Source organism: Hypanus sabinus, chromosome 18 (genome assembly GCF_030144855.1).
Source record: "Hypanus sabinus isolate sHypSab1 chromosome 18, sHypSab1.hap1, whole genome shotgun sequence".
NCBI lineage: Eukaryota > Metazoa > Chordata > Chondrichthyes > Myliobatiformes > Dasyatidae > Hypanus > Hypanus sabinus.
Window position 1 is genome coordinate 41,000,011 of NC_082723.1, and position 576,716 is coordinate 41,576,726.

A 576,716-nucleotide genomic window follows, 5' to 3' on the forward strand; every position below is an offset into this window, starting at 1 on the left:
ACCTTTATTGGAGGAAGTCTTTGTCTTGTGGGTTAGGACATATTCGTCTGCAAACCTAGCAAATTCTGACATGGACTTATCCGGCTTCTCATTCAAATACATCCGGATCTCCTCCGGAACACAACTTTTAAATTCCTCAATCAAAAGTGGGCGCCCATGATCTCTTCGCTCGTTCGTCATCTTCTCAATTTCCCGGTCATGTTGCCTCTGTTTCTCTTTCTTGGTCGGTTCCCTCTCTTTCTCAGCCTGTTCCCTCTCTTTCTCAACTGCTTCTAGCTCCTTTAGCTGAATTTCATGCCGACTTTGCCTCTCAGCCGCTTCCAGCTTTTTTAACTTAATTTCACGTTCCAACCTTAATTTCTCCACCTCTAACTGAACCGTCCCACTTGACGCCCATAATCCTCGTCCACCCTTTCCGCGGTGCACCAACGGTCCAAGAGCACCCGCTTCTCATGGGCTAGCTCGGTATATGTTTGATTCCACCCTTTCCTTAAATTTCTAAACTTTTGTCTATAGGCCTCAGGTACCAATTCATAAGTCCAGAGAATGGCCTCCTTTACTTCAGCATAATTCTCCGCGTCTCCCTCCTCCATGGACAACGCCACATATGCTCATTGGGCCTTCCCCTTTAACACACTTTGTAACAATGCCACCCACTGCTCTTTTGGCCACTTCTGATTTACTGCCACCTTTTCAAAAAGCAAGAAATAACTATCGACATCTGTCTCCTCGAACGGGAGCACCAATCTCAACTCCCTACTAACATTAAACTGCTCCGCTCGGTCTAACCCTTGATCTCTTCGCTCGTTCGTCATCTTCTCAATTTCCCGGTCATGTTGCCTCTGTTTCTCTTTCTTGGTCGGTTCCCTCTCTTTCTCAGCCTGTTCCCTCTCTTTCTCGACTGCTTCTAGCTCCTTTAGCTGAATTTCATGCCGTCTTTGCCTCTCAGCCGCTTCCAGCTTTTTTAACTTAATTTCACGTTCCAACCTTAATTTCTCCACCTCTAACTGAACCGTCCCACTTGATGGTGCCTTTTCAGGGATATCTTCCAATACCTCAGCTTCAAACACATTCTTCCCAATGTAATACTGAGTTATGGCCCTTCGCACCTCCCGCTTTTTCATGGACGACCTCACTTCTGCGAGGTTCAACCCCTTCGCTAAATTTAACAAGTCTGATTTGGTGGCTGCCTCTAGCGGGTTTTTCATAAATTCACCCACGTCCATCTTTGCTGGTTTCCCGTCTGGCTACCCGCGTAACCAGATTCACATTTTGGACTTACAAGCCCGATTCACTGGCCTCCCAATTTGGTGTCAAATCCCGAGACGAGAAACCCAAATTGTTACGTATCCCGTAACTGGATAACTTACCAGCAAAGATAGAGAGGTCCGTTGAAGTCTGATGTCACTATTTTCAAACGTTTTTATTTATAAAGGGGCACAAAAGTAAGGTTAATACAAACATTCAGATAATGCACGTCGTCGATACTCAATCTAAAGCGCGGGTAGAGTAATAATCATCATTAAGAAGTAATCTCGGCTGTTGTCTAGGGGATAATATTTTGTCCGTTGGAAATATAAAAGTCACTCAGAAGTCTGCAGACTTTAGCCTTTTGGGGAAACGCTGGGTTTCATATGTTTTAGAGGGATCGGTGAAAAACGAAAAAAACTTGCCCGGGTCTTTATGAAGCCACTCCGTTAAATCAGGGGAACATTGTTTCCCTGTTGTTAGTTCGAAGTCCTTCTCGGTAGTATCAGCCACCCGCTCCCCAGGCAAAGGAGTTAGGAGTGCACATGGCATTGAGTGGCTTCCAGCCACGGGAGCACTGATCGAGGGTGTCCTTCTGGTGCGTCACTGGGGTACTGCCTCCTGCGGTCCCCTTTTATCTTGACTTGCAGAGTTGTAGATGTCCATCAAAGTAGGGTGATGCAATCCCCACCCCCACATTGCCCGAGGGTGTCCATATCCATGGTAGCTGTCACGTAGCAGGGACATGCACGTCACACAGGTGCCTCTAAGAACAATGGCCGAAACCGTTGCATTGTCTCTCACTTCCGAAACCCGAATTAATAGCGATCTTGCGATTCTCCGGAAGGAGGGGGCTGCTCCCGCTCCTTTGGCCCCTCAGAGCTGTGGTACATTCATAACACCAGTATATCATAATTCTTCAAAACACAAGGCCACTTTCTTATTGCTGCATCCAGAACTATTGGGAGTTGATGCCTAGTGGTCACTGGATTGGTTGAGGGTATGGATGGCAATTGGGTTGCTAATGGATCGTGTTTATGACAACAAAAGCCTCTTCTTGTTTCAGAAAAAAGGTGTGAAACGGAAAGCGGACACTACAACTCCCAGTACTTGCGCCATCACTGCAAGCAGCTCTGAGTCTCCTCCTCCCCCAACAGAATCCAAACCTGCCAAATTGATGTCCCGGCGGGAGAGTGGGCGCCCGATTAAACCGCCAAAGAAAGACCTGGAAGAGGTGGAGCTTCAGCAAGCCCCTGGCAAGAAGGGGAGGCTGACAGAGCACCTGAAGCACTGTGACAACATCCTGAAAGAGATGCTGTCGAAGAAACATGCAGCTTATGCCTGGCCCTTCTACAAGCCTGTAGATGCTGAGGCCCTGGAACTGCACGACTATCATGAAATCATTAAACATCCAATGGACCTCAGCAGTGTGAAAGTACGTTGGCATCTCTTTGTCTCCTACTCTCAGTGTGGTGAACACCTAAGTTAGAATGGCTTATACTTGCCAGAATTTAGAAGAATAGGAACAATCTTATTGAGGCAAGAAGTCCGTAGAGACATTAACAGGCCAGCTTCCAAGTGGATTTTTCCTCCAACTCGGGAGCCTAGGACTAGAGGGCGTAGTGCCAGCATAAGGGATTCAATTTAGCAATGGGATAAGGAAAATCTGAATTTAGGCAGTGTTATAAAGTTTTGGCATTCTTTACCTCAGAGAACTGAGGTTCTTCAGTCATTGAATATATTTAAAGGTGATGTCAATGGGCACTGGTATAATCAGTGAATTTGGGATCAGGGTACTTATGAGGAACACTTGATGGCTCTAGGTCTGTACTCACTGGAAGAATGAGGGTGGGATCTCATTGAAGCCTACCAAATATTGAAAGGCCTGGATAGAGTGGATGTGGAAAGGGTGCTTCCAACAGTGGGGAAGTCTAGGACCAGAGGACACAGCCTCAGAATAGAAGGATGTCCCTTTAGAACAGAGATGAAGAAGAATTTCTTTAGCCAGAGAGAGGCGAGATTGTGGAATTCTTTGCCACAGGTAGCTATGGAGCCCAAGTCATTGGTTATATCTATACAGGAGGTTGATAGGTAAAGGCCTCAAAAGTTATGGAGAGAAAGCAGGAGAATGGATTTGAAAGGAAAAATAAATCAACCATGATGAAATTCTGGAGCAGGCTTGATTGCCTATGTTTTATGGTCTTATAGTGATTGATTTGAGGCACAGAATCAGCCATTAAGTTATTTGAATCATTGAGCAAGCTTGAGGAGTGTTATGGCTTGTTTTTCATATGTTTCTATGCCTGCCGTTCGAACAGTTTAGGTTTAGATGTTTGGAATCTTGGTCCTTGTGATTCACACCTCCAGAATTTTGTGTTCAGTGGTGAGGAGGAGTTGTGGCTGGGTGTAGAATTGAGTTCTCTGTCTATTGAGATTCAACATGGCTCAGCTTTGAAGAAAATTGTAGGTCCATTGTCTAAGACTGAATTGGGCCACATCAGGTTCTGCTGGCTTTTTACAAATAGATTTGGGTTTGAGGGTTGGCCTAAGACCTTCGTTGCCTATTGGAGTGGGTGTATGTTATGGTGGCTGGGTTAGGTTATAAAGTAATTCCAAGCTTTTGCAGTTAGATTGAGTTAAATTGGCTATGGTAAAGACAGATTTTAATGTGTACTTAAGCTAAGGTCTGTTGTGCAGGTAGTCAATATGGAATACGGAATGAAAAAGAAATTCGACACTGGAGGTTTTTTACTAACTGCACCCCCCCCCCCCCCACCACCCACCACCACCACATTGATGTGCATAGATTCAACAAACGCCAATTCGTCCCTGTACCCTTGTATGACAAATGAAAGCTTGCAACTACATAGTACCTTTTAGAGTCTTGCAATGTTCCAAACACTTTACAGTTGATTGTTAACCTTTTTGAAGTTTGACTGCCTTTGCAGTGTAGGAAACTCTGCAGCAAACTTGACGCAAGTTGCACAAACATCAGTGGAATAAACTCATGTGGACATCTTGCAGGCTGCTAGCCACATCTACTCTCTGCGCAGGGTGGCTCTGTTGGGCCAGCACTTAGCATTGCCTGACTCTTGTCCACCAGTCCTAGGTGTACAGTGTTGGTGAATGCCTGTTTGTCAATGGGAACACCAATGGCGCATACAGATAATTCATGTATAACAATGAGTTATGGTACTGGCCACTCCATCTCTGTAGAGAGCTGAAGTACAGGTCTGACAGATTGGAAGGGAGCACCAGAGACGAGATAAATGAAGCAATGAAGACACAGTGACTGGAGGAGTGACGAGGCAGTGTCTAAGGTAATCTTAAGACAAAAGCTGGTAAAGTGATGGTTTCAGGAACCCAAGGAATGGAATTTGTGGTAGAAGCCAAAGACTATGGCCTTGATTTGAATATTTAATTGGAGAAAGTTTCCATTCATCCATTAAAGACATCAGGCAAGCAATGTAACAAATTAGAGGTACTGGAGAGATCAGGAAACTTAAAAGTTCGATTACCCTGATGCTCAAGTAACTGTAATGCATTGGTTGTATCAACATGTACTTTTGATTCAAGTCTCTTAAGAGTGAACTGCTGCTCTGACACTCTATGATCATGGTCCATTTGAGTGAATCATTCTTTTGTGTTGCAGACAGGATCAAGGTGGATAATACAAACCACTTCTAATGCCCAGTTGGCAGAAGCACATTTTATTCTTTTGAATGGTGAAACATGCTTGAGGGGCTGAATGGCCTAGCCTTGCTGTTCGTTCCTTAGCTAATTACTGTTGCTTTTCTAGTTCTATGTTCATTTGAATATTTTGCATGCTGGTCCATGCTTATTTCCATTATTTACCAGAGTGGGTCCACTGCATGATCAAACATTTATGTGCTTGTATATTCAGTAGAATCTATCTCCTTGCCAATGGGCCAAGATCTTGCTCTGTCAAGGCCAAGATAGCAGCTGGTGTGCAACAGCCGCCTGCTGTTGCACATCAGCAACATCTGTTCTTTGTTGTGGTGAAAGCAAATGAGGTTGCCCAATAACAGACAATTACTGGCACATCTTTAAGATAAAAATGATGTAACAGATCCCACAATAGCTTTAGAACAAAATGAGGAGACTTGGTCTGTATGTTCCACTGATCTATATGCTTCCTAACCATTGATCTTGAAATATATCTCTCATTATCTCACTGCTGTTTGTGGGAGTTCATAGTGTGCAATTAAATGCCATGATTCCTACAATAACATTTTATAAATACACTTCAAAATCAGTACCACTGTAGCTATGAAATGCTTTTGAATATCCTGAAGATTTGCAACATTCCATATAAGGACAGTGCATCTGAGAAGATATATCAGGCAAGGGCCATTATTTTGGAGAATGTAGAACACCTTCCATGTTACCTTATCCAGTGCATCGTTTCTTCCCCCCCCCCCCCCATTATACAGCCTGATGCACCATCAATAACTCACACTGAGACGTAGGCGAGATATCGGCTTTTATTGACTGGAAGAAGGAACCAGGAGTGAGTGTCTATCATACAAGGTCCTGGAGACTGAGGCCGATCTTCAGGCCGCAGGTCTCCTTTATACAGGGGCCTGTGGGAGGAGCCACAGGAGCAGTCAGCAGGGGCGTGTCCCGACAGGCACATAGTTCACCACACAGCCCCTTGCACTGCATTGGTCAGTAGATGCTTCCTCGGTGATGTCGTGCTCTGAGGGTATTAGCTCGATCAATTTGGACCCTAACGTACTGTTTCTAATGCACCTTGGCACTCCTTTTTATTACTTGTTCCAGTCTCTGCGACGAGACAAAGTCACCACCTTCAGGCTTAGGTTGTGCAGTGAAGAGCCACAGGAATGTACAATTGCAAATGCTGTTCCACGTGCTGGCTTTGTACTGAGATTCCTTTACTGACTTGTGCTTCCGCACAACACTGCAATTTCCCACTGACTAGGCGTTGCCAGAAGTTGTTTGTTTGAATGATAACACTTTGTAAATAACAAAATTGATTTCTGTCTGCTGTGCAAACATTAAAATATGACAAATTACAAAGAGTGCTTCCTGTACAACTTTTGCAGTGGCCCAGTAACTCAACGTGTGCAAATGTGGTGTGGAATGTTAATCAATGCCCAGGATGCTAACAGCCTAAACCTGGGCATTCCTTATTTACACCACCTCTCCAGATAGGCCTTCAACTGGGGCATTTGCAACAGGTCGTCTTGGAAGGCCATGTAATTTCACTGTTGTGAAAAGTGACACTGTTGCAAGCTGAATGAGCAAGGCAAGGGGGTGGTGTCATATTTAGATCAAAGCCATTTGGCGATTCTGTTACAAAACCAGAGCCAGGGTTCTTCACTCATCCCTAAAACTCCCTAAATTCTACTCCCTTAAAACAAGACCAGTTGAGACTGTTGCTTTCCAGAAGGTATAACCCATTTAATATGATAGAAAACCCCAGGCTGCTTCGTAGGAACAGAATCAAACAACATTTGATATCTGGTTACATAGAGAGGTTGAACATTGACAGATTTTAAATAGTGTCTCAAGGAAGAAAGAGGCTGAAAGAGGGAGGGAGGAAAGTCCCAAGAGTAGGACTTCAACAACTGTAGGCATAGAAAGTATCTGAATTGGAGGAGGAGCTAGTTAGGAGATGGTAGAGCTGGCGGGACCAGCTGGAGTGAGGTCATGGTAGAATTTGAAATAAACTATAAAAATGAAAGTAATATTACTCAATGTAGATTAATGTGTATGGGAAAATGGGAATGAGGATACAGATTTTTCAATAGGTTTTAAATAAGAGCTGAAGTATCTATGTTTCAAAGGGGAGAGCAGTCTAGGAGTATTAGCATATATGGAGCAGATAAGGGCTTCAGCAATGGGTGAACTGAGGCAAAAGAGAGTGCTGTTACACCAGTCGACCTTAGTGCTGGAACAATTGTGAGGTTGAAAACTCATCCCAGGCTGAATCAGGACAGTGAAATCTGGTTTAGCCACTAATAATCCAGGGTGGTGGCTGGAGTTGGTAGCTAAGGAATGGTTTATCATTGGGTTTAAAGACTGAGTGTGAAAGTAAATGAGAAAATACAATTCTGGTAGAAGAAAATGATTGAGATGAAGGGCATTCGTGCTCTGATTAAGTGGCAGAGCCTCAATTAGATTAACGGACAATTTTTATATTTTAAACCTTGATGAGCATTGGTATGTATTTTCATTATTTTATGGAGTTCTTTTCCAACTTCAGAGATCAAATTCCTTTCTGATTTGTTTTCTGACTGGGTGTCAATTGCTATTAAAACCAGAGTGAATAATTATACATTTGAAGGGAAGCTGATGCACCTTTTTATTTCTGTCAGATGTTGTTCATTTCAGTCTCTGTGTCTGATGCTCTTTTGCAATGGAGTATCCATTTTGGAATGCTGATGGGTGTTGCTATTTTATTGTACTTGTTTGCAGAAAAAGATGGACAGCAGGGATTACACAGATGCCCAAGGATTTGCTGCTGATATCCGTTTAATGTTTTCCAACTGTTACAAGTACAACCCTCCAGACCACGAAGTGGTGGCAATGGCCAGGAAATTGCAGGTACGGCAACGCCATTCCCATGGTCAACTCCCTTCACTGCATTGTGATCCAGGCCATCAGTCCTGCAACCACTCGGTGCCACAACTGTATCACGCTAATGACCTTGATCACAGATTACCTCCCAGTCATGCATCTGCTCCCTGACCAACAGCATCTCTATAGTTCCTCTATCTCACATACCCAATACCCCGTGTCTTCCACCCACGGCACACTGGCAACCCTGATAACAATGATTGATATAGTGAGGCATCTTGTATTACAGTTTGACTGTGAATTGCTTTATTCCCTTTTAGGATGTGTTTGAAATGCGGTTTGCGAAAATGCCAGACGAGCCTGTTGATGTCTCCCCTCCCCCTCCCCTCCCGCCACCAGTCGCCGCCAAACCCAAAATGACGTCGAGTGACAGCAGCCGAGAATCCTCATCCAATTCCAACAGCTCTGATTCTGAGGAGGAGCGGGCAAATCGATTGGCGGAACTGCAGGAGCAAGTAAGGCAATCTCAACATGGTGCATGCTCTCTTTTACACCTGCCTACATAGCAACAGCACTGCTTAATACACTGAGAGTATTTCTAGGACCTAGATCCAAGCCCACTACTTGGGGATCTCAGGTTTACTCTGCTTCTCACTCTGCATCATAGTCAGACTGTAGATTTAGGCAGAGAAACTTAGTGCTCTGTTTGGCAGATTTGTCATTTAGGTTTTAATGTACTTATGAAAACCAGGTGGGACACTGTTGTATTAGGAAATGCCTTCAGCCCCAGGGTGTGGCATTGATTTCACAGATGCTGGCACTGACAGAGGTGCATGTTTCATAAGTTTTGCCCACCCATTTAAGGCATATTGATCATAGAAAAATCAGGAGTAGTGTTATGTAAGTACATAATCTGGTCCATTGAGCCTACTCCGCACAATAAGATTGGCTCCTCTTGCATTTGACTCAGCTCCTCAAACCTGCCTTTAATTCCTCTACAGTGCAAAAGTTTAACTGTGGCTTAAATACATTAAATGCGATAGCCTCTCCTGCTTCCCTGGGCAGAAGATTCCATGATACTCTACTCCCTTGGGGGGGGGGGGAGGGGAACAGTTTCTCCTCATCTTCATCCTGAATCTATTCCCTCATATCTTGAGGCTGTGACCTCTGGTTCTTAGCCAATATTGCTGGCCCTAGTAACTGGGCACCAAGCCTAACTGAGTGCCACACGGTTTGACTCTGCTGAGATGGAACACGGGTTCTTGCTGCTCTTGTTGCTCGGTAGATACTGAGCCATTAAGGAACAAGTGGAACCACAGTATTTTATTTATCTTGTTTCCTTATCTCAAGCCTTCCTAAGAACCCAACAGTAAATTATCTATTATTTTAATGTCAGTCATCTGGGAAAGTAGTACAAACAAGAGGTTGAACAGTTAACTTGTTTTAGTCATTGCGGTTGGGATACAGGTGTACCCTGATGAACTCTCCAACTGATAGGTCAGGTAGGGACCTCTGAGCAGTGACCTGTTCAAAAGTGCGGCACTCCTCATTGCTGTTCCTGTGGCAGTGCAGTGCGGTGCTTCCTCAGCATTGACTCTGCCCTAGTGCAGCACTTTTTCAGTAGCTTCCCTCAAATGGTGCAGCCCTTTGAAAGAATGCTACACTGAGAGCATTGCTTGCATTGTGCACACTGTCCTCTGGAGTTGGAGATGAGGGTTACACCTCTACCTGATGAGGAAAGTGTAATGTAATGAGCTACAATTAGATCTGGTGCAGTGGGTTTCGGTTTTGACACTAGTAGATTAAGAGCTCTGGGCTGGAGTCCTCCACTGGTCTAAGAGTTTCCATATTTATTTGTATGTTAAAAGTAATAATGAATTTAATTGTTCTTCCCCCCTCAGCTGAAAGCTGTTCACGAACAGCTGGCAGCGTTATCCCAGGCTCCTGTCAGCAAACCAAAGAAGAAGAAAGAGAAGGAGAAAGAAAAAGAAAAGAAGGAGAAAAGAAAGAAGGAAAAACATAAGGTGAAAGTTGAAGAGGAGAAGAAGGGGAAGTCCTCACAGGGGACTAAGCCAGCACAGTCCAAGAAGCACAGCAGCAAGAAGCCAAGCAGTGGGAATACAGTGCCCAGGTGTGGCCCACAAATCCTACTCTTATCACCAGTAACTGTAGATAAGTACACATGTGAAGACTAGAAAAATTTGCTATGTATGTTCATCGTTAGGCACTGTTGTAGTACTGTATTTCTACAGGTGGCACATTTTGAGAAGGATGTCAAGGCCGTGGAGAGGGTTGAGAGGAGATTTACAGGAATAGGAGAGGTTGGGGATTGAAGCAGAGTGGAAGGAAGGAGGAGTGGGGTGTATTGGAAGGAGATTGGGGAGATATGCTCAGACAAGGAGCAGGAAAGGAAAGAGCGAGAGGGAGTTCTCTCCAAAGAGAGAACACTTTGGAAGGAGGGAGAGTGGGGAGGGGAGTAAAGAACGGAAATATAGGAGTTGAGAGATTTTGGAGAGTGTTGACTGGGGCAGCAGCAAAAGGTTGTGGAAATGTGGGCTAGAGGAGACAAAGGTGAAAGGGAAATGCAGGGAGCAGTAAGAGAAACAATGGGAATTCACAGAAAGTGCATAACAGGCTATCCCAGAGTTATAAATGCCTAACTTATGGACACCTATACATATGATCAGAATCCCACAATATTATTAAGTTGAACTGTCCACTGTACATACATGTTTGTTCCTACAAGCAGAAGAACTTGATTGTTTTTCTTCACTTTTAGTAAGTGATCTTTCATATTGGTCTTATGTGCACTTTTGAAGTCATTTGTTACAATACCGTGGCGGTGTGGTTACCATAACAACTGATTTTTGTGTAGTTTCCGATTTTACAGACAAAATTAGCTGCCCTTAAAAACAGAACCAGCTCATTATCTGGAGATGGCCCGTGTGACAGCTAGATCGATTTGGTTTTGAATGTAATGATTCAGAAGTTTGTATGGGAACAGCTGAAGACCTAACAAAACAAAAGTACTGATTTTTAATAAGGCAATTTTTTTTTTTGCCGACTCGCCTAATTCCTTCAACCTACAGACCCATCTCAGCATGTTCCCCAAGCCCAGCAGGCACCTTCTGACCACAGCATCCAATCACAATTCTTGAAACCTCCTTGCTGTGTCCATCAACTTGTCTGATCTCCAGATATGCAGCCTGTTGTTTCCAATGCTCGTCTGGTCTTACTGCTATTGTTCTTTCCTGGGTCCTTAATATATTTATTTCCCCCCTCTCCCCCACCTGGTATCCTTGGCACGCAAAACCCATAACTCTAACAAGCGACTCATTTTAAAGTGGCGGGCTATTTGGTAAATGCATTGCGAGATCCGGAGGGTGTGAGGTGTTGAGTTTGAATCTGCACTCCTTTATTTGGCCCAGAATATTTCTTATCACTTCCTTGTGTTCAGACCCCTGAAGAAGGCTGCAAAGCAAGTGGTTCCGGTGCATGACTCAGAAGAGGAGGAGGAAGCTCAGCCCATGTCCTACGACGAGAAGCGCCAGCTGAGCCTCGATATTAACAAGCTGCCAGGTGAAAAGCTTGGTCGTGTGGTGCACATCATTCAGTCGAGGGAGCCCTCTCTCAGGGACTCTAACCCCGATGAGATTGAAATAGACTTTGAAACTCTGAAGCCCACAACTCTGCGAGAGCTGGAGAGATATGTTAAATCTTGTTTACAAAAAAAGCAACGGAAACCATACAGTAAGTGAGAAGATTTGGAGAACAGTGGTGGATTTTGTGTATGTTAACTGTAGTTACATAATGAATTATCAGTGTATGATTTGTACGGTTGCATTTTTTTTGTTCATTTCCCCCTTTCCTTTAATAGTGTTTTGGTTCCATGCAGCTCCTGTAGCTTGCCTGAGCACCATTTTCCATATTTCATCCATTAGTGAATACAACATATTCTACATCGATGGCCATCTTGTTCTCATCCACTGCTTTACATACATTGCACTGCGATCAGTCAAGGGAGCACAGACATCCTGTAGCCTCTGCTGTGTTCCTGACCTTGCTGAGAACAGATTACTCATGATGGGCCTGGCTCAGTGCCTGGCTTTTCCTGTCCTGTGTGACTGATGTTGTCAGCAGTATACTTCCAAACACGGTGACAGCAAAATAGCAGGCCAACCAGAGCTGAGAAGAAAGGGTTTAAAAAAAAACTTACTCTGAGCTTGCATGTGATGTTTCTGTCTTAACAAACGTGCAAGTTAAATGGTGGACATGATTCTTCAGGAATAAAATTACTGAGTTTGGTTGCACAGCTAGTGGGGTTTGGTGTAGTAATTCAGATATTTTCTATTATCTGTGGAGAGCAGTTCATTTTATGGCCACAGGGGGCACCAGATAGTAAAGGGCTGTTGATCAAGGCTGATGTGTAGTGGGTGACATGGGTGGTTGGTTGCAGTTGCATTGCCTTGGGCAGGCATAGCAATACGTTAAAGTATTGATTTAACAGTGGCAGAAGGTGTTTCGGAGTTGGGTGCTGGGAGGAGCCTCTTTATACTGTCTCTGTGGAGGGCTGGCGAAGGTTGAATGGGTTGATTAGAGGCTCAGAGATGCTTTGCGTCTACTTTTGAGAATTGTGGAGCCACTAGACTGTTAATATGAGAACTTACGGAGGGCTTCAACTGCACCGACTCCTGCGGGCTGTCCTCTCACTCTCCCATTAGGCACTGCTGCGTACATTACAGCTGGGCAGGAGTAGAGCATCTCTTCTTTTCAGCCTGTCCTGACACAGTGCAACGCCTGTGGACCATTCTCCCTCATGTCTTCACACAGACTTGAGGAAAGAACACTTTGGATTTATAGCATTACCTTGCCGTCAGTCTTATGGCTTCTGAAACATTTCTTTGATAATTTTGTCCATCACCTTGTGAATGTAGTGTAACTAGATATGATTCTAGAATTAGCTTAATTAAAAACTTCCACAGATAGGCGCAGTGGTGTCCTCATTCTAATACCAGCTAAATAATGAGTTCAGATCTCACTAGGATAATTTAACTTCTGTTTAAATAAAGGCAGAAGTAAGAAGTTGGTCTTAGTAAAAGTAAATTATCTGAAAGAAAGGTCTGTTTCTTTATACTTTCTAAAGAAAGAAATATGTATTCCTTTACTATTCGTGACACCCATTGTGCTTCAGTCTTAATTGCTGCCACAAGAGATGCAGCAGGATTTACAGTCATATTAAATTGCAAGAATGCCACCTCTAAACACTTCTTCCAGGGTAACTGAAGGACAGGTGATAATCACAAACTCAGGGAAGTCTGCAGATGCTGGGAGTCCAAATCGACATGCACAAAATGCTGGAGGAACTCAGCAGACCTGACGAAGGGTCTCGGTCTGAAACGTCGACTGTTGACTCTTTCCCATAGATGCTGCCTGGCCTGCTGAGTTCCTCCAGCATTTTGTGTGTGGCAGGTGATAAATGCCAGCCTTGCCACCAGTTCCCACAACTTAAGAGTGAATGGAGAGCAAATTGTATAATTGTCTTAAATTGAAAAGTCTTAGAAGAAACAATTTGTTGCTTGGTAGCCTCACGGCACTGATGGAGAATCATGTACTGTGATACCTGGGCCTTTTCTCTATTTACAGCTTTCAGCATATGCGACATATCTATGTAACATTACAGTGATAGCCACATGTAAATTTACATTGGCCTGTGTGTTTTCACAGGTGTGTAATGTTACATTGGCTTGCATGTTTTACCTGTGCATGTAATGTTACATAGGTGTGTGTTAGCTGATGGCTGTAAGATATGAGCCCACTTGCCATTGCATCTGGAATTGCTTGTAACCTGTTTTTCTCATCTAAGGTCCTTTATCTTTGTTTCAACCACAAACTTGCAGACAATTCCCCCGAAACGTTCATTGGTAGAGACGGTGAAGAGCAGCAGCCCCAACACCGATCCCTGTGGGACTCCACTAGTAACCGGCCCCCATTACCAGGTATACATCGTTAACCGGGTTACCTACCTCCATCAAACTAGTAAATTCCTCCAAGACAAATTTAGTCAGTTTGCTAAAAATGTAACCTTTTCTTCTCTGGATGTTATTTGGGAGTCTTAACTTACCTTGAGTAACCTCTTATCTGTTGATCAAATGAGGAGTTGCAAGTGAACACTTTAGTAACTGGCTATTAATTTCCCAGTGCTGATTTTCTGCCCTTTCTGATTATTGACACTGTTCAGCTTTCTCCAGTAGAGCAAGCAATGCCACACCACAGCAAACTCTTTAAAACAGGGAAGGAGATGAAAGATTAACTTTATTTGGCACACCTACATCAAAACGCATACATTGAAATGCGTTGTTTACATTAAACCAAATTAACAGGGACTGTGCTGGGTAACCCACAAGTGTTGCCATGCTTCCGGTTCTAACATAGCACGCCCACAGCTCACTGACCCTAAATCGTATGTCTTTGGAATGCGGATGGAAACCGGAAATCTGAGAGGTAATCCGTGCGGTCACGGGGAGAACATACAAACTCCTTACAGGCAGCAGCAGGGATTGAACCCTGATCGGTGATGACTGGCACTGTGAAGTGATGCGGTAGTCGCTACGCTACCGGGCCACCCAAGAATACCCGATTCTTTCAAGTGCTCACGGATGACACTTGTCCTCATAATCCAGGCTGTACTCCCATTTTAAGTACCAAACCATATCCTTTGCTTGAGATGATAAACTGAGGCTCCATTTGCCAACACATTTGAACATAAAAGATTCCATTTCATTGTTCTAAAGAAAAACAGGGAGTGCCTGTCTACCAATACTAAAGCCTCAGAGAACACTCAACATCAAATTGTAGCTCACTACCTCATTGTGGTCCGTGGGATTTTGCTGTGTTCAAATTGGCTGCTTTGTTTCTTAATGAAAGGTAAAGAGTGGGTGGGAAGCACTTTGGGACGTCCTGTGGCCATGAAAGACGCTGTGTATATAACAGTCTCTATTTTCTTCAATTAGTTTACGGTGGAACTGATTTGTTTAAGAAATAGAAGAAAGAGAATCAATTCATGATGGCTTCATCTGATCTGAAGCCAGAAATTTTCTGTAGTTGCTGTTGCTGCTAATTTGGTGAGTTAGAAGTAAGAGCAGGTCTTTGGATTTTGCTATGTCAACATGTTTCAGTGCAGGGGCTATGGCCTTAATGGATCAGTCCAGGGGATTATCACCCAAACTATATTACAAAGCAACTGGTGAGAGGCACCTGTTTAGAAAACATTCATTTCCAAAATTATGCCTCCTTTGTCATGTTTTACATTACTGCCAGTGTCCTTCAGATTCTTCATGACAATGGAGTTTTTATTCCATTGTACAATTATAATTTCATTCATCCATTCATTGTATTAAAACAATTTTCCCTTTCTCTCCAGGCACTGATTCTCACTGGGGGAAGGGTTCCTAGGACACTGACTGTCGTTGGGTTAAGGGTTCAAAGGGCATTGACTGTTTTTGGCATAAAGGTTCAAGGGACATTGATCCACTGGGATAAGGGTTCAGGAGGCATTGACACAGGGGCAAGAAATCAAGGGCTTAACCCATTGGGGTAAGAGATCAAGGGCTATTGACTCCCACTGGGATGAAGGTTCAAGGGGCATTGGCCTGCATGGCCTTTGGTTCCTATGTTACTGCTATCTGGGTCGTATGGGTGTTGACTCTTGCTGAAATATCTGTTTCAGTAGCACTAACTCTATGGGACATGGGTTTGTTGATATAGGTTCACAAATGCTGATTCTCTTGGAGATGGAAGTTTGGTGGGGATTGATCTTGAGGGTAAATTTTCTGTGGGCATCTTTTACTTGTAAGAGTCCAAATAGTTAATATAAATGGTGTGGAGTCAAGTTCGAGTGTGCTGCAGTCAGATGGGAGTGCCTATCGATTATTCTCCTCCAATCCAGTTTTCAGAAATTACCCTGCTTGCACTCTAATAGCTCCTGCTTTTGTAACTGATTTTTTTTTTGTTTGGGAGGGGTGTGGTGGGTGGATTTGGGCCACTCCTTGTTGATGCGATTGGCTGATTGGCTTGTGATGCTCTTTCAGATGGATTAATATAAAAGAGGACGCTGATGCACAGATTAATCTGAAATTCCAGATTTTGGTTCCATTGTCTCTTACCTGCTGCCCATTACAGCACACTGATTTAATGAATTTGCTCGACACTTTGGGAAAAGTTCCACTATCACTCCACTCTTGCATCACATTGCTCTATTACATTGTGTTTGGTTGAGTTGAAAAATACTGTGGATGTGAGTGAATTCATTGACCTTATAATTGTTTCTTCATGCCCTTGTAAACAGCTAAAGAATATGGTAACCTGTCATCTGAAAGATAGTGTCACAGACAATGCAACTCTCCCTCTGTTGCTCCTCTTGTGCAGCATGACTTCAGTACAGCTTCTATATTAGTACAGCACTCCTTCATGACTGTACCAAAACCCTCAATCCTACACCCATGACAGTGTAGAGCTCCCTCATTACCTCAGATCTCGCCTCACTGCACCCCAACACTACATAGCTTGTAGCTCCACTAGTAGTTTCCCTCTAAGAGTGTAACAACCCTCAGAAGTACCCTACCTCTGGTGAGAGCTCCTTAGTACTATCCCTCTCCCAATGTTCCTCTTGCATTACCTTTTTGATGTTGTGATGTTGGGTTGCTCCCCGAGGAGCTCAGTCATCCCTCATTATGATCCTGCACCATCAGAAAGGTTGCACCCCCTCCAGCACTGATCCCACTACTGACCTAGCCGTGGAAGGGTCTCAGTCCCACTTCCCTCTCTACGATCACTTGACAAATGTGAAAAGAATGGTGTGGGGACCAAGTGGAATGCGTGGATTTTTCTGGTAAACTGCTGAATGTCTTTCACCGTTTGATCTGCTTTTTAATAATTGACCCGTTGTGATTTAGCTGCATTGTCAAAGAAGAGCATGGGGAAGACGAAGGAGGAGCTTGCTCAGGAAAAAAAGAAAGAGCTTGAGAAACGATTGCAGGACATGAGTGGACAATTTAATCATAACAAGAAACCCAACAAAAAAGGTAAAGACTCCACTTGCAACAGGCGTCAGTTCATCCCAGCAAAATCAGCATTTTGCTGGTTTGTTAACAGAGAGCATGTAGAACATTGAGCATAAGCTGAAAGGTCTTGGCTTTGATTCTGTTTACAACGTGGCCAGTCCAAGGATGAATGGTCTCGTTTGGGCTATTGATGTTTCTTTGACACTTGAGGATGTCCTGTGCTCCAGTGCAGCAATGGATCACCCCAAACAGATTTTCTAACAAGCTGTTTAAAGCAAGAAAATTCTGCTAAATACTCATGATCAGTGTTATTTACTAACTAGATTAATATAAGCAGCATTGTTGTTAGGTGAAGGCCTCTGAGAATAAGCAAAGCAGATTTATCATTTTGATACATAAGTTATTTGGAAATTCTAGAAGATGCAGGTTTGTTCTTCTGAAAGTTAAGACACTCGGTGGGGAGAGGGAACCATTAAGATAGATTTTAAAAATTAAATGGGTTGATAGATAAAATTAAGGGGAAAAGATAATTGGTAAAATCTTGGAGGTATGAGGAGAGATCTCTTCCTGCAACAATTTTTATTTTGTGGAATGCATCGCATTGGTAGAAGCAAATTTCAGAAGGGAACTGGATGAGTACACACACGCGCACACGCGCTATGCCTGGATGAGAATTTTGGAGCTACCAACTTATCAGTACTCGGGTAACACCTTTGCTGCACTGACTATCAGGATTAAAGAAGACCCATCATCCCAGTCCCCTGAGGAGCACCTGGGCATGGGCAGTTAATGCCAGGTTTCCTAGAGATCCCCATTCCTATGAATGAAGTGTAATTATTACTTCTTGCTGGTTTCTATGGTGACGCTCCTTTCTTTCAACCCCACTAGCGGAGAAGTCTGACACCGGTCAAGGCGGGGGCCCTTCCCGGCTCAGTGGCAGTAGCAGTTCATCCTCTGACTCGGGCAGCAGCAGTTCCAGTGGATCCAGCTCCTCGGACACCAGCGAATCTGAATAGCTCTGCCTTGCCTTGCAACCTGGATGCTGGATGTACAGTTTAGGCTCAGAGGGCTTGCTCTGCTCCCAGCCTGCACAACCTGAACCTTACCTCAATGGATTCTGAGGCTGTGCTATACATATTTTAATGGCTAAACTCAATATGAGGGGGCCCTGACAAGCACATTCCATCGATGATCATTTACCCAAGAACCCAATGAGTGCAACTGGATGTGAGTGTTACTGTGACTGAGTGTTTTGCGTGAATGTTGCTTGTGACTCTGGGTGTGTGTGTGTGTGTGTGTGTCTGCCCAATGAATGCGCATGTGTGTGTGTGAGAACCTAATTTATTGATGTCAAACAAATAAATCAATTTGGGACCAATGGAAGAAGATGCCACACAGGATTCCATTATGTGCATGGCCTAAGATCTGTGAGATTCTTCACTTTTTTATCCAGGCAGTACACAGGCCGGTGCTTAGTCACTTTGGGTGCTCTATTCAATCTCTACTTTTTCTTAAAAAAAGACGTCGTTTTATTCAGGTGGGAAGGATGGGAGGGATGGGGGAAGTGTACAGAGGGAGTATTAAAAGTTGGGGATCAGGGTTGGAAAAAAAGAACCAATTTCGGGTTCATTCATTTCTTTCAGAAATAATTGGAGAAGACGAAGATGGTGTTTTAAGACCAAGAGACTTGAAAATCATGGCTGCGTTTTTGTCTTTGCATTTGTGGGTTTCTGAGTGTGTCTTGTAATGGGGTATTTTTTTTATTTTTACTCCAAATATTTTATTCTCTTAATCAGAATTGAGCTTTGAAGCTCAGAGATCCTGATACCAGTGGATAGCACTGATTGTGATTATGAGCTACTCTGCCCCTATGTTAATGACTTCTTGCTCTCTTTTACTGACCTCTCACTCTCAATCTTGGTGATGAGAACTCTTTCTCCCCGTGCAACAGACTGAATTCTGTCTACCTCCGTTACAGATTCCTCATCTTGTCACTAATGGCAACTTCTGGCTTAGTTAATGACTGCTTGCTGTAATCTTACATAATAACCTGTCTCACCTAATTTCTTGGTTAATATTGGTTCCTTTTGTTAATGCACGTCCTATATCTCTGAACTTCTCATTCTCCCATTTGTGAAAGTCCAAAACTACACCCAGAGTTTGGACACAAATCACACCAAATCTCTTGTCTTTGGGCTCTTAATTATTTTCTTTTCCCTTGGAAATTTGCCTTTTTATGTATTGTGCATGCAGGTTTACAGTAACTCCTAATATTTTTAATGCTGTTATAATTTTAAATTCTGTTGATAGAAAATGTTAGGTACAAGTTGATGTAGTAATTGCTTATTGTATAAAGCAATGTGTCAGTACTGGCTGCTCAACAGAAACAATCTACTCGGTTATTGCGTGACCACTTATTTTGTTTCTTCGTTGGCCTTCAGAGGAGGGAGTAATGTGGGTCCCATGTTGCAGGGTTCAGATTTTCATAATAAATTCCAAAAAGTGCTTACATGTGTTTGTTGATTGTACCTCTCATTTACTATCTGTCCTGATCTTCTCTCTGCAGTATTTTTTGTAGTTCCCTATATTTTGTAGCTCTTGACCTCTTGCCCTCAACTCTACCTGTATCATTCCTGCAGAGAGAATCGACTTAACATAGTCTTTTTTGTTTTAAAGAGACTGAATCTTCCCAAATGATGTGGACCAATCCTCTCAGGCCACAGTTACAGCCAGGCATCTTACTTACCACCCTCCCCACTGATGGTCCCAGCTCTTTTGTCATTTTATGGTGTGTTTTCTGAATATAACTTCATTTGTTGCCTCCCTGTTCCTTCGGTTCTCTTTTGCTTAATATTTCTGTCATTTTGGACCCTAACTTCACTGTTCAATGTTGGGGTGAAGTTGAATGCGGAACACAATATGTTTGCCATATGTCATTCCTCCATAGAAGCTGAGAACAGTACTTGATTTGTTTAAACCTGATGCCACTCCAGGAGACTTTGGGAATGAAGCCTGGCTTCAATGAGCTTTTAAAGTGCATTGAATGTGAGTTTTCCCCCCTCATGGTAGATTTTTATGAGAAGCATTCACAGAAATGTTCAGCTTTAGAAATCCTCCCACGAGGTGTTGTTGCACTTCTGTAGGCTCTCACAATCAGGTGAGTTTTTAAATCTTTTCTTGTCGGTTAATGACATTTAAATGTTACAGTGGGGAACAATAGCAGCTGCGGTCTACACAGCTAGTTCACACATAATGACTAGTGATCTTTTAGTAATGTGGGTAAGGGATTGTCAATAATGACTAGCCTTTTGGTAATATAGAAACATAGAAAGTATGTGCAGGAGTAGGCCCTTCGGCCCTTCGAGCCTGCACCGCCATTCAGTATGATCATGGCTGATCATCCAACTCAGAACCCTGTACCTGCTTTCTCTCCATACCCCCTGATCCCTTTAGCCACAAGGGCCATATCTAACTTCCTCTTAAATATAGCCAATGAACTGGCCTCAACTGTTTCCTGTGGCAGAGAATTCCACAGATTCACCACTCTCTGTGTGAAGAAGTTTTTCCTCATCTTGGTCCTAAAAGGCTTCCCCTTTATCATTAAACTGTGACCCCTCATTCTGGACTTCCCCAACATCGGAAACAATCTTCCTGCATCTAGCCTGTCCAATCCCTTTAGAATTTTATACGTTTCAATAAGATCCCCCCTCAATCTTCTAAATTCCAGTGAGTATAAGCCTAGTCGATCCAGTCTTTCTTCATATGAAAGTCCTGCCATCCCAGGAATCAATCTGGTGAACCTTCTCTGTACTCCCTCTATGGCAAGAATGTCTTTCCTCAGATTAGGGGACCAAAACTGCACACAATATTCTAGGTGTGGTCTCACCAAGGCCTTTTACAACTGCAATAGAACCTCCCTGCTGCTGTACTCAAATCCTTTTGCTACGAATGCCAACATACCATTTGCCTTTTTCACCGCCTGCTGTACCTGCATGCCCACCTTCAATAACTGGTGTACAATGACACCCAGGTCTTGTTACATCTCCCCTTTTCCTAATCGGCCATCATTCAGATAATAATCTGTTTCCCTGTTCTTGCAACCAATGCGGATAACCTCACATTTATCCACATTAAATTGCATCTGTCATGAATTTGCCCACTCACCAAACCTATCCAAGTCAGCCTGCATCCTCCTCACAGCTAACACCGCCGCCCAGCTTCGTGTCATCCGCAAACTTGGAGATGCTGCATTTAATTCCCTCGTCTAAATCATTAATATATATTGTAAACAACTGGGGTCCCAGCACTGAGCCTTGCGGTACCCCACTAGTCACTGCCTGCCATTCTGAAAAGGTCCCATTTACTCCCACTCTTTGCTTCCTGTCTGCCAACCAATTCTCTATCCACATCAATATCATACCCCCAATACCGTGTGCTTTAAGTTTGCACACTAATCTCCTGTGTGGGACCTTGTCAAAAGCCTTTTGAAAATCCAAATATACCACATCCACTGGCTCTCCCCCATCCACTCTACTAGTTACATCTTCAAAAAATTCTATAAGATTCGTTAGACATGATATTCCTTTCACAAATCCATGCTGACTTTGTCCGATGATTTCACCTCTTTCCAAATGTGCTGTTATCACATCTTTGATAACCGACTCTAGCATTTTCCCCACCACCGATGTCAGACTAACCAGTCTATAATTCCCCGGTTTCTCTCTCCTTTTTTAAAAAGTGGAGTTACATTAGCCACCCTCCAATCCTCAGGAATTAATCCAGAATCTAAGGAGTTTTGAAAAATTATCACTAATGCATCCACTATTTCTTGGGCTACTTCCTTAAGCACTCTGGGATGCAGACCATCTGGCCCTGGGGATTTATCTGCCTTTAATCCCTTCAATTTACCTAACACCACTTCCCTACTAGCATGTATTTCCCTCAGTTCCTCCATCTTACTAGACCCTCGGTCCCTTACTATTTCCAGAAGATTATTTATGTCCTCCTTAGTGAAGACAGAACCAAAGTAGTTAATCAATTGGTCTGCCATGTCTTTGTTCCCTATGATCAATTCACCTGTTTCTGACTGTAAAGGACCTACATTTGCTTTGACCAATCTTTTTCTTTTCACGTATCTATAAAAGCTTTTACAGTCAGTTTTTATGTTCCCTGCCAGCTTTCTCTCATAATCTTTTTTCCCTTTCCTAATTAAGCCCTTTGTCCTTCTCTGCTGGTCTCTGAATTTCTCCCAGTCCTCAGGTGTGCCGCGTTTTTTTTTTTGCTAATTTATGTTTCTTCTTTGGACTTGATACTATCCCTAATTTCCCTTGTCAGCCATGGGTGCACTACCTTCCCTGGTTTATTCTTTTGCCAAACTGGGATGAACAATTGTTGTAGTTCATCCATGCGATCTTTAAATGCTTGCCATTGCATATCCACCATCAACCCTTTAAGTATCATTTGCCAGTCTATCTTAGCTAATTCACGACTCATACCTTCAAAGTTACCCTTCTTGAAGTTCAGAACCTTTGTTTCTGAATTAACTATGCCACTCTCCATCTTAATGAAGAATTCCACCATATTATGGTCACTCTTACCCAAGGGGCCTCGCATGACGAGATTGCTAACTAACCCTTCCTCATTGCTCAATACCCAATCTTAGAATATTGGTAAGGCTGCATTTATGGAGGTGGGGAAAATTTTGAACTAATCTGGTAGGAATGTTGGGAATAGGAAGGTAACAATTTAAAGGTAAGAAAAATGTGCAAAGAAGATTGAAAGGAATAAGCATCACCTGAACAAGACAAAGGAATTTTTTAGATGCAAGCAGACTAAAGAGTTAATTGCTGTATGTGAATGCAGTACATGATTTAACAAGGGTGAGTTGTGTAACTAATTGTGTTGTATTGAGAAATTGTGGCAATAGCAAGGACCTGAAATCAAAATAAAAAGTGGGTGTTTTTGTATTATTGCTGGATACAAAATGTTCAGAAAACATAGGGAGGAAAGAGGCAGTCTGATTCTGGAAAAAGGTATTCCGAGATACCTGAGAGAATCTACTGTTTAAAAGTAGAAAACAATGGAGATGTGATTACATAGTAATAGGAATTATATGGAAGATCAAACTTTCAGTGAAATGCAAAAGCCATAAGAATTATAATAATAGGGACTCATAATTATCCAAATATAAACTGAAACATTTGAAATACAAGGGGTAAAGATAGAGAGGAGATAGAGCTGAGTTCCTCCAGTGATTTATTTTTATTTTGCTCCAGATCCCAAAATCTGCAATCTCTTGTGCCTCCCAGAAAGGCAGAGTTGCTGGACTTTTCCCTAGGAAACAGGTCATTATATCAAAATGTTTAGTATAGCCACAGGAAGGTATGTATTGCAATTTGCCTACAAGCAGAACAGGTCATCTCATTGGGTCTTCACGCAACCCTGGAACATTTGGACAGCAAAGATGCATATATCAAGATGCCCTTTATCGACTATAGCTTAGCATTCAACACTATCATCCCCTCAAAACTGATCAATAAACTTCGACCTTGGCCTCAATACCTCCTTGTGTAATTGGATCCTTGGTTTCTTCACTTGCAGACCCCAAAAAGTTTGGACTGGCAACATCTCTACAATCTCCATCAGCACAGGTGCACCACAAGGCTGTGTGCTTAGCTACCTGCTCTGCTCTCTTTACACTTATGACTGTGTGCCTAAGGTCAGCTCCAATGCCATATTTAAGTTTGCTGGTGACACCACTGTCATAGGCAGAGTCAAAGGTGGTGATGAATCAACATGTAGGAGTAAGATTGAAAATCTGGCTGAGTGGTGACACAACAGCAACCTCTTACTCAATTTCAGCAAGATCAAGCTAATATTGACTGTCAAAAATACACTTAATGTCAGCAAAATGTATAAGGTATACATCCTGAAATTCTTTTTCGCAAACATCCACGAAAACAGAAGAGTGCCCCAAAGAATGAATGACGGCTGACTTCAGGAGGAGGAAACCAGGGGCCAAGAGCCAGCCCTCGGGATGATTAGAGGTGGAGTGGATCGCAACTTTAAAATCTTAAGTGTTATAATTTCAGTGGACCTGTCCTGGGCCCAGCACGTAAATGCAATTAGAAAGCAGGCATGGCAGCACCTCTACTTCCTTAGGAGTTTGTGAAGATTCAGCACGACATCTAAAACTTTTGTCAAACTTCTGTAGATGTGTGATGGAGAGTATATGGACTGGCTACATCACAGCCTGATATGGAAACACCAATGCCCTTGAATGGAAAATCCTTGAAAGAGTAGTGGATACAGCCCGGTCCATCACAGGTAAAGCCCTCCCCATGTGAAGCATTGTTACAGGAAAGCAACGTCCATCATCAGGGGTCCCTACCATCCAGGTCATGGTCTCATCTCACTGCTGCCATAAGGAAGAAGGTACGGGGGCCTCAGGACTCACCACCAGGTTTAGGAACAGTTATTACTCCTCAACTATCAGGCCGTTGAACCAATGGAGATAACTTCACTCAACATCATTTGCCCCATCGTTAAAATGTTCCCACGACGTATGGACTCACTTTCAAGGACTTTGATATTGATTAATTATTATTTCTTTTTCTTTTTGCATTTGCACAGTTTGTTGTCTTGCACACTGGTTGAATGCCCAAGTTGGTGTGGTCTTTCATTAATTCTACTATGGCTATTATCCTACTATGGTTTTATTGAGTATGTCCACAAGAAAATGAATTTCACGGTTGCCAATGGTGACATGTATGTACTTTGAACTTTTTGAATTTTGATCTAGACCACATTAAAGTGAAAGCAATCAATTGGAGAAGGGTCAATTTTAAAGGAATGAATACAGATCTGGACGAGGTAATGTTGAATCAAAGTTAAGCTAGCAAAAATGCGTTTGAACAATGTAGACCTTTAGAATTGAAATAACTCGAGGGGAAGGGTCAGGACATTAAATCTACTATCTTCATGAATGAGCTAAAAAGTAGAGAGCAAAACTGGAAAAAAATTGAGTACATGACTTGTGAGAATCAGACTGATCATTGGAAGTTCACTCATGGGAATTAAGAGCAGATGGAAGCCAATGAGAAAACACTGGTGGCAAGCTCAAAAAGGAATTCAAAAATATTCTAAGGGCATGTGAATTGGAAATGAGTACCAAGGGGAGAAATTGAGCTGATTAGAGACCAAAAATGAAATTTACTCATGGAGGTAGAAGAAATAACTAAAGATAATAAATATCTAAATTACATCAATCTTCAACGAAGATAATGCAGTTGGGGTCAACGCAAACTAACTGAGCGTTTCAGAAATTCTAAACATTAAAACCATAGGACTAGTAAAGATCTTACTGTGTAAATGTCAGCTGATCCAGATGGAATGCATCCAACATTGTGGAAAGTAGAGGAGGAAATTGCAAATAATTTTCCAAACATCTGTAAACTGTGGATGGACCTTGGGGACTGTAAAATTGTTCCAAAAAAATGTCTTGGGATGAATCCAGCAAGCAGCGGCCAACCATTTTAATTCCTGTCCTCATTCCTGTTCTGACATGTCGGTCTGTGCACTCCTCTTTTGCCATGATCAGGGCGCACACAGAGTGAAAGAGCAACACTTCATATTCTGTCTAAGTAGCCCCGAACCTGATTGTTGAGCGTCAATTTCTCCTTCCAGTTATAAAATAATTTATTCCACACTTTGGCCTCTTACCTCTTCTCATCCTCCTATTACTTTCCGCTGGTGCCCCTCCTTCCCTTTCTCCCATGGTACATTGTCCTATCAGATTCCTTCTCCATTCCTTTACATTTTCCATCCACCTGGCTGGTCCTCTTTCCCCTCCCTTCCCCTCAACTTCTTATTCTGGTGTCTTGCCCTTCCTTTCCAGTCCTGAAGGAGGGTCTAAACCCAAAACATTTATGTTTATTCATGTCCATAGTTGCTGAGCTCCTCCAGCATTTTGTGTGTGGATTTCCAGAATCTGTGGAATCTTTTGTGTTTATAACTACACACCAGATTGTGTAACTTCTGTGGTAGCAAAATTTTAAAGAAACAGCTAGAGAAAGGACAAAATGTAGATCAACTGGGGAAAGCCAGAAAAGATTTGTAAAGGCAAATTACCTCAAATTAATTTGATAGTTTTTTTATGAAGTGAGTCTGCTGAGGGGAAATGTGTTTCATGTACAAGGTGCCACATAAATGTTTGTTCTTCAGTTTGAAGGCTGTGGAATAAAATGGGTCGCAGTATCCATAGCTAAGCATCTAAATAACAAGGCGTAGATTAGTGCTGAAAGGTAGATTTTTAGACCTGAAGGAAGTGTACAATAGCAAACCTAAAGAGAGGTTCTAGGAACACTGTTTTGTGTAATATATGTGGATTTGGCTAGAGGGTCTAATTTCAAAATTTGCTGATGATATAATGGGATATTGAAGTTACAGGAGGTATCGACAGGTTGATGGAATAGATATGTCTGATGTTGAAAAATATGTTGGAAGGAGAATGAGACATTACAAACTAGAGGCACAATTTTTAAAGTAATACAAGAACAGATTAATAAGGTTGTGGGGTTTCTTGAAAATGTGAGGGTAGGTTGAAAAAGTGGCTTTAAAAAAAAACAAAAGGAATCCTGGAGATATAAGTGACAGCAGACACAAGAATCTGGAGATAAACCCAAAACCTGATGCAGGGTATCGACCCAAAACATTAACCATCCCTTTGCCTCCATTGATGCTGTTTGATCTGCTGTACTCTTCCAGCAGCTTCAGAGTTTTGGACATTATTAACAGCAGAATAGAGGATAAGAGCAATGAATTCATAATGAGTACTTCAAAATATCCTTTTTGGCTAAAATTGGATGCTTGTGCACATGGTTTAGAAAAATGTGAAGACTGGAAGTGATGCAGAAGGGACTTACTAAAATAATTCCAAGGAAGAGGATGTAAGTATGATTGAAGTGGAAAACAGGAGCTCATGACTGAGATCTGATAAAAGTAATTAAAATCACACAGGGTGGAAATTGTAAATAATCTGTTCTCAGTGTCTAGGGGACAGAATGAATGTGATTGTCAGAAGAACAAAAAGTGATATCATTTGTTTATATGCAGAAGGTAGTTGGTTCTGTCATCCACTAGCTATGATTGTAATTCACTATGACTGGTAGTCTTATTTAGGAGCTGTACTTGGGTTTTGGTGTTTGTTATACTTATCAATAGATTGGATGAAGGATTAGAGAGTTTGTATTAGGTGTGCAGTAGTTCGTGTTAACTAGAGCAGAAAATTGTAAAGAGTTATTATGAAGTTGGTGAGCTGAATTGTGGCAATGTTTGAATGAAGCAATCTAGTTTGTTTCTCATTCAGTGCATCAGTGTATTTAAGTGGCAAAGCTTTGGGAATTGGGAAAAAAATCAGCAGGATTGGGTTTCAAGTACAAAAATCAATTTAATAAATGGACAGATATGAAAAATTGTATGAAAAGCTGGGTGTTACCTGAAAGGGCTTCACTGTACAGAAGGATAGGAGTTAAAGTTGAAAAGATAGATGGTACCAGTCTTGATTAGAATGAACTCTATGTAATTCTTTCTGTGTCCTGAACTTCAAGTAGCCTTTTAAAGAGGTGTCACATCAGTTCACCAAAATAATTCTGGAGATTACAAAGCTAAATTAAGTGGACAGAAGATTGTGTGAAAGTATTTGATAAGGCCATGCATATCAGAAAGATACAAACAGTTAAAGGCACAAGTGATCGAAATTGTGTTGGCAAACTGGATCCAACCATGGCTAAAGATTGGAGGCAGAGGGTAATGATGGGAGTCTTTAAAAATGTAGTGCATCTCATAGATAAGTGCTAGGACCTTTTGCTTGTAATATAGCATGAGAAAATAGTCGGTATTGTTAGTAATTAGTTAACATTCTGAAAAGTGGTGGAATCATAGATAGTGAAGGGAGTTGCCTGAGGATTCTACAGGACAGAAATAACCTGAAAAGTTTGGTCAAGTGATACCTGTAGGCACTTGCTTCAGACAATTGTCCGCTAATATACTTTGGGAAGTCAAATTCTGGTATGATATTGGGACCTTAAGACTATTGATGTACAAAGAAACCTTGGGGTGCAAGTCTATATCTGCCTAAAAATGGTGATGAAGGTTGATACGGTGAAAAAAACGTTTGTTATTTTTGCCTTCATAAACCAAGACATTGAGTATAAAAGTTGGGATGTCTTGTTGTTGTACAAAAGGTAGGTTGGACCACATGATAAGCATTGTGTACAGTTCTGGTCATCAAACTATGGGAATGATGCATCAACAGTAGAGAACTTAATGGAGGGTTATAGAGACAAGGTAAGTTTAGATTGGTGGGGTTTATTCTGGCTGACAGTATCCTTACAGAGGTTTATAAAATTATGAGGAGCATGGTTTGGATAGATAATCTTTTTGCTAAGGCAGGGGAGTCTCAAATTACACAGTGAGAGGGGAGAAATGTAAAGAATATTTGGAATTAGGTGCAAAGTGAGGTTATGGAAGCAGATACATGTACAATATTTATAAGGTGTTTGTACAGGAAAAGCTTAGAGGGATGCTGGCTCAAAGTGGGCAAATGGAATATATGGAGGTAATGCATCACTAGACAAATTGAGCTGAAAAGGCCCGTTTCTGTGTTCAGCAGTTTGGAGAGAATTTCTTGCCAGTTTTTGAGGTTGTATGTTAAAAACTCAGTTATCCTGTACTTAACCTTGCAATTGGGGGGCAGAGATGGGGGAGGGGGTTGGCTAGGCCAACATTGTGTTAGCATTTGGAGAGCACTTTGAACGACATTGGGAGGGCCCTTGAGAAGCTCACATTTGAGAGTGGATATGGTGAGGGAGCACCTGGGCTGAGGTCAATTTATTCAGAATCAAGGACACACACACACAAAATGCTGGATAAACTCAGCAACACAGGCAACATCGACTTCTTGGGTCAAGACCCTTCATAAAGTCACTTCATTTTTATGCTTGACTTAATGACTTCCTCTAGCATTTTGTGTGTGTTGCTCTAGATTTCCAGCATTTACAGAATCCCTTGTGTTTATGATCCAGAATTAATTTATTATCATTGACATATGTCATGACATACACAGAGCAATTGATTAAAAAATTCTGTAAGTTAAATAAGAAATAGATAACAATACCTAGTGCAAAGAGTTCACAGTAAATTTATTGACGTATGTATATGTTACCTTGAGATTCTCACAGCAGAAGAAAGAAGAGCAACAGAATCAATTGTATTTCTTTGTTGTGAGAAAATAAAACAAAATAGTAGGTAGTATTTGTGGGTCATGGACCATTCAGAAATCAGATGACAGAGAAGAAGAAGCTGTTCCTAAAATGTTAAGTTTGCACCCTCAGGCTTCTGTACGTCCTCTCTGGTAGTAATGAGAAGAGCGGGCACATCCTGGATGGTGAGGGTCCTTAATGACGGATGTTGCCTTCTTGAGGAACTGTCTTTTGAAGATGTCCTTGATTGTTCACCATTCTTATTTAATCAGCAGCTTAGGTAAGGATGAGCTAATGAATGTGATGCATTGGGCTTTTAAAGGATCTTCAATGGAGTGCCACAGAGATTTTAGCAAAATCAAGAGTGTACAGTTTTGGTGTGATAAATGTTAGAAGTATATTTATTATCAAAATTTTATATATATATATATGTCACCATGCACAACCCTGAGAATCATTTTCTTGCAGGTATTCATGGCAGAACAAGGAGATAAAATAGAATCCGTTGAAAGCTGTACACAAAGACTGACAAACGACTATTGTGCAAATACAAGTGATATATAAATAAACAAGCAATACTAAGATCATAGTTTGTGGAATCAGCTCAGTTTTGAGGTGAGTGAAGTTTTCCATTCTGATTCAGGATCCTGATGGCTGAGGGGTAGTAACTATCCTTGCCCCTGTAGCCCCTTCCCGAAGGCAGCAGTGAGAAGAAAGCATGGCCTGGATGCTGCTTTCTTGGGGCAGTGTTCCTCGTAGATGTGTTCTGTGGTGGGAAGGGCTTTCCTGTGATGGACTGGGCTGTATTGCCACTGTTTGTAGCCTTTTCCACTCTTGGGCATTGGTGTTGCCAGGATGCAACCGGTCAGGAGAGTCCCACTGTACATCTGTAGTTTGCCGAATCTTTGCAAACCTCTAAGAAAGTAGAGGCATTGCCATACCTTCTCTGTAATGTGTGGATGGAGCATAGGTTAATCGATACAGAGAGTAGGCAGAAAGGGTGATACTCAGTTCAGGAGACTGAACAATAGGGGATCACTGCTTTCAATCTATCTTAAAGACTCCATTAAATGGTTATGGTAAACATTAAAATTTGCTGATAATTTACGGCAGATGAAATGTGGAAAAATGAGTTCATTCATTTTGTGGAAAAACTGGAAAGGTATAACACTTTATCAGGTGAGAGGTTGAAAAGAGTTGGCATTCATCGGGAATTGGGTCTCCTTAAGTAGTGTTCAGTGATTCCTTGAGTCACCTACTGTAAAGCTGACAAGCAAGTTCAGCAAGAAATTAGGAAGTAAACTGGTACCACAAGAGTCTGCAGACATTGGAATGTAGCATAACAAAATGAACTCGTGGAGAGAAATGGACAGTCAATGTTTCAGGTCAAGACTGTTCACCTGGACTGGCATGGTATATAGAGGTATGTTATTTTTGCATTGGTCGGTGGCATCCATCGGTCTCGAGAGACCATGGATCTGCGCCTGGAGTTTCCAGGGCGCAGGCCTGGGCAGGGTTGTATGGGAGACCGGCAGTTGCCCAAGCTGCAGGCCTTCCCCTCTCCACGCCACCGATGTTGTCCAAGGGAAGGGTACTAGGACCCATGCAGCTTGGCACCGGTGACGTCGCAGAGCAATGTGTTGTTAAGTGCCTTGCTCAAGGACACAAACACGCTGCCTCAGCTGAGGCTCGAACCAGTGACCTTCAGGTTACAAGTCTGATGCCTTGCCCACTAGAGCACGTGCCAACTATAGCCATTATAGTAAAAGGATTTGAGAGAAAGAATACAGAAGTTTTATTCCAGATGTGGAACAGAAACAATCTGCAGATCTGGTCTCCCTACCTTCAGTAGATGGAGTGCACTGTACATTTGCTATGACATGACCGTCATGGCAGATTAAACTGACTAGACTGATAGACTCCAGAGTTTAGAGAATGGAAGATAATCTAATTGAAATGTACAGGATTCTTAAATGACTTAACAGATTTGATAAAGTTGAAATTTTCTTTGGCTGGGATATTTAGAATGCTCAAACAATATTAAAGAGAAACATATTTACCCAGAATGTATTGAACCTTTTGAATTCTCTAGACAAGAAAGTTGTGTACACTCTCACTAAATATGTTGAGAATATGCTTTCAGATAGGGAATCAACAGGTTTGTTAGAATTCTTTGAGGAGTAAGTTGGAATTCTTTAACAAGTAGGTTAGACAAAGGAGACTACATGGATATTATCTAATTTGATTTTCAGACGACCTTTTGAAAGGTGATGTACTCAAGGCAGCTGAACAAGAGCCTGTGGTGTTAGAGGCAAAGGCTCTAGCACGGGTAGAAGATTGGTTGCCTGGTAAAGGTCAGGCAGTAAGCATAAAGGGGTCCTTTTCAGGATGCCTGTCGATGAATAGTGGAGTTCCACAAATCAGGTTTAATATCAGAGGCGTATGTCATGAAATTTTTGCAGCAGCAGTACATTACAATACATAATCATAGAAACTATAAGTTCCAATATGTATATATTTTTAAAAATTAAATAAATAGTGCAAAAAGAGAGGGTAAAAGTACTGAGATAGTGTTCATTGATTGTCCATTCAGAAATCTAATAGCAGAGGTGGTGTAGCTGTTGAGTGTTTGTCTTCAGGCTCTTGTACCTCCTCCTTGATGGTATCAATGCAAACAGGGCATGTCCTGGGTGATGGGGATCCTTAATGATGGATGCCGCCTTTGAGGCACCACCTTTTGAAGATGTCCTGGATACTTGGGAGGTTGGTGCGCATGATGGAGATGACTGAGTTTACAGCTTTCTGCAGCTTTTTCCGATCATCTGCAGTCGCCCCCTCCATACCAGACAATGATGCAAAACAGTTAAAATGCTGTTCACAGTATATCTGTAGAAATTTGCGAGTGCCTTTGATGACATACCAATTCTCCTCAAACCCCAAATGAAATAGAATCCTTGTCATGCCTTCTTTGTAATTGCATCAATAAGTTGGGCCCAGGATATATCTTCACAGATATTGATGCCCAGGAACTTGAAACTACTCGTCTTTTCCACTACTGATCCGTTGATGAAGATTGGTGTGTGTTTCCAATACCTCCCCTCCCTTAAGTCCACAAACAATTCCTTGGTCTTTCTGAGATTGAGAGCAGGGTTGCTGTCGTGATATTACTCAATCAGCTGATCTGTCTTGTTCCTGTGCACCTCCTTGTCATTATTTGAAGTTCTGCCGTCAATAGTGGTGTCATCAGCAAGTTCAAAGATGTCATTTGAACTGTGCCTAGCCACACAGTCATGGGTGTAAAGTAGAACAGTGGGCTGAAAAGCCCGTCCCCGTGCTGTGTTTCCTGTCAGGAAGGTACGCCAGGCTGGGCTCTTACCGTCTGATCCACAGACTCTCCCCAGGCATGGGTCTTTTCACCCCTCCTGTTCCCACTTTATATAAATGACTATCTCCACTGACAAATCCATCCCTGATGAAGACAGCAGAGTTTGTCGTTGATACCTGTACCCGGCTGGAAGCCTGAGAAGAGTTTATTCGTCATATCTGTCAGGAAGGCATTAGATCCTTTTTCAAATCCATTAAAATCCTAGCCTGTAGACGACATGGCATGACTGTAGTTGGTCTCATCTCTAATAATGATGTGACCTATCAGAGAGAAATGGACTGCCTTGCAACATGGTGTGCTCATAACTTGGAGCCTTACGCAGACATGAGGAGTGACTTCCACCAACAACCCCCGACTTGCCTTCTCTTGGAAATTAATGGTCAGGCTGTGCCTGTGGTTGAGCCTTTCGAATTCCTGGGGGCTACCATTACCTACACAACTGAGGTGGGACAAGCATATTATGCTCATCATTAGGTTGCAGCGAGTGGCCCACTCAGCAGAGTAGCTGACAGCTACCAATGTTAGACCTGTTCATCACCAGAGCCAAGAAGAGCTGAAAAAATTACTGCCGACTCCACCCACTCTAGCAGTCACCTATTCACCAAATTGCCATCAGGGAGATGCTACAAGTCCATCACCACCAGGACTACTTGTTATCTCTGAACCTTCTTTCCTGTAGCTATCTCGCTTCTTAACAAAACTCACTCAGGGGTAACACCCTAACTGTCCCTGCACAACATCTGTTAAATTGTTTTTCCTGCTCCCCTTGTTCTGTTGATAATTATTCAATCTGTCCATATGTTCACATTTGATTATTGATGTTTGTGCATGTAACTGTCCTGCTAATTGTTGATTTCTCACTATTTGGTTCTTATTGTCTGTTACGGTATTGTCCTGTTTAAGACTTGACACCAAACCACAATCAATTCTGGAAAATTTCATATACTGGCAATAAAGTGATTCTGAATCTGTACTGTTCTGTGTTTTAGTGAGGGACTGAGAGGCTGGCTTCTCAGGTTTTAAATGCAATTTCAGTGAGATACTCAGCAGGTCAAGCAGCAATTGTGGAAGAAAGTGTTCATAGTTCCAAGTTAAAGAATGACCTTGTGTGAGGATGCAGCGGTTACTGAGTTGCTCCAGAACAAAATAGCCGTACTTCTGAATATTTAGGTTTTATTTCAGATTTTCAGGATTTGTGGTTTATTTTGTAGGTGATTGATACTGCCAGTCTCCGTTAGAACAAAAAGAATATGATTACATTGTTACTGGACACGAAGTCTCCAGGGAGTACAATATTGCCGTCAAATTCTGAAATTAAGAAGCTAAAATCAAAATTCCAGAGTTCAACATTGTAAAATTGTTAGATAAGAAAACGTAGTGAGTAAAACAAAAGGTATAATTGCAAAAATACTGTACTTCCATTAAAATACTATAAATTATTATTTGGAAAAAAAAGAACTGATATAAAACATTCAAGTAATCTGTTCCCGCGGTGGCGTGTAGGTTCCTGTGATTGTCCGAACCAGGTGCCTGCACCTCCTAATGTTCCCTCGCGAGTTACCTGCTGCTTGGTTGTCCGTCTGGATTTTATTAGGTCAGACTTTCAGTGGCAAATAAATAAATAAATACGCACACATATAAATAATAATTAGCTGCGCTGGGACAAGTGCTCTCTCCGGGCACTTCTTTAATCCGCCTTTTGGCAGTTTACGATAAGATGTAGGTAGTTTTTTTAAAATCTGGTTAAATCACTCACGGCTGGAACCTACTGTCCGTTCGCATTTGAACATATGAACGCCGTCGGGTTCTAACCCAAATGAACGACCGGTGAGTGTTGATTGATGATTCGCAAACAGCTTACTCTGGTGTTGGGGTTGATCTAGAATGTGATTACTATGCAGTCGATGACACAGTGGCAAACGGTATTCCTGTTGATTGTGATTCCATGTTTAATTGCGGATTCAGTTGACGGGGGTGTGGGTTCTCCGCTGGCTGTGTGTGTCGCCCTGTATGTGGGTGCATTGGGTACAGTTCTTTCTGGCCGTCGGTGAGCTCCGGCTGAAGACCCCTCGGACCATAACATTTGGGTGAACCCAAATTCCATTTACATTATCAGGCAGAACTGAGAGCGGGCTGGGCCTGGGACCACTTTGTTTTTGTCCCGGATCAGGATAGGCTGGTTCCCATACTGTCGGTACCACATGCTCTGGCTCCGTCCCAAGAAACTGTCTGGCCCAGGCCCCGGGCCCGATCCCATCGCCCGCTTCTCCAGCTCCTGCTGCTGTTGTGTCCAGATCAGCAGCGATGTGTCGTGGTAACGGAGCCGGCCGTAAGGCTCCGACAAGGCCTTTTCCGCTAGAGGCGTCCGCCCGCCCGCTGCTGCGCTCATCCTCCACTTTGCTGGATGCGAGCCCCGAAATCCATCGCAATCTCCGGAAACACCCGAAGCATGGAAACCATGGCAACGGCCGCCACTCAATGTATCCGGAAATACCCGAACCACGGCAACCCACTCGGAAACAGCCGAAGAGCAAATACTGTTAATCAATGTTTCCGGAAATACCCGAACGACGGCTATCTCTCAGTCAATCTTGGGATACACCCGAACCATTTCAACCACGATTACCGTTACCAGTCGTTTTCTAGAGAAACATCCAGACAGCACTAACAACTATTGTCTCCGGAAACATCCGAGGCTCGGAACCATGGTAACCATTGCCACTCATTGTGCCGGAAACAGCCGAACACCAGGAACAATGGCAACAACTGAATCTCGGAGCCCCCGGAGTCACCCGAGTCAGAGGAACCATGACAACCATTGTCAGCGGGAACACCCGAGCCTCGGCAACCAAGGCAACGGACGGCGCTTCAGGCTGCAGTCCGCCTCCGCAACCCAGGTGCGGCTGTTGGACAGTCCGGCAGATGGTGCTCACTTCCCGAAGTAATCAACCACAAACCCCGCGAGGAAACTGCCTTTTCGGGGAATATGCTGCCCCGAATTTCATTCACTAAGTGCCCGCCTCCTCCCATTACCTCAACGTGGACCACTTTAAAAAGACCAAATTTGAAGTAAATTTGTACTAACGCCCCAGAAGCAGCGACTAGCGTATAAGTAAAAGCAAAATAAAAACTACTGGAAATAATCCGTAAATCAGATAGCGTATGTGTGGAGCGAAACGTGTCAATGTTCATCAGAACTTGAAAAGCTTATATAAAATATAGACTTTAAGGTGCAGGGAAATGAAAACGAGATGAAAAGTGTTAAGAGTGGGAAAGATAAAATAACTAAACAGAAGGCAAAGTACCAATTACAGGAACAGGTTGTATTTTCAGGAGGTTTAAACGGGAGAAAGAATCTTTATCTGAATCCTTTCAACTTTGTTGAGCCCAGATAGTCACCATTGAAAGGCCAGTTGTTTTGAGTTTGTGCTGAACTTTGCTGGAATACTGAAAGAGGCAAGATCAGAACGAGACTGATAATTAAAGTGACAGAAGCCAAAATAAAATGTGGGGGTCTGAATGGAGGTGTCCGATAACCAGTGATCCTCCCCAGTGTTTACAATTCATAGGCAGCAATTACACTTTTTAAATTTGAATAAGTACAAGCATATCACTGTATCTCTTGGTACAGTTCTTAAAAATCCTTTATCGACTTCTATTTCTCAACTAAGATCTATTAACAAGATTGTCCTGGTAGGCTCATTGTTTCTGGCTGTCCAGTTTAGATTTCAGTTGGAAGAATTGTAATGCACCTTTTTTAAAAAAAGGTGGCACGAAGGAGATTTAATAAGAACTAACCACAGGGGAGTTCCTAAATATGGCTCTTCGAGTCTGCGCTGCTATTCAAAAAGATAATGGCAGGTAATACATTGGAGGATTGGGATACATGATGCTGTTGAATTGGAAATAAGGTGATTTAGTTAAGTAGATAACAGCTAATGTCAAAGAGAGCACCAGAGCTGTGAAAGGCATTAGCCAAAGTGAAGATAATGCTGTGGGATATTTCTTTGATGAATGTCTTTTGGAAGTACTGTTAGCCAATGAAATATTTGGTGCAGCAGATGTTATTGTACAGAATTTCATGCCAATTTCCTTTGAAAGTATTGACAATTTAAACAACCGAGAGAAGAGAACTCATGAATTCAATATCTCCTAATAAAATCAGGATAATCTTTCTTGAAAAATAGTTTGTGCAGGATAATTACATATAAATTAAATGAATAAAATCAATCACTTACAGCAAAGCGAGCACATGCTTCATTGATAGTAGAATTACCCAATCATTTCCATTCTCCCAGAAAATAACTCACAAATGCAAACTTCGGCACTTTTTCATTTTTCACATGTATGCTGAAAATACCCACCTGTGCCTCACTACCTCTTCTTAACACAAGGTACTCACTACTGTTTCTAAAGAGCGATGCTGTCAAACTGGGGGTGGGGAGAAATCTGCTCCAACCAAATGATGCAAGGCCCAAGGCTTGTCGCAGTCCCTACACCTTGAAAATTTAAAGTCAAGTTTGACCCAAAAGTGCACTATTCTCCATAAATCTAATTCACAATTCCAATATTTTCCCCATGCATAATATTACTCATATCTCCTCCTGTTACTGAAACTATTGTTACCTGCAGTCCTGAGCTTGACCCACTTGCATCCAAAGTTTTATTCTCATAAACATTTGCTCATACAAACTTCGTTAATCATTATTAACAGTTTTCTCATTTGTCCATCACCCTGTGCTGCTCTGGCTTTTGGCTAAGAGTCACGTTTACAAAAACTTCTCCCTTTCAAATAATTTACAGCCTTGCCATTCCTAGCCCTACAGTTTCCTGCCTACTCTTCAGACAGTTCTCTGCTTCTCCAAGTCCTACCAATTGATCTTCCCCTGTTTTGTTTGCTTCTGAATTGGTTAACATGACTTTTGCCTCTAAACTCCTCACTTGTGGAGCAACAAACCATGAAAAAAAAATTCAAGGAAGAATAAAGGATCTCAGCTCAAAACATTGACTGTTTATTCTTCTTCATAGATGCTGTCTGACCTGCCGAGTTCCTGCTGCATTTTTTTTGTGTTCCTCAATATTTCCGGCATCTGCAGAATCTCTCTGGTTCAGAAAAAATGAAGAAACATTTACAGCTTTTCTGTTTCCAAATCTGTGGAGTTCTTTCCCATGACTTGCGACTTGGAAGACTTGTTTCCTCTAGTCTTTTGACTAAGCTTATTGTCAATTGCCCTGATAAATAACATTTTGTTAACATTTTTGGAAAACAATTTGGGAAATTAGAACATTTTGAACTGTCTAAATTATCCAAGCAATAAAATAAATCTAGAAAATGCTGGGGTAGAATAAAAAGATTACGAGGGACTGTAGAATCAATGAAAAGAGAAACAGATCAGACCCTTTATCAGAAATTAATTTGTCCCATTCCTTTATTTGGGTGAGATTTGGGATTCCTAAAATGGTGTTGATTCAGATGGGGTAGAAATTAAAATATTGTTCTTCAGGCAGTATTTAAAAACTGGAATGTATTTTAGATGCATGTAATATAAAGTCAAATTCAAAGTAAAATTTATTATCAGGGTACATACATGTCACCACATGCAATCCTGTGATTTTTTTTCTGTGGACTTTCTTAGCAAATCTATAGAACAGTAACTAAACAGGATTAATAGACAACAAACTGTGCAAATGCAGATATAAATAAATAGCAATAAATAAGGAGCATGCAATAACAAAATAAAAGAGCCCTCAACTGAATATAATAATCCCTTTTTGTTCAAGAACCTGATGGTTGAGGGGTAGGTTGTAACTGTTCTTGCACCTGGTGGTATGAGTCCTGAGACACCTGTAGCTTCTACCCAATGGTAGCAGAGAGAAAAGAGCATTGTCTCGGTGGTGATAATGGATGCTACTTTCCCGGAGCAATGTTTCATGTTGATGTGTGCAATGGTTGGGAGTAATATAATACTGAATTAGAAGGAATTACAGCATAGGAATAGCAATAATTTCATATAACGACTCTCCTGCTCTCAATATTCCACCGTCTTCTGTTTTTGTCCCATTGCAGATTCAAGATCCCACTGCAATCCCTCCATCACCTCCCCTGCACCTTTGATCACTTCCTCCTTTCCCTTAAACTCTCACACATTCACAATGTATGTTCATCTGTCCCTTTAATATTTTCCAGTTTTGGCGGGAGGTGATCGATCTGAAAGATAATCTCTGAATCTCTTTTCGTTGCTGCTGATTGGTTTGCTTATCAACAGCATTTCCCATTTTTATTTACAGAGATAAGTCACTTGACCAAAGAGATCCATCCAATGGGCAAAACACCACCTACCCCATTTCAGTGTCCCTCTCTTCCTTTCTCCCTCACCTATAAATATAACATAACATAGACCAATTAAAATATATGATTTCTTTGATTGTACCTTTTAAGTTGTTTGTTTATTGGGGAGGCACATTTATTTACCTTTACTTATGCCACTGCCTTGCAATCCTCGGAAACTGCTAGAAGCATTGAAGTAGGGCGTTTAATAAGTAGATTTTGCAATGCATGCATGTTAAGGAATATAGAAGATTCTGATCAGAGGATGAGTTTGTAGCGATGCAAAGGTATTTTGGGTTGTGGTCAATGGAGATTAAAAGGGAGCTGACAATTATTTAAGAATATTAAGGGATAAGGAGACCTGGGATTACAATAATAAGAGTTAGGATATGAAGATAAGGAAAACGTGGCTATGGGTCGCGGGGTTTTATCTTTCCCGCTGTTCTCTCTCTTTCCAGTATTTCCCAGTTAATTTAGATCGTTTGTAAACATATAACTGTTTAAGAACAAACAAGAGAAAAACTGCATATGCTGGAAATCGGAGCAACACACACAAAATGCTGGAGGAACTCAGCAGGCCAGGCAGCGTCTATGGAAAATAGTACAGTCGACGTTTCGGGCCGAGTCCTTTCATCACTCTCCAGTCCTGTTGAAGGGACTCGGCCCGAAACGTCGAGTCTACTCTTCTCAATTGATGCTGCATGGCCCGCTGAGTTCCTCCAGCAATTTTGTGTGCGTTAACTGTTGAAGAAAATGGATTCAAATCCGATCAAAATGCCAAATTAAATTCAGTGTTTCGTTGTCGCATAGGCGCCAAGCAATCCAGTGGATGAGTTTGAAAGATGATCAAACAGTAAATCATGAGGAAACCACTTCGCTGATTGCAGCCGGAAAGCTTGCGCACTGGTGCGCGTCCACGCTGCGCGCGCGCCGGCCAGCCAGCGGCGTGCACATTGGCCACTGTGTGTCCGCTGATCAGTCGCTTGGAGGGAATCGTGGGGCTTGGATACAAAGTTACAGAGCAGCCAGACGGAGATATATTGTGTCCGGAGAGGGGATTCACTGAGCGTCGGATCAGTGCTGCTGGGAAGGCCGCTTCCTCCCCCGCTCAGGTTCTATGGGAACAGCCTCAGCCCCGGCTCTGGCCCGGGATCCCGCTGCACCCTGAGCCCGGCTCCCGATCTGCGCTTCAGAGGCAGCGACATTCGGACCCTCAGCACCCTAACCTCGCAAAGGGGACCCGATCCGTACTCGCCCCACTTCCTAGGACCGCGACCCTCCAACAAGCTCCTAATCACCGTTCGGGACCACGACCCTCACCACCCTCTTCTCCACACTCCGACAGTCCCTAAAGGACGGCGCGTCCACCGGCATCCCTCGCCCCACCCTCCGCAGAACCTGCTCTTCGGTCAAACCCACACCACCTCCTGTCCGTGCCTGGTCCCTTTTCCCGCATCCCCTACCTCACTCCTCCCACAGAACACTCCGCCGCCCCAGGTAGCTATCCCTCTGTGCTACCCGGGACGTTTCACCTCAGCACCCTCATCCCAACTCTCCCCTCACACAACTCACACAACATTTATCCTCCTCTCTGACTTTTGTTCCTTTTCTCAGTCCCGGCACGTTCTTTTCCTCTTTCCCCCATTGTCCTCTGATCGCCCCCCCCACCTGCCCCTTCCTCATTCCTAGGATTAATTTCCCAAGAATTTGAACCCTATTCTTCATCTCCATCCCCTACCCTGCCACTTCATTCTTTCAACTCACCTCATTGCCCTCCCTGGTCCTTCCTCTTAATACCTCCTCGCGTCTTCGCCCAGCTTCAGGATGGAGGAGTGGCGCCAGTGTGGACGCTGGCTCATTGACTGCAAGGTGCTGCCCCCAAACCACCGTGTGGTGTGGCCAGCAGCCCAGGTCTTTGACCTGGCACAGGCGCTGAGAGATGGAGTCCTGCTCTGTCAGCTTCTTCACAACCTGAGTCCTGGGTCCATCGATCTCAAGGACATCAACTTCAGGCCACAGATGTCCCAGGTGGGTGTCACTTGGGTAAAGGGGAAGGGGTGGGAGCCCAAGAGACAGCGGATGCTGCAAATGGTGAAGCTGATCATGCAGCATTCCTGGAGGGAAATGAACAGTCCAGAGTTTCAGGTTGGGTTGGACTAGATGAAGGTTCTTGACCTGAAGTGCCAATTGTCCATTTTTCTTCTGCAGTTGCCGACTGTTTCTTGCATTGTGTTTGTTGCAGAAGGGCAGGTGGTTGGGTTGGGGCAACCTCTGAGATAGGCCATGTGATTTTGGGACCTCATTTGTTAAAGAGATCAGCTGTTGTGAGACTTTGCTTAGTGAACACCAACAGACTGAGTCCAGCTCATAGCCTTTGCTGAGAGAAAAAAAAAATTGCTGGAAATTTGAGATCAAAACAAAAATTGCAGGAAGTGTTCTTGGACCAAAAGCTGTTTTCCAAGCACAGGGAAAGCTTACAATGATGTTGCCGGGACCCAAGTTCCTGAGTTTTCAGGAAAGTTTGAACAGGTTAGGACTTTATTCCCTGGATGTGGGAGCATGTGCAGAAATCTGGTAGAGGTATGCAAAATTATGAGAGGTAAAGATAGGGTAAACACAAGCAGGCTTTTTCCATTGAGGTTGGGTGAGACTAGAATTAGAGGCCATGGGTTAAGGGTGAAAGGTAAACTACTTAAGGGAAGTATGAGTGGGAAAACCTGATCTTCATAGAGCAATTGTATTAACAGAATAAATCTAATTTAGAGTTTAGTTCCTCAATAGGGTTTTCACTGCACCTGCTGTTAGGGTTGGGTAGTACTGGGGTGAATACAGATATGTTACTGCAGAACACCTGGATCAGTTCCAGTGGGTTACCTGTCTGATACAAGTTGATATTGGACTGAACAGAGTACAGATGGACACTTGCCCAGTGATGCATTAGTGATGGGTGTAGGCCTGTTACCTGCCCATTTACTGTAAAATGCTGTGGGTTACTTATTGGTCTGTCTTTATTTGACACTAAGGCATAGTACTGGTGTACATATGTTACTTTATACCACTGAATATGTAGAATCGTGCAGAATGCTGGTGTGTGAAACACAGTGTTCTGTAAGTTCGGACTGGGAGATGCAGGTCTGTCAGTTTGTAAGGTGGGTGTAATGCAGGTGAACGCAAAACTAGTGAGGTCTGAAGTAACAACAACACACACAAAATGCTGGTGGAACACAGCAGGCCAGGCAGCAACTATAGGAGAAGCACTGTCGACGTTTCAGGCCGAGACCCTTCGTCAGGACTAAATGAAAGGAAAGAAAAGAAAGATAGTAAGGGTCTTGGCCCGAAATGTTGACAGTGCTTCTCCTATAGATGCTGCCTGGCCTGCTGTGTTCCACCTGCATTTTGTGTGTGTTGTTGTTTGAATTTCCATCATCTGCTGATTTCCTCAGGTCTGAAGTAACTTGCTTTTTCTGCCATCTTTGGGGAATAGTAGCAATGGTGATGAATCGATCAACAGAAGTGAATGAGTGTTGGTTTTGTGTGAGAGGAAATGAGACAGTCTACAACTGCGAATGAGCATCATGCTGAAGGAATAAGTGATCAGCGCCAAAAACAGATTGAGCATACTGTAGTTTGTTGTGAGCTAGAGTCATTTGTAAGAAAGTGTGAAGTATTTAGGATAGATTTTTTTTGTCAATTTCCCACAGATATGTTTTCTCAGTGCTCCTGGTATTGCCCTGATGGTGCCCAGATGCTAAGGCTGAAGTTTTGACCTCTTCCTCTTTTCAGAATTGCAGACATGGGAGATAGCAGATGATCGATTGGTAGAGGTTAGTGTTGGATCAAAGGTTAGGTGTCCATCAATGGAAGGCGTAGGCTAAAAATATCCAGTGACTTTTGAGTTGCAGTGCAGTAGACTTGTTTCCTTCCTGCCTCTCTCCCTTCTTTTGACTCTTGTGTTGGGAATTGGACCTCCTGCAGCCAGACACTAACGTCAGCAACTCGTCTGCATGTGTACATCCACCCGACAAGTCCTGTTGGTTCTCCCCTTGATGCAGATTTGCAATTGTTCCTCTTTCTGCAGTACACATTCCCTCTCTGTCCTTCAACAAGACTACTGTATGTGCTCATACTTGGCAGTGTTTATCTCCAGACGGAGGAAGTCTGGAAGTCAGGGTAGAGCAGCATCTGTGGGAAGAAAGAAACTACAGGCATTTCTGGTTGAAGCCCTGCATCGAAACTGAGAATGAGGAGGAGGGGTGCCCTGCAGAGAGAGGAGAAAGGGAGGGGAAAGAAAGATTCCAAGGTGATTGGTGGACAGAGGATGGGGTGTAAGGTGACAGGCAGGGAGTGTCAGCAGGGGAGGTGAACAGGGTTGGAATTGGAAGACTGTGGCAGGTGAAAGGGGCCTCTCCACTCTCAGTCCTGGTGCAAGGTTTTGAATTGATACATTGACAGCTTATTTCCTCCCAAGGATGCTGCTAAACATGCTGAGTAATTCCAGTAGGTTGTGTGTTACTTTATATTCCAGTCTCTTGTGTTTCTAGTCCAGTCACTACCCACTGACATTCATGGAATATAAATGTCAGATTCATCATCAACAGTTTCCTGAGTTTTACTGTTTGACAAGAAACTAAATAGGTCCAGCCATGTTAATACCTTGTGGTGAGGGATTCACTTGATTTCGCACGAGCTTAATCATTTTCAACAACTCAAGATTATCTAGAATATGCAGTACTGCTTGGATGAATCCTGCTCAAAAAATGAAGTAAACCAACAGAACCCAGGGCAGAGGAAATTAAAATACATACTTAAAAAAACTGCAGATGCTGGAAATCTAAAATAAAAACAGACAATGCTGGAAGCACTTGTGTCAGGTCACACTTGTGGAAGGGGAGAAAGAGTTAATAATGAATGTTGGAGAAACGCTAATTTTGCTTCTCATTCCATTGATGCTGACTACTTTCTGTTTTCAATCCAAAGTCACACATTTAATTAATCGCCCCTCCGCCAACCATCAACTGAAACGGTCATTCTCCCAATCACTGACGTATCATGGCCACTGTGTATCATCTACAACTTACCAAATCTTTTCTGACATTCCTCCCACAGTGGTGACCCCCCCTCTCTCCCGCCAACATGGAAGTGGGTTGATGTATCGAGAGGGCAATGGTGTGTTGTGTTATATTAGTAAGCTGTGGTGAACAGGAATGGGGTGTTAAAGGTCTCTTGCAACATGGGTCTACCAGAATGAACAAAATGTGAAGCATTTTCCTAATCGAGAAACATTGAAGATATAATTTTCTGCTTTTATTTAACAGATTTCATCCATAAGTTGCTTGAGCTGTGACAGAAATATTTCTTGTCATAAACTGTTTGCAGTTTCTTTACTATCTGATCTATTATAACTGTTAGATTAATAATTAAAATTAACCTTCTGTAAAGATATTTTATATTTCCCTCGAGCCTCTAGGCAGTTGCAGATTGAAAGTGTACCTGGCGGTGGTTGAATATTTAAACCCCAGATCACATTGCTTTGTCTTCATTACTGTTGTAATAACTGCATATGAATCTCGGGTCACAATATAATTGGAAAATCAGTCTTTCCCTCGGGATCGATCAGAATTTTTGGTTGGGGGGGAATGGAATTTGATTGATCTATTTGGCGAATCAGTTGATTGTCTCAGGGTTTGATGCATTGAACACTATCTCCTACGATTAGGGGTCCATTTGATTTACCTCCCCATCTCTTTGGCCTTCAGAAGATCTGTCCCTCTCCCCTCACTATGAGGAGCAGCGGATAAGTCCCTTGCTGTGTGCTGATAATTGCTTGTGTTTTTAATCTCATTATGTTACAGAGCTAGCATTACGAGTCTTTCACTTATCACACCAGAGTGCAGTAACGTTTGGCTCATGTGTTATACCCCAGGTACTATGGAGAGAAACAATTGATGTGAGGCACAAAGACTTCTGATTTATATAACTTGCCTGTAATTTTGATGGTGACTTTAGTATCAGAATCAGATTTTATATTACTGGCATATGTTGTGAAATTTGTTAACTTTTGGTGTTGGTTTAAGCAGGCTTTTCTAGTAGTCACCAACACTGATCTCCAGAAAATCAGGGATATTCTGTTATAACAAATTCTAGGATACTGATTCTGATTTATTGATATCACTGTTTCAACTGTTAGTTAAAATGGAAATGACTCTTTTGCATCATACACCATCACCCCCTCTTCTTCACCCCCTTCCTCCCCACCCCTCTTCCTCCTCCCTTTCCTCCTTCCGCCACTTCCTCGCCCTCCCCTTTCCCTCCTCCTCTCTTTTCCCCTCTCCACCTTTCCCTCCCCTCCCTTCTCTCTCCCCAAGTTGCTTACCCACCTCACCTCGCATACAGACACCAATGCTGGTTGCATTTCAACCACTTGTCTGGCTATACGTCAGAGAACTGGACTGTGGTCTACACGTTAGCTGGCCATAGGGCATCAGAGGTTAACTTGCCACTTCTCAATGTGGGGCCACCGGGAGCTGCTACTTTGGGAAGTAAAATTACTGCATAATTTATTCTTAAAATATTATGAAATATGCAATAGCTGAGTTAATTAGGTGTTTTGGTATGAAATACTGAATGGTGACTTAATGAATTTTGCATTATCTTCAGTACTTAGAAGATCCAGAATTAAGGTAAAAACTATTGTAGATTTTTCTCTAAGCTCTTAATAGCAAAGTTCCCTTCTCCCTTTCAGCTTCTCCTTTCGATGCTTGCTTTCAGACTTCCTCTGACTATCCACCAGTTTGCTTCTCTTGCACACCCTTTGACTCACACATGAAAATTGTTCCACACTAGTCAGTCACTCTCCACTTGTGTCAGATCTTCCACACTAGTCAGACACTCTCCACTTGTGTCAGATCTTCCTCACTAGTCAGACACACTCCACTTGTGTCAGATCTTCCTCACTAGTCAGACACACTCCACTTGTGTCAGATCTTCCACACTAGTCAGACACTCTCCACTTGTGTCAGATCTTCCACACTAGTCAGACACTCTTCACTTGTGCCAGATCTTCCACACTAGACAGACACTCTTCACTTGTGCCAGCTCTTCCACACTAGTCAGACACTCTTCGCTTGTGCCAGGTCTTTCTCACTAGTCAGTCACTCTCCACTTGTGTCAGATCTTCCACACTAGTCAGACACTTCACTTGTGTCAGATCTTCCACACTAGTCAGACACACTCCACTTGTGTCAGATCTTCCACACTAGTCAGACACTCTCCACTTGTGTCAGATCTTCCACACTAGTCAGACACTTCACTTGTGCCAGGTCTTTCTCACTAGTCAGACACTCTCCACTTGTGTCAGATCTTCCACACTAGTCAGACACTCTTCACTTGTGCCAGGTCTTTCTCACTAGTCAGTCACTCTCCACTTGTGTCAGATCTTCCACACTAGTCAGACACTCTTCACTTGTGCCAGATCTTCCACACTAGACAGACACTCTTCACTTGTGCCAGATCTTCCACACTAGTCAGACACTCTTCACTTGTGCCAGGTCTTTCTCACTAGTCAGTCACTCTCCACTTGTGTCAGATCTTCCACACTAGTCTGACACTCTTCACTTGTGCCAGATCTTCCACACTAGTCAGACACTCTTCACTTGTGCCAGGTCTTTCTCACTAGTCAGTCACTCTCCACTTGTGTCAGATCTTCCACACTAGTCAGACACTCTTCACTTGTGTCAGATCTTCCACACTAGTCAGACACTCTTCACTTGTGCCAGGTCTTTCTCACTAGTCAGTCACTCTCCACTTGTGTCAGATCTTCCACACTAGTCAGACACTCTTCACTTGTGCCAGGTCTTTCTCACTAGTCAGTCATTCTCCACTTGTGTCAGATCTTCCACACTAGTCAGACACTCTTCACTTGTGCCAGGTCTTTCTCACTAGTCAGTTACTCTCCACTTGTGTAAGATCTTCCACACTAGTCAGACACTCTTCACTTGTGTCAGGTCTTCCTCACTATAGACACTCTTCACTTGTGCCAGATCTTCCACACTAGTCAGACACTCTTCACTTGTGCCAGGTCTTTCTCACTAGTCAGACACTCTTCACTTGTGTCAGGTCTTTCTCTTTCTAGTCAGTCACTCTTCACTGACCCATGTGACAAAGTGGTGAACACTGGCAAATAATGTACCGCAAACAAATGAAGTCCCTGAGAACGCTGGTGATTTTCTTTTCCTTTCCTGTTGACAGCAGCTCTGTAGGTCATGTAGCCTCTATTAGTCAGTTCAGTCCAACGCCCCTACTGGGGCATATGCCGCTGACTGCAGTTTGCCAGACCCTTTGTCCCGGGCCAGTCTCTCAAGTTGACCCCAGGCGTAGCCCATCTTATGTCAAAGAACCATCCTTTCTGAGGGGTGAGGTTCTTAGAGTTGCTGTCATTTCAGTAGCTCTGGGATTTTACGAGATGGGGTTGCTAGCCCAATGCCCAACCCTCCTCCTTTTGCAGCGGAATTGGGACCATCCATGACAGAGTTATGTAGATTCCACACCACTTTTAAAGGGCCTGATCACGAAGAACTTTTGACCTCATCCTGGTCCTTGCACCTTATGTTCTATCTATTCTGCACTTTCTCTGTATGTGTAACACTGTACTCTGCATTCCATTATTACCTTTCCCTTATACTAACTTGATCCACTTGTTTTTCTTGAAATGATCTGTGTGGATGCCATGCGAAACAAGTGTTTCATTGAGTCTTGGCAAATGTGATGATAATAAACTATTTACCAATTGTGCAACTCCACACGGGCTGAGATAGACACAGGCTGGACCTGGAATCTTCTGAAGGATAGAATGGTCTGGTGGTGGGTGATAGCTTTTCCAAGTGAGCCACCATGAGCTTGGGGGCACTTTGCAAGATCCTACGCATGATGATGTCAATCCCAACACCTCCCTGGTGGCATGACATAGCCCTTGTGCCCATCTACCTGTTGGATAATGTTGGAGGGTTACCCTTCTCCCTCAATACAGACTGTACAATTGGGATCAGAGTCTCTCGGGTGCTGGACTTTGGAAGACCATCTGCTGGAAGATCATAGCATCATCCGTCCACACCCCTGAGCCCCAACCACACTGATAATGGTATGTTGATATATCAATCTCTTTCATGCCTACCAGAGGACAAAATAGGGACCGTCATTGTGCTGTGCTTAACATCGAGGTCACTTGTGTGCACTTGGGCTGTTACTGGATCAGGACACTGATTACATTTCCTGTGAGGGATGTAGAACTGCACTCAGCCTGTCGCTGTGAGGATTCAGTTTTGGGAGAGCAGTGCAGCAAGACGACAGATTCTGAATAAACTGACACCCGGGCTGAGTCTGCCTGGGGGCCGTCGATGCAAACTAAGACAAGCGCTTCCGAATAAGATTCAGTGACCTCTTGCAGCTGCCTCAGCCACTGTGCGGCACAGTGAAGCATCTGGTGGAGGAGAAACCTGAGGACATTGTTGCTTAAGGAGCTGAATCTTCAACGTGGTCGGTACCTCCAGTTGAACTGTCTTTTTGTGTGTTTTTCCCCTTGCCGTGGAAAGGGTTTTGTATTGCCACGTGCTCTTGTTTGTTTTCATGCCCCTTGTGCTCCTGCCCCACTCCTGCTGTACTCTGGCCCTTGTGTTACTGAGTACTCTGTCTCTCACCTGTTTCTCATTATTACCTGTTTTGCTGTCACCTGTGTCTCATTGTGCTCCACCTATCATCTGCCTCTCTGTTTATTGCTCAGTGTATTTCAGTCCTGTGTTTTCACCTGTTTGTTGCCAGATTGTGCCAGTGAGTTTTCCTGAGCCCTTCCAGCATTTCTATCTGTACTCTGTCCATCTGACTATTGACTCTGCCTGTTTCCTGATTCTGGTTTTTGGATTTCTCTGGAATTTTTGATCTCCACCTGAACTTTGACACTGACTTTGTTACCTCCTCTCTCCCCTCTCAGATTTACTGCTCAGTAAATATAATAGTGCTCACAGTACATGGTCTACAATTGGGTCCCTGCTTCACCATCCTGACAAACGTGGACAAAAGTCTTTAAACAGGAGGCTGGATAGTGGGGCATTTGTACTGTAGGTTCCTTAACATTTGCAATTATAGAGTCACAGTCATGGAACTAGGCCTTTTGTCCCAGTGCTGACCAAGTTGCCTACTTGACTTCAGTCCATATCTCTGTAAACCCTTCTTATCCATGTACCTGTTGAAATGTATTCTAAATATTGTATTTATACCAGTGTCTACAACTTTCCCTGGGAGTTTGATCCCATCATCCTTTGTTTAAAAAAAAAGCTGCCCCTCGAGTACCTTTAAATCTTTCCCATCTCACCTTAAATCTACCTGGGAAAGAGACTGAGGCTATTTACCTTACCTACGTTCTTCATGACTTTATAATCCTCTATAATATCACCCATGTTCCACTGAAGGAGCCCCAGCCATTCCAGTCTCTCCTTATAACTCAAGGCTTTCAATCCTGGTGACATTTCTGGATCTTGTCTACGCCCTTTCCAACTTAATGACATCTTTTACTGCTGGCTGACTAGAACTGCACAAGTACTCCAAGTGTAGTCTCTCCAACATCTTGTGAGGTGTAACATCACTTCTCAGCTCTTGTAAGCAGAGCCTTGACTGTTGAAACCAAATGGCTTCTTCACACCCTGTCTACCAGTGTTACATGGAGCTATACATCTGTACCCCTAGCAATAAATGAGCTACTGAGCAAACTGGGTCAGGCTGCATCTCTGGTGGGAAGTACTATAGATGTCTTCAAGTTCTGGGTTTCACTTGCCTCAGCATTGAAACATAATCACAACCTATGGATTCACTTTCATGGACTCTTCACGTAATGTTCTCAAATTTGATTGCTTGCTTATTTATTTATTATTTCTTTCTGTTTGTATTTACACAGTTTGTTGTCTTTTGCACACCTGTTAGACAAACAGTCTTTCATCGATTCTATTATTATTATTATTATTATTCTGTTATGGATTTATTGAGAATGCCCACAAGAAAATTAATTTCAGGTTGTCTCCAGTGACATATATGTACTTTGATAATAAATTTACTTTGAGCTTTGAAACACTTCATTTGGACTGAAAGCGTAGAGGGAGGATGGTCACTATGAAGAGTGGAGGGGAGGGGTGAGATAAGAGCTGGCAAGTGATAGGTAGAGTGAGGTTAGGAGGGATTGACTGGCAATGGACTCAGGTGGAGGAGGGTGGTGTTAAACTGATAGTGAAAGCAACAAAGGGCTGCAGGGAATCTGATAAGAAAGGAAGATGATCCAGGGACCTCCCTGTCAGGCGAGACAGAGATTCAGAGATGCTGCCTGACCTGTGGAATTCCTCCAGCAACTTATTATTTCTTTTGGTCCATCTTCCAGCAGCCACAGTATATTTTGTCTCTACTTGTACTCCCAGGTCTCCCTGTTCTTCAACACTTTCAAGGGACCTGCCAGTAACTCTGTAATTCCTGCCCTGGGGTAACTAAAAAAATGAAAGAATTCACACTCGTCCAAGTAAAATTCCAGCTCCCATTTTTTGGCACATTTCCTCTGTTGCTTTTGTGATCGTAGATAACCTTGTTCACAGTCTACTGAATCAGTAATTTTGGTGTCATCTGCAAACCATGCCACCTCTGTTCATTAATATAGGTGATACGAGTAAAGTACAGGAGGATGTTGGAGTTACTTTTTTTTAAACAGCCGTTGATGTGTGGAACGTGCTACCAAGGATGGGTGGTAGAGGCAGATACATCGGGGGCATTTAAGAGACTCAGATAGGCATGAGGCTGTAAGGAGAATATGGGAGGGCTATGTGTGGAGAAAACTCGGCACCAATCCCTGTGGCACACCACAAGTCACAGGCCTGAAATAGTCCTCCACTACTACCTTCTGATACCTTTCATCAAGCCAAGGAAATGCACCACATTTAAAGTTGGAGTTGTTTTTCTTTCTTTGTGTATCAGTGCCAAGAGAGCATTACTCTTTCTGAGGTTCTGTTTTATGCGGATGAAGCTTTTTAAACCAAGACTCCTTTCACACTTTGGATAGATATCATAGATCATAATGGTGCTGTTTTAAAGAAAAGCCCAGGAGATCTCCAAGTAAAAACAAAATGCTGGAAGCACTCAGCAGTCAGGCAGCATCATTGGAAGGAGAACCAGTTATAGACCTTATGTCTGAACGAAAGGTCTTGGACTTGAAATAGTATCTTTGTTTTTGTTTCCACAGATGCTGCCCAGCCCACTTTGTTTCCAGCATTTTCTGTTTTAATTTCAGATTTCCAGCACTTTAAGAAACTTGGCAGAGATATTTCTGCTGCTGACTGGGAGATAGTTATCCCTCAACCAAAATAATTTCAACAAATGAACTGGTTATGTTTCTCATAGCTGTTAGTTTAGAACATAGTACAGTACAGACCCTTCGACCTGCAATATTGTGCTGACCTTTTAACTTCCTCCAAGATCAATCTAACCCTTCCCTCCCACATAGCCCTCCATTTTCTTTTCATCCTCATGCCCCTCTAAGAGTCTGTTAAATGTCCCTGATGCATCTGCCTCTGCCACCCATCCCTGGCAGCACGTTCCATGCATTAACCACTCTGTTTAAGAAAAAAGTACCTCAGACATCCTCCTATTCTTTACTCCCACCTTCTTAAAATTATACCTCCTCGTATTAGCCAATTATGCTTTGGGAAAAAGGCGATGTTGTTGCTCTATCTGTGCCTCTTGTCATCTTACACACCTCTATCAAGTCAACTCTCATCTTCTTTTGTTCCAAAAGGGAAATCCGTAGCTCACTCAACCTCTTCCTCATTAGACATGCTTTCTAATCCAGGCAGCATCCTGGTAAATCTCCTCCACACTCTCTCTAAAGCATCCACATCCCATAATGAAGTGACCAGAGCTGAACACAATACTCAGTGGTGGTCTAACCAGAGTTTTATAGAGCAGCAACATTGGCTCACAGCTCTTGAACTCAATTCCCTGACTGATGAAGGGCAACACACCAAATGCCTTCTTAACCTCTCTATCAATTCGTGCATCATCTTTGAGGGGTCTTTGTTCCTCCATGCTGCTAAGAATCTTGCCACTAACCGTATACTCTGCCTTCAAGTCCAACCTTCCAAAGTGTATCACTTTGCCCTTTTCTGGTTTGAACACCATCTGCCATTTCTCATCCCAACTCTGCATCCTGTTGTAACTCAGACCAGCACCTACACTATCCACAACACCACCGACCTTCATCTGCATTCTTAATAAACCACTCTTCCACTTCCTCATCTAAGCTGTTTATAAAAATCATGAAGAGCAGAGGTCCCAGAACAGATCACCATGGAACGCCACTGGTCATGGACCTCCAGCGAGAGTACGTTCCATCTACGACCACGCTCCGCCATCTGTGGGCAAGCCATTTCTGTATCCCTGTTTACCTGGATCCGATGCCTCCTGACTTTCTGAATGAGCAACCTTGTCAAATGCCTTATGCGGCACAGTAGCGTAATGGTCTGCACAGCGCTTTACGGGACCAGTGACCCAAGGGTCATTTCTTGCCACTGCCTGTAAAGAGTTTGTACTTTCTCCTCGTGGCCACATGGATTTCCTCTGGGTGCCCTGGTTTCCTCCCACAGACCAACGACGTGCCAGTTAGAAGTCTTAATTGGTCGTTGTAAATTGTCCTGTGATTAGACTGGGGTTAAATTGGAGGTTACCAGAGGGCACTGTATCTTAATAAATAAATAAAAAATAAAATCCATATGCACCACATCCACTGCTCTACCTTCATCAATTTGTTTTGTCACTTACTTTTCTGACTATTTATTCAAAGCTCAAAGTAAATGTATTATCAGAGTACATATATGTCACCACATACAATCCTGAGATTAATTTTCCAGGCTAGTTATTCCTTATGCTTTGGCTAGTTGACCATATGTGCACATATTAGTCACTCATTTTTCAACATTACACAATGACTACAATTGACAAATATGCTGTTGGTTGTAAAGCACTATAGCAGGGGTAGGCAACCTATGGCACAAATGATTTTCTAGCATACGTTATTCATTAATTTGAGGCAAAACATAACTAGATGTATTTAAATGGATAATTCACATATTTCAAGTTTTTTATAGCATTTATCCGGCCCACAGAGGCAAAAAGGTTGCCGACCCCTGCACTATAGGGTCTTAAGTGGAAATGCTTCATAAGCAGTTTCCCCCCCTTTTTTTATATAGTAGTTCATTACATTCAAAGGATTCAAAGTACATTATCAAAGTACGTATAAATTATACAACCTTGAGATTTGTCTGCTTACATGCAGCCACAAAGCAAGCAACCCGAAAGAACCCAACTTAAAACAAAGACCAACACTCAACGTTCAGAGGAAGAGAAAAAGCACAAATAATGCAAACAATGTACTGTATCATCAGGATAGCGTAGAGCATTGAACAGGCCCTTTGCTCCACAATGTCTATGCTGAACACAATACCTGATTAAGCTAAATCTTTTCTGCCTGCACATGACCTATACCCTTTCTTACATATTCATGTGTCTATTTAAAAGCCACTACTGTGTCTGCTTCCATCACTATCCTTGCCAGCTCGTTTCAGGTACCTACCACCCTGTGTAATAATAAACCTGCTCCACACCTCCTTACAACTCTCCCATTTCACCTTTAATGCAGCTTCTCCACTCTTTTCTTGCTCATTCCTATCACCCCTGAATACTCCTTCACCAGTCATTTTTAAATGGCTTTGGGTAACTTTTGTAACCCTATTAAACCCATTTTACAAATGTGCTACTTAAAGCAGTTTTCTTGACTGGCATTCCTTGTTCAGCTGGTCCAGTATGTGTTGGACAGGAAGTTTTGTGACACAGAATTCTCTCACGTTCACTTGGCACGAATTTACCTCCACTCACTCTCTGCACATCTACCCCGACTGCTTGCTGTATCTGTAATTCCTTCAGAGAGAGCGAGAGAGAGATCTCAAGCAAAGTAATTGGAAGGAGGTACTAATTAGATACAAGGGGTGAAGGTAGGGACAGGCAAAAACAAAAAGACAGGATTAAGCCAAAGCCAGCAAGCCGTTTTTGCAATAGGGTTGGTATGAAGCAACAGAGCAGCAGAAAAGCCAAAAATAACCCAAAAGGATACAAAGTTGATGTAGAAAAATTTAAAACAAACATTGAAGATTGTGGGAGATGGAAGAAATCTCTCTAAAAAGGAAGAAGGAAAAGCTGCAAGAGTCTGCTATCTCAGTTTCCCCCTCTATCAGCGTTGCCTCCTGCTTTCTTTCTCTCCTTCGCACTCTGTGTCCATCTGCCTTCTTCCCTTCCCCCACAGCCGTGTCTTGCTTGCCAGCAGTTTCTGCCCTGCCTCCTGTGTGACATGCTAAGGCTTTGCGAGCGTAGCACTGATCCAGTCTACCCACCAATAATTTGATCAGCGGCGATGTGTTCCAGCATGCGTTGTGTGCAATAGCTTGTCAAAAGCATAAGAAAAGTAGGCTGAAAATAAATGCTTGTTAAATTGAGAGAGAGTGCGAGAGAATGACCTGGTTTAACAGCATTTGAAGCAGGGTGGCGGGGTGGGGGGGGTGGGAGTTGATGTTAATGGTGGGGGTGTCAGCTTGCTGTGTGAGTCACACAATTGTTCTAACCCTGTAATTCTTGAGAGTCAAGATGACAACCAGTAAAAGGGGTTTGGGTAAGAACAGTGTATATTAAAAAAAGAATTCCCCCCTCCCAAAATAAAAACAGGCTGCTTTTAAAATCCTGGCCTCTGGAGCACAGCTTCATTTGGGTTGTGTACCATATAACTAACACATTTAACTCTATGCTTCAGACCCTCCAGGTATCTTGAAACATTTCAAAGCCAACAAGCACTTTTCACTTTCCAGTTCAGGTTGTTTATCATTCTTCAATAGAACAGAATCCAAAAATCCATAATATAATTCTAGAGTTGAGTTGATTTGAGTTTTTCTTTTGGAAGGATATTGTTCAGATTTCTGTAGCTTTTCCCTACTCTTCCAGTAGCTGTTGAATCTCTTCAGTATCCCTGATGGGGTGAATTATCCCTATAATGGTGCAGCCTCCTTTCTAAGTTACGCATAGAAACCGGTATTCTCTCCCTAGACTCTGTATACGTTTCTTCCTGCCTCGGGAAAAGAGTCACAGAACCAGCCCACCCTGGATGTTCTCTCTTCTCCCCAGCCCCCACCCCATGGGCAGAAGGATCAAAAGCTTGAGAGCATGTGCTGCCAGGCTTAAGAACAGCTTCTAAGAATCTAGAACAGACTTTTTGTACATTAATACTGTGTGTAGTTCTGGTCTCCATACTTGAGGAAGGATATACTGGCTTTGGAGGCAGTGCAGAGGAGGTTCACCAGGTTGATTCCAGGGATGAAGGGGTTAACCTATGACGAGAGATTGAGTTGCCTGGGACTATAGTCTCTGGAGTTCAGAAGAATGAGAGGGGATCTTATAGAAACATACAACATTTTGAAAGGGATAGATAAGATAGAAGTAGGAAAGTTGTTTCCATTGGGAGGTGAGACCAGAACTAGGGGACATCACCTCAAGATTCAGGGGAGAAGATTTAGGACGGAGATGAGGAGAAACTGCTTTTCCCAGACAGTGGTGAATCTGTGGAATTCTCTGCCCAGGGAAGCAGTTGAGGCTTGCTCACTAAATGTATTAAGAAACAGATAGGTTTTTACATAGAAAGGGAATTGAGCGTTACGGGGAAAAGGCAGGTAGATGGAGCCAAGTTTACGGACAGATCAGCCACGATCTTATTGAATGGTGGGACAGGTTCGATGGGCCGGATGGCCTACTCCTGCTCCTATTTCTTATGTTCTTATTCTTAACCTCACAATCTACCTTGTCATGGCCTTAGTGTCTACTTGCATTGCACTTCTACTGAAACTGTAACCCTATGTTTCAGCTTCTGTTTTCAATTTTCACTTGTACTAAAAGTTGGATTAGCTTTGTTTGTCACATATATATTGAAACATACAGGAAAATGCATTGTTTGCATTAAATCAAATCAGCAATGATTGTGCTGGGCAGGGGCAACCCACAAGTGTTGTCGCACTTTTGATGCCAGTAAAGCATGCCCTCAGTTGAGCATCCCTAACCATACATCTTTGGAATGTGGGAGGAAACCAGAGCACGTGGAGGAAACCCACAGGGTCTTGGGGGCAACGTACAAACTCCTTACAGACAGCGGCGTGAATTAGACCCCAATCTTACAGTTGGCACTGTAAAGTGATTGTGCTAACTGCTACACTACCATGCTGCCTCACTGTGTGACTCTTTCCATGTACGGTGGATTCCATTTAACTGAGCCGCTTATTTTGGGCCACTCTTAAAGAACAAAAACTAATAGAGAAAGTTGCAGGAATTCCCTTACTATGTGACTTAGAGACTCTTGCCAAGCAGGTCCTAACTAGTAAATCACAGACATGAGGAAAATCTGCAGATGCTGGTGTCACTCGTGTGCACACGTATGGCTGTTAGATGCTACACAGTGCTCAGAGCAAACAGTTTTTAAATGACGTCAGTCATGTGCGTTTATGTTCAAAAAGCAATGGTTTTTTTTAACTGATAATTGGCAAGAAATGAGCAGTAAGACAATACTGAACTCTTCTGCTCACTGTGATTTCAAGTATTCAGGCTTGGAGATGGCAGAAACGGCCAGAAGTGCAAATGAAATGATTTCACTACTTCAACAAGTTAAAGCACTAAGAAGAATTTGAAGGTATCGACAATTGTCTTGAATGTTACAATGAAAATGAAAATTTGGGGAATGCAATCATTGACACCATTGTAGTAATGAACACAGTCCATTATCTGCATTAGGTGTCTGCTCTGATTTTGTTTGTTGCGTACACTGGACAAATTTCTCCGCCAATAACTATTAGGAACTAAGAGACTTTATAGTACCACAGTACTACTGGTAGTGTTCTAATATGTTTTGCATTTCATTTAAATATGTAATTTGTGGCTCGGTTTGTCTTTTATATATCTTTCTAACTATTTCTATGAAACTTTGGCTAATTTTGACAGCTGCTTAATTGGGCCAAAATGTCCTGGTTCCAATGTCCCAATTCACCGGAATCCACTGTATTTATGTTTTGAAATGATCTGTATGAATAGGTAGCAAAGCTAAATTTTTCACTGCATCTTGGTACATGTTATACCAATACCATTTCCTGTTGCATGGCTTTATTGTTCCTTTAGGATCGGATGGTGAACTGTGCCTTGCCTCAGTGGTGGCCACCTGAAAGCACAGTGTTCTGAATATGGCACTTTAGTTTCAGGGGGATTCTTGTCTTTTGACTGTCTCATAGCTGAACTTAAGCGAGTTGTCGCTCTGCCACATTGCATTTTCCAGCTGGAAGCAAACTGTTCTGTTGGAACAAGATTGCGGGTGAGAGATGGTGTCTGGTGGCAGATTCCTGCTGGTTTACCTAAATTATTTTCCATTGAATGGATCATGTTGCAATTAATTCCTTGGTAAATTCCTAGTGGAGGGCTGCATTCTGTTCCGGACTGCATACCGCTTCTCAGGGAGGAGTATAACAGACTCGGAGAGACCCCAGCTGGATTCATGGGAAGGGTGTTTTGCTGAAATGTCTGTAGGTATAGTTGGACTTTTATAGCTGATAAATCATCTCTTTCCCCCGGTTCCTTAGATGTAAGGTTCTGCATTCTTTGTCACCTTGACACAGTAGGATTTCACATTCAAAAGATTGCTTTAACAGGAGGACCAGGTGAAGATACCCACCTCCAATTTCTTGTTACAGCCCAGATTGGAACAGACTCAATTCAAAAAGCAGCCTGTCACGTCTTTTGGCTGACCACAAACGTCATTGGCTGTTGCTTTGTAATTAACGAGCTTCATTTTCCAGGCTTTAACCTAGATGTGCGTCAGGCTTGAGTACATGCCAGGAACGTTATGGCCATTTGCTGCATAATGGAATAAGAGGAAGAGCCCAGTCTGAGAATTGTTCCTCTGTTGCACAAGTACATCTCTCTTGACCTCCACTCCTTTCAGATTTATGTTATTTAGCAGGTTCCCTATCCAATTTGATCATGACAGTGCAAGACCATCAGTACACCATTTCTGTGCTGACTGCGATGCCAAGTGAATTCCATCTGTCTGCAAATGATCCATAATCCCTCCATGTCCTGCATGTTCTTGTGCCTATATAAATGCTTCTTAAATGCCTCTATTGGGTTGATATCGCTAATCGTCATGGCAGTGTGTTCCAACCACTCTCTGTGTAACAGCTCTTCAAACTTTCCCCTCTCACTTTAAAGTTATGCCCTCTAGTATTTGACACCTCTACGCTAGGGAGAAGACTTTGTCTGTCTTACCCGTGCCTCTCATATCTTTGTAAATCTCTGTCAGGTCGGCCCCAGTGGGTCAGAGAGAAGACAGCACAAGTTTGTCCAACCATTCCTTATCGTTAATACTCTCTAATCCAGGCAGCATCCTGCTGAACCACTTTGGACGCTCTCCGTAATCTCCACATCCTTCCTGTAATGGGGTGAAAATGCGCAGGGAATTCTTGCTCTCACTTGATTACTTTTTGCTACAGTTTAATCTTTTCACTTAATCTGCTGATGTCACTGGCTGGCATTTTTGCTTTTACTCTACTTTTGTCGCTCACAATAGCAATGCCAATTTTAGATAATTAGCTATGCTTTGCATATTCAAAGTTGCTGAACAAGTATGTTAAGTGGTTGAGGTTTGGTTACAAATTCTTGTGAGAAACCATTAGTCACGTCCCACTAATGAGAATACTTTCCCACTATTCCTACATTCACTTTGCTGTTACTTGCTTTCCTTGCAAAAAAACCATTTGCCTTAAATTCCATGAGGTTTAACATCAGTAGTCATTGTTATGATGGGTGAGAGCTTGCAGTACTCACATTAGTTGTCATGTCTATTAGAGGAACTTCAAAGCCACTTCATTACTGTAAAATCTTTTGGAACGTGCTTAGGTGATGACGTTCTATATCACTATATAAAATGCTTTCTGGGAATCCAGGTAATTAACTTCCTTGTTCACTGTTTAGTTACCTTTGTTAAAATATATCAGTCAGGTTCCTCAAGCAGGACCAAACACTACAAATCAATGCTGGTTCCCTAATTAGCTTTAGATTTTAGGTTACTCTGTCCTTAACTTGAGCAGCGTTTTGGCAACTTGCTAAATTCCCTAAAATATATCGCACAATTTATTCAAGCTGGGGAGAGTCTTTTGCCTTTTTCCAAAGGAAGGAACATATTCTGAATTAAGGGATTTTTGAAGATGTTAATTAAGTCAAAGTCAAAGTAAATTTATTATCAAAGTACATAAATGTCACCATATAAACACCTTGAGATTCATTTCCTTGAAGAGATTTACAGTTAAAAAACAAAGCATTTGCAATGTTGTGACCTGCTAAAATGAAATCTCCAGGATGGAACCAGCTAGTCCTTGGAAATGTTTAATGACATTTTCTTCAGCTTTGCTACACTGTTTATAGTCAGTTTTGGTGAGCCCTTCCTGTTCTTAGTTTAAGATTAATATCCAGCCTGTTAATCTTCTTCTTCCACTGTAAATAGTGGCAACAAAGAAGTTACTCAGCTATTTAGAAGATTTGCCCAGTATTCTGTATATAGTAAATGGAAATCAAAACAACTGGAAAACTGATATAAAAACAGAGAAGGGTGTAAACATTCAGTGGATCAGGCAACACCTTTTGTCAGTACTGAGAAAACAAGCTTGCCATGTTGCTATGGACAGTCCCTGAATTCTGACACAGAACACAATTTTACCCAAGTCAAGAATTCTGGCAGAGGTTTCTTGCTTTCTACTTACATACATTGCATCGTCTACCATTCCCTTATTTTCACCTGCTATAGTATGTCTCAAGGTATGTCAGCTTACTCTTGAATAGCTTTTGTTTCTGATATATTTGTAAAATTTCATGTTGAACAAAGAACATTTTTTAATGTTATTGCTTTGTGTCTTGTACAGTTTTGTCGCATTGTGGTGTTCTCTTCAAGAATGTGGGATGTGGACAAGTCTTTGCATTTTAAAAATATTTTCCCTTTTATGTTGTTCCTTTCCTTTTAAGATATTTATTCATTAATTACAGTTACTTTGCCACAAAGTGGTTTGATATGATGCTAAATTCTTATATAGGTATCTCCCACTGATCTGACATTTTACCCTGGAACAGATTAATCCAGTTTACAACCATGTTCTGATACGCTAAATCTAGTAACATAGTAGTTATTTCTTGCTTATAGATTGGTGCATAAATACTGATCAGCACCCTCTGGAGATGGATAAATGGTGCTTGTCCTTAGAGTCATAGTTATGGAACACTACAGCACAGACACAGGCCCTTTGGCCCATCTAGTCTATGCCGAACTATTAATCTACCTAGTCCCCTCGACCTGCACCTGGACCTTAGCCCTCCATACCTGTCCTATCCATGTACCTATCCAAATTTCTCTTAAATATAGAGTGTTGATAGGACCAGGAGTGCTCAGGACAATATTGGATTTCCCTGTTTCGAGTACCAATTGGTGTTTTTTCTCTCCATGGGTACCATTCTGCTTCAGATTTTTTTTACCCCTCTGTTCCCAATATCTATTTTTAAAATGCAACCCTTTATATTATGAACTTTGATCTACACCCTATTACAAACAATCCCCCTGTCCTCTCCACCCTCACCCTCTGCCATGTACTGTTTGTACAATAGTCTTGACTTCTCTCTTTTTTTTCAGTTCCGAAGGGAGGATTTTTGACTCAAACCTTTTGACTGTTTCTTTCCCACCGATGCTGTCTGACCTGCTGAGTGCTTACAGAGTTTTCTGGTTTTGATTTGGGTTTTAATGACAATCTGATTGTTTCATGATCACCATTACCAATATCAGTTGCTTATTTTGCAATTTGCATTTACGTTCCTCAGCTGCTGTGGTTGAGCTTGGCTTCGAACCTTTGTATTGTTACTCTGCAAACTAGACCACTGCAGTGTTACTTCTATAACTGACACGTGTGGAGTTCACCCAGGCTCCAGGATTTGCCAGTTGTCCGATGGAGGGAAGGGGGTGGGGTGAAGCCTAATCTCCTCTGGGTCCTGACTGGAGGGGGAGGATGTGGGCAAGAATGAGAATTATTGACTGTTTGACCTGCATACTTTGGCTCAAATGTTATGCTTACTCCTGAACCATATGTCAGTTCAAACCTATAAGAGCAGATATTTGAATTGCAAGTAGGAACAGGCCATTTGGTCCCTCATATTTGCTGTCACATTCAATATGAACATATTACCAGAATGTCACTTTTGCTGCAGGATTCCCATATCCCTGATATACTCGATTTCAAAAGGTTATGAACACTCTGCACTCATCACGACTGCATCTTATAATTACATTCCTCTCACTTGAAAGCAGCTGGTTTATGCTTAATCTTGTCCATTAACCAATCTTCATCAGCTCTTCAGAGTTGTAGCGTAGTGGCTGGTGCAACGCCTTACAGTACTGGTGACCCAGGGTTCATTTCTTGCCCTGGTGAAGGGTTTGTAAATTCTCCCCATGACTGCATTGGTTGTTCCAGTGTCCTCCCGCATTCCAAAGACGTACTGGTTAGTAGGTTAATTGGTCATTGTAAATTGTCCTTTGATTAGGCGAGGATCAAATGGGGGATTGAAAAACAGAAAGGACCTATTCCACACTGTATCTGAATAAATACAAAAACTAAATTTGATTCTGAAGTAATTTTCTGATTGTGGGTCAATCATCCATTCCTTGGAATGTTTTATTGCACATTGTTGGAAATACTCAGCAAATCAGACAGCATTTGTGGAGAGGAACAAAGTTAGTGTTTCCTTTCAGTGGTCCTTCATCAGACCCTTGATAATTGACCTGAGATGTCTGTTCTGTTTTACTCTTAACAGATGTTGTGAAACTCACTGAACTGCTCCCACGCTTTTAAAATTTTATTTCACATTTCGAGTATCAGCAGTTTGCCCATTTTCAGTTACACGTTAACTCTTTCATTTCTGTTTGCACCTTCATTCCACTCGCTATCAACTGAGGTGAAGGGAAGGATACAGTTTTTGCTTTAAGTAACGAGTCAGCTGAGAAGATTATTGGAAAGTATCTCCAGAAATTGCAGAGGAGTTGCTGTTATTTTTTTTGGGAATGCGACTGAAGTCAGTGTAGTTGAACTTTCTCTGATCTTGGAGCCGGTTTGTTCCCAACCCTCATGCGCTCATGACGTCCTGAGAGAGTGCAGCAGACGGGCTAATGTGGAGTGTCGAAAATCTGGGACCTGGTCCAATAAAATTGTGTAAGATTATAAACAGGAATTATAAGTAACTTTAAGCAGGAATCAGAAACCACTGGGCATTTACTTAATGATGACATCACGATCTTTTGCTTCCAATTCCCTCAAACCTACCCCGAACCCTATTTCAGTAGCCTTCAGCCATTGCTTGTGTTGTTCTTGTTCTTTCCAGAGCAGTCTCTTATCTGGAAAAACAGAAAGTTTTATTGACGCTGTTTCAGAGATAAGTAATATTCAAAGCACGAGAGTAGAAATCCCCCGTCTACCCAGAGTTGGACCTTGCCTCAGTGTCTCATCTGAGAGATAGTATCTTTCTATTACATTTCAAGTTCAAGTTTATTATCATAGGCATACGTGCATAAAGTATCAATGTCATGAAAATTTGCTTTTTGCAGCAACAGCACAGTACATTACAACCATGACAAACACAAGTAAACTTGAACCAAAATAAATTATACATAACTTACACATAATCAAATATAAACAATACAAACATAATGACAATTATGTTCACACACTGTTCACGGGAACAGGAAATCAAAAACTAGAGGGATAGTTTTAAGGGAAGAGGGGAAAGGTTCAAAAGGAACCTGAGGAGAAATTTCCCAAGGGTGGTGGGTTTATAGACCAGAGGGAGTGGTTGAGATGGGTACAATAACAGTGCTTAATTGGACAGGTAGATAGAGAGGAAAGGTTTAGAAAATATGGGGAAACAGCCCAAGCTTAAATGGGCATCTTGCTTGGCATTTGCAAGTTGGGCTGAAGGGCCTGTTACCTTGTTGTAAATAGCTATGACGTTAGGGCAGAGGGAGAGATCGTAGGCTCTTCCAATTGGTTCCAGAACCTGATTGCAGTGGGGTAGTAGCTGCTTTGTAACTCGACGTGTGGACTTTCAGGCTCCTGTACTTCCTGGCTGGTGGCCGCATCGAGAAGAGGGAACGGACACGATGGACAATTGATGTCACCTTCCCGAGGCATTGCCTTTTATAGATGTCCTTGTTGGGGGGGTGAGCAGTACCCCCGATGGAGCTGGCTGAGTCCATTATTGTCAGTAGCCTCTTGTGTTCTCGCATACTGGAGTTTCTATGGCAGGCTGTGCCTCAAAAAGTCAGTATGCTTTCCACAGTAGCCATACAGTCATAAAGTTATAGAGCATTACAGCTCAGAAACAGGCCCTTTGGCCCATCTGTTATTCTGCCTCATCCCATTGACCGTACCCCTCCCATGCATGTGCTTATCTAAACTTCATCTAAAAGTTGATATCAAATCTGTATCTACAACTTCTGCTAGCAGCTCGTTCCACACTCTCAGGAGAAGCTCAGTAGCAGATTGTCAGCGTCTCCGATGACGTGCTGAATCTCATTTAAACTTCCAAAGTATAGTCGCTGGTGTCCTTTCTTCACGGTTGTACTTACATGCTGAGTCTAGGATAGGACTTCAGGAACGCTTACACCCAGGAACTGGAAGTTCCTCAGCCTTTTTCGCCAAAGACTCTTCAATGAGGACTGGTGTTCCCCTGACTTCCCCAAGTCCGCAACCAGCAACCAATGTGGTGATCCTCTTGCAGAGTGCATCCAGTTTCTCAGTGTTCCCTTTGGGTCTCTCTTCCAAGACTACGGCACTTCCTTAATATTGAAGTTCCTACATCGGAGTCCCCTGATGAAGGATTTCGGCCCGAAACGTTGCCAATATCTCTTCCCATAGATGCTGTCTGGCCTGCTGAGTTCTGCCAGGATTTTGTGTTTTTATTTTATTTCCAGCATCTGCAGATTCGCTCGTGTTGTCAGGGGAAATTTGTGTTTGTATTTGTGGGTGGCATGGTGGCGTAAAGCTATTGCAGCGTCAGTGATCATTGATCGGGGTTCAGTCCCCACCATTGCCTGTAAGGAGTTTGTAAGCTCTCCCATGAACACGTGGGCTTCCTCCTGGTACTGTGTCTTCACCCCGCATCCCAAAGACGTATGGTTAGGGTTAGTGAGTTGGGGACATGCTACGTTGCCGTCAGAAGTGTGGTGACACTTGCGGGTTGTCCGGCACAATCGCTAGTTTGATTTCAAAGTTCAAAGTCAATTCATTATCAAAGTACGTATATGTCACCACGCACAACTCTGAGATGCATTTTCTTGCGGGCATATTCAATAAATCCAATATCCGTAATAGAATCAATGAAAGACTGCATCAGTCGGGTGGACAACCATTGTGAAAAAGGGAACAAACTGGAAGTACAGAAAGAAAGAAAAAAAAAAGTAATATTAATAAATAAATAAATAAGCAATAAATATTGAGAACATGAGATGAAGAGTCCTTGAAGGTGAGTCCATAGGTTGTGGGAACAGTTCAGTGATGGGGAAAGTGCAGTTGAGCGAAATTATCCTCTCTGGTTCAAGAGCCTGATGGTTGAAGGGTAATAACTGTTTCTGAACCTGCTGGTGTGAGATCTCAGGCCCCTATACCACCTTCCTCCTTGTCGATGTGCTCAATGGAGGGGAGGGCTTGACCCATGATGGATGGGGCTATATCTGCTGTTTTTTGTAGGGTTTTCCACTCAAGGGCATCGGTGTTCCCATACCAGGCTGTCATGCAGCCAGTCAGCATACTCTTCAACGCGTCTGTAGAAGTTTGTCGAAGTTTTAGATGTCGTGCTGAACCTTTGCAAACTCCTAAGGATGTGGAAGTGCTGCCGTGCTTTCTTCGTAATTGCTCTTAAGGTGCCGTGCCCAGGAGAGGTCCTCTGAAATAACACCGAGGAATGTAAAGCTGCTGACTCTCTCCACCTCTGACCCTGATGAGGACTGGCCCATGGACCCCCGGTTTCCTCCTCCTGAAGTCAATAATCAGCTCCATGGTCTTGCTTGAGTAAGAGATTGTTGTGGCACCACTCAGCCAGATTCTCAACTAACACCAGTGTTGTAGGCTAAATCAGAGGTGGTGACGAGTCAGTTTGTAGAAGAGAAGTTGAGAATCTGGCTGAGTGATACCACAACAATCTCTTACTCAGCGTCAGCAAGACCAAGGAGCTGATTATTGACTTCAGGAGGAGGAAACTGGGGGGTCCATGGGCCAGTCCTCATGACAGCCTGCAAATTAAATACGGCGTTGGAACTGTGGTTAGCCACAAACGACGCCAGCTGATTTGACGCAGACGGCACGTTTCAATGTTCCCATGTACACATGACAAATAAAGCTAATCTCTTATCTTTTCTTTTAAAATCTTTGCATCTGTAGGGAATTTGTGCCTACTTCCTGAGGCCGCCCGCTGAGTGGGTGTATCTAATGAGGTTCACAGGTGGTCTGGACTTGCGGAGGTTCCAGAACTCTGGGCTGAAGGTTGTCTGAGTTTGAGAGTGCCATTATTTATCACACACACTTGGAAGTGCAAAAGCAAATCTGTCTTTAAGCATGCAGTTAGGTTTTAAATCCGCTGCATTAGAGCAGTTGCTTGATTCCTCAGTAGGATTTGTGCCTGGGTTCCCAACGGTGGTAAAGCTCAAGTGATTCATGAGAAATCCATCCTTTTGAAGTGATTGTGTGTTTGTTGCAGGGCTGAAAAGGAGTGGTGTTCAGAGTGTGCTGGATAAGCCTCCCAACAATACTCTCTGAGCTGTAACACAACTCATTCATAGTTTCCTATTGCGCTATTAGCCAGCATGTCTGAACAAATAGTAATGCTTTCATATGTGAGCATAGAATTTGTTCCAAACAGCAGGGACGGTGCCAACTCTCCAATCCTGCTGTGTGTATCGCTGCAGATGCCCAGTTCCTGCTGTTTTGGCCAGAAGTCTGGGCGAACAGCAATAATCCAACCATTCTATAAATTCCAATGTAAAGTATGTAGTCTCATCGTGGATTGCCCATTGTTGAAACTTGCATTAGCTCTCTTTCCTTTCTTCCTTGGAATTCCTGGCTTTCTTCCCACCTTAGTCAGCTGGTTGTGAGGCGGAATCAAGGTGCAGTGATTAGCACTGTGACCTCACAGTAACAGAGATTATGTTCACTCCTGACCCCGGGTGCTGATTTTGTGCAGTTTGCATGTTGTCGTCTTGGGCATGTGGGTTTCTCCCCACTGCCTCAAGTATCCCGAAAAATGTGCTGCTGGTAGGTGAACAGGCCACTGTAAAATAGGTGAATGAGGGCAAAATTGTTGGACGGATCGAATGGTCTTGAGGGAGAATGCGAATGAGCACTGGAAAATGTGGGGCTGATAGGAATGCTGTTAAGCCTGGCCATATCCTCATTGGGATGAATAGTGTCATGAGCAGTATCAGTATGACAGCTGAATTTGACACCTTCCTTGCTTATTGACACGATGCAGTGATGGCCTGGAGCATGGGCCTTGCTTATTGACCTCCACCTCTTCTACATTCGCAGGCAGACAGCTGCAGCTCCTATAAAACCATATATAAACCATATAACAATTACAGCACGGAAACAGGCCATCTCGGCCCTTCTAGTCTGTGCCGACGCTTACACTCACCTAGTCCCTAGTCCCAATCTCCTGATGCTGTTATCTTCTGCCTTTGGGGGCAGTGGAGCAAATTAGTCAGACTCTCCAGTCTGTTGGCTTTTATTGAAGGATTACTATTTAACTCCGGGTTCTGGTTAGTGAGGAGTGAAGGGAACATGGCTGGGTCGGTCAAGAATGGGCATGTGATTCGGTATGTGTGCATTTAGCCTAAGATGAGGTTGAACATGGGTAAGTGTGCACAGTATCACGTTTGAAAGGGAGACAGGAGATTACTTTATTTTTAAATGAAATTATGAATGGTGGAGGGACCAAAGGGACCTGGCAGTGCAAATATACAGACTAATTAAAGATGATGAGGTCATCAAAATTGAGCTGAACTTGAAGGTTTATTTCCACTGTAAAACAGTTGAAAGTACAGGAGCTATACTAAGCATGAATCAATCCTTTTTTTAGATTATAGGGTGTATCATAAGTTTTCCTGGTCAAAATATAAATTATTTGAAACTATTATTGCCTTCTTATTTCAAGAAGGCAATAGAGGGTCATGCTGATGTATTTAAAAAAATATGGAAAAAAGTTAAATCTTAACTATGCTTTTGTTAGACTTGTTTCTGCAATGTATGCAGTGTGTATTGGAGCTTGTGAATCTATCTCTGCAAAATCTGATGTACCAAGATGTTGTGTATTGAATCAGAATCAGGTTTAATATCTCTGGCATATGTTGTGAAATTGGTTGTTCTGCAGCAGTACAGTTCAATATCTAACAATAACATTTCTAAGTTACAATCATAGGTATTGATTAAAAAATAAATTAAGTAAGTAGTGCAAAAAGAGAGGAAAAAATACTAACAAAGTGTTCATGGGTTTGTTGCCAATTCAGAAATCTGATGGTGGTGGGGAAGAAGCTGTTGCTGAATCACTGAGTGTGTGTCTTCAGGCTCCTGTACCTTCTCCCTGATGGCAGCAATGAGAACAGGATAGGTCCTGGGTGATGGGGGCCTTCAATGATGGATTCTGCCTTTTTGAGGTATCACCTGATGGAGATGTTCTGGACGCTAGGGAGTCTAGTGCTCATGATGGAGCTGGCTGAGTTTTCAACTTTCTGCAGCTTTTTCCAATCCCATGCAGTGGCTCCTCCATACCAGTCATTGATGCAACCAGTTAAAATGCTCTCCTTGCAACATCTGAAGAAATCTGCGAGTATATTTGGTGCCATAAAAATTCTCCTCAAAATCCTAATGAACTATAGCCACTGTTGTGCCTTCTTTGTAATTGCATCAATATGTTGGGCCCACAGTAGCTCCTCGGAGATGTTGACACCCAGGAACAGGAAACCTCTCACCCTTTCCACTTCTGAATCCTCCATGAGGACTGGTGCGTGTTCCGTCAACTTCCCCTTCCTGAAGTCCACAATCAACTCTTTGATCTTACTGACGATGAGTGCAAGGCTATTGCTGCAATACCACTCAACCAGACGATCTATCTCGCTCAATATGTACAGTCAATTTGTGTGTGTCTCTCTTTGTGGCTGTCTCTGTGACTCTTGTTTTAAGTATGTGTGTGTCTATTTGTCTCTCTCTTTTTCTGACACCCTCTGTCATATGACTGAAAGCCTGTGAAGCTGTTTGTGGTTTTGATGGCAGTGATTTTTAGGATGTGTCTGCCAGCTATTTCTTCTAGTTGGCAAAATGCCCTAGCTACCTCGGGAGATTTCCAGTAAATCTTTTCAATTGGCTGTCAGAGCATTTTAAGTCCAGGGCATTGAGTATGAGGAAGTGGAAAGCAATCGGCTTCCTGCTTTTTCATTTAGTCTGAAGCCAAGTTAATTTATGAAGAATGATGAGAGACTCGTGCATTTGTAAAACAGATGAGGGTGGTAAATCACCATTTAGTCATTAGTTCTGGGGCAACCTGGTTGAGGTTTGCTTTGGTATGATGTTGGGCAACTCCTATTTCTGGATAGTTGTGCAATTACACAGAACTGGTGTGAGTTGCACTGGAAGTGGTTGCATTCATACCTGCTGAAAAGTGGTTGGGATTGGCTGATGATCTGGTGGCAGCATTGGGGTTAACCATATGAAGGAAATGGTTTTACTGGTATATAGTTTGTGGCAGAGATCGAGTCAGGGTGAACCAGTCTGAAAGTGGCTGAAGAATTACACATAAATTTTATACAATTCATGTTTAATCTGTTTTTCTTGTGAATGCTGCTTATTTGATCTGACTGCCTATGATGCTGCTGCAAGAAGGTTTTCAATTGCACCTGTGTGTATATTTACCTGGTATTTGGCAATAAACTCGAGCTTGACTGAGACATTCCTACAGACTATTGTTCAGTAATAGTAAGTCTGGACAGTTGTGTGACCCAGTTAGTGTTATATTGGTTAATTCTGCATCTGTATATCCATTTTGTGTTTAACTTCACTGTCATTTCAGAGATTGACGAGCACTTTAGCACAACTTTAATGTGATCCTGCCAGTCAGCTAAACAGCTTTTGAGGTCTTTCTATCAGAACTAGCCTTTGTTTTTGCATTATCCAGCAAATACTCGCAGGCTAAATCCCTTGTACATTGTACTCACCCACAACATTCTGTTCCAATCATAACTCCTTAGATTTTTTCAGCATCATTCTGTGCCCTTTCAGAACATCTCGAGGTGTATAACACTCATTGAGATGAATAAACTCTTCTCAGGCTTCCAGCCTGGCACAGGTATTGATTATAACTGATGTTTCAATGACAAACTCTGCCATCTTCCTGCTAAGTCTAGTCCAGTAGTGTTTATGCCCCCATAGTCCATCTCTCCTAATTGGTTAGTTCTAATCAGGTTTATGCTCTCCCACCTTGTTTACAATCATATTCCAGTTCTTACTTAGAGTGAGACCTTCGTCTTTGTTAAAATTACTTTCCTTTAGCTTTATTTCATTGACTTGCTTCACCAGGTGGTCCCAAAAGCCATTGGCATGGCACAGTTGAAGTCAATCCTATGGCCATTCCAAATGCAATGTTCTGGTACCACCGATTTCTCCAGGTAACCTAAAGGGATACACCTCCTGAGCTCCTTGATACAGGTTTCTACCATATGTTCGCATTCCACTGTGAATACGGAGCAGTATATAATGGCCATTCAGGATGCAGGGGTTTCTTTGTTTTGTGGCTGCCTGTAAGGAGACACCTCAAGGTTGTATAATATATGCATTCTTTGATAATAAATGTACTTTGAACTGGTCTCACCTTTTGGCATTTTTTAAAGTACTTTACCAAAGTCTCGGCCAAGGCTTTTGTGCTGAGGTTTCTGGAGTATGGGTTGGAACGGAGAGGGCTAACATCAAAACTGACATAATCTCAAAAAGAACCACCTCAAATTGTAGCAGAGAAATCTTTTAGATTTCTTTTGGTTGATTTCTGAGGCTTTCTGAGTAAAATGGCAGGTTTGTGTTACTTATTAATTAACAAGATGACAGCATCTTTGTCATTTATTTCCTATTGAGATCTTGTTGAGGTGACGGTGTGCCGCTGCCTTGAATCACTGCTCATTTGTTTACAGAATTGCTTGTGGAAAACCAAGCTTCTGGGAATTTTCATGCATGCCATGTGTTTGCCAGGGTCAATCAAGAACTTATCAATCTCTGCCGTAAATACCCCCAATGACCTGGCCTTCACAGCTGCCTGTGATAATACCTTCATCACTCTTTGGCTAAAGAAATTTCTCCATATCTCTGGTTTAAATGGACAGCCCTCTATCCTGAGGCTGTGCCCTCTTGTCCTAGACTCTTCCACCATGGGAAACATTCTTTCCACATCTACTCTGTCTAGGCCTTTCAACATTTGAGAGGTTTCAATGAAATTCCCCCTCATCCTTCTAAATTCCAGTGAGTACTGACCCAGAGCTATCAAGCGTTCCTCATATGATAACCCTTTCATTCCCGGAATCATCCTTGTGAACCTCCTCTGAACCCTCTCCAATGTCAGCACATCGTTTCTTAGATAAAGAGCCCAAAACTGTTCAGTATACTCAGTGTGAGGCCTCATCAGTGTCTTTTAAAACCTCAGCATCACATCCCTGCTCTTATATTCTAGACCTCTTGAAATGAATTGCATTTGCCTTCCTCACCACCAACTCAACCTGGAATTTAACCTTTAGGGTGTTCTGCACAAGGACTCCCAAGTCCCTATGCATCCTAGATTTTTGGATTTTCTCCCCATTTAGAAAAACAGTTTGCACATTTAGTTCTTCTACCAAAGTGCTTGACCATGCATTTTCCAACTTTGTATTTCATTTGCCACTCTCTTGCCCTTTCTGGGTCAAGACCCTTATTAAAGTCTCTTCATCAGGGGACCCTCCATCGATGCTGCTTGACTTGCAGAGTTCCTCCAGCATTTTGTGTATGTATGGGCTGGACGGAGTAAGATTATGGGAAGAGGTGGCGGGATGAAGATGAAGGAATCTTATAGGAGAGGACAGAGGACTAGGAAAGAAAGTGAAGGAGGGGGAGATCAGGTAGAGGTGATGGGGATGTGAGGAGAAGGGAACGTACACAATGGTAAATGGAGTAGAAAATGGAAAAAGAGAGAAGGGGGGAAGGTGGTGTAATTAACAGAAGTTAGAGAAGTTGATCTTCATGCTACTAGGTTGAAGGCTACCCAGACAGAGTACGAGGTGTTGCCCCTCCAACTTGAGCTTGACCTCATCATGACAGCAGAGGAAGCCATGGACGGGCATCAGGATGGGAATGCGAAGTCAAATTGAAGTGGGTAGACACCGCTTTTGCAACGGGCAGAGCAAAGTTATGATAAACAGCATTTTTCAGTACCTACGTTCTTAGTGTGTTAGGATGTTGATGGCTGTGCACATCTGGTAGCGGAGTATGTTCCTCAGGCCTGCATCAGGCAGGCACTGTGGTCAGCTGTCACAAAACAGCACACCCAATACCTTCCCCATCATTGCGGGAGATTTCAACCAGGCCAGCTTGAAGCAGCCTCTGAACAACTACCACCTGTGGAAGCAGAGGAGCTAACACGCTTGACTACTGTTATCCTGCCTTCAGGAATGATTCCCACACCATTCCAGGCCAACTCTTTAGAAAGTCAGATCTGTACTTCTACTCTCAGTACACGGGCAGAGATTAAAGACAGTGACGAGGACCAGGAAGATACAATCAAGGGAGGCAGAGGAGCACTTAAAGAACTGTAGGTGGATTGGAGAATATTCAGGGATTCATCTTCGAATCTGAATGAATATGCCGCAGTCGTCACCGACTTCATCAAGACCTGTGTGGATGAGTGTGTGCCTTTGAGAACACACTAGATGTACCCAAACCAAAAGCTGTGGATGAACCAGGCGATCCATGGCCTCCTGTGGGCTAGATCTGCGGCATTCAAGACCGGCGATCTCGGACTATACAAGGTTTAGGTATGAAATATGGAAGGCTGTTTTAAGAGCAAGAAAACAATTCCAATCGAGGTTAGAGCTGGAATTGGATGCCCGTCACCTCTGGCAGGGTTAACAGGCTATTACTTCCCACAAAGTGAAATTTAACATCATGAATGGCTGTGATGCCTCACCCCCAGATGAGCTCAATACCTTTACTGTGTGCTTTGAAGGGGAGAATAAGACTTACACCTGTCTGCAGCTGTGGAAAAGGTGAGCAGTTTAACGTTCCTTGGTGTCAGTATCTCTGGAGGTCTCTCCTGGGCCCAACATACTGATGCTGTTACAAAGAAGGCACGACTGCGGCTATATTTCATTGGGAATCTGAGTAGACTTCATCTGTCACCAAAGTTTCCCTCAAATTTCTGCAGATGTACCATGGAGAGCATTCTAACTGGTTGCACCACTGTCTGGTACGGAGGGGGCCACTGCACAGGATTGGAAAAAGCTGTAGAGATTTGTAAACTCAGCGAGCTCTATCATGGGCAAAAGCCCACCAGCATCCAGGACCCCTTCAAAAGGCAATGCCGCAAAAAGGCGGCATCCATTGTTGAGGACCTCCTTCACCCAGAACATGCCCTTTCTCATTGCTACCATGAAGGGGGAAGTCCAGGAGCCCGACGACACACACTCAATGTCTCAGGAACAGCTGCTTTTCCTCCGCAATCAGATTTCTGAATGGACAATGAATCCATAAACAACACTATTTTTCCCTCTCCTTTCACACTACTTATTTAATTAAATTTTTAAATATTTCTTGCAATTTATAGTTTTTATTATTAATATGGGCCACTGCCACAAAGCAACAACTTTCATGACATATGCCAGTGATGTTAACCCTGATTCTGATTCAGTTTGCATTGATCCACAGTGGACCTGCAAAACTATTGCATTAAAGCCTCTCAGCAACTTTCCTGAAGTTGCCGGTTTTGACTAGCATAGTGGTTTCCTGCTTTCACCGAATGATGATGGGTCGTTGAACTGAAACATTGAAACTGTTTATCAGTTTACAGGCCCTGCCTGACCTGCTGAATGTTTTATCTGTAGATGGAAGTAAACTGTTTCAAATAGTTAAAGATACAAAGTAAGTTGCCAAAGAACTAAGATTACATGTGTCAGACAGACTTGGTATTTTCTTCTGCCTTTTTATTCTACACAGGCAGATGTGTGGTGCTGGGATCCACTCAAAGCATCATGCCAGAGGCAGAAACACTGTTCGAGATGAGATTGCATAGGGGAGAGGTGGATGAACTAAAGGGAAGCTGAAGTGGGAGTTGGATTAACCAATGTGATTCAGACTGTTACTCATTGGGAGGACCATGCGACTGTAAGACATATGAGCAGAAGGAGTAGAATTAGGCCATTTGGCCCATTGAGTCTGCTCCGCCATACTTTCGTGGCTGATTTATTATCCCTCTCAACCCCTTTCTCCTGCCTTTTCCTCTTAACTTTTGACACCCTCACTAATCTATCAACCTCCGCTTTAAATATACCTAGTGACTTGGTCTCCGCAGCCATCTGTGGCAATGAATTGCACAGATTCACCATCCTCTGGCTGAAGAGATTCCTGCTCACCTCTGTTCTAAAGGGATGAACTTGTAATCTGAGGCTGTGTCCTTTGGTTCTAGACTACTACAATATAGGAAACATTTTCCCGATGTCCATTCTATCCAGGCCTGTCAATATTTGATAAGATTTAATAAGACCCCCCCCCCCCATTCTTCTAAACCCCGGTGGGTACAGGCCCAGAGCTATCAAATGCTCTGTATATGTTAACCCTTTCATTCTCAGGATCATTCTCATGAACCTCCTCTGGACCCTCTCCAATGCCAGCACATCTTTCCTTAGATAAGGGGCCCAAAGCTACTCACAGAACTCCCAAGTGCAGTCTGATTAATGCTTAAAAAACCTCAACATTGCATCCTTGCTTTGATATTCCAGTCCTCTCAAAATTGCCTTCCTTACCACTGACTCAACCTGTTAGTTAACCTTTTGAGACATAGGGTATTTGGACTAAAAGGCCCATTTCTAAATGGAGGCCTGGTTCCTTTCCACTATCCCTCCTCTGCACCTTCAGCTGGCCAGTTTGTGTCTTTCTGAATCTTTTCGTGTGGGGATTAGAGACAAACGAGAAAGTGAATTGGTTTTACTAGCGGAGCAGAAGGCAGATTAGCTTTTGACCTTTTAATCCTTCACTGAGTGACGATTGGCCCCTATATCTTCCTTCCTGTATTAAGCTCTAAAGCTGATTTTCTTGGAATTTTATAACATGCGAATTAAGTGGTTATAGTCAGCAAGGCTCCTCCTGCCAGTACTGGCGTGTACTTACTGCCCGGATTGGTGAGGTGGACAGTGGGGTATGAGGGTGATGTGGTGCCCCTTCTGAATCAGAATCAGGTTTAATATCACTGGCATATGAACTGAAATTCATTAACATAATGGCAGCAGTACAATACATTACATAATAATTGAGAAAAAATTGTGAATTACAGCAAATAGTACAAAAAAAATAGGAATAAAGAATTAATGGTGTAATGTTCATGGGTTTAATGCCCATTCAGAAATCTGATGGCAGAGGGGAAGTCACTGTTCCTGACTCATTGAGTGTGTGCCTTCAAGCTCCTGTACCTCATTCCTGATGGTAGCAATGAGAAGAAGGCATATCCTGGGTGATGGGGTCTTTAATGATGGACGCCAAGGCATTTTTGAGGCATTGCTCCTTGAAGAAGTCCTGGATATTACAGAGGCTCGTGCCCACGATTTAGCTGACTAATTGTACAACTCTGCAGCTTATTTTGATCCTGCGCAGTAACTCCTGCCCCTGTACCAGGCAGTGATGCAGCCAGCAAGAATGCTCTCTATGGTACCTCTAGCAACTTGCGAGTGTTTTTGGGTTACATATCAAATCTCCTCCCTCCAACCACATTTCATTGGTTCTCGCAAACTATGTTATGTTTAAACTTGGAAAAAAATTAGAAGCATTATATATGATCCTTCTATTAAATTCGAAAAGACTTGGAAGCCATTTAATCAATATTTTCATATGATGTAATTTGTCCTTTTCCAAACCTATTTATTTTTTTTCTTCTGGATTTATACGTATACATCAGAGTTGATGACACTTATGGTTCTTTATCTTTTTTAGATGTTATAAACAGCCCATGTTTCTTTTTCTTTTCCTTTTATTTAGTTATTGTTTAGCTTTGGATGGATTAGTTTTTTTGGGGGTATATATAAATAATTTTTTTCTTTTTTCTTTTTTTCTTATTGTTATTCCAATTTTCTTTGCTTTGTGTACATCGTATTTGTATTTTGTCATCATATTTGTATTTTGTATGATTTTGGGAGACTTAATTCCCTTGTACCAATTGAATATATATTCATGTATGCTAACTATTAACAATGTAATCCCAATAATTCTGTATCAATATCTGTTATTTTCACTATGTTGATATTAATAAAAAGATTGAAAACGAAAGAAAAGAACAAATCTCCTCAAACTCCTAATGAAACATATCCTCTGCTGTGCCTTCTTTATGGCTGCATCAGCATGTTGGGTCCAGTTTAGGTCATTAGAAATATTGACACCCAGGAACTTGAAACTACCCACTCTCTCCTCTTCTGATTCCTCAGTGAGGACTAGTGTGTGCTCCCTTGTCTTACCCCTTCTGAAGTCCGCCATCGTAGAGCGCAAACTTCACAGCCTTGCTCCTTTCAGCTTTCAGTTCTCGGCCGGGTCACTGTTACAGTGCTGTGTCTTGGCTCATCGCATAATGCTGCCTGCAAGAATAATGCATTGGTTGTCATGTCACCTGACTGTCCAAGTGATGGTAATTGTAGAAGGTAGCACAGCCCACTGGAGAGAGTCTCTGTATTTTTATTATCTTTGGCAGGGGCTGTGCTAGACAATTATGCAACAGAAGCACTTGAAGACCCTGTAATTATATTGCTGGATCATGGCAAAGGGTCCTCATAACCTTTGCGTGTGACAAGTGATTCAGGATAGCAGGCGACTGTGCTTGGAGCTCTGCCCTTTCTCCCTCTCCGCTGGTGCCCTGTAATCATGTACGGTATGAAAAGCAACTAAGTTCCTTGTTTCAACAGCGGGGGTTCTCTAGTGGGTGGGATGAGAAGCTGCCATGTTAATGGTCATAGAGGCTGTGGGCTCAAACGATGGCATGAGAATAGTGTTGACTTCCTGCAACAGTCATTCATCAGAAACTAGTTAAAAGTAATTAATCATGTAATTCTGGTTTTAGTTTAATTGTTTGTTGCCAGCAGTGGCTGGGTGAGTGCCATGTGCTCCCCCGAGCCAGAAGATTCTGGATTCAAATTACATTCCAATAAGTTAAGCATAAAAAAATCCATGTGGACAATTATTGCAGAATTGAGAGAATGCTATACTATTTGGAGGACTGGTAGGTTAATTGGCCGCAGTAAATTAACCCTGTTGTATAACAAATGGTAGAATCTGGAGGAGTTGAAAGGAATGTAAGGAGAATACTGTGGGGTGAATGCATAGTGGTTCGATGGGCCAAAGGGCCATTTTCTGAGCAGTATGACATTTTTTGGATGAGGTACTAAGTTAAGCCTCCACCTCCAGAATCTCTAGGGCAGGGGTCGGCAAACCGCGGCTCCGGAGCCGCATGCGGCTCGGCTCTTTCATCTCTGTGCTGCGGCTCCTCGTGGTTTGTTAGTTTTTGAAATGTAATTCGAAATTTGAAGATTATGGTGATCTTGTACAATCTAAATAAAACGTTGTGGAGACCCCATTTCCTGGCACATCTGAACCGGCTCACAATTAGCCACCGTTCCGGCTAAGGGAGATAGCCTACGGGGGTTTGTGAGTACGTGTCTTTTGGAGCATCCGCGCCCACGGGACGGGTTGAGGGAGGCTTTAAAGCAAGGCTGTTTAGTTCGAATAAAGTTATATTTGACTGCAGTGTCGTTATTTTAGCGCTGCGTGTAGCACACCGCTGCAACGTGTTTTTTTATCGCTATTAATATACATCACCACTGCCAATGCCTGACACCTGCCAGTGCGCACTTTCTTTTAATTCTTTGATCCAAGGTAGGCTAACTATGGAGTAACCTTCAACCCAACGTCTTTTTTCGGAGTTCAAAATGTTTTTGTTGCATGCAGAAATGTAATTTTGTTTTCTCTGCAGGAGTTCATCAATTTCATAAATGCAACACATTATAGTTTGTTTATACATAGCATAAAGGCAAAAAAAACCATTGTATGCAGTGTTATTTCATTTTAAATGTCAAACGGGTTTTGTGGCTCCCAGTGTTTTCTTTTCTGTGGGAAATGGGTCCATATTGACTCTTTCAGTGGTAAAGGTTGCCGACCCCTGCCCTAGGGCAACGTGGTAGTGTAGCAGGTTAGCAGAGATCTGGGTTCAATTCCCGTTGCCTTTAAGGAGTTTGTATATTCTCCCCGTGACCGCATTTCCTGCATTCCAAAGACGTACAAGTTAGGGTTAGTAAGTTGTGGGCATGCTGTGTTGTTGCCAGAAGCACGACAGCCTTGCAAGCTGTCCCCAGCATACCTTTGGACTGTATGTCTTGATGTACATGTGACATGTAAAGCTACTCTTATCTGGTATTTGTGCAAGAGGAAACAATTTAAAGAAAAGGAGAATTAAATCAGGAATCCTGGTTAATACTTATTAATCCTGAATCTAAATACAAATCACTTGTTTGCTTACAGTGACTACAGAAAGTTTGCAGCTTACTTGTAACTTGGCTGTGTATATTGCAGACGGTTGTTTACAACATGGGAAGTGGTTGTTCAGCCCCAGGAGCTGGTACACATCCCATCAGACTCATTCCTCTGATCTTCCCCCTACTGCTGTGCTAATTATGTGCCTTTCCAATTCCCCTCTGAAGGCACAAATTTGTTTTGCTTCTACTGCCCATTCAAGCAGTGAATTCCAAATCCCGACCAAGTTTTTAAAAAAAAGCTTCAACTTTACTTCAAAAGCCGTTAATAGGTTGTAAACATCTTTTGGGGCATTCATGAAAAAGGTGTGATACCTGCAATATAACTGGAAGTCCTTTCCTGCCTTGTACCTCAGAGAGGTGACAGTGTCACAATTGTCCTCACCCAGCTGAAACACCAACTAAATGTGGATGAAGGAAAGGCAGAGTTTATTAGATTTTTTTTACGTTTATGTATACAGTCGGCCCTCCTTATCTGCGGATTCCGCATGCGCGGATTCAACCAACCGCGGATCGGGAAAACCCGGAAGTTCTGTCTCCAGCACTCGTTGTTTGAGCGTGTACAGACTATTTTTTTGTCATTATTCCCTAAACAATACAGTATAACAACTATTTACATAGCATTTATATTGTATTGGGTATTATGAGTAATCTAGAAATTACTTAAAAGTACAGGCAGTCCCCGGGTTATGAATGAGTTCCGTTCCTGAGTCTGTCTTTAAGTCGGATTTGAAGTCGGAACAGGTACATCCAGTATTATTTAGCATCAGTTAGTCAAACGTTTTTCTTAGTATATTGTACAAATGTTACCTTTCTATGCATATAAAACACTTAAGAAACATACATATTTCAATAATTAAGCCACTGCGTTGCTTAGTAATAATTGTAGCTTTCATCGGGGCAGGGCCTTTCACATGCTCCATTAAAGTTGTTCCAATCGTTGACTGACTGTAGCCTAATGCTTTTCCAATGACCGATGGCGTTTCACCTCTTTCCGATCGCTTTACTACTTCCAACTTATTTTCAATCGCGATTGCGATTATTTTCATGAGCAGAAACACCGCGGATTCAGAGCTGCACCGCCAGGTCCTAATGTCCACCGCTCTGAACATGTTAAATAAAGTCCGGGGTTCCGCTGGGTCCTAAAGACCATGACACTGAGCCAGGTTAAATAAGGCACTTAAGCATCCACGTTTTTTGGTATCCACGGGGGGTCTCTGAACCAATCCCCACGGATAAGGAGGGCCGACTGTAATTCTTTATTCTTTATGGTCGTTAATTTTTTTGTTGTATGTCATGCCCCAATCAAAACACCATAGCAAATTCCTAACACTTGTAAATGTACAGTATATGGTGAGTAAAGTTGATCCTTGTATTGCACCCCACTGTTGAATACCCTGCCCTCCTCCTGCCAGAGTTAGTCCGCCATGTCATGATTTCATGGGTCATGGAGTGTGATTGACAGTGTGATTGGAGAGCAGGAACAGATTCCTCTTGTTCTTCAGTTAGTGGGCACTGCTTACACATGTCAGCAGAGAATTATTTTGGATATGCTTTTGATTTTTATTGAGTGAGAGGGTGACCATTTGTGTGCATTTTGTTCAGACTTGATTTTGCAAAATAAATAAGTCACGAGAGTGTTAGTGAAAAAGAAGAATGAAGTTCTTGGGATGTGTTGTCAATGGCTGGGCCGTGGGAAGGTGGCGGCTTGTGACACGATGAACTCGTCGTGCTTGGATTACACACTTGCAACTGGGGCTCTGCCACTCCTTGTGGCTCTGAATGCCCTTTTTGTCCTAGGTTGGCAGCTGTGGGAGTTCGTTTACACTGCCGCCTGCAGTTAGATTAGCAGTGAATGAACGGTCACGCTCAGGGCTGCAAGACCAGTTCTGACGTGCATTGATTCTGTACGGTGCCCGAGGTTTCACGGGTGATGCCTGGAAAAACTTGTGATGTTGCTGTGCTCTGCTCTGTGCCCTCTCCACAAGTTCTGACGTGAACTAGCCTTGTGCTTGGTGCAATTTCTGATGGAGAGCCCGATGTGCTTTAAACAGGCTTTAAAGCTTAATGAAACATTCCAAGGCATTTTGCAGAAGTGTTACATGCTTTTACGGTGGGTGACCAGGATGTGAGAGGTGGTTTTTAAAAAAAATATTGTGAAGTTAAAGAAGGAGATAAAAAAGCTCACATTTACGTGGCTGGACAAATCATTTGGCCAAGCTCTTGTTTATCCATGTCTAAAATTTGTTTTTGCTCCTGTCGAGTACTTTGGAATATTTTGCCAAAAATGCTGCATAGACACGCGATGTCATATTTCATTTTTGCAAAAGCAGTGAAGACTGCATCTTCGCTACTTGTCTCACCTTCACTTTTGCTGTGTCCTTCATTGACAACCTGATTCTCTTGAGAAAATACATCAAATTCAAAATCTTGCTTCAACACAATTTTGTAGTCCCACCTCACCTAGTTCCTTCAGTTCTGCACTCTTCCCATCACTGTTTACAGGGGGATGTCAGTTACTTGTATCAGAGTTCAGCCAAAGCAACTTAACAAGCACATCCCCACCATTAATATGGTCCATATAATATGTTCTTGGCTTGGAATGCATTACCAAAAGAACTTTGCCTCCTTGCCCTTTGGATCATTTCCAGGTCTCCGTCACAACTTCCGGCGGCATGGTAGCATAGTGGTTAGCACAACGCTTTACAGGCGGCATGAGTTCAATTCCCAACTCTGCCTCTAAGGAGTTTGGACGCTCTCCCCACGACCGTGTGGGTTTCTTCTGGGTGCTCCGGTTTCCTCCCCCAGTCCAAAGACGTCCTGCTTGCTAGGCTAATTGCTCATTGTATATTGTCCCGTGGTTAGGCTAGGGTTAAATTTGTGGGCTGCTGTGACAAGCAGCTTGTAGAGCCGAAAGGGCCTACTCTGCTGTATCTCAATAAATAGTAAATAAATAACTGTCCTCACAATGGGCAGTTGAAGTGCACAAGGTTGGAAATTAATGTTTGAAAGAAGAAATAATAAAATTCTCAGCTCTCCCCTTGCACCTGGCTAGCCATAACTAGAAACCATTGCAATTTAACCACTCTGAACCAAACTGCTGAGAAAGCCATTCTTGGAGTATTGGATTATCAGTTAAAGAATGCATGTACACACTTTGTGAAGCTCCAGACAGTTTAGACATAAGTTGCTAGAGGCAAAGTTTGGGATCCTCTCTGAAGTTGAGCTGTGACTGGAGGGGAAAGTAATTCAGATTGGGCCTGTGCTCGACTTCCCATCGGAAAGAGACGAGCTCCAACAGTTACCTCAGTGTGTTCCTGAAGTCTTTGCTTCTCTTGTGGTCTCAGACCTCTGCTACAGAGCCAAAGGGAGACTTGAGCTGCTCATTGGACACCCTCCCCAGCCATCCTTCACAACTGTGACCAAGTGTGGAGCCATTTCAGTATAGAATTTGAGAAATTGGCTCTTTTAAAAAAAAACAGTGAAGGTTTTTGAAGGAGAAATTGTTAAAAATAGGTGTGTTGAACAGACATGAATTTTGCTAGCTGTGTTAAAGTATTTGGTTACCTATAATTTCTCTTGAAGTGAGGAGGCAAACACAGTAATGAGCCTGGAGGCATGGATAGACTAGATCTGGTAGTGATGACAAGTTTCCTTCCTTGAAGGGCAGTAGTCAACCAGGTGGGACCTGGGACAGATGTGGTTTCACAGTTACCTTTACCAAAATTTGTTTTTTTTCCCCAAAAAAAAATTCCTTGTATTTAAAATTGTCCAGTTGTCAGTGTGGGATTTAAATTTGTTTCTCTGAATCCCGGTTGTTCATCCAGTAATTTACCCATTATGTTAGATTACCCCCTTGTGCTGTAATTCTCATGATTCCCTAATGCTGTAAAATCACAGTGTAATTGTGTAACACCTAATTAATAAGAAATAAAAAGCCTCAGTTCATGCCCTAAGTCTCCTTGTCAAGTTGTGTAAGCATATTTTCTTTTGCCTGTTAAAGTAAATTTAGATCGTTCTCTGGTCTAATTACACTGGGATCTGGGGTAGGTATGTCTTTGGGAACTGCACTTAAAACAACTGCATATCCTTGGGAAGACAGAGCAACAGAAGGCCAATGACACCCCTGCAAATGAAAATCTAAACCCAACAAAGAATTGGGGCCTGTGAAACCTGTTCCCCCGAACAAGTCAGTCCGCACAGGACCCGTGCCCATCAGGGTGCAGGTCCCACGGGCCAGGCTGACAGGTTTATTTATTGATTTATTTATTGAGATCCAGTGTAGAATAGGCCCTTCCAGCCCTTCAATCTGCGCCCAAGCCTAATCGTGGGACAAATTACAACGAGTAATTAACATACCAATCACTACATCTTTGGACCTTGGGAGGAACCGGAGTGCTAGAGGGAAAACCCATGTGGTCACGGGCTGAGCGTAGAAGCTCCTCACAGGCAGAGGTGGGAATTGAACCCTGGCCACTGTTACTGTAAAGCGTTTGTGCTAACCACTACACTACCGTGCCACCCTTTCACGGACTGTTGGTGAAAGATCTTTTTAGCTGTTCTAAAATGCAGTTGAGAAGTTTATGGTGAACTGACTTGAACTGTTGCAATGTTTAATGTGATCAAACCCTCACAGTAGTATTAGCTAGTGGGGTTCAGGAATAAAGCTTTGCTGCAATAAAGTCAGGATGAGATGTAAATGGAGATGAGGCTGTTCAGGTGTTCCTGGTATACTTCAAAATAAAGTTCAGAGTAAATTTATTATCAAAATACGTATATGTCACCATATAAAACCCTAAGATTTATTTCCTTGCAGGCATACTCAATAAATCCATAGTAGTATAATAGCCATAATAGAATCAATGGAAGACTGCACCAACTAGGCATTCAGCTAGCGTGCAAAGACAACAAACTGTGCCAATACAAAAAGAAATAAATAATAACAATAAATAAGCAATAGTATTGAGAATGTGAGATGAAGAGTCCTTGAAAGTGTGTCCATAGGTTGTGGGAACATTTCAGTGATGGAGCAAGTGATATTGAGTGAAGTTATCCCCTTCGGTTCAGGAGCCTGATGGTTGAAGGATAATAGCTGTTCCTGAATGTGATGGTGTGAGTCCTGAGGCTCTTGTACCTTCTCCTATCGGCAGCAATGAGAAGAGAGCGTGACCTGGCTGGTGGGAGTCCTCGATGATGGATGCTGCAGCAGCACTCTGTACAGATGTACTCAGTGGTGGGGAGGGCAGTATCGTGGACTGGGCTGTACCCAGTACTTCCTGCAGGAGTTTCCGTTCAAAGGCATTGGTGTTTCCAAACCAGGTTTTGATGCAGCCAGCCAATATACTCTCCACCACACGTCTGCAGGTTTATCAATGTTTTAGATTTCATGCTGAATCTTCCCAAACTACCAAGGAGGTAGAGGCACTTCCAAACTTTCTTCTTAATTGCACTTTCATGCTGAGCCTAGGACGTGTCCTCTGAAATAATAACACCAAGGAATTTAAAACAGCTGACCCTCTTCACCTCTGATCCCTCCCCGATGAAAACTGGCTCATGGACCTCTAGTTTCCTCTTCCTGAAGCAAATAATCAGCTCCATGGTCACGCTGACATTGAGTAACAGATTGTTGTGGTGCCACTCAGCCAGACTCTCAGTCTCCTTCCAATATGCTGATTTGTCACCATCTTTGATTTGCCCAGTAACAGTGGTGTCGTCAGCAAACTTGAACATGACATTGGAGCTGTCGTTAGCCACACAGCGGCACAGGTAGCTAAGCACACAGCCTTTTGGTGCGTGTGTGCTGATGAAGGTTGTGGAGGAGATGTTGCCAATCTGAATTGACTGGGGTCTGCAAATGAGGAAATTGAGGATCCAATTGCACAAGGAATTGTTGAGGCCAGGCGTTGAAGCTTATTGATTAGTTTTGAGGGGATGATAGCATTCAATGCCAAGCTGTAGTTGATAAAGATCATCCCTATGTATGCATCTTTGCTGTCCAGATGTTTCAGGATTGAGCGAAGCACCAGTGAGATGGCATCTGCTGGGGACCTGCTGTTGTGCTCTAGGCAAATTGAAGTGGATCCAAGTTGCTTCTCAGGCAGAAGCTGAGGCAGGTGGTTACCCGTGCCCTTCGAAGGGAGTGATATAGGTGAACCCTGCTCAAAGCAAGTGGGTGCCTCAGAGTGCTGAGCAAGATGTTAAAGATCTCAGTGAACGTTCCAGCCAGTTGATCAACGTGGGTCTTCCGTACTTGACTAGGTACTCCGTCTGGGCTGGGTGATTTTCGTGGGTTCTCCATCCTGAAGGGCGCTCACACGTTGGCCTCAGAGACCAAAATCACAGCATCATCGGGAGCTGAAGCGGTTTATGATGGCTCCTTCATGTTTTGATGGTCAAAGTCAGCATAGAAGGCATTGAACTCATCTGGAAATGAGGTCCTGGTGTCACCCATACAGCTTGATTTTTACTTTCAAAGAGGGGATAGCATACAAGCCCTGCCACAACTTGAGCATTCCTTGTTGATTCAAGTTTAGTCCAGAATTGCCTCTTTGCCTGTGAGATGGCCTTCTGGACATTGTACTTGCTTTTCAAGGTGGAAGAAGTTGTGATGTGGTAGTGAGGATGTTTACTGTGGAGGTTTGGCTGATAACTGACCTTTGTAATCGATGGTCTTTTCTTACATTGTTGGAGGTCACTCATCCAGATGAATGGAGAATACTGATATTGCACTGTTAATTTGTGTCCTGCAAATTGTGGCAATCCTTTGGAAACCAGATGAGCTACCAAACCTAGACTATACAGTAAATGGGTATTTGTTTATTTTTATTATTATTTATAATTAATTACTTTTATGTATTTGTCATTGTTGTTAGGTCACACCTGGAATTTCCAGTTGGTGGACAATACTATCACAAGTCTAGTCTCTTAATTATTTGTAAATGCAGTGATGTTAATGGGGAATCTGATGGCAATGGGTAAACATTGGGCAAGTAGTTAGATTCTTCTGCTGGAGATGATTATTGCCCAGTTTATTTGTGGCATGAATGAACTTAATTAAAATTACATTAGCCCAAATCTGGACGCTGTCCAGATTTTGCTGCATGCCTCATTGTTTCAGCTGAACGCGAAACCAAATTCTGACTTTAATGTGGAAAGAAAGTTATTTATAAAGCAGCTGAAGATGGTTGGCCCATAGACATTGCCCTGAAGAACCCCTACAATGATAAACTGGGCAGAGGTGAATGGCTTTGAACATGCAACAGTGGCTTCTAACATCTTCCCTTGTGCTAGGAGACTCCAACCTGTGGGAAGTTTTCTCCCGAATTCAATTTTGCCAGACAGCTTGTTTCTATATATGTTACGACTCTTTTTGAAAAACATGCTCTCTCACCTTGGATTTTCCTTCTTTTCTCTATGTTTGGGCAGACTATAATGGGGTCTGGAGCAGACCTCTCCTGGGGAGCCCGATATGTGCATGGTGGGCGGGGAGATGGTGAATTAAGTGTTTCTTCATAGCATGTTAAGGCTTGCCCTAGTGATTGAGAGTAGATAGAGAGGTTGGAAATCAGCCTTGCTGAGTTTGTTTTATGGATTGAAATATTGCATGGAACTGGACCTTCGAGTCTTGCTGACAGCAAATGCTGATTTAATCCTAGCTTAGTCCCTGGGCTATTTACCTATCAATCAGTACAACTTTAGACTGTGGGAGGAAACTGAATCACCTAGTGGAAACCCACGCAGTGTTGGGGATAACATACAAACTCCTTACAGTCAGTGGCAGGAACATACCGTGTGGTTTCCATTTTCCACTAATAGTGATGCTGGTGATCAACTCATGGGGTGATAGAACAGACTCAATGGGCCAAATGGTCCAATCCTGCTCCTATACTTTATGGTCTTTATTCTGGACCCGCAATACTACAGGTTTTTGTCAAGGCGCAATGCCTTTGCATCCTATACCATCAATCGTTTCTTGATGTCGTGTAGAAGGAAGTTGAATTGAGAGAAGTGGTGTCCATCATAGTAGACCTTGGGAGTGGGATAAAATGGATGAGGAGAAGGATTTGGGAGGGATACTCTGCCTTGATCTTTGAAGCAGCCTAAGCAAATGGCAATCTGGTATACTTTGGTCAGGTTTTAGATGTTTAGAAAATCTGAAACCTGCTCAAACAGCCAGAGAGTGACATCATCTTCAGTTAATTTCTCTTTGAAATAAGTTACTTACAGTTGAAGCAATAGTTTGGGTTACAATTTTGGACTACCTGGAGTTTTTAGTGAACCCTGACTAAAAACGAACCACTCTAAATGTTGCATGGTATGTTGCTGTTCGTGCTTGGTTTATTTCACCTTTGACCAGGGGTGTTCCTGCTGACCCCTCTCTCTTTGAAGGATTTTAACTGGCAATTCGATAGGAAATTTCAGACTACGTCCACAAGATCGATCACCAGCAATTTACATTCTTAGTGTCATGTTGTAAATACATACAGTGGTGTTAATGAGTGGTACTCCTCTCGAGCACAGCACAATTCTGGTGTTTGTTTGCAACACCTCAGCCCCTGTGTCTGCCGGTTTTCTTGCTGTTAACTGTGCCTCTGGGAGGAGTCGGGAAAAGCGTGTAATGCCCGCAGAACAAGCTCCTGCTCCTAATGGAGATCTGTGGAAGGTGACTGCTCTTACTCGGTTCATGACCAATTTTTAATAACCTTCCTCAATATCTACAGAAATGTTCCTTATTTTAATTTAGTCAGCATTGTCCCTTTGTTGTGCAGTCCAACTGGCTGCTGTCTACCCTGTTCTGTGTCAATGGCATCATTGTGCTCTTAAGATTAAAGAGATAAAAAGCCCTTTGTCAGAGATTGAAATGCCTTCATATTCCTGTTAATCTCTATTGTGGTATTAGTCATGTTATTAATTGATCAAATGAACTTTGAAACCGTTTTGACCATTCCGAACTGTTGAGCTCCTCTAGTACTTTGTGCGTTTTACTCTGGATTTCCAGCATCTGCAGAATCTCTTTGTATTTGTGAAACCATTCTTACTGTATACCTGCAAAGTTACCCTTTTGGTATCGTTCATTGTAATGGTACTGCTTATTTGATATTATTGCTGATAAATCTATTTTCATTGTGTTGCATTCAAAGATTCAAAGTACATTTATTATCAAAGAGTGTATACAGTATACAACCCTGAGACAGCTTTCCCACAGACAAAACCATGGAACCCGTTCAAAGAAAAACATCAAACTCCACCCCATGCGCAAAATAAAGCCAAATGACCCAACCAGCAAACAAAGAAATTGAATGCAGAACACAGAAATATAAAGCACGAGATCAAGAGAGTCCAGGCATATTCAGTTCAGCTTGGTGTTCATTATTTGCAGGCCGCCCGTTTCTAAGTCAGCAGAAAGAGCAACAAAATAAAAGGACTGACCGGAAACACATGAACTAGAATCCAATCCACAAGCCACGTCGGTTAAACCTCGCCCAAGACAAGGTAGACAAGGTTCCCCAAAACCTCGCCAAGGTAGACCTTGGCTTTTGTTCCATCACCATCAAGGCAGAGATATGATCCCTGCATGGAGGGTAATTCAACTCTTGTCCCTGCTTCAGATCTCTGGACAGAGTGGGCTTGTTTGTCTGTCCTGGTGTTAAGATGGGGTACAGTTACAGGTAGTAAATCCCCTGAACCTCAGTCTACACGTCTTCATGATTTTCCCCACATCCAATCCGATGTAGGGTTTTGGCTTGAAACGGTGACAATTCCTTTCCCTCTCCAGAAGCTGCTCAATCTGTTGAGTTCCTCTGGCAGAGTGTTTATTGCCTCAGTTCTTTGCTTTGACACCAGTCTCCCATCCACGGACTCTCTGGCCTCAAGTATACCTTGTAGTGGCTGAGGGTATGATGCATTTCTTTGAAGTGATAGTCTAAGTAATCAATGCTTTCTGAACATTGTTCATTTCTTTTGCTTGCAGTTTTTGTGCCTAAAGAACATCCGAACTTTCCTGAAAGTTTGTCATGACAGATTTGGACTGAGGAACAGTGAGCTCTTTGACCCATTTGACCTGTTCGACGTGAGGGACTTTGGGAAGGTATGTAACGATTCTCTTATTCTAGTATAACCCCCAACAATTCATGGGAAATACTTAAGTATGACAGAGCTTGACTGCCTGTTGCAGCTCTCTGGGTGTTTGTGTGGAAGCCTTAAGTCATGCGGGACTCAAATACAACAGCCCTGTGCCTCCACAGTCAACTCAGAGGTTGAACTTGGTGACCCCTTGTACTTAAGTGTACTGATCATTATGTTGCTGGCATTTAGGGCAGCAATGAAGGTCCTTCATCTCTGGAGTTTTGGTTTTCTCTAGGTTTTCACTACTGTCAGTCATACAGGTCCCGGGTGGAGACTCGGGAATACTGTCACACACAGGTGTGGAGGATTCTTCATTGCTGCTTCCTCACAGTTTTGTCTTACCAGTCAGGGTTGTTAGCCCTGAGCTGAGCCCCCGAACCTGGAGGACCGGTGGACCACTCTTAGCCTGGCCTCTACGCTTTGACCTGTTTGGTACGGGTGACCCTACCAAGAGCCAAAGCATAAGGCCACGACTCCAGCCAACCTAGCCCTCCGAGTCATTGAGGCACGCAAACCCCCAAACAGAGACAAGTTTGTGGTCCGCTTGGAGGGGTGGCCCCTTGTGTCCCAGATTAATCTCTGTGTGAAGAAACCCATGCTTTACTTGTGACGGTGAGTTGAGGGGAAAGCTGTAACTTAGTGTGACTCCAGCATTTCCTGAGGTGGTGAAGTGGCAGGATTTCTCACTGGTGAATAAAATCCCTGTTGTGGATTTATCTTCTTGTCTTTTGTTCCATGCACCAGAGAATGTTGATCTCTTGTATAACCTGACTGGCTTTCATCTGCTGATACCTGCCCAGGGGGTGGTGTGAAGCTGAGAAAGAGGCCGCGAAGAGGATTTATGTGGAGAGTGGGTGAGGGTTAAGGAGGAGACAGCAGTCAGACTTTGGATTGGCGGGGAGGTTTGTCTGTAATGTTAATGTATGGTAAGGGAGGAAGCTCACATACATAGGCTTATTCTCTTTGATTGTCCCTCATTTGGTGCCGAGTGCCAGAATTCTGCAGGTTGTGAATATTCAGCAAGTCACCAGCCAAGTTCCCCCAGCATTTTGTACGTGGCTCCAGCTTCTGGCATGTGCAGGCTCTTGTGTTCCCGTGAGCAGGACCTGGGTGGCAGTGTTAGTTCTTGCAGGGAATTTTACAAAAAAAGGATTCCTGCTGCAGGAACTAATGGACTTGCTTGGATTTGAGTTTGCTCCACTGTTTATCCCACTGAAGCTGACACAGAGTCAACCCAGTGCAAAACCCATCCCTTCAGGAGTGGGTGTTTCCTTTGAACTCCTTTGCTGGCACATGACCGCCTTTGAGCAGCATGATGGGCTATGGTTTAACTAATGAGCTTAGCCCCATCGTTAACTACAGTTGTGCCTGGGTTGGGAAAGGGCTTGGATGTCTTGGCTACAGACCTAATAGTGTTATAATGTGAAAAAAGTCATGGGGAGACTGAAATTGGTGTAGACCAAAGTGGTTTATTCAACAAAATGAGACGCTCCCTAGAGGAAGAGGCCTGTTTCGACCCAATGTTACATGACATTTTCTATGCTAAAGATCAAAGGACAATTCTATAGTTACAATGTATCTACAGTGCTTTTTTCTCACAGCTCCTTCTGCGCACCGACACTCCAGACACCCAAAATGAATGTTAATCAGTATTGTCTGGTTTTTCAATTAACTGCTGTCCACAGCTTCAGGAAACTACTTACAGAGCAGCTTATAAAGTTTAATCTACAATCAGTGTTCAGGTCTAAAGATTAATTCCTGAAATTAATATTTTACTGTTTCACCTAACTCCAGAATATGCGCTAACAACAGTATCTGAAACCTCTTCAGCCTTCCTCAGTGCATTATGACTTTTAAGGCATCATACTAAACTAGCAGAAGATTCTCCACAGATTGAGCTGCTGTATACGGAATGTGATTATCGCTGGTTCTCTAATGGGAACGGACATGTCCTTACAATGTTTTAATTCAGTTCTCTTGCTAAAGCTAAATATCGGAAGCTATAAAATGTGGTGTGACACGCTGTCAGGGTAATTGCTGTGCGCTTCAACAGACATTGACCTGTTCCAAGCACATAACATTTCACAGGTAGCAACTGCTAAGAGCCAGCTACTTAATCTACAGCCAGAAATGATTTATGATGTGTGCGATTGAGGTTAGCTAAGAGGGAGTACGGTAGGCATACTGAGATGGTGAGTGGTGACGGCAGTTGGGGTAATAAAGGGATTAGGAGCGGGCAAAATTTTGAGTAATTGGGAGCTGGATGTGATAGTGTGGCAGAGGGAGAAAGTGGATCAAATGTGATGGTCTGACGAGTGCGGGGATGGAGGAATATCAAAAAGTTGAAAGGTGGTTTCAGAAGTCATGCAGAAAATTCAGTGTAACGCTTGTTTCCAACCAGCTTTTTTGGAGTGGGACAAGTTTGGGTATAATTGCAGAAAGTAAAACACATGGTAGTCACCAATAAGATAGTGTTTATTAGGCAGAACTTTGAACTGCAGTGAGCTGTTGGGATATTCAGCACAGATGTGAACGGGGAAACTAGATAAGCACATGGTGGGGAAAGAAATAGAAGGATATGCTGATAAGATAATATATAATAAATGTTGGAAGGATTCAAGTTAAATTTTGACACAGGCGGAGAGCATTTCTGTTGATCATCCCTCTTTGCTGTGTAATCCTGGGCTCTTGCGTACTTACATTTAGAGCGAAATGACGCAGAATTCAAGCTGACTCCCCACACGCCAACCACTACTGTATGAAAAGTTTTGGAGGGAGTTTTGCCTGTCAGTTGTGATGGCCACTGTGAGACCAATGTGTGAGTTTGTACCATGGTTGGTGCTTAATTCATCAGTGTCGTTACGTGCTCAGTGGGCATATACAGACTCTCATGTGGACACAGTCCACGTGTGTTTGCTGTGTGCTTGTAAGTGTGCAACTTGGTCTTGTGAGACTTAAGTGGGTACGTCAGTGAGTGCGGAGCCCGTTGTGGTGATTTGGGGGTGGGTCAATATCTTGTCATGAGCCCCTGCTGAATGTGCGACCAGGGAGCGAGTGTGTTTCGGTGAATGCAGGTTTGGTTGTGTCATCCTAGTTGAGTGTGTTAACCCCAGGAACTGAGGCTGGAGTGGAGCATTGAAGTGTAGCCATTTGGGTCTGCACTGCACGGAAGGTTAAGGCTTGTTGCTGAATCTTGACATCCTATATCTGTGAGGATCATCAGAGGTCACCCGGTCGCAGTTTCTGAGTGTATTGCTCTTTCCCCTTTCTCTGCTTTGCAGGCAATGGTCAGTCAGATCCACCAACATTCTCCCCCTCATGTGTTTTCACTTGTAGTTCTCGTGGGAGTGCAGTCAGTTTCTGGCTCCTCGAGCCTCAGCCAGCTGTTGTGCAGGGCTGCTGAAGGGTGTTTCCTTTCAGAGAGAGGCCGAGTTGGTTTGTGTGGAGCGAGTGTAGTTGGCAAGGGGTTGAGAGCTCTCAGCTCTGAGAGTCAGATGCAATAATCTCACTGCAGCGTGTTTAATTGAAAACATTTTCTGTCCTTTGAGAAACAATGAGCTTTAGCTGAGCATAGGATGTGGAGCCCCTGATGGTGACTGAATTTCTCTGGGCTTCACTCCAAATCTTCACTCGCAACCTAGTGAAGTCTGATTCCAAACAGTGATGGGGATCTGATGCTGACTAGTTGATATTCCTATGGTCAAAAGCATTACTCCATTTCAGCTCCAACCATTTAATGTCTGGATGGCACAGGTAGCTGGGAATGACTAGTTGTTTCTCTGTAAATCCCTCCGAAATCTGCTGGTTTTCCTCTCCCAGCTCAGCTGGAGTACAGAAAGTCATGTTGAGCCTTTCTAAAGCATCTCTCAAGATCTAAATGTCCAAAAATAATCCACACACAATTGAAAGCTTTGACGTGCAATCACTCCATGGTATAGAAATGTTGGAAGCAGTTTTCACAGGGAAAGGCCACACACAAGTTCAATTGACCAAGGAATTTGCTTACAATGTGCTTGTTCATAGACAGCAATTGGCTAGGCCACTAGAGGGAATTTCCAAGTGGTGACGTGGAATATTTTGTAGTTACACTCAGGATTCAAGTTTTTTTTATGCCATTTCCAGTACATGAGTGTAAAGGAGAACAACATAATTGCTACTCCACATCCAATGCAGCACAAAAGAGAACACAATAAGATAAACAACACAATAATAAACAAAACACAATAAATGTACAATACATAAGCCAACTAATGTGCACAGATTGATTGTATGTCCCTAAAGTGGCGCTAGGCATAGGAGTATCTGTACATTTGTGATGCTGACAGGAAGTAACGAAGTAGTGGTGATTGGGGGTGAGGAGGGGTGGGTTAGTGGGTGGAGGTGTTGATCAGCCTTACTGCTTGGGGATAACTGTTTTTGAGTCTGGTGATCCTGGCATGGATGCTACATAGCCTCTTCCCTGATGAGAGTGGGACAGACAGTCCATGAGCTGTTAAGCTTGCGGTGTAACCTCTCACTCTAAAGAGAGTGTTACTGTCAGTGCAGTAGTCTCATTCCCAACCGTCCATCACTCTAGTGCTCACACAAAATGCTGGTGGAACGCAGCAGGCCAGGTAGCAACTATAGGAAGAAGTACAGTCGATGTTTCGGGCCGAGACCCTTCGTCAGAAAGACAAGATAGTAAGAGGTTTGAAAGTAGGAGGGGAGGGGGAAATCCGAAATGATAGGAGAAGACCGGAGGGGGTGGGGTGAAGCTAAGAGCTGGAAAGGTGATTGGCAAAAGGGATACAGAGCTGGAGAAGGGAAAGGATCATGGGATGGGAGGCCTAGGGAGAAAGAAAGGGTGAGGGGAGCACCAGAGGGAGATGGAGAGCAGGCAAGGAGTGATTGTGAGAGGGGCAGAGAGAGGGAAAAAAAGGAGGGGGAAATAAATAAATAAGGAATGGGGTGAGAAGGGGTGAGAAGGGGAGGAGGGGCATTAACAGAAGTTAGAGAAGTCAATGTTCATGCCATCAGGTTGGAGGCTACCCAGCCGGAATATAAGGTGTTGCTCCTCCAACCTGAGTGTGGCTTCATCTTGACAGTAGAGGAGGTCATGGATAGACATATCAGAATGGGAATGGGACGTGGAATTAAAACGTGTGACCACTGGGAGATCCTGCTTGCTCTGGCGGACAGAGCGTAGGTGTTCAGCGAAACGGTCTAGTGCTTCTTTAGTAGTGTACTTCAATAATAACAATCATCAAGTAATGCCCCCTTAGGTGTTGTGTTTTCTCACTTTGGACCTTCCAGCTGTGAAACGCCTCTTCAGTTCTGAATCAGGCCTTGCTAACGCTGACATTTAACCTATTATATTCTAATCTCATCACTTGTATTTGTGTCATTTGTGTGAAGTGATTTAGGTCTTGCTTGTTCACCCTCAGAATAGGACTAGCACTGGCAAATTGAGCCTTGCAGTCAGTTGTAACATGAGCAATGTCAGCAGGGAGACAGCAAAGCTGGTGGATATAGAAGTGTTTTATTCAGCAAAAACGAGCAGCGGGCATCATATTGAGACCCTCTTGGAGGAGGAGCCTTCCGACCCAATTTTACATGACATTTTTATATGCTGAAGATCAGAATCAGGTTTATTATCACCGGCGTGTGACGTGAAACTTGTTAACTTAGCAGCAGCAGTTCAATGCAATACATAATCTAGCAGAGAAATAATAATCATAAATAGAATGAAAAATAATAATAAATAAATCAATTACGTATATTGAGTAGGTTAACAAAAGTGCAAAAACAGAAATTCTGTATATTAAAAAAAGTGAGATAGTGTCGAAAGATTCAATGTCCATTTAGGAATCGGATGGGAGGGCTATCTTCTCTCCCTCTGGCTCTCTCTGATCCACAATATGTTGCTGCTGCTTTGCTCGATCCTTCACTGAGTTACCCTGGTTACGGTGGTCCTTCACATCTCCATGCAACCTTACTAACTTGGCATTTGTAGTTTCTTCCTGTACAATTGCACGTAACTTCTGTTGCTTCTTGTTCTTCCGCTGCCCTCCTCGCACTGATGTCTGTCCACTCGTTCCCTTTCTGCCCCTCACTATCCCCTTTCTGATGAGCCTTTACCTCAATCACTGCTACCTCCTCAGGCAGCCGCATGACTTCTAACAGCCCCTGACTGCTTGGCCCCACCCCTTGGGACCCCGTGATATGACTCCCACCCATCGCCCGGTGTCTCCTCCCTGCTTGGAGCTGCCGTCTCTCTGTGGCCCGTGTTGCTCACACGTTCGCTGTCCCTGTCTTGTCCATGTTATTTCTCCCTTTCCTGAGTCCATGATCACACCTGCCGTACTCAGTGTGTCTGTCCCCGGGATAGTACCTTCCTTGTTTGGTCACAACCCGAAAATCTGCAGGAAGCTGCTCTCCCTCAATCTCGAGCACCTACTTTCAGTCTGCCCTCATTCTTTCACCTCCTGCACTGGTAATATAAATCGCCTCTGCAGTCGTGGACAAGGGTGGATCAGTTATCAACCCTGATGACCCTGTGTCCACTAACATTTCACATTGCTGGCCCCCTAATAATCTTGTGTACACCCATGGATGACGCCACTGGAAATAGAGGCAGCTCTCAGCCATTTGTCTGACTTCACCGCCACTATAATCTGGAGAGTAGTTAAATCAGAAAGAGGAGGCGCTGGTGTGGGTCCTGCCTTCTTTGGATTAGTGATTCTCACACCTTGCTCTCTTTTCAAGACTGCCTCCAACCACGGTCTGAGAGGCTATTGTAACAAATCATCTCCCTTTATCCTCCCATGTCTATTCCAGCAGTTACTTGCTATGTTTCCCAGCTACAGACGCACAAAACAAGTTCTCTGTGATGTCACAGCAGCTTCATTCCCTACAGCCACTTGACAATTTCTCTTCCCCCTCCTCTCATCTATTTCATCAGCTCGTGATACTACTATGGAGTAGGTCAATCCCACCGCTGTCCCCAAATCTAAAACTTCCTGGTGGGGAGTTACTCTCGCCTCCCCCAGTCACTGCCTCACTTTCCCCTCGAAGAAGTGATAATCTTTCTTCATTACTGGTGTTCCCAGTGTACCATCCCGCGCCCCCTGTCCCACATATTCCTTGGGCACCTCGCTTTTACTAACACGTACAGCATACCTCTGGGAATTTCAGTCATTTCCTGGAGCTTGCGCCAGAATTTTGCATGCCTGCAGGCAACGTTAAGTGAGGGCAACTCTGGCAAAATGCTCTGCTTCTCCCCGGGGTTGAAGGGCTTATGGATGGTTGTAATCCAAGTCAAGGGCTGGCCTGGGTCGACAGGGTTCTGGACCTGATGTTGCCTAATCTCAACTGGTGCCATCCCGACAGGTATATCTGGGTAAAACCTCTCCCTCAAATATCTTCACGTTAATTCCCACACTACGCAAAATATAACTTACGTAAAAATTAAACAGTGCCTTCTGAAAACCGCAGAGTATCTACTCTGCAATCTGCCACTTATATGTGCCTGTTGTATTCTGTTGCATTTAAAACTGCTACACCAATGTTATAGAGTGATTATTAAAACACACAGAGACACACTTGCAAATGCATCTGCCACTATAGTTCCCCAAATGAGTACACACACACTCCACTGGCGTTCCGAGCAGTCAGTCACCACTCTTTGCTACTTGTGGCCCTGTCTCACCAAATTAACGCACAAGAGTTTAGTCTCTTACATAAGCAGACATGCTCGCACACACACCACACTACTTTTATATCTGCTGGGTCAGCTGTCTGCTGTGTCGGTGATACCTCGTGATCCCATTGTCACAGTCGTGAACAGATCCAAGTGTGGGTGCTAATTTTAAAATACACACCCACTTAGGTTGCTGAGATGGCTGGCCATAAGGTGGGTCAGGAAGGTGTCTTGGACAAGCCCCCAAGTGTTGTAATGTGACAATGTCACCAGAGAGACACTGAAGCTGGTGGATATAGAAGTGTTTTATTAAACAGAAACAAGCAGCAGACATCATATTGAGATACTTTCAGAGGAAGAGACCTCCTGACCCAATATTACATGACATTTTTATGTGCTAAAGATGAAAGAAAACGGCGGGACAATTCTATAGTTACACTGCGTCTACAATGCTTCCTTTGAATTGCATATAGTTTTCACACACGCCCTTCTTTGCACCCCAACTCCAGACACCCAAAATGAATATTAATCAGAATTGTCAGGTTTGCAATCTACTCTAGTGCACAGCCCCAGGAAAACTATTGTTCAGGGCTGCATTTTAAGATGTGGCAAGTCCTCTGAACACATTACAAACTCCTGGTTTGCGATCGGAGGTGGTGTGACTTCATGGTTGTGCGTCTTCTACAGCATGCCCCAAACCACCTGGATGTCCGTGGAAAAGGGTGGTGACTGAATGGCACAAGGAATGCCAGCAACTTTCAAATTCCCTTCTGCATCACATTCATTATAACTGAGACATTGGAACACTATTTTTCTCGTTGCTGGGTCACAGTCCTGGCTGTTTCACCACCATCTTCTCAAGGGAGCAACTTGCTTTCGGCATTTTGCAAATGGCACAGTGGCGCAACTGGTAGAGCCATTGCCCCAGCACCAGAGATGCAGGTTTCATCATGACATTGGGCATTGTCCATGGGGAACTTGCTCATTTTCCCTGTGACCACACGAGATTCCTTGGATCTGTGGTTGCACCCCACATCTTATAGTTGTACTGCTTGGTCTGTTAGTTGGCCCCACTATGTTGGTGTGTGGTAGAATCTGGGCCATGTGAATAAGAATGGGACCGATGTAAATACGTAGTTGATCGTCAATGCAGACTCTGGCCTGAGGGACCTGTTTCTGTGCTGTATGTCTCCAGTCTATATAGGTTCATACCAGATGCTTTCTCCTCTCTTTAGCCCGGAGTTCACATTGATTGGATGGGTCTGTTGCTCTCTGGGGAATCGGGTTAGTGATGTGTCTCTTCAAGTAGAACTTGAATTTATGCGGACCATCTGTGGTTAAATGCGCTTGCCTGATTTTAGATGTTGGGAACTGGTGAGGCCCAGTTTCCAATATTGATCTCAGAGCACAGAAACTGGCTCTTTGGCCCACCATTTACACTGACCATAAAGTGACCACTTACACAAATCCCATTTTATTCCTCCCACACCCCACACTCTGCACAATTAGTTGATTGGTCCTCAGAGCAGGGAAGAGGTCACAGCTGTACAGTTGGACTTGGTTAGAAATGTTGGAGAGTTGATTTTACCCCTCTCTAGTCAAGAGGTCACTGGCTTCAACCAGGATCTTGTCAGATTCACTCGCCTATCACTCTGGGCATTTTTTTAGTTCAGCAACAATCCTGTCCTCCGGGGACAGATCAGATAACTTAGTGAATGCCAGGGTTGGTGTCTTAAACATCAGCAGATGGATCCAGCATCACTGGGCATTGTACAAAGGCGTTTGGAAAGTAGTCACTGAGTGCCCTGCTCGAGCTTGATGACGAAGGACCCTGATGTGGAAGTGCAGTGGAGTGTGGTGCTTTATCTGGTATCGATGGTGATAGGACGCAGGTGCAGGATGTGGGTCTTCTGTTTTCTCTGTGCACAGGAAGAACTCTGTCCTCTTCTAGCTTCTGTAAAAAGAGCCCGATTGTGAGTAAGCTACCTTAAATTAACCCTGCTATGACATGGGCCCTGTCCTGGGGCAGGAGATCTCTGCACAAGTGGGACCTCAGCACCAGTTTGGCAAAATCTTTAATAGTTATCATCTGTTGCCCATGGTTCTTGGCACGTGTACTAGGATCTGTCTATATGGTGCCTGTATTACTTGTCTACATTGAGATCTGTTTAAGGATTAATCAGATGGGTTGTCATGTACGATGGGATCTGATCAGGTGCTCCATGAATGGGTTGGTTTATCAAAATTTCTCTCAATGCTGACTTGCATTGTTTAGATATTAATTTGCTTGAATTAATCTCTGTTTTAAATTAGTTTTGCTACATGCTAACACACAAGCCTTAATTCTTTGTAAAGAGACTCATCACAAAACCATTCCCAGCGCAGACTGGGGTGAATCAGGCTCTATCGCGTAACCCATGCATGAACTCTTGCACCTCTCCTCCAAGAAAGACAAGCGGAAGTGGATTTCATGCACTGTACAGGATGAATGAGAAACTGTTCATCCTCTAGTCCAGAGCAAAGGGCACTCCGATCCACTGCAGTACCTGGATGATGAGGTGCACAAGTGCACACGCTTGGATCCATGACCTCCCCTGAGTCCTGCACACAGATGCACTCCCAGGAAAAGCATGCTAACTAACGTCTTTACTTTCGGAGGAGGTTAAGGTTCGGCTATGGTGCTGAAAGGTTTCTATTGCACATGTGCACGTGTGTACTTGTGAATATGACAATAAGCCAACTTCCGCTTCAGTTTAATCTTTCGAGAGTACAAGAGAATGGATTTTATTCTGAACGTATACAGAATTAAATTCCTCCGCTCTCCTGCTTGTGCTCTGCAACATTGACCCCAACAGAATAGGTCTACAGCATAGGTCGGCATAGAGACCAAAATATTTTAACTACCCTCCGTATTTCATTGGTTTTGAGGCAGCTCGGGTGAGTCTTCTCTCAGACGAAGGGAGGAGCCAGTGAGTTTATTGCCCATTGTGGTGTCGCGTCTGCTCCTCAGGAAGAACTAGAATCCTGTCCCTTTTACTCGCTGCCCAGTGCGTTCAGTATCTATATCAGTGCTGACTGGAATTATCTCCCGGGCTGGTCTTGCTGTTATATTCATGGAATTGCTGTGTATGAAACAAGGAATCCTTCAGCTTGGTGTCAGAATTATGTTGTGACAAGAGCGAAGCAGCTGTGGATTTTGGAATAGTTTAGTTCCCCTCCCATTACTGGCTTACTCCACCCCCATAATCAGTAATCATAAGAACCATAGAAAAAGCCCAACACCCCTTGGGACGGCATCACAGTGTACACCTTGTTGCCTAGATCAATTGATACTCTGTGTGTGTGTGTGTTTTTTTAAAACCTCCCTCTTTTCCTACCTCTTTTCCATGGAACTTATTGGGTGCACTGCAGATGGGCCAACAAATCAGAAACATAGAAAACCTACAGCACAATACAGGCCCTTAGGCCCACTAAGTTGTGCCGAACAAGTCCCCACCTTAGAAATTACCTAGGGTTACCTATAACCCTCTATTTTACTAGGTTCCATGTACCTATCTAAAAGCCTCTTAAAAGACCCTATCGTTGAAGACAGGATACTCACAGTCCTTTTTCCAGGCTAGGGGAGTGTACAAGTTGGGAGGGTATGGGTTTAAGATGAAAAGGGAAAGATGTAAAGGGGATCTGCGAGGTAAGTTTTTCACTCTGAGCTAGTAGTGAGAGTTTCCAATGAGCTGCCAGAGGAGACGGTAGATCTAACCTGGACCCAACACACTGAAGCAGCTACAAAGAAGGTACGATAGCGGCTGTATTTCATTTGGAGTTTGAGGAGATTTGGTATGTCACCTGGAACAGCCTTAATTTTCTACAGTTGTACCACGCAGAGCATTCTAAGCAGCTGCATCACTGTCTGCTGTGGGGGTGGGGGGGCTACTGCACAGGATCGAAGTAGGCTGCAGAGAGTTGCAGATTTAGTCAGCTCCTTCATGGGCACTGGCCTCAGTTGTATCCAGGACATCTTCAAGGAGCGATGCCTCAAAAAGCTGGGATCTGTCATTAAGGACCTCCATCACCAAAGTCATGCCTTGTTCTCATTGCTACCATCAGGGAGGAGGTACAGAAACATGAAGACACTCACTCAATGATTCAGGAACAACTTCTTTCCCTCTGCCATCAGATCTCTGAATGGACACTGCACTCATAAATGCAACCTCACTATTTTTATTTCCATGTTTGCTCAACCTATTTAATTTAACTATTCAATATATATTTTTACAGTGATTCGTGTTTTTTTCTTATTATCTATTGCATTATACTGCGGCTGCAAAGTCAACAAATTTCACGACAAACACGAGGAAATCTGCAGCTGCTAGAAATTCAAACAACAACACACACAAAATGCTGGTGGAACACAGCAGGCTAGGCAGCATCTATAGGGAGAAGCGCTGTTGACATTTCGGGCCGAGACCCTTCGTCAGGACTAACCGAAAGGAAAGATGGTAAGGGACATGTGCCGATATCTGCCGGCGATATTAAACCAGATCCTGATTCTGAAGTGCTATTACAACTTTTAAAAGCCATTTGGACAGATATGTGGTTAGGAATGTTTTAGGTGACTATGAGCCAAATGCAGGTGAATGAGATTAGTTGTAGATAGGCATCTTGTGTGGCATGTTCAAGTTGGGCTGACAGACCTGTTTCCGTGATGCATAACTATGAATGTATGAATAATGTAGTGAATTTAACAATGCACTATAGTGTAATAATAGTACCGGGTGACTAAAAGCTTGGTCAGAGCCAGGTTTTGATAAGCGTCAAAAGAAGTAAGAGGATGTGGACAGTTTTGGGGGGTAGTTCAAGAGCTTTCGGGCTTTGACAAACATGTATTTGGTGTAATAAAAGATAAAGATACTCGCAGGCAAAAGCTGAGATGTGTAGAACTGCGGTTTCCAAGATTCAGGAGTTTACTGAGATAGAGGGAGCTTGAGACATGGAAGGGTTTTGTGAGAAAAGGAGAGTTAAATTGATGATTTAAATTTTGCTAGAGGCATATATATGAGTCTTCACTTGGATACAGAAAAATGGAACTCAGCAGGTCAAGCAGAATCTGTGAAGATAAAATGTGCAAGTCATTATTTTGTGTCAAGACCCTGAATCAGGACACTGCATAGGGTCTTGAGCTGAAACATCCACTCATACCTCTTACCTCCACAGATACTGTTTGACTCCCTGAGTTACTCTAGCTTTCTGTTTTTGTTCCAGATTCCAGCAGCTGCCGTCCCTTGTCTTCAGACTCAGTGAGGTGATAGTTGAAGTGGCCACCAAGAGTAGTGTCTACAAAGGGGGCAACTGTGGAGCTCCACGTTTAAAATTTGCATTTAATGAGTTAGATTAATTCATGATATACCTGAATTATAATTTTTATGACTTTATAAAGACAATTGTAGATGAGTGTTTCCCCCAAAAAATCATTCCGCGTCTTCCCCAACCCGAAGCCCTGGATGAACCATGAGATCTGCAAATGTCTGAGGGCCATGCCAGAGGCATTCACATCTGGCAACCAGGGAGGTTACAAGAGGGCCAGGTACGATCTCCAGAAAGCTACCTCACTGTTGAAGTGGCTATTTCGCACTAAACACGAATCAATGATAGATGCTGGACAGCTGTGGCAGGGCTTGAATGTCACCTCTTACAAAGTGAAATCAAGCAACATGGGTGGCAACAGAGCTTTGTTTCCTGATGAGTTCAATGCCTTCTGTGCCTGCTTTGACAGTCAAAACTTCACAAACTCCCACAGTACCCAACGACCCTGTGATTTCAGTCTCTGAGGCTGATGTGCGACCAGCCTTCGGGGGGAGGGGGGTGAGACCACAGGAAAGAACCAGGCCAGATGGAGTACTAAAGATCTGTGCTGATCAACAGGCTGGAGCCTTCACTGAGACCTTTAACCTCTCACACCAGCAGTCTGAGGTACCCACCTGCCTCAGAAAGCAGGCTTCAATTATGCCGGCGCCTAGGAAGAAAGTGGTAAGCTCACCTTGATGACTACTATTCACTTGCATCCACAGTAATGGTGTTTTGAGAGGTCGGTGATGAAACATATCAACCACTGCCTGGGAAGTGACTTAAATCCACTCCAATTCGCCTACCGGCACAACAGATCCATAGCCCATGTCATCTCATTGGCTCTTTACTCAACCATGAAACATCTGGAGATCAAAGATGTACACATCAGGATGCTCTTCATTGACTACAGCTCAGCATTCAATACCACCATTCCTCAAAACTAATTGGATTGGCAACAACATCTCCTCCACGATCTCTTATCAATACTGGTGCACCACAAGGCTATGTGTGTAGACCCCTGCTCTACTTGCTCTACAGTTATGATTGTGTGGCTAAGCACAGCTCCAAAGCTACATTTAATATTGCTGATGACGCCACTATTGTAGGCTGAATCAAATCTGGTAATCTGTTGACAAATCAGCACATAGGAGGGAGGTTGAAAATCTTGCTGAGTGGTGCCATAACAACAACCGAGGACTCAATGTCAGCAAGACCCAAGGAATGGTTATTGTCACCAGGAGGAGGAAAGCTGAGGTCCATGAGCCAGTTCTTATCAGAGGATCAGAGGTGGAGAGGGTCAGCAACTTTAAATTCCTCGGTGTTTTCATTTCAGAGGACCTGTCCTGGGCCCAGCACATAAGTGCACCTATGAAGAAAGCATAACACTGCTTCTACTTGCTTAGTAGTTTTTTGAATATTTGGCATGACATCTAAAATGTTGACAAACTTCTGTAGATGTGTGGTGGAGAGTACATTGACTGGCTACATCACAGCCTGGTATGGAAACACCAGTACCCTTGAATGAAAAATCTAATAAGAAGTAGTGGATACGGCTCAGTCCACCACAGGTAAAGCCTTTCCCACCATTGGGCACATCTTTATGGAGCGTTGACATAGGAATGCAGCATCCATCGTAGGGTCCCCCACCACCCAGATCACACTCTCTTCTTGCTGCCATCAGCAAAAAAGGTACAAGAGCCCCAGGACTCTCACCACCAGGTTGAGTTATTACCCTCAAGTTATACCTCACCAGTTATTACCTTTCAACCATCAGGCTCTTGAATCAAAAGGGATAACTTCTCTCAAACTTACTTGCCCCATCATTGAAATGTTCCCACAACCTATGGACTCACTTTCAAGGACTCTTCATCTCACGTTCTAGATATTTATTGCTTGTTTATTCATTCTTCTTCTTACTGTTTCTTTTTTTTCTTTCTTTTTGTATTTCCACATTTGATTGTCTTCTGCACTCTGTTGTCTTCTCTGTGGATGCGGTCTTACATTTATTTTATATTGGTTATTGGATTTATTGAGTATGCCCACAAGAAACTGAATCTCAGGGTTGTATATTGTAACACACTGTATTTGTACTTTGATAATAACTTTACTTTGAACTTTAATTGAATGTACTGCAGATTATTTTGTGGAATTTGATGGAAGGCGTTGGATCTGTGATGACCACAGTTTGTGCCACAGGCAAAATAGCAGAAGGTCAAAGTCTAAACCACGTGAATGACTCAAAGGTTGGTATGAGGTAAATGGGTTTCAATGCAGGAAGCAGGAAATTGAGACTGGTTGAAAGTAGGGACTGTACTAAGAGGATTTGTCAGATTAGGTATAGGGATGGTTACAACATCTTGAACAAAGATCACAGTCTCTGAATAAGGAGAGGCTTGCTTAGAAATGAGATGAGAAGAGATATCTTCCTGATAGGGTATAAATTGTTGGACTTCTCTCACCATATGGGTGGTAAAGGCATATTGAGCATATTGAAGGCAGCAACTGATAGGGTTTTAGATATTAAGAGATTTGAGGGGTAGGAGATTAGTTCAGGAAAATGCCACCAAGGTGAGAAAGATAAGCTATGACCTTGAATGATGAGTCTAGTAGGAAAATAAATACAATAGCTTCTGTGATAAACCATATATAACAGAGACTAACAAGCATCCAATGTGCAAAAGGGAACAAGTCATGCAGAAACAAATAATATTGAGATCATCGGCTGAGAGATCTGAGAGCGAGTCCACATGTTCTGGAGTCAGTACAGGCTGAGGCAAGTGAATCCACCCACTCGCTGGTCCAGGGGCCCGATGGTTCTTAAATCAGGAGGCATGGGACCCAAGACTCCTATGCCTCCTCTACCTCTACTTGGACCTCTTTCTCTCGCTCTCTCTCTCTCTCCCTCACTCTTGTGCACCCTCCCCCCTCCCTCTCTCTCCTCTCCCCATCTCCCCTCCCGCTCTCCCCTCCCCCTCCCCCTCTCTCCCCCTCCCCCTCTCCCCCACCCCCTCTCTCCTCTCCCCCCCTCTCTCTCTCCCGCTCTCCCCCTCCCCCTCTCCCCCCTCTCTCTCCTGCTCTCCCCGTCTCTCCCTCTCTCCCCCTCTCTCCCTCCTTAGCAGCAAGTGTGAGAAAGAGAGAAACAGAGTGCAGGGAGCCAGGATGGCATGGTGACCAACTCATGCACTGATGTCCTATGCTATAATGTTCTTCACTGATTTTGTGAGAATTTGAATATAGACAGCAGAGATTTGAACATGAGATAGAGTTGCTTAGGTTTGTCAGCAGAGAATGTGGAATTAAACTAAATTCAGCAAATCTGGAATAAATCCTCATCTGTTGCATCTGCAAGCAAGGACTAAATCTTGAAACGTACCTTATATTTTCAGGAAACTGCTGACTCTCTTGATCACATGGCAATATGTTTGTTCTGCACCATCATTCTAAAATTTGCTGTTCCGTTCTCTGCCTTTTTTTCTAACCCAAAGTTAAGTAATCTCCCTTGTTTTCCACCACAGCTCTTTGGTAAGCCTGCTTATGGCAGCTTTGGACTTCCCTTGCCCCCAAATTGTATTGGTGAAGGTGAGTGGGCCTAAAGGGCTAAAGGTGAAAAGCTTCCCCTAGCCGATCTGTGTTGGCTAGTGTATTGGAATCTTGAATGGATTTGGGCTCTCATTCATCTGTGTGAATGTAGCAACACAGCCCAGATGAAGTCTCTTGGGGATCACAACTACTCGCCAGTAAGCAAAGCTCTGCTTCCCCACAGCTAATCTTAACAGACTGGAACGGAAATTGTACACAGCATTTACTGTAATAAGTATTTTGGGGCCTCGTTGTCCCCAGGGAGGAGAACTGACATTTACTGCTGTTGTGGGGAAGGGGCTGGGACGCAACAGAAATTTCAGAATCACTCACTATTTTGTGTAGCGTGTCTAGAAAAGAGTTGAGAACAATTTAACCAGCTGTAACTAACATACATCTGTCTCTTTGTGGCTTCTTTGTGCAGTGACCAAAGATGTTTCTCTGGACTGAATCATGTTCACTCTTTCAGCTAGCCTAGTTAAATGCAAGGGTGTATTTACTGTCAAACCTGGTTGCACTGAGGGTTATAATTAGCCAATGAAAAACAAGATTGGGTGTTTATTGTGTCATATCAGAGGGGAGTCACTTTGGGGCAGAATCACATCGACCAGAGTAACATGTTTCCTTCCTGGTAGGACATCAGTGCCCCAGAGGAGTTTTACATTGATCAGATAGTTTTAATTTTTAAAAACTGGATTTGAATACTCAAGGGTACGATGACAGGATTGAACTCGTGATCACTGGATAAACAGAAAAGAGAACTAACAATGCCCCTGCAGCCAAGTTTCAAATCACACTCTCCATCATCAACAGATAATAATCAGGGATTCTTGTTCACTTATTTGTCCCTTAATCAGATGTACTGAAGTGTAACCTTGATAGCCCACCCTGGGCAAAGGAACTAGCTCACGCTGCCCTTTGGTGACCTGGGGGCTCAAACACATCAAATTCACTGCTTATGCGACTGAGACACCGCTACATTTTATTGACCTTCTTGACCTCTCCATCGTCTCTAAATTGTCCAATATCAAGTGCTGGGTGAACGGAAATTTCCTCCCATTAGATGTTAACTTTGTGACATGTCTATGTTCCCTGGCACTCCAAAGCAAAAATGGAAATTCATCCAAAGCACACTACGTTTTGGGGTTTGACAGGGCAGATGTCGGAAGGCTGCTTACTGTGGCTGGAGATTCTAAAACTGGGCTCATCATTTTTTGTTAAGTGACCTCTTCAGCAGGTTCTGAATTCTCTGTGGTAGGGTGGACAATGTACATCCCACTCTGATGTACAAACACTCTGTGGTTTGGAAGATCTGGAGGGATTGTGGGGGAGAAGGAGGTGATGGAGTGGGATTTACATGGGAGGGATGTGACTGTGAAACACCCTGGGGCATGGTTTTATTGGATGTTCAGTGGCTTTATGGTCTCCTGTCAGTCCCTTGACTTTACCCTGTTTGCTCTGAACCAATTCTATAACCTACAAACTCCCTTTCCAGGGATTCTATGACTCATGTTCTCAGTCTACTTTTTATTTGCACTATTTAAAAAAAAGTTTTTATTGTACATTTGTTTTTCAATCTTTGTTTATGCATGGCTTTTCATAAATTGTATGTTGTTATTTTCCTGTAAGTGATAATTAATGAATCTGGTGACATGTACATAGTCTGACTTTGTTTGACCTAACAATTTAGACTGGTTGCATCAGAACCATGTGGCTTTGGATTCTTTCCTTTTGTTTCTTAGCCAATCCCAAGCTCTCCTCTGGTCTTGTGCCATTTAAATCTAACAGGAAGTGCGTTTTTGTACAAGCCTGTACCCTCCCGTTTCTGTCGTTTGTGTTTGACTGAGGTAGGAAGGTATTTTCCTGGTGTTTTACCTGACCTTTACGAAGGCAGTCCCACACATGGCAGAGAGTACAAACATTCAGCTTCTGCCCTTGCGTAAGTTTTCAGGCAAGAAAAGAAGCAAGAGCAATCTCGTCTTTGCAGAGTAATTGCCTGTAATTTAAAGCATGCTGCTTTAATCTTAGAAAGTTGGAGCATTATTGAGCTCGTGACTGATTGGCTTGGTGTAACAGCTTTTGAAGTGGACAAGAGGGGAGCAGGGAGATCTTCAGAGAGTTAATGTCAGGAGGAGAAACAATTCAGACTGAAGTATGGTCTTTAACATATTAGGGCATAGTTACAGTCTCGGAGGGCACTTTTAAGCAAAGTCACATGTAGTCTCTCTTTGTTTCTTTGGCCTTTAGCTGTGTATTGGTTAGTGGCAGGGTCATCTGCATGGATTGATCTTTCAGTCAAATTCTTCAATTCTGCTGGTTGTTTTGATGTGTATTGAAGGAAATGTACTTTGCTGAAGACAAATTTGGTGCAAGGGCCTCGCCAAAAATCGTAACCTGTTTAATATGAGTTTCCTGTCTCGGTGTGTCCCACCACATTGACGTTCCAATAGGATTCATTTGGAAGGGTGGAATGAGTTGTTATACATCTGCTGATCTGGATTCTTTGAGTTGAATTTACACAGGAACATTTTCTGATTGCTGAGTCGGGACGGAATCATGTATTGTCTTCATGAACTCTCTCAGGCCCTGAGAGATGGAGAGATTTCTGTGTTCCACTTAATTCCCTTTTCCCTGGTGTCAGAAGTAATTGGCCAGAAACTGGTTATCAGTGCAACATAGCACTGAATGCTGCCTTGGTGTATTTAACAGTCTGCAGTGCCAACTGGAATATTGCAATGCTGTAAGGCTTTCTGCCTGTCCAGTATAAATCCTTGCAACATTCCATCCTGTTTGGCAGCAGTAACTATAATTGTTAAGAGTTCACCATCTTAACTCATGTAGATCATGATATTACATTTCAAGCTATTAATATCGCCCTGCTTGTCTGCATTCCAACCCGGAAACAACAACTATTTATTTACTTGGAGTCACGGTGTGGCCCTTCCCACCCACCCAGCAACCCATTGGTTTGATACCAGCTTAATCACAGGGCAGTTTGTAACGACCAATTGATCTACTAACCGAAACTATTTTGGACAGTGGGAGGAGCACCTGGAAGAAAGGCATGTGGTTCACGGGAAGTGTACAAACTCCTTACAGGCGGCGCTGGAATTGGATTCTGAGCTCTGGACTGTGCTGAGCGGTAATGGTGTTGCGCTAACCACAACACTGCCGTAGCACACATTTCCCATTCCAGTCTTGCTTCCTGCCCATCGTTTGATTGCCAAAGTGTGCCCACTTGCCCATTTCTGTTCATGTAACCCTTATTCACAAGCCTTCACGAGGAATGCTTGCACCATGTCAAAGTTTTATTTGAAACAAAGGGAACGATAAGGTTTGCAGTGTTTGACTTTGCAATTGCGTTAGAAACATGATGGCAAGCTGTAACAAAAGTAAATGGATTGACACTAGGAAAGCAGGTTGCTCTGCAATGTCAGTGTGATAAATCCCAATAATGCAACAGTGACTAAGCTCATTCAAGTTGCAGCGAGATACTGCAGGGTAGGGCTGATGTGGAGAGTATGTGTCAAATAGTGGGAGAGTCTAGAACCAGAGGACACAACCTCAGCATTGAAGAATTTCCCTTTAGAACGGAGATGAAGAAGGGATTTCTTTAGCCAGAGGAGGTGAATCTATGAACAGATGGTTGTGAGGGCCAGGTCTTTGGTTATATTTAAAGCAGAGGCTGAAAGGTTCTTGATTAGTAAGCTTTCAAAGTCTAAAGAGAGAAGGCAGAAGAATAGGGCTGAAGAGAGAAAATAAAATCAGCCATGATCAAATGGTGGGGCAGACTCAATAGGCCGAATGGCCTAAATAGACGATAAGACCATAAGATAGAGGAGCAAATATCTTTTTGGCCCATCAAGTCTGCTCTGGCATTTAATCATGGCTGATCCATGTCATTCTCAGTCCTTGTCTCCTGCCTTCTCTCCGTATCCGTTCATGTCATGACTAAACAAGAACTCTGCCTTAAATATGCATAAAACTTGGCTTCCACAGTTGCCTGTGGCAATGAATTCCACAGAGTCACTAATCTCTGGCAACATTTAATAGGTTTCAATGAGATCCTCCCTCATTCTTCTGAATTCCAGTGAGTACAGCCCCAGAGCCATCAAACACTCCTCGTATGATAAGCTTTTCAATCCTGGAATCATTTTGTGAACCTCCTTTGAACCCTCTCCAATATCGCCACATCCTTTCTTAGATAAGGAGCCCAAAACTGCTCACAATACTCCAAGTGAGGCCTCACCGGTACTTTATAAAGCCTGAACAGTACATCCTTGCTTTTATATAGTAGTCCTTTCGAAATGAATACTACTGTTCCGTTGGCCTTCCTCGCTTCTGAATCAACCTGCAAATTAACCTTTAGGGAATCCTACACAAAGGTTCCCAAGTCCCTTTGCACCTCAGATTTTTGAATTCTCTCTCCATCTAGAAAGTAGTCTACCCTTTCATTTCTTCTGCCAAAGTGCATGATCATACACTTCCCAACACTATATTCCATCTGCCACTTATCTGCCTATTCTCCTAATCTGCCCAAGTCTTTCCGTAGCCCCATTACGTCCTCAGAATGACCTGCCGCTCCACCTATCATCGTTTTGTCTACAAATTTGGTCACAAAGCTATCAATTCCATCATCCGAATAATTGACATATAACATAAATAGAAGCGATCCCAACACAGGCCGCTGTGGAACACACCAGTAGTCATTGGCAGCCAACTAGCAAAGGCTCCCTTTATTCCTATTCGTTGCCTCCCGCCAGTCAGCCAATCTTCTAGTACCTTTCCTGTAATACCATGGGTTCTTGTTAAACAGCTTCAGGTGTGGCACCTTGTCAAAAGCCTTCTGGAAATCCAAGTGCACAACATCCACCAATTCTCCGTTGCCTATCTTGCTTGTTATTGCTTCAAAATTTTCCAACAAATTCGTCAGGCAATATTTTCCCTTAAGGAAACCATTCTGACTTTGGCCTATTTTATCATGTTCCTCCAAGTACCTCAAGACCCCATCGTTAACAATTGACAGCAACATCTTTTCAACCACTGAGGTCAAACTAACTGGCCTATAATTTCCTTTCTTCTACCTTCTTGAAGAGTGGAGTGACATTTACAATTTTCCAGTCCTCTGGTACCATTCCAGAATTCATTGATTCTTGAAAGATCATTACTAATGCCTCCACGATCTCTTCAATCACCTCTTTCAGAACCCTGGGGTGTTGACCGTCTGACTATGGAAGCTTTGTGCCTAGTCATCAAATCTATCCATACTATCCTTTGGCCTTCGCAGTCACATACTTACAGCTGCTGATTGTAATGTTTTGGTGATAGGAAGACAGTGGGGTTTACTGTTGAAACATTGCAGTTAGTATCTGTCAGATGTGACTGTTAAGGCCAAAAGATAGTACGGATAGAGCGGACCATCTGGTCCAGATTGATTTATCTACCTTCAGACCTTGTACCTTCTCCCTAGTAATGGCAACTTCATTCACTTCTGCCCCCCAAAACTCTTAGTCTTCTGGCATACTGCATAGTGTCTTTCACAGTGAAGACTAATGCAAAACGACTATTTAGTTTGCCTGCCATTAATACTGCCTCTCCAGCAAAGTTTTCCAGTAGTATCTGAAGAAATATAAAGTGTGTTGCTGCTACTATGTCTTAAGGCATAGACCCTGTGGCTCACTTAATCCAACCATTGACCACCCATATTTTCCCTGAGTTCCTCCATATTTCTACCATTCACCTGCACAATAGGGGCTAAGAATCCAACCAAGCCTCCTCTCTATGGGATGTGGCAGAAGATCAAAGCACCTGCTCAAAGGGAGAGTGTGCAGACCTGGGGTGAACCCAGGAGGCAACACCCATACCCAACGGACCACTGAGCTGCCAGTGATTGGTTGGGAAGAGCTTTGTGATATCCCAAAGTTGATAGAATCTCTTTATCAATATTTCTTCATGTTTGAGTCAGTGAGGTTGGATTTGCCCAGTGGAGGGTGGGGTGCAAATTCAGGCAATGGTGTGAAAGATTCTGCTATTGTGCAGCAAATATTTAGAAAATATTGACTCCTAGAGGAAGACTATGGGCCGAAATTGGTGTAGTTGGAGTCCTTTACACACAGGTTGTGATGCCAGGGATAGGGTGGATTGATACTCTTTCAAACTCCAGCAGGGTAGCCCAGCCTTGGGTTGTTCATGTAAATACTAACTCATGTGGAAAAGGCTTCCATGGGAATCAACTCACTGGAGAGCGTTTCCATGGATACTATCACTCGGTTTCAGAGGAATTGAATTGTTCTAGCATCTGGTATCTCCATCTCCACATTGCTTAATATCACTTTCCCTAAATGTTGCAAGTAGTTATTTATTGTTATTTTCTTTAGAGAGTAACAGGCCCTTCTGCCCCAATCAGCCTGCACCGTCCATTTATACCCATGTGACCAATTAGCCTACCAACCCTCATGTCTTTGGAATATGTGAGGAAACTGGAGCGCCCAGAGGAATCACACGTGATCACAGGGAGAACGTATAGACTCCTTACAGGCAGCAACAGGATTTGAAGCCTTGTCACTGGCTCTGTAACAATAGGTATGCTGAACTCCGCTGCCGTAACTTCAACTAATGCCATGTTACCGGCTGAGTTTAAGTTGTGGTGATTGTCGCTGGACTGTAATAGAGTGACCAACAGATTGCTGGGAGGTGTTGTGACTTGGTCAGTGAGCAAGTCTTCTGGATTTTGTCTCTCTCTGGTCACGAATAGGTCCGGCGAGGAGCCAGAGAGGTTCTTGTCCTGTCAAGAGGTTTGATGTTCCCAAAGTGTTTTGTGTTGACCAGATGTTGTTGAGAAGTTCCTATAATGAGTTTGCTGTGGATGTAGGTATCAGATCATTCTGTTTTTGATGTTGGGATTGCTTTAAGGAGATTTTGGTGCTGCCTTTTGCTGTGTTTGAGAGCTGCTGATAGTGCTCACAGCTGGTGGACTTGTTCATAACAAAGTAAGTGAAAAGAATTATAAGTTAACAATTCATCCATCTGCGCCCGTCACTCCTTGATTCAATTCAAGGTAGTGCACAAAAGATAAACTAGCGCATTTTTTTCTAATATAAATCCCACCTGTGATAGATGTAATAATGCTGAGGTGGCTACCTTAACTCATATGTTTTGGTCTTGTATAAAATTTAATAATATTTGGAGAGATATTTTCAGAACATTATCCAAAGTCATAGGTTTGGAACTACAACCTAATTCACTTACGGCAATTTTTGGGATCACTCCAAAGGAAGCAGGAAATGTTTCTGCCTCCGCTCAACGTATTACAGCTTTTTCAAAGTTATTGGCTAGGAGAGCTATTTTGTTGTATTGGAAAGATCCTAATCCACCTACTGTTTTTTTTTCCCTGGCTCTCCTCCATTATGTCGTGTTTAAGCTTGGAGAAAATTAGAAGTCGGGTGTTTGATACATCTTTGAATTTGAGCAAACCTGGAAACCTTTCATTCAATATTTTCATATTTAAATTTTCTTCTTTTTTAACTTTTTTTCACTTTTTTAGGTAATCTTTTTTCTTCTCCATGACGTTTCAGATTTGACTGAAAGCATTTTCCCCCTTTTTTCTGTAATTATATCCTCAAATGGAACGCCCAGTCTTTTTTTTTGTTTCAGGTTAGTTTAGTGGGTTTTTTTCCCTTAATAATGGCAATTTTTAGTCTTTTTTTTTGAATTGTTAAGAGGAGTTGTGGCTCCTTTTATATATTGCTCAATGTTATACTATATATGATTTTGACAGTGTACACTCCTTTTTTTGTTGTTTGTACTTTTATTGGAATATGTATTTGATATAACTTCTCCTCTGATTTGTATGTCTTTATAAATTTTTTAAATCAATAAAAAAAGATTAAAAGTGAAAATGAAAAGACCTAAGTCTCAGAACTGGCAGTTGTATATTTTCTGGAAAATGTTTAAAGAGCCAGGCTTAATACATTCTCCTGCATTAACTTATGAAAAAGGCACCATCTGAACTGTGATCTCAAAGGTCGGAAGTCAGGTTGCAATGGTTTTATTCCCTTGTATGGAATATGAAGTGACATTTAAGATGATTAAGAGATTTGACAGGGACTCTAAAGAAGAAACTTTCTTTTTGGTGGGTAGTTATAGACCAAGGGGTATAACTTTAAAATTGGGTGAGGGTGGTTCAGAGCTGTTGTCAGGTAGCACTTCACACAAAATGCAACGGGAATCTGGAGAGAAAAATCTATCTTCCCAAATTATTGTTGAGGCTGGATATCAAATAGAAAAAAAATCAAAACTGATGTTGATAGTTCTTTCAGGTGTCTGAGACCTTAATGCTACGATGTGATTAAATCACAGAGTAGATTCAAAGAACGAACAGCGGCCTTGGGTTGTTATATTTGTTCACATTAATTTAGTGGGGATTTTTCCTGCCTGTGTTTCCTGTTTTGCTCTCCTTTCTTCCTTAAACTGTGGGATTAAATTTGTTACATTCTAATCTCTGGATTGTTTTAAATTGTGTGGGTATTTTGGAGATGACAACCAATGTATCTGCTATCTCCATAGCTACCTCTTTCAAAACTTGGTATATTGGTTTTTAGTTTCTGGGATTTTTCAGCTATATTTCATATTTTCTTATGATGTAGAAAAAGGCCATTTCACCCTGTTGAGTCTGTGCTGTTCCACCAAATCATCTCATGCCCCAACTAACCTTCTCAGTAACCTATTCTCCCCTCATTCCATGAACTTCTCCCCCTGCTCAGATGAGAGGAGATCTTACAGAAACATTTGATCTTATGAAAGGGATAGATAAGATAGAGGCAGGAAAGTTGTTTCCACTGATAGGTGAGACTAGAACTAGGGGGCATAGCCTCAAGATTCGGGGAGTAAATTTAGGAGGGAGATGAGGAGGAACTGCTTTTCCCAGAGAGTGGTGAGTCTGTGGAATTCTCTGCCCAATGAAGCCATGGAGGCTTCCTCAGTAAATATATTTAAAACTAGGTTGGATAGATCTTTTTCATAGTAGGGGAATTAAGGGTTATGGGGAAAAGGCAGGTAGGTGGAGATGAGTCCATGGCCAGATCAGCCACGATCTTATTGAATGGCAGGTAGGCTTTATGGGCCAGATGGCCTCCTGCTGCTCCTATTTCTTAATTTATTATGCTGGTCCACCCATGTAAACTAATGACAATTTACAGTGGACACTTAAGCTACTAACCTCCATGTCTTTGGGGAGTGGGAGGAAACTGGAGCATCCAGAGGTAACCCACATGGTTACTGGCAGAACATGAAAGCTCAGCACAAACAGGGCTGGAGCTGAGAGGCACCTTGCACCAGTCTGCTGCCCTTTCTCCTCTATTCCTTTTCATCAAGGCCAACTTCTTTCAGCTCCTCATTAAGACAACGCCTGTTTATGCTGCAATATTTCCAAAAGGTTTTACCTAATTGGTTTCTTATTTGTCACATGAATGGAGATATAATGTAAAACTTTTACATGGCACCCAGACAGATAATTCCACAGAAAGGTACACTGGGGTATTATAAAAGGTGAGGAAAACAGAATGTCGTGTTGCATTTGCAGCGAAAGGGCAATACAGAGAGACAATAAAGAACAAGGGTCTTGATGAGGTAGAATGAGAGATCAAAACTGATGGAAAGAATTTCTCAGTTATTCCCCCCACATATAATTCTGAGTTAACCTCTAAGGGGCACCATATTGACTTTTGTTAATCTTTTGCATTTTACAAATTCAAAGTTTTTAGAGTCCATTTTTATATTTATTTACTAGATTAGTTTTGTGTTCCACTTTCTCTTCTCCTTATTTCTTGGTCCTTTAATGAATTTTCCCAATCCTCGGACTAACTGCTCCCATACAATTTTAAACTTTCTTAATTAACCATCGTGGGCTGCTTTTCTTCTTGGTTTAGGTCCCATAAAAAGGTTAGGCATTTGTTGTCAGCAATATGTTAATTCTCTAAATCTTAAGCATCAGTCGTCTACTGTTGCAACTTCTATTGTAATTTTCCAATCCACCTAGTCCACTCTCATCTCATTTCTTTGTCGCTGTCTATATTTTTAATAGTGAACTAAATTACTTACAATGTTTATGTATAATTTTGTTGTAATATGATCACTCTTCCCTGCAGGCCCCTCTTCAGTTATTAATGAACCCTTTTGCATTGTGCAATGCTAGCTTTAACATCATAGGTAGTTCATCAATAAATGGCTTTAGAGTTTCCATGAATTAATTCTCCACATTATCAGAATTAGTTTAGTTTGCCGGTGTGCGTGCACATTGATATCCCCCGGTTATTTCACATGAGCTTTATTATCATTTATTTTTTGGCTATTGGTGGTAGGCTTAATTCATTCAGTAAAACAGCCCTCAGAGGTTACTCTCCAGACCTATGGATTCATAAATTAGGCTCCCATTTCAGTGCTGCATTGAAGGATTTTGCAATGTAGTTGAGAGTGAATGTCACAGGTGTGTTTCTGAGGGAGTGCAGCACTGTTGGACTCAAAGATGCTGTGGGATATCTGGGCTACAGGAGGGGAGGTACTGATGGAACATAGGAACGTTAAGCGGTAGGAATGGGGCGCCTAGCAAAATGAAGTGTGCCACATGCAAGCTGAGTTTGTCAGAAGGAGCAGAAATTCAGTGGTAAATGTTGAAAATGAAATTTCTCTTAATTGTAACACAAAAGATTCTACAGAAGCTGGAAATCTGCAGCAACACACTAAAAGCTGGAGGAACTCAGCAGGTCATTCGGTATCTATAAAGGGGAATAAACAGCTGATGTTTCGAGCATCATTTCCCTCATCAAGAAATATTCATTGGAATGCTTTCATTTGAAAATCAAATCTTTATTTTGAATAAAATTATATACAAAAGAATTTCACAATGCAAAACTCATAAAATTCCAGCAATTGTTTTGTTCTTTTCATTCAGTGTTGCTGTTTTTACACACAGTAATGTTAGCATACATACCAATGCGGAAACTAAAATGTCTCTTACACAAGCAGAGCGAGTTTGGTAAATGACCAAATCCTGTGCCAGCAAAGTAAGTTTCTGAGAATACCTGATGTATGAGTCACCTCTGATAAGCACCACTTTAAGAAGTCGGTGAGAAAGGTATTCAAGAAAAAGAAGGCTGAGGAGTGATAAGAGGAAATGGTGTGGAATACAGAGCTGGTAGAAGCATTCCCTCTCTTCCTACCCCTCCCCCTTCCCTTCTTTGTAAACAGCATGCAAGATATACTAGAGAGAACAGAATCAGGTGTAAATTTCAGGAAGAATTTTATTTGCATTGAAAATGAACAAATGAGTGACATTGGGCATTTTATTTACTTAAGGATTAGAATGCGCGTGCAATTTGCATGCATTCAAGTGCCCAAAACCTGAACTGTGAAAGATTTGGAACAACGTGATGGTACTTTCACACTGAATCCCATCCCTGCACTTCAGAGCCATTGGTTTTGTGACACATTTAGAGAAACTGCAGAGATTAGACAGAGCCCCATTTAAATGCAAATCCTTTATTCTCAAATGTTTATGTTACCAAAAAGGGGATGTGTTACAGTCATCACAGTCAAGCAGATTCAAATGCCTGATGCTGTTTGTGACTGAGCCAAAATAAATAACCATTTGTTAGGGCCCAGCACTTGTGAAAACACATACTTAAGGACATAGCTCAAGAACGGGCCTATTAGGAGCGGAATGTTCCATTACAATTGCTTGCAAGTTCCCCAGATATCATCGAAAGCACTCACAAGATCTCTACAGATGTACCGTGGAGAGCATTCTAACTGGTTGCATCACCGTCTGGTATGGAGGGGCCACTGCACAGGATCAGAAAAAAGCTGCAGAAGGTTGGAAATGCAGCCAGCTCCATCATGGGCACTAGTCTCCCAGTATCCAGGACAAAAGGTGATTAACAACCCCCATCACCCAGCACTTGCCCTCTTCTCATTGCTACCATCAAGGAGGAGGTACAGGAGCCTGAAGAGGCACATTCAATGCTTCAGGAACAGCTTCTTACCCTATGTGATCAGATTTCTGAATGGACAATGAACCCATGAACACTACCTCAGTATTTTCTCTTCTCTTTTTGTACGACTTATTTAATTTAATTTCCTTTTTAACATATACTTATTGTAATTTATAGTTATTATTATGTATTGCAATGTAGCACTGCCACAAATCAACAAATTTCACCATGCAGAAGTTTGGGCACCCCAAGAGATTTGAGCTCTCAGATAACTTTTACCAAGGTCTCAGACCTTAATTAGCTTGTCTGGGCTATGGCTTATTCACAGTCATCATAGGAAATGCCAGGTGATGCAAATTTCAAAGCTTTATAAATACCCTGACTCAAACCTCGTCCCAACAATCAGCAGCCATGGGCTCCTCTAAGCAGCTATCTAGCACTCTGAAAATTAAGATAAATGGCGCCCACAAATCAGGAGAAGGCTATAAGAAGATAGCAAAGCGTTTTCGGGTAGCCGTTTCCTCAGTTCATAATGTAATTAAGAAATGGCAGTTAACAGAAACAGTGGAGGTCAAGTTGAGGTCTGGAAGACCAAGAAAACTTTCCGAGAGAACTGCTCGTAGGATTGCTAGAAAGGCAAATCAAAACCCCTGTTTGACTGCAAAAGACCTTCAGGAAGGTTTAGCAGACTCTGGAGTGGTGGTTCACTGTTCTACTGTGCAGTGACACCTGCACAAATATGACCACCATGGAAGAATCATCAGAGGAAAACCTTTCCTGCATCCTCATCACAAAATTCAGCATCAGAAGTTTACAAAGGAACATTTAAGCAAGCCTGATGTATTTTTGGAAACAAGTCCTGTGGACTGATAAGGTTAAAATAGGACTTTTTGGCTGCAATGAACAAAGGTGTGTTTGGAGAAAAAAGGGTACAGAATTTCATGAAAAGCACACCTCTCCAACTGTTAAACACAGGGGTGGATCAATCATGCTTTGGGCTTGTGTTGCAGCCAGTGGCATGGGGAACATTTCACTGGTAGAGGGAAGAATGAATTCAATTAAATACCAGCAAATTCTGGAAGCAAACATCACACCGTCTGTAAAAAAGCTGAAGATGAAAAGAGGATGCTTCTACAACAGGGTAATGATCTGAAATACACCTCAAAATTCACAATGGTCTACCTCAAGAAGTGCAAGCTGAAGGTTTTGCCAAGGCCCTCACAGTCCCCTGACCTAAACATCATCAAATATCTGTGGATAGACCTCAAAAGAGCAGTGCATGCAAGACAGCCCAAGAATCTCACAGAACCAGAAGCCTTTTGCAAGGACGAATGGGTGAAAATCCCCCAAACAAGAATTGAAAGACTCTTAGCTGGCTACAGAAAGCATTTGCCAAAGGGGGTGTTACTAAGTACTGACCATGCAGGGTGCCCAAACTTTTGCTTTGGGTCCTTTTCCTTTTTTGTTATTTTGAAACTATAAAAGATGGAAATAAGAAAGTAATCTTGCTTAAAGTATTAAAGAAATGTGTCATCTTTAACTTTATGCCTTTTGGAAATCAGGTCATCTTTTACTCGCTTAGCTATTCACAGTAACAGAAATTTTGACCAGGGGTGCTCAGGATTTTGCATGCCACTGTAGTTTTAAGGTGCTTGGAAGTATGTACCAAGGAGGATGTCAGAGGCAGGTTTTCCACTCAGAGAGTGATGGGTGCGTAGAATGCACTGCCAGCGGTGGTGGTAGAGGCGGATACGATAGGATCTTTTAAGAGACTCTTAGATAGGTACATGGAGCTTAGAAATATAGAGGGCTTTGCGATAGGGAAATTAACTAGGCAGCTGTTAAGAGTAGGTTACATGGTTGGCACCACATTGTGGGTCAAAGGGCCTGTAATGTGTTGTAGATTTCTATGTTCTATGTTTCTATATGCCGGTGATATTAAACCTGATTCTGAAATGGACAGATTCATCTTCACTTTTATGAGGGTATGTTCAGAATCAGGTTTAATATCACCAACATACGTCATGAAATTTGTTGTCTGCAGCAGCAGTACAATTCAATACATAATAGGAAAAAAAAGCTGAATTATATATATAATTAAATAGTATATTAAGTATATATATAATATTAAGTAGTTAAATTAAATAAGTAGTGCAAATAGAAATTTAAAAAGTAGTGAGGCAGTCCGCATGGGTTCAGTTTCCTTTCAGAAATCGGATGGCAGAGGGGAAGAAGCTGTTCCTGAATCATTGAGTGTGTGTCTTCAGACCTCTGTATCTCCTTCCTGACGGTAACAGTGAGAATCAAGGTATAACCTGAATGATGGGGGTCCCTAATTAACGATGGATGCTGCCTTTTTGAAGCATTGCTCCTTGAAGGTATCCTGGATGGTTTCACTGCTCACCAGGAAGCGTTAATGGTGAAGATAAGAAGTGGAAGCGGGAGTTAGCAACTGGCCCTTTGAATGTACTCTTCCTCTCATCAAGGTCACAGCTGATCTCCGACCTCAACAGCATTCTCCTGCACTATTTGTGTGTGTCTCTATGTGCCCTTAATATCTGGAAGTTTACCGATTTCGGGTTTATGTGAACTGAATAGCTAAGCCTCCTCAGCCACCAGTAATCAGTGTACGATTCCCGCCACCGTCTATAAGGAGTGCGCACATTTTTTTGCACGACCGTGTAGGTTCCTCTGGGTGTTCCAGTTTCACCCACACTCTAAAGACGTGTAGATTAGGGTTAGTAAATTCTATGTCAACACTGGAAGCTTGCTGACTCTTGCAGGCTGCCCCCCAGTATGTCCTCGGACTGTGTTGTTCATTGGCACGAGTGACTCATTTCACTGTATATTTCGATGTACATGTGATAACTCTTTCTCTTCATGTTCTTTAACCCCTTCCAGATTGGAGAATTATAAAGACTTTCCATCCTCTGAGGGGGAAAAATGGTCCCTCATCACAGTTCTCAGCAGCCTATCCCTTATTCAAGGGCTGAATCCCTTCTTGTAAATGCCAACATTCCTTCTGGATCAAGCCTGTCAAGCCCAATGAGATTTTAAAAAAAATTTCAGTGAGATCATTCTCTTAAATTCTAGAGGATAGAAACCTGGTTCCCTCTGTCTCCACTCAGAGCAAACCTACTGTTCCTGGAACCATCTGATTATTGCATGGAGATCTAAACCTTATCAAACAACGACATAACAAAGGACATCGAGAAGCTTTAGAAAATTATTGCTTTCTGAAGAAATCAGTTTGAAAGGTTACATAGACAAATAATATGATTTGACATAGCTGGGGATAGTCTTAGTGACTTGACTCAATGGCACATCTACAAGAGTCAGACACACACAATGTGCTGGAGGAGCTCAGCAGGTCAGGCAGCATCTATGGATGGGAATAAACAGTCAAAGTTTTGGGCTGAGAGCCCTCATCAGGAAAGGAAGGGGGAAAAGTCTAATGACCCAAAACATTGCCTGTTTATTCCCATCCGTAGATGCTGCCTGCACGCACAACACACTGGAGGAACTCAGCAGGTCGGGCAGCATCCGTGGAAATGAACAGTCAACGTTTCGGGCCGAGACCTTTTGTCGTGTTGCCCAGCATCTGCAGAGTAAAATTACTAAAGGAGTGAAGGGTAAAGATGGAGCATTTTCTGGGTTGATTCTGGTTTGTATGATGAGTTTAGTCTGCCTGCCCTGACTAAGCTTCTGATCTCCCATGTTTAGATTGTGAGTCCTGAGCGCACTCTCATACACGTGATGTTTCTATTTATTTCCCTTCCTCTTTCTACACTCGTCCAAGTGATGAAATGACGTGTGTGTGGGTGGGTGTGTTCAGATCATGTGGGGTTCCTTGTGCCATTTGTTCGATTAGTTTGTACTGAGAATTGTCCCCATTGTGTAGGTGAGTGTTAGAATGTGGAAGGAGCTGATGGGAATGTGGGAAGAAAGAAAAAGTACTCGTTTAGGATTGGTGTGAAAAGATGGTCGATGGTCAGCATGAACACATTGGGCTAAAGGCCTTTTTTCTGTACTACATCTCTTTGATCAAAATCAGGATTGGGTTTAATATCACTGACATATGTCATGAAATTTGTTGTTTTGTGGCAGCAGTACAGTGCAATGCACAAAATACGATAAATTACAGCAGGAAATGTATAATAAAACTAAATAAGGCATGCAAGAAAATGACAAAAATAGTGAGGTAGTGTGCATGGGTTCTTTCATTTACTGTCCAGAAATCTGACGGTGGAAGGCAAGGAGCCCCAAAATGTTCAGTGTGCGATTTTAGGCTCTGATGGTAGCAATAAGAAGGCAGCATGTCCTGCGTGATGGGGACCTTTAATGACTGATGCCGGCTTTTTGCGGCATCGCCGTTTGAAACGCTGAGGAGGCTGTCTCCTGTGATGGAGCTGGCTGAGTTTGCTACCTTCCGCAGTTCTTCCTGATCCCCATGGCTCTGCAACTATAAGGTATCGGATCGTTAATGGGTGTTAAAGCTGCTGTTGGTTTTGAACTGTTAAGTTCTGAAACAGTTAAATGAAAATGTGAAATGAACTGATTTGTGCTCATTTGGGATAGAAATGCTGTTTTCAAGAAATGGAAATCAACAGCCTCCATATATGGTGCACATCTCCAGGGACCATTAACACACCATTAATATGGATCAATAAGGAATAATTATTTATATTAATAAAACATAATATGCAAAACAACCCTGTTAGTTCTCGAAATTGAATTGTGTGACTGTCATCTTTGATTAGTTTGAATAAATTAGTCAGGACTGTCTGTACTGGATTCCAGATGTGCAGAGAGCAGTCAGGAATGCCCAGTCAGTTTGTATTCCCCTTTGACCTCTGCCCTTTCCACTAACAATGGCCACGAAGAGGGGAGTGATGTATGTTCAAACTGTAACCGCCCTGATACTTATGGGGAAGAGGTAGGGAAAGGAGCTTGTTTTCCTCCCTGTTTGCCATTCATGTGGTGGGAGAAGGTTGTGATGGGGAAGCAAGATTGTGGGATATAGAGAGTAAGCAGAAGACAGATATGGGTGGAATTTCTTGATTTGTAATGTTTTATCCCCCACAATGTTCATTCCCTCTCCCCTCCCCCTCTGAAGGCACCCATCCTTCCCCTCTCCACTGTCCCTTTATCCTCCTTTTTTCCTGCTGTATAAACTTTCCTGGCTTTCTGTCATCGACTCACACTTGTGGGAGACAACCCTCCTCCTTGAATTGAACAAATTTCTCAAAAATGTATTTTATTCTTAAAAGTAATTGGAAGTGAGCGCCCTCAGCTGTAAAAACAAAATGTTTCTTCAGCGATGGAGCACCTGCTGGGCATCGCTGGGTGCACGGGGAGCTAACTGGAGGGGAGAGAGTTTGAAGGGAGAGGTTACTATGTTGATTGAGTATATAGTAACAAGCTCATGGCTAAACAATTCGGGAGGGGCTGGAATGTGATGGACAAGATGGGGTGGGAGTGCAGGCTGTTGGAATTAAGCATGTGTGATACTAGACTACAGTTGCTTCTTGTGACCTAGGGGCTTTTTTCTTTGATTCTCACCCCAGTTTCTTCACCCTTTCTCACTGAGGGCGCGGCTCTGGAATCCGTTTTCATTTCAAGCTCAGACAAAAAAATTTAAACCATGTGACAGGCAATTTTGAACATAATTAGGTGAATGTAAGATATTGGGAGCAGAATGAGGGCATTTGGCCCATTGAGTCTGTTCTGCTTTTCATTCGAGGGTGATTTTTCTTTTTGCAATCACATTTCCTCGCTTTTTCTCTGTAGCCCTTAACCAGTGTGTTGTGTCCTTGAGCAAGGCGTTTAACCACACTTTGCTGTAGACCACCCAGCTGAAAATGCTGGGGGTTAACCTCGTGATAGACTGGTGTCCTTTCCGGAGGCGGGGTGGGGGGGGTTGGAATCTCGTACTCTCAGTGGCTTCACACCACGGAAACTGGCATAAATAAGCACCAGCCTGAAGAGCCTATAAGGCCCGGGACAGACTTTAACTTAACCTCCTTACCAAATAGGAGCCCATTTCCCAATCTGATATGTCTCCCAGTGACCACACATTTTAATTCCACTTCCCATTCCGATATGTCCATCCACGGCCTCCTCCACTGTCAGGATGAGGTCCCATTCAGGCTAGAGGAACAACACTTTATGTTCCACTTGGGTAGCCTCCAAGCTGATGGCATGAGCATCAATTTCTCAAACTTCCGGTAATGCCCCCCTCCCTTCACCATTTCCCATCCCCTTTTCCCTCTCTCACCTCATCTTCTTGCCCACGCATCACCTCCCTCTGGTGCTCCTCCCCCCTTTTCTTTCTTCCATGGGCTTCTGTCTCTTTCACTAATCAACTTCCTAGTTCTTTACTTCATCCCTCGCCCTCCCGGTTTCACCTATCACCTGGTGGTTCTCTCTCCCCTCCCACCCCCCCACCTTTTAAATCTACTCCAACATTTTTTCTCCAGTCCAGCCAAAGGGCTTCGGCCTGAAACGTTGACTGTACTTTTTTCCTTAGATGCTGCTTGGCTTGCTGAGGTTGTCCTGCCTTAAGTACTGATGGGCACAACTTGAACGTATTGCAGGGATTGTAGTCAGCAGGACTGCACCTTATGAAGGCGCAAGGGACTGGAGATGCTAAGAGTTTGGCGTGACAATGTTCTGGGGGAACCTCAGTTGAGCAGCATTTGTGATTGGGTGGAGGGGAGGAGGTTGATATTTCAGGATGAGTTGGAGAAGGCAAGCAGCCAGTATAATGAAGAGGGGTTAGGGGTCACTCCTCTTCCCTCTAGCAGTGTTCCTCTGGTTGATTGATCGATCTTAAAAGGGCAATGCCTCTGAAAGGCAGTGGCCATCGTTCGGGGCACCCATCACCAGCACATGCCCTCTACCCATTACTACCATCAGGGAGGAGGTACGGGAGCCTGACAACCCACACTCAACAATGTAGGAACAGCTTCTTCCCCTCCACCATCAGATTTCTGAATGAACCCATAAACACCACCTCACTATTTTTTTGCTCTCTTTTGGTACTATTCATTTAAAAAAAATATATGTATAAAATATTTTATGTATTGTACTGCACTGCTCCCAAAAAACGGCAAGTGTCAGGAAGTTCCGCAAGTCGGTGACAATAAAGCGGATTCTGCTTCTGTTAGTTGCCCATGATCTTGCAGCCCAGGTACATGGAAACTCTGACCCAATGAAACAGCGCTGTCGAGCCCAGAGAACATCAGCCTTGTTGCAACCAGACACCAGTATGTTTAGAAGAGCAAATTTGAAATTTAGTCACTGATGTTAAACCCTTGAGTTGAAGAGGTTTCGACAGAGCAGTCGAGGGTTATAGTCAGGGATCTCACTTTCAGTATATGTTGCTGGCCATTAAATTACTGAGTGTGGAACGGCACTGAGATGAGTTGCCTTTCCCTGGGATTACAGCCTTCTCAGCCACCACTAAACAGTGCAAAGCCACTTACTGCCGTAGAATCTGATAATTACAAGGCTTCATTCAAATGTGATCAGCACCAGACTATCATCAGCACCTGAAGGCAGCTCATTACCATCACATCTTCACCAGCAGGTTGTTGCTGATGTTTCCCGAAGATAATTGCTATCCAGAGACTGCCTGCAAACCGACAGAGGAAAAAAATCATTTCCTTTTATGATGATTGAGTTCTGCAGTGATGCAGGAAGCCTGGGAGTGAAACAGGCAGTTAGATCTGAGTTGAGATGGGTAAAGTAAAGCACTTGGTAAGGCTACAAATCCAGTAATGTGGGCTAATGCAATACTAGGTCATTCTGGGCAATAGGTTCCACACACATTGACCCCAGTTGTAGTCGGGTTTCTTTAGATCTTGTGATTCACTGTCGTTTGGTGTCCTGGGAAACATTGGGGAGGGACGAGGTATGTTAAATGTTTAAAGAGCAAGCAGTTTTAAATCTGGGACGTCTGTCGTGCATTACTGGACTGTTGAATCTCTACTTAAATGATCTTTAGTTGATGTTCAAAGAAGATTTAATAACCAAGAATCAGACTTTAGTCCCGACAGAGTGTCTTGGCCCCAAACCTCAGTTCTTTCTTCCCCTCCATAGATGCCGGCTGACCTGCTGACTTCCACCGGAATTTTGTGTGGATTTCCAGCATCTGCAGAACCTCTTCTGTTTATGTTTGGTGGGTTGTGGTGTGATGAAGGGCTGGTTTGATGACCAGGAAATTGTTGTTTGTGTTTTTGGTATGGCATTGCTTGAATTCATACCTTGTTGGCTGCAGAGGGTATATTTTAGTTGAGAGGTGTCTGTCATATTTGCCTTCTTTCCGCTGTTTGTGAAAAAGAATAAATTGGCTATTTTTTTTCATAAGTACAGGGTTGTTGTGTTGTAAGCGGATGGGTCATCTCCATAGCGACCGCTGTCCTTCCATTTGAACGTTTGAACCCATTATTAATCGAAAGGCATCTGCAGATGAGAGGAATCTTGTGGGTATATAGACAGTGGAGTGAGAATAGGCAGATCATCTGCTTTTGTGCCGTTGGTTGAGGGATTAACGTCGACCAGGGGTTGCCCTGCTTCACCTGAGTGCCAGAGAGACTCCTTTACATCAAGGACAGACGAGTCTCAATTTAAAGCCGCATTTGAAATATCACGTCACCTATAATTCAACACACTCCCAGCAGTTCCAGTCTGTGGGTACAGTGCTCCATCAGTAATGCCTTGAAGAGTTAGCCTGGGTCATGTGTTCTGGAATGAGATGTGAACCCCTAAACCTGAGGCAGAATGGATAAATGAAGGTCTGTGGAATTGTCCCGAATGAGGGTTGATGTGTGTGTGGGACCCGTCCCCTAGTGAGGGTCAGTGCGTGTGGGACCCATCCCCAGTGAGGGTCAGTGTGTGTGGGACCCGTCTCCCAGTGAGGGTCAGTGTGTGTGTGTGGGACCCGTCTCCCAGTGAGGGTCGGTGTGTGTGGGACCCGTCCCCCAGTGAGGGTCAGTATGTGTGGGACCCGTCCCCTAGTGAGGGTCAGTGTGTGTGGGACCCATCCCCCAGTGAGGGTCAGTGTGTGTGGGACCCATCCCCCAGTGAGGGTGGATGACAATGAGAATAGAAGCAGTTTATCTATAGCCCATCATGCCTGCTCTGATGCTCCATAAGATCATTGTCAGTCCTCTACCTCATCCAGTTTGCTTTTGGACAAACCCTTCACCCATTTGCCTTTAAACCTGTTGGCCTCAACAATTGAGTGTTCCCAGTCTTCATGGTTAGAAGGTTCCAGAAGTTTGCAAATCCTGTGATGAAGTTTCTGCTTAGAGCTAAATGGTTGACTCTTTATCCAGACGCCACTGGACCTGTTGTAGATTGTCCTTCCTAAGGCTAATGGTCAGTCAGAATCTGTGCTGCCCTTATTGTGTGGTAAGTTTAGAATATTTTCCATTCTGTTTGTCTCCAGTGAGTCATCCCTGGAATAATTCTGGTGAACTCCACACAAGATGCTGGAGGGGCTCAGCAGGCCAGCAGGACTGCCGAAGGGTCTCACCCTAAAACGTCGACTGTACTTTTTCCCACAGATGCCACCTGGCCTGCTGAGTTCCTCCACCATTTTGTGTGTGTTGCTTAGATTTCCAGCATCTGCAGATTTTTTCTTGTTTGTGAATCAATCTGGTGAGCCTGTTTTGCATCGTCTCTGAAGCCAATATGCAGTTTAGTGCGAAGACCAAAGCTTCAAACGGTACTCTGTACAATCACACACCAAGACCCTTCAACTTCCTCTTGTACTCCAATACTTGTGACAAAATTGAATTGAATTGACTTTATTACTTAAACTCTTCATATACATGAAGAGTAAAGATGTCTCTCAGCTGATTGCTTATAACCATATTGTAGCGCCTCATTTCCTAGCGTATCCGAACCGACTCACAATTAGATAGCCTACGGGGGTTTGCGAGCACAGAGCTTTGGAGCCTCTTCGCCATGGGGGGCCGGTTGACAGAGGCTTAAAAGTGAGGCTGAAGTTTTCGAATAAAGTTTTTCCTTCGACTGCAGTTACCGACTCCGTGTCGTAATTTTAGCGCTGCTTGTAGCACACCGCTACAATTGGTGACCCCGACGGTCCAAACGATTTTTGGACCAGAAATGACCGACGCCGCCTCTGTTCATGCGGTTTCGTTGAAACTGCCGGGTTTCTGGACACAGCGCCCGGACCTATGGTTCCAGCAAGCCGAAGCCCAATTCCACGTTCGCCGGATCACCTCAGAAGACACCCGCTACTACTACGTGGTGGGCTCCCTCGACCAGGACACAGCTGCCCAGGTCGCGGAGTTCGTACAGTCGCCCCCGGCAGACGGCAAGTACACGGAATTCAAAGCCCTGCTCCTCAGGACTTTCGGACTCTCACGGCGCGAGCGGGCTGCCCGTTTACTGCACCTGGATGGCTTGGGCGACAGAGCTCCATCGGCTTTAATGAATGAGATGTTGTCTCTGGCCGAGGGACACACAGGCCTCATGTTTGAGCAGGCATTCCTGGAGCAGCTGCCCGAGGACATACGCCTGCTGCTGTCCGACGCGGATTTCAGTGACCCCCGGAAGGTGGCAGCCCGGGCGGACTTGCTGTGGAACGCCAAAAAGGTGAGCGGGGCGTCCATCGCACAGATCTCCCAGCCACGCTCCCGGCAGCAAACCAGTCCAGGCCCGGCCGCAGAGCCCACTAACCCCCGGCCCAATGACCACTGGTGCTTCTACCACCAGCGGTGGGGCGCAGAAGCCCGCCGTTGCCGCCCGCCCTGCAAGTTCCCGGGAAACGCCAGGGCCAGCCGCCGCTGATGGCTACGGCGGCTGGCCATCGGGATAGCCTCCTGTATGTGTGGGATAGAAGGTCGGGACGCCGGTTTTTGGTCGATACTGGGGCTGAGATCAGCGTTTTACCTCCGACGAGTTACGACACCCGCAGCAGGGCACCGGGTCCCCCCCTGAGGGCCGTGAATGGCAGCACAGTAAGGACCTATGCCACCCGTCAGGTGCAGCTACTGTTCGGCCCCAGCCAGTTCACGTGGGACTTCACACTGGCCGCCGTAGCCCAACCGCTTCTGGGTGCGGATTTTTTGCGAGCTCACAGCCTGCTGGTTGACCTGCCCAGGAAGAGACTGGTACACGCCGAGACCTTTCAGACGTTCTCCCTGGGCGCGGCCCAGTTGCCAGCCCCTCACCTCGGCTCCATCACGCTGTCCGACAACGATTTCACCAGGGTCCTGGCGGAGTTCCCATCGGTTCTGGCGCCGCAGTTCACAGCAGCCATGCCCAGGCACGGCGTACAGCACCACATCCCGACACAGGGACCACCCCTCCATGCCCGTGCTCGGCGGCTTCCCCCGGACAAGCTCCGACTGGCGAAGGAGGAGTTCCAGAGAATGGAGGAATTGGGGATCATCCGGCGGTCCGACAGCCCCTGGGCTTCCCCCCTGCACATGGTGCCCAAAGCGACGGGGGGCTGGAGACCGTGCGGCGACTACCGCAGGCTGAACGAGGCTACCACACCGGACCGCTACCCTGTGCCGCACATTCAGGACTTTGCAGCAAACCTGCACGGCGCCCGGATCTTCTCCAAGGTCGACCTTGTCCGAGGGTACCATCAAATCCCGATGCATCCTGACGACGTCCCCAAAACGGCTCTCATCACCCCGTTTGGCCTCTTCGAGTTCCTCCGCATGCCGTTCGGCCTGAAGAATGCCGCACAGACGTTCCAGCGGTTAATGGACGCAGTGGGACGGGACCTGGACTTCGCGTTCATCTATTTGGATGACATCCTCATAGCCAGCGGCAGTCGTCAGGAGCATCTGTCCCACCTCCGTCAACTCTGCGCCCGACTGAGTGAGTACGGTCTTACAATCAACCCTGCCAAATGCCAGTTCGGACTTGATGCCATTGACTTCCTGGGCCACAGGATTACTAAAGACGGGGCAACCCCTCTGCCCGCTAAGGTAGATGCGGTCCGCCACTTCCCCCGACCCACCACGATCAAAGGCCTTCAGGAATTCGTAGGTATGGTCAATTTCTACCGCCGCTTCCTCCCTTCAGCTGCCCGGATTATGCGCCCCCTGTTCGCCCTGATGCCGGGTCCGAGCAAGGACATTACCTGGGACGAGGAGTCCGCCGCCGCTTTCGTTCAAACGAAGGAAGCTTTGGCTGACGCCGCAATGCTAGTACATCCCAGAATGGACACCCCTACCGCCCTCACAGTGGACGCATCAAACACGGCAGTCGGTGGGGTGCTGGAGCAGCTCATCGCAGGTCGCTGGCAACCCCTGGCGTTTTTCAGCAAACACCTGCGGCCACCCGAGCTCAAGTACAGTGCTTTTGACCGGGAACTGTTGGCGCTCTACCTGGCAATCCGGCATTTCAGGTACTTCCTAGAAGGTCGACCCTTCACCGCGTTCACGGACCACAAACCGCTTACCTTTGCGTTTACGAAAGCGTCCGACCCCTGGTCGTCCCGCCAGCAACGCCACCTGTCCTACATCTCTGAATACACAACGGATGTCCGGCACGTCTCGGGTAAGGACAATGTCGTGGCGGATGCGCTCTCTCGCCCTACCGTTTATGCCCTTTCCCAAGGGGTAGACTTTGAGGCACTGGCAGAGGCACAGCAGGTAGATGAGGAGATTCCGAGTTACAGGACTGCAGTCTCTGGTTTGCAGCTCCAGGACTTCCCCGTGGGCCCAGGTGAGAGGACCCTACTCTGTGACGTCGCCACCGGCCAGCCCCGTCCGGTCGTCCCCGCAGCCTGGCGGCGACGTGTTTTCGACTCCATTCATAACTTGGCGCATCCCTCCATCCGGACAACTGTCCGGCTGGTTTCCAGCAGGTTCGTTTGGCACGGTCTCCGCAAACAGGTCAGTGAATGGGCCAGAACGTGCATGCACTGCCAGACGGCCAAGGTTCAGCGGCACACCAAAGCCCCACCGCAGCAGTTCCATCCCGCCCACCGGCGTTTCGACCACATTCATGTGGATATCGTGGGCCCCCTGCCAGTGTCGCGCGGAGCGCGTTACCTCCTGACTATCGTGGACCGGTTCACAAGATGGCCAGAGGCGGTCCCGCTCACCGACACCACCTCCGAATCTTGCGCCCGAGCCCTGCTCGCCACCTGGATATCCCGCTTTGGTGTACCAGCCCACATTACCTCCGACAGAGGCGCCCAGTTCACCTCCAGCCTGTGGTCAGCTATGGCCAGCCTTTTGGGGACTCAGCTGCACCACACCACTGCCTACCACCCACAGTCGAACGGGCTAGTGGAGCGTTTCCACCGTCACCTGAAGTCGGCCCTCATGGCCCGCCTGCGAGGAGCCAACTGGGCGGACGAGCTTCCCTGGGTCCTTCTCGGCATCCGCACAGCGCCCAAGGACGACCTGCACGCCTCGTCGGCCGAGTTGGTATACGGCGCGCCCCTGGCCGTCCCCGGGGAGTTCCTACCAGCCCCGAGGGGGCAAGAGGAAGAACCCGCTGCAGTCCTGGGCAGACTTCGCGAGAAGCTCGGTAACCTGGCCCCCATACCCACTTCACAGCATGGGCGGCACCCGACCTGCGTACCCAAAGACCTACGGAACTGTAAGTTTGTGTTTGTACGAAGGGGCGGGCATCGGCCACCGCTGCAGCGGCCATACGAGGGGCCGTTTACGGTGCTCCGGAACAACGGGTCCACGTTCGTGCTGGACGTTGGGGGGAAGGAGGAGGTTTTCACGGTGGACCGCCTCAAGCCGGCCCATGTGGACCTGGCGCAACCGGCCGAGTTTCCGGCGCCTCGGCGCAGAGGCCGACCTCCCAAGCAGGTTCTGGCCCAGGCTGTGGACATTGGGGGGTGTATCGCCGGTTCTGGGGGGGGGTTATGTAGCGCCTCATTTCCTAGCGTATCCGAACCGACTCACAATTAGATAGCCTACGGGGGTTTGCGAGCACAGAGCTTTGGAGCCTCTTCGCCATGGGGGGCCGGTTGACAGAGGCTTAAAAGTGAGGCTGAAGTTTTCGAATAAAGTTTTTCCTTCGACTGCAGTTACCGACTCCATGTCGTAATTTTAGCGCTGCTTGTAGCACACCGCTACAATATAACAATTACAGCACGGAAACAGGCCATCTCGGCACTTCTAGTCCGTGCCTAACGCTTACTCTCACCTAGTCCCACCCACCTGCACTCAGTCCATAAACCTCCATTTCTTTCCTGTCCATATACCTGTCCAATTTTTTTTTAAATGACTATATTGAACCTGCCTCTACCACTTCTACTGGAAGCTCATTCCATACCACTCTCTGAGTAAAGAAGTTCCCCCTCGTGTTACCCCTAGACTTTTGCCCCTTAACTCTCAACTCATGTTCTCTTGTTTGAATCTCCCTGACTCTCAATGGAAAAAGCCTTTCCACGTCAACTCCATCCCCCTCATAATTTTAAATACCTTCATCAAGTCCCCCCTCAACCTTCTACGCTCCAAAGAATAAAGATCTAACTTGTTCAACCTTTCTCTTTAACTTAGGTGCTGAAACCCAGGTAACATTCTAGTAAATCTCCTCTGTTCTCTTTCTATTTTGTTGACATCTTTCCTATAATTCAGTGACCAGAACTGTACACAATACTCCAAATTTGGCCTCACTAATGCCTTGTACAATTTTAACATTACATCCAAACTCCTATATTCAATGCTCAGATTTATAAAGGCCAGCATACCAAAAGCTTTCTTCACCACCCTATCCACATGAGATTCCACCTTCAGGGAACTATGCACCATCATTCCTATATCACTCTGTTCTACTGCATTCCTCAATGTTCTACCACTAACTATGTGTAACTCCCTGGGTCGCCTCAGGCTCGCTCAGCTCGTTCTTGTCTAGGGAGAGCAGCCTTCGGCCCCGCCAAACTGGGTAATCAGCTGGTGTGGATGCTGTGTGATGTCCCCGCCTCGCCCAAAAACAGACAGTACACCATATGCGATTAAATGAGTACAATTTATAAAGGTTACTATAATTAAGTGATTAATAACGATACAGTATATATGAAGAGAAAATTAAAGAAAAGGCGCCAAACTTATCAAAGTCCAAACCACTTCGTGCACAACCGTTGGAGCTCAATTACTGAAGTCTTCTGGCCACCATTCGATCCCCTCCGAAATCCTCGACTCGCAGCTCAGGACCCTCCGAACTCCTCGGACTCTCCAAACAGCTCAGGACCCTCCGAGTGGTCAACCAAGCACATCTAGCTTCATCCCCCCCCCCCTCGGAGAATCTCCCGGCCTCGGACCCCCCTTTGGGGTCCGATCCTCGCCCAGCTTAGAGCATTGCGTCCTCTCTCTCGACCCCCTCGCGCCGATCTGCCCAAAAGCCCGTCAACAAAAGTTTACAGACTCAGAAGAAAGAACATTAATCCCCATTTGGTTTACAAAGGAATACCATTCTCGTTATCAGTAAATTAGCATTCCTGCTAGTTAACAAAAGGAAACCCTTTCCCAACGGTAACAAAGAGAAAAAAAGAAACCCCCTTTACATATGTATGTCCCATTTTGATTATTCCTACCAAAATGTAGCACCTCACACTTATCAGCATTAAACTCCATCTGCCATCTTTCAGCCCACTCTTCTAACTGGCCTAAATCTCTCTGCTTGCCTGATAACATGCTGCATTTTGTGAGCCAGCCTTCCACTATCCCTCTGCACAGCAAAATTATCTAGCTCGTTACCATCTGAAAAACATTCTCTTTTCTATTCTTCCCAACAGGCTTCAAATGTTCTTCATTTTGGGTTTACCTGCATCTGTCACAACCTGCTTTCCCATCCAGCTTTGTGTTAGTGGACTTGGTCAAGCTCTAACTTTTCAAACAGGTTGTCAATGGATAAGTTGTGTGGAGGAGGTTAACCAGGTTGATTCCAGAGATGGGGTGGTCAGACTATGAGGAGAGATTGAGTCGCCCAAGACAGTACTCTTTGGAATTCAGAAGGATGAGAGGAGATCTTATAGAAACATATAAAATTATGAAAGGGTTAGATAAAATAGAGCCAGAAAAATTGTTTAGGGGAGTAGATTTAGGATGGAGATGAGGAGGAACTGCTTTTCCCAGAGAGTGGTGAATTTGTGGAATTCCCTGCCCGGTGAAGCAGTGGAGGCTTCCTCAGTAAATATATTTAAGACAAGGTTGGATAGATTTTTGCATAGTCGGGGAATTAAGGGTTATGGGGAAAAGGCAGGTGAGTGGGGATGAGTGCCTGGTCAGATCAGCCGTGATCTTATTGAATGGCAGAGCAGGCTCAATGGACCAGATGGCCTACTCCTGCTCCTAATTCTTATGTTCAAAGCTTCAGAACAGGTCATAGTAATAAACCACAAGTAATAGGAGTTATCTGGAAGAGAATGCTTGGTGCCTGTGGAATGGGACAAAAGAAGGGATTGGGGAGAGTGCTTTTTGAGGGAGAAGTCACAGGTGATGGGCTGAATGGCTGATAGATGTGTAGTTCTAGAATTTGAATGACTTGCAGAAAAAAAATTTGCTGGTTTATTGCCAGGACTTGAGGGACTGGGAGGTGATGTTATGGAGGTGTATAAAAATCGAGAGCGGTGAGAATGCAGTGAATGCATTCAGTCTTTTTCCCACGGCTGGGGAATCAAGAAGTAGAGAGTATAGGTTTAATGTGAAACAGAAAAGAGTTAATAGGAACCTAGTGCAACATTTTAACACAAAGGTGGGGTATGATTGTGGAATGAGCTGCCAGAGGAAGTGGTTGAGGCAACTACTGTACAATGTCCTGGGTATGTTACTCAAAATGGCCTCTTTGGTTTGTTACAAGTAGGAATGTTTCTTTGTCGGATAAGTGTTTCTCTAGCCGTTGTTTCACTTTAGAATGGCTGATATGGTAATTGTATTCATTTGTTAATCAATGGGGAATGTCATTGTGTCTTGTGATGCTGGGAACTTGGGGGAGGGGTTTTCGCGGGTTTTTTGGGAGAGGCCGAGGAAGACATGGAAGAAGGTGGACGTGTGCTGGACTGCTCGTAAGACCACCGGGGTGGTCCCAGGTGCGATGGCCGGATGGGTCGATTGGTTCGTTGATTGAGCTCCAACGAGTGCACTAAACAGACTGAACTTTGATAAGTGGCGCCTTTTGTTTTTTTCCTTGTGTATATATATTGTATTGCTTACTACTCTTTTTAATTTTAGTAAACTCTTTAAAGTGTATTTCATAACGGTATTTGTTGTGGATTTGATACTGTTGGCGGGCTCGAGGCGTAAACTTGATTCTCACAGCACCTGCGTGTACGGGAGGTGGGTTGGAGAGTGGCTGGATCCCTTTTTCCCCTAGACATATACCAGCCTGTGGGTAAGTGTTACACTACAATAACATTAAAAAGCGTGGATTGGGAAGGTTTAGAAGGCTATGGGCCTAGCTTGGGTGGGCATCTTGGTCAGCATGGAACAGTTGGGCTGAAAGGCCTGTTTCTGTACTCTACGACTCGATGACTCTGACCTGTAACCAGTTTGATTAACTCACGGTTCACGGTGTGGGGTGGGTGGGGGGGAAGGAAGGGGCAGAGAATGAGAATGTATGTCTTGGTGTCCCGATCACAATGCAGCAGGGATGTGTGTACTGTACGTGTGACCTCAAAGTGTGTGTGTGTGCGCAGGGCATTGTTTTTGAGTGCCCAGTGTGTCAGCGTGGCTATCCAACAAGATCCAGGCAAGAGTGCCAGTTGGGAATAGGAGATTCTCAACAGAATATTTTAGGTAACACAAGAAGTTCTGCAGATATTGGAAACTTCGAGCAACACACACACACACGTAATGAGCAACGCGGACGACAGAGACAAAATACCCAAGGAGCTCAGCAGGTCAGGTAGCATCTGCGGAGGGGGAAACACAGTCAGAGTTTCAGGCCAAAACCCTTCCAGAGGATTCCTGTTAAGTAGTCCTGGCTGAAAGTGTTGACTGTTTACTCCCCTTCATGGACGCTGCCTGACCTGCTGAGTTCCTCCAGTACTTGTGTGTTGCTGCAGAATATTTTCCGTTCTGCTCTGACCTCTTGCTCCCTCGTGCTGGTTTGTGAAGAGACTCTGCCGAGGAAGCCCAGGATGCAGTGCAGGTGATTATTTCAGCTCCTGCAGCCACAGAGATACAGAAGTAATCCTTTTGACGTCTGCTAATTCAATTAGAGCCTGTGCGGTGCGCTTGCTTCCAGTATATTTGATCTGTCACCGTTCCTGGCCACTCTGTGCCCAGAGCTCGGTGCTTGCAGAGTGGGTGTTCGTGCTCAGCTCTACTAAAGTGGTGAGTTTGATCTGCAGTGCCAGAGGGTAGGAGCTGACTTGTGAGGGTCGCTCTTGATATTTTCAAGCATGGACATTGCATGTTTCACAGACTTATGTGGAGGCAACATTCGTAACATGCTAATTTTAGCTCCCTGAAGTTTCAGCAGCGTGCATCTCTCTCACTTTGTGTGTTTTGTGCTACCTTTTGTTCTCTTCCCCTTTGCCGCATTTTCCGGTCTCTCGGCTGCCTCACTCCTGTCCTCCTTTGTCAGGGTGCTTCATCGCTCCTTAGCTTCGTCAAGCTCGCCCTGCATCGCCGACTCACCGAGTTAGGGAGAGATGACGAAGCTACCTCAATACACCGGTCCACCAGGAACTCGAGGCCAGGTGCACTATTGTTGTCAGATGTAAATTAAATCACGTCCTGGAACAGGGACGGCACAGGTTAGACAGGTTACACTACGTATGTGGACACGAGCATGGGAGGAACACAGAGATCTGGATGGCTTTGGGTGGGTGAACTTTGGATGGGTCTGTGGTAAGTAGGTTCCTGATTCCCAGTGGCTCAGTTCCCTCTCAAACGAGGTGAAACACTGACTTACACTCCCTCCATCTGGGAGTCTACCTCAGCCCAACTGAAGGACTCTGGCCAGCAAACTGGCAGGAGGTTGGACGGTACAGGACGGGACCGGTTCAAATATTTCCCTTCAGGCCAAGCTCTGGTTTGGCTCCAGGCTGTGAAACCCGGTTGGTCATTTCAGTCCAGCCCATCAAAACCCCCGAGGAAACTTGTGGATTTCCCCTGAGGCAAGAGAGAGGCCATAGTCCTGAGGCTTCCGAGCGAGGAGGAAATTCAGCCGCTGGCGTGTCCCTGTGTTTGGGTCACAGCACTCCATCCTTGTTCAATTGTTGAATGTTATTGGTTTTTTGTTGCACATTACACCCTGATCAGCACATCACAGCAAATTCCCAGTACAGCATCTGATGCATAAAGTCGATCTCTGACCCTGGCAGCGTGCAGAGGTACCTGTACTTGGACCGTCTCCCAGATGGTATGGGCTGCTGACCACTTTCCCCCGCTGGGTCCTGCTTTCTGGACGGATTGTGGCTCTCGCTGTCAAGCCTCAGCCGTGCTTCTGTGGGGAGTCCCCGGTCTTCGAGTAGAACCTCGTAAGAGTCTGGGATAAGGTCACCTTCCCTCTTCACCGCCACCCTGGCTCATGGACTCTTTTGGGATGCCTGGATCTGTGGAATGGCTGGATACGGGAGAGAAGCAGCCTGCGCAGGGAGGCTCACTTGGTTTTCCTTTGGGAAATGCTCCTGGAGCCTTTCCACGTCCTCAGCGGCTTGTTCCAGGGGCTGGCTGTGCCCGCCCCTGAAACTCTCTTGCCCTGAAATGCCATGCAAGTCTCTTCTTCCGTCTTACTCTGAGGGAGCTGGGCAAGTGTGGCAGAGCCAGAAGGCAGTTTCATTAACCAGTTTACAGGCGGCCAGGCTGCATGCCATTTCTGCAGCCAGGCAAGTCCACAGGCTGGGGATACGTGGACAGTCCCAGTTCAGAATCAGGCTTATTATCACTGACGCACGTTGTAAAATTTGTTGTTTTGCAGCAGCAGTACAGTGCAAGACATCCTAAAACAAAAACTCTGTTGAGTCTTTGGGTTTGCTGGTCGTCTCCAAAGACCCGAGTAAGTCTCTCCAGATGTATCACGGGGAGCATTCTGAGTGGTTTGTTGCATCACCGTTGGGTATGCAGGCTGCAGACATCTGTAGACTCGGCCAGTTCTACTGTGGCCACAAGCCTCCCCAAAATTGCGGACATTTTCCAAAGACCTCAAGGAGGTGACATCCACCATTGAAAATGCTCACTGTCTGGGAATGACCAATAAGGAGGAGGTACAGGAGCCTGAAGGTGCACACTCAACATTTCAGGAACAGTTTCTGCCAGCAGATTTCTGAATGGTCCATGAAGCCCAACTCACTATTCCTTTTTTGCACTATTTATTTATGATTTTTCTTATTGTAACTTGAAGTATTCTGCTCCTGGGCCTGGCCAAGGTGCCCATGCACAGGACAGGACAGGGGCTATACTCGGAGCTGTCTGTGCCTGCTTGCCCCTCTTCCCAAGTTATGTCCATGCATGGTAACCATACAGAGGGGACAGGTGGTATCTTCTGGGCATCTTGGACTGCAAGGGTAACATTTTAATTCATCTGATTTACTGCTTATCCTGTAAATTCGGTGGTTGTCCATCATGTCTGACTATGACGAGACCTGTGAGGGAGAGTTTTTAAGTGGAAAAGCCATTGCATTTGGGTAGTTCCACTCTCTTGACCTCAGATGTCTGAGTCCAGTGGTAAAAACAGGGGTCACAAACTGGGGTCTTCCTTGGTTGCGGTGTATGACCGTGATTGTTGTGCTCTTTGCTCTCCACGAAGAGTTGCCGAATCGTCTGCTTAGCCGTTGGACCTTACTGTGGATCTCATCTGCTCAGGCAGCTGTAGTTGACTTCACATGTTAGGACAGGTGTGTCCCTAATCTCACCGGGGTCTAAAGCCGCCGGCTACCCTCACCTGGTTTTGCCTGCCTGTTGAAGCGGTGTACCGGGCCTTGGCGCTGTCGCGTGCAAACGGCTACTTGGAGCCGCGGGTGAGAGCCGAGTGTCCGGTGGGGACCAAAGGTGAGTGGGTTGCCCCGGAATGGACACAAACCCTTTTACCAGAGCTGCTACCCCTCCCAGGACATCCCATGGGATAAATAAACAAACATTGTAAATTTATTTACAAATAAGCAACACTTAAAATGGGGATCTGGGTAATGGTCCAGGTTGGATACAGCTCCCCCTGCATTATTTTGTCAGGTACACCTGGATGTTTGTAACACTGTTAAGTGCAGTATTAAGCTCCTGTTGTCACTGCCTGTGATTTTAAACATTTTTTGTTCCTGGAACTGGTTCCTTTTGATGAGTCTGCAGCCTGACTGGAGACGTGCCCCCTCTGCTGTTCCTCTGGTGAACTGCAGCAGCATCAAAAATGACCGTTCACTGTGAGCATCAACAATAATATTCAGAGTGATTGTTCAAAGTAAGTGTATTATCAAAGTGTGTATATGTTACCATAAACTACCTTGAGATTCATTTTCTTGCCGGCATCTACAGGAAAAAGGAATGCAAAAGAATTTTACGAAAAGCTATACATAATCAAAAGAAGACAAGCTGTACAAATAACACTGAAAGCCAGAGTCCTTGAGAGTGAGTTTGTAGTTCATGGAATCAGTTCAGAGTAGAAGTGATTGAAGTAGAGGTGACCGTTCCTGGTCGTTAGAATTTCCAGACCAGGCCTTGTTGCAACTGGTTAGAACAGGTGTAAACACAAAGCATACAGTCACACATAGATAGGAACAATAGCACATGCAGTCACAAAAATAATAGTAGCACCATTCCCCGAGTACAGTTCTGCTGTGTGTGTTTTCCTGTGAGTATTGTTTCCTGATGCACTGTGCCTGTAACGCTGCTCTAAGAAAGCTTTTTATTGCACGTGTGCACGTGACAATATCCCTGACTTTGTCCCTGCCCTTTGACCTGTGCATTCTACTTGGTGCCCTGCTTCCTACTGAATAAACTTAGCACCACCCCACTGCTACCATCAACACCCTTCACTGGCTGTTTTTTGACAGTGTCACTTAAATCTGTGGCTCTGATCACCGACACTTCTTTGACCAGCAGTGGTGTCTACCTGCTTATTTCTGTGGTGTGCTCAGAACCTGGGACAGCACTTTGTTATCTTACCAGGCATAGAGTCTGATATTGGTGTGGGCCTTGATGTTGATTTGAGGACAATCACTTTGTTGAAATATTGGCCCAACATATATGAAAGTCTTTGGCCAAACAGTCCAGCTTCAGTGAATAAAATGGTGGAACTACGTCTAGAATTCCCTTTGTCTGTCCAATCCCAAGACTATTTGCATTGTAAATTCCTTCACTCAGGGAGATTGAAGTCTCTCAGCCCTCGCAACTGAATATTTGAGACAACATGAATGAATTAAGCGGCTGTGGCTTCTGTAATCAAATAAGCTGAGCAGTCCAGAGTTTGAACCACCAAGTGAGTCCTTGATTGCAGACTGTCCACATGCTTGATATTATCTGCCTGGGGGGGGGGGGGGGGACCTCATTAAAACCTATCAGTGATTTCAACCGTCAAACGTGGTAAAGTTGCTTGATATGAGGATGAAATATTTGGGATTAGCAGTCTGACCATTTGAACAATGCAGGCCCTATATCACACGGCAGTAATATGAGATGGGGCTGGAAGGGTTCCAGACACACTGATGCTCTCACAGTTGTATATTCCAAGACTTTATAATCCCAATTAAAGAGCTAATCAGTCAATAATGTAATGATAGAAGCTGTTCTTAACACAAATATTAGATCTAAAATCATAATGAATAAACAATGAAATAAAGATGAACATTATTGTTCTGCCTTCATTCTATCACCATAGCTCTACCATTGCCTTTTCAGGCTTCCTCGTTTTGTAATTGAATCCCTAAAAGCAAATGTGTAACCCTCTGTTGTCCCTTACCCTGTCTGTCCAAGTCTGTTCTATTGTTGATCTCTCCTACCTTTTGGGATTTCTCCCACTCTCCCACCTCTCACCCTCTCTCACTCACCATCCCTCCCTGTCTCACTCCATTACTCTTTAAATTTCTATCTTACTTCATTTTCTCTCTCAGTTTCTCTGCTTATCCCTTCCATGCCCTTGATGTCTCTCTCTCCCCCTCACCATCTCCCTCTCTCTCCCTCCCCCTCGCCATCTCTCCCCCCAGCCATTTCTCACCTCTCATTGCCACTCTCTCTGCCCCGCTACTCTCTTCTCCCTGTTACCCTCCCCCTCTCCCTCTCTCTATATGTCTCTCTCCCCCTCACCATCTCTCCCTCTCTCCCCCTCGCCATCTCTCCCTCTCTCCCCTTCGCTGTCTCTCCCTCTCTCCCCCTCACCGTCTCCCTCTCTCCTCCTCGCCATCTCTCTCTCTTTCCCCCTCGCTGTCTGTCCCTCTCCCCCTCACCCTCCCTCTGTCTCCCCCTCGTCGTCTCCCTTTCTCTCCCCCTCGCCATCTCTCCCCCCAGCCATTTCTCATCTTGTTGCCACTCTCTCTCCCCGCTACTCTCTTCTCCCTGTTACACTCCCCCTCTCCCTCTCTCTGTATGTCTCTCTCTCTCTCCCCTTCTCGCCATCTCTCCCTCTCCCTCTCTCTCCCCCTCGTCGTCTCCCTCTCTCCCCCTCGCCGTCTCTCTCCCTCCCCCTTGTCATCTCTCCCCCCAGCCATTTCTCATGTCTCGTTGCCACTCTCTCTCCCCCGCTACTCTCTTCTCCCTGTTACCCTCCCCCTCCCCCTTTCTCTGTATGTCTCTCTCTCCCCCTCACCATCTCTCCCTCTCCCCCTCATCGTCTCCCTCTCTCTCCTGCTCGCCGTCTCCCTCTCCCTCCCCCTCACCGTCTCCCTCTCCCTCCCCCTCACCATCTCTCCCTCTCCCCCTCACCGTCTCCCTCTCTCCCCCTCACCGTCTCCCTCTCTCTCCTGCTCGCCATCTCCCTCTCCCTCCCCCTCGCCATCTCTCCCCCCCAGCTATTTCTCACCTCTCATTGCCACTCTCTCCCCCTCGCTACTCTCTTCTCCCTGTTACACTCCCCCTCTCCCTCTCTCTGTATGTCTCCCTCTCCCTCCCCCTCGCCATCTCTCCCCCCCCAGCCATTTCTCACCTCTCATTGCCACTCTCTCCCCCTCGCTACTCTCTTCTCCCTGACATCCTCCCCTTCTCCCTCTCTCTGTATGTCTCTCTCGCCCTCGCCCTCCCTGTCTCCCCTACATCCCCCACCCCTCTCACACCTCCTCATGCTCCCAGCACACCTTAGTCTCTCAAGACCCCTCCACCCCCCAAGTGGTTTCACTTTTGTCTATCCCTGGAGACCTGCACACCTCTCGTTCGGTCGTGGTTATTGCTTCATTGCTGTTTATAAGCCTGCGGCTGTCAGTGCTGTGGATGCAAAGAGAGGGCAATGCTCTTCAAGTCAGAAGAATGATGTTTCTCCATGTGCGTTATCTTCTGCCATCCTCCCCTCCCCTCCCCTCCCCCCACTGCACCCTGCAGGACCTGAGGCACATTCGTTCCCACATCGCCCTAAATGGCTCCTGCTTGCTGTAAATGATTACAGTAATAATTCTGTATAAATTTCCTGCTGTTTTGTCTCCTGTCTGTTGCTGAGTTCACAGCTGAGGCACACACTGCTGCTTTTATGATTTCTGTAAGGATCAGCCTTTTCCTGCGGTGAACTTGGACGGGGCACCTTTGAATCCCTGCCAGCTCCTCCAGGCCTCCCCGAGGTTCTGGTCCTCTACCAACTGCTTCTCCTTCATTTTCTGCCTCTGCCTCTCGCTTTACCGCCTGCCCTGTTGTTCGATCCCCAGACTCGATGTGAAGATAATATTGGTTGTGGACAACTATTGTTGCTTTTCCTTGGTGATTGTGTCATGTGACTGGCTAGATTTACATTCATAGAGCTGGGCTCCAAGGACCTCAGGCTCCATTGGCATAAAAAAACGATCGGGAACCCCTGTTCATAGAGCAATCCAGCATAATACAGGCCATTTGGCCCATCAAGTCCATGCCAACCAATTGCCTGCTTTCAGCCCAGAGTCCTCCACGACTCTCCCCACTATTCAAGTGCTTCTTAAATGATCCTGTTGTACAGCCTCTGGCAGCACGTTCCAGATACTCACCATCGCCGTGTGAAAAAGGTTCCCCTCGGGTTCCAAGTTTTTCTCCCTCTCGGCATAATCTGTCTCCCCCTGTTTTTGACTCCTCTAACTCGGGGGAGAGCTCCTTTCCTATGCTTCTTGTAACGTTAAACACGTTAAAAGGTCAGTCATCATTCTCCTTCATTGCAAAGAATAAAGGCCAAGACTGACCAGTCTCTCCCCGTAGCTCATCCTGGCAACATCCCTGCAGATCTTTTCTGCACTCTTTCCACTTTAACCATGTACTTCCTATGATAGGGTGACCAAATCTGTACCTGGTACTCCAAGGGTGGCCTCATCAACTGCTACATCCACAGTCAATGCCAGCACGCTAACTGCCCCCTCCACCCGTGATATTGCTTTCCTTTTCCTTCGTCCCTCTGTTCCTTTGCACTCCCTACCGTCCTACCGTTCATAGTCTGAATCCTACGCTAGTGTGACTCCGCACACTTGTATTAAAATCCATTGCCCACTTCCCTAACTGCTCACTTTTCCCCAATAATCCACAATCTCCTTCTTCATGGTTCTGTGCCATTTGCAAACTTGCTGATCGAGCACTGTCCATTCACATCCAGATTGTTGGTATAAATAACCAATAACAGTGATCTCAGTACTGACCATGATGGCACCCTACTGGTCACCAATCTCCACCCTGAGGAGAAGACTTCCACCCTCCACCCTCAGCTTCCAATTTTAAATCAACCTAACTCCCTCCTCCTTTACTGTATTCCACGGGACTTAGCTTGCCACGCAGGATCCAGTCAAAAGCCTTGCTAAAGTCCAAGTAGACAACATCCACTGCCCTTAACTACTCTTCTCTTTACTTCTTTAAAAATCACTGGAAGATTAATGGAGTGTGGCTTCCACTCACCGAGCCATGCTGACTCCTTCCAATTAAACTTTGCAGATCTAAAACCTGGTAGATTTTGTCACTCAGACTCCCCCCCCCCCCCCCCCCCCCGTTGGCTTCCCCACCACTGATGTCAGGCTGGTCGGCCTGCAGTTCCTGGGCTTGTCCTTGTTGCTCCTCTTAAACACTGGAGCGACATTAGCCAGCTTCCGGTCATCAGGAACTTCACCATTGCTAATGATGAAGCAAATATCTGTGCCAGGGCCTCCACCATATCCTCTTTGGCCTCCAACGAAGTCCGAGGATGCATTTGGTCAGGCCCTGGGGATTTACATGTCTGATAATGTGAATGTTCTCCAAAACATCTCCACTGCTTCCCTTTGCTTTTGAACAGCCCAGATTTTTCTCCTCAGTAAACAGCAAGGAGAGAGATTTGATTAAAAAGAACACCCATCTCCTTGCAGCTCAAGATGCAGTCAGCCCTGCTGATCTCCAAGAACTAACTCTCTCTTTCATGCACATGTGCACAGCTCAATGAAACAGTGATCTTCTGAGATCAAGGTGTAAAACAGCGTGTATCACAGACACCACATAAAATAATATTAACCACTAAAAACAATTCTGTAGGTCTACAAGTTGACATAGAGTGCATATATGACAGAATAATGCTACTGGTGCTGTCATAAATAATGTGTTCTGGGTGTTCAGAAATCTCACAGCCTGGGGAAAGCAACTGTTATCTGTTCTAACTGTCCTTGTTCATATTCTGCAGTACCTTTTGCCTGATGGTAGGAGGTTAAAGAGATTATGGGATGGATGGGAGGTGTCCTTGACAATACTGAGGGCTCTGCAAATACAGCACTTCTGGGGTATGCCCCGGATGGGGGAGGGGAGAGAGACCCCGACGATCCTTACAGGGTCTTGCAGTCAGATAGCTTGCAATTCCCATTCCAGGCGGTGGTGCAGCTGGTTAGGACCCTCGTGGTGATGCTCCAGTAGAATGAAGGCAGGGAGCCTCGCTCACCTCAATCCCCTCAGGAAGTGGAGACACTACTGTGTTTTCTTGACTAAAGAGGGGGGTGTTGAGGGACTAGGTGAGATCGTCCGTGACGTGCACTCCTGGAAACTTGGTGCTCCTGACTCTCACCATGGAGGAGCCATTGATGTGCAGTAGGGAGTGGTCAGACTTCCTGTAACCATCTCTTTCACCTTGTCCACGTTCAGACTCAAGTTCTTGTGTTGTGCTAGTCTGCTTACTCTTAATATACAGATATAAACTTTTGGGACTTTCCTTAATCAGACCATTTCATACCATCTCTTTGCCCACCTGATTTCCCTTAGGAGTGTTTTCTTAAAATGTTATTGTCATCAAAGGACTCAGTCACTTTAGCATTGTGGCTAGCACAACGTTTTACAGTGCAGGCGATCAGGGATCCATTCCCGTCACTGCCCATAAAAAGTTTGTACGTTCTCCCTATGACTGCGTGAGTTTTCTTTGGGTGCTCAGCCTTCCTCCCGCTGTCCAAAGACGTACCGGTTGATAGGTTAATTGGTCATTGTAAACTGTCTCATGGATTAAATTGGGGGATTGCTGGGCAGCGCGACTTGAAGAACCGCAAGAGGCTGTTCTGTGCCGTACCTCAATCAACCAACCTCAAATATTTTCTTGACTAGAACCTTAATATCTCACACCTTGCCGGGCTTGCCCTTTACCCTAACAGGAGCACACTGCCCCTGAACTCTTAGTGTCCACACTCTTAAAAGCCTCCCACTTATCATTCGTTCCTTTTCCTTCAGTCACCCTCAGCTAGATCCTGCTTAATTCCCCAGCAAACTTACCCCTGCTCTAGTTTACTAGTCACTAGAGTCAAAGAACTGCCTGACTGCCTCTGTTATTTGCCCTGTCTTGTTCCCAAGAGGAGATCCGGTATTGCACCTTCTGAAGTAAGGCCCTCTATTTGTCAACTCAGGAATCTTTCTTGGATACATTTCTCAAATACTACCCCATTCAGCCCCTTAACAGTGGGGCTGGCCTAGTTACTATCTGGGAAATCAAAATCTCCTACTAACTCAACCCTATTATTCTTACAACTATGAGAAATTTCTCTACGTGTCTGCTCCTCAGCTTTCCACTAACTATTTGGAGTCAATAACACAGCCCAACTTCCCTTCAACAGGTACATATAATGTCAGAGAAATGTATACAACATGCATCCTGAAATTCTTGTTCCTTATTTCTGCGCATCTGAACTCTCTGTACGATCCTCCAAATATATTATCTCAACTTGACGCCGTTACTTCTTTCTTTATCAAAAAGGCAACTCTGCTTCCATGTTTACCTTTAGTTCTGTTATGCCTTTAGCATCTGAATGCTGGAACAATGAGTTGCCAGTCCTGCTCTTCCCTCAGCCATCCGATGGTTATGAGCTGATCCACTCCCCGTGCTTACTGAAATAAATACATTTGAACTGAGTGTTCCTTTCACTGCTTTTAATGTGCTCCTGACTAGCCCGATTACTAACACAAGAAATGTTGCATTTACCAGAAATCTTGAGCAACACATGTAAAAAGCTGGAGGAACTCAGCAAATCATGCAGCATGTATGGAGGGAAGTAAACAGGACTGATTTCCCTCCATAGACACTGAGCTCCTCCATCTTTTGTGTGTGTGACCCTGATTACTGAACTTTGCTGCTTTATCTGTGATTTGCTCCTGCTCAGAGTCCCACGAGCAACCCTTCCTGTGAGGATATAGATCCTCCTCTGGTTCAAGTGCAACCTGTCCCTCTTGTACACGTTGCCTCTACCCTAGAAGAGATTCCAATTGTCAAATAATATAAATTTCTGCCCCTACACCAGCTCCTCAGCCATGAATTCATCTGGCCCCTCCTGTTCCTGACCTGGTTCGCATGGGGTGCAGAGAGTAATCCGTAGATCACTGCCCTTGAGGTTTTGCTTTTTAACTTTCTTACCTAACTCTCTCTATTCATTATTTGGGATCTCATTCTTTGTTTTATCTGTGTTGTTTGTTCCAACATCTTGAGTGTCGGCCTGGAAAGGGTCCCATCTCTGTGGAAGACATCATGTATGGTCCCAGTACTCAAGAAGGACCAAACAAAAGTCTTGAATGACTATTGTCCAATGGCCCTGACCTCACACTTCATGAAGACCCTAGAGAGGCTGGTCCTGGCTCACCTCCGACCCCTGGTCAGATCAGCCCTCGATCCCCTGCAGTTTGCCTACCAGGAGCACATTGGAGTTGACAATGCTGTCATCTACCTGCTGATCAGAGCCTTCTCCCAGGGCAGCACAGTGAGGATCGTGTTTTCTGATTTCTCAAGTGCCTTCGATACCATACAGCCTCATTGGTGGGGGAAAAGCTCCATTCAATGCAGGTTGGCACTCCCAATGAGGCTCAACCTGTCTTTTACAAAGCTATGCTGACTATCCCTAATCAAACTATTCATTTGTTGGAGACAGTTTATCTCAGCCAAAAGATATTAAGCTCCTGAGAAACTTGTACAAGGTTCCACAGCTTTGTCAATCTGCTGATGATTGTAGAATAATAAATGATGCTTCACATTCAACTAGTCCTGGGTATTATCTAGGATATTACTAGTAGTACCGGGTAGTAACTGCAGTTCAGTGCAGGTTTGCACTTCCATTGTATCCTGGTTAATGGACTACCTGACTGGCAGAACACAGTTTGTGCGGCTTCAGGGCTCTGTGTCAGACATGGTTATAAGCAGCACTGGGGCCCCACAGGGGACTGTATTGGCTCCCTTCTTGTTTACCTTGTATACCTTGGGCTTTAGATACAACACTGAGTGATGTTTTCTGCGGAAATTCTCTGATGAATTGTTGGGTGCACAAAGGGAGGACAGGAGGATGAATACAGGGCCCCGGTGGAGGATTTTGTCAAATGAATCATCTGCTGCTCAACATCAGTAAGACAAAGGAGATGGTGATAGACTTTAGGAAGACTAAGCCTGCACTGTTCCCTGTACTGTTGATGGTGAGGGTGTGGATGTAGTGAGGACCTGCAAATATCTAGGGGTGCACCTTGATGACAGACTTGAGTGAACACCAACACAGAGGCTGAACACAAGAGGGCCAGAGTCCCCTCTTCTCCTGAGGAGACTGAGGTCCCTTGGAGTATGTAGGCCTCTCCTTCACATGTTCTGTTGTTCCCAGTACAATCTTCTATGCGGTGGTGTGCTGGGGCAATGACATCAACTCGGGTGATGCCAACAGGCTCAATAAACTGATTAGGAAGGCTGGCTCTGTTATAGGAGTCAAACTGGACACACTGGAGGCTGTGGTAGAACAAAGGACCCTACGTATAATCCTGGCAATTCTGGACAATGTTTCTCACCCTCTGCCTGCCTCCTTGGCTGAACAGAGGAGCACTTTAGTAATAGACTAAGACAGCTGTGCTGCTCCAAAGAGTGCTGTATGAGATTATTCTTACCCTCGGCCATTAGGCTCCATAATGAGTTGACCTATAGCCAGGGAAGTGATGACCTCCTCTTGTTAGACTGTTGTAGTAACTTACTTTTATTCTCTCTTACTTCTGATATTTATATATCTGTGCCCTTGTAATGCTACTGTGACACTGTAATTTCCTTTGGGATCAGTGAAGTATCTATCTTTGTACCATGACCTCTGGTTGTTCATTCTCCTGCTCTAAAATCTTGTGTAGTTGCTCAGACATCCTTGACCTTGGCACCTGGGAGGCAATGCTCCATCCCGGTGTCTGTTATGAGACAATTAACTCTTTAAATAGCAATCACATTAATTGTGTACATTAACTGTACTTAATCGACAGACCTTACATTTTACAAATGCAACAAATAACCATTTTAACCTTTGGGTTAAATCTGCAGTTACAGTTCTTTATATAGTTTTTATTAATAGCCTTATTTAAAAAAAATTAGATGAATTTTGAGCAACAAGTACAAATTGCTGGAGGAAGTCAGGAAGTGAGATAGTGTTCATGGGGGGGGGGGGGAATAAATAGGCAATGTTTTGTGCCAAGACCTCCAGCATTTTGTGTGTGTCACTCAAGATATCCAGCATCTGCAGAATCTCCTGCGTTCACTCACTAATTCCATTTGGTGTCATTTGTGTAATGGCCATCGAGATTCTGCGTCCTAGAATCTTGCATTCCAAAAGAAGCAGATAGACAAAACTGGGAAGTATATTCACGTTACTGAACCAGCGTCAATAGCTTCAAGTACAATTACAGAATGCCACAGGGATCAGTGATGGGTCCGTTGTTGTTTGTCATCTATGTCAATACCCTGGACGATAATGTGGTTAACCGGATCTGCAAATTTCCAGATGACACCAAGATTGGAGGTGTAGTGGACAGCGAGGAAGGCTATCAGATCTTGCAGCGGGACCTAGACTAGATGGAAAAATGGGCTGAAAAATGGCAGATGGAATTTAATGCAGACACGTGAGGTGTTGCACTTTGGTACCACTGTGTGGTAGGCCTCGCACAGTGAACAGTAGGGTTCTGAGGAGAACAAACAGATCTTGAATACAGATCCATAATTCATTGAAAATGACATCATGGCTAGATAGGGTTGTAAAGAAAGCTTTTGGCACGTTGGCCTTCATAAATCAAAGTATTGAGTACAGGAGATGGGATGTTATGTTGAATTTGTATAAAATGTTGGTGAGGCCTAATCTGAAGCATTGTTTGCAGATTTAGTCAACTACCTACAGGAAAGATGTAAGGTTGAAAGAGCATAGAGAAAATCTACGAGGACGTTGCCAGGTCTGGAGGACCTGAATTATAAGGAAAGATTATATTGGTTAGGACTGTATTCCTTGGAACGTAGAAGATTGACAGGAGATTTGATAGAAGTGTACAAAATTATGAGGGGTAAAGATAGGGTAAATTCAAGCAGGCTTTTTCCACTGAGGTTGGGTGGAACTACAACCAGAGGACATGGGCTAAGGATGAAAAGTGTCATGTTTAAGGGGAACATGAGGGGAAACTTCTTCACTCAGAGAGGATTGTGAGAGTGTGGAGTGAGCTGCCAGTACAAGTGGTGCAGGCAAGCTTGGTTTCAATGTTTAAGAGGAGTTCGGACATGTGCGTGGATGGTAGGCGTATGGTGCTGATGCAGGTTGATGGGAGTAGGCAGTTTAAGTGGTTTGGCATGGGTGGGTTGAGGGGCCGGTTTCTGTGCTGATCTTCTCTATGACTTCAATTATCTTCATACTAGTAGCGCAGGTCCATGGAACATAGAACAGCACAGGAACTGGCTCCTTGGTCCACAGTGTCTGTTCAGACCATGGTGTTAAACCAATCTCCTCTGTCCCAATGTAGTCCACGTGCTTGTCTGAATGCCTCCTCAAACACTGCCATCATATCTTGCAGCAGTAATTGGAGGAGGCTCCGGAGAGCCAGTATGAGGAGTCCTTGAATCACATCACAGAGTAAAACACTAATAATCTGGCATCCAATTCAATATAGAACAGGACTGCACAGGGTGGGTCCAGCAGCCCAAATTTCTTGTGCCAAAGGGCCTGTTAATTATGCTTAATTAAACTAATCCTTCAACTAAATTAAACCACGGCACAATGCGTAAGATGCTACAGGGCTCCAGTATTGTCTATTCAATAACTGTGACCTTCTATTTGCAACAACTGTGAGGGAAGAAAGCTCTGAGGCGCTCAAGGAAGTGTTTTGAAGGGTGCATCAACAAAGTATCAAAAAAGCAAATATGCTGTTATGCAAGAGGAAATGGTTTATTTAGTTTTGGAAGGAAGTGAATACACGTTGTAGTTGAAATTATTATTCAAAAACCACAAAATTATGACTGAGCTCTGATCATTCCTAGGTCTAATTCCATCTGAAAGAACTGCATGTAAAATACTGCACATGATGCAAAGGATGTAGCCGTTGGCCCAGCTTCAGAAAAGATCTAGGCAATGAAGTTTGCAGAAGGTAGCAATCTAAAGCGTCATCTTTCATTCTGGGGATATCGGCTTCACAGGGAGAGCCAGCATTTCAATGCCCATCCCCATTTGCTTTTGAGAAGATGGTGGTGAGCCTTGAATTACTGCGGTCCTGAAGGTGTGGGAACTTTGGGATTTTGACCCAGTGATGGTTGAGGAATGGTAACATACTTCCAAGTCAGGATGGTGTGAGGCTTGAAGTCCAACTTCTGTGTGGAAACGTTCCCTGTTCTTTTGTTGTCCTTGGTCAAAGTCATGGGTTTGAAAGGTGCTGTTGTAAGGACTCTTCCTGAGTAGCTGTGGTGCATCCTGTAGATGGTATAGACTGCTGTTGTTAGAGGGGGAAGTGAATGGTTGTGGGCAGGGTGCTGATCAAACAGATCACTGTGGAAATTAAACTCATTCCAGTGGGTCTGTATTGATTATTGGGAGGGGCTAAAACAAAAGCATATGAGGTTGCCATTACTATACAACACATGATGAAGAAGTTGCCTAGAGCCTCGGTCATCTGGGCTTTCCTGAAGAAACATGATCGGATAAAGCCCCAGAGCAGGGGTTCCCAACCTTTTTTTTTAATGCTATGGAGCTTTAGTATTGACTGGGGGCGGGGGGGGGGGGGTCTGTGGTCCATAGAGTTAAGATCTGCTCTAAAGTTAAGATTGTTATAATTTGAAGGATAATGGAACAAAATACCATTTGATTTCTCTGTCTCACCCAGCTTTAAACGAGGAAAAAGAATGGTCAGTTTGCATGCTAGGCATGGAAAACCCTTATTTGGGAAAGTTGATTGACCATCACAGTATATCTTTCCCAAGCTGTATGACTGTGCCACAGGCCACAACAGGACATTCTGCTGCATAAACCTTAATGAATAGAAGATTGAATACTACTGAACCTTATCCAATCCAATTTGGAAAGGAAGGCGGGAGAAAGACAAGGCAAGAATCACAACGAAGTAAAGATCAAAACAGCTACAGATGCTGGGAATCTAAAACTAAATCTGAAAACGCTGGAAATACTCAGCAGAACAGTCAATGTTTCAGATTGGACACCCTTTGTCAGAACTGAAAAGAAGTCAGAAAAGTTTGCAGACCGACCCTGTTGGGTTTGTCATCCGGCTCTGCAGTTTGCATTCCTATTTACCAAGTCTCTGTTCTCACCCTCCAACTGCTCCCATCAGCCAGTTAACCTTGTTTGCAGCTTATTCTATTAGCGATACCATTCCCCACCCACCCGCACCCGTCTCCCAGTTCTATAAGCATTTCTCTTCTTCCCCAAAGTCTTAACGAAGGATCCCTGACACAAAACACTAACTCTGTTTCTTTTCCCACATATACAGTTGGACCTTCTGAGTATTTCCTGTGTTTTCCGTTATTGATTGGAGAAGTGGTTTGATAAAGTTGGTGCACTGAGGCATCACAGCAGATCAAGGGTGAGGAAGATAGCAGGAAAATAGTGACAAAGAGATACCACATAGAAATGAGCCATTCAGCCCATCGAGGCTGTGCTGACCATCCAGTGCCTTTTTTTTGCAGTAACCCATTTTACACTCCTTACATTCCTATTAAATGCCTCTCAGATTCAACCATTCAAGGAGCAAGTTACTTTACCCACATTCACATTTTGGCATTTGGAAGGACAGCTAAACAAAATGCAGATATGGAAAGAACGTACAAACCAATACAGACAGCGCCTGACATCCAAATGGAACCCAGATCTCTGGCACTGTGAAACAGTGGCTTTTCTGGATGTGCCTCTAGGCCATCTCAGGGGTCTAGAATTTATGGCGTTGTGACAACTGGAGATAAATTCCCAGAAGTCTATGTTGACCAATTAATGCCGGCAAGCAATACCTGGGAAGTTGGCAAAGTAGGTGGTGAGATTGAGGGTACTTCTGAAGTCAGCCCCTTGATTATTCAGGAATAGTACGCATGACTTCACCAATGAAAGACGAGATGAAGCAATCGTTAAATCCAGCGGAAGATGTTACTCAGCAGAACATGGTGAAGCATTAATTTCAATGTCAGCTTTGTTGCACAGATCAGAGCATGGGGAAATAGGTGAGTCAGTTATATATGTCAAATCCATAAATGCTACCTTATTTTTATGTAGCAATGTGCAGTATTGATTATAAACAATAATTCTTCAAGGTTGTTAATTAACACCTTAACGATTGTGTATGTGAAATACTGTGCTTTGCATTACATCAGTATTTTGTAGAATGTGTGAGAGAGCTAATCTCAGACTGAGAATGCGGTCTCTTCTGTGTCGAAGCTTATGTATTTTACAATGGACTGTGATAAATGCAACCTCTGGCCCACATACTTAACAGCTCTTCTCTTCAGTTTTTCAATTAAGGAAGGAACAATTAAGGACTGGCTGAGAGCAGAGGGGTGCACGTTGTAACATTCCCTTGCTGACCTCTTTGTTAGAGAGGGAGGCTAAACGTCATTTACGCTTGGGGCTTTATTGACAAAGGCACATTTCCAATCCCTCCCTGATACAGAAAATATAAAAAGCGGCAGGAGAGCTGGTGATTAGTGGTCATGCACGTTAGATAATCAACGATGACTTGTAATCCAGCGTGGAAGGCCTCTAGGGCAGGGTGATTGACTTCCAAAATAATGTAAATTCAGATGGATTTTTGGGAACAAAGATGTGGGGTAAAGAGGCAGGAGGTGGTGGGGGTGGCTGGGACTGATGAGAGAGTTCCTTCCAAGAGCTGGTTGGCTTTCTAAATATGAGAAGAGTTGAAGATGTGCTTTTCTGATCCCCTCGTTGGCCCTTCATTCTTCCTCTCGTCTCTGAGCTTCTCCTCGTGGAAGCTCGCGCTCATATTTCTCTCCCGGAGTTTTCTCAGACACAGCAGAGCGCGAGCTCTCTCGATGGAACTACAGACCATAAGTCACAGGCTCCAAAAGTTTCAAAAACAAAATTAAGATAAAAAAAATAAGTAGAAGACATAGAAAAACTGAAATGATTGACTATCAGGAAGATGTTGCTCGAGGAATCTTTGTCCGCTGACCAGAAGTTTTAACAGTCCTATTGCCCAATGGTGACTTACCTGACTTGTGGTTAAGTAACTCTCTCTTCTTTCTGAAATTCATATCCCTTACTTTCAAATGCCTTCATGGCTCCACCATTTCTTCCTCCTATAAAATCCAACAGGTGTGTAATTATTTGAGCTACTAGCCTGTCTACCTGTCTTGCCTTTTGAACCTCATCATTCCCCTGCTAGTTGCTAGGCATTAGTTACTTCCGTTATTTGAAGCCGTTAGTTACTTGAAGCTGATTCCCGAATCCTACTGCTGACCAAACCTCTGTTGTCATACCTCACATGATTCTGAAGAAATTTGACAGCACTTCTGTGAAGGACTATTAGAAATTTTTTACAACATTGAAAGTACTATACAAATGCAGTTTTTTTGTTCCATTTGTAGAATTACAAATGGAACAAAGAATGTCAACTGGACTTTTTCCACAGATGCCGCCTGGCCTGCTGAGTTCCGCCAGCATTTTGTGTGTGTGTTACTTGGATTTCCAGCGTCTGCAGATTTTTTCTCTTGTTTGTAGAATTATTGTCTGCTTTTTTTTTGTTTTGTATATGGGACCAAAAGAAATTTCCTTGGGAAGTAGATGATTTGACAATGAAGCAGTCTCCTTTCGATGGAAGAGGTGGTCTTGCTACCATCAGGAAGGAGAGGTCCAGAAGCCTGAAAGCACACGCTGAACGACTGAGGAACAGCTTATTCCCCTTCGCTATCTGATTTTTGAATGGACATTGAACCCACAGACACCACCTCACTACTTTTTCATTTTTTATTTTTGCACTAACTTAATTTTACTGTGTGTGTGTGTGTGTGTGTGTGTATGTGTGTGTGTGTGTGTGTACTGTAATTCACATTTTTTTCCTTATTCTATATTTCATTGTAATACTACCACAAGACAACAAATTTTCCAGCATATGCTGCTGATATTAAACCTGATTCTGATTCTGACAACCATGCACTTGTCAGCTGAAGCCTCAAAGGTTCTTAAGCATGGATCATAGATTGTTATGCCCTTGTCCTGTACTGCTACAGGAAAATAGAAAATGGCAGGTATAGAGAACTGAAAACATGGAAGATCCTTTCAAATTACACAAGATGTTGGGGGCAACTTAAAAGTGAATTAGGAGGGTACATCTCTGCAGTTCCTTGCTGTCACATGCAGAGCAGTTGTCATAGCAAACCGTTATGCATCCAGGCAGAATACTTTCCAGGGTGCATTGATAGGGTGGTAAATATATTGTGCCTTTATTGGTTGGAAATGGAGTTGAATGGGTGAGAGATTATGTAAACAAACTTCCTTGAATTCATCCGACTGGAGCTGATGACGTTCCACTCCCCGGATCCATTCTTTGCATGGCTGGTGTCACTGTGCAGATCTGAATGTTCCTTTGCAGTGGAAGCCAAGAATTTGCTGCCTTGGCCTAGAGTCATCTGGGGGGTTCTGCCTGCTGTTATGGGAGGGAATGACATAACTTGCAGCTATTGCTTTAACATTGTTGTCCCTTTCTGTCTCAGGTTATCTCAGCCATCTCCAGGATCTCCCATCACACCATTGTCCAGAGCAAAGGCATCAGGTAAGTATTGCATTTTATTGGGTTGCTTTACTGAGACATATCTGAATGTTTACAGTGCATCTCTGTGCAGGGAATGGTATAGAACTGCCTGCCCCTAGGGATCTCAGAAAGCTCCATTTATTGTTTAAAGCATGTATATGTACACAACTCTGAAATCTGTCTTCTCCAGATAGCCATGAAACAAGAAAGAACATTAAAATCATTGAGAGAGAAACATCAAACACACCCACTGCCGCACAAAAAAGAATAGCATCCCAAACATTGACCTCTCTCTCCTGCACAAAACAGAACAGGAACATCGACACCCCCCCAAAAAAAACAATCCCTCCCCTGCATAAAAAACTCTCAACAGAACATTAACCCCAAATACCTTCCACAACAAAACAGAAAAAGAATGGGTGATAAACACAGAGTATATCCGCGTCTGTGCCTTTGTGGGGAAGGGTAGTTTTACATTTGTGTGTGTGGGGGGGGGGGGGAGACGGTGTACTTTACAGCTGTGGGAGTAGGTATGCGTACAGCCTTCAGATGTGGATACGTAGAGTTAAGCAGCCCTTCAGCCCAGATACCCATCCCATTTTCCAACACTTGTATTTCTCAGTGGCTCAAGTGCTTATTGAAAGTCTGTGCTTCCTTGACTTCCTCAGGCAGAGCGTTCCAGCTTTCATCCACCCGTTTGGGTGAAAAATTCTTACTCAGGTCCCCTCTAAGCTTCCTTTAACCTAATAAATTTTCCACTGAAATGGTAATTTTGAAGTGTGTTTTGGAACCAATGCTCTGATTATTTTAACAGGAATTTGGGAGAAGGGCCTGAGAAGTCAGCTGCTGAACCATTGGGATTTCAGAGCAATCTGATAGATAAATAGATACTTTATTGATCCCAAAGGAAATTACAGTGTCATATAGCGTTACAGGTGCATGGGTGACAGGCGATTGGATCTTTACTCTATCAGAGGTACCACAGTTCCTCTCCCTCCACTGCAGTTACCTCCTTTCCAAATAAAACAAACACAGTCAATCCAATCTTTCCTCTTAACTTGAAATGTTGCTTCATAGGCAATGTCCTGGTGATTCTCCTCTGCACCCTCTTCAGTGCAGCCACCTCCTTCCTTTCATATGGTGACCAGAAATGAACACAGTATATGCCTGTGTTTCCATGGTAAAAGCCCTGAGCGTATAAACATTTGTGTGCATGCACTAAAATCCCTCAAACGCCAATGTATCTTTCATGAGATGTGGTATCAGTATTTCATGCAGGAATTCAGGTTAGACCTTATCAAGTTACTGTGTAAGGAAGGCATCACCCTCTCTTCTTTCTACTTAAAACCACTTGAGAGGCTGGCGGAGATTCCCTGACCCTTTCCAATTGTACTTTGTCCCTTTGTACCAGTATTGCACATTAATGCTGCCCACCTTTTCCACTTAAAAAAAGTGTAATTTTCCTTTGTTTCTAATTGGAATGTTCTCTCGTTGGCCGATGTTTCGCTTTAGTTGGTGATAGAGCATAGAAACAGACCCCTTGTTCATAGAAGGTGCACTGAGGATCAAGCACTCTTTTTTTCTCTATTGATCCACTTGATTCTACACTATTCTAGTTATACACAAAAGGCAATTCACCTTAACCTCCCAACCCACACGTTTTTAAGGAGGTGGGAGAAAGCTGAAGCTTCTGAGGGAAACCCACCCAGTTTCAGGGTCATGCAAACTCCACATGACTGCACCTGGAAGCATCCATTTTACTATGTGCCCAGTGCACAGCAACACTTACCTTAATCAATATCCCTTCTGGTGTTTCGTAGCTCTGATGAAAAACCTTCAACCTGAAACGTTAGATTTGTCTCCCTCCCCATAGGCACTGGTTGACCTGCTGATTATTTCTGTCGTTTTCTATTTGTATTCCCTCCCTATGTTGTGCCCCAGAATTAGTGCTACCTGAAAATATTGATTGATGGTTTTCTTACCCTTTGCCTTTGTTATTGGTAAACATGGTGAAAAGGTGAGGTTCCAGTGATCAATACTATTTAGCCCTTCTGCCTCCCACCTCTCAGCAAATTTATAAGCCCTACATTCTCAGTATGGTCAGTAATCTCCATGGAACCTTCTTGAATGTGCCTGGCATTCAGACCAACTACAGTCATGCTCTTATGACACTGCTGCCCAATTTTTGAGCTCCCTGAAGAAAATTTACCACATTAATCACCTGTGATGCACTTTTTCAAAATGCTGGGGGATCTCAGCAGGTCAGGCAGCATCTATGGAAATGAATAAACAGTCGACATTTTGGGCTGAGATCCTTCATCAAGCTGAAGCATCGACTGTTTATTCCTTTCTATTGATGTTTCCAGACCTGTTGGGTTCCTCCACCATTTGTATGTTTGTTACCCTGGATTTTCAGTTCTTGTGTTTATGATTTACCTTTTCCACGTTTGGCTTGTGGCGAGCATAGCAGGTGAGAGAGCCAACAAACTTATAAATATTGATTATCAGTTTAGCATATACATTCGTACATGTAATGAAGTTTTTCATTGTAGTTCAAGGCTGTTTAGTGCTATTTAAAGGAGTTGCGTATCTAAAGAAGTCAGTAGCTTGATACTCTTTTCTGAGTATTGAGTGAATGAACTCGCCTGTGGTGTGACACTTTGAAAGTTCAGTCCTGACACGCAGCACACCCCACGTACCACACGCTGTCTCATTCCGTATGAGGATGAAATGTGGCAGGTTTTGCAAGCCTTTTGCTTGTTTACCCTGCAGCCAAGATTGACCTGAGAGAAGTGGATAAAATTAGAAGAGGCATAAGGAGGATGCGTTGTTGGAATCCTTTTCCTATGATAGGAATATCAAAAACAGGACAGCATAGTAGAGTTTTAAAGAGGATGTGAGGGGAAGGTCACACAGAGAGTGCTTAATATCTGGAACATGATTCCAGTGGAGGTGGTGGAGTTTGATCCAGTTAGTTTAGACAGGCACTTAAATGGGCAAAGCAGAGAAACTTTGTGTAGTGTAAGCAAATGGGATCAGTAAAGATGAATTTGGTGGGTTGGAAGTCCTCTTTCTGTTCTGACAGCTCCATGCCTCTATCTTTAGATTGTTTGGGGTTCTTGCTCGATGCTTTAACTCCACAGCGCTGTGACTGAGGGCGAAAGGACAGCTGGTAAATCCACAGCTGTTATCACACATCCATAGTCAGGGTGTGAGAGGTTACAGGGAGAAGACAGGAGAATGGGGTTGGGAGGAAATGAATCAGCTATGATGAAATGGCAGAGCAGGCGCAATGGGCCAAATTCTGCCATTTGGAACCTTACAATATGTATTACAGTCAATTACTGTTTGGAAATGTTAAAGTCATTGTAATATAGCGAGCCCAACATAGATCACTGTGATAATGACCAAAATTACTTTAGAAATATAGGTTGGTCACTGTGCCAGGGCGGCTCCTCTGGTTTTCAAAGTAGAGCAGTGGGACCCAAGAGAGCATTTAGATCTTTGGTTCTCATCTGAAAAGGGGCGTCCCTTAATATTTATACTGCAGCACCCATCTGAATTTAGAGCTCAAATCTGCTGAGTGATGCTTTACTATAGAACTTCCTTTTATTGTTCACGCCAGTCGAACTTCAGTCAACACTATGTGACCGTCTTGTGTGCACGTGTACATGTGTGTATGATGCACAGAATTGTCTTCATCTATGTGTCTAGCGTTTGTTATGATCTATACAGGTTCATTCAGGATACAAGTGTAAAGGGAAATTAAATAATTGGTACTCCGAGTCTGATGCAGCACAAAAAGTAACCGCAATACCGTGAAGAACACATGCAAAAAAAAAATCGCATATCATATGCATGTCATTCAGTCTATTTGGTAGGATAGTTTTCTCAGGTTAGAGCACTGTGCCCATGGATGACGCATTGTGCAGTGGTTGTGAGTGATCAATATACTGAATATTAGCCAGCTGTTGATGTGGCGGTATCAGCGCCGGACTTGAGGCAAATAGCCCCAAGTTCGAATCCAGCAGGCCCTTGCATGCCTTCCATCCGTGCTGGGTTGACCATCGAGCCAGCAACTCAGCCTCGTAACAAAAAAAAATTCAAATGCCATGGAAACGGCAAAAGTGCCACCCGATGCAATAATAAACTGAATACGTGCAGTTCAGAAATTTGCACTTTCCAGTATGTAGCAAGGCATTTAGAAAGTCATCTTCAAGTGAGATTTTATTTGACAAATCTAGTATTTTTTGATAATGTAATCACTCGATTAGATAATGCGGCACAAATAGATACAGTTATCAGTGCTTTCAAAATCATTTTGGAAAGCACCACAAAATTGGTTGCGGCACAAGTGAAAGGTCACAGCATTGAGGTAATACATGGGCACGGATAATGGTTTAAGGAAAAGAAATAAATGAGCCATTTCCAGGTTGGCAGGCTGTTACTAATGGACTGCTGCGTAGATCAGTGCTTGAGCATCTGTGACTAAATGTAAAATGCTCATGTTTGTTGATAATACAAAGCCAGATGGCTGTGAGGAGGGAATAGAAGGTCTACAAAGAGGAACAAATAGATTAAGTGACTGGGTAAAAATATGATGCAATAACGTGGAAACATGGTAAGGCTATTTGTTTTGGTTCTGTATTCTTTACATGATGTTGCTCATTGTCCCTGTGTCAATGTGCAGACACAGCAAACAGCTTGAGAGGCAAATGGTTTTCCTACAAGAGGATTAGAGGATGGGACTAGGAAATACTCCTGCTGTATGGTGGGACCACACCTTGAGTACCAAATGTAATTCATACCTAAACAAAGCAAACAGGTGCCCAAAAGCACAGCATTAAAGATTGACAAGAAAGGACGAGAGTTGGATGAGTTCATACTCCCTTCTGCCTGTTATGCTGCTGGTGTTTAGGGCAGCAATGAAGGTCCTCCATCTCTGGATTCTTTCACCTCGTCAGTAGCTCACTTTTTTCTACTGACAGTCATGCAAGTCCCGGGTGGAGACTCAGGAATACCATCACACTCAGGTGTAGAAGGATTTGCTCTTTTCATAACAGTTTTGTTTTACCAGTCAGGGTTGTTAGGCCTGAGCTGAACCCCTGAACCTGGAGGGCCAGTAGACCATTCTTAGTCCGGCCTTTACTCTTTGACCTGTTTGGAATGGGTGACCCTATCAAGAGCCAAAGCATAAAGCCCTGACCCCAGCCAACATAGCTCTCTGGGTCATTGAGACGCACAAGCCTCCAAACCATGGCAAGGTTGCTCTTGGAGGAAGTTTATATTCACTGGACTTTTAAATGTTAAGAGGATACGTCCTGACAAATCTTCAATGAATTGTAGAATCCAAGGCAGATTCTTAAGAACATGATTAGGACATCAGGACTGAGATTAAACTTTTCAATAGTCTATCAGTCTTTTGAAGCACCCTGGTCATCCCACTCCACTGGAAGGCTGGTCACTGATTCAGAGCAAGGGGTCTGGGGACCTCACAGGAAAATTGAGCTTTCAAGGACTGTTCTGTGAATTGGGATCTGTTTGAGGGAATTACTCCATATACAGGCTCTGCAGAAATCTTGTGCTGTGTACGTGTACTCAGGTGTATAATGTGCCATCTGAAAAGGGGATAATGTACTCTGTCAAAAGTACGCACAGGGACCTTGTGTAGTGCAGTGCTGTGTGCACAGGGACTTTGTGCTGAATGTAGAATGGGCCATTGTAACAAACCAGTATTATTTCCGGGGAAATTTAATTATGTACAGGAAATGTGTATAGAAATAAAATTTTAGGTCTATATTGTTAGTTTTATTTACAAGGATATTAAGTCTTGGTAGTTCTGACTGTGCTTTCACATTCTGCCTGTAGGTGTCATTTGGAGGTAATATTTTCTGGGCATCCGTCTCCTTAGCTGGTGGGAGAAACACTCTGCGGATCATTGTTGGTAAGGTGAGCTAAGATTTAGCACTCAGTGTTTCTGCTTTGCATTTTACAGGCCCTTCCCCACGGAGGAGACGGCAGTGGATGACGACGATGTCTATCGCAGCCTGGAGGAGCTGGCCGAGTGAGTCTCAGCAGTTATTTATATCATAGCCAAAGCGGTCCTGTAGGAGGATTGATGTCACACAGGGCTGATGTAGGAGTCAGTGGGATGCTAGGAGGGACATTAGACTGGTGGCATATTGAAAGGTATGGGGAGAGAGATGGAGGTTAGGATTAGACTGAATGAGATATTAAAGGATTCAAGAAACAAACAGGAGAGTAGGATCAAACTGGATAGTAAGTCAGGCTGAAGTGTTAATCATTTTTAACTACTGAAGTATGGTAGTTAAAATGTTTAACACAGCAAAGTTTAGAGATTGGTACACCACCTTGGCGGCACTGTTCTAAAGTTTCCAGAAATGGCCCTGGGTATGGGATAGCAATGAAGATTCTCAACCGAGAAAGTGAGGGTTGGAATGGTGGACTCAGTGCGTGAGGTGGGATGCTGAAAGGTTGTGAGTGGAAGAGGTTGGGATGGAGTTGGGGAAGTTCAGGATGGGAAAGAATAAAGGTGTACCATGTAGGTGTAAGTGCAGATTGGGTGGGGATGTATAATTATCTACATGGAGGAGGGAAGACAGACAGAGCATGGTGGATGAGGCAAAATGTGGGTGGTGGTGGAAGGTTGTCCCAGTGGCTTGGCTCTTGCGTTTGGTGGCAAAGTTGTGACAAACCTCGCATGATATGATATCAATGTTGTGTTATGTGGGAATCAGGTACAGAGAATGTTTATCGTAGCAAACACGGCATAAAGAAATAACTACTCAGAGAAAGGCATCATTCATTCATCTGGTAAAAGAGCAAGGCAAATGATCCACATGTTCTCCAGATCTGATATCAAACCTGTTATACTTCATAACTCTAAAACATTAAACAAATTGAAAGAAACACAGAACCAGGAATAATGTATGTAGACTAGTTTCTTTAGTGAGGTGCGCATTTATGACTTGGTGGCGTAATGACGTATGCCATTCACATACTTTTATATAAAGCCCACAACGATTTATTTAAACAAATAAGGAATGGTTAAACAATATATTTACAATATTACTCAGATAGTAAATACATTAAATATTAAATATATGTGATATATTAAATACACAACCTCCTCCCTGCTTAGCTATAAACTCCAATGCATCTCAACTATATACACTGTATACTATATAATAAAGCTACTTTACACACATCCACAGCACAGTACATTTTAAATTGTCCCATTCAGGCCTAAGTATTTAATTGATGTGGAGGATTTCTTACACTTGTGGGATAATATCTTTCCTGACCAAGGAGATCACTCTGCTTGGCAGATGAGATGTGGCCGTGAAGCAATCTCTGGTTCTGGGGTCTTACCCGAGTTGGTTATAGGAGTTGACTCTGCGGCAGCAGGAAGTGGTTCTGACAGCTCTGGGCACTTTTCTTCTGGGCGTGTTGGCATCTTGAACAGTGCACGGCTCCATCTGCTGATCCACTTCAGGCCGCTAGACAAAGCTTCAAGCCAACGCTTTCATTTTGACCATGCTTAGATGACCGCATTGTACCAAAGCTCTTCCAGCACTTGAGTTATCGGCTTAGCTGGTACAACAACTCTCAGTCCCACATAATGTAACCTCCGTCAAGGGCAGGTTCATCCTGGTGCTGGTAAAAATGGGGGAACTGGAATTTCTGTTGCACATTCCAGCCACGTGGAGCTGAGACAGTGTGGGGTCTTTTCTGGTTTCTCTTTGGATCATCTCCACCCTAATAAGGAGACTTTTGATTTGGGGTAGGGAGAATATGTCTGACGGAGTGTCCTCTTCTGTAGATTTTTCAGGTATTTCCTTATCCAAGAGTAAATGGGAATTTCCATGATTAGTTGTCCTCTTTATTTTGATCTTGTACTTGTGTCCTCTGAGAAACAGAGTCCATTTCTGCATTTGTGCTTCTGCTGTTAGTGGAGCACCCTTCTGTGGACTGAAAATGGACACTACGGGGTTGATGATCAGTAATGAGTGTAAACTTCGTCCCATACAAGTACAGGTTGACACTCAAAATCAGACTCACGGCATCTCTGTCAATCTGTGTGTGATTTTTCTCTGAAGCGGTAAGGGAGCGTGATGCAAAGGCTATGGGGTATTCACTTCCATGGCTTATAACATGTGACGTGGCTGCACCTATGCTATAAATCAAGCTTCAATGGATGATGTAGATTATAATGTGTGAGTACAGTGTTTGGTGTTGCCATTTCCTTTTCCTTTTGGAAAGCCACCTCACACTTCTTTGTCCATTGCCATTTCTTCCCAATCTGTAGTAATGAGCTCAAGGGGTGAGCACCGTAGCCAGGTTTGGCAAGGACTTTTTATAGTAATTAATAAATGCTGAAAACGACTGCATCTGTGACACATTCCTTGGCCCTGGTGCACCCACCACTGCTTGAATTTTCTCAGCACACCTGTGTAATCCTTGTTTGTCAAAAGTGTGAGCACAGTAAGTGATGCTTGGTTTAAAGCAGGGGTCGGCAACGTTTACCACTGAAAGAGCCAATATGGACCCATTTCCCACAGAAAAGAAAACACTGGGAGCCACAAAATGAAATAACACTGCATACAACGGTTTTTTTTTGCCTTTATGCTATGTATAAACAAACTATAATGTGTTGCATTTATGAAATTGATGAACTCCTGCAGAGAAAACGAAATTACATTTCTGCATGCAACAAAAACATTTTGAACTCCGAAAAAAAGACGTTGGGTTGAAGGTTACTCCGTAGGTAGCCTACCTTGGATCGAAGAATTAAAAGAATGCACGCACTGGCGGGTGTCAGGCATTGGCAGTTGTGATGTATATTAATAGCGATAAAAAAACACGTTGTAGCGGTGTGCTACACGCAGCGCTAAAATAAAGACTGCAGTCAAAGGTAACTTTATTCGAACTAAACAGCCTTGCTTTAAAGCCTCCCTCAACCTGTCCCCGTGGCCGCGGATGCTCCAAAAGACACGTACTCACAAACCCCCGTAGGCTATCTCCCTTAGCCGGAACGGTGGCTAATTGTGAGCCGGTTCGGATGTGCCAGGAAACGGTGTCTGCGCAAAGTTTTCAGATTGTACAAGATCACCATAATCTTCAAATTTCGAATTACATTTCAAAAGCTAACAAACCACAGGGAGCCGCATCACAGAGATCAAAGAGCCGCACATGGCTCCGGAGCCGCAGGTTGCCGACCTCTGGTTTAAAGAATTCACACTTTTTTCATTGTGCTCTGGGGCCATAATCTTCTGATCTTTTTAACACCGTCTTGGGATTTTGAAGATGGTTCTCGTCATCCTTCCCAGTAACAACGATGTCATTCAAGTAACACTGAGTGCCTGGGTAGTCTTGCAGCAGCTGGTCCTTACCTTTCTTCCAGAATGCAGGTGTAAATGCAACCCCTAAAATAAGCCTGGTGTAGCAATAAAGTCCTTTGTACGTGTTTATAGTGAGAAACACTTCAGACTCTTCTTCCATCTCCATCTGTAGGTAAGCCTCAGCTATGTCCACTTTACTGAAATGCGTCCCTGCAGAAAAGTTTGTTAAAATCACCACAGATCCTGACAGACCCATTCTCCCTGTCTACTGGAACCACTGGCATTGCCCAGGGGCTCCAATCAAATCTGGAAAGAATTGCTTCAGCCTCCTTGCAATATAGCTCACTGGCTACTTCATCACAAATGGTATAAGGAGCCGGACACGCTTTGTAAAACTTGGGGCGTGCATTTTCATTTAACACTATTTTACCCTTGATATGTTTGCGTGTTCCAATGCCTTCCTTGAACAGTGCTGTGCCACCATCTGGTACCTTTCTTACTTGGCTTTCAGTTGACTCTGTTGCAGGGAGTGTGGCATGCAAATGGTGCATGGATCTGAAATCAAGTTATAGTTGTCTCAGCCAATCATGTCCACACAATGCTGGCCCTCCTATTTTTACCACATGCCAGCCCATTGTGGCTTGTTGGTTGCTGTATCGCATTGTTACAAATGTCGTTTCCACAGGAGGTATCTTTTCTCCAGTATAAGTTCTTACTTGGATATCTGCAGGCTTTAGTTCAGTATCTTTGAAATGCATTCAAACTCATTTTGTGGAATGACTGAAACATAGGGACATAAGAAATAGGAGCAAGAGTAGGCCATCTGGCTCGTTGAGCCTACTCCGCCATTCAATAAGGTCATGGCTGATCTGGCCATGGATTCATTTCCATCTACCTGCCTTTTTCTCATAACCCATAATTCCCCTGCAATGCAAAAATCTATCCAACCTTGTCTTAAATATATTTACTGGGGTAGCCTCCACAGCTTCATTGGGCAGAGAATTCCACAGATTCACCACTCTCTGGGAAAAGCAGCTCCTCCTCATTTCCGTCCTAAATCTACTGTCCCGAATCTTGAGACTATGTCCCCTAGTTCTAGTCTCACTTACCAGCAGAAATAACTTTCCTGCCTCATCTGTTCCTTCATACTGAAAGCTGAGCCAGTGTCCAATTCCATTCTAGACTGATCTGCTGTTCACTTCCGGTGTAAGCCATATTGCTTGCTCCTATAAATTTTCACATTGTAATTCTCGAGGCTACTCAGTCCTGTGTCACTCTCTTCACAATTAGATATTTATTTATTTAGAAACAAAGTGCAGATTAAGCCTTTCTAGCCCATTCAAGCTGCATCGCCAAGTAACTCACGGCAACTTCCAGTTTAATCCTACCTAATCACGGGACAATTTACAATGACCAATTAACCTACTAACCGGTATGTCTTTGGACTGTGGGAGGAAGCTGGAGCACCCGGAGAAAACCCATGCATTCCATGGGGTGGATGTTCAAACTCTTTACAGAGGCTGTTGGTTTTGAACTCCGAGCTGTGATGCATCAAGCTGCAATAGCATTGCACTAACTGCTGGGCTACCGTGGTGCCCTAGCATGCAGATTAGGCTCCTTTTCAAACTGCAACGTGACTTTTTATCTTTTTCTCTTCCCAGTTCAGTCCATTTATTTTTGTTTGCTGATACACACTTTGTCTGTGTCGTACTTTGTTGCATTTTCTGCAAGTTTCGCCTTTAAACCAGCATTGCTCTGGTTTATGTGAGCCCCTGTCAGAGTGGTAACACAATTTGTTTGGCCAGGCAAGTTTCTGTTCAGATAGTACAATTATAACTGTGTTAGCTGTTTCCATTGATCCAGCAATTTCAAATGCTTTTTTAAATGTGAGTTATGCTTCAGTTAGGAACCATTTTTGAATGCTTTCTTGTAAGATTCCACAAACTAAATGATCTCTCAGTCATAAGCCATTCATGGAACTGACAATGCCCAGACAATTTGTTCAATTCAGCCACATATGCTGAAATGGACTCCCCCTCCTTTTGATTCTGCTTATGAAATCTAAAGTTTTCTGCAATCAACAATGGTTTCAGTTCTATGTGCTGCTTCGTAACTTTAAGATATCAGCAAGCTCATTCTGAGTGGTTCGGTTGGAGCAGTTAAACTTCTCAGCAATCTATATGCTTTCCCACCTGTTATTTTCAGTAAAATTGGCACTCATTTCTCACTGGCTGTTCCATTTGCTTAAAAATACTGCTCAATTCACTCCTTATACATCAGCCAGTTATCCATTGTGCAATTGAACGTATCTATCTTTCCGATGTACCTAGCCATTTCTGCTCTTTTTAAAAATTTATGATTATTTTCAACCAGTACTTATTGATCATGAACCCATGAATTCTTCTGTTTTTTGCCTTTTTTTAAACTCAACCATCTTTCTCCTCTTGCAAAGAAAAAAAATCATGCAGTGATTTATATTCAAACTCAAATGTCTGGTTATGCTTTTTTTAAAAACTCAAATGTCTTGCTGCAGGTAGATAGTTGTCTCGGTTTCGTTTAAAACTTCCTCGACCCACTGTTATGTTACGTAACACCAAAATATTAAACCAATTGAAAGAATACAAGGAGCCCGGAATAATGCGCGTACTCCGGTTTTGTTTTTACTTTAGCAAGGTGCACACTTTTCACATAATGGCGTAATGATGTATTTCATTCATGTACCTTTACATATGAATTATTTAAACAAAGAATGCTAATAATAATATATATTTACAATATTACTCAAAATATTACTGATATATTAAATACACATAAGAAGCTTTAGCTTTCAGGAGGCACAGAGTATGACAAATAGGTTCTCTTTAAGCATTGTCCTGTGCACAATTCATAACTGCAATAGATTAAGAGGCTTTGGCACATTAGCAGTTGATGCCCATAGCCTACTCTGGTTCTGGGGATGGAATGCAAAATAGTTCCTTGGTGAGTTTGCTTCGGGACGTGGATGACCTCAGATATTTGCACGGATCAGTGGATGGAACATTACTACACACTGCACCAAACACAACTAACCCCTGATATGCCATCGTGTCTCAGGCAGACTCAGTATCAGCCTCACACTGAACAAAAGCCTTGCTTAATATCAAACGCACTTTGAAGATTTCGGGGCTCACTAGCTGCTAGCAGTGGATAGGGTTAACAGGGTTTGTGTTTAGGAAGCTACAAGGTGCTTTATGCCAACAGCTTGCGCATGTCTAATACTTTTAAGCTATTGCCCGAGGTGCTCAGATGTTAACTACAGATGGATAACCTTCATCAGCATTGCATTCATGGGACTTAAAAGCCTCTGGCTCCTTGTTCACAATGTCATGCTGGGGAATTCTTGATAAACCAAATGGAGTCAGGCTGTGAAGCCCACAAAGCATTTCCAGGAAATGTTGACCTGTGGCTTGATCAGAATGTGCTCCACAGATTCTCAAAACCTCAAGCCTTAATTGTGTCTGCCTTTACAGATTGACTGTTGGGAATAATTCATGGAGATTGATTCCTCACTCAATGATGTCACTTTCCAGTGCAGAACCTGGACTGTATTCTATATTTTCTATGTTTATTTAATGTTAAGTGAATGGAGCACAAATTGAATGAAATCCCATATTCCCACTTTAAACTGTCCCTGGGCTCTATCCTCGATTCCAGATCCATACTTCAACTCTAAAACCCTTTCCGGGGCACAGTGTTTCTAATGTGTTTCATTTCTCCAGCGAGCACGACTTGGGAGAGGATATTTACGACTGTGTTCCATGTGATGATGATGGTGACGATATATACGAGGACATCATCAAGGTGGAAGTCCGGCAGCCAATGGTAAACACTCTTGATCTCTGCACAGCTGATAGTGTGGGAGGGAGGGAGGGAGGAGGGAGGAAATCAACGAGACTGAAGGCCCTGAGTGTTTAAACAGGAGTCACACACAGCTGACATGCTTCATTTCAGTCCTTAGTTCAGTTGGACTGTCTGGTTTTTCTCTCTCCCTTCCTCTCTGTAACTCCCCTCCTATCCTCTCTCATTCCTCACCTCGTCTCATCCTCCCCTCCCCAGGCCTACCTTCCCACACTGCTCTACCCTGGCCTCCTTTTTTCATGTCTTCACCTCCTCTCCCCACACTTGTATCCCTCCTGCTCAGTCACTGCATCACCCCAACTGGGCTTTGCCTCAGAACCAGAGTGTTGCCATTAGAATATTGAGCTATGTTGTGCAGAGGACCATCATGTGGCCCTTCCAGTCTGCTTCAGCATTTAGTAGGATCGTGGTCAATTCAATGTGCCTCAAATCTGCTTTCTGTCTTTGCCCTCAGGCATTGATGAAATCGTACAGAAATCTGGCGACTCTGCACCTAGTATACAGTTTTGGTACAATTATTTAAGGAAAGATATATAAGTAGGGATGACCTCATCTAATTTCTGAAATGAGAAGGTTGTTTTATCACTAATGGCTATGTTAAACCTGGATTCTTTCTTCAGAAAAATGAGGTGGATATTCTTGAAACATAAAATCCCATAGGGGTTTGACGAAGTCGTTGTGTACTAGTTAGCTAACGGAAGAGTTTCAGTACTGACACATAGTTATAAGATAAGGTGCAGTCTTTTAAAATTGAGATACATTGTAATTTCCTCTTGCTGTCTCTGGAATACTTTGCCCAGGAAATTTGTGGAGCTTTGACCCCACCCCTGGCCCGTGCTGTGGTACTCATTGACCACCATAGCATTGAAACATCATGCCAACCTGGTCTGTCAGGTTCCACACTTTGTACCACTCTGACTGAAGAAATTTCCCCTTGGGTTTCCCTTAAATATTTCATCTTTCACCCTAAACCTATGACATCCAGTTCTAGTCTCATCTGTCTTGAGGGGAGAAAGCCTGCATTGCATTCATATGGTTATAGGTAATTATTTTGGAAGACTGGAGAATTGGGGTTATGGTGAACTGACACAACATGGGAATTCACGCCTGGGGCAAATCTACCACATTCATATTGAATGGCAGGGCAGGCTTGAGGGGCCAGGCGGCCTACTCCAACTCCCATTTTCTTATCTTTTTACGTTTTTGCACAGTTGCAGTAGGACTTCCTTAATTTAATACTGTTCTTTTGTTCTTCCTTCCAAAATTCACCTTTCTCTTGATATATTTCAGTTGCCAACATTTTGTCCATTAACATCCTAACAAATATTTCTCTATAAGCTATTTATGTCCCTGTTTCAAATTGCCCTCCCATTAATTCTTATGTAAACTCCACATATGGTTTACACCCTTATGCTTCTGCTGTGACACCCAACTGGTTATCATTGCTCCTTAATGCTATTCACTGCTCCTGCCCCTTAGCCAATTCTGTATCCATGCCTGCAACACCATGGACTCTTCGTTGCAACTTAACCTGTTGTGAGGCAAAGCTCCACCAATTTTTGGGTTGTCCACAAATTCACAAATCGGCCCGCCAACATATTTTGTCTTTTTGACTGTGACCCAGCATGCTTGAAGACTTTGAATGTAATTTTCACTGTCACTTACATATATGATAAAGAACAGAGGTTACAGACCTCCCGTCAGAATAACTCGTCTCTACCCTCTATTGCCAAGCTGAGTTTGAATCCTGTCTGCCAGGTTTTTATGAATCCCATGGATCAGCCTTCCATGAAGGACCTTGTTGAATGCTTTACGCATCATCCTTTAGGACATTTTGTTTGCCTAATGCCACTTTGGTCGACACAGTGATGGTATCCCTAGTGTTGTTCAGTACAGGGCACTGTCATTGTGAATATGTGTTTTTCATTCATCTCTTTACTGGATGTGAGGCTGATGATAATTTATTACCTGTGATTAAAGTGCACCTTCCATAAAGAGGGAATGTATGGATTAATGTGCAGGGTTTGCAAGGCTGTGCAGTGAGCTGTGTCGCTGGTGTTATTTATTAGAGCTCTTTATGTTTTTGATGCTGCAGATTAGGTACATGCAGGTAAGATAACGTGCACTCAATCCTTCTGCCTGTCAGTCCTCTCCTAAACCTGTGTTCCTCATGCCCCCATACACTTTGTCCGTCAGCACTCCGTGTTAAAAGTGTGTGCTCTGTTTTGGAATGGCATTGCATGTGACCTTGGACAGCTCTATGCCAGTGCTAGTTCCAGCACATGATCTGATCCGATTCGATCAGCAGACTTGGGTTGTGATCTCTGGTGTACTGGAGCAGCCTCAAAATGTTGTCTGTCTGATAAATATTCCCATTTAATTTGTCTTTTGACTGTGACCCAGCATGCTTGAAGACTTTGAATGTGATTTTTCACTGTGAGAACCTACTTACTGCTGATGAAATGATTCTATAAAGCAGCCGAGGGTGGTGGAGATGGCCAGTGCCAACTACATATCGGCTATCTCCACCACCCGCCTTCGGGCATTATCCCATCTCCTACAGATTCTGTGTTCTCTTTCATCTCCACACCCTTGTCACTTCACGTTTGCTCTCTCTTCCCCCACAGGCCGTGTCCTCTTTCCCTTTCCTCTTCATGTTTTACTTGCTGCCCCCTCCCCTCTGGTTTTCACCCACCCATGCTCCTCATGACCCCAGCCACAGGCACCTTTACCACTCCCCCAACTTTTGTAATAAGGCAGATTTTTTTTTTGTATGTGTTATTGGTCTAACAGAAGCTGGGGATGACAGAGGATGACAAGAGGAACTGCTGCCTCCTGGAAATCCAAGAGACAGAGGCCAAGTACTATAAAACGCTTGAGGACATTGAGAAGGCAAGCATGCTGGGATATTTGATCACTTTCTCCCCCACACGCGTGCCTGCAGAACGGTTATCCCAACACTACTACAGCTTAGGGTGCCAGAGTTGGGAGTGCAATTCCGGTGCTGTTTGTTTGTTTGTTTTCCCCGTGACCGCATGGGATCCCTCCTGGTGTTCCGGCTTCCTCCCACTGTCCACAGGCGTACTGGTTAGAGGCTAACTGGTCATTGTAAACTCTCCTGCGGCTAGGCTTAAATAGGTGGGCTGGAAGGACCGCTGTATCTCTAAACAAACAAATAGATAGATTTAAAATGTTTGAGATCCTGGAGCAGTGATTGAAATGGGTGCTGGCTTGAGGTGCACGCCTTAGCTCCACTGTAGGAACTAGGTTTGTGTTCCGCCCTTCAGACCTACTGCGTGTGATGTCAGATGAGTAGGTTAGTCCTGACCCAGCTAATAACCGAGGTGCATCTAACACAATCTGACTCGTCCAATCGGAAAAGTTGCAATTATGCATTGCTAAAGACAGCTATTGCTGCTCCGGGAGCTTTACTTTGATTATGTAGTATTGTTCCTTCCCTGAGAAAGTGTGGCAGTAGCACTAGTCTATCCAACTCTTTGTTGGACTAGCCCTGAAATGTTTGGAGGGCAAGTTTAGAGGTAAATCTTACATCTTTTCCAAACTGTCCAGCAAGTTGTTAAGGCATATCTAATTATATTCCATACATTTGCATTCATTTCAGAAATAAAACAAAAATCCCACGAGCTTAGAGAATACATCTGTGATTATCTAAAGCTATTGATAATTAATTAAAGGGAGGAGCTTTTATATTGCTCGAAAGATGAATAGTCTGAGGACTAACTTCCTGACACCTCAAAATTTTTCCGCCATCTTCAAGGCACACAGCAGAAGTGTGGTGGAATACTCTTCTCTTGCCCAGAATAGGTGCATTGCCAATAGTATTCAGGAATCTGATCAGCATTCAGAACAAAGCAATAATCTTCCTTGGAACATTTCCACCACCTTTTATTCCAATTTATGCCCTCCACCACCTGCCAAAAATAATTATTATCCAGAAAATGCATTGCAACCTCTTACTTATCTACAGCAACAGCACCTCCTAAGTCCCAGACATTGACCACCACGATGGACAATGTGGTTTAGCAAGTTCATGAGAATGCTATCACCTGCAGGTTTCCATCTAATCACACGCTATCTTCACCTGGAAACATATTACTGCTCTTTCATTGTGACAGTGTCTAAATCCCCAACCAGCAAAGTCGTGTGCGTGCCTTTACCAGAAAGTGTGCAGTAGTTGAGAAGGTCACCTCCATCTTCTCAAGATCCATTAGGAGTTGAAATTAATGCTGGCGTTCCTTGTGACGCTACTCCCGATAAAATTAATAAAAAATAAAACCAATGACTCATGATTGAGAAAACTTCTAACACTTGAACCAAATTCTGGCTCAGATAGGGTGTTATCACTGAGCCACAGCTGATAGTTCTAGCTACAAAAGTTACTGCAGATGCTGGAAATCTAGACAACCCATACTATGTGCTGGAGGAGCTCAGCAGGTCAGGCAGCATCTATGGATGGGAATAAACAGTTGAAGTTTCAAGTTGAGAACTTCATCAGGAATGGAAAGGAAGGGGGAAGAAGCCGGAATAAGAGGGTGCGGGGGGGGGGGGAGGAAGAATTACAGGTGATAGATGATAGGTGAAACTGGGAGAGGGGATGAAGTAAAGAGTTAGGAAGTTGGCGGAAGAGGTAAAGGGTTGGAGAAAGTGGAATCTGATGGGAGAGGACAGAAGGCCGTGGAAGAAAGGGAAGGGGGGGTGGAGCACCAGAGGGAGGTGATGGGCTGGTAAGAAGAGAAGCTGTGAGAGGGAAACAGGAATGGGAGTGGAGAAGGAGAGTAGGGAAGGTCAAGAAATTGATGTTCATGCCATCAGGTTGGAGGATACCAAAATGGAATATAAGGTGTTGATCTTCCAACCTGAGTGTGGCCTCATCGTGACAGTAGAGGAGGCCATAGACTGACGTGTCGGAATGGGAATGGGAAGTAGAATTGAAATGGGTGACCACTGGGAAATTCCACCTTTTGTGGTGGACAGAGCATAGGTACACAGTGAAGTGGTCTCCAAATCTACGTCGAGCCTCACCGATATACAGGAGACCACATTGGGAGCACCGGATACAGTAGATAACCCTAATGGACTCACAGGTGAAGTGTCGCCTCACCTGGAAGGAGTTTTGGGGCCCTGAATTGTAGTGAGGGTGGAGGTGTAGGGGCAGGTGTGGCACTTGCTCTGCTTGCAAGGATAAGTGTCAAGAGGGAGATCAGAGGGAAAGGATGAGTGGACAAGGCAGTCACATAGGAAGTGACCCCTGTGGAAAGCAGCAAGTTGGAGGGAAGGAAAGATGTGCTTGGTGGTGGGACAGGTAGAGCTTTTGCCTACAACATTAGTGCTCAATTTCGTTCTTGATCAGGAGGCCACAGGTATGTGCACAGAGACTTGAGTATTGTAAGAACCTTTTTTGAGAAGTCTCAATGCTTATCACTGTTTACTTTTTCCATTATAGAATTACATGATCCCATTAAAGGCTGTCTTGAACCCCCAGGAAATGGAAGCTATCTTCATTAATCTGGAGGTATGTGCCTCCAGTCTATGCCAGCTGTGAGAAGAAACGAGGGATCTCATTTGCTGTGTTTGCCAGAGAACTCTGTTGAGGGGGAAGGGTATCCATGTCGCTTGGGGTTCTTTCGTTGGGACTTGGGGTATATATGCTGCTTTGGTGGATGGGACAATTGAAGGAGGTGGTTGTGATGGGGATTGGGATACATGTGCTCTACTAGGGTGTTTCCTGGTGAATACTGAGATAGGAGAGTGTATGGTGAGGATAGAAATGTGGGTTTTGGGACAATGCAGGAAGTCGAAGAACTTCTACAGTAGGAGTTCCTCTCTCCACTGTCAAATCGCAAGTTATGTTTACTTAACAATTGAATCTTAAAATTTTAATGGGACACACATGTAAGGATTCAAAAACAAAATGAAGCATTGGGCTGAATCCATGTAGTTGTGAGTGGCACCATTTCTGTTCAGATATTGAAATGGAAAAAAGTCTCAGACCAGGGCATGCACATTGCAAGTCCCCATGGAGTCGGATCTCAGAGCCCTGTGTTGCGGTAGCTCCCCAATGTTATATTGGGGAATTACTTTTCAGACGTGTGACAGCCTGGTTCTGTATCTGACAGCTCATGAATGAAGGGAAAGGGATTAGGAGGCAAATAGAAAGGTAAGTTTAGTTCACTGGTTTGAATGATTTATACATGTTTTTATGTGTTTTTAGTTAATTTTATTTTTCCATTGTTTCAGCTTTTATGGTTTTAAATGTTTGTGAATGTTATTGTGATTTTAAAATCTCTCAAGCCCGTGAAGACTTTGAGAGAAGAGAAAACTCTACGCCAGCTCATGACTTTGCCAAATCCTGCCAGAGGTGTTCTGGAGGTGGCACTACTGCACTTCATTAATTGAGGAGAGCATCCAGAGATTCTTCATTCTCAACGGTGCTCAGAGAGCAAATTTGAAAGATGGAATTGTGTCAACTCCACATGATCTTCTCCTGCCATTGAAGGCAGAGGATGTGAGGGAGGGAGTCTGAAAGGTGAAGACCAGCAAGCATCACTCTTTGCCTTGAGATCCCCGAAGATTAGCTTCTATTCCAGAATTCACTCCATGGACCAGGATGCGGTGTGTTTGCACTTCTTCCATCAGGGAGTACGTAGTCAACATGAGGAGAACTAGAATGGAATCAGAATGAGGTTCACTATCACCAGCATGTGTTGTGAAATTTGTTAACTTTGCAGCAGCAGTTCAATGCAATACATAATATCGAAGAAGAAGAAAAAAATATATGAATAAGTAAATCAATTACAGTATACGTATATTGAATAGATTAAAAATCCTGCAAAAACAGAAATACTATATATTAAAAAAGTGACGTAGTGTTCCTGAGTTCAGTGTCCATTTAGGAATCGGATGGCAGAGGGGAAGAAGCTGTTCCTGAATCGCTGAGTGTGTGCCTTCAGGCTTCTGTACCTCCTCCCTGATGGTAACAGCGAGAAAGGGGCATGCCCTGGGGGCTGGTGGTCCTTAATAATGGACGCTGCCGTTCCGAGACACCGCTTCCTGAAGATGTCCTGGGTACTTTGTAGGCTAGTGCCCAAGATGGAGCTGATTAAATTTACAACCCTCTGCAGCTTCTTTCGGTCCTGTGCAGTAGCCTCCCCAACCCCCCATACCAGACAAAGATACAGCCTGTCAGAATGCTCTCCACGGTACATCCATAGAAGTTTTGAGTGTAATTGTTGACTTGCCAAATCCCTTCAAACTCCTAATGAAGTATAGCCGCTGGCTTCCCTTCTTTATAGCTGGATCGATATGTTGGGACCAAGTTAGGTCCTCAGAGATCTTGACACCCAGGAACTTGAAACTGCTCACTCTCTCCACTTCTGATCCCTCTATAAGGATTGGTATGTATTCCTTCGTCTTACCCTTCCTGAAGTCCACATTCAGCTCTTTTGTCTTACTGACGTTGAGTGCCAGGTTGTTGCTGCATCACCACTCCACTAGTTGGTATATCTCGCTCCTGTACGCCCTCTCGTCTCCATCTGAGATTCTGCCCATAACGCTTGTATCATCAGCAAATTTATAGATGGTATTTGAGCTATGCCTGGCTACACAGTCAGGTGTATATAGAGAATAGAGCAGTGGGCTAAGCACACACCCCTGAGGTGCGCCATCGTTGATTGTCAGTGAGGAGGAGATATTATCACCAATCCGCACAGATTGGATTAGTGTGAACAGATGCTGCTCAGTATGGGCCAAAGGATTTGTTTCCACCCTGAATAATTTTCGGATTGAGTTTGAAGAAATCAGATAGCTGAAGATATGTGAAGCAAAATCTCTCACCTGGATGGGTTAGAACAGAGGGTTTTTTTTCTGTGCTTTCCGTTATGTTATGTTCACCACCCAAGTGGCAGTCAATTTGAGTGACTAGTCTCTGTGGGAGAGTTGGACCCTCCATAGTGTGATTTATGTCTGCTGGCAATTGCTTGTTTAGCAATATTATTTCTGCCTCCGTTTCAGGAATTAATCCGAGTGCATTACAGTTTATTGAGAGCCATCGATCTGGCTGCAATCTCGGGAGGCTACACACTCTATAAAGTCTTTCTGGATTTCAAAGAGCGGTAAGTTTTCCAAATCCAGGGTCTCTCAATGCACGTTCAGTCGATATCTGACTCTATCTGTCGTTTTTATCGTATCACCCCTGTGTGTGTTACAGTATCTGTTTATGTGCCGCTATATAGTTCAAAGTAAATTTATCATCAGTGTATGTACAGTACATCATCATATACTACCCTGAGATTCACAGTGGACCGAAGAAATACAATAGAATCAATGAAAAACTACAAAGACTGACAAAACAATGGATATGCAAAGATGTACAAACTGTGCAAATAAAAAGAGAAAATAGTTAATAATACCAAAAACATAAGTTGTAGAGTCCTTGAAAGTGTATGTGAGTGAAGGTGAGTGAAGATGTCCATGCTGGTTCAAGAGTCTGATGGTTGAAGGGGAATAACTGTTCCTGAACCTGGTGATGTGGGACCTGAAGCTCCTGTACCTCCTTCCTGGTGGTAGCAGTGAGAAGAGAGCATGACCTGTATGATGGGGGTCCTCGATGATGGTAATGCTTCTTGTAGATGTGCTCAGTGGTGGGAGGGCTTTGCCTGTGATTGCAAGTGTGTCTTTGTCCCTGCTACTGTAAAACTCTACTGTTGGAACTATTAGAGCAGTTGCCTCACTGCTTCAGTTCAGTCCAGACTGTGGTTCTTCTTCCTGTGTCTGCTGGTGATTCCTCCAGGTGCTCTGGTTTTCCTCTGTATCCCAAAGATATGCAGGTTGGTAGGAAAGTTGATCACAATAAGCTGGCCCCAGTATATAGATGACAAGCAGAACTGGGGGAAGTTGATAAGCATATGCGGGTAATTAAAATAAAATTAAATTAATATACAGTAAATATAAATTGGTGATTGATACTTGGTCATTGAGTCATAAAGTACAGCATAGCAACAAGCCATTCAACCCATCTAGTCTATACTGAACCATTTCAACTCTACTCCCATTCACCTGCACCGGGATCATAGCCCTCCATACCCCTACCATCCATGTACGTATTCAAACTTCTCTTAAACGTTGAAATCAAGCTCGCATGCGCCATTTGCGCTGGCAGCTCGTTCCACGTTCTCATGACCCTCTGACTGAAGAAGTTTTCCCTTAAACTCTTCACCTTTCACTCTTAACCCATGACCTGGGTTTAGACTCACCTACCACAATGGGAAAAGCCTGCTTGCATTTACCCTATCTATACCCCTCATAATTTTGTATGCCTCTAACCTATTCAGCCTTTCCTCACAACTGAGGTCCTCCAGACCTAGCCACATCCTTGCAAATTTTCCTTGTACTCTTTCAACCTTATTTACATCTTTCCTGCAGGTAGGTGACTAAAGCTGCAGACAATAATCCAAAGGAGGCCTCACTAACGTCTTATAGGGCAAGTACAGTAGTGTAGAGGTTACCACAATGCTCTACTGTACCGGTGATCTGGGTTCAGTTCCCACACTGCCTGTAAGGAGTTTGCACGCTCCCCCCCCCCGTGACCGTGTAGACCTCCTTCGGGTGTTCCGGTCCCTCCAGCAGTCCAAAGACGTACTAGTTGGTGGGTTAATAGGTCATTGTAAATTGCCCCGTGATTAGGCTAGGATTAAATTGGGGGGTTGCTGGGTGACACAGCTCGAAGGGCCAGAAGGGCCTACTCCACGTTGTATCTCAATAAATAAATTATACAACTTAAAGGTGTGGACTCTTTGTTTGTCGAAGTCCTGTTCCCATTCTCTATCTCTCTATGATTCTATAATAGATCTGTGTATGGTTATTGAACAGTGTGTCACTGGTGCCACACTGTGTTTTTGTCTGTCGTTGTATAATTGAAACTTAGTCACACTGACCTCCTTTCTCTCATATTTTATGGGTCTGTCTCTATCAATGTTCATAACTCTTGTCAATTTGTTTACCCTGTCTCTGTCGATATATGGATAAATTCTATGGCATATAGCTTCACGCCAGTCTTAGCATAGTGAAATGTTTGTATGTAAAATAAACTGGTCAAGTGAGCAGTGGTTAAAAATGTGGGTGTCTTTCCTTAATTATTTATGCTCCTCCTGATATTCAGGAAGACCATTTCATAGATTGAAGTTGTAACTGTTCAGCAGGTTATTATTTACTGAAAGTTTCCTGGCTTTGTTGACTGTGAGGTTTTCACTGCTAATTATTTTCATGCAGTCTCACACTTGCCTGCAATTAGCAAGTGCCAAATTGGATTTAATTCCAAATGTGTGTAGGAAAGTTTTCTGTAATTGCTGCTCTTTCTGGAATATTAATCACCTGCCATTATTGCAACTTCTCAGCAATGTGGTGCCAGAGATTTAGCTATGCAATTAAAGAATCCTACTTCCTTCTCCCATAAATCACCCACAGCGTTGTGCCAACCAAACTCGGAAGCAGCTGTCTCCACTGTCACCATGGGAGAGAACTGATTATGGGATTGTCTTAGGATTTCTAATTACTTCTTGAGACAAACTTCACTTCTATCACAAGCTGTGTGAATCCAGACAGCAGACCAACACCACTTGGTTTGGCTTCTCCTACCACATTGTCAGCCAGTTTCTCTTCCATTCTTGTGTGAAACTTCTCACCTCACGAGCCCTCAATCCTCCTGCCACTGCCCCATCTGACAACTCTACCCCTTATAGCCCCTCCTATTATATTTGACCTCTTCTCACTCAATCTCACCACAGTCCATCCATCTTCCCCAACCTATGCTAACACCCATCCCCTTTGCCCCACCATGTCTCAGTTCATTCTCCGTACAAACACACACAAAATGCTAGAGGAATTTAGCAATCCAGGCAGCATCTATGGAGGGGAATAAACAGTCGACATTTTGGGCCGAGACTCTTCATCTGAACATTGATTTCTGATGGAGGGTTGGCCTGAAACATTGACTGTTTATTCCACCCCATAGATACTGCCTGACTTGCTGAGTTCCTCCGTATTTTGTGTGTCTTGCTCAAGATTTCCGGTATCTGCAGAATCTCCATAGTACCCGATCCTTCTATCCCACACAAATCAGCACTTTACCCATTCCCATATCTAAATCTTAACCCTCTCCACACCTCATATGACAACTGTTCCAGACCTCATCTGATAATCCTTGTTACCATACTATATTGTGTCTCTCCACACTCTCTGACCTCCTCATCCCACCCTGTACCCACTTGTATCCTTGGCCTGCAGATTCTGCACTGCATCCAATCTCCTCACCGCCCACTGCAATCCATTCTCCCCCAAATTCTAGTCCAGAAGGGTTAAGTATTGATCACTGGCAGAAGTCCCTTGTCCTTCTTGGACGATCCCTCGTATCAAGGATTCCTTGTCTCTGCTCTAGTTCTGTGGGTTCTGAAATGGCAGATAAGGCCAGTGTAAAATGACCAGACTCTGCCACAGGTCTGGACAGGGTGAGAGGACGGGTGCTTAGTTTGGGAAGAGATACGCTCCTACCACTTTTGTGTTCTTCCAAGGAAAGAATGTAAGGTGCAGGAGCAAACCAGTGGGCCCAGGAGCCCCCTTTTCCATTCAGTCAGATGAAGGATAATGTAGCCATGGCCTCGGTATCATTTTCCTGCTGTCTCCCCTAACTCTTCTAGCTGAAATGTCCATCAAAGGACTTGAGGTTCTTTGTGTTATTCCAAATTCTGCTCCTCTGTTTTGAAGGATCATGGGCTGAGGACCCTCTTGAGTAATTTGAACCTTTACGAAGATGCATTGAGAACATTCTTGAATCATTTCCTCTCTGCTCCAGATAACGTCTTGTCACTGACGAAGCTCATAGGAGAGTGCCTGACTTGGGAGTCTGGCGCTGAGAGTGCCATCGACATGGTCTGACCATCTGAGCTGATATTCAGGGTCTGAGAGAGGGTCTTGATGCTCTTTCAGTTGATTTGTAGAAGCAGTGCTTTGAGATGTCTACCATGGTCGACCAGCGATGAGGAGCATGCAGTAGGGCAGGGATGACCGCAGCCTGCCAGACCTTGAACGTTCTGCCTGATTTGAGATTGAGATAGATATATTTTACTCTGCTGGGATAGACACAAAGGATCAAATGATTCATCATCATTGTGTGCTGTGTTGTATGACATAGATGATCATGGTGATTATAATTAATCTTGACAAATTTTTCTGCAGAAGTGGTTTGCCGTTGCCTCTTTCTTATCAACAGTCTTCAGAGACTGTTTGCCTGGTGGCAGTGGTCACATAACAAGGACTTGTGATACGCACCGACTGCTCGTACAACCATCCGCCACCTGCTCCCATGGTTCCACAGGACCCTGATTGGGGGTGGAGGGGGGGAGAGGTCTAAGGTGCTACACCTGCAGGCTAGCAGGGGGAAGGAGCGCCTTACATCTCCTCTAGTAGAGACCTGTCTCAGCCTGGGCCATGTCAAGTGATTCAATGGCTTCTCTTTGGTGGCAGTGAAATCAAGTTTGGAACCATGTAATAGTTTTGCGAGCTCCGCTTTGCTCAGTTGTCAGTGACAGCAAAACTACATTTACATGGCATCTTCAACATTTTGAAACAATTTAGGCACATCACAAAACAAATTTGAAACACAGAGTTTAGAGAACTGCACAGAGTTTAGAGAAATAATCAGAGCATAATAAGCTAGATTAGTGTTTGAGGAAGAGAGAGGTAAGAACTTCTTGTGGATTCTAGAGTTTGCTGATGTGGCAGCTGAAGGCATGGTGAATGGTGATAAAATTTTAAATTCAGGTGTGATTGAAAAGCCGGAATCGAAGGAGGGCTAATATCTAATGGTTAGGAGTTGATGACAGAGAAAGAGGTGACACCGTGGTGGGATTTGGAAATATTTAAACTGAGGTTTTGTTGAGCTGGAAAGCAGCTAATCAGCAAGCACAGGGTACCCTGTTTTCACTGGTGCTGACTGACCTCAGTATCTGCAGACACTGTAGACATAGGAATCCTGAGGCAAGGATGTTGCCCGGATTGGAGAGTGTGCCTTATGAGAATAGGTTGAGTGAACTCGTCCTTTTCACCTTGGAGTGACAGAGGATGAGAGGTGACCTGATAAGGTGATGAGAGGCATTGATCATGTGGGTAGCCAGAGGCTTTATCGCAGGGCTGAATTGACTAACATGAGGGGGCATAGCTTTAAGGTGTTTGGAAGTAGGTACAAAGGGGATGTCAGAGGTAAGTTTTTCTCACAGAGTGTGGTGGGTATGTGGAATGCACTGCCTGTGACAATGGTAAAGGCAGATACAATAGGATCTTTTAAGAGACACTTAGAAAGGTACATGGAACTTAGAAAAGGGTAGGGAAATTCTAGGCAGTTTCTAGAGTAGGTTACATGGTCGGCACAACATTGTGGGCCCAAGGGGCTGTAAAGTGCTGTAAATTTCTGTTTCTCTGAATAAGACCAGAAGAAGAAAATGCACTCTGACTGTTTCAACAGCAATGGAAATGACCAAAAGTTGCCAGCAGCCTGGTTTCCAGCAGTCGCACGAGAGAGGAATGGAGCTGGTGGCCAGGAAACAAAGCAAAGATGACCACCGCAATTTGAATAAGTAGTCTTGGGAAATCTCTGCTCACCCTGCATTAGACATGGGGCAACAGACTATGCTTTTAGAAGAGAGGTCATGAGATATTTTGGTAGAGCTGAGAGTTACCGATGGCACTGAAAGTGATGCTATGGAGGGTGTTGCTGGGAGCAAAGAATCTGCCCCTGGAGGGAAACCAGTGGTAATGGTGAGGGAATGGAAAGGAAAGGCAACCTTTCTGGCTGTGTTGGGATAGGATAAGAATGGAGCCAGGCTGGATCATTGCCAGGGAGTGAATGTAGAGATAACTGGGTTAACTGTGTCAAATTGACAAACACGTATGAATCAAAACAGAGGTAGATTCACACTGATCTATTAAGAAATTATAACTTCCTTTTGGCTTTGATAAGAGCTGTGTCCACAACACGGGGAAACCTGATTTGAGTGATTCAAATGAGGAGTAGGAAATTTTGAGAAGCCACAATGCATTCAAGAATTTTGTAAAAGAGAGTGAAAATAGAAGAGCTCAGGTATAAAATGGAAACCAGACCTGACCAATTGTTACCCTGTCCTGACAAGAATTAATATTTTTTCTTCCATATTCAGCCTGACCTGACTGTTATTTAAAAGCCCGAGACAAGTTATGGATCTGTTTGAGGATGAAGCATCGTATAGCCAGGATAAGAGGATGTTGGCATAAGGGGATTAATGTCTGAGGAAATGCATCCTTTGATGCAATCAACCATCACCAAGGTCAGGATCTGAGTTTGGATGGTCAGTACTGGTCTAGGTGCTGATGTTTCCTGAAAGAATGACTTGATTTTAAACTCACTAAGTTTTAGCGTGTGCATCCAAAGCCACAATAAATCACAAACATTAGAAAATCTGCAGATGCTGGAAATGCAAGCAACACACACAAAATGCTGGAGGAACTCAGCAGGCCGGGCAGCATCTAGGACAAGCATACAGTCGATGTTCCAGTCGAAACCCTTCATCAGTCCTGCCAAAGGGTTTTGGCCCGAAACGTCGACTGTACTCTTTTCCTAGATGCTGCCTGGCCTGCTGAGTTCCTCAAGCATTTTGTGTGCGTTGCCATAAATAAGACGCTGCGGTGGTTTTTATAATCTCTTCATAATCAGTCTCTCCCATAAACCAAGCTGAATCAAGCATGCTGTTCAGATTGAGGGATGTAAGAGAAGCGAGTGACCTGAACAATGAACTTATTCACTCTTTTGACGAGCAGATGTATCAACAGGAGAGAGCAGCCATGAGCACTGATTGTTTTCTGAGCCCAGGGCTGATTCTGATGTATGCACAGTGCATCCTCAAGATTCTGCACATGTTCAATAAAAACTACCTTGAACGGTTTACACCCATTATAGTCTACCACACTTCACAGAAGACCGCCTCACGTGTACCGGCTCAGGTCAAATATAACTTTAGAGCCTCGGTGTTGAAATCTTAAATGCAGTTGGAACCAGCAAAGAGGCAAAGCTGAGAAGTGTGTGACCCTGTCTTTGCCTATAAAGCAGCACTCTATTTACTGGTCTGGGATTATTAATCAGACAAGAAAACCATTTTTTCAAGCTCAGTGAACAGATACCTACACAGTCTGGTATGCCTCTTAGCACTGCATACAAAAAGCTGATCTGTATTAACTCTCTCAGTTCTGCAGTCAGACCACTCATAATCACCACATTTTAAAAAGATTATTAACTCGGACTGCGAGGTATCGTGCTGGGAACTAGACTACATCCCTGCCCTCCCCGCTCGTGCTCCTGCAGCCTTGGCTTGGTGTGGAAGGGCTGGTGTTGGGCCGGCTGACCCGTATGGTGCAAGTTGCTCACCGCAGAGGTATGGAGTTTGCGGCTTTTCGCCCTGGTCAGCCCTGCGAGCGTGGGTGTTCCTGGGACGGGCAGCACCTGCTCCTTGTGCTGGATAAAATCGACCCTCTCATCACCTCCTGTCGCTTCTGATGGAAGGTGCAGTCTCCTCAGCCCAAGTAGCTCAATGAGAGTGACTATTCTTGATCTTATTACCACTGAGAAGCCTCTGGGCCAGGGTTAGCATGGCAGCAAATGAAGCAAGAGGGAGATAGCTCCTCCTGCCTTGCACTTTGCCATTCCAAAACTTTCTCTCACCTTCCCGTTATTTGTGTCTATACTTATAGGCTATTGATATATGGCAAGTACTGCAGCCAAATGGAGACTTCACAAAAGACCTTGGACCAACTCATGGCATCTCGGGAAGAAATAAGGAACAAGATTGAAGTAAGTAAAGGCACCAATAACGATTGTCAGTATGACTTGTACTGGATGTTGGAGCTGAGGTGACACGGGTAGGATGAGTTGGATAAGAGGAATCAGTGAGAGGTGTAATGGGAGGGGCTGAGTGTGGATTGAAAGCAGATGCTGTGGGAGGGTTATGAAGGAACTTGTGAGGGTAGGATCATGGAGGATGTAAGGACAGAAAAATGGAGGTGGCAGAAGGAGAGGAGATGGATTATTTGTGGACTTGAGGAGATGGATCGCTTGTGGATTTGAGGAGATGGATCGTTTGTGGAATGTGAGGAGATGGATCGTTTGTGGATTTGAGGAGATGGATTGTTTGTGGGATGTGAGGAGATGTATTGCTTGTGGATTTGAGGAGATGGATCGCTTGTGGATTTGAGGAGATGGATCATTTGTGGGATGTGAGGAGATGAATCGTTTGTGGGTTTGAGGAGGTGGATCATTAGTGGAATGGGAGGAGATGAATCGTTTGTGGATTTGAGGAGGTGGATCATTATTGGAATGGGAGGAGATGGATCGTTTGTGGAACGTGAGGAGATGAATCATTTGTGGGTTTGAGGAGTTGGATCATTTGTGGATTTGAGGAGATGGATCTCCCTTCTTGAAGAGTGGAATGACATTTGCAATTTTCCAGTCTTCCGGAACCATTCCAGAACCTAATGATTCTTGAAATATCATTACTCTTGTCTCCATAATCTCTTCAGCCACCTCTTTCAAAACCTTGGTGTGTGGACTATCTGGTCCAGCTGACTTAGTTTCCCAAGCACCTTCTCTCTTGTAATGGCAACTTCACACTCTTCTGACTCCTAACACTCTGGAACTTCAGCACACTACTAGTGTCTTCCACAGTGAGGACTGATGCAAAATACTTAGTCAGTTTGTCTGCCATTTCCTTGTTCCGCATTAATACCTCTCCTGCATCGTTTTCCAGTGGTCCGATATCCTCTCACCTCTCTTTTATGCTTTATGTATCTGAAGAAACTTTTGGTGTCCTCTTTAATATTATTTGCTAGCTTATTTTTGTATTCCATCTTTTCCTTCTTAATAACTTTTTTAATCGTCTTCTGTTGGTTTTTAAAAGCTTCCCAATAATCTAAATTTCCCACTAATTTTTACTTTATTATATGCCCTTTCTTTTATTTTGGCTTTGATTTCTCTTATTAGTCACAGTTGTGTCATCTTGCCTTCTTCTTCTTCCTCTTTGGGATGTATATAGTCTATGGCTTCCAAATTGCTTCCAAAAATTCCAGCCGTTGCTGCTCTGCTGTCATCCCTGCCAGGGTTCTTTTCCAATCAATTTTGGCCAACTCCTCTCTCCAGCCTCTGCAATTCCCTTTACTCCACTGATACATCTGACTTCAGCTTCTTCTCAAATTTCAGGGTGAATTTGATTATATTATGATCACTTGTCCCGAAGGATTCTTTTCCCTTAAGCTCTCTAATCAATTCTGGTTCATTGCACAGCACTCAATCTAGAATAGTCAATCCCCTGGTGGGCTCAACCATGAGCTGCTCTAAAAAGCCATCTCAGAGGCATTCTAGAAATTCCCCCTCTTGGGATCCAGCACCAACCTGAATTTCCCAACCTATCTGCATATTGAAATCCCCCATGACTATTATCTCCCATTGTAATTTGTGAAACACATCCTTACTGCTGTTTGGGGGTCTGTATAAAACTCCCATCAGGGTATTTTTATCCCTGCAGTTCCTTAACTCTATCCACAATGATCCAACGGCTTCCGACCCTATGTCACCTCTTTCTAAAGATTTGATTTAACATGAGGCACACCACCCACCACTGCCTTCCTGCTTGTCCTTTCGATACAGTGTGTACCCTTGGACGTTAAGCTCCCAGCTATAGTATTCCTTCAGCCATGATTCAGAGATGCCTACAACATCATACATGCCAATCTGTAACTGTTCATCGACCTTATTCTGTATGCAGCACACATTCAAATATAACATAAAATATAAATTATGGAATGCATGTCTTGTTACCTTCATCTCTCTGTAGAGTAGCAGAGGTAGATGAGATAGCAAGATTAAAAATATACTCCTCTATGTCAATGCAGGTAACAGTGAGATATCATCCACTTTAATATTTAGTAGGCGAATTTGACATTGTGTCAAAACAGTGCTATAGGGTAGTATGACTCTCCTATCTGTAGTCGTGCACTGATGTGCCATGTGACCATGTTCCACGTGTGATTGTTTTTTTTGTTTTCCCGTCCCATTATTTTATTCCCTGCACACCCAAGAAGGCCCAACCGAAAGTCTTGAATAACTATTGTCCAGTGGCCCTGACCTCACACATCATGAAGACCCTAGAGAGGTTGGTCCTGCTCACCTCTGACCCCTGCTCAGATCAGCCCTCGATCCCCTGCAGTTTGCCTACCAAGAGCACATTGGAGTCAACGATCCTGTCATCTACCTGCTGAGCAGAGCCTACTCCCAGGGCAGCACTGTGAGGATCATTACTTTGGATTTCTCAAGAGCCTTCAATACCATACCGCCCTCATTGCTAGGTGGGAAGCTCCATTCAATGCAGGTTGGCACTTCCATTGTATTCTGGATAATGGACTATCTGACTGGCAAACCAGTTTGTGAGGCTTCAGAACTGTGTGTCAGACATGGCTATCAGCAGCACTGGGGCCCTACCGGTGCAGCTTTTGCCATGTCTGACATACAGCTCTGAAGCAGGGCCCCGGTGGAGGACTTTGTCAAATGGTGCAAGCTGAATCATCTGCAGCTCAGCATCAGTAAGACAAAGGACATGGTGATGGACTTTAGGAAGACTAAGCCTGCACTGCTCCCTGTACTATTGCTGGTGAGGATGTTGATGTGGTGAGGACCTACAAATGCCTTGGGGGGGCACCTGGATGACAGACTTGAGTGGAGCACCAACACTGAGCCGTGTACATGAAGAGCCAGAGTTGCATCTTCTTTCCGAGGAGACTGAGGTCCTTTGGAGTGTGCAGGCCTCTCCTTCACATGTTCTACCAGTCTGTTATTTCCAGTACAATCTTCTATGTGGTGGTGTGCTGGGGTAATGGCATCAACACAGGTGATGTCAAAAGGCTCAATCAACTGATAAGAACGGCTGGCTGTGTTATAGGAGTCAAATTGGACACTCTGGAGGCTGTGGTAGAACAAAGGACCCTACGTATAATCCTGGCAATTCTGGACAATGTTTCTCACTCTTCGCAAGCTGCCTCGGCTGAACAGAGGAGCACTTTTAGTAACAGACTAAGACAGCTGCACTGCTCCAAAGAGTGATAAATGTGGTTATTCTTATCCTCGGCTATTAGGCTCTATAATGAGTCAACTTATAGTCAGGAAAGTGATGACCCCCTCCTGTTAGACTGTTTGAGGTAACTTATTTTTTTGATTCTTTCTTACTTCTAATATTTGTATATCTGTGCACTTGTAATGCTGCTTTGACAGTGTAACTTCCTTTGGGATCAATACAATAAAGCATCTATTTATCTATCAACTTTGTATGCATCACTTCCCCCAACACATTCTCAGCTCTGATCTTCATACACCATCTCTCATTGTCTCTGTCAGCCATTTTCTGTGTTTGGCGTGTTCAGGCTTGCTTTCTGCCTGGCTCCCGAGGAGTGTAGGTTTGGTTCTTTCCTCCAAATCTTGTATTTCTTTGTGTCATCTGTGGTTTGTACCATCAGCCAAAATGTTCTGTAAGACTGTGCTTTGTGGTGGAACCTTCAGATTATCATTGAGCAGGAGGATTAGTTTTCAGGCCGAAACCCTTCATCGGGACTCAAATCAATCTATTTCTGTTTCCCTTTGTCCAGGAGTGTACCTTGAAAGTTCAGGAAGGGAAGTTTAAACTGCAAGATCTGCTGGTGGTCCCCATGCAGCGCATTTTGAAGTATCACCTCCTGCTGAAGGTGAGTGTCAACTGCACACTGGCTAATTCTGAAAGGAGACAGCTGAGCCTGATTCGTTACACTCAAGCCAATCAAAAGCCAGTAGCATGGAAAGGGTTGGAATCAGTGTGATGGAGTCCTATTACAAGCTCATTTCAATTTGGAGGCTGATGCTGTGGAGTAGGTTGAAGGCCATTGTAAAGCAGAAGTTAAGGATCAGTGCAAGGGCTTGGGTCTCAGTTGTATCACACACTATTTCATGCTTCTCAGCAGTGTCTCCCCTCTTTCTGGCACTCAATGACTTGCACTAACTGACCTGCTTGACCCCTTGACCCGTGATCAAGGATCATAGAAACATAGAAATCTACAGCACATTACAGGCCCTTCAGCCCACAATGTTGTGCTGACCATGTAACCTACTCTAGAAACTGCCTAGAATTTCCCTACTACATAGCCTTCTATTTTTCTAAGCTCCATGTACCTGTCTAAGAATCTCTTAAAAGACCCTATTGTATCCATTTCTATCACCTTCACTGGCAGCACAATCCACACATCAAACTCTCTGTTTGAAAAACTTTTCTCTGACATCTCCCTTGTACCTGCTTCCAAGCACCTTAAAACTATACCCCCTTTCGTTAGCCATTTCTGCCCTGGGAAAAAGCCTCTGGATATCCACACGATCAATGCCTCTCATCATCTTATACACCTCTATCGGGTCACCTCTCATCCTCCATTGCTCCAAGGAGAAAAGGCCAAGTTCACTCAACCTGTTCTCATAAGGCATGCTGTCCAATCCAGGCAATATCCTTGTAAATTTCCTCTGCACCCTTTCTATAATTTCCATATCCTTCCTGTAGTGCGGTGACCAGAACTGAGTACAGTACTCCAAGTGGGGTCTGACCAAAGTCTTATATAGCTGTAACATTACTTCACGGCTCTTGAACTCAGTCCCATGGTCGATGAAGGCCAACACACCATACGCCTTCTTAACAACACCGTCAACCTGATCATCCGCACTTTCTGTCCCTTTACTCGAGTCCATTATGTTGCTCAGTCAAAAAACTTAAGTTCTATACTGAATGTTGCACTGAATGTGCAACCCCTCAGTCTGTGTTGTGTTTGCCTCCTAGGAGCTGCTGAGTCACTCCAATGATCGCCCCGAGAAGCAGCAACTGAAGGAGGCACTGGAGGCAATGCAGGTGAGTGCTTGAGACCATTGTGTGGGGGTGAAGAATGCACTTCAGTTAGGAACATGGCAGCACATAATATCCAGATTTCTGCTCTTCTCTGTACCAGCCCTTTTCCTTAATTCCTCCCCGGTGTCAGTCTCAATTGCTGTATGGTTCATGCCCTCCTCCAGCCCCCACTATTCTTTGGTTGGCATATGTCAAACATCTGGTACTGAGACAAAATCTGTTCATCTGCTCCCCTCACTAATTCCTCTCTGGTATCGTTGTCTCGCTCCGCTCCCTCATGAGAAGCAATCTAATTCTCTGCCATTACTGACCGATCTGATTAACGTCAGAAGCTCACTGAATATGAAGCATGATTTTCATAATTATTTACAGAATAGAAGATGTCTGCAAGCCTCTTTCATGTTTTATTCTTCACAATGGTGTCATTTTTTAATGGTAAACACTACAGTTTTATTCTTTGGGCTGACATAAAGCATATAAATTGTCATTCAATAAATGTCCAGCTCAGAGCTACAGATGCACATCAGAGGTGTGAAAAGCCCTATCCCTGGACTTTGAATGAGACCACATTAGTTAATAGAATCACAGCACAGGAACAAGCTGTTTGGCTCACTGACTATCGAGCTACCATTTACACTAGTCCCACATCACACACTCCCATCAATTCCTCCCACACCCCAAGACTCTACCACTTGCCTGCACATTACGGACAATTTGTATGGGTCAATTAAGCCACCATTCTGCACATCTTTGGGATGTGGGAGGAAACACACAAATGTCACAGGGAGAATGTGCAACTCCACACGAGCAACATCTGAGGCCAGGAATGAACCTATTAGCTGTGCCATGGAGCGGTGTTAATACTGTACTATCTCTAGTTCCAGTATCCTTAGGAGCCCTTTTTCCCTATTTACTCATTAATGGGATGTGGATTTGAATACTGGGTGAGAACAGAATCAGTCTCAGCTTTGCTGCCCTCGCAGTGTAGTATCTGACCAGCACTCATTGCCTGGGGCTTGCACGAGTTTGAAAGTGCAACTCATCCTGGGATGTGACGGAGGCGGAAAAAGAAAATGGAAAAGTTTGTCAAAGTCCTAAATAGACGAACTAAAGTTGACAGCTTGATTCTCAATGCAATGTCACCACTTCTACAAAATGCTGAAACATAAACTCAGTGTACTTCGGAAGTACTTCAGTACTTCAAGTACTCAGTGTGCTTTGAAAGTACTTCAGTACTTCAAGTACTTAGTGTGCTTTGGGAGCGCGAAGCGCAGAAACAAATATCACTGTGATGATTGTACGCTCTACTATCAATTGTTCGGTGACAATAAAGTATTTGTATTTGTAAGTGTGTACTTCACAATGGGGAGTCATCAGAATATCCAGTCCTTCAATTTATTTGGCAAGGTACCAAGTCATGTCCAATGACAAGTGTTTATTAGTCTTTCAATAACCGGGCGTTTGGTTTTATTTCAGGATCTGGCTATGTACATCAATGAAGTTAAAAGAGACAATGAGACACTGAAGAAAATCTCTGAATTCCAGTGTTCCATTGAGAACCTTGTAAGTGCAGAACTGGAGAGGGGCATATTACACATATTGGGCCTGGGCTATGTTGGATATTGAGATATTGACAATAGAAAAATGGTGGAGTGTCTCTGAGGTATTTATTCACTCACAGGATCTGGGCATCACTGGCAATGCCTATATTTATTGTCCATCATCATGAAACCCAGGGAATGGTTAAGAGTCACCAGTGAGGCCCCTCGCAGGCTGGGAGACTGCTTTGCCGAGCTCCGACCAGAAAAAGCAGGATTTCTCAGTGGCTATCCATTTGAGTTCCCATTCTGATATGTCTGTTCATGGCCTCCTCTGGTTTCCCAATGAGGCCACACTCAGGTTGGAAGGGCAACACTTTATATTCCATCTGGGTAGCTTGCAACCTAATGGCATAAACATCAATTTCTTGAACTTCCAGTAATGTCCTCCCCCACCATTCCCCATTCCCATTTCCCTTTCTCACCTTATCTCCTTACCTGCCTATCACCTCCCTCAGGTGTTCCTCCCCCTTTTCTTCCTTCCATGGCTTTCTGTTTTCTCCTATCAGATTCCCCCTTCTCCAGCCCTGTATCTCTTTCACCAATCGACTTCATAGCTCTTTGCTTCATTCACCCCCCCCCCCCCCCAGTTTCACCTTCCACCTCCACCTTCTTATCCTGACTCCCCATCTAATTTTTCTCCAGTCCTGATGAAGGGTCTCAGCCCAAAACATCGACTGTTTACTCCTTTCCATAGATGCTGCCTGGCCTGTTGAGAACCCCCACCCCAGCATGCTGTGCGTGTTGCTTGGATTTCCAGCAGCTGCAGATTTTCCCTTGCTTGAGCTTTTAATGTTCACTTATTGATTGAGATGAGCTGACAACTGTTTGGAGACACACCAGTAGCTTTTTTTGGACACTCTGTCAAGACATCACCAACTCCTATAATTTATTTTCAGGTATTCTCTCTGTATTTCACCTAAAAGGACTGGAGCTCTTTGCCCTATGCCTTTGGGCACTTGTAAGAATTATCAGGAGAACTCATGCATGGGTTCCGTTTGTCCAGCTTAATGAGTGAGACCAAGCAAAACCAGACCAGGATGGTGAAGGAGAGGGGTAGTACTGTGAGGAGGATTTTCAGCAGGAAGCTCTCTCTTCTCATCATCTTTTCAGAGTGCTCCTAGCTTCAGATGACCTTGTACATAGTGAAAGCTGAAGAGCCTATACTTCAACATTGAGGTTATTGCTGAGACCCGTGTTCTTGGGGAGGAAAGAATCTGTCTTCACAATACATCCAGAACAGTGTTGCCTGTGAATTTCAAGGTTACAGCTGCACTTTAGCACTTAACTTTTTTCTGACATGAATGATAAAGCCACATTTCTCAAATCTCTTGTGTAAGACCTTCCCAAGGAGAGAAAAACAGTGTGTTCTATTTTAATAGATATTGCAAAAAAAAAAGTACATGCCAGTCACAGAGTCAGGGAGGCTATTACTAGAAAAACGATTAAAATAGCCGAGACATTACTACTACATTCTACTGGGAAAATACTGTCTGATTTCTTTTCTCTCAATGCTATCATTGAAATCTGTACTCTTTTATATCTTGTAATATTTTAGATTGGTTATTGCAGGAGATTCTTGGATCTCCCACATTTTTGGACAGCTTGTTTATCTGCCCGTCATGGGAAATAATCACAAAGTGATGCTTGCCTTTTGGAATAGCATGTTTGAATACTAAACCTTTCCGTGCATGGATGAGAATATGTGTGTTCTAGGATATATCTGTACACTTGCCTGAAGGAGGTTCTCTCAGCTTTGTGCTCTAAAGAATGACTTATAAGGGATTACAGGTTGTTGGGGGGGGGGGTGTAGGACCACTCCTATATCATAAATATATCTTGCGTTATCATAAACACAAGTAATTCTGCAGATGCTGGAAATCCAAAACAACACTCACAAAATGCAGGAACTCTGCATGTCAGGCAGCACCTATGGAAATTAACAAACAGTTGACATTTCGGGCTGAGATCCTTTTTCAGGTCCTAATAAAAGGTCTCAGCCTAAAAAGTCGGCTGTTCATTTCCACGGATGCTGCCTGACCTGCAGAATTCCCCCAGTATTTTGTGTGTGTTACAAGTTATCGTGTTAGCCCTGACAACTTGCCACATTGTGAGGTGGGGACTCCTAGGCGTTCACTATCAAGCAAACTCCCACTTTTGCCTCATCAACTACCTCTACAATTGTAGGAAAGCGGATGTTTCTTGCCCTGCCTCTACCATCGATGCACCCTCCAGTCACACTGACAAACTTAGGTCACCTGTTAACGTGTGAGACATTTGTGTTAGCTTCTCCCAGCTTGTGCACTCAATATTTCAGTAGAATTAGATGTACAAGCTAAATTATTAAAAAATGAAGATAATCAATATCTGATTCCAGATGTATTTGAATCATGCTAACATCAATTAGCCCCAAAATTGTTTGCAAAATCCAGACTAACAAATGGGCACCTTGAATTAGCACAGCAATTGCTGTGTCTGGTTCCAATCAATGACCGGAATATTCCAAGATTTTTCTTTCATGGAACATCTTAAAATCACCTTGATGTTTCAATAAACATGCCCGAGAGGATAAAATGACTCACTGGCACTGGCGGGTGACTCACTGGCTTGATGACGGGGTACATGGAGGAGGGCTTACTAATTGAGGACCTCAGCTATTTTTCCTAGTATATCTGTGGTGAGTACAATAGGGGCCTTTAATTTTATAGAGCTGGTGTGTCTTGAAATATTTTACATGGCACGATTGCTTTTAGGAATCAGGTTTCTTTGAAGACTGGGATTTGTTAAGTTGCCAGTAGGTTTCAGCAGCTAAAGTGGAGTTGGATATTGAAGTTTATTTCTAGAGAGTGTGTATTGAAATCTTGGGGATTCGTGGACACCGAAGACGTTGTGTGCTTCTGAATAACTGGGAGCCAGACTTCATGGGGTGGAGTGGGGTGTGGAAAGGTTTGGGATTTTGTTTTCAAGGGAGAATTGGAGTTTACCAAGGAGTGAAGATCAACAATTGCAGTTCTTGGCTTTTCTTGGGAGTCCATGGAAGTTAAAATTTATCTGAGAGTGTGTTTTGTTTTTACAGCAAACATCGCTGGCAAGTTATGGGAGACCAAAGATTGATGGTGAATTGAAAGTCTGCTCCACAGTTAACAGAACAAAACAGGATCGGTGAGTATGTTGAAGGTAACCTCGCTGAGGCTGGCAGATCAAAATCCAAAAGTTCAAAGTGAATTTATTATCAAAGAACATATAGTATATACCACTATATACAACCCTGAAAATCATTTTCTTGCAAGAATTCACAATTAATACAAAGAAACACAATGAAAGACCACACACAACAAAAGGGACAAACAACCAATGTGCAAAAGACTGTGCAAATACAAAATAAAAATAAAAATAAACAAGCAATAAATATTGAGAACATGAAATAAAGTGTCCTTGATATGTAGTGGGAGCAGTTCAGTGTTTTATGAATGAAGTTATCCCCTCTGGTTCAAGAACCAGATGGTTGAAAGGATAATGGCTGTTCCTGATGTGGTGTGGGTCTTGAGGCCGCTGTACCTCCTTCCTGATGGCAACAGGGGGAAGAGAGCACGCACTGGATTGTGGAGGCCTTGACAATGGATGCTGCTTTCTTGCAAAAGTGCCTCATGTAGATGTGCTGAATGGTGGGGAGGGCTTTATCCGTAACGGACTGGGCTATAGGTACCAATTGTTTAGACTTTTCCATTCAAGGGCATTAGTGTTTCCATACCAGGCTGTGATGCATCCAATCAATATACTATCCACCACACATTGAGAGAAATTTGTCAAGGTTTTAAATGACATGCCAAATTTTTGCAAATTTCTGAGACAGCAGAGGCACTGCCGTGCTTTCTTTGTAATAGCACTTACACACTGGACCAGGGACAGATCCTCTGAAATGATAACACTGAGGAACTTAAAATTGCCAACTCTTTCCACCTCTCATCTCCCATTGTTCCAGATGCTGGGAGAGTCCAGTACCAGAGGGCATGGTTTGAGAATAAGGGGTAGGTCATTTAGGACAGAGTTAAGGAAAAACTTCTTCTCCCAGAGAGTTGTGGGGGTCTGGAATGCACTGCCTCGGAAGGCAGTGGAGGCCAATTCTCTGGATGCTTTCAAGAAGGAGCTAGATAGGTATCTTATGGATAGGGGAATCAAGGGATATGGGGACAAGGCAGGAACCGGGTATTGATAGTAGATGATCAGCCATGATCTGAAAATGGTGGTGCAGGCTCGAAGGGCCAAATGGTCTACTTCTGCACCTATTGTCTATTGTCATTGAAGACTGGCTCATGGACCCCCAGTTTCCTCCTCAGTCTTGCTGGTTGGTGGGTTAATTGGTCATTGTAAATTGTTCCATGATTAAGCTAGGATTAAGAAATTGGGGGTTGCTGAGTGTCGTAGCTCTGAGGGTCAGAAGGGTCTTATCCACCCCGTTCCTCAATTGAAAAAGACACAATAAACCCCACCAGCATTATACCCCATTCCAAAGACATGGGTGAGAAGGTTATTTGGTAACATGCAGACGTCCCACCTCTCCCGGAAGTTCCGGGAGTTTCCTGCATATTGATAGCGGCTCCCTGACACCCACAAATTATATACAATATCCCGGAAATCAATTTTTTTGAGAGCGCAAGAGCGAGAGAGAGTGAGAGAGAGAGAGAGAGAGAGGGGGAGAGAGAGAATGAGAATGCGCGCCAAGGCAGAGTGTTCCAGAAAAAGAAAATATAAAACGTACTTCACCCCAGACCTCACTAAAGTGTACTAAAGTGATAGGGGTCAAAAACAACGACAGTGTTGCTCGCTGCACTGTTTGCAGCAGTGACTTTTCTATTGCCCATGGTGGGTTATATGACTGTAAAAGACATGTTGAGGTGAGATTAACAGGTGTTATTCGTTCATTAGCATAGCTAACGTTATTTAAATTAGCTGGCTAGCTGCTAAGGAGCTACTCTACTGCAGACATCCCATCTCTCTGGGAAGTTCTGGAAGTCTCCCGCAAGTTGATGGTGCTACCTCCCTGAAATGAGTTTTTGCAGGGTGGGGTGTCTGTAACATGGGTGCAGTTAGCCCGGAACGGCCTGTTACTGTGTTGAATCTCTAAATAAATAAGTGACCAGTTAATTTTAGCGATGTTTATTGATGACTGGTCCAGAACAACAGAGGAAAGGGCATTCAGTCCACGTGCGTGACGGTCGGGATCCCGCGAGCTCCTCCCAGTGAGGATGCATAATCTGTGACGCCTGGACACAATATCTAAGGTGTATCCACCAGTGTGAACCAATTTGCCTGGAGCCTGTACCCAGTGGAGCTGATCTTGGTGAATGTTTTGCAAGTGGAGGCGCTGAGGCCGTACTGCCTCGTTTTTTTGACTCACACAGGGAGCCCTATTGGAGCTGAGTATTACTTGGCATGTTGCTGTTTGTGTTCCAGGTACCTCTTCCTCTTTGATAAGGCGGTGATTGTATGTAAGCGGAAAGGTTACAACTACGAGCTGAAGGAGATAATTGATCTACAGGCTCATAAAATGACCGATGACCCCATGAATAACAAGGATTTGAGAAAGGTAACTGGTACTGCGTTCCAACAAACAAGCAGTTTTCGTTAAGCTGGGGCGGTGACATACTTGTGCCCAGATGTGTTGGAAGCTCATAAGAATGTGTGTGGTTAGACTGTACCTGTTTATGCATGAATGAGATTGAAGGTACATGTGTCCTGTGACTGAAACCTGGGCTCCAGTCAGTCAACAGTGCCTCTAGAGTAGGGAAATACATTCAGAATTTAGATACTTAAGCCAGCGTCAGTGTTGGGATAATAAAAGCTGTGGCTCAACGCCCACCCCCCCCATCCCAATCTATTCATTAAGTTTTTGTGATTTAGTTTAAACGTCTGCCCACTTAAGATATAGGAGCAGAATCTGGCCATTCAGGTCATCCCCCCCTCCCCCCCCCCCCCCAACCTAGGCCTTTGGACTGCCCCTTACCATCAAAAACAGCATCTCCTTATATTTTGCAGCCCTTTCTCAAGCCCCGGAGATCCCTTCCCATCTTTGACAGCCCTCCTCTTATCCCACGCTCTTTTTCGTACACGGCCCTCGTCTCTCACCACTGCGACACTGGCCTTCCTTCTACCTGCAGACCGGCTGCAAACCCCTTTACAACGTGAAGAGAAGTGACGGCCTGTTCTGATCCGTTTTACTCCAAAAGGTCCTGGACAGGACAAACCTCTAGGGAGTGGTTACTAGTTTATTTCAGCATCTCGGGCAATGTTATATGATGGAGTAGGTAAGAGAATCCTGAGTAGTGTGAAATCTATGATCGATCTCATTTGCTTTTCACATTTGTTATATTCAGCACGATGCTGACTGACTTTTCTGCTGTGTTCTTTCATGCTTCCTAGTCCCATGGGAAAATGGTGAGTAGTTGCAAGTCATCTGCTGAGAAATACTTGTGGCCTCCAATTTATCTCCCTATCATGCGTTGATTTTAATCAATCAGCTGGTGTCTCTAGATTTTGCTGCTATATTGACCGGTCTCGAGCTCTAATGTGTATTTAATAAAAGGAAATCTCGGATAAATAGTATAGACCAAAGGAAGGAAGTCCAGGGCAGGGCTTTCTAACCTCCTTTATGAAATAGCATCTGGAATCCGAGTGTTGTAATCAGTAGATAGGACAGCACGTATCTTTGCCTGATATTACTGATTTACTTGCTAATTATCTATTTTGATGTTACTGGTAGGATGTTTACTGGTATTAGGTTGTCCTAATGGTTACCAGGAAATGTTTATCTAATGATTGTTTGTGCTACTGATTACTGGACAAGCACGTATCCAGGGTGATAGCTATCTTCACTCGTTACTGGATATTTGTTTTGACCACAGGACATATGAGCAGAATTAGGCCATTCAGCCCATCAAGTCTATGCCACCACTCAATCATGGCTGATTTATTTATTTTAACCACGTTCTCCTGCCTTCACAACATAACCTTTGATGCCCTTACTAATGAATCGCCACTTTAAATATACCCATTGCCGTGGCCTCCACTGATGTCTGTGGCGATGAATTCCATAGATTCACCAATCTGGCTAAAGAAATTCCTCCTATTCTCAGTTCTAAAGGGGCACCCTTGTATTTTGAGGCGGTGTCCCTGGTCCTAGACCCTCCCACTATTGGAAAAACCCTGTCTGTATTTTGTGGTGAGGCTTTGTGCTGCTAGTTTGTTCTTACTTGGTGAAAATTTGGCGACGTGGTTGTGGGGTGATAGGTAGCTGGGGATGTCGATGACCAGGTGAACACCTGCCTGGAGGTGCCTAGTTCTTCCAGTTGTTAGGTGACCATTTGCCTGAGCAAATCTTTGCATGGCACTTCACTGGGTGGATAGTTGGATGGATTTATGACAGGCAACTGTGTACTCCTCCTGTCCTTGTTAATCTGTTGACTCTCTCTCCAGGTACTCATAAGGTGAGACTGTCTGTGACAATGTTGGTAAGCACCAAATGGTCCTCCAGAGCCCACTCCTGTGGTGTCCTGGGTATTAGGATCGCTTCTGCCTGGAGCTTCTTGCTAAACCATACACTCAGTCTAATTAGGACAGGATTGGGACTAAGCCTGGGCTCTGAATGAAAGACTTCAACACCGGAAGTCTTTGTTGTCGAACACCAGGCAGAACAACTGCATGGCTCCAGAAGTAAACATGCCACAGAACGACTTCGGCTGTGCGACTTGAGTCATGAGATCACAGAGATCATGTGAAGGATTAATGTTGTTGTGGAGTCGAGGAGGAACCAGAGAATCTCAGCAAGGCACCACCATTACCAAATTATGTTTAGAGCTTCCACAGCAATGATTAGGAACAGGAGATGGCCACTGGTATTAAAGCTTTTACAGATGGAAGGGCCAGAGGAATATCTGTCTTTTATTCATGGAAAATCCTTGCCACTATTTGTCGTGCATAACAAGGACTCTATGTACTAAATCGTTTTATTTGGTGGAAGTCTGTGTTGCTGGATCAGCTGGGCTGGTTATGAGACAAACATTTACCCAGTGATGGTTGCCAGGTGCCTGTTTAGCGCTCATGGTTTGTGTTCCACGCTTCTCGTCTTGGTTTTGGCCTTCCGCAGCTGAAACGAATTACAGCCTCCACCTCTCCCAGCTGTTCATGCAGGGAAAGAATTTGACTCTACTGAACATCCGGGAATGTCTGGATTAAGGAAGGGTTCTTAACCTAACCACGGATCAACTGGTTTTGATTAACCGTGGCTTTTTATATTGCAGGCAACTAATAATATCCTAATTTTGAGTGTGAAATGAGCTGGGTGTTTCCAACAGAATGGCAGAATGTTGCATTAGCAGAAAAGCTCCATGAATGGGAAAGGCAAGTGTGACAGCTGGGAGTTAAAGTCAGTGACCACAGATTTCTTCAGCCCCTTGTATCATATTGAAGCAGAGCAGATTCCCAGGCTAAGTGTACTCATCCAGCAGGGCCAACTTGACCTAACAAAACAACCTGAAAAGCAAAGCCCAAGTGTTTCCTTGGTAACAGCTGTCCAGCCTGGGGTATACAGTCACCATCAGTGGAAGCTGTTTGGAGCTGAGACTAAAGAGTGGTTGCAGAGGGTGTACAAATCACTGGTGTGTCCAGTGGGAAAGGGCAAGGTTAGGATGGATCTGTATGGGTTAGGGAACACTTTGGGGCTAGGAGGTAAGAGCAAAGATATTTATGAGGCCAGGACCTCAGTGCAGTATAGCAAATCAGTGACTGCAGAAAAACTGAGGGAGTTTCAGCCTAAGGAGAGTGTTTCTGCCGAAAGGTATTTGAGTGCAGCCGTATTTCAAAAAGCAGGAACCTAATGGCCGAAGCTAACAGTCCATAAACCCAAGCTGGTCTCACCATGAAACTGTGAAGTACAAGTTCACATAAGTTCTGGAAACTAGAAAAACAAGAATAATGTGACCTAATCATGGAGATTCTGAAAAAGATCAGATTATGGTTACCACCTGCTCTGGTTCATTATTATCTTTGAGAGGAAATCTGGCATCCTGACCCTGTCTGCCTGATGTGTAACTTCATACCTTCTAATGATTTGTGAAGTTACTCAGTGAGTTATTTAGTTGTACCATCACCACGGAGTTCAAAGAAAAAAGGCAAAAATAGAAAGACCACACAGCATCAAACTCCGCACTGTATTCAGACAGAGCAGAGTTGCTCCTGACCTTGCCAATCTCAATTCTCAAACAGCTGGACCGGATGTAAATGGGAAGACCTACCCCACAAACCAGTCAAGTACACCCTGAAGAAGGCATGGTCATGGAATGGTATCTTGTCAGAATCAGGCTTAATATCACCGGTATATATTGTGAAATATGTTGTTTTTTGGCAGCAGAACATTGCAGTGCATACAAATGAAAACTATAAATTACAATAAGTATATGTAACAAAATTTAATTAAATAAGGAGTGCAAAAGAGAGGAAAAAATACTGAGGCAATGTTCATGGGTTCATTGTTCATTCAGAGATCTGCTCTCAGATGGGAGGAAGCTGCTCTTGAAACGTTAAGTGTGCGTCTTCAGGCTCCTGTATCACCTCCTTGATGGTAGCAATGAGAAGAGGACTTGTCCTGGGTGACAGGGGTCCGTAATGATGGATGCCGCCTTGCTGAGGCATAACCTTTTGAAAATTTCCTGGATGCTGGGGAGTCTAGAGTCCATGATGGAGCTGGCTGAGTTTAGAAACTTTCTGCAGCCTTTTCTGATTCTGTGCAGTGGCCCGTCCATACCAGATGGTGATATAACCGGTCAGAATGCCCTCCCTGGTACATCTGTAAAAATTTGCGAGTGTCTTTGGTGACATACCAATTCTCCTCAAATTCCTAATAAATTATAACCACGGTTGTGTCTCTTTGTAATTGCATCAATATGTTCGGCTCAGGATAGATCCTCAGAGATATTGACACCCAGGAACTTAAAATTGCTCACTCTTTCCACTTCTGATCCTTTGATAAGGACTGGTGTGTGTTCTTCCTGAAGTCCACAGTCAATTCCTTGGTCTTACTGACATTGAGTACAAGTTTGTTGCTGAGACACCACTCAACCAGCTGATCCATCCCACTCCTGTACACCTCCTCATCACCATCTGACATTCTGCCAACAATAGCTGTGTCGTCAGCAAGTTTATGGAAGGTGTTTGAGTTGTGCCTAGCCCCACAATCATTGGTGTAGAGACAATAGAGCACGAGGCTGAGCATCTTTGAGGTGCGCCAGTGTTGATGGTCCGCGAGGAGATGTTATTTTCCACTGAAGGCCTATTGTTACAATTGCCAAATTGCAGTGGATCCAGGTCCTTTCTTAGGCAGGAGTTGATTTGAGCCGTGACCCAACTCCTCAGAGCACTTCAGCAATGTAGATGAGAGTGCCACAGGTGATAGTCGGTGAGGCAGCTCACATCTTTGAGAGGTTGGTCATGGCTAGATTCACCTGCTGCCTAAGGAAGGGCCTGGTCTTGAATGACACTTGAAAGGAGGACTGAAAGCTGTAAGGACTTAGGATGTTCTTAGGGTGGGGGTCTTCACTGCTCTTCTCCAAGAAGATCAGAATTAACCAAGCTGACTGGGCTGCATCGAGGTCTGGATAGCAATTTGAATGTGCAGGAACATAAGAAGCTATTGGGAACAGGGAACTCAGCCCAATCCATCATGGCCACTTCCCTCCTCACCATCAGCAAAATCTATGCAAGGCACTGCTTCTAGATGGCAACATCCACCACCAAAGATCCACACCATCCAAGTCACGCTATCTTCTCATAGCCACCATTGGGCAGGAGGTACAGCGGCCTAAAGCCCTTCCCCACCAGGTCAACTTGGCTCAAGAATAGTTACTTCCCTTCAACCATTCAGTTCTTGAGCCAACTTTAGGGTCTCGGCCCGAAATGTCGACTGTACTCTTTTCTATAGACACTGCCTGGCCTGTTGAGTTCCTCCAGCATTTTATGTGTGTTGCTCGGATTTCCAGCATCTGCAGATTTTCTCTTGTTTGTGCAGTAATCGGTACAGTTTAGAAACACTATGGCTTCTTTAATCACTTCGCACTAAAATGGAATTTGGTTTTGTTTTAATTGTTACAATTGTCTATAATTTATGTTTAATTCATGTTTCCCTTATGAATACTGGTTACATGATTCTATGCACCTACTGGCCACTTGATTTCATCCCCCTGTACCTAATAAAGTGTTCACTGAGTGTACGTTTGTGGTCTCCTGCTATGGTAGCCCATCCTCTTCAAGGTTCGGCATTTTGTGCCTTCAGAGATGCTCTTCTGTCTGCCACAGTTGTAATGTGTGGTTATTTAAGTTACAGCCTCCTTCCTGTCAGCTTGAACCAGCCTTGCTATTGTCCTCTGACTTCTCCCATGAGCAAGTTGCTTCTGCCTACAGAACTGCTGCTCAGTGGATGTTTTTTTTTGTGTTATTTTTTGCACCACTTTCTGACAACTCTAGATATTGCTGTGCATGAAAATCCCGGGAGATCAGCAGTTTCTGAGATACTCAAACCACCCCATCTGGCACATGTGATCGTTCTACAGTCAAAGTCATTTGATCGCGTTTCTTCCCATTCTGATGTTTGGTTTGAACAAAAACTGAACCTCGTGACCATATCTTCATGCTTTTATTTGTCAAGTTGCCGCTACATATTTGGCTGATTAGGTACTTGCATTAATGAGCAGGTATGCCTAATAAAGTGGCCACTGAGTGAATGCCTGCGAAACTGCTGCAAGTAAGTTTCTCGTTGCATCTGTTCAAATGTGCACACTTCCATAGGACAAAAAGCTCAACTTGGACTTCGGATGGGTGCTGATGGACAAGGCCACCAGACATTCAACCAACACAAACGATAAATGCACTTGACCATATTCTTTTAGTCTACTTGTAGCAAACACATTTATCCATGATATCATCAATAGAGCTGAGCACTGCTCATAAAGCCCTATTTTCATAAGACCATAAGGATAGGAACAGCATGAGATCAAATCTGATCCTCCATTCGATCATGGCTGATTTATTTTCCCTCTCAACTCCATCCTCTTGCCTTTGTCATGTAACCTTTGACACCCTTACTAATCACGAATCCATCAACCTCCATTTTAAATGTAGCTAATGAAGACACCCTCCATTGTAATATACACAAAATGGTGGAGGAACTCAGCGGGCCAGGTAGCATCTAGGAAAAGAAATATCGACTGTGCTTTTTTCCTAGATGTTGTCTGGCCTACTGAGTTCCTCCAGCATTTGTGTCAGTTGCTCAGATTTCCAGCATCTGCAGGTTTTCTCTTGTTTGTGATTGGAGCCTCCATTGTGCTGTCTGACACTATATTTGTGCAAAATAAAGCAGGCATCCACAAGGTGCTCTGAGCCACCACAGCTGTAACTTCTTGGCTTGCTCCAACACTGCTGCCAAGCCCAGGGGATCGAATATGGTTCAGTAAGAGCTGCAGAAAGGCAAGGCAATAATGCTCTTGCGGTGCCAGTGACCTGGGTTCAATTCCCACCCCTGTCTGTAAGGAGTTTCTACATTCTCCCTGTGACTGCGTGGGTTTCCTCCGGGTGCTCTGGTATTTTCTCCCACTTTCCAAAGTCGTATGGGTTAGTAGTTTAATTGGTCACATGGTGTAATCAGGTGGCAGGGCTCACTGGGCCAGAGAGGATTGTTATTGTGCTGTATCTCTAAATAAGATAAATAAAACCAGGAACAACGTCAACTTAGCTTGAAAATGCCAAGGTGCCAATCTGGAGAAGCTGCAGCACACTAAAGAGTGAAATCCACATGCAATAGATAGTTAAATAATCCCACAACCAATGGATCAGACCAGAGCTCGGCTGTCCCACTACGTTTAGGTCTGGTGTACAATTGAACAGTTAGCAAAAGGAGCATGCTCACTAGTGTCAGGTCCTGGCCTGTCAGTGTTTAAATCCAAACTGAAGCCACAGAGTTAGGTTTACCCAGAACTGCCGAGTGGATAATCTATCTTAGCTTCCTCCTGAAATCCCACCATCAAAGTTTGTCTTCACCAAATTCAACTTATTTCACCTGACATCAAGAAATGGGTTAAGGTAATGGTTACCTGTGTGACCAGCCAACTATGGACCTGTGAGTCTGGCTGAGTTCTCATATACATTGGCATCTACTGGATAGTATGAATGTTCCGCAGTATGGCCTGTTCACAAGCTACAAGACAAATCAATTCTGGCTAATTACAGGCTAATCGGTGTACTCTCAGTTTACCAGTAGAGTGATGGAAAATTTCATCAACAGGTATGTGAAGTAGTACTTTGTCATGAGTAACCTGATCACGAGTGCCTGGTTCGAGATTCTTGAGAGTAACAAAGTTCCAAGCCTCGTCACAGAGTTGATACCAAATTCTGAACATGAAGCTGATAATGACTACCCTTGCCAAGGCAGCATTTGACCAAGTATTGCATCAAAGAGTCCTGGTAAAGCTGACATCAGTGGCAAAATACGCCTTTAGTTGGAGCCAAGCTTTGGACAAAGGGAAGATAGTTGTAGCCCTTGTAAGTCAATCATCCCAGACTCAGGATCTTCTCGGGTGTGTCCTAAACCAATCCATCCTCCGGTGCTTCATCAATGACCTTCCATCCATCAGTCAGAAGTGGGCCATTTATTGACTGAACCAGTTCTGTTGTTCTGTTTGCAACTCATCAGTCAACAAAGAAGTCCAAGCTGCCAGACAGCAAGACTGAAACAAGATGTACTCGTGGGCAAGTGACATCTGTGCCATTTCCAACAAAACGTGTCTAACTACAAGCCTTTGATATTCCATGGCATTACTATCACTGAGCCCTCCACCTTCAGCACCCGGGGATCACCATTGACCAGAACTTCAATACCACGGCTACAAGAGCAGTCTGAGGCAGGTAGTCCTGTAGTAAGCATCTCAAAACCTTTCCTGCACCTTTTAGTCAATTAGGAAAATAGTATTCTCCAAGTGTCTGGATGAATGCAGCTACAATACCTCTTGGGACTGTATTTAACAGCACCGAGTTGGCCCTTTGAGCTGGGCTGTCCAGCAAAGCCTGATTTAATCCTAGTCTAATCGCAGGACAATTTGCAATGACCAATTAACCTAGCAACTGGTATGTCTTTGGACAGTGGGAGGAAACCAGAGCACCTGGAGGAAGCCCACGCAGTCACAGGGGGAACGTACAAACTCCTTACAGACAGTGATGGGAATTGAACCTGGGTCATTGGTAGTGTGAAGTGTTGTGCTAATCACCACTCTACCTTGCCGCCCCAAAGCAAACCACTTGACTGGTACCCCATCGACCACCCTAAATATTTATTCATTTCTACCATTTAGATAATGCATTATTCGTGAACACACAGGCTCCTCTGACCCCAGCTCTCAAGGTGATAACTTCTACTGTCAGGAAGTACAGAGGCAGTAGATACAAGGAGCAGCGTTTCCTGAAGTTTCCATTTAGTGATTCACTGTCCTGATTTGGAAATGTATCACTGCTCCTTGATTGTTGCTGAATTTAGGTCCTGAAAAAGACAACCCAGTCTTCAGAAGGACCACACCATCTCAAGGACACTCAGGCATGGGTCATGATGGTGATCTTGCTGATAACGCCCAAACCCCAAACTTAACACATGAAGCAAAATAGAAATAACATGATTTTATTCCTCAGTAGATGCCCCTCATTGGGTATCTGGCCTTCAGCAGGGCTAAATTTGAGGGGATCAGATGGGTGATGTTGTTTTCCTGTGTCTCTAACTGAGTGACTTTGCTTTCCTGTTTTTCAGTGGTCCTATGCATTTTATTTAATTCACCTCCAGGGCAAGCAGGGGTTCCAGCTGTTCTGCAAAACGGAGGAAATGAAGAGGAAATGGATGGAACAGTTTGAAATGGCATTGTAAGTCTCTTAGCAACCTCTTGGCTGATGCAATAAACCCCGTGAGATGTTATAATGAGCTGCTTTTCAAAACTCGCTGTATTGGTTATTCTGGACTGAAATTTAACTTATGGATTCAGTCTGGAGTGATTGATCATTCAATCATGAACGGCTCTATTATTAGGAATGGAATCCAGACTCTTCTCGCCCATGCATTGATGTCTAAAACAAGTAGGAGAAATTGTGGCAGGTAGGGCATTTTGAACTGTGATTTAGGAGGTCCAAGTACAGAAGTCATTGAAAGCCAGTGGACACTTTCAAAGCATATTGAAGAAGGATGGGGAATTTTGGGCTTTAAAACCAAGGAGAGCTGGATAATTGAAGGAAGGAGGGAAGGTGATGAACTTTTTAAAGTGATTAAATGGGAAGCCTGCCATTTTAAAAGAGGGCGAGTCCTTGTAACATTGATGGACGGAGCTTTTTTTTGCTCCACTTTCTCAGAATACCTTGCTAATATGCAGAGCAATGTGATCAGGCTCTAGCTTCATGTTTAGTCAAAGCTATTTTATGTTTCTCTCAAGACTTTAAGTGTGTATTCTGGCAGGTGCTTCATATTTTTGTTTTTTTCTGATTAATTCAATGGTTCAATCTTATGTTAGAGAATGTATGCAGTGTACATCTTGGGTTGAGGGCTTATGTTACAATTTTTTGGGAAATTGTGTCTTCTGAAAGTCTTATTGGACCACTGATGTTCATTTATCACTAAATGATTGTACTGCCAGGTGGTCTGAATGGTAAATATGATATAAATATATAAGTGTAGAACATTTGTAGCCAGAATAAGTGTCCACAGCTGACAAAGTACTTAGCACTTCTTTGTGGCTGTGAGTATCTTAAACTTGGGCGCATACCTAATATGGTAAGGCATGTGCTGATTAAGGATAATCTAAATTACTTGGGTGACTCGGATAGCAGGAACATTGCTTCACGCTTCCTGTGATCTCTGGTGTTGTCTGTGTGGAGTTTGCATTTTTGCACCACGTGACTGGGTGTTCAAGTTTCCTTGTCTATCTCAAAGGCGTGGACTGGGAGGTCAAATGGCCTTTGTAAACTGCCTCTAGTGAGAGCAGGGGAATCTGAGAGGAGTAGATGAGAATGCGGGGAGTGTAAAAGATGGGATCAATGTATGAGTAATGCCAGTGGCTGTTTGGATGCCAGCGTGTATATGCTGGACTGGAAGGTCTGCTTCTCTCGTTGACTCGGTAACGACTCTTAAAAGTTCCACTTTGTTCCTTGCCTGCAGAAGGGTTGGTAGAAGACTAATGGCGATGCTGATTATGCACCCTTCTCTGCAGGTTGGGCAGTAAATTGGCAGGGGAGGGATCAACATACATGGTTGTGACAGACATGTGACTACAGGTTAAGTCCTCTGAGGCAAATGCACGAGGGAACACTTACAGAGATTGCCTTGCTCGAGGTGTGGCTTTTGATCCGAAGGTATGCTCACCCTCCTTGATTTTTTATTTGGCTATGGTTACTTTGATGTTTCTGGGAAGAAAATTGAGGGGCGCCTAAAGACAAGTCCAGTCTGTGTAGGGAGGCAGGACACCACCAGTTCACAAGCACAGGCGGGGCCGGGTAATGGTATGAGAGGAAACTCCAGTCGCTCCAGAGGAGACTGGAATTCTGACCCCCACCTTGACAACGTGGATTTAGAGTAATAGGGGCAGTGTGGAGGAGAAATCCAAGGAACTTCGGAACCCAGTCCAGAAGCTGCAGAGGAGGAGGAGAGCAAGGCTGAGTCAATCAGGGGCATCAAAGTCTTGTAGACCCAGTGATGTCAGGGTTCAAGGTATTGCAGGTGCCTGGAGTGTTTGGACTAGTGGACCGCACTTCTGCTGTCAAGAAAGTCAGTAGAAGGCGGGGTAAGTTTGTGATACTGCCTGTTAGCTGCAGGGCGGGTTGATACAGGAACCAATGTCATGGAAGAACATACCCCGTTCCCGGACATCAGGATACCACACAGAGTGTTAAGCACACTAGCAAAGGGATACTAAGAAGACATAAAGCAGAATGAGGAGGTCACTCCAGGTGGGAACCGATTGGTTCTTCTGCCAATAACACCACTCACTTTGTGGATTTTGTCAGCAGCTTACAAGGGTCAGTGTAACTCAGCTGTTTTGCTGTGACCTTAGACCACGTATTTGCAATGTGCTGGACTTAAATATTGCATTGTTAAAGGCATTGTACAATTTCTTGCACCTTGGGATACCTGTTGGCCAGATTTGGTATGACGGCAGCTTGTCTTCAAGTGACAAAGAGACTGCAAGCCTCACTGCATTCCTCGTGTTTCTTTCCTGGTCCAGCATCTGCTCGATGAAGCAGAATGAGATGTGTTCCCACTTATTCCAGGAGGTTTAAGTGGGAGAGCTCTGTGATCAGTATCTGTAATCTCTTACAGCCTGTCGCTAGTTTTGTTCTTCTTACCAGAAGACCTAGATTCCCTTGGATTATCCCGTCAAATCAATTAATTTGTTCAACTGGAATGGCTCAAAAAGACTGTAATCTTAAGGTATCATTCTAATAAATCTGCACTATGTCACCTATGGCCTGTGGCGGTGGTATAGTGGGATCTGCACCGGATTCAGAACAACAGGTCCCCGGTTCTAATCCAGCCGGCTCCTTACACACTTTCCATCCATGCTCTGTTAAGTATTGAGCTAGTAACTCGGCCTTGTAGACCAATGCTAAATAAATAACAAGGTTGCCACCTGATAACACCCAACAAGGCGCAGGGAGAAACTTTACCTTTTTACCTATATCATCTATGGCAGGGGCGGTGAGACTATGGCAACCATTCCCAAGAAAGCACACACTAATGTTCTGTTGGCACGTGACGTGCAGTGCTGTCCCTCAACTCTTTAAGCCCCACCCATAATGATCATCTTTGCTGCCAAATAAAGCAGTGAATGATGTTATTCTTACCATCTCAGAGCAGTGAGATTTCCCCTCTGGAAATGTCTCATGCTGGTTTGGTGCCACCTGGATGATTGCAAGAACATACGATGTTGAACGATCCATTTTGAAATCCTCAGAGACCTGGCGTATACATCAATATTTTGATAGTAAAAAAGGTTAGAATAACAATACTATTTGTCTTTTTAAAAGATTAATACTAATGATTTTTGAACTGGTTTTAGCCTCCGTTGGTCGTGGTCAACCATGGGTACTGCACCTCTGGTGGTCACTGGTTTGTCGAGCAGTGTCGACTGTGGCTATTGAGGCCAATCCTGGAACGGTAGGCCCTGCCACAGTTGCTGCACGTGTAGGGCATCGTGGGATTGTTGTCTGCTGTCCGCTGTGCTCTCTGTTTAGCTCTCCGCTCCTCAAACTGACTCAGGATCACTCTTTCGCCTTGCTCTAGGTGTTGCTGAACAGGTTTTCTAATACAGTTTATTTCAATCTGTCTCTGTTATACTTTTATTAATAGTGAAATAATAAATCCACATAAAAAAAGCAAAGGACATACTTCTCCCAATAAAAACTCCATAATTATTGTTATTAATTTATTAATCAGTGATCATCTGTGCTCAAAATTGCCATGGCATGCCGGAGAATTTTTAGAAGATTATTGCCCGTTTGGGCCCCCATTCTCAAAAAAAGGTTCAGCATCCCTGACTTACGCTATTTCCTGTCTAAGATACCAAACCCGGAAATGAAGGATCAAATGAGACACAGAAAAGATACAGCATGCACGATGTAGTGCAGATGTACTAAAATGATTCCTCCACAAGGACAGTTAACTTACACAGCCTTCATAGTTTAAGCCTGGAGATTGGAACCTCTTTGAGGTGTTCCGTTGAATGAATGAATGAATGAATGATTTGATTTGATTTGATAGGGTAGTTGGAGGGGAATGTGATAGGGTGACCCAAATAATTGGGCTTAGTCTTAACTTGGGGCTCAGGGGTTTGCCGGGAAATGTGGTAAACTCAAAATGTAATGGAAATCTGGCCTGCTCACCACAAAAGAAGAGATTAATTCAAAACTCCAGAACGCTCTCTCTTGACGATGTGTGAGAGTCTGTTGTGAGAGTCTCCCTCGCTAGTGAGAGAGAACTTGTCAAAGTGTTGGGATGGACAGTAGTTTTTGATGGATTCTAGATCATGGTCTCTTTGGGGGCTTTGCTATTGCTTGGATGGTGGGGGGGGGTTGATGCTTTTGCTGGAGGAAGTGGGGGATGGGAGAGTGTTGATGTTTTTGATGTTGCCTGTGTGTAGGAGGGGGCTTTGGGGTTCTAACGTTTTTCTGTCATTCATTCTTTGGGGTTTTTCTCCAGTTTCATGGATGTCTGTGAAGAGTAAGAATTTCAGGTTGTATACTGTAAACATTTTCTGGTATTAAATTGGACCATTTGAGGTAAGGTATACTTTTGGTGAATTATGTTGTTTAGGATTACAGAATTAAAGTATGTCAATGGAGTTAGGATGCTAATAAGCCATGATTTTATTCAACAGCAGGATAGTTCTGAGGATGTAAATGATTTCCTCCTGTTCGCAGGTGTACCACAGTGTACATCAACCGTGCATTCAATTCTGCTCACCTGAGTGCTTCGTAGAAGCAGCAGCTTCTCAGATTAGGGGATGAATAAAATTAAAAGGCTTTAATTAGATAGTTAAAAGAAGTGCCTGCTGATGATTTTTTTTCTCAAATTAATTTCCTTTTCAGATCAAATATTAAACCTGAGAAAGCAACAGCAAATTATCATAATTTCCAAATGACGACATTCGACAAATTCACAAACTGTAAAGCCTGCAAGATGTTGTTAAGGTAAAAATGAAAGCAAGCCCCGAGGTGCTGGGAGGTGTACGCTGATCCTATGGGGGCAGGGTTTCAGAATACATTGGGGTGATGGTCCTATTCTGCATTTATAGCTTTTAAAATGAAGACATAGTTAACAGTAATTAATCGATGATTACTATATTATTAATTAATTAGCAACTGCGGGGTGGTGCTGAGGAGCAGTGAATGGTGGAATCATTTGCTGAAATGGTGCATCCCACTTGGTTTGACAAAACCATGAGTAGGTGTTACGGCCCATGCTCAATATCTCGGAGCTGGACTGGAGATTTAATGAAGACTGGTTAAGAATATTAAGTGTAAGGTATCTCTTTTGTCCAGCGTGTAACTGATAGTGTTGTACCTCTTGGTGCTGTTAACTACTCCGAAGTACAGTGGTGCTGATCAGATGGTTTCCTGGTAACTGTCTAATAAGACCCTAAGACCATTAGACATAGGAGCACAATTAGGCCATTCAGCCCATCGAGTCTGCCCTGCCATTACATCATCATGGCTGATCCCAGATCCCACTCAATCCCATACACTTGCCTCCTTGCCATAACCTTTGATGCCCTGACCGATCAGGAAACGATCAACTTCCGCCTGAAATAAACGCACGGACTTAGCCTCCACCGCAGTCTGTGACAGAGCATTCCACAGATTTACTACTCTCTGGCTAAAAAGATTCCTCCTTACCTCTGTTCTAAAAGGTTGACCCCTTAATCTCAAGGCTGTGCCCTCTAGTTCTGGATACCCCCACCAGAGAAAACATCATCTCCACATCCACCTTATCCAGTCCTTTCAACATTCAGGTTTCAGTGAGATTCCACCCCCCTCCCTGCGTTCTTCTAAATTCTAGTGAGTACAGGCTCAAAGCTGCCAAACGCTCCTCATATGTTAACCACTTCATTCCCAGAATCATCCTCATGAGCCTCCTCTGGACTCTCTCCAATGACAACACATCCTTTCTGAGATATGGGACCCAAAACTGTTGACAATACTCCAAGTGCGGCCTGACTAGCATTATCTCCTTGTTTTTATATTCTATTCCCCTTGAAATAAATGCCAACATTGCATCTGCTTTCTTTACCAAGCTGTAAATTAGCTACTAGTCACAGGCAGCCAACCAGAAAAAGACCCCTTTTATTCCCATTCGCTGCCTCCTGCCTGTCAGCCATTCCGCTATCCATGCCGGTATCTTTCCTGTAATGCCATTTTATCTTGTTAAGCAATCTCATGTGTGGTACCTTATCAAGCGCCTTCTAAAAATCTCAGGTAAATGACATCCACTGCTTCTGCTTTGTCCATCCTGTTTACTTCTTCGAACAACTCTTAACAGATTTGTCAGGCAAAGCTTCCCTTTACGGAAACCATGCTGACGTTGACTAATTTTATCATTAGTCTCCAAGTACCTTGAAACCTCACCCTTAAGAATAGACTGCAACTCTTTCCTAACCACTGAGGTTAGGCTAACTGGCCTATAATTTCCTTTCTTTTGCCTTCCTCCCTTCTTAAAGAGTGGAGTGACATTTGCAATCCTCCAGTCCTCCAGGACCATACCAGAATCAAGTGATTCTTGAAAGTCCATGACCAATGCATCTGTTATCTCTTCAGCAACCTCTCTCAGGACTCTGGGATGTAGTCCATCTTGTCCAGGTGACTTATCCACCTTAAGAACTTTAAGTATTCCTCACATTTTTTTCCTTTGTAATAACAATGGCACTCACTCCTGCTCTCTGACACTCACGGACTTCTGGCACACTCCTAGTCACTTCCACAATGAAGACTGATGCTAAGTACCCATTAAGTTCATCTGGCTTTTCTTTGTCCCCCATTACTACCTCACCAGCATTACTTTCCAATGGCTTAATATCAACTCTAACCTCCCTTTTACTCTTTATACTGAAAAAACTTTTGGTATCCTGCTTTATATAATTGGCTACTCTGCCCTCATATTTCATCTTTTCCCTTCTTATAGCTTTTTTAGTTGCTCTTTGTTGGATTTTAAAAGCTCCCAATCATCCAACTTCCCACTCACCTTTGCTACCTCATATTCTCTTTCCTTGGCTCTTATGCAGTCCTTAACTTCCTTTGTCAGCCATGGTTGCCTACCCCTGCCATTCGAGAACTTTTTCCTCTGTGGGACATATCTATCCATTGTGAACTATACCCAGAAACTCCAGACATCTGTGTAATCCCCTTATTCCATTGTGAAATTGATACATGTGAGTTATGCTTCTCCCTCTCAAATTGCAGTATGAATTCAATCATATTATGATCACTGCTTCCTAGGGGTTCCTTTACATTAAGCTCCATAATAAGATCTGGGTTATTACACAACACCCAATCTAAAATAGCCCCAAGCAGGCTCAAGCACAAGCTGCTCTAAAAAGCCATCTCATGGGCATTCAACAAATTTTCTCTCTAGCGATCTGATCGAGCCAACCTGATTTTCCTAATCTCCTTGCCTATTAAAGTGCCCAATTATAATAGTGTCATTATTCTTATTACATGCCTTTTCCAGCTCCCTTTGCAATCTTAACCCCACATCTTGGCTACTAATGAAGGTCAGGAATCCACCGTGTAAATTAAGTGGGTAACTCTACTTTGGCAACACAAGGGATCTCGATCCAAAACTTACCTGCCCATTTCCCTCTCTCGATGTTGCCTGACCTGTCGAGTTTCTCCAGCATTACTTTTTAAAAATTCTACCTTGACTCAGTGGTAACTACTTGAAAAAGAGACCTGAGAGATTATTTTTGCCTCTGAGGATCCATGAAATTGAAACCTCAATATTCAGGCTGGAGACACAAGAAACTAAATACTGAAACCTGGAGCAATTTAAAAATGAAAACAAAATACTGAAATACTTGGTCCTTAACCTTTACCCAGTTAGGCAGGTAGGCTGTAGGTTAAACATCTGGTGAAATAATGTCTCAAGGATTGTAGTTGAGATGGAGGACGAGGTCCTGATATACAGAACAATACATCCGTGTTTCAGGAGTAAAAGCTGACTGAGTGTGAGGCCAAATAGTTGGATTGGGTCCACTCAGATCAGTTATCTCTTTACTACAACTGATAAATCATCAACGATTTCCATTTGTTGGTTCAGTCCATTTGCAAATCTAATTTCTTTGTTCTGTCCCTTTCTTGCAGAGGGATCTTTTACCAGGGGTACACTTGTTCCAAATGTGGGGCTGGAGCTCACAAGGAATGTCTGGAGACAGCAGCACAATGCAAGTTAAGTACGTAACGCATTGCCTGTAGTTATTGATTGTGCCAAAGGCCCTTGCTGTGAAGTTTGTGCTATTGTCAGGCATTACTGAGGAGCTCTTGTGAAATTTGCATCTTATTCCATTCCTATGCTTATTCAGCAATCAACATCACTAAAACAGTTTCTGGCCAGTTTTACATTTTTTATAGGAGATTGCTTTATATAAATTGTCTGTCATGCTTCCAATGTTAACCCCATGACTACACACATTTGCCTCTAAAGCACCTTGAGCAATCTGGAGACCGTGAAGTTTGCAGAATAAATCAGAATTAGAATCAGGTTTAATATCACTGGCATTTGTTGTCTTTGCAGCAGCAGTACAATGCAATACATAATAATAGAGAAAAAAATTGAATTACAGTAAGTGTGTGTGTGTGTATATATATAAAATAGTTAAATACGTATTGCAAAAATAGAAATAAAAAAGGTAGTGAGGTAGAGTTCATAGGTTCATAGGTTCAATGTCCATTCAGAAATTGGATGGCAGAGGGGAAGAAGCTGTTCCTGAATTGTTGAGTGTGTGCCTTCAGGCTCCTGTACCTCTTTCCTGATGATGGTAGCAATGAGAACAAGGCATGACTTGGGGTGATAGAGGTCCTTAATGATAGGCACCACTTTTTGAAGCATTGCACCTTGAAGATGCCTTGGATACTGCAGAGGCTAGTGCTTGAAACTGGGTTTACAACTCTCTGCAGCTTACTTCGGTCCTGTGTGGAAGCCCTCTCCACCTCCCTCCCATACCAGACAGTGATGTAGCCCATTAAAATGTTCTACATCTGTAGAAATTTGTGAGTGTCTTTGGTGATAGACCAAATTTCGTTGAACTCCTAATGAAATACGGCCACTGTCGTCCCTTCTTTGTAACTGCGTCGATACGTTGGGTCCAGGATAGATCCTCAGAGATGTTGACAACAGGAACTTGAAATTGCTCACTCTTTCTCTTCTGATCCCTCTATGAGGACTGGTGTGTGTTCCCTCAACTTTCTGAAGTCCACAATCAGTTCTTTGGCCTTGCTGACGCTGAGTGCAGATCTTTCTCAATCGACTACTGCAAGATACATCAGAAAGGAATCTGTGATTGCAATTTGGTTGATGAAATGGAATGAATTGACGTAAAATACCTTTGGGAAGCTGCAAACTGAGCATGTGAATATGCATTGGGGGTGATGACTTCCACAGCTCTTCAATCTTCTGGGAGAATTCCACTGTCCCTGAGATGAAGCTCCAAGCTTTCTTACTGTTAGAGCAAGCACAACGCAAAATGGATACTACGTGAAGCTCCCTCGAATCCATCCTATTAAACCCTCCCTGAACATGGATTAAAAGCTGGATTCACAATGCCCGTGTTCATCCCTTGAGGCTCCAATTCTGTCTTTTGATATGAGCATTTTTTTTTTGGAAAACAGCAGCTACTGCTGATTTTGAGACAGAGAATGTGACATTGAGATATGTTTTTGGTGTATTTGGGTGCTGAAGGCATAGGAACTCTTCAGAGACCTACCAGCAGTGTTTCAGGAACAGATTTCTGAATGGTTCATGAACCCATAGACACTACCTCACTATTCCCCTTTTTGTACTAATTTGCTTATTTTAATCATTGTACTGCTGCTATCTAAACAGCAAACATGACATACTGTACGTCATTGATAATAGACCTGATTCTTGATTCAGTTCTTACCAGCAACTTGGAGATCTGCAGTGTGAGGTATAATGTTTACATTCTTGTTCAGTTCATTGTCTGTACAATGGCCTTTGACTCCTGATGACCTGATTCATTCAAACTCCTGTATTTTCCCATCAGCAGTTTATAAAGTGCAGTGGCACCAGGTGATGTGTTGCGTGGAGCTGAATTTCATAACAGAGACTCTCCATTCCACTCATCCATTCTCCATGACCATCGCTCCAATGTGCCTTCACCTGGGGATGTGGGCTGGAGGGATCAGTGGAGACTGCAGGAGGTGCAGGCTAGTGGGAGCATGTGGTATGCCAAGGGAGGTTATGGGATGGTGGGGGTGGGAGGAAGGCCACAAGAGATGAAGGCATGAATGGAAATAGTGGACAAGGTACCAATTGTTAGAAGGTTAAAAATCTTTCTTTCTGTCTCCTCTTACAGACACACCAGTTGATGATCTGGTAAGTTATAATGAAATGAAGAGACACCAGTGACTTTTTTGCCAGGTTTTTCCTCATTACTTTCCTGATAAATCCTGGGGTAAAGGCTCCCCAGGCATTGATATCACTAGAGCATGGCTTCCGCAGGCACTGAGTATCAAAGTTCAAAGTAAATTTTATTATCAAAGTACACATATGTCACTATATACAACCCTGAGGTTCATTTTCTTGCGGGTATTCTCAACTAATCTTTGGAATAACTATAACAGGATCAATGAAAGATCAACCGGAGTGCAGAAGACAACAAACTGCAAATGCAATTATAAATAAATGGCGATAAATAATGAGAACATGAGATAAAGAGACCTTGAAACTGAGTTCATTGGTTGTTAGAATACTTCAATGATGGGGCAAGTGGAATTGAGTGAAGTTATCCCCTTTTGTTCTAGAGTCTGATGGTTGAGGAGTAGTAACTGTTCTTGAACATGGTGGCTGAGTCCTGAGGCTCTTGTACTTCCTGCCTGATGGCAACAGCGAGAAAAGAACATGACCTGAGTGGTGGGGATCCCTGATGATGGATGCTGCTTTCCCTATGACGTCGTTTCATGTAGACATGCTCAAGGACTTTACCTGTGATGTACTGGGCTGAATTCACTACGTTTTGTAGGAATTTCCATTCCATTGCCTTGTTGTTTCCATACCAGGCTGTGATGCAGCCAGACAAAATAACAGTAATTTACTGATGTTGTACTCCTGCAAGCTCCCTCTAAACTTGTATAACACTTCTCTGTGTCCATGGCTCCCTCTAAACTTGTATAACACTTCTCTGTGTCCATGGCTCCAAATTCACTGCCATTCATCTGTCTGGCTGGCTTAGGCCATGGTAGAGGCTGAAAGTCATGTTAGAGATCAGGTTGGTGCCATTTTGGCCTAGCTATGATTTCTTGAAACAGACAGATACAAATATTTCAATTTAAATTAAAATGAATACAACTGAGCTTGTCTTGTCTAAATTGAAGTTTAGACTGAAGTGTCATTTGAGGAAAGGAAGAGATCAGCTCTGGAGAGTTGCAACCAGTATAAACCATCTAAAAGTGCTGCTCAAGAATGGGCACTTTGCCATGATGCTGAATTAAAGTAAACCTTTATGATCTATAACGTTACATTCCCTATGTTTTCATGTGTGTCTCTAAGAGTTTTGGAAATGCTTCCACCACCAACCCTGACAGTGTGTTCTAGGCACCTACCATTCTGTGTAAAAAAGGAAATTAAAATCTGTGTAAGAAACGATGACTTGCCATCGATGCACAGTCTGAGCTCACCTTCATCCTTCCTGCATTAGTGCTGCTTCATGCAGCCATGCTCAGCTTGTCAATGTCATCAACTTTGCTTCTAACTTCCACCCTGCCCTCAAGTTCATTTGGCCCATTTCTGACACTTCTCTCCTCCTTCTCAATCTCTCTATCTCCTTCTTTGGAGGTAAGCTGTCTACTGACATCTGATGTAAACCTACCAATTCTCACGGCTACCTTAACTATACCTCTCCCACCCAGTCTCCTGTAAAAATGTTAATTCCATTTTCTCAGCTACATTGTTTCCACCGCGTCTATACCATAAGGTATAGAAGCAGAAATAGGCCATTTGGCCCATTGAGTCTATTCTGCCATTTCAGCATAGCTAATGAATTTTTCCTCTCAGCTCCAGTCTCCTGCCTTCTCCCTTTATTCCTTTGCACCCTGACCATTCAAGAATCTATCAACTTCTCCCTTAAATATGCCCAATGACTTAGCCACCACAGATACCTGTGGTAATGAATTTCACAGATTCAATGTCGTCTTAATAAAGAAATTCCTCCTCAACTCCATTCTAAAAGGACGCCCCTTTATTCTGAGGCTGTGTCCTCTGGTCCTAGACTATCCCATCATAGGAAACACCCTCTCAACATCCACTCTATCAAGGCCTTTCGACATCCAATAGGTTTCAAATTGGTAATGGATTATTCTTCTGAATTCTAGTGAATACAGACCCAGAGCCATCAAACACTTCACAAGACAAGCCATTCAATCCAGGAACTATTTTTGTGAATCTCCTTTGAACCCTGTCCAGTTTCAGTACATTCTTTCTATGGTAAAGGGCCCAAACCTGCTCACAATACTCGAGGTGAGGCCCCAGCTAGTCTTTCCAGGCGAGGCAACACTTCATACCTGTTGGGTCGTCTGTTGTATGCGGGGTTCCTGGTGCATCGTCGAGACCCGGCGTAAATTGGGGAAAGCTTTGTTTTTTTTAAACTTTTTTTTTATTGAGTTTTCAAATAATTACAGAAAGAAAAAGAAAATATGTAAAAAAAAATATATACCCTTCCCCGCTCCCCTTAACCCCTCCCCCCAACGCCCCTGTAGAAAAAAAAAGAAAGAAAGAAAAAGAAGAAGGATTGCCTGGATATCGGAAGATCCCCACATGCTCCATGGAGTTCATAATAACTTTAGTATATATATATTTATTTATTTCTTTCCCCAAATAACCAATTATTTTATCTTCAGAGCACCTATATATTTAATCCTGTCTTTTGTAAATAAGAGTGCCAAATTTTCAAAAATGTTTCATATTTATCTCTTAAATTATAAGTAATTTTTTCAAGTGGAAGACAGCTGTAAATTTCATTCTTCCAACAATCTATACTTAAGTATGCATCCAATTTCCAAGTAACTGCAATAGCCTTTTTGGCTACTGCCAGTGCAATTTTTATAAATTCTTTCTGATATTTATTCAATTTAGGTTTTGATTTTATCCCTTCAAAGTCACCTAATAAAAATAATATTGGATTATGTGGAAGTTGTGTTCCAATAAAACTCTTAAATTTGTCCAAAAAGGACAAATTTGGGGGAAAGCATTGTTGAGCACCTCTGCTCCACCTGCCAAAAGTGGAATTTCCCAGTGGCCAACCAGTTTAATTCCTATCCCTGTTCCCCATTACCATTTCAACATGTTCCCCATTACCATGGCCTCTTGTTCTGCCGTAATGAGGTCACTCTCAGGGTGGGAGAACATCACCACATATTTCGACATATTCCAACCTGAACATTGATATTTCTTATGGTAATTTTGTTTGTTCCTCCTTCTATTTCCCACTCTGGCCTCTTAACTCTTCTCCTCACCTGCCTATCACTTACCCCTGGTGTCCAGCATGTTGCCTTTCTCCCATGGCCCACTGTCCTCTCCTATCAGATTCCCACCCACCTGGTTTCACCTATCACCTTTTAGCTATCCCCCTTCCCCTCCCCCCCACCTTTTCATGCTGGTGTCTTCCCCCTTTTCAGTCCTGAGAAATGGTCTCAGCCCAAAATATTGACTGTTTATTGACTTCTATAAATGCTGACTGACCCGCTGAGTTCCTCCAGCTTTTATGTCTATTGACTTGCCGTCCATGAGTAATTAGACTGAGACACATTGAATGGAGGAATCATCATACCCAGTGATTTGAGGGGCCCCTGGAGGTGGCTGAAGCTCTTGTCCTAATTTGTTGCACAGCGCAGACCAGCCACAACCCAGGCTCACAGAATAAAGAGAAACTCACCAACTAAATTTATTTGTAACCAGGTGACCATTGAATATCATTTTTTTAATTGTTAAAGTGCACTTACGCATTCACCTTGGTAATGCTAAAGTAGCTGCCTGTGCCTTTAAGAGAAAACAGAGATGTCATTTTGCATGGGTGGAGTAGAACAAAGAGTTGCCATGTTCTAGAAAGGACGATGTTCAAATGCTTTTCCCAGGTTTGATTTTCACAAGTAAATTGATCAGCACTGGATAGCGTGATTGCAAAGTTCCTTAATCAGCCTACTGGCGTGAGCGAGAAAAACTTGTTTCAAGGTCTCGCCTATATGTGTTTGGAAGCACACGTGTGCCAAATAATTGCCACTACCATACCGGTTTTGTATAGTTTGTTTTAGTTATTTTCAAACTGCATACGGAACAAGGCTATGGTCCGAAGTTAAACTGAGATTGTAATAGTGGGAACTGTTTTTTTAAGTTTATTTTGTCGTTTTTATTTTGATTCTTTCTGCAATAAAACATCGAAAACATATAAAGGAATTTAAGACACCAATAAGTATTAGTTGTCCAGTGTGTGTATTCTTCCCCAGGCTTCAAAATATTCAAAACCTTTTTTTTTCGTTTTTACAGGACGGAGGGCAACAGCCATCTGCAGGTAAGTAATGTCAGCCCATGGGTGAGACTATTTCAATACAAATTTAAACCCTGACTTCAAAACATTCAGCCCATGTGATCGGCTGTTACTGTTACAAGGTGGAAAAATGTGGCAGTCAAACACCACAGAACAAACTGTGGCAGAAGTGAACAGTTAATGTGTTTTGGTAATGTTGTGAGATAAGAAGTGGAAAGGGATTCTCAGTCCTTGTGCGGACAGTCAGCTGGGATTGTCCATATCAGGAGAACGTGAAGCGACTGCAGTGAAGCAACACACCCTAACCATCACGTTTCTGACAGAGCAACACACAGTGCTGCTGCTCTGAATATGTTCACCATCTTCTGCCCTTTCCTGGACAATCTTTCTCCACTACCTCCCTCCTCAGCCTCTGCAACACCAGACCTCCCTCTCCTCAGCCTCTGCAACTCCACTCCCTCTCCTCAGCCTCAGCAACACTCCCCCCCTCTCCTCAGCCTCTGTAACACCCTCCCCACTCCTCAGACTCTGTAACACTCTCACCACTCCTCAGCCTCTGTAACACTCCCCCAACTCCTCAGCCTCTGTAACACTCCCCCAACTCCTCAGCCTCTGTAACACTCTCACCACTCCTCAGCCTCTGTAACACTCTCACCACTCCTCAGCCTCTGTAACACTCCCCCCACTCCTCAGCCTCTGTAACACTCCCCCAACTCCTCAGCCTCTGTAACACTCCCCCAACTCCTCAGCCTCTGTAACACTCTCACCACTCCTCAGCCTCTGTAACACTCCCCCAACTCCTCAGCCTCTGTAACACTCTCACCACTCCTCAGCCTCTGTAACACACCCCCCACTCCTCAGCCTCTGTAACACTCTCACCACTCCTCAGCCTCTGTAACACCCTCCCCACTCCTCAGACTCTGTAACACTCTCACCACTCCTCAGCCTCTGTAACACTCCCCCAACTCCTCAGCCTCTGTAACACTCCCCCAACTCCTCAGCCTCTGTAACACTCTCACCACTCCTCAGCCTCTGTAACACTCTCACCACTCCTCAGCCTCTGTAACACTCCCCCCACTCCTCAGCCTCTGTAACACTCCCCCAACTCCTCAGCCTCTGTAACACTCCCCCAACTCCTCAGCCTCTGTAACACTCTCACCACTCCTCAGCCTCTGTAACACTCCCCCAACTCCTCAGCCTCTGTAACACTCTCACCACTCCTCAGCCTCTGTAACACACCCCCCACTCCTCAGCCTCTGTAACCTCCCCCAACTCCTCAGCCTCTGTAACACCCTCCCCACTCCTCAGACTCTGTAACACTCTCACCACTCCTCAGCCTCTGTAACACTCCCCCAACTCCTCAGCCTCTGTAACACTCCCCCAACTCCTCAGCCTCTGTAACACTCCCCCAACTCCTCAGCCTCTGTAACACTCCCCCAACTCCTCAGCCTCTGTAACACTCTCACCACTCCTCAGCCTCTGTAACACTCCCCCCACTCCTCAGCCTCTGTAACACTCCCCCAACTCCTCAGCCTCTGTAACACTCTCACCACTCCTCAGCCTCTGTAACACTCCCCCAACTCCTCAGCCTCTGTAACACTCCCCCAACTCCTCAGCCTCTGTAACACTCTCACCACTCCTCAGCCTCTGTAACACTCTCACCACTCCTCAGCCTCTGTAACACTCCCCCAACTCCTCAGCCTCTGTAACACTCCCCCAACTCCTCAGCCTCTGTAACACTCCCCCAACTCCTCAGCCTCTGTAACACTCCCCCAACTCCTCAGCCTCTGTAACACTCTCACCACTCCTCAGCCTCTGTAACACTCCCCCAACTCCTCAGCCTCTGTAACACTCTCACCACTCCTCAGCCTCTGTAACACTCCCCCAACTCCTCAGCCTCTGTAACACACCCCCAACTCCTCAGCCTCTGTAACACACCCCCCACTCCTCAGCCTCTGTAACACCCTCACCACTCCTCAGCCTCTGTAACACTCCCCCAACTCCTCAGCCTCTGTAACACTCTCACCACTCCTCAGCCTCTGTAACACTCTCACCACTCCTCAGCCTCTGTAACACTCCCCCAACTCCTCAGCCTCTGTAACACTCCCCCAACTCCTCAGCCTCTGTAACACTCCCCCAACTCCTCAGCCTCTGTAACACTCCAACTCCTCAGCCTCTGTAACACTCCCCCAACTCCTCAGTCTCTGTAACACTCCCCCAACTCCTCAGCCTCTGTAACACTCCCCCAACTCCTCAGCCTCTGTAACACTCTCACACTCCTCAGCCTCTGTAACACTCCCCCAACTCCTCAGCCTCTGTAACACTCCCCCAACTCCTCAGCCTCTGTAACACACCCCCAACTCCTCAGCCTCTGTAACACTCTCACCACTCCTCAGCCTCTGTAACACTCCCCCAACTCCTCAGCCTCTGTAACACACCCCCAACTCCTCAGTCTCTGTAACACTCCCCCAACTCCTCAGCCTCTGTAACACTCTCACCACTCCTCAGCCTCTGTAACACACCCCCCACTCCTCAGCCTCTGTAACACTCCCCCAACTCCTCAGCCTCTGTAACACTCTCACCACTCCTCAGCCTCTGTAACACTCCCCCAACTCCTCAGCCTCTGTAACACTCTCACCACTCCTCAGCCTCTGTAACACACCCCCCACTCCTCAGCCTCTGTAACACTCCCCCAACTCCTCAGCCTCTGTAACACACCCCCCACTCCTCAGCCTCTGTAACACTCCCCCAAATCCTCAGCCTCTGTAACACACCCCCCACTCCTCAGCCTCTTTAACACTCCCCCAACTCCTCAGCCTCTGTAACACTCTCACCACTCCTCAGCCTCTGTAACACTCCCCCAACTCCTCAGCCTCTGTAACACTCTCACCACTCCTCAGCCTCTGTAACACTCCCCCAACTCCTCAGCCTCTGTAACACCCTCCCCACTCCTCAGCCTCTGTAACACTCTCACCACTCCTCAGCCTCTGTAACACTCCCCCAACTCCTCAGCCTCTGTAACACTCCCCCAACTCCTCAGCCTCTGTAACACTCCCCCAACTCCTCAGCCTCTGTAACACTCTCACCACTCCTCAGCCTCTGTAACACTCCCCCAACTCCTCAGCCTCTGTAACACTCTCACCACTCCTCAGCCTCTGTAACACTCTCACCACTCCTCAGCCTCTGTAACACTCCCCCAACTCCTCAGCCTCTGTAACACTCCCCCAACTCCTCAGCCTCTGTAACACACCCCCCACTCCTCAGCCTCTTTAACACTCCCCCAACTCCTCAGCCTCTGTAACACACCCCCCACTCCTCAGCCTCTGTAACACTCTCACCACTCCTCAGCCTCTGTAACACTCTCACCACTCCTCAGCCTCTGTAACACCCCCCCCACTCCTCAGCCTCTGTAACACTCCAACTCCTCAGCCTCTGTAACACTCCCCCAACTCCTCAGCCTCTGTAACACTCTCACCACTCCTCAGCCTCTGTAACACTCCCCCAACTCCTCAGCCTCTGTAACACTTCCCCAACTCCTCAGCCTCTGTTACACTCTCACCACTCCTCAGCCTCTGTAACACTTCCCCAACTCCTCAGCCTCTGTAACACTCCCCCAACTCCTCAGCCTCTGTAACACTTCCCCAACTCCTCAGCCTCTGTAACACACCCCCCACTCCTCAGCCTCTGTAACACACCCCCAACTCCTCAGCCTCTGTAACACTCTCACCACTCCTCAGCCTCTGTAACACTCCCCCAACTCCTCAGCCTCTGTAACACTCTCACCACTCCTCAGCCTCTGTAACACCCTCCCCACTCCTCAGCCTCTGTAACACCCCCCCCACTCCTCAGCCTCTTTAACACTCCCCCAACTCCTCAGCCTCTGTAACACTCTCACCACTCCTCAGCCTCTGTAACACTCCCCCAACTCCTCAGCCTCTGTAACACACCCCCAACTCCTCAGTCTCTATAACACTCCCCCAACTCCTCAGCCTCTGTAACACTCTCACCACTCCTCAGCCTCTGTAACACTCCCCCAACTCCTCAGCCTCTGTAACACTCTCACCACTCCTCAGCCTCTTTAACACACCCCCAACTCCTCAGTCTCTGTAACACTCCCCCAACTCCTCAGCCTCTGTAACACACCCCCAACTCCTCAGTCTCTATAACACTCCCCCAACTCCTCAGCCTCTGTAACACCCTCCCCACTCCTCAGCCTCTGTAACACCCCCCCCACTCCTCAGCCTCTTTAACACTCCCCCAACTCCTCAGCCTCTGTAACACTCTCACCACTCCTCAGCCTCTGTAACACCCTCACCACTCCTCAGCCTCTGTAACACTCCCCCAACTCCTCAGCCTCTGTAACACTCCAACTCCTCAGCCTCTGTAACACTCTCACCACTCCTCAGCCTCTGTAACACTCCCCCAACTCCTCAGTCTCTGTAACACTCTCACCACTCCTCAGCCTCTGTAACACACCCCCCACTCCTCAGCCTCTGTAACACTCCCCCAACTCCTCAGCCTCTGTAACACTCCCCCAACTCCTCAGCCTCTGTAACACTCCAACTCCTCAGCCTCTGTAACACTCTCACCACTCCTCAGCCTCTGTAACACTCTCACCACTCCTCAGCCTCTGTAACACTCCCCCAACTCCTCAGCCTCTGTAACACTCCCCCAACTCCTCAGCCTCTGTAACACACCCCCCACTCCTCAGCCTCTGTAACACACCCCCCACTCCTCAGCCTCTTTAACACTCCCCCCACTCCTCAGCCTCTGTAACACTCCCCCAACTCCTCAGCTTCTGTAACACACCCCCCACTCCTCAGCCTCTTTAACACTCCCCCCACTCCTCAGCCTCTGTAACACACCCCCAACTCCTCAGCCTCTGTAACACACCCCCAACTCCTCAGCCTCTGTAACACTCTCACCACTCCTCAGCCTCTGTAACACACCCCCCACTCCTCAGCCTCTGTAACACTCTCACCACTCCTCAGCCTCTGTAACACTCTCACCACTCCTCAGCCTCTGTAACACTCCCCCAACTCCTCAGCCTCTGTAACACTCCCCCAACTCCTCAGCCTCTGTAACACTCTCACCACTCCTCAGCCTCTGTAACACTCTCACCACTCCTCAGCCTCTGTAACACTCCCCCAACTCCTCAGCCTCTGTAACACACCCCCCACTCCTCAGCCTCTTTAACACTCCCCCAACTCCTCAGCCTCTGTAACACTCTCACCACTCCTCAGCCTCTGTAACACACCCCCCACTCCTCAGCCTCTGTAACACTCTCACCACTCCTCAGCCTCTGTAACACTCTCACCACTCCTCAGCCTCTGTAACACACCCCCCACTCCTCAGCCTCTGTAACACACCCCCCACTCCTCAGCCTCTGTAACACTCTCACCACTCCTCAGCCTCTGTAACACACCCCCCACTCCTCAGCCTCTGTAACACTCTCACCACTCCTCAGCCTCTGTAACACTCCCCCAACTCCTCAGCCTCTGTAACACTCCCCCAACTCCTCAGCCTCTGTAACACTCTCACCACTCCTCAGCCTCTGTAACACTCCCCCAACTCCTCAGCTTCTGTAACACTTCCCCAACTCCTCAGCCTCTGTAACACTCTCACCACTCCTCAGCCTCTGTAACACTCTCACCACTCCTCAGCCTCTGTAACACTTCCCCAACTCCTCAGCCTCTGTAACACTTCCCCAACTCCTCAGCCTCTGTAACACTCCCCCAACTCCTCAGCCTCTGTAACACTTCCCCAACTCCTCAGCCACTGTAACACACCCCCAACTCCTCAGCCTCTGTAACACACCCCCCACTCCTCAGCCTCTTTAACACTCCCCAGCCTCTTTAACACTCCCCCAACTCCTCAGCCTCTGTAACACATCCCCCACTCCTCAGCCTCTGTAACACTCCCCCAACTCCTCAGCCTCTGTAACACACCCCCAACTCCTCAGCCTCTGTAACACATCCCCCACTCCTCAGCCTCTGTAACACTTCCCCAACTCCTCAGTCTCTATAACACTCCTTCACTCCTCAGCCTCTGTAATACCTCACCTCCAACTCCTCAACTTCGCCCCTCCCACACATCAGCATTTTTTCTTCGCTTCCCCTCCCACATCTTGACATTCTTTCTCCACAGAACCCTCCCTCCCTTGGCACTTTCTTTTTGCCAACTGAACACTCCTGATCCCTCCTCTGCCAGCCCTCCCCTTCTTCCCTCTGGACAGTGGGCTTGTATCCGGGGAGCAAAGTTCACAGCCTTCGATATGGGTGTGGATTTAGCCCCAGCTGACACAAGTCCTTTCATTAGCGGCTTGCTAATGACTTAAAACCTTGGTAGGAATGGAACCTGCTGACACGAGTGTTTGCTCAAAGCACAAATTAATGTCAATAAAGCAATGTTAATATCTGTGAGTAAAAATTCAATATGCACAGTATATCTGGTGCACACAGTGTAATATTTCTGAGTCTGATGCAGATTGTAGCTATTTATTCAATTGCTATTATACCGACACTTTTAGCTCTTTTGCTAGGGTTTGGGAATGTGATGGAAATGGATCTCTTGTGCTTTTTTTTCCCCTTCAGGTCCGAGAATGCTTGCAATCCGTTCCTACCAAGGCAGCCCCCCTCCACCCAATGGAAAACCAGTCCTCAGTTTTCAGACTGGGGAAGTCATCGAACTGCTCAAGGGAGATCCGGAGACATCATGGTGGGAGGTGAGACCCAATTGAGGAAGGACTGAACCAAGCAGGATAGAGCAAAGCGCACACCAAAATGTCTATGCTGAGGCTAGCAAGCAGAGTTTCGGTCACCGTTTTAACCCAGAGCATAATACATTGAGCAGAAATTGTGCAGCCGAACAGGGAGTTACTGGACTAAAGAAGACAAGTCACCATGTTGTGGGGCTGCTGGGAGATGAAGGGAAGATGGTCGAGATGTTCCAGAGAGTTGGAGATGTGTTAAAGGACTGCAGTAGAACCAGTGTATTCCTCGATCAAAAACAGTGCCATCAGACTGCAGTTCGGAGAGTAGGTCTTGTCAAACCCATGCTGACTCGGTCATACTCAGTGGAGTAAAGCTTCTGCTAGACCTATGACATGTCCATTTAATGTCGGGGTTGTGCAGAGTACCTACAGGTGGGTGTTCACCCGTCAGTGTGGATGTTCTGCTTCCATGCTGTCAGAGTCCTAGTTGCACAGGATTCCAGTTTCAGCCTCAGTGGTGAAGACCACTCACCCCCTTCTCCATCCCCTCCCACCCCCCCCCCCCTTTCCTCACAGGCTGGGTGCAAGTACAACCCAAATACTTCTCCCCCCCACCCCCTCCGTGCAAGAGCTCAGAGCTCCACAGTCTCTGCCCTCTCAGTTATTGTCAGGCAAGACTGACCAAAGTCATTAAGACGAAACCAAAGTGATTCATTGAAACTCGCTTGTTCTCTGACCCTGTGCTACCACGTCCAGCTGGCTCAGTTCAAGAGGCAGAGGCTGAAGGTCACTGGCATTTTGTCCCACCCAAAGTGTCTTGAAACAGAGTTCAGTTACCTATCAAATGTCCTTGTCTACACTAGGGTTAGGACTGAGCTACTAAGGGAGGGAGAAGATCAGTTCTGGAGGATTGTACAATCCAGCTGTTGTGCATCAATAACTAAACTGAAATTCCTTCAGGACTTCTCATCATAGTCTTCCCAGCACTGAATGCCAATGGGAAACATTGCCACCTTCATTTATGAATTGACAGTCTCTTCCTTCAAGGTCCCATCTCACTCTTCACAAACTTGTTTCCTGAAATGAAACAAAGAGCTGGAAATACTGAGCAAGTCAGTAGTGGAGATCCTGACTGGTTTCAGGTTAATGATAGTCGTGATGCAAGGTTGTGTTAAACCGAAACATATTCCATTTCCTTTTCACACGCAGCAGTCTCTGGAGTTTACAGAGAACTGAGCAAGAAGCAAAAGATACCCAGTGAATGGCAGTTCTGTGGGCAAAAACAATGGAAGAGGTCGGGGGAAACGGCCTGGCAGGAAGGTGACCGTAATTCAGATAACCATGCGTTAATGCAGCGGTGTGCAGAAGAACTTCTCTGAATGCACAACACGTCAAACCTCGAAGTGGATGGGTTATAGCATCAGAAGGCCAAACTGGGTTCCACTCCTGTATCTAATAACGTGGCCACTGTGTATTGCCACCCTTCGGCTTGTAGTCCTTTTTATTGAATCATTCCTCTCATATATTTGCTACCACTTGATTTACTACAGTTATGGTGCTCATTTCATATTGTGTTTATTGTCTAGGCTTCACTTCTATTTTAACCTATATGCGCAGAGTCAAGTTGATTTAATTCTCTAGTTCTCTCAGGGTGCATCAGGCTTGAGAATCTAAATGCCCTTTGTTCCTGCGCTCCGCGCGCTGTGCCCAGGAGCGTGGGGGAGGAGTAGCTGGGCAAGATGCCAGGGTTCAAGAGGAAAGGGTTAATATGTTAGGTTGGATTGGGACGAGGCGGTGGGGGCTGTGCCAGTTCTCATTTGGCTAGCCTGAGGGTGGGCATGTTTGAGGACAATGCTCTGGTACAGAAGATGGGGAAGGATTGGATGATTAACGTGTCAGGTTAGAGTGGGGCTGGAATGGGCACTGTGTGCCATGTTGGGAATGGGTGGTATGCTGGGATGAGTGGGTGGCACTTGGTTTATATAATGGCACTTGTCCAGCTATGGTATCTCTGTTGTATTGCCCTTTTCACTGTGAATCACCAATACTAAAGACTTACAGTATAACCCTCTGTTTGTTCTAGGGGAGGGTATTACAGACCAAACGATCTGGTTATTTTCCAAGCTCATCTGTGAAGCCTTGTCCAGTTGACTGCCGAGTAAGTATTAAAAATGAGGCAACAGATACGTGAAATGTGTAATGTCGTCTGGATGGTTCAGGATGAACTCAAAGGGCCAGATGGCCTGTTTCTGTGCTGTACTTTTCTATGACTGGGTCAGTCATGAAATCAAACTTTGAGCATCTTCCCCATCTTTCATCCATGTTGAACAGTTGGATGCAGTGGGACGGGACAAACTTGTCAAATGAATGGTTGATAGGAAACTTCAAAGGAAGGAAATAAGGAATAGTGTCAGCCAAGGGGTTATAGATACCGAACATCCTCATGGGTGGATTGTGACATATGCAATTAATTATAGAAAACAGCAAGATTTAAGGTATTGTAAAGAAGATGTCTTGATTGACTGGTTCAGATAAAATAGGAAAACTTCGATGGAATTGGGATACTCTGATTGGTGGCCTGAATTACACTAGAAAAGTTGCTGCTACTTTGTGGGGTTAATTAATACTGTTGAGAGGATTGTTAGAGCTTTGTGAAGCTCAGATCTCACTGGAAAGATTGACCCTCTCTGTGGGATTTTGTGCCACATTGGATCACTGACCTCTTTCATGACTTACAATTGCTCTCTGGTGTTAGGGACAGAAAACTTGACCCAATATTGTGCAAGTGACTTCTTGTGCTGTAAACGTGACGAGGTTTTTGCGGTGGTTTCCCAAACCCGGCCACTGTGCAGCTGTGAGAAGCCTTCTCATTTAATCAAATGTCCGATAGAATTGTGGGGGTGGGGGGGGGGGGTGCACAATAGCATAGTGGTTAGTGCACCGCCTGAGACTGCCGTTCAAATCCGCCACTGGAGTTTGTGGGTTCACTTTGTGGCTATGTGGGTTTCCTCCACGTTCCAAGGAGTTGTGAGGTTAATCGGTCACATGGGTGTAACGGAGCCACAGAGGCTCGTTCAGTGAAGAGTCTGTGACTGTGCTGTATTTCTAAGTAAATTAATAAAGAAAAACAATTGATGCTTATTTTTCCTTTCAGCATGTTATCAAAGCACCTGCAAAAGACCTTGACTACAGCACATACCCTTGGTAAGTCACTGATAGTGCACTGACCCATTAAACTCACCCATGACAAATATGATATGGGTTAGAACAAAAATACTGGATACAGCGTAAAGTTCTCTCAGCACTGCACCATTGAACAATTCCAGAAGTGTTATACCATGAGTGAGATACCAGCTTCACTCTAAATAGTCCTTCTGACGCTCTTAGGTTAAACCAGGCTGACAGGGAATTGCGCCAATGTATATTTGAGGAGCTCTTTAATGAATTGCAGTCTCCAGAATTCCTTCTCTCTCTCTCTAGGTTTGCAGGTAACCTTGAGCGAGGTCAGGCCGATAACCTCCTAAAATCACATGTTAGCGGGACGTATCTTATTCGTGAGCGGACAGCAGCGGAGGCCGAGAGGTTTGCAATTAGTATCAGGTTGGTAATGAACATACTTTTTTTGTTGTTTGCAAAGGCTTGACATGTGAAGGATATGCACCTAAGATTAACTGGTCTTAGGTGGCCTTTCTAAGGTCTTTATAACCTCCTAATACTCAATGTGATGTATGTAGATTTGCAGATTTTTTATTTCCTTATTGTGGTCTGTCGCTTGTTGTGATACCGGATAATAACAGCTTCCCTCCTTAGGTTTAATGACGAGGTGAAACACATTAAAGTTGTAGAGAAGGACAACTGGATCCACATCACTGAGGCCAAGAAGTTTGAAAGTCTCCTGGTATGTTCCCTGTCATCTTTCATTCCTGTATTACCCAGACCTTAATGTATAGCCAAACAGCCCATGCTACCAACTTCTCATGTATGCTTCACCGAAATGAACACAGCTGAGCTTCACATTATATCCTGCTACTGCCATTACTTAAGAGTTTTGAATCTTTATTTTCCACATTCAGTTCCATACAGGACTAGATGGTACCTCAAGAGTGACTGATATACGAGTCTTAATGAGCATTTTTTTCTACTATTGGGAAAGGGTTTTGAGGTGCTAATGTAGCTCCAATGGTTCTCAGGTGAAGTTTGGGGTCTCATTGTGTAGGTTAGGGGATGGTTCTGGGATTCCATTGGGAGAGGAGATATGCCAAATTAATAAAATAAAATTGTATCTGTCTTCTCTAAGTGGTAATTGATTGGTACATTTATTACTGAATAGAGCAGTTTTTGAGTAAGGTAAGTATTAAGGGATATGGAGAAAACATATATACAGGTAGTCCCCGAGTTACTAACGTCCGATTTACAGACAACTCGCACTTATGAACAAAGGAAGGAGAACGCTGTGTGCCATTTTAAGTCATTGCTGTTGACACTGTGTTGAGTTTAACTTTGTACTTGGCTTAAATTTGTCTTAGTAAGATTCACCCTGACCCCCCCCCCCCCCCTTCTGGTCAGCTGGTGGCGCAGTGAGATCACGCCAGGCTCGAGAACAGAGGTTCGATCCGGTGACAGACCACTCCCGTGCCAGGTCGATGTTGATCCAGTGACTCCCGTACCATCCGTGCTGGCTTGATGTCGAGCTCGCAACTCGAAAAAAAAAGAAAACACTGTCACCTCCAGTTTAAAATCCCACGCGGAATATTGTGGAGGATCAGATACCCAAACCCAGCACAGCCCCACTTGTCCCATTTAGCCTGTCTCAAGGCAGTGGTCCTTAGGACCCAGCAGACCTCGGGAGCCGGCGCAGGTCAGGACCCGCCGCCCACAGTGTTTCTGTTCCATTGATGGGAAGTGATCGCGATTGAAAATAAAGTGGAAATAATAAAGCGTTTGGAAAGAGTTGAAATGCCATCGGTCATTGGAAAAGCGTTAGGCTACAGTTGGTCAACGATCGGAACAATTTTAAAGGATAACGGATAAAGTGAGAATAATGGAGCACGTGAAAGCTACAATTATTACTAAGCAATGCAGTGGTTTAATTATTGGAATACATATGTTTCTTAAGTGTTTTATGCATAGAAAGGTAAAATATATGCTATTTATTAAGACAAATATTTGACTAACTGATGCTAAATAATACTGGATGTACTTGTTCTGATGTATGTACAAATCTGGCTCCAAGACGGACTCAGGAACGGAGCTTGTACGTAACCCGGGGACTGCCTGTAGTCACTGATCAATGTGATTCCATTGAAACAGGCCAGAAGTGTCAAAGAGCCCATCTCTGTTCTTATCTTGATATAATTCTTCATTAGTTGCCTTTCAATCTGCAACACAGTGGTTTTCTGATTCTCAGTGTGTTCTGTTACCCTGTCATGATTTGGAGATGATGCCAAGCAGAGTAAAGAGCACCAGGGGACCTGAGAAAGGAATTGGGCACTGGGAGAGATAGTGTTACTGTAAGCTGTCCTTGAGGAGGCAGGTTATTGAATACTAAAGCATGCAAATTATCTAATTGCAGGAGCTGGTAGAATATTACCAGACACACTCACTGAAAGAGAGCTTCAAGCAGCTGGATACGGCATTACGCTTTCCATACAAACAACGGGATAAGACTGTTCAGCGTTCAAACTCACGGACACATGGTAACTAGATGATTGGTGGGAAATGAATTAATCTGCCAGTCAGTTCCCTAAAATTATGAAGTGGGGGTAAATAAATTACCTACGAGTTTAAGTAAATGATGGGAGGGAGTGAATTATGTGAGGTATTATGTAAATATAAGAGGGGATAGATATGTAATTTGTTAGGGTAATAAGTGTCACACAAGTATTAGATATCAACAGGGCAGGTAAGGGACAGGGGCATCAATGAGTCAGTGATTTTGAATATTAGATTCAGTACTAATTAAATGAAAACCTACAGTACCTTGGAAAAGTATTTAGCCCCCACAACTATTCGCAGATTCTACAGTCTCATTTTCTAAATTTAAAATATATTTAAAGTAGGATTTTTGAGTTAATCAACAACATTGTGCATCATGTCAAATCAAAAGAAAAAATGCCCAACTATTTACTAAAAATTAAAAGCCAAAATTGAGGCTGAAGAAGTGTTCATTCCCTTTGTAATTATTACACTAACTTTCCTCAGCTGCAATATATTACCTTGCAGACACACCCAATTCGTTGATGTAGAAAATTGGAGGTTCAATTGTTTTCAATAAATTCATAAGAATAAATACCCCCTCTCTCTGTAAGGTCCAACAGTATGGTAGATTTTCAACAGATCAAACCAAAATGAAGGCAAAAGAGCATTCAAGACAAGTCAGGGAAATGATAATAGAGAAGCATAAATCTGGCAAAGGGTACAAGACCATCTCAAAGGCACTGAGCATACCCTGGAGCTCAGTACAGTCTGTCATGAAAAAGTGGAAAAAATATGAAACCATAGCCGCACTGCCTCTTGAACTTAGTTGCCAGAGAAGAATGATACTTGTAAGGGAGACTACTGAGACTCCAACAGTCACTCTGAGTGAGCTGCAGAATTCAGTGGCTTCAACTGAAGATGAATTTCAAGGCTCCACAATCTCTAAGGCCTCGCACAAAAAAGGTATTTATGGAAGAGGAAGAAGCCCTGGCTAAGAAAAAGCATATCCTTGTCCGTAATAACTTTGCAAAGTGTCACTTAAAAGATAACATGAAGATGTGGAAGAAGGGCTTGTGATCGGATGAGACAAAGTGGAACGTTTTGGCCTCAACACTAAGCAGTTTATATGGCATAAGTCATCAGCCAGGTAACACCATCCCAACTGTAAAGTATGGTGAGGTAGTATCGTGCTATGGGGATGCCTTTCAGCAGCAGGGACTGAAAATCTGGTCAGAACTGAGAAGATGAATGCTGCCAAATACAGAGACGTTGGATAAAAACCTGCTAGCTCCTGCCATAAAGGTTAAACTGGGGAGGAATTCAGCAGGACTACAACCCAATGCACACTGCCAGAGCAACCATGGAGTGGCTTTAAATGAAGAAAGTCGAGGTCCTCAAGAGGCCCAGTCAGAGTCCTGACCTTAATTGAACATCTCTGGCAAACCCTCAATATTTCTGTCCACCACCACTCCTCAACTAGGCTGGCACAGCTTGAGCAATTCTGCAGGGAGGAATGTGCTAATCTGCTCCATCGCTTTGTGCAAAGTGAATATACCAGCTGTAATAGCCTTAGATGGTTCAACTAAGAACTAAACAAAAGGGGATGAATACTTCTGAACTACTGACGTCAGTTTTTTTGTTTAGTTTTCAGGTTTTACAACTTTCCTGGGTCTCTACTGTGAGAAAGGAGCATATGATTCACAAATAAAAACTCTGTGAAAGTAATCAAAATCCCTGGTTGTAACGCTCATTCCTGTGAACAAAGGATTGAGGGCTGAGTACTTTTACACGGCACTGTATTTCAATAGAGCGTTGTAATAGTTTTACCCATTTTATGCTACACTTCAGGCAGGCACCAGATGGGCTGAAGGGCTGAAGGGCCTGTTTGTGCTGTAATGCTCTATGACCCTCTTTTTAGCTGGAGCCAGTCCAGGCACCCTAAAGAAGATAGTTTTCTGTCAGAACTCACAAAAGCCTGGTCTTCTCTTTTGTATGAGAAGCTTGTTTCTCTGTTTCTTCATGGAGAGATCAAAGGAGCCTTTGTCTTTCTTCATGGTGAGGCAGTGAATTTGCTGAAGTTCAGTAGCAAACATTGCAGCCAATTTAATCAAATCCAAGTGCTATTTTAGGGAAGGTTTAATTTCTAAAAATTGCTTTAAAATTTTTTTTTGTTCAGGAAGCTGTTATAAATGATTCTTGTTTCTTGTTCATGTACTGACTGATCCTCTCTTTCTAACCTTCTACAGCCTCTTCCTCCTCCTCTTCCCACAACTTTGCTTTCCTTAGTCCTCAGGGCTTCAGTGTTGGCTCTCAGAATTCTACTCCTTTCTGGTCAGGTACAGCTCCCTTTACTAACATCTCTGACTCACTGCCAAAACCCATGAGACAAGCACATGTGTCTGCGTTAAAGTATCACTATCACTGGCAAAGACAGAAACCTTGAGCCAATGTCAGATTAGAGAGGAAAGCTCCCTCTGCACTAACCAAAATTTACTCTTCAGGTTTAACAGCAAATTAGTTCCATGTGTGAGATAAGTTCTCAAGCAATGTCAATATTGCCTGAGCAATAAAGAGATATCCTTTGTAAGGTACTAGTACATAATCTTAAATTATCCAAAAGTACTTTCTGTAGTCACTCTCGCAATAACAAGGAGAGTGCAATTCAGTCAGCAGCATGCTTCTCAAAAAGCGCTTTAATCAGTGACTAATGTGCTGCCATTCTCTTTCTTGGTGAATCTTGGCTGAACTCAACAACAGTAGTTGCCAGGAACAACAAGTTCTTGCATGAAAAAACAAGATCTTGCTCCTTTTCACTGAGGTTGTGTGGGACTACAACCAGAGGTTATGGGTTAAGGGTGAAAGGTGAAATGTTTAAGGGGAGCATGAGGGGAAACTTCTTCACTCAGAGGGTCGTGAGTGTGTGGAACGAGCTTCCAGCATAAGTGATGCGTGCGAGCTTGATTCCAACATTTAAGAGAAGCTTGGATAGGTACATGGATAGTAAGGGTATGGAGGGTTATGGTCTGGGTGCAGTTCAGCATAGGCCAAAGGGCTTGCTTCTGTGCTGTATTTTTCTAAGACTCTACGACAAATAGTTTGAAGATCCCAGTGATGAGGATTGCATTTTGGTTGCTTGCTAGTTTGCCTAGCTCCTTGATAACCTTTGCTGAAGCTTAGTTTGTGTCTCTGGGCAGTGTTCAGTCCTCGACCCATTGGCATGGCAATAGCACGATACAAATTTGCAGCCCGTGACATGCGAGAGCTCTCTCTGCGAGAAGGAGACACAGTGAAGATCTACAGCAAGATTGGAGGTGACCAGGGATGGTGGAAAGGTGAAGCAAATGGCAAGGTAAATGTCAGTGAAACAGGACCTATTCCAGGGTACTAATGGGCCTTCATGTAATTCTCCAAACCATATCCCATTCCCTCCTTACTCCTAATGTATTTTATATCTCATCTTCATTAATGCTCCTCTGCTCACTTTCTAGACTTTAAAAAATTATTTTCTTTCTAAACATTCAAGTGTTTTTCCCCTCCTGTTGTTGACTTGCCATCTCGTTATCATCGGAAATAAGAGCAAATACCTATTTACACCCTATCCTCGTTATATGCGGGGGATACATTCCTCGCAGTCGATGCATAATGTGAATAATTATTTAAATGGAGATAATAGGGATGTGTTCCAGAGGGCTTCCTGAATATGTTTTATCTGTAATTTATTCACATTTTCATACCAATATGACACAAAAGCAGTACCACAACGCAACATTCATATTATATTTCATCAATTTAAGGTAATATTCAACATAATAAATCATAGAAAGTTAACATAGCAGGGTGTACGGTACTCACCGACAGTGGCAGGTGTGTTCGCTCCGGGAGATGAGTGGTTGTTGTGGTGTCGGGATCATATCAAGCACAGCAAGGGGTGAAGGAAGACTCACAGAACTCTTAGAACTGTCGGTAGCAGGAGATGACACCGGTTTGAGTAAATGGTGAGGTTGTTTGTTTGGCAGCTTTTTGTTTTTCAGCATAAATTTGCTTGTAGGGAAGAAGGGTTGATGGCAGGGAACAACTGAAATGCTGACTCTGTTCTAAACTTGGGTGCATGTCCATCGCCATTTGTGCCAAGTGTTCCGACTTCCACCATTCCCTCACCGTTGGTAAACTCCCGGGATTTTCAAAATCGTCTGTTGCTTGCAGCATCTGAGAGATAGTTTGCTGTAAAAAAAAACCTTGAATGTGGATCACACTTTGGTTGAGTGGCTGAATCAGCAATGTTGTTAGGCAGCAGGAAACGCACTGTTGTTAGGATGAATGCTGTCCAAATGTTTAGGATGGTTTGGCACATTGTCAAGCAACAAAAGAACTTTAACGGCAAGATTCTGTTCCTGGCAGTAGTGTCCCAGACCTGATGCCGCACTGTTTATAATTTCCAACTTTTTTTCAAGTGTTAAGGTGGTTCTCTGCCGCTTGGCTAATGGCCCAGGACTTGACATCGGACACTTAGGAGGCATAGTTAAATATTTCAAGCACAAAATCACTGCACCTTAGGTAAAACCAACAAAAGTTTAAGAGCGCAAGATTGCACATCCATACGTTGCTAAAACCAATGTGAGACTGGCAGGAATGAGACTGCGAGGCGTGTGCATGTGACTTGTATTGGTGGGAAAGCAGTGCTCCTCACATAACTGTGAGATTTGGATGCATATAAGGAGACCTTGGTCCAAACCTTCACAACTCAAGCCTTTCTTAATTCCGGCCATGTGTCCCAGTTAACGCCCAGTGAATCTGCAGAAAAATTCCAAGCGGTATGTGGACTGGACTGTGTAGTTCACGGTATGAGGTATTTCTGGTTGTTGTTTTGGGCGATTACAATCGGGGCAGCATGTGGACGATGAACGACACAGACCTGTACTGAATATGTCTGGACTCATTCATTTTTTCTGACATTTGTGTGATTTTTTTTGCCTGTTTGTGGTGGTGGGGGGGGGGGGGGTGTCACAGGTTTGATGTTTTTCTTTGAACGGATTCCATGGTCTTTCTTGCTTCCTGCCTGTGAGAAGACGAATCTCAGGGTTGTGTACGTGCCTGCATATTTGATGATAAATGTACCTTGAATCTTAATTGGCTTTGTTTCATCCCATGATGAACAAACAAAGATATAAAATGCATAGGATAAGCAACAGGAGCTTGTTCCTCCAGCTTGTTTGTACATGTAAAATGCATAGGATAAGCAACAGGAGCTTGTTCCTCCAGCTTGTTTGTACATGTTGCTTTGACCACAGCATCTTCAGTGTACTTTGTACAGCATAGGATAAGTTTGGCATTCTGTGCCTATTGATTCAAAACCAAGGACTGTGCTTACTGTATCATCTTATCTCCATGTAAACAAATCAATTCAAAGTCTCAGCCCTAAAGGCTTTTTTTTCCCTTCATTCTTCCAATAACAATTACTTCACAGCATTGAACTGCCTCTTCCTCATAACCTACATGTTTTTACCAATTTACATATATCCTCTGAAATTTTTCTTTCCACCAGTTTTGGGCCCACAATCTTAAATTCCTCATTTGAAGTAATTTCTGCAAATTCTAAGTAAGTGACACTCGTACAGATACTTGTTGAATCTTGTGTCTCACTTCGTTCCTAACCTTTACTCCATCCACCTCTGTCCTGGTGAGCAGATTGTATTAATTTTGTGTGCCTGCAAAAGCCCTTGAAGACTTAGCAGTTTTTTTTAAATGGAGAAAGCACATTATGTTATTCTTGGGTTCTGAATCATCAATCTTTAGGAGTACTTGTATCTGACTTAATTAAATTCTCTTTCAGTGTTCAGCAATTTCCCATTTTTCTCACACATTTATGTTTCCTTACAATCCGAAATAAGATTGTTCTGTCCACCAAGTTGACACCATCCTGTACTCCCACTTACTTCCATGTAACAAACAAGAGAAAATCAGCAGATGCTGAAAATCCGAGCAACACACACAAAATGCTGGAGGAACTCAGCAGGTCAGGCAGCCCTATGGAAAATAGTACAGTCGACATTTCGGGCTGAAACCCTTCGGGCAGGACTGGACTGGACTTCAATGTAACCCTCTTTTTCTTATACATACCAACATCTCCTCAGCCACTTTTGCAAATTTCAAAAGACTTGCCAGATTATGCTTACCTGCTATCATTGTAGGATGAAACTAACAGTTCCTCCTTAAACACACACACATTAATGCTGAGGGTATGCTCGTAAACACATTCTAATGTAATTGTTCTGATCTTGTCTGATGGTCCTTAGAACTTTACTGCTAATAAAGAAACAAACTTTTTGTTGAAGAGTAAAGAAATAATCAGGGCCCTACAGTCCTTTGACATTGATACATCTGGAGCCCGGGAAGTAATTGGCTCATCCATTTTGTACTTAGTGACACACACAAAATGCTGGAAGAACTCAACAGGCCAGGCAGCATCTAGGAAAAGAGCGAACAGTTGTCATTTCGGGCCAAGATCCTTTTTTTGTGTTTGTATTTAGTGGTTGCATTTTTTGACTTTATTTTTTCTTTCTCAATGACAGATTGGTTGGTTTCCCTCAACATACGTTGATGAGGAAGGAATGCCATGATTGGTGGATGCAATATCGCCCATTCCAGAAGAACACGGCATGCACATCTGATGTCCAAACCCAGAGAGTGCCGATGGCAAAGTTTTTCATGACCCTTACTGCTTTTTCTGTTGATACCTTTCCTAACTTTCAGACTGATGCCAATAGTATCCAATTGTTGTATATAAGTTCCTTTTACAGAAAAAGAACAAATAATTTTCAGTAGTGTGTGCAGAGACATGAGTGTACTTTGTGTGGAAATGTGTGTGCATGTTTGTGTGCATTCCTGGGAGAATGGTTTGCATGTGACATGAGAGCTTTTAGGATGTATGAGGTATTATTGACGTGTGCCTTTTAGTGTGAGAATCCTTTTTAAAATCATTGTACTTATTTTACCAATGCCACAATGTATGTGAATATTTTAAGGGACATTTTTAGGCCGTTGCCAATGTATATATTTGGGTTCATTGTGGGTTGAATGAAATTCTAGTTAAAGTTATCACTGAATTTGTTTAGGAATGAATTGAAAATGTAAATTGGTACAATTTTTTTTGCACTGTTAGCCTAGAGAATGCAGCTGGTTTGGAGAGAAACTGGGATAATCGGATTCCTGGTATGCTGCTTGTACAAACGAACCAGGACATGGATTTCAGTGCAAGTCACTGGAGTCTGGGGCAGAGAAGCTGACTGGACAGAGGTTACAACTCAGACTGTAAATGTAAACTAAACAACAAATAAAAGCAATTGTTTCTTTTAACTTTCCATTTTTCTTGTGATGTGTGTCATGGCACGATCCAGCATTTAAAACCATAACACTTGAGTTCTAGTCAAAAGTGAGGTAAGTTACAAAAGTCAGTTTATGACAAAGACAAGAAATTCTGCAGATGCTGGAAATCCAAAACACACACAAAATGCTTGAGGAACTCAGCAGGTCAGGCAGCATCCATGGAAAGGAATAACAGTCGACGTTGCAGGACTGAGAAGGAAGGGGGAAGATATTTGAATAAAAAGGTGGGGGGGAGGGGAAGGAAGATGGCTAGAAGGTGAAGCTAGATGGGTGGGGAAGGTCAAGGGGTGGAGAGGAGAGTGGACCATAGGAGAAAGCAACCCAGGAGGAAGTGATAGGCAGGTGAGAAGAAGTGGAAGGTCAGAGTGGGGAATGGAAGAAGGGGTGGGGAGGGGGAGAAATTTGTTCACTGGAAGGAGAAAGCAATATTTATGCCGTCAGGTTGGCAAGTACCCAAACAGAATACAAGTTTTTGCTCCTGCACCCTGAGGGTGGCCTCATCCTAGCACAAGATCATTGGAGAGTCAGTTTGTGTTCATGGAATCTTACAGCAATACAGCATGTATAGAGGCCCTTTGGCCCAACAAGTCAATGCCAGCCTGGTTGCCACCCAGCTATTTACAATTTCCTACGTTTGGCCCATATTCCTCCAAGATTCGTCCCTCCAGGAAACTACCCAACCACTTTTTAATTGATACTGTTGTACCTGTCTCAACCACTTCTTCTGACAACTTGTTCCATAATACCCACCACTCTGTGTGAAAAATGTATTCCTCAAGTCTGTTTTACATCTTTCCCTTTTCACCCTAAATCTATGTTCCCTAGTTTTGGACTTCCTACCTTGAGGAACAGACTGTTATCATCCACCTTATCAATGTCACTCATAATTTTAAACATTTATATAAGGCCAGCTATCAGTTTCCTACGTTCCAAGGAATAAGGAGTAATCCTGGCCAACCTCTCCCTGTAACTTGGGCCTTTCAATCCTAGCAATACCTGCACAAACCTTCTCTACATTTTTCCAGTATAACCATATCTTTTCTATAATAGGGCAACCAAAACTATATCAAGTATTTCAACTGCAACCTCATTAATGACTGCAACAGAATGCCTCACATCTTAGGGATGGTTCTAGAGACTGAAAAATTTCTTTCTTTCTTTATCTTTTTATTAATATTGTAATATGGACAGAATACAGATGATATATTGATAAAGAAATTACCAACATACACATTCCATTACATATGAAAAAAAAACATACATAATAGTTACAATATAAATGAGTTTACCAAGACATAAGCCATAAGATATATGTATGGACATAGTAAATCTAAATATTTTCTAAATTATTTTCTAAATTATTTTCTAAATTATTTTCTAAATTATTTTCTAAATTATTTTCTAAATTAATTTCTAAATCTAAATTATCTAAAAATTTCTAATGTCACTTTGATCTTAAGAAGGGAGGGAGATTAGCAAAAGGAAGGAAGTTATATGTTGGTTAGCCTGACTTCAGTGGTTAGTATGATTTTAGAGCCCAGTATCAAAGATGAGGTGTCAGGATATTTGGAAGTACATGATAAAATAAGTCGAAGACAGGCAGAATAGGTAGTTAGTGAATGTTGTTTATTTGGATTTTCAGAAAACTTTTGAGAAGGGGCTGCACATGAGGCTGCTAAACAATACAGGAACCCATGGTATTTACAGGAAAGGAATTGGCGTCCTAGAAGGTTGGCTGACTGGCTAAAGGCAAAGAGTGGGAATCCAGGGGACCTTTTCTGGTTGACTGTTGGTGATTGTTGTCGCTACTTAGGGGTCGTGCTGGATCTGATACTTTTTACGTTATATGTTAATGATCTGGATGATGGTTTTGTGGACAAGTTCATGGAGAAGGAATAGGCAGTATTGAAGCAGGGAGTCTGCAGAAGGACTTGAAGAGATTGTGTGAAGGAATAAAGCTGTGGCAGATGAAATACAGAGTGCTGAAGTTTATAGACATGCACTTCAATAATTTGATAGAAGAAATAAAGGAATATATTCTAAGCAGAGTGAATTCAGAACCTGGTGGTACAAAGGGACTTGGGAGTCCTACTGCAGGATTTCCTAAAGGTTAACTTGCAGGTTGAGTTGGTAGTAAGGAAGGCAAATGTAAATTACCCTTCATTTCAAAAGGACTAGAATGGAAAAGCAAGGGTAATAGAGAGGCTTCCAAAGACATTGGTCAAACCATGTTTAGAGTATTGTGAGCAATTTTCAGCCCCATATCTAGAGAAGGAAGTGCTAGCATTGGAGGGTCAAGAGGAGATTTATGGGAATAATCCCAGGGAGGAAAGGGTTAACATATGAGGAGAGTTTAATGGTTCTGGGCCTGTAGTCACCGAAAAATAGGATTAGGGAAGATCTCATTGAAATCTGCAGAATATTGAAAGGCTATGATACAGTGGATATGGAGGGAATGTTTACATTCCAGGAGGAGACAGCCTTGGAATAAAAGGACATCCCTTCAGAACAGAGGAATTTGTTTTAGTCAGAGTGTGGTCAATCTGTGGAATGCATTGACATGGATTGCTGTGCAAGGCCAAGTCATTGGGCATACTTAAAGCAAAGGTTAATAGTTTACTGACTAAAAAGCTTCTTTTCCATCACTATCTTAAACCTAATAGGGTTCTGGTCACTAGAGCCAAGTGCTCACTATTGTCATTTCAGATACTTGCCCTGCTTTAAGAGGAAGTTCTCTTGAGAAGGGCCCTCTATATATTGACTCGGGAAGGTTTCTTAGACACATTGTCCAAATTCTACCCTATTCAGACCCTTAACACTCTGGGTGGCCCAATTTATACCAGGGAGATTAAAATCTCCCACTAACCTATCCCTATTACAACCCTGTGTGCATCTCACACCTGAAAGATGTCTACTTTGGGACACAGCTGTCAATCTTGTCCTCCTCTCAGTCATGTTTCTGTTATGGTTATAACATCTCAGCACCCAAAGCCAACCCACACTCCTGCGTTCATTTGCCCTATCTGTGTTAAGCCCCATGCATGCAGTTTCACTGAGTATGCTTTCCCCTCTCAATACTATGCCTATGTTTGATTACTTAACTTGCTCTCTTGGTTAATGAAAGTCACATTTCATAATTCAATGATGACGAGACACTATTCGAGAAGGAACCTTGCAAGGCCACCACACCCAACCCATTCAAAAAGTTTTACAAAACGGAATAATCCTATTTATTGCATCAGAAGTTTTCTTCTTTATCAGCCCTTAACTACCTCGAAGGTATATCCTTCTTTATCGCTATTTCTCTTTGATCAATAACAATAAGCTTCCCATTCTTTTTCTCTCATACCTATAATCTTACTAACATTCTCAGCTTGTGAGGCAAGCTCAGGCCATGCCCTACTAGTGGCTACAGCTCACACCCATGGCTCAGACACATTAAAAAACCTCAACCTACTGCAATGTTAAAAATCATCATCCCCACAATTATGTTATACCCAATCTCATGACTTACCCCTAAAAAAATGACTATGAACCACCTCTATCACTCACAGCCTTATCACATTCACTAGCTTACACTGATTCAAATGAAACATGGAAATTGGCTGAGATTTTTCCAACTTTCACTTAGGAGTTGAACCCCTATCATCCCCACTACTTCTATTAACTTGCTGACTCCTCCCACTACATTAAGACCCCATAAAGCTATCATACGCTTTCATGTTTAAAAACATCATTCATGAAAGTAACTTTATACAAACAGAATTTTTGACCTCACGACAGTTAAGGCCCAAACTAGGATTAGATACCCTACTATGCTACAGCTACTACAGCTGACAGATGTATGTGTTGGGGAGCACTTCGGGTCCAGTGATCACAATAGCATTAGCTTCAATATAATTATGGAGAAGGACAGGACTGGACCTAGAGTTGAGATTTTTGATTGGAGAAAGGCTAACTTTGAGGGGATGCGAAGGGATTTAGAGAGAGTGGATTGGGTCAAGTTGTTTTATGGGAAGGATGTAATAGAGAAATGGAGGTCATTTAAGGGTGAAATTATGAGGGTACAGAATCTTTATGTTCCTGTTAGGGTGAAAGGAAAGGTTAAAGGTTTGAGAGCACCATGGTTTTCAAGGGATATTAGAAATTTGGTTCAGAAAAAGAGGGATGTCTACAATAGATATAGGCAGCATGTAAAGGAATTGCTCGAGGAATATAAAGAATGTAAAAGGAATCTTAAGAAAGAGATTAGAAAAGCTAAAAGAAGATACGAGGTTGGTTTGGCAAATAAGGTGAAAGTAAATCCGAAAGGTTTCTACAGTTATATTAAAAGCAAGAGGATAGTGAGGGATAAAATTGGCCCCTTAGAGAATCAGAGTGGTCAGCTATGTGTGGAACCGAAGGAGATGGGAGAGATTTTGAATGATTTCTTCTCTTCGGTATTCACTAAGGAGAAGGATATTGAATTGTCTAAGGTGTGGGAAACAAGTAAGGAAGTTATGGAACCTATGACAATTAAAGAGGTGGGAGGTACTGGCGCTTTTAAGAAATTTAAAAGTGGATAAATCTCCTGACAAGTCCTGACAGGATATTCCCCAGGACCTTGAGGGAAGTTTGTGTAGAAATAGCAGGAGCTCTGACGGAGATCTTTAATATGTCATTAGAAACGGGGATTGTGCCGGAGGATTGGCGTATTGCTCATGTGGTTCCATTGTTTAAAAAGGGTTCTAGAAGGAAGCCTAGCAATTATAGACCTGTCAGTTTGACATCAGTGGTGGGTAAATTAATGGAAAGTATTCTTAGAGATAGTATTTATAATTATCTGGATAGACGGGATCTGATTAGAAGTAGCCAGCATGGATTTGTGTGTGGAAGGTCATGTTTGACAAACCTTATTGAATTTTTTGAAGAAGTTACGAGGAATGTTGACGAGGGTAAGGCAGTGGATGTAGTCTATATGGACTTCAGCAAAGCCTTTGACAAAGTTCCACATGGAAGGTTAGTTAAGAAGGTTCAGTCGTTAGGTATTAATGCTGGAGTAATAAAATGGATTCAACAGTGGCTAGATGGGAGATGCCAGAGAGTAGTGGTGGATAATTGTTTATTGGGATGGAGGCCGGTGACTAGCGGGGTGCCTCAGGGATCTGTTTTGGGCCCAATGTTGTTTGTAAAATACATAAATGATCTGGATGATGGGGTGGTAAATTGGATTAGTAAGTATGCCGATGATACTAAGGTAGAAGGTGTTGTGGATAATGAGGTGGATTTTCAAAGATTGCAGGGAGATTTATGCCGGTTAGAAGAATGGGCTGAACGTTGGCAGATGGAGTTTAATGCTGAGAAGTGTGAGGTTCTACATTTTGGCAGGAATAATCCAAATAGAACATACAGAATAAATGGTAGGGCATTGAGGAATGCAGAGGAACAGAGAGATCTAGGAATAACTGTGCATAGTTCCCTGAAGGTGGAGTCTCATGTAGATATGGTGGTGAAGAAGGCTTTTGTAACGCTGGCCTTTATAAATCAAAACATTGAGTATAGAAGTTGGGATGTAATGTTAAAATTGTACAAGGCACTGGTAAGGCCAAATTTGGAATATTGTGTGCAGTTCTGGTCACCGAATTATAGGAAAGATATCAATAAATTAGAGAGAGTGCAGAGACGATTTACTAGGATGTTACCTGGGTTTCAGCAATTAAGTTACAGAGAAAGGTTGAACAAGTTAGGTCTCTATTCATTGGAGCGTGGAAGGTTGAGGGGGGATTTGATCGAGGTATTTAAAATTTTGAGAGGGATAGATAGAGTTGACGTGAACAGGCTGTTTCCATTGAGAGTAGGGGAGATTCAAACTAGAGGACATGATTTGAGAGTTAGGGGGCAGAAGTTTAAGGGAAACACGAGGGGGTATTTCTTTACTCAAAGAGTGATAGCTGTGTGGAATGAGCTTCCTGTAGAAGTAGTAGAGGCCAGTTCAGTTGTGTCATTTAAGGTAAAATTGGATAGGTATATGGACAGGAAAGGAGTGGAGGGTTATGGGCTGAGTGCGGGTAGGTGGGACTAGGTGAGATTAAGGGTTCGGCACGGACTAGGAGGGCCAAGATGGCCTGTTTCCGTGCTGTGATTGTTATATGGTTATGCTTAACCATAAACATTGTTATAAACAAACTTACCTTAACACACCGCCTGAATACAAGCGCTAGCTTAAAATCCAAAGGACTTGGCGGTGCTCCAAACCCACCTAGAGGAGCCTGTTCTATAACTGATAATCCGCGTTTAACCTCACCACTTCTTGCCCTTTCTGCCTATATACCGCCGTCGTCAGCTCATCCTATGAAGGCATAACAGTAAGTATAATGACTTTTACCCTCAATACGTCAGGTCGAGGTGTAGCGAATGAAGTGGAAAGAAATGGGCTACATTCTCTTTCTACAGCACACAAACAGAAGCATGAAAAACTTCTTAAAGGTGGACTTAGCAGTAAGTAAACTTTAGAACATTATACTGAAACCGGCTCTGGAGCGCGCACCCTCCGCCCGTCACTCCGTCACCAATGGTGAGACTCTTGGTAGTGTGGATGATCAAAGGGATCTTGGGGTACTCAGACCATAGGACATTCAAAGCCGCTGAGCAGGTTGACTGTGGTCAAGAAAGCATACAGAGCATTGGCCTTCAACAACTGTGGGATTGAGTTTAGGAGCCAAGAGGTAATGTTCCAGCTCAACCCCACTTGGAGTACTGTGCTCAGTTTTGGTCATCCTGCTACAGGAAGGATGTGGAAGCCATAGAAAGGGTGTAGAGGAGATTTACAAGAATGTTGTCTGAATTGGGGAGCATGCCTTATGAGAATAGGTTGAGTGAACTAATCCTCTTCTCTTTGGAGCGACAGAGGATGAGAGGTGACCTGATAGAGGTGTATAAGATGATGAGAGGCATTGATTGTGTGCATAGTCGGGCTTTTTCCCTAGGGCTGAAATGGCTAGCACGAGAGGGCAGTTTTAAGGTGCTTGGAAGTAGGTACAGGGGAGATGTCAGGGTTAAGTTTTTTTTTTATGCAGAGAGTGGTGAGTGCATGGAATGGGACGCTGATGATGATGGTGGTGGAGGTGGACATGACAGGGTCTTTTAAGAGACTCCCGGATAGGTACATGGAGCTTAAAAATAGAGGGTTATGGGTAACCCTAGGTAATTTCTAAAGTACACATTCAGCACAGCATTGTGGGCCAAGGGGCTTGTACTGTGCTGCAGGTTTTCTATTTTTCTATCTATTTCTAATCAGATCTTGTCGATCCAAATGCTGGAATACCTAGAATAACCTATCACTGATGTAAGGCTCACTGGAATGTATTTAGTTCCCTTGTTCTTCATTCTTAGTAACATTATAAATTTAGCCACCCTCCAGCCTTCTGGAGCTTCACCCATGACAAAAATGATGCAAGTACCTCAGGAAGGATCTCCACCATTTCTTTCCCAGCTTCCCATAAGGTCAGAGGGTGCACTTGGTCAGGCCCTAGGGATTTATCCACAGTGTACTTTCAGACAGCCAGTACTTCCTCTTTGGTAACTCGTGTGTCGCCCAAGGCATCACAACTTATTCATCTCAATTCCTCCTCTTCCATGATCTTCAGCACAGTACAATCTGATGAGAAATGTTCATTAAAAATCTGATCCTTAAAGTTTTCAATGACCACTAATTGACATGAACATTTGTCTATTGTCTTCCCATGTAGTTCCAATTGTACACAGTGCCTCACAAAAAATGATTGGTTTTGATGGTCTTACGTATCTGTTGGACTCACTTTCAAGGACTCTACAACTTGTTCTCATTATTATTTATTTACTATTAATTGCTGTTTTTTTAAAAAATATTTATTTATTAAATTTTAGAAAATTACAAGAATAAATATGATAAAATAGTAAGAAAAATAATGTTAACCCTCCCCCCCTTAACCCTTGTCTAAAGAAAGAAAAAAAAGAAAGAAGAGAAAGATTGCCTGGATATTGGAGGATCCCCACATGCTCCATGGAGTTCAAAATAATTTAAATATTTATTTTTTCTTTCCCCAATTACTTTATAATTTTATCTTCAAAGGACCTATGTATTTAATCCTATCTTTTGTAAGTATGGGAACCAAATTTTCAAAAATATATCATATTCATTTCTTAGAATGTATGTAATTTTTTCAAGTGGAATACAACTATGGATTTCATTATTCCAATGATCCATAGTTAAATATAAATCAGATTTCCAAGTAACTGTGATAACTTTTTTGGCTACCGCCAATGCAATTTTTATAAATTTTTTCTGATACTTATTCAATTTAAGTTTCGGAATTGTCCCTTCAATGTCTCCTAATAAAAATAATACTTGACTATGTGGGAGTTGTACTCCAGTAATTTGTTCCAATAAAAGTCTTAAATTTATCCAAAATGGTTGAATTTTAAAACAAGACCAAGTAGAATGTAAAAAAGTACCAATTTCTTGATTACATCGAAAACATTGGTCAGACATATTTGAATTTAATCTATTTATTTTCTGTGGTGTTATATATAATTGATGTAAAAAATTATATTGTATTAATCCAAGTCAAACATTTATTGTATTTCTCAAACTATCAGAATATAATCTTGACCAATTTTTTCCATCAATTTCAACATTCAAATCAGATTCCCATTTTTGTCTTGATTTATGAATTCCTGATTTAATTGTCTGTTTTTGAATCAAATTATACATACAAGATGTAAATTTTTTAATTTTTCCTTTCTGAATTAATATTTCTATTTCACTAGGTTTTGGCATCAACATTGTTTGACCCAGCTTTTCTCATAAATAAGCTTTTCATTGAAAATAACAAAAAAAGAGTATTGTTTGAGATTTTATATTTATTTTTTAATTGATCAAACGACATCAATATACCTCCTTCAAAACAATCACCTATATATTTAATCCCCTTTTGGAACCAATTATGTAAAAGTTTATTATCCATTGTAAAAGGAATAAGCCTATTTTGAATTAAAGTTCTTTTTGCTAATAAAGATTTCTTTATCTCATCGTCCATATTTACCTTATTCCATAAATCAATCAAGTGTCTTAATATAGGAGATTCTTTTTTTTCCCGTATCCATTTGGATTCCCATTTATATAAAATCTTCTGGTATGTTTTCTTCTATCTTATCTAATTCTATTCCAATCCATGCCGATTTTTCTTCATCAAAAAAGGACGCAATAAATCTAAGTTGATTTGCTTTATAATAATTCTTAAAATTTGGAAGTTGTAACCCTCCTAAATCAAATTTACATGTCAATTTTTCCAATGATATTCTTGACATCTTTCCTTTCCAAAGAAATTTCCTTACATATTTATTCAGTTCTTGAAAAAAACTTCTGAGGTAATTGTATTGGTAAAGTTTGAAATAAATATTGCAATCTAGGAAATATTCATTTTTACAGCATTAACTCTACCTATTAATGTTATCAGTAACATCATCCATTTATCAAGATCCTCTTTTTTTTCTTAATAATGGCAAATAAGTTTGTTTATATAATTTTTTTTAAACACCATTATCAACTCTAATACCCAAATATTTTATCCCATTTATTGACCATCGAAATTGAGTTACTAATCGGCATTGATTATAATTTCCTTTGGTAAGGGGTAAAATTTCACGTTTATCCCAATTTACTTTATACCCTGATACTTTCCTGTAATTTTCCAATCTAAAAGATAATCTTTGCAAAGATTGCAATGGGTTTGGGTTTGTTAAATCAAAACATCATCAGCAAATAAATTAATCTTATATTCTTCTTGATTAACTCTAAAGCCCCCAATGTCTGAATCTGTTCTAATTAATTTAGCTAATGGTTCTATTGCCAATACAAATAAAGCAGGTGATAATGGGCAGCCTTGTCTAGTTAGCCTTGTCTAGTTGACCTCGTTAAGCAAAGTGGTGTTGAAATCTGACCATTTGTAACTACTTTAGCTTGAGGATTAGTATTTAAAGTTTTAATCCATTGTATAAAAGATGTTCCTGACTCATATTTTTCCAATACCTTAAATAAAAAATCCCATTCCAATCTACCAAATGCTTTTTCTGCATCCAGAGCAACTGCCACACTCATTTCCTCTTTTTTTGTGCCAAATGAATTATACTAAGTAACCGGGTTATATTATCCATTGATTGTTTTTAATAAAACCTGTTTGATCCATATGTATTAATTTTGGTAAATATTTAGATATTCTATTAGATAAAATTTTTACTAATATTTTATAATCTGTATTCAACAAAGAAATAGGCCTATATGATGTTGGTTTTAAAGGATCTCTATCTTTTTTTGGCAATACTGTTATGATCGTTGTTAAAAAAGATTGTGGGAGTTTATGCATTCTTTCCACTTGGTATATTAATTCCATAAAAGGAGGAATTAATAAATCTTTAATTTTTTTTTTACAAAATTCAGGAGGAAAACCATCTTCTCCTGGGGATTTATTACTTTGAAGTGATCCTAAAGCTTCAACCTCTTTTAGTGTAAGGGGCATATCTAATCCTTTGTTCTTCCAAATTTAATTTTGGAAGGGTCATTTGTGATAAACTTATCTATCTCTGCAATCTTATTTTGTGATTCCGATTGATATAGTTCAGCATAAATTTTTTTTAAAGTTTCATTAATTTCTAAAGGTTTATGTAACCTTATTTACACTTGTTCTAATTGCATTTATTGTTTTAGAAGCCTGTTCTGTTTTCAACTGCCAAGCAAGAATTTTATGTGATCTTTCACCTAATTTGTAATATTTTTGTTTAGTTCTCATAATTACTTTTTCTGTACGATATGTCTGGAGTTTATGATATTGTAGTTTTTTTATTAAGTTATCTTCGTTTTTCTTCTGTCATATATCTTTGAGATTCTTTTTCTAACTCTATGATATCTTTTTCCAATTGATCTATTTCTGCTGTGAATTCCTTCTTAATTTTAGATGTATAACTTAACTTATAATCTGACCCCTTAAATATGCTTTCATCGCTTCCCATAATACAATTTTATCCTCAACTGAATGTAAATTTGTTTCCAAAAAAAATTGAATTAGTTTTTTCATAAAATCAAAAAAATCTTGACGTTTTAATAAAATTGAATTAAATCTCCATTTGTAGATCGATTCCTCCTTATCCATCATTATCATTGTCATTATCAATGATCTGACAATATTCTTGCTTTATATTCCACACTTTTCACTCTATTTTGAATATTTTTAATAAAAAAATCAATCCTTGAGTAAGTTTTATGTCTATTTGAATAAAATGAATAATCCCTTTCTCTTGGATTAATTTTTCTCCATATATCAATCAGGTTTAAATCTTTCATTAATGATAAAGTTAGTTTTATTACTTTTGATTTTGTAGCAACTTTAGTTGCAAAACAAAAATTAAAATCTCCACCTATTAATATTTTATCATGTGCATCAGCCAAGTTAAAAAAAACTTCTTGTATGAATTTTGCATCATTTTCATTTGGTGCATAAATGTTCATAAAAGTCCATAATTCTGAAAAAATTTGACAATGTATAATCACATATCTCCCCACAGAATCAATTATTACATTGTATTTTAATTGGTAAAGATTAACCAAAATTGCAACTCCTCTCGATTTTGAATTACATGAAGCTGCAATGACATTTCCAACCCAATCTCTAATTTCTTGTGTTCCGTTTCTGTTAAATGTGTTTCTTGTAAAAAAAAAGCTGCATCTCCTTTCATTTTCTTAATATATGTTAAAACTCTCTTTTCACAGGTCCATTAATTCCATTAATTTATTTAATTTTTAAAGTTTTAATGTTAATCATTCATAATACCTTGGGAACTCTTTAAAATTCTCCATGTTGCTATGAGTCTCTCCCCATCCATCCAGGCAAAAAAGAAAAATAGAAGATAACTAATATAAGAAAAAAAACAAAATACCCCCCCACTAATGTTGTGAATAAAAAGAACACAACATTACCCCTCCCCCCATTTTATGGGTCATGGCAATCGCCATGATTGTACACGTGAAACTCAGTCATCGATCAGGAGCTCCTCCAGCTCCCCCGCAAAAAAAAAAGAATATTAGTGAAGAAAAAAAAATAATTAATGTATCTACTCCCAATTAATACTCCCTGACTTTTTTTTATATAAATGTCCGTCAAGTCCAACCTTGTTTCAGTTTTCATCATTAGTCCATTTCATTTCTACAATTCTTTCCTCCTCTTCGTGGACATCAGGTAATTCTTGTACAAATTTCTCCGCTTTCTGGTAGTCAGCGAAAAATCTTCTTTCTTCGTTATCCAGGAAAATTATCAATTTTGCTGGGTAGCTCAATAAAAATTTATAGCCTTTTTCCCATAAAGATTTTTTCACTGGATTAAATTCCTTCCGCCTCTTCAGAAGATCGTAACTTATGTCTGGATAAAAAAAAACTCTTTTCCCTTCTATTATCAATGGCCCATTTCTCTTTTTAGCACCTTGAGTAGCTGCCTTCAAGATCATTTCTTTATCTTGGTACCTTAAGCATTTTATCAAAATTGATCTTGGATTTTGATCTTGTTGAAGTCTTGGTCTTAAAGCTCTGTGTGCTCTTTCAATTTCAATTACTTGGCTTCCTTCTTTCATTTCCAAAATTTTCGGAATACATTCTTAAGAATCTTAAAAGACCAACAATTTTGATATTATTTCGTCTACTAGAGTTTTCAAGCGCATCTATTTTTTCTAACATCCGTTTTCTTTCTGTTGTCCAGGCAAGATTATTGTCTGCTATCTTATCTATTCTTTCAGTGTTTTCTTCAACTTTTACTTCCATCTCTTTAACATTATTATCCATCTTCTTTTGTTTTTCCACCACATTATCGAGTGTATTCTGCATTTTTCTTATATCTATTCTTATAGCTTTTAATTCATTCGTCATATATCAGGATATCTTTTATGTCTCCTTTAATCTCCTCCTTTTCCTCTTCTTCTTCCTCTGAATTTCCCAAAGAGTCTGATTCTACTTCCGATTCACTTCCAGTCGTAGTTGGGATTTGTAGTTTTGTTAATATCTGTTCATGTATACTTTCACACGTGTTGTTCTTGCCGTTTCTTCTTAGAGACCGCCGACATTGCTGCAACTTCCTGTCCCACATCATCAGGAGTGCCATGCACTTCGCCGGGAGGAGATCCAACTTGAGTTCGAGGCTTCGCCGAGACGGCTAGCCCTTTTCCCCCGCCGATTTGCGCAGTCTTCGAAGTAGTAGCTTTCTTCTGTTTCGGTTCAGGAGCCATATCAAAAGATAATCCTGAATGACTTATAAATAGTTTCTAGTAGGTATTTGTTAACTCTTCTTCATTTAAACCTTATTTCATTACTTTTTCGAGGGAACTGGATTCCCAACTTCTCTATCCTACGTCATCACGTGATGCCCCCAATATTTTTTTTTGTTTTTGCACAGTTTGCCATCTTTTGCACATTGGTTTCTTGTCAGTCATTGTGTGTAGTTTTTCATTGATTCTATGATATTTCTTTGCTCCACTGTGGATGCCTGCAAGAAAATGAGTTTCAGGGTAGTATTTGGTGACATATACATACTTGGATAATAAAGTTTGATCTGTTGAAGTTGATTTGTGAACAAGTCTTATTTCCAGAAGGCTGATACTCATTTAAATCAATTTGCTATACATAATTTCATAACTCCATCTTAAACGTCAACCGTGCATTTAGTTGAATCACAAGATAGGTTTGTCGAAGCAAATCTCTTCAAATTTGAGCTATCAATTTTCATTATTGCACCGATCATACAGGTTTTCTCTCAGGCTTTAGTGAAAAAGTATATACTATATACAAATAAGTAAAAAAGTTCAAAGTTCGTATCAAATTAGGAAACTTGAGACTCATTTTCTTGCAGGCATTTACAGAGAAAATAGAGTAGAATTTTATGAAAAATTATACCTAAGCAAAGACTGACAACCAGCCAATGTGCAAAAGGCAGATGGTGCAAATAAAAATAATGAGAACACGAGTTGTACAGAGTCCTTGAAATTGAGCCTGTAGGTTTTGAATAAGCTCAGAATACTGACGAATTAAGTTATCTATGCTGGTTCCGGAGCCTGATAGTTGTAGAGTAATAACAGTGCCTAAACATGTCATATGGGATGTAAGGCTTCTATGCATCCAGCCCGGCAGTAGTTGCAAGAAGAGGCATAGCCTAGATGGTGGGCGCTCTGTTTTCTCATCGCTCCCCTGTAGGTACTCAATGGTAGGTGATTGGGCTTTGTCTCTGTTGTACAGTACTAGAAAGTATCCACCAGTGTCTGTAACCATCTCTGTTCCTGGGCCTTGATGTTTCCATACTGGTTAGAACACTCTCTGCTGTGCATCCACAGAAGAACACACCGTGTTCACCGCGCACTGAGTTCGTATTCAGATTTTGGCATCTATCACATGTGCGTCAAGACATGGAGTGAAATGAGTCATTTGTGCTAACGACCAGCAGACCTATGCTGTGGGCAGCCTGCAAGTATTGTCACACATTCCAGCACCAACATAGCATACCCACAATGTTCCACAGCACAAGCAAAAAACAATAAGCATTTTGTATAAGCATTGGCTATTATTAAATTGAAAATATATTTAGCCATATTAGTCCTGATGAAGGGTCTCGGCCCGAAACGTCGACAGTACTTCTCCCTATAGATGCTGCCTGGCCTGCTGTGTTCCACCAGCATTTTGTGTGCTGTTTTAGCCATATTTGGATTCTTGGTTGATGGGATTAATTTGATTCAGTATAGATATTATTCTAATATTTTGGCCTACTTACATAAGCAATACTGGAAAGAACTGCATTTATCCCCCCCCCCAAAAAAAAGCAAGCCCAGCCAGGAACATCCAGAGAATTAAAACATTCGATGGGAGTGGCCGAACTTTGAGGTAGAAAGCAATATTATTCAGATACTGAAAACGTGTCTCGGGAACAAGATTCAGTAGATCAAGCGACGGTCGTGGAGAGATAAACAGAATCATCAACTAAGGTGGCGGCTCGCGTTCGGATTGTGGTTGCAATAGCCGATACGCAGTCAGGAAAGAGGTACTGTACTGGGGCTTCTAGAACACCAACGGGATCAGAGGCACGGGCTAGAAGATGCAAGTCCCCCGAAAGGGCGGGTTTTACTCCATTAACTTCCCAGATCCCGTTTCCAATTCCAGTCAAATCTCAATCCTGGGACGTGACAGCCAGCTGTTTAGAACAACTTTTAATTCGGCATTTAACACTACTCCGTCCGTGCTTTGCGGTGGTTGTTCGTCTTGCCCGACGGTGACAGAAAACCTGCGCGGGAGAGATCTTTAGGTGGAAAAGCCATTGCACTGGGGCAGTCCCGGTCCAGTGGTTCGGTGCAAACTGCAGTCTTCCTCGGTGGCGGTGGATGTCCATGACGTCCCGTCATGTCTTGTCTTGCCCTTCGCTCCTCGGACCGCCTTCCTGGCCGCCCGGTCTGCGCTCGGAGCCGACTTCGCACGCTGGTTCAGACATCTTCCCGGGCTGGAAAACCGCCGGCTACCCTCACCTGCTTTAGTCCGCCTGTGGGAGCGGACTACAGGCTGCTGCGTGCAAACAGCTACTTGGAGCCACAAATGAGAGCCGAGTGTCCGGTGGGGACCAAAGGTGAGTGGGCTGCCCCGGAATGGACACAAACCCTTTTACCAGAGCTGCTACCCCTCCCTGGACACCCTATACACGCTCGCGTTTAGGTTCTATCTTCTGACTGATTTTATTTTAGTTTGCGGCTTTCCGTCGTTGTACGTTCGACTTTAGCTTAATTTCAGTGGCGTTGTTTGTTTTTAGTGCGTGCGATTGAAAGCTTGACGTGGCGTTAAAACGAAGACTGTCAGTGTTGGCTCGTTTTCAGCGCGAGTGTTCACCAATGCCACCTTTGGGAAGTGAGAACGGGTGTAACCCCTCGGGAAGGCATTGCGTGGAGTGCGGGTTGAGTAACCTCCGGATGGGGCTGACCCTTGCGATTTACGTTGTAAAGGTCCAAAGGTCCCCCCCCCCCACCCCCACCCCCACCCCCACCCCCACCCCCACCCCCGGACACTCAGCCAGCGCGACCCCCTCCCTGCCCGGGTCCAGCTGCGTTCAGTCGCTGACGCGTACGGGGCGGGGGTTAGGTCCCGGTGCTGGTTGGAAAGCAGGTGAGGAGAGGGTAGACGGGAGAGAGGAGGGAACGGGACCGGACCGCTGTGGCGCCTCGCAGGGACGGATGACACTGGGTGTGGGAGAGGGTGCGACGCTGCGATCGGGCTTCTGGGCTATAGACTCACTTTACTCCAGAATGCAGTTGCTTTCTTCCATTGTTTGCATGATATGTGTGTTTTCTCTCTCCACGTTGGCTGTCCGGCTATTTTTTTTTAAAAAAGTTGTTCCGTGTTTCACACAAAATGTTGGAGGAACTCAGCAGGACAGGCAGCATCTATGGGAAAAATAAGGTACAGTCGGCGTTTCGGGCCGAGACCCTTCGGCAGGACTGGAGAAAAAGATGTGAGGGGAGTAAATGGGCGGGGAGAGGGGAGGGCGAAATCTCCTGCTGAAGGGTCTCTTCCCGAAACGTTTCGAAATGTACTTTTCCATAGACGCTGCCCGACCTTCCTCCGGCATTTTGTGTGAGTTGCTTTGGATTTCCAGCCGATTTTCTCTCGTTTCTTTCGAGTTTCTTGCCTGTGAGCAGTCGAACTTCAAGCTTCTATAATTTATACCTAATTTGAGACTCTTCGTCCCCGTTGAGAATGGTAGTGGGGACCGGACCCTGCATAATTCACCCCCTCCCGCTCGGATGCAGCCTTGCTAGTTCAGGAACCGCGCCATCACATACTCTCTGGTTCCTGATACAGACGTTCTCTCCCACCTCAAATCTCAGGGTTTCTGAGACCGACACTCCTCCCCTCGATCTTCTGACCCATTCCTGCACCTTACTGCCGTTCACCCCATCCTTCAATCACACTCCCGATCTCCCTCTCCACCATCTCCCTCTCACCACCCCAACCCTCGATCTCCATAGCCCCTGCGTATCTTCCTCTAGCCCCCTCAATCTTCCTACCCTGCCGATCTCCCTAACCCCTCTCAATTTTCCTCACCCCCTTCTACTTCCACCATCTTCATTCGTGTCTCTCCATCCCACTCCTCATTCTAACACCCCCTGCAGATCTCCCTCCCACCCCCCCCCCCATCTGCCTAGCTTTCCATAGAACACTACAGCACAGTACAGGCCCTTCAGCCCTCCATGTTGTGCCGACCCATATAATCCTTTAAAAAAGTACTAAACCCACACTACCCCATAACCCTCCATTTTTCTTTCATCCATGTGCCTGTCCAAGAGGCTCTTAAATCCCCTTAATGTTTTAGCCTCCACCACCATCCCTGGCAAGTCATTCCAGGCACTCACAACCCTCTGTGTAAAAAAAAACTTACCCCTGATGTCTCCCCTAAACTTCTCTCCCTTAATTTTGTACATATGCCCTCTGGTGTTTGCTATTGTTGCCCTGGGAATCAGGTACTGACTATCCACCCTATCTATGCCTCTCATAATCTTATAGACCTCTATCAAGTCCCCTCTCATTCTTCTACGCTCCAAAGAGAAAAGTCCCAGCTCTGCTAACCTTGCCTCATAAGACTTGTTCTACAATCCAGGCAACATCCTGGTAAATCTCCTCTGCACCCTCTCCATAGCTTCCACATCCTTCCTATAATGAGGTGACCAGAATTGAACACAATACTCTAAGTGCGGTCTCACCATGGATTTGTAGAGTTGCAACATGACCTCTCTACTCTTGAACTCAAACCCCCTGTTAATGAAGCCAAGCATCCCATAGGCCTTCTTAACTATCCTATCCACCTGTGCAGCGACCTTGAGGGACATATGGACTTGAACCCCAAGGTCCCTCTGTTCATCCACACTCTTCAGTAACCGACCATTAATCCTGTCCTCAGCCTTCTGGTTTGTCCTTCCAAAATGCATCACCTCACACTTATCCAGATTGAAATCCATCTGCCATTTTTCTGCCCAACTCTGCAGCCTGTCTACGTCCTCTTGTAACCTTCGACCACCTACAGCTCCATACACAATTCCTCTAATCTTCGTGTCATCCACAAAATTACCCATCCTTCCGTCTCTACATCCAGGTCATTTATATAAAAAAAATCAAATAGCAGGGGTCCCAGGACAGATCCCTGCGGCATTCCACTAGTCACCAACCTCCAGGCAGAATACTTTCCTTCCACAACTACCCTTTGCTTTCTTCCTTTAAGCCAATTTTTTAAATCCAAACAGCCACGGTTCCACTTATCCCATGCCTCATGACTTTCTGGATGAGTCTCATGAGGGACCTTATCAAATGCTTTGCTAAAGTCCATGTAGACCACATCCACTGCCCTACCCTCAATTTCTTTTGTTACCTCTTCAAAAAACTCAATCAGGCTCGTGAGGCATGATCTTCTCTTCACAAAGCCATGTTGACTATCCATGAGTAGACTGTACTTCTCCAAATGCTCGTAGATCCTGTCTTTAATAATCCTTTCCAGTAGTTTGCATACCACCGAAGTAAGACTCACCAGTCTATAGTTCCCAGGTTTCTCCCTATTACCTTTTTTAAACAAGGGAACTACATTTGCCATTCTCCAGTCCTCCAGCACTTCCCCTGTAGCCAAAGAGGATTCAAAGATCATAACTAATGTTCCTGCGATCTCTTCTCTCAATTCCCACAACAACCTGGGGTGCATCATTTCCGGCCCTGGAGATTTATCAATCTTCATGTTTTTAAGAAGATCCAGCACTTTTTCCTTCGTCTCCACATTGTCCAGCACACAGGCCCACTCTACTTCAACCTCATCCTGATCAAGATCCTTTACACTTGTGAACATTGAAGCAAAGTATCATTTAGGACCTCCCCAACCTCTTCTGCCTCCAGGCACATGTTGCCCTCTTTATCCTTTAGCGGTCCCACCGTCATTCTCGTCATCCTCCTATTCTTCACATACACATAGAATGCCTTGGGGTTCTCCTTAATTCTACATGCCAAGGCCTTCTCATGCCCCCTTCGAGCTCTCCCAAGTCCTTTCTTTAGCTCCTTCCTGGCTACCCTATATTTCTCATAAGCCCCTCCTACTTCCTGCTTCTTATATCTAACATATGCTTCCTTTCTCCTCTTGACAAGTTGCCTCGCATGTTTCATCAGCCATGGTTCCCTTTTCCTACCATTTTTTCCTTGCCTCAGTGGGACAAACCTATCCTGAACCCAGCTCAAGTAGTCCCTAAACTTCTCCCACATTACTTCTGTGCTTTCCCCTTTGAACATCTGTTTCCAATTTACTCTTGCTAGTTCCTGCCTCATCCCTTCAAAGTTAGCCCTTCCCCAGTTAAGCACTTTACCATTTCGTCTGATTTTATCCCTTTCCATAGCTATGCTGAAGCTAAGGGAGTTGTGGTCACTCTCACCAAAATGCTCCCCCACCAAAAGATCTGTCAGCTGACAAGGCTCATTACTCAGAACTAGATCCAGTATGGCCTCTCCTCTCATCCACATACTGTGTCAGGAATCCTTCTTGAACACACCTAACAAATTCAGCCCCAACTATCCCTCTTGCACTCAGGAGGTGCCAGTCAGTGAAGGAAGTTGAAATCACCCATAACTACTACCCTGAATTTCCTGCACCATTCTAAAATCTGCCTGCTTACCTGCTCCTTGGTGTCCCGAGGGCTATTTGGGAGCCTATAGACCACTTCCAGCACAGTGATTGATCCCTTCCTATTTCTGACTTCCACCCAGACTGACTGTGGACACTCCTTCTGCAGCGTCCTCCCTTTCTACAGCCGTGATACTATCCTGACCTGCAATGCCACTCCTCTCCTTTTCTACCCCCATCCTATTCCTTTTAAAACAGCTGAACCCCGGGACGTGCATCATCCGATCCTGCCCTTCCTCCAACCAAGTTTCAGTAACATCGTAGTTCCATGTACTAATCCATGCTCTAAATTCATCCTCCTTGTTCCTAATACTCCTAGCATTGAAATAGACACATTTCAACCCCTTTAACTGGCTACAGTCCCCTGCCTGTCCTTCCTCATCAACTCAGAACTCTTAGCATCATGCCCTTGTCCTTCTACCTTAATCCCTGCACATTCTGATTCCCACCCCCCTGCCAAACTAGTGTAAACCCTCTCCAACAGCTCTATCAAACCTGCCCGCCAGGATATTGGTTCCCCTGGGATTCAAGTGCAACCCGTCCTTTTTATACAGGTCACACCCGCCCCAAAAGAGGTCCCAATGATCCAGAAATCTGAATACCTGCCGCCTGCTCCAATCCCTTAGCCACGCATTTATCCTCCACCTCATTCTATTCCTATTCTCACTGTCGTGTGGCGCAGCCAGTAATCCCGAGATTACTACCTTTGAGGTCCTGAATTTCAACTTCCTTCCTAACTCCCTGTAGTCTTCTTTCAGGACCTCTTCCCTTTTCCTACCCATGTCATTGGTACCAATATGTACCACGACCTCCTGCTGTTCTCTCCCCCCCCCCCCCCCCAAACTAAGCAGGATATCTTGGACGCAATCAGAAACATCCCGGACCCTGGCACCTGGGAGGCAAACTACCATCCGGGTCTCCTGATCGCGTCCACAGGATCACCTATCTAAACCCCTGACTGTAGAATCCCCTATCACTACTGCCTTCCTCTTCCTTTCCCTACCCTTCTGAGCCAGAGGCGCGGCCACTGTCGCTTCCCCCCGGTAGGCAGCCCTCCCCCCCCCCCCAACAGTACTCAAAGAGGAGTACTTATTGTCAAGGGGTACAGCCACAGGGGTTAGTACCTGACTCTTCCCCTTCCCTCTCCTGACTGTGACCCATTTCGCTTTATTTATTTATTTTTTTCCGGCTGCATGGGCCAATGATTGCTCTGAACAGGAAATTTCCATACGGTCCGTAAACTGCACGGCACCTTAAATTTTTTCTAATATGCATACAAATCAAATTTATTTATTTTTTATCACGGCTACAGCTGAACAACTTTCCCCTGGGGTCAAGGTGTAAAACGTGCACGGCACACTCAAAATAGCAAGCAGTGTTACACAAAAAACACGCATATACAGTCCAAGAAGGTAAGCGGCATGTCCCGCAAATGGATGTACGGATCCCGGCGACCCAGCCTGTCATGCATCAATTGAACACTGGAGAACGGCATCGACGGGAGAGGCCAGCTCGCCCCCCCCCCCCCCCCAAACTAAGCTCCAACGCCAGGCGTCCCCTCACCTGGCAGGCAAGCCCACAGCTGATGTTAGAGGTGTCCAACACGGTCTTAACGATCACAGGAGAAATATCCAAGACGGTCTCCCACGGTAACACCGCATGCTGCTTTTGCGTGCCAACTACGGCAAGAACACAATCTATACTCGGGTCAGCTCCACCGAACCTAGTCCAGCTCCTTTGACACCCCAGCCGGCTACTCCGATCAACGACCAGCGCACTGATACGGTACGCCTGCTGTACCCAAAGTTTTCAGAGTCCTGAAGAGTCTTACGGTCATTTTAAAAAATTACCGAATTTAAAAAACCTTTAGTTGGCCCCCGAGGGCACGCTGTGTCTGTCCGCACTGCCATCTGACTGGAAGGACAATGAATGTTTAGAATGAAAATTGAAAAATCACAGACTTTTTTGTTTATTAACTGGAGGGTGTAATTAACTATAGTGCCACGAAGAGACTCTTTCACGTTTAGTAAACTTTTGTTTGTTTTCATTCGTGCTGTATGGTAACAGGTTGTGCGCACGGGAGCATTTTAGTTACTGCGCGGCCATTACTGCATTTCACTTACTGTGCAGCTTAGATGGAACAATGCCCCTCAAACTCCTTTACTCCCTCAATTTCCCTCACTATACTCACCTCCCTCGATTTCCCTCACTCTCTCAATCTCCAGATGTCCCTCATCTACCCCATCTCCCATTCACTCCACTCCCCTCATTCTCTTCCCTCCCTTTTCCTCACTCTCTCCTTCCTCCAACCTCCTCTATGGGTCTGAGATACACTCCTACCAAGTTTTATTATGTCCCAAGGTTCCTACCATTTCCTTGCTCCCACCCCAAAAAATGGGCATTGAGATGCCCAAAAAGATGGGCATTGAGAGCAGACCCAAATGCAAGGCACAGACACTGAAGTACTAGGGACTTGACTAGGTGTGTCAAGAAAGCAACAGGACTGGGGAAGAAACGACCCTGGACAAGACACAGGCCCTGAACGAGACTAGGATACAGGCCCTGGACGAGGAATAGGAACTTAGAACCTGGACAAGGACTCCGAGCCGGAGATTGGATAGGGACCCGGAACCTGGGTCTTGACTCAGGCTCAGACACCGGATCTAGGTGAGGACAAGACATGGCAAGGCAACAGGACTGAACATGGGGGCTGGACACAGGACTTCTGGGCTGGATAAGAATATGAAGCTCAGCCTTGGTCTCGGGAGACAGGTATGTGGAACACAGAGCCAGGACCCCTCCTTGGGAACAGGACTCATGCACAGAAAGCTGAACACAACAAGATGGTTCCCAACACAAGGTAGCAGCAAACAGTCAGACCTACCTAGCAAAGGTGAGGACACAATGAGACAGTTCCAAACAACAAAAGACAGTTCCTTATCTAGACACAGCAAGGCTCCAGTCTTGCTCCAGCAGTAGAACTTGATGGCAAGGCTCCAGACAAAGAGTAGCAGAAAGAAAGGGAAGTGAAGGGAACAGTCCAGCCTCAGGGTAACAGCAAAGACAGCCTGGGTTACCCAACAGAGGCAAGGACAGGAAGGGACAGACCCAACCACAGGATAACAGCAAAGACAGCCTGGCTTACCCAACAGAGGCAAGGACAGGAAGGGACAGACCCAACCACAGGATGACAGCAAAGACAGCCTGGCTTACCCAACAGAGGCAAGGATAGGAAGGGACAGACCCAACCACAGGATAACAGCAAAGACAGCCTGGCTTACCCAACAGAGGCAAGGACAGGAAGGGACAGACCCAACCACAGGATGACAGCAAAGACAGCCTGGCTTACCCAACAGAGGCAAGGCTAGGATACTGACCAGGCAAACCAGCAACCACACTCAAACCCAGGGTCACTTATATTCCCAGCTCCAAACGAGCATCAGGTGCCTACGATTAAGCCCAACTGAAACAAGGGACAGCCGGAACACCCGGAGTCCGGCGTCAATGGACCAGACCGTGAACTGGAATGCGGACTTTACATGACACCACCTAGCTTTGGAGTCCATATGAGACATCATTGGAGGCCCCTATTCTTGCAGACCCTCCTTTATTAGGGAAACTGTTAACTTGCTTGTTCATTTCTCATTCACACATCTAGAAGCTGGAGCTTGACAACTTTACCAACCAGTTATGACAGAGTGTGTCAGAATGACTCTGACTTTCTGGCCATGTTTGTGGGAGGAGATCCTTTTATACTTTCTCAATGGATGTCATAGGTGTTAGGGTTAGGTACTGGTCAAAGTGAATCTTGAATATTGGAAGCCCTGAATCTGTGTATGCATTGATCAGCATATTTATGGAGGTGGTGACATGTTGATCCAGGGACTTTGTACTAAACAATTGTTGTTCATTCACCTGATAGCGGATGAACAGAGTTCTGATGCACAATTCAGAGTCACACAAAAATCATGTCAGGAAGGGAGGCTTTTATGCCCACTGAACCAATCAAAGGAGCGCTGCAAATTCTTGCTTTTCAAGTACTTATCCCGTTTGAATCTGCAACCACTGATAATCCCAGCATTCCAGACCCTAGCCACTCATAATGCCCGAAAAGTTTTATCTTCACATCACTTTACACTGTTTGCCTGACACCTTCAATCTATGTCCTCTAGTTTTTGATCTTCCCCACAGTGGGAAGTTTCTCTCCATGTAGGGGGTCTTTGTGTCTTTAAAACATAAGACATTGGGACAGATTTAAGCCATTCAGCCCATTGTGTCTACTCTGCCATCTGATCATTTCCAATTCCCTCTCAACCCCATTCTCCTACTTTCTCCCCATAACCTTTCACGCTAATGTATCAAGAATCTATCAACCTCCACCTTAAATACAGTCATTGACTTGGCCTCCACAGCTGCCTGTGACAATGAATTCCACAGATTCACCACCCTCTGGCTAAACGAATTCCTCCTCATCTCTGTTCTAAATGGATGTCCCCCAGTCTAAGGCTGTGCCGTCTGGTCTTAGAGTTCCCCACTATAAGAAACATCTTCTCCACATCCACTCTATGTAGGTTTTTCAACATTCGATGGGTTTCAATGAAGTATTTCCTCATTCTTCTGAATTCCAGTGAGTACAGGCCCAGAGCCATCAAACACTCCTCATATGACAAGCCTTTCATTCCTGGAATCATTTTCATGAACTTCCTTTGAAGCACATCCTTTCTTAGATAAGGGGCCCAAAACCACTCTCAGTACTCTAAGTGAGGCCTCAGTAGTGCCTTAAAAATCCTAGGCCCCAGACAGTCCTTTCAGGTGAGGCACCACTTCACCTGCGAGTCAACTGGGGTGATATACTGTATCCGGTGCTCCCGATGTGGCCATTTATACATTGGGGAGACCGTTTTGCCGAACACCGGCGCTCAGTCCTCCAGCAGTGGCGGGATCCCCCTGTGGCCACACACTTCAATTCCACAGACCACTCCCACTCCGACATGTCTGTCCATGGCCTCCTCTACCTTCAAGATGAGGCCACACACAGGTCGATGGAGCAATACCATATCTCCCGCCTAGGTAGCCTCCTACCTGCCGGCATGAACATTCAACTCACAGACCTCCGTTGATACCCCTGCCCCCCCTTACCCCCATCCCGATCTATTATTTTAGTCTGGTTCTCTTTCTCTCTTTTTCTCCCCCATCACTATAATCTTCCCCCGCAGCCCTACCTTTCTTTCTCTTTTATTTCCCATAATTCTCCACCTTCCCCCTTGCCCATTTCCCTCCAGCCTATCACTTCCTAGCTCTCTATCTCTCCCCCCCGCTTCTTATCCCCCCTCGACCATCCCATGTTACTTCACTCCTGATGAAGGATTTCGGCCTGAAACGTCGTCACTACCTCCTCCCATAGATGCTGTCTGGCCTGCTGAGTTCTGCCAGCATTTTGTGTTTTTATTAGAATTACCTCCTTGTTTTTTTAATATTCTAGTCCCCTTGAAATGAATGGTAACATTGCATTTGTCTTCCCCGCAACTGACTCAACCTACAAACTAACCTTTAGGAAATCCTGCACAGGACTCCCGAGTCCCTTTACACCTCAGATTTCGGAATTTTCTCCTTGTTTAGAGAATAGTCTACACTTTTATTCTTCTACCAGAGTGCATGACCATATTCTTCCTGGCACTGTATTCCATATGCCTCTTCTTTGCCCATACTCTTAATCTGTCTAAGTCCTTCAGTAGCCTCCCTAAAACTACCTAACCCTCCACTTATCTTTGTATCATCCACAAATTTGGCCACAAAGCCATCAATTCCATCATCCAAATCATTAACGTATACCGTAATGTAAATAGAATAGGTCCTTACACAAACCCCTGTGGAACACCCTTCATTCCCGCTCTTTGCCTCCCTCTAATCAGCCAATGCTCAATCCATACTCGTGGCCTCAAGTACCTGAAAATCTCATTCTTAGCAATTAACTCCAACATCTTCCCAACCGCTGAGGACAGGTTGACTGGCCTATAATTTCCTTTCTTCTGCCCCCCTCCCTTCTTAAAGGGTGAAGTGACATTTGCAATTTTCCAGTCCTCTGGAACCACGCAGAATCTAGTGATTCTTGAAGGATCATTACTAATGCCTCTACAATCTAAGTTATCTCTTTCAGAACCATCGGGTGTAGTCCATCTGGTCCAGGTGACTTACCTACCTTCAGACCTTTCAGCTTCCCAAGCATCTTCCCCATGATAATAGCAACTACACTCACTTCTGCCCCGTGACATGCTACTGTCTTCCACAGTGAAGACTGATGCAAAATACTTCTTCAGTTCATCCTCCATTTCCTTGTCCCCCATTACTACCTCTCCAGCATTGTTTTTGATATCCACTCTTGCCTCTCCTTTACTCTTCACATAATTAAAAAAAAACATTTGCATCCTCTTTTATTATTACCGGCTAGCTTACCTTCATATTTCATCTTTTGCTCCTTATGGCTTTTTAGTTGCATTCTGTTGCTTTTTAAAAGCTTCCTGGGTCCTCTAATTTCCCATAGATTTTTGCTCTATTATGTGCCCTATCTTTTGCTTTTACATTTGCTTTGACTTCCCTTTTCAGCCTCGGTTGTGTCATCCTGCCTTTAGAGTGCCACTTCGTCTTTAGGATATATCTAACCTGCACCTTCTGAATAACTCCTGGGAACTCCGGCCATGCTGCTCTGCCATCATCCCTGCCAGTGTCCCCTTCCAATGAACTTTGGTCAGCTCCTCTCTCGTGCCTCTGTAATTCCATTTACTGATACAGTAATACTGATACATTTAACTTTAGCTTCTTCCTCTCAAACTGCAGGGTGAATCCTTTCATATCATGATCACTGCCTCCTAAGGAGTCCTTTGCCTTAACTCCTTAATCAAATCCGGTCCATTACACAGCACCCATTCCAGAATAGTTGATCCCCTAATGGGCTCAACCACAAGCTGCTGTATAAGGTCAGTTACTGTGCTCAGTTCTGGTCGCCTCACTATAGGAAGGATGTGGAAACCATAGAAATGGTGCAGAAGAGACTTACGAGGACCCTGCCTGGATTAGGGAGCATGCCTTATGAGAATAGGTTGAGGGAACTTGGCCTTTTCTCCTTGGAGTGATGGAGGATAAGAGGTGACCTGATCGAGGTGTACAAGATGATGAGAGGCATTGATTGTGTGGGTAGTCAGAGGCTTTTTCCCAGGGCTGAAATGGCTAGCACGAAAGGGCACAGTGTTAAGTTGCTTAGAAGTAGGTACAGGGGAGCTATCAGGGGTAAGTTTTTTCCTCAGAGAGTGGTGAGTGTGTGGAATGGGCAGCCGGCGATAGTGGTTGAGGTGGATACAATAGGGTCTTTTAAGAGACTTCTGGGTAGGTACATGGAGCTTAGAAAAATAGAGGGCTATGGGTAACCCTAGGTAATTTCTAAGTTAAGGACATGTTCAGCACAGGTTTGTGGGTTGAAGGGCCTGTATTGTGCTGTAGATTTTCTATGTTTCTATGTCATCTTGTAGGCATTCTACAAATTCTTTCTCTTGAGATTCAAAATGAGCACCAATATGATTTTCCCAATCTACCTGCATATTGAAATTCCCCATGAGTATTGTAACATTGCCCCTTTGACATACCTTTTCTATCTCCCATTGTAATTTGTAGCTCACATCTTGGCTACTGTTCAGAGGCCTGTATATAACTCTCATCAGTGTCTTTCTAACCTTCCAATTCCCTAACTCTACCCACAATGACTCTACATCTTCCGATCCTATCTTCCTATGGATTTGATTGTATTTTTTTTTTACCAACAGAGCCACCCCACTGCCTCTGCCTACCTGTCTATCCTTTCCATACAATATGTGTCCTTGGATGTTAAGCTCAGAACTATAATCTTCTTTCTGCCTCAATTTGGCGATGCCCAGAATATCATACCTGCCAATCTCTAATTACACTACAAGATTATCTACCTTATTCCATATACTCTGTGTATTCAAATATAACACCTGTATTCTTCACCTTGTTTGATTTTGTTCCACTGTTACACTGCAACTCATCCACTGACTGCAATTTTGCCTGTCGTTCCTGACAATCTCACTACACATTACCTCTACCTGTATACCAACTGCCCATCTTCAGCCCTAACACTCAGTTGCCCTCTGCACAGTTGAGTTACTGTGACCTTCTTGTCAGCTTGAACCAGTCTGGCCATTCTCCTCTGACTTTTTTCATTAACCAGGCATTTTTCTCCACTGAACTCTTGCTTGCTGGATTTTTTTTGTTGTTCACACCATTCTCTGTAAACTCTAGAGACTTGTACGTGAAAATCTCAAGAAATCAGCAGTTTCTGACATACTCAAACCAGCCCACCTAGCACCATCAGGATGCCACGGTCAAAGTCACTTAGATCACATTTCTTCCCCGTTCTGATGTTTGGTCTGAACAGCAATTGAGCCTTTTGGCCATGTCTGCATGCTTTAATGTATCGAATTGCTGCTACATGATTGGCTGATTAGATATTTGCATTACTGAGCAGGGGTCCAGCTATATCTAATAAAGTGGCCACTATGTTGTGAAAATTGTTATTTTGGGGCAGCAATAGAGTGCAATACATGAAAAATGAATGTAAGTTACAATAAGAAAAATGAAAATATGTAGTGCAGAGAACAAATTAGTAAGGTAGGGATCAAGGTTTCATGGACTGTTCAAAAATCTAATGGTAGAGGGGAAGAAGCTATTCCTAAAATGTTGAGTGTGTATCATCAGGCTTCTGTACCCATTGTATTGGATCCCTTCCTGTTTACCCTGTATACCTCAGACTTTAGATATAACTCTGAGGCATGTCATTTGCAGAAATTCTCTGAAGACTCAGCAGTAGTTGGGTGTATAAAGGAAGGACAGGAGGATGAACACAGGGCTTTGGTGGAGGACTTTGTCAAATGGTGCAAGCTGAATCATCTGCAGCTCAATATCAGTAAGACAAAGGAAATGGTGATAGATTTTTAGGAAGGCTAAGTCTGCACTGCTCCCTGTAATGATCGATGGTGAGGACCTGCAAGTACCTAGGGGTGCATCTGGATGACAGACTTGAGTGGAGCATCAACACAGAGGCTGGGTACAAGAAGGGCCAGAGTCGCCTCTACTTCCTGAGGAGACTGAGGCCCTTTGGAGTGTGCAGGCCTCTCCTTCACATATTCTACCAGTCTGTTGTCCCCAGTACAATCTTCTATGTGTTGGTGTGCTGCGGCAATGGCATCAATACGGGTGATGCCAACAGGCTCAATAAACTGATTAGAAAGACTAGCTCTGTTATAGGAGTCAAACTGGACGCACTGGAGGCTGTGGTAGAACAAAGGACCCTACGTATAATCCTGGCAATTCTGGACAATGTTTCTCACCCTCTACATGCCTCCTTGGCTGAACAGAGGAGCATTTTTAGTAATAACTAAGACAACTACACTGATCCAAAGAGTGTTATATGAGGTCATTCTTACCTTCAGCCATTAGGTTATATAATGAATCAACCTGTAACTGGGAAAGTGATGGCCCCCTCCTGTTATGCTGTTTGAGGTAACTTATTTTGCATTCTTTCTTACCTTTCTTCTAATATTTGAATATCTGTGCACTTCTAATGTTACTGCATCACTGTAATTTCATTTGGGATCAATAAAGTATCTATCTATCTACTAATGAGAAGAGGGAATGTCCTGGGTGGTGAGGGTCCTTGATAATGAATGCTGTCTTTTTGAGGCATTTCCTATTGTAGATGTCCTCGATGGTGGGGAGGCTAATGCCTATGATGGAGACGGGTAAGTTTACAACCTTCTGCAGCTTTTTTTCCAATCTTGTGCATTGCCATGTCTATACCAGGTGGTGATACAGCAGTCAGAACATTCTCCATGATACATCTAAAGAAATTTGTTAGGGCATTTGGTGACAAACCAAATCTCCTCAAACTCCTAATGAAAGATATCCACTGGCGAGCCTTCTTCATAATTGCATCAATATGTTGGGCCATGAACATATTGTAGAGAAAATATTAAGTTCCCATTAGAAAATAATAAATATATGCAGATGCTGGAAACATGAAATAAAAGCAGAAAATATTGGAAACACAGCAGGTCGGGTGGCATCTGTACAGAGCTAATGTTTCAGGTTGGGACTTCCCATCAAACTAATGTTTCCTTTCCTCAGAAGTTGCCTGATCTGTTGCGATTTTCCAGTATTCTCCCTTCTAGTTTCAGCTTTTTGTAATTGCTGCGATATCACAATTCCAGTTTTATATTGCGGCTGTGCGTGTATGTACCGGTGCACATGACAATAATGTGACTTTGACCTTGGCTAACAGTGCATGCACTTCAGCAAATTATTTACCGGGCCTCTTTGCAGTCACAGGCAAAGCAACCAGACAAAGTTATTCAAGCCTCTGATCTGAGATGAGGAGGAGACCGTTCGGTCCTTTTGAATGTTACATAGATACAGGCGTTGTCTTACTAGGAGCAGGAGGCAGAAAAAAAGTTAAATGACAGGAGGGTTGCAGGATTAAGGATCCAAAAGAGAGGGGAATGGGAAAAGAAAAGCAAACTGAAGGGTACCTTAACCATCATTTCTTCCCTTAGCTGTCCCATTTTACCCTCTATAATGCCTATTAAAGTTATTTTTAATAGACCTTCAGTAATATCATATATATACTTTCTTCTTTTTCCCTTCACCACCGCAATGTCCTCTGCAATACCTTTGAGCCTGTTACGGCTATATTTCCATGCAAGAGGACAGATCTGAAGTAATCATTCCCCCTAATGGTTCTCCTCTTGCCCCTCTTCATCCCCTGCTCTGTTGCCACTCTTCCTTCCCTTTCATCCATGGTCTACACTCCTCTTCTATCACCTTCCAGCCTCAACTCTTCCACCTGTCACCTCCCAGTCTCAGTTCACCCTCCTCCCCCACCCACCTACTTTCCCCCTCACCTGGCTTCACCTATCACCTCTAGCTTGTACTTCTTCCCTTCCCTCAACCTTCCTATTCTGGCTTCTTCTCCTGTCCTGTTCAGTCCATCTGTATGGTCTCGGCCTGAAACTTTGGCCGTTTATTCGTCTTCAGACATTTCTTGACCTGCTGGGTTCCTCCAGCATTTTGTGTTTGTTCCCCTTCAAATACTTCTTTACGTTTCTTTCTGAAATACTGCCTGTCCTGAGTATTTCCAAAATTTTCTGATCTTTGTTCATTTCCACTATGAAGATACACTTATTGAATCTGGATAAAGAGGATTCCTTTATCAGCATAGACTGTTATAGACTTTATCAGCATAGTTCCTCCTGCAACTGCCTAACCTCTTACAATTTGGAAATGCCTGTGATACATCTATTATTTGTTTGAAAGGACAGGTGAGATGAGACTATACAACAAGTGCCAGATAGTGACATGTGCAGCGGCCCATTTAATAACATCAGAGTTGTATGTAATATACTTGTGCAAAAAGCTGTATTACTGTAGCCAACTCTGCCCCATTTTATCTCACATAATGGACCAGATTGACAGTTTCTGCTTTAAAGCAGTCTATTTGGCGGGTGCTTGTCTGGCTAATTTCAGATTTGAAAAGATGTTGGCACTGTGCAAGGAAGGGACAAAAGGAGAGCATTATTCTCCATGGGAGGTGTTGACCTTACTGCTCAACAGCACCTTTGTGATGACAGTCTAGAACCTCAATTGTGTCAAGGGTGTCATTCACATTTAAATAGGAGATTAGATAACTTTTACTGATGACGTGAAATTATATAGCACCTTTTAGTATGATTCAAACATCGTCAGTCAAAAATTGACATCAAACCGCATGAGGTGTTACGACAGGTGCAAAGAACTACAAGGAGCACTGGCACAAGAAAGATCAGGGGCCCCCACCATCCAGGCCAAGCTCTCTTCTCACCGTTACCTTCGGGAAGGAGGTACAAGAGCTTTAGGTTCCACACCACCAGGTTCAGGAACGGTCATTACTCTTCAACCATCAGTCAGCATGGATAACTTCACTCACCACAACTCTGAACTGATTCCACAACCAATGAACTCATTTTCAAGGACTTTACCACATGTTCTCAATATTATTTATTTACTTATTTATTACTATTATTGTATTTGCGTTTTGTCTTCTTTTGCATGTTGGTCGCTTGTCAGTCTTTGTGTGTAGCTTTTCATTAATTCTATTGTTTTTTTCTGCTGTAAATGCCTGCAAAAACATGAATCTCAGGACAGGATTTGATGACATGTACAACCTTTGATAATCAATTTACTTTGAACTTTGAACTTGGCCAAAGAGCTAGGTAGGTGTTAGGAACATGTTAGAAACTGAGAGAAGAAGGGAACTCCAGAGTTTTAATTGGGAATAATGAAAACCATCAGTACTAATGGTAAAAATGTGGGAGTGGGGAATGAAGCAGTGGAAAGGAGTGAGGATGTGGAAGGATTTAAAAACAAGGATGAGAACTTTTGAGTGGACCAGGAGTCACTAATCTAAGTTTTATTTTTTTGCTTTACAGTTGACCATGAGCTCCACTGCCTCTACTCTCCGAATAGCAACTTTCTGCAGGAGCTCCCAGAATTTCCTGACAAAATCTGGTCTACAATATTTCAGTTCAGCTTCACGGAATTTGACACCGGAAGGGAACGTGCCCGGCAATAAATCTCTCAAACAAGAGAAACTGGACAGGAAGGGTCCAACAAAATCATTGCCAAAATGTGCCGATGTCGTGGTGATGGGTGGTGGCAGTGTGGGCTGTCAAACACTGTACCATTTGACAAAAATAGGGATGACCAATGTGGTCCTGCTGGAGCGTGACCAGCTGACGGCCGGCACTACTTGGCACACAGCTGGTAAGGATGAGGGTTGGGTTAGGGTGGGCAAGGGTGAGGTCAGAGTGCCAGAGGCAGTTTACATTTGCTAGTACAAAATGAATAGGGTGAAAGCCAAATGCTACTCAGTTGGGGTTAGAAGGAGACCGTGATATCTCTCAGAGAATCATAATGAGTGCAGTGGATAGAAGGGAATGGGTGGATGTTGTATACCTGGATGTCCAAAGGGAGTTTGATAAGGTGCCACATAAAAGACTTAACCATATGATAAGGTTGCATGGAGTTGGAGGTAATGTATTAGCATGGATGGATGATTGGTTAACTGATAGACGGCAGAGAGTTGTGATAAATGGGTATTTTTCTGGTTGATATTAGTGGTGAGGGCAGATGCTAATGCTGGACTGGCAACCATTAATGATTTGGAAGAGTAGACTGTGTGCCATTTTATGCTGATGGCACTAAATTGCATGGAAAGGCAAATTGTGCAAAAGATGTGGAGAGGCTGTAGATAGGTTAAGTGGGTAGCAGGGGTCAGGCAGATGGAATACGTTGGTAGATGCAAGGTCATCCACTTTGAAAGAAAAGTAGAAGATCAGATTACCATTTCAGTGGCGAAAGATTGCTGTGCAGAGGGAATTGGGAATGCTTGTGCATGAATCACAAAAGGTTGATTTGCAGGTCCAACAAATTATTAAGAAGGCAAATGGCCCTCATTGCTAGAGGGATTAAATTTAAGAGCAGGAGGTTATGCTGCAACTGTACAGGTGCAGGTGAGACCACACCTGGAGTACTGCATGCAGTTCTGGTCTCCTTCCTTGAGGAAAGGTATACTGGCTTTAGAGACTATACAAATGAAGTTTACCAGGTTGATTCTGGAGAGGAGGGTGGTAGTCTATGACGAGAGATAGAGTGCCTGGGACTATAGTCACTGGAATTTAGAAGGATAAGAGGGGATCTTATATAAAAATATAAAGTGATGAAAGGGATAGATAAGATAGAGGTGGAAAATTGTTTCCACTGATAGGTGAGACTAGAACCAGGTGTCATGGCTTCAAAATTCAAGAGAAAGGATTTAAGACAGATGAGGGGTATCTGCTTTTCCCAGAGAGTAGTAAATCTATGGAATATTCTGCCCAGGGAAGCAGTAGAGGCTCTATATTGAAGTATATTAAATATATTGAAGACACACTTAGATCGATTTTTGCATTGCAGGGGAATTAAGGGTTATGGGGAAAGGACAGGTAAGTGGAGCTGAGTCCCATACCAGATAAACAATGATCTTTTTGAATGGTAGAGCAGGTTTGATGCACCAGATTTCCTACTCCTGCTCTCATTTGTTATGTTGTATTATTCTTATGTTGTGCCCAGGCAAGGGCAACACAAACATTTTCCTGTGGTGAGATTGGGTCATTCAGCCCCTTTACCTGGTTCCATCATTTAATCAGATCTATGCTAATCTGTATTTTCTTTCCCTACTTTATTGCCCTCCACAAACATGCCTCATTCTTCATTCACATTCATGACTCAATGCTTTTTCAAAAAATTTAATTGTGCACAGGTGAGGGGAGAAGAATAAGAGAGTTCCCTTGGTGATAAACTCTTCTGGCTCTAAAATCCAGCTTGTCTTATTGACTTTGCAACACTCCACGAGAGGAAATCAATTTATTTGATCGTCTTAAACAGTTAGTAGAGCCACTAACTCATGCTCCCAGCAATAGCTTAATAAGCAAGGCACAGTGGCACAGCAGTCAGTGCTGATGTCTTACAGCTCCAGTGATCCACATTCAGTTGTGACTTCAGGAGTCTTTGTGGAGTTTGCATGTTCTCCTTGTGACTGCGTGGGTTTCTTCCTAGCACTCTGGTTTTCCCCACGTCCTGATGTTATGTGGGATGGTAGGTGATTTGGCCCCTAGTGTTGAGGAGAATCTAGGGCAGATGTGGTGTTGGAGGTGGGATGGTGGGGTGGGGGGGGGGGGGGTGGAGAAGAATAATAAACATTCTGCAGATGCTGCAAATCCAGAGTAACATGCACAAAATCTGGAGGAAGTCAGCAGGTCAGGCAGAATTTTTGGAGAAGAATAAACAGTTGATGTTTTGAGCCAAGACCCTTTATTGGGACACTTAGTGAAAGGCGTCAGCCTGAAAGGTTGATTGTTTATTCCTCTCTATAGATGCTGCCTGTCCTGTTGGGTTCCTCCAGCCTTTCTGGTGAGGTCTGTGAGTGCTTGGTAGTTGATGGGCTGAAGGGCCGGTCTCAATGACCTTAATGAACTATAGAATTATGCACTTTATATTCAAAAGGAATACAAGCCCATGTAGCCTGCTCTTATAACTTAACCTTTGATTTCCTGATATCATTGTCATGAGTGCATTTTGTCAGTACTCCCATCTCAGCACCAGTGTATTTAAGGGTGCTGTGGTCCCCAGGGCTGCGACCTTTCTCATTCCAGTCCCCTTCCCCTTCCACAGGACTCTTGTGGCAATTGCGACCCAGTGACATTGAGGTTGAGCTCCTGAAATACACGCAACAGGTTGTGAGTAAAGATTTGGAGCAGGAGACCGGGTTACACACTGGTTGGATTGAGAACGGTGGCCTCTTCATAGCCTCCAACAAGCAGCGTCTGGATGAATACAAACGCCTCATGTCGGTAAGATTCATGGCGGTATGCAGACTTTGAAAAGCACCAGAACGCACTTCGTGTGAGATGAGTCGGTATTTAAATCGATGGGTATGTCAGGATTTGGTCTCCTTCTGGTTCAGTTGGGTACGTTTCGACCGACTGCAAGCTGGAGTTAAGTGGCTGTCATTAACTGAACGGTCTTCTTTGTTTCCAGCAGCTGCCGTGCCCTTTCTTGGTTGCTGTCTTCTGCCTTTAGCTCTTTCAATGCCGGATTTGAATTTCTCCCCCAAATCCAAATTCCATTCCATTTTCCCCTCGGGTAATGTGTAGTCTTGTTCCAACCTTAGTTTATGAAAACAGGATCAAATTAATTCAGGATCTTAATTATAGCTTTATTCTTCTTTGTCTGTAGTCTAGCACTTTCTGTGATTGTCCCTTTAAATACATGAGCTTCTTCACTCAGCGGTCCGTGAGAGTGTGGAATGAGCTGCCACCACGAGCTTGATTTCGAAGATTGAACAGGTACATGGATGGTAGTGGTACGGAGGCCTGTTGTTCCAGTGACAGTCAATGGAAATAGGCAGTGTAACACATTGGTTCCCATTTTTACTGCTAGGCTGTAGGTATTTCATTCAGCAGTTCTCTAAGGACAGCCTGTTTAGGTTATTGTTGAAAATCAGGGATGATAAGGTATGTGCGCCACCCAGTTAGGATGGTGGAACTGGGGGGTGGAGAGGTTTTTGGTGAGGGACACTAAGCTGGTCTTGGGGCTTTTGTTTGGTGGGAGGTGAGGAGAGAATTCAACCTGGTGCGGGACCGTGGTTCGATGGAGCCAGGTGTGGGGATTGAATGAGGATCAGTGAATATCGGTGAAGCGTTGAGCTTGAATTTGTGCACATTTGACTGTTTAATTAAAAGGTGCCCTTTTCGTTTTCTTTACCAACCCTTTAGTTAAGATCCATAAATATTATTCCTTTAATCGTATGCAGTGTAATCTGTTATTTCATGACACTAATTTGTAACAGGGTAGCAAATTACACGGCGTCCACACAAACCGGGGTTTGGGGTAGGAGAGCTGTCTCAGTCTCACGGGTTTGGTAGGACCAGAGTGTGTCTTCCCTGGACTTAACTCAGCCAAGCAAACCAGGGGGTTTCAGCAATTTAAATGGTTTGGCATGGGCTAGATGGGCTGAAGGGCCTGTTTCTGTGCTGTACTTTTCTAATGACTAGTTTGGATTGCCTTCATGTCATCTACTGGTATTTAGACATGTTCCCCATTTGCTCACATTCCCTCTCTGCCTCATTACCCTCCTTTGTATATTCCTCAACTTATGTGAGGCACTTTGCTTCTCCCCTCACTGGATCTCCTGACGGAGGGTCTCGGCCCGAATCGTCGACAGCGCTTCTTCCTATAGATGCTGCCTGGCCTGCTGGGTTCCACCAGCATTTTGTGTGTGTTGTCTGGATCTCCCTCTTACTCACATTTGAAAGTTTTCACCGCTCAAACATTAACCCGACGCTCGTGCTCCTGACCAGTTCTTTTCAGTTTGAGGCTGATTATCTTAACTGGCAGAACGTTCTCTTTCACCCTCAGCTTAGACATGCTAAGCAAGCGAGTCCATAACGTGTTCTGGGGATGAGGGCGTTTAGAAAAGTTGGTGTTTAGTACCATTCCCCAACATCTTTTGTGAAGGCGGCAGCAGAAGCAACTTCAGCTTTAGTGGTTGTGGTGAAAGTGCTTCCACAGGCTCTTGGGTTGTATTCTTAAGAAAGCTCTTTACCCCGATTGCAGCTTGCCAGAGTCCTTTGTCCTGGGGCCTGTCTTTCAAGTTGTCTCCAGATGTAGCCCATCTTTATCCTTCCTCTCCCAGGGATGAGGACTTTGGAACTTCAGTAGGTGTTTCTGTAGTACCTAGTTTTTACAGGATGGGGTTGTTAGCCCCAAGCCCAACGCTCTTCCTTTTGCTACTGGGCCTGGGGTTGTGCATGGTGAAGTTTCTTGGGTTGTATACTCCATGGATATGACTCGGTAACAACGAGGGAAGCTGGGATAGTGTGATTAGGAAGAGAACTCGGAGATAATTCTGATCACACAGAACACGTTGTCCTTACCCTTCAGGTGTCAGCTTCAGCCCAGCGTGCCGCATTCTCAAATCCAGGACAGGTTTTGGAAGGTTAAACCCTGTTTCAGAAAGTGGAGCCTATAACACGTATTTTGACACAGAAAAAGGTCACTTCACCACTTGTGTCATAAAACGTAGAACGGGAGCAGAACCTTCATCCCATGACGTCTGTGCTGAAAGCAAATCTGAGTTAAACTAAACATCTGCCTGCACATAATCCACATCCTTCCATTCCCTTGTGCCAATCCAACGGCCTCTGATACTCTGCCTTCACCACCGCCTCTGGTAGCACATTCTGGACACCTTCCATTCTCTGTGTCAATAAAAATTTTGTCTGGCACATCCCCTTTAAACTCCACTCCCCCACCTTAAATACATGTCCTTTGGTAGTTGACATTTCCATCCTGGGGAGAAAGAGTCTTACTATCTGCCTCATATTTTTATAAACTTCTATCAGGTGGCCTCTCAGCCTTTTGACGCTCCTGAGAAAACAGTCCAAGTTTGTGCAGTCTCTCCTTGTGGCTCATACTCTTTAATCCAGGCACCATCCTGGTGAACCTTTTCTGCATGCTTTCCAAAGTCCTACACCCTTCCTGTAATGGGGCCACCGGAACTGCACACGATGCTCCAAGTGTGGCCGAAACAATACAGTTACAACTTGAGTTTCTTACAAATGTTTCTCAGGGCCCCAACCAGTGAAGATGAGCATGACAAATACCTTCTTTACAACCCTATCTACTCTCAGTAAGCTATGTACTTGGAACCCAAGATTCCTCTTACATCAGTAAGAGTCCTGCTATTAGCTGAGTACATACCCTTTACAAACGAGACCTCCTGAAGTTCAACATGTCACACTTGATTAATCTCCATCTGCTGTTTCTCTGCTGGTACCTACACCTGATCCATTTTCTCTTGTATCTTTTGACAGCACCCCACACTGTTTGCAGAGGACACCAATTTTTGTGTCCTCTGCAAACTTAGTAAGCCACTCATCTACAGTCTCATCCGAGTAATCTCTATGTATCACAAACAATGTGATGTGTCTCTGCTAGATCCGAGCCAGCCGCACCTTTCAGGCCCGCTTTCTCTCTGTATATCCCGAAAACCAAACATCTTTTCTCTCACTTGGCCTTCTCGATTCTTTTGACGTGGACCTTCTGTAAGGGGGACTTACTTAGCCAATGAACCTACTGACGCTCCTTGACATTGGAAGAAACTAGGCACCCAGCAAGGATGTGCAAACTCCATGTAGGCAGCACCCGTTATCAGATTGTACCCATGTTCTTCGAGCTGTGAGGCAGGAGTCCTAAATTCGATTCCACCATTGTATGTCTTTCTTCCATCACTGCAGATTGTGACCCCTCATTGTGGTACTGAGCAAAGTGCTGCTCCATTCCACCTATCAAATGAAGTTTCAAACCAAGCGTTCCCAACCTGGGGTCCACAGACACCCCCCTCCAGGTAACATTAGGGATCCACGGCATATATTAACTGTTCTGTTGTATATTTTACTGTACATACTACTTATTACAAATTACTATAATTTGCACATTGCATATTCAGACAGAATGTAATGTGAAGGTTTTTTCTCCTCGTGCACGTGAAGGAAGTAAGAAATAAAGTCAATTTAATTCATAAAAGAGGTTGGGAACCCTGCTTTAAGCTAATACCTCCATTTCCCTGAATGTAAAAGATCCCAGAATGCTATTCTAAGCTGAACAGGCGTGTTCTCCCGAGTTTTTGCCATTCAGAGTGGAGTGAATTATTGGATCACATATTTCGTTCCTGTTTGTGGGATCTTGCAATGGACAAATTGGCAGCTGCATTCCCTATGACTACCGTCCCGTTGCACTCACGTCCATCAACATGAAGTGTTTTGAGAGGCTCGTCGTGAGGCATATCAAGACCCCGCTGCCCCCCTCACTGGACCCCCTGCAGTTCGCGTTCCGTCTGAACCGTTCAACAGATGATGCCATTGCCACCACCCTCCACCTGGCTCTAACCCACCTGAACAAAAAAGACACGTATGTTCGAATGCTGTTCATAGACTTCAGTCCAGCATTCAACACAATAATCCCTCAGAAACTGATTGGAAAGCTGAGCCTACTGGGCCTGAACACCTCCCTCTGCAAATGGATCCTAGACTTCCTGACTGGGAGACCTCAGTCAGTCTGGATCAGGAGCAGCATCTCCAACACCATCACATTGAGCACGGGTCCCCCCAGGGCTGTGTGCTCGGCCCACTGCTGTTCACTTTGCTGACCCACGACTGTGCAGCAACACACAGCTCGAACCACATCATCAAGTTTGCCAATGACACCACCGTGGTGGGTCTCATCAGCAAGAACGATGAGTCAGCTTACAGAGAGGAGGTGCAGCGGCTAACGGACTGGTGCAGAGCCAACAACCAGTCTCTGAATGTGAACAAAACAAAAGAGATGGTTTTTTTTAAATTAGTTTTTTTATACATTTTCTACATCGCTACAGATAAAAAACCCAGATCAAAATGAAGAGCATTAATACAGTGCAAAAATAAACATACAATAATAAAATAATACAAAAGAAGATAATTGAGAAAGCACCGAAATTGAAGATATGTAAAATTAGTATCCTCCCCAAGCCCCGCAACAAAAAAAAACTCTAGACCAACCACAACACAATATAGAGCATATAAATCAGGACATTCAAACCTCCAAAACTGTAAATACACTTAGCAACAGAAGATATTAATGCCTACTACCAAAAAAAAGGAGCTGAAAGCAAGGGACCGAAAAAAAACCTTAGTTAAGAGGAAGGTTATGAAAGTACTCAATAAAAGGTCCCCAGACCTTATGGAACTTTAAATCCGAATTAAGAACTGAATAATGAATTTTTTCAAGGTCTAAGCAGGCCATAATATCGTTAAGCCATTGAGCATGCGTGGGTGGGGCAACATCTCTCCATCTAAGGAGGATTAACCGTCTAGCCAGGAGAGAAGCAAAAGATAATATTCGACACTTGGTCGAACTCAGACGTAAATCTGTCTCACCCAAAAAACCGAACAAAGCAATTAAAGGGTTAGGTTCTAGGTGGTGATTCAGAAGATAACGTTGTGAAGACATCTTTCCAAAATTTCTCCAAGCTAGGACAAAACCAGTACATATGAATAAGAGAGGCCTCGCCCCTTTTGCATTTATCACAGAGAGGACTAATATTAGGGTAAAATCAAGATAGTTTAGATTTAGACATATGGGCTCTATGAACAATCTTAAACTGTAAAAGGCAATGGCGAGCACAAAGAGAGGTTGAATTAACCAATTTGAGAATCGAGTCCCAAGTCTCATCAGATAAGGAGATATTTAAATCATGCTCCCAAGCCATTCTAATTTTATCCACAGGGGCACGCCGATGCTAATTTATCTCGAATAATTGATATTAAGCCTTTACCTAGTGGATTAATAGAAAGAAATAAATCCATAACATTTTTCTCAGGCATTTCAGGGAGGTTAGGAATTAAAGGATTAATAAAGTGTCTAATTTGGAGATATCTAAAAAAATGAGCATTGGGCAGATTGAACTTAGCAGAGAGCTGTTGAAAAGATGCGAAGCGATTGTCAATAAAAAGATCTTCAAAATGTCTAATGCCCTTCCTATACCAATCATGGAATATTGGATCATACATAGTAGGTAAAAAAAAGGTGATAATGTAAGATAGGGCTAGAAAAGGAAAAACCATGGAAACCATAAAATTTCCTGAACTGAGCCCATATATGCAAAGTGTGTCTGACAAGAGGATTAACAATTAATCTGGACAAGCTACTAGGGAGTGCAGAGCCAAGAAGTGCAGAGATAGTTAATTCTTTAGTGGAACTCAACTCCATTGCCACCCAATTAGGGCACTCGTGTTGGTCATGGAAAAAAGACCAAAAGGTAGCACAACGTATATTGGCTGCCCAATAATATAAATGAAAGTTAGGTAAAGCCTTGCCACCCTCTTTTTTAGATTTTTGGAGATAAATTTTATTAATTCTAGAGCGCTTATTCTTCCACAGATATGACAAAATAATAGAGTCTAAGGAATCAAAAAAAGATTTAGGAATAAAAATAAATATAAAAGTTTAGGGAGAACATACATTTTAACAACATTAATGCGACCTACCAAAGACATAGATAGAGGTGACCATTGTAACAGACTCTGTTTTATAGTATATGAAAGATTGGCAAAATTTTCAGGAAAGAGATCTTTAAACTTCCTTGTGACTGTAATCCCAAGATAAGTAAATTGATTACGAACTACTTTAAAAGGGAGATCACGAAATGTTAATTCTCGTGCTTCTTCATTAATTGGGAAAAGTTCGCTCTTATGTAAATTAAGTTTATAGCCAGAGAACTGGCTAAACTGATCAAGAAGTGAAGACATTGGAGGTAAGGATGTAGATGGATTTGAAAGAAAAAGTAATAAGTCATCAGCATAAAGAGAAACTTTATGCTCATCACCCCCTCTCCAAATCCCAGTCAATTCAGGACAATTTCAAAATGCTATCGCCAAAGGTTCTATAGCCAAATCAAAGAGAAAGGGACTTAAAGGGCATCCCTGACGGGTGCCACGTTTGAGGTTAAATAACTGGGATTTCTGAAAATTAGTCAAAACAGAGGCAGTAGGACACAAATACAGCAATTTGATCCAAGAGATAAAACTTTGACCGAAGTCAAATTTTTCTAAAACTGCAAAAAGGTAGTTCCACTCTATACGATCAAATGCTTTCTCCGCATCGAGGGAAATAACACATTCAGGAATCCCAGTTGGAGGTGAATATAAAGTGTTAAATAAATGCCGAATGTTAAAAAAAGGAAGACGGTTTTTAATAAAACCAGTTTGATCATCAGAAATAACAGAGGGAATAACAGTTTCTTATCTATAAGCCAAAACTTTAGCCAAGATTTTAATATCAACATTAAGCAAAGAAATCGGCCTATACGAGGAACACTCTGTTGGGTCTTTACCCTTTTTTAGTAAAAGAATAATAGATGCCTCATTAAAAGAGGGTGGCAATTTACTGTAATTAAACGAGTCAGACAATACTGAGAATAACTGAGGAGAAAGAAGTGAAGAGAATGGTTTATAAAATTCTACGGGGAACCTATCAGGTCCAGGAGATTTCCCTGAAGACAATGCAGAAATTGCAAAAGATATTTCTTCTAATGATATAGGTGCGTTAAGATTGGCTTTAAAATCAGATGAAAGCGAAGGAATATTCAGATTATTTAAAAAATGATCAACAAAGATAACTGTCATTCAAAGATTCAGAGGAATAAAGTTGAGAATAGAAATATTTAAATGCGTCATTGATTTCTAAGTGATCCAATGTAAAGTCTCCATTCTCCTTCTGGATCTTTGTAATATGTTGTTTGGCTTTGGAACACCTCAGCTGATTGGCTAGAAATTTACCAGATTTGTCACCATGAATATAGAAGCGACTCTTACTTTCGAGAAGTTGGCGTTCGACAGGTTGAGTAGACAGAAGATTAAATTTAGTTTGAAATTCTACACGCTTCTTGTATAATTCAGGATTCTTAGTTTGAGCATACAGTTGATCCAATTCTTTAATCTGATTAATGAGGTCTAATCGATCTGCACAGGACTTTCTATTAAGATTTGCAGTATAGGAGATAATTTGACCCCTCAAATATGCTTTCATGGCATCCCTGACAATCTGGGATGACATTTCAGATGATGTATTGGTGTTAAAATAAAAGGTTATCTGATCTTTAATAAATTTTAGAAAATCATCATCCGATAATAAAGTCGAGTCAAAACGCAAGCGTTTATTCCTCTGAGGGAGACCAGGGAAATTTAAAGACAAAGTGATTGGGACATGGTCAGAAATCAGTATACTCTGATAGTCACAAGAATAGACAAATGGAATAAGTTGATTATCAAGTAAAAAGTAGTCAATTCTAGTAAAGGTATGGTGAACATGTGAAAAAAAAGAATAGTCTCAGTAGGATGAAGGAAACACCATATATCAGAGATTCCATAATTAGAGGGAAAAGAGTGAATAGCTAAGGCAGATTTAATAGGTAGTCTAGTAACAGAGGACGATCGATCCAAATTAGGATCTAACTGACAATTGAAATCGCCACCTAGTATAAGAGAGTATGAGTTTAAACCTGGTAGTGAGGAGAAAAAACGCACAAAAAAATTAACATCATCAAAATTGGGAGCATACAGGTTTGCTACTACAACTTTAGTATTATATAATTTACCAGAAACAATAATAAAATGGCCATTTGTATCAGATATCTTATTATGGAGTTCAAAAGGAATATTTGAATTAATAAGGATGGAGACCCCCCCCCCCAGCTTCGGCAGCAAAGGATGAATGAAAATGCTGACCCGCCCACTTTGACAGAAGCAGAGAATTATCAAAACTACGAATATGAGTTTCTTGAAGGAAAGCAATGTCAGCTTTGAGTTGTTTAATATGCGAGAAGACCTTCCTTCTTTTAACAGGATGATTCAATCCCTTTACATTCCAGCTCACAAATTTAAGTAAATTAATCATTATCAATTGTTAGTGCATGTAAGGTAGCAGGCATATAAAAAAATCAAGCAGTACACTAACAGTCTGGGAGCAAAAATGTAAACATAGATGGAGAGAGGGTCTGAATCCGCGATCAAAAAGTACTTTCATTACACCTTTAAACTCAGCACGCATCTTCAGAACCTGGGGGGCAAAATCCTCCACAAAACGAATGACTATATTTTGAAAAGCAGAAGTACCTCTGCGGCATGCCCCCATCATCAAACGGTTTTTCACCTGGTATTGATGAAAGCATAAAATAATCGGCCGTGGGCGGGAACCCAGAATTGCTCGAGGAACATAGATCCTGTGTGCCCTTTCAAGCTCAGGTGGAGTCGGAAGGAATTCTTTCCCGAAGATCTCACAGAGAAACTTAGGAAAAAATTCAACGGGAGAGCCCTTTTCAGTGGCCTCTGGCAAACCAAGAATTCGTAGCTTGCAACGTCTGCTCTGATTTTCAAGATTCACCATTTTGGAAAAAAGTTTACTATACTTTTCCTCTAGGCTGGAGCAGAGAGTTTCAAGATATTGAACACGGCGTTTTAAATCTCCAGAAGTTACATCAATGCGAGATAAATGTTCAGCATGTTCATCCACTCTAGCATTAATCTGATCCAATTTGACATTCAGCTGGTTGAAAGAAGTTCTAAATTCAGTTCTAAAATCCATTAAAGTATCTTGTCGATGTTGTTCCAGAACAGTGAGAATGTCAGCCGGCAAAGCTGTATAAGTTTCCTTTTTCCCGGTTTTAGTACTTTTGGTAGCCATTATAAGATAGATGTGTTCGCAGGCAGGTAAAAGAGAACTAACAAAATACCTAACTAAGGTTTAAGAAGGGAGACATATAGTGCAAAGGTAAGAAGAATAATGGAGCCAAAGTTCAGAGCAACTAAACAATCGCCATCTTACCGGAAGTCCAAAAGAGATGGTTGTTGACTTCAGGAGGGCATGGAGTGACCACTCTCAGCTGACCATCAATGGCTCCTCTTTAGAGATCATTTAGAGCACCAAATTTCTTGGTGTTCACCTGGCGGAGAATCTCACCTGGTCCCTCAACGTCAGCTCCATAACAAAGAAAGCCCGGCAGTGTCTCTACTTTCCGCGAAGGCTGAGTAAAGTCCATCTCCCACCCCCCATCCTCACCACATTCTACAGAAGTTGTATTGAGAGCATCCTGAGCAGCTGCATCATTGCCTGGTTCGGAAATCACACCATCTCAGATCGCAAGACCCTGCAGTGGATAGTGAGGTCAGCTGAGAAGATCATCGGGGTCTCTTTTCCCACCATTACAGACACTTACACTGCACGCTGCATCCACAAAGCAAACAGCATTGTGCAAGACCCCACACACCCCTCATACAAACTCTTCTCCTTCCTGCCATCTGGCAAACGGCACTGAAGCATTCTCCTCGGTACATCTGTAGAAGTTTTAAAGTGTTTTAGGTGATAAACTAAATCTCCTCCAACTCCTCATGAAATGTAGCCACTGCCTTGCCTTCTTTATAGCTGCATCGATAAGTTAAGACCACGGTAGATCCTCGGAGATCTTGACCCCAGGAACTTGCTCACCCTCTCCACTTCTGATCCCTCAATGAGGATTGGTTTGTGTTCCCTTGTCTTCCCCTTCCTGAAGTCCACAATCAGCTCTTTGGTCTTACTGATGTTGAGTGCCAGGTTGTTGCTGCAACACCTCTCAACTAGCTGGTATTGTCATGAACTGGTTCAGAATGTTCTTCAGAGAAGAAAATTGGCCTCATTTGATCTGGGCCTATTTGCAACTCCAGTTGAGCACACACAGAGGCATAGATTCTCTCTCTCTCTCTCTCACACACACACACACACACACACACACACACACACACACACACACACACACACACACACACACACACACACACACACACACACACACACACACACACACACACACACACACACACACACACACACACACACACACACACGAATTTCAAGACGTTCAGTTGTAATATACCATAGAAAGAGCTTGAGGCTGGATTGCACAATGACAGAACACAGAACAAAGCATTCTTTGGAACAACTATTCAATGAGTCCCACACTTCTACCTTGTGCACAAACCAACAGTCTTCCCCTTGTTCTATTTTGCACACATTTCAATTTTATCCTGTCTGCGATGAGTGTGTAATGTCTCACATTAGTGAGCCACAATTTGTTTTCACAAAATTAATTTTAAAGGCTTGAGCACAGTAAAAATGTGCAAAGCCACACATTGCAACGAGAGGCTGAAAGTAATAATTAATCATTTTTCATATTTGCAGGAGTGCTGGCATGTCAGTGTTTAAATCAATCGCTAAATAAATTCTTACACAATCAACAAGGTCAGTGCACCTAAACAAGCAAAAACAACATCAGCTAATCCCAGGTTTGATATCACTTGTCGTGATTTGTGAGTGACCCGTCCATCAGTAAGGGTCAGTGTGTGTGGGACCTGTCCCCCAGTGAGGGTCAGTGTGTATGGGACCAGTCCCCCAGTGAGGGTCAGTGTGTGTGTGGGACCCATTCACAGTGAGGGTCAGTGAGTGTGGGACCTGTCCCCCAGTGAGGGTCAGTGTGTATGGGACCCATCCATCAGTGAGAGTCAGTGTGTGTGGGACCCGTCCCCCGGTGAGGGTCAGTGTATGTGGGACCCATCCCCCAGTGAGGGTCAGTGTGTGTGGGACCAGTCCCCGGTGAGGGTCAATGTGTGTGGGACCCGTGCCCCAGTGAGGGTCAGTGTGTGCGGGACCCGTCCCCCAGTGAGGGTCAGTATGTGTGGGACCAGTCCCCGGTGAGGGTCAATGTGTGTGGGACCCGTGCCCCAGTGAGGGTCAGTGTGTGCGGGACCCGTCCCCCAGTGAGGGTCAGTGTGTGTGGGACCCATCCCCAGTGAGGGTCAGTGTGTGCGGGACCCGTCCCCCAGTGAGGGTCAGTGTGTGTGGGACCCGTCCCCCAGTGAGGGTCAGTGTGTGTGGGACCCATCCCCAGTGAGGGTCAGTGTGTGCGGGACCCGTCCCCCAGTGAGGGTCAGTGTGTGTGCGGGACCCGTCCCCCAGTGAGGGTCAGTGTGTGTTTGGGACCCGTCCCCCAGTGAGGATTAGTGTGTATCCTCTCTGGTAAAAATAAGTGCTTGTGAACCAGTACCTAATGAAGTATCGGTCCTGGAGAATTCACATCCCACCAGATGCAGCAGGTTAAATTATTCTTTCAACTAATATTGTTTTTGTTTTCTCCCAATTATAGTTGGGGAAAGTCTATGGGATCGAGTCACATGTGCTGTCACCTTCTGAGACAAAAGCCCTTTACCCGCTGATGAATGTGAGTGACCTGTACGGCACTCTCTATGTTCCGACTGACGGCACCATGGACCCCGCTGGAACCTGCAGCACCTTGGCACGCGCGGCAACCGCTCGTGGGGCAATGGTAGGTTACTGGTTCCTTCCTCTACAACCTTGGATTCACCCTTCCCCAGCTGCTTGTGTATGCGTACTTGGATGTGTGCCCTTGTTATGGGGCAGCACATCCATCAGGCTCCATGATTGGTCGCACTGAGGAGAGTTTTGACTTTTGTTCACTGGATCTGATAGCTGCCTCCCTTCTTCACCATTCCCCATTCCCCTCCCTCGTCTTATCTCCTTACTTACCCATCACTCTCCTCTGGTGCTCCTCTCCCTTTCCTGTCTCCTAAGGCCTTCTGACCTCCCCTATCAGATTCCCTCATCTCCAGCCCTCATCTCTTTCCCCATCAACTTCCCAGCTCTTTACTTCACCCCATTCCCCTCTCCTGGTTTCCCCTATCACCCACTGACTTGTACGTCTTCCTCCCCTTCCTCCATCTTTTTAGCCTGACTTCTGATAGTTTTTCTCCAGTCCTGATGAAGCCCTGAAGCATCGACCGTTTACTCTTTTCATAAACGGGAAGTGTTTACCTGACCTGCTGAGTCCCTCCAGCATTGTGTGTGTGTTGCTCTGGATTTCCAGTATCTGCAGATCTTCTCTTTCTCCTGATTCCTCTGTCTGGTTAGTCATGGCAACTCTTGCCTCCCCCACCCCAACAACCTGCAAGTACAATTAGCCCATGGCACCTATACTCTGATATAATTTCTGGCTTCACTGGCTGACATATCCATCGAACTAAAGAGAGATGGGTCTGCACAAGAACAGCTGCACCTTCAGATCTGGGCCATGTGAACGAGGGGTTGATTGAACTAATTCAGAGTAAATCAAGGAGACACCTTCCATCTGCTCCCATCTGTGCCCCCGTCCCATGCTGAACAAAGTTCTTTTTTTCATGTTCTTTTAGTGCTGTTTGTAAGAAAGTGTCCTGAAATCACTTGAACACAATCAGCACCAGTTAACCTCATGAATGGTGCTTATCAGCAGGTAAACATCGGTTTTGCCTGCTGCAACCCTTAAAATCTCAATAGTTCGTGTCATCACAATCAACATGCATTTATGTAGTCCCTTCAGTGTGGGTGGAATTCCTGGGGTAGTGCACCAGAGCATATGGACTCTGAGCTAGATCAGGAGTGAGCTTCTGCCTCACTGCACCCATCTCTGAAGGCATTCACTGAGTTGTCTCTTCAAGCAGCTTGTTAAAGTTATTCGAGCATTTAGTCGACAAGGAAGCATGGCAGCTTGTGTGGAAAGTTGGTTAATTGGTGGGGAGCGAGTGTTTCTTGGGCAGCATAAGGGGCTGAAGCTGACCCTGCCTTTTCCCATCCACACTTGTGGAGGTTTGAGGAACTGGAAAGTGGACGAGGTTAGTTCAGGTCTAACTGAGGTCTTTAACACGATGGTGGGATTGAACATAGTCACTATGTGTTGTAACTGGGGAACTCAAGTTTATTTATCATGTGTACTTCCAAACATACAGTGAAATGCGTTGTTTGTGTCAACAACCAACGCACACAAGGGTGTGCAAGGGGCAGTCCACCAGTGTCGTCACACATTTTGGTGCCTATGTAGCATTCCCACAGTGCTTGGCAGAACAACACAGAACACAACGAGCAATGAAACCACAACAGGCAACCAAGCCTCATTCCTGCCTCCCACGTCCACGCACAGTGCTCTAATCCCGGGACGGGCTGTCTTCTGGGGCCACCAGCCTCCAGTGGATTCGGACTCCGGCTTACAGGCATTTGGCCTTGACTTCCACCGTGGTTTCACTGACAGAGCTCTGGCCAACAGGCCTTGATTGCCGGATTTCAGACTTGGCCCTCGGGCCTCGATCCTTGGCATCAATCCCAAGGAGCCACTGATCACTGACCACTTGGCCTTGAACTCCAGACTCACGGATGATGGGGTTATGAACACTAGACTTTGAACTCTGGTCCCACCGATTTGCGAAATTGGGCGGGCAGGGGCCATCGGACCTCATTTCTCCTGCCCGCACCTAACTCCTACTCCAGAACCCACCGACAACGCACTGACCCTGGGGGAGCCACCAACCGTTGCCTGGTGAATGAGGGCAAGGAGACTGAGGGACAGGTTTTATTGAATAGATTGAGGAATATCAGAGAGTGACTGAGGACTGTTAAAGCTGATATAATATGGATTCTTAAAAGATTCTTCGATAGGCACATGGATGTAAGAAAAATGGAGCGTTGTAGGCTGCATTGAAGGGAAGGGGGAGATTGATTGTAGAGTAGTTATACAGGTTGGTATAATGTTGTGGGCCAGAAGTTGATGTTCTCAGACAAAACGCAGCATATAGAAATGAATGTTTCCCTTTATTCCATAATTATCATAAAGTTACACAATGGACTGAGGTCCTTCAGCCCTACTTGGGTCAACCATCCAATACTAACTCGACTAATTCTACTCGAGCCCATTTTAATTCTCTCCACATCCCATCAATGCCCCCCCCCCCCCCCCCAGATTCAACCACTCATCAATGTACTGGGTGCAATTTACAAATTAACCTGTCAATCAGTGTGTCTTCGGGACCGGAGCCCCCCCCCCCCCCCCACCCCGACCCCTTGAGAGGGCATGCACCTATTCACAGAGAGACGGCGCAAACTCCACACAGACAGCACTGGTGATCTGGAGCCACTGGAGCCATGATGCTGTGAGACCTGTCACACTATGTGCTGCCCTGCCCCTGATTCTGGTCACCTGTCCCTTCCCCCAGATACACTTCCGAATCAGAATCGGGTTTAACACCACTGGCACATGTCGTGTTACGTGTCGTCACGCCTCCAAGCCTGTGAGCAGAGTGCAGGGAAATGCTTTAGAAGAGACAGGTACTTAATGGGAAGTATAGATATGATGGACCAAAGAGCAAGTTTCCTTTCTACTTGACACTCACCCCCCGCCCCTTACCGAATCAAAGATCTCCATTCAGTTACCCGGTTGCATAAATGATCTGAAGTCAGGAGCTCCAATATTGTAGGTTTAAAGTGCAAAGTAGATTTATTATCAAAGTGTATATGGTTCAAATGATTCCATTTATTATCAGACCATGTGTACCTGAAATACCTGTCTTCGCAGACATCCACGAAAAACAGAATTGCAAAAGATGAACACAAAAACATCAGAACCCCAGAGCCCCCTCTCCCCTCCCCCGTGTAAACAGCGGCAAGCTTCAACCTCATTTCAGCTAAAAGCGCCAGTGCCCACCGCTCGCCAAGCAACAGCATAGCACTCAAAGAGACCGTGATCTGCAGCCAACAAAAACTATTGTTTACCTGATAGTTCAACATACCGGAGTCTCTCTCTCTTTCTAACTAACAAGGGTAGAGAGACCTCACCTATTTTCACAGCAAAAGGGGAGTTGCTGTTATACTGTTGCAATCTGCTGCATCGCTTTTTTATTCTGAGACTGTGGACCCGAGAATTGGCAGCAAATTCTCCCCCCATCGAGAGAGAGGGAGAGAGTGTGACCACTTGAATGCAGAGATCTCCATCCATACATCCTATACAACCATTTCCCTGCGGGCATACTCAGCAAATCTATAGAATAGTAACTATAACAGGATTAATGAAAGATCTACCAGAGTGCAGAAGATAACAAACTGTGCAAATGCAAATATAAATAAATTGCAATGAATAATGAGAACAAGAGATAATGAGTCCTTAAATTGAGATCATTTGTTGCAGGAGCATTTCAATGATGGGGATTTCAAAATCCCCTTTTATTTACGAGCATGATGGTTGATGGTAGATCTTGATTTGTACCAAGAATTGGGGGCTTTATATTGCCATTTTGTCTTGTCTTCCAAGGTTGTGGTCTTGCATCATTTTAGTGGTGTCAAGCCTCGCTTCAGGTGTCTCCTGTCCTGTTTCTGGGTTTGAGGGGTGCTGGGGGCTCATGAGTTTCATCTCAGCTTGGAAGCAATTGTAGAGTTGTGCTGCTGGGGCATTGAATTGTGTTGAAGGGGATTTGAGGTGTGGAGTTGTACGTCAGGGCCCTTGGTTCAGGGGTAAGGTCTGTACATTGTGACAACTTTATGGTTGTTTCATCTCTCTCAAGGTGATTGAGAATTGTCCGGTGACGGGGATCCAAGTGAAAGTGGACGATTTTGGAATTCGGCGGGTCAGTGGTGTGGACACGGACTATGGAACAATCCAAACGACATGTGTGATTAACTGTGCAGGTGAGACACAGTGAGAGAGTTTTCGCTAACCTGCAATACCATTTCTAGCCATTGATGCACAATGGATTCACATGGAAAAAAACAGTCCAATAGCTCCCATTATTTTTTATTTAGCAATACAGTGTGGAGGCTTCAAAACACACCATCCCGAAACATCCCTGACAAACCCTATTAACCCTAACCTAATTACAATGACCAGTTAACCTACCTGGTACATCTTTGGACTGTGGGAGGAAACCGGAGCACCCAGAGGAAACCCATGCATTCCACAGGGAGGCCATACAGACTCCTTACAAAACGGTGCCGGAATTGAACTCCAAACTCCAGAAGCTCTAATAGTGTCACTAACCACTACGCACTGTGGCGCCTTCCAAGGCACTCCCAAAGAGTTCCATAGACAAAAAGGTCCTTCTGCATTCTGGTTAACATAGCAAAGTGGGGAATTTCTGCTCAGCAAGACCCCCTGCCACTGAGATAAGGAGCAATCCATTTGAAAGTAGAAACCCCTCAGTGGACCTGGCTGGTGGATGCTGACAGCCTGGAATCAGGGAGACCTTCTCAGTGCAAGACTCAATGAGAAGAAATGTAACCCTGGAGATCGCGAATCTTAGGACATTTTCATCCAACAGACCTTTTGATGTCTGAGACTGGGGTTAAGATTGTATGCTTTAAGGCACAAAGGGAATTTGGGATAAGGTGAGCAAGTGCACGTGATGTTAAAGTTCAGTGCTGCCTCCAGGCAACTGACACAGCCCCCAAATATTGGAACTGCCCCAGGGCAAGTCCCTCTACCAGATGCCAACAGCAAGTGTGTTATGGGTGGTTTCAGGGTTCAAAAGTGTCATGCATTTTTGCGTCGGTGTCATTTGCGTGTCTTCGGTCGTATCAGTGGTCAGACAGGATTTTCGCTTCTGATGGGGGATTGTGCCAAGGTCAGAGGGCACTCTGGAGCCTGAGACTTGCATTGTTAGGCTCCCGACACTTGTCAGAATTCGAAGGGGTACCGGGTATTATGACAGGGATCGGGGAGTCTTGGGTCACAATTGTGCCGGGGGTGTGGTTAGTATCTGGTCTGGTATCCTCCCTCTCCCTCCGACAACACAGGTGAGTTGTGCATTTCCTCAATGCCACCCCTTGTGGCTTAAGCTCTTGCTCAGCGCTGTCCTGTCCAGCGGTGTATTCCTGCCTACGCATGGATGTTCCCACCGGTAAAGGAGTCTAGGTCCGAGGTCACAGCTTCTGAATAAAGGGGTGGCCCCTTAGAACTGAGGCGAGGGAGAGTGCCTTCTGCCTGAGGGTGGTGAACCTGTGAAATGCTTCACCACGGAAGGCTGTGGAGGCCAAGTCACCAGGTGTATTAGGGGGTTTTGGGAAGAAGGCAGGAGAAATAAGAAATCAGCCGCGGTTGAATGGTAGGGCAGATGTGATGGGCTGGAAGGCTTTAATTCTGCTCCTACGTTTTATGGTCTTTTTGCTCCAGGCCATTCACCTGATTTTGTTCAGAGTGAGGGCTCCATTTTGACATCCTCAGCCATTATCAACATTGAGTGTCGGAATCAAGGAAAAGGGGGTTGTAATAAGATGAGGCAGCTGCATAAATATGATACATAATCAAATGTGATATTTTGTGTTGTGGATAAGCCTTAGATGTGATGGATAGCTCTTTTATATTTCGGAATGACTGCGTCATATTTCTGCCTCCATCTCTCCTTGATGCTCCTCACCCCCAACTGCGCCGAGCTTCCCTGATTGCCCTTGCAGACCTGAGAGCTTTGCTGGAGCAGCGCCAGTGCGGTGCGGCCAGCAGAGGGCAGGCTCTGCTAGGATGGCTGGGAGCTAGGCAAAGCTAACTTGCTCTGTTTGGTAACAGGTGTATGGGCTCGGAAGCTGGGGGCAATGGCTGGGGTTAACGTTCCACTTATCGCCTTGCGCCATGCATACGTGGTCACAGAGCGGATCGAAGGAATCCAGGTACTTGCTGGAGTCCAGGGGCTCTGCTCCCTTGGTTCCATATTGACGCTAATGTGATTGTGACCAGACAGTCTGAATATGTTTAGGTGCCACACAGTCCGAATGATTCCTTTAAACAGGGAGTTAGTTTTAGCTTATTTCCCAGGGTTTAGGGCTCTGCTGGTATCAGATCATTCACCGCTGGGACAATCTGAAAGCATCAATGGGCTCTTTACTACTGTTAGATCCTATCTTCACCAGGCTTCCAATGACTCTGTGTACACAGCTGCTCTCTCGCTGACTGGTTACCCGTTACCTGTTCCCCTGAGTGGGCAGTGGAGTTACTGATCACTGTACCTCACTGAGACTCAATACAGTGTTCGCATGTCCCACTGAAATCTGGTGGGATTGGTTTCTGCCGGAGAGGAAGGCCAAGAGATTTACCTGACCCCGCTCTAAACTATGGAAGGAGCATCAGTCTGTGTTGTGGGTAACCTGTATCCCAAGCCAACTTTTGGTGTGTATTCTTTCTGCTCCCAGAACATGCCGAATGTTCGGGATCACGATACTTCAGTGTATCTCCGTCTCCAAGGCGATGCCCTGTCTGTTGGTGGATATGAGCCAAATCCAAACTTCTGGGAAGAGGTAAGAATTCTCTTTGTGAATTTTAACCAGGAAAACTGTGAGATGGGGTGCTTTGGAAGAAAGATTAACAGGCATCAAACACCTCTTTATTTGGTCTGGGAGTTATTTGATTGATAATGGGATAATCACCTTTCTCCTGGTAATGGGAGAAGAGGCAGGAAGATCACTGAACACAGGAGGAGAATAGATTTGAGACTGAATTTACAGCAACTGGTAACTGATAATTGGCTTATTATCATCACAAGTACAGTGAGATATCCTGCCAAGATTTGTTTGCAGGCCATGGAGACTGATCATTCCATACCTAACTGGATTGATTAGTATGTAAGGAAAACAAAACTGAATGCTGAAAATGGTGTTACAGTTACGGGGAAAGTGCACTCCAGGTAGACAAAGTGCAAGAGTCACGGCGAAGGGCATTGAAAGATCAAGAGTTGATTTTGTCACATAAGAGATCTGTTTAGGAGTCTTATTGCAGCAGGATAGATGCTGTCCCTGAGCCCATTGGTACATGTTCCCATGCTAAGTGTGGCAACGTGAGATAAATAAGGCTGTAAAAAAGCAAAAGAATGCTGAGGTAACACACACACAAATGCTGGAGGAACTCAGCGGGTTAGGCAGCATCTATGGAAAAGAATGAAGAGTCAATGTCTCCTCCAGTATTTTGTGCATGTAACTCCGGATTTCCAGCATTGCAGAATCTCTTGTGCTTAGACTACTGAGGTGCTTTCCCAGGGATAGGGTGGTTATGTTAGACTTTTACTTCCTCCTTCTCTGTTCTCTGGGAACAAGGGTGACTTTATTCTGTTCCCATTCTGTGAATTCCTGAAGTGCTTGTTAGGGTGCACGTGGGACCTGCAGACTTTTCACAAGCCGGTCAGGAGATGGCTGTCAGGACATCTAATTGGGAAAGTGATGCCCTCCTGCCATCATTTACACTCGGCCTCTTTGTGTCCTTGGCATATGGACCCGAGGTCTTCAGTATCACCCTGAATAACCCTCTGCTTTGAGAGATTCTCAGGAGTCTTGCATCTTTTCCTCAGTTCACAATGTCTCCTCTTCGCATGACAGAGATTGGACATGATCATCTGTTTTGGGGTCAGAAATCAGTGACCTGAATAGGAGCTCATTACAACGCATTAGGAGTGCTGTGCAGGACTGTTGTCTGCTACTTAAAGGATTTATGGGAATGATATCAGAATGGGGAGAGTATTCCATGAGGAAATGAGTAGACTGTGAATCTCCTCCCTATGGAAAAAAAAACTCCGAATGACTGGCTAGTGGTCTTTAAGATAATTAAAGAGCTAAATGCAGTAAACATAGTGAAGGTATTTTCCTTCACTGATGAAATTGGAGTTCGGGAGCATAACAGCAATTGATAAGTCAAGAGTTAAAGGAAAAATAATCTATGTCCAGATAATGTAGGGTATGTAAAACTTAATACTCAAAGGAATATTTGGCCAGGATGTTCTGATGGATGAGTTGGGTGTTTACCTGGGAGAAAGGAATGGAAAGTTCCTGGAATATTGAAGTTGTCAATTGAAGGGGGCCAGGAGGAGGGGCAAACCGAGCATAAACACCAGAAAGGACTAGTTTATATCATATGTCCTCTTTTTAAGCTGTAACTACCCTGTAACAAGGGTGGGTAGAGACTGGGCTATACAAGAAGTATACAAGAAGTGTGGGAGATGAATAAATGAGTGAGGTAGTTTAACTGCAGGAGGAGCAGGTACACGATCTATCAAAAGATAAAATGAACTGAATGGCTTTATTGCTCTGGATCCATTGAGTATGATAGTTTCTCAATACAGGTCTTGGACAAGTTTGCCTTCAGCCTCTTTGACTTGGACTGGGAAGTTTTTACTCAGTTGATCGAGGGAGCTATCAATCGCATTCCTGTACTGGAAACGACCGGGGTGAAATCAACTGTGTGTGGCCCAGGTATGAAGCCGATCTTCAGCAGCCAGACTGAGGACTTGGCAGAACGACAGTCTGGATCTTATGTTTCCCCATCCCTCAAGTGTTGAAGCATCAACAGTCATGCTTGCTGAACTTAGTTTCCTTTCTTCCATGGGCTGACTAAGGCCCAGTAAGATTTCGGACAATAGTAGATAACATGGGGCATGTGCCTTCATTACATACTTTCCACTTGGTTGACACAGTACTGAGAGAGTGTCACACTGTCAGAGGGACAGTACTGAGGGAGTGTCTCACTGTCAGAGACACAGTACTGAGGGAGTGTCTCACCGTCAGAGGGGCAGTACTGAGGGAGTGTCTCACTGTCAGAGACACAGTACTGAGGGAGTGTCACACCGTCAGAGGGACAGTACTGAGGGAGTGTCACACCGTCAGAGGGACAGTACTGAGGGAGTCTCACACCGTCAGAGGGACAGTACTGAGGGAGTGTCTCACCGTCAGAGGGACAGTACTGAGGGAGTGTCTCACCGTCAGAGGGACAGTACTGAGGGAGTGTCACACCGTCAGAGGGACAGTACTGAGGGAGTGTCACACTGTCAGTGGGACAGTACTGAGGGAGTGTCACACCGTCAGAGGGACAGTACTGAGGGAGTGTCGCACTGTCAGAGACACAGTACTGAGGGAGTGTCTCACTGTCAGAGACACAGTACTGAGGGAGTGTCTCACTGTCAGAGGGGCAGTACTGAGGGAGTGTCTCATTGTCAGAGACACAGTACAGAGGGAGTGTCTCACTGTCAGAGGGACAGTACTGAGGGAGTGTCCCTCGGGAGTGCCTCACCGTCAGAGGGACGGTACGGAGGGAGTGTCACGCCGTCAGAGGGACGGTACTGAGGGAGTGTCACACCGTTAGAGGGACTGTACGGAGGGAGTGTCACGCCATCAGAGAGATGGTACTGAGGGAGTGTCACACTGTCAGAGGGACAGTACTGAGGGAGTGTCACACTGTCAGAGACACAGTACTGCGGGAGTGTCACACTGTCAGAGGGACGGTACTGAGGGAGTGTCACACTGTCAGAGGGGCAGGACTGAGGGAGTGTCTCACTGTCAGAGGAACAGTACTGAGGGAGTGTCACACTGTCAGAGGGACAGTACTGAGGGAGTGTCACACTGTCAGAGGGACGGTACTGTGGGAGTGTCACACCGTCAGTGGGACAGTACTGAGGGAGTGTCTCACTGTCAGTGGGACAGTACTGAGGGAGTGTCACACCGTCAGAGGGGCGGTACTGAGGGAGTGTCACACTGTCAGTGGGACAGTACTGAGGGAGTGTCACACCGTCAGAGGGACAGTACTGAGGGAGTGTCACACCTTCAGAGAGGCAGGACTGAGGGAGTGTCTCACTGTCAGAGACACAGTACTGAGGGAGTGTCTCACTGTCAGAGACACAGTACTGAGGGAGTGTCACACTGTCAGTGGGACAGTACTGAGGGAGTGTCTCACCGTCAGAGGGACAGTACTGAGGGAGTGTCTCACTGTCAGAGACACAGTACAGAGGGAGTGTCACACTGTCAGAGGGACAGTACTGAGGGAGTGTCTCACCGTCAGAGGGACAGTACTGAGGGAGTGTCTCACCGTCAGAGACACAGTACTGAGGGAGTGTCTCACTGTCAGAGGGACAGTACTGAGGGAGTGTCTCACTGTCAGAGGAACAGTACTGAGGGAGTGTCTCACTGTCAGAGGGACAGTACTGAGGGAGTGTCACACTGTCAGAGACACAGTACTGAGGGAGTGTCTCACCGTCAGAGGGACAGTACTGAGGGAGTGTCTCACCGTCAGAGGGACAGTACGGAGGGAGTGTCTCACTGTCAGAGACACAGTACTGAGGGAGTGTCTCACCGTCAGAGGGACAGTACTGAGGGAGTGTCTCACCGTCAGAGGGACAGTACTGAGGGAGTGTCTCACCGTCAGAGGGACAGTACTGAGGGAGTGTCTCACTGTCAGAGACACAGTACTGAGGGAGTGTCTCACCGTCAGAGGGACGGTAATGAGGGAGTGTCTCACCGTCAGACGGACAGTACTGAGGGAGTGTCTCCCTGTCAGAGGGACAGTACTGAGGGAGTGTCTCACTGTCAGAGGGACAGTACTGAGGGAGTGTCTCACTGTCAGAGACACAGTACTGCGGGAGTGTCACACTGTCAGAGGGACAGTACTGAGGGAGTGTCACACCGTCAGAGGGACAGTACTGAGGGATTGTCACACTGTCAGAGACACAGTACTGAGGGAGTGTCGCACTGTCAGAGAGACAGTACTGAGGGAGTGTCTCACTGTCAGAGACACAGTACTGAGGGAGTGTCTCACTGTCAGAGACACAGTACTGAGGGAGTGTCTCACTGTCAGAGGGACAGTACTGAGGGAGTGTCTCACTGTCAGAGGGACAGTACTGAGGGAGTGTCTCATTGTCAGAGACACAGTACTGAGGGAGTGTCTCACTGTCAGAGGGACAGTACTGAGGGAGTGTCCCTCGGGAGTGCCTCACCGTCAGAGGGACGGTACGGAGGGAGTGTCACGCCGTCAGAGGGACGGTACTGAGGGAGTGTCACACCGTTAGAGGGACTGTACGGAGGGAGTGACACGCCATCAGAGGGATGGTACTGAGGGAGTGTCACACTGTCAGAGGGACAGTACTGAGGGAGTGTCACGCCGTCAGAGGGACAGTACTGAGGGAGTGTCACAGTGTCCAAGGGACAGTACTTAGGGAGTGTCACACTGTCAGAGGGACAGTACTGAGGGAGTGTCGCACTGTCAGAGGGACAGTACTGAGGGAGTGTCGCACCGTCAGAGGGGTGGAACTGAGGGAGTGTCGCACCGTCAGAGGGGTGGAACTGCGGGAGTGTCACACCGTCAGAGGGACATTACTGAGGGAGTGTCACACCGTCAGAGGGGCGGTACTGAGGGAGTGTCACACCGTCAGAGGGACGGTACTGAGGGAGTGTCGCACCGTCAGAGGGGCAGTACTGAGGGAGTGTCGCACCGTCAGATGGGCAGTACTGAGGGAGTGTCGCACAGTCAGAGGGACAATACTGAGGGAGTGTCAGACCATCAGAGGGACGGTACTGAGGGAGTGTCGCACCGTCAGAGGGGCGATTACTGAGGGAGTGTCCCACTGTCAGAGGGACAGTACTGAGGGAGTGTCGCACTGTCAGAGGGACAGTACTGAGGGAGTGTCCCTCGGGAGTGCCTCACCGTCAGAGGGACGGTACGGAGGGAGTGTCACGCCGTCAGAGGGACGGTACTGAGGGAGTGTCACACCGTTAGAGGGACAGTACGGAGGGAGTGTCACGCCGTCAGAGGGACGGTTCTGAGGGAGTGTCACACCGTCAGAGGGACGGTACTGAGGGAGTGTCACGCCGTCAGAGGGACAGTACTGAGGGAGTGTCACGCCGTCAGAGGGACAGTACTGAGGGAGTGTCACGCCGTCAGAGGGACAGTACTGAGGGAGTGTCACACCGTCAGAGGGACAGTACGGAGGGAGTGTCACACCGTCAGAGGGACAGTACTGAGGGAGTGTCACACTGTCAGAGGGACAGTACGGAGGGAGTGTCACACAGTCAGAGGGACAGTACTGAGGGAGTGTTGCAATGTCAGAGGGACAGTACGGAGAGATTGTCACACCGTCGGAGGGACAGTACTGAGGGAGTGTCACACCGTCAGAGGGGCAGTACTGAGGGAGTGTCGCACCGTCAGTGGCGTGGAACTGAGGGAGTGTCGCACCGTCAGAGGGACAGTACTGAGGGAGTGTCCCTCGGGAGTGTCGCACCGTCAGAGGGGCAGTACTGAGGGAGTGGCACACCCTCAGAGGGGCAGTACTGAGTGAGTGTCGCACCGTCAGAGGGACAGTACTGAGAGAGTGTCGCACCTTCAGATGAACAGTACTGAGGGAGTGTCAGACCGTCAGAGGGACAGTACTGAGGGAGTGTCACGCCGTCAGAGGGACGGTTCTGAGGGAGTGTCACACTGTCAGAGGGACGGTACTGAGGGAGTGTCGCACTGTCAGAGGGACAGTACTGAGGGAGTGTCACACCGTCTGAGGGACGGTCCTAAAGGAGTGCCTCACCGTCAGAGGGATAGTACTGAGAGAGTGTCGCACCTTCAGAGGGGCAGTACTGAGGGAGTGTCGCACCGTCAGAGGGACGGTACTGAGGGAGTGTCACGCCATCAGAGGGACGGTACGGAGGGAGTGTCGCACCGTCAGAGTGACAGTACGGAGGGAGTGTCACACCGTCAGAGGGATTGTATTGAGGGAGTGTCACACCATCAGAGGGACGGTACTGAGGGAGTGTCACACTGTCAGAGGGACGGTACTGAGGGAGTGTCACAGTGTCCGAGGGACAGTACTGAGGGAGTGTCACACCGTCAGAGGGACGGTACTGAGGGAGTGTCACAGTGTCCGAGGGACAGTACTGAGGGAGTGTCACACCGTCAGAGGGACGGTACTGAGGGAGTGTCACGCCGTCAGAGGGACGGTACTGAGGGAGTGTCACAGTGTCCAAGGGACAGTACTGAGGGAGTGTCACACCGTCAGAGGGACAGTACTGAGGGAGTGTCACACTGTCAGAGGGACGGTACTGAGGGAGTGTCGCACTGTCAGAGGGACAGTACTGAGGGAGTGTCACAGCGTCTGAGGGACGGTCCTAAAGGAGTGCCTCACCGTCAGAGGGACAGTACTGAGAGAGTGTCGCACCTTCAGAGGGGCAGTACTGAGGGAGTGTCACGCCATCAGAGGGACGGTACTGAGGGAGTGTCACAGTGTCCGAGGGACAGTACTGAGGGAGTGTCACACTGTCAGAGGGACAGTACTGAGGGAGTGTCACACTGTCAGAGGGACAGTACTGAGGGAGAGTCCCTCTGCCTGAGGGACGGTCCTGAGGGAGTGCCTCACCGTCAGAGGGACGGTACGGAGGGAGTGTCACACCGTCAGAGGGACAGTACTGAGGGAGTGTCACACTGTCAGAGGAGGGACAGTACTGAGGGAGTGTCCCTCTGTCTGAGGGACGGTCCTAAAGGAGTGCCTCACCGTCAGAGGGACAGTACTGAGAGAGTGTCGCACCTTCAGAGGGGCAGTACTGAGGGAGTGTCACGCCATCAGAGGGACGGTACTGAGGGAGTGTCACAGTGTCCGAGGGACAGTACTGAGGGAGTGTCACACTGTCAGAGGGACAGTACTGAGGGAGTGTCACACTGTCAGAGGGACGGTCCTGAAGGAGTGCCTCACCGTCAGAGGGACGGTACGGAGGGTGTGTCGCACCGTCAGAGGGACAGTACTGAGGGAGTGTCACACTGTCAGTGGGACAGTACTGAGGGAGTGTCACGCCGTCAGAGGGACAGTACTGAGGGAGTGTCACACCGTCAGAGGAACTGTACTGAGGGAGTGTCACACCATCAGAGGGACGGTACGGAGGGAGTGTCACGCCGTCAGAGGGACGGTACTGAGGGAGTGTCACACCGTCAGAGGAACTGTACTGAGGGAGTGTCACACCATCAGAGGGATGGTACTGAGGGAGTGTCACACTGTCAGAGGGACAGTACTGAGGGAGTGTCACACTGTCAGAGGGACAGTACTGAGGGAGTGTCGCACTGTCAGAGACACAGTACTGAGGGAGTGTCTCATTGTCAGAGACACAGTACTGAGGGAGTGTCTCACTGTCAGAGGGACAGTACTGAGGGAGTGTCTCATTGTCAGAGACACAGTACAGAGGGAGTGTCTCACTGTCAGAGGGACAGTACTGAGGGAGTGTCCCTCGGGAGTGCCTCACCGTCAGAGGGACGGTACGGAGGGAGTGTCACGCCATCAGAGGGATGGTACTGAGGGAGTGTCACACTGTCAGAGGGACAGTACTGAGGGAGTGTCTCACTGTCAGAGACACAGTACTGCGGGAGTGTCACACTGTCAGAGGGACAGTACTGAGGGATTGTCACACTGTCAGAGACACAGTACTGAGGGAGTGTCACACTGTCAGAGACACAGTACTGAGGGAGTGTCTCACTGTCAGAGACACAGTACTGAGGGAGTGTCTCACTGTCAGAGACACAGTACCGAGGGAGTGTCACACTGTCAGAGGGACAGTACTGAGGGAGTGTCTCATTGTCAGAGACACAGTACTGAGGGAGTGTCTCACTGTCAGAGGGACAGTACTGAGGGAGTGTCCCTCGGGAGTGCCTCACCGTCAGACGGACGGTACGGAGGGAGTGACACGCCATCAGAGGGATGGTACTGAGGGAGTGTCACACTGTCAGAGGGACAGTACTGAGGGAGTGTCACGCCGTCAGAGGGACAGTACTGAGGGAGTGTCACAGTGTCCAAGGGACAGTACTTAGGGAGTGTCACACTGTCAGAGGGACAGTACTGAGGGAGTGTCGCACTGTCAGAGGGACAGTACTGAGGGAGTGTCGCACCGTCAGAGGGGTGGAACTGAGGGAGTGTCGCACCGTCAGAGGGGTGGAACTGCGGGAGTGTCACACCGTCAGAGGGACATTACTGAGGGAGTGTCGCACCGTCAGAGGGGCGGTACTGAGGGAGTGTCACACCGTCAGAGGGACGGTACTGAGGGAGTGTCGCACCGTCAGAGGGGCAGTACTGAGGGAGTGTCGCACCGTCAGATGGGCAGTACTGAGGGAGTGTCGCACAGTCAGAGGGACAATACTGAGGGAGTGTCAGACCATCAGAGGGACGGTACTGAGGGAGTGTCGCACCGTCAGAGGGGCGATTACTGAGGGAGTGTCCCACTGTCAGAGGGACAGTACTGAGGGAGTGTCGCACTGTCAGAGGGACAGTACTGAGGGAGTGTCCCTCGGGAGTGCCTCACCGTCAGAGGGACGGTACGGAGGGAGTGTCACGCCGTCAGAGGGACGGTACTGAGGGAGTGTCACACCGTTAGAGGGACAGTACGGAGGGAGTGTCACGCCGTCAGAGGGACGGTTCTGAGGGAGTGTCACACCGTCAGAGGGACGGTACTGAGGGAGTGTCACACAGTCAGAGGGACAGTACTGAGGGAGTGTTGCAATGTCAGAGGGACAGTACGGAGGGATTGTCACACCGTCGGAGGGACAGTACTGAGGGAGTGTCACACCGTCAGAGGGGCAGTACTGAGGGAGTGTCGCACCGTCAGTAGTGTGGAACTGAGGGAGTGTCGCACCGTCAGAGGGACAGTACTGAGGGAGTGTCCCTCGGGAGTGTCGCACCGTCAGAGGGGCAGTACTGAGGGAGTGGCACACCCTCAGAGTGGCAGTACTGAGTGAGTGTCGCACCGTCAGAGGGACAGTACTGAGAGAGTGTCGCACCTTCAGATGAACAGTACTGAGGGAGTGTCAGACCGTCAGAGGGACAGTACTGAGGGAGTGTCAGACCGTCAGAGGGACAGTACTGAGGGAGTGTCACGCCGTCAGAGGGACGGTTCTGAGGGAGTGTCGCACTGTCAGAGGGACAGTACTGAGGGAGTGTCACACCGTCTGAGGGACGGTCCTAAAGGAGTGCCTCACCGTCAGAGGGACAGTACTGAGAGAGTGTCGCACCTTCAGAGGGGCAGTATTGAGGGAGTGTCGCACCGTCAGAGGGACGGTACTGAGGCAGTGTCACGCCGTCAGAGGGACGGTACGGAGGGAGTGTCGCACCGTCAGAGTGACAGTACGGAGGGAGTGTCACACCGTCAGAGGGATTGTATTGAGGGAGTGTCACACCATCAGAGGGACGGTACTGAGGGAGTGTCACACTGTCAGAGGGACGGTACTGAGGGAGTGTCACAGTGTCCGAGGGACAGTACTGAGGGAGTGTCACACCGTCAGAGGGACGGTACTGAGGGAGTGTCACAGTGTCCGAGGGACAGTACTGAGGGAGTGTCACACCGTCAGAGGGACGGTACTGAGGGAGTGTCACGCCGTCAGAGGGACAGTACTGAGGGAGTGTCACACCGTCAGAGGGACGGTACTGAGGGAGTGTCACAGTGTCCGAGGGACAGTACTGAGGGAGTGTCACACTGTCAGAGGGACGGTACTGAGGGAGTGTCGCACTGTCAGAGGGACAGTACTGAGAGAGTGTCACACCGTCAGAGGGACGGTACTGAGGGAGTGTCACAGTGTCCGAGGGACAGTACTGAGGGAGTGTCACACCGTCAGAGGGACAGTACTGAGGGAGTGTCACACTGTCAGAGGGACGGTACTGAGGGAGTGTCGCACTCAGAGGGACAGTACTGAGGGAGTGTCACACCGTCTGAGGGACGGTCCTAAAGGAGTGCCTCACCGTCAGAGGGACAGTACTGAGAGAGTGTCGCACCTTCAGAGGGGCAGTACTGAGGGAGTGTCACGCCATCAGAGGGACGGTACTGAGGAAGTGTCACAGTGTCCGAGGGACAGTACTTAGGGAGTGTCACACTGTCAGAGGGACAGTACTGAGGGAGTGTCCCACTGTCAGAGGGACAGTACTGAGGGAGTGTCGCACTGTCAGAGGGACAGTACTGAGGGAGTGTCCCTCGGGAGTGCCTCACCGTCAGAGGGACCGTACGGAGGGAGTGTCACACCGTCAGAGGGACAGTACTGAGGGAGTGTCACACTGTCAGAGGAGGGACAGTACTGAGGGAGTGTCCCTCTGTCTGAGGGACGGTCCTGAGGGAGTGCCTCACTGTCAGAGGGATGGTACGGAGGGTGTGTCGCACCATCAGAGGGACAATACTGAGGGAGTGTCCCTCTGTCTGAGGGACGGTCCTGAAGTAGTGCCTCACCGTCAGAGGGACGGTACGGAGGGAGTGTCGCACCGTCAGAGGGATAGTACTGAGGGAGTGTCACACTGTCAGTGGGACAGTACTGAGGGAGTGTCACGCCGTCAGAGGGACAGTACTGAGGGAGTGTCACACCGTCAGAGGAACTGTACTGAGGGAGTGTCACACCATCAGAGGGACGGTACGGAGGGAGTGTCACGCCGTCAGAGGGACGGTACTGAGGGAGTGTCACACCGTCAGAGGAACTGTACTGAGGGAGTGTCACACCATCAGAGGGACGGTACTGAGGGAGTGTCACACTGTCAGAGGGACAGTACGGAGGGAGTGGCACACTGTCAGAGGGACAGTACTGAGGGAGTGTCACACTGTCTGAGGGACAGTACTGAGGGAGTGTCACACTGTCAGAGGGACAGTACGGAGGGAGTGTCACACTGTCAGAGGGACAGTACGGAGGGAGTGTCACACTGTCAGGGACAGTACGGAGGGAGTGTCACACTGTCAGAGGGACAGTACGGAGGGAGTGTCACACTGTCAGAGGGACGGTACGGAGGGAGTGTCACGCCGTCAGAGGGACGGTACTGAGGGAGTGTCACGCCGTCAGAGGGACTGTACGGAGGGAGTGTCACACTGTCAGGGACAGTACGGAGGGAGTGTCACACCGTCAGAGGGACAGTACGGAGGGAGTGTCACACTGTCAGAGGGACGGTACGGAGGGAATGTCACACTGTCAGAGGGACAGTACGGAGGGAGTGGCACACTGTCAGAGGGACAGTACTGAGGGAGTCTCAGAAAGGCAGCGTCCATTATTAAGGACCTCCAGCACCCAGGGCATGCCCTTTTCTCACTGTTACCATCAGGAAGGAGGTACAGAAGCCTGAAGGCACACACTCAGCGATTCAGGAACAGCTTCTACCCCTCTGTCATCCAATTCCTAAATGGACATTGAAGCTTTGGACACTACCTCACTTTTTGTTAATATACAGTATTTCTGTTTTCCACATTTTAAAAAAATCTATTCAATATATGTAATTGATTTACTTGTTTATTTATTTATTGTTTATTACTGAGGGAGTGTCACACTGTCAGAGGGACAGTACGGAGGGAGTGTCACACTGTCAGAGGGACAGTACGGAGGGAGTGTCACACTGTCAGAGGGACGGTACAGAGGGAGTGTCACACTGTCAGAGGGACAGTACGGAGGGAGTGTCACACTGTCGGACAGTACGGAGGGAGTGTCACACTGTCAGAGGGACAGTACGGAGGGAGTGTCACACCGTCAGAGGGACAGTACGGAGGGAGTGTCACACCGTCAGAGGGACAGTACTGAGGGAGTGTCACACCGTCAGAGGGACAGTACAGAGGGAGTGTCACACCATCAGAGGGACGGTACTGAGGGAGTGTCACACCGTCAGAGAGACAGTACTGAGGGAGTGTCACACTGTCAGAGGGACAGTACGGAGGGAGTGTCACACTGTCAGAGGGACAGTACGGAGGGAGTGTCACACTGTCAGAGGAACAGTACTGAGGGAGTGTCACACTGTCAGAGGGACAGTACGGAGGGAGTGTCACACAGTCAGAGGGACAGTACTGAGGGAGTGTCACACCGTCAGGGGAGCCGTCACATGTGCTTGTGAGTAATGAGACACTGGCTGTCTGCTTATCCGCCCTCACGAGGATCGTGATATAATCAGGATAATCAGGATAATTGGACCTGTTTATGAGATATTCTTGCAGTTTGTTGGGATTGTATGGTCAAAGCTGGATTTTGAAATTAATTTTTTCTTTGCAATTATTGGCCAGTAGATGGAGCTATTGCATGCAGATGAGATTGGGAGTGTGGCTATTCCAGAGGTTTTCTGTCCCAGCCCTGATTCTCAGAGGTATCCAACTTCGAGGGGGTTGAATCCAGCAGTGAAGGGGCAGGGAGCTGGTGGTGGATTGGCCAGTTGTGGGCTCTAATATATTTTGGATGTACTTTGCATTTCTTGGGCAAACACACTGGACCTTTTGCTGATGTGCTCTTGTCTCTGCAGAATCATTCACTGCTGACCACAAGCCACTGATGGGCGAGGTTCCAGAACTCCGAGGCTTCTTCCTGGGATGCGGATTCAACAGTGCCGGTGAGTGTGCTGGGCAGTGCATGTTTTCCCCGGTTCCTTCCGGCTGCGGCATTGAGATTCCATCAAGCCGAACCTCTGCACACCTATTGTGAGTTGCTGGTCTCCCTGTATGGATGGGATCTGAGTCCCACCTTAAACACCTATGTGTTGGCTTTGTGGCACAGAGCTCCCATAATGGCAGCTGTATCTTCCACCGTACAGCACAGTCTAGGTATTGCCCCACCACGTGCAGCAGGCTTGCAATAAACATTGAGACACTCTCTTAGCTCTTTTCTGAGAGCACAGCACTCTGCCAGGAGAGATCCTTTAACAGTGTGACACTTCTTCGGTACTGTCCCTCCGACGGTGCGGCACTCCCTCAGTACTGTCCCTCTGACGGCGTGACACTCCCTCGGTACTGTCCCTCCGACAGTGTGACACTCCCTCGGTACTGTCCATATAATACCTCGATCAAATCCCCCCTCAACCTTCTACGCTCCAATGAATAGAGACCTAACTTGTTCAACCTTTCTCTGTAACTTAAGTGCTGAAACCCAGGTAACATCCTAGTAAATCGTCTCTGCACTCTCTCTAATTTATTGATATCTTTCCTATAATTTGGTGACCAGAACTGCACACAATATTCCAAATTTGGCCTTACCAATGCCTTGTACAATTTTAATATTACATCCCAACTTCTGTACTCAATGCTTTGATTTATAAAGGCCAGCGTTCCAAAAGCCTTCTTCACCACCCTATCTACATGAGACTCCACCTTCAGGGAACTATGCACTGTTATTCCTAGATCTCTCTGTTCCCCTGCATTCCTCAATGCCCTACCATTTACCCTGTATGTTCTATTTGAATTATTCCTGCCAAAATGTAGAACCTCACACTTCTCAGCATTAAACTCCATCTGCCAACGTTCAGCCCATTCTTCTGACCGGCATAAATCTCCCTGCAAGCTTTGAAAACCCACCTCATTATCCACAACACCTCCTACCTTAGTATCATCGGCATACTTACTAATCCAATTTACCACCCCATCATCCAGATCATTTATGTATATTACAAACAACATTGGGCCCAAAACAGATCCCTGAGGCACCCCGATAGTCACCGGCCTCCATCCCGATAAACAATTATCCACCACTACTCTCTGGCATCTCCCATCTAGCCACTGTTGAATCCATTTTATTACTCCAGCATTAATACCTAACGACTGAACCTTCTTAACTGACCTTCCATGTGGAACTTTGTCAAAGGCTTTGCTGAAGTCCATATAGACTACATCCACTGCCTTACCCTCGTCAACATTCTTCGTAACTTCTTCAAAAAATTCAATAAGGCTTGTCAAACATGATCTCCCATGCACAAATCCATGCTGGCTACTCCTAATCAGATCCTGTCTATCCAGATAATTATTAATACTATCTCTAAGAATACTTTCCATTAATTTACCCACCACTGATGTCAAACTGACAGGTCTATAATTGCTAGGCTTCCTTCTAGAACCCTTTTTAAACAATGGAACCACATGAGCAATACGCCAATCCTCCGGCACAATCCCCGTTTCTAATGACATCTTAAAGATCTCCGTCAGAGCTCCTGCTATTTCTACACAAACTTCCCTCAAGGTCCTGGGGAATATCCTGTCAGGACTTGGAGATTTATCCACTTTTAAATTTCTTAAAAGCGCCAGTACTTCTACCTCTTTAATTGTCATAGGTTCCATAACTTCCTTACTTGTTTCCCACACCTTAGACAATTCAATATCCTTCTCCTTAGTGAATCCCTCCGACAGTGCGACACTCCCTCGGTACCGTCCCTCCGACAGTGCGACACTCCTTCAGTACTGTCACTCAGACAGTGCGACACTCCCTCGGTACTGTCCCTCCGACAGTGCGACACTCCTTCAGTTCTGTCCCTCTGACAGTGCGACACTCCCTCTGTACCATCCCTCAGACAGTGCGACACTCCCTTGGTACCGTCCCTCAGACAGTGCGACACTCCCTCGGTACTGTCCCTCTGACGGTGTGACACTCTCTCAGTACTGTCCCTCTGACGGTGTGACACTCTCTCAGTACCGTCCCTCTGACGGTGTGACACTCTCTCAGTACTGTCCCTCTGACGGTGTGACACTCCTTCAGTACCGTCCCTCTGACAGTGTGACACTCCCTCAGTACTGTCCCTCTGACGGTGTGACACTCCTTCAGTACTGTCCCTCTGACGGTGTGACACTCCCTCAGTACTGTCCCTCTGACGGTGTGATACTCTCTCAGTACTGTCCCTCTGACAGTGAGACACTCCTTCGGTACTCTCATAGAAAGTGGAAACAGTTGCTTTAGATTCAGATTGTCAGGCACCCTTTTGATCTCATGCTACACAAGTCCCACTTTAAATCTCTCCCCATTCCCATCAATTCCCTGCATTTTCCACTTATCTCCTACTCACTGGAGGCTGTGCACAGGGGCTAAAGGGCCCCCAAGCCCACGTGTCTGTGGGACGTGGAGGATTCGGGTGACTTCATCCAGGAAAGGGTAAAACACAAAAGCTCCGCAAGGCGCAGCACCGAACGTCAGGATTGAACCTCGATCAGCCGAGCTGTCCGGCAGCAGCCTGACCGGCTGTCCTACTGACACTCCGGTGGAACTGACGCAGCCCGACCGGCTGTCCTACTGACACTCCGGTGGAACTGACGCAGCCCGACCGGCTGTCCTACTGACACTCCGGTGGAACTGACGCAGCCCGACCGGCTGTCCTACTGACACTCCGGTGGAACTGACGCAGCCCGACCGGCTGTCCTACTGACACTCCGGTGGAACTGACGCAGCCCGACCGGCTGTCCTACTGACACTCCGGTGGAACTGACGCAGCCCGACCGGCTGTCCTACTGACACTCCGGTGGAACTGACGCAGCCCGACCGGCTGTCCTACTGACACTCCGGTGGAACTGACGCAGCCCGACCGGCTGTCCTACTGACACTCCGGTGGAACTGACGCAGCCCGACCGGCTGTCCTACTGACACTCCGGTGGAACTGACGCAGCCCGACCGGCTGTCCTACTGACACTCCGGTGGAACTGACGCAGCCCGACCGGCTGTCCTACTGACACTCCGGTGGAACTGACGCAGCCCGACCGGCTGTCCTACTGACACTCCGGTGCAACTGACGCAGCCCGACCGGCTGTCCTACTGACACTCCGGTGGAACTGACGCAGCCCGACCGGCTGTCCTACTGACACTCCGGTGGAACTGACGCAGCCCGACCGGCTGTCCTACTGACACTCCGGTGGAACTGACGCAGCCCGACCGGCTGTCCTACTGACACTCCGGTGGAACTGACGCAGCCCGACCGGCTGTCCTACTGACACTCCGGTGGAACTGACGCAGCCCGACCGGCTGTCCTACTGACACTCCGGTGGAACTGACGCAGCCCGACCGGCTGTCCTACTGACACTCCGGTGGAACTGACGCAGCCCGACCGGCTGTCCTACTGACACTCCGGTGGAACTGACGCAGTGCAACCGGTTGCTCATCACTAACCTTTTTTGTAGGAGACCTTCAGGTACCGTTGTCCCACAAGCGACTTCAGTCCACTACGCAGAATTGAGTGGGTTTATGGGCTCATGGGCTGAGTCCTGTGGAGTGGGACAGGTACCCAGCACCTTTTGACTCAGTCTGGTACGCTGGCCCTTGAATTAGAACCTGTGCTTAAACTACTGTCAACCCTAGCGATGGATGGCTCGATGTCAGAATCCGAATCAGCTTTATTATCACTGACATACGCCATGAAACTCATCGTTGTGCGGCAGCGGTGGAGCCCAATACGTAAAGATGATCAAAAGCTATAATTAATTATATATGAAGTATATAGCATACAGTGTATACTATGTGTGTGTGTGTGTGTGTGTGTATATATATACTATAAGTATACAGTGCAAAAAGGAGAACAAAATTGAGAGGTAGTGTTCGTGGGCCATTCAGAAATCTCATGGTGGAGGGAAAGAAGCTGTTCCAAAATCGTTGAGTGTGTGTCTTCAGGATGCTGTACGTGCTCCATGATAGGAGTAGTGAGAAAAAGTGATGTACGAGGATGGTGAAGGTCGTTCACGATGGATGCTGCCTTACTGAGTCTCCCTCTCTGGGGAGGCCAGTGCCCGTGAGGGCTGGTTGAGTGAAGCTTTTTCTGATCCTGTGCAGTGGTGCAGCCCGTCAGAAAGCTCTCCGCGGCACATCGGTAGGAACTGGCTGGGGTCTCTGGTGACACCGCATCGCCTGGAGAAACTGCTCACCCTTTCCACTGCTCGTGTCGAAGCAAGCGCACAGTGAAGCTGCAAGGTTAAAGTGTGCTGCCCAGCCTTTAGTTGAAGCTGTTGGTTTCCCCTGCACAGGTATGATGTTAGGAGGCGGTTGCGGGAAGGAGCTGGCTCACTGGGTCACTCACGGTCGTCCAGAGAAGGACATGTACGGTTATGACATCCGGTAAGTGGACAAACAGAATGCATTTTACCCAGTCTGTCTTCCTTACCCCTGTGATTCGCAGATAAAGTCCCACAACTTCCATGCTGACCAGCGTCCCGAGGATTCGCCATCTCTAAAATCACTCCCTTATTGACTGTTCTGCTCTGACACACACACACAGATCCATTCATCCACTTCCCCGCTCCGTGCTGCATCAAATTCCAGTTAAGGACTCATCCCCCAGTGAGGGTCAGTGTGTGGGTGACCCATCCCCCAGTGAGGGTCAGTGTGTGTGGCGGACCTGCCCCCAGTGAGGGTCAGTGTGTGTGGGACCCATCCCCCAGTGAGAGTCAGTGTGTGCGTGGGATCCATCCCCCAGTGAGGGTCAGTGTGTGTGGGACACGACCCCCAGTGAGGGTCAGTGTGTGTGGGACCCATCCCCCAGTGAGGATCAGTGTGTGTGGGACCCGTCCCCCAGTGAGGGTCAGTGTGTGTGGGCCCCATCCCCCCAGTGAGGGTCAGTGGGTGTGGGACCCGTCTCCCAGTCAGGGTCACTGTGTGCGTGGGAATCGTCTCCCAGTGAGGGTCACTGTGTGTGTGGGACCCGTCCCATAGTGAGGGTCACTCTGAGTGTGGGACATGTCCCCAGTGAGGGTCAGTGTACGTGGGACCCATCCCCCAGTGAGGGTCAGTGTGTGTGGGACCTGTCCCCAGGGAGGGTCAGTGTGTGTGTGGGACCCATCCCCAGTGAGCCCAGTGAGGGTCAGTGTGTGTGGGGGACCCACCCCCAGTTAGGGTCAGTGTGTGTGGGACCCATCCCCCATTGAGGGTCAGTGTGTGTGGGACCTGTTCCTCCAGTGAGGGTCAGTGTGTGTGTGAGGGACCCATCCCCCAGTGAGGGTCAGTGGGTGAGGGACCCGTCTCCCAGTGAGGGTCACTGTGTGCGTGGGACCCGTCTCCCAGTGAGGGTCACTGTGTGTGTGGGACCCGTCCCATACTGAGGGTCACTGTGTGCATGGGACACGTCCCCAGTGAGGGTCAGTGTGCATGGCAACTGTCCCCCAGTGAGGGTCAGTGTGTGTGGGACACGTCCCCCAGGGAGGGTCAGTGTGCGTGGGACACGTCCCCCCGGGAGGGTCAGTGTGCGTGGGACCCATCCCCCCGTGAGGAACAGTGTGTGTGTGGGACACGTCCCCCGGTGAGGGTCAGTGTGTGTGGGACCCGTCACCCGGTGAGGATCAGTGTGTGTGTGGGACCTGTCCCCCAGTGAGGGCCAGTGTGTGTGTGGGACCTGTCCCCAGTGAGGGTCAGTGTGTGTGTCGGACCCATCTCCCATTGAGGGTCAGTGGGTGTGGGACCTTTCTCCCATTGAGGGGCACTGTGTGTGTGGGACCCGTCCCATAGTGAGGGTCACTCTGTGTGTGGGACACGTCCCCAGTGAGGGTCAGTGTGCGTGGGACCCGTCCCCCAAAGAGGGTCAGTGTGTGTGGGACCTGTTCCTCCAGTGAGAGTCAGTGTGTGTGTGGGACCCATCCCCCAGTGAGGGTCAGTGTGTGTCTTGGCCCCATCCCCCATTGAGGGTCAGTGTGTGTGGGATCCATCCCCCGGTGAGGGTCAGTGTGTGTGGCGGACCTGCCCCCAGTGAGTGTCAGTGTGTGTGGGACCTGTCCCCCAGTGAGGGTCAGTGTGTGTGTGAGGGACCCATCCCCCAGTGAGGGTCAGTGTGTGTGTGTGTGTGGGACCCATCCCCCAGTGAGGGTCAGTGGGTGTGGGACCCGTCTCCCAGTGAGGGTCAGTGGGAGAGGGACCCGTCTCCCAGTGAGGGTCACTGTGTGCGTGGGACCCGTCTCCCAGTGAGGGTCACTGTGTGTGTGGGACCCGTCCCATACTGAGGGTCACTGTGTGCATGGGACACGTCCCCAGTGAGGGTCAGTGTGCATGGGAACTGTCCCCCAGTGAGGGTCAGTGTGTGTGGGACCCGTTCCTCCAGTGAGGATCAGTGTGTGCGTGTGACCTGTCCCCCAGTGAGGGTCAGTGTGTGTGGGACACGTCCCCCAGGGAGGGTCAGTGTGCATGGGACCCATCCCCCAGTGAGGATCAGTGTGTGTGTGGGACACGTCCCCCGGTGAGGGTCAGTGTGTGTGGGACCCGTCACCCGGTGAGGATCAGTGTGTGTGTGGGACCTGTCCCCCAGTGAGGGCCAGTGTGTGTGTGGGACCCATCTCCCATTGAGGGTCAGTGGGTGTGGGACCTGTCTCCCATTGAGGGGCACTGTGTGTGTGGGACCCGTCCCATAGTGAGGGTCACACTGTGTGTGGGACACGTCCCCAGTGAGGGTCAGTGTGCGTGGGACCCGTCCCCCAGTGAGGGTCAGTGAGTGTGGGACCTGTTCCTCCAGTGAGAGTCAGTGTGTGTGTGGGCACCATCCCCCAGTGAGGGTCAGTGTGTGTGGGATCCATCCCCCAGTGAGGGTCAGTGTGCGTGTGGGACCTGTCCCCCAGTGAGGGTCAGTGTGTGTGGGACCCATCTTCAGTGAGGGTCAGTGTGTGTGGGACCCATCCCCCAGTGAGGGTCAGTGTGTGTGTGGGACCTGTTCCTCCAGTGAGAGTCAGTGTGTGTGTGGGACCCATCCCCCAGTGAGGGTCAGTGTGTGTGGGCCCCATCCCCCCAGTGAGGGTCAGTGGGTGTGGGACCCGTCTCCCAGTGAGGGTCGCTGTATGCATGGGACACGTCTCCCAGTGAGGGTCACTGTGTGTGTGGGACCCGTCCCATACTGAGGGTCACTGTGTGCATGGGACACGTCCCCAGTGAGGGTCAGTGTGTGTGGGACCCGTTCCCCAGTGAGGGTTTGTGTGTGTGGGACCTGTTCCTCCAGTGAGGGTCAGTGTGTGTGGGACCCATCCCCCAGTGAGGGTCAGTGTGTGTGGGACCCATCTTCAGTGAGGGTCAGTGTGTGTGTGGGACCCATTCCCCAGTGAGGGTCAGTGTGTGTGGGACCCATCCCCCAGTGAGGGTCAGTGTGTGTGTGGGACCTGTTCCTCCAGTGAGAGTCAGTGTGTGTGTGGGACCCGTCCCCCAGTGAGGGTCAGTGTGTGTGGGCCCCATCCCCCCAGTGAGGGTCAGTGGGTGTGGGACCCGTCTCCCAGTGATGGTCAGTGTGTGTGGGACCCGTTCCTCCAGTGAGAGTCAGTGTGTGTGTGGGCCCCATCCCCCAGTGAGGGTCAGTGTGTGTGGGATCCATCCCCCAGTGAGGGTCAGTGTGCGTGTGGGACCTGTCCCCCAGTGAGGGTCAGTGTGTGTGGGACCCATCTTCAGTGAGGGTCAGTGTGTGTGGGACCCATCCCCCAGTGAGGGTCAGTGTGTGTGTGGGACCTGTTCCTTCAGTGAGAGTCAGTGTGTGTGTGGGACCCATCCCCCAGTGAGGGTCAGTGTGTGTGGGCCCCATCCCCCCAGTGAGGGTCAGTGGGTGTGGGACCCGTCTCCCAGTGAGGGTCGCTGTATGCATGGGACACGTCTCCCAGTGAGGGTCACTGTGTGTGTGGGACCCGTCCCATATTGAGGGTCACTGTGTGCATGGGACACATCCCCAGTGAGGGTCAGTGTGTGTGGGACCCGTTCCCCAGTGAGGGTTTGTGTGTGTGGGACCTGTTCCTCCAGTGAGGGTCAGTGTGTGTGGGACCCATCCCCCAGTGAGGGTCAGTGTGTGTGGGACCCATCTTCAGTGAGGGTCAGTGTGTGTGTGGGACCCATTCCCCAGTGAGGGTCAGTGTGTGTGGGACCCATCCCCCAGTGAGGGTCAGTGTGTGTGGGCCCCATCCCCCCAGTGAGGGTCAGTGGGTGTGTGCCCCATCCCCCCAGTGAGGGTCAGTGTGTGTGGGACCCGTTCCTCCAGTGAGGATCAGTGTGTGCGTGTGACCTGTCCCCCAGTGAGGGTCACTGTGTGTGGGACACGTCCCCCAGGGAGGGTCAGTGTGGGTGGGACCTGTTCCTCCAGTGAGGGTCAGTGTGTGTGGGACCCGTCCCCAAGTGATGGTCAGTGTGTGTGTGGGACCCATCCCCCAGTGAGGGTCAGTGTGTGTGGGACCCATCCCCCAGTGAGGATCAGTGTGTGTGGGACCCGTCTCCCAGTGAGGGTCAGTGGGTGTGGGACCTTTCTCCCATTGAGGGGCACTGTGTGTGTGGGACCCGTCCCATAGTGAGGGTCACTCTGTGTGTGGGACACGTCCCCAGTGAGGGTCAGTGTGCGTGGGACCCGTCCCCCAAAGAGGGTCAGTGTGTGTGGGACCTGTTCCTCCAGTGAGAGTCAGTGTGTGTGTGGGACCCATCCCCCAGTGAGGGTCAGTGTGTGTCTTGGCCCCATCCCCCATTGAGGGTCAGTGTGTGTGGGATCCATCCCCCGGTGAGGGTCAGTGTGTGTGGCAGACCTGCCCCCAGTGAGTGTCAGTGTGTGTGGGACCTGTCCCCCATTGAGTGTCAGTGTGTGTGGGACCTGTCCCCAGTGAGGGTCAGTGTGTGTGTGTGGGACCCGTCCCCAGTGAGCCCAGTGAGGGTCAGTGTGTGTGGGACCTGTCCCCCAGTGAGGGTCAGTGTGTGTGGGCCCCATCCCCCCAGTGAGGGTCAGTGGGTGTGGGACCCGTCTCCCAGTCAGGGTCACTGTGTGCGTGGGAATCGTCTCCCAGTGAGGGTCACTGTGTGTGTGGGACCCGTCCGATAGTGAGGGTCAGAGTGTGTGTGGGACCTGTCCCCCAGTGAGGGTCAGTGTGTGTGGGACCCGTCCCCCACTGAGGGTCAGTGTGTCTGGGACACTTCCCCCACTGAGGGTCAGTGTGTGTGGGCCCCATCCCCCCAGTGATGGTCAGTGGGTGTGGGACCCGTCTCCCAGTGAGGGTCAGTGTGTGTGTGGGACCCGTCCCCAGTGAGCCCAGTGAGGGTCAGTGTGTGTGGGGGACCCACTCCCAGTGAGGGTCAGTGTGTGTGGACCCATCCCACATTGAGGGTCAGTGTGTGTGGGACCTGTTCCTCCAGTGAGGGTCAGTGTGTGTGTGAGGGACCCATCCGCCAGTGAGGGTCAGTGTGTGTGTGAGGGACCCATCCCCCAGTGAGGGTCAGTGTGTGTGTGTGTGTGGGACCCGTCTCCCAGTGAGGGTCAGTGGGAGAGGGACCCGTCTCCCAGTGAGGGTCACTGTGTGCGTGGGACCCGTCTCCCAGTGAGGGTCACTGTGTGTGTGGGACCCGTCCCATACTGAGGGTCACTGTGTGCATGGGACACGTCCCCAGTGAGGGTCAGTGTGCATGGGAACTGTCCCCCAGTGAGGGTCAGTGTGTGTGGGACCCGTTCCTCCAGTGAGGATCAGTGTGTGCGTGTGACCTGTCCCCCAGTGAGGGTCAGTGTGTGTGGGACACGTCCCCCAGGGAGGGTCAGTGTGCATGGGACCCATCCCCCAGTGAGGATCAGTGTGTGTGTGGGACACGTCCCCCGGTGAGGGTCAGTGTGTGTGGGACCCGTCACCCGGTGAGGATCAGTGTGTGTGTGGGACCTGTCCCCCAGTGAGGGCCAGTGTGTGTGTGGGACCCATCTCCCATTGAGGGTCAGTGGGTGTGGGACCTGTCTCCCATTGAGGGGCACTGTGTGTGTGGGACCCGTCCCATAGTGAGGGTCACACTGTGTGTGGGACACGTCCCCAGTGAGGGTCAGTGTGCGTGGGACCCGTCCCCCAGTGAGGGTCAGTGAGTGTGGGACCTGTTCCTCCAGTGAGAGTCAGTGTGTGTGTGGGACCCATCCCCCAGTGAGGGTCAGTGAGTGTGGGACCTGTTCCTCCAGTGAGGGTCACTGTGTGCGTGGGACCTGTCCCCCAGTGAGGGTCAGTGTGTGTGGGACACGTCCCCCAGGGAGGGTCAGTGTGCATGGGACCCATCCCCCAGTGAGGATCAGTGTGTGTGTGGGACACGTCCCCCGGTGAGGGTCAGTGTGTGTGGGACCCGTCACCCGGTGAGGATCAGTGTGTGTGTGGGACCTGTCCCCCAGTGAGGGCCAGTGTGTGTGTGGGACCCATCTCCCATTGAGGGTCAGTGGGTGTGGGACCTGTCTCCCATTGAGGGGCACTGTGTGTGTGGGACCCGTCCCATAGTGAGGGTCACACTGTGTGTGGGACACGTCCCCAGTGAGGGTCAGTGTGCGTGGGACCCGTCCCCCAGTGAGGGTCAGTGAGTGTGGGACCTGTTCCTCCAGTGAGAGTCAGTGTGTGTGTGGGCACCATCCCCCAGTGAGGGTCAGTGTGTGTGGGATCCATCCCCCAGTGAGGGTCAGTGTGCGTGTGGGACCTGTCCCCCAGTGAGGGTCAGTGTGTGTGGGACCCATCTTCAGTGAGGGTCAGTGTGTGTGGGACCCATCCCCCAGTGAGGGTCAGTGTGTGTGTGGGACCTGTTCCTCCAGTGAGAGTCAGTGTGTGTGTGGGACCCATCCCCCAGTGAGGGTCAGTGTGTGTGGGCCCCATCCCCCCAGTGAGGGTCAGTGGGTGTGGGACCCGTCTCCCAGTGAGGGTCGCTGTATGCATGGGACACGTCTCCCAGTGAGGGTCACTGTGTGTGTGGGACCCGTCCCATACTGAGGGTCACTGTGTGCATGGGACACGTCCCCAGTGAGGGTCAGTGTGTGTGGGACCCGTTCCCCAGTGAGGGTTTGTGTGTGTGGGACCTGTTCCTCCAGTGAGGGTCAGTGTGTGTGGGACCCATCCCCCAGTGAGGGTCAGTGTGTGTGGGACCCATCTTCAGTGAGGGTCAGTGTGTGTGTGGGACCCATTCCCCAGTGAGGGTCAGTGTGTGTGGGACCCATCCCCCAGTGAGGGTCAGTGTGTGTGTGGGACCTGTTCCTCCAGTGAGAGTCAGTGTGTGTGTGGGACCCGTCCCCCAGTGAGGGTCAGTGTGTGTGGGCCCCATCCCCCCAGTGAGGGTCAGTGGGTGTGGGACCCGTCTCCCAGTGATGGTCAGTGTGTGTGGGACCCGTTCCTCCAGTGAGAGTCAGTGTGTGTGTGGGCCCCATCCCCCAGTGAGGGTCAGTGTGTGTGGGATCCATCCCCCAGTGAGGGTCAGTGTGCGTGTGGGACCTGTCCCCCAGTGAGGGTCAGTGTGTGTGGGATCCATCCCCCAGTGAGGGTCAGTGTGCGTGTGGGACCTGTCCCCCAGTGAGGGTCAGTGTGTGTGGGACCCATCTTCAGTGAGGGTCAGTGTGTGTGGGACCCATCCCCCAGTGAGGGTCAGTGTGTGTGTGGGACCTGTTCCTTCAGTGAGAGTCAGTGTGTGTGTGGGACCCATCCCCCAGTGAGGGTCAGTGTGTGTGGGCCCCATCCCCCCAGTGAGGGTCAGTGGGTGTGGGACCCGTCTCCCAGTGAGGGTCGCTGTATGCATGGGACACGTCTCCCAGTGAGGGTCACTGTGTGTGTGGGACCCGTCCCATATTGAGGGTCACTGTGTGCATGGGACACATCCCCAGTGAGGGTCAGTGTGTGTGGGACCCGTTCCCCAGTGAGGGTTTGTGTGTGTGGGACCTGTTCCTCCAGTGAGGGTCAGTGTGTGTGGGACCCATCCCCCAGTGAGGGTCAGTGTGTGTGGGACCCATCTTCAGTGAGGGTCAGTGTGTGTGTGGGACCCATTCCCCAGTGAGGGTCAGTGTGTGTGGGACCCATCCCCCAGTGAGGGTCAGTGTGTGTGGGCCCCATCCCCCCAGTGAGGGTCAGTGGGTGTGGGCCCCATCCCCCCAGTGAGGGTCAGTGTGTGTGGGACCCGTTCCTCCAGTGAGGATCAGTGTGTGCGTGTGACCTGTCCCCCAGTGAGGGTCACTGTGTGTGGGACACGTCCCCCAGGGAGGGTCAGTGTGGGTGGGACCTGTTCCTCCAGTGAGGGTCAGTGTGTGTGGGACCCGTCCCCAAGTGATGGTCAGTGTGTGTGTGGGACCCATCCCCCAGTGAGGGTCAGTGTGTGTGGGACCCATCCCCCAGTGAGGATCAGTGTGTGTGGGACCCGTCTCCCAGTGAGGGTCAGTGGGTGTGGGACCTTTCTCCCATTGAGGGGCACTGTGTGTGTGGGACCCGTCCCATAGTGAGGGTCACTCTGTGTGTGGGCCCCATCCCCCCAGTGAGGGTCAGTGTGTGTGGGACCTGTTCCTCCAGTGAGGATCAGTGTGTGCGTGTGACCTGTCCCCCAGTGAGGGTCACTGTGTGTGGGACACGTCCCCCAGGGAGGGTCAGTGTGGGTGGGACCTGTTCCTCCAGTGAGGGTCAGTGTGTGTGGGACCCGTCCCCAAGTGATGGTCAGTGTGTGTGTGGGACCCATCCCCCAGTGAGGGTCAGTGTGTGTGGGACCCATCCCCCAGTGAGGATCAGTGTGTGTGGGACCCGTCTCCCAGTGAGGGTCAGTGGGTGTGGGACCTTTCTCCCATTGAGGGGCACTGTGTGTGTGGGACCCGTCCCATAGTGAGGGTCACTCTGTGTGTGGGACACGTCCCCAGTGAGGGTCAGTGTGCGTGGGACCCGTCCCCCAAAGAGGGTCAGTGTGTGTGGGACCTGTTCCTCCAGTGAGAGTCAGTGTGTGTGTGGGACCCATCCCCCAGTGAGGGTCAGTGTGTGTCTTGGCCCCATCCCCCATTGAGGGTCAGTGTGTGTGGGATCCATCCCCCGGTGAGGGTCAGTGTGTGTGGCAGACCTGCCCCCAGTGAGTGTCAGTGTGTGTGGGACCTGTCCCCCATTGAGTGTCAGTGTGTGTGGGACCTGTCCCCAGTGAGGGTCAGTGTGTGTGTGTGGGACCCGTCCCCAGTGAGCCCAGTGAGGGTCAGTGTGTGTGGGACCTGTCCCCCAGTGAGGGTCAGTGTGTGTGGGCCCCATCCCCCCAGTGAGGGTCAGTGGGTGTGGGACCCGTCTCCCAGTCAGGGTCACTGTGTGCGTGGGAATCGTCTCCCAGTGAGGGTCACTGTGTGTGTGGGACCCGTCCGATAGTGAGGGTCAGAGTGTGTGTGGGACCTGTCCCCCAGTGAGGGTCAGTGTGTGTGGGACCCGTCCCCCACTGAGGGTCAGTGTGTCTGGGACACTTCCCCCACTGAGGGTCAGTGTGTGTGGGCCCCATCCCCCCAGTGATGGTCAGTGGGTGTGGGACCCGTCTCCCAGTGAGGGTCAGTGTGTGTGTGGGACCCGTCCCCAGTGAGCCCAGTGAGGGTCAGTGTGTGTGGGGGACCCACTCCCAGTGAGGGTCAGTGTGTGTGGACCCATCCCACATTGAGGGTCAGTGTGTGTGGGACCTGTTCCTCCAGTGAGGGTCAGTGTGTGTGTGAGGGACCCATCCGCCAGTGAGGGTCAGTGTGTGTGTGAGGGACCCATCCCCCAGTGAGGGTCAGTGTGTGTGTGTGTGTGTGGGACCCGTCTCCCAGTGAGGGTCAGTGGGAGAGGGACCCGTCTCCCAGTGAGGGTCACTGTGTGCGTGGGACCCGTCTCCCAGTGAGGGTCACTGTGTGTGTGGGACCCGTCCCATACTGAGGGTCACTGTGTGCATGGGACACGTCCCCAGTGAGGGTCAGTGTGCATGGGAACTGTCCCCCAGTGAGGGTCAGTGTGTGTGGGACCCGTTCCTCCAGTGAGGATCAGTGTGTGCGTGTGACCTGTCCCCCAGTGAGGGTCAGTGTGTGTGGGACACGTCCCCCAGGGAGGGTCAGTGTGCATGGGACCCATCCCCCAGTGAGGATCAGTGTGTGTGTGGGACACGTCCCCCGGTGAGGGTCAGTGTGTGTGGGACCCGTCACCCGGTGAGGATCAGTGTGTGTGTGGGACCTGTCCCCCAGTGAGGGCCAGTGTGTGTGTGGGACCCACCTCCCATTGAGGGTCAGTGGGTGTGGGACCTGTCTCCCATTGAGGGGCACTGTGTGTGTGGGACCCGTCCCATAGTGAGGGTCACTCTGTGTGTGGGACACGTCCCCAGTGAGGGTCAGTGTGCGTGGGACCCGTCCCCCAGTGAGGGTCAGTGAGTGTGGGACCTGTTCCTCCAGTGAGAGTCAGTGTGTGTGTGGGCCCCATCCCCCAGTGAGGGTCAGTGTGTGTGGGATCCATCCCCCAGTGAGGGTCAGTGTGCGTGTGGGACCTGTCCCCCAGTGAGGGTCAGTGTGTGTGGGACCCATCTTCAGTGAGGGTCAGTGTGTGTGGGACCCATCCCCCAGTGAGGGTCAGTGTGTGTGTGGGACTTGTTCCTCCAGTGAGAGTCAGTGTGTGTGTGGGACCCATCCCCCAGTGAGGGTCAGTGTGTGTGGGCCCCATCCCCCCAGTGAGGGTCAGTGTGTGTGTCGGACCCATCTCCCATTGAGGGTCAGTGGGTGTGGGACCTTTCTCCCATTGAGGGGCACTGTGTGTGTGGGACCCGTCCCATAGTGAGGGTCACTCTGTGTGTGGGACACGTCCCCAGTGAGGGTCAGTGTGCGTGGGACCCGTCCCCCAAAGAGGGTCAGTGTGTGTGGGACCTGTTCCTCCAGTGAGAGTCAGTGTGTGTGTGGGACCCATCCCCCAGTGAGGGTCAGTGTGTGTCTTGGCCCCATCCCCCATTGAGGGTCAGTGTGTGTGGGATCCATCCCCCGGTGAGGGTCAGTGTGTGTGGCAGACCTGCCCCCAGTGAGTGTCAGTGTGTGTGGGACCTGTCCCCCATTGAGTGTCAGTGTGTGTGGGACCTGTCCCCAGTGAGGGTCAGTGTGTGTGTGTGGGACCCGTCCCCAGTGAGCCCAGTGAGGGTCAGTGTGTGTGGGACCTGTCCCCCAGTGAGGGTCAGTGTGTGTGGGCCCCATCCCCCCAGTGAGGGTCAGTGGGTGTGGGACCCGTCTCCCAGTCAGGGTCACTGTGTGCGTGGGAATCGTCTCCCAGTGAGGGTCACTGTGTGTGTGGGACCCGTCCGATAGTGAGGGTCAGAGTGTGTGTGGGACCTGTCCCCCAGTGAGGGTCAGTGTGTGTGGGACCCGTCCCCCACTGAGGGTCAGTGTGTCTGGGACACTTCCCCCACTGAGGGTCAGTGTGTGTGGGCCCCATCCCCCCAGTGATGGTCAGTGGGTGTGGGACCCGTCTCCCAGTGAGGGTCAGTGTGTGTGTGGGACCCATCCCCAGTGAGCCCAGTGAGGGTCAGTGTGTGTGGGGGACCCACTCCCAGTGAGGGTCAGTGTGTGTGGACCCATCCCACATTGAGGGTCAGTGTGTGTGGGACCTGTTCCTCCAGTGAGGGTCAGTGTGTGTGTGAGGGACCCATCCGCCAGTGAGGGTCAGTGTGTGTGTGAGGGACCCATCCCCCAGTGAGGGTCAGTGTGTGTGTGTGTGTGGGACCCGTCTCCCAGTGAGGGTCAGTGGGAGAGGGACCCGTCTCCCAGTGAGGGTCACTGTGTGCGTGGGACCCGTCTCCCAGTGAGGGTCACTGTGTGTGTGGGACCCGTCCCATACTGAGGGTCACTGTGTGCATGGGACACGTCCCCAGTGAGGGTCAGTGTGCATGGGAACTGTCCCCCAGTGAGGGTCAGTGTGTGTGGGACCCGTTCCTCCAGTGAGGATCAGTGTGTGCGTGTGACCTGTCCCCCAGTGAGGGTCAGTGTGTGTGGGACACGTCCCCCAGGGAGGGTCAGTGTGCATGGGACCCATCCCCCAGTGAGGATCAGTGTGTGTGTGGGACACGTCCCCCGGTGAGGGTCAGTGTGTGTGGGACCCGTCACCCGGTGAGGATCAGTGTGTGTGTGGGACCTGTCCCCCAGTGAGGGCCAGTGTGTGTGTGGGACCCACCTCCCATTGAGGGTCAGTGGGTGTGGGACCTGTCTCCCATTGAGGGGCACTGTGTGTGTGGGACCCGTCCCATAGTGAGGGTCACACTGTGTGTGGGACACGTCCCCAGTGAGGGTCAGTGTGCGTGGGACCCGTCCCCCAGTGAGGGTCAGTGAGTGTGGGACCTGTTCCTCCAGTGAGAGTCAGTGTGTGTGTGGGACCCATCCCCCAGTGAGGGTCAGTGAGTGTGGGACCTGTTCCTCCAGTGAGGGTCACTGTGTGCGTGGGACCCGTCTCCCAGTGAGGGTCACTGTGTGTGTGGGACCCGTCCCATACTGAGGGTCACTGTGTGCATGGGACACGTCCCCAGTGAGGGTCAGTGTGCATGGGAACTGTCCCCCAGTGAGGGTCAGTGTGTGTGGGACCCGTTCCTCCAGTGAGGATCAGTGTGTGCGTGTGACCTGTCCCCCAGTGAGGGTCAGTGTGTGTGGGACACGTCCCCCAGGGAGGGTCAGTGTGCATGGGACCCATCCCCCAGTGAGGATCAGTGTGTGTGTGGGACACGTCCCCCGGTGAGGGTCAGTGTGTGTGGGACCCGTCACCCGGTGAGGATCAGTGTGTGTGTGGGACCTGTCCCCCAGTGAGGGCCAGTGTGTGTGTGGGACCCATCTCCCATTGAGGGTCAGTGGGTGTGGGACCTGTCTCCCATTGAGGGGCACTGTGTGTGTGGGACCCGTCCCATAGTGAGGGTCACACTGTGTGTGGGACACGTCCCTAGTGAGGGTCAGTGTGCGTGGGACCCGTCCCCCAGTGAGGGTCAGTGAGTGTGGGACCTGTTCCTCCAGTGAGAGTCAGTGTGTGTGTGGGCACCATCCCCCAGTGAGGGTCAGTGTGTGTGGGATCCATCCCCCAGTGAGGGTCAGTGTGCGTGTGGGACCTGTCCCCCAGTGAGGGTCAGTGTGTGTGGGACCCATCTTCAGTGAGGGTCAGTGTGTGTGGGACCCATCCCCCAGTGAGGGTCAGTGTGTGTGTGGGACCTGTTCCTCCAGTGAGAGTCAGTGTGTGTGTGGGACCCATCCCCCAGTGAGGGTCAGTGTGTGTGGGCCCCATCCCCCCAGTGAGGGTCAGTGGGTGTGGGACCCGTCTCCCAGTGAGGGTCGCTGTATGCATGGGACACGTCTCCCAGTGAGGGTCACTGTGTGTGTGGGACCCGTCCCATACTGAGGGTCACTGTGTGCATGGGACACGTCCCCAGTGAGGGTCAGTGTGTGTGGGACCCGTTCCCCAGTGAGGGTTTGTGTGTGTGGGACCTGTTCCTCCAGTGAGGGTCAGTGTGTGTGGGACCCATCCCCCAGTGAGGGTCAGTGTGTGTGGGACCCATCTTCAGTGAGGGTCAGTGTGTGTGTGGGACCCATTCCCCAGTGAGGGTCAGTGTGTGTGGGACCCATCCCCCAGTGAGGGTCAGTGTGTGTGTGGGACCTGTTCCTCCAGTGAGAGTCAGTGTGTGTGTGGGACCCGTCCCCCAGTGAGGGTCAGTGTGTGTGGGCCCCATCCCCCCAGTGAGGGTCAGTGGGTGTGGGACCCGTCTCCCAGTGATGGTCAGTGTGTGTGGGACCCGTTCCTCCAGTGAGAGTCAGTGTGTGTGTGGGCCCCATCCCCCAGTGAGGGTCAGTGTGTGTGGGATCCATCCCCCAGTGAGGGTCAGTGTGCGTGTGGGACCTGTCCCCCAGTGAGGGTCAGTGTGTGTGGGACCCATCTTCAGTGAGGGTCAGTGTGTGTGGGACCCATCCCCCAGTGAGGGTCAGTGTGTGTGTGGGACCTGTTCCTTCAGTGAGAGTCAGTGTGTGTGTGGGACCCATCCCCCAGTGAGGGTCAGTGTGTGTGGGCCCCATCCCCCCAGTGAGGGTCAGTGGGTGTGGGACCCGTCTCCCAGTGAGGGTCGCTGTATGCATGGGACACGTCTCCCAGTGAGGGTCACTGTGTGTGTGGGACCCGTCCCATATTGAGGGTCACTGTGTGCATGGGACACATCCCCAGTGAGGGTCAGTGTGTGTGGGACCCGTTCCCCAGTGAGGGTTTGTGTGTGTGGGACCTGTTCCTCCAGTGAGGGTCAGTGTGTGTGGGACCCATCCCCCAGTGAGGGTCAGTGTGTGTGGGACCCATCTTCAGTGAGGGTCAGTGTGTGTGTGGGACCCATTCCCCAGTGAGGGTCAGTGTGTGTGGGACCCATCCCCCAGTGAGGGTCAGTGTGTGTGGGCCCCATCCCCCCAGTGAGGGTCAGTGGGTGTGGGCCCCATCCCCCCAGTGAGGGTCAGTGTGTGTGGGACCCGTTCCTCCAGTGAGGATCAGTGTGTGCGTGTGACCTGTCCCCCAGTGAGGGTCACTGTGTGTGGGACACGTCCCCCAGGGAGGGTCAGTGTGGGTGGGACCTGTTCCTCCAGTGAGGGTCAGTGTGTGTGGGACCCGTCCCCAAGTGATGGTCAGTGTGTGTGTGGGACCCATCCCCCAGTGAGGGTCAGTGTGTGTGGGACCCATCCCCCAGTGAGGATCAGTGTGTGTGGGACCCGTCTCCCAGTGAGGGTCAGTGGGTGTGGGACCTTTCTCCCATTGAGGGGCACTGTGTGTGTGGGACCCGTCCCATAGTGAGGGTCACTCTGTGTGTGGGCCCCATCCCCCCAGTGAGGGTCAGTGTGTGTGGGACCCGTTCCTCCAGTGAGGATCAGTGTGTGCGTGTGACCTGTCCCCCAGTGAGGGTCACTGTGTGTGGGACACGTCCCCCAGGGAGGGTCAGTGTGGGTGGGACCTGTTCCTCCAGTGAGGGTCAGTGTGTGTGGGACCCGTCCCCAAGTGATGGTCAGTGTGTGTGTGGGACCCATCCCCCAGTGAGTGTCAGTGTGTGTGGGACCCATCCCCCAGTGAGGATCAGTGTGTGTGGGACCCGTCTCCCAGTGAGGGTCAGTGGGTGTGGGACCTTTCTCCCATTGAGGGGCACTGTGTGTGTGGGACCCGTCCCATAGTGAGGGTCACTCTGTGTGTGGGACACGTCCCCAGTGAGGGTCAGTGTGCGTGGGACCCGTCCCCCAAAGAGGGTCAGTGTGTGTGGGACCTGTTCCTCCAGTGAGAGTCAGTGTGTGTGTGGGACCCATCCCCCAGTGAGGGTCAGTGTGTGTCTTGGCCCCATCCCCCATTGAGGGTCAGTGTGTGTGGGATCCATCCCCCGGTGAGGGTCAGTGTGTGTGGCAGACCTGCCCCCAGTGAGTGTCAGTGTGTGTGGGACCTGTCCCCCATTGAGTGTCAGTGTGTGTGGGACCTGTCCCCAGTGAGGGTCAGTGTGTGTGTGTGGGACCCGTCCCCAGTGAGCCCAGTGAGGGTCAGTGTGTGTGGGACCTGTCCCCCAGTGAGGGTCAGTGTGTGTGGGCCCCATCCCCCCAGTGAGGGTCAGTGGGTGTGGGACCCGTCTCCCAGTCAGGGTCACTGTGTGCGTGGGAATCGTCTCCCAGTGAGGGTCACTGTGTGTGTGGGACCCGTCCGATAGTGAGGGTCAGAGTGTGTGTGGGACCTGTCCCCCAGTGAGGGTCAGTGTGTGTGGGACCCGTCCCCCACTGAGGGTCAGTGTGTCTGGGACACTTCCCCCACTGAGGGTCAGTGTGTGTGGGCCCCATCCCCCCAGTGATGGTCAGTGGGTGTGGGACCCGTCTCCCAGTGAGGGTCAGTGTGTGTGTGGGACCCGTCCCCAGTGAGCCCAGTGAGGGTCAGTGTGTGTGGGGGACCCACTCCCAGTGAGGGTCAGTGTGTGTGGACCCATCCCACATTGAGGGTCAGTGTGTGTGGGACCTGTTCCTCCAGTGAGGGTCAGTGTGTGTGTGAGGGACCCATCCGCCAGTGAGGGTCAGTGTGTGTGTGAGGGACCCATCCCCCAGTGAGGGTCAGTGTGTGTGTGTGTGTGTGGGACCCGTCTCCCAGTGAGGGTCAGTGGGAGAGGGACCCGTCTCCCAGTGAGGGTCACTGTGTGCGTGGGACCCGTCTCCCAGTGAGGGTCACTGTGTGTGTGGGACCCGTCCCATACTGAGGGTCACTGTGTGCATGGGACACGTCCCCAGTGAGGGTCAGTGTGCATGGGAACTGTCCCCCAGTGAGGGTCAGTGTGTGTGGGACCCGTTCCTCCAGTGAGGATCAGTGTGTGCGTGTGACCTGTCCCCCAGTGAGGGTCAGTGTGTGTGGGACACGTCCCCCAGGGAGGGTCAGTGTGCATGGGACCCATCCCCCAGTGAGGATCAGTGTGTGTGTGGGACACGTCCCCCGGTGAGGGTCAGTGTGTGTGGGACCCGTCACCCGGTGAGGATCAGTGTGTGTGTGGGACCTGTCCCCCAGTGAGGGCCAGTGTGTGTGTGGGACCCACCTCCCATTGAGGGTCAGTGGGTGTGGGACCTGTCTCCCATTGAGGGGCACTGTGTGTGTGGGACCCGTCCCATAGTGAGGGTCACTCTGTGTGTGGGACACGTCCCCAGTGAGGGTCAGTGTGCGTGGGACCCGTCCCCCAGTGAGGGTCAGTGAGTGTGGGACCTGTTCCTCCAGTGAGAGTCAGTGTGTGTGTGGGCCCCATCCCCCAGTGAGGGTCAGTGTGTGTGGGATCCATCCCCCAGTGAGGGTCAGTGTGCGTGTGGGACCTGTCCCCCAGTGAGGGTCAGTGTGTGTGGGACCCATCTTCAGTGAGGGTCAGTGTGTGTGGGACCCATCCCCCAGTGAGGGTCAGTGTGTGTGTGGGACTTGTTCCTCCAGTGAGAGTCAGTGTGTGTGTGGGACCCATCCCCCAGTGAGGGTCAGTGTGTGTGGGCCCCATCCCCCCAGTGAGGGTCAGTGGGTGTGGGACCCGTCTCCCAGTGAGGGTCGCTGTATGCATGGGACACGTCTCCCAGTGAGGGTCACTGTGTGTGTGGGACCCGTCCCCAGTGAGGGTCAGTGTGTGTGGGACCCGTTCCCCAGTGAGGGTTTGTGTGTGTGGGACCTGTTCCTCCAGTGAGGGTCAGTGTGTGTGGGACCCATCCCCCAGTGAGGGTCAGTGTGTGTGGGACCCATCTTCAGTGAGGGTCAGTGTGTGTGTGGGACCCATTCCCCAGTGAGGGTCAGTGTGTGTGAGACCCATCCCCCAGTGAGGGTCAGTGTGTGTGTGGGACCTGTTCCTCCAGTGAGAGTCAGTGTGTGTGTGGGACCCGTCCCCCAGTGAGGGTCAGTGTGTGTGGGCCCCATCCCCCCAGTGAGGGTCAGTGGGTGTAGGACCCGTCTCCCAGTGATGGTCAGTGTGTGTGGGACCCGTTCCTCCAGTGAGGATCAGTGTGTGCGTGTGACCTGTCCCCCAGTGAGGGTCACTGTGTGTGGGACACGTCCCCCAGGGAGGGTCAGTGTGTGTGTGGGACACGTCCCCCGGTGAGGGTCAGTGTGTGTGGGACCCGTCACCCGGTGAGGGCCAGTGTGTGTGTGGGACCTGTCCCCCAGTGAGGGCCAGTATGTGTGTGGGACCTGTCCCCAGTGAGGGTCAGTGTGTGTGTCGGACCCATCTCCCATTGAGGGTCAGTGGGTGTGGGACCAGTCTCCCATTGAGGGGCACTGTGTGTGTGGGACCCGTCCCATACTGAGGGTCACTAAGTGCATGGGACACGTCCCCAGTGAGGGTCAGTGTGTGTGGGACCCGCCCCCCAGTGAGGGTCAGTGTGTGTGGGACCCGTCCCCCAGTGAGGATCAGTGTGTGTGTGGCACACGTCCCCCGGTGAGGATCAGTGTGTGTGGGACCCGTCCCCCAGTGAGGGTCAGTGTGTGTGTGGGACCCGTCCCCCGGTGAGGATCAGTGTGTGTGTGGGACTTGTACCCCAGTGAGGGTCAGTGTGTGTGTCGGACCTGTCCCCAGTGAGGGTCAGTGTGTGTGTCGGACCCATCTGCCATTGAGGGTCAGTGGGTATGGGACCTGTCTCCCAGTGAGGGGCACTGTGTGTGTGGGACCTGTCCCCAGTGAGGATCAGTGTGTGTGGGACACTTCCCCCATTGAGGATCAGTGTGTGTGGGACACTTCCCCCATTGAGGGTCAGTGTGTGTGGGACCTGTCCCCCAGTGAGGATCAGTGTGTGTGTGTGGGACCTGTCCCCCACTGAGGGTCAGTGTGTCTGGGACCCGTCCCCCAGTGAGGGTCAGTGTGTGTGGGACCTGTTCCTCCAGTGAGGGTCAGTGTGTGTGGGACACGTCCCCCAGTGAGGGTCAGTGTGTGTGGGACACGTCCCCCAGTGAGGGTCAGTGTGTGTGTGGGACACGTCCCCCAGTGAGGGTCAGTGTGTATGGGACCTGTCCCCCAGTGAGGATCAGTGTGTGTGTGGGACACGTCCCCCGGTGAGAGTCAGTGTGTGTGGGACCCGTCCCCCGGTGAGGATCAGTGTGTGTGTGGGACCTGTCCCCAGTGAGGGCCAGTGTGTGTGTGGGACCTGTCCCCCAATGAGGGCCAGTGTGTGTGTGGGACCCGTCTCCCATTGAGGGTCAGTGGGTGTGGGACCTGTATCCCATTGAGGGGCACTGTGTGTGTGGGACCCGTCCCATAGTGAGGGTCACTCTGTATGTGGGACACGTCCCCAGTGAGGGTCAGTGTGTGTGGGACACGTCCCCCAGTGAGGGTCAGTGTGTATGGGACCTGTCCCCCAGTGAGGATCAGTGTGTGTGAGGGACACGTCCCCCGGTGAGAGTCAGTGTGTGTGGGACCCGTCCCCCGGTGAGGATCAGTGTGTGTGTGGGACCTGTCCCCAGTGAGGGCCAGTGTGTGTGTGGGACCTGTCCCCCAGTGAGGGCCAGTGTGTGTGTGGGACCCATCTCCCATTGAGGGTCAGTGGGTGTGGGACCTGTATCCCATTGAGGGGCACTGTGTGTGTGGGACCCGTCCCATAGTGAGGGTCACTCTGTATGTGGGACACGTCCCCAGTGAGGGTCAGTGTGTGTGGGCCCCATCCCCCAGTGAGGGTCAGTGTGTGTGGGATCCATCCCCCGGTGAGGGTCAGTGTTTATTTTGTGGGACCTGTCCCCCAGTTAGGGTCAGTGTGTGTGGGACCCATCTTCAGTGAGGGTCAGTGTGTGTGGGACCCATCCCCCAGTGAGGGTCAGTGTGTGTGTGGGACCTGTTCCTCCAGTGAGAGTCAGTGTGTGTGTGGGACCCATCCCCCAGTGAGGGTCAGTGTGTGTGGGCCCCATCCCCCCAGTGAGGGTCAGTGGGTGTGGGACCCGTCTCCCAGTGAGGGTCACTGTGTGTGGGACACGTCCCCCGGTGAGGGTCAGTGTGTGTGGGACCCATCGCCCGGTGAGGGCCAGTGTGTGTGTGGGACCTGTCCCCCAGTGAGGGCCAGTGTGTGTGTGGGACCTGTCCCCAGTGAGGGTCAGTGTGTGTGTCGGACCCATCTCCCATTGAGGGTCAGTGGGTGTGGGACCTGTCTCCCATTGAGGGGCACTGTGTGTGTGGGACCCGTCCCCAGTGAGCCCAGTGAGGGTCAGTGTGTGTGTGAGGGACCCATCCTCCAGTGAGGGTCAGTGTGTGTGGGCCCCATCCCCCAGTGAGGGTCAGTGTGTGTGGGATCCATCCCCCGGTGAGGGTCAGTGTGTGTGGGACCCGTCCCCCAGTGAGGGTCAGTGTGTGTGGGACCCGTCCCGCACTGAGGGTCAGTGTGCGTGGGACCCGTCCCCCAGTGAGGGTCAGTGTGTGTGGGACCCATCCCCCATTGAGGGTCAATGTGTGTGGGACCCATCCCCAGTGAGGGTCAGTGTGTGTGGGACCCGTCCCCCAGTGAGGGTCAGTGTGTGTGGGCCCCATCCCCCCAGTGAGGGTCAGTGTGTGTGGGGGACCCATCCCCCATTGAGGGTCAGTGTGGGTGGCACCCGTTCCTCCAGTGAGGGTCAGTGTGTGTGTGAGGGACCCGTCCCCCAGTGAGGGTCAGTGTGTGAGGGACCCATCCCCCAGTGAGGGTCAGTGTGTGTTGGACAAGTCCCCCAGGGAGGGTCAGTGTGTGTGGGTCCCGTCACCTGGTGAGGATCAGTGTGTGTGTGGGACCTGTACCCCAGTGAGGGCCAGTGTATGTGTGAGACCTGTCCCCAGTGAGGGTCAGTGTGTGTGTCGGACCCATCTCCCATTGAGAGTCAGTGGGCGTGGGACCTGTCTCCCATTGAGGGTCAGTGTGCGTGGGACCCGTCCCCCAGTGAGGGTCAGTGTGTGTGGGACCCATCCCCCATTGAGGGTCAATGTGTGTGGGACCCATCCCCAGTGAGGGTCAGTGTGTGTGTGGGACCCGTCCCCAGTGAGCCCAGTGAGGGTCAGTGTGTGTGGGGGACCCACCCCCAGTGAGGGTCAGTGTGTGTGGGACCCATCCCCCATTGAGGGTCAGTGTGTGTGGTACCTGTTCCTCCAGTGAGGGTCAGTGTGTGTGTGAGGGACCCATCCCCCAGTGAGGGTCAGTGGGTGTGGGACCCGTCTCCCAGTGAGGGCCAGTGGGTGTGGGACCCGTCTCCCAGTGAGGGTCACTGTGTGCGTGGGACCCGTCTCCCAGTGAGGGTCACTGTGTGTGTGGGACCCGTCCCATACTGAGGGTCACTGTGTGCATGGGACACGTCCCCAGTGAGGGTCAGTGTGTGTGGGAACTGTCCCCCAGTGAGGGTCAGTGTGTGTTGGACCTGTTCCTCCAGTGAGAGTCAGTGTGTGTGTGGGACCCATCCCCCAGTGAGGGTCAGTGTGTGTGGGCCCCATCCCCCAGTGAGGGTCAGTGTGTGTGGGATCCATCCCCCGGTGAGGGTCAGTGTGCGTGTGGGACCTGTCCCCCAGTGAGGGTCAGTGTGTTTGGGACCCATCTTCAGTGAGGGTCAGTGTGTGTGGGACCCATCCCCCAGTGAGGGTCAGTGTGTGTGTGGGACCTGTTCCTCCAGTGAGTGTCAGTGTGAGTGTGGGACCCATCCCCCAGTGAGGGTCAGTGTGTGTGGGCCCCATCCCCCCAGTGAGGGTCAGTGGGTGTGGGACCCGTCTCCCAGTGAGGGTCAGTGTGTGTGGGACCCGTTCCTCCAGTGAGGATCAGTGTGTGCGTGTGACCTGTCCCCCAGTGAGGGTCAGTGTGTGTGGGACACGTCCCCCAGGGAGGGTCAGTGTGCATGGGACCCATCCCCCAGTGAGGATCAGTGTGTGTGTGGGACACGTCCCCCGGTGAGGGTCAGTGTGTGTGTGGGACCTGTCCCCCAGTGAGGGTCAGTGTATGTGTCGGACCCATCTCCCATTGAGGGTCTGTGGGTGTGGGACCTGTCTCCCATTGAGGGGCACTGTGTGTGTGGGACCCGTCCCCCAGTGAGAGTCAGTGTGTGAGGGGGACTCGTCCCCCGGTGAGGGTCGGTGTGTGTGGGACCCATCCCCCAGTGAGAATCAGTGAGTGTGGGGCCTGTCTCCCAGTGAGGGTCACTGTGTGTGTGGGACCTGTCCCCACTGAGCCCAGTGAGGGTCAGTGTGTGTGGGGGACCCGCCCCCAGTGAGGGTCGGTGTGTGAGGGACCCATCCCCCAGTGAGGGTCAGTGTGTGTGGGACCCGTCCCCCAGTGAGGGTCAGTGTGCGTGGGACACGTCCCTCAGTGAGGGTCAGTGTGTGGGACCCGTCCCCCAGTGAGGGTCAATGTGTGTGGGACTCGTCCCCCAGTGAGGGTCAGTGTGTGTGGGACCCGTCCCCCCAGTGAGGGTCAGTGGGTGTGGGACCCGTCTCCCAGTGAGGGTCACTGTATGCGTGGGACCCGTCTCCCAGTGAGTGTCACTGTGTGTGTGGGACCCGTCCCACAGTGAGGGTCAGTGTGTGTGGGATCCATCCCCAGTGAGGGTCACTGTGTGCATGGGACACATCCCCAGTGAGGGTCAGTGTGCTTGGGACTCGTCCCCCAGTGAGGATCAGTGTGTGTGTGGGACCCGTCCCCCACTAAGGGTCAGTGTGTGTGGGAAACGTCCCCCAGTAAGGGTCAGTGTGTGTGTGACCTGTACCCCAGTGAGGGCCAGTGTGCGTGGGGCCCGTCCCCCAGTGAGGGTCAATGTGTGTGGGACCCGTCTCCCAGTGAGGGTCTGTGTGAGTGGGACCCGTCCCCCAGTGAGGGTCAATGTGTGGGGGACCCATGCCCCAGTGAGGGTCAGTGTGTGTGGGACCCATCCCCCACTGAGGGTCAATGTGTGGGGGACCCGTCCCCCAGTGAGGGTCAGAGTGTGTGGGACCCGTCTCCCAGTGAGGGTCAGTGTGTGTGGGACCCATCCCCCAGTGAGGGTCAGTGTGTGTGGGACCCGTCCCCCAGTGAGGGTCAGTGTGTGTGGGACCCATCCCCCAGTGAGGGTCAGTGTGTGTGGGACCCATCCCCCAGTGAGGGTCAATGTGTGGGGGACCCATGCCCCAGTGAGGGTCAGTGTGTGTGGGACCGTCCCCCAGTGAGGGTCAGTGTGTGTGGGACCCGTCCCCCAGTGAGGGTCAGTGTGTGTGGGACCGTACCCCAGTGAGGGTCAGTGTGTGTGGGACCCATCCCCCAGTGAGGGTCAGTGTGTGTGGGACCCATCCCCCAGTGAGGGTCAGTGTGTGTGGAACCCATCCCCCAGTGAGGGTCAGTGTGTGTGGGACCCATCCCCCAGTGAGGGTCAGTGTGTGTGGGACCCGTCCCCCAGTGAGGGTCAATGTGTGGGGGACCCATGCCCCAGTGAGGGTCAGTGTGTGTGGGACCGTACCCCAGTGAGGGACAGTGTGTGTGGGACCCATGCCCCAGTGAGGGTCAGTGTGTGTGGGACCCGTCCCCCAGTGAGGGTCAGTGTGTGTGGGACCCGTCCCCCAGTGAGGGTCAGTGTGTGTGGGACCCATGCCCCAGTGAGGGTCAGTGTGTGTGGGACCCGTCCCCCAGTGAGGGTCAGTGTGTGTGGGACCCGTCCCCCAGTGAGGGTCAATGTGTGGGGGACCCGTCTCCCAGTGAGGATCAGTGTGTGTGGGACCCGTCCCCCAGTGAGGGTCAGTGTGTATGGGACCTGTCCCCCAGTGAGGGTCAGTGTGTGTGGGACCCGTCCCCCAGTGAGGGTCAATGTGTGGGGGACCCATGCCCCAGTGAGGATCAGTGTGTGTGGGACCCATCCCCCAGTGAGGGTCAGTGTGTATGGGACCGTACCCCAGTGAGGGTCAGTGTGTATGGGACCGTACCCCAGTGAGGGTCAGTGTGTGTGGAATGTTTTCATGTTCTCACCGAAGTCCTCATACCTGTGTAAACCCCTGCAATCTGCAGGAATAAAGGCCCGAGGTTGTTTAAGCATTCCTGTGCAATGTTGTCACCTGGGCTCCAGTGGTGTGCAGTGATCATCTGTTGAATGACAGGGCTGAGACTGGGAAATGGTGATGTGTTTACGCTTCTTTGCTGGCACAGCCGTTTCCATCACTCAATGACCAATGATAACCGTTGGATCCGTGAGCGAAGCCATGAATCCTACGCTAAGAATTACGCTGTGGTTTTTCCCCACGATGAACCTCTCGCTGGGAGGAACATGAGGCTCGATCCACTGCATCAGGTCAGTTTCGACCATCCTTGGAGGGACAGATTTGTGGAGTAGTGGGGTGGCAAGGGAATGCACAAGGGAAAGCACAACCTGGGCACCATCATCCAATTATTTTGTGTACTTCATTACCAGGAAACACCACTTAAGTGTGTGATGATCTTCTAGATTATACAACAGCGGAGTTGTGGTTTTGGGGGTAGTGTTGACTAGGAGAAGGTTGAGGAAAGACTCCAAGAATTAGAGACACATTAAATGAATGGCGAAGGGCATGGCAGATGGAATATGATCTTGGAGGCTTTAGAGAAGGTGCAGGGGAGGTTTACCAGGTTGCTGCCTGGATTGGAGAAAATGTTTTATGAGGAAAGTTTGAGCAAGCTTAGTCTTATCCCTTTGGAAGGAAGGAGGATGAGAGGCAACTTGATGGAGGTGTATAAGATGATAGGTGATAGACATAGAGTGAACAGACAGTGCCTTCTTCCTAGGGCAGGAATGACTAATATGAGAGGACATACTTTAAAGGTGATTAGAGGAAAGTATAGGGGTGATGTCAGAGGTAGGTTTTGTACGTTGTGTCGGTATCTGGAATGCATTAAGGTAGAAGCTGGTACGTTAGGGACATTTAAGAGACTGTTTAAGAGGCGCATGGAGGAATGAAAAATTGAGGACAGTGTAGGAGGGAAGGGTTAGATTGATCATGGAGTAGGTTAAAAGGCTGGCACAGCTTTGTGTGCAAAGGGCCTGTACTGTGCTATACTGGTCTATGTTCTAATGTGGGAAATGTGAGGTCATCTACTAATAGTAGCTGGCTGGTGGGGTAGTGGCATCAGCGCCAGACTTCAGAGCGAAGGCTCCCGAGTTCGAATCCAGCCGGCTCCCTTGCACGCTTTCCATCCATGCTGGGTTGAGCGTCGAGCTAGCAACTCGGCTGCATAGAAACAAGAAAGCCTGCTGAACGACACCGTCATGACTGTGCCCCAATGACTCCACTCAGAGTTAAGGGCTTTCTTCTTCTTTCTACTAATAGTAGGAAAAAATAGAAAGGTGGAATTTTGTTTTTAATTGGTGAAAGACTTTGGTTTTCAGAGGAATTTGGGTTTTCTTCTTCATGGTTCATCAAAAGTTAATGGGAAGGTAACCAGTGATTGAGGTCCTTCTTTGCGAGCAGGTTTGGGTACAAGAATAAAGATATCTTCCTCCTATTGTATGGAGGCCTGAGGAGATGGCGTCCAGAATATTGTGTATGGGACAGGTCTAGTCTTTCTAACCTAGCCAAGGTTCACCAGCTTGATCTTTGGAGCAATGGGTTTGATGTATGAGAGAGGTTAAGCAGACTGTCCCTCCACTATCAAGAGTTTGGACGAATAAGTGGTAATTTCATTGAGACAAATGAGGCTCTTGCAAAGCTTGAATGGAAGGGTGATGTTTCCCTCAGGTGGATTGTCCGGATCCGGAAGATACTGTCTTAAACATTAGTGATTGTCCGTGCAGGACAGAGATGTGAAAAGAGATCTTCACTAGAGGACAGTGAATTTTTGAGATTCTCTGACCAGGAGAGAAGGCACAGAGCTTTGAACTCTACATCCCGTACATATACTCTTGTAACCTTCGACAACCTACAGCTCCATCCACAACTCCTCCAATCTTCGTGTCATCCGCAAACTTACTACCCATCCTCCTGCGTCTTCATCCAGGTCATTTATAAACATCACAAAGAGCGGGGGTCCCAGGACTGATCCTTACAGAGCTCTGTGCCTTCTCTCCTGGTCAGAGAATGGGAGACAGGTCCCACACCCACTGACTCTCAGGAAGATGGGAGAGGTGCTGAGGAAGACAATCAGTCATGATATCACTGAAGTGTAGAACACGCATGAAGGGCTGAATGGCCAATTTCTGCATCTGTCTCTTAATCCACCAGTATGGATAGGCTAAGCGCAAGACCCATAATCTCCTTCTATGGACTGCTGCCTCATTCTAGGTATGAAGTGAGATGTGTTAGACACCAAAATGGCCCTTTTATCCCCAGCACATGTTGAAATGCCGGCTTTCCCTCTATCCCTGTACTGCACTGTGTAGGATGTTTACTGAATGGAAGAAAACTTGTATTCTGTTGTTGGTAAATAAAAAGCAGCTTCTTAGATGTCACAACAGCAACAACTTCCACTTTGTGAATTAGGTTTAGTGGTCAGTTTCCGGTGTTAGTGTGATAGATTTGTAGGGTTTTAACTGCAGGCTGCGTACTGTCTATAAGGAGAAATATAGAAACATTCTAAGTAGTTTCCTTTTACCTCAGACCTTACTCTATCCCAGCCATGGTCCCAAATGCATATTTATTCTTGCTTCTACTCCCCCCACCCCCACATATCCTCTCCAAGTCTGACTTGTTTTAGATGCACCTACTCCTTTGACGTTACTTCCACTGACATAATTCCGCATTTCCATAAACTGTTGACTTACATCAGTTGAGATATTTAACAGTTCGCTCTTCCAGTTTAAGGCGGTGCTGGTGATATTCAGCAACTACTTACCAGTGGCAAAATACAAAACAACAGAAACTGCTAAACACCTTACTAATGACCCTTTATTAGTAACGATCACTGCTAATAATGGAGAGGCGAGGCTAGGCTGGAGGAGGCGGAGGCGGGAGTCAGGGAAGTCCTAATGTCTGATCGGTTTAGGCGCTGAGCCGAACTGGAAAGATTGGGTATGGGTCGAACTGTGGCAGCAGAGTCCAGGCCTCAGAGCTGTCGGACAGCGAGGAACGACCTGATGCTTGGACGATTTAAATGCCAGGTGCTTAGAAGGTCAGGATGTCAAGAATGGAGGCGAGGGATGGGCCAGTTCTGCCTGGTGCTCTGCAACATTTACTTGGCTCTGTGCTGAACTGATGCCTGGCCTGAACTGATGCCTGGCCTTGCGTCTGTGGTCCCACATTGTTTACTCAGCTCTATGATGAACTGAGACTGTGGCCTGCTCCACTTGCAGTGATGACTGGTTTTGTGTCTTCCAAATAACTTCTGTTTTGAATGCTATTTGCTTACATTTTTTTTTCTTCCTGCACATTTGGTGTTTGACGGTCTTTTTTTAATGGATTATTCTGGGGTTTCTTTATTTTGTGTTTGCTCATAAGGAGACGAATCTCAAAGTTGTATACTGTATGCATACTTTCAGAATAAATGTACTTCGCACTTTGTTGAGCTACAGTTCCCTTCAAAACCCATTCAAAATTCAAGGTAAATTTATTATCAAAGTACATATGTATCACCATATACAACCCCGAGATTCATTTTCTTGAGGGCATACTGAATAAATCCTTAATAGAGTAACAACCATAATAGGATCAATGAAAGACCGCACCAACTTGGGTGTTCAGCCAGTGTGCTAAAGCCAACAAACTCTGCAAATACTATGAGAAAGAAATAATAATAATGAATAAATAAGCAATAATTATTGAGAACATGAGATGAAGATTCCTTGAAATTGAGTTCCTAGGCTGTGGGAACACTTCAGTGATGGGGTGAGTGAAGTTATCCCCTTTGGTTCAAGAGCCTGATGGTTGAGGGATAGGAATTGTTCCTGAACTTGGTGGTGTGAGTTTTGAGGCTCCTGTACCACTTTCCTGATGGCAGCAGCAAGAAGAGAGCATGTCCTGGGTGGTGGGGGTCCCTGATGATGGATGCTGCTTTCCTGTGACAATGCTTCATGTAGGAGTGCTCGATCGTGCCTCACTCAGTTTGTAAAGAAAAAACAGCATGGCTCCTTTTTGTTCCTACAAGCTACTGCTTCATTTCAGACTTCTCTCCCTTCTCCCCAGTGCTTCAACATATCATAGCTTTGGAATTTTATGCCCTCTTTCCTTGATTTCTATTAAAAAAAGTCTTCTGACCAGGTATTAGGTGAGAATGAATGGAGAGAGCAAAAATTGGTGTGCTGGAGGATCTCTGCAGGCCAGGTAGCATCCACAGAGGGAAATGGACAGTCAGTGCCTTCATCTGCACTGGAAAAGTAGAGGGGAGATACCCGGCATAAAGAAGTGAGGGGTGAGAGCTGTTTAGTGATAGGTGGATCCATTTGAGGGGGCGCAGATCGGCAGCTGGAGTCAAGGTGGTAGACCGGAGGTAACGACAGTGGCTGGGCGGTGATCAGTGGAGGCAAGCGAGGTCTGCAGCTTATGCAAGAACCAAGCAACGAGAAGTGGACCCAAATGAGGGAGTTATAGTGGGCAGATGAGAACAGTGGGGAGAGGGGACCCAGTGGGAAGAGTGTGTGGATGATGGGCAGATGGAAAAGAAACTGGGAGATAGGGAGGCTGTGGGAAGATTGGTTTGGAAAGAACTGTTCATGAGAGGGTTGAAGTCAATCAGAAGGAGAGAAAATGGAATAGGGTATTAATAGAGTTGTTCATTGATATTGAATTTTGATACCAAACACTTAATCTGTCCTCATGATCAAAAGCCACTCATGCCCACTCCTCCAAGGGAGATAGGGTGAGAAATTGGAGCATTTGGAGGAAACCTAAGTGGTCCCAGGGAGAAAGTGCGAACTCCACACACATAGTACCAAAGGTATGAAAGCATGTGTGGCAGCAACACCAATTCTATGGCGTTGTGGCACTCACATTCTAGCTGCCAATCATAAGAGCGTAAAACTTAGGAGCAAAATTAGGCCGGTCAGCTCACCGTCTGCTCTATCATTTATTTTCCATCTCAACCCCCTTTCCTTGCCTTCCCCTATAGCCTTTTATGACCTTACTAATCAACCTCTGCTTTAAATGTACCAATGACTTGGCCTCCAACAACCATTTGTGGCAATGGATTCCAGAGATTCACGCTCTCTGGCTGAAGAAATTCCTCCTTGCTATTGTTCTAGAGGGACATTGTTCTGTCTGAAGCTGCACACTCTGGTCCTGAACTCCTCCACTATTAGAAACATTCTTTGCACATCCAGGCCTTTCAGTAATGTTATTCAGCAGGTTTCAATGTAATGCCCGTTCATTCTTCTGAACTGCAGCGAGGGCAGGACTAGAGACATCAAACTTCCTTCATACATTAACCCTTAGAGTTCTGGGATCATCCTAGTAAACTTCCTCTGGATCCTCTCCAATGCGAACACATTCTTTCATAGGTATGCTCATTCACCTACCCTGTCTAAAATCCCTGCATCCACCTCACAAATGATGAGTGGTGAGCTGAATTAGTAGTATGGGGTATGGGCCTGCAGTACAGAGTTGCTGCAGTTTTGGTAAATTCCAGATTAATTTCCAAACCTGATAGATCTTTTCCAGAGTGTAATTCCACAGAAGCATCCACTGTTTCCAGTGAGATTCCTTTAACCAATGAGTTTCCAGTTATACTGGTGTTCACCATTCCTGTGTTGGCAGGAGCTCCTTCAGCAGGGGTGCATATTCCAGGAGCGACATGGATGGGAGAGACCAGGATGGTTCAGTCCCACAGGCCCTGCTCCGGTGAGTAGCTCCTAATCTTTCAGGCCATTGGCAATTTCTAAAGACAAACAATCCCGACTAGAGAGGAAACAAAGAGCAGATCTGGAAAACAAAGGTTTATTATTTTGGGGAAATATGAATTGGTTTGAAAGGACTTTGGGCAGAATCACATTAAAATTTCAAACTTCAGAGAATTTTGTATCTGACACAGAGATTCCCTACAGAAATCTTTAAAGAGCTTTGGGGAGAAGTTTGGAAGGATTTTGGAAGCATTGGAAGGATTGGAAAAGAGGTTGGGGCTGGATGTATTGGGTGAGGAGGCTGAGTTTGGAGTGATTGGGTGAGGGGATTAGGAGGGGAGGGATTGGGTAAGAGAGATGAAGTTGGAGGGACTGGGTGAGTCAGTTGTGGTTGGAGGCATTGGATGAGAGGGTCGGGGTTGGAGGATTTGGGTAAGGGGGTTGAAGGGATTGGGTGAGGTGTTTGAGGATGGAGGGATTGGGTGTGGGGAATGAGGTAGGGGCATTGGTTGGAGGGGTTAGGGTTGGAAGGATTGGATGATGGGGTTGAGTATGGAGGGACTGGGTGAGAGGTTTGGTTGGATGGGTTGGGTTAGGGTTGGAGGGATTGGGTAAGAGAGATGAGGTTGGAGGGATTGGGTAAGGGGGCCGAGGTTGGAGGGATTGGGTGAGGGAGAGGAGGTTGAAAGGATTGGGTGAAGAGTTGGGGTTGGAGGCGTTGGGTGAGGGGTTTGGGGTTGGAGGGATTGGGTGAGAGGGTCAGAGTAGAGGGACAGTTTGAGGGAGTCGATGTTGGGGACTGCGGGTGAGGGTTCAGTGTTGGACAGATTGAGTGAGGGGTTGGGTTGGAAGGGATTGGGTGAGAGTGTAGGATTGGTTGAATTGGGGTCAGCCAGTGGGATCTGGTGGTCAAGCAACGTGGTGGGATGGAGGCAACTGGCTGAATCATGTGATGTGGAAGGGGGCAGAGTCAAGGTCAATAGCAAGGTTGACTCGATGAATCCAATGGGTCAAGAGGTTTGAAAAATCCAGTGGGATAATGTGGAAGGTGGGGTTGCAGGTTGCTGTGAAATTGTGGAAGTGTGTGGGTTTGCGGGATAAATTGGAATCTGCATGAATGTTTACTGCCACTGACTTATATAATATGAAATTTGTCATTTTGCAGCAGGAGTACAGTGTAAAGATATAAAATTTATTATAAATGACAAAAATAAGTAGGTAGTGTGGAAGAAAAAGCTATTAAGATTATTTACTTTCTGTCCTGTTCACTCTCTCTGTGCCTCTAGGTTCTGGATTATGATTATTATGGATTTTATGGCAACAAGCAGCATGAGGATTATAGGTACAATCAGCTGTTGCGGAAAGATTACACCTTCGATTTTCCCTCGCACCATGATCAGGTGGGTATCTGTTTCCTCGTCACTGCCACCCACTTTCAGAGAACTTTGCTATTTTTAAAGCAGCAGAAATATGTCTCCACAGTAACCAATGAAATAAACAGGGACTGCAGAACCCGGAATAAATCAGATATGCCTGTGGAGTAACTGTCACTTAATAATTTTATATTTGTTAGAGTAGAGGATCAGTGTACATGCAGGCAGGTGCGTGTATTTTGTTGGGGGGTGGGGTGTGAACACAACAGAGATCGAGGAATGCAACACTGATGTCAAGGGCATAAAACCAGTGCCCTTTGCTGTAACCTCCTGAACTACTCATCCACAGGGCCCTCTCATCATCCTTTGAGGATTTCCCACGTGAAAGGTGGCATACATGTGCCGTTCTTTATTGCCTTTTAACCAACACAGAAGGCACTGTTATGTTCCCAAAATGACAAAAAAATTCCCCATCCCTCCCCCGCTCCCCCAGTGTCCAGATGCACCCTCCGGAACATTATTGGGCTTACGGAATCCAGGCTGAAACAGTGAGCACGAGGAGGGGTCTCAACATTGCCCCTGGGTCACGGTGCATCGGGGACCTGCTGATATTATTGTGTATTGTTGCAGATTAAGTCCGAATGTATGACCTGCCGGAACGCAGTCGCAGTTTTTGACATGTCATATTTTGGCAAGTTTTACCTGGTGGGTCCAGATGCTAAAAAGGCAGCAGATTGGCTGTTCACTGCTGATGTCAGCTCATCCATAGGTAATAATGGCTGTGGTTTCTTAACATCTTGTTTCATCATGCACGCTCTCCTTTATGTATTCATTGCCTCTCTGCCAGAATCTGTGTCCTTCCCTCTCAGTTACTCTCATTGTTCCCATCCTCCCTTTCCACTGCCATTCTTGATGCCCACATTCCCTCTGCTCTTTGTCCTTACCCCTTTCTTTATGTCCTTCTCAGTTGCCTCTGTTCTAGCTGCTAACTTCATTTACCTCACTCTCAAAGTAACACGGTTGGGATATTTCCCACCATCAGTGAACGACTCCCAACTGTAATTATCAGTTTATTTGTCCATTCTCCGTTTTACCCAGCCTCCCGGTTATGGACCTATCCTGAGCTCCCGTTACAATGTTTCCTTCAGCATGACCACCGGCCTTTTTGTCCCAGAGTTGGCGTGGTGTATCTGTTATCCATGACTGTTGGTGTACTTTCAGGTAAAACAGTCTACACCTGTATGCTGAACAGTCGAGGTGGGACAGAGAGTGACCTCACAGTTAGTCGCATTGAGTCCTCCCCACGAGGATCTTCACTCACTCCTACCTTTGAAGGTAATTACTGAATCCCAATGAATGAGCCAGAATGTAGTGAGGTAGGGCCAGTGTACACTTTCAAATGGCGGACCTTATCAATATGTTGGAAATATAGCAGTCCTGCAGCACAGGAACAGGCTGATGTCTGTGCTGAAAGCAGTGCCAAATTATACTAAATCTCTTCTGCCTACACATAATCCACATCCACCCATTCTCTGTATGCTTATGTACCTCCTAAATGCCACAAAGCTGAGTTTGTTTTTAACAAGCTCTAGCAAATGATGCATTGCTGATTGCCAAGTGATCTGTTTTTGTAAAAGTTAAACATTACTGAGGACTCCTGGTTTGTTCCCATGTCCCACTTCAACATCGTGCCATGGAACATTTTATATCTACGTTGAATTAAACATTTAGCTTGAGGTCCATTTCAGGCTAAATATTTAATCGATATTATGACCTCCAACAATTCAACATTTGATTGTTAGCTTTCATTCTAGTGTATTTTGAGTGGGATTTGAACTTGGTAACTTACGCCTGATGTGTAAGTTTGTACCTATTCAGAGCTAGTACTTGCTGGTAGCTGTAACTTCAGTGTTGGTAAGGGTGAAGCTCTATCTGCAGGCTCTGAGAGTGCTGTAGGCATCCTTCTGCTGTGTTGGAAAAGATGGGAATGTACTGAAAAAAAGGAGAGATCTCAGATGATGTTTCCTACACACTTTTCCGTCAAAGCTTCCTCAGGAAAATGAAGCATTGATAGTCAGAGAAAATCTCCCCCTGCCTAACACACACGGATAGCACTGGTTATGTGCAGAGTAGAAGTTCCTCCACCAAAACTTTATGAGGCAGGGATGGTTGGTTTTGGATTCAGAGGGAAGATCCCTTGTAGTATTTATTGCCCAACAAGCTAATATAGGATTCTGCTCACAGTCACGGTCTGTGGACTGATCATTAATATTGAAACAGTGACTGCAGGTCAGACAATTGTATATGAACAAAATGTTTTCTTTTCTTGGGGCTTTCGGGTGATCAACAGAATTAAATTTTCTTTCACCATGAATAGTCTGTTTCTGTAGCAGAAACTCAATTGAAGAGCTCCAGCCTCGAGGGCTGTGTTTTTCCTCATGCTTCTTGTGAGATTTTATCTTTTTAAAGAGCCACTAGCAAGAATAATTCAATTGCAGTGACGTTGGAGCTGAATTGTGTTTGATCAGCGTGGTGCTGTGATTAGATTAGAGCCTGCTCTGGCTTTGGGCCCTGTCTCGGCATCAGTTTTGCTCACCTCCTGCTGTCTGCTCGGGCCGGGTAATTGGTGGCTGGGCATCTGACTGTTGCTGTGCTCCCATGCAGGTGATGGGTTCTACCTGGCTGTTGGGGGTGGAGTGGCACAGCACAATTATTCCCACATCATCACCACGCTTCAGGATCAGAGGCTGAACTGCCAGTTGCTCGACTGCTCGGAGGAGCTGGGGATGATCAGCGTGCAGGGACCCCTGAGGTGAGATCAGCCGTAGTTGTCGCAAGGTGGTGCGGAGCAGAGAGACACAGGGTGCTGCTCCGGGCGGAGGGGAGGAAGTGGCTGAGTTGAATGTGTAGAAAAAGTATGAGTGAAGTTGAGAGAGTGAGTGGAGGAAAGAGACTGTGGGAGTCACGAGGGATTGGTGGCTTGTCTTGAGCTAGTTGGGTTTGTAGAGAGGAGTGGGTAAGTCTGAAAGAGTATTAGGAGGGGCTAGATGGAGGGAAATGTTGTACAAAGGACTGGAATCCGGGGTTGTTGGGTGGTGATGTTGGGGAAGTGAAGGACTGGGTGGGAGCTTCTGGGAACCAGAGCGATGAAGCTAGGGTCGGTGGGAAAACTGGAGGAGGAGCTGAAGCTGTGTTGGGGGGGCTCAGGCAGAGGCCAGAAAGGGCAAAGTGTCGTGCTGAGGGTGTTTGGAATTCCGGGTCTGGTTGTGAGCGGTGTGGGGCAGTGGGGGAGCTGGGGCAGGAGTTGTGAGATGGTCTCACTGGATTTCAGGTCATGCTGTGACCTTCTCTCCGTTGCTCTACAGTCGTGCAGTGCTGCAGGAAGTTCTCGACGTGGACCTCAGTAACAAGGCCTTTCCCTTCTCCACACACCAGGTGGTAAAGGCTGCTGGGCATTTGGTAAGTCACTCCTTTACTACTGGGGGCTGCAGCAAAACTCTGATAATCTGTTGTCAACTTGGAAATTCCATGGTCCAGCATCTGGCCCACCTGGTGATGCGCATAATTCTCACTTGCTGGAGCCCCAGTTCCAAGTTCCACTTTAATGTTGAGGGGAGGGTTCAGTAAAGTCACGGCAGTGTGCCTGGAGTTTATGCAGTACAGCAAAGAGAACAGTTCAAGTTCCTCATAGAAATGAACTGAACACTGGACACACTCTGGTCCTTGATACCCAGACTACAAGTGACTGAAAGCTGCTTTGCGAAATTTGCCATTACTCTCTGGTTCAATTTGAATTCTTACCTCTACTCCACTGTTGATGAGTCAAAGTATTTTATCTCTGGTTGTCCCTTACACCTTTTAATTCCTGGAACATTAGTGAAAGAACTCCTATATCAGAAGATTCATCCCAGTGCAGCTTGTGAAGAACTGGGACTAGATCAGAGATGATTAAGGCAAGATTCAGTGGAAGTGTTCAAACTTATGAATAATTTTGGTGGAATTCATAGGGAGAAAACAGTTCACTGTGCCAAGAGTATCAGTTCCCAGAGGTACAGTTTTGTAACTGGCTACAAGTTCTAATCAGTAGAATCAGATTTGATCGTCTCTTTCAGGAAGGACTTGGATAACAACTTGCAGTACTCGCAAGAGCAAGGAGAATAGAGCAAATTGGATACCTCTTACAAAGGTCTGGCACAGGCATGATGGGCCAAATGGCATTAAAGACCTGTGATTACATAAGCTTCCAGCTGTTGCTGACGAGAGCCTGCTGAGAATTCCTAATAATCCAACGTTCTTTTTCGGAAGGTGCGGGCTATGAGACTGTCGTTCGTGGGCGAGATGGGCTGGGAACTCCACGTGCCAAGAGAGGCCTGTGTGCCCGTTCACCGTGCCGTGATGCAGGCTGGTGCCAAGTTTGGAATCGTAAATGCTGGTTACAGGGCCATTGATTCACTCAGCATTGAGAAAGGTAAAAGCACTGCAGCACATTACAATGCCAGTGATCACCGACAGGGGTTCAATTCCTACTGCTGTGCCCCCATGACTGTATGGGTTTCCTCTGAGTGCTTTGGTTTCCTCCCACATTGCAAAGACATGTAGTTAGACACTTGCGTGCTGTCTCACAAACCTCAGTCTGTGTCGGTCATTGACACACGATGACGCATCTCACTGTATGTTTTGATGTACATGTGACAAATAAAGCTAATCTCTTTATTTCTGATAATTAGTTACTGTAAATGGCAGGGAAAACAGATGTACACATGAGAGTGAAGAGGTTACATGGGAATAAGTGGAGCAATGGGACTGATGGGAATAGTCTAAGAACCAGCATTGTCTTGATGGGCCAAATGGCCCATGTTATAAGAGGATATGTGAATGTGAGAGTAGCGGCTGCCTTTGATTTATCAATCACCAATTTCATGTTCCAACACCCTTCTATCAAATGATAAAAGCACGTTTTATGATTAAAGCCATTTCCTGTGTTAATTCCCTTCCGAGGAGTAGGTCAAGGAGCATTCACATCGTGAAGGTTGTTTCCATTGCCTGGTTAAAACCTGAGGATATCATTCAACACTAACCCACCCTGAAAGAGTGTGGCACCAAGGAAGGAATGGTACTGAGAAAATGTGCCAGTGCTGGAGAAGCTTGTACATTAAAGTCTGGCCTCATCTTGTCTTCTGATTGGATTTAAGTGGCATGTATTCTGGGCTCAGTCAGTTACTGTGTGCACATTGCCTATCTGTCCAAGCTTTGTGGGACTGTGAGATACAGGTAACTCAGGCTGTCGCCATGCTCCTGTTGCAGGGTACAGACATTGGCACGCTGACCTGCGGTCCGACGACACTCCTCTTGAGGCTGGGCTTGCTTTCACTTGCAAACTGAAGTCAAAGATTCCGTTTCTTGGCCGGGAGGTGCTGGAGCTGCAACAGGCTCGAGGGCTGTTCAAACGCCTAGCCTGTTTCACCATCGAAGAGTGAGTTTCTGACCTAGTTCTCGCTCACACTTGCTTAACGTTGAGTCAATTTCCATTTTCAGTGCTTCAGTGTATAGGAAAGCATTCTTTCAAGAATCTCTGAAAGGTATCTATGCCAATTGAAATGCTGCATAACTATTCCTAAGTTCTACTGAAGGGAGTAGATCAGTGGAAAGGAAATACTCAGAAAGCAGAGTATTTCATAAATTGACCAGTTTAGAATGAGAAATTTGAGTGAAGCGTGGTGAACAGAAGGCATATAGATTCCTGATGGGTATGTTTTCTGGGACTATGGTGTGGGATTGCTTGACAGAAAACCTGTCTCTTCTGCTTTGTGGACATTTTACTACTACAGAAGGAGATGATTTGTCTCAGCTCTCCTGTGTTGGGTCCTTAAAAGAGCTGTTTGATTAGTTCCATTAGACTTTATGAATAGCCCTGGGAAATTTATAAGTATTTATCCAATTCTTTTTGGCCTTTTTATATTTCCTCCTCTTGGACCCCTTTCTTCTAGCCTCTCTCTCCTGTCCATGACACTCAGTGCAAGATGTACCCAAGGTCTGAGGGAATACCTGGCCTCCACCTGTTTGGGTTTGGCCCTAGCCCCCGATCTCCTCCAATAATCAATCCTACTCAAATCCCAGGCCTCCTTCTCCTGATTACACTGAGTTTCAGTCCCTGGCTTCTGCTTCACATTTGTCTCCCACTTCTTCAGGTCGGGCCTGGAAACAAGTCATGCTTGAATGCTTATTGTGACTATTGCAGACCTGATTTCTATTCTGGACCAGGTGATATTTCCAGCATGTTTATGGATGTAAAGCTCAGAATGTGTTTTTCCTCATGCAATCTCTGTCTGTTGCTGATATAACAGGTGATTGTTATCCTGCAGGAAGGTTCCCATTTTTGGCCTGGAAGCTATCTGGAGGAATGGGAAGGTGGTCGGATCTATCCGGAGGGCAGATTTTGCTTTTGCGCTCGATAAGTCAATAGCTTATGGTTATGTGAGAGATCCTGAGGGGTGTGCGGTGAGTAGAAGTCAGATTATCACCTCGGTGTACTTAGTGGAACAGTGAGCATTCTGGCTTCTTCCCCTTTTCTTTCCAATATTAATGAAGGGTTTTGGCCCAAAACATCAACTGTTTCCTTCCATAAATGCTGCCTGATCTACTGAGCTCCTCCAGCATTTTGTGTGTTGCTATGGTGTGGGAGAGTCTGACAGAATGCCTTTTTGCTATACTTTGTGCTCATTCTGACTGCTATAGAATATGATCTGTCTCATCTACCGTTTTGAATCCCTGAAAGGGCTGTTTAATTAGTTCCACTAGGCTTTTCGAATGCCCTGGAAATTTTATGTTTATGAGAATTTATCCAATTCTCTTTGCCATTCCTTTTAATTTCTCCCTCTTGGAGCCCTCTCTCATTTTTTTTTGCATTCTGCCCCCTTTTACTTCAACAACTGATGACCATTATTCCTGAGTAGATCTAATATTAAGACTCACACCATTGTTCTCTATGCCATGTACAAGCTCCCTCCCTATGGACTGCTTCCCTCCACCCAACCATGTGTAGTCTTGTGCCATATTGGGAATCAAGATAAGTTTTCGATTGCTCCATCATCCAGGTCAATTATTTTCAATTAATTTTGCTTTACTTTAACCAATGTTGAAACATTATTACCTCTCTGCTCAACTATTCATTGCAAATCTCTCACTCGCCATAAACTTTGGGTCATTTATAATTCTTCTGGGCATCTTGACTCAGACCGTACGAAGTTCCATTGCCTGTAGCTCACTGTCCAACATCAGCTCCTGATCAGGAAACACCCCAAGGTTAAAAAGTGCGCATCAGTGCTCTGACTTGGGGCCTGGCAAGTTGCAATCTCTGCAATTACCTTCAGGTCTCCTGCAAACTCCATGCTCCTCTGGTTTTGACCTCTTGCATTATTCTATTACTTTTGCCCTTGCTTTCAGATATCAAAATGACTGAATACATATTTCCAGGTTTTTTGGCATGATGCATATGTTTCCTTAGTCTTTGTGTCTCTCTCTAGGTGACAACGGACTTTGTGAAGCATGGTGAGTATTCGCTGGAGAGGATGGGTGTCTCCTACCCAGCCAAGGTTCACCTGAAATCACCTTTCGACCCAAGCAACAAACGAGTAAAGGGGATTTATTAGCGAAGAGCCAGCGCCAGAAATTGCCATGACCTGTGGATCTGGCAGCGAGAAAAATGCAAACAGGAATTTGCTGCAATTGTCATCAAGTTTCAGCTGAGGGACCTTATACGGGGCAGTGGAATATCTAACGATAAATTTACAGGCCAAGTCTTTGGAGTTATGTAGTGTTTTTGACATTTTACTAAGTCAAGAGAAATTTTAAAGTCTTTATAATTATTGACAATCAAGATTTTGCTAATCGATCCTTACGTGAATACTGAAAGTATGTTTGCTGATGCTGAGACCTAAAGATGTGGTGGGGATGGGGGGATATGATGAGTGAATTGGGAGGGGTACAACACAGATCCTCCTCCTGTCGATTAGGAATCCGATAGAAAGTCAGGAGCTGTGTGTTGCAGGTGTCTATAGACCCTGCAATGGCTTTTACACCCCTTTTCAGAAATCTATTATCAGCTTCCACCACCTTCTGTTAACTTGATAAATGTCCAAAAGCTTCTAAGTGTTGCTACCAAATCTGCTTTCATTCCAGGCTTGTTATTTCTATTTTCAAGGCAAGTTTTTTTTTTAAAACACAGGTGCCTGGAACATGCTGCCGGGGGAGGTGGTGGGAACGGCTGTGATTGTAATGTTTAAGAGGCATTTAGACAGGCAGGGAATGTAGGGATATGCCCTTGTACCTTGTTCAGGCAAATGGGATCATGATTGGAATTAATATGCTGAGTCAAAGTGTCTGTTCGTGTGCTGTACTGTTCATTGTCCAGTAAATGTTAAATCAATCTCTCAGTGAATAGGAGGATTTTGTTCTACCCTTGATCTGGTTCCATAACATCTGTGGCAACAGACCCCACATTCTGAATCCTACCTGTTCTGTTCACTGGTTCAGTACTAGTCCTCTGTTCTGTGACAAAACTGATCTAAGTCCTGCTTGAAATAATTGCTTGCTTGTATGGAGTGATAACTAATGGATGAATAATCTCTGTGCTTTTTCACAACCAATAATAAACAAATTGCAATTGTGGGCTGGATTACAGGTACGGTATCACATTCATGCGCCACCTTATTTGCAGAACAGCGGTTCAGTGATGACACTTTTCCTTGCCCATCACTTGCAACAGAAACGTCAGCCAAAGCCTCGTTATTCACTGGCCTCATGAATAGAAGTTTGGGGCTTGAACCCCAGCCCACTGACCTTTACCCATAGTCCAGCCTGACACTTGCGTTATTGTACTGAGTGTCACACTGTCAGAGGGACAGTACAGAGGGAGTGTCACACTGTCAGAGGGACCATACTGAGGGAGTGTCACACCGTCAGAGGGACGGTACTGAGGGAGTGTCGCACCGTCAGTGAGACGGTAATGTGGGAGTGTCACACTGTCAGAGGGACCATACTGAGGGAGTGTCACACTGTCAGAGGGACCATACTGAGGGAGTGTCACACCGTCAGAGGGACGGTACTGAGGGAGTGCCACGCTGTCGGAGGGACAATACTTAGGGAGTGTCACGCTGTCAGAGGGACGGTACTGAGGGAGTGTCACACCGTCAGAGGGACAGTACTGAGGGAGTGTCACACCGTCAGAGGGACGGTACTGAGGGACTGCCACACCGTCAGAGGGACAGTACTGAGGGAGTGTCACACCGTCAGAGGGACAGTACTGAGGGAGTGTCACACCGTCAGAGGGACAGTACTGAGGGAGTGTCACACTGTCAGAGGGACAGTATTGAGGGACTGTCACACTGGTCAGAGGGACAGTACTGAGGGAGTGTCACACTGTCAGAGGGACAGTACTGAGGGAGTGCTGCACTGAAAGAACAGGCGGGGGTTGGAGATGAAGATCTCTGTAAGGCTGGGGCACTGGTTGGGCCTCCTCCTGCAATCTCGTACCAGGAGAGGGCTTTAGTGATCAATCAGCTGGTCGCCTCCATGGTGTGATACCGGCTGGCTGCATTAATCCCACCTACGACGTCCGTGTCCAGAACCCAGAAGAGGCTGGTGGGCTTCTGGGGAAATGGGAAGCAATGGGTCTCTGCATCCGATCGCGGAGGGGGGCCGGTCCTTGGTGTGTGTGCGCACCCAGCCGGCGGCTCTCTGCCTCAGGACCCAGCAAAGATCGCTGTACTGCGACCAGCCTTCCAGATGGCACACGCTGGCGACGCACTGGGACGCTGCCTGCTGGGGGACACGCGTCGGCCGTGCCGCTCTGAGGGCTCTACCCCGCTTTTATCGGGAACTGTGGAGGGTATGGGGTCGGGCCTCATCCGGGCAGGGATCCCAGTACGGTGGGTGTTGGAGGGGCGCGGGGTGGACGGGTTCTGCGCGTATGGGGCCCAGGCCTCGGGAGACCACGCGGGACAGGGTCGAGGGGTTTCCCACCAGGCCGTTCCGCGACGCTCCAACGTACACTTTCTCGCCTTAACGATCCGTGTTACCCTCTGGCAGCGGAAGGCTCTTTACCCAGGGGTGCTTCCCCTGTACACTGGGGACCTGGGGTGGAAGGTGTTGCATTGGGCAGTCTCGTTCAACAGGTTCACCGACACCCGGTCCAAGCTGTTCATTCTGTGGGCGGGTGGACTGTTTAATATGGACTGTTTAATAGACGGTAGTAATGGTATATAGTAATTTGAGTGTAGCTACTGTCTTGTAAAAATTGATTGCCGTGTCTATATGATGTAAATAAACTTCTGTAGTTTTGAAAAGAAAAAAAGGACAATACTGAGGGAGTGCCACACCGTCAGTGGGCAGTACTGAGGGAGTGTCACACATCCCTGCAGACCCACTGGGAAGGGAAAGTGAACCAATACTCTCCCATGCCTTTATGTTGGGCACTGAGCTTCTGTTTACACCCTGCCAGCTTTAGTGAATCCTAAACTCCCAGGATTAGAACACTGCTGCCAGTTTCACCATGGCAAAAGCTTCCCAGAAGAGCATCACAGAGGACCTAAGTGAGGGTCATTTAATCTTGTCCCATCATTCCATGGCTGATCTACCGCAGACTTCTGTGCCAATGTCCCGCAGCTTCAAACCCTTGACCTTTCAAAAGATGAGAGCCGGGACATGACGGTCTGCACCTGAATTTCTGGAGTTATTTTCAAAACTCACTAAGTTCCAGCAGAAGAACAAATGACTCCTTGTTCAAGAAAGAAGACAAAAAGTGTTTCTCCCTCGGCACTGGTCCAGTGACAGTGTGGCGCCCCTCGATGCTGGTCCAGTAACAACGCGGCACTCTCTCAGCACTGGTCCAGTGACAGTGCTGCGCCCCTCGGCACTGGTCCAGTGACAGTGCTGCGCCCCTCGGCACTGGTCCAGTGACAGTGCTGCGCCCCTCGGCACTGGTCCAGTGACAGTGCTGCGCCCCTCGGCACTGGTCCAGTGACAACACGACACTCCCTCGGCACTGGTCCAGTGACAACACGACACTCCCTCGGCACTGGTCCAGTGACAACACGACACTCCCTCGGCACTGGTCCAGTGACAACACGACACTCCCTCGGCACTGGTCCAGTGACAGTGTGGCGCCCCTTGATGCTGGTCCAGTAACAACGCGGCACTCCCTCAGCACTGGTCCAGTGACAACGCGGCACTCCCTCGGCACTGGTCCAGTGACAGTGTGGCGCCCCTTGATGCTGGTCCAGTAACAACGCGGCACTCCCTCGGCACTGGTCCAGTAACAACGCGGCACTCTCTCAGCACTGGTCCTGTGACAGTGTGGCGCCCTTTGATGCTGGTCCAGTAACAACGCGGCACTCCCTCAGCACTGGTCCAGTGACAACGCGGCACTCCCTCGGCACTGGTCCAGTGACAGTGTGGCGCCCCTTGATGCTGGTCCAGTAACAACGCGGCACTCCCTCGGCACTGGTCCAGTAACAACGCGGCACTCTCTCAGCACTGGTCCTGTGACAGTGCTGCGCCCCTCGGCACTGGTCCTGTGACAACACGACACTCCCTCGGCACTGGTCCAGTGACAGTGTGGCGCCCCTTGATGCCGGTCCAGTAACAACGCGGCACTCCCTCAGCACTGGTCCAGTGACAACGCGGCACTCCCTCGGCACTGGTCCAGTGACAGTGTGGCGCCCCTTGATGCTGGTCCAGTAACAACGCGGCACTCCCTCGGCACTGGTCCAGTAACAACGCGGCACTCTCTCAGCACTGGTCCTGTGACAGTGCTGCGCCCCTCGGCACTGGTCCTGTGACAACACGACACTCCCTCGGCACTGGTCCAGTGACAGTGTGGCGCCCCTTGATGCTGGTCCAGTAACAACGCGGCACTCCCTCAGCACTGGTCCAGTGACAACGCGGCACTCCCTCAGCACTGGTCCAGTGACAACGCGGCACTCTCTTAGCACTGGTCTAGTGATAGTGCTGCACTCCCTCAGCACTGGTCCAGTGACAGTGCTGCACTCCCTCAGCACTGGTCCAGTGACAGTGCTGCACTCCCTCAGCACTGGTCCAGTGACAGTGCTGCACTCCCTCAGCACTGGTCCAGTGACAGTGCTGCACTCCCTCAGCACTGGTCCAGTGACAGTGCTGCACTCCCTCAGCACTGGTCCAGTGACAGTGCTGCACTCCCTCAGCACTGGTCCAGTGACAGTATTGCACTCCCTTGGAAAAAGAACTTCTTATTTCTTCACCACCTTGTAATTGGGCAGACCTCTTATCCCAGTAATTAACCCATTGTGTTTCTTTTTCACTGCCTCCAATACTGGTATATCCTTTCTTAAATAAGGAAACCAAATCTGTGCACAATACTGCAAGCATTGTCTCACTAATATCTTGTACCATTGTAAAACTACTGCTCTATTTCTAAACCATAACTCTCTTACATCAAAGACCAGCATGTCATTTGCCTTTTTAAACACCTGACACAACTACCTACAAACTTCTTGTGTTTCTTTTAAAAGAATATCTAAATCCCTCTGTGCTTCACTCATCTGGGTTGTTTCTCCATTAATGTAATAGTCTGCCTGTAATTCCTTGTCTGGAGCGCATGACCTCATGCTTTCCCACATGAAGCTCCATTTGCCAAGTTTTCACCCTCTTGCTCATTCTATCTTCATTTTGTTGCAAACAAAATATCTGCCTGTCTATTTTCACATCAATAACAAAGTTAGATATATCCTATCCCCCTCTTCAGGGCTTTAATGGTGAACTTCACTAGTTACATTCTTTCAGCATGATAAAGGCCAGTTTATTCCTACTATTTGTCTTCTCTTTGATAACTTGCCTACAATCCATGCTAACACATACCACAAACTCTTGTGCAAACAGGAGAAAATCTGCAGATGCTGGAAATTCAAAGCAACACACTCAAAATACTGGGGGAGCTCAGCAGGCCAAGCAGCATCTGTGGAAATGAATAAACAATCAACGTTTCAGGCCAAGGCACTCCTTCAGGGACTGAGAGGGATGGGGTGAGGGAAAAGAGGCTAGCTGGGAGGTGATAGGTGAAGCCAGGTGGGTGGGAAATGTAAATGGCTGTGGAAGAAAGAATGTGATGGGGGAGAAGAGTTGACCATAGGAGAAAAAGGAGGAGGGGACCCAGCGGGATGTAATAGGCAGATGAGAAGTAGTAGAAGGTTGGGGGGGGGGGGGGTGGAATTTTGTTCACCAGAAGGAGAAATCAATATTCATGCTATCAGGTTGGAGGGATATAAGGTGTTGCTCCTCCATTCTGAGGGTGACCTTATCTTGGCACAAGATGGATTAACATGTTGGAATAGGAGGGTTTTATGTGGCACCTCGTCAAATGCCTCTGGAAATTCAAATGCATCACATCAACAGATTCAACTCTTTATCTCCTCTGCTTGTTACACCCACAGAGAATTACAGCAAATTTGTCAGACGTGATTTGTCTTTCGTAAAGCATGTTGACTTGGTTTGATTACAATAAGTTTCTCTAAATGACTAGCAATTTCTTCCTTAATTATAGACCTCGGTATCCTACTAACAACAGATGTGAACCTAGCATGCCTATTGTTACCTGCTTTTTGACATCCTTCTTGAACAAAACAAACACGCTTGTGTTTGTTCAGTATGCTGGTACTCTTCTAGAAGAAAGAATTATGATAAAATCTTCAATGTCTCCATTATTTCTGCAACCTCTCTTTAAAATAGTTATGTGTTTCTTGGCTGCTTTTACTCCCATTAGTTTTTCCAGTATTTTGTCCCTCATGATGGGAGTTGTTACAAGTTTTTCTATGGTGTTAGAAACTAGATCATATCTGATGTCTTTGGGATAATTACAGTATCATTCACTGTGAAGACTAATGAAAAGTGTTGTTGTAACTTATCTGCAATAGCCTTGCTTTTGTTATTAATTCCCCACTCTCATTCCCTCAGTATTCCACTCTCATCTTTGCTACTCTGAAACTTTCTATATAGAAGCTTTTTCTGTCTGTTTTATTATTATTATTATTCTTCATATGGAGGCTAGAGTCTTTGAGAATGTACTCAAGTCTCTTTGGAAGAATATAACACCCTTATTGGCTCACATGAATGCCTGGCTTGTGACTAAACATAATTCTGCATGGCACTGAGAGCCTCAGAGCTATGCAGAAGCCTGGTGTGAATATTGGAAGTAGTGACCACCTCCCACATTATGGATGTCTAGAAACTTTTGGGCAGGTGTGGATAGAGGTGTTGGACTTCAGAGCAGGTATTGTGCATTTCTGTACATACTTCACAGAGGATCTGAATCTTCGTCACAAAATCTCACAGATGCTGATTGAAAACAGTTTGCAGTTTAATTGGAAGAGATATATAATCTGGCTCATTCAACAGGCAGCATACAGAGGCCACAGGTCACAGTCACAAACAGGTGAGACATTAGAGAGGAATTATCGGTTTTGTGTGGTTGTCAGGAACATCTTTCACCCAATTCTGCTCCCGGTCGATCAGCTGATGCGAACGGCTGAGCCTTACGTCACTGTCCTGGTTTCCTGGAGGTGAAGTCAACGACGGTGGGTTCTCCTGGCTCCAAGTGGCTCATCCTCTGACAGCGATCTGGAGTTTCAGGCAGCACCTTGGTCACTTCTGGGAGAGGTTGCTTTTCCCAGTCACCCTGAGGTTAGAAGATGTTTCAGTGAAACACACACAAAATGCTGGAGGAACTCAGCAGGCCAGGTAATGCTTCAGTGAAGAGGTTTCACTCAAAATGCCCCAACCCCCATGTGCTGGTTCATATCCCTGCTACAGACCATCTTAGATTGTAACTATAGTTGCTTGTCCATGGTCTCAGGGTTAAGCTATCCACCTGCATTGTGGGAGTAACTGCCAGAAAGACTGCTGTGTTCAGGTTGGTGACTCACCTCTACTTTCTCAAAGACTGACACCAATAGGCAACTTTAACATTGTCAGCAACATGCATTAATGAGTACAAGCAGTTTGAAAGTCTGCAGAGTTTACCAGTGCCCAGGGATTGTAGCACAACACTGTTACTGGAAGCAAAGTCTTGCATTCACTTGGAGTGTACTCTGTCAATTAGAACACAGTCTCTGTACTCACCGGGAAACGAACAGCAGAAGACTTGTTGCAATGCATAGAGATGGGAGCAGAATCATACAAGGCCCTCAGTACTTGGTGACTGAAAGGGCTCCAGGTCACGGCGTTGAACTGCTGTGTTACAGGTACTTGAGGGCAGGTACAGATCCCGTCATCTTCTATCCTGTAATGACAGCAAGGTATTATAAATTACTGTATAACTTTCTCATCCTTTTCCACCCCAGAGCATTTTGTACCCTTCCCTAATACCAGAACTGCTGGGAGTGCTTGGGGGTTGGCTTCCACCAAGCTGGTGGTGTTGCAGTTGGTGAATCACTTTACAGCATCAGCCCGTGATCGATGATTGGGTTCAGTTCCCGCCGCTGTCTGTAAGGAGTTTGTATGTTCTCCCCGTGACTGTGTGGGCTTCTTCTGGGTGTACCAATTTCCTCCCACGTTCTAAAGGTATATGGCTAGGGGTCAGAGTTAGCAAGTTGTGGGCATTGCATGGTTGCTGCTGGAAGTGTGACATTTGAGGTCTTCCTGGCGTAATCCTCGCTGATTTGATTTCAGGCAAAAGACGCATTTCACTGTACGGATGTACGTATGACAATTAAAGATTATGTGTCTTTATGAGAGAAATTGGAAGTTGGAGTGAGGCAAGTCGTGGGGAATCGATGATTGTAGCACACCAGTGCCTGTTTGTGACAGTGTCCAACAAGAGAGAATCTGACCAGCATCCAACATTTAGTGCATCGCCAGCGATGCTAGAGGTCAGACCAGAAACGGATCAGAACTAGCCACATAAATACTCTGCCTACAAGAACAGGTTCCTTAAGGTTGTTATGTCCGGGGGTGGTAATGGGGATTAGCTCCTGCTACCTATTAAATACTCCCAATGGCACATGTCTCAAATAACCTCTGACAAACAAGTCCAGCTCCTGGCCTTCACATGTGACCATTTCTACTGACAGGAGAAGGGGCAAAGGGGGGTTACTAGCACCTTAAAACCAGTCGCTTTGGGCAGGTGGGGCTCACCAGCCATGGTTGACAGCTCATCTAGGAGAAGGAGATCTCTGATTTCAAATCTCCACTGCCTTGTGGCTATACCCACTTGTGGGGAAGGTTTGGGAATAAACCCAAAGGAAAAATCTGGGGCTGGAATCCCTAAGGCAGTCCTACATTGAATTCAACACTGAATGCAAACTCCTGTGACATTGCTGGCACCAAAATGTATTAGTCTCTGCCGTTCCTTTGGATTCATCCACTGTGTGGACAGGGGAGCCTGCTGCATGGGCCTGTTCTCCATATCACACAGCCCTAGCTAGCTAACTGGCTTGTGTATTAACTTAGACAGCTAGGACACAATATCCATGGTCAATCCTAACCAACAGAGGGCTTCAGAAGAACCGGCAATTTGGAATATGTTGAGTGTCTCACTTCCTAAGTCATCAGGTATCCATCCCTGGACAGTTAGCGTCTGATTCCCCTTCCTTAACTTCTGAGTCATACAGTAAAGAAACGAGCTCTACAGGCTACCATGTTTATGCTGACCATCAAATACTTACGTATACTAGAGCAGCACACTCAAAGTGCTAGAAGAACTCACCAAGTCAGGCAGCATCTGTGGGGGAGAATAAGCTGTCGACATTTTGGGTCAAGATCCTTCATCAAGACTGGAAAGGAAGGGGGCAGAAGCCACAAAAAAAAATGGAGGAGGAAAGGTAGGAGTACAAGCTGGCAGTTGATAGGCAAGACCAGGTCAGGAAGAAGGTGGGAGTGTGGGGGGAGGTGGGATGAAGTACGAAGGTGGGAAGGAATCGTAGCAAAGGAATGGAGATGAAGGAATCTAATAGGAGAGGACAGTGGACCATGGAGGAGTGGAAAGGAGGAGAACAGAGAGAGGTAATGGGCAGGTGAAAAGGGGTGAAAGGTGGGGAATGGAAAAAGAAGGAGGAAAGGAGGAGAAATTATGAGAGTTTGGGGGAAACAACGTTCATGCCACCAGGTTGGATGCTACCTGGATGTTGCTCTTCCAACCTGAGTGTAACCTCATTGTTGTAGCAGAGGGGTTCATGGACAGATGTGTTAAAATAGGAATGGGAAGTTGAATTGAATTGGGTGGCCACCAGCAGATCCTGCCTTTTGAGGAGGTCAGAGCAAATATGCTCAGAGTGGTCTCTCAATCTGTTTTGGGTCTCACCAATGGAGAGAAGGGAGCAACAGATACAGAACACAGCCCCAACAGACTGGCAACTGAAGTGTCACCTCACCGGAAATGGTTGTTTGGGCCCCTCAATTGTGCTGAGGGAAAGTGCATAGGGGCTACTGCAGTACTTGTCCTACTTGTAGGGATAAATGACAGGAGGGAGTTCAGTGGGGAGGGACGAGGGAATCGTGGAGACCAGTCACCATGGAAAGCAGGGGGCTGGGGGGGGAGTGCGGGTGTGTGATGCAGGGAAAGCTGTAATTAGTGGCAGTATCCTGTTGGAGATGGTGGAACCTTGGAGAGTGATGTCCTGGATACCCTTGTGAGGTGGTAGGTAAGGACAAGGGTAACCATATCCCTGTTAAGACAGTAGAAGGATGGGAAGATGGTAGATATGGAGGAGATGCTCTGGTAGCGCAAGAGTATGTCCAGGTGCTTCCAAAATGTGGGAGTCTCCGTCTCTACCACTCATCACTGCTGGGTGGAAAAATTCTTCCTCAGATTTATTTTGAACTCTTTCTCTTCACCTTCCAACTATGGCCTCTTTTGGTAGACAGCCATGAGGTAAAGTTTCTTACGACCTACTTCATAATTCTGTACAATTCTATTAGGTTGCCCCTGCTGCTCCATGGAGTACAAACCCAGCTACAACCGAAATCTTCCAATCCAGGCAATAGCTGCTGAATCCTTTCTGTCCCCTCTCCACTGCAGGTAATGCTACGTCCAGAACTGTGCACAATATTCTAACTATCTCCTAACCTATGCTTTTTTAAAGATACCATTATTTCAATCTCTTTCACATTCAACAAAGTTCTAAGTATAGATGACCTTTTGTAGCATTTTCTTCTTGGCTGGGTGTCACTTCTGGTCTGGTTCTGATGCTGGATAATGTGTCTTGAAGATTTGCTTAAATAACTGTGGATTATCATTACCTGTTGATGAAGGTGAAATATTTCTGCAGGTAACTCAGATCCACAACACTCTTACACAGCTCCAGTTCAGTCTGGGGGTAATAGTGCACGTAGTTCACACACATTTCTTCGTTGATTCCAAATCCTCCCTGTACACACAGAATCCGATAACAATCACGTTGGAGAATGTCAGAATTTCAATTCACTGCACGATCAGTTCTCCATTCTTTGGCGTCTCCACCTGTTTCCCCTCTAACAAGATCCAGCATGCTGCCTTATTGTCCCGTGCATGCTACACAGACCTGAAAATCTTGGGATCCTCATGAACTCTGATTTCCTATCATACATCGAAATTCTGGATCAGGGTTTACTCAGAAGTGAAGGATATTCTATCCAAGAGATTATTACCCCACCTCACTAGGGAGGGGTAGCACCTCTGATGGGAGGGCCTGCCATGCCTTTTTTCAGGGCAGCTTGTCCACCTTTGGTCCCCACTTGGCGCTCAGCTCCCACCTGTGGCCCCAAGTAGCTGTAACACGTGCAGTGGCCACACCCCGGTAAACCATCTCGGCAGACGGGCCAAATCAGGTGAGGGTAGCCGACGGGTCTTCGACCCTCGGTGAGGTAAGGGATTTGCATATCCCAGCGTGTGAAGTCTGGCCCTAGCAGATGGAGCGGAGGAGACTGATCAATGGTCAAGAAGGCAGGCCAGCAGGTATTTGTGGAGCACTAAGAGCACGACAAGACACCTAGATGTCCTGGTCATCCACTGCAAGAGGTGATGAACTCTTTGAACTCACCTGGCAGAAGGCAATGGCAAACCACTGCTGTAACTTGCCAAGTATATGATTTCCCAATATGTCAGAGTGGCGTGGAGGGAAATCGTCTGCCGACTGGAAATTACAGATGTGACCAAATGATGATAACACTCTTCAGAGCAACCAAGATGACTGACAGGTCCAGAGGTCCTCTGACAGGTCCTCTCCTAATCTGTAACTCAGTCACTTTTGGATGGGTGGGGTGGATTGTTAGTATTCTTGGGTTTATTCTGCTCTCTTGACACCCACAACATCAGCCTCTTGGCCTATAGAAAATATGCAGAAAAAGTGGGATTCGGTGCCTAGCTGGGGCATGCTATGAAGAAGAGTCGCTACGGGGAGAGAGTCAGAGGACTGATGGTACCCAAACATTTATCGTTTGGTAAAACTGAGTGTGGGGAGGAGATTGCTGGCAACATGGACCAAATAGATGTCCATGGCCGAGGAGTGGGATTGATCTGTGCCGGATATTTATTATGGAGTGAGAAAGGGAAATCGGATGGAGGAATTCTACTGTCCATGACAGATCAGAAAAAGAACCCGGATCCGGAGGTAATAATGATGCACAAATGTAATTTCCAAAGCGACCTTCAACATTGGTGAGTGAACGGATTGTTCTTGGAATTCGTACATAGCCTGGCTTTATGGAATGGGGCACAGAAGGAGGTTATTCAAATTTTTGTGGCCACATGGCTTTTCTTAAAGCATTTTCTTTCTTTAGGTCCATATTTAGTTTCTCTTTATTTACACGATCAAAACCTCTGATATTTCGAACAAATTAAATCTCCAACATTCCCTGCTGTTCTTACATAACGGCACTCCCTTGTTTGAGTTAGTCATTTCTGTGCTGTTTTTTTACTGCACTGAGAGAAGGGGCAATTTAGTAAAAGCAACCAGCTCATGTTGTGGGATTCAAATACCTACCACGGTCACATGATTCCGGTCCTCTGTATTGTACGTGCAGGAAGTGATCAGGACATCCCCCTATTCAGAAAATCATATCAATGAGCCCATCTTGTAAACAAATGACAAAGTCAACATAATTCTTCAAAGCATTAGATTATTGTTTGTTAAAAGTACCAAGAACAACTGGTGTTTGTGCAATCACTATGTTACTGTGTAGAGTACATGTTTGGAATTTGGTAAGCTGGTTTGTAAACCCAAGCTGGTGATTGTGTACAGCACCAGGTTAGCAGTTGGATAAAGCAAAGATCAGGCTTGTATTTTTGGAAAACATTAGTTGCTGCAGTGTAATTAATCCACATGATGAATAGGATACTTACGGGTAACACTGTGACCTCTTTCTGCAACATACGAATTTCCTATAAAAGCCAAAAAAAAAGCCACCTCAGTATTAATTCTTTTCTATGAGAAATATTACATTAAAATCACAAAAATGAATGTTAAGAGGGGTGACTCACTCTACCTACCATTTGTTGCTGCGATTTACAGTGCCTGTCAAAATGGGTCTGGGTTTATTTAATTGTTTCATTTATACTGTAGTAAACTGAGTCTTTCTCCAATTTCCATTGATGTAGATTTGTTTAAGCAAAGGCAGTGAAAAACTGTGGGATAACCTTTCCTCAACATTGACCAGCTTGCAGGACATATTCAGGATGGTCCTGTACAAGAGATTATTGGCAAAAAAAAGTGCATATAATGTGAGGTAACCATTGGATGCTGGCTGGGAGGTAGAAGATGGAGATTTGGGATACAGGGAATATTCTTCGGTAGAAGTTAACATTTGGCACTTTTCGTGGATCTGTAAGGCAGCTATTTCCTACCTAGACAAAGGAATTAGTTGCCGTATATCCAACAATTCAGTTAATATTCAGATTGGAGGCACAGTTAGCAGGCATTGTGGAATGAGCATGTTGCAGAGGAACACTAATTTAGATCTGTCTCAGGTTTTTTCTCACTCAGTTAACCTGTTAAAGTGAGGAACATCATCCACTTTGTACCCAAGAAGGATGGATCAAGATTAATGATAGAGTATGACAAGGTGTTCTTAAAGAATGGCATGAATTGGTTAAATGAGTTGATGGGGAGAAGGGGAAAACCTAGTTCAAATGGAGTGCAAGAGCAGAACAATTGGACATAACCTTAAAATTCAGAGGTAGAAGCAAGAGTGCTATCAGGAAACACTTCTTCACATGAGTGTTAGAGAATATTGGGGAGTGCCTTTCCTAGTGATTGAATGGTGGGTTAATTGAAGCTTTCAAGACAGATATATTTTTTCTTAGATAAGGCAGCAAGAAGTTAATAACTTATCTCCTTCTACCTTAGGCCACAAACTTATCAATCACCCCGATGAGTCATTAACTTCAAACTTTCTGCATAATCACTCAAAGAGTTGAACTGCTTGTGCATGTAATGAGAGCTGTATAACTCATCTCCTACCTTAGGCCACAAACTTATCAATCACCCATGCTGTGGATGCTTTCTGGAGGTCCAAGATCCGTATGCTCCATGACCGCTGGACTAAGTGTGTAAATGTAGGAGGGGACTATGTTGAAAAATAAATGTGCTAGGCTTTCTAAAATTCACTCCTTCTACCTTAGGCCATGAACTTATCAATCACCCCTCGTATAAAGCGCTTATGTGAGGTTATTAGTGAGAGTGTGCTTGAGCTTCACAAGGAGCCATACCTGAAAGTGAGTGCTGTAATGTCCATCAGCATTCACAATGTCCATCTCAACCCCATCCTGGACAAGGACAGTTTTCACCTTTGTGCCAGTAAGGTGAGTGTGGAGTTGTGAAGCAAAGATCCGGATGCCAGACTTGGGCAGTGTCTAGGATCAGAAAGGCATTGAAATCAGTATTAATTTCTGACCTATATACAATATTCCAACACTTAACAACGCTTGACCACAATACCATGGTTCCAGACCATACCAAACCTGACATATCATGCAGTAGGCTGACATCAGTGACCTACCTCTGAGCTGTAAGAGAGTGCCCTGTATTGACTTAAGATGGTGACACCACACTGATTCCTGACTGACTCTTCAACAATGGAAACTGCTCACTGATAAAGCAAGGGGAGGATGGATATATCTTTGTTCCTAACTTCTTGCTCCACTGATCTTCATATCCATTTCTAGTCCCAGTCCTCAGGCTTAACGCTCCCACCAGTCCTGACTCTGCCTCAGCCTAAACTCATCTCTGTCTTGTATTGAGCCAATTTCAGCAGGCCCCCCCCACCCCCCAACCCCATTGCCCTCACTACACCTCCAGCCCTGCTTCCCTGTCCTCATCTCTGATCATTCCAAGGCCTTGTTGTTGTTTGACTGGCCCATTTAGCAATGAAGTTGCTCACGTGTTCAGTACACTTTGCCGTACAATATCCCCTGAGCACAAAGCTCGTCTCGCCTGGAGGGATTGCCATGATGGGTGTGTACACCAGACCCAGTTCCATGATACCTGCGTTGAACTTCCTTAAGGTGGGTGTATAGAACAGACGAATCCCAGACTGGTCCAATCGCCCTTTAGATGGGAAAAGTTTCAGTTAACAATGCTTTTACAAATGGAAGATATCAGTTACATATTTTTGCTAACTAGACTATACAAGGTAAATTTGGGCTTAAACCATAAAAGATTATGATTACCTTTATTTTTCACATGTACATTGAAACGTACAGTGAAATGCATTGTATGCATCAAATAAAATTAGTGAGGAGTGTGTAGGACAGTTCACAAGTGTCGCCACACTTCTGGCACCATCATAGCATACTTACAACTCACCCGCAGGTCTTCGGAATGTGGTAGGAAACCCATGCGGTCACTGGGAGAACATACAAACTCCTTACAGAGAGTGGTAGGGATTCCAGATCAGTGATAGCTAGGTATGTTAAACGATTGTGCTAACCGCTATGCTACCGTGTGGCCCATGCAAACCAGACCAAACTTCGTATATTCTAATTCCCCAATGAATCATTAGTTCACAATTATCTCCGTTAATATGGTGAAGCCACTCAACTTTCAGAGGTTCTTAGAATATTATGACTTCAGTTAATGTTAATCAGTTTACCCTGCCATATCCCTAAAGTGCAGATTACACACAACACATATGCATATTATGAGAGAATTAGACATACACAATTACACACTCATTTGCACACTCGTATATCTATAATAACATTCATGCTCAGGTTCACTAGTGTGAATTGTGAGGTAGAGAATAGTGAGTTAATTCCAAACGCACCAGAGAGTTTCAGAGGATTATGGTAATGCACTTCCAGTCGCAAATACTTTGAGGAGTTTTCTCCGCCAATGAGAAGTCCAGCATCTTTTGGGTAATAGAATGCCTGTAATGACACAGAGACCTGGATTTCACAGCTTGGAGGAGGATCTCTCATCTAAAACTACAAAAAGGACATTTAACAGATAGCTATTGCGCTGAGACCCTGAGCAACACATTTTAACACTAAAAAGAATTCTGCAAAGGAGATTCATAGACGTATGGTAGACATTCTTGGGGGAATCCAGCCATTCAAGATTTGAGAGGTGGTTTCCTTTAGAATGTGGTTTAGACTAGGGGCATATTCTCTGAATAAAGAGTTATGAGAAGATGAAAGGTAGAGCAGGTAATTCAGCCCTTTGACCTAGCTCCAGCATTCTATCTCAACACTATTTTCCTGCTCCTTGATCACCTTTCTAGATTTCTCCAATAAACAGAATTCAAAGGGTCTCTGTTTTAAATGCAATCAATGGCTGAGCTTCCACAACCTTCTAATGATTCACTACCCACAGAATAAAGAGGAATGTCCTCATCTGAAGTATAAATGGCCTATCTGTTACTATGTCACCGTGACTTCTACTTCTAATCTCCTCAGCCACAGAAAACCTATTCCCCAATTCTGCCCTAGTGAGCTGCCTAAGAATTGTTGGATAGGCATTTAGAGTTATAACAAGGGGAAATTTCTTTACCCATAGTTTGTTAATCTTATACATGTATCTGAGGCTGTCACAACAATTTTTGAACATTAAGATAATCGGGGTATGGGAAATGGGTATAGGAATGTGGATGAGATACAGAAAATCATGGCTGTATTGAACGTTGGCTCAAAGAGTCAAGGAGCCACCTTACTTCTATAGTTGTTCTGTTCTTATGTCCTCACAGTAATAGATGCTTTAAGTGGTGTGGGTATAGAAGGCTGAAACGCTCCTGGACAGGACATCCACGCTTGGTGAGGACAGCTGATTCAAACATTCTGTGCAACAGGTATGAGCGGTAAGTGTCAGTCATGTCAGCAGTGAGCTCCTCTGTGAATGAATTTAAACAGGCGAAAGCCAATTGCTGAAGATTTGCTTTCAAGTAAAATGGATGAAGAATCAATTACTTTCGAGCTGGAGTAGCTCAGCGTTAGGTATTAAAGCTTCAAGGGGCTCACACTCATCTCCCACCCGAGGAGATCTGACAGCATCTCTCATGCTCCTCTGCTTGCGTTTTGGGAGTAGTAATGAGGCTAGGACACACACCATGAATGGTGAGGTCCTAAGGATCATTATGGAACTGAGGGACCTTGGAGTGAAGTCCGGGGATATTTGAAGATGAAAGTACACATAGATATTGTGATTAGAAGGGATTTGGGATAAGGGCTTTTACTATTAGTGACAATGAGTACAAGAGCAGTAAGGTTATTCTCCAACTTAAGAAAACGTTGGTCAGGCCTCAGCTGCATGCGTCTTTGGTTAAAGCAGGGCGTTCCACCCGGGGTCCACAGACCCCTTGCTTAATGGTATTGGTACATGGCACAAAAGGGTTGGGAACCCCTACGCTAAAGGAAAGATGTGATAGAGTTTAAGAGGACGCAGAGGAGATTAATAGACATTGCCTGGGATGGAGCCTTTCAGTGCTGAGAAGGGACTGGAGAGATTCAGTCAGTAGGTGAGGAGGTTAAGAGAGGACATGACTGAGGTATATAGAACTATGGTATAGATAGTGTAGACTGCAGCTAAGTTGTTGCCTTATAAGAGGTGACTAAAACTAGCAGACATAGGGTATGGGGTAGGAAATTTAAAGGGGGTCTAAGGGGGTTCTTTTTCACCCAGAGAGTGGGGTGTAGCTGGACTGTTCTGCCTGAGAGGGGAGTATAAACAGTGTCACGGACAGCATCTAGGAGATGGCTAGTCAAGCATTTGGATTGCCCAGGCATAGAGGTGATGGGCCAAGTACTGGGGTTAATTTGCTGGGTTCATACTGGTCGTCAAGGACGTGGTTCCATGTTCTATAATTTCATCGTTCACACTGTGCAAGACACTCACTCTCTCCTCAATCCACCCCGCAGCATTCTATGCCCTCATCACCTAAACTGTGCAGGTTCTCTTGCTTAGTGCTCTCCAGGGTTTTAACTCACACCTCATGAGGTCTTCATTTCATGCACTCCCCCAAATGACAACACGCTGACTCACGTGAACAGCTTTCACCTACTTTCTATCCCCCACACGTTGAACATAGAATAGTACAGCACAGTACAGGCCCTTCGGCCCACAATGTTGTGCCAACCCTTAAACCCTACCTCGCATATAACCCTCCACCCTAAATTCCTCCATATACCTGTCTAGTTGTCTCTTAAATTTCACTAGTGTATCTGCCTCCACCACTGACTCAGGCAGTGCATTCCACGCACCAACCACTCTCTGAGTAAAAAACCTTCCTCTAATATCCCCCCTTGAACTTCCCATTCTTTATCTTAAAGCCATGTCCTCTTGTATTGAGCAGTGGTGCCCTGGGGAAGAGGTGCTGGCTGTCCTCTCTATCTATTCCTCTTAATATCTTCACAGGAGCTTCACTCACTTACCTGAGCGCCCATTGCCCATGCCGCCAGCACGTGCCTGCAATAATTCAGCTTTGCGGGCTTCATCTTGGAGTCACACGGCCCATTATACGCAGGCATCTGGTCAAACTGCGGTGCGCACTGGAACACCTCCATATGATGTATAATTGCTTCATTTCCTTTTGAAATCACTGGCTCGTACTCATCAGGAAAGGAGATAAAAATTTGGGGTCAGATTGGAAATGTTTCCGAAGGTACTTACACTGCAGAGAGGTATAAGCCACCCTGTGGATGGGTTGGAGCTGGGAGAATGGATTCACAACTCATTGGGTTTTGAGATCCTCATTAAGATCCGAACTCTCCTCAACCATCTGAAAGTCTTCAGAAACTGTGCTACCCTGGTGGGATCCGATCTCAATACATATTGCAGTTATATAAAACTTTTCTTCATTTACATTTGGAATACTGTGGTCAATTCTGGTCACCAGAAGTTTTGGAGATAGTTCAGAAGAGATTTACCCAGAATACTGTCTAGATTAGAGGATATTAGCTACAAGGAGGGGTTGGACAGACCCGGTTGGAGAATTTCCGCATCCAATTTGTAATGTTGGTGGCTGAGGGAAGACCTGAAGGAAACTCATGAGGGGTTATCGATAGGCCAGACAATCAAAATCTTTCTCCCAGAGAAGAAACCTTGAACTCGGGAGGGAATAGCTTCAAAGTAAATGGGAAGTTTAAAAAGGATGTGCAGGGAAACTTTTTATTTTTAAAACTCCGCTGCCTGGAATACCCTGCCAGAGGTGGCAGGAAAGGCAGATATGATAGTGGCACTGAAGAAGCTTTGAGGTAGGCATGCGAGTATGCAGGGAATGGAGATATATGGATCATATAGTTTAACTTGACATCATACTTGGCACAGACGTTGTGGACACAAGGGTCTATTCCTGTGCTGTACTGTTCGATGTTCTGTGACCATACCACTGCCATGTTTAGGAATGTAATAGAAGCTCAGCACATTCTTGGGACCAGATAGAAAATAGCTTGAAAAAGATGCAAAGGTACTTGAGGGAGAGAAAAAGAAACTTTTGGCCAGTTTGCCTCACATCTGTCATTGAGAAGGTGCTAAAATCCATTATTCAGGATATAACAGTGGAACATTTAGAAAAATCATTAAGATTATCAATCTGGCTTAATGAGAGGGAGGATTTGTTACAGTCCTTTGAAGTTGCAACAAACAGGATGGATTAAAAAGAACAAGAAGATGTACTTGGATTTCTGGAAAGTGATAGGTTTCTGAATAAAAGATTACTGCAGAAGAGTGCACAGGCACAGGGAAAATATATAGACATAGGTAGGGGAATGGCCAACTAATAGAAAACAGTCAGGACAGTTAGTTTTGGATTGGCAATCAGTAATCGTGGGGGTCATTGCTGGAGCCAGATATATGCATTTTTGATCTATATTAATGACTTGGATGAAGGGATTGAGTGTACTGATGTTACAAAGTGAGTTAGCCAGTTATAAGGAGGGCACAACCAATTTATATCTCCATGGAAATGCATATTTTAATTTATCTTCTTGTTCTCCCAAATTATTCATTAACCACTGAGAAAGTTTAGCAACTCTCCACCACTAATCCTAACCATCTCCACCAGCCTACAGGTCAATAATCAATTCCATACTGCATGTACCAACCTCGTGGTCCTCTTATCTTTCGTAAAATACCTACCATGACAACGTGATGTGCAGGAAAGTTGCTGGGCAGATGACTGATGTGGCACCAGTAGGTTGTTTCCTGGTCAGGAATTGTTACGTTCGGGGCGAGCACTTCCAACACCTTAACATCTGAGGGCAGTGCGGGCGTATGGATGTCGGGTTTCAGGAGCTGCACCCTCTGTATGCCCCTGGCCACTGACCTCAGGTTGATGGTTTCCACCGATGCAACTGGCCGCTCAAGGAATCCGTACAGGAGATGGACCGTGCCGCCCTTGGAGGAAGATAATTCACAGGACACACACATTTAGAATTAATCATTGCTCAAAGAAAAATAATCTTCCTGTATGAAATCAACCTGTTACCGAATAGGACCATAACACACCAGTCCTCCAGGTTCAGAAGGTCAGCTCAGGGCTAACAACTCCAAATGGTCAAAAAAACAATTGTAACGGAAGCAGCAATGAAGATGGAGGACCCTCATTTCTGCCCTAAGCACCAGCAGCATAACGGGCAGTAGGTAAGAGTATGACATAAAGTGGAATGGAAATAGACCGGGCTACTTTTGAGGAGACTTTGACTTCAAAGGAGATCCTCCACAATATGCTCCATCCATGTTCAAGTTTATCGCTTAGCACTGAAAGGGATACACTTCTCCACGTATCTGGTTAAAACAAAAGTCACTTTCTCATTCAAAGCATCATCCAGTGTTCAGCACTTTGACCCCACTGACCTCAATGACGTAGTCCCTTTTGTCGCAGGTGTTGAAGTGTCTCTTGAAGGTGAGGTAAAATCCTTGGTTTGACTGGTGAGCATCAATCAGCTGGTAATCCTGCTGTGTGTCCAAGTGAATCTGTGCCTGCTCATCAGTCCAGGCATCCTAATGGCACAGGAATACAACTGAGATCAAATTGGGACACTGCGACATTTCCCCACAGAAGGGGAGATCCCTGATTTTAATATGATCTAGTTGTGATGAAATGTAGACCAATCTTTCTTTCTCTGAGCGGGGACTGCACACAGTTTATGCTGATACTGCCGTGGCGTTAAGTGGCACATTATTAGAATTAGAATTAATTCAAGCTGTTGTTCATGTGTGTTTATGAATGTGTGTAAATATGTTTAAAATCTCAGAATCAGAGTTAAGTTTATTATCACTGACATATGTCGTGACATTTGTTTTTTTTGTGGCAGCAGTACAGAGCAATCCATGAACTATACAATGGATTCCAAGAAGAAATGTATTGTTCCTGGGATCACTGTCCTTTCATAAACCTGATGGCGGAGGGAAAATGTTTACCTCAAATATTTTCTGGCTATTGTACGTCCTCTGTGATGGAGGTAATGAGAAAAGGGCAGTGGGGGTCCTTAATGATCGATACCACCTTGTTCAAACATTGTCTTTTGAAGAACTCCTTGATAAAGGTGGCATCCGTCATTAAAGACCCCCACCAGCCAGGACATGCCCTCTTCTCATTGCTACCATCAGAGAGCAGGTACAGGTGCCTGAAGGCACACACTCAACATTTGCAAAACGCTTGTGTCAATGGTATGTGAGGACAATGGTTGTGTTCACATGACACATCTGCATGCAATGCCTGCATTTTCAGGATGCATACGTGTGCATGTATTGTATGAGCCAAGTAGCATTATTGGTTTATTTTGTGTACTTTATGAGTATAAGCATCTGTAATCAGATGCATTAAGTCAAACTATTAAATCACTGACCAGCTACTGCTGGTGTGAGCACAGAAATCAGCAGCTCTCCTGAACTTAACTGTCTTGCTTTAGAGCGCACTGGCTGCAAGTCAGTTTACCCCCGACTTACCCCGAAATAGGAGTTGCGGCCATCGCTCCACAGGATGGCCAGGTCTGCGTTCTCTATGCCTCCTCGGTCCGACATCCCAAACAGCATCCCAAACTTCAGTTCCCTGATCATGAGGCAGAAGTACACCGCTTCCTGGGAATAGCTGACGTTCCAGGCCAGCTTCGCCAGTCCCTGAGGATCCAAGGGCACTCGATAGGGGAAGGGACTCCGCCTGGGTGCGATGGGGTTGAAAGACAGCACCAGTATTATCACGATGATCAGCAGTGTGGTCATGTAGATGGAGATGGTCTCCCGTAGTCTCATGCTCCGCCAGCACTGACTGTCCCTCATGGCTGGGCACCTGGAATGAAGCAGGAATCAGGGCAGCAGCCTGCTTTAAGAAGAATGGTCAGTGGATCAGGGTTCTAATGAAATTATAGCACAGCCTCCGGGCAAGCACATTTCAGCCTCACTTAATCCCATTATACAAGATCATCATCAGTAAAGTGAAGGAGACGAGCTGCCCTTTATTTATTTTAACATTTAATTTATTGGGTTATGAAGAACAAATGTCCATTCAATGCCCCACCTGTCATTTCCACATTAATTTAAGTGAAATTAGTCAATGACGTAATTCTCTTCTCCCTCTGCATTCTTCCCTACCCAACCTGTTTTGTTCTCTGCTTCCCTTATACTCCCTTCCACCCGTGGGCTCCCTGTATGATTATGTGACTCAACCCTTTGTCAGACACTGAGACTTGCTTCATTAGTTGAGCAGCATGGCTCTCCCATGGTCAAATGGTGTAACTTAACTCACTGGCAATTACACTGGTTCTACTGCGAGATAGGGGTTTTTGGTTAACATAAGAAATAGGAGCAGGCGCAGGCCATCTGGCCCGTCGGACCTGCTCCATCATTCAATAAGATCATGGCTGATTTGACCATGGAATCATCTCCACCTACCTGCCCTTTCCCCATAACCCTTAATTCCCCTACTATGCAAAAATCATATCCAAACTTGTCTTAAATATATTTACTGAGGTAGCCTCCACTGCTTCATTGGGCTGAGAATTAGCTTTTATCCTTGAGCATTAACTCTTATCTCTCATAATATTGAGCGATACCTGTGTCTTACACACACACACACACACACACACACACACACACACAATGCTGGAGGTCAGGCAGCAGCTATGGAAAGGAATCAAGAATTGATGTTTTGGTCAAAGACCCAACATCAGGTCTTGGTGCACTGGCTGATAATGAAACTGGTCCCATTGCTAGATAGTGAGATGTGGCTAATTGGTAGATATAGAAGCCAGTCCCTTTGCCAGATAGTGAACTTCAACTCAGTTTGAAACTGCTGCCGTGCATCGTTACTGTGATGGGTCCCATTGCCAAATAGTGAGCTTAATTTCATTGCCAGATTGTGAGACCCCACTCTCTGGCAAACGCAGAGCCAGTCCCAGTGAGAGGCCAGAATGAGCAGGGAGAAGTCTGAGTCTCTGAGCCATCAGATTGAGGCTTCTTAGCACTTCACAGACACCCACCTTATTCTCATCACCTAGCAACAGAAGCCTGGTTCTCAATCAAACTGAATTATAGACAATCAAAGACAGATCAAAACGGCTGCAGTGGTGAGTCCAACGACAAATTGGCCAAGACATTTATATGTATTAATGCATGTTTAATATATGTGTTCAAATTGTAATATATATGAAAATAGCTATGTATTTTCTGTAGTGTTTATGTTATCTTAATGTTTAGCTTACACATGTTTAAACTACATAGTGCCCACGGGTTTAGTGTATAAAATTCATAGATATAATCTTTGCTCAACATGTAACATTTCTGTGTGTTCAATGTGTAAAGAATACATTTTCCATGTGATGGTTGTGAGTTGTTAATGTGTAATGCTTGTGTATAGTGTATATGTGTTTTGTCTATACTGTTTGTATGTTCTTAATGCATAATATGAGTACATGTAGTATATATGTTTGATGATTACATATATCCATTTTACTGTGTGGAACGGACAGAAGAATGAGCCAGCCTGCTGTAAATCAGTTAGTCGAGCCTTATGTGCACAAACTTTTAGAATCCACCTTTTGGATTACATTAATTGAAAGACTTAATCAAAACTGAGAGCAAATTTATTAAAACTGGGCTACATTTGCCAAGTTTAATAGGGTTTATTGAAGATGTGACTTGTTATCAATAAAAAGACTGGGGTGACTGGGACTTATTGAGACTTACTGAAAGTCAGGACAGAGTACCTAATCCAGTCCAGACTGGTAATGCCTGAAGGCACTCCCGGGACCAGGCCTGCACCAACTAGGTTCTAGGTTCACAGGGGTATTGAGGTCTCCGTTAAATCTTGTCAGTATTTTATTAAGAGGCACGTAGGATGATTGATCAAAGTATGAACTACTGATATGAGAGCAAGAAATCTCATTGCCTTTGTGAACATACTGAATTGAAAAGGAGGAAAATATCTCTTCACTTATCCCTTCCACCTCATTCCATCCCCAGGAGTCTATTTATTACATGGGAGGGGCAAAACCCTGTAAGGGAAAAAGACTTTGTAAACTCCACCTCTCTACCTCACTCCACATTCCTCTGGCTATGGAAACCAATTCACGTCATCATAAAGACTGAATCTTGTCTACAAAGGTACTCCTTCCATACAACATAATTTCCACCTCAGCAGCTCTCTCGAACTCAAAAGTTTAGCTCATTTGCTTACACCAATCCACCACTCCCAGGGAATCTAAAATCTAATCAATATCCATAAACTCTTTCTCTTATGCAGTGCTAGGCTCTTCCCAACTGTTAAATTGAAACATTTCTCACTGGCTATTGCCGGAATCCTTTGGATAGAAAGCCATCTTGTCTGGAGCCTAACTTATATTTGACCCCAATGTCTTCATTTGGAGTTGTGGAAATTGTCCAGTACCCAATTACTGGTTTCATGAAGACCTCTCTCTGTGTATCCTGAAGATCCTGAGGCAAAGCAGCTATGCCAGTGATGCACCATCAATAACTCTCTGAGACGTAAAGGCGAGATATTGGCTTTTATTGACTGGAAGAAGGAACAAGCAGTGGTTGACCACCATACTACATCCTGGAGACTGAGAGGCCGGGCTCAGGCCTCAATCGCCTTTATACCGGGGTCTGTGGGAGGAGCCACAGTCTGTGGGGGGAGCCACAGGAGCAGTCAGCAGGGGGCGTGTCCAGACAGGTATATGTAGTTCACCACATTCACCCCCCCTTTATTTTAAAAGAGAGTCCCCATGGGGCGAAGTTTCTTACAAGTATATTTACAGGTTAAGTCTATCAGGTGGTCGAATCTGTCGCTGCGATCTACGTAGCACCGGCTGTGATTGCACAGGTGCCAGTGGTGATTGCACCAGAGACGGAGGTTATGCTGGTTCCGGCCTAACTGGAGGTGTCAGCCCACTAGGCGTCAGTGATCCCTCACGCGTGTGCAAGGCACCTGGTATATACGCATACGAGATGCCCGATATAGGAGTGTCATGAGGAGTCTGTGTAGGGCTTGGTGTGCGCAGTTTCACCTCGGGTACAGGGTTCATAGTTACCGTGGAGTGTTCGGGGTAGTGGTCTGCTGCTCCTGCGGGTGCCAGGTTGCAGACAGAGACTGTGTCCTCCCGCCCATCAGGTAAGACCACATAGGCATACTGGGGGTTCGCATGTAGAAGGTGAACTCTCTCGATCAGCGGGGAGTATTTATTACTCCTCACATGTTTCCGGAGCAGCACTGGCCCTGGGGTTGCCAGCCAAGCTGGTAGGGTGGTCCCAGTGACAGGCTTCCTGGGAAAAGGGAATAGGCGTTTGAGAGGGGTGGCATTGGTGGACGTACATAACAGAGAGCGGATAGAGTGGAGTGCCTCGGGGAGGACCTCCTGCCAGCGAGAGACCAGCAACCCTTTTGACTTAAGGGCTAAAAGTGTGGCCTTCCACACTGTGGCATTCTCCCTCTCCACCTGTCCATTTCCCCGGGGATTATAACTCGTGGTCCGACTAGTAGCAATGCCCCTAGCTAGCAGGTACTGGCGCAGCTCGTCACTCATAAAGAAGGACCCTCTATCGCTGTGGATATAGCAGGGATATCCGAACAGAGTGAAGAGCTGGTGCAGAGCTTTTATGATGGACGTGGTAGTGGTGTCGGGGCAGGGGATGGCAAAGGGGAACCGCGAGTACTCGTTGATGATGTTGAGAAAATAGACATTGCAGTCGGTGGAGGGAAGGGGGTCCTTAAAGTCAACACTCAGTCGCTCAAAGGGGCGGGTGGCCTTGATAAGTTGCGTCGTTTCAGGACGGTAGAGGTGCGGTTTACACTCAGCGTAGACTTGGCAGTCCCTGGTCATCGTCCTGATGTCCTCCAGGGAGTACGGCAGGTCCCGGGCTTTCACGAAATGGTAAAATCGGGTGACCCCCAGATGGCAAAGATGTGCATGGAGGGCATATAGCTGGTCGAGCTAGCACACACTCCCCGGGATAGGGCATCAGGGGGCTCATTGAGTCTGCCAGGCCGGTACAGGATGTCATAGTTGTAGGTGGAGAGTTCTATTCTCCACCACAAAATCTTAACATTTTTGATTTTGCCCCGCTGTTGGTTGCTAAACATGAACGCAACCGAGCGCTGGTCGGTCAGCAAGGTGAACCTTTTGCTGGCGAGATAGTGCCTCCAGTGCCTAATAGCTTCCACTATGGCCTGGGCTTCTTTCTCCACCGTGGAGTGCCGAATTTCAGAGCCTTCAAGGGTACGAGAAAAGAATGCTACTGGCCTGCCTGCCTGATTGAGGGTAGCAGCAAGCGCGAAATCTGAGGCGTCACTCTCTACTTGGAAGGGAATGGTCTCGTCCACCGCATGCATCGTTGCTTTGACAATGTCCCCTTTAATGCAGCTGAAGGCTGCGCAGGCCTCAGCAGAGAGGGGAAAAGTGGTAGACTTGACCAGGGGGCGGGCCTTGTCTGCATAGTGAGGGACCCATTGGGCGTAATAGGAAAAGAAGCCCAGGCACCGTCTGAGGGCTTTGAGAGTGGTGGGAAGAGGGAGTTCTAACAGGGGGCGCATACGTTCGGGATCAGGGCCAATGATCCCATTCTCCATGACATACCCAAGGATAGTGAGTCAGGTGGTTCCGAACACACACGTCCCTGCTATAAGTAAGGGTCAGGGCTTCGGCCACTTGGAAAAATCGTTGGAGGTTGGCGTTGTGATCCGGCCAGTTGTGACCACAGATGGTGATGTTATCCAGATAGGGAAATGTGGCCTTCAGTTGGCACTGGTCCACCATCCGGTCCATTTCCCTCTGGAAGACAGAGACACCATTCGTGACACCGAAGGGGACGCGCAGGAAGTGATAGAGCCTGCCGCCCGCCTCGAAGGCAGTGTAGGGGCGGTCCTTTGGGCGGATGGGGAGCTGGTGGTAAGCAGATTTCAGATCTATTGTCGAGTACACCTTGTACTGAGCTATCTGGTTGACCATATCCGCGATGCGGGGTAGGGGGTATGCGTCAAGCTGCGTGAACTTATTGATGGTTTGACTATAGTCCACGACCATCCTATTTTTCTGCCCAGTCCGAGCAACAACCTCCTGGGCCCTCCAAGGGCTTGTGTTTGGCTCAATGATCCCCTCCCTGAGCAGCCGCTGCACCTCTGACTGAATGAAGGCCCTGTCCCCCGCGCCGTACCTCCTGCTTTTAGTTGCCACAGGTTTATAGTCGGGGGTCAGGTTGGCGAACAGCAGTGGGGGAGGGATCTTGAGGGTGGAGAGGCTGCAAGTGGTGTCAGTAGCGCAGCTGTCAGCATGGTGCTGGGTGGGACGTGTGGTTCGGTGTGTGTGTGTGGTCAGTAGCGGGGTATGTGGCGAAGACCCACCAAACTGAGGATTCCTGACAGTGAGTGGTGGGAGGGGCCCGTCATATGCCATAGTCACACTTTCGAGGTAGCTCTGGAAGTCCAGCCCCAATAGCACAGGTGCGCACAGTTGAGGCATGACCAGTCGCGCAAAGTTCCGATATTCTGTGCCCTGCACCACCAATGTCGCTACACAACCCACCCGGATGTCTGTGGAATGCGACCCAGAAGCCAAGGTGACTCTCTGACTTACCAGCCATGTCACGAGTCCACAGCGTTGCACTGTGTCCGGGTCAATAAAACTCTCAGTGCTGCCCGTGTCAAACAGGCAGCTAGTCCTGTGCCCCTCCACCAGGATGTCCATCATTGACCTTGCAAGCTGGTGTGGGGTGCTTTGGTCGAGGGTCACGGTGGCCAGAGTTGAACTGCCGTCTTGGTGCCTGGTAAACACCGGTGGGTCGGAGGCGGGGTATGTTGGTGCCGACAAAGATGGCCGCCCCCATCCGGGCAGGCAAGATGGCCATCCCCGTGCCTCACACGCAGCGCTGCCCGACCCCACTCGTGGTTTAGACTTACAGACCTTGGCAAAATGGCCCTTCTTCCCACAGCTGGAGCAGGTCGCTTCTCGGGCCGGGCAGTGTTTTCGGGGGTGCTTTTCGAGTCCACAGAAGTAACACTGCGTGGGCTTTTGACTGGCCGCAGCTGTGGTCGGGTTCGGGGAGTTCGTGGAATCGCGACTGGCAGCGGTGTTGGCGAATTCACTCGTGGGATCCGGCGGTGGCAGGGTCTGAGGCAACCACGGGACCGGCGGGGGATCGTGTGGCTGGACAGTGTCAGCATTGTGCAGCGCAACCTCCAGCATGTTGGCTGTCTCGATTGCCGAGCGTAAGGTAAGATCGGCATTTTCCAGCAGCCGCTGATGCACATACACTGACCTAATTCCTGTACCAAAGGTGTCTTGTACTAGCAGCTCCGCAAGGTGTTCTGCCGTGAGTGTTTTGCAATCGCAAGTCCACATGAGCGTCTGTAGGGCTTAGAGAAACTGGGTGCTCAATTCTCCAGGCCGCTGTCGTCGCGTAGCTAAGCGATGTCTTGCGTAGACGGTGTTCACCGGCCGCAGGTACTGTCTTTTGAGGGCGTCCAGTGCCCCTTCGTAGGTCGACAGGCCCCTGATAAGTGAGTAAACTTTCGGGGTGACCCTCAAGTGGAGAATTCGGTGCATAACAGCGGGTTCAGTTGCTCTAACCTCCTCCAAGTATGATTGGAAGCTTGCAAGCCAGAGTTCAAAGGCAAGAGCTGCTTCAGGGTCTTGGGGGTCCAAATCCAATCTTTCCAGACGTAAAACGCTTTCCATGTTTTAAAACTTCCAGTCAATAAAATTGATGCACCATCAATAACTCACTCTGAGACGTAAAGGCGAGATATCGGCTTTAATTGACTGGAAGAAGGAACAAGCAGTGGTTGACCACCATTCTACATGTAAAGGGGGTTTCTTCTTTTTTCTTTGTTACTGTTGGGAAAGGGTTTCCTTTTGTTAACTAGCAGGAATGCTAATTTACTGATAACGAGAATGGTATTCCTTTGTAAACCAAATGGGGATTAATGTTCTTTCTTCTGAGTCTGTAAGCTTTTGTTGACGGGCTTTTGGGCAGATCGGCGCGAGGGGGTCGAGAGAGAGGACGCAATGCTCTAAGCTGGGCGAAGATCGGACCCCAAAGGGGGGTCCGAGGCCGGGAGATTCTCTGAGGGGGGGGGGATGAAGCTAGATGTGCTTGGTTGACCACTCGGAGGGTCCTGAGCTGTTTGGAGAGTCGAGGAGTTCGGAGGGTCCTGAGCTGTTTGGAGAGTCGAGGAGTTCGGAGGGTCCTGAGCTGTTTGGAGAGTCGAGGAGTTCGGAGGGTCCTGAGCTGTTTGGAGAGTCGAGGAGTTCAGAGGGTCCTGAGCTGTTTGGAGAGTCGAGGAGTTCGGAGGGTCCTGAGCTGTTTGGAGAGTTGAGGAGTTCGGAGGGGATCGAATGGTGGCCAGAAGACTTCAGTAATTGAGCTCCAACGGCTGTGCACGAAGTGGTTTGAACTTTGATAAGTTGGCGCCTTTTGTTTTTTTCCTTGTATATATATATATATATTTATTGTATTGCCTACTATTTTTTTAAATTTTAGTAAACTCTTTAAAGTGTATTTCATAACGGTATTTGTTGTGGGTTTGATACTGTGGGCGGGCGCGAGGCATTAACTCGATTCTCACAGCACCTGAGTGTACGAGAGGTGGGTTGGAGAGTGGCTGGATCTCCTTTTCCCCTAGACATATACCAGCCTGTTGGGTAGGGGTTACATTTGTGGGGGTAATCAGCTGGTGTGGATGCTGTGTGATGTCCGGACCCTGTTGAGATGGGCAGCGTTTCTGTTCTAGAGAGAACCAATATCCTGCTGGTGCGCTTGGGGGCCTGCCCGGAGGAGGCGGGTGAGCGTTGTTTGGAGGCATTGTCGATGCACCCAGAGTTTCGAGCTGCTTGTGCGGACGTGTGTAGCAGCATTGGGCCGATACCGAATTCAAACAAGAGCCAGTGGTGGTACGGCCTGGGGGAAGTATCTGAGGATGAGACCCTCTTAGTGGACGCTGCGAAATACCACGAGAGAGGGGAGTTGACTGCTGAAGACACCTCGGAGAGAGAGAGGTTGCGGCGACTGGCCCCTGAAGCCATGGAAGACGTAGGCAGCGTGTGTGTGGATTGTATTGCGTTGAAGAGGCGCACTTGTCAGTGACCAGAATATGGCCCTGAGGGCCGGAGAGGCGATGGCCTGTCTGAATGGTGCGATGTGGTTTAAGGTGCTCGATCTGAGGAGTGGATGTTTCCAGATCCCGATGAGTGGGGCCGACAAGGACAAGACGGCCATTATAAATTCCCTAGGAGTCTTCGGGTCTGAAAAGATGCCACAGGGCATATCTGGAGCCCTTGCAACCTTCCTGCGGGGCAGGTGGAAGACCATAGGGGATATGGAGGCGTTTGGAGTTTTGGTGTATGTGGATGATCTCTTGGTATTTGGATTTGCCTCAGGAGAATATGAAGTGAGGTCGTTGCAGGAGCAGCTGAGAACTACCGAGTTAAAGTGTTTTCTGGACATGTGCCAGGGCTGGCGAAGGTCGCAGCTCGTGAGTGACTGTCTCTACGGAATCAAGTTTGAAATGAAGACGGAGAGACTGGAGAAAGTGATCTAGAACCAGTCGGAAGACTTACAAGTTGGAGAGAATGAAGAAAGTTGTCTGACTGAGGGTAATAGCAAACTGAGAACCCGGAGAGGGGAGTTTGCGGAGGTGAAGAAATTACAGACGAATCTCAGAAGAGAGAAGCGGAAGCTTGAAGGGAACCTGAAGATGACCATCGACAGTTCAAATGAAGTGCAAAACCTGAAAATTGATCTGGAAGAAGTCATGAGGAAGAAAAATCTGGAGCGAAGTGCAGTGAATACTGAACAGGAGGCTGAAGAGACTGCGGGAGCAGTGCAGGCCACGTGTTTCCGTTTGGAGAAGATCAAACAGCAGCTACCGATCACAGGAATGAGGAAGAATACAGATTCGATGGATGATGTGCTGGATGTGTGGTACATGCTGCCTTTTGCTGACTTTCCCTCGATTGAGGAAGAGACCTTTGGCCCTTCTCCCATTGAGTCAGGTGTAGCGGGGAGGGTTAGCTGTGTGCAGTGTGGGGCGTGAGTGAGAGGTTGAGAGAGGAGTTGGTAGTGGGCCCAAGGTATCCCCAGTTGTGTCCGAGCCTGAAGGGTTTAGGTGAGGGGGTACAGAGGCCTCAGAAGGGTTAGGGAACTCCCAGATAGTTGGCCTAAGTAGTGCCTGAGGAACAAGGCGTGAGGGTTTCTGTGTGGGGAGGAGATGTCACTGTTTGTGCTTGGGTTACGGTGTGTTGGCAGGAAAGGTGGCGAGTTATTTAGTAGTCATGAGGACATGACTTTTATTTGGTGGAGGGAGAGTGTAAAGGGGGTTTCTTCTTTTTTCTTTGTTACTGTTGGGAAAGGGTTTCTTTTTGTTAACTAGCAGGAATGCTAATTTACTGATAATGAGAATGGTATTCCTTTGTAAACCAAATGGGGATTAATGTTCTTTCTTCTGAGTCTGTAAGCTTTTGTTGACGGGCTTTTGGGCAGATCGGCGTGAGGGGGTCGAGAGAGAGGACGCAATGCTCTAAGGTGGGCGAAGATCGGACCCCAAAGGGGGGTCCGAGGCCGGGAGATTCTCCGAGGGGGGGGGGGATGAAGCTAGATGTGCTTGGTTGGCCACTCGGAGGGTCCTGAGCTGTTTGGAGAGTCGAGGGGTTCGGAGGGTCCTGAGCTGTTTGGAGAGTCGAGGAGTTCGGAGGGTCCTGAGCTGTTTGGAGAGTCGAGGAATTCGGAGGGTCCTGAGCTGTTTGGAGAGTCGAGGAGTTCGGAGGGGATCGAATGGTGGCCAGAAGACTTCAGTAATTGAGCTCCAACGGCTGTGCACGAAGTGGTTTGAACTTTGATAAGTTGGCGCCTTTTGTTTTTTTCCTTGTATATATATATATATTTATTGTATTGCCTACTATTTTTTTAATTTTAGTAAACTCTTTAAAGTGTATTTCATAACGGTATTTGTTGTGGGTTTGATACTGTGGGCGGGCGCGAGGCATTAACTCGATTCTCACAGCACCTGAGTGTATGGGAGGTGGGTTGGAGAGTGGCTGGATCTCCTTTTCCCCTAGACATATACCAGCCTGTTGGGTAGGGGTTACATACATCCTGGAGACTGAGAGGCTGGGCTCAGACGTCAATTGGGGTTTGTGGGAGGAGCCACAGGAGCAGTCAGTGGGGGTGAGGGGAACATGTCCAGACAGGTATATGTAGTTCACCACAGTCAGGTCATCAGATGAGGCATAGAAACTGGGAACCCAACTTCAGCAACGTTGTTAGCAAGGGAATATTGCTTCCCTGGTGCAAAGATGAAAGAATTTATTTCTGGACTCAAGAGATAAATGACTTAGACAAAGCGTGATGCACAATTTGTATTTTTACATGATTTGACTGTAAAATAATGATGCAAATTTAATGATGAAGCTAAGTAAGTTTGGCTTGTGATCAATTTGCCATGGTTAAACTGACTAAGTGGAGTCACAGACAAGACCTGATTTGACCTTCTGTATGCTGCAGAGCATGATTCAAGATCACATTCAAACTTTCAGCTTTATCCTTCATTTGAAGATCTATTGCCCAGTTTCACTAAACACTATCAGGCAGCCTTCTTCCAGACTCCCTGGTTTACTCAATTCTCCCCATCCATCCCTTCAACTCCCCAGGCACTGAACGAGATGCAACACCTGTCCCTACCATCCAGGGCCCTAAACCATGTGAGGCATACACTCACATGCATTTCCTCTAACCTTATTGCTTCTAGTGTTCTCGAAGTGGTCTTCTCTATGTCAGTAAGAATGGATGCAGACTGGGTGTCTGCTTTGTTAAACACCTGCCTCTATTCACCGTGGCCTCCTGGAGCTTCCAGCTGCCGGCCATTTTAATCCCCCTCCCTATTCCCAGCTTGCTTCCATTACCTCTATAGCCAGGATGAGGCTAAACAAAACCAGATGAACAGTGCCTCATGTTCTCCCTGGATGGTCTACAGTCTGACAGTATGAGCATTTCTGGTAAACTGCTCCCTCACCATCCCGCTCCCCTCTTGTCCTGATCTACCACTTCATCCTGCACTCACCCAGCACCCTTTCTCCCTGTTTCTTTCTTCGCCGCCACCCGTTCCATCTATCACCCACACATTGGCCTCCATCTGCCCACCATGTCCTTTACTTGATTCCATGCTCCACCTTCCTTTCCTATCAGAGTCCATTACCTGCAGCCCTTTGTTGCCTCCACCATTCAGCTCCCAGCTTCTGTTGATATTACTGCTCTTCACTTCTCCATCCTCACCTGGATCCACCTATCACTTGCCAGCTCTTGCTACTTGCTCTTTATACTGACTATCTCCCCTCTGTCTTTCAGTCCAGATGGAGAGTCTTGATCTAAGATGACATCTGTCCACTTCCCTCCAAAGATGCAGCCTGACCTCTTAACTTACTCGACATTTTGCTTGTTGATCCATTAGCTCGATAAAGGTCCCACTGCATCTTCCCAGTTTATTCAATGTTCTACAAATCAATAATTAGATTTCCTTTGCTCTCTCAATTTATTCATTTTGATAATCTCATCTAACCTGATAAGACTAGGAATCAGAGGAAGTGCTTCAGATGTGGCTCATGAGCTCAGGAATGAGGTGATGCTACTCAGTTTTTAAATAAAAACAGGAAATAGAAACCAGGATTCAACAGATTAAAAGCTCCAGTGAAGGTTAAGGTGAAGGTCAGTACGATGACACAGCAGTTGGTGCTGCCACCTCACAGTTCCAAAGATCCGGGTTCAGTCCTAGTGTATGGAATTCATGTGTTCTCCTTGTATCTACATGGATTTCTGGTGGATGCTAAGGTTTCTTCCCACATTACAAAAACTTGCTGGTTGGTAGATTAATTGACCCAGTAAATTACTTCTAGTCATTGAGATGAAAGAAAACTACAACACAGAAAAAGGCCTTTCAGTCCATATAGTCTGTGTCAAACTATTAATAAAGTCCTAACCTATTGAGCCTTTCCCTATAACTCAGTTCCTCAAGTACTGGCAATATCTTTGAAAATGTTCTCTGTTCTTTTTCAATCTTGATATCTTTCCTGTAGGTAGGTGACTAAAACTGCATACAATACTCCAAATTAGGCCCCAGTAACATCTTATATAACTTTAACATAACTCCTGTACTCAATATTCTGATTTATGAAAAATGTACCAAAAGCTCTCTTTATGACCGTACGTACCTGTGATGCCACCTTCAAAGGATTATGAATCTGAATTCCCATATCCCTCTGTTCTACCACACTCCTCAGTGCCCTACCATTTACTGGGCAAGTCCTACATTGCTTTGTCCTCTCAAAGTGCAACACCTCACACTTGTCTGTGCTAAATTCCATCTGTTAATTTTCAGTCCATTTTTCCAGCTGGTCCAGATCAGATCCCACCACAAGCTTTTATAGCCTTCAACTATACCCCCAATCTTGGTATCATCTGCAAATTTGCTGATCCTGTTTATCACATTATTATCAAGATCATTAATATACAGTGTCTATAACAATATCTCTCTCCTTGGAAGTTTTCATGTTTTATTGTTTTACAACATTGAATCACAGTGGACTTAATTTGGCTTTTTTGACACAGATCAACAGAAAAGTCTCTTTTGTGTCAAAGTGAAAACCAATTTCTACAAATCAGTCTAAATTTATTACAATTATTAAACACAAAATAATTGATTGCATTCTCACACCCTTCAAATCAGTAGTAGATACACCTTTGGCAGCAATTACAGCCTCAAGTCTGTGTGGATAGGTCTCAATCAGCTTTGCGCATCTGGACACTGCAATTTTTCACCATTCTTCTTCACAAAACTGCTCAAGCTCTGTCAGATTGAATAGGGATCATGACCCTTTTCAAGTCCAGATTCTCAACTGGATTGAAGCCTGAACTCTGATTTGGCCACTCCAGGACATTAACTTTGTTGTTTATAAGCCATTCCTGTGTGGCTTTGGCTTTATGCCTGGGGTTATTGTCTTACTGGAAAACAAATCTCCCAAGTCCCAACTCTTGCAGACTACATCAGGTTTTCTTCCAGGATTTCCCTGTATTTTGCTGCATTTACTTTACCCTCTACCTTCACAAGCCTTCCAGGGCCTGCTGTAGTGAAGCATCCCCACAGCACGATGCAGCCACCAGCATGCTTCACAGCAGGGATGGTATGACGATGTGTTGCGTTTGGCCTACGCCAAACATAGCATTTAGTCTCATAGCCAAAAAAGCTCAATTTTGGTTTAATCAAACCATAGAACCTTCATCCAGCTGACTTCAAAGCCTCCCACAGGCTTTCTAGCAAACTCTAGCTGAGATTTCATGTGAGTTTTTTTCAACAGTGGCTTTCTCTTTGCCACTCTCCCTTAATGCTGTGACTGGTGAAGCACCCGGGCAACCATTGTTGTATATACAGTATCTCCCATCTCAGCCACTGAAGCTTGTAGCTCCCCCAGAGTTGTCATAGGTCTCTTGGTGGCCTCTCTCACTAGTCCCCTTCTTGCATGGTCACTCAGTTTTTGAGGATGGCCTGCTCTAGCCAGATTCTTTCCATTTCTTGATGATTGACTTAACTGTATTCCATGGAATATTCAGTGACTTGGAAATTTTCTTGTATCCATCACCTGACTTGTGCTTTGATTAAACCTGTTCATGGGGCTGCTTGGAATGTTCTTTTGTCTTCATGGTGTAGTTTTTTGCCAGGATACTGACTCACCAGCAGTCAGGCCTCCCCGATACAGGTGTATTTTTACTACAATCAATTGAAACACGTTGACTGCACACAGGTGATCTCCATTTAACCAATGATGTGACTTCTAAAACCAAATGGCTACACCAGTGATGATTTAGTGTGTTATATTAAAGGAATGAATACTTATGCAATCAATTATCTTGTGTTTGATATTTGTAATTAATTTAGATCACTTTATAGAGATCTGTTTTCACTTTGACACAAGTCTTTTTCTATTGATCAGTGTCAAAAAAGCCAAATTAAATCCATTGTGATTCAATGTTGCAAGACAATCAAACATGAAAACTTCTTGGGGGTGGAAATGAATACTTTTTATAGGCACTGTAGATGACAACTAACAACTACACAGCACCGTTGTCTGTGGCACACAACTAGTCACAGGCCTCCAGTCAGTGAGGCAACCACCCACTACTACAGTCTGACTTCTCTCACAAATCTAATAATGAATCTAGTTTACTACCTCAACCCAAATGCCAAGAGACTGAACTGTCTGAATTTTTCCCTATAATCACTTGTTGGGACACTCCATATGCCACAGATCGCGTAGAGCTATTGGATTGTGTTTAGTGAAAGCGTGATTTGAAAAAGCGAGCATGGCTAGTTGGGACAATCAGAGTGAGATTTGAAATAAAAGAGTGAGGCCAGTTGACATATTCTGTGTGCTATGGAATTGGGCACTTGGCATTCTTTAAACAAAAAGAAGTTAGGTTTAAGTGGAATGGCATTGTTGGAGCGAGCTAGTTTTAGAGTGGGGAGCTTAAGGTTTTGGCTTAAAGAGGCTTCAGTGAGGAGAGGTAGAGGCTGTAGGTAATTGTAAGGAAAGCATGAGAAATATGAAAATAGTACAAGTTTCTCCAATGATAGACATTGATTTAGTGTGTTCAAAATAAAATTTAATACCACTCGTATGTTTTTGGTTATAATTTACTTAAGAATCCAAGCAAATACAATGTAAGAACAAAAGGATCCTCCTGAATCGGTGGATCACTGACACACTGATGACTGAATTGTCTTGATCTATGCACTCCATAATCCAAGAACTTTCACACCTGGTGAGCTATCCAGAAGGAAGCTAAGGAATCACATACTCTGTTTAACCACTCAGAATTGGTTTGTTACCAAAAATAAATTATAATGCGTATCAAAGAAAAGTTAATGACCTCAGGACACAGCCATGAGGTCAATATGATTCAGTCCATATGCAGGTAAAAGCCTCTGCAAATCTTGCAGCATTCCACCAGTTATAGCTAATCAGAAAATCACCTGCAGTATTTATTCTTACTTGCTGTTTTCAGTCCATTAACCAAAATGCTATTATGTTAATATTTTATCCCCATTTAAATGATCCCTTTTTCTTTATATTAGGCTTTCAAATTCTTCCTCAGAAATCCAAATATGTAACATTGGGTGGTTTGCCCTGATTCACCTGTCAGCTACACCCTCAAAATCTGTAATGGAATCGTCAAAAGTATTTTCCCTGCACAAGGCATGCTGAATCATTCTAATTATGCTGTATTTCCCGACACCTGATACTGTGTCACTTATAATTAATTTTAACTTTTTCCCATCACACACTATCAGGCTAACTAATTTATGGTTCCATTTACTCTGTCCATCTATTTTTGGGGCAGCAGGGCTAAACACTCTAATACTGAATGAGTGTGTTACCGTGGCGGTGGACAGAGATCTGTCACTGTATAACGTTTGGTTATAGGACAGTTGGGGCAGGGGATTACTTCTATATAACAGCAGTATATGGGGGCATAGCACCTTCACAGGACAATTATAGTACAGGGCTGATGGGTATACAAGACTGGAGTACAGTGCTGATGAGTACATTTCTGGAGAGCATTGGTTTTGGGGAACTTTGTGTTGATAGATTAAAGGTTAAATATAATATTTTTGAGCAGTATTACAATGGTAAGAAAAATGTTTTCCCAATAGATCTTATACTGAAACAATAAACAACCTGTAACATAAACACTCCAGCTAAAAGTATAATTTCAAATTTTATGTTAATTGAGGGTGAGCTGTAGCCCATTTTAGCATGGTTGCCATGGAAATTGTTGTCAAGCACCCTCCTTTGTGAACTATGCATCATTTCTGGAGGAAGTGTGAACAGTAGTGTTATCATACCCTGTTTGAGACTCGTTCCTCATGTAAGATGTGATGGGAAACAAAAAGTCTCATTTTCTTTACCAGTCTGTAAAGACCAGAAGACATCTGAACAGAATTAGGCATTCGGCACATCGAGTCTGCTCCGCCATTTGATTATGGCTTTTTTTTTTGGTCTTCTCTTGTCTTCTCCCCTTAACTTTTCATGCCCTTACTAATCATGAACAGATCAAACTCTGCTTTAAATATACCCAATGGCTTGGCCTCCACAGCCGTTTGTGGCAATGAATTCCACAGTTTCACCACCCTATGGCTAAATAAATTCTTCCTTACCTCTGTTCTAAAGGAACATCCTTCCATTCTGAGGTTATGCCCTATGGCCGTAGGCTCCTCTCAATGTCCACTCTATATATACATTTCAATATTCAGTAAGCTTCAATGAGATCCACCCTGATTCTCTGAACTCCAGTGAGCTATCAAACACTCCTCATATGTTAACTCTTACATTCCTGGGATCATTCTCATAAACAACCTCTGGACCTTCTCCAATGTCAGCACATCTTTACTTAGATATGTGGCCCAAATAATGATGATTTAGTGATATCCATAAAGTGTTAGAATCCATCTTTAAAAACTCATCAGCCCCATATTGAGCAGAATAGTAATACTTCCTTCATCCTTGTTTCATTGGAAAGGAAATGGTACAAAGAACACAATAATAAAATAAAAACAGTAAGTGCATGAGATAGCTTATACTGTATACATAGATTTATTTTATGTACATAATGTGACACTAGTTACAGGAATGTCTGTACATAAGGGGATTCTGACAGGAAATGATAAAGTGGTGGATGGGGGTTGTGGTGGGGTGAGTCACTGGGTGCAGGTGTCAATCAGTCTCCCCTTCCCTCTCCCGACCTTTCAGATCTACTCCTCAGCTGTTCTTCTACAGTCGGCCTGAAACATCGACTGTTTACTCATTTCCACAGATGCTGCCTGGCCTGTTGAGTTCCTCCAGCATTTTGTGTGCGTCACTCGGATTTCCAGCATCTGCAGATTTTCTCTTGTTTGTGTTGATCAGTCTTACTGCTCGGAGATTGTATCTTGGCTTTGAGTCCGCTGGGTCTGGTGTGGATGCTATGTAATCTCCTTCCTGATGGGAGTGGGACAAACAGTCCATGAGCAGAGTGGGTAGATCCTTCAGGATATTTCTTGCATTTTTCTGGCACCTTTCTCTATGTATGTTCTTGATGGCATGTAGGCTGGTGTCGGTGACGCATTGGGCAATTTTGATTACCAATTTTAGAGCCTTCCTGTTTGCTGCAGTATATTTTCTGTACCATGCAGTAATGCAGCTTGTCAGGATGCTTTCTACTGGGCACCTGTAGAAGGACGTGAGTATTGATATGTATAGACCTGCTCTCGTCAGCCTCCTCAGAATGTAGAGGCATTGGTGAGCTTTGTGATTGTGTAGGATGTTGTTCTTGGATTTTGAGAGGTTGTACAAGATGTTTGCTCCCAGGAGTTTGCATCTGCTTGCAGTTTCCACTGCAGTGCTGCTGATGTAAAGAGGAGTGTGAAAGGTGCTAGCTTTCCTGAAGTCGATAGCAATCTTCTTTGTCTTGTTGACTAATGGGTCAATTATTTTAAAGTTATAGTTTGGATAGAAAAGGACACAGCCTGCTTCCCAAGGGTTGGGGTCTAAAACTAAACGGCACAGGTTTAAGGTGAGAAGGGAAAGATTTAAAAGGGACTTGGGGTGCAACTTCTTCACACATAGGGTGGGGGATATATGGAATGAGCTACTAGAGGAAGCTACTGAGATGATACAATACATTTTGATAAGTACCTGGATAGGAAAGGTTTAGAGAAAAATGGGCCCAACATAGGCAAACGGGATTAGCTTGGGTGGACAGCTTGAGTGGCATGAACAAGTTGGGCTGAGGGCCTGTTTCTGTGTTGTGTAATTTTTACTTACTTCCTGTTCTTTCGCTGGCATCTAGGGCTGCAATGAAGGTCCTCCGTCTCTAGCGGTGTTCAGGGCTTCCTTCATCATGTCAGTAGCTTCCTCTCATTTTTCACCACTGTCAGTCATGCAAGTCCTGGGTAGCAACTCAGGAATACCATCACACTCTGATGTAGAAGGATTCTTCATTGCTGTTTCCATAACAATTTTGTTTTACCAGTCAGGGTTGTTAGCACTGAGCTGAACGTGGTGTGTAAATCTACAAATTTAACGATGCTACTGGGATACCTATTTTTATTTTCTTTCTACAGTTTTTGCCACCCCCCCCCCCCCAATCTGGTCACAAGAGCAGGTTAGAGTTGTTAACAAGCCAGCAGTATCAATGGTCAGACCCCTGGATTATGAAAGACAGGGTTAAATTTGAGCCTGCATTCTAAATCCAGCACTTCGACCATGGGTGGCATCCCAACAGCACTGAGTCATGTTGTTCAGGAACAAATATGCTCCGAGTTTTTGCTTGTGAGAAGATTGTTGCATCACTGTTACCATGGTAACTGGGCGGCAGCACAGCCTTCCATAACCACAGAGGCAGGAGAGAATGGTGATTGGATGGAACAGACATGACGGCATGGTGTAATGTATTGGTACCTCCAGCAGGTGGTGATGGCCACTGTGGTTCCAGATGTGCTGTTTATATTTTCCAGCCTGTAACTAAGACAGGAGTATTTGTGGTTTGTGATCATTTTGTGATGTGACGGGTATTTCAGGTGCCAGTGTGGGAAAGCTGGCCCGAATCTTACCCTGAAAGTGGCAGGTAATATTCTGTGTTGCTGTTTGTGGTCTGGCCTCTATGTTTCCGGTGTTCATTGTCTGAGTAAGTCTTGTACTTGTCATCTAATCATGGACTATGTGTTTATGCCGAGGAAGCTGATGATCGAAGCTGTCATTCCACCATGATGTCAGATAGTTTCTAATTGATCATTACACAAGCAAAGACCATGCAGGGACAGTGAGCAACACCCAAACTTAACAGACACAGAAAGCTCCAGTGGAGGGAAGGCAGAAGGGATTCCAAATGGAGGACAATTAGATATGAAATAATTAATAAAGGCGGCTGTTATTGAAGACAATAATAAACATCAAAGGGATTTTGATTGCTACTCAGAAAGGAAGTATGTGAAAATAAATGCTTAATGACCGGGAAATGAAGCTAAATCTAAATGATCCCCGGAACAGCTTACCCTTGTCATGCTCAATGGGCTGGGTGCCTTCCTTTGTGCAGTTTGATTGTTTGAAAGTAAGGAACATCATGCCCATCACACAGCACAGACCGAGTACTAATTAGTAAATCTTCCTTTACTGCTGCCTGCTTGGATTATAGCTGGTTTATGGAACTTGCCCTTTTATTGTCTAATCACTGACTTGTATAGACGACCCCACCAATGAGAGCAATTGTGCAGGGCACATCCCATTGAGCCGAGGAAAACAACACACTTGTACCTCTTCACCCCAACATCTCCTACTCCAACTGTTGTAACGAGTAACCAGTATTCGTTACAGAGCGGGCAGCGGAGTCCGTGGAAGCAGAGTCCTGGGCTTTGGCTAAGTGGGCTTCGGCGTAAGGGGACTTCGGTAAGCCTGTGTGATTGCTTGCTGAGGGGTAGAAGGTCAGGGCGCTAGGTGCTTTTTAGACTTATTCTATCAATCCAGTTCAGGTATGGGGGAGACAGTCAGAGCAATGGTGTGCTCCGTATGCAGTATGTGGGAAGTCAGGGTCAACACAGTTGTCCCTGATGACCACACCTGCAAAAGTGCGTCCAGCTGCGGCCCCTATCAGCCCGAGTTAGGGAGTTGGAGCTGGAGCTGGATGAACTACGGATCATTCGGGAGGCAGAGGCAGAGATAGATAGGAGTTATCAGGAGGTAGTCACACCAAAAATCCAAGAAGTAGACAGATGGGTGATGGTCCAGAGAGGCAGGGGGAGCAGGCAGAGAGAGCAGAGCACCCCTGCGGCCATTCCCATTAACAATAAGTATACCGTACTGGATACTGTTGATGGGGATGACCTACCAGGAATGAGTTGTAGTGGTCCTGCCTCTGGCACAGAGGTTGAACCCTCAACTAGAAAGGGGAGGAGGGAAGAGAAGAGAGCGATAGTTTTAGGGGATTCTATTGTCAGGGGGGCAGATAGGAGATTTTGTGGGGCAGATCGGGAGTCTCGGATGGTATGTTGCCTCCCTGGTGCCAGGGTCTGGGACATCTCAGATCGGGTGCAGGCTATTCTTGAGAACGAGGGCATGAACCCAGATGTAGTGGTCCATGTAGGGACCAACGATGTAGGTAAGGTGAGTGAGGGGGTCCTGCTTAGAGAGTTAAGGGAGTTAGGAGTGAAGCTGAAAGGCAGGACCTCCAAGGTGACAATCTTGGGATTGCTACCTGTGCCACGTGCGAGTGAGGCGAAGAATAGAATGATTATGCACATTAATACGAGGCTGAGAGCATGGTGCAGGAAGGAAGGGTTCAGGTTTTTGGATAATTGGTCTTTGTTCCAGGGACATTGGGATCTGTTTCGAAGGGACGGTCTACATCTGAACTGGAGGGGTACTAACATTCTTGCAGGAATGTTTGCCAGTGCTGCTCGGGGGGGTTTAAACTAGATGTGCAGGGAGCAGGGATCCAGATTACGAGAGAAGATGATATGATGAAGGATAAGGGACAGGTGGGGAATACACGTTTCCCAAATATTAATTGTGTAAAGGAGAAAGGTGAGACAGAACATGTGTTGGAAAAGTTACATGTACAGAGGGTTAGTCAGAAGGAGCATGGGGTTAAATGTGTACAAGGTTTGGGTGATCTTGAGAAGGTCATCAAAATTCAAGGTGCAATTAGCCCGATGGAAGTTCAAGGAGCTGGGTTAGGTACAATAGACAGTGTTTTAAGCAAAGAGAGGAGGAATGGGCTAAGAATTCTATACTTGAATGCGCGTAGTGTCAGAAATAAGACAGATGAGCTTGAAGCTCAGATGAAAATGGGGAACTACGATATTGTTGGGATAACGGAGACATGGCTGCAAGGGGATCAGGCCTGGGAATTGAGTGTACCAGGATATACGTGCTATCGTAGAGACAGAAATATGTGAAGAGGGGGTGGGGTGGCCCTGTTGGTGAGGAATGAGATTCAGTCCTTAGCAAGAGGTGACTTGGGAACAGGGGAAGTAGAGTCTGTGTGAATTGAGCTGAGGAACAGTAAGGGTAAAAAGACCCTAATGGGTGTTGTGTACTGGCCCCCAAACAATAGCGTGGATATTGGGTACAAGTTGATTAGGGAGCTAACATTGGCAGGTGCTAAGGGTAATGCAGTCGTTATGGGAGATTTCAACATGCAGGTGAACTGGAAGAATCAGGTAGGTGCTGGACCCCAGGATAGGGAGTTTGTGGAGTGTCTAAGGGATGTATTTTTGGAACTGCTTGTGCTTAGGCCAACCAGGAACAAGGCTATTTTGGACTTGGTGATGTGTAATGAACAGGAATTGATAAGTGATCTTGAAGTAAAGGAGCCATTAGGAAGTAGTGATCATAACATAAGTTTTTATCTACAATTTGAGAGGGATAAGGGCAGATCAGAGGTGTCAGTGTTGCAATTAAATAAAGGAGACTACGGAGCCATGAGGGAAGAGCTGGCCAAAGTTGAATGGGCGGATGCCCTGGCAGGAAAGACAGTGGATCAGCAGTGGCAGATATTCTTGGGGATAATACAAAAGATGCAAAAGCAGTTCATTCCAATGAGAAGGAAGGATTCAAAGAGGGGGAAGAGGCCACAGTGGTTGACAAAGGAAGTCAGAGATTGTATAGCATTAAAGAAAAAGAAGTATGACAGGGCTAAGATGAGTGGGAATACAGATGATTGGGAAAGTTTTAAGGAACAGCAGGTCTTAACTAAAAAAGCAATACGGAGAGAAAAAATCAGGTATGAGCTCAGTCTAGCCAGGAATATAAAAGGGGATAGCAAAAGCTATGTGAAAAGAAAGAAGATAGTTAAGAACAATGTTGGCCCCTTGAAGAATGAATTGGGAGAAATTGTTATGGGAAACAGGGAAATGGCAACAGAATTTAATGCGTACTTTAGATCTGTCTTCACCAGGGAGGACACAAGCAATCTCCCAGATGTATGGATGGGCCAGGGTCATAAGATATCAGAGGAATTGAGACAGATTGACATTAGGAAAGAAACTGTGATGAGTAGACTGGTAGGACTGAAGGCTAATAAATCCCCGGGTCCAGATGGTCTGCATCCGAGGGTTCTAAAAGAGGTGGCTCAGGAAATTGCGGATGCATTGGTAATCATTTTCCAATGTTCCTTAGATTCAGGATCAGTTCCTGAAGATTGGAGAGTGGCTAATGTTATCCCACTTTTCAAGAAGGGAGGGAAGGAGGAAACGGAGAACTATCGCCCTGTTAGCCTAACGTCAGTCGTGGGGAAGATGCTTAAGTCCATTATTAAGGACGAAATAGTGGCACATCTTGATGGCAGTAATAGGATTAGGCCGAGCCAGCATGAATTTACCAAGGGCAAATCATGCTTGACTAATCTGTTGGAGTTTTTTGAGGGTGTAACAAGGATGTTAGATGAGGGTAAGCCAGTGGATGTTGTGTACCTAGATTTTCAGAAGGCATTCGATAAGGTGCCACATAGGAGATTGGTGAGTAAAATCAGAGCTCATGGCATTGGGGGCAGGGTTTCTACATGGATAGGAAACTGGTTGGCAGATAGAAAGCAAAGGGTAGCAGTGAATGGCTGTTTCTCAGACTGGCTGGAGGTGACTAGTGGGGTACCACAGGGCTCTGTATTGGGACCACAGCTCTTTACGATTTATGTCAACGATTTAGATGAGGGCATTGAAAACTATATCAGCTAGTTTGCTGATGATACTAAACTGGGTGGCAGTGTGACATGCGAAGAGGACGTTAGGAGAATACAGGGAGACTTGGATAGGCTGGGTGAGTGGGCAGATACTTGGCAGATGTCATTCAATGTGAATAAATTTGAAGTTATCAACTTAGGAAGCAGGAACAAGAGGGCAGAGTATTGTCTGAATGGTGTAGAGTTAGGTAAAGGAGAAATGCAAAGAGATCTAGGAGTCCTAGTTCATCAGTCAATGAAGGTGAATGAGCAAGTGCAACAGGCAGTGAAGAGGGCAAATGGAATGTTGGCCTTTATTACAAGGGGAATTGAGTACAAGAGCAAGGATGTCCTTTTGCATTTGTACAGGGCCCTGGTGAGACCACACCTGGAATATTGTGTACAGTTTTGGTCTCCAGGTTTAAGGAAGGACATTCTGGCAATTGAGGAAGTGCAGCGTAGATTCACTAGGTTGATTCCTGGGATGGCAGGGCTGTCTTACACAGAGAGATTGGAGAGATTGGGCTTGTACACACTGGAATTGAGGAGATTGAGATGGGATCTGATTGAAATGTTTAAGATAATTAAAGGATTTGATAGGATTGAGGCAGGAAGTATGTTCCAGATGTTGGGAGAGTCCAGTACCAGAGGGCATGGATTGAGAATAAGAGGTCAGTTATTTAAAACAGAGTTGAGGAAGAGCTTCTTCTCCCAGAGAGTTGTGGAGGTGTGGAATGCACTGCCTCGGAAGACGGTGGAGGCCAAATCTCTGGATGCTTTCAAGAAGGAGCTAGATAGATAACTGATGAATAGGGGAATCAAGGGATATGGGGACAAGGCAGGGACTGGGTATTGATAGTGAATGATCAGCCGTGATCTCAGAATGGCGGTGCAGACTCGAGGGGCCGAATGGTCTACTTCTGCACCTATTGTCTATTGTTTATTGTAAAATCCAAATGATTTTCTCTCAGTTTATTGACTATGACTGGGAATTAAACTGAGAAGTGCATCAGCCATTGTCAATCAGTTTAATTCCCACTCAGGGAGTGTGATTGGGACTGATTGCCATGGACAGAAATGGGATTAATCACGGATGGGTACATGATTAATCAAAGCCGGGAATGGATTAACTATGGATGGTATTGTGATTGTTTGCAATTGGAAATGGAATTAATTAAACACAGTTGGGAATAGAATTGGCCAAGACCGTGTTTGGAATAGGAATCACCATGCCATGGATTGGGATTGACAATGTCTGGGAATGGGATGATTATCTCTACTTATGGGATTGGTTATGGCTGAGAATTGGGATTGACTGGAAATTGAATGATTGATTGTGGTCTTGAATAGGGTTGACCATACTATGAGTATGACTTTTAACCGTAACTGGGAATGGAGTATTTTGGTCATACATGGCAATAGGATTGACCATGACAGTGATGAGCTGATTGACCAAGCTTTGGAAGGAGCAGTGTGATATGGGTTGGTTTCAGCTGAATGACTGCTGGCTCCTGTGTACAGAAACAGTCAAAAATTGTTTGCACTCAATTTTAAATCATCTGACCTTCAGGTCAATATTTTATGATGTGTCTTATATCTAAAGGTCTCCCACTTTCACTCCACTCCTTGAAATTTCCTGCTCTTTCCATTTCAGGCTGTTAATGGCGAGCTGGTCGAATGACAGCCGGGACTGTAGTCATCACTGGAGGAATATTGGCTACGATTATCCTTCTCTGTATAATAATCGTGTTGTGTTATTGCCGCCTGCAGGTCAGTATCAGAGAAACTTACTAAACCAAAGTACAGCCATGAGCCCATAAGATACAGGATCAGAATTAGACCATTCAGCCCATCACATCTGCTCTGCCATTCCATCATGGCTGATCCTGGATCCCACTGAACCCCATACACCTGCCTTCTCGCTATATCCTTTGATGCCCTGACCAATCAGTAAACTATCAACTTCCACTTTGTATACCCACGGATTTGGCCTCCACGGTTTGCGGCAGAGCGTTCCACAGATTCACTACTCTCTGGCTAAAAAAATTCCTCCTCATCTCTGTTCTAAAAGGTTGCCACCTTAAAAGTGTTTTTGATTTAGGGTAAATATCAGGTGAAGTTTACCCTCTGCAAGGAACTGTGTTTATGGGAAGAATCACACACTGGAAAGTCTGGAACTGTAGCTTAAAATGTTTTTCTAAATGTGAGCAAATCCTGTCCCTAAGAATCTTCTCTAGGAATTTCCTACCACTAAGGCTCACTGCTCTCTAATTTCCTTGTCCCCATTGCTGTTCCAACTGATCCATGTCATCAGAGAAGAGGTGCAGCACTCAGTAGGAAAAAGAAATACTCAGTCTCTTCCCTGCATCCCAGCTTGTTAAGCATTCAGTGCTCTGTAAATTTTACTGTTTGTGTTTTTATTCAGTATTATTGCTGTAAGCGAGAGGAATGGGATGGAGATGAGGAGGAGCCTGATTTTGCAGTCCACCCACATCTGCCAGCTGCCTACTACAACTACAGTGCTGGAAATGGATTTCACTTTGGCTCTGTAGCCTACCCCCAAGATCACTTCCAGTCCAGACCTTTCTGTTCCAACTGCAAGCCACTCTTCTATGTACATCAGATTGAAGAGATTCGGAATGGGGGTGAGAACATGAGCTACACCTCTGTCAGTGAGGAGGATTTAGAAATGCTGACGAATCCCCAGGAATTGCCCCTAGGCAGGGTCAAGATGGCCAGAGACACTTTTAGTAGAAGTCGAAGTATCAGCACTGATGTGTAAAGAGGTTTGTTATTTATGGTTTTTCTACCACAGCTGCTTTATAGAACAAAATTAGACCATTAGTTTGTACATTTCATGAGAAAATGGATGGAAACAATGAATGCAATTCCAAAAGCATCAGTAAAATTCTTGCAATCCCAAACAAGAAAGAACCAATTACTCACATTACAAAAAGAATCGTCTGGATATAAAAAAATGTAATTTAAACAAAAAGTTATTGATGTATTTATATATTTATTTTCTAATGAAGGAGATTTATTAGATGAAGTGTGAATTTTAAAACTGATAAATGGACTGGATAAATTGCTGTGATTTTTCTTATTACTTTTGATGGCTGCTAATCTTGTTATATGTTATTCAGTATGTCTGATCTAATTATGTGACAGGAGTTAGTACATAGCTGATGATGTATTTGTGACACTGATTAATTCAACATTGTATAGGAACATTATTGTTCAAGGCACATAAATAAACCAGAAAATTTGTAAATCAGAAGTACATTACCATTCAGCACTTTATCAGTGATAGATTCATAATAAATATACTTGTTCTCTTAGTTTACAATCTTTCTGCAGGAATTTGAATGAAAAAGATTTTGTGGGGGAAATCTGGAAAAGGAGCAGTAATAGCAAGAAGGCATTCTGCAAAATAACAAAAAGTTACTGTCTAGTTCAAATTTAAAGTTATTTTTATTTTTTTACATGTACACCTGAAATAATTTACCCACTCAGGGTTCTCTACACTAGTGCAAGGAAATTATAGGCATTCAGCTGCCTCTGTCAATCTAAGTTTCAGCACCCAAAGGGAGTATTTCCATTTCAGCACCAAGGGAGTGGTTTTAGAATGTATTTCAATAGAAGCTGGAACATTGGAACCTGATGTCTATATGTGTTAAAATGGATCTTTCCACTGAGTCACAGTATACTGCTATAAGCAATGTGCAAGAAGGTAGGAACTGTGTTCCATGATATTTTATTCAGGATATTAGCTGGACCTGCCACTGCCTAGGCATCATGTGTGCGCATGCCATCTGTGTCCTCATCTCAGTTCTCGTGCATAAGTCATGTGCATGTCTAAATTCCACTATTATGTTTCCATCACACACACAAAACCATGCTGACTATTCCTACCGGGTCCTGACTATCCAAGTGATGGTAAATCTTGTCTCTCAGGATTCCCTCTAGTAACTTCACTGCAACTGAAGTCAGGATCATCGACCTGTAGTTCCCTGGCCTGTCCTTGCTACCTTTTTTGAACACTAGTTACCCTCTACTCTTCTGGAACTTTGCTAGATGCTAACATTGAAGCAACCATCTATCCTAGGGCTTCTGTTCTCTGGCTTTCCATAAGGTGTAGGGATGCATTTGGTCAAGCACTGGGGATTTGCCCACTTTAATGTCCTTCAAGGCTGCAAATATCTCCTTTCTCATAATAATTCTATGCTCTTAGACTTCATTACTGAGTACTCTCATTCTTCAACATCCTTAATTATCTCAGTAAATACAGGGGAAATAGACATTTAAATCCTCAATCATCTCCTGTGGCTCTACACACAAGTGGCCCTGATGGTCTTTAATCTTTCCATTAGGAGATTAGGACCTAATCTCCCCATTGACATCCTTTTAATTGAATTTAAGAACCTCTTGGGATTATTGTTAAACCTGCCAGTCAAATCCATATCATACCCTCTTTTTGACCTCCTGATTTCTCTCATAAGCCCGGTCTAAAACTTCTATATTAATTGAGGGATTCATTCATACCCAGCTGCCGAAATGTGATGTATGCTTCCTTTTTTTCCTTACTAGAGCCTCAATATCTTTCATCAGCCAGGGTTCCCTGAATTTGGTGTGTCTACCCTTCACCCTAACAGGAATATGCTGCCCCTGGACTCTCAATACGACACTCTTAAAAGTCCCCAAGTTGCTAACTGTTCCGTTGCCTTTAAATAGAGTCTCCTAATTGACTCCAGATGGATTCTGTCTAATGCCTTCATAGTCGGCCCTGTCCAGCTCAGGACTGTGGATCTAGAGTCATAGAGCACTTCTAGTCTATGCCAAACTATTATTCTGCCTAGACCATCAACCTGCACCTGGAACATAAGCCTTCCATACCCCTTCCATCCATGTACTTAACCAAATTTCTCTTAACTGTTGAAATCAAACTTGTGCCTACCACTTTTGCTGGCAGCTCTATTTTTTCCCCTATTTAAAAACTAATAGATTCATGACCATTGGACCCAAAGTGTCTGCCTCCTCAACTGCCATTTCAGTTATTTAGCCCACATTGTTCCCCAAAAGGAGGCTCAGTATCCTCTGGTGCCAGGTATAATGTATGGATGTGCCTGAGGAAGTGAAATGCATTTGTTTGGAAAAAATCCTAATCCTCAAGCAATTGATATGGGCATGCAATATGAAGTGTACACCATGTGGGACTTGAGGGACAGCTATCAAGAAGAGAATCTGATGTTTTCAATGATCCTGACCATGTATTGAGGGCACCAAACTTAATATGGGAAGTGCACCCATATCTTCAGGGTTTCAATCTTAGCATTAACCTTCATTACAACCTCCTCTCTTGGATCTAGGGAACTTGGCTACAATGAGATGACCTCTCTCCTTCTTATCTACCAAAGAGTCCAGCTGTGATGAAAAAGGATGACCTCCCTTTCAACTTGTTCTGAACTTCATAAACGTGAAGTTGTGAAAAGAGCATTTATCTTTAAGAGGTGCAGTACTACTTTGGTTTGAACTACTGCTAGCCACTTATATGATTGCACCTTGTGGATACGTGCTAAGTATAGTTTGTAATGGGGAGATGCTGAAATCAGGATAATGAGGTGAGAGAATAAATCTTATATGCTTTCTACACTGAGTTAAGCAGGTTTGGGTAAATGCATTGTACACTAATTCCTGCAAACATTTTCCAAACTTCTGTTCAACATGACCAAGTTGGAACAATGCAATATTCATATTGCAATGAATACCAGGCAATAAATGATAGAGGACAGGCAGAAGTGATGATTTTATTTCTGACTTTTGTAGTGTCTCAGTTCAAAGTATTTATTCTTAAATAATAATGACTGCAAGGTGGCTAAAGAATAGCAGAAATTTAAAATTTTTACCCTATGGTCAAAGGAGCCATCTTTACTATAGGGTTAAGATACTTATGCTCTAACTATTTTTGGCAAAGAGGGTCATTGATTACTAATATTATTAACAGCAATTGTACTCTACTATCTACAAAAAGCAAGTCTTAATTACTGAGAGTGTGCAGGTTAGAATGTTCTGATTACTTCCATAGAATGTTGCATCAAAGTACATATAATTCGTAATTATAGATGATCAGAATTGCATTAGAAAAAATCTTATTGTTAGCATTTTGGAGCTTAATGAATCAATTCAATAGTGTGCATGTATATAAGGAAGAAGGAAAGAGATAATGGAATTGCCAAGAGTCAACAGGTTCAGATGTAGGAACTGAGAGATCTTCTCATGGCAGAAAAAAGAATTAATGAGAATACAGTTGGGTGTTGTCAATGCACATAAAAATTGCGCACCTGTGGCAAAAAGGAAAATTTATGCATTTTTCACAATTTCAGGGACACCCCTTAGAAGACAACGAAGTTACTTTAGAAACCAGGTTTAAGTCAACAAAATCTTCACATTAAATTAATAGTTTTGAACTTTGTACAGATCTCTTTAGAATTTCTAGCACTGTAGATATATGTTATTCTAGTAAAATGGTTGTAGTTAAGCAACACAGAAGTTTTTCATAATGATAATGGAGGATTTCTGAAATACCTGAAAATAAACCAGTGTGCCAACAGAACAACCTTGGCTTCTACCCATCAAAGATCTGTTCTCTCCATCCCTCCTTGGAGTTTAAAAATGTGTTTTCTTACTTTTCCAGTTTTTAAGGATCTTAGGCCTGAAATGTAAACTGTCTTTCTCCACAGTCGGTGTCTGATTTGCCCAGCATTTCCAGTGTCTATAATGCTTTCAATCAAGAGTGCAGTAATTTGGTTTGAGATTCAGAAAGGCTCTACCAATAAATTTTCTGAAGGACAAAAATAAGGGCACTGATTTACAAGGCAATGGAGGTGTGGATAAAGTTACATTAATAGAGAAACTGAAGGTGGGGAAGGCTGGTTGGACAATAAAGGCAAAGAACACAATCTTGATAATTGTCTGGTAAGGGAAGGGAAGTTTGTGGCTGCACATCATAACAAGCTGTGCAAACAGCATGCTAAGTTGATTGAATGGGATGGAAGTGGAGTGGGGCCATGTAAACTGAATGGATCTTTTGCATTTTTGATGTTGGGGAAGTGATACTTACTGACAGAATCAACCTGGAGCCAAGGGTGGAGAAGAAGCAGAGTTTGGTCAGCAGGTCAGGCAGCAACTATGGAAATGATTAGATAGTTGACGTTTTGGTTTAGACTCTTCTTCAGGACTAAAAAAAGATCTCGGCCCAAAATGTTGACTGTTTATTTGCTGCCTGACTTGCTAAGTTCCTCCAGCATTTTGTGTGTGTTGCTTTGGATTTCCAGCATCTGAAGCCTTTGTGTTTGGAATTTGATTTTGTCAACATGTTTCTTTGGCTGGATTTGAATGTGACTTGTATTCAAAATGTATGCAGGCTAAACCTTATTTCAATCTAATTGGACTATTTACCAATTCATGGCCCAATTTCAGATTTCCAGGAATCTTCATAAATTCAAAGATTGTGATTCTATCTCAGGGATAGGTGACTTTTAGTGGATATTATTTATGTTTCTGGATACTGTTGGATCAGTTCAAAACAGAGAGATATCCCTATCTCATCTCTGAAATATAACAGACATTGTACAAAATAAATGATAAAACACTTCTTAATAGACAAAACATTTTATTTCATTATTACATTTCATGATGTACTGGTTTTAAAATATATACACTGTACATACAATATCGCAATTTTCTTTTTTCCAGTTTCCCTAATTCCAAGTGGCCCGGATAAATATTTTGCACTGGGTTAAAACTTAAGACTCTAACAGTATATCTGATTCATAAAATGCATCTGGAAAAAAGGAAATCACTTCGTCATTAATAATAATTATAAAATTACAGATTACAAGCTATTAAATATAAGCATATTTGCAACAGTCAGCCTGGGTTTTCTGGCACAGGAATATGAGTTAAAACAGTAAAATAATATTATTTTCTTTATTAAAAAACGTCTGCACGATATCAGTAATAAGAAAAAGTGAAACAGCTGGGAACTTTTAGATGATAAATCAACTTTAAGATATTTTGTTACCTATAATCACAAGGAGGAAGGGGACACCTTGGAATATTTATTTTTGCATCATGTTGACAGCAAAATTAACTGGTTGGTTGGTTTTTTGAGTGCTTCTAGGTTAGATGTTACATAAACTTTACACAAATATTGGCAGGTACAGTATAACAGACCAGAAGTTATTTTCAGGTGGAGGCAATGGTTCCAATTTTAATTCTTAATCATGATGCATGTTAAAATCTGAAACAGGTAAAGTCATTACTAAAGACAAATCTAAATTCTTTGACTTTACGGTAAAAAGCTGAATTTATTACTAATATTTTCTAGATGATTTTTACTGTCATAATTTGTACCTCACATGACAATCTGTCCCTGGTAATTATACTGGGTTCTTTATAAAAAGTAGCTTGTAGGTTTTAGAACACTTCATCTGTGAAAAAGTAAGAGGAACTAAATATTATTCCTGAAGATTGTAAATCAGAGGTGATAGCCGGACAAACGAATTCATTCTATTTTTGATTGAAAGTTATACAATATCAGGGCTGAGAGTTCTGAGAATAGCATCAGCAGTTTCACTAGCTGCTGAAATGTTAAGTGCTGCCACAACACAGATCTTTATGGTATTGCCTCAAATTTAAAATTCATTGACAACAGTGGATACAAAAAGGATTCCAGAAAGAAGCAGAAACCTAAATATTGAATTAACAGTAATCCCAAAGACTGAGTGCTATGGGTGGCATAAGGAAAAGTTGACTAAAGCTGAGGGGCTGAACTGACTGAGGCAAAGGCAATGCATTGAGGATAGGAGTACTTTAGTGATCAGCACCTCTGATACTGGATGCCTTGTCTGCCCTTTTGGGAGCTATGCTCCATTACTATGTGAAAAATATTTGTAATCAGTGTATTAAAGACACATACTGTATGAAAATATCAAGGTTAAAACATTACCTATTCTATCATTTAGCATGTAATACAGAATCACATTAAATTAATAAGGAATTATCATTGTGCTAGCTCATCTTGCATGATAACTTGCAGAGCTAATACCATTGTTCCCACAACCATGTCTTGGTGTTCAATAGCACTAGTTGGAATGGTCTTGTACTATAATAATTTATAAGATAGTGTGAATGGAATATGCTAGCTTTATCATTTTACTGATATGTAGATATATATATATTGGTGTGGACTTTGGGGACTATCAGCTTTATGTATCCAGGAAACCTGACAGTTTCACAGAGATCTTGTGCAGCTTGATGGCACTGCAATAATCAAGTAAGGGCTCCTGATAGAAAAAGAACACTAAATCCTTGTAATATAACTAATTTCACCAGACACATCATTCTTTTGTCCACATATTGAAAGATACAATTATTCTGGTGTCTGTACTATGAATTAGCAGTTCTACAAGACCTGCAGCATGCCTTACTGTAATACCAGTGAGAGCACAGATTGACTTTTATTGCCAGCACACAGTTAGTCCCAAGTTGATCTTGACAACTGTCATCTGTGGAACAATAATTGTGATAGTCAGTATCTTAAGGAGCTGTCAACTTGTCTTAAGTGAAATAAAAATAATACAGTTTTAATCCTTTTGCTGGTGTGTTGAAATCCGATCTTTTGGTCATCAACCTGAAGGGTCAAATTCAGAGCCCAGTTCTGAGACTAAGATTGCACAAACTGCCAGTCAAGATGCTGATGGATTCACAATACTGAACAGAAATAACACAGGAAACAACAAGATCACTAAAGATGGTCTAGTCATATTTTTGGTGGCACGCAACAACACAACAACTCAAGGTTATTTTGATGACACCACTCTCCCCCAAGCCTAAGCATTTTAAGCAGCACAAGAGAACCATTATCTTCAAATTCCCTTCCAAGAGACATAGCAATGTGACTAAAACAAGATTCATTATAGCTTGATCTATCGGGTTATTTTCGAGCAAAATATACAAAATGCTGAAGGAACGTTGACTGTTTATTCCTCTCCATAAATGCTGCCAGACCTGCTGACTTCTTTCAGTATTTTGCGTGTGTTGCTCTGGATTTCTAACATCTTCAGAATCTCCTGTGCTACGGGTTAATCCCAGTTTACATGACATCCCTGTAGAACCATTTTAAAACTCAGGAACTGTAGGCATAATCTGCCATCAGCTTCAGAAATTAAGGATGTACAATTTAAATGACTTTCTGGTATTGCAGACAACTTGAGAATAAATTAAGACAAGCATTTTGCATTATTATACAATAAAGGTCTGTAGATAATGAAAGTTACTGTCATGAAGCTACATTGTGAATAAGACGATTATGTAGGAATGAGAATTAAAAAGCAGACTGCCACACCAATGTATGTTCCCAAATTCAGTTGGTGTGCGAGTATGAGTCTAGTTTGAGGTAATTATTATAAATATTCTTCGAGTGTAAAGAGGTCAGGAGAATGTTTCTCTACAGTGCTATGGACTGGACAAGTTGCTGACACCCATTGTGTTGAAAGTACAAGTGAGCATGTGGATAAATACATGGCTATAGTGTGGACATGAGCACTGCAATGAGCTTGTTGATCTGATGCTATTGCTATCAGCAGCCCATATCTTGGCCTGGTACTGAGGGAATGCTGCATAACATTGGCACATTTGGGGGCATGATGAACCTAATTAACATGTCCCCAGTAGTTCTATCCCCCAACTTTTCCCAATTTGCAATGGTGCATCTGATGCACCATCAATAACTCTCTGAGACGTGAGGCGAGATATCGGCTTTTATTGACTGGAAGAAAGAACAAGCAGCAATTGACCACCATGCTACATCCTGAAGACTGAGAGCCAGGGCTCAGGCCCCATCGCCTTTATATCGGGGTCTGTGGGAGGAGCCACAGGAGCAGTCAGCGGGGGGGGGGGGGGGGGGGCGTGTCCGGACGGGTATATGTAGTTCACCACAGCATCTTACCTCCAATGGGCTCCCTACTGTAATGGATTTAATCTACAGGACAACTAAGAAATTGTTTAACCTGTGTGACCTCCTCTCCAGAATCAGTCACTTCAATTTCAGTCACTGAGCTAAAATACACAAACAATACTCACGTATGCTTGTTTTCGACTTTGAAGTCAGGTTTCAAATGTAAATATACAATACAAATTAGTTGTTAAATGTGTCAAAAGCACAGCACAATAGAATTTACTGTATGCACTATTACCTGGGGGTTGGGTAGGACAGGGCTGGAGATCACAGCTTTGTTGTGCAACTGGTTTCAAAAGAGGATCACATCCTCGGACAATTTCTTTTCCCTGATAACATTTTACATCACGCATTCTAATTCCAACACCGCAAGTTTTAGTGCACTGTAGAAAAGTGACAAATAGTTAAAAGTGTTAAATAAACGATTGCAGCAACAAGAAATCTATGAGCAAAGCATGTCATATTTTAGATACCTATGCATGTACATTATTTAGAAAGTAATTAAGAACATGAAAATTAAGAAACGTAGTGAATAACTAATTTTGACAAAAGGCTGAACCAATCAATATAAAGGATTCAAGATCCTGGTGGGGAAATAGCCTACAGATCTCTTGAAAGTAGTGACAGAACACAAGAATATAAGAAAGCAGGAGAAGGAGAAAGAAAAGACAACCAGGCCCCTCAAGGCTGCCTCGGCATTCAATATGAGCATAGCTCATACCTCAACTCTTCTGTGTCAGTTTCCCAGAGCTTTCCATTCCCTGATCTATCAGAAATATCCTACTTTCTCTATAAATACCCTCAATGATTTAGCCACAGACCTCTTGAAAACAAAATTCCAGAAATTAACCACCTTCTATAAGTTCCTATTTACCTCAGTTTTAAAAGATCTCCCTAATCTTCTAAGTCCATTAGTAGAGACAGAATATAGAGTGACAAAAGAGAGAGTTACCTATCTCAGAATATTAAATGTTTCAATAAAATTAGTCTTCAAAACCCAATGATAACTTTTCAGCTGCTCGTGACGGGAATGCTAGAAGAATTTACAAATCAGAGTAGTAAGGAGCTGAAACAGATGGAGGGTGTTGAAATATTAGTAAACTAAGAAAAGTAAAAGTTATAAAAAGAGGACTAAAAACAGTTTAGATGTTCAGGACCAAATAACTTCCATTCTAAGGTATTAAAGGGACCAGTGGGAAAATGTGCTGAAAAATTGTTCCTTCAGACTGGAAAACTTCAAGTGCCAACTTCATTAGCTTAAAAGAGGAAGAAAATATCAATTTCTATCAGTTTACTATTGGTAAACAAAAACTGCTGTGATGTAACATTAAAGATATTAACTGAGTTATCAAACAGGTATAGATTGAGCAATGTTTCACCATAGATTTAGTTATCTCTGATTAAAGCTAGCTGAATATCATGAAACAGGGTCATACAGATTTCCAGTAGCACTTGACAAAGTTAGTACAAGGGACTATTACAAAGATGTCAAAGATTGCAATTAACTAAAAGTAATGTTCAGATGTCTTCGTAATTTGTAGATGGAATGCAGAAATTAAAACGTTAAGCATCATGTGCCTTTTCAAGTAATACTCATGCAAAATTCAAGTGATTCTAGATTGTGTAGTGAACATTTCTGGGAAAAATCTCACCAATATGAAATTGGAACATAATTTCTGTGTACTTCCAAGTTAGCACACCTAACCTTTTATTCCATTAGGCGTGTGAAATGATGTGATTATTCATGTAATGTTCACACTAATGTAAAAAGATCTTAAAAGTTCCTTACTACAACCATTGTGGAATAATTTCAGTGAAATTAAAAGCACTTTGTTGTTGCCTTCCTTACTTTCTTCATAGATGTTCATCAGACATCTAGAGACCCAGTTTGGCAACATCAGAACTCACTGCAGGCTGCTCAGAATTCTGTAGAGCATGTAAACAGAGCATTTCTCTATCAGTTAGCTGCTGAGATGCACATTTCACGGGTATCTTGGTAGTGACACTAATGGCAGACCTCCATTACTAGAGGGGTCATTAGCATTGTTTCTCAATATAAAGACAAGCTTAGTGAAGAGTCACAAAGAAGAAATAATCTGCAGATGCTGGAAATCCAAGCAAAACACACTAAATGCTGGAGGAACTCAGCAAGCCAGACAACATCTATGGAAAAGTGTATAATTGACGTTTCAGGCCAAGACTGTTCAGCAGGACTGCCTGGCCTGCTGAGTTCCTCCAGCATTTTGTGTGTGTTGCTTAGTGAACAGTACTACTTCATTGGTAGGATATCCTACATAAACATCCCTGATAAAAATGCATTTCCAAATTAGTTTTCTAATCCTGTCATCACTGAGGTCAGTAAATTATGCAGAAAGATCTGTAATCACTCTGCTCAAGGTCACATGGACTCAAAAAATTTTTTTAGGATATTTCCAAATGGCAGACTTCTAGCCAAAAGTCATTTGGTACAATTTCCTGTTGTTATTTGTTGTTAGCACAAGTGAAACAAGTTTTAGTACACCAAAAATACACAAGAGGAAGGATAACCAGAATGCACTCCAAGAGGGAATGTAACAAGGGACATACCCCAGATACCTGTAATTGACCTTGGCTGTGAAGACTGTATTACCAACTTTTAACATGCAGGCTAGATTAATTATATAAATGTGAGCAAGAAGTAACAAAGAGATAGAAGAAATGAGCGGGCAATACACAGGTCAGTGGAGTTCAATGCAGAAAGTTTGAGATAATTAACCTTGGGTTGAAGGGTGATAAAAAATGCTTTTAATGATCTGATACTAGGATATGGGAGCTAAAAGGGTCCTACTACAAAAATCACAAAAAGCTAGAAGTTAGGAACAGAATAACTGAAAGGTACGTTGAGGGAAAGTTGTGCTTTAGATGCAATCAGTTTTGGATACTGCACATCAATAAGGATATACCAGTATTGGACAGGGCACAGTCTAAATTCAATGGAATTCTTGGAGTTAAGATAAACTGTGAGGAACTTATCTTTTATTCCCTTGAGTTTAAAGAATTTTTCCTTGAGGTTAAATAGTCTACAGGTAATCCAACTGATGTTTTAAAATAATAAAAAGTCATTTGGTAAAGGCGAGAAATCCAGAACAAAGGCTACAATCACATGATTAGAGCTCAGCAATAGACATATAAAATTAGGAAGCACTTCTTTACATAAATATTTATGTCATCCTGGAATTATAGAACATAGAACAGTACAGCACATTACAGGCCCTTTGGCCCACAATGTTGTGCCAACCTTCAAACCCTGCCTCCCATATAACCCCCCCACCTTAAATTCCTCTATATACCTGTCTAGTGTTCTCTTAAACTTCACTAGTGAATCTGCCTCCACCACTGACCCAGGCAGTGCCTTCCACGCACCAACCACTCTCTGAGTAAAAAACCTTCCTCTAATATCCCCCTTGAACTTCCATCCCCTTACCTTAAAGCCATGTCCTCTTGTACTGAGCAGTGGTGCCCTGAGAAAGAGGCACTGGCTAGCCACTCTATCTATTCCTCTTAATATCTTGTATACTTTTATCATGTCTCCTCTCATCCTCCTTCTCTCCAAAGAGTAAAGCTCTAGCTCCCTTAATCTCTGATCATAATCCATACTCTCTAAACTAGGCAGCATCCTGGTAAATCTCCTTTGTACCCTTTCCAATGCTTCCACATCCTTCCTATAGTGAGGCGACCAGAAATGGACACAGTACTCCAAGTGTGGCCTAACCAGAGTTTTATAGAGCTGCATCATTACATCGTGTTTCTTAAACTCTATCCCTCGACTTATGAAAGTTAACACACTATAAGCTTTCTTAACTACCCTATCTACCTGTGAGGCAACTTTCAGGGATCTGTGGACATGTACCCCCAGATCCCTCTGCTCCTCCACACTACCAAGTATCCTGCCAATTACTTTGTACTCTGTCTTGGAGTTTGTCCTTCCAAAGTGTACCACCTCACACTTCTCCGGGTTGAACTCCATCTGCCACTTCTCAGCCCACTTCTGCATCCTATCAATGTCTCTCTGCAATCTTTGACAATCCTCTACACTATCTACAACACCACCAACCTTTGTGTCATCTGAAAACTTGCCAACCCACCCTTCTATCCCCACATTCAGGCTGTTAATAAAAATCACGAAAAGTAGAAGTCCCAGAACAGATCCTTGTGGGATACCACTAGTCACAACCCTCCAATCTGAATGTACTCCCTCCACCATGACCCTCTGCCTTCTGCAGGCAACCCAATTCTGAATCCACCTGGCCAGACTTCCCTGGATCCCATGCCTTCTGACTTTCTGAATAAGCCTACCATGTGAAACCTTGTCAAATGCCTTACTAAAATCCATGTAGATCACATCCACTGCACTACCCTCATCTATATGCCTGGTCACCACCTCAAAGAACTCTATCAGGCTTGTTAAACAGGATCTGCCCTTCACAAAGCCATGCTGACTGTCCCTGATCAGTCCATGATTCTCTAAATGCCCACAGATCCTATCTCTAAGAATCTTTTCCAACAGCTTTCCCACCACAGGTGTAAGGCTCACTGGTTTATAATTATCCGGACTATCTCTACTACCTTTTTTGAACAAGGGGACAACATTTGCCTCCCACCAATCGACTGGTACCATTCCTGTGGACAATGAGGACATAAAGATCCTAGCCAGAGGCTCAGCAATCTCTTCCCTCACCTCATGGAGCAGCCTGGGGAATATTCTGTCAGGCTCCGGGAACTTATCCGTCCTAATGTATTTTAACAACTCCAACACCTCCTCTCCCTTAATATCAACATGCTGCAGAACATCAACTTCACTCATATTGTCCTTATCGTCATCTAGTTCCCTTTCACGGTGAATACATAAGAGAAGTATTCATTGAGGACCTCGCTGAAGAATGCCTTGGGGTTTTCCTTTACCCTACTCGCCAAGGCCTTCTCATGCCCCCTTCTTGCTCCTCTCAGCCCCTTTCTTGCTACCCTATATTCCTCAATAGACCCATCTAATCCTTGCTTCCTAAACCTCATGTATGCTGCCTTCTTCCACCTGACTAGATTTTCCACCTCACTTGTCACCCATGGTTCCGTCACCCTACCATTCTTTATCTTTCTCACCAGGACAAATTTATCCCTAACACCCTGCAAGAGATCCTTAAACAACGACCACATGTTCATAGTACATTTCTCTGCAAAAACATCATCCCAGTTCACACCCGCAAGTTCTAGCCTTATAGCCTCATAATTTGCCCTTCCCCAATTAAAAATTTTCCTGTCCTCTCTGATTCTATCCTTTTCCATGATAATGCTAAAGGCCAGGGAGCGGTGGTCACTGTCCCCCAGATGCTCACCCACTGAGAGATCTGTGACCTGACCCGGTTCGTTACCTAATACTAGATCTAGTATGGCATTCCCCCTAATTGGCCTGTCAACATACTGTGACAGAAATCCGTCCTGGAAACATTTAACAAACTCTACCCGGTCCAAACCCTTGGAACTAATCAGGTGCCAATCAATATTAGGGAAGTTAAAGTCACCCATGATAACAACCCTGTTATTTTTGCACCTTTCCAAAATCTGCCTCCCAATCTGCTCCTTGGTATCTCTGCTGCTAGCAGGGGGCCTATAGAATACCCCCAATAGAGTAACTGCTCCCTTCCTGTTCTTGACTTCTACCCATACTGACTCAAAAGAGGATCCTGCTACATTACCCACCTTTTCTGTAGTTGTAATAGTATCCCTGACCAGTAATGCCACCCCTCCTCCCCTTTCCCCCCCTCTCTATCCCTTTTAAAGCACTGAAATCCAGGAATATTGAGAATCCATTCCTGCCCTGGTGCCTGCCAAGTCTCTGTAATGGCCACTACATCACAATTCCATGTATGTATCTAAGCTCTCAGTTCATCACCTTTGTTCCTGATGCTTCTTGCATTGAAGTACACGCACTTTAGCCCTTCTACCTTACTACCTTTACACCCTTTAATCTGCTTCTCTTTCCTCAAAGCCTCTCTACATGTTAGATCTGGCTTTACTCCATGCACTTCTTTCACTGCTCTATTGCTCTGGGTCCCATCCCCCTCGCAAATTAGTTTAAACCCTCCTGAACCATGCTAGCAGATCCCCCTCGAGGTCAGGTGCAACTCATCCAATCTGCACAGGTTCCACGTTCCCCGGAAGAGATCCCAATGATCCAAAAATATAAAACCCTGCCCCCTGCACCAATTCCTCAGCCACGCATTCAACTGCCATCTCCTCCAATTCTTACCATCACTATCATGTAACACCGGCAGCAATCCTGAGAACATCACCCTTGAGGTCCTGTTCTTCAGCCTTCTGCCTAGTTCCCGAAACTCACACTTCAGGACCTCATCCTTCTTCCTGCCTATGTTGTTGGTACCAACATGTATCATGACTTCTGGTTATCTTTACTGTCATTATCTTTATTTCAAAGGCTGAAAGTTTTGAAACTGCTTTCAAGTTTGGTTAAATCATATTTAAGGAAAATATAAGATAATAAGAGTAGAAATACTACCACGCGTGAGCTATTTGAATGGTGTGTTAAAAACACATCAATGTCAGGGATAATGTTCTTTGATGCTATTTCTGACTTTTACACTTTTTCCCTATGAAAGTGATGGTTTCCTGCATTCTGCTTCAGTTTCCTCCCACATTCTCAAACTATGCTGTTGGTTAGTTTGCCAGTAAAGGAGCAAAAGAAATGTTGATGGGTATGCAAGAGCAATAAGAATTGAAGGACGAACTGAAGAGATTACTTTACTGGGAACCAGCATGGACATAGTGCCGTGAATAGTTTTCTTTGCATTGTTATATGTAAATAAGTAACATTTAATGTGAATAATTTAGAAGGTGTACTTGCTCATCAAAATTCTCTCATTTTATAGAAAATAAATTATTTTTTAGAATTTCTTAAAACTTCTTAATTTCTTTTTGAACATGGACATCCTTAAATCTAGCTTTTCTGCTTGCTTTGCAACTTCAATTAACTTGCTTCAATTAGCAACCATTTCAGTGCAACTCCAAAGAAAACAGAAAAGTTCAACAGGATTCCCAACCTAGAATCATAATTTCCCAGGGCCAGTCTGTTTCAAAGGCTGACTAAAACTGCACTGATCATATTGTATAGCATTCTGCCTTTGGTGTTTGTGCTGCTTAGTTGACTCCAGATTGAATGACAGAAGCATTCAAATTATCTTGGCCTAAGGAGGGAAAACCCATAAACAGTCTCTGGTCACTATCCAACGTTAATTAAGGCAGATCAGGCTCATCTGTGAAGTCCTAATGAATGAATTATCTGAGTACATATATGCTCAAACAAAGCATGATCACTTCAACAAATCATCAGGCAGTGTTATCCATGGGGCAAGAGAACAATATTATCATAAAAGATAATATACAGTGACATGCAAAAGTTTGGGCACCCTGATCAAAATTTCTGTTACTGTGAATAGTTAAATGAGTAGAAGATGAAATGATCTCCAAAAGTCATAAAGTTAAAGATGAAACATTCTTTTCAACATTTTAAGCAAGATTAGTGTATTATTTTTGTTTTGTACAATTTTAGAGTGAAAAAAAGGAAGGGAGCACCATGCAAAAGTCTGGGCACCCCATGAGATTTGAGCTCTCAGATAACTTTTACCAAGATCTCAGACCTTAATTAGCTTGTTAGGGATATGGCTTATTCACAGTCATCGTAGGAAATGCCAGGTGATGCAAATTTCAAAGCTTTATAAATACCCTGACTCCTCAAACCTTGTCCCAACAATCAGCAGCCATGGGCTCCTCTAAGCAGCTGCCTAGCACTCTGAAAATTAAAATAAATGATGTTCACAAAGCAGAAGGCTATTAGAAGATAGCAAAGCGTTTTCAGGTAGCTGTTTCCTCAGTTCGTAATGTAATAGCAGTTAACAGGAATGGTGGAGGTCAAGTTGAGGTCTGGAAGACCAAGAAAACTTTCCGAGAGAACTGCTCATAGGATTGCTAGAAAGGCAAATCAAAACCCCTGTTTGACTGCAAAAGACCTTCAGGAAGGTTTAGCAGACTCTGGAGTGGTGGTGCACAGTTCTACTGTGCAGTGACGCCTGCACAAATATGACCTTCATGGAAGAGTCATCAGAAGAAAACCTTTCCTGCGTCCTTATTACAAAATTCAGCATCAGAAGTTTGCAAAGGAACATCTAAACAAGCCTGATGCATTTTGGAAACAAGTCCTGTGGACTGATGAAGTTAAAATAGAACTTTTTGGCCACAATGAGCAAAGGTATATTTGGAGAAAAAAGGGTGCAGAATTTCATGAAAAGAACACCTCTCCAACTGTTAATCACGGGAGTGGATCAATCATGCTTTGGGCTTGTTTTGCAGCCAGTGGTACAGGGAACATTTCACTGGTACAGGGAAGAACAAATTCAATTAAATACCACCAAATTCTGGAAGCAAACATCACACTGTCTGTAAAAAAGCTGAAGATGAAAAGATGATGGCTTCTACAACAGGATAATGATCCTAAACACACCTCAAAATCCACAATAGACTACCTCAAGAGGCGCAAACTGAAGGTTTTGCCATGGCCCTCACAGTCCCCCAACCTAAACATCATCGAAAATCTGTGGATAGATCTCAAAAGATGCAGTGCATGCAAGACGGCCCAAGAATCTCATAGAACTAGAAGCATTTTGCAAGGAAGAATGGGCAAAATTCCCCAAACAAGAATTGAAAGACTCTTAGCTGGCTACAGAAAGCATTCACAAGCTGTGATACTTGCCCAAAGGGGTGTTCCTAAGTACTGACTAGGCAGGGTGCCCAAACTTTTGCTTTGGGCCCTTCTCATTTTTCATTATTTTGAAAATGTAAAAGATGGAAATACAATAATAATCTTGCTAAAAATATTAAAGAAATGTGTCATCTTTAACTTTATGCCTTTTGGAAACCAGGTCATCTTTTACTCGCTTAGCTATTCACAGTAACAGAAATTTTGACCAGGGGTGCCCAAACTTTTGTATCCCACTGTAAATAAAAGAGTTAAGAATGGTTGTAGGACTGCTAGAAAATTAGGCAGAAGAAGTAATAACGGGGGTGGGGGGTGGGGAACACAAGATGGCAGATGAACTAAATTAGTATTTAGCATCTGTCTTCACTGTGGAAGACACTAACAGTATGCCAGCTGTTGAAGGGTATGAGGGAAGATAAGTGAGTGCAGTTACTATTACAAGGGGGGTGCTCAAAAAGCTGAAAGACCTCAGGGTACACAAGTCACCTGGGCCAGATGAACTGCACCCTAGAGTTCTGAGAGAGGTAGCAGTAGAGATTGTGGAGGCATTAGTAATGATCTTTCAAAAATCACTGGTCTCTGGCATGGTGCCAGAGGACTGGAAAATTGCAAATATCACTCCACTCTTCAAGAAAGAGGAAGGAAATAGAAAGGAAATTGTAGACCAGTTAGCCTGACATCAGCAGTTGGGAAGATGTTGGGAGTCAATTGTTAAGGATGAGATTATGGAGTACTTCGTGACATAGGACAAAGTCAGCATGGTTTCCTTAAAGGAAAATCTTGAATCACAAACCTGTTGGAATTGTTTGAAGAGATTACATGTAGGATAGATAAAGGGAGTGTCGTGAACGTTGTATATTTGGACTTTCAGAAGGACTTTGACAGGTGCCACACATGAGACTGCTTACCAAGTTAAGAGCACATGGTGTTACAGGAAAGTTACTAATATGGTTAGAGCATTGGCTGATTGGTAGGAGGCAGCGAGTGGGAATAAAAGGATCCTTTTCTGGTTAGCTGCCAGTGACTAGTGTGTTCCGCAGGGGTTGGTGTTGGGACCACTTCTTTTTATGCTGTACATCAATGATTTAGATGATGGAGTAGATGACTTGTTGCCAAATTTGCAAATGATACGAAGATTGGAGGGGCAGATAATGTTGAGGAAATGGGTAGACTGCAGAAGGACTTAAGACAGATTAGGAGAATGTGCATGAAAATGGCAAATGAAATACAATGTTGGGAAATGCATAGTCATGCACTTTGTTAGAAATAGTAAATGTACAGACTATTTTTTAAATGAGGAGAAAATGCAAAAATCTGAGATGCAAAGGGTGTGCAGAACACCCTAAATGTTAACTTGCAGGTAGAGTCAGTGCTGAGGAAGGCAAATGTAATGTAGCATTCATTTCAAGAGGTCTAGAATACAAGAGCAGGGATGCGATGCTGAGGCTTTTTAAGGCACTGGTGAGGCCTCACCTTGAGTATTGAGACAGTTCTGGGCTGCTCATCTTAGAAAGGATGATTCTGGGAATGAAAGGGTTATCATAGAAAGAAGGTTTGATAGTTCTGGGTCTGTACTCGCTGGAATTTAGAAGGATGAGGGGGATCTCATTGAAACCTTTCGAATGTTGAAAGGCCTAGACAGAGTAGATGTAGAAAGGATGTTTCCCATTGTGGGGGAGTCTAGGACAAGAGGGCAGAGCCTCAGGTCAGAGGGGAATCCATTTAAAACAGAGATGTGGAGAAATTTCTTTAGCCAGAGGCTGGTGAATTTGTGGAATTTGTTACCACAGGCAGCTGTGGAGGCCAGGTCATTGGGTGTATTTAAGGCGGAGCTTAATAGGTTCTTGATTGGACACAGTGTCAAAGGTTGGAGGGAGAAGGCTGGGGAGTGAGGCTTGGAAAGAAAGATCAACCATGCAGAGCAGAGTCAATGGGCCAAATGACCTAATTCTACTCCTATGTTTTACAGTCTTTATCATGAAAACAACAATATTTTAACTTGAGAATTTGTCATAAAAGTAAAAGTTTGCTTTAAATATTTTATAAATATATAGTTTCTGGAAGGTGCTTCCTGTTAAAATGTTGCTGAAATGCTTTGACTTGATTTGGATTTAAAGTTTACACTGATTACCTCAGACCATGAAGTTGTAAACCATTTGAAACATGGCCGCTCAAAGCACGTTGTTTCTTCAACTAACTTCTGAGCTGGATCACATTCCTCAGGATTGAAAGTTGTAACTTTTCCATTCACAATTCCCACGCACAAAACAACTCTCTTTTTTGTCCCTCGGCCACATGTTGTATTACACTGTTGGAAGAAGATCAGATTGAAATCTCAATAGGTTTCAATAGATATATTTAACATCAGAGTAATGTATACAATATATATCCTGAAATTCTTTATCTTTGTAGGCATCCATGAAAACAGAGGAGTGCCCCGAAGAATGAATGACAGTTAAAACCCCAAAGCCTGACATTTCAGGAATAAGATCTGTGCGATGATCATATAATTACTTCAACAATTTTCCAGAATGACTCCAGCTCAGGAAATCTTCAACAAGGACACCAAAAAGAACCATCAATTTATTATTTTGATTGTGATTTCTAGCACAGTTCAAGTAAGCTAAAGAATCAGTTGTACTGTGCTGAAATGGGACCTCTATGTTCAACCTGACCTTTATCCCCCTATTATACCAATTCTGTTTACTTATATTAGGTCTGCACTCTTTCATGGGCAGAGGCTGGTGGGGTGGTAGGTGAGGACAAGAGGAACCCTATCCCTGGTAAGGTGCATGAGGATGGGGTGAGAGCAGACGTACGTGAAATGGAAGAGATGCGGTTAAGGGCAGCATTGATGGTGGAGGGAGGGAGGTCCCTTTCTTTGAAAATGGAGAACATCCCCTTCATTCTGTAATGAAAAGCCTCATTCTGAGAGCAGATGCAGCACAGACAGGAAATGAGAGAAGGGGATGGCATTTTTACAAGTAACAAGGTGGGAAGAGGTATAGTCCAGGTAGCCGTGAGAATCCATGGGTTTATTCTGGACTTCAGTGAATAAGCTTTCTCTGGAGACATAGACAGTGAGATCGAGAAAGGGGAGGGTGGTGTCAGGAATGGACCATGTAAATTTGAGGGCAGGATGGAAGTTGGAGACAAAGAGTTGATGAGTTCAGCATGGGCGCAGGAAGCAGCACCAATGCAGTCGTCAGTATAGCGTAGTGTGGATGGTCACCAGTGTAGGCTTGGAACATAGACTGTTCCACACAGCTGACAAACAGCCAGACATAGTTGGGACTCATGCAAGTGCCCATGGCTACGTCATTTGTTTGAAGGAAGTGGGAGGAGCCAAAGGAGAATTATTTGGTGTAAGGACAAGCCAAGGGGAAGAGTGGTGGTGGAGGGGAACTACTTAGGTCTGGTGTTCAGAAAAGAAATGGAGAGCTCCGAGGCCTTCCTGGTGGGGGATGGAGTGTACAGGGACTGGACAACCATAGTAAAAATAAGATGATGGGGGCCAAGGAACCTGATATCATTAAAAAGATCCAGACAGATCCGGAGCATGTGAAGTGTCATGGTTTTAGATAGGAAGGGACTGAACAGGAGAGGATAAAACAGTGTCAAAGTATGCAGATATGAATTCAATGGGACAGGAACTAGCTGAAACAATGTGTCTACTTGGACAAGCAGGTTTGCGGATCTTGGGTAGGAGGTAGAAACCGGAGGTGCAAGATGTGGGAACTATGAGGTTGGTGGCGCTGGAGGGAGATCTCCAGAATCAATAAGGTTTGTGATGATGTGGGAGACAATGGCTTGGTGTTCCTTAGTGGGGTCCTGTTTGAGGGGTAAGTAAGAGTAGGTGTTAGAGTTGGTGCTGGGCCTCAGCAAGGTAGAAGTCAGTATACTAGTATCTCCCTTATCTGTGGGTATGATGGTGAGGTTATAAGGTTCGTGTGGAGGGAGTGGAGAGCCGAGTGTTCGGAAGGAGTGAGGTTGGAATTTGAGAGAGGAGTGTTGAAGTCTAGGCGGTTGATGTTCTGTCGGCAGTTGGCAATGAAAAGGTCCAGAGCAGGCAGAAGACCAGGGTGAGGTGTCCAGGAAGAGGAGGAGGGTTGAAGGAGTCATTGGTGCAGGGTGGAGAGCCTTTGCCAAAGAAATAGGCTCGGAGACGGAGGCAGTGGAAGAAGAGGTCACTGTTGTGGCAGGAGCAGAACTCACTTAAGTGTGGGCACAGGGGGACAAAGGTGAGGGCCTTACTGAGAACGGAACGTTCTGCCTCAGAGAGGATGGTGAAAACCTGGTATGGATGAGGGCTGGGATCGGAAGGGGGAAGAGGGTTGGTTGTGTCTGAAGAGAAGGGAGATTTGGGGTATTCATGGATGATGGGGTGAGAGGAAGATGGAGTCTCAGAGGATTCAGAAAATGGCAGTGGGATCTGAGAGACATGGGATTGAAGAGTGATGATGGGGAAAGGAGAGATGGGGGTTCCAGCTGCAGCATGTGAAGACCTGCCTGGAGATCAAGGCTGGAGTCAGAGGTGGAGTCAGAGTCACATTTGGCATTTTGAAGGTGCCTGAGATCATTGGATGGCGGAGTCTGGATTTAGAATCTGCTCTGGATCGTTACAGCCGTTGAGGTCAGCAGCAGGGATCATGGTCTGGAGACATCTGGACCTGCCAGCATCGGAGTCAGCAGGTTCTGTGCTTACTAGATAGGTGATCTTCTGATTCTTGCAGGACATGAGAAAGTCAAAGAACTGGCAACTGAAAGTGTGGATCCGGCAGATGATAAAGTAGCGCAGGGTCCACTATAGGTGGTGGAAAGAGAATCCCAGAGTTGTGGAAGTGACTGGGATAGGGACACCAGGTACCTCCTCATGGTGGAAAGCGTGGCACATAGAACATGGTGGGAGAGGCAGTCAATAGAATTCGAGTACCTGGGGTCCTCAAAGAGACAAAATTAAGAAGCTTGAAAATGAACCTGGAAACTATGTGGTACAAGCCGGTGGAGAACACATGTTCCCAGAAAGGATACGTGGCTGTAGTAGGGGGTCTAGGTAAGCACATGGTTAAAGAGATGGAGAGCAGCAGGGATCACAGAGGGGGAGCAGCGACAGAGGGTTTCACTGAACTCCCGAAGGAAAGATTTAAACTTCTTCAGGGTAGGCATTCCTGTAAGTAATCCAATCACAAACAAGAGAATATTTGCAGTTGCTGGAAATCTGAGCAAGATACACAAAATGCTGGAGGAACTCAGTAGGACAGGCTGCATCTATGGAAAAGTACAGTTGATGTTTTGGGCCGAAACCCTTCAGCAGGACTGGAGGAAAAAAAAAGCTGAGTTGATTTAAAAGGTGGGAGGAGGGGAGAAAGAAACAAGGTGATAGGTGAAACCGGGAGGGGGAGAGATGAAGTAAAGAGCTGGGAAGTTGATTTGTGAAAGAGACAGAAGACCATGGAAGAAAGAAAAGGGGGGAGAAGCACCAGAGTGAGGAGATGAGCAGGCAAGGAGATAAGGTGAGAGGGAAGGAGAGGATGGGAAATGGTGAATGAAAGGGGGGGAGTGGGGGGGCCTTACTGGAAGTTTGAGAAATTGATGTTCATGCCATCAGGCTGGAGGCTACCCAAAAGGAATATAAGGTGTTATTCCTAAGTGTGGCATCATCACGACAGTGGAGGTGGCCATGGCTGGACATATTGGAATGGTTATGGGAAGTGGAATTAAAATAGGTGGCCACTGTGCGATCCCGCTTTTTCTGGTAGGTGCTTGGTGAAATGGTCTCCCAATCCTGATGCTCCACCCCCCTTTTCTTTTTCCACAGTCTTCTGTCTCTTTTGCCATCAGCTGCCCAGTTCTTCCTACCACCTTATGTTTCTCTCTCCCTCCCCCTACCTTCAAATCTGCTCCTCAGCATTTTTTCCTCCAGTTGTGCCGAAGGGTATCGGCTGAAACATCGAACATACTCATTGCCATAGATGCTGCCTGGCCTGCTGAGTTCCTCCAGCATTTTGTGTGTGTTGCTTGGATTTCCAGCATCTACAGATTTTCTCTTGTTTGTGAGTGTATTTGTAGAATTCTTTGCCAAGGGAAGCAATAGAGGCCAACTCAATAAATATACTTAAGGCAGATTTTTGCACAGCAGGGGAATGAATGATTATGGGGAATAGGTGGAGCTGAGTCCACGGCTATATCAGCCATTACCTTATTGAATGGTGGAGCAAGGCTTGATGGCTTTCTCCTGCTCCAATTTCTTTAATTCTTATGTAAAAAGATTCTGACTATACACCTCAAATAATTTTATATATTTTTTTCTGGTCCTGCTCATCCTCCCTCACTCCATATATAATAACCATATAACAATCACAGCACGGAAACAGGCCATCTTGGCCCTCCTAGTCCGTGCCGAACCCTTAATCTCACCTAGTCCCACCTACCCGCACTCAGCCCATAACCCTCCACTCCTTTCCTGTCCATATACCTATCCAATTTTACCTTAAATGACACAACTGAACTGGCCTCTACTACTTCTACAGGAAGCTCATTCCACACAGCTATCACTCTTTGAGTAAAGAAATACCCCCTCGTGTTTCCCTTAAACTTAAATTTTTCACTCCTGAAAAATAAAACAACCACAATCTCCCTATATCTAAAGTCTGTCGATCCAAGCAACATTTTGGTGAAACTTTTCCAGCAAAGCCACATCCTTCCTACATCTCAAAAGTACTTCAATGGACATAAAGCACGATAGCATTTACAGAGGTTGTGAAAGACCCTTTACTATGGCATTTAAATACCCATTACAATTCTTCACAACAGACGCAAATGGCAAGTTAATGGTTCAGGAAGATATTACTGTTGCACTCAAATTATGTCTCTCTACAAGAAAGCAAAAGAATCACTTGAAGAGAAAATCTATTGTGAATTTATTTAATAATTAAAATAGATTGTTTTAATATGCATAAATTACAATGTTTCATTAAAATAATTTATTTAATAATTTAACATTTCACATGTGGTCTATTGTCCTCTCTTATTAGACTCCTTCTTCAGCCCTTTTATCTCTTCTACCTATCACTTCTTAACTTCTTGTATCATTCCTTTTCATACCCCTCCCCTACCCACCTACTGGCCCCCATTACCTGGTTATAGCACAGTTCCTGGCATGACCTCAAAATAAAGTACTAGTACATTTCTAAGTCCCAAATAGTGCAACAGTGCCTCAACTTCAGGTTAATAGTGAATTCTCAGCAACCAAGGTGGTCATCGGCTGTTGTTAAGCCTTTCAAATACACCTATTAGCTTGGACATCATTGATAAGAAATTGTTTACCAATGCTGCAATTAATGTATTTTGACTTATGTCTGGAATTGAAACCCGGCAATTAAAGTGAATGAATCTCTAGCATGAAAACTACCTATTTCAGAATCAGTTTTAACTTCAATCACCCAATTTATATTTCCTAAATTCAACAACAGTACACAACCAAACCTTCTAATAACAATACCAACATATACAGTAATTCTATTAACTTGTTATCATGAGAATATACAGTTGAAAAAAATTGAAAATCATAGAAATTTAAATATGAGACTTGATTAACATATTAAACAGAATGATAGTTTACACATAAAAAAGTAAGCAAACTTTATTTTTTGACTCACCCGTTCCCAATCCTGGGCCAGCCAATGTGGAGAGCATTCTTTGGCTCCACAGGGATGTATTGCATGTGGTTTTAACTGAGGGCTGCACTGAGATTCAGGCATAACTCTGCCTTCTGTGTTTCTGCAGTACACATGCCTTATCATTCTTCCCTGCCCACAAGGACCAGAGCACTGAATACACAGGAAAGAAATTATCAAAGCAACATCAATATACAGACTTCAAATGCCTAGTATGACTTCAAACTTGCACTTGAAAGCCAAGCTGCACTGTTATAATTTCATAGGTAAGTATAGGTAATAAATCATAGCCTATTTATATACTATTGCTAACATTAAAGTATCCTAAAGAATTTCATAGTGATGTTAAATTGGCAAATGGACTGAAAGCATGGTGGAACAGATACTGAAGCCACAAATTAAAGATCAGTTTTTTTAGGCTAACCAAAAAATTGAATGTGTTTACTTCAGAGCTGTGTGTCTCAGAGTAGTTGTCCCACAGAGCGGAACATGATTTAGGCCACAGAATTGGCCCATCCAAAAAGTTTGATCATAAACACAAGAGATTCTGCAGATGCTGTAAATCTTGAGCAACAGACAAAATGCTGGAGGAGCTCAGCAAGTCAGGCAGCATTTATGGAGGGAACAAACAGTCGATGATTTGAGCCAAAACACTTCATTATTACTGCCAAAGTAAAAATGGAGAGGATGAGATGAAGGATCCTGTGCCCTGATAATGGGTCTCAGAACGAAAAATCAACTGTTTATTCCCGTCCATAGATGCTGCCTGAGTTCCTACAACACTGTACGTTGGTACAGAAGTTTGATCAACACCTTTATGCAAAACTTCTACATCAAATGATTTCATCCACCATTTTGTTACCTTTTTGGATACCTTGCCAGCAAAATCTGTCCACTTTGTCTTTGATTCTCCAGGAGCAAACATTTTAGACTGGGATCCCACACAGTTGATTCCTATTACTTAAAGAATCTGCTGATAAAAGTCTAAACACCCATTGCCTCACCATTGCTAACCCCAACCTGGATCAGTACAGGTTCTGATAGAAGAAAGGAATAGAAGCAGGAATAAGTTATTTGACCTCATGTGCCTGCTCCACCATTCAATAAGAACTGAATGATTGAGAACAGATCTAACGTGCTGAAGGGGCTGTTTCCAGACAGTATCATTTTATAACCTGAAGTTCAGAGCAAAAACCCCAGAACCATAATTGTTGGGGAAATGTTTAACACCCTACCTGTACCTCAGATCTCTTAGATCTGAAAACCAGAGAAGTTAAATCTGCCACATTTTAGTGGAATTAACTTAATGGGAAAAAAATATACTAAACAAGGTGTCTTTGTTCCCTCTCATAATCCACAACATTTCCCCTTAACTAATTTTCTTCATTTCAAATGAGGAACTAAACATAGAAAACCTACAGCACAATACAGGCCCTTTGGCACACAAAGATGTGCCAAACGTGTCCTTACCCCAGAACTACCTCGGCTTACCCATAGCCCTCTATTTTTCTAAGCTTCATGTACCTATCCAGGAGTCTCTTAAAAGACTCTATCGTTTCCGCCTCCGGCAGCCCATTCCATGCACTCACCACTCTCTGTAAAAAAACTTACCCCTGACATCTCCTCTGTACCTACTTCCAAGCACCTTAAAACTATGTCCTCTCGTGCTAGCAATTTCAATCCCGGGAAAAAGCCTCTGACTATCCACATGATCAATGCCTCTCATTATCTTGTACACTTCTATCAGGTCACCTCACATCCTCTGTCACTCCAAGGAGAAAAGGCTGAGTTCACACAACCTATTTTCATAAGGCATGCTCCCCAATCCAGGAAACATCCTTGTAAATCTCCTCTGCACACTTTCTATGGTTTCCATGTCCTTTCTGTAGTGAGGCGACCAGAATTGAGCACAGTACTCCAAGTGGGGTCTGACCAGGGTCCTATATAGCTGCAACATTACCTCACAGCTCTTAAACTTAATCCCACGATTGATAAAGGCCAGTAAACCGTACACCTTCTTAACCACAGGGTCAATCCGCGTAAGCTTTGTGTCTTATGGACTCGGATCCTAAGATCCCTCTGATCCTCCACACTGCCAAGAGTCTTACCATTAATGCTATATTCTCCGATCATATTTGACCTACCAAAATGAACCACCTCACACTTACCCGGGTTGAACCCCATCTGTCACTTCTCAGCCGTTTTGCATCCTATCAATGTCCTGCTGTAACCTCTGACAGCTCTCCACACAATCCTCAACACGCCCAACCTTTGTGTCATCAGCAAATTTACTAAACCATCCCTCCAGGTCATTTATAAAAATTGGGAAGAGTCGGGGTCCCAGAACAGATCTGAGGCACACCACTGGTCACCGACCTCCATGTGGAATATGACCCATCCACAACCACTCTTTGCCTTCTGTGGGCAAGCCAGTTCTGGATCCACAAAGCAATGTCCCCTTGGATTCCATGCCTCCTTACTTCTTCAATAAGCCTTGCATGGGGTGCCTTGTCAAAAGCCTTGATGAAATCCATATACACTACATCTACGGCTCAACCTTCATCAGTGTGTTTAGTCACATCCTCAAAAAGTTCAATCAGGCTCGTAAGGCATGACCTGCCTTTGACAAAGCCATTCTGACTATTCCTAATCATATTATGCCTTTCCAAATGTTCATAAATCTTGCCTCTCAGGACCTTCTCCATCAACTTACCAACCACTGGAGTAAGACTCACTGGTCTATAATTTCCTGGGCTATCTCTATTCTCTTTCTTGAAAAATGGAACAACATCCGCTACAACCCTCTGGAACCTCTCCTGTCCTCATTGATGATGCAAAGATCATCGCAAGAGCTCAGCAATCTCCTCCCTCACTTCCCACAGTAGCCTGGGGTACATCCTGTCTGGTCCCGGTGGCTTATCCAACTTAATGCTTTCCAAAAGCTTCAGCACATCCTCTTCCTTAATATCTTCATGCTCAAGCTTTTCATTCCGCTGCAAATCATCCCTACAATTGCCAAGATCCTTTTCCATATTGAATACTGAAGCGAAGTATTCACCAAGTACTTTTGCTATCTTCTCTGGTTCCATACACGCTTCCCCAGTCACACTAGATTGGTCCTATTCTCTCATGCCTTATCCTCTTGCTCTTCACACGATCCTCTCTGCCTCAAAAGAGCATGTGAAAGAACAGATGGGACTGTTTTGAAGAGGAGGAGAGAATTCTATCCATCATTCTTATTAAAATGTGTCCTTCAAAATCAGAGGCTCTTGTCATTATCATATTGCTGTTTGTGGGAGCTTGCAATGTGCAAATTAGTTTATTTTATGAATTGTCACTAAAACTCAAAAGTACTTCAATGGATATAAAATACTATGGCATTTACAGAGATTGTGAAAGACCTTTTACTAAGACAATATTTATCTCATCTGGATATCCATTACAATTCTTCACAATAGATATAAATGGCAACTTAATGGTTCAGAAAAAATTACTATTGCACTAAAATTATAAGAAAGCAAAAGGATCACTCGAAATGAAAGCCTATTGTAAATTTATTTAAGGATTAAAATAGATTGTTTTAATGTGCACCTATTTCAACATTTCATTAAAATAATTTATTCAATAATTTAACATTTCACACCTGGTCTACTGTCCTCTTCTATCAGATTCCTTCTTCAGTTCTTTTATCTCTTCCAACTCCTCACATCATTCCCTTTCATACCCCTCCATCACCCACCTACTCTCCTCCTTAACTGGTCACATATCACTAGCTTGTGCTCCGGGCCCTCCTTCTTAATTCTGGCTTCTGCTCCACTTCTTTCTAGTCCTGATAAAAGGTCTTGGCCTGAAATATCAAGTGTTCATTTCTCTCCATGGATGATGCCTGACCTGCTGAGTTCCTTCAACATTTTGTGCGTGTTGGTTCAGTTTTTGCAGAATCTCTTGTGTTAACACAAGCTAAACTTTCAGCTGTCAAGAAACCCAAGAGCAATGGATTATGGATTGCAATGTATATGTCCTTATAGCAATATCGTTGCCAACATGAAAATGATTATTACTTATGTCATCACTGATAGATGAAATGCCTAGCATCTTGAAGGTTCAAATAAATGGAATACATTTTTGTTGCCAACAGAATATTAGATGGATTCAATGAGCTGGAGTTCCAAAAAAAAGTTATTTGTATTTACTGTGTGTAAACTGATCAGTACTCCTGGTTAAGTGGTTAGAATAGTTATTTTTTCTCCTGTTACAATCTGTACTATTCATTTCTGCAGTTGGAAATATCTCTTATGTATCAAGAGGAAAAAAAGGAGGCCAAAGGTAAAAGTCAAAATTCTGCTGGATATAAAGTATAATCTACAGATCAAACCTGTTATGGAGTTGGACTTACTGGGCCCCAATCTGAAACAGTCCACTGTCGATCACAAGGGGGTCCAACACATTCTTTCTGCGATGGTGGCTTTGTATTTTCATCACACAACCATTCTTCATTTGAACATCTCACTTCTCTGGTCACAGCAATCCGTTCTGCACACTTTGCTGTACACTGAGAAAGAAAATGCACTAGTTGTTTAAACCACAGTTTAGATATTTAATCGTTTCTTGCAACTGTTTTTCTATCTTGAGCTGTAACATCAAAAAGGACTAAGTTGAAGCATCAATCCATTTTCTCTGTCAGGAAGTGCTTTTTTGTCATAGGAATGGGGAATCATTTCTCCATGTTTGCTTTGGCTGAAGGGAGGTTTCCCAGCTGAATAATTAGGAATATAATAAGAATATTTTAGATTATTTTGTTCTTCTCCATTAATTATGTACGATATGCTGTCAAAAGAAAAATGCAGATATCTTACCATTTATAACAGTGCTTTAGCAAAAGTCACGGCTGATGAAAATGTCTCTACAATCTTTGGTGTAAATAATGGAATCAAGTAAGGACGTGGATTCATACCATTATTGGTAAGTAATCTATTCTTACTGATGTCATTTTCCAAAATGACAACCTTACTATTCCAGTTCAGTTTTGCACAAAGAACATTTTTGATTATCAGTAATGAAACTCAAAAATTGCAGACCCCAGCTGCCTAAGACATCTTTTTAGACATATGAAGATGAACAAAAAAAAACTGAAAAAACTATACTCTATTTTTGCAGGAGCTGTGCTATGGGGACATATTAACCATCAGTCTAAAGGAAACAGAATGTTTCAGTTTGAATTTCAAGACTAATGACCATAATCAGTAATCAGTTGACAAGTCTGCATTCAAAGAAGTGTCCTTCATCACATTGTTATTTTGCTCCTTCAAAGATCGAAAGTTCAAAGTCAAAATAAATTTACTATCAAATTACATATATATCACTATATATACAGCCCCGAGATTAATTTTCTTGTGGGCATTTACAGTAAATGCAAAGAAACACCATAGAGTCAACAAAAAAGCACACAAGACAAACAGCCAATATACAAAAGGCAACAAGCTATGCAAATAGAAAATAAAAATAAACATTGAGAGCATGAGTTTTAAGACTCCTAGAAAGTGAGTCCATAAATTGTGGCAGCAGTTCAGTGTTGGGATGAATGAAGCTTAATTAAGTTATCCCCTCTGGTGCAAGAGCCTGATGGTCGAAGAGTAATAACTGTTCCTGAACCTCCTTTCTGATGGCAGTAGTGAGAAGAGAGCATAACCTGGATGGTGGAGGTCCTTGATGATGCATCCCTCTTTCCTGTGACACTATTCCTTGTAGATGTGCTCAATAGTGGGGACGGCTTTACCTAAGAAATTAGAGGCATTGCTGTGCTTTCTTTGTAATGGTACTCATGTGCTGTGCCCAGAACAGATCCTCTGAAATGATAACACTGAGGAATTTAAAGTTGCTGACCCTCTCCACCTCTGATGCCCATTGAGGACTGGCTCATGGGCTCTGGTTTCCTCCTCCTGTAGTCAATGATCAGTTCCTTGGTCTTGCTGACATTGAATAAGAGATTGCTGTTGTGGCACCATTCAACCAGATTTTCAATCTCCCTCCTATATGCCGATTCATCACCACCTTTGATTCAGTCAACAGTTGTTTTGTCAGCAAACTTAAATATGGGTTGGAACTGTGCTAAGTCTCACAGTCATAAGTGATTGCAGAGGAGATATTGTTGCCATCTGAGCTCACTGAGGTCTGTAAGTGAGGAAATCAAGGATCCAACTGCAGAAGGAGGTATTGAGGTCTAGGTCTTAGAACTTATTGATTAGCTTTGAGGGGATGACGGTGTTGAATGCAGAGCTGTAGTAAATGAAAAATATCTTGATGTATGCATATTTGCAGGCAAGGTGTTCCAGGGTTAAGTGAAGAACCAATGAAATGGCATCTGTTGTGACGGTAGGTAGATCTAGGCAGGAGTTGGTATGTTTCATCAGCATTTCATCACAGAGGGTGTAAGTGCTACTGGATAATAGTCACTGAGGAAGGCTACCACGTTCTTGGGCACTGGTATAAATGAATCTGGTATAATTAATGCCCACTTTTCCAATGCTAATGACGTTTTGGGGTATTTGACCAACTATACCTAAGATGAGAGTGGAGAACTTCTGATTTCTATAGCCATATCATACTGCTCTGTGAGCAGCTCTGGATATGTAACAAAATAAATTTCTCTAAATATCTGCAACACTTTCTTTATTGGACCTCTCTTGGAATATCTGCAATAAGATGTTCCACATATAGCTAAATTAAATTTTGACAGTGTTAATCAATATTACAGGATAGAATTATTTTATCATACTTTAATGGCATTAAAATAACACTGAGTCTACTACTAACGTTGTTTATAACTGTCTTTACAGTGTGATTAAGATCATCTCTCATTTTTCTAACTCAAGGAAGCTTTGGTCCGTGTTCATATTGCTATTTTTTCATCCTAGTGCATTTTTCATCCAGTGCATTTTCCCTGCACTAGATCCAATACAAGAACGACTTTCCTTAAACATGTAGATTAAAACTCTATGCAGTATTCATGGTGCAATTTTACTGGAGCCCTCTAAACTTTTCTATTTTACACTCCACATCCCTTTCAACAAGGGCTAACATTCCACTGGCCTCCCTATTTACTTGCTGCACCTGCGTGCCAACTCTTTATGCTGCATGCAATAGGACCACACACAACCTTGTGTTAAAAACATTTTGTGGCCTTATTCCACTTAAATAATAATTTGCTTTCTCATTCTTCCAAAGTGAAGGACTGCAAAGGGCATGCGCTAATTTTACTTTTACCAGCATTTCAGGACATTAATGCAGTCCCTATTAACATGTAATAGTGCATTTGTTTATAAAGTTATAAGCCAACTTATGAATTACTTCTTATTTGTCAACATCTATCCTAGATACCTGATCAGTTTTAATCTTTTTCTGATTTTACTTGCTCAAGATTTTTACATGGGAAAAGAAATCTCCCTTGATGTTGTCCATCATGCTTCTATTTCAGTACAAAGCATATTATGGCTTGTGGTGGGATACAGTGTTATAATGGCCACAAAAAAGAAATGTATTCATACTTAAATAAGGGAATATCATGTTAACAAAGTTCAATATCTGCAGTAAAGTTTTACTGTAAATCGGGTACAAAGATAGTTGACTTTATCCATATACGTGGTTAATAGTGGTAAGAGTTAATTTTATTTTACTTGGAGAAACAGCATGGTAACAGTTCTACCAGTCCAATGAGCCTGCTCCACTCAGTTACCAACTGTGACTGGGTGGTACAGACTCAACGGGCACCAATTAAGCTGTATGTCTTTGGAATATGGGAGGAAACCGGAGCACGCAGAGGAAACGCATATGGTCACAGGGAAAACATAAAAGCTCCTTACGGTCAGTGGCGGAAATGAATCTGGGTGGCTGGCGCTATACTACCTTCAAGTGCTTTTGAGATGAAACTTCAGATCAGTGTATGGTAAATTAAAAAAATTACTTAAACTGCATTTGTATATGATTCTATTGTTCTGAAGGGATAAATTAATGCACATTAAGATTGTAATTTTATTTTTAGATCTAACTACTGAAATAAATAACTTTTAACTAGACTGTCACCTATAAAATTCCTTTAATTAAAAATTTAATAATAATAAGCCTTAAATTTCATCATTTTACATGATTGAAATGATTGTCACAACATTTATAACTCTGGATAACAACTACAGGTCTAACAGTTGTGATCATGAACAATGAAGCTAATCTAAGATCAAAAAGAGGTCTTGGTTAAATGGGCCAGAGTGTATCAGACTCAGGCTTATTATCAAAGACATACAGTATGTTGTGAAGCCAGATGTAGTTGAATTCAGATTAATCCAGGGTTTTGCATTTTAAAAGACATTTGGACAGGTATATGGAAAAGGTTTTGTGGGCCTAATTGAACTAGCTCAGTTAGACAACTTGGTTGGCACGGACGAATTGGGCTGAAAAGTGTGTTTCCATGTTGGATAGCTCTGTGACCATGTTAGATATTTGCTTAGAAAGTGCTGGTCCAACTCTATTGAAACTGACAAAAACTATTTATTGTAATCCTAGCTCTATCCAAATTTAATATATTCAGATCCCACTACTGTTGGTTCCAATACCCAAGCTCTTTATCTAAATCCTTTTCCTCTCCCATGTAGCTAGTCTTCTGTGGCTTGAAGAAACATAGAAAACCTACAGCACAATACAGGTCCTTTGGCCCACAAAGTTGTGCCGAAGATGTTCCTCCTTTAGAAATTACTAGGCTTATGTCCTTCATTAATTGCTGCACAACAGAGAATTGCCAGCTGCATTCAATTGACGTCTGTCCCATTTTAAAGCTTCTTTTTGAATGTAAACTAACCGAATGTTGCACCTTGCGATTATTTAAGGGGACCTGATGTGACATCAGGCATGTAATGTAAGTTGCTGCAGGCCTGTTACCCCTGTCAGGTAGAGGGACAGTCAACATGGAGCTGTGTAGCCTCAGTTGTAGTGAGAAGTAGGCCTTAAGCCTTGGGCTTACCTACTGCTGCACACCAGGTGAGAGGCGCAAAAGCACTGTAGTGTTGTTGAGCAAGGCTGGGGTGTTACTATACTATTGATGGTTGAACATTTTTGTTCAGGGTCTTAGACTATATATGTTTTTTTTGCATTTAGGAGTCAGTCCACGCACATAAATAGATCCAGACCCATTTGTACTTTTGTTTCCTTTTCTGGTGTAATAAGCTTCTTTGCTTGATATTTCGAGTTTTGTTACATGCTATTTTTGTATTTTTGCTTGCTATTTTGAATGTCTTGCACCTTGGTCCCCAGAGGAATGCGTTCTCATTCAGCTATATCTATATGTATGGTCTGAATGATAATTAAACTTGATTTGATGGATCAAAAATAGGTTGAATTAAATTATTGGCATTGAATTGAGGGGGGGGAATCAAGAAACTCAGGGTGATAATCTCTTAAGAATCTTTGGAGATAATCTATGGTGTACGTATAGTAAGTGGAATAGTAGATAAATTTAGAAGGATGAATGAGTTATATGTGAAAGCCTGAAGGAATTCCTACCTCTGACCATTCTGACATCTCCCACTGCGGGCCACAAGCTGGATTTTTGCAGATTTTACGTTCTGATGGCCTGAAGAGATCAGCAGATTCACACATTTCATTGTACACTGAGCTGTCAAATCCTGCAGAAATAATCTTCCAGCAACGGACTATTCGAAATTGGTATCCTTCTCCACAGGTTCGTGAACATTCACTCCAACTACTTGTCTCCCATCTGTAAGAAGTTAATTATCAAAAGGAGAAACCATTATAAATTAATATTCACAGCATTTACTCAGCTTAAAAACAATAGGGAGCAAAATATTATAGTATTGAAGACTTTAGAAGGCTAGCCATATAAAAACAAATCTTTGCATAACATCACAAAAGCAATATGAAGTTAAAAAATGGAATGAAAATGACTTAAGTCAGATATAGTTCTTGAAATACTTGCAGACGATTACACAGAAGATAACTAAGGCCAATAATATCAGTATTTCAAAGAGAGATAGATAGGCATTTAGAGATTTTTATTGAATAGTAATTGTTTTTTTTAACTCTAAGACTGATCAATCTACTTAAATGTTCCTAAACTTCAACTTGTAAAGTCTATATAATGGATGTGGCTTTTCATTGATTATTATGGTTTTCTTCCACAATCACAAGATTCTCCTTTTGCATTCATTTAACAGGTTTGCCTCAATTTTTTTTGTCCAGCAAATTGTCCAAGCATCACTCTTATTGATTCTTGGACTTGGTTTTGGTGTTACTTCTCATTTAGCAGTCAGTCCAGGCACATAAATAGATCCAGACTGCCTTGAAATTTTGTTTCCTTTCCTGAAGTGAGAGCATTAAACATGCTGAATTCTGAGTTCTCCAACTGAAGCTAAAAGCCCAGAAATTCTCAGCTTTGTATGTTTTTGCACATTGAACACCTTGTTACACATATACATAATGCAATGGTAGCAAATAACCAGCATTTTATTCTGGCTTCTTCATTAATATTGATGCACATGTGCAATGGAGAGCCCTGGGCAAACATCAGTAATGTTAAAACGCTAAGAAATACAGTACATCTTTTGATGAATAGCCAAAATGGTTTTACACTTATAAGGCCTACTTTACTGAAACAGATCTTATCTGAAGTGTTAAAGCTGAATTCAGTGTTTGAAAAGGGTGGGAGGAAAGTGGAGGATTCATCTTTACCTGCGTGCTGTCAAATTTGAACATCAACCTTATTCCACATCAGTTCTCATTTTAGTGTTCTTTTATAGTGATAGTTCCTACCACTCCTGTCCCCTCATTGTAGAAGTCCTTGAGTGACTCCTAACCAACCACTGCAAGATCTTTTCTGAATCTCTGCATTTCTCTCCTGTAAATGTCAATCCAGTGATCCCTTTTACGCCAGATCTTCTTCCCTTTCGATCAACTTTCTCCTGCTTTCACTCCTAAATGACTTCTACAATGAGCTTCTCTCCTGAATGGTAGAAGCTAGTGGACAATAGATCTCTGAGTGGAAATTCAACATGTGAGACCTTTCATGTCATAAGCAATACCCGAGGAACTGTGTAGAGTGTAGAAGAAAGTTGTTGAGGGTTTCGATGGGACATTGAAAAGATGCAGAGCTGGACTGACAAGTGGCTGATGAAGTTCAGGTCAGAAAGATTTAATGGCAGGATTTTTAGCTATGTGGAGGAACAGAGGGATCTTCGGGTTCACATACCTAGATCCCTCAAAGTTTCTGTGCGAGCTTGATAGGGTTATTAAGAAGATGTATGGTGTGTTGGTCTTCATTAGCTGGGGATTAAGTTCAAGAGCCACAAGATAATGTTGCAGCTCTATAAAACCCCGGTTAGACCACACTTGGAATATTGTGTTCAATTTCAGTGACCTCATTTGAGGAAACATGTGGAGTCTTCAGAGAGGGTGCAGAGGAAATATACCATAATGCTGCTTGGATTGGAGACCAAGTCTTATGAGGATAGCTTCAGTGAGCTGGGGCTCTTTGCTTTGGAGAAAAGCTGGATGACAGAAGACTTGATAGAAGTGTACAAGGTGATCAAAGGCATAGATTAAGTGGACAGCCAGAGATTTTTTCTCATGGCAACAATGACAAATACAAGGTGGTATAATTTTAAAGTGATTGGAGGAGGGGATGTCAAAGGTAGAGTGTTTTTCTCCCCTCACAGAGTAGTGAGTACATGGACATTTAAGAAACTGTTAAATAGGCACAAGGATGATAGAAAAGTAGAGTGCTAGGTAGGAGGGAAGGGTTAGATTGATATTAGAGCAGGTAAAAAGGTTGGCATACTATCATGGGCTGAAAAGTCTGCTCTGTGCTGTAAGTGTTTTATGCTTTAATCCAGCTGCCTTAAGTTTTAGGTTTTTCTCCCATATTGTAACATAACTTTTCTTCTTAAATCACTGGCATGGTTTTTCTATGTGAGGCCCTTCACCTAATTTTCCCCCAAACTTATCTTTTCCAACTTCAGAATCAACTTGTTGATTCTAGAGACAAGCAGCAATTGTTATCAAATGAAATAATCAGAGACTGTGGGCAGGCCAGAACAGTCCAACCTATGAATCTCCTCTGGAAAATGTGGACAGCAAAACCAAGTTTGCAAAAGTTTGCATATTTGTCAAAGCTGTCAATGATTTGTCAGTACTTCTGGGTGTTAGGGATATTCAAAAATCATTAGAAGTATTCTAATTCTATTTAATAAAAAGAAAATCAAACAAAAACAGTTTGAATGATTAAGGATATTAAACCAAACACCAGTAATTAGATATAAACTACCTTATCCTTCCCAGCCACAAGACCATCATTCAAATGAATGTGCTTGATGATCCTCTGCCAGGTCTAACTGGCACAGGATCTGAAAGCATATTTTCCCGGGTGTGTGCTGGAGAATCTCAGCAAGCTCCTGCAACTGGACCCTGAAGTTTAGCAGCTAAATACAATGGGAAATTGCCAATAGTACTTGGTCAATTAATCTTGAGACTTCTGCATTTGCTCAGGATTTCTAAAACTTGCCAGCACCTACTCTGAGAAATGACATACAAAACTGCCAGCCAAAATTAGGGAATAATTGAATCTCTGCATTAACTTACTAAGACATTCCATAGCCTATTAAACATCTGAGACAAAGCCTCTTAATTTTCCTTCAAAATACTTCAGTTCTATTCTCCCTATGTCCAAATCAGTTATAAATGCGAGACAAAATCTGCAGATGCTGGAAATCACACACAAAATGCAGGTGGAATTCAGTAGGCCAGGCAGCTATAGAAGAAAGTAAACAAAGTCCTGATGGAGGGTCCCAGCCTGAAATGTCAACTGTTTACTCTTTTCCATAGATACTGCCTGCCCTGCTGAGTTCCACCAGCATTGTGTGTGTGTGTTACTCAGCTATAAATGCACCTGGAAAACAAAACAAGGTTCTATCAAAGAGCCCCAAAACTGAATAAAGATCCAAATCTTATCAATCTAAAAACCATTTAGTCTTCTGTTTTGCCCTCCTGCTATCTGCCATTCTCTTTAATTGTATGCACTGTTAATTTTTCCATTGAGGCAATATTTGATGCCTTTCAGCATTAACCATATTTTGAGAATTTTTTTCAATAAAAGAATGTGGAAGAAAAACACAAAAAGAGAACAGATTTCGTACCTTGGTTGACATTCTCTTCCTACACAAAACTCATGAATTGGCTCTGGTCGAGTTGCAGAATCACAGAATGAATCTTCAACTTCAACACCATCGTAACGAATACACACCGCAAATGAAGTGGTGACTCCTGCATACAACAGACAGTGTTTAAAAATGAGCACTATATTTTATTTCAGCTCTATAGGCAGGATTGCAAACTGAGTAATTTGGTAGCAGATGATCATAATATTAGCCCTAGGCAATTGATGATTGCAAGCTAAATTAATTATACTATGTTTTGCTGCTCTTCTGAAGAATTAAATGAAACTAATATCATAAAATTATCAAAAAATAGAATCTGACATGCACTGCTATGTCTGACTTCTCCATGTAGTGAATCTAAGTGAGGTCACACTACTACGTTTGCTTTCCCAACCCTGCCCTCACATCCTGAAATAATTAGCTATCAAGAGCTCAAAAGCTCAGCAGCCTTACAGGAAGTAGTTCACAGCTGCTGACCAAATGTCAATCCAGCAGAGCAATTAAAGAGACAATGGTCAGAAATCTTAGCTTCCAATAAAAATTAGTTTGATTCTGACAACTCAGGTGGTGTGTTGACATCATTTGGTGATCCTTGGTACATCTAAATAACTTATACAAAAATGAAAAATGGCAGATAATCTCAAACGTTAATGCTGTGTAAAAAATTTTAACAACCTACCACACTATGCACAGTTGTTCTTTCCACTAGTATACTGCAAATGTGCATGAAGCAGTACCAGCAGCAATGAAATGGCTCTCATTACACAGAATATAAGAAAACAGATTATATTAGAAATGCATGGTGAAACCAAAATACTACTAAAACCAGTTGAGTCTAGATCTAAAGTGTCAGATACTTCAGTGCACACACTGAGAGGGTAGTTTCGGAAAGTGCTTAGGAGATTATTTTCAACTTTGCAACCAACCCAATTGCTCCAACAATTAACCAGCATACTGTACAAACATAAGTGCCCGCATTGCTCTTCAAGCCAAAGATGGGTCACTTCAGTCTCAGAAACCTTGCCTCATTATTCATGTAGGGCATCTCTGCTGTCACGTATCATCTATAATACTTCATTGCATGGTGCTGCACTGCAGAAAATCTCTTTTGGCAAACTAGTAGTATTCACATGTCGAGTGGACATTTCAATGTATTACAAGGCTCCTAAAAGTGTAGGTGTTCATAGGAGGCATTCATATCCTCTGTCAATTTCTGCCGTGAGTGCTCTTCCAATTGTTAGATGATTCTCCTTTTTTTAAAAAAAAATCTCATTTTTCATCTTATGAGCATAACTTCTGTTCTGATTAGCACACAGACACTTCTCTGGTTGTAGGATTTTTACTGGCAATTAATTATGATGGGGTGTGCTGAAACCATGAAGAGTGTGCAATGAGGGATCCCAAGCTGAGTCAGTCTTCCTGAAATAAGTTTGACGGGGGTTGTGCAATGCACAGCATTGCTCACAGGAAGCAATGGCACGAGGCATGATTCACACTGATGCTGTTAAAAATCTCACCAGAAATGAACTATGGGCATTGATCAATTGCTGAAGCTGACTGTCAAAAAAAACACCTCCAAGATATGTGGAATTAACACTGATAAGTGAATGCTTTAATAGTGATTTATGATCTCAGAAATATGCATTAATATAATTCTTATACATTCAATGGCAATTTTTTTCGTATATTATGCAGATGAATGTGCGTCAGTTCAAGCAATTTTTTTAAATTGAGGGTGAAACATGAAAACTAATCATACCTATGGAAAATATCTCTCCCTGTAGAAATTTCATCAAGCGGTAGTTACTAAATGTCTAAAAGCAGCACGTGTAAAATAATTTGGATAATCATATGAAAATACCTATATCTTACTTCTTGTGTGCATGTACATTCAGCAGCCACTTTATTAGGTACATACTGCACCTGAAAAAGTGGCCACTTAGTGTATCTTTGTGGTCTTTTGCTGCTTTAGCCCATCCACTTTAAGGTTCAATGTGTTGTGCATTCAGAGGTATTCTGCACGGAGCACAATTGTAAAGTGTGGTTATTTAAAATACTGTCATTTTCCTGTCACTGAACAAGCCTGGCCATTCTGCTCTGAACCTTCCCATTAGCAAGGCTAAGAACAGCTGCTCATTGGATGCTTTTATTTTTTGCATCATTCTCTATAAACTTGAAACTGTTGTGTGTCAAAATCCCAGGAGATCAGTAACTTCTGAAATACACAAACCACCTTGTCTGGCACCAGCAAGTATTCCATGTGTGGTCAAAGTCATTTAGATCACATTTCTTTCCCATTCTGATGTTTGGTTTGAACAACAACTGAGCCTCTTGATCATGTCTGCACATTTTCATGCATTGAGCTGCCTATTAGATATTTGCACTAACGAGTAGTTATACAAATGTACCTAATAAAGTGGGCTAGTTATGATGGTGTTAAACCAGGGGTCACCAACCTTTTTTGCACCGTGGACCAGTTTAATTATGACAATATTCTTACGGACCAGCCAAAGCTGGGGGTGGGGGGTGGGCAGTGGTGGGGGTGTTAATCACGTCCGGAATATATGACCTATATTGTAGGTGATATGTCAACTATAAGTCACCTATAAGTGGCTAATACACTCAATTTCGTTTCTAAAAGGGTTTATCTAACAAATTTAATATTAAACCCAACATCATAATGACACTGAATGCAAATAGGCCACAATGATCTTATTACTCACAAACCCATTTTCATCACTGAGTAAAATTATGCAAAGATTTGATTAAACTTAATTGAAAGTTCCTTTCAGAACACAACTCATTGTGGAGATATTGTTCCATTCAAACTGATCCAACACATTGAGTGGTAAATGAAGCTGGTGTGATAGAAAAGGACTAAAATTTCTTTCTTTAGGAGTTTCACTGGTTAGATTTCAGCGTTTCACCTAAATTACCAGAACCTGTCAAACACTGGTCCATGCAAATAAAATGAATAAAGATTTCCATTTATATGCAACACACACAAAATGCTGCAGGAACTCAGCAGACCAGGCAGAATCTATGGAAATGAATAAACAGTTGATGTTTCAGCCAAGATCCTTCTTCAGGACTTTCCATTTATAAGGTGCCTTTAATGACTTTAGAACATTCCAAACGACTCACAGCTACAAATTTCCTTTTTAGTTTCCTTGGATGGCCACTACTATTTTGACTGAACTCCCACTAAAAATCAAGCTTCCTCTACCCACTGGAAAAATCTGTTGATTCCCAATTCCTAATTATGTACTTGAGATTGAACTACAACTGGCTGACTCAAGGAGAACTCATGATAAGTCTGACACCAAGTGGTGAAATATTGAGACTCAGTGGAGTTTCTCAACAATGGTCAACTACAGCGCTTGAATTTTCAGACTTAGTTGGTTGCTCACAATACCATGTACAGGTATCCCCCGCTTTACAAATGTTCACTTTACTCCACTTCACTTTTACAAAAGACCTACATTAGTAACCTGTTCTCACATTACGAAGACGATTTTTGCTTTTACGAAAATTTCTTCCATATAAATGAATATTTCTTTGCTTTACGTAATTTCGGTTTAAGAAAGGTTTCATAGGAATGCTCTACCTTTGTAAAGGAGGGGACACCTGTAAATGGGTATACGTTGCACTTGTCCTTTTCACAACAGGCATTATTTTAAACCAACATTTGAAGTTTTCTTTCACTAGACATATTGCCCCGTGATTTTTTTTTTTAAATCACACTGCAAATTGTAGTTTTAGGACATGAATAATGAGCATACATGATACCTGTTGTACAAGTAGAACTGCAAGGTTCATGAGATGACAACTTCCATCGGTACATGTCTGCAGGGCTCACACCCAAGCCCTTTCTTAACTGCTTGAGTCTGTTTCTGAAAGAAAACAATGGAAAAATAAATTAGACCTGAAGCAAAATAAAGCGAAGGAAGCACTGCACAAACATTGAGTTACAAACCTACCTGTCCTGCTGTTCAAGAAGATTTCCAAGACTCGTTACAAGCAGAGCTTCAGCTGGCTAGAAACAGAGAGAATGTAATAAAAATACCCAGCTTTAAAGAAACAAAAAGACCATTTAAATATAAGACAGAGGCACTGTTTTACATCATGCTAAGACTGATATTCCAATATCAATATACCGGCCCAACAGATGACTAATTTAACTGGGATACTTTAACTGTAAAATTGTTTCTGACTATGATGCTGAAGCTTTCAGATTGCCATATTTTGGTTATATATCATAATGCACCTATTAATATATATACCTTTACAGGTTTCTACTTCAAACAATTTGATATAGCTGTAAATTATTTAAATGTGCATAATATAAAAGCAATTTTATTACTGCACATATTTTCATAGACAATCTCTAGACAGCAGAAGCTCTGACATGAACGAATAACAAGGAAAAGCACTGATTCCAGGAACATCACTAATGCATAGCAGCATGAAACTTACATGTCCTCAGGAATGGTTCACTATCTATGCACAGAGCTTCTTGTACAAATTCCTAAGAGCATTGCTATTACTTAGTTTTCTAAAATAAGACTAATGTGGAGTTTGGTGCAGCAATAAAAAAAAATGTTCCTGGCCTGTTTACTTGGGTCATGACTTCCCACAACTTTGCCATGAGCATAACTCTGCTAGTAGGTCCAGGTACAGATCTGATAAGACTTCCTAATGCACAAACCTGACTTTCCTAAGCCAATCATAGAGCTAAATAAAATTACTATTCACATCCAATTTACATGGATTCCTTCACAGAGTTCAGTCAGCTTCATATCTATTTAAACAATGAAAGTTGGTAGCAGAGAATGTAAAATAGATGGCTTACTGCTGAAAGTGCTTGGATTAACTATAGATGTTAGCTTTTGTTAAGAATGCATAATTATGGCAATAAGAATCTACATTTCTTTCCCCTAAAAGATTTGGATACCAAGTGGAGGGGTACAGAGTTTGTGACAGATCTTTGTTAAATTGCATCTTAGAGGCCACGTTGGGAGCACGCAAATTTATCTTTGCTGTGGAGTGGACCTTGAGGCATCCAACAATTTCAAACTCATAATACTTCTCAGATAAATATCTTTGTATAAATGAGTACTAAAATTGGAATCCTTAGGAAAGCTCATCAAGAATCTCTCAGTCACTTGAAATGCATGGTGTTCTCTATAATGAGAGTCTTTTCCAAATATATATTCTGGTTAACAGTACATCCCAGGGAGAGGCAGCAAGAAAATGCTGCTGAATTGTAGCCACCCTATTTTAAAACTGCTACTGGTGAGGGCACACACAATAAGGAAAAATGAATTTTCAGGGTTAACATATTGGATAGACTTGTGGTTCCTTTTTTTTACTGGATTTCACTAATCTATTTATGTAGTCACTATCAATGTCCCCATTTTGGTATTTACTCTAATAAAAGACCAGATCTCTCAAAATTTCAAACATAGGTTATTTAGTTTCCCTAATAAATCTCTCTTTTTCAAGTTTTTATATTTGTTAAATGATACAATGATAGTATCATTGTGTTACAGTAAACAGTGTGATTACAAGCCCAAGACCCCAATGTTGTAAAGCACTGTAGATTAGATACAATTTAGAGTGACAGCTTTTCACACTACCTTTCTTTGCAAGACAGCAGTAATGAAATGGCAGGTTTTTATTTGATTACATGAAGGTCACTGAACAATTGCAGCCAAAGGATATGTGGCTTTTTGCAGGAAATAATCCATGTAATATTTGGCAAGAAAATGTGCAATTTTAATAGATTTGTTTGAAAACATGATAAACAAAATTTCAGAGCTGCAATAGACAAAACTGTGCTAAAACAACTCGGCCTAATTATTTTAACTTACCGTAATTTCTGTGTTCGGTTTGCTTGTTGAATAATGTGCATAAGTGTTTCATTGGAGAAGGGAATCTCTGCAGACGTGTTAAAACCTTTGCCAAAAGTCAGTTCCAAAAATGTATCATTAATTCTCTGGCTCCCCAAGTTTTCATTTTTGTCATAATTAATCCGGAAGCCCGTTGCAGTAGACTCTGCAGCATAAAGTAGGATTCCTTCTGTGTTTTCAGTCACATTTGCACCACTTTCAGTTTGCCCCTTTGTACGTCCTTTAGCAAGTCTATCTGTCAACTGAATCTCTGACATATATATATACCCTTGTGGGGTCAACTTTGAGACAAGGTCTATCGCTGTATTTTCAATGTCTTCAACACTGTTAGGTTGAGTGTTATTTTTAATATCTGTTGCAAAATAGGAAAATAAGTTAGGCCAACTAAAAATTGTGCATAGAAGCAGTGGAAAATAGAAACAATTAAGAAATATTAAACACCAATTTTCATGTAGAAAATTTTTTAGAAGTATTGGTGTCATCAAGATCTTGATCATAGAATTAGGTTTCCTCTGATTGTTGAAATAAGGGAGAAATAAGGGAAATAACTGCACAACATGACCTCTGAAAGCTGAAGAATCAAGTAGCAAAGGTGGATTCAAGGGAACATGCACAATATTCAGATGTGTACTGTAGGAGATTGCAAAAAGGAAGAAGTTACTTAAATATGAACATAAGATCTTTAAGTGATGCTGAAACTGTGTCAATTCACAAGGACAGGATTGATAGCTGAGTGGGGTGGATGTAGGATACAACATGGGAAGATTTCTGCGTTTTAAGAATTTTGAGAAGAGAAAAGGACCTAAGTATAGTCAGGAGAGAAGATGTGACAGAAGTCAAAAGAGGATTTCAGCATAAGGTTGGCCTGTATTGTAATTGAGGTAGGTAGTAGAAGCTTAACATCAAATAGACAGATGGTTTTGCAAATACAATTTCAAAGGTAATAAAATTTAAGTGGCTAAAATACAGAGGACGAATTATAAATACTGTTCCCTTTAATTTTTATGGGTGAGAAAAATAGTTTACCCAAATTAGATCATGAAATAAACATTTTATTACACAGAAATAATCGAGATCACAAGAGGTTTCTTGGGCTAAAAGCAAACTACCAGAGGAAATCAGTGGTCAGAGAGCAGAGTCAGAGGGATAGTCACAGTGTTTTAGGTCAAGACCCTGTTACAGAAACCTGAAATGTCAACCATCCCTTTGCCTCTGCTGCCTGACCATGGAGTTTTTCCAGCAATTTATTTTTAACCTCAGGATTACAGCGTCTGCAGTCTATTGTGTGTCCAAGAGATTTCTTGCAATTGGCTAGCTAAATCTGTGTTGTATATTCAAAATCAATATAACTGAAAAAGTAGCAAGAATAGGTCTTTGCCTGTTATTAACTAGTGTAGATTTGAGCAAGGGTGTATGTATAAGTGTCGTATTGTAAGTTAATGATAACAAAAATGGAAGAAATAAATTATATTACTGTATAGGGTTTTATAATTAGAAATACAAACATATTATAATCCAATATAATTTGCAAGTAATGGAGAATTACTAATGTAAACCAACTGATTCTTTCAAAGTATGAAGAATGAATCCTTATGAAACTGCTACAGCTATTCCCAGTCTTGTGCCACAGGAGAGAAGATATAGAACAAGAACTCAGAAATGGATTACTATAGAACATAAAAAGTGAGAGTGTAGCAATGCAACTAGAAATTGGCATGCATGTATACTATGAATAATGTCTTCATTAAGGCAAGACAGCAGTTAAATATTGGATTCTTTTTTATTTTTATTATTTGGCCTTATGGCTGATTATTAATGATTGGCAGAGGTTTGAGCTCCTGAATTGTAGCTAAAGGGTAATCCCAGAACAGAAATAATATCAATGAGGCATTCTTCCAGATGCTAACAAATGAATTATGAATTTTACTTTCATATTATAAATAAAATCTGATAACCAGAAGTTTACTACATTGATTTTTCAATCCAGATTTTACTGCTAATTTTAGAGTAACTAGATAGATTTACAGCACAGAGGAATTCTGTGTGGCCCATCATCTCTATTCCAGCACAAATGGTCTAGTTAATCCCACTTCACAGGTCTTGGCTCACATCACGAGAATTATAGCTCTTCAAGTACTATTCCAGGTATTTTTTACAAACATAATTATATTTTGTCTCTACCATCTTTTAGTGCTGAGTCACCGGCTTCTACCATTCCAAAAGTGAGTTGTTTTCCCCTTAACCCTTCTAAATCTGGTTTGTCTAAATAATCTTGCACTTCTCTAGATTGAATTCTCTTTACCGCTTTTATGTCTATCTCATCCTTTCCAGAAGGCTAGAAGTTCCTCTTGATTATTTCAAACTTCTTCATTGTGGCAATACATCAAGTCCAAATCTTTTATACAATAAAAACAAAGATCCGTGTTTTAGCCCTTGTGTAATCTCATTACATAATGCTCCTCATTTACAGATTTCCATGGATCATTACCTTTTGCTGTCTTTCACTGAAAAAAATTTTGGATTGATCATTGCACTTTCTCTTGGGACCCATGGGATAAGTATTTTCTTGATCAGTCTGTCATGTGAGATTTTGCAAAACATCTTGAAGAAATGTTTTTTATATTACATCAAATAATCTATCCTTGGCGATATTTCTTGTTACCTGACTGAAAAATTCAGTGAATTAGCAAGAAATTATCTCACTTTTGACTAATCCTTGCTGCTGATCGTCCTTAATTAACTTCTAGTTCTTTAACGGGTACAATTTATCCACAGATGTATCAATACTGAATCAGGAATAAATAGATGTCCCTAGGTTACTGCAACAATTTTTTTTTGCCAGAGTATTTCATGCATGGGTAGATCTAGGTTTGCTTCCTCAATCTAAATATGTTTAGAGTTTGCCTAGAAGCTCCTCACTTAAAATGCTGTACAATGTGGAAGATTCACCGAGATAATTAAAGCAAAAAGAGAGAAAAAAAGTTAAAGAATTAAAATATTTCATGCTTATAAACTGTTTCTTCAAAGTTTCAGTAATCTATTCTTTCATTTTTGATTTAAATTCTTACCTTCCAACTCAGGGTTCGAACCTTCCCTATTATAGATTGTGTTGGTCATATCATATTCAGGTAGATTTTGCCCTGTTCTTAACATCTGGTTTTCTGTTCTAGTAACTTCTTTCGATAGTTTCTCACTGTAACTTGCATTGGTATAAAGAATATCCACACGCTCATCTCTGTCTGAGTAAGTCTGTTCATTATTTTCTCTGCCTTGAGAATCCGATCCAGTTACATAATATGAATCAAAGGAAGGTCGAAGACGCTTGAAGTGTACAATCCGTGGTATTGTGTACTCATAAGTAATGTAAGGATTCTTGCCACTTTGAATTAATAACTGTGAATGCAATAAAATTCATTATAACAGATGTGGAGAACGCAGAAGCAGCAGCAAACTTTGCAGTATGTTCCACAATAATGGGAAAAATAGCACTTGAATAGCAAGAATATCTTATTTACCTTTAAAATTACCCAGTCACTAATATAGCAAATAAACTAGTTGCAACTTTTAGCATGGACAACCTGTCCCTAATTAGAAGGCTTGTTGCAGCTCTATGACATATTTTCCATCAATTTAAATATTACCAGTTCTAAGAAAATAACCTAATTTTAGAGAAAGGATAATGACAAGAAAAGCTGGAATAAAATCGTACAGAAGGAACTGTACATTCAATAGAACAGGAGAGGTAAAACAGGAGAGGTAGAACCACAAATAATTTCACAAGATATAACAGACATTTATAAGGCATGACAGTTGAGGAAATAAAAAAATAAATGAAGACATTCTGGTGCTGCTGCAACTTATCTATTTATCTATCTAATACTGTTTTTCTATTATTGTCTTGTTTTTATCTACCACTTTGTTTGATTACCTGAGAGGAAGCCAAACAGTTTCATTGTACCTATGTATAATGACAATAAGGATCATTCAGTTCAATTCAATTAAGATAAAGAAAGATGGAGATTATTGTTGGTTGTGTATAAAACCAAAAGATACACTAGGAGCACCTGCCATTTTGATTGATGCCACTCAGTATTATCAAAGCCTGCATTTTAACTAATTCAGATGAGAAAGGACATATAAACATTCTATAAATCACAGCACTGTTATATTATACATGTTCAATTGTTACTTAAAAGGTGTGAATTTTTATTTGAAAGTATTTAATTTATACCAGAATATTAACTCCCAGATTGGTTGGTCCTTGAGCCACAATATATTCAAGTCCAGTTTCATAAACATCCATTGGTCTCCTGTATTTAAAAATTGTGCCTGCAAGTTGGATGTTTCTTGGACCTTCTACTTTTAGACCACCATTCACAAAGAAGTTTCCAAGCTCATCAGCAACAGCTGCAAAATAAATAAAATCACAAAGTAAAACCCATACTTTCTACAGAATGTCACCACCACAATTCTGGATTTTATTGCAAGATATAAAATACTGAATTTGTAATAGCACTGGAGTGTATGCTGCTCCATGCAGATTAATTAGGCTATACTTCAGAAAGCTCTGATAAATAGCCAATGACTTTAAACATTCTTTGTTTCTATGGATGTTGTCTGACCTGTTGAGTATTTCTATTATTTTATATGTTTATTTCAAAAATTATGAGTGGTGGTTAATTGCACATGCTTGTAAATCAAACCAATACCAGTGTTGTAAGAAAGTGGCTGTTAATCTTGAACAGAAAGTTGACTTAATTAAAGATGGCACCAAAGAGTGCAAATTCTGTGTGTAACTCCCAAGGAAATCATCCAGTATTTTCAGTTAGGACTACAGTCACTGTCTTAGCTAAGTCAGTAAGCACTTTTAAAAGACTTTTAAAAAAATCAATCTTCAAAATCAACAGACTGTAGATTGCAGACTACCAAGGTGGAGAATGCAGTTTCCCATTAAGGAAGTGAGGCTGGTGGGCAGGACTACAGGTAAACCTGAAACACAGGGCTTTGAGGCCTCCTCCCCATCCCGTACCATACTCCTGTTCAATGTACAATCACCGGAAAATAAAACTGAAGGCTTCAGAGCAAGATTGCAGTACCACAGGGACACCAGGGAACTGCCGTGTACTTTGCTTCAGAGACGTGAATCACTTTGGACACAGTGTTTCAGCTTGCACATTTCACCTACTGCATGGACTGGACAGTGACATTAGGTAAAGACAGATGGTGACATTTGCTTCAAGATTAACACACTGTGGCGCACAGGCATGGCAGTCTTGGTCCTACTCTCCTGACCTTGAAGGTCTGGCGGTCAAGTATCACCTATTCTATCTGCTGAGAAAGTTTTTGCCATCATCCTGGTTGCAGCGTACAACCACCCACCCCCCCACCGGCCAACGTCAGATTGGTACTAAGGAACTGAGCACTGTGATCAGCAGTCATGAGACAGTGCAACCTGATGCTCTCCCGAACATTGCATGGGGAACTTCAGAGCCAGCTTGAAGAAGTCTCTAAACAACTCCCATCAATTTGTTAATTATGGGACCAGAGAAGCCAACATACTTAACCACTGTTACACCACCATTAAAAATACTTACTGTGTCATACCCTGCTTCAAGTCCAATAACCTAGCTGTACTTCTACTCCCAGCATACAGGCAGACAAAGGAACACAGCACCAGTGAAGAGGACAGCAAAAGGTAAGGTCAAGCAAGGCAGAAGAGCACATACAGAACTGCCTTGAATTGGTGGACAAGAACATATTCAAGGATTCATCTTCAGACCTGAATATGTTACTGACTTCATTATGGATGAATGTGTGCCTTTGAGAACATACCGGACATGCCCAGACCAGAAAACTCGCAGTCTGCTGAGGACTGGATCTGTAGCATTCAATATCAGTGATCCAGAACTCTACAAGAAGTCCAGGTACAACTTACAGAAGGCTATCTTAAGAATGAAAATGCATTCCAGGTGAAATTAGAGACAAAATCAGATGCATGATAGCTAAGGCAGGGTTTGAGGCCGTTGCTCCCTACAAGGTGAAACATAACATCATAAATGGCTGTGATGCTTCACTCTTCAATGAGCTGATGCCTTTTAAGGATGCTTTTAAAGGAAGAATAAAATATAGCTGTTTGAATCCCTACAGCATCTGGCAATCCTGTGATATCTATCTCAGAAGCAGACGTCAAAACATCTTTCAAGAGGGTGAACCTCAAGGCCCCAATGGTGTATCTGGCAGGGCACAGAAAACCTGTGCCAACCAACTGGTTGAAGTGTTCAAGGACATCTTCTATCTCTCATTGCTGCAGCTGAAGGTTCCAACCTGCTTCAAAAGGACATTAATTATTCTGGTGCCCAAGAAAAGCAAGGTGAATTGCCTCAATGACTATTCCCAGTAGGAATCACATCTACTGTGATGAAGTGCTTTGAGAAGTTGGTCATGACTAGAATTAACTCCTGCCTGAGTAAGGACCTGGACTCACTGCAATTTGTCAATCACAATGAAAGGTCTACAGTGGATCCAATTTCACTGGCTCTCCACTCAGCCTTTGACCACTTGGACAAAGGCAATACAGTACCAACATTGGGGCTAATGTTTATTTATTTCAGCTCAGCATTCTTTCAGTACTAATCAACAAGCTTCAAAACCCTGGGCTTCTGTAGCTCTCTCAGAAACTGAATACTTGTCTTCCTAATTGAGAGACCACATTCAGTGCAGATTGGAAATAACATCTCCTTGGTGCAACCAACTTCGGGGCATCTCAAGAACACATGTTCATCTCACTGCTCTCAACTCTCTACACTCCTAACTGCCTGGCTATGCACAGCTGAAATGCTATCTATAAATTTGGGAATTAAACAATTGTAGTGAGGCACAATCTGAGAAAGTGATGAGGGAGGTATTCAGGAGTGAGATAGTTCTGTTGGTTAAGTGCTGTCATAATAACCTTGCACTCAATGTCAGTCAGGCCAAGGAACTTGATTGTGAACTTCAGGAAGACAAAATCAGGAGAACACATAGCAGTTCTCACCAGGGGTCAGCAGTGAATAGAGTGAGCAGCTTCAAGTTCTTGGGCATTAATATCTTTGAAGATCTAATCATGGGCCCAACATATTGATGCAATTATAAAGAAGCCACACCTGCAGCTGAATTTCATTAGAAATTTTAGGAAATTATGTCACCAAAAACTCTTGTAAATTTTGATATACTATGGAGAGTATACTGATGGTTGCATCACCATCTGGTATGGAGGTAGCAATGCATAGAATCAGAGAAAGCCGCAGAGGCCTGTAAGCTCAGCCAACTCAATCATAGGTACTAGCCTTCTAGCGTTAAAAGGTGATGCCTCATGAAGGCAACATCTATCACAAAGGCCCTCACCATCCAGGATATACCCTCTTCCCATTACTATCACTGGGGAGAAGGTACAGACGCCTGAAGACATACACTCCACATTTAGAGGCAACTTCTTCCCCTTCATCAGATTTCTGAATGGTCACAATTAAGACTACCTCACATTTTTGCTCTCTCTTAAGTGCTACTTACTTACTTTTTATGTTTTTATTATAATTTATAGTAATTGTTTAGGTATTGCTACTGCAAAACAACAAATTTCACAACATACTGTATGTCATTGAATATAAACCTGATTCTGATCCTAATCCATTTCCTATATACCTATTAAGGTAAAGGAAGAAGCAATAATGATGAAGCAAAGAAATGAAATTAATCATCATTGATTACAATACAGTGTTTGCATAATGAGTTAAATCTCACTATTCTGAAAATTTGACTGGGCACTTCAGGCTGTAATTTGTCCTTGCTCACTTTCATTAAGGAAAATTGGACAGTTCAATGATATCTTAAGTTTGAGACACAGTCAACCTGTGGCAAGCTCTCAATCTTTACACATAATTAATAGTGGTCTCTAGCAGGTGTGGAAAACCTATGGCATGTGCGCTCAAGATGGAATGCAGTTTTGTTGGCATGTGGCATGCTGTATTGCCCTGATTCTTTAAATCCCACTCCTAATAAAAGGTGATTATCTTTACTGCCAAATGATATTTTGCGACCGAAAAACTGCCTCCTCGACAACTGCAAGATCATGTGATTTTGGATAGTATGTTTTGAAATCCTTCAGACCTGGTACATGCATCAAAATTTAGATAGTAAACAGTTGGACCAGTTGCTTTGCTCTGCTTATTTTTTTACTTCTTCTGTCAATTGAGAGTGAACACTGGATATTCAATGATAAGAATGGTAAATACTGTACGTAGTTTACAACCTCCATGTATTTTTTTTTACAATAAATAGTTTTACTGATATAAATAAAATGTTATTTAAGTTTATTGGTGAAATATTTTTAAATTTCAGCTTGTTCAGAATGCTAGTTGCACTAGCAAAGAACCAAGAACATTCAAATGATCAGAGAAGTAGCAGAGATTTACGAGTGGTGGAGTAAAAGATTTGGCATAATTAAAAATGGTGATAAAAAATAATGCGTCTACAGGACTTCCTCCATAAAATGCATAATGACACTGTTCATAAATGGTTTTGCGATAAAAGTGGGCAAGAACAAAAAGAACACATGCAACCATATTTTGTTGAAATTTATTTCAGATAGTTCCAACTTAGTTACTGCTAGCTTTGAGGTTTTGAGAATATTGCTCAACATGGAAAACTACTTAATGCTGGGAATATGTTAAATAACAATGTCTAGTGTGTGCTCCTTTCTCTTTTGTTGGTTTTCTGGAAAAACAAAAAAAAACCTTAAGAATTTGTCAGGAAGCAGTAAAATAGTAAAAGATAAAATATTAATAGTGCACAGACATGCGGACACCCTCCAGCATTTTTTGGGGTATTGCTCCAGATTTCCAACATCTGCAGAATCCCTTATTAACAAAAGATGCTAGTTCACGTAAATTTCTTTACATTTATCTTAATGAGAACACTGATATTACATCAGATAGGCCAGACATTATTGCTTGATTTGTAGGGGTGATGAATATGTCAAGAACTAGTTAACTTGGTAACATCACCTGAACAAAGGTTGAAATATGTAAGGTAGTAGTAAAAGAATTGTTTAGATGACAAGTTAACCTTTTAAAAATAACTTCTGTGACAACTGATGGTGCACTCCGAATGACTGGTAAAGAGACTGGCAAAACCTACAGTATCTGTTTGCAAAATATGTTGGATATTTACTAATAGACCTTCATTATATAGTACGAGAAGACTTTGTGCAAAAGCTGACCTCAAAAAACTTAAGTGATGAAAATTGTAACTGAGCAGATTCATTTTATTTCTGGCTGTGCTTTGAAATAAAACATATAATTTCATAATTTACTGAGTGAGATGAATTTGATGTACACAGCACAACTTATGTACAACAATGTTCACTGGCTTAGTGGAGACGCTGTCCTTGGAAAGGTTTGTTGAGTGCTTGGATGAAATTAGTCTGTTGACAGATGAAACATTTTCTTGTCAAGAATTATGTTGTATGGATTTGCATAGACTTTTTTAAAAGCAGATTTCTCACCTTTAAATGACTTGAACACTAAATTAAAAGGGACCTGGCAAAACACTCAATGTCATGTTTGATAATCTAAATGTCTTTCAAATCAAACAAAGTGTTTAAGCATGAAGCTGACAATTGCACTTTATTGAGCTTCCAGAAAAAACCAGGCATTCAGAGTCTTCCAAGATAACCTTTGAGCATCATTGATTCAACTACTGAACAATTTTCTTTAAAATACTAAGTTCAGGTAAATTGAAGAAGCTGGACAATTCATAAAGTATGCAGACAAAGTGTGCAACATTAGACAAATCAAATTTCAAAATGTTGCAGAGGATTAATTTAGATGATTTTGAAATGCAATTGATTGATTTACAAAACAGCTTAATTTGGAGGCAAAATTGTTGATTTAAGAGTGGAACTAGAAAATATTGAAAGACAGAGTTTAGTGACTGGATCAAAGCATAAAAATTTAGGTGAACAGGATTTGAAACTCTGGAATTCCTGAAATATTTAACTGCCTGAAGATTTTGCAGTGGCAATACTAACAGTATTTCCATCAACATATTCACACAAACTATTTTTTCCCCCTCAGTAATGAACTTTGTCATTAGAATAGACTTAATAATGAAACTAGTGTTACACTCATAGCACTCCAAACAACCAAATACAAGCTGGATATAAAATGTGTCATCGTCAGTGCAGCAACAAAAGTTTCACAGAGTTAAGTGTTTATTTCTCTTTCGTTGACCTTTTATGAATAAGCACCAAAGCTTATAATCATGTTCACATTTCTTGTGTGTATATGAGATACAATAATAATACCACCATTTAGAAATATTGTTTTTGCAATTGTATTTTATAAGATTGATATTCATAACTTTTTAAACAGGTTGAAACAAAAGCATTTTAGAAAATCTGTCTGGTATACTTTTATTAATAGTAAAACAATGAATATATGTAAATAAGAAATAAGACTCAGCCTTTAAATGCCATAATTATTGTTACTAATACATTTATCAATGATAAATGAGAATACAGAGGAAATTTACAAGGATGTTACCTGGATTGGAGAGCATGCCCTATGAGAATAGGTTGAGCAAACTTGGCCTTTTCTCCTTGGAGTGATGGAGGATGAGAGGAGACCTGATAGAGGTATGTAAGATGAGAGGCATTGATCGTGAGGATAGCCAGGGGCATGGCTGAAATGGCTAACATGAAATGCTATAGTTTTAAGGTGACTGGAAGTAGGCACAAGAGGGATGTCAAAGGCAAGAAGTTTTTCCCCACAAAGCGTGGTGGGTCTGTGGAATGCACTGCTAAAGATGATGGTAGAGGCAGACACAATAGAGTATTTTAAGAAACTCTCAGATAGGTACATGGAGCTTAGAAAAATTGTGCTATGTGGTAGGGAAATCTACGCAGTTTCTGGAGCAGGTTACATGGTCGGCATAGCATTGTGGGCTGAAGGGCCTGTAATGTGCTGTAGATTTCTATGTTCTATGATACCTCTGTTCAAAATTACCATGACATGTGCAATTTTTTTTTAAAAAGATTATCGCCAATTTGTACACACTGTCAAAAATGTTTGCCACACCTTCTGTAGAGTATCCCATATTACCAAGCTTGAACTATAATGCTGCATAAAATATTTAACAAAGAACACATTAGGATTGATTAAATCAGATTGCTTGACCTTAGCAATAATACACGACACAAATTAATGCTAAAACATGTTTGTTATTCAGTATGTACTAATAAGCTAACATGAACTGCTCAAGCATACAACAAAGATAAAGAATATAAAAAGATCAGCTGTTTATAAAAATACATACCTAGAACATCATCTGATTTCTTTCTTTCAATTATCTGAATGTCTGTTGCACCGACTGGGATATGTGTTATAAGGGAATAACCTAGGAAATATGACAGACTTTAAATTCAAAATCCATGATAATCTAATCTACAAAAACTTTAGAAAAACTTAAGGAAAATTTATATGAATACTGTTGGAAAAACAAATACAAAGACATACAAGAGCTGAGAATAGAACAGTAGGTATCTGATGATCCTCTGTGGAAAAGTGGTGGATGGATCTGGTACAGAATTATGCACAGGGTTATCAATACTCAAAATTACACCCTGACAAGTAATTAGCCACACCAACCTCAAAGTACCTGAATGTGTATTAATGAGAGAGCTTTATAGATAAATAGTTTTCTCCTTTTGGTGGTTTTAATTTTGTTTTACCCCATCATTCTTTACTTCTACTCCATTCCTTATGGCATTTAACCTTTCTTTCCCATTCAACGGATTTTCATGGTTTGCCACAGCAGAACATATAACTATAAGCCATGCCTGTTACCACTGGAAATTATAAGACGATTATAAGAAATTATAATCATCACTCAGGACATGCCCTCTTCTCGTTGCAACCATCAAGGAGGTACAAGAGCATGAAGAAACACATTTAATGTTTCAGGAACAGCTTCTTACCCTATGTCATCAGATTTTTGAATGGACAATGAACCCATGAATACTACCTTACTCTTTTTGCACTACTTAATTTATATACATCTTAATGTTATTGTTATTTATTATTTTTATTATGTTTTGCAATATACTGGTTCCAAAAAAAACAATAAATTTCATGACATATGCCAGTGATATTAAGCCCAATTCTGATTCTGCAAGATAATTACATACACCATCTAATTTCCATGTACTTTGCTCAGCCTCTGTTCATAGAGCTTTCCCTTCCCTTCTCAGTCAAGAATTCAGGATGAGTGATTTCATTCAAATATGGTTGATCACCTCTGCCCAGATCCTGCTCCCATCTGTTGCATGCTATTTCTTCCGGAAAGAAAAACTATGACTAAAAGTGTTGATATTTGTGGAATGCCTCAAATATGTAAAGAACTACAATTTTTTTTCAAGTTATGTGTACCATCTGTGAAGGATGTAGAAATTTAGAACCTATGACTGTCAATATGCAGAGAAACTACAATAATCTATTATACGATTATCCCGAAATTGTGATGGTTCTGCATTTGGCCACCTGTATGTTGATTATTGAGCTCCTTTTAAAACACTGGTGTTGGTTCTTGTACTCATTTTAAATACATCAGGGGTCTGATTCCAGTGCTGCCTTCAAACTTACCCGATTATACTTCCAATTCTCCCTCAAAACTTGAAAGTCACCCAGCTCTATTTGCTATGCTCTCTGAAAGCTTGGAGCTTTGTTTCCCTGCATTCCCTTCAATCCTTCCAAGTTCACTACAAAATATTCTACTGTTCAACATCTAAAATGTGAACTATATGATTGTAGTAGAATCCGGTCGGTTCCTTGCATGCTTTCCATCTATGCTGGGTTGAGTGTCATGCTAGCAACTCGATCGCACAAATCAAACAAAAAAGTGCTAAGAAACGGCAAGGTTGCCACCTGATGTGCCACAAGGCGCGGAAAGGAACAACAAAAGCTTTTTGAAGAATGGCAATAGCAACCAACAGTCTGGAAAAATCTAAATCACTACAGATGCCTGAATTTAAGTGTTCTACTGTACATTTTTAGAAAATGAATTAAGCTTGTTTAAGTTCTAATGCTGTTAGTGGTACAGTTGTTAAGAATCTAAATTTAGGAACTTATGATGGCCACTCAAAAAACTATCACATGTAATTCCTGGGCTCATGTTTTTCCCCCACTGTGTTCATATCCTTGAGAACTGATGTCCTTATGAACCAATTTCCTATCAATCTTCAATTTCCTAATGCACCACAGACTTGAATTTTATTTTAAAACTATAAACTTAAATTGGGCACTTACAAACCTCAAAGCACACAATATTTAAGCTGGTCTGAAAAGTTACCAACTGACTCCTTGGCTGTCTACTTTCTGGCCCTTGTTCCCCAACAGCATAGGATATAGTTTTCAAAGAAATTAGTGACTACTGATGTCTTTTGAAAATTCCACCGGTTAAGAACATGATTAACCTTTGATGCTATGCTTTTTGTGGTACAGTTGTTGTAATAGTACATTATTTAATTACACTGATGAAGAACAGTCATGAAAGTATACCTCAGTAAGAGTCATAAAGAAAAATGGAAGAAAATAATTTTTTTCTTAGCACCTTCACTGGAGCAGTGAGAGTGGAGTCTGTCCTCTGGAGTATTAAATTCAATGTAGTATATATCTCTCATGAGGCTAAAAGACACATTTGTTATGTGCTGTTTCCATAATATGAAAAACACCAATAAATTAATTAACGCTCTTCTAGAACTAAACAGCTCATGCATGGTCGTGCTCTTACCCATGTGAGATCCTCCTTTCCGATAGTTGCCAGTAATTCGTATGCAGCTGCTTCCATTGCCCTGGCAAATACCACATTTGTCTAGGGTTAAGGTGGAAAAAAGTACTCCATCACATCCAATAGGCTGTAGAATACAAAGTGAATTTGAAAAAGGAGTCAAAATGGTTGTTTTAACTTTTGGAATTACAACATTTATTTCTTCATGTTATGTTAACAACCTCACACCCTCCAGCTATACAGACTCCTCTGTATTCCCCGTATTTACAAGATGTTCCATCCCGTGCTGGGACCATCAGTTGTCTCTGTCCATCTGCTGTAGTACACTGAAGATCACAAGGCTTGCTCGAAATATGCACATAATCATCTACAAGAAATGAACAATAACAAGTTATATGTCTCATACTACATGAAGCATTTAAAAATAAAGCAATTGGAAATGCAGTCTTTTTTCGCACAAGTGATGGCTAAGAATGGTATTAACACCTACAGAATCTACTGCTGATCTTTCAAAGCCATTGGTTGTTGAACACAAATGAAACATTGCAGTCAGCACTTTAGTTAAACAATATTCACTTATCTTTGTTGACCATCAGAGGCTGAAAAAGAGAAGCCCCCTTTCTTTACACAAATTTTTCATTACTATTTTCATACTTTCTGTCAAGATACATTAATCAGCACTCTGCCTTGTGTCGTTGGCCCATGGAAACTAGATTATTAATATAAAAATAGTTTTCAAATTATAATGGAACTTCTCAGAAATTTCCAGGAATTTCTTAGCAACAAATACTTAAAGGAAGACTGACAACGAAGATACTTCTTTCAGTAAAAAGCATCAATAGATGCAAAACAATTTTTTTTAAACTGAAATTTTATTGGAAAATCTGAAGGTACAGTGGGTAACTGCCTTCGTTGCCAGCACTTGCATTTACCAAATGTAAGAGCTGGCAACGAAGGGTCCAGCTTTCTGGATCACTTCCCTCCTAGATGGCTCTCTCATCACAAATCCCTGGTGAGAAATGTCAGCAGATTTAGGATAATGAGGGCAAGGCTCAAGAAGCTCCTCTTCTCCACAAAATAAAAAAGGCCTTATATACTTACTTTAGATGGTCTTAATCGGTATTAATATTTTTAAAGTTAAAATGTATTTCAGATTCTAAATTCAAAACTGTCATTCCAAAGTGCTGACAAACTGTGCTCTAAAACTGAAGAGAATGTGGATTTAAGTTTAACTGGCCTATCACATTTCAGCATTTTTGTTGTGGCGGGTTGCTAAGTGTAGATGTACTGTTCCAAATATGAAACAGGAAAATTTGGATGAACATTCAGACTAACGTAGAAGCAACTCAAACAAAATCCATACAGCAAGCCATGGAAATGATGCATGTTTACTTAGGTGTTTGAATAGATTTCCAGTATTAAGGAAATCTTTAAAATTGTCACATTTTTTCCAGAACCAAAAAAAGTTGTATTCAGGTTACACTAGGCATTGCATTGTCATTTTTTAATATAATGAGTAAGCAAAACAGATTTGCTCTTTGTTCCTTTATATGCATACAAAGCATCTTTCACTGACCAGAAGACAGAAAACTGATTTTGCACTGACACATTTCTAATTTTTAATGTTTCAAAACATTGTAATTATGTTATCACAAATAAGAGTAATTCACAATTTGCACTCAAGTTAATACATTTCAATCAAATCACAAGCATACTCTACTGCGCATAAGATATAGGAGCAGAATTAAGCCTATCAGCCCATTGAGTCTGGTCCACCATTCCATCATGGCCCATTCTCCTGCCCTTTCCCTGTAACCTTTGATACCCTTACCAATCAAGAACCTATCACCTCTGCTTTAAATATACCCAATGAGTTGGCCTCCATAGCTGTCTGTGGCAATGAATTCCAGATTCACCACCCCGTCTAAAGAAATTCCTTCTCATCTGTTGTAAAGGGGTGTCATTCCAATCTGAGGCAGTGCCTTCTGGACCTTGACTCCTCCACTGTAGGAATCACCCACACTATCTAGACCTTTCAATATTTAATAGGTTTCAGATCCCACTTTATTCTTCTAAACTTTAGTGAGTATAGCCCTAGAAACAGCAAACAATCACTATTTAAACAATGGATGGATCAAATTTGAAAGTGCAATGATTTTCTTCACCTGGATACAATGGCTTCCATTTGTAAGTTCTTCCATTATAAGTACGAGAGTTAAAAGAAGAGCACTGCTCATCGCGGAAGCTCCTCCCATTAGCTGGGCAGTCCTGCAAAGGTTAAAGATACGCTTGTTTAAAATATATACCTGAATAGTCATGCTACATCCACTTAATGTTGTTAAACCATGCCAGCATGGATTGGTATTGTTCAGACACAGGATTTGTTTGTGATCTGTGTGAAAAGGTCAAAATGAATTTTAAATGCTGCCTTTAAAAAGAATGCACAGTATTTACTAGTTGCTCAATACTCCTAAACAAATTGACTTTGGTGCACATATCTTTAACATGCATCACTGGAAACAAATTCAAAAGTCTAGCTAAAGAACCTACTATCTAGAACATGTCCTCTTATCATTACCATCAGGGAGGAGGTACTGGAGCCAGAGGACCCACAATTGACATTTTAGGAACAACCTCTTCCCCTCTGCCAGATCTCCGAAAGCTCCATGAAAACTAACTCCCTATTCATTTTGGCACTGTTTATTTATTATTGTAACTTGCAGTAAATTTTATGTCTTGCACCGTGCTGCTGCAACAAAACAAATTTCACAACATATGTCAGATTCTGTGGAAGCCCTGTATAAGAGTGAGGGTACCCCTACTTTACAACTTCTGACCTCTGTCTTAGTTGATTAAGTAACAGGAGAGATGGTTTCACTGCTAAGAGTTTTAGGCTTACACCATGAGTTGATATGAAATGGGAGGTGGCCACAGAAATCACTTCCAGGAATGTCCTCAGTGACATTCATGAGATTCCAAATAAACTCAGCAGCCACATTATTAGGCACAATTGTGCAACCTGCTCAGAAATGCAAACATCTAATTAGCCAGTCATGTGGCAACATCTCAATGCATAAAAGCATGCAGACATAGTTAAGGGGTTTATTTGCTGTTCAGACCAAACATCAGAATGGGGAAGAAAGTAATCCAAGTAACCAACTGGTGCTAGGCAGGTGGCAGATTTCAGAAACTGCTGATATCCTGGGATTTTTTACGTGAGTGTACAAGGATATACCTGTCAGGAAGGATGAATAAGAGAGTTCCTTTCCTCTGAAAGGAATAAAAAGCCCAAGTTTTTTTAAAATTCTGTAAGATTTTGATAGACGAGGCACAGAAATTGGGTTCCCACTTGTCAGTGAATACAAAACAAATACTGAAGTTTAAAGAGAACCCTTAACCAATCTGCTGATTGCTTTCCACTGCACTTGATTTCCTTTGCCCATTCTGGTGCAATTCTAACCACTGTTCTTGTGTAACTTCTCAGACATTGTATACTTCCATTTCTTATTATCATTTTTATTTTCTATTTAGGACACTATAAGTAATCAGCAATTATTGTGTGGCATGTTCCTAAACATTGTTTTACAGTGCCAACTACAGACCCCAACTAACACCTTTCAGTCATTGTTCTTTCTATGTAATCTGAGGATCAACAATAATGACAAGTGCACTACCAGACACTGGGATCAAATGTTAAACAAGTGGAATCATCGGCTACCTCTCATTCACCATATTTGATATTCAGTTTTGTGGAATCCACAGAGGATGCACATTGGCAAGAGTATTTAATACTGCCAAAATAAATTTCTCCTCTTTTCTGTCTGTTGCTCTTTTCACATTCTCAAAAATAGTCAGTCCCCTGTGCAGAATACTCCCAACCCTCAGCTGTTTTTATGTATTGCACTTCCACCTAGAAGTGTTTTCATGTAGTTTGTTTTTATCCCAATACCCAAGTTATATTACAAGTAGATGGTTTTACTGACCTGCAGGTTGCACAGCTGATATCTTTTAGAAGTGCCTGTACAGGTCTGGTTATCAGTTGTCATCACTGCTATTCTTCTGCTACATAAACCATGCAGAAAAAAGTATTAACACAAAAGAAAATCTGTAGATGTTGTTTTCCCAGGTGAATTTATAATTGAGCAACACGCACACAAAATGCTGGAGGAACTCAGCAGAGCAGGCAGAATCTATGGAAAGGAGTAAACAGTCGACGTTTCAGGCTGAGAACAGGTTGTGTGTGCTGCTCAGAAAAAATAGTCCATTTTGTAGTCAGGCTGTTATTGTACTTCTGTTGCAATTGTATCAAAATCTCTCTCCAAGTAAACTGAAGAAATATTCATTAAATTTACAGAAAGATAACACGTGCATAATTTGCACTTACTACAAAATCATTTTCATAGAAGTTACCACTTTACATGGAAAGCACAAAGAACAAAGCTAATCTGCCAATTAACATCTATGTATCATGGTAGTCTGTAACCAAAATGCCTTATTCCCTTCTCCAATTCTCTGGATAAGGAGCTGTTTACCCAGCTTGTCCTTAAATGCATCCATACTATTTACTGTATCATCAGGAGTTGAACTGCACAATACCACCCACTCTGCCTAATTAACTTTATTTTGAATTCCCCATTTGACTTTATTTTGCTGTTTAAGTGTTTTACATTAAGAGCTTCTAGCTTCCCCCTTTTCACAAGATGTTGCCTGAACTGGAAAACTTTAGCTGAGAGGCAAGACTGGCTAAGACAGGGTAGCTTTATTTGGATAGAGGAAGGTGAGTGAAGTCTTAATTGGCTCTATAAAATTATGGCGAACCTAGACAGTGAACAGGAAGAGCTTATTTCAGTCATCTGGTGCTTAGAAAATAGAGGTATAGATTTAAAGTGGAAGAAGAATTAAATCTAATTTTTTCCACCGATTAATGAACTCGAATTCAGTGTCTGAAGCTGTGATAGAAGCAAAACTACAACAGGAGTTGTCACCTATGGAGCTATGGATTAAATGCCAGAAAGTGAGATTAGGTTTGGTAGCTCTATTAAGGAAAAAAAATAGACCAAATGGCCTTCTTTGTCGTAAATTTTCTATGATCTTAAGTGGACATACTGGGACTGTATCAATGTTTCATTGTTTTAAAGGTTCTAATTTACTCTTGGCTCAAAAATTTTATGTTTTTTTATTTATAGGGAAGTTGACCAGTTTGTTCACCCATTAGAGGTAGCTCTATCCTGTTTGATCCAACTGGTTAATTCTTAGATTAGGCTGTTCATTTGTTGTTTTCTTTGTAATTTAACAATTAATGATCTGCTTGATTTTTAAGTAGTTCATATATGGAAGACATAGTTTAATAAACCTGCAGTGACTTAAAGTATAATTCTGGAATGCTTGAAGTTTCCTTGTTCTGCATTATTCGAGTACGCATTTTCTCAATTGTTAACTTGGTTCTGCAATATTGAATAATAGCTTTTTAAATTGGTCATTTCTTATCTAAAGACTTGAATGTAATTTTTCCCTTATCTGTAATATAAACCTAGCTTTTCTATGCTAGACACCACCTTAACCTTGGGCCTCTCTTCACTGGTAGACCCCTATCACTGTCTGTTCCAACTTTCCTCTGTTTTATCAACTCTTAATAAAATGTTCATCTCCCAAATTCTGAAAGAACCTTGGATCAAAAACAACAGAATCCAAAAATCCTAACACTTCTAGCAACATAATTGAACTAAATGAATTTTATGACACTTCAGATTCTTAGTCATTTTTTAAAAGCAGTATTATTAGATTTTAGACCACTAATGATATTTAAATCCCATAGCTACCAAAGTGAGATGTCAAACTGCATTCCTGAACTACAAGGTCTTTGAGTTGTTAATTCTGTGATTCTAGGTTCCAGACTCCTTTTGTAAAGGCAAAAGCTGTATTTAATTAGGTGGAAAAAAGAGCAGAATGATTTTTTTTATAAAGGTACTACAAGACTATGGGGAAAATAGAAGGGAAGTGGAATGAGTTACATAGGTAATAAATCTAGTCAAGAAGAAAAGCTTACAAAAGGTTCAGAGAGCTGGGTAATGTTAGAGATCTAGAAGATTATAATGCTAATAGGAAGGAGTTTAAGAACGAAATTAGGAGAGCCAGAAGGGGCCATGAGAAGGTCTTGGTGGGCAGGATTAAGGAAAACTCCAAGGCATTCTACAATTATGTGACGAGCAAGAGGAGTACGCATGAAAAAAATAGGACCTGTCAAATGTGACAGTGGGAAAATGTGTATGGAACCAGAGGAAATAGCAGAGGTACTTAATAAATACTTTACTTCAGTATTCACTATGGAAAGGGATCTTGGAGATTGTAGTGATGACTTGCAGACTGTAAAGCTTGAGCATGACTTGCAGCAGACTGAAAAGCTTGAGCATGTAGATATTAAGAAAGAGGATGTGCTAGAGTTTTTGGAAAGCATCAAGTTGGATTAATTACCGGGACCAGATGAGATGTACTCCAGGCTACTGTGGGAGGCAAGAGAGGAGATTGCTGAGCCTCTGGTGATGATCTTTGCATCATCAATGGGGACAGGAGAGGTTCTGGAGGATTGGAGGGTTATGGATGTTGTTGCTTTATTCAAGAAAGGGAGTAGAAATAGCCCAGGAAATTATAGACCAATGGTTGGTAAGTTGATGAAGATCCTGTGTGGCAGGATTTATAAACATCTGGGGAGGTATAATATGATTAGGAATAGTCAGCATGGTTTAATCAAGGGCAGGTCGTGCCTTACGAGCCTGATCAAATTTTTTGAGGATGTGACGAAACATATTGATGAAGAAAGAGCAGTAGATGTAGTGTATATGGATTACAGCAAGGTATTTGATAAAGTACCCCATGCAAGGCTTTTTGAGAAAGTAAGGAGACATGGAATCCAAGGGGACATTGCTTTATGGATCCAGAACTGGCTTGCCCACAGAAGGCAGGGTGGTTGTATATGGGTCGTATTCTGCATGGAGGTTGGTCACCAATGGAGTGCCTCAGAGATCTGTTCTGGGACCCTTGCTCTTCATGATTTTTATAAATGACCTAGATGAGGAAGTGGAGGGATGGGTTAGTAAGTCTGCTGAGGTTGGAGGTGTTGTGGATATTGTGGAGGGCGGTCAGAAGTTACAGCAGGACATTGATAGGATGCAAAATTGGGCTGAGAAATGGCAGATGGCGTTCAATCCAGATAAGTGTGGTGGTTCATTTTGGTAGGTCAAATACGATGACAGAATATAGTATTAATGGTAAAACTCTTCGCAGTGTGGAGGATCAGAGGGATCTTGGGGTCCATAGGATTCACAAAGCTGCTGCGCAGGTTGACTCTGTGGTTAAGAAGGCATACAGTGCAATGGCCTTTATCAATCATGGAATTGAATTTAGGAGCTGAGAGGTAATGTTGCAGCTATATAGGACCCTGGCCACACCCCACTTGGAGTACTGTGCTCAGTTCTGGTCGCCTCACTACAGGAAGGATGTGGAAGCCATAGAAAGGCTGCAGAGAAGATTTAATAAGGATGTTGCCTGGATTGGGGAGCATGCCTTATGAGAATAGGTTGAGTGAACTTGGCCTTTTCTTCTTGGAGTGACGGAGAATGAGAGGTGACCTGATAGTGCTGTATAAGATGATGAGAGGCATTGATCGTGTGGATAGCCAGAAGCTTTTTCCCAGGGCTGAAATGGTTGCTACAAGAGGACACAGGTTTAAGGTGCTGGGGAGTAGGTACAGAGGAGATGTCAGGGGTAAGTTTTTTTATTCAGAGTGGTGAGTGCGTGGAATGGACTGCTGGCAATGGTGGTGGAGGCAGATACCATAGGGTCTTTTAAGAGACTTTTGGATAGGTACATGAAGCTTAGAAAAATAGAGGCCTATAGGTTAGCCTAGTAGTTTCTAAGGTAGGGACACGTTCAGCACAAACTGTGGTAGGTTTTCTACGTTTCTATAGGTCTTTCAAAGGACAAGGAACAAGAAAACATCTGATGATTTGTATCAGTGATACTGAGAAACTAATTTGGAAAGGGAACTATAATAGGAGAAAAGATAGATTAGATGAAAAGCAACAACAAACTTAAATATTGAGATATACATTTGTGAAAGCAAAAACAATTTTTCTTGGAATAAAAAAAAGATTATTTGTGTTGACAATGCCTTCGGTGGGGGGGGGGGGTGGGGGTTATGAAATCACTTGTATGCACTGAAATTGACTGTTGGATCCTAAAACTGATTAAGATAGAGCATTCTAGTAATCTAAGGTAGTGTATTATATCACCATGGATGTATTTAATATTATAATGTTGCTCAAAATGTACTTATGAAATGGTTAAACTTTCATAAGAAGGCATAAACTACTCTAAACTATCCTTTCATTTCATTTAGTGCTCTTCTACCAATAACAGAAGTTATTCTATCAGAGAACTAGCACCAAATCTTTGAAATATAAATAACATACAATGCAAAATATTTCTACAAATCAGTTATAATATTTTGTTTTTAGATACTTGTTTTATATAATAAAAAGAGCAGATGTCATTTTTGCCAAGTCTAAAGAAAAAAAACTTTGTACACGTTTGTTTTTCACCTTTGCTTCAAACAGTGCCTTTCTTGTGTCTTGATGCCTCCCCCACAGGTCCGAGTGCATCCTGTCCATTTAGCCCATTCACCCCACCAGTAGGCAGTATTATCCAGACCTTCTTCTAGACTATTGTATGGCTGAGCTACTGGCTAAAAGAAATAAGAGAAATTATATTTATTTTGTGACAGTTTTGTTTACTAGAGTTTATATTGATGAACAATATATAAAAACACATTTGAAGATTTGTTATTAGCTGAATGCAAATAATTTCCTCACAGGCAACATTATGTCACAATAAGATAATGAAAATTGTTTTGGATTACATTTAGATTAGATCCTGCACATCTCTCTATAGGTACAAGGGAAACCTTAAGTGTCAGTTTATATAATTATAAACATTGAATAAAAATTCTTCTATAATAGCTTCATCTTCTACCTTTACTACTAACTTATCCCCTTTTCCCCAGTTTGAAAACCCAAGAACTATGGAAAGGCAGAAGAACAAAAAAGTCATCCCAGAACATTCAATCATACCCACTAATGTATGGCTCTTTCTCAGTAAAAGTGCTTTATGCCATGACCTAATAAATGTAACTAATCAAAATGACATTATTCCAATGTGATTAATCTCAAGACACCTTTTTTTAAAAAAAACTGTCTGGTTGGTGTGCAATGATAACGTACTGAGTTACTTCCATTCAATGAAATTTGTTATTACAAAGCGAGAAAGATGCTAGTTTTTAAAAAATCTAGTCGTATAAGCTGATTATTTATTTGTTTGATGCACAGGATCACTTGGCCGATATGTTCTTCATCATCAAGAATATATTTTATACCAAAGCTGCCTTCCTGATTTTAGTTACAGAAAAATGCACTCAGCTGAAATCCTGGGTTAAACTTTCTTAGATGAAACTTTTGGATTCATCTCTTCTTCCTTCTCCTCAAAGCTTAAATCCAAAACCTTAGCTCATTTCATGCTCCTTCAGGTAACCTTTTTTCATTAAGACTGTAAATAAATTATTTTTACTCAGTTCTAGAATCACTTCTCATATTTTTTTTTGCTTTGACTTCTGTCTACTCTAGTACTGAGACTCTAGTGGTCAAAAACATTGATAATTGCATTTTTTTCTGTTCTTGCCTCCTCCCAGTATGCTAAAACAGTTGGCTAAAGTATTTTACCTCATCTTCCATTGTCTAGCCACACTTTTTAATGTACCTGCAAAGCTGAACAGATACCAGCAAGTATAGGGACAAAGATTGGGGTACTTGGCTAAACTAGAGGGATCTATTGTAAAAGTGACAAAATCAAATGGGTGAATGGTTTCATTCAATGCCAAAAACGGCTTCTATTTCCTCTTTTGCAGAATCATCAAGAATTCCATTCAAAGATCTTAAAAATATCTCATTTCTACATTTATGCACTCAGCAGGATTGTTGTCATATCTTTCTTCACTATTACCCTTAATGGAAACACAGTCATCATTTCCTTCTAGGGATATAACATTTTTGGATGATCTGAGATCACAACTTTTACATGGGCAAGAACCTGATAAAGGCAGTTACCAACATAGCTTTTTGTACAGTGTTTAGCAAACCAAACAAATGCAGATCTGTTTGTTTCTCACTATTAGTATGGGCATTTTTTTTTCATTTTCAGGAGATATGAAGATAACCTACCACCCCACCATCATTGAGAGATCAAGAATACACACATCCATTTACCTTATTTCATAGTTATAAAGTAATTAGCATTTCGTACTATATTTTTTCAAGATGAGGTGAATACTCTGAAGAGAAAATACTTTATTTCCTTGCCCTTCAAAACTCATCTGTGAATGGCATTACTGTTATGCAAAAGTATAATACATTAAACTCACAAAGGTCAGTAAGATTACTTGTCTAGACGACTGTGTCTGAATTGCATTAAATTAAGTAGTAAAAATTGTTTAAACATTAGTTTGAACAGATCAACAGAAACATCACTATGCCTTGCCCTGCAGTGCACAGCAGGGTTTAGGCAATGTTCCCAGGATGGATGCAAAATTGTTTTATTTCCAGCAGACACTTAAATAGTTCTCTTTATAATTGTAGACAAACCCTATACAAATATTGGTTTCAAAAAACTTTCAGACTCATAGTTAAATGTTACATTTGCCAGAATTTGTTTGAGCCCAAAATAGTAAACTGCTGTGACCTGCACAGGCCGTAAGTTAGAGTATCTTGGCAGGTAAAATGTAATATTGTCTCCAGGGATGTGTTCTGGCACTATCAGTGGGCCACTTACAGCTTCAAAACTTGTACAAGGGCAATAGAAGAATGCAATACAATAAAAGCTTCTTCCACTGAAAATGCATACTTTCAAATTCCTATATTATACTACAAAATACATCGATAATTTTTTTATTCCCTATGCTCCAGATCATGAATCCAAATGAAGAAAGGGGATTTTCACAAAAATTTCAACACTAGTCAGGAAAAACTGGTATCCTGTTTTAAGGGCAATAAAACAAATATATTTTGTTTCAAAGAAGAATAATCAACACATTACAATTATTACAGGTCACATTTATACAATCTGGTAAGCAATGTAACAAACAAAACTGCTTTAAACAACACAGATCAGTCACCACCTATACTAAGTACTTTCACATGGACAACAACTGTTGTTTTGGTCATGTTGAGCAATTTTGCCCAAATGGGTTAAAAAGAATTAAATAATAGTAGCCCATACTGCAAAGGACTACAGAAAGCATGTTACTTACTTGAATTCCTAGAGCAGCAATATTTTCAATAAATAATGCAGCACCAATCAGACAGTATGTAGAGAATATTGCACACCAACAAGTACATTTGGAATTGCATTTTAAGAGCTTCATACTGCAAGAAAGTGGACATAGAATTTTTAATGCATTTGCTAACAAGGTGAAGGGAAATAACATATTAAACAAGGAACAAATAAAAACTGCAGATAGAATACACAACTTATTGCACAGGTCGACCTTCACTAATCTGGCACCATTGGAACCTGTGGAGTGCCGGATTAGTGAAAATGCCGAATTACAGAAGGATCATATTAAGCAATAGCTAACCACCTCATCATCACATTAAGCAACAGATTTCACAACATATTCAATGGCTCCTTTATTAGATGCACACATGCACCTGCTCAGTAATGCAAATATCTAATCAGTCAATCATGTGGTAGCAACTCAATACATAAAAGCACAGAGACATGGTCAAGGGGTTTAATTGTTGTTCAGACCAAACATCAGAATGGAAACGAAATGTGATCATGTAACCATTGGTGGTTTGAGTATCTCAGTCTCTAGAGTTTACAGATAATGGTGCAGAATCAAAAAACATATAGTGAGCAACAGTTCTATGGGCCTTGTTAATGGGAAAAGATCAGAGGAGAATGGCCAGACTGGGTCAAGCTGACTGGAAGTCGAGAGTAACTCAAGTAGCCATGTGTTACAATATCCACGTGCAGAGAGCATCGCTGAACACACAACACGTCAAACCTTGAAGTGAATGGGACACAGTAGCAGAAGACCATGAACATAATAAAGTGGTCAATGATTATATGTCAGTGATATTAAACCTGATTCTGACTACTAGAAGTCTGACATAAAACAAAACAGAAAATGCTGAAAGTAATCAGCAAACAGCTAGCATGTATATATAGTTAGCATTTCAGGACAAGGGAACACAAACCAATTCTCAGAGAGATCAGAATTGGAGAGAGTGAGCAATTTCAAGTTCCTGGGTGCCAGTATCTGAGGACCTAACCTGGTCACAGCATATTGATGTAGCTAAGAAGGCAAGACAGTGGCTATATTTCATCAGGAGTTTAAGGAGATTTGGTTTGTCATCCAAAATACTTGAAAGCTTCCACAGATGCACCGTGGAGAGCATTCTGACTGGCTGCATCACCAAATGCTTTGGGAGGTACAGCATGGGAGTATACTGGTGATATTAAACCTGATTCTGATTATAATAACCTGATGAAAGGTTAGCGGCCTGAAATATGCCGTCTGTTCCTTTCTAGGCACTGTCTCTCTTCCGCTGTTCTCCAGACAAAATGTGCATCAATACCCCTGATGCCTTTTGTGACAATGGCTGTGTAAATCAAGAATAATTGCATTGCTTAATTTGATGTTTCCCTCAGTTTTTTTAAAATCTGTATTTTCAATATTATTACTTATGCCCTTTTCAAAATTGCCCTTGACACACTTATGACAACTTGACTGAACAAGTTGGATGAGGATTTGTTAATAATCAGAACATTACATAGATCATTCCCTCAACCTAAGTTTGTTCCCACCTAATGCTAAATGTTAAAAAAAAAAGCTACTCTCAGACTAGAATGATCCGAATAATCAAGCAGCATGGTGGTTATCAGTATTTTATGCACTTTGGTAGTAGAAAAAATGTGCAGACTATTTTCTAAATGGGGGGAAAATCCAAAAATCTGAGATGTAAAGGGACCTGGGAGTCCTTGTGCAGAACACCCTAAAGATGAACTTGCAGGTCCAGCCTGTGGCAAATGCAATGTTAGCATTCATTTCAAGAGGTCTTGAATACAAGAGCAGGAACGTAATGCTGAGGCTTTATAACACACTGGTGAGACTGCACCTTGAGAATTGTGAACAGTTTTGGACTCCTCATCTAAGAAAAGGTGTGCTGGCATTGGAGAGGGACCAGAGGCGGTTCACAAGGATGATTTCAGGAATAAAAGGGTTATCACAAGAGGAATGTGTGATGGCTCTTTATCTGTATTCGCTGGAATTTAGAAGGGTGGGGGGGAACCTCACTGAAACCTTTCGAATGTTAAAAGACCTAGACAGAGCAGATGTGGAAAGGTTGTTACCCATGGTGGGAGGTGTCTAGGACCAGAGGGCACAGCCTCAAGATAGAGGGGGATCCATTTAAAACAGACAAATGGAGAAATTTCTTTAGCCAGAGGGTGGTGAATTTGTGTAATTTGTTACCACAGGCAGCTATGGAGGCCAGATCGTTGGTGCATTTAAGGCAGAGATTGATAGGTTCTTGACTGGAAACAGCATCAAAGGTTACAGAGAGAAGGCTGAGGAATGGGGTTGAGGAGGGGTAAAATTAAGGATCAGCCATGATTGAATCATGGAGCAGTCTCAGTGGGCCAAATGGCCTCATACTGCTCTTTTGTCTTATGGTCCTTATGCAAGATAAGTACATGGTTTTATTTGCTTCAACTCCATCTTCACATCGGTACTTCCTAACTGTCCTTAAACCTTGGGTCATTACAGTTTATTTGTATTTCAGTAATAAGAGATTTTGGTACCCAGTTATGTTATGTATTTTACAGAAATACAAATTCTAATTAAAGAAAACTTTCCAGTGAAACAGCAACTAATATCTCATTCATTCAATTTAATATACTGACTTTAGCCAGGTCAGGGGACATGTGGAAAGGTAAAGGTGGTTTGCAGTAACAGATACAGCTGCAAGATCCTGACAGTTCTTCGCAAGATTTATAGCAGAGTCCCCATTAATAAAACAAGAACCAGCCTCCATACTGTTTTCAAATGTAACCGATAAAGAGTAATCAATTCTGATGTTACAAGAAAAGCTGTATGAATAGACATCACTTTGTCATGGGAATCAACTGTCAGCACACATTGGGAGGCCACTTAAAAGTATTTAGGAAACTAATATGACCTTGTGACTTTGTCATATTCAAAATGTACAGACAATAGGGAGATGTCAACTGGTGTAAAGATTATTCCATTCTCCTTGCTTTTCTGTGTCTGTTGCAATTGCTCTAGTCTAGTGCCAAGATATTCTGGACAGGTGCTTCTGAATGGTCTTTTTCTTTCCTGAGCTGTGGATTGCCCTTGAACACATCTCAACTATTTCTGACACATCTGCTCTCTCCTGAATAAACCTGGATTTCTTGATCCCTACCTTCCACCCTAAATTCAACAGATTTTTCTTTGTAATTTCCTCCAGCTCCAATGAGATTCCATCACCAGATGCATACAACTTTCAGTATTTTCAAACAATTCACTCCTTCTATGAATCCTTGGTCTGTCGTTCTGTCCCCTGCCACTCCACGTTACGGCACTTTTTTATTCAACCACATGACATGCAGCACTTGTCCTTTACATTTCTTCCAGTCTAGTGTATGTCATTAGCGTTCACAATGTAGCAGGGCAGGAGCGGCACTAGGCTTCTAGTTGCCTGACACTTCAAAGTTTTAGTTCACCATCCCACTCCCACTCGGACTCCTGTTAGCTTAAGAACGCAACAGTGAATTGTCCAACTTTAGGTAACACACTTGTTCTTTCTGTGCATATTAGATTTGGCCATTTCTGCTTGCCGTAAGTTTGGACTATTACATTTATATATAGTCTGGCTTGAAGGGCATGTACTATAATCTTACTGTCATGTTACAGTCAGAAAAATATTATCTTAAGTGCTACTTTGCTGCCATATTTGGTCTCACACTATCAGTGGCATTTCACTTTCTTTCCTCACCTGCCCACTTTGTTACTGCAATCTTGTTTTTATTGAAGGTTTTTTGTTTTTATTGCAGGTTTTTACCTGCAGTTCTAATGCAGGGTCCCCTCTCGAAAACATCCAAATGTTTCACTTTCTACAGAAGCTGTCTGACTTGCCTAGTGCTTCTATCATTTTTGTTTCTTTTTGAAGATTTTACAAGATCTACAGTGGGTTTCATCTTTATCTAATATACTGATCTGTTATTTGTTATGTATTTTCCTCTTACATTGGGAAGAGCAAACACAAACACAGAAGAGCTGACTACTTTGCCACCCACATCTATTTAGTCCACACACCTATCCTGAGCTTCTCTCTCTTGAAACTTTAATTCTGCATTCCACTTCCATAGATCTTTCTGCCCTTGGCCTCGCCGACTATTCCAATAAGCCTCAAGGGACGGCATTAAGTTTTTCCAGCCAGACGGCTTATCCAACTTAACATTCAGTTCAGATTTCAGATCGATGCATATCAGCATGTTTTGTTTTTATTTCCAATTTCTAACATCCACAGTATTTTCTTTCAAGATAATTCTGTCTTACATACAACTTGGCCAAACTTTTGTTTCATTTCCATTCTCTTTTGCTTTCTGTCATTTAATCTTTTCAGCCTTTTACAAACATTCCCTCTTATTCCCCCGCCTTTAATCTGCATTTTTAAAACTACTCTCTCTTTGCCAAGTTCTAACAAAAGTTACCTACTTTGAAAGTTACCTCTTTCTCTCCCTAGTTCTGCCTGACCTAATGATAACAGCATTTCTGTTTTCATCCATTTCATTCAGATTTTTCTTGCATTTGTTGTGGCAGGAGTCCACCTACACCAGAAACAAAGGATGCCTATGCTTCTAATATGGTTTCTTCTACCACAGTAACCCTGTGCTAATGTATCAATGCAAAAGAGTAGCATGTTTGCTCCACACTAATAAACATTCCTGTTGATTTTAAAGAAGTATCCTTCAGTACAAATGGATTATATTTAACATTTTTTACAAACTGTTCCATACTGATGTTTCATTATCAACAGATTTCATTATTCCATCTCAGCACTACAGCATTAATGGAATAAATCTGCCAAGAACACATTTCTATATTGAACAGTTGTGACTTATCGGCGCTCAGGAGCAGGTGGTTAAACACTACAGAATCACCTGCCATTTATTAAATTCAGACATCCTGAAAATAAATCATAAAAATGATCCATAAATTAAATCAAAGACTCTTATCCAAAATAACTTTTTAATAACATTGCTTCCAAGGGTGTTGAATCCCACTTAAATAATTACATCAATACCTGAAGTTGTCCAGAACACTTAAAATTAACTAAATATTAACATGATCATAATGAATCACTATATTTTGTTGCTTTCTAAAGGTGTAATATGTTTGTTTAAATATATGTTTGAGAACAGAAAACATGTCATTCCTTTCATATGCTCAAATACATCCCCAAATCAACGCATTATAGAAGAATTCGAAGTAAAACAGAAAATGCTGCAAATTCTCATCATTCAAGACATCTCTGTGGAGAGCTAACATTACAGGTCAATGACCCTTCATCTACGGAAAAAGGGTAGCAATTCATGTCCATGAAAGACCACTGATCCGAAATGTTAACTGGTTTTCTCCCGCTAGAAATGTCCTCTGGCCTGATAAATATTTCCTGCACTTGCATTTACATAAACTTACACATAGGCTGAGCTACTTGCAAAAATTAGGAATGAGAATCATTTGAAATATAAATTGTTTCAGCTTACAGAGCATTTCAATGTAACACCTACCTCTATTCGAGCTTTATGTCCAAATCAGCAAAAGCGAAATGACACTGTAAACCAGCGCGCTGCCAAAGCGCAATCCCTAATGACAACGCCTGACCCTTGCTCCCAGAGCCCTATCCTTGAGTGATGGTGATGCCCTGTCTCCCCTCGGCTTCCGATCCCCGCCCGGTGCCTGAGCTTCTTCCCCGATAGCAGATCTCCCGCTCCCGGTCACTGCGCGCTGCCACCGCCTGCCCCCCTATTGCCAGCGCCGGAGCCACGCACACTACCCGTGCCCAACCGCCTGTGCTGCCAGAGACACGCTTGGCTTCGGCTGGCCGCGACGATCACGCTGCCCGAAGCACCCGACCCCTTCACCATTCAGCGGCACTGCGTGGCGGGACCCCGCGCAAAACGCCCCGAGCCTCTTCCACTCGTAGCTCTTTGAATAGTCCTCGCCGTTCATTTGACAAGCCTTTTATACCTGACACCCGCGTACCCTGCCTCTCCCACTCAACCCGCCTGCCCGCCTCCGGCCGCAGTACGCTTGCGCCAAGTTCAGCCTCGCCTGCTGTGCGAGCGCGCCGGTGCGCGTGCGTTGCTGATGCCGCGGGTCCTGTCTCCCGCCTCCGACCCGAGCCACGTGACAGGCACGAGCCTCCCCTCGGAAAGCCGCCGTACTGACCGCCCGGCGTCGAGGGTCCGCGGCGGGGCGCGGTGCCGGGACCCCCCAGCCCCATGCCCGCTCTTTCTTTACTCACAGAATGTGCCTGCGGCTAAGTGAGACAATGGTGGCGAGCCCCCCTTTGTGATTTACAGAGCGAGACGGCTCGAAAACGGGGCCTTCAGCCCATCATTGACCAACAAATCGCCGGGCCAGCAATCGGCTCTGCCCCTATCATCACACACCCTCTCTTTATACTGGCTAACTGCCGTTTTTCCACTCTCAGTTCATTTGCAGCATCCCACCCACAGTTGCTGATCGATCCTCAATTCATCCAGGTCTCTTCAAGAAAACAACACTCAATTTATTCTCCCATGTCTAATACCTCCCAGATTCGTCACTCACCCACTGTGGTCAATTGACCTACTGACCCACGTACCTCTGGGAGGCAAAACAGTTTGTTGAAGCCCACACATTCACACAGAGAATGTGAAACCATCACACAGGCCGTATCATTAGTCAGGACTGAATCCAGGTTACTGGAGCAGGTAGGCAACTGCTGTATTAGCATAAAGAAATTTATTCTCCTATTCACCTTAAAATTTTTTATGAATTTATGTTATTAAGGGCTGATAAAGTACTGTATATACTCCATTAGCTTAATTATGAACTCTGTTAGGGTGATTATTCAATGAAAAGAAAATAAATTATAGCATGGGTGTATAGAACACTACAGCACAATGCAGGCCTTTTAGCCGATGATGTTCTAAACTTTTAACCCACTGCAAGATCAATGTAACCCTTCCACTCCCACAACATGCTTTATTTTTCTTTCATCCAGGTCTCTAAGAATCTCTTAATGCCCTCAATGAATCTGCCTGTACCACCACTCCTAACAGTGTATTTCATTCACCCACCACTCACTGTGTAAAAAAAAAACAGCTCTGACACTCCCCGATTCTTCTCTCCAATCATTCTTGAAAGTATGCTGCCTTGTATTAGCTACTTATCCCTGGAAAAATTCTGAATCTATGCAGCCAAGTTTCTCTGGATCTCATGCCTCCTAAATTTCTCAATGAGCCTACCATAGGGATCCTTGCCAAACCCCTTAATAAAATCCATATACACTACATTGTATGCTTTTGTCACGTTGTCAAGTAATTCAATCAGGCTCATGTGGCATGACTTGCCCCTCACAAAGCCATGCTGACTATCCCTAATCAAACTATGCTTCTCTTAAGTGCTCATAATCCTGCTTCTAAGAATTCCCTCCAATAGTTTTGCCTCACTGCTTCTAAGAATTCCCTCCAATAGTTTGCCTCACTGGTCTATAATTCACTGGATTATCCCTATTACCTTAACAAAGAAATAACAATTACCACTCTCCAATCTTCTGGCACTACTCCTTTGGCCAGTGAGGATGCAAGGATAATCGCCAAAGGATCAGCAATGTCTTGTCTCACCTCCTGCAGTAACCTGGAGTCGACATTTCGGATCGAGATGAAGGGTACTTGTGTTTTTACTGTACTGTACGTCAATTGTACTTTTTTACATAGATAGATGCTGCCTGGCCTGCAGATTACCTCCAGCATTTTGTGTGTGTTGCAACTCATTTTTGTATGTCTCCTGTACACTGCTTTATTTCTCGACTCTCACCACTATCTCATCTTTCTGATCACCTCTGATTTGTTGCCTCTGCATTTTAATCTTTGGTCTTCCATCTCCCAGTCTTTGCCTCTGTCATCCTGTTCCGGCTCACTTGCTCATTTTTTGGTCTCTGCTTTTGTTTCCATGCCACATTCGTTCTATAATTAGAGCCTAAATAATCCTGTACTTCAGGTGGCTCAGTGGAATCTCAACGGGAGAAGTATTAGGGTGCTCAAGATACTGAATTTAACCTGTTGCTTTTGAATAGGACCTCTTTTTTATTCTTGCTTATATGTAATAAAGCCATTGTCATTGAGAAGCTGATAATGAAGCAGTTGTTACTGGAGTAACTAGTAATGCAAACAAAAGTAAAAATTACATATATGGAGGTACAAAATTCTCTAGAGTGCATCTGTGGAGAAAGAGTTAACATTTCAATAAATGAGCTATCATCAGAGCTAAGAAATATGCCAAGTTGTGATGAAGAGTGAAGCGAGCACAGCATGGAGGCAAGGAAAGACCAAATGATATAGATTTTATTAATGTCAACATGAAAGGGTGGTGAAGTAAGTGCTGATAATTGATGCTGATTTGTTGGTAGAGAATATATTTAGATAAAATGAATGAGAATGGAAGTTAGCGAAGGAAACTGCTGGATCATCCAAGGAATGCTTCATCAGAACTGATAAAGTAGAGGTTAGTTACATAAAATTGTTGAATTCATTGTTGAGTCTTAAGAGCTGTAACATATCTAGTCAAAAGATAAAGATACTCCTTATTGTTGGTGTTGGAACAGTGTCAGAGGGGAAATTAAAGAGATCAGAATGCAAATTAAAGTGTGAAGCAATGGAAATCTCAGAGAGTCATATCTGCAGACTGAATAGAAGTGTTCTGCAAAATTGATAACTTAATCAGTGAGGTTTTCTTCAATGTAAAGAGACCATATTGTAAGTGTCATATGCAGTGCACAGCTTTATCTGGAATGTGTATTTACATGTCCAGATGTTAGGGAACAATTAAAAAAGTATTGTATTTCCTGCAGTTACATGGTAAGGTATTGGTGGAAACAGAAGCATGATTCACAGAGTCAGAAATGCTAATGGGAGCTGAGAGTTGCATATGGTAATGGAATGGAATGGAATTACAGAAGAAGATCTAATGAACAAGAATGGGTGAGTGTTTAGGACAATGAGGGCCTTATCCTTCCTCTGGATAGAAATGGAAGATATAAGAATAGAAGTGGTTTTCATGAACAGAATCGACCGAGACAATTTTCTTGCATCTACTTTGCGGTTATAGAAGAGTGCAAGTATATATCACCAAAGCTGTTTTGTTGGATTTCATATTATTGGCTTTTGATATCACAAAAACTGAATTGAATTGGTTGAAAGGCAGTGTTTCTGAATTTTCCACTTTTTGTTTCAGATAACTAACTTCTGCATTTTTTTTTGCTTCAGTGAATTCTTCAGTGTTGTCTTTGAACTGGTATGTTCACTTCTACCATCATTTCTGACAAGATGTTTACGGAGCCCCCAGCATTTCTTTGTTTTGGTACCCACCACAATTCATGACAGGGTGTGGCTGGACTGTCGAGCTCTTTGATCTGATTCATTGTGGGATTGCCTGCTAATGTCAATAGCATGCTGCCTCTGAACCTTAGGTTGCATGTAGTCCTGTGTTGTTGCTTCTGTTGGCTGATATAGGAGCAGAATTAGGCCATTTGGCCCATTGAGCCTGCTCCACCATTTCATCATGGCTGACCCATTTTTCCTCTCAGTCCTAATCTCCTGCCTTCCCCCTTTAAACCTTCATGCCCTGACTAATCAATAATCTTTCAACCTCTGCTTTAAATATACATAAAGGCTGGGTCTCCACAGCTGCCTGTGGCAACAAATTCCACATCTTCACTGCCCTCTGGCTAAAGAAATTTCTCCTCATCTCTGTCCTAAAAGGATACCCCTCTATCCTGAGGATGTGTCCTCTGGACTTCGACACACCTACTATAGAAAACATCCTTTCCACGTCCATCAAGGCCTTTCGCCATTCAATAGGTTTCAATTAGGTCACCCCTTGGTCTTCTGAATTACAGTGAATACAGACCCAGAGCCATCAACCATTCTTCAAATGACAAGCCGTTTAACACTGGAATCATTTTTGCGAATCTCTCTTGCGCCCTCTCCAGTTTCAGCACATCTATTCTAAGATAAGGGGCCCAAAACTGCATACAATACTCTAAGTGAGGCCTCACCAGTGCTTTATAAAATCCCAACATTACATCCTTGCTTTTATATTCTAGTCCTTCTTCAAAGAAATCCAACAGATTTGTCAGGCAAGATTTTCTCTTGAGGAAACCATGCTGACCATGGCCTATTTTATCATGAACCCAAAACCACATCTTTAACAATTTACTCCAACATCTTCCCAACCACTGATGTTATATTAACTGGCCTATAATTTCCCTTCTTCTGCCCCTCTTCCTTCTTGAATGGAGAGACATTTGCAATTTTCAAATTTTCCAGAACCATTCCAGAATCTAGTGATTCTTCAAAGATCTTCAGCCACCTCTTTCAGAAACCTGGGGTGTACACCATCTGGTCCAGGTGACTTATCTACCTTCAGGCCTTTTATTTTCCCAAGAACCATCTCTCTAGTAATGGTGACGTCACACACTTAATGACCTCTGACACTTAGAACATCCACCAAATTGCTAATGTCTGCCACAGTGAAGACTGATGCAAAATACTTATTCAGTTCATCCTCCATTTCCTTGTCCCCCATTACTACCTCTCTAGCATTGTTTTCCAGAGGTCTGATATCTACCCTTGCCTCTCTTTTACACTTTATTTATCTGAAGAAACTTTTGGTATCCTCTTTAATATTATTGGCTAGCTTATTTTCATATTCCATCTTCACCTTCTTAATTTTTATTTAGTAGCCTTCTGTTGGAATTTAAAAGCTTCTCGATCCCCTAACTTATCGATTAATTTTTGCTCTATTATGTGCCCTCTCTATGGCTTTTATGTTGGCTTTGACTTCCCTTATTAGCCATGGTTGTGACATCTTGCCTTTAGAATACTTCTTCATCTTTGGGATGCATATATCCCGTGTCTTCCGAATTGCTTCCAGAAATTCCAGCCATTGCTGCTCTGCTGTATTCCCTTCTTTTCCAATCAATTCTGGCCAACTCCTTTCTGATACCTCTGTATTGCACTCTAATATTGATACATCTGACTTTAGCTTCTCTTTCTCAAATCTCGGGGTGAATTCAATCATATGATCACTTACCCCTCAGGGTTCTTTTATCTTAAGCTCTCTAATCAATTTTGGTTCATTGCACAGCATTCAGAATAGCTGATCCTCTCATGGATTCAACCATGAGCTGCTCTAAAAAGCCATCTCGTAGGCATTCTAGAAGCTCCCCCTCTTGGAATCCCGTATCAATCTGATCTTCTCAATCTACCTGCATATTGAAATCCCTTGTTTTTCTCCTGTTGTAACTTGCAGACTACATCCTTACTACTGTTTGGGGGTCTGTATATTACTCCCTTCAGGGTCATTTTACCCTTGCAGTTCCTTAGCTCTATCCACAATGATTCAACCTCCTTTGACCCTATGTCACATCTTTCTAATGATTTTTACCAATAGAGCCTTGCCACCCCCTGCCTTCCTGCCTAACCTTTTGATGCAATGTTTATCCTTATACATTAATTTTCTTTCAGCCATTATTCAGTGATGCCTACAACATCATACTTGCTAATCTGTAACTATGCAACAAATTCATCTACCTTATTCCATATACTGCACACATTCAAATACAACACCTTTAATCCTGTATTCACCTTTTTCAATTTTGGTTGATAACATTACTTAGTACTTGAGTAGATGTCTATAGGTGAGATGAAATGGAATATATAGTATTATACTGTTAGTAAAGCAACAGCTGGTTTTGCAGTTTTTTCAGTGGTTCATATTGGAATGTCAAACAATCATATTGGATATTTAAAGGGTTAGTTTAGAGTTACGGTATTAGAGTTATTGGCATTTTTAAAATTAGTATTAGACCCTGGCCCACATCCTTGAGCCATGGTTCAGGCCACACATCTTACCCACATTCGCAGCCCTCCCAAAGCCTAGGCTACCACAGCTCTGTTCAGATCTGACTCCTGGTAACATCTGACTGATGTCAGCCAAGGTGGAGAAAAAGCATTCAAGAGCTTATATGGTGAACACACAGAAGACCCGTATAAGTGACAGAATGAGCACACTTACCTAAACTAAACTCTTGCCTGTCCTACCACCCATGGCCTCTTCCATCTGTGGAAGGTTACAGTTCCTATTTTGGCCTCATTAGACAGCTCAGAAGCCACAAAACTGAACAGAGAACTAGTCATCTTTGATCTCTTAGAGGACTGACTTCGAGATGTGTTTGAGTAATTAATGTTGCACCGGGTTGATATTCTGCTGAGTGGCATCGGAGAAGCTGCTATATGTGTTTGGGGTTGCTATTTTTAATGCTTCAGTGATTAATATTGGAGAAGGATAAGGAAAAAATCAGAAAAATGATGTAAAATTGAAATAAAACAGAAATAATTGTAAGTTCTTAGGACAGATCATACTTGTGGAAGAAGCCGTTAATGTTTCAATTAGATGACTTTTTATCTAAAGTGGTATAGTGTTTGATATGGAGTAGGAGTGATTGGTATTAGACAAGATAGTATTGGAGTGGTTGGCAGAGAATTGGTGGCATTTTACTAGTTAGCTTTGTGATGAATGGTATTGGAGTGTTAATACTTAACATAATAACATAGTGGTTATTACCTGAGTAAAAAAGTTTTAGATTTTTAAGGAACATACACTATGATGCTTGGTGTAAAAGCATTTGGTGTGGTGAAAGCCTGGAAATACATTTGCTGGTATTTATTCTTGTGAACTGCTGTTTGATATGAGTACCAACCAACTGCAGCCAGTTGCTGTTCCAGACAGGTGCTATTCTGAAATGAACTCTTGTGATCATAACTCTCATGAGGTCTTTTAGTGCATTACATTATTCCTGATTCATCTTTACACAGAAATCATAATCAATGTTAACTTTGATTGGTGACTTATTTCAAATCTCTTTCTAGGTCAGTTAAAACATCTTAGATAAACTTAAGAAAGAATTTATGATGTTGAAACTGCTTCCATTATGCAATCCTGTTTGGAAAGTAGATTTGGTTTAATTTTAGATTTGCACATAAAATGTTGTTATTTTTATTGTTACCAAGACTTATTATGCTTTAGAAACCACATTACCATGGAGTTCTGTGTTAGCACCATGTTAGGGTCTGAATCTTAATGTAGCAAATGCTCAGTGGGATTAAAAACAATGACAAATGTTCTGATGTTTCCAATAAATGAGCCATTGGTTCTCTGGTCCATTTACAAGAGGCTTGGTGAGCTGCAGCTGTTAGGCTTCAATGACGTGTTAGAAGGAACTAAGTGTTGGACTTTAAAATTTTAAAGGTCTCTCAGCAGCTGCTTTATAACATTCAACAACCAGCAGGATAGGGTACGTCTCAACCTATTTGTGCTCAAGAAGCTACAACCTTTTAATGATGTATGCTTGCTTTTAATTCTTGATCCTCTTTGGATGTTTAGATGGGGGCTGTGATTGCCAAACTTCTCCTTCCAACTATCAGCAGTCTGGTCTTTCTCCCAATCATTACAATTGCAGCAAAGCGGAGATTCCATATGGAGGCAATGGTTTACTTCTTCACAATGTTTTTCATTGCGGTGAGAAGAAATAATTTTTTTCATTTTTTGTATTTACCCTTAGGGTTTTTCTATAACAAGGTGCTGAACTGTTCCCACAACAAATAGGCTCACTTTCAAAGTCTCTTCATCTCATGTTCTCGATATTTATTGTTTTTTTTTCTTTTGTATTTGCACAGTTTGGTGTCTTTTGCACATTGGTTGTTTGTCCTGTTGAGTGTGGTCTTTCACTGATTTTATTGTGTTTCTCAGATTTATTGTGGATGCTTGTAAGAAAATTAATCTCAGAGTTATATATGGTGACATAAATGTACTTTGATAAGAAATTTACTTTGCGCTTTGAAATTTGAAGTCCTGTTGTCACCAACAATTGTGTGCCACAAGTGAATTTTTCTCTATTTTCTTGACTCTGAGTTGTGAAGGTATGACCAAACAAGCATTCAACTTTATTTGACGTCAGGATTGCCCCTCCTGAGTGTAACTTGTGTAATTTTTATCCATTCTATTTTATGGAATGAATATAACTCCTTCATCTCTTTTATTTAGTGCTTATTATGTATTAAATCTGTATCTCTTTCACCCATATAGTTTTTCCACGCTTGTGAAGGTCCTGGGCTGACAATTTTATGTATCATGCGGCATGACATTCTGCAGTATTTCAGCATTTATGGCACAGCCTTATCCATGTGGGTCACTTTATTAGGTATGTGTTATTTGCGAACTCCACCTGTAAGAGAATAGACAAAGTAAATGGCTCTGTTGTCTTAACAGGAGTTCCCCAGCACACACTGTGGCATTGGATAGCAAGTACAAAGATGCAATTGACTTCACTTTTCCATGAATCTCAATACTGAACGGAGCCTGAAGCAAAAACATCTCTGCATAATCAGAAATATTTAAGTAAAATCACTGAAATGTTTAAGAAAAGATTTCTGCATCCCTGAATGCAGTTTGTATGTACATGTGATGAATGTGAGTCTGTGTAGATGTGATGAAGGCAGCTTAAGGATAGATAGATATAGTAAATATGTTTTCAAGGAAGTTTGTATGTTGATATGGAAGTGATTCATTAGCGAGTCTTGTGTTTATATTGTGAATTTATTTCTAAAAGGAATTGGTGTTTTAACATGATTGTGATTCTGAAGGGAGAGTGTGAATAGAAGTGTTGAAGAGTGTTTGTGAGGGTATCTGACTATCTGTCACCTGAACAAATTTTTGAAGAGACCTTGTGTAGTAATGAAGAAGTTTCTGAAGGAAGATTGTCAAGTACATATGTTAGACATGTTTCTTTATAGAGTGTGTGCAGGTATGTACAGTAAATGTGCTTTTGAATGGTGTTTCTGTGAAGTTATGCTGAATGTAATTTTGAAGGAAGTTCTTGTGCAGATTTCAAACAAGAGAAAATCGGCAGATGCTGAAAATCCAAGCAACACACACTAAGTGCTGGAGGAACTCAGCAGGTCAGGCAGCATCAGTAGAAAAAAGTATAGTCGAAGTCTTGACCTGAAGCCTCTGCCTGGCCTGCTGGGTTCATCCAGCATTTGTGTCCTGCATAAATCTTTGCATAGGCATTGACTAAAGTTCAGGATTTTTTTTTGGTGAATAAATAATTGAATAGTTAGATAATTATATAATCTCAAGTACTGTACTAGGTTTGAAAATGTATTTACTTTTTATTCTTAAGACTGGGAGTACTGACGCTGAAGTGCACTCTTATTAAAACTCATTAGCAGTATTTAGCAGCTTACATGTTAAAGATGTCATCAGATATATTAGCCAGAACTGCAGATTTTATGTTGCTTTTTACATTTAGTGTTATCATTATTGATGAATGGTCTGTGGGGCAAATATTGTACCGATTGCCCAGTATTTTCCAGGTCTTTATATTGCAGTCTTTCCTCTCAGAGATAATTGACTGTTTTAAATTGATATCAATCATAATAACTACTTTTTAAATTATAGGTTAGATAATACAACCAGATAATACAATCAGGTTAGATAATAGAGACTATATTAAAAAAAAATCTAAATTCAGTTTCTATTCAATGGTCGACTACCTATCATAGCATTTTTGGTGCTGGCTTAACTCTTGTCAATTAGCTTAATTGTTTTTTCTATGGAGAGCAAATACATTGCTTAGTCCTAGTAATAAGGCTTATGGAATGCTTGTTTTTATTAATAGTGCTGTTGAGTTCAAAAGTCAGGAGACTTTTATAAAACTCTGGTTAGGCCACATCTGGAGTACTGTATTGTGTACATTTCTGGCCTCCCCACGGTAGAAAGGATGTTGAAGCTTTGGGGAGGGTGCAGAAGAGGTTCAGCAGGATGCTGCCTGGTTTAGAGAGCATGTACTATCACAAGAGGCTGGATAAATTTAGATTGTTTGCTCTGGAGTTGAGGAGAAATCTGATAGTGGTTTACAAGATTATGAGAGGCATAGATAGAGTGGACAGAGAGTATCTGTTTCCCAGGATTGGAATGTCTAATACCAGAAGCATGCATTGCAAAGTGGGAGGGGCTAGATTTAAGGGGGATGTGAGAGGTAGGTTTTTTACTCAGAGAGTTGTGAATGCCTGGAATGCATTGCCTCATGTGGTGGTAGAGGCAAATACATTAGAGGCTTTTCAGAGATGTTTGGATTGGCACATCAATATAAGGAGGATGGGGGGATACGGACATGGTATAGGTAGGAGGGATTAGTGCTAGGGTGTTTTTTGATTTGCTTTTAGCTGATTCGTCAGAACATTGTGGGCTAAATGGCCTGGCCCTGTGCTGTATACTATATTCAATGTTCTAGTAATGTTTTCTGACTTCCTAGCTAGAAAGTGTATCCAATTATTTAACTAAATTTTAATTCAATTAGCACATGGTACTCCTTACTTTACATTGAATCACTTTACAGTGCAAAAGAAGGCTATTCAGCTCAAGGAAACACAATCAAGAATAATCTCACATGAAGAATGGCCCCCAAAGCATGACACAATCCATTAGGCAATGACTATTTAAGTGGTATAACTAGAAAAGGAGCAAGTAGTTGAAGATATAGTGATATAGTGATATTTTGCAACTTCATACTTATGCATTTAGATGGTACCTGAACAGGAAAGGAGTAGAGAATATGGGCCTAATCCAGGCAAATGGGATTAGTATTATTAGGGATCACAGTCAGTAAGGACAAATTGGGATACCACAGTGCAATAAAGTTTTTTGTAAAGTGTTTTAGTTGATTGGGTGGTTGGTTATACAAACATTTTTATGTGTACTTTTCTGATTCCAGATAATTCAAAATTGATTCTTCATGGGTGGACAAAGCACATAGAGAGATTAAAATTTCCAAGGCAAAATGAGTATTTCTCACATAATAGAAAATCTGTCTGCTAGTTACCAAGATGTATACAGCAGATTACCTAAAGTGTTAATCTTATTATAGTTTAATAATTTTGCAATGCATAATTACCAGTAGTTTTGTCCACTTAACTGTAATTTGTGTGAACCATTAAATAATTACAAAATTCAAAATATTTCTTTCCTTTCTTTGCTATTTAGCACTAGCTGAATTTGAGGAACCAAAAAGGTCTACTTTGGTTATTTTTGGAGTGCTGACAATGTCTGTGCGCATCTATCAAGATCGATGGGGCTATGGAGTTTATTCTGGACCAATTGGAACAGCTGTCTTTATAATAACTATCAAATTTGTATGTAGAATTTTTCTTTTTTACAAGTCTTTGTGGCCATTTCCTTATTCTGATTTTCCCCCTATATTATGCTTCACTAGTTTCATAGGCAGCTTAGAAGCAAGATAATGAAGCAATTATTTATCTGGCCTTTGGATCCTAGGCTGGGTCTCTTTTTTCTTGGAGAAAAAATATTGAGGATAGCCAGTACAAGATCTTGAAAAGAGTCAGGACTAGTAATTCTACCTACGTGGAAGACTATTAAAGAAAAGGCTTTTAAATTGAAATAATCACTAAAAAATAAAATGAGGAACAAAAAATAGAAAAAGGTGGAAATAGCACCTGCTGAAAGAAAAATAGTATTTGCAGTTCTTGTGGAAGACATTTTATGTGAACAGAAAGGGAGAAAAAATTTAGTTTTAAGTTGAAGAGAAGGCAGGGGAGGCATTTGTTAGATAAAAGGAATATATGTGGAGATGGGTTAATTATGGGCAGTCAGGATAACAGAGAAGTGTGATATGTTGCAAATAAAGTCAAGGTGTACTAATGGAGAGGGAGCAAGAAAACAAGCCCATATTACAGATAGATAATTTACAGCAAAAATGGCTATTTGTGATATAGACAGGGGAAGCAAGTTATTGGAAGTGTTGAGTTCAGCAGTGTCAAGAAGTCTGCAACATGCCTGGATGATAGATGATCTGCTGTTCCTCAAGTTTGTTATAACAGTGCAAGAGGCCACAGACAGAATGGTATGGAGAACTAAAGTAGAAAGCACAGGAAGCTCAGGGTTCCTGTGTTAGTCAATTTTGATTTTCAAATAAGTGAAAATATTTCCAGAAATTCTTATAACTTAAGTAAAAATTGCTATCCTTGAGTGTTACTTTCTTCATGTCCCATTACAGTAAGAGATCTTAGCTCCCTTACAATTATTATTCATTAATTATTTAGGTTACCTGAATTTTTCCCAATGTTTTTCATGGTAGAAAGTAAGTGAGATTGCATTCAATTATGCTCTGACCCTATCTTGCTTAAAGTGCTTAGGAGACCCCCCATAGGAAGCTCATTACTGTGCTGAATTCAATAAGTAGAGAAATATGAAGAGAATTACATCCACTTGGTGGCGCGTTAACATTTCTAGTGCTTATAGTCAGCAGCTTCTTATGAAATAGAGTGAAAGAAAATCTTAACTACAAACTTTATCTTTTATTAAATAATCTATGTCACATTGCTAATGATCACAAGTGATTATTTGTAAAATTAATCGAGTGTTACAATTCAGCTACAATTTGATGAGAAAAATTAAATCACACATTACAGTGGTAAAAAAGGTGTACTAAAATTAGCTATACATAAAAGGAAAGCAAATCATGTGCTAAAAGGGAGAAGCAAAATGTAGACCAGTTGCACTAAACTTGCATCATCCCTTAGTTACACCATATTTGGAGCAACCTGGACAGGTCTGATTCACCAAATAATAGAATGGATATAAAGACAGATTTATGACACCAAAATTGCTAGATTATAGCTTTCAGTAATGAACAGACTGAATCTCTATCATTTTAGAAGAAAAAAATTAAGGGCAATTTAATCAAAATTCTTAAAGTTACACAGGAATTGAGATAGAATTGGTACAATTATTCTGCTTGTGCCAAAGAGCAAAAGGGAATGCACCCAACTGAGAAGTTACCAAGAAATAAAATGAGGAACTCTGCAGACTTTTTAACAGAAAAATGTGGGTGTCACTATCATAGGACTTTCTTGATGCAAATAGTAAAGATGTGTTTAAGGAGGGTCCTAGATAACACACAAAGGAAAATTAATTGAAAATGTGCATATAAAATGATTAAAAATGTATATATCTCTAGTGAAGGATAAATGTCAGATAACTGATTGGCTCGTATGTCATGTTTTTGTGCTGCATATATATTCTATGAAATTCTATATAACATTTTGCATATTTTCAAAACTACTTAGAAAGTGAGCGAGAATGTGCTGTTGTCACCATTCCAAAAGTAGGGGTAGTGGCTGTGAAATGATCATGCTAAGTACAAAGAGTTTGGTGGAAGGATGACACATTTTAATTATTTTACTGAAAGTGCTTGGTTTAAAGTACTTAAATGTGAATTAGGTTGGTGAATGACTGCTGCTTTTACTTTCAGTTGAAAAAAATGAAAGACAAAAAAGGCCTGTACCCAGATAAAAGCATCTACACGCAACAAATCGGCCCGGGCTTCTGCTTTGGTGCACTTGCTTTGATGCTCCGATTCTTCTTTGAGGTATAAGAGACAGATTTTAATTTTCAGCTAAAACAATTTAAACAGGAAAAGCTCTGTAATCAAGCACATGCTGGTTTGTCAAATATATTGGTTAATCTAGAGGTACATTACCCAAAAATGTTTTGAATTAAAAATTCAGTAATAAGAAATGTAAAATACATGAAAACTCTAAGAGTACTAATACTATGACCATCTACTAAGAGGATCCAAAATGACATTCTGTAAATGGGGAGCTACATTATATGTAATATGTCCCTAGAATAGAAACCTTCACTGGAGAATTGTGAGATTTCTAGAATGCCAGCTATTCAAGCTTGATGAATTGTGAATGACTGTATATTGAGCTTTTGGGAGAAAGCCTTTTCACTTTCTTCTGATTGATTTCAGATTTGTCTTTTGTTCATTTACTGACAACTTCCCAGTGAATCAAAGTGATTAATTCTCATATCAATAGCATTCTATTAATCAAACAATTGCAAAAAAAGTCTGATTGTTCTTGAATATGCCTTCCCCATACTATTCAACAGTCTATATTTGAAAGGACAATCGAGATGTATTATGTTTGAAGCATTTAATAATGATGTACAAGGTTTAAGAGTGACTTCTGAAATGGAAAAAATGAGTTGAATTATGGTTAAAAGTGTTTTATTAGTTAGGCTAAAGAAAAACAAGGTTCCAGAGTCAAAGCGATTTGTTCTAAATTCTAGCACCCATTAGTTGATGAATAAATATTTCTTGAAACTGAATAACATCAAGTTTGAAGCTATCGTCCTTGGTCTCTGCACAAACCATGTTCCTAAGCCAAGCATGTTTCTCTCCCTGGTAATGGTCTGAAGCTGAGCCAGAGATTTTGGTATTATGCTTGACCTTAAAATGAGCTTTTAACAACTTGTGTGCGGTATTAATAAGATTTATATTTTTTAACTTTGGAATATCATCCAATTCCATCCTGCTTTGTCCCATTTGCTGAAACTTTTAATCATGCCTTTGTCTTAACCCTCTATGTGTTGAAACTTTGATGCATCTTATTGGCTTCTCAGTTCCCCATGCATAAATGGAGTCAACCAAAATTGCACTGCAAGTATCCAAATTTGCATCATCCAACTTGATCGACATTGATTAACAATTAAACATTTGCTTGATTTGAACATTCTCATCCTTGCCTTCAATATCTGTCATAGCCTCAACTATCTTCTTCTACCTCCTTTGGTCTACAGTGCTTTGGGAAATCTAATCTAATTCAATTCCAACCTGCTGTACATTCCTGATTTTAATCATTCCACCTTTAGATTCCCTCTCTAAATGTCTATATCTTGAAATATGCCTTTCTTCCTTTAACTTACTTCTTTGATGAGGCTAAAACAGAAGCAAAAAATGCTGCCAACACTCAACAGATCAGGCAGCATCTATGGAGACAAAGAAGCTGAATTTACATTTCGAAATGTTGACCTGCCATCGACTAACTCTCCATAGCTGAGTATTTCCACCATTTTCTGTTTTATTTCTGATTTCCATATCTGCTTTTTTTTTGCTTTTCTGTCTGTGACTAAACACTGCTTGTTTGCCATAATATCTCCTTTTGTTTCTCAGTATCAATTTTTTTTTTGCTTTTGCTTTTGTGATCTGTCTTGGTATGTAAATTGTCATGAAATGTTTTAATATGCTGAAGGCAATAAATTAAATATTGTAACTGAGAAGCTCCTCATTTTGGAGTTCTCACATACATACAATGATTAATGCATTTAGAAAGAGCGAATCATGAATTGGATCCAGCTGCTCCATATAGACATCTGTGGTGCAAATTAATGGTGGGAAACAGCTTCTCCATCAAGTCTGGAGTCAGGCAGGATTGCCCACTTGTTCATGACCTGTTTGTGTGTTAAAGCTATCAGGAATGACAAGAGAATAAAAGGGATGATGTTGCCAGAAATGGTGACATTGTGTATGGGGAACGGGGGGAGATGTATTGCCAGAAGTGGAGGGTCCCATCATCTTTTGCACAGATTCAAGATCAGTTTGCTGATTCATCAGCATCTGTGACCAGTTTGAGTTGGCATTAGAAGCCATAGTTAACCTCATGAAGAATGAGGCCATACTCTTCAGTATCTGGTCTGACTGATTTAGTGTCCCTTTCACTGCCAGTCTGAATATCTGAAGATGCTGGGGAGCTGGTTTAGAGGTGCTGAGCTGTACAACAGGATTTATCTTGAGTGGATTTGGAACATAAAACAGAAATTGTGACTGTGGGGAGGATGTTCCTTCTCAATACTGGGAAGAACCTGGTAATCAGGTGGGAAGTGCTCTTGGGACTGCAGTATTTGACACAGATGTGTCCCTTGCCTCACTCCTCCAGCTTGGAAATCACCTGGGCTGTCTTTCAGTTCATCTGGGAATCCAAGATGGAGTGAATCAGTTGAGTCATAATGCTCAAGTCCTGGACAACAGCTGGAAAAATGTATCTAATGTCATCCTCACCCTGATGACCATGTTCCTGTGTGGCTGCAGCAAGCTGTGTGTGAACACTAGGAACCAAGTATAACTACGTGCCAAGCTTCTATCTGTCCCAGGTGTTGTGAATGATTGGTCTGGCTCCATTGGCACAACACCCCAGTCAGCTATTCTTCATGGAAATGTTCTTTGGGACCATATCTATCATTTAAACATTTCTAAAATATGAAACAAATGAAAGAATACTATTTTTCTTAAGAATTCAATTGAGGGAAAAGGAGTTGTCTGGGCTTGTCTGGTGGGAGGTAGGTGATATAGTACTAGAACTGGTTTGATGAGAAAAATAATGAGATCCAGGAGCCAATTAACTGTAAGTGCATGGCATTCATAGATCGGATGTTCCAGAGTGCATTTGGGGTAGAGAAACAGCTCTATGGACATCTTAAGGCAGACATTCAACAGAAAGTTTTATCTAAAGAACAGGATAATTGGAAAGAATGCAGAAAGCCTGGTAATTTACTGTTATACATGCTCAGAATTTTCAAAACTGTCAAGGTCATCCATCATTCAAACACCCAAGGTCCCAGTTCATGGACAGAATAGAACCAAGAATCAAAGACAGAAAGGCACACAGTGACTACTGAAAGGAATACATTAAAGATCTTCTCATTTGGGACTCTACTGTTGATATTCATGTCTTTGAACCCATCTGACAGCAATCTATTTGATCCAACCTTGCTACTACTTCTGATCAACAAGAAGCTGAAAAGGCCTTATGCTAACTGAAAAGCAATAAGTTCTGAGGAACATACAGTATAGTATCACTGTTGAAGTTCTAAAGCTTACTAATAAGAATTTTTTGTCGCAATTCAATAAACATATTGCCTATATCTAGTGTAATGATCTGGGAAAGGTTTCACTGCCTAATGTAATGTTTTCTCTGTAGTGCAGTCTTTGGGTTATGACTAGAGATAACAGAGGCTTTGGAATATGCATTGGCCAATGATGAGAGGTGTTTTTCTTGTGTGTCTGAGAGAAGGTTTTGTGGTCTTTTGTTTGACAATGTCCAGGGTGGGGGGGGGGGGGGGTTGGAATCCATGGAGAATGAACATTTTCCCATTGTCGACTCCCAACTCCATTCCAAGTCCATTCCATCCTTCAGTCTACGACTTCCCTGTTCTGGCATCTTCTCTCTCTATCTTCCGCTGAACAAATATTGAACGATTGAGCTTTAATAATTCTTTATTTGACTATAGGGTTAGTAAAGAAAATGAAAAAGAAAAAGGGTCCATTTTCATGAAACAGTCTAATGCACATGTTGGAGCTCACTGTTTTCCCATCTGTTCATTCTCTATCGATTTCCCCTGGGCATCATCAATTCCCATCCCCATTCCAATCGACTTCCCTGTACTGGCATCTTCTCTCTCCATTTTTTGCTCAACAAAAGACTGAAACCTTCTCTCAGGCACACAAGAAAGAAAAACACCTCCCCTCATTGACCAACGCACATTCCAAAGCCCCCATTTTCTCTAGTCATACCCAAACACTGCGCTACAGAGAAACCATTACATTAGGCAGTGAAACCTTTCTCAGATTGTTACACTAGGAAGTGGGGGTAGGCAAAAAGCTGTTGTAATCCTCAATTTCTTAGGGTACAGAAGTAAAGTCAACTGCAGTGATTACAGGGGGACCTCCCTTCTGTCTTCCACAGGGAAAGTCATTAGTAGGGTCTTTCTAAACTATTCTACCGATAGTAAAGAAGCTCCTCTAATATTAATATATTCCATATATCTCATAACACTGCGGATGGGATCTTCACTATGTAACTACTTCAGGACAAACGCGGAGAATAGAACCGTGATCTCCTTTGATCTATTTAAAATCTTTGGCTTTGGAGGGACTGCTCAACTTTTGGCTGCTTGCAGATATTTATCTTCCTCTTATGTTTGTTTCATCGCAGCGTAGAAGCCCTGATCCTAACTAATGGTTCCCAAACAGAGCCAAATTTAATGAAGACCAGTGTTAAGCAAGGTTACGTCAATCAATTTTTAAAATCTTTTTTGCCTCTGTTGAATCTAGATTTCAACAAGTTTCTTGCTGAAGTATAGCCAATCCACAGGACTGACTGGAAACTCTTCAATTTATGTTGCCTATATTCCAGAAACAAGGTCCAAACTCAGTAGATGAGCTGCAGTACACATATAATAATTAAGTTTGTGCATGAGGGGTCTAAGAGTCAAGTCATCTACACCTTGTTCAACCAAGCACATGAGGGGTTGGGCCTTGCATTCAATACTTGCAAGACAGGGGTGCTCCATCAACCTGACCACTTCACACTGGATACTTGGAAAAGAAAACGGTGTATGGACTCCTTAATTTAATTAGGCAGAATTCACCCAGGCTTTTAAGGGTTGGGTTCAATAAAGTGTACGTTAGAAGCCATTACACTCATTTTGATCTTTGTCACCACTCCTACATTGTTGCCCCAATGCTCCACTTGATGATTCCAGAGTGATTTCACTCGTTTTACAATCATGACTGCAAATGTTGTTGCTCTCAAGCTCCCTGAATTCTGGCAGGAACATACTGCTGTGTGGTTCGCTCAGGCAGAGACCCAGTTTGCAGTGCGGGGAATCTCACAAGATGACAAGAAATGTTACTGTGACATTGCAGTGTTAGAAAGCTCTATGGCGACCATAGCGATGAGCGTCCTACACAGCCTCCAGAAGTTGGCAGGTATGAGACTCTTAAGCAACTCCTTCTAGAGATATTCAAACTTTCCAAGTCTGACCACGTCTGTTGGCTCCTCTCACTACTTGGCTTAGGCGACTCCAAGCCGTCAGAGTTGATGGACTACATGTTGTCTCTCCTTGTTAGACATCAGCTGTGTTTCATCTTCAGAGAGCTTTTTCTGCAGCAACTATCAGGCGTTGTGCAGATGGCTCTGGCTGGATTTCTTTCCAAAGGAGAGAGGCTGACAAGGTGTTTTCACTCATCAAGAGGGCTTGTGCGACTATGCAGCTGGACAACTTTGCCGCCTTGCCGCCTCCTGAACATGCAACAATCGCTGCAGCTCAACAATGGTCTCCTGCCCTGTATTTCTACTGTGTGAGATTTGGGCCAAGAGCTAAGAGATGCTGGCCACCCTACATGTTCAAGGTGTCGGGAAACGGAACACCCGGCGCCCAGTTAGCTGCTATGGGCGTCAGCAGGTCAGGCAGTTTGTTGTTCATCACAGACTCTCTTTCCAGGTGCCATTTCCTCTGTGACACAGACGCTCAGGTGAGCACCCTGCTTGCGTCTAAATTGGACGTACGAGTGAGGGAATATGGACCATCTCTCCAAGCTGTGAGTGGCAGCGCCACCTGGACTTTTGGTAAGTGAGAGATGGCATTGTGCTTCGGCAGGCAGAAGTTCCACTGGAATTTTGTGTTGGCAGCTGTGTCTACACCCTTGCTGGGGGCTGACTTCCTCTGCACCAACAGCCTTCTCACTGATGTCCAGAACTGGCGCCTTGTCAATGCAGGGCTATTCTACTCCTTCTCTGCCACACTCAGTGCCACTGTCACTTCAAAGTTGTCCATTACTTTTCTGCTTCCAACGACTTCCTGCGCCTTCTCACTGAGTTGCTCATCTTCTCTTCCTCCACCGCTAAATACAGGGTGGAGCTCCACATCCTCACCACTGGCTTGTCCATTCATGCCAGTGCCAGGCGCTTCAACCTGGAGAAGCTAGCTGTCACCAAGGCTGAGTTTGATGCCATGGAGTCCCTGACATCACCAGGTGGCCCAGCTGTCCATGGGCTTCCCCCTACGCATGGTGCAAAAGCTGGGGGCAGGTTGTGTCTATGTGATGATTACCGCTGCCTCAACGACACCATGACCCCTGACTGATACCCAATCCTGCATATCCAGGATTTCTCTGCCCACCTGGCAGGGAAAATTATTCTCTTGAAGGTGGACCTCACTTGCGGTTATCACCAGTTTCCTGTCCTCCCTGGTAACATTCCTAAAACTGCGGTTAATACGCCATTTGGTTTGTTTGTTTTCCTTTGAATGCTATCTGGGCTGAAGAATGCGGCCCAGACCATTCAGCGCCTGATGGACAGTGTTCTCAGGGATTTGGCATTCCTGTTTGTTTACCTAGATGATATTTTGGTGACCAGCTCTTTCAGGGATGAACATCCCTTACACTTGTGTACCCTTTTTGAACGCCTTAGTCAGCATGGTCTTATCGTCAACCCAGTGAAATGCCAGTTTGGACTGACCGTGGTTGATTTCCTCAGACACTGCATCAGTGCAGCGGTGTTGGTTCCCCTCCCAGTTAAGGTTGAAGCTAATAATCGGTTTCCTCAGCCAGTCACTGTTAAGGTCTTGAAGGAGTTTTTGGGCATGGTGAACTTTTATCCACGTTTTGTCGTCAAAGCGAAGTGGCCGAGTACATCATGGACTGGACGGAGGAAAGGTCCAAGGCATTCTCAGACTCTAAGCAGGCATTGTCTAATGCAATGCTGCTAGTGCACCCTCTCCTAGATGTGTCAATCGCTCTCACCACAGACAGATTGGATTGTGCAATCGACACGGTGCATGAGCATTTGGTCAATGGTATTTGGCCTTTTTTAGCCGTCAGTTTTACCCCTGCGAGCACAAGTACAGCATGTTTGACTGTGAGCTTCTGTACTTGACAGTGCAGCATTTTCATTTTCTCCTAAAGGGCTGTCTGTTTGCAGCTTTTGTGGATCATAAGCCTCTAACATATGCTATGACTAAGGTCTCTGAACCTTGGTCTGCTCGACAGCAGTGCCATTTTTCTTATATTTCAGAGTTCAGCATGGACATCCAGCCTGTTGTGGGGAAGGGTAACCTTGTGGCTGACTGCCTTTCCCTGCCCTTCAGTGGTGTTGTCCATTTGGGCGTGGACTACGCTCAGATGGCGGCAGGCCAGATTACGGATCCGAACATGCAGGCGCTGCCTTCAGCAGATAGAGGGTTGAAGTTGATGGACGTTACTTTCAGTAACAGCTGCATTTCACTATTGTGTGATGTGTCAACAGGGCAACCCAGGCCAGTTGTGCTAGTGAGTTTACTAGATGGATGGATAATTGACCGATTATGTATTTGCATTAATGTACAGATGTGGAGATGTACCCAATAAAGTGACCACTAGGAGTATAGTGGTTATACTCTGTCAATTATGTACTTAGGCTTACAGTACATCATTTTAAAAATGGTGAAAGACAAGAATTGCAGAAATGTGGTAAACCGACAGGAAGATTTACAATGTAGTCAATTGACCAGACAAAGGCATAAAAATGAAAACAGTGAAATAGTCAAGTATATTTTGGTAAGGAGAACAAGAACTGGAAGACAAAGTAAATGATACAAATTTAAAAGAGTTTCAAAGCAGGAAAGTTATGCTAAACCTTCATAGAATTGTATAGGAGCTCACTTGGAGCATTCTGCATGCCAACCTTTATACAACATATCAGGACAGGGAAGGTGAATGAGAATGGAACTAAGGATGATTAACTTAATTTATATGAATAAAATGGAAAGGTTAGAGTTGTTCTCCCTGGATCAGCAGAGGATTTTTGATACAAATTTTCAAGTTATTGAATTGTTTCAATAGAGTAAATTAAAATAAATTGTCAACTGGTAGAAGCATCGGTAACGTGAGAACATAAGTTTGTGGTGATTGGCAAGGGAACCAAAGGTGACATGAGGAAATGTGTTTCAGACTGTAAATTACTATACTTTTTAAATGCTCTGAAAAGGTAATAAAAATAGTTTCAACTGTACTTTTGAAAGGATTATTGGATAAATATTTAAACAGATATTTGCAGGGCTACAGTGAAAGGTCAGAAGTATGGAACTAACTGGATAGCTCTATCAAAGATCCAGCTCATGTATAATGCACCAAATGTTACCTTTATGCATTGAATAATTCAAAGAACGGTCTTAATAAATGCAATTTTTGATAAATAGAGCTAAATTAATTAGTATATGTTGATTTTGTATGACATTGGGAAGTATTTCCCCAGGGTAATTGATGCAGACTTCCTCTTTTCTCTTCATAGGAGTGGGATTACAGCTATGTACACAGCTTCTACCACTGTAGCCTGGCTGCTTCTTTTATTTTACTTCTCCCGAAGATGAACTCACAAGCAGGAAATGCAGGAAATCCGGTAAAACTGAGTTGCTGCACTCTCTGCTGTGTTTAAAAATGGTAAAGATCCTGTCTCCCATCATAGTATTATATTTCTATGTTGCATTCCTTTTTTCTGAATTCCTCGGTAAATGCACTAGTGATACAAATATGAATTCTGCTTCATAACTCCAAATAGATTTGAAACATCCAAAATATATCTTATGAAATCATTCATTATATGACAATATCAACTGAACTTGTTATTCAAATGAATGATTATAAAAATATAGTGGTATAAAGTGAAGTTTAAAAATAATATGATCCATCATGGGAAAGGGAAAACAGAAGGAAAGCAATAAGTATGTGAAAGAGTGCACTTTCTTCTTTCCAAAACTATTATGTTACTGTATTATCTCAATTCTTCCCTAAGAAGTCCTCCTCAGGTCCAGTTGGTACTTGTACCATTTGACTTAATGGAAAAAGTTCAACAACTTTTCTCTGCCAGGTGGAAATAAGCATTAGGGAAGGAGATGCTGAACTGATTTCATGCTCCAATTATCTATCCATTGATGCACGGCTGAAAGGGACTTAGGGTAATTGGATGTTGACATTAATACAATTGGCTCTGTTGGGTTAGGGAGGGGAACACTGGCCTGAGTTCATAATCATTATCTTATTATTGATATGTGGATGGATGAATCCAGGATTGGGGTTGACTTCTGTGGTTTCCATTTTTGAAATGAAATAGTCTCCCAAGAGTCACTGTCTAGACATATTGATGGTCTATTAGACTGGATTTACTGTGCAGAAACAGGTCACTCAATCAGATGATCTATGGAGAATTTATGCTCCTGCCACAAACCATATTTGATCCTATCAGGATTTTCTTTTCTTTCTCCCTCATATATAATAATTTGTCTTAATCTGTATGTTCAACGGGAATAAAGGAGAAATAATAGATGGAATAAAAATTAAGTTCCAATCTATAGAATAAATCCTTAATTGGTTTGGCATAGAGTTGAAGGTATACAGTACATAACAAGTTAGAATAAACTCAAAACTAAAAACTACTGGCAACCACCTAGTAAATAAAACAGCACATTTGAAGATTTTTGATTGTTTCATAGTATGGTACATCTCAGTGTTGTATATCCTGACTTGGAGGTATGTTTAATTTATACCATTGAAAATTTCTGAGTTTTTGTGGATTTTAGATTTGATCCTCAAACATGGACCTACTTGCACACCAGAGTAAATATAAGAATGTTTTCTGTCAATGCTTTACTTTAAAGTTAATTCCCTAACTCAGGAGATCAATGATGAAGGGCAATTTTATGTGAACTATTTTGTTTGAGCATATCTTTTGAGGCAATCATATTCCTTATCCTTTGATGGACATTAGATTAGTTGGGAATCCACTCTGCAATCATTCTTTGATGACACTTTTATTGGTTGTCCTTTGGGTACTCGCATTGAGTTCAATCATTACCTGGTTCAGGTGCTTCCCACATTAAACTTGACCTTTGATGAACATCCACATAATTCCTTTTGGAATAGTTTCTTTCAATCATCTTCTATAAATCTGTCAAAAGACTAGCAAAGCACAAAGTATAGAGGTGGGACATTCCTTGAAATTATGACAGTATCAGGAGAATGCCACAAAAACTCTCTATGATGTTTTTCAGAACAAGGTTCACTTGGATTTGCATTGTAATATTTTATGATATTATAATCCTGTATTCTTTTGATTTTTGTGTCTGGACAAGAATATAGTTGAGTTTTCATTACTTCAGATCTCGTTTAACCTGTTTTGTAGCTCTGCTCTTTATTAAATCTTCCTTTTCTGTCAATACATTATAATTTGTATTTAATGGGGCTTGAATTTCATTTGCCAAATTTCTACCCACTTGCAATAATCTATCATCACTGACAGAATGGACCAAATTAAATGAAAAAAATACTCAAGCCTATTCTGAACAGCCACTTTCTGCCTGTATAGTGCTATTGTACATGTATATCCAATTTACTGTTTTAAGGTGCAGCTGCAGTAGCTCTTGTATTGTTGGCATAAACATGCAGTCAGTCATGATCTGGAGAGATTGTACAGCCAGATCCCTGATGCTGGAGAAAAAGAACTTTGGCATTGAACATTTCATTCTCACCTAGTCTTGGTCTGCATGGATTTTATAGTGCTGAGTCCAGGAACAGAAGATGTGCTGTTTCTTTTGCTTGTCAAACTTCACCACCAAGAAACAACTCTGACTAACAATGAAAAATCCTGACAATATGGCTATTTGTATGTTCTCTCTACTACTTCAAGCCAAATGTGTCCAACATGAATGAGATATGATATTAAGCTACTTAGCTGAATATTCTTGTAGTTGAAGGTATTTGGTGTAATCATGGAAATGTGTGGTCTAAACCATCCATCTCTACAGACACGTAAATGACAGTCAATAGAAGAAGTACTGAACAAGAAATCATGTTGAATACATTAATCTCAATAATCTGAATTACAATTCATTCTTATAATATTTTAAGTTGTTGTCCTAAGAGCACAGCTGTATTTTAGATCTATTCATTGAACTGTGTTTTAGCATAGGGCAGAAGAGAATGGAGATAGTGGAAGAGAGGAGAACGTAGGGGCACACTTTTAAGTAAGGATGAAGAAAGGAGGATGTTATGGATAGAGTGGATTGGGAAGCAGTATGAGCAGGGAGTGAGGGAGGAATGCAGAAGTAAGCATTTTCCATCCCCTCAACATGATTTTTTTCTTAATCTGAGGTAAACAAAGCTAATTTTTGAGATACATTGTCAGATCTGCAGTTAGACAGCACATTGGGCCATCAACTCCCAAAGTATGTGAACAAAGAGTTTTGGTACTTCTAGAAACTTTTTCCTGAGGTCAATATACCAGTTCCTGTCAGCAGATACTGAAGTCACTGCTGTAACTATCTGAAAAAAATGGTAAAAACTACATGAAAATAAGATGCAATTTAAAATGACCTAAATACTGTCCAAGATTGCATACTACTCTCTTGCCCGACAGCCACTGTGGAACTCTTTATGCTCACCATTTCAATTCATCCATCACTGTTGTCTTTTGTTGACAATACACTGAAGAGTCAGTAGCATGGAAGCCCATTGGAATCATCAGCAAATTGGGAGATCTCTAATTAGTACCAAAGTGACATGATAAGTGATCAGATCATCATCAGAGTTAGATCATACTTGCTACTTCACATTCCACACCCAATTAGTTGGTGTACTGGATCTAAATGAAGAGGAAGGGTCTTAGCACTGGTCTCTTGGTACAAAGCTTTGTAGTTTCCAGTCATAAAGAAAAGCCACAATCACTGCCCTATTTCTCCTGTACCAAACCACTTTTGCATCCAGATTATTTAGCTTGTATTGGATTCAATGGGCTCTAACCTTTTTAGACCACTCTTCCACATGGAATAATGCCAAGGGACTTACTGAAGTCAGCATACATGTATGCAGCAGTAATAGCAAGTACTTTGAAATTATGTGTTATGTAGGTGATGAAGTGAGCTTTAGTCCAATCAAAAACCTCAATAATTTGCTCTCTGTGTGTAGCTTATTGTAAACCCATCTGAGTAATATATTTCAGTTAATATTTGATCTCTCAGCTTCTAAGGTTTCTTAGCTTCTGATTTTTTCCCCTATGTCAAACCACAAGCTTGGCGAGACTATTAACATGTTTAATATTGAACTCATGATTTTACTTTGAAACATCTGACTGAAATATCAGTGGAATGCTTTATCATTAAACAGAGATGCCAGCACAGAGTGAAGTGTGATGAATAGTAACATTCTTTATTTAATGTACTTTAAAAAACAACTGCAACATACCACAAGCACAGTATATACATTTGCAAGTAATGCAAAACTATTGAATGGAAGACTCTACAGCACAACAGAATAAGCTAGAGGGTTTCAATATGTTTGGAAAATGGGCAAATAGTTGGCAGATGAACTTTTAAAATAAGAATATCAGAAGGCACAGTAATATGGGGACAGAAAAAAAAGAGGAAAGAATATTGCTCAAATTAAAATGAAATAATTTGCATAGAAAATAAAAGAAGTTTTGTGATTTTGATTAATAATCAATGTAAAGTATTACAACTATGTCCAAAATGGGAAGAATTAAAAGACTGATTAAAACTAGTAATGGGGTTGAAAGTGTAAAAGTCTTAAAGACATAATGTATTCCGTCCCAGATATTAAAAGGGCAAGAAACTGTTGTTGATATTTTTTAGCTCTCAATTCAGAAATTGTCCCTGGGATTGTAAACATGAAACTTTCACTTTGTAGTTTAAAGATTACCTCAGCTTGATCCAAAGTACACTGCAGCCAATAAGATATTTTTGAAGTGCAGTTATTGCTGTATGCTTAATGGAGTTTAGAAAGGAAATAAGCCAGGAATTTTTTAATCCTTTCATCTAAAATGCACTGAACAGAATACTAGGGATGGAATGACTGACCTTGCTGATCATTTCATACTTATCCAAGTCTTCAGTGATTTTTAATAAATAAGTCAAAATCGTGAGTACAGTCGGAGATAATTTGTTCATTTTGCCTTTGTCTCTTTAAGTAATTCAGTGTAGACATACCTAGTGACTTATCATGATTTCACATTGTCTCCATGCCTTTGAACTATGTGCCTCTGTTTATAAAGCCAAGGGTACCATTTTGTTGAAACCCCTTTTCAAATTATACTGTTCAATTCATTTTATTATGCTAAATTGTGTTGGCTGTAATATTTAAACAATCAAATTGAAATCAAGGAGTCATACTGTATAGAAATAAACTGTTGTTCCATGTTGACCATCAACTAACCCATACTAAATATGTTTATCAACACTTAATCCAGTATTTTCTATGCTGTGGCAATTCAAGTGCTTATCTGGCTACATCTTAAATGTTGTGAGAGTTTTCACATCCACCACACACCCAGGCAGTCTGCTCCAGATTCCAACAGGTTCTTTCTTACAACCCCTCTAACTTTGACTCTTTTCACTAAACGTATGCCATACAGTTTTGGACTTCTTTGCTATAAGTTGTCTACTGTCTATCTTATCTGTGCCCTTTATAATTTTGTATAGTAAAGAATCAGCTCAGCTTTTCCACTACAAGTTGAACAAACCCAATCTACCCAATCACTTCTTTATCTGAAACATTCTGTTCCAGGTAACATCCTTTCCAGTGCAATCACATCCTTCCATAGTATGGTGACCATAGCTATACACAGTACTGCAGCTGTGGTCTAACTTCCCCTTTCCTGTACTCTATGCTCTGTCTAATGAAGGTATACAGTCCAAATGCCTTTTTCATCATTCCAGAAGTGTGATCTTCAGAGATCCCTAGACTTTTGCGCCATGGTTATTCTGTTCCACAATGCACCTTAGGGAACATAGGGATATTCATCGTGTATATTCTACCCTTGTTACTCCTCCCAAGGAGGGGCACCTCATACTTATCAGAACTAAAGTCTAGCTGTTCATTTTACCACCAGATCAATAGAATACTGCAGTCTACAGTTTTTCTCTTCTCTCCATCAACTACACTATTGATTGTGTTATCTGCAAACTTACTAATCATATCATCAATATGCATCTTCAAATTATTAATATACAGGTTTGTATATAACTAACAGTTGTGTCCTGGGACTGCTTCCACTAATAGACTACTGGTTATAAACTTCTGTTCAGAAAATCAGCTCTCCATCTTCACCATCTCCTATTAACCAGCCACATTTCAATCCAGTTTGTCAATTGCCTGGATCTCATGAATTCCATTGTTTTTCCATCAAAGGCTTTATTGAAACCCACGTAGATTATATCAAGTGCATTGTCCTTATCAATATACTTTCAAAATATCAATCAAATACTCATTACATTAATGGCTACCTTTGCAAGTGCAGATTTATCTAATCTCTCAGCGTTTTATTCTAAATACATTCCCATCATTAAAGAAATATCCTGGTTTTACCTACAAGCTCCGAGTCCAAGAATTATCAACAGATTCAGAGGGTGAAGTTGAAAGCTTTATCTGTCTCCAGATAGGTAGATTGAACTCTAGAGGAAGTTGAATAATATGGGCCCAACCTTGCTGAGATTCATTCGCCAGTCTAATTATGTGCCCTTCTAATTGCAATAGAAATTTTACATCTGCAGTTCAGGAGGCAAAGGTGGTTAACATTTTAAAATTATTTAACCTGCCAAACATTTAAAACCTATTAAGATCATTTTCAGCTTTGAAGACAGTCTGTCTCCAGCTTTTATTTCAATCTAAGACCTTCAAAGATATTTCCCAGGGAGTGCCTCTGTACTCCAGTGTGAACAATCCTTAATAAAATGGATGAAATTAAAGTTAATATCCAGAATGGAAAATATTGCTATCATGTCATTTTAATGTCACAGGATGAAATAAACACTTGAGGGTTGAAGACAACTCAAAGGCAATGCCAAATGTCTGAAGACTCACATGTTCAAAAACTAATCTTCCATTGGTGTAGTGCACTCTTGCAAGATGATATCACATCACTTTTCTCCTCCTTAATTAATTACATTGTAAAATAGTGATCCAGACAACAGACCTAACTCAACATTGATAATGTCCTTAGATGTCTGATTAATATTGATAATGTGACCATCTGGTAACAATTTTGCTCCTTAATTCTATTTCATTGTTGCAGCCCATGGACCAGAGTATTACTACTATGTTTAAGACTTACTAACTGCAGCACATAATAAAACATGTCATTTCAGAGTCAAACTGCAATGAGAAATTCACCACTTGGGAAATTTGAAACAAGTTCAACATCAGGATAGCCATCTCTTGGGATAATATAATCCATACTACAGTGAATGGTTTATGGAGGAAATTATGGTCATAATGTGTGCACAACTATCCTAGGTTTACGAACCAGAAAAATCTAAAAGATATTATGTTGGCAAATGAGGCAGGGTTTGATGAAATATAACATGAAAGAATTATTGGAATTTCATATTGAGAAGCTTCTAAATGAAGAGCTATTAGCATTTGATCAACAGAGGTCACAAAAGGAAACAGAAGCCACCAGCATGGAACCACATCCTAAAAAAAAGCGTACTATGAAAAAGCCTTTGGAAGTGTGCAAATCCAGTATGAAGAGCTGTACTAAATGCGGGTTCTTTGTTATAAGTTATAAGTACGTCAGATGAAATGAAGAGTCAGATTTCCACTGCCATCTTCTTTAAACTTTGTTCATCAGTTACCCAGCAACACACACAGGAGGAATTTTCATTGTCAAAGCCACAAATTCTATTAAGCTCAGATGCATCAGCACTACCAGAATCCAAGCACTAATGACATTTTTTCACTGTTCATTAGTTTTGGGTACGATTTAGTTATCTTTGCCCTAGGTCCAGCTCAGCTATTCAATAAAGTTATGGCTGATCAGTTCAGAACCTCAGCTTGGCATTCCTGCCAATCCTTGGCAACATTTCAGCCCTTGATTATCAAGAGTCTATCTCAAAAAATATTATGCTTTTGTTGGCCTTTGAGGAAGAGAGTTCTGAAGACTCACAAATTTCTAAGAGAAAGAAAAACTTTTACTCTTTTTGCCTAAGATAATTAAACCCCTATTTTGAGTCAGTGATCTTTCTTACACAAATGTATGTCAAGACCTATCAGAATCACTTGATGCATTTCCTGAAAGGAAATTTCATGTTTTTATTATCTTAACTTGAGATTTAATTGGTGATAGAATAATATTTTATTATTTCAGATACTTGTGTTGATGCAATTTTAAATTTTTATGTTGTTTTGACTGAGGTTCTTGAGCCCTGGAATGCAAACAGAAATTTACATCGAAACTAATGGAAAACACCTTTTGAGTCATGAAGTTTTGCCTAACAAAACATTCTGCTGGAACACAACCTTTTAGTAAAATTGAGGAATACCTGCACTGAAATAATCATAATGCATTTCACTCAATTTTTTTTTGATTTATGGAGTTTCACTAAAAATATTTACCAGAAATTGATCCTTTCAATAAAACAAGGAATTATTGTAAAGATCAGTTGCATCAAAATTCTCTGCTACTTTCTTAATTCTAGGTTCCAGTATTTCACTCTGTACAGGTGTGTACAGTAATGGGTTTTTAATTTCCTAATTTCTCACTATCCCTCTCCTAACCAGTGGAGTCATTTTCCTAATTTTGTAGTCAAAATGGGTAATTACTAAATAAATAGTGCATTGGTGGATTATAAAAAGCACGTGCAATTTCTTCACTACTTGCCTTAAAACTCTGAAGTAGCATTAGTCTTTTCCTAATATTGTTTACAGGCTTACTTCAACTTTTGTGAGTTTTTAATTTTTGATGGTGAGTAAAGCTGTTTGGGGACAGCTTCTTTCACATCTCAGATCAGGTAGTTGTTTCAGGGTGATGCCTGTTCCCTGTAATTGCAGGCCCTGGAATCTTGATTCTATATTTCCTTATTTTTCAATTGTTTGACAGATTTCTATCCTTATATGCAACACAGCATTGCTGACATTTTAACAGTATTTAATTCTGTTTATATATGTCATCACAAATAGTTCTTTCAAGTACTCTTGAAGCAATTTGATTTAGGTATCCATGACAAATTATTTTAGAAAATACCACTTACAGGAAACAAATTATATGGACTTGTGATCTTCAGGAGCTAGTTTAAATATTAACTTAATTGAATAAAGGCAAATTGCTGGCTGTGTAAGCAAAACTTAATTTTATGATTTAATGACAGTCTTACCCAGACTATGACAGATTATAATATTCAGGCGGAACAGCACAAGACATTCCTCAGACAGGAGGCAGCCCAGGTTATTGTTGAAGTATCACGTAGCACCTAAACATCTGGAAGAAATTTGAAGTTCAGCTTCTTCCAATGTGTTGTAGACATTCTAACTGTGGAATTTGCTAAATAATAAACCTTTAAACAAACTGGTAGCAGTAGCCAAGTGCTCCTTTACTGAACTGTGAGCAATATAATATTTCTACTAATGGCCAAAGAGGGGATTTGGTATTTGTGTAGCCAGCTCGTTCACTCTGTAACCTGCACAATATTCCCCAGTAATGAATTTATTTATTTATTTAGTGATACAGCGTGGTACTTGCTCTTCCGGCTCAAAGAGCTGCACCATGCATCAACCCACCTATTTAACCCTAGCCTAATCACAGGGCAATTTACAATGACCAATTATCCTACTAATTTTGGTTAGTGATTCTGTTTGGTAGCATGGTAGAGTAGTGGTTAGCTAGATGCTATTCCAGCTTGGGGTATCGGATTTGGAGTTCAATTTTTGTGTCCTCTGTAAGGAGTTTGTATGTCCTCCCTGTGAACATATGGAAATCCTCCAGGTACTCGGTTTCCTTGCACAATCCAAAGACGTACTAGGTAGTAGTAGGTTACTTGGTTATTGTAAATTGTTCTCCGATTAGGTTAGTGTTAGATTAATGGATTGCCAGGCGGTGCAGCTCGTTGGGCCAGAAGGACCTGTTCCATTCTGTATCTCTAAATAAATAAAAATATTAAAAAATTGCAACTGATCTTCATGCAATGGACCATGATAAGACTTGCCATCAAACTGCACAATCTACTGAGGAATTCAGACCATTTCTGGGGAAAGTGGTACTTCAGCAAGCCGGATAGTTTCCACCTGAACAGGTATGGGAAGATGGGTGTTGCTATAGCTGTTGGTGAAATATAAACAAGTTTAGCCAATTCTGAAGGTAGGGTCAGAAAGAGAAAAGTCAAACTAGAAATAGAATACAATGGTTCAGGTTAAAGGATGCTTAGGAAGACAAAGAGAAAACAAAAGCCTATAGTTCCAGGCAATGATAAGTGTACTGCAACAAGAGTGTATTGGGAAGGGACATAAAATAAAAAATTAAGGATGCACCAATAAACTGATTCATGAATAGGGAAAATTGATCAGATTAAATTAAAGGCTGAATGCATTTTTAATAGGGTAGATGATTTGATAGCATACCAGATTAGAGGTGTGAGTAGTGCAGCTGCTTCCCAATCCAGCAAACCAGATTTTGATCTTGTACAAGTATTCTTTTATATCACGATAATTTCTATTTCATTCCTTTAAGTAATAAGTTGCTCTACCATTCTTCCCTACGAGGTGTTCAACCTCAACTTTTCCCACAACATTCTTCATCCACTAAATTTTGCCCATATACCTATTTCCTTAGAACTTGAGAACCTACCTATCTTTGTATCATCAGGAAATTTGGTTTCAGTACACTCCACTACTTGATTCAAGTTATTAATTATAAGTAGTTCATGCCCAAGCACTAATTCCTGTGGCACCACACTAGTTGCTGATTGATTGTGGGGAAATCAACTATTTCTCCAACTTCTGTTTTTCCAGTTACCTCTTTCCATCTCCCTGATTTTTTGTTTTAGGATCTCAGTACAATTCAGAATTTTGCACTCTATTTCTTTTAAGATGGGTTACAAACTATTCTGTTCAAGGGTCTTGTTGACCTCCATCCCTATTTTGCCTGAAATTTCTAGTAAAAGAGTTTCCTTTTCCTTCTGATTATATTATTGCAATGTTTGTTGTTTCTTAAGCAATAATTATCCAGAACATTTGGCATTTCTCTACTTTCTAATACCTCATCTATGCTGACTATGATGGATGGATGGTCAGATAGATACCTTATTGATCCCAAAGGAAATTACTTTGTCACAATAGTTTTACAAGTGCACAGATATCCAAATATACAATATTAGAAGATAAGTAAGGAAGAATAAACAAGAGGAAGTCATCACTGCACTGGCTATAGGTTGATTGACTATAGAGCCTAATGGCCGAGGGTAAGATGACCTGATATAGTGATCTTTGGAGCAGTGCAGTTATCTTAGTCTGTTACTAAAAGTGCTCTTCTGTTCAGCCAAGGTGGCTTGCGGAGGGTGAGAAACATAGTCCAGAATGTTCAGCATTTTCTGTGGGGTCCTTCGTTCTGCCACAGTGTCTAGTGTGTCCCGTTTGACTCCTATAATAGAGCCAACCTTTCTAATCAGTTTATTGAGCCTGTTGGCATCACCCATATTGATACCATTGCTCCAGCACACCAACACATAGAAGATTGTACTGACGACAACAGACTGGTAGACTGTGTGAAGGAGAGGCCTGCATACTCCAAAGGACCTCAGTCTCCTCAGGAAGTAGAGGTGACTCTGGCCCTTCTTGTACACAGCCCCTGGGTAGGTGCTCCACTCAAGTCTGTCATCTAGGTGCACTTTTAGGTACTCGTAGGTCCTCACCACATCAACGTCCTCACCATCACTAGTACAGGGAGCAGTGCAGGCTTAGTCTTCCTAAAATCCATCACCATCTCCTTTGTCTTACTGATGTTGAGCTGCAGATGATTCAGCTTGCACCATTTGACAATGTTGTCCACCAGGGCTCAGTATTCATCCTCCCATCTATACACCTACCTATTGCTGAGTCATCAGAGAGCTTCTGCAGATGACATGACTCAGTGTTGTATCTAAAGCCCAAGGTATACAGGGTAATACAGTCCCCTATGGGGCCCCAGTGCTGCTTATAGCCCTGACTGGCACACAGCTCTGAAGCCGCATAAACTGTGGTTTGCCTGTCGGGTAGTCCATTATCTAGGATACAATGGTTATGCTAAAATTTATTTACCTGCATTAGATCTGTATCCTCTACATCTATCTAAACACCTATCCAAACTCCTTTTAAACTTAGCTAGCCAAGTCGGGTGCTCATAGAATCTTTCTATCTCCCTGAGATTTACTAAATATCTTCTTAAATGTCTACCACTGCTGATATATCATTTTAATCTATTTTCCCAATCCTCTTTTGCCAACTCTGTCCTCATACTATTGTAATTCTCTTTTTCCAGGTCTGAATCACTCATTTCAGACACACGTATGTCGCTCACTCTTTTATAGGGGAAATACTAAGGAGGGATGGTGTATGAAACCACTCAATTAAAGCAAGCAAATTAATGCTTTTGTAAGTAAAGTAATGAAAATTTGAATGAGTATAATTAAAGGAACTACCCAGCTCATCAGATAGTATTTGTAAATAAAATTAATCTTTTCTTCAAATTTGAGGTTAATTTTACATATAAAGGCAGAGAGGGCTGAAATGGTGGAAAGTACAAAAAGAAGATCTGTGCTATGATGAAGGTAGGAGAAACGATTGCAAATTACTTTTGGGTGACATTGTAAGACTGAATGTAGCATAGTGGTTAGCACAATGCCTTACAGTACCAGTGACCTGGGTTCTATTCCCGTTGCTGCTTGTTTGTTATGTTTTCCCCATGACCCATGTGGATTTCCTTTGGGTACTCTGGTTTCCCATGAGTAGACTAGGTTAAATTGGGGGTTGTTAGGTTGTAAATGGAAACTGCTGTAGCATCTCCAATACTGTTATCGAAGAAAAAGTTATGGTTATGACTTGAAATTAGTGAACATTGATGATTTCAAAATAGTATGTGCGCCTAATTTGAAATGAGTTGTTGTTCCTCATGTTTATACTAAATTTCATTTGAACGATGTTGGCGGCCAAGCTCAGAGTGATCAGCTAGAGTATTAACATGAATAGTGGTCAGAAGCCGAGGATTTCAGTTGTAGACTAAATAATAATAATCAGCAAAGTAATCACGCAGTCTGTATTTAATCTCCCTAATCCTGAACAGAATTCATTTTTCTTTATGGAAAGAAATGCAAGTATGTCCAGAAAAGATGTGAAGACAGAAGAATCTGCATGTGCAAGAATTTGAAACAAGAGTAATGGAAATTGTGGAAGGCAATCCACAGGCCAAGCAGCATCCATGGAGGCAAGAGGTATAAGTTGACATTTTGGATGAAGACTCTGCATAAGTCCTGATGCAGAGTCTCAATCCAAAACTTCAATTGACAACTTTTGCCTCCATAGCTGGTGCTCGATCTGCATTCTATTTTTGTTCACCCAATGGTTATCCTTTCCCCCAATGGTACCTGTATTACCATAATCAACAATCAATGCCAGGCTGAGACTAAACACCAAATTCCTCCTATTGAACAATTCTTTAAGTTCCACTCTTACATATCAGTCACAATTACCTCATATATTTCTAGTCAAAAACAAAGCCAGGGGAGGCTTGAAGCACTGTAATCATGGCTCCTTGTTCAGATAAAACATAGCTTCTGCAATTTGAATTCTTGCTTCCACTTTCTCTGGACTTCTCATTCTGAACTATTGGAGAAAGAATCTGGATGAAAATGAGTAGGATAGGACAACTCCAGTCAAAGGTAATCAGTACAGATTCAGTTTTGCCAGCTGTAACCAATACTGATCGACGTCAAAATAATTGTATCTAATCTAGTCAAAGTCATTCTACATACTCAAAGTATGGAATAACTAAATTAGTCGTAACTGTATGTGTAATCTGAAAGTATATTAAATGTGTTGATTGCATTTGTTAAATTAAACAGAACTTTTTAAAAGGCATATGGATATTACTTTTTGTTCAGAGATGAAATCTTTTTATAAAAAATGCTCTTGCTTGAAAGGCAAAGGTTGAGATTCAAATGATCTTTTGTCTTGACTTTTTTTTTGAATATAAGGGTTCAGCGATATGTACACAAAAGTGGAAAATATGTTCCAAACATTCAGTGTATTCCACATTAAATAAACATCAAATCCAAGGACTGAGTGCAGATCTGTACTGTATCTGCATTTTGCCACTTTAGCAATTCACAATATTTCCCATTAATCACCTATCACTTGGCAAGTGTTAAGTGAGGGCCTAACCATTGCTTTACAAATTATAATTTCTATGAATGTTAAAGGTATATATTAGTTTGTTTAGGGATTGTGCCAACTTTTCCCATCTTTCTCTAAATCTTTTTAAAGCCTTTGGCTGATAACTGATAATCATAAGGTTTTCTCTAGATCATTAAGTTTGTGTAAGTAAGCATAGGCATGAAGAGAATTCAATTGAAAATTTACTGAAGTTTCATTATCAAAAGTGACAAGCCAAGGCCTGAGGAAGTAATATGACCAGGCATGAGAACTCTCAGATATCCATATTGTATTTATGGTATGTGATCATACAAGTGGATGCACTTGAATCCACTACTTCTCTTATTTAAGATGCTTACTTAAAAATAAAAATATGTCAATTCACTCAGTGTTTCAGCGGTGGTTACATGCTTGATTATTTAGGATTGGGGTAGGTTTGATGGTAACCATTATAAAAAGTAAAACATGCAATGTAATGGTCACCATTGGGAATAGGATCAGGACCATCTTCCAAAATAAGCATACACAGCACTTTGAATAAACAATATAGCATTTATCAAAGATTAGTCTCACCAAAAGATGTAATGGACTTCAGTTGGGAAACATCAGGGTTATATGTCCCTATACACTATCTGCCTTGTTGCATTAATTTATTGCCTTAAGATGGATTTATCTTATACTCTTGTGCAAGGAAATATAAAGTATTCAAAGTAAATTATTGTCATTGTTAAATAAGAGAAACAGCTGTCATGGTGGGTTTTTGCCGACTCAGAAATGCTTGGCTCAGTCTAAGGTTCTGTATTTTGGCTGAAAATGGCCACTATAACCTGTATCTGGGGATGTAACTGAAACTGACAATAAAACAAAACATCAGAGGGAAATGTGCTCCAGGTTATAGCTGGCATGTCTGTGTTTATGTCTGTGTACTGAATTCCTCAAAAAAATGAATGTATGGGGAACACTAGGATTGTTTTAATCTTTGGAACCTTGATGTCAGACCCAGCCTGACACATTTACTCACCTTTTTAGAATTCCATCCCTTTTGATAGCTTGTTAAAACAGTTTTCAGTGAATTCGCTGAGTCTTGCGAAGCATATTGGATCGTAAAGCAAAAAAAAAATGCCAACTGACTGGTACATTTTGAAAATTTTTAAATAGGCTATTCAATTGAAAATAATTCCTATGAATCAGCAATGCAGACTGAATTTCTTTAACAAGCATTAAATGCTGGTTGGTTGAACCGATACTGAGTTACAGACTTGTACAGTGAATTTTCATACTTATTTCCTTATGACATAGAAGGAGGTCCATGTTAGCTCACAAAAGCAGCCTATTCCCCTTTAATTTTCACTGTAAATTATACTCCTCACATCTCCATAAATTCTACCATCCAATTTACCAACCTGTATGCCTTTGAGATGTGGGAGGAAACCAGAGTACCTAGAACAAGCCCATGCAGTAACAGGAAGAACGTGCAAGTCCACATTGTCAGCACTGGAAGTCAGGATCAAAGCTGGGTGGCTGGAGATGTGCCATGCTACCACCCCATCTGACGTTAAGACCATGTTGAAGATTCAAATTCCAATCAAAAGCTGCAAATTTAAGCTGTCCGCTTAAATTGTTCACGATAAGTACAAGATTAAAGATGTTCAGACCATTTACTGTGGACGCAATATTAATATGTGAAGGTCTGCATCTTTCATCTTCTTCTAAGTCACTGCTTTCAACAAGCGTAAGAGTTCTTCCAGCAATCTGCTTTTCCTTCTGTTAACTGGAGAACATATAACCACGATTCTAGAAAATTGGAATTTCTTTTTATAGGAAACTTGTCTTTGCTTGTGTGAATTGACTATGTTCAAATAAATATATGGTATAGTTGAACCCTAAGTACGTGACTAATGAAGGGTTTTGCAGTACAGCTTCCTAATTGTTCATAGCTCCAAGGTGGTGAGAATTTTCCTGCCAGTACTGATTTCTGCTTACTGTATAAGTCCTGTAACATTGGCAGGGGTTCTAAATGAAGATGGACACAATCTTTGCTTCACTATGGGGTACCACGGTAGCATAGCAAATAGCATGATTCTATTACAGCTTAGGGCATTCTGGAGTTCAGAATTCAATTCCAGCACTGTTCTGAAAGGAGTCTCTTTATGCCCTCCCCGTGGAATGCGTGTGATTGCTTCAGGTCCTCCAATTTCCTCCACAGCCTAAAGGCATTCCGGGTAGGTTAATTGATTATTGTAAATTGTCCCGTGATTAGGTTAGGGTTAGTCGAGTTTGTTGGAAGTCACTGGGGTGGTGTGGTTTGAGGGGCCGGAATGCTGTATCAGTAAAGCAGTGAAGTATTGCAATGCTTAGTCCTCTGGTCAGTTACAAATAATCACAAACATTTAAGAGCATTGCTCTGTAATCTACATGACGGCAGAACCAGTTTTTATCTTCATGGTCGAAGTCATAAGGAAGTCGAAGTGAGAGACTTAAAGTTCCATTAAGGAGTGGAATGTGAATCCAATGTTACAAAATCAATGTCGCCACAAATATCTTCTTATAGTAGGTAGTATCAATTTGTTCTGTAATAGTGACAATCAATAAAATAAGATTTTAGTAGGCATTTGAGAAAGATACAAAGCACTGTGGCCATACTTCATTGTAGCAGGTCAGACATAAGGACTGGGCAATCTGGAAAAAATTGCAAGGAATGTACAGCCTTCATGTCACAGAGACCCTGTGGAATGATTCCAAACAGTGGGATGCAGTCTGAAATAATGTTAATCGTTTAGCAGAGATTGGACCAGGAGAAAAAGCTGTGTGAAGTAGGATATTGGCATAAGGGAGAGAGATTATAGAAAAGAAAGGCCAAATATAAACCCCTTTTGATAGGATAACAGGGAAGTTTTGGGGTGTAACTTTCTATGTTCTATATTCTGTTTGGCAGACTGTTAATAATGAGATTATAGGTTTCTGAGAAGAATTGACAAGGTAATGTCAAGACAGCGTTTTGTCTAGCTGAAGGTCAAGGATTGCAGGACATTGTATCAGGATAAGCCTGTATCACATTTTCACTGAATATCTAGATTGTGAAAACTGAGTGAGAAAGATCTCCTCATCCACACTCTAGATACGTCCAGAGATTTTGAGTCAATAACCTTTGATTATTGCAAGAGGAAGTAATTTTTCTCTATCAACATCATCAAAATTTGTTAAGTTGCAATATGTTTACAAAGTCACCTCATGGGCCTCTATTGCTCCAACATTATTAGATCTAACTTTTAAATATCCCTTAAACAAAAACTTTTGTTGCTAGTAACTTGGAATATCTTTTCTATCTCCTTCTTTAAATTCTTTGTCACTCCTGAAGTGTCCGGTATTTCCAGCTGAAGTTTAGCAATTGATTTTTAAAATTTCAATAGGTTTCAGTAGGTAGCACATTTAATGTTTGAGAAATGTATACAATATACATCCAGAAGTTCTTCTTTGCAAACATCCACGAAAACAGAGGAGTGACCCAAAGAATGAATGATAGTTAAATATTAGAACCCCAAAGCCCCCCACCCTGCTCCCTGCTCCAACACAAAAGCAGCTACAAAGCAACGACCCCTCATGCAAGCCAAAAAACATCGGCAACCCTCCACGAGCACTGAAGCATACAGCAAAGCATCAATAAAGACACAGATGCAGTACCCCAAAGAATACTTGTTCATCCGGTAATTTGGCATACCACTGGCTCTCCCTCTTTGTTATAAGGGAAAAAGAGGTATCCCTGTTTTGTAGCAAGGGGAGAGAGACCAAACAAAGCAACTCACTGATTTATGGTGTTAAAAGTCTGTTGTGTCGCTTCTTCTGAGCTCTGTGCCCAAAGAACTTGGGTCTCTGGACACACTGTCAGCAGCCAGCTTGCTGCTTCCGATCTTCCATCTCCCATGACGCATCAGGTGGTGTCACTGGCCTTGAATCCACCCGTCTCCAGGGTCATGAAAATCCAACACCCTGAAGGCGCACTAATCTTCCAGGCTACACCCTTGGCGTATCGAAAAGCAGCTGGTTGTGAAGCCCCAAGAGCAGGTCCCATTTCTGCAAAGAGCCAAAGTCAGTGTGAAACTCCAGGTCAGGGTCTTCAAAAGAACCTTGAAAAGATAAAAAGGAGATATCAAAGATAGAAATAGAGCTGCTTCCAAAGATGCAGGCAAAGAAATCGCTGTTAGGTGCCATAGTCCTTCTAAGCTCCGCATAACTTTCCGGCTGTTATATTCTATAGTTGTACCTATAAATGCAATTAATCTATTACTTTCTTACCCAACTTCAGGTTTAAGGATTTGTGTGTGTGTGTGGAACCTAAAGATTTTCAGTTCTATATGCTGTTCTTCTGATTTTCTACATTCTTCAGAAAACCACCTGCCATGATGTTGTTTTCTTCATAGTATCTATGAAATCCTGAAGTCCATATTGATCCTTCATCTGAGATGGTCAAACAATGTCTTAATACAATAAAAATTGTCAATACCTCCAGTTGAACTCTGTCTTTTTGTGTGTTTCCCCCAGCTGTCTGTTTGTGGTTTTGTCCCCGTCCCTGTCCCTGCTCTACCCTGGCCCCTGTATTACTGAGTACTCTGTCTCTCACCTGCTTCTCATTATTACCTGTTTTGCTGCCACCTGTGTCTCATTGTGCTCCACCTATCATCTGCCTCTCTGTTTATTGATCAGTGTATTAGAGTCCTGTGTCTTCACCTATTTGCTGCTAGATTGTGTCAAGGAGTTTTCCTGAGCCTTTCCAGCATATCTATCAAATCTGCCTGTTTTCTGATTCTGGTTTTTGGATTCCTCTGGATGTTTTGATCTCTGCCTGAACTTTGATACTGACTTTGTTTGCACCTTGGGATTTGTTACTCAATTAATATCACTGTGTGCACAGTACTAGGTCTGTGATTGGATCCCTGCTCCAGCCTCCTGACAAAAGTCTACATTGAGACAAATTAGTAAGATGAAACTGCCAATTAAAAACAATTTATTTTACTTTATCATACTCTAACGTACCGGTGATTGGTGGAACGATGTACATTGAGTTTAGATCTACATCTAATTCATTATTTTCCTGTCTGGCCAAATATAAAGGGAATTCTGCCTCGTTCATTTGATTTAACTCCATTTTGTGTTTACTAGGACAATTTAGAAGTGTACGCTGAATCTAATTCATGTTGTGCATATTCTTCAGGGCTCACTGGATGAGTATAATAATCTGTCTCCCTTTAGAAGGGCCTTAAAATTCTCTGCTTCTTTCTGGACAACAGACCTGACCAGTTCCCCCTCCACCACCACACTCTGGTGTCTGGTGAAACTAGTCCTCACCCTCAATTTCTCCTATGGGCCATCCTACCTTCAAACTCATGGTGCAACAATGGGCTCTTAGTAGGTCCTAGTTATGTCTGCTTTTTTGTTGGCTATGTGGAACAGTCCATGTTCCAAGCCCACATCAGCATTGCATCCTAACTCTTCCTACGCTACATTGATGACTGCATTGGTGCTGCTTTCTGTACCATGCTGAGCTTGTCAATTTCATCAACATTGCCTCCAACTTCCATCCTGCCCTCTGATTTACTTGGTCCATTTCTGACAGCTCTTTCCCCTTTCTCTCTGGAGACAGTCTATCTACTGATATCTTTTATAAACTCATTGACTCACAGCCATCTTGACTATACCTCTTCCTATCCTGTCACTTGTAAAAATGCCATTCCCTTTTCTCTGTTCCTCTGTCTCTGCTGCATCTGTTCTGGATGAGGTTTTTCTTTCCAGAACAACTGAGATCTTTCTTTAAAGAAAGGGGCTTCCCTTTCTCCTCCATCAATGCTGCCCTCACCTGCTTCTCTTCCATTCTGCACATATCTGCTCTCACCCCATCCTCCTGCCGCCACACCGGAGACAGCATCTGTCTACTATATATGTTGCATCCAGCACATAAGTCTCCATAACTTCCGCCATCTCCAATGGGATCCCACCACTGAAGGGATCCCATCACCAAGCACATTTTTCCCTCTCCTCCACTTTTTGCTTCCTGCAGGGCTTGCTGCCTATGTGACCCCCTTGTCAACTTGTCCTTCCCTGCTGATCTCCCTCTTGGCACTTATCGTTGCAAGCAGAACAAATTCTACACCTGCACCTACCCCTCCTCCCTCACTACCAATCCCCAAACAGTCTGTCCAGCTGAGGCGACACTTCACCTGTGAGTCTTTTGGGGTCATCTATGGTATCTGGTGCTCCTGGTGTGTCCTCCTGTATATTGATGAGACTTGACATAGATTGGGAGACCGCTTCATCAAGCACTTTTGCTCCATCTGCCTCAAAAAGCGGGATTTCCCAGTGGCCACCCACTTCAATTCTACTTCCTATTCCCATTCTGAAATGTCAGTTCATGGCCTCCTCTATCACCATGATAAGACCACACTCAGGCTGGAGGAGCAACACCTTTATATTCTGCATAACCTCCAACCTGACAGCATGAACATTGATTTCTCAAGCTGCCAGTAATAGTCCGCCTTTCACCATCCCCTATTCTTGTTTCCCTCTAACACCTTCTTACCTGCCCATCACCTCCTGTTGCTCCTCCTCCTTCCCTTTCTTACATGGTCTTCTGTCTTCTATCTGATTCCTCCTTTTGCAGCCGTTTATCTCTTTCACCAATCAACTTCACAGCCCTTTACTTCAACCCCTCCCCCTCTTCCAGTTTCATCTATTACCTGTCACCTTGTACTTCTCCCTCCCCACCCCCCCCCACATTACATCTTCTTGTTCTGACTTCTTCCCTCTTCCTTCCAGTCCTGATAAAGGGTCTTGGCCCAAACCATTGAATGTTTATTCCCATCCATAGATGCTGCCTGACCTGCTGAGCTCCTTCAGCATAGTTTGTGTATTGCTCTAGATTTCCAGCATCTGCATGTTTATAAATATAGAATCTGAGTTAGTGTTTGGTAGAATATATGTAGGGACCAGAGTATCTAATTTGCCTTTTGTCTCCCCTTTTAGTGGAACTGTGTAGTGGAAATTTTACTCTGCAGCTAACCTGTCTAATATCTGCCAGAGAGAACTTGATTTGTAAAATGCAATGATTTAGATATTAATGAGAGAATGAAAAAGTGTTCCATTGTCAAAAGATTTTAAGCATAGAAGATGCTTCATTCAAATCTATCTACGTGACTGTAGATACTCTTTCTGCCAACAAAAAACATATTTTCTTTGGCACATTCTATCTCTTGTTATTGACGTTATTCCATTGACATATTCTAGGAAAAAACCACCATTGAGTTCCAGAAACCTAAGAGGACAGTCTGTCATTCTGCACTGTAACCAATAATCTATGTCAGTGATCAAATACCTTATTTTTCATACAAGTTTCCTAAACTATTTTTGACAGTTTCTAATAACCAATAAATTAGTCTTGGCTGAATATAGATGAGATTTATTTGTAAGATCTGATCCTGTGTTTATTGATACTAGATTTATCATTGAGACACTGTTTAATATCTAATGTATTCTTCAACTTTAATTTTGGTTTTATTCAGTTTCTTTATATATTTACATTCAGTTTTAAAATATATGGCATCTTGAGTAACAATATTTACTTAAATACCATCAATTAAAGTAATCAAAATGATAAATAAATAATTTATGTCAGCAACACACACAAAATACTAGAGGTAATCAGCAGATCAGGTAGCTTCTATAGAAAAGAGTAAACAGTTGGCATTTTAGGCTGAGACCCTTCATCAGGTCTGAAAAAGAAGGGGGAAAGAAGTCAGCATAAGTAGGTAAGGGGAGGGGAGGAAGAAGTACAAGGTGGGAGGTGATGGTGAAACTGGGAAAGGGGAAGGGGTGAAGTAAAGAGCTGTAATGTTGATTGGTGGAAGAGGTAAGGGCTGGTGAAAGGGGAATCTGATAGGAAAGGACAGAAGACCATGGAAGAAAGGGAATGGGGAGGAACATCAGAGGGAGGTGATGGGCAGGTAAGAAGAGAAGGTGTGAGAGGGAAACAGATAGGGAATGGTGAAAGGGGAATTGTAGGGCTGGCTAATGAACTTCCAGTAATCAATGTTCGTGCCATTAGGTTGGAGGCTACCTAGACAGAGTATAAGGTGTTGCTGCTCCAACCTGAGCATGGCCTTCCTGTGGCAGTAGAGGAGGCCATGGACTGACATGTCAGATTGGGAATGTGAAGTAGAATTGAAATGGGTGGCCCCTGGGAAGTCCTGCTTTTTGAAGCAGAAGAAGTGAAGGTGCTCGACAAAGCATCTACTATGTCAGCAATCAAATACTGTATTTTATCTTTCATGCAAGTTCCCTAAAATATTTTGACTAAAGTAATCAAATAATTAAAAATAACTAAAGGAGATCAAATTGCAGGTAACCACTGCTGAATGTCCTCAGATCACTGTTGGTGCTTCAGGGAATCGATTCAATTTTCCACACATTAGAACTGGGGAGTCCATCAGCTTGCTGCCTGTTAATGCTCGGGATTACATTCAGCTTGCTTCCCACTAGTGTGGGAGCCCATGGCTAATTTGTCAAGAATATGGATGCAAGAATGAAATATTAGAGGGCAGTAAAAAAAGTGTATCCGTAGAGGACAGGAAAGGCAAATGGCACTAGAATAAAGAATAGTTCAGAAGCAGGAGGGATGCAGTGGGCAAATGCAAGTATGATGAACTATGTCCAAAAGGCTCCATATGAGATTATAATCTAATAGTAATAACAGAGATGAAGGGGGCGAAGTGTAATTTAACATTGCTGGCTTCAGAGGATTTTGGAATGTTTGGAAGTTGAAAATGCAGAGACAGCTGTATTGATAATAAACTATTTTCAAAGTAAAAGAGGCTTATTGTAGTCATGATCCCAAAGATATAGCTTATTTGGTTCATATTAAGGATCAATAAAATAATACACCTGATACAGTAAATTGCTAAATATTGGGAAAGACAAAGATGCAAGAACTACAGCTGAATGGTAACTTCAATTAAGAGAAACTATGATGTTGGTGCTAACAGAGAGAGGACAGTAAAGCTTGTTGCTCAGTGCTGGAGCAATGAAATAAAACACTCTGCTTTTTAATGGAAAGTTGGCAGGTCAGTTACTATTGGTGTACAAAGAAAAAATGGAGTTCATAAACCTTTCAGTAACACTGGCTAAGCTGGTTGTATGGCATTGTTTGAATTCATCGCTGAGTCCTAAGGGTTATAAAATGCCAAGATGGCAGATGAGATGCCAATCCTTGAGCTTATGTTTGGCATTGTTGGAACAATGGAAGAAGCCCAAGAAAGAGAAAGATCAGAATGGGAGTGGGATGGAGAATTAAAGTGACAGTTACCCTTGGAAATAGAATGGCGGCATTTTGCAGAGCATTCAACTAATCTGAGTATGGCTTCCCAGCAGTGAAAACCATATTATCATTGAATATAATAAACTAAATTGGAAGAAGTAAGAGCACATTTAAAAATTAGAATACAGAAATGACAGGATACATTTAAGCATAAAAGTATATTGAATTGAAACAGGTTCTGGATAAGGTGGGCTGGAGCCAATACATTGTTAGGCTGTCTTCAAAAGCATACAAAGAGATGATGGTGCAAGTGTAAGAAAGGCAGGATATCTAAAGTTAAAGGGTAAAGTGAGTGGTAGTGAAGGGACTTATAACTATTGTAAGGTTCATAACAAGAGCTAAGGTTGATATGATGAAAGTAGAAAGTGCACGAGATCTAAAACAATTAATGCTGGAATGGTGGAGGTGGTGGGGTGCAGGAGAGAGTAAACAGAAAAGACTCACTATTAACTGAAAAGGGAACTCCAACCTCTTTAATGAACCTAAACTGTAAAAGGATAGTAAAAGGGACAGTGAGACTGATAATCCAAAGGTTTATGAGATTTTTTTTAAGTGGGCAGAGCATCCTGAAGTACAAAATGCTGCACTGCATCTATTTTCACTGGAGAATAGAATGCTGGCAACATAGCAACATGAGGAGGCAGCAGTGAAACTGGAGAATATAACAACACAGGTAGAATTTAAAAGACTGGCAATCCTCAAAGTAAAAAAATGTCATCTCATCCGGATAAGGATGCTTCCTAGTTTACTCTGGGAAATAAGGGTGGAAACTGCCGAGGGACTGGAATAATCATTCTGCCCTCCTAGAATGTGGAGAAGTGCCAAGGTACTAGAGATTATCATTCCTTTTAAGAAAAACAAAGATAAAATCAAATCTTTGTAATGGCAGGCCATAAGGACTATAGAGATAATTATCTGAGACAAAATTAAATATTTTTTGAATTAAAGGATTAATACATGAAAACCAATGCAGATATATCAATTAGTTAACTTGACTGATTTGCTAATGAAAGGATAATATACAATAAAATCACTTAATAAATAATATATATGGGCTTCATGGCAGAATTGAAACCCTTTAGATTTAAGTGGGTTTGGCAATCTGGATATAAATTGGCTAAGAGACTACAGGAGACAGTAGATCTGAAAGGCTTTGTAGAATAGATGGAAAGATACAGAGCTACTTTTTTCATCATTATTCAAATAAAATGTGATTTTGCCATGGTGATACATGATAACAGCTATTTCGGGGATAGGTTTTGTGTCACTTGGAGAATTCATTCCAGCTACGATAATCCTTGGCACCGTTACTTGACTTTCATGTTAAGGATCCATAGTGTGACTTCAATTGCAGCTTATAGAAAATTGCAGGGGAACTTGATTATTTTTGGGTACCCATCATTGAACATCCCTGGGCAGTATTGTCATGCTTCAGCATCATTGGAGAACTGCATGATAAGTAAATTATTTACCTACATCCACCACATTCCTGGCAGTGCATTGATCCCCCTTCACCTGATCTTCAAACTGCTCACAAATCCCAGATCCTATATTCCCAAGCAGAATGATTCTCTCTTAAGATTCTCATTAAGAATTCCCCCCTTGATCCTTCTCACCCTTCTCGTTGATCCCCAACTGGAGTGCCTTCCTTGAATGTTCAAGCAGCGATGTTTTCCATCCCCAAATATCCCTCTCCCCTCAATTTCTGTTCTCCCTGCTTCTAATTCTGAGCTTGCTTGTGAGAAGACTGGGTAGCACAATCAGAATGCAACTGAATTTAGATAGTGTACCAACAACTAAAACAACTGCTGTACCATTGCATCTGTGCCATCCTAGCATACCCTCTAGGATGTACAACATTTTTGAGGCATTCATCTTCTGTTGTTTTAATGACTCGTTAAATAGATCTCCATAGAAATGTGCTCCACATTGTCTTACTGAACTGGTACACAGCTCCTGTGTGTGGTATTAACACTGACACCAACCACTTATTTCTAAGGAAATGTATTGTTTCATAATCCTTGGGCAATAGCAGGTTTTGGGATCATCCAGGAAACACGAAGCAATTGGAATTTCAGCAGTAGTTGAACTCAGGAAAAAATCCACCTACTATTTGAACAATATATATGTGGAACTACATATATGTAATGCTTGTGTAAATCTGTGAACTTGCATGTTTGTGTGTGTGTGTGTGTGTGTGTGCGCGCGTGTGCGCACATATCACTATCAACATATGTGAGAGTCTGCACACCTTGATGGACTATTTATTGTCGCCAGAGACTTTAACCATGTGAACTTCAAGTCAGTGTTCCCCAAATTCCATCAGTATGTGGACTTTTGCAACAAGAGGGGCAAACGTGTTGGACCTTGTTTACACAAACATCCACGATGCGTACTGGCGGAGCCCCACCCCTGCCTCGGTTACTCAGACCACATCTCTGTTATGCTAATCCTAGCATACAGACCACTCGGCAGACCTCCAGACGAGTTCTGAAGCAGGTGGAAACCTGGCCAGTAGGAGACATCTTTGCTCTTCAAGACTGCTTTGAGCACACTGACTGGCACATGTTCAGGGAGGCTGCAACCAATGGCAACTCTACCAACTTAGAGGACTACATGGCATCAGTGACCAGCTACATCAGCAAGTGCATCAATGACATCACTGTGTCCAAGACCATCTCTACACGCTCAAACCAGAAACCATGGATGACCATGGAGGTGCATGCGCTGCTGAGGACCCATGACTCCGCCTTCAGAGCAGGCAATAAGGCAACCCTAACAGCAATGAGAGCCAAACTGTCTCGGGCTATCAGAGAGGCAAAGCGTGCACACGTCCAGCGAATCCACAGCCACCTCCAGGATAGCGGCGACAATCGGCGCATGTGGAAGGGCATTCAGGACATCACTAACTACAAGACAACATCACCTGCCTGTGCTGGCGTGGTGGCAAGGAAGACCACTCCTCCTCCCAATGACCAGGTGCTGTGTCTTACTGTGGCCTATGTGAGGAAAACTCTATGCAGGGTCAACCCACAGAAGGCTGCTGGACCAGACAATATTCTTGGCACAGTGCTCAGAGAATGTGCAGACCAGCTGGCAGATGTTCTCACTGACATCTTCAAGATCTCCCTGTGCAGCGCCGTTATTCCAACGTGCTTCAAGGCTGCCACTATTGCTCCTGTGTCGACGAAGTCTTCAGTGCCCTGCCTCAACAACTTCTATCCTGTTGCCCTCACATCCATCATCATGAAGTGTTTTGAGAGGCTCGTCATGAGCCTCACTGGACCCCCTGCAGTTCGTGTATCGTCCCAATCGCTTAATGGATGATGCCATTCCCACCACCCTCCATTTGGCCCTCACCCACCTGGACAAAAAAGACACATATGTTCAAATACTGTTCATAGACTTCAGTTCAGCATTCAACACAATCATTCCTCAGCACCTGATTGGAAAGCTGAAACTACTGGGCCTGAACACCTCCCTCTGCAACTGGATCCTAGACTTCCTGACTGGGAGACCTCAGTCAGTCTGGATTGGGAGCAGCATCTCCAACACCATTACACTGAGCACGGGGGCCCCCTAGGGCTGTGTGCTCAGTTCACTACTGTTTACTCTGCTGTCCCATGACTGTGCTGCAACACACAGCTCGAACCACATCAAGTTCGCCGATGACACAACTGTGGTGGGTCTCATCAGCAAGAATGCCGAGCCGGCATACAGAGAGGTGGTGCAGCGGCTAACAGTCTGGTGCAGAGCCAGCAACCTGTCTCTGAATGTGAACAAAACAAGAGATAGTTGTTGACTTCAGGAGAGCAGGAAGCGACCAGGCTCCACTGAACATTGATAGCTCCCCTGTTGAGATTGTTAAGAGCACCAAATTTCTTGGTGTTCACCTGGCAGAGAATCTCACCTGGTCCCTCAACACCAGCTTCATAGCCAAGAAAGCCCAGCAGTGTCTCTACTTTATGCGAAGGCTGAGAAAAGTCCATCTCCCACCCCCTGTCTTCACCACATTCTAAACAGGATGTATTGAGAGCATCCTGAGCAGCTGCATCACTGCCTGGTTCAGGAATTGCACCGACTTGGTTTGCAAGACCCTGTAGCGGATAGTGAGATCAGCTGAGAAGATCATCGGGGTCTCTCTTCCCGCTATTACAGACATTTACACCATATGCTGCACCCGCAAAGCTAACAGCATTGTGAAGGACCCACGCACCCCTCACAAACTCTTTCCTTTCAGTTAGTCCTGACGGGTCTCCGCCCGAAATGTCGACAGTGTTTCTCTCTATGATGCTGCCTGGCCTGCTGCGTTCCACCAGCATTTTGTGTGCGTTGCTTGAATTTCCAGTGTCTGCAGATTTCCATGTGTCTGTAGTCTAGTGCTGCTTTTATGTTGTTTTACATAGTCTAGTGTAACCTTGTGCTGTCTCACATAGTCTAGTGTAGTTTTGTGTTGTTTCATGTAGCACCAGGGTCCTGGAGGAAGGTTGTTTCATTTTTACTGTGTACTGTACCAGCAGTTTATGGTTGAAATGACAATAAACTTGACTTTAGGTTGTATTGTAGCTGAATAACTTAGATGAACTTACAACTTCTTTGAGTTGCTTTAAATTTCTACTAAGTTAGTCCTTACTTTTTTTCAATAAACAATCATCATTTTTTCCAAAGAATGACAGAGGATCTCTCACAGAAATTTCAAACATACTCCATATTACATCTGCCTTGAGAAATGTTTTTAAAATGAATAAATTTAGAAAAATGACATTTTCCATTGGCAATTCTACACATTTCTTTGAAGAAAGCTGAATGAATTTGACAAGAGTGCAATGCTCTGACAGACACCAGCTCTTCTGAGAAATGTACTCCACAGGTGCATAAAGCTGTCCTCAGCAGCTGTGCTGAATGTTTTACTGCTTTCTGCTAACTGATAACTCTCATTGGGATATTCTGAATACACATTTATCACAACAATAATGGAAGCAAGGTTGATATTGATGTAATAATGAAAGAAATGCATGCAATCCAAGACTAGCTTACATATACTGCTGTCTGGTACTGGACAGCTCATGTCTCAACATTAATTCCTGTTTATGAACTGTAGAATGGAACAAAAAGGAGAAAATTAAGACTCTGCAAAATAATTCCATGCAATGTTAATTCATTCTAAAAGGAGCAAAATGGACAAGTTGAAATGAAGATAATGTGAGGATTACTTACCACTCATCAGCATAAGAGTTTCATGTGCACTCTTTACAGCACTTGCTTTTGTGAATGATATCAGAAGTTTGATTAGGTGCGGTATGTGGAAATTTCAATTATTAATGTAAATGATCAGCAAGTTTTAAGGGCATCATCGCTCCACTTTCTAATGTGCACTCTTTCTGTGCTGGAACCATGAAAAGGAGCACGTCGGCAGGAAAGGCTTTTCTTCAGATTACCCATGGTAACAAGACTTCCCATTTGAAATCCATACTTTTATAGAGGGAATTGTTTGGATCTTTATAAAGCTCTCCTTTCCATGCAACATCTTACCTTGGATATTTTTTTGGCCATTCTAATATTGTCACAACTCTGAAAAGTCCTTTTCAGTAATGTGGGACCACCTTGATCATGTGAGTGGTCCTTGTTGAAGAAGGCAAATCATTATGATCATCTTAAGGATAATTGGGGTGACCAGTGGGCTAAAATGTCTCCATGTGGCCATTTTCTTGCAGATAAGTTTGTTCATGTCTAACTATGCAATGAGTGTACAGGTATTTTATTACTACAATATTTGTGCACAGTGCAGTTTTATGGAAAATGAACCATATCCTTTCTAAATTATTATTATTATTAATATCTAATAAGCTAAGTCTGAGTTGATAACTTACTAGATAACTATAAAAACTATCTTAGCATTAAAGGATTAATAATATGTTGATTCTGGGAATGAAAGGATTATCATAAGTGCAGTAATTGAAGGTTTGTTAGAATTTAGAAGAATGAGGAGAGATCTCATCTATCAAATGTTGAAAGGCCGAGATAGAGTGGATGTAAAGAGGATGTTTCTTTTGGTGGGGGAGCACAGCCTCAAAATCGAGGGACAACCACTTACAATAGATATAAGGAGGAATTTCTTTATCCAGAGGATGGTGAATCTGTGGAACTCATTGTCACAGGCGGCTGTGGTGGCCAAGTTGCTAGGTGCATTTAAGGCAGGGGTTGATAGGTTTTTGATTAGACAGGGTGTGAAAGGTTATCGGGAAAAGGCAGGGTAGTGAGGTTGAGAGGGAAGTGGGTTATTAAAGATGTTACAAATCACATCTTTCACATTTTGAGCACTACAAATAAAGGCTTAGGAATAAGAGTTACATGACGGCAACAGAAGTGGGTGCACTTTGTCAATTAAAAGATGGACAGAAAGCAAGATGCTACCGCATTGTAATAGGAAATGGGCGCCTTGGTAGTGTAGCAGTTAGCGACACACTTGTGGTGAACTACATATACCTGTCTGGACACGCCCCCTGCTGACTGCTCCTGTGGCTCCTCCCACAGACCCCTGTATAAAGGCGATTGAGGTCTGAGCCCGGCCTCTCTGTCTCCAGGATGTAGTATGGTGGTCAACCCCTGCTTGTTCCTTCTTCCAGTCAATAAAAGCCGATAGTTCGCCTTACATCTCAGAGTGAGTTATTGATGGTGCATCAACACTCTTACAGCTCAGGGTGCTTGGAGTTCAGAGTTTGATTCCAGCGCCATCTGTAAGGAGTTTGTACATTCTTTCTGTGACTGCATGGGTTTCCTTTGAATGCTCCAGTTGCCTCCCATAGTGCAATGACGTATTGGTTATTAAGTAAATTGATTATTGTAAATTTTACTTCGATTAGGCTGGTGTTAAATAGATGGTTTGCTAGGTGGTGTGGCTTGTTGTGCTGGAAGCACCTGTTCCACACTGTTTCTCTAAATAAAATAATTTTCTGGTGAGATGGTCCTATTATCAGGGAAAGAAAAGGGGCAGGGGGAGTCAAACAAAAAAAATAGAAGGTTGAAAGTTGCCCGCACTCAAAGCTTAAGTACTGTCTGTAAAGAATACAATTGTAGTTGCTGGAGGTGGAAATTTTAAAAGCTTTATGCACAATCTCCCAGTCCTGCTTGAATGAGAAGACAGTCTGAGGGCTGAAGATTTCAAATGTTACACTACTAATCAACAAAGAGAGTGGAATAAACCCAGTAAATCCATTTTAGGCAATGAGGAAAGTTTTAAAGACAGCAGATGAAGGGTCTTGGCTCGAAACATTGACAGTTTATTTCCCTCCATAGATGCTATCTGACCTGCTGAGTTCCTCCTGTATTTAATATGATAGTCTTGGTCAAAATCAATTCTACTTGGAACACACACACACACACACACACACACACACACACACACACACACACACACTCTCTCTCTCTCTCTCTCTCTCTCTCTCTCTCTCTCTCTCTCTCTACTAATGCAGCAATTTTTGCAGACATTGAAGCAAATTCCACTTTTAGAATCTTCTCAGAGTCACAGGTTCTGACCAGAGGGAGTTAACCACAGGCGCAGCTCCATACCAAGGGAGAATGCCTCACTCATCAGCTGCTTGCAGGCTGCTGCAACCTAAAAACCTTTGTTTGGGGTGAATGAATGTTCTTGAGTAACAGCTGCCTTTACTTTGGGAGGTTGTCATTACTCTTTAAAAGTTCACTGTACTTTGTGTCCCCTTCAGCTGTACTAAAAGGCAAGTAAAGATATAGCTATTTGACTTTAAGTACTGCTGGGGTTATTTATTATGTCCAGTGCTCCCAAAGCATTGGTGAGACCTGTCATAAATTGTGGGACTGCATCGTTGAGCAGAACTTTTTGATGGCCCAACATTTTAATTCCCATTCCTATTCCAACATGTCAGTCTATGGCCTCCTCCTGTGCCACAACAAAGCCACCATCAGGGTGAAGGAGAAACACATAAATATTCCATCTGGGTAGCCTCTAGACTGATGGTATGAACATTGATTTCTCCTTCTGGTTAAAAAAAACCCCTCCTCCTCCCCTCTTCTTCTATTCCCCACTCTGGCCTTTTACCTCCTCTCACCTCCCTTTGGTGCCCCTCCTCCTTCCCTTTCTCCTATGGTCCACTTGCTTCTCCTCTCAGATTCCTTCATCTCCAGCCCTTTACCTATCACACCACCTCAAGTCAAGTCAAGTCTTTTATGACAACTTTTATTGTCATTTCGACCATAACTGCTGGTACAGTACATAGTAAAAGTGAGACAACGTTTTTCAGGACATGGTGTTACATGACACAGTACAAAAACTAGACTGAACTATGTAAAAAAAACAACACCTGGCTTCAGCTACTAGCTATCCTTCTTTTTCCGTCCCTTACCTTTTTATTCTGGTCCTGAAGAAGAGTCTCAACCTGAAACGTCGACTGTTTCTTCATTTCTATGGATGCTGAGTTCTTCCAGCATTTTGTGTATGAACCTAAAGATAGAAGGTCAAACAAAATGACTGAGGACTTTAACACAGCCTCTTTTGAAATCAATTCCATTGACATCAACATGCATTATTTTGCTGTTTCATTGAGAATTGACAGTGCTTGTCAATAAGTGGTGCAGGACTCTGGTCAAAGGGATTATTATGAGTGTGAGAAGGAGATTGAATAATATCAATGCAGAAATTATGCACAATTACGGGGTGCTGCTGCTGGATCACTAAATTACAGTGTAAACCAACTGGATTAACTCAGTGAATACATAGTAATGCAAGGTGCTGGGCAAAAGGGTTACTGATTGACGGTGAAAAGAACTGATTAACATCAGTAAAGACACAACTAATGAGTTAGGGTGCTGGTACTAAGTAACAGGATGAGGGAACAGGACTAACATCAGTGGTATTACAGGGTACTAGAGGTAGAGCAAATATAGTATAAAAATACTATCTACTTGGGTAGATTATATAAAATAGCTATATATTGGCAAACATTCTGTTAATGAAGTATCAGCAATTGTTATTATGAAAGCTCGTTTAACATTAGTGATGTGGGGTGCTGGGGGATAGTTGTTCTGTCAATATGAGAGAGTTGGACTAGTAGTAGAGATACTGCAAGTGAGTGCTGGTGGTGGAGTTACTGAGTGACAGTGTGAGGACAGAAAATAAACAAGGATAGTTGCTGAGCACAGTTATTAATTCTGTTCCACTTTGCATCCCAAATTATCCCCTTTCTATAAATGTCTCTATGTTTCTACTCAATACACTTGCATATTTCCATGTACAAAATCTGCTATGGAGCTCACGTCAAATGGCTAGCAGAAGCCGAAGTGGAAATGCCTAGGCAACTCTGTCAGAGCACAACTGAGTAGCAGTAAATGCATCTTATCAGCTCCCCTAAAATTTACATTAACATCTAACAGTTAAAATTATATCAGTAATAGTAGAAAGTGTTATGTCAGAGCATGTGGAATAATTAGGAAGAAAAGGTCAATGGATCAAAATTGAGACAAAATATGAACAGTGATTTAAATATGATTTAAATTTTCTTTCACTTTGTTTCCAGCAATATCAAATAATTTAGGAATTACAGTTTCTGTAGAAGGCTAACTAGTTTCTGATAATTTGAAAAATTGTCCTCAATATTGTTCATTTAGAAGAAAAAAAACACAGAAAATGTCAGGACGTTCAAAATACAAAAACTGTAAATGCTATGTGGTCTGTTAAAAAGGGAGAAATAGTCAAATCTAACATTGAAGAAGATTCAATTATAATCTACAAATATCTTTAGAAATTTGTAACATTTAAAATCTCAACCAAATTGGTGTTCCTGAATTGATTGTGCACTACTTGGCTGGGGCAAGCATTGGATATGATCCAACAAATTTTGTGGTAAATTTGGTGAAATTATTTGTCAAACAATCTTACATAATACAATAAATGAAAGTATTCAGCAACATCAACAACAAAATTACACAAAAAAGAAATCAAACTCACTTAGTGTGTGTTTGTGTTTCACAGACTAGGAAAAATGAAAGTTAAATATATGCTGCCTCTTGGCTGTTCGAAGCATACTCCAAACTGCTTCAAGGCTGACAGGCAGTAACAGGCGTCTGGCACGGAACATGTGCTGAGGTCCACAGACAGTCAGTCAGACCAAAACAAAAGGGGGTTTGTAATTACCATTCCTGCTAAATTACTCCAGAGAGCTGAAGCTGTCTGGAAGCTGGATTGCACAAACTGTTCTTAATGTAGTCTAGCCGCAGACACCCTCTCATCCAGTGCAGTACAAACATTCTTCATGTCACAGGCAATGCTTAGTCCTCAGCTGCTAACATTTATTGGACCTGATTACTGAGCTGTAAGTTTGCATTGTTACTCTATACCCCTGCTCCATACAATATCTCCATAATGTGTGGTCACTTTCCATTAGAAGCAAGAATTCGGTGTTTATATTTGGAATTGTGTCTACATTGTTACTGTGCCTACTTGTCAGCAAGGATGTAAAAGTCTGCTTTTGATTAAGTTAAGCAGACTGTTAGTAACTGAACCATTAAAGTGTCGAGACTGGTATTCAGATCCTATTTTTAAAAATCAGATAGAAACAGTTCTGAGCAGACACATCATAATCAAACTTCTGACAGATATTATACAATCAATGTGAAAACATTGGACAGGAGAGTATCCATGACATTGACATTGCTCCATTCCCACTTAATAAGACACTAATGAGACAAAGCAAGGCTTTCTCTGGAATAATTCTAAAACTCATCAGGTATTTTAAAAATGGCAATGTTTTTTGGATAGTTGTACTGTGGTGTAAAGAGAAGCCACAGGAAATTTTATTTCAGAGACATTGGGGACTGCAGACTTTAATTATCTGAGGTATTAAATGACTAGTATTAATTAGTGCATCTTTCCAGAGCTTTGATATAATAATACAACACTCTGATGGAATTGTACAAAAGACATATCATAATGTATGCTAAATAATTTTGCATGTCCTTGGACAAGGAAGAGGAAAATCAGCCAAGAATCCTGCTCTTGATCACAAGCCAATGACCCCTGCTGGTAAATGTGTGTGGGTGGGTGTCAGGTACTCGTGACCCACAGTCAAACATCCTGCTGACACACACTATCTAAATTCATACAATAAAGATTAGTTTGAACAAGCAATTGGAGCATGCCCAACAAACTTCAGCACTTTCAGACAAGGACTGCAAACTGATGTGAAAATAAAAAAAAATAAAGTGAATTCAAAAGAACATTAAAGTCATTCGAATGTTTGGGGGTTATGGGAGAACAAAGATGGATGTAATTTGCTATAGTTAACTTACTTCCACAGTGCTGAATGGCTAATGGTCACCTAAAATATATGGAGTGATTCAATGGTTTGCATTAGCAACTGGGTCACAATTCCTCTGCACTGGCTAAGTTCATGGTAATCTCTTCCAAATATTTGTCTGCAGTTTTCATGCTAGAAACTGATGTATTGGGAGCACACAGGGTCAAGGTCAAGAGTCAAAGATCGGAATGCTCCAGAGATGGACGTCAACAGCTATTAGGTAATCATTCAAAATGCCACTATTTAAAAAAAAAAGTTGGATGCAACAATCCTTTACAATGTTTGAAGGCCACTGTGAGGCCAGAAGCACAGCAAGTCTCGTGTGAGGCAGAAATAGCCAAATATGACTTCTTCTGTGATGCTTATTCCAAGCAATACTAATGCATTGCCTCAGTATTTAGTATGGAAGAGGAATTTCCCAAAGCAATGTTAAATGCATCTGAGACACAAGAACAGAAGATACAGATAAAAAGTGATGAGGAGGCTCTTAAAATGTTGACAGTACTTAAAATGGGTGGATTGCTCATTCAGAATGGATACTTTCAGGTTGCTAGGCAAAAGAAGGGTAGAGATTCTTGCAATTCTCCTGCATTGATGTTGATCCACGGAACACGAGGTCAGTAACTGTTACATTTCTGTTCAGAAAAACTGAAGTTAAGTCAGGTGGTCAAATAGTGTAATGACAAAATTCATGAACCTTGGGTAACGCGCTGTAAGGTTTCACTGCTAATGTAATGGTTTCTCTGTAGCAGCAATGTTTGGATAATGAATAGAGATAACGGGGCTTTGGAATGTGGGGCTATCCAATGAGAGGGATGTTGTTCTTTCTTGTGGGTCTGGGAGCAAGGAATTCACGGTCATTTGTCGGGGAGAGATGGGGGAGAAGACGTGAATGGAGAGAGTTGGCAGACCGCCAGATGGAATGGACTTGGAGCGAGGGCCCGAAGGTCAGCGATGCTCAGAGGGAGGTCAATGGTGGATGAATGGCCTTATCAGTGAGCTCCAACTTTGCACATTAGACTGTTTCATGAGAATGGGCCCTTCTTTTGTTTCTTTACTAACCAGATAGTCAAATTAAAAATTGTAAAGCTCAATCATTTAATCGCATATTGTGTACTGTTTGTTATTTCATGGTATTGATTTGTAACGGGACACATTGCACAACATCCACCCAAACAAGATTTCTTAAGTTTGGCTGGGCCAAGGGCTGTCTTCCCCTAGATTAAATGACTAACTGAACCAAGAGTTACACTTATATAAACAATAATCTGGGAAAAAATATTAACACCCACTTGTAAGTGTGAATTGATAAAAGTGAGCAAGTACTGATTTGTTAATGCTATGTTTTGTCAGTTTTTGTTAATCAAGACCAGACTAATCGGTTTCTTCTGGGATGGAATCAAGTGAAAGAGTTACAGTTCTTCAAGGTGTTCCTTCAGCACATGATGACTACCTTTCTACCCTTGTGACATTCTCTTCCTCTCTAGGTTCTCAGGAGCTTACGCTTTTGAGTGTCTGGAGCTTAGATTGTCTTGAGAGTACTGACAAATCTTGTACGTCAAGGGTACTGGTAAATTGTTGGTTCTCCTGCAGTCATTCTATCTGTTCTTCAGGATATACAGCTTCTTGTGGACCACTGTGTTTGAAAGCCTGTATCTTGTCTTTAGCGCAATGCTGGAGTTTCCAGTCCAGTAATCTCCTGTTTATTAGCTCTTACTGTCCTCATCATTCTCATCAAATTATTTTTTGTGCTTTCTGCCAGAAATGCCAAGGATCTCTTCATCGGCTTTAACTATGGTTGATTTCAGGTAAATAAGACCTTAAGATATATGAGCAGAATTAAGACATTTTGCCTATCAAGACTGCTCTACCATTTCATCATGGCTGACCCATTTTTCCTCTCAGCTCCAATTTCCTACCTTCCTCTGTGTCCCTTCATGCCCTGACCAATCAAGAATCTATCAAACTCTGCCTTAAATATACATAAAGTCTTGGCCTCCACAGCAACCTATGGCAATGAATTCCACAGATTCTCCACTGTCTGGCTAAAGAAATCCCTCCTCATCACCGTTCTAAAAGGACGCTTCTTTATTTTCAGGCTGTGTTCTCTGGTCTGAGATCAGAGTAGTTATAATGGGTGACTGCAATCTACATATAGATTGGGTGAACCAAATTTGTAAGGGTGCTGAGGAAGAGGATTTCTTGGAATGTATGCGGGATGGTTTTCTGAACCAACATGTCGAGGAACCAACTAGAGAGCAGACCTTTCTTGATTGGGTATTGAGCAAAGAGGAAGGGTTAATTAGCAATCTTGTTGTGCGAGGCCCCTTGGGTAAGAGTGACCATAATATGGTGGAATTCTTCATTAAGATGGAGAGTGATATAGTTAATTCAGAAACAAAGGTTCTGAACTTAAAGATGGGCAACTTTGAAGGTATGAGACGTGAATTAGCTAAGATAGACTGGCAAATGATACTTAAAGGATTGACGGAGGATATGCAATGGCAAGCATTTAAAGATCGCATGGATGAACTATAACAATTGTTCATCCCAGTTTGGCAAAAGAATAAACCAGGGAAGGTAGTGCACCTGTGGCTGACAAGGGAAATTAGGGATAGTATCAAGTCTAAAGAAGAAACATATAAATTAGCAAAAAAAAGTGGCACACCTGAGGACTGGGAGAAATTCAGAGACCAGCAGAGGAGGACAAAGGACTTAATTAGGAAAGGGAAAAAAGATTATGAGAGAAAGCTGGCAGGGAACATAAAAACTGACTAAAAGCTTTTATAGATATGTGAAAAGAAAAAGATTGGTCAAAGCAAATCCCTTTACAGTCAGAAACAGGTGAATTGATCATAGGGAACAAAGACATGGCAGACCAATTGAATAACTACTTTGGCTCTGTATTCACTAAGGAGGACATAAATAATCTTCCGGAAATAGTAAGTTTCTGAGGGTCTAGTGAGATGGAGGAACTGAGGGAAATACATGTTAGTAGGGAAGTGGTGTTAGGTAAATTGAAGGGATTAAAGGCAGATAAATCCCCAGGGCCAGATGGTCTGCATCCCAGAGTGCTTAAGGAAGTAGCCCAAGAAATAGTGGATGCATTAGTGATAATTTTTCAAAACTCCTTAGATTCTGGATTAGTTCCTGAGGATTGGAGGGTGGCTAATGTAACCCCACTTTTTAAAAAAGGAGGGAAAGAGAAACCGGAGAATTATAGACCGGTTAGTCTGACATCGGTGATGGGGAAAATGCTAGAGTAGGTTATCAAAGATGTGATAACAGCACATTTGGAAAGAGGTGAAATCATCGGACAAAGCATGGATTTGTGAAAGGAAAATCATGACGAATTTTATAGAATTTTTTGAAGATGTAACTAGTAGAGTGGATGGGGAGAGCCAGTGGATGTGGTATATTTAGATTTTCAAAAGGCTTTTGACAAGGTCCACACAGGAGATTAGTGTGCAAACTTAAGCACATGATATTGGGGGTATGGTATTGATGTGGATAGAGAATTGGTTGGCAGACAGGAAGCAAAGAGTGGGAGTAAACGGGACCTTTTCAGAATGGCAGGCAGTGACTAGTGGGGTACCGCAATGCTCAGTGCTGGGACCCCAGTTGTTTACAATATATATTAATGATTTAGACGAGGGAATTAAATGCAACATCTCCAAGTTTGTGGATGACACGAAGCTGGGCGACGGTGTTAGCTGTGAGGAGGATGCTAAGAGGATGCAGGGTGACTTGGATAGGTTAGGTGAGTGGGCAAATTCATGGCAGATGCAATTTAATGTGGATAAATGTGAGATTATCCACTTTGGTTGCAAGAACAGGAAAACAGATTATTATCTGAACAGTGGCCGATTAGGAAAAGGGGAGATGCAATGAGACCTGGGTGTCATTGTACACCAGTCATCGAAGGTGGGCATGCAGGTACAGCAGGCGGTGAAAAAGGCAAATGGTATGTTGGCATTCATAGCAGAAGTATTTGAATACAGGAGCAGAGAGGTTCTACTGCAGTTGTATAAGGCCTTGGTGAGACCGCACCTAGAATATTGTGTGCAGTTTTGGTCCCCTAATCTGAGGAAAGACATTCTTGCCAAAGAGGGAGTACAGAGAAGGTTCACCAGATTGATTCCTGGGATGGCAGGACTTTCATATGAAGAAAGACTGGATCGACTAGGCTTATACTCACTGGAATTTAGAAGATTGAGGGGGGATCTTATTGAAACATATAAAATTCTAAAGGGATTGGACAGGCTAGATGCAGGAAGATTGTTTCCGTTGTTGGAGAAGTCCAGAACGAGAGGTCACAGTTTAAGGATAAAGGGGAAACCTTTTAGGACCGAGATGAGGAAAAACTTCTTCACACAGAAAGTGGTAAATCTGTGGAATTCTCTGCCACAGGAAACAGTTGAGGGCGGTCCATTGGCTATATTTAAGAGGAAGTTAGATATGGCCCTTGTGGCTAAAGGGATCAGGGGGTATGGGGAGAAAGCAGGTACAGGGTTCTGAATTGGATGATCAGCCATGATCATACTGAATGGTGGTGCAGGCTCGAAGGGCCGAATGGCCTACTCCTGCACCTATTTTCTATGTTTCTATGAGACACTCTCACCGTAGGAAACATCTTTTCCACTCTATCAAGGCCTTTCACCATACGATAGGCTTTAATTAAGTCTCCCCTCATTCTTCTAAATTCCAGTGAATATAGGCCTAGAGCCATCAAAAGCTCTTCATGTGACAAGCCATTTAATCCTGGAGTCATTTTTGTGTACCTCCTTTGAACTCTCTCCAGTTTCAGCACATCCTTTCAAAAATAAGGGGCCCAAAGCTGCTCACAATATTCCAAGTGAAACCTCACCAGTGCTTTATAAGGTCTCAACATTATATCCTTGCTTTTATGTTCTAGTATTGTTAAAATGAATGTTAACATTTCATTTGCCTTCCTCAACACAGACTCAACCTGCAAATTAACCTTTAGGGAATCCTGTACAAGGACTACTGAGTCCCTTTGCGTCTCAGTTGTATTTGTATTTTCTCTCCTTTTAGAAAATAATCATCCCTTTTATTTCTTCCACCAAAGTGTATGACCATACAGTTCCTGACACTGTATTCCATCTACTACTATTTTGCCCATTCTCCTAATCTGCCAAAGTCTTTCTGTAGCCTAGTTCCTCAAAACTGCCTGCCTCTCTTCCTATCTTCATATTGTCTCAAACTTTGCAACAAAGCCATCAATTCCATCATCCAAATCATTGACACATAACGTAAAAAGAATCGGTCCCAACACAGACCCTAGTGGAACACCACTAGTCACTGGCAGCCAACCAGAAAAGGCTCCCTTCATTCCCACTTTTTGCCTCCTGCCAATCAGCCACTACTTTATCTATGCTAGAATCTTTCCTGTAGTATCATGGGCTTGTAGCTTGTTAAGCAGCCTCGTGTGGCACCTTGTCAAAGGCCTTCTGAAAATCCAAGTACACAACATTGACTGATTCTCCTTTGTCTCTCCTGCTTGTTCAAATCTAGACGCTGTGGATATTCTTTGGCTTCAGCTGGTTAATGTTCATCAGGTTGCCTGTAAATTAATATCTAAGAAAATCTTCCTTTACAGGGTTCTTCAGACAATTTGCATTGTTTCTTTTAGGCTGATAGCGATAGGACAGTCAGTCCAATAGTTATCAATAGCTTTCATGGTATAGTTAATGTAGACATCCTTCCCATCTCTCAGTCACAAGATGGTGTAATCTTACTGGTACCAGTGCCTGGATCAGAGTATTGGCATGGGGTCTTGGTATTCCTTATGATAAGTCCTTGTTCCAAGTAAGGCCAAGTGTCAAAAACATAATCTATAATTGAGAAACAACAGGTTTTTGGGAGTAGATATTATTTCTGCTGAAATTCTAGAACTTGATTGAGAAGAGGTTCAGGTGAAAATTTACAGCTCCACCTTTCACAGCTTGCTAAAAAGATAAACCAGGCATCCTAGAGACAGAATCATGATCATCTTCAAGAAAGGTGACAAATTCAATTTCAGTAGCTACAGAAGAGTTAACTTGCTGTCTGCCACAGGACAACTCATTGCAAGAGTTTTCTTCAGCCTTCTTTTCCCAGTGAGATGTTGCTCCCTGAGTCAAAGTGTGAATTCCACATGATGTCCAAGAAAAATTCATCCACCATACATGACTATTATAAGAGCTACTAACTTGATAAATGTACACTCAGAAATGTATCTCCAGCTGCATTTGCAATGTGATATCATCTCTCATGAAAGATGCACATTAGAATTTAGAGGATTTGATGGGAATATGGGGAGAATAAAAACTGGTACTAGTGTAGGGTTAGTGTAAGTGGTGCTTGATGGTCGGCATGGAACCAAGGGCCAAAACGCCTCTTCCGGTGATGAATGTGCCACTATGCCTCCAAGAAATGAGATTTCAGATGTCATAAAATTTTCTAACCTGGGAAATTTGCTTGACAGTAATTTTCTTTGGAGTTGAATTTATAATCATTGTGCAAATGCAGAATTGTTACATCATTTAATGTGGGATGGTGAGGAAAATGGCAAGATGCAGTTCTTAGCGCTTCTTATGATGAACAGGTCATAATGAAAAGCATTTGCTGCATTTAACTGCAAGCTGCTACTTACAATAGCTGTGGCTTTACTATTATTTTGACAGAAAGCCATCTTAATCCTGAAAATGGAAGAATAATTTCACCTAAGTATTATGGTACCTTCATTACCAGCCCCTCAATAGCTTTATAGAATTCAGTATTGACCAAAAGACTGTAAGACATAGGAGCAGGAGTAAGCCATCTAGCCCAACAAATCTGGTCTGCCATTCCAGCCTGGTTGATTTATTATCCCTCTCAGCTCATTATCTTGCCTTCTCGCTGTAATCTTTTAATAAAGAATCTGTCATTCTCTGCTTTAAATATACCCAATGACTTAGCTTCCATAGCTGTCTGTGGCAATGAATTTCACAAATTTACCAATCTCTGCCTAAAGAAATTTGTCCTCATCATAGCCATCCCTCTTCTGAGGCTGTGCCCTCCAGTCCTAGACTCCCCACTATAGGAAACATCCTCTCCTCATCCACTCTATTTAGGCCTTTCAAAAATTGGTAGGTTTTAATGAGTCCCCCCTCATTCTAATAATCTCCAGTAAGCAAAGGCCCAGAGCCATCAAATGCTCCTTATACGTTAATCCTTTCATTCCCAGAATCATTCTCATAAACCTCCTCTGGACCCTCTTTCAATGCCAGCACACCTTTTCTTAGGTAAGGGGCCCAAAGCTGCTCACAATACTCAGAAGTGCCATCTGACCAATGACTTCTAAAGCCTCAGCATTACATCGCTGCTTTTATATTCTAGTCCTCTCAAAATGCATGCGATCTTTGCATTTGTCTTCCTATCCAGCATCATTCCCTCTTTCTTTTTACAGCTGCATGGACCAACCATTGCTCTGAAATTGCATGGTCTTTAAACAGAGTATGCATTCAGCAAGGCAGCAGTTTATTAACCATGCCTACCGACTTCCATTCTGTGTTTATTTTTACAATTTATAACAGTGTTGTAACTTGAAGCATCAACAATGTAAATATGTTGAAGTTCTAAAATGTTTACAGTAAACATTTTGGTACATTTACTATTTTGAAAATTTATGGATTACTAGACAATGGGGTGACCCATTGGGGCACCCTTTGAGAGAAGGGTAGTGCAGTCTGCTGTGACCAGAGTGAACATTAAATTGTTCTAAATGCTATTGCTAGCGCGTTGCTTTGGAAATTGAGAAAGAAAAACTCAGTTTATTAAAGAAGAAAGACGCATAGCAAGGGAAATATAGCTCCTCCTTGTTTAACGAAGGACACTTTTGATGGCAAAATTTCTGGTTGATCTGCCACCTTTGTGCCTTGTTGTCATTCTGGAGACATGCAGTCCTTTCATCTGCCATCTCTTCATGTCTTCTGCTGTTTGCTGTTTGTCTCTGATCCTGGAGATGTACATTTCTCTGCTCCTTTATCTCTTCCTCTCTCCTCCTTCTGTGCCTGCTTTTGTCATTCTGGAGGTGTGCAGTCCTTTCATCCCCCATCTTTTCATTTCTTCTGCCATTTTTTTTCTCTCTGATCCTGAAGACGTGCATTTCTCAGCTTCTTTGTCTCTTCCTCCCCACTCCTTCTATGCCTGTTGTCATTCTGGAGACATAGAGCCCTTTCATTCTTTGTCTCTTCATCTCTTCTCCATTTGTTCTTTCTCTTCCATCCTGGAGTCATACAGCCCTGGCCTCATCTGATTATTGCTTTCTCCTTCTTCTATGCCATTTGTTGTCATTTTGGAGATGTGCATGCTTCTCCTCCTCTGTCTCTTCTTCTCTCATCTTTTTTGTCCTGACTCTTTGATCCTGGAGTCATGTGGCTCTGGCCTCATCTGATCCTTGTTCTCTCCCTCTCCTTGCCACTTCCCAATGATGCTTGGCGTCATCTCTTGACCATAATGTCCCCCTTTTCTTTCCACGTGGCATGTCCTTTGATTGCAGCAAAGGGTTTGATGGATGTCTCAAAGTACTTCATTGCAATAAGATTTAATTACCTGTTATAGATGGGTAGCAGTTAGATCTTTCCCAATCCTGCACATGCTGATGGTGATTAGCAGAATGTGACCGCTCAAAATAGAGCTGCCCTGCCCTTTTGCTCTGGTTGGTATCACTGCTGTGAGCATCGTGAGTCACTTCTGAGGCTGGCCATGCGCATGCGTTGTGGTGTCACGTCGCGGTTTCCATCATGGCTGACATCGGCTCTCAGGTGAAAGTGGGGCTGTTGATTTTGGCGAGTGAGCAATTTTATACGAATATATAACCCTGAACTTTGCCTGATTTCGCGCATTTTAAGTCGATTTAGCCAAAAATAGTGCCGCTGTAATGCACCATTTGCACTAATTGGAGGTCACAAACAGAGCATGAGAGTTTTAGTAGTATATAGATACTTATTAATATATAATTATAGGGTATTTCACAATTATATTAACATAGATTTCAAAATTATATTATATAAAAGACAACTCCAGCTGTGTGGCAACAAAGGCTAAGTACATGGGAGCATTTCAGTTACTGTGTGGCCGTACACATGCACAGCTTAGAGGAAACAGTGTTTACCACCAACTCCACTTGCAAGTTAAACTTTAGGGAATCCTGTACGAAGACTCCTAAATCTCTTTGCACCCTTGATTTTTGAATTTTGTCCTTGCCTTTGTTGCTTCTACCAAAGTGTATGACCATGCAATTCCCCACACAAAATTCCATCTGCCACTTCTTCACCCATTCTCCTAATCTAAGTCCTTTTGCAAACTCCCTGCTTCCTCAACACTACAGACCTCTCCAACTTCTGGTAAGATGGTGCCATTAAGTGGCAACTATTTATGTGCAGCTCTGATGGGAATCATCAAGTATTCATGATTAGGACTACTACAGCTGAAATCCAGAGTCACAGCCATGGGTACTTCAGTAAGTAGCATCTTTTTAAGATTTAAAAAAAAATTGATGCTGAAAATCAACAGACCTTTTTTGGCAGACTCAGGTCGCAAGTGCAGTTTCCCTTTAGGAAAATGGAAGTGGGGATGCAGAGCTGTGGTCTACAGGTACGATTGAAATGCAGAAGTCTTAGAACTCCACTCTGGACTATCCTGCTGGTGAATGTACAGTCTCTGGAAAATAAATATGAAGACCTCAGAGCAAGATTGCTGTGCCAGAGGGACATCTGGAGCTGCTATGTACTCTGCTTTATGGAAACATAGCTCACACCCACAATTTCAGATGCAATGCTGCTGCATTATGGCTTCACTATTCTCCACAAAGACAGGACATCTCAGTCTTTTAAAGGCAGAGGAGGTAGAATATGCTTTATGATTAACTCATTGTGATGTACAAACATAGTGGTTCTGTCTCAGTTCTGCTCTCCTGACTTGGAATGTCCAGTGGTCTAATGTCAAACATTTTATCTGCCGATGCAGTTTTCTGCCATCATCCTGCCAATGCTGTACATTGCACCTCAGGTCAATGTCAGGCAGGCACTAAAGGACTAAGCAATGTAAACATTAGATACAAAACTGCACACTCTGATGCTTTCCCTAACACTGTTGGAGATTTCTACCAGGCCAGCTTGAAGAAGTCTTTGAACAACCACCACCAAAATATTACCTATTGAACCAGAGGAGCCAACACACATGACCACTTTTATACCACCATCAAGAATGCTTACTGTACCACCCCAAAGCCACACTTTGCAAACTCTGATTACCAGACTGTACTCCTACTCCCAGTGTATAGGCAGAAGCTAAAAACTGCAGCACCAGTGGTGACAACTAAGAAGATATAGTCAAGGGAGACAGAGGAACTCTTACAGTACTTCTTTGAGGTAATGAACTGGACAACGTTCTGGGATTCATTTTCAAGTCTGAATGAATACATCACAGTTGTCAATAACTTGCCATCGAGACCTGCATGGATGAGTATCTGGCTTTGAGAACACACTCAAATCTAAAGCTGTGGGTGGATGAAGAGATTCATGGTCTGCTGAGGGCTAGATTCATGGCATTCAAGACTGGTGATTTAGAAGTATACAAGAACTTCAGGTATGGCCTACAGAAGGCTATTTTAAGGGCTCTGTCTTGGAGGCTGGCGTCAGAACATCTTTCAAGAGGATGAACCATCATTGGGCATCAGTCCCTGATAGTGCACCTTGTAGGGCTGTGAAAACCTGTGTCAAACAACTGGCAGGAATGTTCAAGGACATTTCCAATTTCTCACTGCTGCAGTCAGAGTTTCCCACCTGCTTTGAAAGGGTGACAATCAAACCAATGCCCAAGAAGAGCAAGATTAGCTGCCTCAATGGGTATTGTCCAATGGCAGTCACATCTACTGTAATGAAGTGCTTGGAGAGGTTAATCATAACTACAACCAACTCCTGCCTGAGCAAGAACCTGGACCCTCTGCAATTTGCCCATCACCACAACAGGTCTACAGCGGATGCAATCTCACGCCTCTCCACTCAGCCTTCAATCACCTGGACAACAGTAGTACCTATGTCAGGCTGCTGTTTATTGACTACAGCTCAGCATTCAACACAATCATACCCTAGTTTTAATTAACAAGCTCAAAAACTTATGCCTCTGTATCTCGCTCTGCAATTGGATCCTTGACCACAGTCTGTGTGGATTAGAAGTAACATCTCCTCTTTGCTGACAATCAACACTGGTGCCTGTCAAGGATGTGTGCTTAGCTCACCATTCTGCTCTCTCTACAACCATGATCGTGTGGCTAGGCACAGCTCAAATGTCATCTTTGAATTTGTTGATGACACAACAATTGCTGGCAGAATTTCAGATGGTGACAAGGAGGCATACGGAAGTGTGATAGATCAGCTGGTTGAGTGGTGTTGCAGCAACAAACTTGCATCAGCTGGTTGAGTGGTGTTGTAGCAACAACCTTGCATTCAATGTCAGTAAGACCAAAGAATTCATTGTGGACTTCAGGAAGGGGAAGTCGAAGAAATACTGTACACACCAGACCTCATTGAGGGATCAGAAGTGGAAAGGGTGAGCAGTTTCATGTTCCTGGATCTACATGTCTGAGGATCTACAGTATTCAGAGCCCAACATATTGATGCAAATACAAAGAAGGCATGACACCGGCCATTTTTCACTAGGAGTTTGAGGAGAGTAGGTATGTCAACAAAAACACTTGCAGATTTCTACAGATGTACTGTGGGGACCTCTCTAACTGGTTGCACCAACATTGGTATGAAGGGTCCACTACACAGGATCGAAAAAATCTGCAGGAAGTTGTAAACTCAGCCACCTCCATCATGGGTACTAGCTTTTCCCAGCATTAAGGAAACCTTAAAAAAACAATACCTCAAAAAGGCAGCATTCATCATTAAGGAGGCCCGTCCACCCAGGATTTGCCCTCTTCTCATTGCTACCATCAAGGAGGTGGTACAGGATCCTGAAGACACATACTCAATGTTTCTGGACAACTTCTTCCCCTCCACCATCAAATTTGTGAATGGACAATGAACCCATGAACATTTCCTCAGCCCTTCTTTTGTTTTTTTTTCTCTATTTGTAGATACTTATTGTAATTTATAGTTTTTATTATTATGGATTGCAATGTACTACTGCTACAAAACAACAAATATCACAATGTGTGCTAGTGATTCTGATTCTGATTCTCTATATCTTTGGCAAACTTGGCCACAGAGCCATCAATTCCATCATCTAAATCATTGACATATAATATGAAGAGAACACCAACCCCTGTGGAAAACCACTAGAAAAACAGTGGCCAACCTTAAAAGGCCCCCTTTATTCCCACTCTTTGCCTCCTGCCAGTCAGCCAGTCTTCTGTTCATGCTAGTATCTTTCCTGTAATACCATGGATTCTTATCCTGTTAAGCAGCTTCATGTGCAGCACCTCATTCATGGCCTTTTGAAAATCTAAGTGAACAATGTCCACTGATTTTCTTTATCTATCCTGCCTATTATTTCCTTAAAGAATTCCAACTGATTTGTCAGACAAGATTTCTCTGTAATGAAGCCATTGGCCTGTTTTATCATGTGCCTCCAAGTACTCTGAAATCTCATCCTTACTCCCAACATTTTCCCAACCACTGAAGTCAAGCTGACTGTCCTATCATTTCCTTTTTTTTTCTGTTGCCCTCCCTTCTTTGACAGTGTAGTAACATTTGCAATTTTCCAGTCCTCTGGAACCATTCCAGCATCTAGTGATTCTTGAAAGATCATTACTAATGCCCCCACAATATCTTCAGCTAGCTCTTTCAGAACCCTGGGGTGTAGTCCTTCAGGTCCAGATGACTTATCTATCTTCAGTCCTTTCGGCTTCCCAAGCACCTTCTCCTTAATAATAGTAACAATATTCATTTCTGCTTTCTGAAACTCTCGAATTTCTGGCATACTGCTAGTATCTTCTACAGTGAAGATTGATGCAAAATACTTATTAAGTCCATCATTTCTTGTCCCCCCATTATTTCTTCACCAGCTTCATTTCCAGCAGTCCAATATCCTCTCTTGCCTCCCTTTTAATTATTTATCTGAAGAAAGTTTATTCTCTTTTATATTATTGGCTACCTTACCTTCATATTTCATCTTTTCTCTCCTGTGGCTTTTCTAGTTGCCTTCTGTTGGATTTTAAAAGCTTCCTAATCCTCTAACTTCCTACTAAATGTTGTTATATTATTTGCCCTCTCTTGATCTTATGCTATCTTTGTTTTTCATAGTCATTCTCAGTTGCCTCCTCCGCTCTTTAGAATACTTTTTCTTTGGGATGTATCTTAGTATCATTTTTGATACTAAGATTGGTTGTTTGTCCATCTTTGATGATTTTTATTGATTCTATTATGTTCCTTTGTATCTACTGTGAATGCCCACAAGAAATTAATTGCAGGGTAGTACCTGGTGAATTATATGTACAGTAGATTACGGTTAATTGGGCCATTGGTTAATTATGTGAACTGCTTATTTAGGACAACTCTTAAAGAACAAAAACTAACCAAAAGATATACCAGGATTCCCTATGTTTGTTTGGGACACTGTGCTGCTTAATTGAGGCAGGAGACAGTTCAAACCAGCATGAGTCATACGCACTTGCATGACTGTAAGACACTACATTGTGTTCAGAGCAAACAGTTTTAAAACAGCATCAGTTGCATGTATTTGTGCTCAAAAAGCAGTGATTTTTGTCACTGATGGTTGGTGAGAAATAAGCAGTAAGGTGAGTCCGAACTGTTTTCCTGACTGCTGTGTCAAGCATTCAGGCATGGAGATGCCAGAAACGGCCAGTAGTGAAAATGAAAGGAAGTCTGGGAATGTGGGTCTAACTTTGTGTTTAAGGAGGCAAGCACTTATCATGTCGTCGTGTGATTATCCATGCAATTCATGTATTTATATAGAACTTGTGAGGAATTATCTAAATAGACAAGAATGCTTAATCAACCAGTATAAATACAAGATTACTCAAATATTACTGAAATATTAAATATATTAAACATTTTAAATATTAAACAGCCCTCCCTGCTTAGCTATGAACTCCAACTCAATGGAGAATGCATCTGAAATATATACGCAATATATAATACAACTACAGGCATGCAAGTATAGTAAATTTTAAATTGTCCCATTCAGGTCTAAAGATTTATTTGCTGTGGAGGACTTCTTACTCTTGTGGGATAATGTCTTTCCTGACAAGGAGGTTTATTCTGCTTGGCAGGTGAGACTTGTGGTTATGAAAACGATCTCAGATTCTGGGGTTTTCTTTGTGGTGGTTGTAGGAGTTGACTCTGAAACTGCAAGAATTATGTCCTCCCTTCTGAAGACTGCAGTTCTGACAGTGGTAGCTACCTTTCTTCTTCTTCCTTTTTCTTCTAATGGTTTGTGCATCTTGATCTTGGGAGGGTGCATTTAGTTCACTGGAGTATTCTCTTATTAATCCCATTATTACTCCCTTTACGATCTGATCTCTCCTCTTGGTGTGTGTTTAAGTCCTGCCAAAGCCCAAAACATCAACATTACTTTTTTCCTTAGATGCTGCCTGGCCTGCTGAGTTCCTCCAGCATTTTGTGCGTGTTGCTCAGATTTCCAGCATCTGCAAAATTTCTCTTGTTTGTGATATACATTCCAGTTATCTTTTGCATAATCAAATGTGTCAAGTTTTCTGATATAGCCAGTCTTTTATGATTATTATCACCTAGTACTCACTGTTTATGAACCCTGAACTCTTCTGTTTTAAGACTTTTGTTTTTAAATTTTATTATGTCCTCCCTTCTGAAGACTGCATCTACCCCAAGTGGGTTGTGTTTTCTCACTTGCTGTGAATTTTTTAGTTCAAATGTTTTGCTGTGTTTCAACACGTTGATAGCTGACATATGCAATTCATGTATTTATAAATATGACTTGTAAAGAATTATTTAAACAAACAAAAATGCTTAATAAACCAGTTTATGTTCAAGATTACTCAAATATTACTGAAATACTAAATACACAAGTGCCAACCTGATATTCCCAATCTACCTGCATATTGAAATCTCCAATGTCTTGTAACATTGCCCTTTTTAATGCCATTTCTGCCTCCTGTTGTAATTTGTACCCCACATCTTGGCTACTGTTTGGATAGGGATTGAATAAGGAATGTTATGATACAGACTTCTAGAGTGAGTTATGACTAACCCAAACCCAACAGTTACTGTCTGGTTTACATCTGGGTCATCATCCAATCAGTCTATTTCCTTTACTGCAGTTTATCAGGCTTTCTGTTTTATTCTTAACCAGTGTTCATTGGACAGACAAACTTCAGTTTTGAAGTTTATCAAATGTTCATTAGTTTTAATGGTGCATTCCTCCCAAAATACTCACAGTTTAGTATTCATTATGGAATTGTCCTAAATTAGATTTTTAATTTACCATTGAAACATGGCTTTGTTTCCATTCTTCTATCCAGTTCCTTCTCAGTTAATTCTCAAACTATGTCTTAGCTGTTGTGAAGCTTAATGCTGGGTGTCTTCCAGGATGTCTAGTATTGCTAGATTTTGCACCACTATCTCCAGCTCTAACCAGCCTCCTGGGATAGTAGCTGTCTCTCCCTGTCTTCACCACTATAATTTTTTCCATACTATAGTTACATAACAGCATCAGGTGCAAAATGTAGAGCTTGCCCAGCTTGTCTGTCCTGAAACTTTCATCCCTCGATTTATTGACTGCTACAAAGCATTCTTCCACTATCCTCAGCTTTTTATTCGCATGTTAGATAATGGAATAGTGTTTACTGTGAAAGTATTGTCTTGACAGAAAGGTGAAAGACAGATGCACGTTTGGACTTCAGCAACTCCCCACTGTTAGACCTCTGCCTGGACGTTAGCAAATCTCCAATGTCAGTGTCCAGCCAACACATTAGAAACTCCTGAACTAAGGACACCTGCTTGGATATTAGCAACTCCCCAATGTAGGCGTCTGTCTGGATATTGTGGCTTTTCATAGAAAGCCAGATTTCTGGACTTTAGCAATCCTCAATGACAGATACCAGCCTGGACATTAGGAACTCCCTGCTAATACTGACTAAGCATTAGAAATTCCATGTTAACAGACATCAGTCCGGACATTAGCAATTCTCCAGTGAAATACACCGTTCTGGACATCAGCAACTCCCCACAGACAGACAGCTGCCTAGACATTTACAACTCCTCCCAATATTTGCCTAACTCGACATTAGTAGCTCCCCAGTGACTATCCCTTTGTATAAAATCCCTGTAGCACAGCCGGATTATGTCCTTTCTGTTGCCCAAAACTTAAGTTGTATATATCAGTGTTTTACTTATTTCCTGTGATATGTTCTTAGCGCTCTCCATTTAACTGTTTGAACGCAGATGTTTTGGATTATTAGTCATTTTGCATGTCTTTCGTTTCTGGTCACAAGCACAAACCCATCAGGAGCTGTTAAAGATGGCATAATGGAGAGCAAACCAACTGATCTTGCAATATCATTGCAAAATCATTCAAAAAACAAATTGCTGGGGGTGCATTTGTGGAAGCAGAGGTTTAGGCGATACTTCAGGTTGAGATTGTGTATTTTGTATTTTGCTCCAAATTATAGCATCTGCAACCACTTGTGTCTCCATCTTGCAAACTCCTTCCTTGGTGTCTGAAAATTTATCAAGTCATTGCTTTAATTGGCTCCAGCAACTCTTCAATTTTCTTAAATCTTTATTGCCACAGAAATGGCACAAACAAGATCAAGACACTAAATTTAACTCAGGATGTGCTGGAGAAAAGGTTGGTTCTTGACCGGTTTTGATAGACTTGACAGTTGCACACACTCTTCCCAAAGCTAGGAGTAGATGAGGAAGAAATTTGCTCGTTCCCAAAAGATTGCCAAGTTACTTGCTTGCATTTTGGTTTATTTTACAATTGAGCCCTTCGCTATATGACTGACAGAGGAGAGGCTGTGTTGGGGGCGCAGAGAACCACAAGTATTTCCACAATGCATTATGATGAGTCAAGCACAACAGGCGCAGCAGATTGAACCATCTGCACCCAATTTCCAGGAGCATGTATCCAGTCTGAAATGCCTAGCTTATTGAATGCTCTTTTGTTACAAACCACGTACTGCTGTGATAGTGTCAATAAAATGAAAATAAGTCCTCCTCAGTTCCTAATGGGCTGTACCTCATTGCTCTATTTATTCCATGTTTTGAATACATTTTTCATATCTTTTAACATCCATCACCATACTTTTGATAATTCATTGAATTAATCCTTTTTGACATTACCCTTCTCAATAATTCAAACCATACCTGATCTCATGAAATCTTATAGTAGCTCCAAAGTGCATATCAAACTTTATGGATTGAGGGATTCTACACCCATTAATCCCCAAAAAAAGAAATTCCATTGTGCTTTGCTTGTTTTATGATGTTCATCTAGCCTTCAGACCGATTTTTGGTTACACCTTATCATGCCTTCTGAAGACTCAAGTCAAATTATATATAGTTGGTTCCTTGAATATTTAGTTACATTTTCAAAGAAGTGCTATCAATTTATAGCACTTTCTCTTCTTTCTGAGTCCTTAATGTTATTAACCTAAGCATGCATCTTTTTAAAAAAAATCCATACTATTACTATCACCTCAGTGATTTCATAATCAAGATTACCTCTCACTCATATACTGTTTCAATTAAATAATTACAAATAATTAACACTGTAGTGTTAAAACAAGAATTGCAGCAATATAGTTAAGAAGATCAACTCAGAGACCTTGGAGTTAAATCTGTGAACATCTGTTTAACTGCATCTGGAAGCATGAAATGCTAAGGCAGCCAATGCCTTTCCTGAGACAGTGTTATTTAACTCACAGATTCAGATCAGGTGCTTCACATTTTTACAGAGAAGCATTACATATTTATAAAGGAAATTCACAAACTGTCTCTGCAGTGAGGCACAAGGAAACAGGTGGAGATCTGTCTGAGAAAAGTCAAAGTCATTCACACTGAGTTGGACTGAATTGTGTCCTTACTTCATAACTCCTACAATTTTAACACTTAGACCAGACTAAGCACCTACTAAATAGTCTTAAATTTCAGAAAGATTGTCAATTGCAGAAAAAGCAAAAAGATTTGCACCCCATGAGGATCTTCCACATTTTCAGGTTTCCCAAAGCACCATACAGCTAATAAAAAACATTTGAAATACATTGAATATTGTAGTATATGTAGAAGATGCTGCAGCAAGGTTCCTCAAACAGTTTTAAGTGTCCTGTTCAACTATTTTTGATGAGGTTGGTTCAGGGACAAATGTTGGTCACAACATTGGGAAGACCTCCATAGCTCTTCTTTAAATATGGATCATTTCCAGCTGAAGTGCTGCCCTAAATGCCAGTGGCTTTATGGGCAGTAAGTTTAACTTGAACTTGAATATCCTCTCTATACAAGGAAACTAGAAATGAAGGCATTACTCCAGGTGTATCTTAACTAGAGTTTTACAAATCTGCAACATCCTGACTCTTGAATTCAGTACTTCAGCTACTAAAGGCAAGCATACAATACATCTTCTTTACCATCCTGTCAACCTGTGCAACCACTTTCTTGGGATATGACCTTGGACTTTCTGTACAACAATGCTGATTAAGACCTGTCATTAACTGTATACTGTATATTTGGACTCCCAAAGTGCAATACACCTACCTTTATCTGCCACCTTTTCAAAACATTTCCAGTGGCCCAACCTCTACAGTCTTTGCAAAAGAAAATTTAAGAGGTGTGCTCCCTCTTTGAGAAATTCTAACACTTAACTTGAAATGTCTTGAAACTGTGTTTTCATTCATGAATCTTCCCTAAGTGGAAATGTTTGAATCTCTTCTTTGTCATGTACAGCCTTTAATTCTCTGGTCTCTTGAAAATGTATCTCCTCCACTTTGTATCTAACTCCACTTTAATTGAGCTGCCTTCCACAACTCTTTGGGAAGTAGGATCTCACCATGCAAGCAATGAGTGTGAGTAACTGCGGCACTGCCCTGTTATTGAATTAAGACTTGCAGGAACTTGATTTTAAAACCACAACTTGTATTAATATAGAAATTCTAACATGATAAAATCAACCCAAGGCAGCATTTTCACAAACTGACCTTAAATCATATAATGAGGTGGCAGGATAACTGGTTAACACAAGGAGAGTGGTAGTGGGTCAAAGGTTTAGAAATGCTGGTTGCAAGCAGTTGAGGGGACTGTTGGTAGAAAATGGACACTGGGCTGATGCAAGGGATCAGCACTTAAGTTTATGGAGAATGAGGGGATTGTAGGTTTGTGGAGGGTACAGTGGTAGAAAGAGTTGTAGCACAGGAGAAAGATGGGAAACCTTATACATTTGGAGGAGATAATACATGGAGAGATTTTAGGGCTGAGGGAATTACAGAAATAAGTAGCATTGTATGGCTGGAAGAAATTATAGAAGTAGAAAGGGTTATAGGGTTGGTTAAGATTATAGAGATTGAAAGGATTATAGAATTAGAGGTGATTGAGGGTATGGAGGATTGTAGAGCAAGAGACAACATTTGGTAGCGGTTACAGGAGCCTTAAGTCCTACACCACCAGTTTTAGGAACAGTTATTACTCTACAGCCATCAGGCTCCTGAACCAGTGTGGATAACTTCACTCACCTCAACACCAGACTGGCTCTACAACCTAGACTTATTTTCAAGGACTTTGCAACTCATTTTCTCAGAATTATTATTTACATTTTTTATTATTTGCATGAATTGTCTTCTTTTGCACATTAGTTGTTTTTTGTTCTTTGTTATATTCAGTTTTTCATGAGTTCTATTGCATTTCTTTACCTTCTTGTAAATGCCTGCAAGAAAATGAATCTTAAGGTAGTATGTATGTGATGACATACTTTGATTAATAAATTTACTTTGAACATTTAAGACCCCAGATTTAGAGGTCAAATGTGCATAGACTGTAAATTGTAAGATAGATATGTTACAATGAGTGAAAGTGTAAGCGATAGAAAAAGCAGAGAGAATAGACACACCCAGGAATGTGTCCTACTTGCTGTATACATTTTTCACAAATTAAATTTGGTCCCAATTCACATCGCATTTTAGTACTTAGAACAGGGAGGAAATGACTGACAGTAACAGACAGAAGACAGGTATCAGGCTGGAAATAAATTCTTTGTTTCTTGTTGGCACGTCATGCTGTACTTGGCGTGAATCTTGACAATGCTGACATTAGTCAGGGCTTTTATTACATCACTGCAATCATTCATGTGTCCAAATACACTCATTCGGGCACCACAATTACATTTCTAACTTTATCTGTAAAGCAGAAAAAAGATTTTGAGAAGTTTCCTCAATGTGTACTCTAACTTTTTGTCTGTTGAACTGGATCACACCTTTCAATGACTGGCCTCAATCCCTTTCTTGAATACTACCTGGCCGAAGAAAACAGTCATTTTGAACAATAGTCACAAGTTGGCAAAATCAACCATTCCACAGATAAATCACCTCTATCGCAGATTCCATTATTCTAACAAATCCCAGACTGAGAACAGAACTTTTAGCATTTAAAGATAAAATTGTAAGTATGTTCCAAAACCACATTATAGACATTGAATTTGTTTGATGTAGGCAATGCTGGCCAGTTCTGCATTTAATGCCCTTTCCTGATTGTCCTTTAGTGGTGGGGGAGTTGAGCTGCATTTTTTAAATGTTGTGCTACAGTTCACCTGGTGAAGGTAGTCTCACAGCACACTTGAGCAGAGAGCTCCAGATTTTAGTGATGGTGGAAGACCAACCATATTTCAACCAGAGGATGGTGCACGGTGATGCTGATGGCTGGTGTTTTGACTTTGCTCTTTAGTGATGTTCAGGCCACAGAGCTGGTGTGGTCTAGGCAAAAAGCTGCTCCGTGTTTTAAAGATGGTACGCACTGCTTCCGTAATGGTGCAGTGTGTGAATAATCAGGCCAGTTGTGTGGACTGTAAGTCAAGTGAGCTGCTATCTCCGGGATGGCAAACTCTTGACCAAGTGCTTTGAAGGAGGAGGGAAAATTCTGTGCAGTAAGAAGGGAAGTCACTTAATGTAGGATACTTGCCTTCAAGTCTACTTTGTAACCTTAGTATTTCTGTGGCTTGGCTGGTTCAGTAAAGCTTCTGATCAGTGATGACTCTTCAGATGTTAATTGTGAGGGGTTTTACAAAGGTAATGTCATTGCCTACCATGAGTTGTGGTTTGACTCTCTTTTGTTGGAAACACTTACCTGGCACTTATGTGGAGTTGAGCCGAATCTGATACTTAACAAATTCATGTCTGAATATTGTCTCAGCTTTCCTGCCTGTGAATATGGACTGTTTCATGACATGGTCAATTATGCATGGAAGGCAACACTGAGCAATCATCAGCAAATATCCTACTATTGATCAGATGATGCAGGGACAGCCACTGAAGAAGCAGCTGCAGACATCTTCATCACAACTTACTGTATTTTATCGGAATGTTATAATTTCTGTAGCCAAGCATGCATAGGGTATAATTATATAGAGTTCTCCTTAATTAAAAGTGCCTGTTGCACAGTTGCATTATATAATGTGGCTCTCAGTGATTTTAACCCAATACCCTTCAGGCATGATAAAATGTAATGCACAAATGAGATAATATAAAAATTGGGATTTTTGCACAAAATCAGGCTATTTGCCCATTTATCCTTCAGATACAATAGCCTACTACATCTCTTTTCATTAGCACATTATTCTATTACTTTTCCAATGTATGTGAATCAGGAGAAGACCATATGGCTCAAAGAACGGACAGCAGCATAACTTACACTCAGTGGCTCTTTTTCATACCTGTACACCCACTCGTTAATGTTAAAAACTAATTAGCCACTTATGAGGCAGCAACTCAATGCATAAAAGCATGCAGACATGGTCAAGAGGTTCAGTTGGTATTTAACTGAACATGAGTATGGGGAGAAATGTGATCGAAGTGATTTTGGCCATGGAACGATTGTTGGTGCCATACAGAGCATACAGAGTGGTTTGAGTATCTCAGAAATTGCTGATCTGGGATCCTCACTCACAACAGTTTACAGAAGATGGTGCAGAAAAATATAAAACATCCAGTGAGCAGCAGTTCTGTGGGGAGAAGAAAATCAGAATAGAATGGCCAGACTGGTTCAAGGTAAAAGGAAATCAACAGTAATTCAAATAAACATGCATTACAACAATGTTGTGTAGAAGAGCATCTCTGAACACACAAGACATTGAACCTTGAAGCTGGTGGACAACATCAGCAGAAGACCACAAATGTACACTCAGTGGTCACTTTATTAGGTACCTACTATACCTAATAAGGAGGCCATGGAGTGTATTCTTGCTCACAATCCCATTAATTTCTCTTTGATTCCTTTCCTAATTCAAGATGGAAGGTCATTGATAAAGCTAGGGAGTCACTACAGTGCCCAATTAACCAATCAATATGTCTTTGGGATGTGAAACACCCAGAAGAAACCACGTGATCATTGTGGGAATATGAAAACATTACACACAATGCACGCAAGGAAAGGAGCAAGCCTGGATACCTGGAACTGTGAAGCAGCAGCACTAAAAGCTGCACCTGCACATGGCACCTATCCAGCTTCCTGTTGATCTGTGGACCTACTCAGGAAAAAAAGAGCTTACTATTAGTGGGGTAGAATTCCAATTCCAGTACATTAAGTAAGTTCAGAAATTCCGAGCAGATCAGGCAGCATCCCTGGAGTGAAGAATAGTTAGCTTTTTAGACTGATGAGCTTTGAACAGATTTTTAGTTTCTGCTTTTCAACATGAAATATATCCTCTATTTTGGAATGGATTTACATAAAAAGGTAGAATAGGCACAAATCTAGAACAATTGGCAATCTCGAACAATGCATAGGCAGGGCCTTCAGCATTATCAATTATTCCCCCCATCTTTCCAAAAATTTCTTTGACTCCCTACCATCAGGTAGGAAGTACCAAGGCATTAAAACAATATCTATTAGGATGAGGAGCAGCTTCTTTCCCCAGGCCGTAAGATTACTGAACTACCTGCCACCAGCCAGGTCTCCTCACACATGAAGTTCCAGTAGAGTTATACTGTTTATTTTTTAACTTGTGTCGCAAATGCATCTTATTATTTATTAGTTTATTTGTGGTAATATTATGTTATATATGTTGTGCATGAGTTACCTGTACTGTGTTGTGCACCTTGGTCTGGAGGAATGTTGTTTCATTTGGTGGTATACATGTGTACGGTTGAATGACAATAAACTGAACTTGAACATGAATGTGATAGTGCTTGTGAATCAATTCTTACTTGGCATGTGGAGATTTTCTGTTTTTTAAAAATATATTCATGTGTATTGGGCATCAGAGGCCTATGGTCCTTTGACCAGAGCTGAGCTAAAGTGTTATCTTTGCAGCTTTCCTTTTTGATGCACAAGGCATGGACTTACTTGTCGTCACAAGGATGTATCAAGCAATACCTTTGACTTTGTCTGTCTGTGGCTCGTGAAAGCATAACACACAGTGCATAAAGCTGAGGGTGATGTTTTTTCTTCAACAGTCAGTAAACAATTTGTCACAGTTTCAGCACAATGTCTGAACATTCCTGTTATGTTTTGTAACTCCAAAACATAAAACAAATTGAAAGAAAAACATGGAAGTCCAGAATGCGTGTACGCTAGTTTTGTTTTACCTTAACGAGACATGCACTTATGACATGGTGGTGTAATGACATATTTCATTCACATACTTTTACATATATAACCCATAATGAATTATGTAAACAACAAAGAATGCTTGATCAAACAATATTTTTACAATATTACTGATATATTAAAGATACAGCACTCCTCCCTGCTTAGCTATAAACTCTAACTCAGTATAGAATGCATCTTACACAGAACGCTGGAGGCCAGGCAGCATCTCGACTGTACTCTTTTCCACAGAGGCTGCCTGGACTGCTCAGTTCCACCAGCATTCTGTGTGTGTGGTAATAGAATGTATTTCAACTATATTCACAGTATACTATTTAATACAACTACTATACAGATATCGGGTAGATGGAGCTCGTCAGCCTGGGAAGGCAATCCCTCTAAGAGAGGGAAAACTCTGATTTCAAACCTCTGCTACCTTGTGGCCATACCCACTCATGGGAAAGGCTTCAGGAGTAAACCCTGAGGACAAATCCGGAGCTGGAGTCCCTAAGGCAGTCCAACGTTGTCTTCAACCTCGATCAGGAAACTCCTGTGACGACACTGGTGCCAAGCTGTATCGGCCCTTGCCCTTCTCTTGGACGACTTCGATGGCATGGTGAAGGGAGACTTGTTGCATGGGCGACAGCCGGTCTTCCGTTCAACCTCGTCCAGGCCTGCGCCCTGGAGAAGACTTTCCAGGTACAGATCCATGGTCTCATGAGACTAACGGATGCCATACTTAAGATACAGACATTCACAGCATACTAAATTTTAAATTGTCCCGTTCAGGCCTAAAGATTTAATCACTTGGATGATTTCTTACTCTAGTGGGATAATGTCTTTCCTTACAAGGGGACATTTCTCTGCTTGGCAGGTAAGACGTGGCTGTGAGACAATCCCAAGTTCCTCTGTGAATGCAGAAAGTGGTTCTGACAGCACTGGAAACCTTTGTTCTCCTTTTTCTTTCTTCTTCCAAAGGCTCGGCATCTTCTGGACAAGTTGGCATTCTGAACATTGCAGGGCAAGCTACTTGATTTGCTGATCAATCCTATGCCACCAGACAAAGCTTTCATTTTGACAACGCCTAGATGACCGGCATGTAGCTCCTGCAATACTTTAGCTCTCAGCTTGGATGACACAATAACTTTCAATCCCCACATAAGCCAACCCCCGAAAAGGGCAAGTGCATCTTGGCGCTGATAGAAATATGGGAACTGGAGTTACTGCTGCACATTCCAACCATTTTGGGTTGCCTTGTACACCCAAGACAGTGTGGGGTCTTCTCTGGCTTCCCTTTGGATAACCTCTACTGTAATGGTAGACTTTAAATTTGCAATAGGGAGAATACATGTGTCAAGAGGAGTGTCCTCTTTTTGTAAATTTTTCAGGTATAGGTATACAAACGTTGGACTTACGGACAACTTATACTTACGAACTGAGGAAGGAGAACGCCATCTGCCATTTTAAGTCGGATCATGACGCCGTCCGCCATTTTAAGTTGTTGCTGTTGACACAGTGTTGAGTGTGTAACTTTGTATTTGGCTTAAATTTTTCTTAACAAGATTCACCCTGACCCTGCCACCCCCCCCCCCCCCCCCCGTTCCGGTCAGCTGGTGGTGCAGTGAGATCAGCGCCAGGCTCAAGAATGGAGTTTCCTGAGTTCAATCCAGTGACAGACCGCTCCCGTGCCAGGTTGATGTAGATCCAGTGACTCCCGTTTCATCTGTGCCGGGTTGATGTTGAACGCACAACTCGACCTCGTAAAAAAGAAACAGTCACCTCTATTTTAAATTCCCACGCGGAATATTGTGGAGGATCAAATACAGTATCCAAACCCAGCACAGCCCGCACTTGTCCCATTTAACCTGTCTCAGTGCAGCGGACTTTCGGGGAAATTCAGTGCGGTGGTCCTTAGGACCCAGTGGACCTCGGGAGCTGGAGGAGGTTGGGACCCGCCACCTGCAGTGTTTCCGTTCCGTTGATGGGAAGTGATCGCGATTGAAAATAAAGTGGAAATAATGAAGCATTTGGAAAAAGTTGGAACGACATTGGTCATTGGAAAAGCGTTAGGCTATAGTCGATCAACGATTGGAACAATTTTAAAGGATGACGGATAAAGTGAGAATAGTGGAGCATGTGAAAGGCCCTGCCCCGATGAAAGCTACAATTATTACTAAGCAACGCAGTGGTTTAATTATTGGAATACATATGTTTCTTAAGTGTTTTATATGCATAGAAAGGTAAAATATATACTATATACTGAGACAAACATTTGACTAACTGACACTAAATAATACCGTAGGTACTTGTTCCAACTTACGTACAAATCCGTCTTTAAGATGGACTCAGGAATGGAACTCGTACCTAACCCGGGGACTGCCTGTATTTTCTTTTATAAAGCTAAATGGGACAATCCATCAGCAATTCCATGAAGAGTCATCCTCTTGAATTCGACCTTCCAATTGTATCCTCCGAGAAACAGATCACATCTCTGCATCCTTGCTGAACACCCTTCTCTGGATTGCAAAATGGACCCTAGTGCTTGATGATCAGCAATGAGAGTAAACTCTCTTTGCATACAAGTATTGGTTGAAATGTTTTACACCCCAAACTAGATTCTGTCAATCTGTGCATAACTTTTTTTCTGCAGTGGAATGGGAATGTGATGCAAAGGCTACAGGGCATTAACTTCCATCACTCATAACATGTGACATGACTGTGCCTATACTATAAGGTAAGGCATCACAGGCAGCTTCCCTGGATGATGTGGATCATAACGTATGAATGCAATGTTTGATGTAACTATTCACTCTACCTTTTGGAAAGCCACCTCACACTGCTTTGTCCATAGCCATTTCTTCTTGCTCTGTAGTAATGAGTTCAAGGAGTGGAGCATAGTTGGCAGGTTTGACAAGACCCTGTTATAGTAATTGACAAATCCTAAAAAGGACTGCAACAGTGACAAATCCTTTGACCTTGGGGCATCCACCTCTGCTTGAATTTTCTCAGCACACTTGTGTAATCCTTTTGCATCAATAGGGTGACCACAGGGATGCTTGGTTTAAGGAGTTGACACTTGTCATGTTGTATTCTGAGCCTATAATCTTATAATCTTTTAAAAATGCTCTTTTTAACATTGTCTTGAGGTTTTGGAGATGTTCTTGTTATCCTCTCCAGTAACAATGATGTCATCTAGGTAACACTGAGTGCTTGAGCAGCCTTGCAGCACCTGATCCATAGCTTTCTGCTGGAGTGCAGGTGCAGATAGTACTTCAAAAATAAACCTTAATGTGAGTGTTTATGGTGAGAAACACCTCGGACTCTTCTTTCATCTCCATCTGTAGCTAGGCCTCAGCTAAATCTGCTTTGCTGAAATGTTTCCATCCAGAGAAATTTGCAAAGATATCCTCTATCCTGGGCAGAGGGTATTGGTCTACTTTCAATACTGGGTTGATGGTGATCTTAAAATCATTGTAGATTCTGACAGACCATTTTTTTTAGTTTACTGGGACAACTGGCATTACCCATGGACATCAGTCTCCATGTAATCTAGCTCACTAGCTATTTGATCATAGATGGCATATGGAACTGGATGGACTTTGTAAAACTTGGGTGTGGCATTTTCATTTAGCATTATTTTACTCTTGATATGTTTGAGTTTTCTTGTACCATTCTTTGTACACTGCTATAGCATCATCCAGTACCTTTCTTAATTGGCTTTCAGTTGATATCCAAATAGTGGATGGATCTCCAATCATGTTGTAGTTGTCTCAGCCAATCACATCTCCACAATGCCGACCCTCCTGTTTTTACCACATACAAGCCCAATGTGGCTTGTTGGTTATTGTATTTTACTGTTACGAATGTCATTCCCACGGAGTTTCCTTTTCTCAAGTGAAAGTTCTTAGTTGGATATCTGCAGGTTTCAATTCAGTATCTTTTAAATGCTGTTCAAACTCATTTTGTGGAATGACTGCAACAGCAGATTCAGTGTCCAATATTGCTTGCCTCTTGTCAGTTTTCACATTGTAAAGCTCAGGGATACTCAGTCCTGTGTCACTTCCATCATTTTCTATTTTTTTTTAATCAATGGCATGCAAATTGGTGCTCTTTTTGAAACAGCATCTTGATTTTTTTTTCCTGTGCAGTCCATTATTTTTGTCTGCCCAGCGTACTCTTTGTATGTGCCCTTCTTTATTGCATTCTCTGCAAGTTTAACATTTAAATCTGCATTTGTCTGGTGTATGTGACCCCCTGCTACAACAGCACCATAATTTATTATGGCATGTTTTTGTTTAGATGCTGCAATTTTGTTCATGCTCACTTTCATTCCTAACTGTAACTCAATTGCGTCTCTGCCTGCTATTACCATTGATACAGTGATTTCAACTGTTCTTTTAAATGTGAGGGTTGCTTCAGTTAGGAGCCGTTTTTGAATGCTTTCTTGTCAGATTCCACAAATTAAACGATCTCTTAGTGCGTCAATGAGCCCATCACTGAACTGCAATGCTCACTTATGAAACCAAAAGCATTCTGCAATCAATAATGGTTTTGGTTCTAAATGCTCCTGCATTATTGTCACAATATCAGCAAAGCTTATTTCAGTTGGTTTTGTTAGGGTAGTCAACCTTCTAAGAAGACTATGTTTTCCCACCTATTACACTTAGCAAAACTGGTACTCATTTCTCATTTGCTATTCCCTCAATATACATCAGTCAATTATCTCTTGTGCAATCAAAAGTGTCTGTCTTTTTGACATAGCCAGCTATTTCTTTTTTTAAATTTATGATTATTATCCCCTGGTACTCACTGTTTATTGACCCATAAATTCATCCATTATCTGCCTTTTATGAAAACTCAACTGTCTCTGTCCCTTCCCGAAGAAGTATGTGCTGTGCCATTTTTTTCTTGTCAATTCCTCACTGCACTTTTTTTAACTCTTGACATCTCACTGCACTTCAACTGGTAAGTAGTTGTCTTGGGTTCATTTAAAACTTCTCCATCACCAGTATTATTTCTTTTGTAACCCCAAAACATAAAACTAATTGAAAAAACACACAGGAGTCCAGATTGCATGTGTGCTAGTTTCATTTTACATTAGCAAGGTGAAAGGACCTGGATCCAGTTCATCTGGTCTTTTGTCTCTGATGAATCATATGATGGACTGGCGTGCCCTCTGGTGGATATTTCTGGGAAGAACACTAGGTTGATGAATTTTCTTCATCAAAGAGATTCTGCAGATGCTGGAAATCTTTAGCATCATACACAAAATGCTGGAGGAACTCAGCAGGTCAAGCAGTATCTGTGGAGGGGAGTATTTGTGGTGGGGTCAACATTTTGGTCCAAGACCCTTCATCAGGATTTTCTTCCTTAATCAGTTCAGTTGATGATTGTCTATGAAGGGTGCCAGTGAGATATTAACTGCTTTCTTTTACAGACAGATTGACATGGATACCTGCATTCTATCAGATAACTGAATTCAATTTCTCAATTCTGACATTCCATTTCGCAGATGATGAATTTGAAAATATTTATTTATTATCAATAAGACTTATACTTGCAATAGCTCCTTTCATGGCCTCAACTGCAGCCCGCATAGGAGGAACAAATTAAGATTAGAAAATCAGAAATCAAAGAGTAAGTTAAATGTGCAGTAATTGCCACACACGAATTAACACTCAAAGGCATTACAAATCTAATCATGAAATCTTATTCATCCATTTGCAGCTACTTGTAGAAAGGCCTAGAGCAGATGTCTTGTCGATTAAGAATAAAATGTACCACTGATTGGAGATGGAAACATCGGTGAATGGAGAAAAGTTTCCAGGTTTCAGATAAAAGAGGAGCATTGGATGCCTGGTTTAGACACAAGATATGTGTGATATGACACCTCAATGAATTATACCTCTGTTCATTCAGTTGCATGGTCATGGCCCCAAGGTATGTTCAGGATCCTTTCTTTGAATAAGTTATAACTAGAATAGAAAATTCCACTTAGATTTCTCCTTTACTCAGGAAGTTGAACAGGTCACTTCAACTATTTGATTTAGGAAACAACAAACCAGGTTCTGCACAGAGCCTAATGCAGCCGTACACAAAGGTAGGTATTAGGACATACTCAAACAAGAGAAAATCTACAGATCCTGGAAATCTGAGCAGTACACACAAAATGCTGGAGGAATTCAGCAGGCCAAGCAGCATCTATGAAAAAAGATACAGTTGACATTTTGGGCCAAAACTCTTTGGCTGGACTGGAGAAAAAAATAGCTGAGGAGTAGATTTGAAAGGTGGGGGGAGGGGAAAGAGAAACGATAGGTGATAGGTGAAACTTGAAGGGGGAGGGATGAAGCAAAGAGCTAGGAAGTTGATTGATGAAAGAGACAGAAGACCATGGAAGAAAGAAAAAAGGTTGGGGGTGGGGTGGTGGCGGAGCATACCAGGGAGGTGATGGGAGGGCAAGGAGATAACATGAGAGGGAGACAAGGGGATGGAAAATGGTGAAAGGGGGGGAGACATTACTGGAAGTTTGAGAAATCGATGTTCATGCCATCATGTTGGAGGCTACCCAAACAGAAAATAAGGTGTTGATCCTCCAGCCTAAGTGTGGCCTTATCCCAACAGTGGAGGAGGCCATGGATGGACATACTGGAATAGGAATGGGAAGTGGAATTAAAATGGGTGGCCACTGGGAAATGGAATTAACACTCCCTATGTGACTCCCTAGTCCATTCGTCCCTCCCCACTGATCACCCTCCTGGCAATTATCTTTGCAAGTGGTACAAGTACTACACCTATCCCTACACCTATCTGTTGGGGTCATATACTGTGTTTGGCGCTCCTGGTGTGGCCTCTTGTATACGTGAGACCCAACATAGATTGGGAGACCACTTCAGCGAGCATCTATGCTCCGTCCACAAGAACAAGTGGGATCTCCTAGTGGCCACCCATTTCAATTCCACTTCCCATTCCTATTCCAATATATGTCCATCTGTGGCCTCTTCCAATGTCAGGATAAGGCAACATTTAGGTTGGAGGAACAACACCTTATTTAGGTAGCCTTCAACCTGATGGCATGAACATTGATTTCTCAAACTTTCATTAATACCTCCTCCCTTTCACTATTTCCTATCCTCTTAACTTTCTCTCATGTTATCTCCCTCCCTGCCCATCGCCTCCCTCTGGTGCACCTCCCCACTCCCCTTGTTTCTTTCTTCCATGGCCTTTTGGCTCTTTCATCAATCAATTTCCTAGCTTTTTACCTCATGCCTCCCTGTGGTGAACTATGTGCCTGTCGGGACACGCCCCCTGCTGACTGCTCCTGTGGCTCCTCCCACAGGCCCCTGTATAAAGGAGATCTGAGGCCTGACGCTCGGCCTCAGTCTCCAGGACATTGTATGATAGACACTCACTCCTGGTTCCTTCTTCCAGTCAATAAAAGCCGATATCTCGCCTTACGTCTCAGTGTGAGTTATTGATGGTGCATCACTCCCCTTCCAAGTTTCACCTATCACTTGGTGTTTCTCTCTCCCCTTTCCCCACCTTTTAAATGTACTCCTCAGCTTTTTATCTTCAGTCCTACCAAAGGGTTTCGGCCCGAATCATTCACTGTACTATTTTCCATAGATATTGCCTGGTCTGTTGAGTTCCTCCAGCATTTTCTTGAGTTATTAGGACATACTCCTCCCTTTGGTTGCCCAGTTCTTCACGGAAAGTGAAGGAAAATACATTTCTGTGACCACTTTAGGTACATCGTACCTAATAAAGTGGCCACTGAGTGTATGGTCATGGTCCTCTGCTGCTGTAGCCCACCCACTTAAAGGTTCAATGTGTTGTGCATTCAGAGATGCTCTTCTGCATGCCACTGTTGTAACGCATGGTACTTGAATTACTTTTGCCTTCCTGTCAGCTTAAAGCAGTCTGGCCATTCTCCTCTGAACTCATTCTAGCAAGACATTTTTGCCCACAGAACTGTTGCTCAGTGGATTTAAAAAAGACTTTGCACCATTCTCTATCAACTCTGGAGACTTTTGTAAGTGAAAATTCTAGCAGATCAGTTTCTGAGACATTCAAACTGACTTGTCTGGCACCAGCTATCATTCCACAGTCAGTCACTTAAATCAGTGGTCCCCGACCACCGGGCCGCGGACTGGTGGTTGAGGACCACTGACTTGGAACACATTTCTTTCCCATTCTGATATTTGGTCTGAACATTTTGACCATGTCTGCTTGTTATGCATTGACTTGCTGCCACAAGATTGCACTGAGGAGCAGGTAAACAGCTGTACCAAATAAAGTGGTCACTGACTGTATAACTCACATTACCATCATCATAGTGATTTTTAGTGTGGGGCTGATCAAGCTGTCTAAAGAGCCATGCAATGAAACACCAAGTGTGGGAGGGATGGGCCTGAATGTTCCATTCATTTAGACCAAGCTGTACACCCTTCCCTCATGGAAAGCATCTGTAGATTATCACCTGTGACTACAACTCAGTATAGGAGTGGTCTGCACAGAATATTCATGAGGCCCCATAGGATGTAAAATCATAAGGGGTGTAGTTAAAGCAAATGCACTTGGGTTTTTCCACAATTGGTGAATAAAGAACTAAAGGGCAATATGTGGAATTAGCTGCCAGAGGAAGTGGTTGATGTAGGTACAATAATAGCTTTTAAAAGATATTTGGACAGGTACAAGGATTGGAAGGGGTTAGAAGGTTATGGGCCAAATGCTGACAAAAGGGATTGGGCTTGGATGGGGCATTTTGGTTGGCATGGGCCAGTTGGGATGACATGCCTGTTCCCATGCTCTATAAATGATGCCCCTCCCCCAAACTGTGTGCGTATTCTGGAAAGGGATGCTATGGTCTTTGTTGAGTTTCAGTCTAAGTAGTTTCAAAACACAGGACTCTATGGAAACTGCACTCATTGAAAGACCGTTTTGCTGTTCCCAAGCTGGTTTATCTTCTAATGCACAAAGAGTTGTCTGCAACTGAAGGCAGCTGACTAGCAAATTCTAAGGTGACGCTGGACATGATAAGAGGATGTTCAGTGTGGCTACCACAAAGACCAATAAGTAGGTTCCTTCTACCACTGGATACCGTGAGCCAGCTTTGGCTCCTGTGTGTAAGCCACTCAAATGTTTTGCTGGTGGAATGTAGGGGGAGGGGTTGAAATGTCAGCAATGAGTTAATAAATTGTAATTATTCTAATTGAATGATATGCTTAGTACACAAAATGCCATGTCCTAATTGTATCATTTCCACCTGTATATTTATCTGTACCTCAATGTACTTGTGCATGTGACAATAAATTTGACTTGATTTTGTAGGTAAAGTGTATTTCTGGAATAAAAATAAATTTTTCAATAATGGAAAATACAAGTACCTGTGTTCTTACAGAAGCTCTGCCATCACAGGAAGATCAAAGTAAAGCCACAGGCAGTGTTGATTACCAATCCACTGGACTCTCCTGCATGTGGATAATTATTCACCAGCCCTGCAGCAAGCAGTTAATGTGATCTGCGTTTACACCAAAACCTCTGTAATCCCAGTCTCAGGATCATTTACACACAATGCTTCCCCTGAGGCGAATTATCAAAATCCAGAGCCTTCGCCAGCATCAACAAAGCATAATAAAGTAGAATTTCATTACATTATTTTACAGTTGTATTCAAGAAAAAATATCTGAAATGGTCTCTAACCTCACTGCAACTTTAATCCCTACTCCACTCTCCTCACTCCAAAACCTCATTGCCCATGATCTGTAGCACTCATATACAGAACCAACTTTTCTTACATTCTCTGCTAACCCAATTTTTACTGTTGCTATCATTCCCAAACCAACTCTACACCAACCTGCCATGCCTGATCTCCAATCCCACTTAAGCAAATTAACCCAACCCCAGACACCCAACTCCCCAGTCCCAACACAACTGCTAAATTCAGTTTTCATCCACAACTATACCCATTCTATCAATAACAACCAAACTGACTTTAAAGCCAAAATCCAACCCGCTTCCAACTTTCAAAGTGATCACAGCTCTGCCCAACCTCACCCTAGTCTCTACACTAGACCTACTCTAAGCTCCAGTTTTAATTAACATCCCTTCTAACCTGCAGTCCAATCACACTTCTAACCCTGAACCCAGCTCACCCACAAACCTGACCCAATACACCAGAATCTCCAAACACATAACACTCAGAGTCCCACAGATCTCATTTTCTGGAAATCCATGAGGCCCCAATGTAGACTGACTGACCCCACGAGAGCCCATACTATAGAGAGCACCCTCAGTATGCCAAGAACAAACCAAGGTGGGACAGGGCCATCAGATTTTCATGATGTAGGCCAAGACCCTGGGTCCAATAACAAAAGGATAGGAGTCAATGATTCTTACAGTATGAGACAATATCGCCAGATCCAGAATGTCAGTGTACCCTAAGGTCCCTACAATGAAGTACAGTGCCCCCAGATGCCTCCAGCATAAGACAGTGCCTCTGATCTCTGTATCTTTAGATTCTGATGTTGTTGGACAGTATCCCTAGATCTCACAACAATGGACAATACTCCAAGATCTCCACCATGAGGGGCAAGATACCCAGATCTACATGGTGAGGCCAGGCTTTAAATCCAGATGATGTGGGACAGAACTCCAGGTTCTCATGGACAGGGAGTCGCCTTCAGATCCCTGTGTACCACAGCATGACCGAGATCACCAAGGTTGGGACATAAACTCTCACTTCACAGAGCAATGGACAGGAACCCTGGAACTTAATAGTGTAAAGCAAGAACCTTCCTGGTGTCTTGGCTTTGCTCCAAAAAGTGAAGAAGCCTAAATCAGTGGGACTTGATAGTCTCTGTTTCTATTTCTATGCATGCACTGAAAAGGAGATGGTGTAGGGCAGGAATGGGCAAACTACAGCCCGCGGGCCATATGCAGCCCGTTAAGCTTTTTAATCCGGCCCGCAGAACTTGATGAAATTATATTAATAAACCTTGTTAACGCTTTTCCCCCGCAATTCTGGCGTTTTCCCAATAGATGCTGCACTCTATATACATTGACCTTTGTTGAGGTGCACCGTATTACTCCACATTTGCGCTTTACTCTTTGTTCGGCTCGACCTATTTGTGTGAACAGGCGTTCTGCGTAATGAACATCAACAAAGCCAGCGACAGATCCAAGTTAACTGACCAACACCTCAGATCCATCCTGAGAATCGGCACAACAAAACTAAATCCAGACTTTGATGCGCTGGCTAAAAAGGGAGACCAACAACACTGCTCCCACTGAAATTAAAAATAAGTTTCTTCGTTGTGTTATGTAAAAAATGCATTTGAAAATATTTTTTTCAATAAGCCTTACATGTTACATGTCATTTCTGTTAAGTGATGGACATGAGTAGTACGTTCTCAAAATAAAAAATGCGCTCCAGATCCAATAACGCGCTCCGCATATTGGCGCGCTGTCATTGTTCTGTCTTTGTGCTGGTCGTTGTTGAGTTTTGGCACGGGGGACAATTGAATAAGAAGGAGCAGGACAAGTAGACCTGCATCTCCTACCGTTTTTGAAATAAAGACAGTCAGGAGGAAAGTGATGATGATAATATCTTGAAGGATAACAGAATTTTCAGTGCTTTAAAATAATAACTGTTACTATGAAAAAAGCTGTATTTTATTCATTTAATTTTCAGTGTTTTAAAAGTCATTTCAATAAATAGCTAAATACCATGGGACTTCAAAGACAGATATTTTGTTGTAATGCATTTGTTCATTTTCAATTGAAATTAAAGCACATGTTTTCTACATACCCCATGATATTTTATTTTCTCTTATGAGGTGTATTACCAAAAGACTCCGTCCATCTGCTCCTGGTCCGGCCCCCCTGTCAAATTTTAGAACCCTTTGTGGCCCACAAGTCAAAAAGTTTGCCCACCCCTGGTGTAGGGTCTTAGACATCTTGCAGCCTAGATTGATAAAGCAGGAATGGAAAGAAGAAGGAATGATAAGGAAGGACAATGCATGAGATGGAAGCAAACACTCTGTGGAAGGGAGTGTGATAGAGAGGAAGGCATCACAGGATTACACATGATACAAAGGATGGTCAGGTTATATGTTGCTTGCATGCTGTTCAGCTTCATCTGGCTTGGTTTATTATTGTACCAAGATATAGTGAAAAGCATACAATTTATACACAGATCAAATCATTACACAGAGTATTGAGCTAGAATAAGATAAAACATTAACAATGCGGAATTAAGTATAAAAGTTACTGATAAAGTGCAGCAAAGAATCAAGTGCAAGATCATTACAAGGGAAATTGTGAGGCCAAGAATTTATCTTAGCATTCAAGAGTGTGATCTCTGTGGAATAGAAGCCTAGTTGTATATGCTTTCAGGCTTTTGTACCTTCTACCTGACGGGAGACGGGAGAAGGGAGAATGGAACTGAGTGGGATTGAGAATGACATAAAATATGATATTTGGTCAGTGTTGGGGTGGTGTCAGATTGAGTATGAGAATGAGGACAGGTAGGAAGTACAAGTGAAGTTAGGAATGGAGTCAGGTTGTATACAAACAAGAATGCAATAACAGAAGATGTAAGAGCAAAAGTGAATCCATTGAGCTGGCTCCACCATTCAACATGGTCTCAACACTTTTATCCCGATTTTCCATAATCCTTAACTCCATTGTAATTTAAGTGTCTCCATATTGGTTATATTCACAGCTCTTGCGTTACAGAATTCCAAAAATTCAGGACCCTCTGGGAGAAGAAATTCCACATCACCTTCAAGTGAAGTAGGTACCCCTTGTAATGTTCCCTAGTTCCAGATAACTTAACAAGGGAAACATCTCCTCAGTAGCCACCTTGTCAATCCCTATCAGAATCTGATGTTTCAATAAGATAACATCTCATTCTTTTAAACTCCAGTGTGCATAGACCCAGTCTGCTCAGCCTCTCCGGATACACCAACCCCTCCATCCCAGGCATCAATTTGGTGAATCTCTGCAGCTCCTACAGTGTAAGCACTTCCTTAAATATGGAGACCTAAACTCTATGCAGTGTTACAGGTGAGTCTCACTAACACCTAGTAAAGACACATAAACTTCCTTAGTTTTATACTCCGTGTCCCTTATAATAAAGAATTCCATTTACCCTCCCATAGCTTGCTGAATCTGCCTAATCTTTGGTGTTTTTATATAAGATCTCTTTGCAACAAAACATATTGTAGTCTTGATGCACATTAACAATGATTTTGTCTTTCAATTTTCCTTCCAAAATGGATAATCTTACATTTCATCATATTACTTACCCACTACCTGTTCACTTAATGCAAAACCATCCCTACTATTGAGCATATTTACATAGTTCAAACTTAAAAGATTAAAGTAAAATTAATCAGAGTACATGCATGTCACCACATACAACCCTGAGGTTCTTTTATCCTGTGGGCATACTTAGCGATTCTATGGAACAGTAACTGCAAACAGCATCAATGAACAACAAACTGTGCAAATGCAAATATAAATATATAGAAATAAATAATGAGTATGAAGTAACAAGATAAAGAGTTTTTAAAGTGAGACCATCAGTTCTGGGAACACCAGAAGAAGAATGAGTGTAGTTATCCCTTTTGTTCAAGAGCCTGTTGGTTGAGGGGTAGTAACTATTCTTGAACCTGTTGGTGAGAGTCCTGAGGTACTTGTACCTTCTGCTTGATGGCAGCATGGAGAAAAGGGCATGGCCTGGGTGGTGAGGATCTTTGATGATGAATGCTGCTTTTCTATGGCAACATTTCCTGTTGCCGTGCTCTATGATTGGAAGGGTTTTACCTGTGATGTACTGGGCCAAATCCACTACCTTTTGTAGGATTTTATGCTCAAAGGCATTGGTGTTCCGATACCAGGCCATAATGCAGCCAATCTGCACACTTCCCACACACATCTATAGAAGTTTGCCACAGTTTTTGATGACATCCCAATCTCCACAGACTCCTGAGGAAGTAGAGGTGCTGAGTGATTTTTTTGCAATTATATTTATACGATGGGTCCAGGACAGATACTCTGAGATAATGACACCCAGGAATTTAAAGTTACTGACCTTCTTCACCTTTGATCCTTCAATGAGTTCTGGCTCATTGACCTCTGGTTCCCTCTCCTGAAGTTTACAATCAGAGTGCTATCACAAGAAAGTAGCATCAGAGACCACCATCTTGCTCTCTTCTCACTACTACCATTGGGTAGGAGGTACAGGAGCATTAGGTTCTACATCATCATTTTCAGGAACAGTTATTGCCCTACAAGCATCAGGCTCCTGAACTGACATGGACAACTTCACTCACCACAACTTTGAACTGATTACATAACATACAGGCTCACTTTCAAGGACTCTACAACACATTCTCAGTATTATTTATATTTTTATTTACAAAATTTGTCTCCTTTTACACATTAGTTACTTGTTAGTCTTTGTTTAGATATAGTTTTTCATAAAGTCTATTGTATTCTTTATTTTTCTGTAAATGCCTGCAAGAAAATGAATTTTAAGATAGCACATGGTAGCATGTACCTACTTTGATAATAAATTTACTTTGACTTTCACAACTTGCTAATCCACCTGCATTTGTGCCTGGTCATGTGGATTTGAGTTTGGTATACAGCTGAGTTATGATCAATATGATAGTAATGCCATCTGTTAGGATCAAGGATGAAATCAGCAATGCAATAAGTTCTTCAGTTCTCATGTTTTACTACTCCTTAAAAAATGCTCTTCATATTAAGACTCTTCTCTTGCTACAGTGAGTTCTTTCCTAAGGATCCTGGAAAGTATTTCAATTTTTCTGTTTCCTTTAACTTGATGAACCAATCCAATTGTTATCTGTTCATCTCCTTAATGTTATTCACTTCATTCTTACCCACTTAAGGATTCTTATAATATAGTTCTCTTTGGTAAGACAAAAATATTTATTGATATATTTTGATATTTTCCCTTTTGCTTCATTATTCCTTATTTCATTCTCTCTCTTATTTCCTGATATGTCCTTTTCATTTTTTTGCCATGAATTGCAATGAGATATGCAAAAAAAAGTATAATCATCAAGATATCTCTCCTGCCAATCCAGTTATGTTAGCTGGATTTATTCAACAAGCAGAAGCTTTCTTTAAACAGCAGAGGGTAACCTGTCAATCACTTTCTAGTCAGGGGTAAAACTCACATAGCTATAATTTTGACTGCAGATTTTGACATGCATCAGGATCACTTTTTTTTCCCACTTGATGAGTATCATAATTGTATGAGCCAAAGAGTGGATATACAGATATACCTGTCCCTTGAACAGAAGTCTAACCCTTCTCAGAGAATTGAAGCCTAATAATCTTAATTTGAAGCACCAGAAAAGCATCTGTGGAATTTCATTTGTCATTCCCTTAAAATCAGGTTTCTCAGAGTAAACCTGACACATGTACATTATAATGGGAAAACAATCCTGGGGAAGATGATCAAGATGGGAGAAAGGAAAAAGATGTGCACTTATAACAAATCTTTCTCATCCATTTTGGAACTTCCCATATACTTTTACCATGTTATAGCAATGTTATAGCACAGCAAAGGTGAGTATTTTTTTTGCCCATTCAGTCTCCTAAAATCATTAATGACTGGACAAGCTATCCAAGAATATTGTTCAGGAGAAGAATAATGGACAGGGCTGAAAGTGTGACTCTTCTACTTTAAAGTGAAGCCACAGGACCATTTATGTGACCTAAGTAATCAGACTGTGCCTCTTCAGAAAGACAGCATCTTCAAAAGCACATGATCCCTCAGTGGCATCTCTGTGGCGTAGAGGTTAGCACTATAGTCTCACAACTCCAGGGACATGGATTCAATCCTGACCTCAGCTGCGGAGTGTCTGAAGTCTGAACATGTTCTACATGGCGGTGTGGGTGTCCATAGCCCAAAGATTAAGTCGCTGCTGTAAATTATCCTTCGGTGTAGGTAAAGTCACACAGAAAACGAAAGGAAGATTGAGGTGCAGGATTCATGGAAATGAGGAATGAGGTTGGGAGGAATGAGATTGTTCTGACTGAAACTGGCATAGATCTGACAATCTGAATGGCCTCTTTAATTCCAATTGGAATCTTTTTGCCTAGGTTACAGTGCTCAAACTTCTAGAGTGGGATTTGAACCCATGACCTTCTGACCCTATTGTCAAATGAATCATTGAGTCATAGCCCAAGAGATTCAGCATGACATCAGATCCTTCTGCCCATTGAGTCTGTTCTGAACATAAACCACACCCTTACACTCTCTCTATATTAATCTCACTTTCTCATCAACATCCCTTCAGGTACTAGCACTTACCTATGCTTAGGAGTAGTTTACAGTGGCAAGTTAATTATTGAGTCCCTAGTCTTTGGAATGGGATGGAAACTAGAACTTCCAAAGGAAATGTACATGGTTGCAGAGTGAACATACAAAGTCCTCATTGAAAGCACCCAAGGTTAGGATTGAACCTGTGTCTTTGGTGAGGGAGACAGTGCTTCCACTCTCTGGCAGGTACATGCCTATGAGCAATGATTCTATTTGAAATCAGTTGGAGAGCCTTTGAACCCAAGCTGAAGAAGCCACCACTGTGGTATTCCAACAGGTGGTTAACATAGCCATAGAGCAAAACAGCACGTAAACAGATACTTTGGCCCAACCAGTTCATTCTGACCACATAGTCTATCCAGATGGTCCCAATTTCCTGCATTCAGACCATATCCCTCGAAGCCCTACTTTTCCATGGATTTACCCAAGTGCTTATTAAATGACACTATTGCACTTACCTTGACCATTGCCCCTTACAGCTCATTCCACGTACTCACCAGCCATACACTCACAGCAGGAGGCAACTTAAGAGATTTGCTTTGCTACTGTAATGCCATCAAAGCTAGCCACTGGATGTGTGACATTCTGATTCTGTACCATTGTAAATGGCCAGAGGGAGATGATAAATAAATGTTCATGTTAAATGATCCTTGCTGAAATTATTCATTTCCAATTTAGAAAAGGTTGGTTCATAGACTATTGGGCTGCTCAGTAGCGTAACAGCGCATCACTTTACTGCACCAGCAATCACCAATCTGGGTTCAATTCCTGCTGCTGTCTATGAAGAATTTGTATATTCTCTCCATGCATTTTCTCTCTCTCACATTCCACAAATGTATGGGCATGAGTCATGTTAGTGAGTCATGGGCATGCAAAGTTGGTGATGGAAGCATGACTACACTTGCAGGCTGTCTCTAGCATAATCCTTGACTGTGTTGGTCATCAACTCAAAATGGTGCATTTTATTGTATGCACATAAAATGGTAAGAAATAGGAGCAAGAGTAGGCTATCTGGCCCATTGAGCCTGCTCTGCCATTCAATAAGATCATGGCTGATCTGGCCATGGACTCCTCTCCATCTATCTGCCTTTTCCCCATAAACCTTAATTCCTCCACTATGTGTGTTTTGATGTACAGGTGATAAATAAAAAGATAGTCTTTAGATGATGGTGACATTCTCAGGGATGGAACCCTTGCATAACCTGGAAACTACCTGTATACAGATTTAGTCTATGCAAGGAAGGATTCACTTGTGATGGAGGGAACACTACAAAGCTTTATCAGATTGATTCCAGGGATAGCAATTAGTCTGTGAAGGATGTTCTCTGAGTTCTATAGCTTCCTCTCGCATTAACAAAAAAAACGTGCACTGGTCGATTAATTGGTTACTCTAAAATTACCCCTTGCACTGATGGTTGGTAGAATTGGAGGGTGAAATGGCATGTGAGGGAGAATAGATTACAGGAAATCAGGTGATAGAAGGGGGTTGATTGGAGAACAAGATGTGGTATGGAAATAAAGATCTGTATCAGAATCATACTGATACTGATCTGTATCAGTGGAAGGTGGCCAGTAAAAGAGTGGAGCTTTGCGGCTTTGACTCGGGGAGCGGCCTTGTTGAGGGAAGTGCCTTGTAAGGAAAGTAAGTGTGAGTCTTTGGCTCGAGAGCCTTCGGCGAGGAGGCTGAGGGAGGAGACTACACCACAGTTGGAGAGGGTTAGAGGTGGTGAAGAGATGACAGATAAACTGATTCAGTGTGATGCTTGCCTGATGTGGGAAATCAGCGGAACTGATGGTGCCTCCAGCTGCTACAACTGTGATAAGTGTGTCCAGGTTCAGCTCCTGAAGAACTGTGTTGGGGCACTGGAGAGGCAACTGGATGACCTCAGATTCATCTGGGAAAACGAGAGTTTTCTGGACAGGACCTACAGTGAGATCATTACACCGAAGATACCAGAGGAGAGAACGGGGGCGACAACTAGGAAGGGAGGGATGCTTGAAGTACAGAAGACCCCGGGGGATGTGCCACTTGAAAACAGGCTCACCCTCTTGGAAGCTGTCAGGACAGAAGACACTGCCAGTCTTTAAGAGGGACAGGTCTGCGAGTCAAAAATTGGCACTGAAACAAAGCCGAAGAGACAGTCGACAGGCAGAGCCATGGTAGTAGGGGACTCCATAGTGAGAGGTACAGAAAGGGGTTTCTGCAGCGACAGGCGGGATTTAAGGATGGTGTGTTGCTTCCCTGGAGCCAGGATCCAGGACGTCACGGACTGATTGCAGAACATCCTCAAGGGTGAAGGTGAACAGCCAGAAGTGGTAGTGCATGTCGGCACAAATGACATCGGGAAGAAGAGGAAGGACATTTTGCAGCGGGACTTCAGAGAACTCGGAAGAAGGCTGAAAAGCAGGACTTCCAGAGTGGTTATCTCCGGTTTGCTTCCAGTTCCTCGTGCTGGTGAGGGCAGGAACAGGGAGATATGAGATCTCAATGTGTGGCTGAGGAGCTGGTGCGACAAGCAGGGTTTCAGATTCTTAGACCACTGGGATCTGTTTTGGGGTAAGGATGAATTGTACAAAAGGGACGGGTTGCACCTTAACAGGTGGGGGACCAGCATTCTGGCAGGCAGGTTTGCCACTGCTACACAGGAGTGTTTAAACTAATAAGTGGGGGGGGGGGGGTGGGGAGGAGACGAACTGGAAATATAAGGATGGAGTTAAAGGGAAAGAGAGAATAAGAAAAGTTAAGAAAGACAACAGAATTGACGGGGCAGAAAGCTCAGGAAGGGATCAGAGAGTATGGCCAAGTGCAATAGGGACTGATGTGAAAAGTGAGAGGAGTAATGGATTAAAAGTATTATATGTGAATGCATGAAGTATAAAAAATAAAGTGGATGAGCTTGAGGCTCAGTTGGAAATTGGCAAGTATGATGTTGTAGGAAACATGGCTGCAAGAGGACCAGGGCTGGGAAATGAATATTCAAGGATATACATCCTATCAAAAGGACAGACAGGTGGGCAGAGGGGGTGGGGTGGCTCTGCTGGTGAGGAATGAAATTCAGACCCTTGCGAGGGATGACATAGAATCAGGAGATGTAGAGACAGTATGGATAGAACTGAGAAATTGTAAGGGCAAAAAGACCTTAATGGGAGTTATCTACAGGCCCCCAAATAGTAGCCTGGATATAGGGTGCAAGTTGAATCAAGAGCTAAAATTAGCATGTCACAAAGGTAATAGTACGGTTGTAATGGGGGATTTCAAAATGCAGGTAGACTGGGAAAATCAAGTTGGTACTGGACCCCAAGAAAGGGAGTTTGTGGTGTGCCTCCAAGATGGATTCTTAGAGCAGCTTGTACTGGAGCCTACCAGGGAGAAGGCAATTTTGGATCTAGTGTTGTGTAATGAACCAGATTTGATAAGGGAACTCAAGGTAAAGGAGCCATTAGGACGTAGTGACCATAATAAGTTTTAATCTACAATTTTGAGAGGGAGAAGGGAAAATCGGAAGTGTCAGTATTACAGTTGAACAAAGGGAACTATGGAGCCATGAGGGAGGAACTAACCAAAGTTGACTGGAAGGATACCCTCACAGGGATGACAGTGGAACAACAATGGCAGGTATTTCTGGGAATAATTCAGAAGGTGCAGGATCAGTTCATTGCAAAGAGGAAGAAAGATTCTAAGGGCAGTAGGGGGTGACTGTGGCTGACAAGGGAAGTCAAGGACAGTATAAAAATAAAAGAGAAGTATAACATAACAAAGATGAGCGGAAAGCCAGAGGATTAGGAAACTTTTAAAGAGCAACAGAAGATTACTAAAAAGGCAATACGGGGAGAAAAGATGAGGTACGAAGGTAAGCTAGCCAAGAATATAATGGAGGATAGTAAAAGCTTCTTTAGGTATGTGAAGAGGAAAAAATTAGTTAAGACCAAGTTGGGCCCTTGAAGGCAGAAACGGGTGAATTTATTATGGGGAACAAGGAAATGGCAGAGGAGTTGAACAGGTACTTTGGATCTGTCTTCACTAGGGAGGACACAGACAATCTCCCAGATGTAATAGTGCCAGAGGACCTAGGGTAACAGAGGAACTGAAGGAAATTCACATTAGGCAGAAAATGGTGGGTAGACTGATGGGACTGAAGGCCGATAAATCCCCAGGGCCTGATGGTCTGCATCCCAGGGCACTTAAGGAGGTGGCTCTAGAAATCGTGGATCGTGGTAATCATTTTCCAATTTTCTATAGATTCAGGATCAGTTTCTGAGGATTGGAGGATAGCTAATGTTATCCCACTTTTTAAGAAAGGAGGGAGAGAGAAAACAGGGAATTATAGACCAATTAGCCTGCTATCAGTGGTGGGGAATATGCTGGAGTCAATTATAAAAGATGTAATAACGGCACATTTGGATAGCAGTAACAGGATCGGTCCAAGTCAGCATGGACTTACAAAGGGGAAAACATGCTTGACCAATCTTCTGAAATTTTTTGAGGATGTAACTATGAAAATGGACAAGGGAAAGCCAGTGGATGTAGTGTACCTGGACTTTCAGAAAGCCTTTGTTAAGGTCCCACATAGGAGATTAGTGGGCAAAATTAAAGCACATGGTATTGGGGGTAGGGTACTCACATGGATAGCAAATTGGTTGGCAGACAGGAAACAAAGAGTAGGGATTAACGGGTCCTTTTCAGAATGGCAGGCAGTGACTAGTGGGGTACTGCAAGGCTCGGTGTTGGGACCACAGCTATTTACAATATACATTAATGATTTAGATGAAGGGATTAAAAATAACATTTGCAAATTTGCAGATGACACAAAGCTGGTCGTAGTGTGAAGTATGAGGAGGATGTTAGGAGAATGCAGGGTGACTTGGACAGGTTGGGTGAGTGGGCAGATGCATGGCAGATGCAGTTTAATGTGGATAATTGTGAGGTTATCCGCTTTGGTGGCAAGAACAGGAAGGCAGATTACTAGCTGAATGGTGTCAAGTTAGAAAAAGGGGAAGTACAATGAGATCTAGGTGTTCTTGTACATCAGTCAATGAAAGCAAGCATGCAGGTACAGCAGGCAGTGAAGAAAGCTAATGGCATGCTGGCTTTTATAACAAGAGGAATTGAGTATAGGAGTAAAGAGGTCCTCCTGTAGCTGTACAGGGCCCTGGTGTGACCCCACCTGGAGTATTGTGTGCAGATTTGCTCACCAAATTTGAGGAAGGACATTCTTGCTATTGAGGGAGTGCAGCGTAGGTTCACAAGGTTAATTCCCGGAATGGCGGGACTGTCATATGTTGAAAGATTGGAGCGACTGGGCTTGTATACACTGGAATTTAGAAGGATGAGAGGTGAGCTGATTGAAACATAAAAGATTATTAAGGGATTGGACAAGTTAGAGGCAGGAAAAATGTTCCTGATGTTGGGGGAGTCCAGAACCAGAGGTCGCAGTTTAAGAATAAGGGGTAGGCCATTTGGAACAGAGTTGAGGAAAAACTTTTTCACCCAGAGAGTTGTGGATCTATGAAATGCTTTGCCTCAGAAGGCAGTGGAGGCCAATTCTCTGGATGCTTTCAAGAAAGTGTTAGATAGAGCTCTTAAAGATAGTGGAGTCAAGGGATATGGGGAGAAGGCAGGAATGGGGTACTGATTGTGGATGATCAGCCATGATCACATTGAATGGTGGTGCTGGCTCGAAGGGCTGAAGGGCCTACTCCTGCACCTATTGTCTATTGTCATATTTATTATCACAGACATATGTGAAATTTGTTGATTTGAAGTAGCAGTACAGTGCAAAGATATACAATTATCATAAATTACAAATATAAATAAATTGTGCTTAAAAATCAAATGATGAGGTAATGTTAATGAGTTCATGGACTATTCAGAAATCTGATAGTGGAGGTTAAGAATCTGTTCTTAAAACATTGAGCGTGGGTCTTCATGCTCCTGTACCTCCTCTCCCATGGTAGTAATAAGAATAAGGAATGTCTTGGATGGTGAGGATCTTTAATAATGGATGCCACCTTGAGATGTTCTTGATGGTGGGGTCTTGTGATGAAGCTGACTGAATTTACAATTGTCTATAGTCTCTTGTGATCCTGTACATTGGAGGCTCCATACAAGATTGTGATGCAACCAATCCAAATCGTAGATGATTGGAGTTTCAAAAAATTAATTTATTGTGTTTAACGCTGTATGAGGGGAGGTTGGGATTAAATAAGGCTTGTAGCACTACTGGGTGGAGTTTGTGCAAGGCACAGATTGTGATGGAAGCTAAAGTAGCAAAGGTATGGATATGAGTTACTCTACTGTAGGTGTGTGGGAGAGATGAGATGATATGGCTATATAAATTGGCAATGGATGGAACGTGTGGCCTACAATACATGGTCAAACACAGCACTGAAGCTGCCCATTGTGCTGAGGCTGAAGAGTACGAGGATGAGTGGAATGAAGCAAGAATTGAAAGAAATTGAAAGAGAGGGAAAGCAGCTTGAAGGGTTGGAAAAAAGTGTGTTATTTCTTCAGCAGTTTGATCAGGGCACGACTGCGCAAGCGCGTGGACATCAGCTAGTGAGAACAGCGAGAAAAGTTTAAAAGGAGACACCTTATAGAGCAGGCGTCAGAGTAGAGGGAGACAGAGTAGAAAGGCTGTGGCTCAATGAGGCTTTGGCAATAATGGGTCGAGGTGAGGTAGGTTGCCTGTGTGGAATACGGACAGGAAGAATGTGTGTGAGGCCGGTGTTCTGTGCTTGGTGTCAGATGTGGGAAGTCCGGGAGACTCCCAGCCTTCCGGATGGCCACATCTGCAGCAGGTGCGTCAAGCTGCAGCTCCTTAGGGATTGTGTTAGGGAACTGGAGATGTAGCTTGATGACCTTCATCCAGTCAGGGAAAGTGAGGAGGTGATAGAGAGGAGCTATAGGCAGGTAGTTATACCAGGGCCTGGGGAGACGGGTAACAGTCAGGAGAGGGAAGGGCAGGAGTCAGATGCTAGAGAGCACCCCTGTGGCTGTACCCCTTGACAATAAGTACTCCTGCTTGAGTACTGTTGGGGGTGGGGGACAGCTTAATTGTGGGAAGCAACAGTGGCTGCACCTCTGGCACAGAGTCCGGCCCTGTGGCTCAGGAGGGTAGGACAAGGAAGAGAATGGCAGCAGTGATAGGGGACTCTATAGTTAGGGGGTCAGACAGGTGATTATGTGGACACAGGAAAGAAGCACGGATGGTACTTTGCCTCCCAGGTGCCAGGGTCCGGGATGTTTCTGATTGCGTCCATGATATCCTGAAGTGGGAAGGAGAACAGCTAGAGGTCGTGTACCAACAACATAGGCAGGAAAAGGGAGGAGGTCCTGAAAGCAGACAACAGGGAGTTAGGAAGGAAGCTGAGAAGCAGGACCACAAAGGTATATAGGAATACAATGAGGGATTGGTGCAGGGGTCTGGGATTCAGATTTCTGGATCATTGGGACCTCTTTTGGGGCAGGAGTGACCTATACAAAAAGGACAGGTTGCACTTGAATCCCAGGGGGACCAATATCCTGGCGGGGAGGTTTGCTGAGGGTACTGGGGAGAGTTTAAACTAGGATTGCTGGGGGGTTGGAACCAAACTGAAGAGATAGAGGAAGAAGCGGTTGGCTCACAAATAGAGAAAGCTTGAAGACAGTGCGAGAGGGAAACTAGGCAGGTGATAGAGAAGGGACACGCTCAGACTGATGGTTTGAGATGTGTCTATTTTAATGCAAGGAGTATTATGAAAAAGCGGATGAGCTTAGAGAGTGGTTCAGTACCTAAAGCTATGATGTTGTGGCCATTACAGAGAATTGGATGGCTTAGGGCAGGAATGGTTACTTCGGGTGACAGGCTTTAGATGTTTCAGAAAGGCCAGGGAGGGAGGCAAAAGAGCTATGGGTGTGGCACTGTTGATCAGAGATAGTGTCATGGCTGCAGAAAACTAGAAAGACATGGAGGGATTGTCTACAGAGTCTCTTTGGGTGGAGTCAGGAATGGGAAGGGGTCAATAACTCTACTTTTTTATAGACCACCCAATAGTAACAGGGACATCAAGGAACAGATAGGGAGACAGATTCTGGAAAGGAATAATAATTACATGGTTGTTGTGGTGAGAGATTTTAATTTCCCTAGTTTTGATTGGCATGTCCCTAGAGCAAGGGGTTTAGATGGGGTGGAGTTTGTTAGGTGTGTTCAAGAAGGTTTCTTGACACAATATGTAGATAAGCCTACAAGAGGGGAGGCTGTACTTGATCTGGTATTGGGAAATGAACCTAGTCAGGTGTCAGATCTCTCAGTGGAAAAACATTTTGGAGATAGTGATCACAATTCTATCTCCTTTACCATAGCATTGGAGAGAGATAGGGGCAGACAAGTTAGGAAAACGTTTAATTGGAGTAAGGGGAAATATGAGGCCAACAAGAAAGAATTTGGAAGCAGAAATTGGGAACAGATGTTCTCAGGGAAATGTATGGAAGAAATGTGGCTAATATTCAGGGGATATTTGTGTGGAGTTCTGCATATGTACATTCCAATGATACAGGGAAAGGATGGTAGGGTACAGGAACTGTGGTGTACAAAACCTGTTGTAAATCTAGTCAAGAAGAAGAGCTTACGAAAGGTTAAAAAACAGGTAATGATAGAGGTCTAGAAGATCATATGGCTAGCAAGAAGGAGCTTAAGAAAGAAATTAGGAGAGCCAGAAGAGGCCATGAGAAGGCCTTGGCAGACAGGATTAAAGAAAACCCCAAGGCATTCTACAAGTATGTGAAGAGCAAGAGGATAAGACGTGAGCGAATAGGACCAATCAAGTGTGACAATGGAAAAGTGTGTATGGAATCAGAGAAGATAGCAGAAGTACTTAGCTTCAGTATTTACTGCAGAAAAAGATATTGGCAATTGTAGGGATAACTTAAAGCAGACTGAGAAGCTTGAGCATGTAGTTATTAAGAAAGAGGGTTTGC

At 43.6% G+C, this 576,716-nt stretch overlaps 8 protein-coding genes and 1 long non-coding RNA gene across 21 annotated transcripts in view; 5 read left to right on the plus strand and 4 right to left on the minus strand.

Annotated features, from left to right (window-relative positions):
- LOC132407553 (bromodomain-containing protein 3-like) overlaps positions 1–19,382 on the plus strand; it is a 40,491-nt gene extending 21,109 nt beyond the window's left edge. The window contains exons 6-13 of one of the 2 annotated variants that reach the window (XM_059994272.1): positions 2,315–2,683; positions 7,711–7,839; positions 8,133–8,327; positions 9,714–9,943; positions 11,270–11,562; positions 13,710–13,808; positions 16,764–16,892; positions 17,760–19,382. In XM_059994272.1, the coding sequence (XP_059850255.1) occupies positions 2,315–2,683; positions 7,711–7,839; positions 8,133–8,327; positions 9,714–9,943; positions 11,270–11,562; positions 13,710–13,808; positions 16,764–16,892; positions 17,760–17,887 (1,572 nt within the window). In that variant the 3' untranslated portion in view covers positions 17,888–19,382. The remainder of the gene's footprint in view (positions 1–2,314; positions 2,684–7,710; positions 7,840–8,132; positions 8,328–9,713; positions 9,944–11,269; positions 11,563–13,709; positions 13,809–16,763; positions 16,893–17,759) is intronic. The other variant, XM_059994273.1, reaches the window with a different exon arrangement.
- A 14,955-nt stretch (positions 19,383–34,337) lies between these two features.
- Positions 34,338–35,552, minus strand: LOC132407555 (putative uncharacterized protein BRD3OS). The gene has a single exon (XM_059994277.1). It carries the CDS (start codon positions 34,903–34,905, stop codon positions 34,621–34,623), a length of 285 nt encoding a protein of 94 aa, XP_059850260.1. The 5' UTR covers positions 34,906–35,552; the 3' UTR covers positions 34,338–34,620.
- A 4,102-nt stretch (positions 35,553–39,654) lies between these two features.
- On the plus strand, positions 39,655–239,015 carry vav2 (vav 2 guanine nucleotide exchange factor). Of its 5 annotated transcripts, none has more exons than XM_059994267.1 (28): positions 39,655–40,872; positions 87,822–87,938; positions 154,025–154,083; positions 160,058–160,126; positions 167,183–167,285; positions 170,115–170,213; positions 172,786–172,854; positions 175,353–175,453; positions 183,111–183,210; positions 187,047–187,142; positions 188,252–188,320; positions 189,794–189,880; positions 192,992–193,077; positions 195,370–195,502; positions 204,752–204,861; positions 209,569–209,670; positions 212,836–212,924; positions 215,067–215,086; positions 219,248–219,272; positions 225,842–225,972; positions 228,044–228,118; positions 229,115–229,164; positions 229,441–229,560; positions 229,771–229,858; positions 231,533–231,656; positions 233,904–233,993; positions 234,852–235,006; positions 238,227–239,015. In XM_059994267.1, the coding sequence occupies exons 1-28, from the start codon at positions 40,669–40,671 to the stop codon at positions 238,272–238,274; spliced, it is 2,619 nt and encodes an 872-aa protein (XP_059850250.1). In that variant the 5' UTR covers positions 39,655–40,668; the 3' UTR covers positions 238,275–239,015. The 5 variants fall into 5 exon arrangements, with proteins under 5 accessions (XP_059850250.1, XP_059850251.1, XP_059850254.1 ...); XM_059994268.1 differs by having other exon boundaries at positions 204,785–204,861; XM_059994269.1 differs by lacking the exon at positions 39,655–40,872 and adding an exon at positions 86,454–86,513.
- LOC132407558 (uncharacterized) lies at positions 229,869–255,599 on the minus strand. Of its 3 annotated transcripts, none has more exons than XR_009516504.1 (4): positions 255,359–255,599; positions 246,480–246,676; positions 235,510–235,878; positions 229,869–230,658 (listed from the first exon to the last, which is right to left on the minus strand). It is a non-coding gene; the product is annotated as an uncharacterized LOC132407558 (long non-coding RNA). The 3 variants fall into 3 exon arrangements; XR_009516506.1 differs by lacking the exon at positions 255,359–255,599 and adding an exon at positions 251,221–253,862; XR_009516505.1 differs by lacking the exon at positions 246,480–246,676 and having other exon boundaries at positions 255,359–255,592.
- On the plus strand, positions 253,998–348,950 carry sardh (sarcosine dehydrogenase). 6 transcript variants are annotated; one of them, XM_059994265.1, is made up of 21 exons: positions 253,998–254,123; positions 271,304–271,637; positions 274,086–274,264; positions 286,183–286,362; positions 290,414–290,537; positions 292,408–292,508; positions 293,028–293,132; positions 294,944–295,073; positions 305,849–305,935; positions 310,308–310,398; positions 333,563–333,704; positions 339,070–339,153; positions 340,439–340,552; positions 341,156–341,294; positions 341,747–341,860; positions 343,190–343,337; positions 343,891–343,984; positions 344,831–344,993; positions 345,830–345,998; positions 346,888–347,023; positions 348,049–348,950. In XM_059994265.1, the coding sequence occupies exons 2-21, from the start codon at positions 271,310–271,312 to the stop codon at positions 348,172–348,174; spliced, it is 2,754 nt and encodes a 917-aa protein (XP_059850248.1). In that variant the 5' UTR covers positions 253,998–254,123; positions 271,304–271,309; the 3' UTR covers positions 348,175–348,950. The 6 variants fall into 6 exon arrangements, with proteins under 6 accessions (XP_059850248.1, XP_059850245.1, XP_059850246.1 ...); XM_059994262.1 differs by lacking the exon at positions 253,998–254,123 and adding an exon at positions 254,201–254,699; XM_059994263.1 differs by lacking the exon at positions 253,998–254,123 and adding an exon at positions 255,106–255,229.
- A 3,835-nt stretch (positions 348,951–352,785) lies between these two features.
- On the minus strand, positions 352,786–372,111 carry dbh (dopamine beta-hydroxylase (dopamine beta-monooxygenase)). Its single transcript, XM_059994278.1, has 12 exons — positions 369,907–372,111; positions 368,812–368,958; positions 368,095–368,352; positions 366,390–366,566; positions 363,791–363,893; positions 362,906–363,072; positions 362,235–362,378; positions 360,870–360,908; positions 360,511–360,570; positions 358,790–358,917; positions 355,673–355,832; positions 352,786–355,229 (listed from the first exon to the last, which is right to left on the minus strand). The coding sequence occupies exons 1-12, from the start codon at positions 370,234–370,236 to the stop codon at positions 355,092–355,094; spliced, it is 1,851 nt and encodes a 616-aa protein (XP_059850261.1). The 5' UTR covers positions 370,237–372,111; the 3' UTR covers positions 352,786–355,091.
- A 16,912-nt stretch (positions 372,112–389,023) lies between these two features.
- LOC132377507 (protein FAM163B-like) lies at positions 389,024–395,966 on the plus strand. The gene is made up of 3 exons (XM_059943789.1): positions 389,024–389,094; positions 394,835–394,950; positions 395,606–395,966. Exons 2-3 carry the CDS (start codon positions 394,858–394,860, stop codon positions 395,960–395,962), a joined length of 450 nt encoding a protein of 149 aa, XP_059799772.1. The 5' UTR covers positions 389,024–389,094; positions 394,835–394,857; the 3' UTR covers positions 395,963–395,966.
- A 4,967-nt stretch (positions 395,967–400,933) lies between these two features.
- On the minus strand, positions 400,934–470,978 carry adamtsl2 (ADAMTS-like 2). The gene is made up of 19 exons (XM_059943790.1): positions 470,529–470,978; positions 464,977–465,091; positions 462,221–462,363; positions 457,607–457,685; positions 455,789–455,891; positions 453,845–453,990; positions 453,627–453,750; positions 451,155–451,235; positions 444,034–444,209; positions 442,871–443,195; positions 439,764–440,154; positions 437,680–437,783; positions 433,870–433,996; positions 430,226–430,439; positions 425,073–425,228; positions 420,659–420,829; positions 415,132–415,308; positions 404,436–404,580; positions 400,934–402,746 (listed from the first exon to the last, which is right to left on the minus strand). Exons 2-19 carry the CDS (start codon positions 465,088–465,090, stop codon positions 402,628–402,630), a joined length of 2,895 nt encoding a protein of 964 aa, XP_059799773.1. The 5' UTR covers position 465,091; positions 470,529–470,978; the 3' UTR covers positions 400,934–402,627.
- A 175-nt stretch (positions 470,979–471,153) lies between these two features.
- Positions 471,154–493,184, plus strand: mymk (myomaker, myoblast fusion factor). Its single transcript, XM_059993512.1, has 6 exons — positions 471,154–471,716; positions 478,453–478,587; positions 479,155–479,269; positions 482,113–482,261; positions 484,400–484,516; positions 493,041–493,184. The coding sequence occupies exons 2-6, from the start codon at positions 478,453–478,455 to the stop codon at positions 493,182–493,184; spliced, it is 660 nt and encodes a 219-aa protein (XP_059849495.1). The 5' UTR covers positions 471,154–471,716.
- Positions 493,185–576,716: the final 83,532 nt, after the last annotated feature.

What these genes read in the sequence shown, in the direction of transcription:
- adamtsl2 (XM_059943790.1), bottom strand. Translation starts at nt 465,090, where the DNA reads ATGAAGCTCTTAAAATGCAATTCCAAATGTACTTGTTGGTGTGCAATA. An exon ending in AGGCACTGTTTGAAGCAAAG is followed by an intron (nt 457,686 to 462,220) that starts GTGAAAAACAAA and finishes TGGTTTATGTAG; the next exon opens with CAGAAGAATAGCAGTGATGA. An exon ending in ATGGAAGCCATTGTATCCAG is followed by an intron (nt 453,991 to 455,788) that starts GTGAAGAAAATC and finishes CATTTCTTGTAG; the next exon opens with ATGATTATGTGCATATTTCG.
- dbh (XM_059994278.1), bottom strand. Translation starts at nt 370,236, where the DNA reads ATGAGGGACAGTCAGTGCTGGCGGAGCATGAGACTACGGGAGACCATC. An exon ending in CTGCACATCACGTTGTCATG is followed by an intron (nt 366,567 to 368,094) that starts GTAGGTATTTTA and finishes TTTCCTGATGAG; the next exon opens with TACGAGCCAGTGATTTCAAA. An exon ending in TAATCCTCTGAAACTCTCTG is followed by an intron (nt 363,073 to 363,790) that starts GTGCGTTTGGAA and finishes TCCCATCTAAAG; the next exon opens with GGCGATTGGACCAGTCTGGG.
- LOC132377507 (XM_059943789.1), top strand. Translation starts at nt 394,858, where the DNA reads ATGACAGCCGGGACTGTAGTCATCACTGGAGGAATATTGGCTACGATT. An exon ending in TGTGTTATTGCCGCCTGCAG is followed by an intron (nt 394,951 to 395,605) that starts GTCAGTATCAGA and finishes GTTTTTATTCAG; the next exon opens with TATTATTGCTGTAAGCGAGA.
- LOC132407555 (XM_059994277.1), bottom strand. Translation starts at nt 34,905, where the DNA reads ATGAGCGCAGCAGCGGGCGGGCGGACGCCTCTAGCGGAAAAGGCCTTG.
- mymk (XM_059993512.1), top strand. Translation starts at nt 478,453, where the DNA reads ATGGGGGCTGTGATTGCCAAACTTCTCCTTCCAACTATCAGCAGTCTG. An exon ending in TCACAATGTTTTTCATTGCG is followed by an intron (nt 478,588 to 479,154) that starts GTGAGAAGAAAT and finishes TCACCCATATAG; the next exon opens with TTTTTCCACGCTTGTGAAGG. An exon ending in CATGTGGGTCACTTTATTAG is followed by an intron (nt 479,270 to 482,112) that starts GTATGTGTTATT and finishes TTTGCTATTTAG; the next exon opens with CACTAGCTGAATTTGAGGAA.
- vav2 (XM_059994267.1), top strand. Translation starts at nt 40,669, where the DNA reads ATGGAGGAGTGGCGCCAGTGTGGACGCTGGCTCATTGACTGCAAGGTG. An exon ending in TTTCTGGATTTCAAAGAGCG is followed by an intron (nt 175,454 to 183,110) that starts GTAAGTTTTCCA and finishes CTATACTTATAG; the next exon opens with GCTATTGATATATGGCAAGT. An exon ending in GCCTGCAAGATGTTGTTAAG is followed by an intron (nt 209,671 to 212,835) that starts GTAAAAATGAAA and finishes CCTTTCTTGCAG; the next exon opens with AGGGATCTTTTACCAGGGGT.
- sardh (XM_059994260.1), top strand. Translation starts at nt 260,433, where the DNA reads ATGCTGCTTTTGCGTGCCAACTACGGCAAGAACACAATCTATACTCGG. An exon ending in CAACCGCTCGTGGGGCAATG is followed by an intron (nt 286,363 to 290,413) that starts GTAGGTTACTGG and finishes ATCTCTCTCAAG; the next exon opens with GTGATTGAGAATTGTCCGGT. An exon ending in TTCACTCAGCATTGAGAAAG is followed by an intron (nt 344,994 to 345,829) that starts GTAAAAGCACTG and finishes CTCCTGTTGCAG; the next exon opens with GGTACAGACATTGGCACGCT.